At 40.9% G+C, this 493809-nt stretch overlaps 1 protein-coding gene across 1 annotated transcript; it reads left to right on the forward strand.

Moving 5' to 3' along the window:
• The first annotated feature begins 98116 nt into the window (after nucleotides 1–98116).
• Nucleotides 98117–487272, forward strand: KLHL29 (kelch like family member 29). The gene is made up of 14 exons (XM_083857762.1): nucleotides 98117–98172; nucleotides 163877–163983; nucleotides 246737–247042; nucleotides 349546–349687; nucleotides 350426–350977; nucleotides 416863–417001; nucleotides 431734–431933; nucleotides 438593–438852; nucleotides 451436–451634; nucleotides 454309–454491; nucleotides 457284–457464; nucleotides 465881–466074; nucleotides 474237–474381; nucleotides 484976–487272. Exons 3-14 carry the CDS (start codon nucleotides 246782–246784, stop codon nucleotides 485157–485159), a joined length of 2640 nt encoding a protein of 879 aa, XP_083713888.1. The 5' UTR covers nucleotides 98117–98172; nucleotides 163877–163983; nucleotides 246737–246781; the 3' UTR covers nucleotides 485160–487272.
• The last annotated feature ends 6537 nt before the right edge of the window (nucleotides 487273–493809 follow it).

Here is a 493809-nt window from a genome sequence, read left to right on the forward strand (position 1 = left end):
TCTCATCTTGTTACATTTTAGGATAAAAGAGGTAATCTAAGATGACTATGTGGTTCTCCCAAGCCATAGCCTGTCAGATTGCTGAATTATCAGTAACTAGTCAAGCAGCACAGTAGAAACAGATCACATATGCCAATTTCTCCCTTCGTGGTAACCATTTTCCAGTCACTGGAGGAAAGGGCACAGTCCAATCTCTCTTTTGCATGATCAAAGTTAGCTCAACTCTATAGTTTAGCAGATGCCCTTGGGCACCAGGTGGTCCAATCAATTATATAAAAAAAACCAATAGTTCTGTATCAGTCTGGAGATTCTTTGCTCTCTAACTTGTTAAAAGAACACATTCCCTTTCCTTGTCTCCTATTTTAATGAAATTTCAGACTGCCAACCTTCTTTTAAAATTAAAAAGTCTCAAGGAAAATACAGCAATGAAACTACTTTCTAAAAGATTGTCTAGAAATATAACATCAATTGTTGGCATCTGGAAACAAAATGCGGGATGAGAAAACACGTTGAAAATATCCAAATATCATGCACATTGACATCTGTGTATTCAAGCTATTCCAACTGGAGCTATTCTGACTTACACCAACAGGAAATCCTCCCTAGATTTGTCATATCAACACAGATCAGAAGGGTGCACAACCTGTGCTGTCAAAGGCACTTAGAAACACCCTAAAGCCAATAACAACAAAATTAATGTCACATAACTACACAGAAAAGCCAGAAGCCCTTGATGAATTGCTGAGTGGTTTTATTTTTTTCCTTTTGAGAAACAACAGTTGACAAATATTTTAGTGATATCCATCTTTTTCACAATTTAACTATGATACACAGTCACTTGGCCATTAACCTCAGAGTATTTATTAACCGTCTTGCCTCTAGGCAGAAGTGATGTTTTATGTTTAACGAAGTGGACAGAAAGCCCAGTCATTTGCATTCCATCCCCATTTCTACAAGACTTTCTTTGTGGACTTAGCAAGCATCACATCTTCCAAATTCCCCAGTTATACCACGGGTGAAGTAAGGATAAGTCTTTCCCCCACTCACCAGAAACTTGTGAAAATTAACTTATGATTAGTGAGTTGTTTTAAGGTGATTAGCTGAAAAGGAATGTATACGTAAATTATTTCCAATCTTGTTTAGGCTACTGATGCTAAAAAACAGAATGCAGCATAGACAGATGAATATAGATATTTTTCTGTGTACAGCATTACAAAATCCAAATTCCAGCAGCTGCAAGCATTAACAGAAGTAATGACGAATGATCTGCATTTTCTTCATTAAGGTAAGGGTTGTATATTACAGTCTAATCAATAATAGAGTCGTGCTACTAAAAATGAGATAGGTAATTATTTACGGAAGCAAATAATGTAGTCTTAGGGCTCTTTGCTACCAAAATTTAACTTCCCTGTATTTTGGCTTTTAGCTTATTTTAAGGAAAAAAATATTCTCCATTCAGACACAATAAAGTCTACAGCCAACTATTTCAAAACTCCCTATCCTCGAGGAGGATGGCAGGAGATTTGTATGCAGTGACAGCTTTAACAAATCACCTGATAATGGGGTGTGGAGTCTGCAAACATGTTGCTTTCTTCCTCAATGGATAGCTTTCCTAGTGCATTCAGGGATTATGCATCTACTTGTCGGCTGCTTTTCACTCCCTTCAACTTTGCACAGGCAGCACAGTGAAAAGAATGGAATGAATCTATTAGTACTTGTGCATCATAAATACATTTGTTTATAGAGTCCCTCGTGCTTTTAAGACAACAGAGTTGCATGATTAAATGCAAAGTAACGCTGTGGAGGAAGAGAATCCAGACACGCAACTGCCTTGAACTTTTCCTCCGCTCCACGAAAACCATATAAAAAGCTCTCAAGGCAGAATTCCCCACAGGTATGTATAGGTCAGAGGAGAGTTTTACAGCCAGTTTGCAGCCACTTTTCACACAGGTATAAACAACTGCACAGCATTAAGGCTGTGCTGAGTACATTGTGTTGTTATTATATAAGGTGTCCACCAGAGCTGTTACTGCTTTTGATGATGCTCAAGAAACAAAGAAATCAGCTTTGTTATGAAAACTCAAGCAGAATGCTGGTGGCTAGCAGAAACAAGGGAGGCAAGATAAACTCTGAGCTCTGTGCTATATCTAAAGAGTTATTTTCCTGGAACAGTTGCTTTTGAAGGACTTAATTGAATTTCTTGAGCATCATCAGCACCTAAGAATGGTGTCTCTGTGCATGTCAAAATAACAGTCCTAAGCAGGACATGCTTCACCCTCACGTGTGAGCATTCCAGGCAATCCAAAACTGGGTTGTCCAAGGGAGAGGGGTAGATGCCCACCGGTGACATTTGTTGTGTCCCACTATGGCAGTGAGTTAGTGGAGATTTACCTTCTCTCAGAGCAGACAGCAGTGTCATGAGAGATTTGAGGCTGGAAAAGTTTCCTGGCACCTGGAACCAAACCCCTTATGGTTCCTCAGATTGTAGATGGCTTTAAAACATTCCTTTGTGCCCTATAGGTAGAGTAACCTACAGAGAAAGGTATTGAAATAAAGGACCTAAATGAGAGGCCATTCATGCCAAGGGAGGGATTTCCCTTCCATTTTAGAGGCTGATCTGCGCTGTGATGTTAGAGGGAGATCTGCTTAGTAGCAGATGAGTGACATTATGAGTCATATGGCTGCTTTCTCTTTCTACTCAGCCAGGCAGGATGGCGCATCAGAGCCAATTTCTCTCCTCGGGTTTATGTACATAAAGACCAGTATTTCCTTCAGTCCAAAGGGCAGAATTTAGTTCTCCTTTATATCACCTCATAAGTACAATTAAAATGTCAGCAACTCTTTGCGTGGGATTTTCACCCAGTGTATAGTCACTGTGATCACAAAGGCACCCACATCCACTCTACCTCCAACATAACTGAAAGCTCAAGAACTGTGCTTTTCATCCTAACTGTGGATGTGTTCTGTCATGGTTAGGGACACGAAAAGAACCACACTCACCTGTCAGGTAGAAGCAGGGAAAAGAAGGACAGTTTGTTATGATTTAGGGTTTATATAGTATTTGGGATTTGGTCAAGGATTGGTCATTGAGATGAACACCTCTCTGACTCCAGTGGTCAATACAGAAGTCCATCACCAAGAGGAATGAAAACAATATAGATTGTTTTGAGAGACTTAGCAGGAAGGTATGTAAACTATCATCAGAAGGCTAGGGATTATGGCAATAGTGTTCCTCCATGAAAGCTGATACTGAAAATTCCCCAAGGTCCCTCAAATATGATCCTGGCTTTGAGAAGTGGCCACAGGGCAATTCAGAGCAAATTCTGTCAGTAATTCAGTTGCCTAATAGCAGGTGCCCCAGGGAGTCTGGGGGATTCTGGCAGTGTGACAGAAATGCCACAGGACCAAAGGCTCTTAGACCAAAAGACTTTTATGACCAAACAGGGCAACCCAGTGGAGAAACAGCTGGAACACAGGTCAGATATGCTGTCATGTAAAAACACACCTGAATCCCATCTAGAGTGGTCAATCTTTACATTGACTTTTTCAGTGGATTAGGTGGCCATGGTTTATTTGGAGTGGGAGGTAGTCTACTAAAAATAGATTTAAGAATCTATGGGTATTTTCTAAAACACAAGAGAATATTGCTGAAAAACACACTCACCAATCCTGTGCTGCACCATTAGATGTCCATACAGCTCCAAAAATATTGGTCAGAGTCTGAAACATCTTACAAGGTAAGTAACCAAATAAAGTAACATTTTTATATGGTGAGAAAACCCCGTGTTTCCTTTCTGTGGTTTTATATAACATTAAAAATGAATAATAATTTATATTTTCTCTACATCTATTGTTTCATCTTAATGTTATTTTATTATCTTACTTTATGTTATCCAATTCTATCTTGCTATAGATAAAAATAAAGTAGTACAAAGCCCACAGGTACAGAAGTTTTAGGCAAAGAGGCATTCATAACTATCATATATGTCAAAGTAGATGGGCAGAAATTCACCAGTGGGACAGTTTAAAGAGAGTCTCTTGCTTATCATTTTCCCCTTCAGTCACATGGCATTATGAAAGATCAAAACAAGGAGCTCTGAAGAATGCAAACCTTCAGAAAGCCACACCAAAGGAGAAGGTGAAACATAATGTGATTTCCCACTACAGCCACAAAGTCACAAAGTAGTAAGAGAGAACAAATCTGAGTGTTTAACAGCATCAGATAAGTAGGGGAAGCAAGGGGGGGAGAAAGTACCTTTTATATTACCCTTATCCAGATGTGATCAAATTTCTTCAGAAAACACAGAGCTGAATCTAGTTCAGTTAAGCACTGAATTACAGCAAATGGGGTTACTAAAGCTCATTCCTTTTGAAGACTAGTAGAAATGTCCACTGGAGCCCTTAAATCCTGCACTGATGAGAGGTTTATTAGCATATGGATGGATGCATGGATGAAAATCAGGTAAGTAAATTTGTACTTATAGAAGAAGGAGGATTATTTAGCCTAATAAAAGAGAGACAGAGTTTAGGACTGAGCTCAGTGCCTTTATTTTAAGACAAATTGACCCAGACTTCCAGATTTTCCACTATGTCAAAGAAATGAAAAAGACTATGGCCTTCTAAAAATAAATGTGTTGCAGATAATATATGGTGTTGATACCTTTCTCTAGAAAAACTTCAGACAGTAGCACATTTCATGACTTAGGAAATTCAGTGGAACGATTATGTCTGCAATTACATAAGTCTGTGCTATTTTGACTTTAGCCTAGTTTCATTATATTTTAGGTTTTAACCCAAATAGTCTTAGGTTTTAATGACTTTAACAGATATCCTTTCAATTTAAACCAATGTCATAAAGAGCTAAATCAGGTGCTTTGTGCTCATATGATTAAAAATAGATTTCACAGACCCATTCAGGTATCTTACCTTTACAGCTGAGAAGGAGTAAAGTCAACAGCTTGTGCCTAATAGGAATGCAAGAGAATTAATTAGAAAGACACTCTTCACCCCAATTCAGATGACTGCTCACCAAAAAAGTTTGGCAACTCCTTGTTTTGTAATACCTCAGTTGCTACAAATGAGACAGTGACATAAGCAGAGTTAGAAACAGTTTACCATATTGTGAAGTCCAGCCACATGAAAGATATTGCCCATGAACTTAGAAAAGTGGTGCATCTTTAATATAGCTATGACAGAAGTATTTGCACCAGAATTACTGTTTTCAAAGAAAACTAAGTTATTCCAAAGCCATCAGCTTGTAGGTAGAAAAATCACTTTGTTCAGTTAAGCAAGGAATGGATGTGTCCGACAGTGAGATGTTGCATTTGCTCATCCCTGCTCACACCCACTGCTGACCCATGAGCTTTGACGTTTACCCAAAATGGAGTAGAGCAGCTCTGTTTTCTGCCCACATGAAACACCCAGTCATCTCTGTTATCTCAACACACTTTTCATGCCTGAATTTTTTGCGAGGAGAGCAAAGTAGAACACAACACACATAAATATAAGACACAGTCCTACCTATGTCCTCATCTAACAGCACCATCTTTGTAAATTCTGCAGAATTTAGGTGCAAAGATTGACAGCTAGGATTTAATCCTGCTGTAATCCACAGCTGATAGGTGACTGCCAGCAAACAGCCCAATTTGTACCCAACCATGCCTTTAGGAAAGGTGTTATTAGGCAAGAACAGCCTACTTAGGGGAAACTGTGTATCAGAATCTATATGAAATATCTGTCCTCTCTGAAAGGTAAATCAGCCCAGAAATCTGCCCAAACACTTGACACCAGGAAAAAAAAAGAGAAAAAAAAATTTCAAAGGCATCTAAATTCCTCCAATTCAGCTTTCTGCCATATCCAAAGAGTGATATAACTGGAACAATTTAATAAGCTACTAAGCCTTACCCTTCATTTCCCGTCCCCCTCCACTCCAAGAGTTGTGATCCTGTCAGCTGAGAATGGACAGAGAAAGTGCTCCTGTTCCCCTTCAAAGCAAAAATAGAGCTTCTTAAATCACCCTCCAGACATGTATGCAGTTTCCAAATGTTAACCCAGACCCACTTCCTGGCATTTGTTCCTACCATGTTTCCAACCCATTTGAGACAAGATTAATTTATCCAGCTTTTTTTAGCCCTGCTTCAAAGCAGCAACCATAGGTTTATTCCATGTTCACAGCATCTGACGTGGCACTGCCCCATATGGTGATTCCTATGCATTGTCATGATTACAATCCCCAAGTTTTCACCTTCCATAAAGACATAGTGCCACCAGAGACTTACACAGCCATCATGCATTAAAAAAACCCTCAGTACTATAATATCAGTGGGCATCCACAGAAAACATTTACTGTAGAAGCATTGTTTTAAGTAGCCTTGATCTTTGCACACTGTTTGAGCCTGATCTTCATCATGAAGAGATGAGGATGTCATATGCAGTAAGGGGTAAGCAACCTTGGTAAGTCGGGAGCACAACAGTATTTGAAAATGACTTGACGTATTGTTAGCGTAGAGCCTGTGTTATCCAGCTCTAGTAAACAAAGCTGAAAAGTAGAAAGAAACTGAATATTCAGCTTTGCAAATGTTTGGGTCTATGAAAGATTACTGTGTCCATGTTATTCAATCTCAGTGCAGTAACACTGAAGAAAAAAAAAGCTGCAACAAATTTGGAGAAAGCCCTATAAATCTCCAAAGTTGGAACTGTCCTTAACCTAAGACAAATGAACTCAGATTCAACTCTCCACGTGACAATTCATAGACAAATCACAATGAGACATGATTCAATATGATGGTGAAAAATGTTACTTTGGGGCATCCCAGGCTGACCCCGTGGTCTTCTGCCCAGGGAAACAGAATTTGTGTTTGGTACTCCAAAGAGGGGGAAGAATGTTGTTATTCCACCAGTAATGTCTAAATAACCTGCTAGCCTTTCTGAAGTACTTCTCTGCACATACATGATGCTCTGCATGTGTTTCTGAAGCATGTTTTGCCCTTTTATATATTGCAATAAAACATTTAGCATACTAATTCTATTTTAAGTCCCCCGTTTCAGGTTTGCAGACACTCTTGCTGGCACTTCAACCCTTTAGGACTGTCTAGGCCCATCCTCTGTGGCTTATCTTGCTTTGTTGTTCTTACAAGGGACAGTGCACATTTGTACTAAAGACATGTCTCAGCAGATTATATCCCTTCTAGAGCTCTAAGAACAACCTGTATCAACCTTTAGCTTGCTCAGTGCAATATCCAAAGGCAGACTAAGAAAAAAAAAAGCACCTTTCTATTTCTCAGCTGCTTCTTCCCTGAGGCAAGCAGGAGTTAGCAATGCCCTTCAAAGAATAGATGGTGCCAGGATGACACCATTCAGTGCAGGAAAGAAGTCTGATTTAGTCTGTTTAATGGGTAACAGGACCATATCTACTGAATGCACAAAGGAGCCAGTTCTAGTTCTTAGAGCACTAGTTAGGGACTTAAATGCTTTTGGATTGATTGTACTTAAATCCTTGATATTCCATAGAATCGCTGTGGAAACCTTGGTAAGTCTCTCAGGATAAGCTACAGCCTAGATCAGACATCTACTCTGAGGCAGCTCTTCAAAACATCAGCTGTTGGCAGCAGCAAAAGGGGTTGAAGTGGGAGTGTGACCCCAGCAGAGCAAATTCTAGGCAACCCAGGAACTGGAAAAGGGCTCTGGTCACAGTTCAACCCCAGCTGGTGACCCAGACCTCACAGCTGCTCACTCCTCAACAGTGAGATGGGGGGATAGAACAGGAAGGGTAAAAGTGAGAAAACTCAGGGGCTGAGATAAAGACAGATTAATAGGTAAGCAAAAGCCCCACACATAAGCAAAGCTAAACAAGGAATTCACTCACTCCTTCCCATGGACCAGCTGGTGTTCAGCCACCCTCAGAAGAGCAGGGTCCCTTCACGTGTCACAGTGACTTGGCATGACAAATTCCACCACTCTGAACATGCCCTTCCTTTCTTCTACTCTGAACATGCCCTTTCCTTCTTCTTCCCCTCAGCTTTATCTGCTGAGCATGATGCCACATAGTGTGAGATAACCCTTGGATCACTCGGGGCCAGCTGCTGCAGCTGTGTCCCCTCCCAAATCCCTGTGCACACCCAGCCTCCTTGCTGGTGGGATGAGGAGCAGAAAAGGCCTCGATGTTGCATAAGCACTGATCAGCAATAATGAAAACATCCCTGTTTCCGGCAAAATTCCAAAATGCAACCCCATACCAGCTACTGTGAAGAAAATTAACTCTATCTCAGTCACAACCAGCACAACTTTATGTTCAGGTCAAAATCCATTTCACTGAGATTAGATACTGAAATTTGTCTTTTACATCTCAGTCATTCACTATAGTCTCGCTGTTTACTGAATGCACCCAGAATGAGTGGTATCAACATTTGTCTGTGCAAAACATTGTGGTACATTTTTAAATACCAAACAAATGTTTAAACTTCACCATCTGGTTGTAGATATATCAATACAAACAACCAAACATGATACAACTAAGTAAGTGTATTAATCAGTGCCAGATGATTAATTCCCACGTCATTTCCCTGCTTCCCTACTGTTCAGTTATTCCTGTGTCTTTTAGACCCAGACTCCTCCACTCAGGGGTGCTTCCATATGTGCAGGTGCCCACACACACAAACACAAACACACAAGCAGGCACATCTAATTACTGCTAGGCACAGTGGGATTCCAGTTCTCATGAAGACCTTTGATTCACCCATATTATAAATTATGAAAAATGAAAACAATGGAAAATCCAAGGACAGAAAAAAAAAAAAACCCACAGGACAATGGTTTTCCAGATGCTGAATGCCCAAAGCTCTAATCAGACCCCAGGGCACACTGTGTCTGTCAGACTGCACTGCCTCTCACTTCAATTACAACAAGGCTGCATATGAAAAGTTGGATGAATATACAAAATCATTTCTTCTTTCTGCAGCTCCATTGGCTGGCTCAGCCATACTTTGCTGAACACAATAAATCCCTCAAGCCACCATCCGCTAAGGAAAAAGCCTGAAGTATTTCAAAGTGCAAAGAGCCAAGTGACTCAAAGAAAAGCACATCTTTCAGTGGTTTCATTAGTCATATTTCCTCCCATTGCACCTTTTTTTAATTCAGTGAAGGGTCCATAATTCAAAGGAAGCATTTCTCATTATCTTATCCCAGCCTGAGAAAGAGAGGAACATAAAGCAGAAGTCAGCTGGAGAGATGTGTTCTCCTCATTATCCTCAACTGTCCTTTACCATTTTCTTTCTCATCCTCACAATCCTCTGCCAGCTGACACTCCTGTTTTGGCAGAAAAGTTGCCTGTGTAAGGATCAGGAACCAAAACTGAATCCCTCCCTATATTTCCCTGTTATTACCTATTTGTAACAGGGACTACAAAAACATAAGCCTGACAGCCAGAAACTGTGTGGATAAGTGTTTCTCACCTCCTCCATGACTTCTTAAAATGTGTTCCATGTGAACTGCAGGAGAAACAATAGCCAGTAAATCTTTGATAATTGTTGAATACTTCCCTGCACTGTATGTCTGAAATAGATATAAAGCCACAGTCTGTTCCATAAACACTAGCAAGAAAAGTATTTTATGTAATGCAAAGTGAATTTACCAGCAACAACCAGCAGTAAAATATATCTGCACCACCCTTTCATTCTCATATTGCAGAAAAATTTCATATATACACAAAAGAGACTTCTGGGTTTACTGTGTGCACATTTGAATTTGGCTTTCAATGGGAACTAAAATTTCTGAACTCAAATGTCAGAATCATCATTTAAATAGCGAAATAGCTAATTTTCCATCCTTTCTACATAGTTAATGAGACAGGTGTCTTCACTGTCACCTTCTCAGACAACCATGTCAAAATTATTTTTTTAATTGATTTAAATATCAGAGTTCTAAACACAGAGCAAGTACTGAGTTCTTGAAAAAAAATCATCCAAATCCTTTTTAAAAGATTTCTTCATGAATCTAAATATAAATAGACTTCATTCTGGCAGCAAAACTTGATAGATGCTACAATGTAGGTGAAATTTTCTTTTTTGAGAGAAGGCCTACACTGATAACCAAATTTTTCAGATTCTCTGACTTCTGCTCTAAAAATGGAAGTGTTTTATGCAGTATCATTTCCAAGAAAAGTGAACCAATTATCTCTGACACATTCTGATTTCCAGCTTGCACTTCTCTTCTTGGAGACTCATGAAAAGGAGATGAGTGCCACATAATGCTGTTCCCTGCTCACTGGCTGCATTGTCTAATGGAACAGGTGATGGATGTTCTCAGGTGGTCAGATTGATTCCCCTGAACCACTGCAGAACAGCAGTGCCATAACTCCCCCTCAAAAAAAAAAAAAAAAAAAAAAAAAAAGCGGCAAAGGAGAGACACAAATGGCACCTAAAAGTTATCTGCTCTCTCCAGTACCCCCTGATAGTGAATAGAGACGACAATCAAAAAGGAAGAGAAGCCACCTTGATAACCTCGTTTGGCACAGAGAAATTCGAGTGCAAACCAGTTTAATCATGAATCCTGCACATGCACCTCATGACAGGGAATGGAAACCCATTACGTTGGATGTAAATGGCAGCCCTGCAGACAACAGTGACAGCACTCTAAGATTCTCTTTTTCTCATCAAAGCATTTAAAATATGTTAAGATATTTCCTCAACAAGCAACTCTTGCGTATTGGAGCCTCATATCACCACTACTTCAAAGCAGAGGTTTTTGAAGCATGTTCTTGGCTCTCACTAGGAGAAATCATTCATGTAACGAGGAAGCAAGGTGCAATTGCAGCAGATGTCTACACTGCATCATATCTATTCAAATGCATTCAACACCCACTGAATTACTTTGCATATTAAGTGAACAAGGTTGTCATTTTCATTTGCCTTTAGCTTTTCCCTGCAGATGATCTAGGGCATTTTCTCTGTCCTCTTTTACAGGAGCACACTGTGGATACAGGAGGCTTGGTGCCTTCTCTAGACTTCAAGGATGAATAGAGGAGGCACTGCAATCTCTCTGCTTGAAGAAGGTTAAACAATGTTCCCTCTCAGCACTTCTCAGACAGTTACTTTCCACTAAGCCACTCTGAAGAACATGCCAGTAGTTAATGGAAAACAATCTTCAGCTTTTTTGGGCTTGCCTCTCCTATGTTACTCCCACAGAGGTCCACATCTCCTCCAAGGAGCCAATGCAGCCAACACAGCTTGGCTGACCACACAACATGCCAGTACCAATTACTCGGTGCTCCTGGAATTCAGAATACTTGTGTGAAGGCTTAAATGAATGTATGTACAGTGTCTAGTGGTTTATCATACTTTCAGAGGCTGATTTTCGAAATGCTTTAGTATGACTCCAGCTTTGGAATCACCGAATCATAGAATCACAGAATCGTTTGAGTTGGAAGTGAACTTAAAGATCATCTAGATTCCCTGATGTCCCTGCCCATGGGACATCAGAAAACTGATGTCCCATGAGCAGGGACATCAGGGAATCTTTGTTTCATTGAAGAAATACAGGGAAGAAGGAGATGGGTTTGTTGATTGCCGTGGTTTAATCTTGGTAGGCTCAGAACCCCACAGTAGGATGGGGGAGAGAATCAGAAGGGTAAAAGTGAGAAGCCTCAAAATTTGAGATAAAATCACTAATAAATAAAACCAAGTTAACAAATAGAAAAGAAAAGCAAGAAAAGCAAGAAAACCAAGTGATGCGAAAAACTCCAAAGTACTCACCAGCAACCAACCAAGGCCCAGCCAGTCCCCAGAAAATGTCAGTCCCAACCAACCAACCTTCACACACACATGCACACAGACACACAGAGTTTTATTGCTGACCACATAATTATATGGTAAGGAATGTCCCTTGGGTCAGTTAAGGTCAGTGATCCTGCCTGTGTCCCTTCCCAGCTCCTTGTAACAAAAACATCTCCTCTTTGCCAACACTGTCTTAATCACAAATCCAAAGCACGGCACCTTAAAAGTTACAGTGAAGAACTTCAATTATATCCCAGCTAAAACCAGTTCATTGCTGCATCAAATAGCCCGCAGTTATCAGAAGAAGTGGAACCTAAGCATATAGGGAAAAACTAGAAGAGTAAAGAGCTTAATCTGTGAGGACAACAAATAGATTTTAATTCTAATTGACATCTCTTTACATGAAAATGCTTCTTACATGCAATATTTTATCTGTAAATGCTATAAGAAAAATGATGGTAATACAGGTAATGGAATTCATCTAAGTTACCTAAAGATTTGGAGATCCTGTTCAGACTACTTATCTCATTCCTCAACAGCCAAAGGAGAGGGACTGACAGTACCAGAAGTCAGTTCACCTCACCTCTGTCAAAAGACTACTTGTTCTTCCACTCTCTGAATGTCCTTGCTTTTCCTTAGTGACTGCAAGAGCAAGCTAGAAAAGTGACTTGGGCTCAACTCCTAAGCTTTAGACAGCTGAACATGAGTAACTGAAATGCCCACCACACCTTAGGAACACCATGCAAAAGAGTCATTAAGAATAGAGGTTTGGAATGGTCTGGAGTGTGGCAGTTGCATGGGGCATTGCATGTGGCACTGAGATACTGCCGTCTCCACTGTGAAAACTGATTTCCAAATGGTGCAGATAAACCCAGTCCCTCTGCCACTTTTCCAGGCAGCAGCATCCTTTTCCAGGATCAGTATCATATGCATTTCACATAAGCACTGATGGAGGGGGAAGTATTACTTGGGTGGGGAGGGAGAAAAGTAATAACCTTTATTTTAAATGAAATATTTTTAAGTGGTAGCAGGAGGCTCTGGTTCCTGCATCCTGGCAGTGGAGACTCCCTTGTGAATTTGGGAATATAAGTGTCTGCAATGCGAAAAAATGACCTTTGATTCTGCAAGAAAACACCGGTGCATTTCACTTTAATGTTTGTCTGGCCACCATACTTAGACAAAAGGAGAGATTTCATGCACATAAAAGTTATATAACAGTATATGCATATTGAACTGCTTCCTATATAATGTGATTATGTTGCCCTTTCAGCTTCTAAACTAACAGAAATTGAGAACTTGACTTTCAGCTGAATGGAAAAACAGACCAAATGTCACTCGTTTTAGAAAGAAATATAAAAAATGCATTTAATTCAAGGAAACTGTATTTGATTAATGTATTCTGAGAAGTTCATTGTTGATGTAGGTTAGGCAAGATGGTCTATAGATTCTAGAGGAAGAGATTTGAATACACTATTAAATACAAATCAGATAACTTAAAAAATCAATTTTCTTCAAGGGAAAAAGTTCTCTCAAGCCAAAAAAGATTCAACTAATTATATCAAGAAAGTGCATGTAATGCACTGTATATGCACTAGTATAGATTTTTTGTCTGTTCACAGAAACAGGCAGGTAGAAAAGTATGGGAGATGAGCACAGCCCAACTCAAAAAGAGAATTTTATGGCCTTTTGCAGATATATGACTTTGACCTAAACTGGGGTTTGATCAATTTCCACATTGTCATCATTCTCCAAAGAAGATGAGAGTAGCTATAACTTATAAGCAAAATCCAAAGCAGAAAAAGATCCCTTATCAGATGGAACAGGGACAGCTAAAAAGTGAAATCTGATCATGGAATGAGACATTGTATGGATGCACCTAACCCTTGATATTAGAAATATTTATTTAAGATATAGCCCTTCACATTTTCTTAAATGCAACAGCCCAAATTAAAGCATACTTTTCTGAGTTTCAGTTTTGCTGACCCCATTCCCTCCCTTCATATGACTTCATAAGGGACAAAAAGGATATTCACTCCAGAACAGTTTTCCAGCACCCTCAATCACAACAAAATGAAATGGAGAAAGCATTAGTAACTGTACACTACTACCAAGATCTCATTGCCAATAATCATCAACACAGGCCTCATCAAGGAAGTCATCTACACCCTCTGTGTCATTAAAGATTTAATAACTATGACACCTGAAGATGGCAATCTGGAAGGTGCAGCAAAGGTCCTGAATTTCATAGGATCAGTGCCTGTAAACTGCAGATGGCTCTGCAGCCTATACTTTACCTCAGCCATAAGCATCTCATTGCACCACCCAGGATACTTGGAAAACAAATGGTCTTTTGAAGTTACAAGGAATGTCTCAATTTCACAAAAATTCAATTGATTTCAAACACCAAAAATGTTAAAGAATGAAAATTTAGTTCTGGGTCTGGGGCAAGGACAATGTCCTGGTCTCCCCTTCAACATCTACCCTGCAAAGTACAAATAAGAGCTTTACTACACAGCACAGACCTTAGAAGGCTAAGGGAAAGGAGGTCTCAAATTTCATAAATAAAATTTTCATCTATTAAAAGGGAAAAAAAAGCTGGGTAAAAACTCTTTAACTATCTCCCTAGTTAGTGTAAAAGTGGTACTTTGAATGAAAGGTGTCTGCTACGTATTCTAGGGAGCAGACATATTGATCCACCAGAGACATCTTGCTATTGCTATAAAATAATATTTTAAATCCTTTTATTTCCTTCTTAGGATTCAGCCCCACATATAAGAGAATATACCCCTTAGGACTGGACAACATCTGGTGTGTATATAGGGATGAATCACAAGATGGATATAAAGAAAGAAAGATCTGAAATCCCTTGACAGAGTAGCTGTTTCAATCCTTTAAGAAGGATACTGAAAGTTGATCTTAAATGTGATCTTAGGAGCCAAAAATTTTTTCTAAACTATTTATTTTCTTTACAAAAGAAAAATTTTTCTTCAAAAATAGAACTGCCATGTGGATACCCACAGCAGAGGAGCTATTTTCTTTCAAGATATGGTTGCTTCTTAACACTGTAATTAAGTTTGAGTAATGCTGCCAGAGTAAATCATGCACTTTACACAATTACTGTACAGAATGTAAAAGGGAAATAAAATATGATGTGAGCTTTGTTAAACTTAAAATACACTTGACAATCACTTTACTTAATTAGATACATTTGCCTCCTGAAAAGTTGCTGTACTAAAGGTGATGTTCACCTTTCCAAGGAAAATAATCACGTCCCAGAGCCAAAGGCATATATATCCCACCCCTATTTATTATTATTACAGTAACACTTCTGTATGAAGCATCACTAGCCCAGCAGCCAGGGGACATTTTTCTACTCCCAATTCTGTCAACGATCTGCTCTGTGTTCTTGGGCTGGTTGTGCCAGCTCAGTGCCTCTGTTTCCAGATCCATTGCTTGCAAGTCTTTTCAATTTGGAAGTTATTATAATACTATGTACAGCATAATAGCTAATAATAATTACTGTAATATACATAATTATATTATGTGCCATGTAGAGAATAGTAGTTATAGTGAGAAAACCTCAATACTTTGAGGAAATTAACATTTTGTGGTTATAAACTAACCTAGATTTACAATTCCCCAGGTTTCATGAGGTTCCTTTAATAATTTTAAATAGTGTTTTCTTTTAAAGGACATATAAGTGTTCTTTTTCTTTGTACATTCACAAGAGATTGGAATATGTGCAGGGCTCAGACAATATTGTCCTTTTGTGCAGCTTGGCAGAGCTCCATTTATTTCCATGGGGTTGAGTCAATTTACATCAGATGAGAATCAAGCTTTTGTTTCCCTCTACCTTTTAGATACTGATTTATTTTAAGCACCCATAGTGATAAAACAGAACAACTCATCCACTGTGGTTTCAAATCTGTGAAAATCATTATTCTTCAGGGAGAACTACAGAGAGCAAGTTCTGTTCTGGAGTCCTACCAAACCAGTAATGAAGAGTGAGGTGGTGGTTTTGAGCATGATGCTGTTGCCTACACTCCACATAGTTAAGGAGGAAAATGAGCAGCAACTCACATATTTTTTTTCCTCCCCCAAGCCCAATTCTACTGAAAGGGTACCAGATGTACAATTAAAACAACCCGAAAGCTCTTTTAGGTCCAAAGCAGCAAAGTTATGTGTTTGCCTTGTCTTGCAACACATCTCTCCATCGAGATTGCAGGGTGGCCTGGGTTTAGTGATCCCACCTGCACCACCCAAAGCGTATCCTGGATCAATGAGAACCCTCCCAGAGTCTCTCAACAAACCTCCCTGGCTGCTTAGAGTCTTCTTAAAATGGCCAAGGTCTGAGCTATTCTCAGAACTTTTCAAGTCTGTCATGGGCATCTTTAATATGGGTTGATTGTAGTCAGAAAATAAAGAGCAGCCAAAAATGTATCAAAAATTTTGATGTTATGTGGGTTCCACATCAATTAAATCTTTCTTGCTCCTAAGGTTAATTGCTCATATGTTACTTTCAATTAAAGGGTCATCTGAAAAAATGGTTAAAACCCAATTTAATTCCACTTTTCCCCTTCTTTATTCACTTGTGTCACTGTGACAAATAGTTCCCTCAGGCTACAGTATCTACATCTTCCAACAAGCACCATTTCATTATATTATTTATTATTTAATAATCAAATTTAATAATTAACAATTGTCTTTAATGTTAGTTATTAATATTATGAACACTAAAACTAATAAAGCCTTATTCCTTAAGGAATCATGTCTTGTGGTTGTACCTCCTGATGTGTAACAAATTGCATGTTCCAACCAAGATCTTTGTTCTGTTTTGGAGCATAGAAGGTAATCTTCCGTGTGGCTTCTCCTGTGTTTGGACTGTAGCCACTCCGGAGCCTTTGCCTAATTCAGACTGCAGCTGAGTCTTATCTCTTTTGAAATTCCCACCAGTCTGTAACCAGGCTCAACACTGGTCAGCATTTTCATGCAAACAATAGAAAATCAGGATAAAGAATGACAAACAGACGATGTATCATGGAAATTTAGGGATCTCTTTTCCCAGGTGAGGTCTTCCCTCTCTCTGGAATGTCAGTGAGAGAAGGAAAGGAACGATGAACCAGTTCAGTTCAGGTTAATACGCAATTTTTCATACCAGAAGGTAAATCGATAAATGGTTGCCTAGATCAATTTTCTGTCATGTCTATGCAACATACTGAGGAAATGTAGCAAGGGAAGCACTTGAGGATGTGGCAGGTAGGAACAGAACTGGCATTTTGATTATTATATCTGGAGAGTTTTGAATTACTAGATTTGGGGGGGAGGATTTTTCTTTCCACAAGTGAGACAGAGCTGTGTATTCACCACACGTACACACCACTGCATTGGTTGTTTATGCTCTCTGATTAACTGTAAAAAATGTTATACCATTTAAGTGTGAAGGTCTCCACTAAAATTATAGAAATGTATTTATGGGAGACTCAATATGTACAGCAGTTGTTTATTAAGGTCATTGGTATAAAATATATGACTGATGCAATGACTGTGTATCATTACAGTGCTGAACATACAATACACCAACAGGGCACCTTGACAGATGCATGAGCCTTTCCCAGGGCTGGGACTGATGATCAGGCAGTGGATGTGCTGCAGCCTCTTCTGCTGTACCTCCCCTGAGCAGAGGTTATTAGAGCAGCATCCTGCCCATGCTAAAGTCACCAGGTTAGAGGTGCCCACAGCGTTAGAGGTGGAAGGTTTTGAATGTTCAGTCTCTTAAATATGCATTGTGAAACTCCAGGAGGGCAAAACAGATTTAATGTCAGCTTATTGGCAAGCCCACTGATGTGACCATATCTCAGGTGAAAATCACGGCACCTTTTGTATTAGCCCAGGGGCAAAGAATCTGTTGGAGACATGCCAGACCAGGGCTACTACCTGCTTCTGCTCCCTCTTGCACCTGTGGGAAGAGAGAACAACTGGGAGCCTGAAAACATTCCTGTATCCCACTGGGTTCATTCTGCGTTTCCTTAGTCCTCTACTATCTCTCCATACTCACCAATGATTTTGGTTAACAATTACATGTGTGTTTTGATAATTATAGGTGTGCATTTAAAAATCTTTTTTTTTACTAAAGTGGCCTGTAACAAAGCTGAAAAGGCAGCTAGGTTTTATTTGTGTACTATGTAAAGCTGCTTTTTGCTTTTTGGACTGCTGTTAATTTGATATTCTACAATCCTGCATTCGCAATAAAAGCAGATATTTCTAGGATTTTTTTGTGGGTTTTTTTTGGGTTTTGTTTTTTTTTTTTTTTTGTTTGTTTTGGTTTTTTTTTTTTTTTTTTCCTCAGAACTGAAAACCAAGGAGTCCAAATGACTGGTCCAGGCAAGCTGTTAAAAGTAAGAACTCCTGGAAAAAATATCCAGCTTGCACTCTGATGCCATAATTTTGCAATCATCCTGTTTACAGACTGGGACATTCAAGTGAAATCAGACCAGTGGGCCATGACCAAAGCTGAAAATAAAATTGCAAGAAGACTGTGTAAAGCTACAGCTCTAATCCCTACAGAAAAAGGGCACCTTTTTCAATTTTGTAAGAATTTTAAGAACCCTTCTCTCCTAACACAGCCCGAGACTTAGGAAAAATACTGCTTTTAAGAAACTGTCCCACTGGAACTCAGGCCAGATACAGGGGCAGAGCACAGCCTAACTTCCCTGGCCTGTCACCAAAGAGAAAGAGTTTATTACAGCAGACAGAGGGGGAGGTTTGACAGACAGCTGGCCATCGGAGCACTCCATTATTAAAGACTCTCTTTGGCAGGATGCTTTGTTTGAAAGCCTGTTTGTGAAAGCAGCCTCCCACCACCAGCATCTGCATTAACTATTAGTTTTATGAAGTACTAACTGCTTCACAATGTCATTGACACAAAGCAAACTTAGCCCTCTTCCTACTTGAAGGACAAAGAAAAAAACAACTCCTGGGGTTATTTAATTTTTTTTCCAAACATATGTTGTGAAAGGCCTCACAGCAGTTTGAACAAACTCTCAGAGCTACAGCTAGAGGCATGCTGAGATCTTCTCTTTTCCAAAGAAAAATCTGAAGCCTTCTTGCTTTCATCAGGAGAAACAATGAGCATGGAGCAGGCTGAAGTACAGGTAAACCTTGTCTTGTCAGGGCTGCCATGAAGGTAGAACCAAAGAAGACCTTAATAGTATAATAGGTGAATTTTCTTAGAGTAGTAAATCCAGGCACAACACACAGGTAGGAGGTTAATACAGTTTTATTAGCAGAGTCCTGGCATCTAGACCTCTCTCCAACAGCCAGTCCAATCTCCAGCTGCTCTGTGGCTGTCAAATTAAAATCATCATAGAATAATTGAATTATTTGTGTTGGAAAGGACCTTAAAGGTCACCTCATTCCCACCCCCTGCCATGGACAGATACCTTGCACTAGACCATGTTATGCCAAGCCCCATCCAACCTGGTCTTGAACACTTCCAGGTGTGGGGTAGGCACAACTTCTCTGGGCAATCCGTTCCAGCACATCAGCACCCTCAGAGTCAATAATTTGGTCCTACTACCCAATCTAAACCTACTCTCTTTCAGTTTAAACCAGTTACCTGCTCTGAAGCACCAATTCATACGCCAAGGCAAGGTATTTCTATTTTTGATTCCAGTTTGGGCATACCAGGAGATAGTGGTAACCCAGCTGGCTCCCTAATTATCAAAATTTTACACTATTTATACATTTTAATAAAGGCATAATCATTCATCGGTTACAAATTACATAACTTTTCTATTAATTAGTACTCCAAAGCCCTATTTACTAGTTCCATCTCTTGTTTCTCATGTTAATTAGCCCACAGGTGCAGTTCTTCTCTTGGTTTGAGTCCGGAGGCCATTCTGAGTAGGTGGTCAATGAGCTGATGGTTGCAATCTCCCACAGCCAGAATTACCTTGCCCTCAGTTACGGTTCAGTTCTTGGTGGCTGTTGTCCAGACAGCCCATTTATCTTGGGATTGCTTTTTTTTTAACCTTAAAACAACGTTCACAATGCAATTGCTTAATCATAACTGCCCAGCTATAGCTACTGATTAACACCGGAAAACAGTTGCAAAGTTTGATTTACATCTTGAGGGACTCGAGTAATTTTACACCACTATCACTGAATGTACTTGTAGATAGTCTCTCTCCATCTTTCTTGTAGGCTTCCTTCAGGAACTGGAAGGCACCTATAAGGGAAAATCCTCTTCATGGAAGGAGAATAATAAAAATAAGTCTAGATTCCTGCCAATGAACTTCTACTTCCCTACAGACATACCCAAAACTCTTGGCCATTCAACTTACATTATTTAGAGATTCCTGAGCAATGCTATCAAAGCTGTAAATATTTGGGCCCCTCTAAGTGGACATTTTTTGCCTTTCCCAAGCTTAAACCTAAGAATTACTCAGGTCCATATGCAGACTTGTAAAGCCTTTTTGTTATTCTTTCCCTAAAGGTATGTTTGGAATCAGTCAAATCATTGCCCAATACACCAAGGGTACATCTACTTTCCCCCCCACACATACCCACACACATAAATACAGCACACAGAATGTGCAAACAAAAATGTAAATTTGCTCCCACGTGAGGGAGGATGCTCCTTATCCTCATCTATGATGAGGCCAAGAAAGCATGGCCATCCAGTGAGAAGACCCCAGACCACTTCATGTGGAGCTTCTCCATATTGGACTAGGACATGGATGGACCGCAAGAGTAGGACAGGAGTAGGGAAGTGATCGGAATAAATCAACACTTTATTCAGCAGTGAAATGTGGCCATCAGAGCCAACTTCAGCATTCAGTCTATTGATGGACTATATTTATGCTCTGTCTATGGTTAATGAAGAGAGAGCATCTGTACCTAAATCCTAGGATGAGAAGATTCTGTAGAGTCTCAGGGCCTAGCACTGACCACAGTCGTTTTCTCCCTAAAACTTGGGAATTTCCCCTCTACCCTCTGGCTCCCCGGAAGAGAAATCTCTGTAAGTTAAACACACTCCAGAGCACCTCCAGAATCTAATCCATCTTGTTTATCCTAGACACCTATCTTAGAAACTGAACCACCCACCTATATTTCAGTTGACTGTAGATGACTCACTGGACAGCTAAACTCAGCTGAAATGAATTCCATCTGAAATGTTCTGCAGGATTAGACTCTATTTTACAATTACATGGTATTGTAGGAGTTTGAAGTGTTTTATCTAAATTGAAAAAAAAAAAAAAAAAAGAAAAAATCAAAGAAAAAATATAAGAGCTCATGCTTTTGAGCTTAAGTCCCTATATACACCAAAGCTGTGAATTTTTCAGTAATCCATTTTCTGCAGTGGTAGAAACATGTTGACTTCCTCTATTAAGTATTATAATTGGTAAGAAAACGAAACAGAACAGAACAAAAGGTCTTTGGCTGCTGTGTTAGCTATCACCTCCAAGAATAATTTTGATCTTGCAATTGTAATAGCCAATCTACAGCACAGAATTTATATAAGACATTTTTGGCTGGTTTATGAGAGAAAAACCTTGGCATTCTCATAAACATCCGTGTATGTGTCTTAAAAGTAATGTTCATAATTTACATAAACTAAATAAGGTAAATTGGAAATTTCAGCTCTCAGGCAAAAAGTGTCTAAGAGGCAATTTCAGATTGATCTAAATGCCAGAAGGACTAAAGTGTACAAAAATATTGTCCCTTTCCTCAAAATGATAATACCTCAAACCCAAGCCCACACACACACTCACACACAAACGCTGCACGGACTCCTGTACCTGTCACCTCCTCCTGTTCAAAACCAGAGAATTTTGTGCCAATGTACTATTCTTTCTGCCCTCCAAGCATCTTTTTTAGCCTAGTCAGTTTAAAAGCTGGTCCACTGTGCCTTCCTGCACCTCATTTTGATTTCCGGGCTCTAAATTGTCAGGTAGACCTGTAACAAAAGGTCACCCTGTCGAGTGTTTGCTGTCTGGGCCAAGCTGGACCTGAGCAGCTCCCAGCCATAGATCCCCTCTGGAAAGCTCTCAATTTTACTGCTCTAATGCAGCCTGATTCCCAGGTCTTCTTCCAAGATAATGCTCAGGTCAGTCACTCACTATTTTTTTTCTGCCTGGTGTTGCCAAATCTGGAGCATGCAAATCCCTTTTTTTTTTTTTCCAATGTGATAATCATTCTCTTTTGTCAGGCACCCTGCCTGTGCATCTGCAGCCAGATAAAAGGAAACCAAATTGGATCAAAAAGATGATTAAACCAAATGTCACTGTTTCACACCCACTTTGACATCCCATCAAAAGGCTGTAAATTATCAGAAGACTCAGCAGGGGAGAATTGAGCCTGGACAAATAAAGATTCACCGTTCAAGTTACTCAGGTGCTTTATCAAGTCCTGACTTGGCAAAGGAAAATTAGAGAAATTCACTAAACACAAAAGTGTTTTGAGGGTTATTCATGGCATGTTTTATGTTGCTTTAGTAGCTCATGGCCATTATTTTAAAAATTACATTAAAAGCAAGCAAAGAAAAGAACAGAGTTTAGCCTTGAGGTTTATTCCTGTTAAGTATGCAAATGAAATTCACATAGATCTCTAAAAGGATATTTATTGTGTTGAAAATAATAACTAAAAGTGTTTCAAAATGGTTCTTCTTTCATATCCCTGTGCTTATGAAAGTCCATTTACTGTAAAGGACAGTTAGTAAAGGTGTGTTTTATTTCAGACTATAAATAGCTGAACTTTGCTAGTTCTCTCAGAGGGACACCATGAGACAGTTGCTTAGATCACACACTCGACGTAAAGGAGCATAAAATCCCAAGCCCTCTGGATAAAAACTTTCTTTTTTTAAAAAGTATTGGGTACTCAGGCTACATACAGACCATGTACTCCTCTTCTTCTTTTTCTAAATATAGCGTTTCTGATTGCATGTTCATCCAATAAGAATCATGAATCAAATATATTTGAAATTGAAAATGAACAAATTTCACTGAAGGTTGAATTTTAAATACTCTCTCAAACTCCACCTATCAGAGCCACATTCTGAAATGCTGCAGAGCAAGAAATATCTATTAGGAAAGGAAGGGGGGGGGGGGAAACACCTTAAATCAGAAAAGATTACAGGGGAATTCAAAAAATGCCTCAGCTCTACCACTTATTTCCCATACGCATTTCATTGCCTATATTTTTACCAGAAATTTCCAACAAATAAACCAAAACATAATCCCATCTGGTTTCTGAGAGGTTTAGCACTCATAAAATAGTATCCCAATCAATCACTGATGTTACAGGTATACCAGACATTATTAAGAGTAACGTGAAAAATGAGCAGGAAACCAACTTTTCAAGAAGTTTGGGGAGTATTTGGCCTTCTCTATTTGCTACATCCCAAAGTTATGTAAATAACCCTTCCAGATGAGTTAATAAAAATACTACCTTCATCCTGGTTTCCATTTCTGATGCCTAGGACATTTCTTATGCTCTGTAAGAAATGAGACAGGCTGGTGAGGAAGCAGCTCACTGTACCCCGAGGTCTGCTTGAAGGAGCAGATGCTGCCAGGCTGACACAGAAAAGAAAGGAGTAGAAAAGCACTGAAGGTCTTGTGTTTAGGAAACAACGTCCCCTGACTAAACATTTCAAAGTAAATAAACCAGCTGACTAAACATTTCAAAGGAAATAAACCACCTGTTTTTGAAGATATGAGGAAAAAACATACATACACATTTTTAAGATGAGAGGCAGAATTCTTACATGGAAAATGAGCAAAATTTCCTTAGAAGTCTGATGGCATTTCCCCCAAGTGGCAGGAAACAACTGGCTTGGGACAGCCAGCTGAGAGCCCCGTCACAGCTGCTCAGAGTAAAATTTCTCTCAGAGCTTGGCTGGGAGGATACAATCTTTTGAAAATTGAAGTCATAGAGGAGTCTAGGAGATATAAAGCATTTGTAGAAATTCCAATGTACATCATCAGTGGATGGGTGTTAGTTGCTGGCACCAAGAGCACACAAAGACAGGTGTAACCAGGTGGGACCTGCGTGTCCAGTAGGTTTTGTCCTGGAAGAACACAAATGGTGGGAACAGATATCCCAGCTAGTAAACAAGAAACACAGAGTAGTGGAGCATTCTGAGTTGGAAGGGACCCACATGGATCATTGAGTCCAATTCCTGGTTCCTTGAGGGCAGTCTGAAACTTAAACCATGCATCCAAAAGCCAGGAGGTTGTTTAGACACTGCTTGAATACTGAAAAAATTCTTAATGGAAAAGGTTATCAGGCACTGGAATAGGCTGCCAATGGGAGTAGTGGAGTCACCATCCATGGAAGTGTTCAAAAATCTGTGGCTATGGCACTTGAGGATGTGGTTTAGTGGGGAATATTTAGTGGTGAACCACCATTCAAGGTGGTTGACAGTTGACTTGGTGATCTTAGAGATTTTTTTCCAACCCTAACATTTCTGTGATTCTGTGAAATATGGAATAGATGTTTTCATGGTTTCACTTTGTAGCGTGAAGTGCAGACTCTGTCAGAAAGACACAAAGGATGATGTTTTGTAAGCCTACATGAACATAGATGCAACCACAGATCATGAACAAGAATATAACCAGAGACCATGACCAGAGCCACTGCGCACTGAGAGCAAGGCTCAATTGCTGAGACACCCAGAGCTGGATGAGGCACTTCAGGTTAAGACTACCACCTTCAGGAGACCTGTCCCCTTCCAGCCCATCATCTGGAGATGAGCACTGGTATCCTGGGCATCTCATATGTCAGTAGGTACCTTTTTGTATGCAATTTCTTCCTTGTGAACAAAACACCCATTGCAGGGGTGGGGGAGGGGAAAAAAGAAGCTATAATAAAAGCTCTCTGAATAGCCACTCAAGGAATGGAATTAAAGAAATCTTGAAGAAAAAAGACAGAAGTAATGTCAACTATTTTAGGAATGTTGATGACTCAGCCTAGTACTTGCAAATCCACCTTAATTACCTGGAAATTTCTATCAGACTGCAAGTCTCCTAAATAAAAGGGGTTTAGAGACTTTTTTCAATATCCTCTCAGTAAGCCCACACATAATAATAACCTGTTTGATCCAAAGTCAGATTTGAAATACACTCAAAATAGACACCTACCTAACTATGATTTTATTTTTAAGTTTAAACCATCTTAATAACTATATTTTCTTTCCATAACACTTGAGTCTTAGCTGCAGACTAGAAGAAAATTGTACCAGATAATTTAAAAGAAGTGATAAAGTAATAGTTCCTGTGTTAAAGAGGTTATAATCAGAATATAAAACAGGACACAGCAGCTGGGTGTTCTCTGATGAAAGGACACAGGAAAATGATAAGGCCAACGTTGTTCATTATGAATGAAGACGGAGTTAGTGAAAATAAAGTCAAACCTTCATCCCCTTTTGTGACAGCACCACAGAAAACACTTTTTGTAAAGGGCATTTAAAAGCAGGTGATGTGATAATTTAGGGTATATTTCTCTTATGTTACCATGACTTGGAAAAAACTTAAGTATACTTCAGAAATTACCATGTAGAGGATGAGGGACATGCAGGCCCAATACAAAATTATTTCAGAAATACTAGTGGTAGTAAAAAGACCAGAGGTGGGATAAAGATGAAAATGAGCAACACAGGCAGCTAGTTTCTAGCAGATCTGACAAAGGGGTTCTAGTGAAAAAACTTTAAAATACAGCACACCTTTTACATGTTAATTCAGAAGTGAACATGCAGCTTTTACAGTAAATAAAGTTAGGCCTCATATAGGATCTCTTCTTACAACTTCATTTTTAACAGTGAAATTAATATACCTTTTAGACACATGAAAAATTCTCTTATAATTAAGTTTAATATCAATGAAGTCAAGGGAATCGTCTTCATTCATTTCAGAACTAGACTTGTGTTTTATTAAAGAACACTTGCATTTTTTTTATTCCATACATTAGTCAGATTTTTATTGATTTAATTTTACAAAGGATGATGAGCAATGGAAAAGGCAAGGGAGGGGGGATGTTTTCCCTCAAACTACTCAGGTTTACTCTAGGATCAAAACTGATTTTGGTGATTTTTTTCCCAAAAGTGCCATTGTAATGTCAAATCATTTTGACATTATTTCCATTGTAACGTCAAATCATTTTGCAGCACTGAACTCTGGAGGTAAAACCTTTGGCGCTTATTGAAGGTGGTGCACACAGAATGTAACTCTTCTCCTTGGTCAACTTTGCTCCTTAAAACACTTGGGGAGCCAGAGGAAAAATACATCCCAAAAGTCATGCTATCCATTCTTGGAGTTCTTCCCAGAATAAAACTGTCAGAAGGATCTTGCTGTTTCTCAGTGCTTTTCAGCAGGTGTGGAGCTCGATGCAGAGCACATCCAATAATGCAGAGCACATCCGATCCCACCGCAGTCTGTAAAGAGCTGCAAGGCTTGTGACACCTGCAAAAGCACGAGTCGGCAGAAATGGAAAGCACCTGGCTTAAAAAGTTTTAAGCCCTGTTTTTCAGAAGACTGCAATAAACTTCCCTGACAAGCCAACAAAACTGAAATCCCAGGTATCTTCAGGAAGGGGTTTCTCACTCAAGGAAAGAGCAGCACGAACAGCGACCCTGAATGAATGTTTCCAGCAGAATTACACTTTTCTTACTCTTATCACAATTATTTGAGGTATATTAAAATAACACTGAGAAGACAGACATAACTCCTCAGTATACAAATGTTGAACAAAAAGAAATAACCTGACCTCAGCCTAAATATAGAAAATACCCAAAGAGTGAGCAAAGAGGGATGCTGGGGATGGGAAACAGAGATAAAGACTAATTCACTTGCTTGAGGTAACCAGGCTTAGAACTGAAGAGAAATTTCCCAACTCTCACACCAATGTCCTAACCACAAAGTTAATGCTCTGCTGATCTCTATTTTATCCTTCATAACTTTTAAAAAATCCCCTTCCTATTGGGCTTCATTTTCTCACTCCTTTGACTGAGCACAAGGGTGAACCACTGCAGGGCAGGCAGGTAGATGAATTGTATTTGAGTTAGACTACACCAGGAAAATATGTTTGTCCTTTAACAGTGAAAGATGCATTTTTCATTCAGGCAACTCAAAAACAAATTCTTTTTTATTACATACTGAATGTAGCTAAAAGTGAACATATTTCCTTATATACCTGTGCTCAGAGAAAGCAAAGGCTAAGTAATGTATCCAGTCAGTTCATCCTATGCAGCTTGTTAGGAGCTTCCTCAATTTCTCATGATTCCTTCTCTCATAATTTTTTCAAAATTGACAGAGGCATTTGTCCTCACTGAGAACCGAGGACAGACTGGGAATGCAGTTATTTTAAAGACAGGTTTATGCTGAGTTTTCCAAACGTGACAACACTAAAATATTATAAATCCCTGAAATGCAAGGCTTTTCACTGCACATTATTAAAAGAAATTTTGTCATAAACTGACAAGCAAATGTTTTATTAAACCTGTTGGAATTCATTGTTAAATAACAACAATGTTCAGCATTTATATCCTTAAATCTTCACACCTATCTTTGCAGAAACCACCAAATCTCACAACACAAGTGGATCGATTTTTCTTTCATTATTATTACTAAATCTGCATTACCACATGCAGCACTGAGGCTTCCATTTGCCAAAAGGTGCAGATTTATTGCATCATACAAAATTAAAAAGACATGGATTTAGCTTTAAACAGCCTCGACTTTCCAGGTACGTGCTCCTATGCCATGTGTCATCTCTTCTCTTTTCCTCTGGTCCATCTCTCCACTGACCAAATCTGCAAAAAGTCAGTTCTGTGACCAGTGTGGATATTTGCTGTAAAGACAGGAATTTTTGCCTCTCCTTGAATATCCAGCATCCACTGCTTGGTAAAGTTCAGATGGTTTTGGTAGGAACAAGATGTTATCACATCACATACAATTTTTGGGAGTGTTTAGAGAGCACATAATTTCTGTGAAGGTGATGCAAGACACAAATTTTAGGAAACATGTTGCCTAAGCCTGACAAAAAATAAAAAAAAAAAAAAGAAGAAAAGAAAAAAAAATTGCCAAGACCTGCTATATCATTAATTATAATTATCAGTTGCCACATCATTTCATTCAGTTCTCCTTTTGATCATGCCAGGAACAGAAGGAACCACATTCTGTCAAGGCCTTGCGTCAAGAGAACGGAAAATATTATTTTGTATTCAAGCAGTTCACATTTCAGGGCACATGGGCTGAACCCTTAAGAACAAAAATGATGGTGAATCACATGCCATTTATGCACTAATATTTTGGGCTGGGTTTTTTTCCAAAGCTAGCACACAACATACTATTTCCCTGAACAACTCTGGTGTTCACAGTTCTAAACACTTTTCTGCCCACAATACTTCAATATTTTTTTTATTTTTTTTTTTTATTTTTTTTTTCCCTAGGTCTTTGGTGCTAATATTTTCCAGGGTGGCTTTGTCTCTTCCCTATTGTTCTTTCTGTGTTCCTCTTTGCCCCTTTACACAAACAAATCTGGGATTTGCCTAGAACCAGATGATAGTTTATGGTTATCTGAAACCTCAGCCTGTTTCCTCCAAGGTAGTCTCTGTTTTGGCAGTGAGAAATCCATTCCAGGGAGTACTTGGCAGCATTGGTCTCACTGATCCCTGTGTTTTACAGGAGTTATTCTTGCATCTCTTAAAGTCATCATGGGCTTCAGATGTCCCAACAGTTGCTCAAATACCATGATACATTCTAATTTAATACTTCGAGGACGATGCCACTTGTCCACTTGGATTTGCTTTTCCAGTAAGTCCAGTGGGATCACTTTTGCTACACCTTGAAACTCAGCAGTGTATGGGAGTCAGAGCCAAGCTTTCTGTGATGTTAAATCATTTGTGAGATCCCTGCATGCTCAGCTACTTCTCCCTAAGGGGCTCAGGTTCTGTGCAGCCTTCCTATTCTAAAAACAAGAGAACTTCCAGAGCCCAGGAATGGCATGGATGTGTCACAACCAACATTAGGTCTGAAGGAAAGTTAGCCTTGAGGATCTGGAGCTTTTGGGATAACTAGTATAAGTCTAGTTTGTTATTTATTCTCAGAAAGCAGGATATAAAGCTCTCAGCAAATTTGGAAGCAAGGTTATGCAAAGAAATGCAGGTTCCTTTCTAGGCTGTCCCAGTGCCCCTGCTCACAGCTCCCCGCAAATTTCCATCTTGCTGCAAGATTTGCTGCTGCACTCTCTTCCTCCTCTTATTTCCAGACAGGTTCCTTGGTTGCTCTCTAGCAGTAGTAAAGCTTCCACAACTTGCAGAGTGTGCTTGGGCAGGGGGCTGTTAGGAGCACTCTGTTAGAATCCTGACTTGCTCCAGTCTTCTCATTTTTCCTTGTTTTTTTCCAGAGTAGCAGCTATTTTAACCACAGCTTTAGCAGTGCCATTCTTTTCACCAGACAGCTTAATATGCACTGTAAAACCTTCTCTCGATTTTGCCATATTTTGTAAACACCATAAAAATTCTCAATCACACAACACTTCAGTTCTCTCCCAGGCCTTAGTATGGGCTTAGCTCTTCATGAACCACGCAGCACACAGCATTAATGATGCACCCAAAAGCCTCGTCAGCTGAATGATTTACCCAAAACAGCACCTTTTAACACTTAGAGGAGACTTGGTGAGCAGAGCACTATCAAACTCTGAACATTTACAATAAATGGTCTCACTGTGCAGTGAAACCTCATTAGTGTCCCCTGCACCCAGGCTCTGAGCCACACTTTTCATTTGTTTTATTTTGTTTTGTTTTTCCTTTTTTTTTTTTTTTTTTTTCTGTTATTTTTTATTGAGGGGTTGGTCTTTCTAATTTAAAACTATTCCAATCCCTAACATAGTATCACCATTTTTGTCATAATTGTTACTGCCCTAGATCCTGCTCTACCTTGATGCCTTGCACATCACAGACTTCAGAAAGTCTATGTCTGGCATAATCACCCAAGAAGTGACAAAACCAGTATCCATCAATATAAAACATGGAGAGATCCAAGATAATGATTTATCCCAAGAGCAGATAGGTTTCCAAAGGAGACAAGAGGACTTGCCTTGTCTCTCAAAGGAAGCCTGGGATGACTAGGTCATATTTTACTGGCCAGTTTTTAGATACTTAAAAGTTAGATGAAATGAGCCACAGACCTACTGCACAGATGCCAAAATGACAGATTATGACTCCATGGTGCTGGGCACTGTCCAAAATTATTTTGGCCAGCCCAGAAGAGTTATCATTTTATCATCTGAACTTCAGACAATTGGTTTGCCTGAGGTTTTCGCTGTGCAGGAAAGTAGCTTCGTTGGCATGCTTAAGTGGGAACAGTAAGAGAGATTGGAAAATTGGAAAATTAATTAAGAGATTGTCAGTGAGTAAAATACAATAGGAAGCCAAACTTTAGGCAACCTCAAAAAGTATAGGATACTCACTGTATCCTAGAGCCACTGCCCTTAGAGCAGATGCCTGTATTGCTCCTGCTGCATTGGGAGATGCCTTTTCCCATTGAAATGGTGCATTTCAGTACAATCCCTCCTGCTGCTCTTCCTCCTTCAGGCTTTGCAGCAGTGACTGATGTCTCCTTAACTCAGTTTCCCCTCAGACAGAGTGAACTGTGAGTAGAAATATTAAGAGCAGAAGAAAGTAGAAGGAGCAAGCAATGAGAGATTAAGGCAACAGATAGAGGAGCTGCCTTAAAAGGGATCAAAATGTCAGTGATGAGCAGAGAGAGTAGTGCTGTTAATTATGAAATAATCAGAGAGAAGTAATATTTTTTTCCCTAGATATTTATTGCTGTACAGAAGTACAGGGTCACAAAGCAACAGTGGGGCAAGGACTGCAAGATGTATTCCTCTACAAGGAAGCAAAAAGGAAAGATTACAAGGAGACCTATGGACTGTGTGGACAAGCAATAAGAAAGGCAGTACAGCTGACAAAGCCAAAGGCAAGACAGTGGAGAAACTGCAGTCATAGAGACAAAGTAGAAAATATTACTACACCTCATTCATTCAAGTTGTGTACATCAAAAAAACAAGTGGCAGCATCTGCTATGCCAACTGCAAGAATGTAGCCTGCACAAGGCCCACCAAAGCCCTTATCTCACATTCCCAACTGGGAGCCTGGTCAAATGGTTGAGGTATTAGACTGGGACTCAAGAAGACTCTCAATTTCTATCTTGCTTCAGGTCTCCTGGCAATCTGGGGAACATCCCTGCCTGTAAAACAATGATCAAAATACATTCTCTGTCTATTCAAGATGTCTTTTCTCCTTTCTTCATACAGCACCTTGCATCATGGGACTGCCAGCTGAGAGAATGGCCCACAGTAAAGTTCAAGTAACAGTGATAATATGTCTTAGATGGAATTCTTTGAAGAAAAAAGAGGGCTTAATTGTACCAAGATTTCAAAAACTATGTATGCACAAAGGGCTTTTAAAAATAATTGTGTTTATTTTTAATCTTATTTGCCAGCCTTATCTTTCAAGCAGTCAGAGATAGCACCAATATAATCTGGCAAAAGCAACAGTAATTTAATGGAAAAAGTAGATAAAATGTCCAGATGCATGTCCAGCATGTAAATCGAAGGAATTGCCTTATTGTCCTTGCCAGATTTAGTGAAGAAAGGTGCAAAATATCTCAATGAGAAAATTGTTGAGACTTGGATAGTTGGTATGTCTCCTGCATGACTAGGAAATTGCTAGAACACAGGAGGAAAAGATTGATATTATTCCAAAGTAATATAGTGACAGGGAGACTTGGGCTCATAAACACTCCGAACTAAGAATGACGTGAGCACCATAAACAAGCCTTTGTTCAGAGAGTGCTCACCAAGTTCAAAATACATATTCTAAATCAAGATGCACATAAAAATTGCTGATAGACAATTCCACTAGGAGAGACAGATCAAGAGGTGCCTGTGGGGCCACCATAAATACAGCTGCTATAGAGAGTCCAGAAACAAACCACCACCAGGCATAGTTCAAGACCATGCACATTAAATGAAAGGGAAAGAATCCAAAAGCAAGAGCCAACATATGGGAGCCGATATTTATTTCTTGTTCTGCTGTCTGACCTTGGACAAGTTATTTTGGACTTAGATCTGAAAAGTACTGGCCAGTCTGTTCCCAAACTAACACAGCCATTAGAAACATGCCTTGCCAACACTGTTGTTTCTTGCAGGCATGGAGAAGGTGCTTCTTATCAGGGCAGAGCCTGCCAAAGTACTCTGTTATGAATGGAAAGGGTGGCATCTGTTCTCAAAGCTGTATTTGCACTGGTTGTGAATCACACCATCACTACGGGTAGGCACCGGCTGATCACACCCAGATCTCATCTGCACGAACAGCACAGAAATCCTGGCAGGGGACCAGGCTTCTACAAAATCCCTCTGCCAGCTTCACTTCTATCTCTCTGCACTCAGCTTGTGGATCTTGTATCCCAGCTCATGGAGCCTTTAGAAGGCTTGCAAGTACCCAAGCTATGTGCAGACAGCTGATTGGAGCATCTTTGGTCAGTGCGACTGCTAAGCGTGCCTCTGTTCCCAAGGAATGTTGTAGGACCTAGGTGTTCCTCAGGGTTCTTCCAGACTTTGATAGACCACATCCATCATAGCCCCCACAAAGGCCTCCCCCCTATCAGTCTCTCAAAGTCATAGAATCATAGAACAGGCTGGGTGGAAGGCACCTTAAACTCATCTATTCCCAACCTCCCTGCCATGGGCAAGGACACTTTCCACTAGCCCAGGTTGCTCCAAGCTCCATCCAACTTGGCCTAGAACATTTTCAGTGATGGGTCATCCACAATTGCTCTGGGCAACCAGTGTGCCATCACTCTCACAGTAAAGAATTTCTTTCTAAATACAATCTAAACCCACCCTCTTTCAGTCTGAATCCATTCCCCTCGTCCTGTCATGCTCTTGCAAATAGTTTCTCTCCACTCTTCTTGTAGGCTCCCATCAAGTACTGAAGTCTCATGAAGGAAACACATAACTAAGCACATTTAAGCTCAGACTGTACATTTTCAGACTGCACATTTTCTGGACCAGATTCCTCCCCAACCCATATCAATTCTACTGAGGTATAAGGCTATTGATTTTAGTGGCGGTATTGCTGATTTACACAAGGTTGAATAAGAAGAGAGCACTGGTGACCCCTGTAAGATGGGGATAATAATCTTTACCAACAACCCAAGGGAAATGTGAAAGTTAATTAATTAGTATTGTAAATCTCTGTGAGATCCTTGCAGTCTATAAATGAATTCAAATGGTACCAGAGAGAGAGCATAAAATTTTTCTTCTTTCAAAAGTTTAAAAACACAGTCTAGGAGAAACAAAGTGAAGAACAGATCCAAACATTCAAATATGGAACAGTGTGTGCATTTCAAGCCCCATTCCAGTAAAATGGTTTAAGACACATATAAGACATAAAGTGTTTTCAATCCTGAAAGCAAGATTCCCTGACATTTTCTTTAAAAGATATTGCTGTCAATAGAGCCCGAAGAAGCTCATAAAAGGGCCTGTTTTAAGTTTAGTCAATTAAAGATGTGAGCAAAAGAACTTTAGACATCATTGACCCAGATATTCTATGGCATTTATATTCATAAAAGAACAGAATATGGACACCATGAATTGCAAGAAAAATTCCCAATACAGTTGGTTAACTCGCCGTTCTGCCCTTCAGTAGTGCAGAAGTCGGAAAGGTGAGGGAGTCAAATGTAGAGGGCTATTCCCTGATCAAGGGAGGAAAGTGTGCTATTTAATAATAATGAGAAAGGGAAGAAGATTTTTTTTAAAGCTGTTGGTGTGCCAGGATGATGCTCCAATAGAGCAATATTTCCCAAAGGCTGCATTCTTTAAGGACAATCAAGTCCATTTCTGACATCTTAGTAGGGCACCATGGTTTATTTGCACACCCAAGTATTTAAGTGGGTGCACACATGATATGCAATGGATCATTTGGATTAGCTACTCCTTCTACAGATATAAGGACTACAAGTGGAACAATGCTCTTTTTATGTTGTGCCACACACACACAAATGGCACAAAGAACAAAAGCTTAGAATGTGCTTTTCCCAAGAGAGACTGAGAATGTGTTCATTTGGGCTCTGCAGTCTCATTCTCTCCACTGACCCTAAGAAAAGTACTGAGAAATTTATTGAAAGCCTTGAGTAGCCAAATTAGGTCCCTTCTTAAGAGATTATGTTTGCAAATACTACCCAAAAAATATTAGAGGCCTAAAAAGGCTAATAAAATATGACCTGCTACATTCCTTAGGTAGTGGTAGGGGGTTTTGTTCTGATTTTGATTGATTTGTTTGTCTGTTCTTTTATTTCTTATCACCTGCTGTCCCCAAAGTCAGCCGGAAGCCAGGTAACAGTTTTAAGTGCACCTGTACAAATTCAAAGCAATCATCACTGGGAAATCAGCAGAGTTCCTCTTCATTTAGATGACTTCATGGTTTCCATCTGACTCAAGTAAATTTAAAGAAGCAAAAGAAAATGTTCATCTGTTAGCCACCACCACCATCACACCAGTGACTAAGTCAGAGGAGGCTGGTTGGAGCTCACCAATCCCATTGAGTCCCATAAAATGAATGTATTTTTTTAAAGATGGTGAGAAAAGACAACTGTAGATCCAAATAAGAAAGTAGGACAAGCATTTCTAACTTAATTTGCAGCATCATGTTGAATAAGCTAACAATTTTGTTGATGGTTTTGGATGTTTTTCCCTCTAAAGAGTCATGTAACTTCCTTTACCCTGGCATTCCATTACTGCTTTGTAGCTGGGCTCTGTGACTACAACTGCACATACAAGGGCACTTCTTCCACAGTCATCTCTCTGTCCTGTAATTAATAGCTTCCCTCATCTCACAGGTGACCTGATCACTGATCATGCTCCCTTATGTATATGCAAAACCTTTGTGGATGAAGCTTTTCAATAATTGCTGTGCTGTAAAGAGCCATGTTTGAATAAACGGTAGTCAGGCAGTGTTAAAAAAACACCCCAAGCAGAAGCTGAAATCATCAGCATTTTTCAGCTCTCTCCTGTGCTCAGTGTGCTATAGCAGGTACAACCCAGGAGAAAAACCAAGCAAACCATGTGATAACTGAAGATGTGTTTTGAAAATGCTTTGAAACAAATAAGCCCAGAATATTTTTATAACCAACAAAATGTGCATTATTTATTAGCACTGATCCGCTCAGCCAGAGATTACACCTGGCTCCTAACCTCCAATTCCCTATGATCTCTGTGTTTCTTCTTCCTTGAGAATGAAATGCATTTGCAAAACAGCTTGAGGGAGACTTTCTGATGTTGGTCTGTGTGACTAACTACATGGACCAGGCTGGGCTCTAGAATGTGAGTCAGGCAACCTTCCCCCTGCTCCCTACTTGGAGATCTGAACCTACTTGTGTAAGTAGACATCTTTATGGTCTATCTCAACAGAAAAACATCTCTTCTTAAGCACAGTGCCTAACAGGACTGGAAACCAAAAGCAGGGTTTAATATAATCTACCTGTGACAGATAGTTTATTCAGTTTCCAGGGGAGTCTGATCTTCCTAATGACAGGCAATGACAGGAAGATGATGAACAAAAATAAAAGTGGGATAACAGATACAAAACTGCTGCAGAGTTAGCTTAAATATAGTATATTGTCCTAGGCCAAGAGAGGCCCTTCTTATTTGACAGTACTATGTGAGTAAAGAAAGTATGTCTATACAGGACGTCAAACACTGCTCTGTCTCCTTACATGTGTTGACTTTAATCCTTAGAAATCTGTGAAGCTCTGGATTCTGAAAATTTCTGTAGTGGCTCTTAGTGCCTCAGTTTCCTCATCTATTTTATGTGAACACACTATTGTTTCTTATACAGCAATAGTGTCTAGAGAAATAGTGTCTAGAGGCCAACCAGCTCAGCAATCCTTGGTGCCTTGGTAAGATATGGAAAATTACAATCTCTGCCTCAGACATATAACAATGTAATTGTTTATCTTCATTATAGACCTCTTATCAAGCCTAATGCTTCTCAAGTGCTTAGAAAGCCTGCAGTGAAAGGTGGGTTGTAAATGCAAGAAGTAGTACCATGGATAATAGATTACTGTGATTGAAGTAAAATCACAAACAAATATACCATGTGGTGCATTAAAAGTAAAGAAAAAGCCAAGGATTTAGTAATCAGCTATCATCAAACTAAAGAAAAATATATCTCTCACCAAGAAAGTGATGGGTGGACTTCAGTTCAAAAGTTTAATTATACAATTTCAGATTCAAAGGAAACTTCAACTCAGCTATTGCCTGGTGATACGATTACTGAAACCTTGAAGGAAGGAAATTGAGTTTGAGCTGAGTGTAGGAGCAGTATTTTACCAGGTGGAGTAGTCAGAAAACATTAACCCTGTAAATGCCATGGGCAAAGCAGAATTGATTAATGAACCAGTGTCTTATTTCTGAAGGGAGCAGTCAATTTCTATCTCATAACACAGAAAAAGTATATTTTCAACTTAAAGAGTTAAATTCTTTCCAAAGCCTAAGGAAAATTTCTCTATCTTGAATACCTGATAGAAGAATTACTGCCCTGATCTAGTCAGAAGTCCATCTAATCCTGGCTCCCCAATGGCAGTAAACAGCATCACCAATTTTGGAAGAAAAAAAATAAATCTTTTAATAGTTTTGCTGTTATAACCTGCCCCAGTGAATCCCCTTTTTATATAGGTCATAAATCAATTTATGCTCCAAGTTACCAAGCTGTTGGCATTGTCTAAGTCTTTTCTTAACTGTTGTGGTTGGGAGTTAAAATTCAATTTTTGCTACGATACTCATGGGCAGTCTTCCTGTCCACTTTGCTAACACCAAACCTTGACATTTAAGTGTCTACCTTCATGTAAGCACATCATTAAAACTGATTTCATTTTACATTTGCATGGCAAATTCTCCCCTGCAATGCTAAAACTCTACATTGGCATTGATTTTACCCTCTATCAAAGCTAGAGCAGAGCAATGATAGCAATAATCTAGTTCAACATCCCACTTAAGAGACTGTATATCAGTCTAACTCACAAGCTCAGCACCTGATCCAATACCTCATACCTGAGCCAAGGATTTGATTCAGAGACAGATGCATCCAGTCATGGACAAAAAAAAGCTTCCAACATTAAAAAGACAGTAGATTTAGACTGGACACAAGAAGGAAATCTGTGCTGAGGGTGGTGATGCACTGGCACAGGCTGCCCAGAGAAACTGAAATACTTCCCTGAAAGTGTTCAAAGGCAGGCTGGATGGGGCTCTGAGCAACTTGGTCCAGTAGGACATGTCCCTGTCCATATCAGGAGGATTTAACTACGTTTTTTAAAAAAGATTACTTTCTACCCAAACAATTTTATTATTATATTTCTGATTATGATTTGATATTCCAGTCATTATGTGAAACTCTGGTGTACAGTATTTTATTTTTGAATACTAGCTGTCCAGCCACAGCAGGGGAGGACAACTGGCCACAAGATGAGCCTAAATTTTCTTACTCAATTCCAGTGTCCTGTGCAAGTGATGAAATTCTATGCTTAAGTCTAACTTTGGAGTCTCTCCACAGTAATTTGTAGAAAGGACATTTCAGACTTGATTCTGAATCACAGAATGGCAGTTTGGAAGGCACCTCAACCAAATCTGATTCAAACTTTGTTGGCAAAATCATGGTCTAGACAAGATGGCTCAGTACCATGTCCAACCAAATATTGAAAATGTTGGGATAAAATCCTGATTTTGCTTTGGACATGACCTACAAGAGCCCCCTTTGTCAGGAGAAGCAGCTGGAAAACAGTCAGGACATAGGATGGTCTCTCAGTGTGTCATTATATGGGCTGGTTACATAACTGAATCATGCTGCTACTTAGTGCAGTCAGGGAAGCCTAAAGAGACCTTGAAATGCCCAGCCCTTGGGCCACTCGGATATAAACATCATATGCTCCTACAGGCATTTGAGGGGTCCACCTGCCAGTCCAGAAGGACACTGGCTCCCTGTGGATTCCAACACGCCTGTTAGCCCGTTCAGGAGCTGTGGATGCTGTGAGACGTCTCAGAAAACATCTCATGCAAGGCCACCAGCTCTGTAGCTCAAGATTCAAACACAATGTGTGAACAAACTGTAAAGGGCAGCAGAGCTGACTGACCACTGACCAAAGGCGCTTTCATCGGCATTGAGATTTAGCTCTCCCAAAACGGAGAGATAAGGCTCAGCTGTTCCTGTGGGAATTGACTGTGTGACCCCTTGAAGATGACAACCTGGGGCACTGACCACACCTTTGATGCCAGAGGAACTGCCAATGCAAATAAATCCCGAACTGTTGGCGAACATGGAACTCAAGGAGAAAAGCTCTTAATCTCACTAGACAGCTGGGATAAACATTTATAAAGGAAACATTTTCAAAAGGCTAGGCAGATTATAAAGGCACCAGGAGTCACTGAAATCTTGCTAAACATTGTTCACTGCATTACTTTAGATTTTAGTTTGAACTTACACTGTCAGATAAATTCCATTTATCTCCTGAATGTTTTTCTCACTGTGTTGGTTGCTAAGAATTCACACCTTCAGTGAAGATTTACATTTCGTCCTTGATCAAGACAAAGACAATGTTCACTTCAATCATTCTAAGGCACCTTTATTATTTTTTTCACTCTTCTGGGTCACTGTGTCTTGGTATGACACTGAAAATACAGGCTGTGGTGTTCAATCCTTGGTGTAGGAGAGAAGGATGTTCTTACAGGTAAGGGACTGAATGAGTCCCCGAAGAGAAAGACTCCCTCAAGCACTTCCAGAGAGTTTCTGACCTTGGGAAAACTAAATTACTCTCCTCATGGATCTATAAAATTAGGAAATAAATGGTTTTTCTTCCCCTTCTGCTGACCTTGCCTTTTCCTACACAAAAGACCAACCACAACAGGAACAAATTTTAGTTGAGGCTCCTAATCATTCTTTCAATACAGCCTATCATGAATTATCAACATCATGGTAAATTTGGTGATTTAACCAATTCAATTGCTCTACTATAATTCAGAAACATGAAGACCTAAATGATATTTTGGAAAAGCTGTAGAAGAATTCCCTTGAGCACTCCCACACTTCCATTTGCTATCCTATCTCACTTGTCATTAATTACAAACTAATGAGTGCCATTTTCTGTTCTGCATTGATACTTTACTTTCTTCTCCTGTGGGGCGATCAACCAGCACTGAAGGACGTGTGCAGACTGACAGCATTTATCTATGCCATCTCACAAAGCTCAGCTTCTCAGATAAAACAAGACTTTATTACAAAATAACCCCTCTTTCCAAAAACTAATTTCACTGATAATCCCTTCAGTTAGGCACAGTCTGTACTAGAAATTAATTTTACCTGGACTATTACTTGGATGCTGATAAGGATAACCACATGCCCTGTGACATTTACCACAGCCCTCTGTACATTTTCCTGAGTGCTAATACCATCTTTTGACCCAAACTATCCTCAAGGAAGTTCGCTTTCCTGCATATTTCGTCTCTTTGGCAATACAGAGAAGATTATTTTGCTCCAAGTTCCTTGATACAAATTATGTTTGAGGCAATGGAGTGATTTATACTAATAAATCTTGACCATTATCTCTATGCACTTAATGACTGTCTACAATAATTACCTGTGATATTAAATCTATACTTTTAAATTGTTACACTGGTTGCTTGCATGGTTTTGGCTTGGGCTCACAAGCTCATTAACTGATGGTCATAGTGAAGGCATTAGCAGGAACCAGGAATCAGTCCTGGAAAGCTGTCTGGACAGAGTGGTCTTACTTTGGGTGGTTACAAAGTCTAATAGTGCAACCATGGTCTGTTCTCTTCTACTTGACTGCCAGGTCACAGAATAGTGCTAAGTGCATTTAACATCATGCACAACCACCTGAAAGCATTAAGGGAGGAACTGAGAGTGTGTCTGAAAAGGCAAAATTATCTAACTGCCCCTAAAACACACTGCAGATGGGCTACAGACCTGCAGACTACATGCTCTGTTAGCTGATGAGAGAATAAAAATTATTTTATACCGCCTGGGAGATGGGTGGGGATATGAGCTATCTCAAGTGCAATCTAAAATGGACTTGGGACTGCATGGACTATTCAGGGCTCCTGTAAGCTGGGCAGAAGCCCCATACCTTCATGGACTCTGTCCCTTAGAGCCAACCTTGAGAGAGACAGAAGCAACAGCACCTCCTCTTCCTACACCAGAATTCCTCATTGCCCGTTTTGTGTAAAAGATGCCAAGTGGTTTCTGGGTCTCAGACCACAGACTCTTGCCTAATGCCAAAATGGAGAAGGAAATTTTTAGAAAAGTTGGAAAGCTTTTCTGTAACTGGAAAAAAAAGAAAATAAAGAAGGAAAATAAAAATATTTCAGAATCTAAAAGTAAAAACTCAGGGCCACCCTTCTCACCAATAGACATACTGAAGTTATTGGTAAAAGCATTAATTAATCACACAACTTCAAAGATCTGTGTCAATAATAAAATAAAAACGGACAGTACAGCCAGACTGTTCCTGAATATTGGATGTGTTATTACAGTAATTAAGGTGAATAGTGATTACCTGTCTTGCTTGTTGATATTTTCTTGGGCAGATAACTATCGCTACACTAAATGACATTCTAAACGTAAGTTTGGAGCATCATTCACTGATGCATTAACCTCTTTCATATGGCAAGAAAAAGCCACACATATTAAGTTCTAATGCACAGTATTCAACTTGAGCTTTAAGGAACAGTGAGGGGAAAAAACTGTTTGCAAACTACAGAGTGAAATTCAGTCCAACCACATTGTGGCTTTATCACTCCACCATGAGTGTAAGATCACTGTTTACCCAAATTCTGCACTATGGGTCTTCTTTGTAAAAATACAGCATTGACAGAAGTGAGTTAGACACAGACAGGCTGAGTATGGTTAGTATCCGGCAGTGCAAAAGATCAGAGAAAAGAGGATAAAATGACAACAGTTTACCTTTCCCCCAGAAAAGAGGATAAGAGGGAAATTACTGGATTGGAGTTAATTTGAACAAAATCAGACTTTATTTTCAAAATGGAGAATGGATGTTTCATTTAATTATTCCAAATTACTCTAGTCTAGCATATTTTGCCATATCCAAAATTCACTTCAGATACTGGCAATATTTGGCATTTCACATGACTAGTCCCTGCTTCAGGATATCAGCTTTACCTCCAGTCCCCTCTCCTGCTCCCAGATTATGCTGTTCCCTCCCTTGCTCCTGCAGTACTGTTGTCATCACCAACAGCACCAAACCTCAGCTGCTTCTCCAAGTGACTTCTCCAGGTGTCTCCCACCTCCCATCAAAAGACAGCAATGAGCATATGGTAATTATTTATGTGCCTAGATAGACTTCCTATCCCAAACTCCTCAGTAGCATTGTTCTGCATTCTTAGATATCCACTTCTCTCCACTACAAAGAAGTCTGCACTCCATTCTTGCGGGAAGAGATGGATTAGATTGGACTGAGTTTATGAACTGCTTTTTTATCCTTTGGGAAACAAGCCATTATAAAAAGGCAGGGGTTTGTATTATCATTAAAGTAATGAACTGAATTATCATTAAAATGTAGAAACTGCCAACAGACAACTGAGTTTTTTCTATTAGTAAAATCCCCATTTAATGGAAGTTGATCTTGAGCCAGTTTTCAAACATGCAGCCTCAAATGTACAGCTTTCATCGAAGAGCTCTAAGGATGACACTGCCTGCATATACCAGCACAGCAAAACCACAAAGGACTCAACTGCCTTCTGAGCTGGGAGGAGCACTTAGGTGATATCAAACTTTTATAAGACAGGGAAGAGGAATCCCAGCACATGAATGCTAAAGAGCAGAGGAGCCAGAGTAGAGTGCTGAGGAACATCACAGCTTATCCCATCAGGCTGAAACAGAACATTATCTAACAAGAAGACTAAGCCCAAAGAGAAAAGGTTTAAACCGTTCAAGTTGAGTAGCAGAAAACCCTGTTTATACCTCAAGTTTCTCTGTGATCTTGAGAGGCCACAATAATTTGAACCATTAGAAATAAGAAGCAGACAGCAGCCTGTATCATGATACAGAGAGCAAAGTATTTCAGAGTCCCTTGGAGCAGCCTCTGGGGCATGAGTGAGGACATTGCACAGCCCAGGGGAGGAGGGTGATAGAACCTGACTAGAGTATCAATGGAACCATGAATGGTCAGATCCTTCACATGCAGAAGGAAGGGATAAAAGCACAGATCATATGAGGTACTCCTAAACAGATGTAAGACAAGGGAGAGTAGGAGGACTGTGTTGCTCAGGCAGAGAGCGAAAATGAAACAAGTTCTTGTATAAGTAATCCCTAGGAGGGTCAAACTCATCATTAAAGGACTTTCTTGGAACTCAGTTTGTACATGACTTTGGGCTCAGATGCACAGAGCAACATGGGCATCTTGTTTTTGTTGAACTAAATAGAAGGCAATATCTTCAAAAGACCAGAAATAATCTTTCTCAATGCCATTTCTCCATCTATAAATCAGGGATAGCAGCACTCTGCTGGGATTTCAAGAAGAGAAACCCATGAAGAGTTTGCTTACACCAGTAGCAATGAACATATGAGCAGTGAAGGTAAGGTAAACAATCAGACACTAATAACTTGTGTCTTACTAGTTTGTAAATATTACAGACATTGAATCCCATTCATTCCTGGTACAATGTCATTAATGAGGTCACATTCTGCATTGTCTGTCTTTATCTTTCCAATGATCCCTATGGAAAATTGAGGCAGAGAAAATGAGAAGCTTCATTGTGGTTAATATCCAAAGTGACAAGCCTTTGTAAGTGGTGAAATGAAATTCTTCTACACAGGTACAGTGATGAGGCTTGAAAGAAGACTGTTGCTGGATTAAACAGGGTAATTGCAGTACAATTAGGTACAAGCACTTAACTCCCCTCTTCCAAATTCTCAATTATAGTCATAAAAATGCTTTTGTTTTGTCTTTTGTGCTTCATGGCTTACAAATGCTCCTGTCTTCTGCAGCTCAAGAGAAAAAAAAAAAAAAAGAAAAAGAAGAGAGAGAGAGAAAGAAAGAGCTTTGACACATATCCAATGCAAGTGGTACAGTGTTCCTTATGATACATTACAGCAATGCTTAAACCCTGACAGCCCCAGTGTAACAGCACAGCTAAGTCTATCACAGTACTTTCCTGCCTTCTGAAAAGGGCTTTGAATAAAATGCAAAGCAACGCTCTTAAAAGACCTTCCAGTGGTTTTCAGAATTATGTTTTGGATGCATCTGGTAAATCATCTTCACTTGCAGAGCTCATGGGAGGCAACTTAGACCACAAACTGAAATCAGGATCCTTGTGATTTAGTCATCCTTGTGTTTCATGAGCATCATTCCTAACAGCAGGCAAAGGAGTCCTGATTCCTGCAAACATATCCATCATTGGCAAATATTCTCTAAGTAACCCCTGTGAAAAAAGATCCCCAAGATGAAGAAAGCTGATGTAGCTTCTTGATTACTTGCATTTCTTTCCTCACAGGATTTGAAGGGCACTTACATCACTTAACGCTGTTTCCTGACTGGATGGCTTTAACTTTTTAAAAAATTTAATTAACCCAAGAAAAAAAGAGTCACTGGTGAATAACAGCTGTCTTTATATATGATTGTCTTTCTTTGCATGTAGATCTGGGTATTTACATAAAGGAGGAATGGGGAATTTCCAGGCCCTAACCAAATTTTACTTTGATTGTTACCTGCACATTGCACTGTTCATTACAAGTGCCCACATCCAGTTTATATTCTCTGCTTTCTTCCATCTCCCTTTGCTGCTTTACGGGGCACACCTATCTAGAAACCTGCTGCTTGGTGGTCCTACTTGATTTTGCTGGGTTTTTAAACATTGCATAATATTTTTCACATTGCAGGCTCCTTCTGGGCTTCTTCTTCATACCTTTCTAGTATCCAAAAAGGCACAAGAGTGTTCAAAAGAGGATGTGGGGTACAGGGGTACAAAACAGGACAGAATCTTTATGACGTGTAACAGAACAGCATTTTGGAGGTGTCCACAATTCCCAATATGGAAAGGGAAGAGGCTAGTGTTTGGTTTCGCACCTTAAAAAGGATGGTGGGATTTTGACAATATCGCCTTGCCACTTTCCTATAATGTTAGTATTGAGGAAGCCCCAGGTATTTTTATCCCATCATTTCAATCTCTTGGATGCTTAGGGAGGCTGTAATTCATGGTAAAGCAGATGTGCATTACTGTCTCAATCATGCCTCCTCATGTTTTAAGCTTTACTAAGCCCACTGCTGTTAACCAGACAAGCTCCACATGTATGGTCATTCAAAACATATTTGGATAACTGTTCAGCTGTCAAAACCAAAACAGATTCTCAGCCTTTCAAAAAGTATTATTTCTCCTCAAGTGTTTTAGCAAACAAAAAACCTTTCCCATAAATGTTATGGGTGATGCTGTGGCCAAACAGAGCAGATGCTCAGAATCAGAAAAAATATGCATGCCTGTTGGGAATCTGGCTACTGAAAACAGTCCTGAAGAGCACTTAGTTATTCACTTCATTTTATTCATATGAGTAGCCTCAATGACATTAATAGGCATGAGATTTAAATAATAGCTGGGTAAGTGCCTCGAGTTACAGGAAAAAAAAGTAAGAAAAAAAAAAGAAGAAAGAAGGAAAGAAAAACAATGCAAAGATTAGCTGATATTATTATTATTATTATTATTATTTCACTGGAAAATTTCTTTTGTATATCATTATGCTAAAATCTATGCATAAATATGTATGCCTGAAGTTTCATTAACACACATTAATCCCACATTTTATTACTGTGCACATTTCAGATAAGTAGGGAAAAAAGATTCCTTGACTCAAAGAAAAAGTTGATTCTGCCTACCATTCATGTGAAGTTACATCATGTCTCTTAGATGTGTTGCAAGAGAACAAAAGATTGTAATTAATTTTAAAGGTGTCTCAAAAATGTTCAGTTTACTCTAAGGGAGTCACTTCTAAGCTTCAGCTGTTTGTCACCTTCCATTTCCTACATTTGATCTTGCCTGCTCACTTCTTTGAACAACCTGGAATATCTTCCTGGTCAGCTAGCACTGTAGACTCTTTCAGTAGCCCATAACAAATGTCCACTCCCATTTAAAATGCCTGGAAATCTTAATATCTCCAGCTGCAGCTTCAGAAGGGCATGGAAATTTACCTAAGTCAAAACAGACAATGGCACCTAGAGACTACTTTAGCAGACCCCAAAGTAGGTGGAGAGGTTCAAACAAGGTGTCAACTAAAACATCCCAGGGATTCAGTACAGCACATGCACCAGAGAACAGCAAGGGTTGACCTTGTTCCTGGAAGTAAAGGGGATCTGAGAGCAGGGATGACTGACTGCAGGGCAGGTAGGGCAACTGGCCAGTCACAGGCATGGCTGTCACAGGCATGGCTGCTCATCATCATACAGGTCAGCAAAGGTCAAGAAGAGACTACTAGAAGGCTCCTGAGGGAAGGGTGGGAGCCGCAGTGTTCCTTATTTATCAGACAGCTCCTTGCAACCACCTAAGCTGGTCAGGACCCTCCTCTGGGGTTTGGTTTTCTTTCCCTGACATTCAGGTGGTGGTTCAGGTGGGTCTTTTTTGCCCTCTGAAAGCTTTGAGTCTGTGCTTGGCATGAGAATGAAGAGGAGTCTCAAGGTCTTGTTTCTTCCTGGTTTCTCATGTGTTTATTAATTCGTATCTTACAATTTTCTGTGCCCAGCCAAGGTGTTCACAGCAGCTCGGACATGATGCGACTCCTTGTGATGGGGTGTCGCTTTGCTTTTATACTGATAATTACATGTCTATTGTTTACAATTTCATACCAATGACTAGAAGGGTCATCTCTACTCTGACCCAATCCCCTCAAACTACCCTGTGCCCACATCACTATAGAAAATGGATGCCAAGGGAGAACAAGAAGAACCCAGGGTTCCACCCTAAATCTTTCATCTTGTTCCCCAATTCTAAGAACCCAAACCTAGCAAATTTTCCACCCTGTAATTAACTACAGTACTATCTGTTACACATTTGTGACTTGCAATTCCTCTCTGTGTTAGAAGTTTTTCTCATGGACTGAAATCAAAGACTGTGTCTTCCTGGGCTCTGTGCCAGACAAACCCCCTGCACAGACCCCAGACCATCTTTCTCAGGTCCCAGGCCTCTCTACCAAGATCTGTGACCTTCCAAGGTGCCCAGAGGAATGCCCTGGACTCTGACACCCTCCCACCATAAGATGGATGACAGGAAGAGGAGTTCAGGGTAGCCCATGACACCTGAGATGACCCCAGACACTCACACCTAGGTAGCTGAACAGGCATGTGTGGGCATCTAAAGCCATGTAAGAAAACCTCACTGGGCTGGCACAGGACCCAAAGCAGTCTCACAGCCTTCCCATGCAGCTGAAACACTGCAGGCATTTCAGATGGCACTGGGTGACTGCACAGACAACAGTGCCACAGTTCCAGCTGCTGACCATCTCAATGTCTCTGCAGGCTGCACTGACCCCATTATTACCTCTCTTCTGAATATCAAGCCTGTATCTATCGGTTGCAAGTATCTATAGGTGGCCTAGTAGCTATAAGGGTCTGCCTACAGATGAATAAATTCAGATTCCTAATCTCCAAATCTGCCCCAGCTGTTTAATACAGTTTGTTGGGAAAGAGTTGAAAAAAATGGTCTATAGGAACATTGGTTCCTGTTCCCTGTAAAACAGACAGAGACATGAGGCTTTTACTTTTATCATTCTTATGATCCTAGCTGTTGTGAAACAGAGCCATCTGCACTTACAAAAATAACATCAAAACTAGATTATATATTTCATATTTTATATGTGTGTGGATACATGTTTGTATAAAAAGCAGTGAAATATAAAGGAACAAAGATAAAGAAATCTTGTATTGGTGGAAGGACTTAAAGGTCCCAGGTATTTCATTTTGCAAGAGTCCTTTCCGTGTGTCTGCTGCAACAAATTTGTTTGTGCATATGTTCAGCCCTAGCAGGGTCAGAAGTAGACATTGCTTTGTCTTTTCTGGATAGAAATATAAATGTTATGGGCTAAAGATTTATATGAAAAAAGACCCTTTAAGAGGTAATTTTCTTCTGCAGATCATGTTCTGGGTACATGAGAAAGAGATACTTCACAAGAAGATATCTGGGACCCTAAGAGAACTCAGGGATGACGGACACGAGTGAGAGGCATCAGATACCCCACCTGAAGTCACTGCATGGAAATAGCCCCTTCTGTCTGTGTGCTTCATCTCCAGTGATGAGGACAAAAGCTTTTCCTGGGTTTGAAAGGAAAAGAGCATTGAAGATTATGAAATGTTTCTGTACTTTGGTAAGTCAGGTTGCATGAGCCACAGACAGAAACTTTAACACACATCTCATTAGAAACTGTTTGAAAATCACATACAACCACTTTCTTTTTACAATGTCATGGTTTCGGGGCATTGCATTTGCAGGAAATTGAGAAGCACTCCGTCTAGAAAAAAGTTTCCTCCGGCATGACATCCCATCTCTCCTCTAAAGATCATAATTTCTTTTCATGCCTCTCTCCTTCCTGACTTCTTGTCATGAATCTGAAACAGATGTGCTCATTTTTCCTTAAAGTAAATAACCATGGCATGTTGTGATCCTACTGCAATGTCTACTCCTGCCCACCACCTTTGTCCCTTTAGAACTCTATTGTTACAATTTTCACAAGATTTGGGAAGCTTCTGTAAATTTCCTGGCCAGAGCACACCACATAGATTCTTGTTCTCCCAGACACACTGTCAAGGCTCTGTATTAGATCATAAATATGTATTTACATGAGGCTGATGCTGATAACAGCTATGAACCTAATAGAAAATTTTGCATTCAACAAGAGAAAAGATTTTCGTTTTTCATCAGCCTGTAAGTCTTGCTTTCAAATTCATTTCTTTCCACTGGATACAATCTAATATGGTTTGAGAGTATCATAGCAATCTTGATGCAGCACCTGTTGAAAAATACATGGCCACCTCCTGGGGTGTGGATAAAACCTCAAAATGGAGAATAAATAACTTATTATAAAGAACTGGATTTCCAGTTGTTATTCACGGTAATATAAAAGAACTCCTGCTTTATAATTTAGGAACTCCATCGGTTTCATATCTTTATAGCATTTTGAAGGCATACATCAGGTAGAAGGAAAGAATAACCATTTACTTTTCCATTAAGAAGGGTAGAAAAAGGGGAGTGATGTACTGCTTTCTGTATAAAGGTACTAGACACTTCTTAAAAAATGAAAATGAAAAACCTCATAAAAATAAATAAGGACCTCATGCCTTTCATAAAAGAAATGTACTAAAGAAGGCCTCTCTCTTTAAAACTTTAAGGGGGAAAACCCCTCAAACTAACCCCCCCAAAAACCCAAAGAAAGATATACTAAGACATTGGGTCAAAGAGTCAGAAGACATTATCATGACAACAGATCTGTACTTCTGGCCCCAAACCAGGTGGAGAATGAGTTCCTAGTGGGGTTTATAGGTTCCTGTTGTATGCAAGGTGGGACAGTGGCATTATCAATCATCCATGATGTCTCAGTGGCAAATCCATGGACCAGTGAGACACACCTGACACTGAACTGAGTTTTTGGCCTCTTGGCCAGAACAAAATCAAATGCCATGGTATCACAGCAAGCGGAAACTAAAAAATGCAATATAGTGAACAATAGCACATAAAAAATATCAGAAAGGGATTTGAAGACACTCAGAGTAGGCTGACATTTAGATGTTGTATTTCAGTTTCAAAAAAGATGGTTATTATGTGAAAGCTATGAAATGTGACATTTTTTACCAACTAGTACTAGGCTTCTTGATATATCTGTTACATACTTTCTCTGCGTGTACCTATGCCTGTGTGTGAGCATAAGAAAATGTAGGTTTTCATTACAGCTTTGCACTGCTTGAAGCAATCACAGTGCTGAAGGTCTGAAATTATGTCATATTCTTTCCCTTCAGATTGTTTTTTCTGTCTCAAGAATTGGGTTGGATTTTCAAAGCTACCTGGAGAATGTGGATGAATCTCAGTATTCACCCCATCAGCCATTATGTTGATCTAAAGTACACAAACACAACAGGAGTTGTCTGAGGACGGTGTATATGAACGAGAAAAAGAATTTGTATTTACGAGACCCAAACTCAGCCTACTGCCTTCATCTGTACTTCTAAATTAAACAGTCCAGAGAGCCCAACTGGCTGTCCTGTTATATGCTTTGAACAGTACATGACATGCTTTTTCAAAAAAAAAAAAAAAAAAAAAAAAAAAAAAAAAAAAAAAAAAAAAAAAAAAAAAAGCAGATTTTTTTAGTTTAGGACTTAGCATTGGCTCTGGCCCACTCACAGTAGGCACATCATGAAGTCATCATGACATGACCACAGGTCCCTCTAATGCTATTTGACATATCACACACTATGCTCCAGGCAAAAGAACCAGTAAAATGCAGTGAAAAACAGTGATTAATTATGTACACTTTTGGCAACAGTTGGGAGCACTGCAATTCACAACTTATTTATTTGCATTGAAAAAACCCAAAACAATAAAAGAGTACTGGAAAGATAGTCTTGTGCCTGACTACAGATCTGGCACAGCAGTGGATAAAGGTCTTAACTGTGCTGAGTCCTGCTCTGTGACCCTGGGACAGAAATTCATATTTCTGCATCTCAGCTCATCAATAAAACTGCAATGACAAACCACTCTCAGTTCTCAGCTATTATACTCAGCTCATCAGGGCAGTATGTGAACATCTCTTAATATCATTTTGGACAGCATGAAGCTCAATGGGCTCTCGCTCTCAATTTGGGCCTCTAGGCTTCTGGAATGCACCAAACAATAAAGTTGTCTATTTTGAATAGCTTTAGTAAATCATCTATTAAAAAAAGAGGTTTTGCAGAGCTCGCAGTGTGCCTCATCATGGGAAGTACTGCCAAAATTGTAACAATTAGCTGTCTATCTTAGGTACTTCTGTGGCTCCCAGAACCATAGTATATCAGTATATCACAAACTTTAATGGATTTTTCCTCCCCATCCAGCTGTGAGGCTGAGAAGGCAGTGTTAGCATCGCCCTTTTACAGCAGTCAGTGAGACCTGTGTCTGAGCAGAGGAGCCTGGCAGCTTGGGAAGAGCCCTGCATGTCCCATTGCCCCTTGCCCCCTGTGCCCACACCCTAAAGGAAATCCCAGCCTGCAGGCTGGAAGGGGCTATGGCATCCCAGATGGTCCAGATCCCAGATGTGAGGGATGAAGGACCAGGGTCACTGCAGAGCACATTTCTCTGTCTGCCTGGAGCCAGCCAGCAAGCCCAAGTCATTTGGAAAACTAAATGCCACTGATTTCAGAAAGGCCAATTTTAAACACACCTACAAACCCAGGCTGAGGTACAGATCTGTGTTTTTAAATTACAGCTGGATCTGATCACAACATGAGATAGCTTACCCACTTTAGCTGCAAATTGTGCCAGATTGAGTGCAATTGTCTGTGTGAGCTCTGGGATTGACAAAGCCCAAGGGGCTGACCAAGGCTACACAGGACATTACTGACAGGGAAAGCCATTTTTCCTCCAGAAAGTCCAAGGCAGACCCTGCAAGCTCTAAGCTATTTTTCCTTCTAGATATAATTTCCCTTCTGGGAAGCAGAATCAGGGAATCAGATATTTTGTAAATATCCTTTTCTCATCTTGATGATAATTGACCAAAGAAGTTGTCTTGCAGCTTCTGGAAATGAAGTGGTTACCACAATTAAGTTTCATTTTAGGAATATGTTTTATTCAAGAGACTGTCAAATTGATTGTCAAAAAATCTTGAGTACAAATTTTGGGAATAAGTGCCCTGGAACTGCTGTCTTCCTTTCAGAGAGACCAGGAACTGGAAGCAGAAAACTTTGAGTCCTTAGTAGATTTGACAGAGAAGGGAGATGTGGTCACCAATTTCTTCCCTTGAAGTTGAAAAGACCTTGAAATCCAAGGCAAGGTCCCTGACTCCATCAAGAGATGGAGAGGGCCAGAAGGAGCTGAAGATTTTAAACCTGTTGTAGAGTTAAATGGAACTGTGGAAGTAATCTGCATTTTGAAAGAGAATGAAAGATCAGTTAAAAGCCAGGTGCGTTCTTTTCAGGTGATCTTCCCAAAGAAAAAATCTGTAAATTTGCTTTCTGGCAAAGAACTGGAGCTCTCCTGGTTCTTCTGTGACATATGTCAGCACTGTCATTATTTTGCTAAGCAGACACACTGGGTGAACAAGGCAGAGGTAGAAGCTGAGAAAACGGTTGGTTGAACAAAGCCATCCTTTCTTTTCCTGCTGTTAGGCAGCACTTAAAAGAAACTGAGGTGGAAGCTAGTTTTCTTTTCAGCATGAGGTTGGAGAACACACAGGATCTTTAAACACAGTTCAGCACCTTAGCCAGTGAGCAAGAAGTAATTAAATTACATTTGTCCAAGCTGGTTGTTAAGTTGTCCTGGGTGGCTGAACAATGGGCTTTTCTGAGCTTGGAGAAAATACATATTTTTACAATTAGGTGAAGCAATAAGAAGACAAAGGAAGGATATTTTAAATGACAAGAGCTATAGAGACAGAAAACCCCATGTTTGTGTTGCTAAGACAGCATGAAAGGACTTTAAGAAGGCTTTGAAGACAGAAAAAGGACATAAGTAAGGCAGAAAAAATTCAGAGGTGTGCACATAGAAAACATATAAAGGAGACCAAAAGTATGTTATTATTTTTGCATTTTGTTTTCTCAGTCTGTGATGGAGTTACATAAATCTAAAACCAATAGTTGCAATATCAGTTAGAGTACGGAGAACCTACAAACAACTCCTACTGCATTTGCCTCTGCTCCAGGCTTTCCCCAGCTTCACCTTTTCAGGCTCCAGTATGTGCAGGACTCAGTGTCATACCCTGACATTGCTTTGAGAAACGGTGATTTGAGATTTATGTTCCTCATGAAGGAATATGGTCTTTCAGGACATGGAGCTGCTGTAGTTTTTTCTGGAAAACATATGCACACACATACAGACACACTTCACTTAGTGTGATGCATTCAGCAAATTTTAAAAAAACCAGTTGCATCCATATTCCTGAAAACAGATGCATATTATCATTTCAAGCAGTGAGATATGAACATTTAAAAAATAAGTTACTGTTTTGTAACACCTGTCACCACCATCTTTTACTTAAGATGTGCAAAACTTCTATTGCACTGATCTAAAAATTAACATTTCCTTTTACTTTGGTGCATGAAGACTCATAGTTTATATTATTGAGAAACAATTTTCACAGTTTGTTGTTCTGAAAACTTTATGGGGTTTTTTTGTGTCATTATTAATTTTTCTTTGTGTCTTTTTCAGCATCCCATTGCCACTGGTTTATGACAGTGTGAGTGATCATTTGTGTGTTTACATGTTTGTGCAAGTCAAAGCCTGTGTAAAAGGGAGCAATAATCCCTCTGCACACATACTCCACACAAAAGGTTCCCTATTTTTAAACAGTCTTTTGTCCCATTACTTTACTTCTTCCAAATAGGAACAATAGTTGCTTCAATACATTTAGCGTGCAATATAACAAGTAATTGTAATAGATGTTCTTATTCATACAAGACGATCCACTCATGGCAGAGAGGCTCTTCTCAGGAACATGAGATTGAAAACAGCATCCTTTGTGTCAAAAATTAAGTCATCAGGGACAAAAAACTAAATTTCAAGAAAATACACACTATATGGCAAATTTAAAACACAGCTGTACCTTCCTTCAAGTGGCTAGCTCAGCTGGAGAAAGTCATAATTATCTAGTTTAATGTGGCTATGGGATCACCACAGAGTTTGGGAGTCCTGCAATTTTCCATTAGCAGAAAACTGACTGAGTTCCAGGACATATTTTAGAGTTGGACATGGACTTTGCACTTCTACATATGGTAAGAAAAAGCCAAGAGGAATGTGATATATTTCAATCTTTATGCTTCTGATTTAATTCCGGTCCTCTTCTGTATCTTTTTTTATTAATAAATTTAATTTAATTGGAAGGGCCTGGCCTCCTTTGCTCTAGGCACCACATACATTAATTAAAATACAAAAAGAAAGATTAAAAAGTAATTCAACAAAAATTCTTTTGATTGGACCAAATATCAGGGTCCAGCAGGCCATTTTAAAACATTCCTCAAAAATACCATTCACACCAACTACAGCTCTTGGGGCTCTCCAGGACAAACACCAGTGCAGGAGGTCAAGCAGATTAGAAAATCTGAGCCAAAGAGGAGACCAAAGCATTTCTGGCAAAAAACAGCAAATACAGTGCTCCATCCAGATGAAACTTCATTGCTACCCCCATTGCCTGGTTCAGGGAAGGTGAGGAGAAAATATTCTCCCAAGGAAACAGGTGAGTGCTGTGCTGTTGGCACCAGTGTTCTGACTTCTCCTTGGCAGAGGGTAGGAGCCTGGCAGTCTGAAGGGCAGCAGTGCACAGTCTCCAGCTAAGTGGACTTGTGCATTTCCAGATCATTCCCAGCTGCTCCCACAGGAGATGCCACAATCACCCCTCCTTAAGGTGGCTGATTCCTTGGATGTATCAGAGGAATGATCACACTCATCTCATGAGGAAATGGTTTTGTTGTCTTGGGCTTTACTCAAGACCTCAGCTGTATTTTAGGTGCATTTTGCTTTTTGGGAACCATTGCTGTAAACCCCTTTTTGTACTTATTCTCTCTTTGTACTGATTGACTTCCTGGAAAAAGGAGGTTATAGTTCAAATCTTCCAAGGATTTTAGGAATAAAATAGCTGAGCTAATAGCAAAATACTCAACCTCTCTTTCAAGGTAGCTACTCTATTACACTTTTGAGAGATTGCAGACAACGCTTGCACCTACACTTTAGAAAAGGCTGGACTTACACACTGGTATATCTTGATAATTTTTTGCATATAGAATAATAAATTATTGCATATAGAATAACGTTTCTTTATAAATCAAGATAAAACAATATCTAATTAGCACAAATTCTGCAGAGAGAAATTATGCCTCACTACCCTATTAATATTCTTTGAATGTGTTGATAAATTAGCAGGTGAAGGAGAAAATATTCCTTTGATTACACAAAGTTTTTGACAGGGTTGCCAACATGGTACTCCTGAACTTAGAAAGTCATAGAAAGGCAAAGTACCTTTGTGAATTAAGAAATGGCTAAGAGACAGAAGACAAAGTTAGAATTAATGGCCAAGTTAAAAATTTAACAGCAGATGCCTTTAGATTTTATGTTTGCACTGGCATTATTTAATACCTGGAATAGTGAAGTATCTCAATTTGGTGTTAACACCTGGAATAGTGAAGTATCTCAATTTGCAAATGACAATATATTATTTACATAACTGAGATCTGGCTATCATTTTAGGGATTCTCAAAGAAATTTAACATACAGGTTTTGGCTTAATGAACACCAAAGAGTTCACCCCTGAAAAATGGGAAGTGATACACATGAAACTGAAAGAAATTGGGCTATACAGCATACACTGCTTTAAACTATGATAGGAAAGAGATCAGTTGCAATTGTGACCATATAACAAAGACTGCACTTGCAATTAAACAAGCAAATGCAATTTAATAACAAGAAAATTCCTAATACCAGCATATGAAATAATGATGTGCCATTATAATCTTGTATCCAAACAGACCCTGTTACCTCAAAAAAGTTGTTAAAAATTACTTGTTCAGACACAAGTTGAAAATCATTAAGAGCACAGAGGTCACTTAGGTAAAATCAGAATGAAAAGACTGGGATTGTTGACTCTGCAAATTAGAAGACCAAGAAAGCCTACACAAAAGCATATAAAATAATGAATTGCTCGAAAAGGCAGATTGCTAGCTCTGTTCTGCTTTGCCAAGGAGACATTCAATGAAAATGAAAGATAATCAATTCAAAGCTGATAGAAAGTAATAATTTTTCATCCACTACATGATAAGACTGTGCAACTCCCTGCAGCAAAGCAGTCATGAGATCAATAGTCCAGTAAAACCCAAAGAAGAACCAGCTTTCTGACTGACAACAAAAATATCCCTCCTTTTAAGAGCTTGACAAAGTATGCTAGAAGGATTGAATATTCCAAGGTTTATTTCAAACTCTGGTGATTATGGACATCCTTGAACACCTCTCCTGCAGCATTCCCACATGGGGGAACATGGACTCAGCTGGCTTTGGCCCTTGCCAAAGACAAAGATAGTCTGAATGGATCCTAAGTCTGATCTAATCCGGCTGTCCAATATATTCTCATCTTTCAAAAATAGGATTAAAGGACATGCCTGCACATACATCCCTCAGTAGGATTCTAGCAAATGTGCAATGTGGTAACTTGACAAGGAGCAGTTTTGTATTTTTGGGTGCAGTTTCCATGACATGGCTCTTAAATAGTCCTTCCTGTGATGCTTCTTCCTTTACACATCAGACTGCAGCACCTAGTGAAGGCAGAAGCTTTTGTATTGTCAAATACTTCATAGAGTGAATTTTCTCTCTTCTTCTTCTCATTGTGATAGATAGCACAACTCTCCTTCCTCTCATTTACAAAGATTTTTCTCAAATGAACTATGAATAATTAAAATCTAACTCCATTTGTTCATTTTTTTCTTAATTGAAGAAATTAAAGATGTATGTAGTGTGACTTCAAGGACTGCATATGAAAAGATATACATTATTTTATTCAAGTATAGCACTTTAAATGGCACAGCACATATTTTTCCACTAATTCATGCCTCATTCAAGTTAAATATTTGCACTATATGTGGCAAATTAAGCTAATAAAAGCAATTTTATTAGACGCTGGTGTTTTTGTCACATCTGCAAACTCCAGTTTTTCCACCCTTGTGCTCACTGAGCACTAAAAATTTCTTTCCTACATTTTCTCCTCCTTTTTTTAATCCCAACATTGAGTTATTGCATTTATATTATTAATGAGACTGTCCATAGCCAAATAACTGAAATATAGATTCATTATGGACATAAGCCCTCTTGCTGCAGGGCACAAGCACACCACTGACTGTTTGGGGTTAAGCAGAAATCTCCCCAAAGGTCTGGTTGTTACAGTTATTCATTAGGAGATTAGCTGCATCCTCCCTAGACGTCTCTCATTATGATGGCTTTTGGAGTGTGGATACCGGAACAGACTAATAATTTAGGAGGTTCTGTGCTGCTGTTCCTCTGATCCTAACATGCCACTGTTAGAAAACTTATGGGACACCATTACTGGAGGCAAAAGGATAAGCAAGACCTAATAGGAATTATTTTCCATATGGATCATTTGCTAATTAATTTCATCTATGGCTAATGAAAAGATGATAGACTAGTAGATCATTGGATCATTGTAAAAATTTGCTTGCAATGCATTCTTAAAGACTTTTGGGGTTTTTTTATTACAAACAGGCAACTGTTAGAATTTTGCTTCTTGTTCTGTTCCAGTGATTGTCCTTCCTATCCCATTTTTAAGCCATCAGTATATTATAACTTCAGTTAATTACACAATATAAAACATAGAAGAATGAGAAGTTTGTTGAATAATGAATTTCACAGTGACATGGTTCCAAAATCCCTTCCATGAGAGTATTTGCTGCTCCTCCTTGTCTCCCAAAACATACCACTACCACAGTTCCCACCAGCTCTTATAGCAAAATACCCCTTTTAGTTCCCCAGAGCCACCTTCAGACCCTCTGTCTCAACTTTGCTTGCCTAATAGGCAGGTGAAAGTTGACTTGGGCTGTGATTAGTTCAGCATTTCTGCACAGGGAATGGCCAATTGGCCATTGCCTGATGGAACAAATAAACCATGGCTTGAATGCTCCTTGATGTAGCAGAATGGATTACAGGCAACCTCGCCCCTGATAAGTCACAGCTGTGCTAATTACCAAAAACAGCCTTGCCCTTAATAGGTCACAGCTATATCCAGTAAGGATGAGTGTGATGAAAGAGTGGGTTAGCTGGTTAACAGGAGAGAGAATTGCTACAGTGAGGGGTCTGCTGTGAGGTCAGTCAGAGTCTGCAGGGGAAGCCTACAGTGGGAGTCTGTTGGCCAAGATGTGAGGAAGAATAAAGTGGGACCTTTTTAGGCTGTTGAACAAGAGTGTGTGTCTCATCTCATTTCTATCCCTAACCTGAGGTCTACTGCAACATCTTGACATGACTTCAGCTGGAGCAATTATATACAAATACCTACAAAGCTGTTGATTTTCATAAAATTTGTAGGAATGTAGTATCTTTGAAATATTTACTCCTCTGTCAAACCAAGCTGAAATTGGCCCCCAGGTTCAGAAGTTACAAGGAGGGAGCTGACAGACAGCATGATGGCATCAGTCATTTCCTTAGGAAACTTGGATAAAAATACCAAACCTTAAAAGCAAGAAAATGAAGTGCAAAAGATATCATAAACTCTACAGTGCTCTCACAATAAACAAAAACATGTTATCCTTGCCAAGCACAAAGGAATGAGATTTCACCATCTCATAACAGGCTGTGAAGTGCTGACTGATGGTCAATGTCAATGGTGCAATAAGAAAGTGACACACTGCAGAGTTACCAATACAACTCTATTTACTGCCCTCAATTAGGTGCTGGAAGTTAACATCATAAATTAGTGTCAGTATGAGCTGACATGGATTGTTGTTCTGATCCAGTGGTTGGCATTACAAGTAGGAAATGCATGTCCAGAGCTCCTCTTTAAGTCTGGCCTTAAACACTTGAAAAGTCTTTGGTGATATTCATTTGTCATGAAGTCAGACACCTTGCTGGAGGTGCCCAAGCTACAAGACTAGTCATCCAAGCCTCTCACTTTTGATGCTGGAGAAAGACTGGTTTTTCTGAAGAGCACTTAAAATCACCTGCTGTGGAGATTCATCCTTTGAAGGAATTTCTAACTCTCTACTGATTGGCAAAAGAGGCTTGTTATTCATCTCATAACTTAAGCTCCAAACATTGGTGCCTAAAACTAGATAGAAACACCACTGTTTAAAATGCTTGCCAAAAGACAGGGGTTTATTAACACTTTCCCTTTCCATTTTTTCTTCTCTCTGATGGCACACAAAGCAACATCTCATTTATTTCTTCTTTAATACCAGCATCACATATTCTTTTGCACCTTGAAGGAGGTCTATTAGTTGCCTACATTTTTCTTTGCTGCCTCTGTGAAAATAGAGATCAGGCAACATTGACATATGATTCATGAAAAGTGAGGTTTTATATACATCACTCAGGCTCAGCCTGTATCTATTGCAGTTTTGAGGAAACAACAGAATGTTGAGCAATTAACTGACCAGGGCAACTAATTTCAACTAATTATTTCTATATCCTTCTGCACTGAAATGATTAGGGCCTGAAGCTGTGAAAGCAGTGGTTCAAATAAAATATTTAGACCCAGAAGAATGGATCTCACCAGTCTAAAACAACTGCAAGGCTCAGTGATCTAAACCCATTTTGAGTCTGAGTTAGCAGACTGGATCAACTAAAGGGGCAAGAATAAGAAGATTAATCTGTTGTGGTTGGCCCTCTAGAGTGCTTATTGATATGAAGGGGGGTATGATAGCTGGGCTTTTATGTTCCCTCAGCAAAGCCTAAACTCCAAAACCAAATGGCTGCATACTTTCAAAATTCTCTCATGCATACCCCAAAAACTTGGTCAAGAAGTTATTGACTTTCAGGCAAGCTATCTGACCAACAGGTCTGCACCTAAGTGGTTAATTCTACTCACAGACTCACAAAGGACTAAACTGCAACTTCACCAGCAGCTCGGGGGAGGATCAGTGGGATAATTCACTGCCAAAGAGGGGAAAGGGAAATGGACTGTTTTTCAGAGGCCACAATCTTTTCCCCATTTCCCTCCAGCACAACCATCTTAGTTCCATTATTTTGAACAGCTTTTTTCCCCTCAGGCTCTTGCAATGTCCAAGCCTGCAGAGATGCAGAACCATGACAATAATCCATCACTTCCCCATGTCCGTGAGGAGGTCATTCCTTCAATGAAGTTGCTCTCTGCAATACATGGTCACTCCATAGCAGAGGATGGGAGGAATGCTGCACCTGTTGCATTAGATGCCTTGAATGAATGTGTTTAGATGTGTTTAGCGCAGTGGAAATAAAGACAAATTCCCCCTTTTTGCCTCCGTGCTATTAAGCAGTTAATTTAGAACAAACCAGGCTGATAGCCCTCATTGAGGAAAATCTAGCACAGTGCCTGTGCCTTTAGACCAGAATAATTCTAAGAAACCATACATTCAGATCTAATCAAAGCTTTCTAAAAGGAACCACCAGGATGCAAGTAAATTTTGGCATTTCCACCTCCCGTTAAAATCCTCACTTGAAAATGAAAAACAAGTGAGATTCTCATTTATGGAAAGGCCCCTTTACATTGCAGAGTGGTATGAATAGGTATCAAAAATATTTTGTTGCACATATATACCTTTGCAGGTGTGCAGAATATCTTGTGTGAAAGGAAGCGCTTCAATATTTGCTCAGTATTTCATCTCCCAATATAATTTCAATATGTAAAACAAATGTTACTTATACAGCACATCCTTGTAAGTCATACAGATGCAGTTCGTTCCACCAGGCAGGTTTTATTAGTCACAAATCCTAGCCAGCTTGTTTCTTCTTCTTGTATGTTGTAGTGTTCATAAGACAATTGAGTCTGGGGACTAGAAAACATCCTCATATGCAAATTTGCATATAAAGCATACCTTTTAATTTATTGTTTGGATATTAGGTGCTGTGACAAGATAAGTCATATGATGTGTAATTGGCCCAGTGAGGATTTGTTGGTGTGTATAATGTATACACTTGTATTAAAGTACAAGAAGAAAATTACTTTGTCAATCATTTCTAAGATAAAAAGGGCCTGGAGAAAGCATTAATTCTTCTGCTGTCACTTCTGGCACTGTAGTCCTTTCTATGCACAACTACATTTTAAAAAATATTGCTACTGTACTTTAATCTTAAATAATTCAGAAGTTTTCTGATTTCTGATTTGGTACGAAAGATGGTCAGATGTGTTGGCACAGGCATGCACACGCACACACACAGCAGGCACCCAAGACCTGAGTTAATAATTTAAAATTAAAAATCCAAACAGATAAAACAGATGGGAATGACATTGCTGTCCCTGTTTTGTCAGAGGAGACATAAACTCCACCAACAGGTAAAATTTACCCAAAGCAATGCTGGCACTACTAGGACACATATGTTATCAATACACAAAACCATTCTATATCTGTGTGATATCTTCACACTTTGTTGGAAATAAGACCTATTCAATCATCACCAAAAATAAAAGTATTTCATTCGCTTTGCTTATACTCCAACCTTGTCCACAACAATGTTATCTTGTTCACAAACATCTAAGGAAAGTGAAGGAATAAGGTCTTACCTCTTGAAGCACCTGCTGTCCAAACCCTTTAATTTCCACCCATCACTGCGAGCAACAGGATCTCTATTCCTGCCTCCTTGCTTCATCTCCTCTGTCAGCTTTTATTGGATTCTGGGTTTTTTTTTATTGGATACACTGTTCTTAGGGACCATAGCAAATTTTGCCACAAACTATCCACAAAACAAACACATGCACCAAAGTGGAAAAGGTTCTGTCTTTGGGCATACACGGAATAGATTAACCTACAGCTTGACTGGAATATCTGCTGGGATTTTTGTAAAGGAAAAGAAAAAAAAACCCAAATAACTTGTCCCTAAGCAAAGCTGAAATTCATCTCTGGCTTCAGAGACTTCTATGTGGAAACACCTTACAGTTAATAAAGTTTATAAAAACATTGATTCACACCATGCAATCCATCCTGGGCCACCCCTGTTTTAGCACTCAAAGCTAGTTCTCCTTAAACTAGACAAACACTCATTTGGACTGCTCAGAAATTTTGAAATATAACATCTCTCCTCATGGGTATTTCAATAATATAATGAGCCAAAAGACTCCTAGGGTAGCACCTCTTTGGGTCAGTTCCCAACCATGTTATTTACATGTGCATGCACAATCAATTGTTGATCTATGTGCAGCCTGGGGAAGGGTTTTGCAGAAGATGCCAAGCTAGCTAGTAACCAAGTACCAACCCACTTTCTCTTATTTATTGGCTACCCTTTTGTGGTCCATTCACTCAGTGGCTGAAGTAAGCCCTGCCAGGAGGTTGTGAGCCCATGCCAGCAATCCAACAAAAAGCATGGAGCCCAGGGAGCTCCCTGAGTCTGGGTCTGTTCCAGGCAGGAGTAAAGGGCTGGTGGCCAACACACCCATCAGACTTCTCAGGATGTCTCCTGAGGGCTGCAGCTCACAAAAGCACACAAGAATTGGCCTACCTCTGCTGTCCTAGGGCAACTCTGACTAAATGGCAGAGAGGAGAGAATCAGAGCCATCCCTGGCTTGGCACGGCCTCCTCCTTCACTCTCTCCTGCCACATCACCTCCCTTTTGCAGCCAAATACTCTTTTCCTGTGGGTTGCTCTTTTTGTGTGTAACTTCTGAAGCATTTGTGAACTCGAGTCTCTAAAAGAACTGTAAAACAACACAGCATCACATCCACTCCTGAACTCTCTTCCAGCCTGGCAGAAACCTCAAGATCTGCTCTGTAGAGCTGCCAGCACAGGCAAGACAGCAGCTGACAATAGCCCCTGGTTTACATCCTCTAGGTGCAGATGAAGGGCAATAAATGAAATTTGTTTGTTTTCCAGTGTGGTTTACAATCAAAGACAGGTGGAATGAGATGGTTCATTTCAAAAGAGCACACCTTCCCCACCCCCCCAAACCAAGGGGCCGACACAAAAACACATCTTGCAAACAGTTCCTGACACAGACTAACACTGGACTTGAGCAGCATTTGGGAGTGTGATGATTCATGCAGGCCAAAACTGCACCAGGGTCCAATATAACAAAATAAACTGCAGTACTCCATGTGCCCTGGCACTGACCTGCAGGCAGAACAGGCTGTCCTTGTGCAAAGGGGCTTCAAAGGGGCTCGGAACACCCTGGCCTAGTGGAAGGTGTCCTTGGCTGGTGGGGGAATTGGAATAAAAGGATTTTTAAGCTCTCTCCCATCCCTAACCATTCTATGATTTTGTGATTCCACAATTCTATAAAATACCTCCCCCAGTGCTCCTCTGCTGATTCTGGGTGTTGTTCACATATCTTCCCCTTTTTTTTTTTTACCAGTATTTTTCTACTTTTCTCCACTTTCAAAACACAGACCCACCTCTGAGCTCCCAATCCCAACCACTGGCCATGTTTGTTTTCCTCCTCCTGCTGCTCTTCATGTCCCAGCTGTTCATGCTGCAGCAGATCCCAGCTTGCCCCACATTTTCACCCAGCGTGCTCACCAGGATTGAAATCTTGGATGCAGAATAACTCTCCAGTGACCAAAAAAAAAAAAAAAAAAAAAAAAGCATATAAATATTTTTCAGAAACTAACAGTTTGGCCAAATGGAGGCAGCTGTATGCAAGGACAGCACTTCCCTGACACACAGGCAATCTATCTGCCAGACTCCAAGTCCTTGCCTGAATTAACAGCTAAAAGCAGAACAGGCAAAAACTTGCTAATAAAACAACTGTAAGATTTTTGTTTTAATATTGGCAGAAAACATATTTTCCCTGACCCAGTTTTAAAAAGTGCTGATTCATTTTTTTAAAGCTTCCTAAAATATTCAGCTAAACACAGGCGCTTTTCACATTTTTTGAAAGTTTTAATCCAAGTTATTACAGTCTGGCAAACTTATAAACCACTAAAAACAGAACTCAAAAATGATAAGGACTAAGAAACTTTAATCACAGGCTTTTCAATGGTGGTTAATCCTCAGAGGGGGTTATTACACCAATAATAATTTTTAAAGATTATGGAATTATTTAATTTTTTATTTCTTGACTTGGAGAGATTTCTGGTCTAAACATTTTTTATGTCTAATTATGATAGAGAAATACAGCACCAGTAAAAGTTATAGCAGCACTCACATTATTTATACTGCTAGACTTTGCTAAGTAAAAAAGCTTATTGGTAGAGGGAACAGAAGAGTAGCAGAGACCTTACTATTGTTCCTAAGCTTGGATTTTCTTCCAAAGGATAATGCAGTCACTAGCAGGCTGGTAACAAATTCACATTTCTGCTGGCATACATTATTTCATTATTTTTAAACAAGAGAGGGAAAAAATATATGTACACTAATTTTATTGCTTTTGAAGTGCCATAATGCTGTGAACATCATCTCCTAACTGGTAGAAAGATGGGCTTCTCCACACCATTACAAAAGAACACACATTTCAGACTAGAAAGCAAGGAAAGTGATAAATCTCCCTTCTGAGTACCAGTCATCATTTTTTATTGTACCAGGCAAATGCATTCTGGTTTTTAAACCTTCACATTAGAAACAAGGAATAGCTGGTTTAAACTTTGTTTAAAAGCTGGCCAAGGTTATATTTGCTTATGTAAGCTTCATTAAATTCCAGTTTCCATCTGCTTTTTTTCATACTATTTTCAAATCCTAAATTAAAGCATTGGTCCTCTCTGCTAGTTATAAAACACAATTCTTGTCAGTTATTCTCTATCAATAAAAAATCCCCATCCTTAAAACCTTAGCTGATAGCTCTTTATAAAAAGCAACAACACTACAAAAAAAAAAAAAAAAAAAAAAAAAAAAAAAAAAAAAAAGTCCCCAAAAACCCAAACTCCTGGCCTTTCCAAACAGGCCAATATATTTGTAACAACATCTTTACCGAGTTCATGTATCTTCTTTATTGCTCTTCATAAACAGGCTATTGGATCCTTCGGACTTCCAACGTGAAAAATGAAAGAATTTCCTCCCATTCTTGCCTCTCTTATCTCATAATTGTTTTGTTCAGAGCAGTAGGAGAGACCAATATAAATGTCTCTGCTATTTATTTGCCCTTTTCAAGCTCATTCATACTTTTCTTGAGGGCATTTTTTTCTCCTTTTCCTTTTGAATTTGTATGTGTTTACTGCTCTGTACACACAAGCGAGTTAAATTGAGACTTTATTCCAGAGCCCTATGTAATGCAGATAAAAGAGCAAAATATTTAACACTGAGATTTCACTGTGTTTTGTAATGATGGTATGAGGTAAAAAATTTAGGGATGTGTTCAGCCCCGAGGAATACTTGTACAACAGAACTTATGTTCCCAAACCTGTTAATCTTTTGAACATGCAACATCAGTCATCCTTCCTTCCAGACATCCTGGGCTATGTTGTTAGAGACCTTTTTCTCAGTTCATAAAGAAAAGGATGTAGGAGACAGCTGGATACCAACATCTGAAATGTCTGTCCTGCATGACAGGGTTCACAGCTCGTGCTTGTCCTGAGGTACGGCAAGTGCAACCGGAGAACACCAAGAGCTGTCTTCAGGAAAGACAGTGTTTTCTCATGATTTTAGGAATATAAATTGTGGTGTGGAGCTTCAAAGAAATCCCAGGACAGGATACCAGTTGTATTGGGTTTACATAACAGAGCTTTTACTAATGGGAGTTCTACAGGGGTGGCTTCTATGGGAAGCTGATGGAAGATCCCTCCATTCTAACAGAGCCAGTGCCAGGATGGACCCACTGCTGGCCATGGCCAAGCCCAATAGAGACAAAGGCAGCACCTCTGGGATAACAGAGTTAAGAAAGGGGACAAAAAGCAACTGTTCAGTTGCAGCCAGAGAGGGAAGTGAGAATGTGTGAGCAACAGCCCTGCAAACATCCACATTGGTGCAGAAGGAGGGACAGGAGATGGTCCAGGTGTCAGAGCTGAGATTCCCCTGCAGTCCCTGGTGCCACCCATGGTGGGGCAGCTGTGCTCTTGCAGCTCATGGAGGCCCACAGGGGAGCAGAGATCCACCTGCAGCCCCTGGAAAACCCCACAAAGGAGCAGAAGGATGCCCAAAAGAGGGTCTGACCCCATGGGAAGCCATGCTGGAGCAGGTTTCTGGCAGGGACCTGTGGACCCCTGGAGAAGAAAGCCCCACTAGACCAAGTTTGCTGGCAGGACCTGTGACTCTGCGGGGGTCAAATGATGGAGCAGCATGTTCTGAAGAATTGCACCCCATGGAGCAGTTCATCAGGAGCTGCAGCATTTGGAAAGGACTCAGAGGACTTAATAGAGGACCTTTCCTCTGGGAGAGACCCCACACTGAAGCAGAGAAAGAATGTGAGTTCTGCCCTGAGGAGAATGAGCCACAGAGACAACTGACCACAGCCCCCATTCTCAGTCCCTTTGAGCTGTTGAGGGGAAGGAGGTAGAGGAAATCAGGAGTGAAGCCTCAAAAGAAAGGAGTGGGAATGTGCTTTAAGATTTGGATTATTTCTCATTATCTTACTCTGGTTTGATTGGTAATAAATTAAAGCAATTTGCCCAAGTCAAGTCTGTTTTGCCCACAACACTCCCTGCCCATAATTCACAAACATTTGTTTTATTTTTCTCTGCCCTGCCCAGCTGAGGAGAGCAGTGATGGAGTGACTCTGGTGGCACCCGGTGTCCATCTAGGGCCAGCCCCATCACATATGGGTAAAGACCCATTTCCCATGGCTGAGCCTTCTTGCCATATAACTCTGTTAACCAAACTAGACACAATCTGCTCCTGCCTTCCTTGACCTCCCTACCTGTAGCTAAGGGAAATCATTATGGGTGCCTCTCCCAGGCAAAGAGAGGACCATGGGTCAGGTGAGCCTTAGACACACACACACACACACACACACACACACACACACACACATACACATGTATGAATATACAAGTTAATAATTTGGAATTAAAATTCTCTACCTTACTCTAACATACTCCCATAACCTTTTCCAAGCTAAAACCTAGCACAGCACAAAATCTCTGCCTATGTTTTCAGATGACAGTCTGTAAGGTATAAGACTGCTATGGGAATAAAGGTGATATGCCATTAATTATACAACAGAACCTGAATTGAAAATCTAGACGAGGAAGTGTGGAAACGATCTCTTAAGGGAAATTGTCATTTGGTGATTTTTCCTATCCTCTTTTTTCCTCTGTAGGTTCTTATACCACACTCACATCTGTAGCATCTAGTGGAGCATTAAGCAATGTGACTAACATCTGTCAAACGTGTGGTGTCTGCTTGTGTGAATATTGACTTGGAGTGCTCCAGAGACTTGGCAGCTGGTTGTCTTTTGTGATCTGGAAATCAATCAAGGAGGACTTCTGCCAAATCAGAGATTTTTACACTCTTCTCTGTACTAATCTCGGCAGACATTCTCTTACTGAGGCAAAGCCCAGCAAGTTGAGGGACTGAAAAACAGAAGTACCCAGAGACACACCTTGCCTGGGGTACTTGGACAAGGGATGTCTCCTGGGGGCTGGTGGGGAACCTCTGTGCTGCCTCCTGAGATGAAGTGAAACTGCTTTAACTGGTCATGTTGTGAGGGTCTGGGGACATTTTATTCAGAAACTGGGAAAAGTTGCCTGAAATCTTTCATTACAGAAGTTGTCCAAAACTGACAATCCTGACACTGCACGATGTGGGTGACAGCTCACATTCCCATGGCCAGCTCTTCAGTGATCATCAGGCTGCTGGGTAAAGCAGATCAATAACTGCTTTAATAAGACAGAATAAGAGGAGGAATACAGATAACAAATAAATCTTATATCCCTTTTGTCCCAGCACTCTGTGTTTGTGCAGCATCACATACACCTTGGCTGGAATTTGCCATAGCCCACTGTGTGGAGTGGATCCCATCCAGGGAAATAAATATCACCACTTTGGTCATTTCAGCTAATATGTAATTTAATAGAAAACCACACTATTCACAAAGGACTTTTGCAGGACAGCTTCTCACTGTACTTTTTGATAAAGGCAAGGCTGAGCAAGCAGTGTAATTGCTGGTACCGGGGGGAGCTGCCTGTGGCATCACTCACAGTCACCTGGCTGAGGCTGCCCTGTGACCAGGAGGTTTGTGCAGCACAACACATCCTGGAGGCCACCCTGGGTGTGCAGCACAGGCAGCATGGCACAGCTCAGGCAACTGCTGCGTGGGTCACCAACAACCACAACATGCAACTGTCTCCCAGTCAAGATCTATATATTCCACCCACTCCTTGATCCATATAGAGATTTCCTGCCCCAAATATGACTTACAGAATATATCAGTAACATATGGATTTCTCAGGGCCTAAATACAATGGCCAGCAGAGCAGACAAGGCCTGTGCAGGATCAGTAATTCCTGAAATACACCTTCTGCACAACTCCCAGTACGGGCAGTAAGGGATGTGGGTCTGGGAGGTTCTGGCAGGGCTCCCTGTGGAGGCAGGAGAGTTGGGTGGCTGGGTATAGCTGCTGTCCCAGGACATAGCACTGCTTCTTCTGCATTGTTTCCTCCTTCCTGATCCACATTCCAGGCTCTTAGTGAGTCACAGAACTGCTGCTGTTGCCCCAGATGTGACTTTTACCATTGACAGCATCACGATACATAACTCCATTTTAGTCATTTAATGGCCCTGCTCTCTGGTGAAAAGCTATCCACAGATTTTTTATGGCAACATGACCTTGGTCAGCATTGCAGGAATGCGGATTTAGTCACCCCAGATCCCAGATTCAGAGCTACCTAAATCACTAATAATACTATTGAGAGAGAGAGGAATCTGGGTGGGATCACATCAGAGGTCTCCTGACAGTAGTGCTGTTTCCTGTCAGTGCCTGCTGCAACTGAGCCTTGCAGTAGGTCTCACACTATTTAATATCATTACCCTGGGGCTCACAGCCTCCCTGAAACAAGCAAATGCAGCTTGTGGCCAACATCAAACACAACAGAGGGATCCACAAGTATGAGAATGGATATTTGCCTTTTGTGATACTTGAGAAATCTATTTCAGAAACTGAACTAAACATTATATCACATAAACTCAGTTCTATCATTTATGAAACACTTTAAGAAAAGTTACTGAAGTACACTTATATAGTACAATACTGTAATAAAATACCTAATAAAAAATTAGCTCAATTAGCTGAAACATTTTTCTTTCTACCACTAGCCTAAGACATATGTAAAATTTTATTATGCTTAATGGCTGTCTGGGCTCCTGCTATAATGACTTCAAGCAGCTCACTGAGCTATGATGTTTTTGCCACATGAAGTTTAAATGGAGGGCAAGACATTCAGAGGGAAATTTCAGAGAGAAACACGACAAGGTGCTGGGCTTGATGGAGGCAGGGAGGTCAGGAGAGAACAGGTAGATTTGTAAGTCATTGATGCAAAGCAGATAGCTGAAGCCATGTGAGGCAGCAAGCTCACTGAGAGAGGGTTTTAAATGAGAAAAGTGAGCCAAGGACAGTATCAATAATCTGCAAGTAATTGCCTGATTCTACACGTCATGTCTACACTATGGGAGGTGCCTCCTGGGATTCACCTTAAATACTGTAGAGGAACTGAGCATGGAAGGAGACATGAGAGGGTGTTTCTACAGAGCTACTTTAGCTCCAGTCAGGACTGTGTGCTAGAAGTAAAGCTGTTAAGTAAAGAACCAGTCTCAGAGGAGGCAAACTGGACTCCTGGATGGTTGGATTAAACCAAAGGATGTGTACCAGGTGCATTCCAGCTGCCAACGAGAGTTCATTTCCCTGGGTGAGAGTAGATCCAGCCCAAAGTAAAGCCTCCAAACCAATTTTAGTGTGGATGACAGGTCCTGAGCACTGCCGCTGTCAATGTTGCAGCCCACTCCTGCAGTGCCCCACTACTTGCTAATGTAAACACAGCCACAGTGGTATTTTTTTTTCCAACTTTGCTGCCGACTTCCTGAATGGACTCACATAAATCACTTCCCTTCTCACTGTCTGTGTCCTTCATATATGAAATACTCTTAATACCACATCCTGCGCTCGCTGGGACGTGGAAAGGGTAAAATTGTCAACATACATCAGGCCCGCAGACACGATGGTGACAAGCATCCCTCTATAAGGCAGGGAAAACACTGAAACAATATTTGACTAGTGTTCAGTACATGAGATGGGGACCTTAGCCTGCACATTGAGGATACACTTATGGACCAGGCTCCTCAATTTAGTGACTTGTGCACTTCTTGGCACACTCTGAAAAATGGGTCTGGTTGGAAGAGAGCATGATATAATAAAAACAAGGAGTGAAGGGACAGTGCTGCCAGCTCAAAATGGTGGCTACCTCACCTTGCTGTCTTCACATTCTTTTGAGATACCCTGGGATGTTCCTCTGCTATGAAATTGCATAATGTTCTGTCATTGTTTCTTTCAGGTGGTCACAAAACCCAACTCATTGTACAACAGGAAGGGAGGTCTCTCCACATATTTATCAAAGGTCTCCCATCTAATCTCCTTGCTTGAAGTCTGGTCATCATTTTTGTGGTGTTCTTGAGGTTTATTCATTCCTCTACTGAACCCAGCTGTGTTCTGTTGCAGAATCCATTGAATTCAAATCAGGAACAATGGTCTGATACCACAGAACCTTGAAAGATTTTGCTAAATAATTCTACACTCAGCAGAACTGCTACATTTATGTTCTGTAGCAATCATCAGCGCAAAGGCTACTGATTTAAATGTAAATCACCCTTTTCACAAAAGGAGTGCTATTCCCTCTTACTTCAACAGTATTTCTTCCTCAAAAACAGCCGATTGTACAAACACTCCAACAGGATCTGTTTCTCTTGCTGTCAATAACTTCATCACAGCTGCAAACGTTCACAGATAGTAAACTTCTCAAGCCCTATATTAAGAGGCCATGTCCTACCTATTGAGGTTTCTATTTAAATCAGTGAAATTCCTGAATTAACTCAAAAAGGACAGTTAGGTTTTTGGAGAATTTTCTTTGACACACTTTACCAGCTTCTCTGGGAAAACAGTTACAGTATCCAAAGATTTTCCCAGCTATTGAATTTGTGTTTGCTTGTTTCTGCTATTTGCACACAAATATCTCTCCACTACACTTGAATTACTGAAAAGGGAAGATTCACACTCCTAACACCAGGCTGTAATAGCAAAGAGCATTTTTCTGCTTTGCTGGCACATCACATTATAGAGGCTGTCCGTAATCTTAGGAGAACAGACAATGTAAAAAACCTTCCTGCTTATATCAGACCTTGTTATTAAATTTATATCCATTTCTCATAATAACCTACATTTTCCTTTATCGGAACTCTGAAAAATAACTCCTTGTGCAGGACTTGAGCATGGCATTTGATACAGTTGTCAGAGGAATTCTGATGTCCTGTCTCGGGGACATGGCAGGGATTAGTGGGATTGCAAGTAGATGGCTTCAATCATTCCTCACAGACAATACTCAGTGAGTCATGAAGACTTTCTACTTCCAGAGCTATCACCCATGAAGTTCTGAAAAAGTCCACCTAATTCAGTGTTTAGGAGGGGACCCTTAGTGTGACATAGTTTGGACTAAAACACAGAAAACACACCACAGGCATCCAGCACAAGCTGGAATTGCCTCTACCCCTCTGTGCCCAAGGTGGCACAGCTGTCTGAGCTAAGGGACAAGGGGAGCTGGGCTACACAGGGGAGTACCAGCAACATCACTGCAGCCACACCAGCCAGGGACAGTCATCCTTTCCACTGCCCTGCTGCCCCACACGTCCTGGAACTCAACATAAAACCATGGCTTTGTATGGCAAATGGGCAGGATCAGTCTCCAGTTAGAACAAGAGGACCCCAAACAGCCTCTCTCTGCTCTCAGCCCTACCTCACCTACTGGCACCTCTTTCCTGAGATACAACTAAAGACATCAAAGCCAAATCATCAGTCACCACTCCACTGAGAAGAGGCCTGGAATTCTTTTTCCAGTCCAAGGAAACACTCTGATCAGGTACCTTCTGCTCAGCACAGGGCTGGGCATATTTATGCAGAATATTAATATCTTCATTCATGGGGTTTGCAGATTATCCTCTGTTTCTTGTCTACAGAACTTCAAAAGCATGATTAATTTTAAATAATGTAATTGAAACAAAGACTTAAATTCATCTTTAGCAGGGAGAAAAAAAGAAATTTCACTGCAGTGTGTGCAGGGAAAGGCAGCTGGACTACCCATATTCTTTGAGAGTGATCCCTTGGCATCCGGGTGTCCAGTTTGCTGACAAATTAAAACTGGGATGTCATTTATTTTGTGAAACAGCTCTAAGATGAATGTTTTTAAAGACTTCTTCTTTGTCTAGACCTGTTTATTCATCCTTCTCACCTTTTTATGCAGCATAGCTATTTCAGAAACTCTTACTAGGAGTGCCATACATAATGTTATACCTATTAACATGAGAAAAAAAGATAATTTTTTTTGGAATAACTTGCATCAGGGATAATACATTCATGCTTTTTAGAGAGATCACATGGATGTATTTCTCTTTGTTTTGTAGACCTGGTCAGCACAGTCTAGAGGCAAGGTTAAATACCAGAGACAAAAAGCACTTGGTACTTTCACATTACTTCAATAAGATCAAATAAAAACATATTTTTTAAATATTTCCAAGAAATAATACATTTAACCAGATCAGTCTTTAGAGTAATTTTTTTTCTGGAGCTCTCTGGTGGCATAGAATTTTTATTTTTTTTTTTACCAGAGATCTGCTTAGGAGAAAAAGAAAGAAGAGGCTTCCAGCATTCATCTTAGATTTGTGTGATACTTTTAACCCTTCTGCATGGCAGAGGGAGTTCACATGCTTTCCAGTTTGTCCCATGTGCCTAAAATTTGTACCCTGAGCTGCTGGCTTATATTCTGACTATATTTTACCTTTTAGAGCTCAGCATAAGCAAGTCCTGTGGAATTGGGACACACTGTATTCCTAATGTTTCATATCAATCCTGCCCAGCATCTCCAAGATAGAATAAGGGTTTGTGGCCCTCTAAAATAACTCTGTCACAAAAGGAATTGAAAAAAAAACCTTACTTCTCTACACACCTTCCCATTCACATCTACAAAAGCTTTCATGAATCTTCCAATTCCCAACTTCAAGATGAATCAGAGTAATTGAGACATCCCTTCTCCACTTTGCTTGAGGTTTTGAAGTGGGAATCTATCCTTTAATATCAGGATGCTGAGCCAGTTGTCTGGATGGTGGAAAGTGATGACACTGTTGCTTCACGAGCATTTGTAAGCAGAGGGTCTGGCTTCCCAGTCTGCACAGAGCTTCAGAAAGCCTAAAAGAGTCATTATCTTTACTACCCTAGTTAACACCTTGGTTAATTTAAAGATTCCAGAGTAAAATAGCTCCCATGACTCTGTAATAAAACTGCAGTCCATTGACTATGAGTGTTTGTACAGCTCAAGTCAGAAAAAGTAGCTCATTTACAATGGCATCTCCTTTGCCTTATTCACTGTCCACTGAAGGAAGCTAAACACCTTATGCAAAATAGTTATCTCATCCTTAAATTGTTCATTCTTCAATCTTCAAGGTAAGATCAGGTTCTCAGTACAGCCACACTAGATGTGAACAGGTAGTTGAGGGTGGACTCTGGGCTCTGAGTTCACAATCTAAGTAGACCAGATGAGAAAAGAAAATGTTACCCTCCACTGAGGGTAAACTGAGTCTGACATAAAGTGACTTACTGTGAAAAAGGATTCCTCACAGCCAGAAAATTACCTGGGATTTTTTAAGGTGCAGCTCAGCACCTTAATTACTGGATCATCTGTCTTGTATTCTCTTTAGAAGCAAAGGTTTTTTCCGCCATATAAAATTCTTCCTGCAGGTCTAAAAGGTTAAGCTATTTAGGAAATGTGATTTCTTAAACCTGGCAAGATTTGTCCACATAAAAAATATAAAATAACAGTAATAAAGCATAAGTAGTTTTTACATCTCCAAAGCAAAGCAGAAAATATTAGCTAATTCAACCTTACAAGACCCCTATGAGTTAAGTACAGGCTACACTTCTCAAATATGCTTTTTATCCCTCCCTCTCTCTTTCTCTAAACATGCAACCAAAATTATAAACAAGGTGAATAATCCTTCTGTGTGGTAACCATGGAAATCAGCTATATCAACTACTGTAAATGGCAATATATCCAGCAGCCCACAAAAAGCAGACCTACTCCACCCTCACAGAAGGTTTCCTATATGCAGCCACCTAATGTCCTTAAAACTACTTCAATATTTTTGCTGAGCAACCTGTTGCAATATTCAGGAACTGTCCTTTGCAAGCTTGTTTTAGAAGTGAGTAACTAATCATTTTAGTTAGACTGCTAAGGAAAATCCAGTCTCAGTGCCTATCCATGCTTTAGGCATTCTCTGGCCAACATAGTCCTGGCCTGTACTACATCAGACCCTGTACCTTAAACAGGACAGCCTGTTTCGTGGCAACTCTTTCTATCCAGATAAAATTAGCACCTGGACTGTTAATAAAAATTATGACTCAGAGAAGAGATAATGTGTAAATTAATGGGGCCAGAAGCACAGTATTTTAAGGTTTTGTTGCACCAAATTTTTACGTTTCCCCAAACAACATTGTTTTCTTCATCATTTTAAGCAGACGTGCTTTCACAAAAGTCACTGGGCAGCACCTTTAGGATACAAACATGATTTTCAGCCTACTGCAGCTATACCACTGACTGATGCTCTACTTTTTTGATTACTTCAGCAGAAGAAATATGAAAGCCAGTCCTTTCCTCTGAGTGCACTGATACAAGATTATAGGCACCTCTAATTCATATAACCTCTACCCTTTTGTATGTCCTACCTCAAATGTTTTTTATTAACCTTGTTTTCTTTCAAAACTCAATTCCTGCAGGTGCTTGCCGGCCACATGATGACTAAGGCTGCTTAGTTTAATAACATCAGAAACTTTTTATGTCCTTTTTGTCCCATGAGGCTAAGACTCCTCTTACCTGGAGATATAATTCTTCACAGAGAATCATAGAATGATTTGGGCTGGAAGGGATTTTAAAGATCATCTCATTCCAACTCCCTGCCATGGACAGGGACACCTTCCATTAGACCAGGCTGCCAAAAGCCCCACTGAACCTGGACTTGAACACTTCCAAGCATGGGGAAACCACAGCTTCTGTGGGCAGTTTCAGTGCCTCACACCCTCACAGTAAGAGTTTCTTCCTAACACCTAATCTAAACCTGCTCTCTGTCAGTTTAAAGCCACTCCCCCTGGTCCTACCACTCCATGCCCCTGTAAAAAGTTCTGCAGATTTCTTGTCAGCTCCTTTTAGGTGCTTTACCTTCTATAAAGACTTCTATAAAGTCTCCCTGAAGCCTGACTTCCTCAGGCTGAACAATCCCAACTCTCTCAGCCTTCCCTCACAGGGGAGGTGCTCCAGCCTTCTGATTTTTATGATTCCTCTGGATCCACTCCAACAAGTCTGTCCTTTCTAGTGGCTACATTGTAGTGACCACATCCTAGTGGCCAGCTAACCTAGGGGCTCCAGCAGGTTGAAAAGGGACTTGGGCAAGCTAAACAGAAATAATTTAAATCCAAAGAAGAATTTGTGACAGACAGAAATGGTTCCACTGCCATTTGACATGCCAAAATTCATCCTTTGGTCTCCAAAAGCTTATATCAATAAATGCAGCATACCTGTCCAGTTCTGCAAACTCTCCTGGTATTTAGAAAAGCATTACAGCTGATCTCTGGGAGCTCAGTCTGAACCTGCACTGCACAGGTCTGTGCTCTCTTTCAAGCAACAATTTGCATAACGATGTTCATTTCCAAAAAAAGCTTTACATGATTTATACCCACAAGGCCATCTCTGGATGGAGAAGACAGAAAAACAGAAAACAGAGTGTTGGCCCCCCAAAGAAAGAAAGAAAGGAAGATTTGAACAATACTGATATTTGGGACTGAAACCCTGGGTTTGTAGCACAAAGATCATTGGTAAAGACCTATATAACAACATTTGTCAAGCTCTGAACGTCCAATTCCAATGAGCTGGGTGCCAGACTGGGACCATTCCATACAGAAGTGCCCAAATCCCAGTATTCAGGTTTAATTCTGAAGATAAACACAGAGTACCTTATTAACTGACCTACGAATCCTGGGAGAGTCAAAGACTGAATTAAAAGCTACTAAATATGTACCTGCAGTTCTAACAGTTGTTTGCAAACAGATTCTAAAACACTCTCCAGAAGCTCCCTCATGCTCCCCATTTCCCTAAACAAAGAGAAATTGGCACATTTTAATTCTGTTCTAGTCAAGGTAGTTTTGTAGTGCCCCTTGCTCACCAATAGCACTACCAGTGACATGATAAATACTTCTCAGGTATCATTCATCTTCTCCTTCTTGTTATTAAGGTGAACTGTGTGTGCAGCATAACATTTTGTTTTAAAAGGACTTGGGATTTTCACAGGAGAAAGGAGAAGATTGATACAATTGTCCATTCTTATTTTGGAGAAGGCAGGTGAAAGAAGCAGGTACCCAGGAAAATGGGAGGTGATGAGGTTTGCAAAGGTCCTTAGTCCCTGAACACTTTATTTAGTATGGAAAAAACACACTGTGAACCCATCAGTGCCTGATGGACAGCGGGGCAGGGGGGAGGGAGGCTCGGGGTGTCACTGGAATGATCTGAGGGGTGGGTTCACACCCCTAACACTGAACCTGGCACGGGACACGCTGAGATCAGCACCCGTGGGCAATGGGCAGCAAGCAGCAGGCAGCAGGCAGGGATGGACAGGGCAGGGAGGGATGGACAGAAGACAGTGGGCAGTAAGGGATGGAGAGCAGGCATGGATGGACAGTGGGCAGGCAGGGATGGACAGCAGACAGGATAGAGGGCAGGAAGGGATAGACAGTGGACAGAGGAGAGAGAGAGGGCAGGCAGGGATGGACAAAGGACAGAGGACAGAGGGCAGGCAGCAGCCCTCTGGATGGAGAGCAGGCAGGCACAGTGGACAGGGGCAGGCAAGCATGGGCAGTGGGCAGGCAGAGATGGACAGAGGACAGGGACAGATAGTGGACAGCAGCAGAGCAGCAGACAGGGATGGACAGAGGGCAGGGATGGACAGCGGGTAGGGATGCTCAGAGGACAGGGATGGATAGTGGACAGCAGCAGTGCAGCGGGCAGGGATGGATGGGGAGAAGGATGGACAGATGGCAGAGATGGACAGCGGATAGGGATGGACAGAGGACAAGTATGGACAGCAGACAGGGATGGAGAGCAGACAGGGTGGACAGGGATGAACAGCGGACAGTGACAGACGGGACAGGGACGAACAGCAGACAGGGATGGAAAGCAGGCAGAGATGGACAGTGGGCAGGGATGGACAGAGGGCAGAGACGGACAGCAGACAAGGACGGACAGCAGGAAGGGACACATAGCGGACAGGGACAGACAGAGGGCACGGACGGACAGCGGCCAGGGACAGACAGCAGACAGACAGGGATGGACAGCGGGCAGGGACAGACAGCGGACAGACAAGGCCGGACAGACAGCGGACAGACAGGGACAGACAGCGGACAGCGGAAGGGACAGACAGCGGACAGCGGAAGGGACAGACAGCTCACGGCAGCCCCGCACGGGCCGGCAGCAGCGCGGCGCGCGCCCTCTGGCGGCCTTGTCCCGCAGTGCAGAGCGCGGCTCAGGGGGCTCGGCGCGGGCAGGGGGAGAGCGGAGCCCAACAGCGCCAAGGGCCGCTCTCCCTCTGTTTACTCACTACTTCGCTCTTTTCTTCGTCAAAACGCGAGCTTTGCACACACTCTGAAATGGCTCCAAATTGTAAAAAACACGAATACTTTTATTTTCATACTTCTGTAGGACTGTAAGTTGTATCGAGGAAGCCAAATTAAGGCAAACGGTGCTCCTCTTGATCACTTAAAGTTTGTGCTTTTGAATTTCGAGTCTGCGACTGAAATGGGCTTTATAAAAGTGCCATCTAACTGTCACTGAATGTAGCAGAGGTTAAGCGAGCAGAGTCCAGACACAGGCAGTGGTGACTGTCACATGAAATGAGAAAACAAACAAAAAATGAGGAAATAATAAACCCTGTATTTATCACAGGCAGCAGCATAAGAGGCTCTAAAGAGGAGGGTTTGGTTTGTCTGACAGTTTTATCTGAAATTAAAATATATTTAACTGTTTATAAAAGGGAACTGACAGCATTTATGCCTGTAAGGGGAGATTTCAGAGACCTGAAGATCATGTTTATGAAACAGAAAGTGAGAGCAAAATCTTTGCTAAATCAAGAGCCCTGTTCCATAAAGTCTCTAAATACAGACGGTGCTATATTGCTATAAAACAAGAGATATTTACAAGGTGAGAATGTTGACCACCCTGATACTTTGCATTGCTACCCATAATTCAAATAAGAAATATTTTTAAATACATTTTAAGGTCTGTCAAGTTTTTCTGAACATCAAGCCCTATTTTGTGCGGCCTATTCAAAGACCTTTTTAGGTTGTGTAGAGTTCCAAAAATCAAAAAAACAACAAAAGCATAGTCCCTTTATTTTACTTAAATCCTGATTCTATATATGGATACATACAAAGACAAAAAATATCATTTCAGGACTGTAAATATTCATATGTGTGTGTCTCCCACAGCAAGTGCATCTCAGAAGGAAAGTTCTTAAAAATTGAAAGATGTATTAAAACCCAAGCAGAATCATTTCATAGCTGTTGCTTATACACAGTGAGGTTAAAAGTTAATGCACAACCATGGACCTTTCCTAGTGGAAGCGCAGCTCTCCTGATAGGAACTCCTGTGTACAGAAATGCAGGATGTGTGTGGCAGAAATCCTGAATCCTCTTACATTCACTCATTTCCCTTTTCAGTATCTGCTTCATTCTCCCCTCTGTGAACTGAAGGCATCTGGTGTTATACCACAATCACAACTCCCAAAGAAATAATTCCAGTATTGACATTTACAACTCTATATAAATATGCCCCAAGAAAGCATTTGGGTGAAGTGTGGCAGGTAAATAAAGATGATGACATAATGGTGCACACACTATTTAAAGCAGAAAGGGAGGGAAAACTGCTGCATGCTGGCTCTCGATAAGATTAAACATCTTTCTCTTAAGGAAGGAAGTGAACCAGAACTGATCGGAGCTGGAGTCAGTGGAGTTTGGGAGAAGTGCATGTCTGTGAGGAGGGTCATTCCAGTTCTTTTGGAAATCGATTACATTCCCCAGCTACCTACTGTTATATTGCACCAGGATATTATTGTACAGTCTTGCTACAGAGCCCTCCATTATAGAGCAGCTCTATTGGCATTTCAATGCTCAATGAAGGCTAGAATTGCCACAGAGGTTTCAATTAAAGAAAATTCAAAACTAAAATGGAGAAGGAAGAAAGAAGAAAAAAGGCTGGCTTGAAAGTTTCCAGCAAGGGTATTTATGGCTGTCTGTCACCTTCTCTTTTTTCTTCCTGTCTCCTGAAGGGAAGTCTAAAGCATCCATTTAAACTGACATGTTTTGCAGAATTTTTGGGAGGAATCCTAATGGCATCATTCCAGTGGTGTAGTAATAAATAAAAAAATAGATATCCTTACCCATTTGGTATAAACTCAGCACTGCCCAAGTTAGAAGGGAATAAACTACATTTACCTGTATTCCCCCTTGGCTGCATCACTGCAGGATGCTACTAGGACATATCGAAAGTAGTTATTCCATCCATAGCAGGCTGTAATCACTATTTTTCCTAACTCCTAGTCTGGTTCAAACACCCCATGGTACCCACCACAACTACACAGCACTCCACATATCCTTTTCTAAACTGAACAGCCCAGCAGAATGGGTGTTTACTGATTACTTTTTACACATGAACATAAAAAACCAGAGCACTCCCTGGACTGGCAGAGAACACAACTGCTTGAAAAATTTGGCTTAAGTTTGATTTAAAGTTTGATATTTTTAATGTTTTATCTTTTGTATTTATGGTCTGAACAAATTGGGTTAATTGCTTTATTGGCAGTACCAGACCCTATATTTGAGTTCAAGATTAACATTGCAGCCAGTTTCCAAGGTGATGGCCATTTAATTATTGTTTATGTAGAAGTAATTAAATAAATGCCAAAAAAAAAAAAAAAACCAAACAAAAAACAAAAAACAAAACAAAACAAAACAAAAACAAAAAAAAAAAAAAAAAAAAAAAAACACCACAACAACAACAACAAAAAAAACCCCCATAGCTAAAACTTGAAAACAAGGAGGGTCTGTAAAAAGCTAAACAAAAACCTAAAGAATTCAGGCGAGCATGTGAGATCCTGTCTATGAGGGGGTTTAATTCCCTTAAACAATTTGATATCAAGAACACCTTGCTGTTTACAAGGAATTTACAAATCTTGAATTGCACTTACACCATTCAGTTACAGTCTTTAAAACTTTCCACAAGACAGGTCTGGAGGGAGAGGCTGTGGTGGAGGGCAACAGCCATGCCGAGAGGGTTCTTTTCATGCACAGGTCTCTCTTTAATCCTTATTTTTACATCTTGATTGCATTTCACAATAGAAACCAGGCACTCCAGGCAGTGTTTTTAGGGCAATTACTACAATTCTTGGGTGGTCACTCTGCATTAGATTTCATGCCTTATAAAACAACATGAGGTGTGCCATAATGACTCAGAAATACACAGCCTTTCATGTCCTATTGCTTAATTAAGGAGGGTGTTTTGCAGGACAGATATTATTGCTAGTCTGTGGTTTTTAATTTTACTACACAGTAAAAGCACCCTAATTCATACCAGGAATGGGCAAACCTGCAAATTAGTGCATTTTCTGAATTAGAAAATAAGTGAATAAAACTGCAGAAAGAAAATCTAAATGTGAACATGGTAATATTAAAGCAAATGTGCTCATTTATCCTGGGAAATATAGCTGAGTCTTATTCTGTTGATATTTAATAGCATAACACCTCAGATTTTTTTAAATATAATGAGGCTTCAGACCCCAGACCTACAATGAGCTCCCTGTGCGTGAACTCCTGCACAAACATGGATTTCAGCAAGGCCTCCCAGGAGAGCTGTCTGAGCATCACTTGTGGCCATACTGAGAACAGGGTAACAAGATACTGGAAGGACTTGTTGAGACAGCAGGGTTTTGTGGCAATTATCATTTCTGCGAGGTGAAATAAAAGCTGGTGATCTCCCAGTCACTTTTACATTAGCATAAATACTGTAACTTTTAAAGCTCTGCTTAATTTTTTGAGAGGCACTGATAAGCAGATAAGTCGCAAAATTTGACCTACTTGAATAAATATCTATAATCTGACCAACAGTGTGCTGCAATCTCTATTTCCCCCTCCCTTCTTTATAAACTCACTAGGGTTTGTTTTTTTTTTTGCTGGCCTTCTAAAGTGACCAAATGCACAGACAATAAATGAAGTGTGCTCACTTGCTCACCCCCCTTTCTCCCTGTGACAGAAGTTAGCAAAAATGTTAATCCCAACCTTTTACCCCAAAATTATTCTGACTCCAATGATTTTCCAGATGTAGGCAATGAAGAGTACAATTTCTAACAAATACCAGTGATGTCAGTTCGAAATGTTCAAAGCCTGGTGTTTGAAGGCAGTGGGGCAGCATATATTGAGTACTGGATTCTCCAGCTAAACCCAAATATTCTTTTTTAACCCACTGGTCCTTGCTGAAAGCCAGTTTGCTCTATCATTTTCCACCTGCCTTGTCTGGGCAGCTCTGCCTGCCTCATTCCCCATATGGATACACTCTAACCCACAGGTTTACGAGCTGCAGGAGATGAGTAACAACCAGCTATTCAAGCCTTGGTCAAGTTGGCCAAAAGAGATCATTGACCAAGTTGGCCAGATGAGATAGATTATCAGCCAAGTTGACTAAAACACCTTACAACCAAGGCTCTGCACAGCTTTGTTGACTCATTCCAGCAGCATACTCCAAGAGCTCAGCCAGAATTTTAGTTTTCATCATGCCTTTGGAGAGTTACAGCTCACCAAACACCTGCACCTGCCTGCACCTGGCTAGCAATAATTAATGCTGTATTACAGTCCCTAGTCTGGTGGAAGCACATTCAGTCAGCAAAGAGCTAATTGCCTATCTATTGGATAAGTTCATGAGGTGATCCCTACAGCTTCAGACAGAAATCCTAAATCATCCATAACTGCCTGGTTCATGGTTTGCTGCTTTTTTCTAACAAATTATGCTGGTATCACTCTAACCTGCAACAGCAACTTTTGGGAATGAAAGTGTTATCCCTTGGAAAATAAGGGAATTTTCCACCTGTCTGGGAGCCAGGTTTCACCCTAAGTTCCTGAAGAAGTGTGTACTGTCCCTTCTGAAAGTAAAGAAAGACTGTACTACCGCCAGAGGAATTATTCAGGGCTCTTCAGTCTGAGACCTGACTATTTGGGACTATGAGCCTCAAAATTACTGAATACTTTTGCAAATTACTTTGGGTCTCTGACCCACAGCAGCCATTATCTTGAACAGCCTGTCTACAGTGCACCATGAGGAAACATTTCCTTCCATTGACTTAAAATTTATATGCAACCTATTTCAATGAAATACACTTATTTTTCTCTTCCCCTTGGGAAAAGAGTGGGGGTAAAAATATAAAATAGCTGCTCCAGTTTTATTTATGTTCTCTGTAATCATAAATATCTGTATATAGTCTCTCTTTTACATGCTAAACAATACTGCAATCTCTCATGCCAGGTCCACTTCTGCTGTCATTGTAGTCAGTGGTCAAAATTCATATGGATCTCACACGGAACCAGAGTAGGCTCTGTGTATAAGCTGTCCTTCTACATTTCACCATCTGCACTGAAGTAAACAAAAAATGCCATATTAACATAACTGGAAACAGGAGAGAAGGATATACCAGCATTTTCTAAATAGAAAGTGATAAACAGTTTTAAAAGGTGCTACAAATAATGGATGGCTTTTAAAAGAAAGTTACAGCTGCACTATATGTGACTTTCTTAAATAGGTCCATGTTGAGACTCTTTTTTTAGTGATTATTGCCTTTATTAATATATTGTAGCAAATAATATGTAATATTAACAACATAGACAGCACTATAAAATAATTTAAATTATTGATTTTTTTTTTTTTCACTCTAATAAGAAGAAAGATTTCATTACAGCCCTAGCCCTGTCATGGGTTGTGTGTGTGCTCAAATTTGCACAGTTTCATTTAACAGAGAACCACAGAAGCCCTGGGATTTATCCCCAAAGATTTTGCTCAGGAGTGACAGGGTGAGAGTCTCATTCTGTAAAATACGATGATGTGGCAGAGGATTTAAACCAGTAAAGTACCCCTGTTTAGGAAAATACACCTAAGACAAGAAGCTGTAGGCATGTGCTTTTGTGGTTCCACAAATCAGCCTGATTGCTATATTTTTCCTGAGGCAGAGATAAGCTTTACAGACACAGGTCCCAAATTTGGGCCAACCTAAATATTATTCAAATGCATCTTTCTCTTTCCTCTCCCTCTTTTTGCTGAAAGAGCTGGGTGTGCCACACATCTTATTTCTTTCTGCCTTTATTAAGCTTTTTATAAATGTGAAGGAAAAAAAAAAATTCAGCATCCCAGACATCTTCTTGGGTTTTAAGATCTTAACAAATGAGGACACAGCTGGGCTACTTGGTCTGTGGATTTGCTAGCTGCAGGATTAAGTCCAGCTGAGCTGAAGTTTATAAACCAAGTTATTGACTTTAAAAATTCTCATACTGCTTATCAAAACACACCACATTGAAAGAACACCCTTCATAGAATCAAATGTGGCAAAGCTTTCTCAATTATAGACAGCCTCTCCCCATACAGCCAGCCTCACCATAACCCTCCTAGTGTCCTGCATCTATTTTATTTCAAGCCTCACTCTCAACTTGCTGTAAAAAAATAGTCTTTTCTATCTCCCATCCTAAATAAGCAGGGTCTGGGTAGCAAAAAGTTGGTTGCATATAGTGCAGCACTGAAAGTGGAAACAAATCATGCCCCAGGAGGCATCATCCTCCCCAGGCAAAGCCCAGGCTACCATTAGGTGCTACTCACCTGAAAGGATTTGTCTCTAGTCTGATGTTAGCACAGTGCCTTTGTACATTGCTTTTCACTAAAGGTCTGATCCAGCTGCCATTAAAATCAATGAAAAGGCTCCCATTGACTTCAAAGGAGTTGAGATACACAGCATATTTCAGCAGATGAAAAATACCAAAGGAAAAGAAAACCTGTCTTTTAGTACATACTTTCAATTTTCCATGTCTGTCAATGCTTAAAACTGGGGTGGGGGGTTGGGGGGGAGAGAAAAGTTTTGACAAAAAAAGATGCTTTCCCATTCACTTCAAACTGCATTTTTCTGTCAAAAATTGTTTTCAGTAGCAAACATGTTTAAATTCTAAACTGCCAATAAAGACAGGGAAGTATTTTAAAACAAACCATCTTTGGAACCATGCACTTACTCATCAGTCACCAGACTTTCTGTGACTTTGGAGGCTTAATAAAAAGAAAAAAAAAGGTCAAATATTAGTGCTTTTATTGTTTGTGTCTATAGGGAGGATCCCAGCACCTGACTCAGCCCAGCGCTCTGTGACAGACATAAGATGGGATAACACATAGAGGAAAGAGAGGGATTTTTTGGAGTACAGAAAGCTGGGCCAGAAATCCATCTATGAAGCTTTATAGATGCATGTATTTAAATCACTTTTCAGCAGCTTATTTTTAGTTTACAGTTATTGGATTTTTCATCTTTGATTTAGATACAAATTATTTGATTAGAAACTTAAATACCTGCATAAATTTGAAAGCCTTCCACGATTATTCTTATTAAAAAAAAATAAAATTTGCACCTAAGAGAATTTTCCAGCAGTCAAAACTTCTATGGAAAGCAGGAATACAACTAAGGAAGGCTAGATTATTCAGGACTTGGATCAGGCCACACTTTGGTCCAGATTACATCTGGCTTTCCTTGAATGTAACGACCCAACATTTTGTTATTGTTTTGTGAATACAATTTACTACCAAATTATTCCTTCTGGATTCACTGGAATCTGGCAGAAAACATCTTGAAAGCACAGAGATGTTTCTATTTTTTTTAAACACTCATTTTAATTAATTCTCTGGTTTTAATATATTTTATAACCCAGTACCTCCAGCAGGTTTTTCTTTTTTCCCACCCCCAGTAGACTACTTTGAAGGAATGAGAGGCTCCTGAAACTCTATGCAGGGCATTTGTCCATTATGGAAGGGAGATCACAAAAGCATTTCACATCCTGCTGTTCAGAGAAAGAACAAGTCTATTTCTACCTCACATGGCAGGATCGTGCGCACGGTGGGTTCAAAGAAGAACGATGGAAAAACGCTCTGTATATCAGATACAATTATACAAGATCTACAATCCACTGCACAAACGTAACTTACCTCAGGGATTCCTGCTGACCCTCTCACAGAATGGCTTCACCTCAGGGATTCCCATCCACCAAAGGGTTCTACAGATAAATGGTCTTTCCTCTAGGGTTAACCCCTTGCACACCCTGGCAAACACAGCATTCTGCCAAGGTACACTAACAGAGATGCTGGGAATTTCTGCTAAAAATCTGACCTGCTGGAGGGTGGGATGCCACTGGGAGGGCAACACATGCACTTGAGACACACATGAAGTTCCTCCCCTGCAACCACTGTCCCCTCATCTCTGCTCAGAAGACCACTTAGAGCTCAGGGACCTGATATTTGTCTACAGGATCTACTGTCTCTGCTCAAATCAATCTCACATTTCACAGCTGACCATGAGGTGCCCTGTCCTCCTCACATGGGCACCATCAGAATACACTGCACTGAAACACACAGGTTTGTAAAACATTTTTATTAATGACTACCAAAATAGTACTGGGAACTGGCAGAAAACCCAAAGGTTTGGGTGAATGACTGAACAGCTCAGGGGCACAGGTAATGCAGTTCCCATGACAGCAGCCCCGATACCAGGCAGGAAGGGAATGGCTGTGTTAAAGGTAAAAACCCTGATGAGCCTGATTTGGAGTCTTGATGAATAATTAATGTCACAAGGAAGAGAAAACACAGTATTTTTCACTGATCCAAAATGTTTCCCTTTCTCTCTGCTTCATGTTGGAGAAAGTATCATGTTAGCACCTCACTTTTACCAACACCACTGTCCCATGAAAAGCAGAAGCTGGAAGCAATTAATTTTGGGACTCCAGCCCTGGACAGGCTAACCCATGTGCCTAACTCCACATGAGTAGCCAAAGACCAAGGGATTACTCCTGAAACTCAAGTGACAAACGTGTGCTTTTCTGGCTGAAGGTTTCTGACACAAAGGAATCCCAGCTTCACAGGACAAAAAGATTAGGTTTCATCCCTAGTGCCTAACAAGATATTGCTCTTTAAAACAGTCATTGGTGCACAGGAATAGGAAATATAAATGCCAGTTCTGAGAGAGACAAGGATTTTTTTCTGTGTAGCAACAAATAGCTTGAAATAGTCTGTGCTGATGAGTGAACAGATGATTAGATTTAAATTCAACATATTAATGTACATTTCTAATCCTAAATTTTAAAAATTATTAGCCATTTATAGGCTGAATAACACCTTCTGCACTCATTTTAGCTAGTATAAAAATCATAAAGGTTAGCAAACTGTGTGGATCAGAATATAAACTAATTGGCATCTGGGATTAGGAAGAAATCTCCTCCAATTCATTGGTAAAGGCTTCCTCAAATATGGAACAGAGCCCATTATTGTTTGGCTGTTAATAACTCGAGTGACATTTGCCATATGCCATCAAAGGGCCTGGAGTCAATACGGATTTTATCTCTGTTAAGGTCTGCAGATTCAGCCTCAAATTGTGAGTTCACAATTCAATAGTGAGTTGAGCATTCCCATTTTAAAACAGTTTTTGAAAATGATGTGGATTACTTGGCAATCGTGTGATGCCAAGGTGCACGGGAAGAAGTCACAGAGGAGCAGAAGAGAAAGGAAATAAGATTTTGACATAGGACAAATATCAAAGTAGGTGATCTTTTTTCCTTCACCAACTGTGCTAAAGTTGTCTTTTCAAACTAGAATCACTGTGTAACTCCAATCAAATCACATTCAAAGCAGTTATTCTAGTATGTCCCTAGCTGCATTTACTCAGTAATTTAAGTACGTTATTCATATGCTGAGTTTCTCGGAGAAAGGGAAATAAACTGAAGGTGTTTTTTTTCCCCACAGTTAAAAATACATTGAAGGCATGACCTTAAAGTAAGGATAAAACTCAAGATATTCCTCATTGGTTTTTTTCTGGAATAAATTTTGATAGCCTAATATAGGTGGAATTAAGTGTCAGTTTCTTATGCTTCAGAATCTCTAGAAAAGTTACAATTTGTGCTAGAGGGATTTGTGCAAGAAAATGTCAGTGTCTCTGAAAGGGCCATCTCTGCCACTAAGAATTCATGAGATGTCTTTAGAGGTGGTAATAGTCCTCTCCCAGAAGTACAAGTCGGCTCCACGAATTAGAATTTTTCTAGAGCTGCCAAGCATCTCAGCTAGGAAAAATCCTCACTCCCTGATGTGTCTTGCTGAAATGTCTACATCCCATGTCCCTGCAGTGGAGACCTACTGCCTCACCTGCAGCCTCAGACAACCTGTACTGTCCTTGAGGAATGCTGGTAGAAAGACTAGAGAGTCATAAAATCACAGAATGATTTGGGTTGGAAGGGACCTTAAAGGTTATCTAGTTCCAATCTCATGTCATGGGAAAGTGGCACCTTCCACTCAACCAAGTTGCTCCATCCAATCTGGTCTTGAACATTTCTAAGGATGGGGCATCCATAACTGGGCTGTAAAGTTATATTTTCCCCAGAAGAGTCCAACCACCAAAAGCTTTCCTCAAGTTTAGGTTACCATCTAAAATCAGAAGCCTGTCTGTCCCCTGCATGGCAGGGGCCAAGGGAGGATGCCTTGAGAAGAATGTAAGACACGGAGCTTATGCAGGAGTACCTCACTAGCATGCCTTCCCTCAGTCCAGCTAATTGCAGCACTTGGATTTCCTAGGCCAGCGACAGTGCTTCTGTGTTCAGCATCTCCCCAAGGACATTTTGCCTTTGGAAATTCATCTGAGCCCTGTCTGAACCCACACAAACTCCTGGCATTCAGCACACTCGGTGCTGTGCATGTCCTGCATTGAGAGGCTGGCCAGTACAAATCATGAGCTGAGCTCCCTCGGGCTGTTTTGAAGCTGGTGCCTGCTTTTGCCTGTGCTGGCCTCCAGTGCAGAGGTAATGCTGGCACATGCCTGGAAATGCTGCCAGCCATGACGCCTGCCAGAGCAGCCAAACGTGCTCCATTTTCAGCAATAAGTTATTTCTTAATGCTGAGTGAGGGTCTGCAAGCCTACAACCCCAGGGCTAGAGGGAGGTTCTTCCCAGAGGTTCTTCCTTGGGCTCCAGCCAGCAAACACCTGCTCATACACCAAACTTCCCATTCAGGCCAAAGGGACAACACCTGTGAGCACAGTCATGCCTGCCATGATACCTGTCTGGCTTCCCAAGCAGAGGAAAACCTGCTCCAAGCTGCACCAAGTGCCTGATGTGCTCCATGCTAATATTTGATTCACAAGTCATAAATCTGCTTTGTTCATGTAGATCTAGAGCAACAGTAAAACAACCACTGAAGGTGGAAACTGCCACAATTTCAGCCACTGCCAATGAGTAGTAAGTTACTGTAGTTTGAATAATTCATGCATTACTGAATCAAAACTTATATTAAAAGCAACATTTAGAAGACACTGATATGATTTCTGAGCCTCTAGATACCTTCTAGATCTATTCTTTGAGCACTGAAATTTTAGTCTTAACATATACAGACCTGATGCTGTAAAATACTGAGAGTCCTGACCTGTGATTTCCAGTCATTATTGAGAGTTTTCTGCCTTCACATCTACATGCAATCATTGCCAGAAACTAAGGTGGGTGTTAAAAAAAATAATTTAGATTACTGCTGAAAATCACTAAGATATTTGAGACAAAGGACAGTTTCCTTGTGGAAAATAATCATACAATCATAAAATAGTTTGGGTTGAAAGGGACCTTAAAGATCATCTCTTTCCAACCTCCCTGTGTCATAAGCAGGGACACCCTGCACTAGACCAGGTTGCTCAAATTCCCATCCCACGAGGCTTTGAACACTTCCAGTGATGGGGCATCCATAGTTTCTCTGGGCAACCTGTATCAGGCCCTCACTACCCTCACAGTAAAGAAATTCTTTCAATGCGTATTAGATGTGTTATTATTGTCTGCTTCTTCTAATGTCTATTATAGAGACAAAAAGACAGATTTATATTAAACACTCAGTCTAAAACAGTGAGACTAGTAACAAACCATCTTTTTGAGACAGAAGGAAACATCTCCTAAAATATCCAGACATAGAATGAGATATAAATAAAAATACTTTGCAGAAATACTACTGTCTCTTTTTTGAGGCGTATGATGGAGAACATTCAGATAGAGTGAGTCTGTCCAGCCACAACCCACAGAGAATTTAATGGAAAACACAACAGACAGGACTACTTGTTGGCAGAATTCATGTTTAATTTATCTGTATGTGATCCCCTGGAATATATCCATTTCCCCAATATTCAATTACAAAGGGTTTCAAAATGCAAAAAAATTCTGTCCATATAAAACAGGAAGGAGGTTGTTCCCCTCTTCTTCACTGAACTGGCTATGGGATTTATTGCAGTGTATTGTGCCATTTCAAAATGGTTGTAAAAGTTTGTCCCTAGGCATAAAACCTGCTCACTTACTTGTAGCAGTGCATCAGCTAATGAGCTCTTATTTGCCTTTCCAAATTAAATTATTCGTTACAGGTAGAAGGAATTTTGCAGTGGTGGGTTAAAAGTAAGAGAGTGAAAAAAAGCACATTAAGCAACTTTTCTAGTCTGTTCTAATTCAAAGGTACTTTACTGTTCTTCTAACACAGAAGCACTAAACTCACACATCAAGCAAAAGTTGCTGGCAAACTCTCAGGAAAGGTGCCCTTTTCTTTCACCGTCGTTCAGTGGCAATGCCGCCGTTTTCCTCTGCCTCCAGTGGTTATGTCATCTCTGAGGTCAGTTTTCTGCTTCTTGAACATGACTTGGCTGTTTATGAAACGTGAAATCAGCATCAACAACCCGTAGCAACTTCAAGACAGAAGCCTTGGGCTAACAAATAATAAAAAAACCCTTATTTTTGCCCACAATGAGAAAAATCTACAGAGCTGCTACCTAAGGGCTTTCATTGCCTTCGGCACAGAAGGAATCCACATTTATAGAGTGCAGCCTAAACATTTTCACTCTCTGAGCTCATCATTTATTTCAGTGGCAGATGTCCCTATGTGAGACAACCTCGCCAGTCATCAATCCCTCTTTAGATTAAACATGAAAAGGGGTCTATCCTCCCATCAACACAGGGGAGATGTACTAATATGGCCCAAATTAATGTACTAATCATTCTTTGACAGAATAGAATTTAAAATATCCCAGCTCTACCACTCCAAAATCACACAGCCTCAGTCTGATTGTTTGGAAATCAGTGTTGGACATCAGGGATCTCAGATTTCATCTGAATTTTTTCAGGGTATTGGCCACAACCACACACATTATGCTGGGGCAGAGGGGAAGAGAAATGAAAGGGGCAAGTCAGGGGACCTTGCTGTCCCCTGCCGTGCAACACAAGGCAGTTCAGCCAAACCCCGACTTCTCCCCAGTTATTTAGTTACAGAACAGAATTTTCATCCAAGAGAGCGTTCACGGAAAACACTATATTTGCACATACTTGCTTGAATACACACTCGCATGGGTTTTCATTCTCAGTGCTTACTTGGGGCCCTGGTTACATTCTCCAGACAATTTACTCATATAATGTGTTTTTTTTCTCCCTCTGGCTACCATGAAACAAAGCTTCAAAAAAGGTAGGCAGGAAAAAAAAAATCCTCTTGCTAATGTTTTTCTCTCCTAAATACTGAGGAATTCTACTTCCCTGGCACCGTTCTCACTATTTACATGTGTGTAGCTGTGTACATACCCCAGCTTACTAACCCATGCTCTGCACAAGGGATATAACTGAATAGGGTTATTCATAACCAAACCCTCATACAGCTCAGCTGGTGCCAGGATTTTAGTCTATGCTCACGGGGCTGTGATTAGTCCTAGAGAACATTATGAAAATCAACCTGGCTAATTATTACTCCAAATAACTGAGACAGGAATGCAACAGAGTTTCCAGGAAATACTATAAGAGAAGCAAGATTTGAGTGTTTGCATTTGTTTGTTTGTAAATGTTCTCATTAGCTCATCTGTAAGATTTATGCTCCATGCAAGAACTACCAGGGGAAATTCTATAGACTGTTCAAAGAAAGAAGGCAGAAAGATCATCACATCACTCTTTCTGGATACAAAAACCTCTGAATGCAAAAATTTTGTGCAGAATATTCATCACAACATTGTTAATCATACCCTTATTGACTATACAAACCATTTATAGAAAGTTTCCCAGCATTTAAAAACAGAGCTGAGAGCCTGATTTCCTATATATCTGCAAGCAATATGTTTTATCCCTATTTTAAACCCCTAAATTAAAACACAGCAGTTTAGTCTTTGGGAGAGTACATTTATGTATGAAACAAAAAGAACCTGTCAACAATCTCAAGACCTCTGCAAAAGCACAAATGGACTAAATGAGAAACCTCTAGGTGATCCCAGTGTGAACAGTGTGCCTTATGCACTGGAGACACCATGTAACCTTCAGGACTCCTGCCAATCTGACATGAGACATAAGACCTAATCAGTTTAACTACTGGAATTAATTTTACCATAAATATGAAAGGAAAATACAGCACTGAGACATGTATAATGAGAGGAGGGTGGGTCTGCACCAGTGCAGAACAGTGATAAAAAGCCATCCAAGGCCACCCATTCATCTCTGATGCTCCAGATGAATGCAGAAAAATGAAACAATTCCCAAATAGCCAAGATAATACGTGGCCAGTTTCATCCAAGAGAAAAAATAAATCCTTCCTGACAGTTCACAAGACCTTACTAAAGCCACAAAATGCGACAGTGCCAATAATTATTCTCCTTTGAAACTGCAGGTGCTATGAGGATGGTGAGAGTAGCCCTGGCAGTGCTGGCCCCTGGAGCCTCACAGGGGACTGAGGAATAGGAGGAAAAACAGGTTCTCAGAGTGCGAGACAAGGAACCGCCACCAGCATCCTGACAGGGCTCCCACTCACACACTCACAGAAAGATGTACAGATTTGCCCACAAAGCATATGAAAGGAAGTATTTAAAAATACATATTTAACATCCTCCTAAACATTGCTACCTGTGACAGCTTTTACAGGGCAGTGTTATTATTTAGGGCTCTGCGGGCTAGGAAAACATTTCTTCTTTCACGAGTGGATTTGTCTGACTTAAGTTGGCAAACACGGGGTCCTGTAATGCCTTTGTCAGGTAGATAAAGTGGCTCCTCATTCTTGGGTATCTTTTCCATGGGTCAGTACCTACCTGCAGTGACCAAGTCACTTCTCAGCCTCTTCCCTGATGAGCTAAATAAGTTGAGCTGCTTATGCCTCGTGTTGTCACGCTTCTTTTCCGAATCCTTTTTCATACCTTTCCTTTGAACTTCCCTTACTATTTCCACATTGCTTTTGAACTGCAAACACCAAAACTGGACATGGTTCCTAACTGTAGCCTTACCACTGTTGTGCATGTGAGCAATATCAAATCCTCTTATCTGCTTGATATTACTCTTTTCTACATCTCAGGATTGCATTGCCCTTTTACCCACAGAATTACAGTGAGATTTCATTTTGAGGTGCTTATTCAAAAAGAATCCAAAATCTTTTTCAATGTCCTTGTTTTCCAAAAAGAGCCCCTGCCCTGCACAGCCTCTTGTCTCCATGCTTTATTACACTGCCTTGTGCTAACCTAATGTTCAGAATTTTTTCATTTTATTTTGACCTCTTCATAAACTGAAACAGGGTAAGTTTAAATTAGATATTAGAAAGGTATTCTTTACTGTGAGTGTTGTGAGGCACTGGCACAGGCTGCCCAGAGAAGCCGTGGCTGCCCCATCTCTGGAACTATTCAAGGCCAGGGATGTGGCTTTGCACAGCCTGATCTAATGGAAGGTTCCCTGCCCATGGCAGGGGAACTGGAACTAGATCATCTATAAGGCCCCTTCCAATACAAACCATTCTATGAGTCTATGATTAAGCACTTCAGGTCACTCAGCAATAATAATTTGCCCCTTTATTACTTATTCTTCCATTTGTTCACCATTAACCTGTGATATGTGTAAACGTGATTCTGTATAATTTCTTTGATAAGTGATAGAAACACTTGGTCTTTGTTCAAAACTTGATTCTCAAAGGAATCCATTAAAAAAGAGTTTTATATAAATGTTCAGAATCTGTGAAAAATATTAACCAAATAAAAACCAGAAGCATCATTGTCATTTCAAACTGACTTTTACAAGACATTAAGTATAAAGAAGGAAAATTTCTTGTTACAGTCAGAGCAATGATGCCACCCATTTCCAGGGTGTTGTGGAGACAAACTCCCCTAATGCCTGTAGGGTACTAAAGGGACAATCTGTTTGCCTCAAACACCTACCTCATGTGTAAACTTCAGGGTAAATCAGGCCTCCTAAAATAGGTGTCTATAGGTATGTGACACCTTTGAGTGCCTCCAGGCTCCAAGGTATGCTGGCATGACTGGCTGTACCTCAGCTCTATTCCCAGGAAAGCCCAACATATCATCAACCTTCCCCTATCAAGTTTTCTGTGGGTCTGAAGGGACCTTCTCTAGTCAGTCTGGATAGAAGGAAAACGAAAAATGTGGAGTGTAGCACTGTCTCTATCTCGCTCCAGAGCCTGGATATGATTTCCTGTGTTATCAGTGGCAACTAAAGCTGGTGGCCACTAAGTCTTCTGAGAGGCTTCAGCAGTACCTACTTGTCTTATTTTCCTCTCTGTGAACCTGCTTCTGGTTCTTTCCACAGTCAAGTTTATGAGGTACTTAACATTTACAGATTTAATTAAGCTGAATTACATCTCAGCATTTTGCTGAGATTGTTTGGTAGGCCATCTAAATATACAGAAAAATTATGTGTAGATGCTGAACCAAAATATTATAGCATATATTTTGGTCCCTCTATTAAATGGCAGAACAGCAACATCTCTTCTCTGTGCCCAGGGTGTCATACCACTGCTTCATTCAGAGCTGAAATGAATTATTTACAATTAAAATTACCAGAATCACAGAATATTCTGAGTTGGAATTGACAAGAATGGGGGGCATGATGCCTCTCCTAAAGGAAATGTGACTGAGTCATTTATATTTTTTGTTCTCACTCTCTGTTCTAGTTATGCCACAGATGGCAGAAAATAGAAATCAAACCAATTTAATACAGACATTCAGTTCAAAATGGCATGTATTTTAGTTCTCCCTGTAAAATTATGAGGAAAAGGTGGAAACATATTGTTACTTTTTAGACAAACAAATCAAACAACACAACTCCCTCTAAAATCACCTTCAAAGTCCAATTCCTCCCACATCCTCCCTCATAAACCAGTGTAGTGGAGTTACTCCGATAAAACTCAAGCAGCTGATGCAATGACTTCAATGGCAATGAAAACGCCTCTCCATGTGACTGAGTGGGACTAGAGGTGACTGGAAATAAAGTTGTTAAACAGAACCTTCATAAACTTTCAAAAAGTCCAACAAAAACCTGACTTCTCTGCTATCTCTAACCATTAGAGATTTCCAAATAATTCACGACAGTGCTCTAGACTCTGCCAGCATAGTGAAATAGATCTTACTTTTATTACTGCCCATCAGAAATCACAATCACAACTCCAGCAGAACCCACTTCTGTCTTCTGGGGGAAGTTTTAGCAAATGGTTCTGTCATAGCTAAGAGAAATCAACTCAATATACTCCTTGCTCTTAGAGGATCAGACTCTTCTCATTCCCTTGACAAGTCAGGGACAAGGACGTTTTGGCTCGCACGCCTAAAATCACACAAATCTTTATTTCACCAATTCCAAGCAAATGACTTCATAACCTCTGCCTGCAGAGACGTGTGTGTGCCTGCAAACAGTTTGTGGTCAGGTTAAAGAGCTAAATGCCTGAGGAAATCAGGGATATGTAAAGCTGGAGTTAGAATAAAATCCTCTTGTGAAAAAATACAGGAATATGGTCAGCTCTTAGGGGGATGATCAATTATCTTCCTCATCTCTTGTTACAATAATTTCAGTCCCTCAGTAGGTCATCAACCAAACAGTGATGATCTAACACTCCTTTTCTTGTCTGGAGGTTGATTCTTTTCACAAGAGTAGTTGCCTGCCTTGATGACTACTCTGTAAATGATATGGAGGTGGGCATGGTTTGGGATGTATGAAGGACAGAATCCTTTTCTAACCAGCTCCCAGTGATAGGACATTGTACCTGCCATCTCTGCCTTCCCACCCCTGAGAGCAGCTTTGATTGCTCAGCAGAACATAAAAGATTTGCTCAGGGAAGGAGGTATTTCATTTACCATGGTGTGCCCATAGAAGTCAATTATTTTTCTAAATAAATTGCACAGGTTAGTGCTTTTAATCCATCTTAAATTCATATTTTGGCAATTAACTCAAGCTGCACGTATTAAAATTACTTTAAATGTCGTTTCCTGCTTCCTTTGGGCATTATCTTTCTGTTAAGTGCTAAGGATAATTGTAACAGATATGTACATATGAATGCTGAAGCAGAAGCAAACAGTCTTTATACTTCAAATAAATAAAAATAGATGATTGAAAAAACCCCTAAGATATCTTTCAAATCTCCACCGACTTTTTCAGAACCCCTAAACCCTGTGAATATACAAAATATCTACTACTGTATTTTCTATATATTCTACCAGATCTATTAACATTTTCAGAAAGCAGAAAATTAATGCATTGGCATTAGAATCTATGTTGTAAACCTGTAATTAAGGAGATCTTCATTAGCTGAAAGCAGAAGTGAAACCTTCCAGTTAAAGTCTGCGTAGCAGACGTTCCTCTTCGGCAATGGCTTAAAAAAATCTCAGGCAACAATTCTGGAGATGAAATTTCATTACCTTTGAAATGGCTTAACCTGCATTAAAAAAAAAAAAAAAATCAAGAATTTTTATTAGCAATCTAATGAATTATATTTTAAATCCCTTAAAATAAACAAGAATTTCACTCTCTTAAGCATGTACAAACCTAGGGGATAAGTTTTACCACAAAGTAGGAAATATTTATAGGAACCCCTTAGCAAAACCCTAGTACTCAGCTCCTATGCTGGCCCCTGTGATACATACCCATAGCTAATCTAATGGCATTGCCATCAAATATTTTTCAGACTAAAATGAAATCTCCAATAAGATGAATAGATCTGTGTGTCTTCTAATATTTTATCAGAAGATGGACTTGATGCTCTGACAATTCAAGTTGCCATTAGTTTTGATATGATCAGCAAAGACAGGGGAAGTTGTATTATTCTCATTCTAATACACGCCTTGTAACATAATGATCTATTGCTAAAAGAGGAAATCTCTTCTTTCAGAGGAGCAAGCTTTAGCAGACACCAAAGTCTTGCAGGCTATCAGCTGCCTAATCCAAAACTGGGATTCTTTCAAATAATCCTCAGCCTGTCAAGCACAACCCTGTAACAGATTCTATTTAAAAAAAACACAGTCCCATCCAAATAAACCCCTCACCCCAGAATATCTGGTTTTCTGGAAATAGATCTTTTGTTTCATTAGCATTTGAAGGATCCTTATTTTCAGTGTTATTATGTGGACAAAGGTTTGCTTCCCTTAAAACAAGAACTATATAAGAGGAGGACAGGACTTCCCAAATTCTGAGAAAGGATGTGAGCAGCAGTGGATCTTTTCCAGTGCCAGGAATAGCATGCCAAGCACTGGGGAATTTCTCCAGATCCAGGTATTAATCTTAATTTTTAAAAAACTTGTAGACTGTTGCTTCACTTCACTAGGAGCAGGACGCCCCCAAATAACTTTACAGCCCCCTGATTTTCTCTACAAAACTTGCCAGCTTTTTTCTCAGAATCAGAGCAGAGAAAAAAAGGAATTAAAAAAAATAATTTAAAAGGAAGCAGTTTCTTCTTAAATTACTGAAGTTACTAAAATAAAATTGGAGCAAGAAAATTAAAGTATAATGGTATATTCAATGTAATCAAATGCTTATTCTTCATGAATATGAAATTGTGATGCTAATTCTGAGTGGAACTGGTTTAGATCTAGAGTAAAGTCACAGAGGATCAAGAAATTCTTTGAAATTCATTACCTGTAACTGAATGCAGAATCTGACCCTATGTCAGCATTTGTAAATCAGGTATTTGACAAAATTTGATGAGAAAACTAGTCAAGATTTGAACTCTATCTTCCTGAAGTGAAGGAGTATGAAAGTACCTTCCTAAAAATGAGAAATGCAGAAAATGGTCAGTATAATAGACATATATAGCTTCATAGCTTAAAAGTGCCAGCCAAATATTAGCTAAATCCCTACTATGAACCTGCACGGCTGATAAGATGGAAGCACTTATGCTAAAAATAAATAAAAGCTAGAACTGTCTCATAAAACTGTAAGATTTCATTAAAAATAAACAGGGCTGGTTGGTATCCTTAACCTCAAGGTCACAAAACAAAGTACTAAGCAGTGGAGGATAGCAGCAGAAGCCAGTACTCCAAAATCACTGTGTCTAATTAAGGATTCCAAAGAACCCCTGCTTTATGCTCTCTCCTGTCTCGGAGCATTCGCTGCGAGAACATTCAAATGCCATCGGGAGACTGACATGCTACTTGTTAGGTCAACAGTCCCATTGAGACTTGTTCTCTTCGGCTTCCTCAGATTCTGGGCCAACCACATGTGCTGGGCAAATACCGCTCCAGCAGGGCAAATAACACCGGGCAGGGCTCTCCTCCTCGGGAGGGAGAAAACCGAGGGGGGAAAAAACCTGTGTGGAAAACCAGAATGGTGTGTCGTGTGTGCATGTGCTAAATAATTCAGTTTTAAACTGTTCTGAACTTGTGACCCTCACACGCCGCTGTGATGTACAGGACTGGGGGTTTCAGTGCTAGTCCATGATATGTTAAAGACAAAAAATGTATGAAGCCTGCCTGTTCCAGAGCGAGGCCACATTCGGCTAAAAGCATTCTAATATTAATGATGATGGCTGGGTTTAGAACTGTTTTAGTCCACTGCAATAATTTTCATTTGTTTATGAGGTTGGGAAGAGAGAAAATGAAATTGGTCTGTTAGTGCTGCACCCTGGTTCCTCCAGGCACTGGGCAGCCTGTGTCCCCTTTCCAATAAAAACATCATTTGCCTGTTTCTGTGGGTTGTGTGCTTCCCTCCCTTCCCTTTGCTGGCATTTGGCACAACTGCCTTACTTCCAACACATTGAGCATAGATGCATTTTTTTTTTTTTTTTAACCAGCAAAGTAAGGAGAAAAGAATTTGATTAAGCTTATTTTTATGCTTACAGGAAATATAAAAGACAAAGTGTTCTATGTTTAAAACTACAGCATATGCAGCTTGTGTGCACATCAGAGAGATCCCTACAAAGCAGCACACGCAGATACAAGATTATACAGAAGAGAGACAGATGCAGATTTCCACGCGGAAAATCTCTAGTGACTCCGAACGCGATGGATATTAAAAAAAAAAAAAAAAAAAAAAAAAAAAAAAAAAAGTCGCGTTGTTGGGTAAGAATGGCACCAACGTATTCCAACACTCCTGCGGACCTGGAGAGGCCTGGGCTCACGCCTGCGGGGAGCGGTGATTTCACAAAGCGGGGCAGTATTTATTTCTTTCCAAGTCCCCGGTAGTTTCCCGCAGGCGGCGGGAGCGCGGTGACCTCTGGGACGCGCCGTCCCCTCATGGCCCCTCTCGGCCCCTCACGGCCCGGCGGCAGCGCCGGGGGCTCCGGGGCACCTGCGCCGGCCGGGGCAGCGCGGCGGGAACGCGGCGGGGCGGCCCCGGGGGGCGGCGGCGGGACCGGGGCTCCTCCATCCTCCCTCCTTCCCTCCCGCCCTTCCTCCCTCCCGCGGGGGCGGCGCGGCGGACGGGGCGGGCCGGGCCGGGCTCCGCCGCCTCCCGCCGCCGCGGTGATTGGCCCGGCCCGCCCCTCGCCCCGGCGCCCAGGCCACCTCCCTCCCCGGCTAAAGCGGGCAGTAGGTGAGGGGAAGGCGGCCAGACGGGAGCATGGTCGCGGCTCCGCAGCAGCCTCCGCCGCCGCGCCGCGCCTCCCTGCCCGGCCTCCAGCGCGGCTCCCGGCGCCCGCAGCCGCGCGGGGCTCTGCGTTAGCGGCGGGGGCTGCGATGCACAAACCGCCGCCGCCTCCTCCTCCCGCCGCCGCGCATCCTCCCGCCGCCTGAGGACGCGGCCGCCTGCGCCCCCGCGGAGGGAGGTAAGCGGTGCCCGGAGCCCGCCGAGCCCCCGCCGCCGCCCGCCCGCCGCGCCGGGCACCGCGGGGCTGGGGCTGCCCTGCGCCTGCGCTCGCCGCCCGCATTAAAAACTTCCTGCGTGCCTCCCGCCGCCTGGGGGGTGCCGCGTGGGGCCGGCGGGCCCTCGGGATGTTGCTGTGATGGTTTGGGGCTTTTTATTTCCCAGGGTTTTTATTCATCTTGGCGTGGGGATCTCCGCCCCCGCCGCGCACCCACAACTTCAGGCGTTCGCTCGGGGAGCGGCGGCGGCCGCGCAATTCCTGTTCCCCCCTCCCTCTCCAGTCCCGGGGGCGGCGGTGTCCCCGCAGAGCCCCGTCCCTGTGCGGGCGGCTGTCCCGGCGGATCCTCATCCCATCCCATCCCCGGGCCCGCTCCCGCGGAAGTGCCGGGCTCGGCTGGGCTCGGCTCGGCGCGCTCCCCGCCGGCAGCAGCCTGCTTCCCTCCCTGCCTGCCTGCTGCCTGCCTCCCAACGCCTCGGCCAGCCCGTCCTCTCTCTGAGCCTGCCCTGCATTCCCGTCCCCTTCTCGCTTCTGCACATCCCCGCGGGTGATGCATACGAGGAACTTTTCAGCGCAATATTGGTTAAATATGTGTGTGTGTGTGTATATGTACATATTAAAACATTTCGTACGATTCCCATGCCGATGATATGTCCTCGCCAGTGTGAGGTTTGTTTGGCTGCTGCTGCTGTGCTTTTCCATTGATGCTTTCCTTTTTTTTTTTTTTTTTTTTTTTTTTTTTTTTTTTTTTTTTTTTTTTCCCCTTTTATTTTTCCCCCGAAGGTTGTTTCCCTGTAACTTATCTCCGAACCCAAGTGCAGCCTGGTGCCGTTCGGAGGGAGAACAGAGGTGCATCCCTGGGGTGCTGCTTTTCGGGAAGGTCTGGCTTAGGCTGGGAGGGAAAAGCTACTTTCTGTTTTGACATTGAGTGGACGTGGCGAGCTGTCCTTGTCGTGTGAGGATGCAGGTGTGTGATCCCCGGGATTTTGGGTTCAGGTCTCTGTGCCTCCCCGGAGGGTGGCGAAAGATCTGGAGGAAGGGACTTCTGGAGATGGATGGTGGCGTTTGTCATACACTTCATAAACAGTGTGTGCTCATCGTCTCCAAGATTATTTTATTTTTCCTCCTCTCGTCTCATTCATTAAACTGAAAATATCCCTTGAACGCTGGAGACAGATTTATCTCCCCACCACAACCAAAAATGATGGAGCCCTGGCCGTGTAGTTGGCTGCTTATCTTTTGTTACTGTATATGAAAACTGCATAGAAAAAAAATACAGCATTCTGGTAACTAGATTAAGGGGGATTTAATCACTTTTCCGTCAATGAAGGAAAAAGCCATGCATGTTTGCTGCAGGCTTATTACTTGTTTAAATGGAAGATTATATAAAGCATATTTCCGATAAATGAAGAAACTTTCTTTTTCCTGGTAGTCTCGAAAACAACTGAGCAAGTGTGTGTGTGTTGTGTGTGTGTAGGCACGTGTGAGTCTCTTGCACCGATTCAAACATGTCTATCAGGCTCTTCTTTTGAGGTACTTTCAAAAACCCAAACTACTGTAGCTTTAAGGTGACTGCAGATAACAGTATTATTGTTTCTTATAATTAGCAATCTGCTGAAACTTTAAATCCTTCTTGAAAGATAGGATCTGTGTGAGAAGAGGGGTAGTGTTCCATAAGCTTTATTGTTTTTTTATTATTGTTTGCCTCCAAACCAAAGCAACAGTGTGTCTATTATTGTCGTATTCTGGCTTAAACTGCTAATGGCTTTATTATTTTTTTTTTCCCATGTGGAGAAAAATCAAGTGCAGCAATATTTTACTCTGACATTTATCTGCGTCAAACTTTAGTTATGCTCAGGAGGTTGTTTAATCTTCTTGGAGTAATGTTCAGAATTGTGGCTTTTTGTTTATTCTTATAACCTGCTCTTATTGTGTGTGTTTCTGGAAGTTGTCTTCAGTTTAGGATGAAATATTGGAGCTATGCAAATAATTTAGTGACCCAACCAGAATGAGACTTAGCCTGCATATGTAAACTGTGCTTTCCATTGCCTTGTTTTGCAAAGCTGTTTTTTTCCTGTAACATTCATGTTGATATTTCCTAATAATGCCTGTGGTATTTTAATTGAAAATTAATGTTTGGTGTTTGAATAACTAACTCTTTTAAAAATGGAGAGTATCACTGTGATATATTTTAAAATGGAAAAACATCCTGTCATACCAAGTAGTTGTATTGCAAGTAATGACCTGTAACACTTAATTTGGATGAATTTTTTTTTGTGTTCATTTTGCTTACAATAAAGGGTCTTAAATGAACTCTGAAATACAAACTGGGCTCTTGATCTCGAACTGCCTGACTTTCCTGCATTTGTTGTCTCCAGTAGCTTATGAAATGTGTGTACAGTGTGTCAACCTTTCCCTTAACAACAAAACCTATGAGCAAATGTTCAGTGTGAATTATATTACCGAAATAAAATATTCTATAGTTGTCATGGTTACAAATAGAGGCAGGGTTACTGGTTTTCATCTGCATGCTGGGGAGGGGGGATCTAGTTTTGTCACTTTTTAATTATGTTTCTAATGAGTGATGGTCATACTTCAGATACCCAATGTAGTAGATACGCAGCACAGTGAATTAGATTTTGTCAAAGTCTTGCTGAAATGAAACAAAAAGTGGTGGTGTGCAGGAACAAACCCTTGTTCATTTGGTTTTTTGAAGCAGAAATCTTGTGGGAGGAAAGTAACCAGCTCTGTTTTGTCTTGGCTTCTAGATTAGCATGCTGCCAGGGTTGCTGCTCTTCTTCACACAATAATAAAAAGTATATAGTGTGTATGTTGACTGGAAATCTTCTCAATGAAAGGAGAGGAAGGCATGGATCTAGGAATTAGATGCGATTTTTGAGTGCACTGAGCCCTGCATCTGGTGCTATCACTTCAGGCGCCTGTTTGCGAGGGGAATTCATTATGCCCAGGTTTGCTGTGATGGTCTCTCTGGTGATGTTGTTCTGCTCCCACACGTCCTCCTCTGCCAGGTAGTGATCCGTGGTGTCCCTGGGAGCTGCTCAGGTTTGGAGTGCCCTGGCAGCCACCAGCATCGGGACTGTGACTGTTTGCAGTTGTTGGCGCTTATCCCAGTACCGTGTCTCTCCTTTTCTGTGCTCATCTGCAATTCAGTCTTGTCCATGCCTCCTTGTTTTCCTGACCTTTTAATTTAGTTCCGATACCTGATGGACCTAGTTCTTCTGAAGCACAGGGGAAAGAAAAAAAAAAAAGGGCCAAAAGAATTCTTTTTTTCCTTCCTTTCTTGCCTCTTTGTGCTGTGGTGGAACCTCACACACAGTGTTAGGGTGGAAAAAGTACCCCATGATCTGTAAATGGAGAGAGAAATTCCAGGCTGTCCCACCTTGTTTAACCCTTGTAACTTGCATCATACCCCTTTTGTGTGGTTTATTTTTTAATCTTAAAACTCATTGGAGTTTTATTTTGCACTTTGAAGTTTTGGTCTCTTTTAATATTTTTGTTGAGGTTATCTATCATCCCTTCCTTAGGTTGAGCATGGTCTTACTTGAGTTCTTGTAATGACTTGTCCACTCAACTCCATCGATCACTTGGATTTGCTGCCGTAGGCTCTGGACCAGGAAGCCCAGAGAGCTGAGGGCCTTATCCCAAACTGCTCTGTTTGCAGAGCCTCAACTTTATAGTGCGGCACTGAAGTCTACATCATTTTCAGATCACTAACTCTTTGTGCCGCAGTCGAGACTTTCAGCTAGCTGAAAATCTCAGCATGGGTTAGTGACTTACTTGGTCCTTCTGCTTTTTTGGTTTTCCCTCCAGATCTTCTATTTTGCACAGTGAGCTGATTCAGTAACCTTAAATGTGGCATAGTATCATTAGGTTCTGTGATTAATTTGTGAATTTAATCACTTCCTTATTGTACTCACCTCTCTGCAGAAGAAAGACAGTATGAAACCTATATCTTAAAGCCCATAAACATACAAATTAGATAATGTTGAATATACCTGCAGGTAACTGAACTACGGCATTAACCCTTTGTCACACTTAAAAAAAAAAAATCTCATTTTATATTGGCTTACCCACTGTGGAGAACGGTTTCATCATCCCTCTCTGCAGTTAACTCTTCCATAAAGTTACTTGTAGGAAGATGGAGCACCTATGTCGAGGCTTAAGGTGCTCTTCCCAAGAAGTAAACTGCCAACAGCAAATCCGAGTGTGAGGCTGTATGAAACATAAAAAGCTTTGACATGCTTCTGTCACTTCTGTGTTTCCTTTGTTACCAGAAGTACAAAGAACTCCTCCTCAGCTATAAAGAAAGACATTAAAAGGAAATAGATTAGAAATCTCTTATGGGAACGCCTTTCTGTCAGGTTTTTGCAAGTCAACAGGGCTTCCCAGGGTGTGAATATGCATCGTGTACCTGGTGTGGTGAAACCAGAGCTGGTACAAGCAGTGCCCAGAAGCCTTCCCGGTGTGTTATTATGCAGCCAGTTACCTCTGTGCTGTCTTGACCATCTGATAAATGACAGTAACTGAATTCCTAGTCACACTCTTCCATAAATAATTTTATGTTGTGGATTAGGATATGTGGAACATGGGACCATTTTGTCTAATTTTTATGTGCTGCTTTCTTTTTTTTCTTTTTTAATCTATGATGCTTAGGTTTGGGTTTTCAGATATTCACAACTGTGTTCTGGCCATAACTGGCATTAACTTCAGAAAAACACAGGGTTTTTTTGGTGGCCTTAAATTTCAGGTAATGTATTGCTAGCTTGCAATGATACTACTGATTCTGTGAAACAATCTGCTGAAGCTATAGACAAAGACTTATTTTAAAATGAACCCAGTGTTCCTTTTGTAGCATTCTGTGATTTGTGTTTTTGTTTAGTTCGCTGCCATCCATTACGATAAGCTATGTGGTGTGTGATGTTAAATGCTGGGATTTCTGTTCAGGTTTGGTTTTTCTTGGATTGATCTCCACCTTTAGAGCTCTACATAACTACAGGTAGTATGCAGTTGGATTGGGAAGCAGATTATATCTCAAGGTGTGCGTTGGAACTCGTTCAGTGCAGCAGTTTGCAAGAAAATCTGCCACTGATAAAATTGCTCTGCAGCATTGCTGTTAACTGAAAACTGTTAAGTGTGCTATGGCAGGAGTGTTTCTTGGACTGTCAGTGCAGTTGAGAGATACTGTGAAGAATCCTGCAAGTTGATACAGAGGTATCTGAGGCAATAGCAGTGTTTGGTAGCAGGACTCAAATTCAAGATGTGCCTAATTCCTTGAGCTGGACTCTATTCATATGTCTCTTCATATTTGTGAATCTTGGAGAGAGACTCATTATCAATCTTCACTCTTGTTGTTTTTTTGGGTTTTTTGAAGGCCCCCCCAGGCAAACCCAAAAACCTCACCCCAAAACCAAGATCTGCATGACAATGCAGACTTAAGAAATCCTGGGTTTAAAGTGTGATTTAAGGCCTTTTGCTTCAGACACTACTTAAAGTCCATGCTGATGAGTAATTAATATTTAAATTGGATAATTCTGCTCTAAGATCTGCTTTGTCAGACCTTGTTGTAGGATTTTGTTTTTGGTCTGCAAAAGCAACGTTAGTGGATTTGCAGATCGCAGCATGCTGTAGCTACTCAGAGGAAGGTTTATTTTCTCAGTCTGAGGCTTAAACGTGCTTTTTCCCTTAATTAGAGGGAGAAGAATTTAAATGCCGTTAGTTTTTCCAGCCACAGGTAAACCCCAGATCAAAAGGAGAGGTGAAAGAGTTCAGGAAGTTCATTGTAGTAATCACACGACATGGAATAACTTTAAAGTGGATGCAGCTGTGTTTACCTGTGCTTTGAAATCTATATGTATTGCAAAGTTCGGTTGATTTGTAGCTTGTTGAGCACCTGAATTCATTAGATGATTCCTAACATATTGTATACTTCAGAAACTTTATTTTTCACTTTCTCTTGATTTTTTTTTTATTGTCTCTTGCCTGCCAAGGGTGGAACAATGCCAAGCTGGAACACTTCACATTACAAAATGTTGTTGGGTATATAAATGTCTGGAAAATACTTTTGAAGCTATATGAAATACTGCAGAATGAAGTGAAGCAGTATCTTTTTGAGCTTATTAACTCTTCATAAAGTTTGGAAAAGCAGTGGCAGAGAAGCTGCTAATTCTGTATGAAGTTTCTTATATTCTAATACAAGTAGTAGGGCACAAAAATATACATGTATGTGAAATGTATAAACTATTTCAGTTGTGTTGACCTATAGACAATGAAATGGGTCCTTGACAGTGCCTGTATTCCTAAGTGTATCCTTAATATGGGATGGCTCAGCAGAGCTATTTGGCATGATGTTTTTCCTTGGATTATCAGGGCCAGGAACTCTAATGGCAGTGAAAGTTGGTTCTTCTGGTTGAAGGTGGTGTTTTTTTTTTTGTTTTTTTTTTTTGTTTTTTTTTTGTTTTTTTTTTTGTTTTTTTTTTGTTTTTTTTTTGTTTTTTTTGTGTGTGTGTGTGTTGTTGTTTTTTTTTGTTTGTTTTGTTTTGTGGGGTTTTTTTTGTTTTTTTAACTTTTGCTCTCTTATTAAGTGGCCTTTTAGTGAAAGAAATTGGAGGCTCTAAGGGATATCTCTGAAGACTCCATGAATGAAAGAAAGAAAAGAATAGAAAAACACTTTTCCTAAAATTTTACTGGTAGTCACTGGAGTAGGGAGAAATTTCTGGAAGGCTGGAGTAAATGGCTGCTTAATTATGAGATACTAGTTAGATTTTAAAGGTTTTATTTTAAAACTGGATCATATAAATATCTGCTTCACAGATGCAACTTGTTTCTTTCCCATCCTCTCGTCTCAGTTGGGGATAGTAGGAGTAGATGCAACAAAGCTTAGCCAGATGTTCTTCATGCCAGTGGACTGCCCTGCTTTCCTTCCAGACAGTGGGTTTCTCTTCAGTTGTGCAAACAGTTCAAGAGATTGCATATGAAAAACCTCTCTACTACCACAGACACTTTGCAATCCATCCTACTCAGAGTAGAGAAATTCCAGATACACTAAGGATGTTGTGTGATGAGAGGTTATGAAAAATGCTGTGCTCCCTTCCTGTAGAGGGGCACAAAAAGTGTGTGACTGACACTCCCAGGTCATCTGAAGACTTGCTAATAAAATGCAAGGCAAAATGTTAAATGTACTGCACTGACCTCTTTATTATGCTATTTTTGGCTGGTCATATGAGGAAAGTATGTATCATTTAAACAAAAGTCACTGCTTTGAGTGGCTTCTTTTCCTTCTCTCCCCCACACTGTTTCACTTTTCTAAACATTGAGCATACCAATCAATATTCCATTAAGAGGAGAATTAACTTGGGAGAAGCTTGCATGTATTTGCATGTAGTAGCTTATTTCTTGGTCTGTGGCTTTGTGTTGCCTTTCCCCAGTGTCATATTTTCTTTTTTTTTTTTTTTTTAAGAACACTCCAAATATTTGTGCAATTACTTCTAGTTGTGAGGTTTGCTGTGCCCTATCTTAATTTTGTCAATATGTATTGCTGGTAGAGCTGTCTGCAATGCCCTGCTTGCAGGCAACATCAGTCAAATGTTTGTAGTTACCTTTTTGCTTCTGTTTTACAATAGCTGGGCATCAAGGTACTAGGCTTCAGATCAAATGTTGCCCCCGGTTACACACATGTAGTTAACAGAAATCAATGTTGTATAGGCGTAAATGAAAGTTGGGTTTGATCTTTGGTGAGTTAACTCTTATCTCTTTTACCCTGATGCTAGTCTGCATTTTCTGCAGGCTGGATTGAATGCCCATTCTCAAATTCATAATTCGTGAGGCTTTGGCTGTTTGTGCCAATGTTTTATCCCTTATGGTCTTTGTATGAGACTGAAAGTAAGAACCTCCCGCTTGCTTTCCGAGGTCTGAGCCTAAAGACTGCAAACAAATGTAATGAGATGTGATTAAAAGCTGCCTGTAGCACGTAAGAGTGTGGGCTGTGGCTGCCTGGGACCTCCTGCAGAACCTCTCAGTTGATCTTGATGTGTGAATTGTCACAAGAGCTGCTGAACTGTGGACCAAATCCTGATCTAGTTAACACCTGTGGAGCTGACATATTCCAATATGTATCTGATGTTGCACAGTGCTTCTCTACCCTGAGGAACAAATCACTTGTGAAATTCAACTGTGAAGGTCTTGAGGTTGAAGAAAAAGCCTGCAAATCTCAGTAGATGACAGCAAATGCGAGAGAGGGAAGGAAATATTTGCTTGTTTCTGGTTTGTATGGTCCAGGTGCTTCAGTATCTTTTCATCTTTCCCCTCAGTTCTCTATTATATAAAATGCGCCAGATTTGTCCTTAGCCCAGATCTGTGCCATCAAATGGAGTTACATTTGGTACCCTGAAAACATTAGATAAATGTTCTACCCATTCTTTAGGTTTATTGAATCTCTGAAGCAAAGCCTATTTCATAGTACATTTTTCCTTTTTGGAAGAAAAGTGTATAGTTTTATGATTAAACTTCTGGGCAGTTAGAGTTTTGCAACATCACAGCCTTATCTCTCTGGGAACTAAAAGGCAATGTGAAGTTGTGGCCAGTATTTGAGTTACTTGGAGGAGGAAAAAAAAAAGCATAGAAATGGTATAGGAATTAAGGAGATAATAAGGCTTGTCTAAAGTCCCTAAAATGTGAGATTGTCTATAAAAGTGGTACTTGATACAGAACTGCACCCAGAGATGAAGAGGAGAATTGTGATTGCCCTAATACTCTTTATTTTGGTTTATTTGTTTTTCCTCTGTCTCAGAGAGAAATTTTGAAAGCCCATTTGTGTGTGTGTAGGGTATGTTCTTGCTAAGAAAGAAATTGAAGCAAGTTTTCCTTAAATTCACTGTTTCAATATCACACTTGAACAGTTCACAGCAGCATCCTTCAAGCCTTCTAAAAACTATTCTTAGACAAATATTGTTGTTGCAGCAGCTAAGTTACTGAAGTATTGTATTTCAAGGATAATACAAGTAAAACAAAAAACCCAACCTTTGTGCCATGCTGGCATCTTTATTCAGAGGACTGCATACAGCTGCAGTACCCTGATGGCAAAGTTAAGGCAGAGTGGGCTGGAGATCAGGAATGACACCCAGCTGGGTTAGGTTGAGAAGCTTAAACACTAATTTATGATGGAAGTGCAGGTGCAGCTTGAGCCCAAGCATCTCCTGCTTGAGGTGATGGTTAACCAGGGCATCATCAGGCACTCATCTCAGGAAGCCAGGGGGCTGGTTAGACTTCTGTTATCCAGTGGAAGTCCTCCTTAACCATTTTTTGCCTTTTTTTAGGCTGTACTGTTTATCAGACAATTATTCAACTTTAAGAAAACATGAACAGGCTCAGATTTCCTCAGGATATTTAATGAAATGGCATCACATATAACTTAGTATAATTTTTTCCTGTCTAAATATTATCTTGTAAAATTAAACTCTGTCAGTTCATGGCTTTCGGGAGACCAGTCATCTCTTGAATTTGACTATAGACACTTCAGGGTTGGCTTAAGAGGGTAGCTTCACTCTAGAAACAAACCATGAAACCCTTACTTTTATGTAAAAAGATTGGAAAATTAACAACAACCAGAACTATTCAGCCTTGGGCTATCTTCTTGATTAGAAAATTGAAAGATTAAAAAACCTCAAGATTAACTACCAGGATAAGATCCAAGAAATGTCAGTGCTCATTTTACCTAGATAATGTTACTTCTAATTTTAGGCAAAAATTTAGGATTAATGCCTGGGCATTGTGTGTATAACTATTATATGCACAAATAGACCATTTAATCTTGGCTTGTTATATTTAATAAAACAAATATGTTTCACTGTATCTGCAGTCAACATAATGTCCAGAGATGCTTACAAGAATGATGATCAGAAAGCTCATACAGGAGAACACCAAGAAACAGCATTGCTCTGTGAAACCCATGGCCTCTGTCTTCAGAAAAAAGGGTAAATGTAACCCTGAATTTCTGTGTGGGCTGTTGGCCAAAAAGAATTTTAAACTAAAAGTTTCTGATCTTAGCCAAGCCCAGAGCAGGCTCTAAGCATTGGTGTCTGACCTTTCTGCCACTTGAGAGGGAAGGAGCTTTATACAGAGCAGGGATGCAGGATTTGGATGAAGGCATGTGTCAAAGAAATGAGTGGGTTTTGACAGTTTCTTGTTTTTCTTTCTGAGGGCAAAAGGAGGGCATGAATGTTAAATCACATAATTTCTTTATACCCCAGAACAACTTCATAAGCAAAGTTTTGTTGCCCAGAAACATCTATAAAAAGACAGAAATGCTTCACATTCCGTGTATAGCGGAAAGTTGCAAATGTTTTTGGCATAAAGCAACAATTAACTGCAAATTGTACCGTGGAAGCTGGAAACAAGTATCTAACCATCCTGATGAACCAAGAAAGTGCCACATTCTGTAAGAAATGGAAGCACAAATACCTTCCAGGAAACTCTGGAAAGCAATGGAGTTCTTCCATTTTCCTTCATGTGACCTCAGTGTTCTATTCTGGTTTTTTATTTAGCTGCCACTCTGAAGCTTTGCTGTTGCACACACACACACAAAAAAATCCCTAGAAACTATGTGGGGTCATCTTGAGTTCTGTGTGTAACTGCAGCTTTTTTTGGCTGCTTTGGGGTCAGGCTTGTGCAGTCCCATCTGCCTGGTAGCTCTCCTCTTCCAGTGTGGCTGGTTTGCCAAACCAGTCTGATTTACATCTATATGTATATATATTCTCAGAGTAGCTGTGCATGTACTCTGCCCCCAAGTTGCTGCATTATCTCTTCTGTCACTGCATTTTAAACCCTCAACTCTCTTTTTTTAGACTTACATAGTTTCAGATTAATGAAAGCACCACCCACATTTATTGAGCATCTGAAGGATAAAACACATCGTGTTAACTTCAATTTATATTTGAGGGGTTTTGTTTTCAATCTTTGATTTTTCTTTTTAGGCAATAAACTCTTCTGGAACAAGGGCTGTTATTTTTTGCCTGTACAGTTAGAGCTGCCTCCCTAGTTGTGCCTGGTGCTTTAACAGGACAAAAATGATTCATGAGCTCTGAAAATGCTGTTATTCTCCACCCCTCCTTTATCCAGTTTAGTCAACAAAGATTCTGTTATGCTGAGGCAAAGCAGAACTTAATGCCGCTTTTCTGTTTCTCTTAATTGCTTATTTTTTAAGGTGAAAATACATCCTAGAGAAGTAAAATGAACATTACAGAATGTTGTGATTCCTAAAACTATTTTAATAGGATTTTTAAAAAAAAATTAAGATGATTCTAATCCTGAGATAGTGAGCAGCAAAACAAGCTTTTTAGTCAGGAGTGTGTCTGTTTCTTCTGGAAGGCAAGTATGTGCTTTGTCTCACTTCATTAAAAATAGTAATCCCAGGAATATATCGAAGGCTCCAAACTATTTCGGAGGTGGTTGTTGATGTAGAGGTCCACAGTCACGCCCACCAGAGGGCATTTTATCACCAGTTTCTTGGGGAAAAAGTTTTTTTCCTTAAGTCATGAATAAAGTAGTAAATATTGGACGGGAAAGCAATGTATGAAACATTGTGCAGATAGCTTTTTTGTTTATATATAAATACATATGCTTATTTCCTGGCTGTATTTATATGTAAATAAGTAACGATGTTGGCTTGAATGGTTGGGTTTCCTCTGCTTTCTAAATACTTTCTAATTTTATTTAGGGATAATCTGGGGAGAAAGGAATTCCTTAAAGCTCTCCCACAGCTGGTGTAGCCATCGGTTACCAGGACACTGCCCTCCCCGCCACACAAGTGCAGCAGATTCTCTGGATGATTGCAGTGCAGCCTTGCTCCCCCTTTCCAGGGCACTGGGAAGCAGAGGCTGCTGTTCAGAAGCCCTACTCTTTCAGGAGGCTGGAATTTGTGAATATAGTTAATAGCGAAGCCCCTGGATCTAAAGGAAGCACTTGGCAGCTGGGGAAGTGTACATCTGCCAGATGGACCTGACATCTTGTGTTTGGCAGCAGTTAATGCTAAGGCATGATATGCAAAATCCAAGGATGACAGCTAGGAAATGAATTTTTATTCTAAAAACTGTGTTTTGATTTTTGGTTTTTGCTTTTTTTACTCATCCATTATGAAATAAAGCTCTGCAGGAAGGAAGGAAAAAAATCTGCTCCTGAAAATACCTTTTCTGGCCAGTTTTCAGGGTGTTTCCTCATGAAGCTGACATCTGTGCTGAAGGTTGGGCTGCCCTAGTTCAGATGTGTGACCTTCGTCGGCCTGATACAGCACATAAAATGTGATTAATTCCCTTCGATTCCCTATGGATAAATATATTCTCTCCAGCAGAGCCCCTGTGACTTGTTTGCAGTCTCAGCAGAGGCCTGGGGTCATCTGAGACCAAGCTGCAAACCTGGGCAGTGACATGTAGGCAGAGCAGTGGTAAAAGCCTTTCTTTTTGCAGGACATTCTCTGCATCTGGGTGGGATGTGCTCTGAAAGATTTTGTTGGGGATTTGGAGACTTTGTGATCTTTGAGAATCTGGTCCTTACCAACAGAGAATAGTGATCTTATTTGGAATGAAGGGAGGCAAAGATACAAGGCAGGAGCATAGTTCTTTGGAGCACAACCTCTGGGCAGATGCCTGCAGTAGGGATGGGTGCACTGTTTTGTGTGCTGCTGGTGGGAAGGCGGAAGGTGCTCTTGGCTTCCCCTTATTCCAGGGGTTTTGTGGTGCTCTGGTCTGAACATTCTTCTGTGCAAAACACAGTGAAGACCCTCAACAAGTGGTGGTTGAGGGGCCATGTGGAAACAATTGCTCAGACCTTAAAATGATTGTAATGAAAATGAAGGATTAATCAAGGCTAGCTCTGCCTCAGCAGCAGCAGGCAGTCTTCTACTAAACTACCAATGTTTTTCAGCTTCTTTTTCAGATTATATATCCTTTAGCCAGGAAATATTTTTTTTTCTAGCAGTGTTAGTGTCTGTGCAAATAAATGACCTATAAAAGAGTTTTATTAATTCTCTAGGTCTAAAACTTTGAATAACATTTTTAGCTAGATAAATTTGCTTTCTGGAACTGTCCAGATGATTTGATAAAGACCTATGTCTTTGCCACCTTGTCATCCCTGAATTTAGTAACTTAATATCTCCAAGGCTTGTAAAAGATATCTTGTGGTTAAGAGTTGAGGGAGTTGTAGGGTTTTATTAATATTTGAGGGCTCAAGTGTGAATCAGTGTTAAAAGGATTTTGGATGTGATTTTGTATTTTGTTTCCTTGGGTTTTAGTTTTGCTATTAAATTTAATTTTAATATAATTTTGTGGTGATGAGCTGAACCACTTATAAATGTGGGACCCAGTTGTGAAGACTTAAGTGAGGGAGTGTTGTCATAGTGGGTGAGTTAGTCTGCTAAGAACTTTGTTAGCATAAAAAACCCCAGACCTGTTAGGGTGAAAAAAAAGAAGTAGATGGCAGCACTAAGCTGCTCTGAAGGAGAGAGAATTTGAAGGTGAGAAAGATGAAAAGGCCTGTTTAATCTGCAATTATTGCAACAGTGCAGAGCTCCCGCAACACGATAGTAACTCATATTAGCAAAAGAACCTTGCAGTCTGGTTTCCCTGCTGTTACGTTGGGGGTAGATACTACTGCTTCTTCCCATTTCATTAGTAAGGACCATATGAGGTCTCAGTGTACCTCTGAGCTAAAACAAGCTCATATCTAGATTTCCTACAGAGTGACTTAAGGATTTGACCTGACTACTGTTTGTATCTTGGTGCTGACTTGTTAGCACTATTGTTATTGTATCGGAAGCAATTCCTTTGCTTCCAAAGTGTGGTCAAAGACAGATTAACTTCAGCACGTCTTCATTGAGGCATGTAGGTCTGTGGCCAAGTTCTGAGTTACTTGTTCTGTTAGTAGGACCACATAGCCAATAGTGTTTTTTTGACAGAAGTAGACAATATCAGACTGAAATCTTACAAAGATGCTGATTATTCTGCATTTGAATTAGTATTTTAATGCACCTCAGCAGAAGCCTTACATATTAAAAAGAACTACTTGCCACCTTCTGCTTACTTTGCTGCTTTTCTCAGTCCGATGTCAAACACTGATTTAAGGCACCTCTGGAGGGGGGTGGGAGGGAGGAAACGCTTTCCTTGGAGCCAGGTGACTGCTTTGCTTGAAATCTATTTCTAAGCAGCAAAGGACTGTCTTTGCATTTAGTGAACTCCAAAAAAAAGCAAGAGAAAAAACAAGTTTGTTATTTTTGTTATTGTTGTTTTGTTATTGTGCTTTGAGGCAGCCTGTCCACTAATGAACTGAGGACTTGGCAGCATGTCTCTGGGTAAGAAACCTGAATATTTTCAGGACCTTCAGCTTTGAACAGAATGGGATAAAATCCATGTGTTTTTAATTACCAAACCAGCTGTTTCCAGCATTTTGTCTGACCAGCATCTCTTTAGGGAGCAGGAGAGCCTGCTGGTGGTGCAGAAGGTGAGCTGCTTGGACTCTTGTCAGGCTTGGTGCTGTGACAGCTTCCTTGGGGAAGCCTGTTTTATAGTGCTCAGCCACCCTCTCTCAGTGAAGAACCTCTTCCTAGTGCTTAATCTGAACTTCTTTTTTTTTTTATCTTCTTTTGCAAATGGAAAACTGTTTGGTGTAGCTAATGAGAATACCCTCAAATTAATGTAAGAAGCAATAAAACAACAAAAAGTAAGCAAAACTCAACCAAAAACTCAACGCAAGAATTTTTTACATAGGTTGATTTGTAGCTTCTACACTGAGAGTAACTAACTTTATATGGTGGTGATTGCATGTATTGTTTGTTATTATAAGTATTATAGGAATTTGGCAGGGTTTAGTACTGCTAAAATAAGCTGTTATTTTAGGAAACAGCAAGTAAGACCTGCTTCTGGAGAACTGGATATGTTTTGAGGACATAATTTTAAATATTACAGTTTTTGTACCTTCTTGAGCAGCTAAGGTAGTTAACTGATACACATTAGGCATGAACTTGTTTATTGCATGGATCTTACTGGTCCAGTTGTGACCTCAGAAAGATGGGAAATATGATACGGTTTTTTGTCTGAATTCAAGTTTGTGATACTCCTTTAAAAAAAAATACTTAGTATTTTTCAGGAAAAAATACTCAATGCTTTTAAAGGGCTAAGTGTGTTGTGTCCAGATGAAGCTTAAAAACAGACTGACCATGGAGCTGCCAGACTTCAGGTCCATTTAATCAAATACCTACTTCCAGCAGTTCCCAAGGGCCACCATTTATAAAAGGAGAAATGGTATTTTGATTTGGGCTGTTGTAATTATCTTTGTTTCACAATACCTTTCAGGGGTTATCCCAGAAGTTTAATACCTTGTACCAAGATTTGTTTTATCCTACACTCTTAAATCTATTGATGTTCTTAATCATATGTGTCTGCTGTGGGGCAATTCTTGCTTTTTTTGGCCTTGACAACTTCTGGCTTCAAGCTCTGCAGTCTGGTTAGATATTTTAGAGACTATCTTATTTTTATCTCTTCTGTAACTTGTAGCTTTTATTGAATTTCCCTTTGTTATGCAACCAAGAAGAGAGAAACTGAAGATATGATTTCTCTCTGCTAGTCATGATTTTACATTTTTATTTCATCCCTAAAGTCTGCTATCCAGTTTCAGTCTGCCTTCAAATAAGCTTTTCCACATCCAAAATACTGTTATGGTCCTCTGAGCCTTCTCTGAGTCTCCAGTATTTCCCATGGATTTGGGTGCCTAGCACAGAGTAAGGAAGCAATACTGTTGATTTGATAGTGGCACTTCAAAACTGCATTATTCCTCAAGCTAACACACTGAAGGTTTCTTGGTATTGTTTTCCCTGCCTCACTGAGCAGTGGTTTCAGGGTTTTCTGTGACATCTCTGGAATGGTGCCCATAGGAATTTAGCTGAAGGACTGAAAGTCCAGATTGCTCTCCTTGAGATAAAATTACTTGATCTACTCTGTTTATTTTAGAACAGGTTATCACTGATGTTTTTAGGGTTAGGAGTTTCCCTTTTGCTAAGATCAGTGGCTCTTCTGAATGGTTTTACAGATGAGGACATTTTGGGGAATCTGAATTAGATCTTGTTCTATCTTTGGAACTAGGCTAATGTCAAGAAATTCTCATTTTTCATGTGTGTATCAAGGGTCCTGCAGTTCCACAGATTTCCTTTCTTTACCAAGCTTTGCTGCATCAGTAGGAGATGGTGATTTGCTGAAGTCTGGCTGTTCCCTTACTGTGCTCAGGATTAGACACTAAGTTTTGTCTCTTTCTGTTTTTGCTGTCAGGAGCAGATCATGGAGAGGAGGGGAAGAAGGAGCAGTATGACTCAGTGTACAGCATGCCCTCTCTGTCTGACAAGCTGTGCAGTCCCTGAGGTTTCTGTCAGCTCAGGCCAGAGCAGTGGTATCTTTAGTGCAGACAGGCTTGTGTTGGAGTCCTCCAGGTCTACACATTCCGTGTGTGTTGGATTCCCCCAGCTGAGCAATGCTCTTCTCTGCTTGTATGTCTCATCCCCCTCCCACCTATTTTCCTGTGTTGCTTTTATAATGAGTCAAGTTGAATTTCTTTAAAAAAACTTGATACCCAACTTCCCTCTCTGGCTTTGGCTTCTGGCTGTCATTTCTCAGGTGTCTGAACAGTTGCCTCAAGGCTTCTGCTTCTCTGTTGATTTGTGCTGATTTAAGCTGAACACGGCTGATTTATGAAATATATCTTAAACAAAGTTGGCTCAATAGCAAGGTTTTGTTTCTCTCTTTTTTTCCTCTGTTCATGGGAACTTAATTACTGGGGGGTAGAAATGATTTTTGTAGCTGGTGTTTTTCTGGTTTTTATTCAATTTTCGTGAAAATTAGATCCAAATATAAGTACTGTGCATTTCCTTCACACTGCAAATTCTAGGAAAATATAACTTATAAACAGTGAAACAAACAAATAAAAATGTATCCATTGCTTGTTTGCTTTGAAGTAATACTTGTATATAATCGAATGACTCCAGAAGCTGGCAGGCAGCTTTAAGAACATCAAATGTGGTTAAAGCAAATACTCAGTTGGCAGCCACCGGACCTTTATCACAGTTAAGGCTTCTCAGCATCAGACTTTCAGCACTCCTGAAACACTGTGAGAATAAATAAATAACCATCTTCAGAAAATCTGAGGTGATTGCATCTGTTTGGCCCTTGTCGTGCCGTTTCTGCTCCACGACTTTCTGCATTTCTGCTCCAGGACTTTCTGCATTTCTGCAGTGTCTGGTGTCAGGCTCTGCAAAGCCCTGGGAACAAGGAAGCTGAGATGCAGAGAAGAGAAGAAATTTGCCTGAGGCGCTCAGATCAAATGTACTCCCAGTTCTGGTGGCAGAAATTGCGACTTGCTCGTTTCTCTCCAGGCTCCAGCAATCTCTTGTCCTGGAGGGCAGCGCTGTTTGTTTGTGCCTGGGCAGTCTCAAGGTGAGCTGCCCTCAGGGGTGGGTTGGTGCCTCTCAGCTGCAGTGGGGAGGTGAAGTTTTGCTTTGAGCAGGTTGTAGTGGTGGTAATCAAACCACATCTGCCCCACTGCCAAGGACTTGGTTGGCCTTGTAAGGATGAAATTTACTTCTAGTGCACGAGTCCATCCTAGTCATCATAGGATAGACAGAGACAAGACAATAGTATTTTATAATTTTTTTTTTTATTCTCTGGAAGCAAAATGGTCCTTCCCCTCAAAAAAATCTGAGGAATCTTCTTTGTCTTGTGCTGTCACAACAATGCCTCAACACTTGAATTCTGCCACTTTATTTTGTGAAATACTTGTTTCTTATTTCAGTTGTACACTGGGCTGTAGGATGTGTGGTAGGCTCCTGTAGCAGTGCCCTCAGTCTGCCCCAGTGTGCCTCTGTGATGGCTGACAGTCCCAGGGACCTTGCCAGGGAGCTGCTGAACACAGTATGCAAAGAAGTAGCAAAAAACCTATGGAATTGAGCCCTAGCAGGCAAAAACATTATTTCAAAGCTGTGACTGAGGCAAGTTTTTCTGAGCTTGGCAAAGGAGGCTGTGATGAAGATTGCCTTGGAATTGTCATCGTGCTGAAAGGGAATGCATGGTCTTTGGCTTGGGGATTTGCAGGATTCGTAGATTAGAGCCACAGGGTCCTAAATGGTTTGGTTGTCTTAGATAATTTTTGCTAGTGTGAGTAGTTGAATTGAGGCAGCTACTCCAAACTGCTCAGTTCCTTAAAAGAGGTGCCTCTTGCAAGGAGTCAGCAGTGTTCTGGTAACCTGCAAGAACATGGGTGAGTAATCTGCAGTACAGTGCAAAATCACACCTCTGGCACCAGTGCCTGTGCATTGGCACAGGGATGAATGGAGCTGATGGAACTGTGTGCAGGACCATGGTCTGTCAGAAGCTGTCCTGATGAATAGTCCTCATCCCGTTGCTGCTGGATGGCTGTGGGGATTATTCTGTATTGCCCATTAGGTGGAATTCTTGCTTGTAAAAACTAAGTCAGGAGATGGGAAAACCCATTCTGGATGTCTGGTGCCCAGACACCAGCAGCAGCTGTCAGCTCTCTCTTTCTTGGTAGCACTGAGACTTCAGCAGGAGGGTATCCTTAGAGCACAGAGCTCAGGCCCCAGAGCAGCAGTAGGTGATATGATATTGCTGCAGAGACAAGGGCTGTAAGTGGGAGTATGGGAGCAAATAGAGCCTTGGAAATCTGAAGCACTGTCCGATAGGGAAACATCCACTAAAGGAAGGTCGGCTGTGCAGGAAGGAGATGATAGAGCTTTTCCTGTTAGCACTTAAAAGAGAATTAAGAGGATAATCTGCTGTGACAGCTGCCAGGTACCTGCTGCATTGCTGCCTTAGTGATGCCCCAGCCCAGCCCCTGTGGCTGCCAGCTGCTGATAGAGGGATGCAGCCATGGATGACCCAAGTGGGAACCCCACTTCTTTTGGAAGAAGGAAGAACTTGGCCTGTGGAGAATAGAAGAACAATTACATGTTCCTTTCTGCATGAAATTGATGACTTCCACTTAAAGATAGGTTGTATTGCTTATGCAATCCTGAAAAGTTTCAAGGAAGGAAGAAGTAGCAATCAGAGACATTGTTCATAACTAATCTTGTTGCTAAGACCTGTCAAGTTTTTGCATTACTTGAATTGTTTTATTTCCATATTTTAAAACCGTCTGAGAAAGGAATTACTGTCCAGCTGCCTTTCAGCTGTATTTTCATAAAGTTGAGCCTGCTTCCAGCCTGAGAATATGTTGCCTGTTACCTCCCTTTCTTTAGTTACTTTCTTTAAATATGCCTTATCTCCCAGTTCTTGACTTGATGAGGTTTCTCCCCATCAGTCATGAACATACTTAAAGTCTTCAGACTTTGAATGGTGGTTGTGGGAGAAAACATTTTAAAATATTTCACCCTTTCGGGGGAATGTTATTCTTTCTTAAAGACTGGATAGATCACCTTTTTTTATTTGATGTAACCAAGCCAACCCTGCTGAGATCTGGCAGGACTTGCTCTGACCTGAGGATGGAGAGGTCATGAGGTCCCATTTCCCTCTCTGGCTCTTGGTGTTTGATTGCCACTTGAGAACCAGACTGAGGCTGTAATAGGCAGCATTTCTTGAAGTGAGTGACCTACTTCTTTCATGTGGCAGTGACACCTCACCCAACCAGCAAAGCTGTATATGCCAAACTATGTGTGTGTTTGGTAGCTCCAGAGTCCAGACCGCAGTCCTTCCGTAGAATAGAAGCCAAACCCTGGAGTTGGGCTGGTTCCCTGTAGTTACCAGCTGCCTGGCTTATAATCTTGAAGTAGTGCACCTAATAGCTAATGTTAATTATTTGTCTATACAAGCGTTCACCTACACCTTAAATAAGAGGCAATGGTTTGTGCTTTCAACATGAGAAAAGTCAGGGTTTACACTGACCTGTAAAAGCTTTTGGTTATGGACTGAATTCCTTGCTTTTGATGTAAAAAAAACTCCAAAAAAATCAACAAATTAAAATCCAGAGTTCAACACTCTAAGCAGGTTACAAAAATGTTGGACAGTCCAAAAAAGCGTGTTACACTCTTACAAAAGAAAGTGCTGAATGTTTTCAGAAAAATTGTGTGTTATTAGCTTAGGGCACTTCTGGCAAGTTCAGTAGTTAAGTAATATCCTAAGCAGGGCAGCAGTAGGAAAACTCCCACTGATGGAGAGCTTGCTTAAAATATTTAAAGACTTAAACTGGTCAAATCTTTACTTAAGTCAGAAGAAAATGTTGAAATGTGTTCTTTTACAGAAAGGGATTTCCTTTTGAAGCCAGCTGGACATCTTTAGCCTGAAAAGAAAATCAGCAGCACAGGTAGATACCAAATCTGTTCTGCAAAGAGCTGTTAGTCCCACTGGAAAGACTCCTGAAATGAAAACCTCTCCAGAACAATGAAGTATCAGTAGTGCATCCTTCCCCACAGTGGAAGTTCAGAAACATGAAATGTTGAGCATCAGTCAAGCAGTTTTCTTGAGGTCTTTTACTAGTTCATTACTCATGAGAGGGAGCAGCCAATGTTTGCTGTATCAGTTGGTTTTGGGGTGGTGGTGTTGTTGTGTTATTGTGTTTGTTTTGTTGTTTTTTTGGATTTTTTTTAATTGCTCTGAGGAAAAGCATAATAGCAATGGGAGTTCAGCAAACTTCAGCAAAATAGACAGGCAAAGTAGTCTGATACTTTTGCTAGGAAGTATCATAATTGAAAGCAAACTACATTTGTCAAAATAAATGAACAAAACAGAGTTTATGGTACATTAACTTGTTTGCTTACTTGCACATAACCAAATTCTTTTGGATTAGCAATTGGTATCCCACTCATTAGTGAATGTTAATTAGATTCTATTGTGATACTTATTGGCAAATTTGAGAACAGAGAAAGAAAAGGAAATGAGTTATTGGGACCAGGCCCAGTAAACTGCTAAGCACTTAGTTTGAATTTAAAGATATTATTTAAGCTTTCCTTCAGAACAGGAGAACCAGCTACCTGCAGCCCACCAGGACGGTAGTGAACTTGTGTTGTCTGTCACAGCCAAGTTGTTCTATGATTCAAGTTTGATTTTTTTTTTTTTTTTTTTTTTAGAAGATGTCAGAGGTGTTGCAGACCCTCTTGGCCCAAGCCTGGACCAGGGTCTGGCCTTTGCCTCGCCCTGTTATGCTGGGGGGTGAGCAGTGCAGCTCAGCTGCTCTCATGTTCTACCCTTTGGAGCTGCAGCTGCTTCTCCTGTTATGCACAGCTTTTCCAGAAGGTACAAAGTGAAATTGGGGTGAGTCTTGCCAAGTCCTTTGCTGACTCTGAGGCTGTGAATGCCATTAGTGAAAATAACTGTAGAAGAAATTCTCATGTTGCTGTTGGGAGAGGTAATGGCTGTGTCTGAAGGATTTCCATGCTGCCGACGTGAGGAACGAGGCGCTGGTTCGTGTCAGAGTCACAAGCCAAATCCCTGCAACAGAGGAGGCTTCTGCATGTGTTTGAAGGTGGCAGAGGAGCTGTTTTGGCAAGTGCATTAATTCTTGGAGAATGATTAGGCAGGATGGAGCTCTTCCCCTTCTGTATCCAGGAGGTTTCTCTCCCGATTAATTTTTTATGAGTGAGGTACAGGAAAGAAACTGCGTAATTCATTGGACTGTGTTTTAATCAGATGTTAGCACTTTGCAGTTCCATATGTCTTACTAGGTATCTCAGCAAATCTTTTTGGGTAACAGTGGAACACGAATCATGCCACTCTTAGCTATTCTTGCTTCACCAAGCAGGACTCGAATGAGGAGATCAGTACAGTGATCCTGAGCCAAAAGCCTTAGAGGTTTTTAGCAAAAAACCTCTTTAGTGTTTAGTGGCAAAGAGACTGATGAGGTGATGTAGCAGAAGCTCCTTCATGTTTTTAACATTCAGAATGTCATGGAATTTTTACTCATACCGGAATGTTTTTTCTTCATCCTAGGCAGCAGGTGAAGAACTGCTCTCTTTGAAGCACTTGTTGATCAGTGTCTCCTGCCTGGCATAGATATCTGTATCATCTATGGCCAGGGATGTATTCCTTTATATTGTCCTGGTAAACTTAGCACGGTATTGTTGTTTTCTTGTATACTCTTAATTAATCTCACCTGAAGTGTGCTTCTAATGTTCTAAGATTTGTCACCAAACTTACTTCTATTAGAAATATGATTGGCATATACGTTTAGTGATTTTTTTTTTTTTTGAAGAAATTCCTTTATCTAGAGAAATACAATGAGCAAAACCAGGTTGAAGGAGTTGGCTATACTTGGTCTCCAGTGCAGTATTATCTACATAGTGCTGACGAGTTTGGAAGATCACAAATAGGTATCTTTGATGCTAAACTCCTTATTTTCTGGGTATTACAACCTCACTCTAAAATGCTGAAGTACTTCCAATGGCTTTAGAGGAGGTGCAAGTTTATTTCAGAACCTGTGGTAAAGTGGATCGATGAGTAACTTGGGGTAGAGCATGAAGAGCTATGGGGTGTCATAATTCTCTGGAAGAGTCATCAGTGTCTAACTGAACTCAGGATGATGTCATATCTCAAGCCATTCTGTGATCACTGAACTCTGCAGAGATAGATTTTTTTTTTTTTTTTTTTTTTTTTTTTTTTTTTTTTTTTTTTTTTTTTTCCCTTTTGTTGTCATGGGAAATAATCTGGATCAACTCCAGGCTGCAACTTTTTTGGACCTTCTGGTCTCTGGCTGAAGATTTTTTTCAGACATGCTGGAAACATGGTTCATTTAGCAAGGCTTATCAGCAAAGCCAAGAGCTGTGTTAAGGTTAATATTCTTGCCTAAGAGAAATTTTCTTGCATTATTTCCATATGAGTTTTTTTATTTTGCTGTGATCGATGGCTAGTGCTTAACCAAAGCATCTTGGGTTACACAGAGCTGAATGTTTGAATGCTGAGCTGTCAAGTCCATGGCCAATGGTTGAAATACAAAGATTCAAATTAGATACCTTCATTCTGAATGCAGTTCAAGGAATCACAGAATAGTTTGGGTTGGAAGGGATCTTTAAAGTCTAGTTCAATCCACCTGCCATGGTCAAGGATGTCTACAACTATGTCAGATTGCTCAGAGCCCCATGCAGTCTGACCATGAGCATTTCCAAGGATGTGGTACCTACCACCTCTCCACAGGGAAAGATGTGCTAGTATTTCACCACCCTCCTTGTAAAAAACTTTATAGCAAATCTGAATCAACTCTTTTGGTTTAAAATTATTTGCTTCTTGTCCTGCCAAAAAGTTTGTACCCATTTTTCTTACAGACCCCATTCAGGTACTGAATGGCCACAATAAATTCTCCATGGGGCCTTTTCTTCTTCAGCCTGAGCAACCCAGCTTGTCCTAACAGAACAGGTGTTCCATGCCTCCAGTCATTTTTGTGGCCTCCTCTGGACCTGCTCTAGCCATGTCCTTATGTGCTGAGAGCCCCAGAGCTGGATGCAGCACTGCAGATGTGGCCTCAAGGAGGGGGAGTGGAGGGGAAGAATCACCTCCCTCTCAGTTCATAAGAATTCCTGAGCTCAGGTCCTTGAGATAAACTGGATGTAGGAACAGTTAAACTTCTCTAATTGTGCTGTGATGACACTGAAAGTGCCTCTCAGGGTCCAGTTGATTAGTGGAGAAGGAGAAGTGAGGCCCTCCTAGGGTGTGCACTAGGGTAGCATCAGCCGTTTGGCACTACTTGGACTCAGCTGGGCTTTGATTTTTGTACCTGTCATTAAAAACTTAAACACTGAAGAAGGGCATAATTGCAAGAACATTATATTAGGATTATTCTAATAAAAGCTATTGGAGTTGGGATTCTTAAAACCCATTCACTAGGGGCGCATGAGTTCCTGTCTTGATCTAGTCTCTGGGATTTTTTAAGCTGACTTTATTCTGTGTAAATTAAAACCAAAACTGAGACCAAACTGATTCTAAGGAAATTATTAGACTCTGTGAAATTGAGCATAGTGCTTCTGGTCTTCTAAAATCTTGCTTTCAACTTCTGCTCCAGGAATATCAAGTTGAGACTTTTCCATAGTCATTTAAATCTTGCTGAGTGCTTTGAGTTTATCAGCAGGAGTACATGATGTGTTCTCCCCTTCCTACCCTCTACCCCCTCCTATAACTTTTTATTCCTACGTTATTGTGCCCTATGGGATATAAAATAAACCTGCTTGCTCCAGAAGGCTCTGTAGTGCAAGGAAGAATAGAGATCTGCTCTTCCCATGGTGACAGAATGCCTAAATAAATAGTTGCCAGTATGAGCATAGAAGCTGGAGTAATGGTAGTTTAACCACTAGGAAATGTGTTCAAGGAACTATTGGTAGTAGAAGAAAATCAGCTAAAAGTAAGTCTGCCCTTTTCTAAAGTTGTGTAGTGGGTAAAAGGGAAATATTTATCAATTTTCTATACCTCCCCTTCCTTTATTGGAAAACTCTCATTCAATGGCACAAGGGGGTTGTGAACAACTGGGTGTGCAACTATGTTTTTTCTTTTTCACCCAGTAAAACCACTTTTATAATTGGGAAATTCTGAAAGTAGCTGCTTCCTGCAGGAGGATGGAAAGTGCTGCAAAATGAGATCTCATTTGCAGAAAAATGTGTGCCTTTGTTTTAAAGACAGCAGTAAAAGGATTTGTTTTGGGTGTTAAATATGTCAGCATTGTAAAGAGCCAGCAACCCACTTTGTTTTTAAATGTTTAAATAATTGTTCCTATGCTATGCTGCTGTAAATTATGATTAATTATACAAGTCACAACTTGGTAAGAATCAACCCATGAATAAAATACTATATTCAAAGGTTTCTTTTTCTGCACTTTTTTTTTAATTTGTGAGGTTTTTTTATTAAAAAAAAAAGGCTGGCTAAGAGAGGCCAGCTGGCACTATTATAGAGTGATAGGGGAGAGCTGTGAGCATCTAGGAGGCACAGCATGACGGAAGGCAGCCAAAAGGATTAAGGTATCTTAGAACTTCTTTGCCGCAGGCTTAGTCTGATGGCAGAGGGAACGTGTAATTCCTGCTTTATTTTATTTGTGGCACAAGTGAGGAAGGGGGTTGGAGATCTGATGACACAGTTCAGGGGATGGGGCCACTGGAGTTGCTGCTGGGGCGTTGTGCAAGTGCAGAGGGATAAAATGGGAAAGATGTTTTAGGTCGCCTTTTTTTTAAAGCTGCCCTTCCTGTGGGTCTGTTGGCATAAAAGGATAGTGAATGGGGCTGTCCAAATAGCAGAGGTTTCAAGGGAGGATTGGGAGTAATAAAAGAGTGCTCTGCTTCAGTATTAATGCTGGGTTGGCAGAACTCTGCAAATATTTTCAACTGTTTTCACTGGACATGCAGGGACTACTGTAGTCTCCTGTGTTAGACAGATGTCCCATTTAATCTGTAAGAAGATAGGCTGCCTTTTATTTCTGCCTTTTATTTTTTTTAATAAGCAACAATAATAAAGTAGTAGATACTGATATCTTTGAAATTGTATTTTACTTTATTTTACATTTTGGAGATATCATTGATACCAGCTTGTGTGTGTGCATGTATTTGCATGCTTATATATACACTTACATATATGTATGGGTGTATATATATACACTGAAGGCATGCAAAATTAATGTTAAATTAAAAAAGGCCCAAATTGCATTTGGAAGTTTTAATATTTTTTAAGGATCTAGGTGTGAAGTTGATGGTGTCACTTTAATGCTTTCACTGGCAGTATCTCTTAAATACTTCCATATTCAGTTTTAAAACATAAGTACTTGTGCCTCTTATCTTCTGCGGCCACTGTTCTAGGAAAGAAAATCAACATTCTTTGTAGCTATTTTACTTTCAAGGTATTGAGCCCTTGTGCCCTAATCTCTCTTGGAAGGGATTGTAGGAAGTGAAGTGCTGACTTGCTGCCTGTATTTAAATCCTCTTTGGGAACTTTTAATCTTTTTTATTTAATATTTTCCAGTCAGTTTGCAGCACAGGACTGCTCACCACTGCAGGGAGACTTGCATTTTGGGAAGGTGCGCACAGCCTGTTTTGTGATGATTGAGATCTGGACTGTGGCATGATTAGCCAGCCCTGGGGGTAGAGGTTGGCTGGACCTCAGGAACAACCCTTAGTACAAGCACATTCACCTTGTATAAAGCTGCTGATACTTCTGGAAATACCCAGTGGATGTGCCAAAAAGGCTTATTACTGGCAGTTTGGGGTTGACTAGCATCATTGCCTTAACTGGGCTGAAGTGGACTGAGCTAAAGGCCACCCTACCCTTTGGATGCTATTTACAAAAGTAATTTGAGAGAACATGGGAGCTGACAGAGATGGGCGCATCTCAGAATGGTGGCAGGTAAACTTACAGAAGGAACATTCGTTCTTATCAGTTCTGAGTTTGGAAATCCTTGGGTTTTGCCTTACCACAGTCAAACTTTTTGGAAGGAAATCTTTCACTTCTCCCATACCTCTGGGGCATTCCTGACTCAGAGGCTTGAGTGTTTTATTTAGCATACTGGTTTAACTTATAGGTCTGATTGAGGTTTTGAGTTGTGGGTTACTGTTTTTTCAATTTGTGTTTGTTTTTATGGGACAAAAGTTTTTTGTTTTGTTTTGGTTTTTTTTTAGTATGTGTACTTTATAGCTTCCTAATACAATCTAAGCACTCTTTAGTGCAACCTGACTGGCCAAAAACATAACAAGCGCTAAATGCTTTTATTAATATTTTTCCTATTTATTAAATTGCCATAATTGATGCAAGGTGAGCACCTTAGGAAGAAGTAGAGGAAAATTGCAGCTGGCAAGGTTAAAGTCTAGTCTGAAGTGAGTCTTGATAAGACAGATGTGAAGAGGGAGGCCATGTTGTCACTGTGGCAGTGTTAAATCTCTCTCCCAAAACAACTGCATGTAAAGCTCCACCTATGTGGCTAATCATGTTTGCATTGTTGAATGTTTCCATAGCACAGCAGTGCCGGCGTGCTGCTTTAGATTAGATTAGCTGCACACTGTGTTGAATAGATAGCATTTTGACTAACTGTGTGTCAAATGATACAGCCACTATAAAGTGACTGAAGCAGCATCTTCCCCCTGCCCTAACCAGCCCTGCAGGTTTGACTCCATGAGTCCATTTAAAATCATTAGCATCAACAGCTTAGTAGGGCTGACCGGAAGAGGGGATGTGAAAAGATTATTTTTTTTTCCATCTGTTGGAGGTTGAGACTGTTTTACTCGTAGGAGAATATTAATTTTGAAAAGCAGTGATTCCTGAAATCCATTTTGTCCTTTACAAAGGGAGAGCATCCCCATTTCTGCTGCACAGCAATTTTGTGATCAAGTCCTGGATGTACAATCCTGCATAGACTAATATCTGGAAGTAGGTTATTAAAGAGAAGAAATGTTTTTCTTGCCTAGATGCTTAGGTCCTAAGTAGAGGTTTTTATTTTTTTTTAATCTAGATAGCAAGGGAAGTGGTGCCATATGAGCAAGGTGCAGTTTCATTCATGCAGCAGTAGCACATGCTTCATCCTGTGGGTACAACTCTCTCAGGTGGCTGACATGGGATGTCACTGTGTGCACATCTGTCTTCAAAGCATCTCGACAGCTTGTGGATGCCTGTTGTCGTATAGAGGCAAAAATAAACACACAGTTGTGGCACTGTGCATTGCTTGACAAGGTGAGTTTGTTTCCAAAAAGCAGAAGCCTCTCCATTCTGCTTATTTTTGGGGGATGGGGAAAAACTGATTAAAATTAGTGTGGAGGAACAGAAGCCTTCTAGATCACTTTAAAGCTCTACTGACTTGCTGCTTGGATGGACAACTGCCACTGGTTTTCTTCTTCGTACATTCACAGTGTCATGACTCAGGCAAGCAGATACTCAATTATTAATGACTTATCTACAAAGAAAAATAATTAAAAACAAACCCAAAGCAATAGAGCACTTAATTAAGAGTTAGTGGTGGAGTTTCCGCTGTCTCTTAATGGAAAGCTTCCAAGAACAATTTACCTTCCAGAAAGAGTACCTGCATCAGCCTCTGCCTCATTAAAAATGCTTCCCGCGTAAACCAGAAGTTGGATCTTACTTTTAGGCAGGCAAATAAACTTATTGATTAGACACTAATTGGAGTTCTGCAGAGCGGAAGGGAGCCTGAATATATTTCAGGGACTTCACGTAGAGCCTTGCATTGGTGTTGCATTGTTGATGATCCCAAGAACAGTTTACAGGAGGCCTAAGGAAACTTTGTCATAAAGATGAGTTTTAGGACACTTTACTCCTCTATCTTTTATGGCATCTCTTGGTATCTGGTTGGCTTAGAACTCCCTTGGGCATTTCAGCAATGTCATTGTTACTGTCCCTTCTGTGTGTAGTACCATATTTTTTTTTTTGCTGTTTATCCCTTTTCTATGTCTTAAAAAAACAATCTGTAGCAAACTTCCCCCCAAAATAGAAGGAAAATCTAAACGTCTGAAGTAGAATTAAGGTTGTCTGAAAATGCAAGTTAGCAGTACCTACTCATAAGATGAAAATCCCTTGTGTAAGAGCTGTGTATGCAGCATGTGCAAATGAGTGTTTATCTCTCCAAGAGGACACATTCAGGCTGGCTCCTGCATTCTGCCCTGTTTCCCTGGAATTCTCTCCCCCAGCAGGACTCTCAAGCTACTGCGGTTTGGATAACACAGGCTTACCAAGTCTTACCAGCAGTAAGACCTGCATGAATAAAAAGCTGTCTGGGTCTTAGGAATTCAGTGGTCACTGTTATTGGGGCAAAAAGAATATAATTAAATAAAATCAACTCATTTTAGTGGAACCAGATTCCTGAAGGTGTTTATATCCTCATATTTCTGTCTTGTTTTTCTATGTTGCTGTATGCTTGTTCCTATCACAGAGTCATAGAATGATTTAGGTTGGAAGAGACACTTCAAAATCAGAGCTTCATCCAACCTGGCCTTTTTTGTGGTGTCTTCCTCTCTACACTATGTTCCTGTAATTTTTTTCTCTCCATGCTTGTAGTGTAAGATCTTTATCTTTGAAGTCCTGTTCTGTTCCCCTTCCATCTGTGGATGTGTGTCAGTAATTCCTGAGGATGCACAAACAAGAAAGCATGCTAAGTCAGTCTCTAAATGCAATTTGGTAGCTGAAAATAAAGAGCAAAACCAGCAGGATGTGACCAGCAATGGCTTTGCAAATCAGAGGGATGAGTGTTGTGTTAAATGAAGTCACAGTCCTTTCTCTATTATTTTTTGTTGTTTTGAAGTGCTGGCAGTTTCATTGCTAGAGGGTTTTATTTCCCCTTTAGTCCTCTGTATGCTGTGTTAGCTGACAGTAACTGGCTGCTGAGGTAAATGATCTCATGACATTACTGCCTGTGATGTTTTTGTTTTGCTTTTCCCCCCTCTGTGGGAGGAGGGCTTTAATTTAATTACTTGGTAAAAGAGAGTCACTGAGTGGTCACTTAAGATCTTGCAGTGGGTTTTAACCTACAACTAGTTAGTGTTACTTGGTAAAAACCCCAGCTGGGCAGGCAGCCTTTTGCAATCACTGTGGTCATATGTTTGAATTATGTTACTGTGTTCCCTATGTAGCAGTAAGTAGCCAAAATTAAATTATATAAGTAAGCTGTTAATGAATTGTAAGTCACTCAATTTCTGACTTTTCTGTTAAATTAGAGATAATAAATAGTTGAAATATTGGTAGTGTTTGTTGTAAGTCTTGTTGTGACTCAGCTGTGTTCTCTCAGAAAATTAGAAGAAAAATTCTTTAAGCTGCAAGTTTTCTGTTATTCGTGTTTGAGTTGTGTGGGTAACAGAGGCTCAGCAATGGCAGGATGCCCTTTACATAGATGGGTAGAGCATTTATGAGACATTAGTTTCCTCCTGTTTTGCATCAATGGTGGACTCAAATTCAGTGGCAGAGAGAAGAATTGAAAAAGGGCGAGTTAAGTGATCTCCCTACCTACAAGATTACTTCAGCAGCAGTGGTGTCATGGCATGCATGTCCGTGTTGCCATTCTGAGCCCTTATTCTCTGTGTTTATTTAGTGAAGTTTTGTTTTCTCTGAAGGCTTAGCTAACCACAGTCATTTGGCACATGCAGGCTCCTGGTTGGCACAGTCAACAAAGCAGGCACTTTCAGAGGGGTTTTGTCAGAGAATCCTTCCCCCAAGTGAAGATACCTAGATACTGTTTTTTTGCTTTTTACTCTAGCTATTTCTGAAACTTAGCTATTGATCTTTCAAAAACCTGTATAGTCTGAGTTTTTGTAAACTGCCTGTGATGGGAAATCTGAACAGGGCTGCTCCTGCCAGCAGCTCATCCACTAGAAAGTGGCCCTCCATTGAGAACAGCATGTTCTCCCTCTCGAGACAAATAAATACCTTTTGACAGGTAACTTGCTAACTTTGTATTTGTGCATTGTGTTACACATGATTCCTGACATACCTAATTACCTTGAAATTATAGATAAAGGTCCCTTTATACTGACTTGACAAAAAAAATGTTTTGGTTCTAATTTTTATTTATAAGAACATGGCATTTTTTCAAAGATATTTTAAAGTAAACCTGTTTATTCTCCAAGTGCAGCTGTAAAACTGTTTTGAAAGAGGATTGTTGATTTCCCTTAAAACTACAAGACAAATTTTGGTCCATTTAAGAACTTTGTGTGCATGATAGAAAACAGTCCAGCTGAAAGCATGAGGTGTAGCTGTTCCTCTTCACATGTAGGATGTTTGTCAACGGGGGGTTGTTTGGGCTTTTTTCATTTTTTTTTTGTCTCTGTGATTCTGTTACTAAATGTTAGAGGAATCTTAAGGAAAATATCATCTGAATTTTTAACCTTGCTGAACAGCCAGCTTGCTCTGAAGCTCCTGATTAGTGCAGAATTTGATCACAAAGCATGATTGAGAGTAGCAGCTTGTCATTGTGTGTGATTAATGACAGCTCCACCTGCCATGGAGCTTCCTAAGTGGTAAAAGCAATCCAAACTGGAGTGTCCTCTTCACTCAGTCGCAATTTAGGTTGCAGATTTATTCCCTAATCTCCTTCCCCCTGCCCCCCTGCCAGTGGTGTGAAGCTGGAAGAAATATTCAGAAATACCTGCAAAGAGTGAGGATTACAACAGGAAAAGGCTGGCTGCTGAGGGAATGTAGTGGCACAGAAAGCAATGCAGGTGTGTCAGTGTTGTAATTGAGGGTCAGTAGAATGTATAAATACAAGTGTGCTGTGCTGCTCCTGATGGAGGCACAGCTCTGGTGCAAGAGCCTGCAGAAAGCTGGTTCAGATGCACTCACCTTGCCCAGGCAGGGTGACCCACTGGCTATACAGCCTGCTCTGACTAGATTTTAGCTATTTTTTTCAGGCTAGTTCTGTTCTAAGTATCAATAAGAATTCTTGCTACTTTTCATTTTTATAACATCTGCAACACAGCACCTGTTCTCCTGTTTGGCTTCTGCTGACCAAAACCTTCACAGCAGTAGGAGCAAGCCTGTATATGCCCTATTTGGCTTTTGAGAGCCAGTTTGGTAATATACCTGGAGAAATTAAGGTACCTGAAGTATATTCCTCAATAGTGAATGATTTCTGCATGAATGAAGTCTTGCAGGTCATCCTGACTGATCTCACTAATATTATTATGGAGCAGAGTCTTTCACATAGCCATGGTTTGCACCACAAGTGCAGATTATCAGGCCCTGCCTGGGTAAAGTGTGTATTTCTCTGTAATGGGAAAAGAAATTAAACTTCTGCAAGGAACAAAGCTATCATTAGTGCTAAATAATGTGCTTCAAAATTGTCTATCTGTGAGGGCCTGCTCCTTTGCTCTCCTGTCTCTGGTAAACACTCTGCATAAATGATGCTTACAGTTTTGTAGCTGACAGATCAGAAATAAAAATACATTTAAAAAAGAAATGTTCTTCTGACATTCTGCCCTAGCTGCAGATAGTTTGTCCTGTTAAAGCAGGGGTGGTCACAGGGATGTACAGGGCAGTGATAATTTGGTAGGAAGCACAGACAGGCTGGAGGAGCCTGTCCTAAAGCTGGAGGTCTGGAGGAGAATTTGAGAGGTGGCCTTGGATTGCGAGAATGACTTAAGCACATTCTAGCACTGATCACCTTTCTTAAAATAAAAGCTGTTTGTATTTGAGTCAGTGAGGGTGGGATTTGTCTCCCCTTACCTCAGACATCTAAGTTTAAGCTCCTTGCCCCAGGGTGCCTGTGTGGACTGGAGAAACAAATAGATTGCCCTGACTGTGTGCCTGTTGGGAATGTGTTGGTGCTGAGCTTAAGCTGGGGTTAGTGTCTCTCTCTTGGCCAGTTTGTGCTGATGTTACTGTTCCCTATTGTTCACCTCATGGAATGCATCGAGGCCAAGTGCAAGGTCGAGTACATGGGTCAGGGCCATCACTGGTGTCAGTGCAGAGTGGGGGTGTTGGTTGATGAAAAACTGGAGGTGACTCAGCAACATGTTCTTGCAGCCCAGAAAGCCCATTGTGTCCTGGGCTGCATCAAAGGCAGCAGGTCCAGGGAGGGGATTTTGCCCTTCTGCTCTCTCTGGAGTTCTGTGTCCAGCCCTGGGATCCTGGGTACAAAACAGACAGGTTGGAGTAGCTCCAGAGGAGGGACATGAAAATGGTCAGAGGGCTGGAAGGGTTTTCCTGTGAGGGCAAGCTGAGACACTTGGGGTTCCTAAGAGCAGAGAAGGTTCTGAGATCTTATTGTGGTGTTTCAGTGTTTAAAGGATGTATGAGAAAACTGGAGTGAGGCTTTTTACCAAGGTCTGTAGTGGCAGGACAAGGTGTAACAGCTTCAAGCTGAAGGAGGGTAGATTTAGATTGCAATTAAGGGAAGACAAAAATTGATTCAGATGGGGAAAAGAAAATATAAAGGGTGGTTTAGAGAAAACCACTCTGGTGTCAGTCTGTGGTTGCACTGGATGTAGGGGTGCTGCTGCATTTGATACAAATTCAGCATGAAACTTTCTCTGGCTGCCTCTGTGGTGCCTCTTGCTTCCAGCAAGCCTTCTTGGTGTTCTCGGCAGGGTAAAAGCTTGACATTTCGTTTTAAACAAAAATATCAGTTTCCAGAGCTTCTGTTTTGAATGCAATATGAGAGAGTGTGTATATAAATACTTCCTCTGGCTCATGCCTCTGTCTGCAGTGTGAATTAACATCAGTGTTTTGTCTTCACAAAAAATGTTACCACACTATGTTGTTACGTGCCAGTAGGACAACCTAATAGGATCACTGCTTCCAACTTTCCCCCTCTCCTTATTGCGGGAAATTATATCAATTTAGCTAATGAGGAACCCAAATACAGCAACTTGCAAATATTTGTATTTTGGCAGGCTGGTATCTCTGCAATATATTAGACTGTCTCCTCCAGTCCTTTGGTTTCAGAAGATGATACACTAGTGATTTCCATTTCCTATCCTTACCACAGACTCTAAAGAGCAGCGTCTCTTTAAATGTAACATAGAATGTAATGTCTAGAGAAGTATTTGATCTGATTTGCCTTAAAAATGTGTATTTATGTGGAAGGAAATACTAGATGTTTGGATGATAGAAACTTTTAGCATGCTTTTATTTATAGGTTGGCATTGCTAAGTGTATCAGCACATCAGCTCTCCTTTGAGGTGTTAAGGAAGTATTTCTGTTACTAATTGAATTTGAGGCCAGCAGGGACACTGTGGCCTGGCCCAAAATCCCAGAGACCCTGGTAAAAGAGGCAGTGAGAACCCAGTCCTGTGAATTCTGTTTCCTCCCAAGCTGGTTGGAAACAGGATGTACAACATCTCCAGTGTGTAGAGGAACATGGCTTTGAGCCACCATGGATATTCTTTGGTCCTGACATGGTTCAGGTGATCCTGGCTGTTACCCAGGCCTGGCAGCAGGAGCATCTTGTCTGTGACAGTTCCATGTGCAACTCTCTGCACAATCAAGAGAATTAGACTCAGAAGACAGCCATTAGAGACTTACCTTACTCCCTGTAAGCTAAGAGGATACAGCTGGAAATGTCTCTTGCTACCCTGTGGTGACTTGATCATGAATCTGTGTGATTGGAGAAATTAAGTCATTTATACTGCAAAGCTAATAATATTTTTGTAAGTGGTGTGAAACTGGTGCTAGTTGTGGGGCTTTATTCCTTTATAGATATTTTAGTTTGAGCAATTTTGCAAAAAATTGTATTCATTTGGTTGGTATCAAAATATATTCCTGTTCTGTAATTTTGGTCTATCTCTTCTCCTGATACATAATTCAGTTACTGCCTTAAAGGCAGAAATAGCTTTAAGTGTACTGTTGTTTACTTCCATCAAAGCAGGATTTTACCTGCTGACCTATGAAGGACTCTTAAAGTTAGCTTTACTGTACATGAAATACTATTCAGCTTTGATAAATCTAAGCAGAGTGAATATGTATGTAGTGAAGACCCAGTAATGCACAGAAAATGTAGCATAAGTATGCGTTCAAGTTGCAAAATAAAAAAAATAAAGGACTTTGGTAAAATTCCTTAGCTGATAACTCAGAAACAAACAAACAAAAAAGTAGCTTTAGTTTCTAAAAAGTGGAAAATAAGTGTTAACATAACTGCTGTCAGGAAAGGGACTGTAAAAAGGTGCAGTCTTGCTCAGTGGGTCTGTTTCTAGCCTGTATTTCAGAGTCAGTTTTTCTTCCTTTCTTCTCCCCCTTCCTCCTGATGCATGCTTCTGCTCCTGTTGTTTCTGCAGAGCCAGCACAGCTCTGATCCAAGGGGCTGGCAGGTGCAGGAGTTGGAATTTCCGATGGCTTTGCCAAGCTGTGCCTGGCCGGCAGCTGCGTGAGCCGCGCGGGGACAGCGATGTGCAGGTGTCCCCAGGCATGGGCACTGGGATGGATGGGCAATGAGAAAAGAGTCCAGCATTACTCAGGAGTGTGTTGTGGGAGTATTAAGAGAGAGCATCTTTTTCTTGTAAACTGAGACTTGAGATAGAAGCCTGGAAGCGCGGTAAATCTGGAATATCACGTAGCCTCTTAAAGTCTTTTTACCTCCTTGTCCATATACACTCAAATGAAATCTTGTTTTCAGTACACTTGGAAGAGAGCTGGTTGCTTGGGCTATGGGAAGAGAATAAGAAAAGAGCTGAGGCTCTGGTTTCTTCTGTGTGGAATGTTCCATTTTGTGAAAATTGCCTCCAACTGATAAGGCTGCAGAACAAGTTCTCTGTGAATTCAGGCCATTTTGTGCCTTAAAGGCTTCTCCCTGAAGAAGCAAAAAAAAAAAAAAAAGGAATAAAAAGAAATCCAACCATCCAATTAAATACTGGAATTTTGAAAACCCAGACATAGCAAATAAACACAGGCCCCTTCATCCTTTTATTTTTTTTGCCTATTCTAAACAAGCCCAAAGCACTTTGCAGGATACAAATGGAGGTCATACAACACAACCTAGTCCCTGTGGTCATTAGCCAGAAAACTGAAATACAGATGTCTCTGGGGCAAAACCAAGTAGTTTTTAAGTAGGACACAACTTTAGGACAAGAAAAGAATGTCATCGAACTGAGCTGAGATTCTCAAGGTAACAAAGAAGTTGAGCCCGTAGGTTGTAATTTTAAGGGTCTGCAGACAGCTGGCAGAGGGACCACAGCCTTCAATATGTATTTATTGCTGTATTTACCTCTGTCTTGGATGCCCTTTCGTGCCCCATCTCCCCCTTGATAGGTGAAGTTTAGTTTGTAGCATCCTATTTTTAAGTCATTACTTGGAAATTTTGTGGTTGTTCATTTAAAATGTCACGGGAAGGTTGAAGGACTTTCTCTTCAGCCAAAGCATAGGAAATTTTTTCTTAAGTTGGAATAATTTTACTGCTGTGGTAACTGGGGAAATAAAATAATCCTGCAGAACCTGCCAAAATGGAAGCATAAACAGAGGCTTTGAAAGCCCACATTTCAAATGGAAAAAAGAACATGTTCTCAAGCTGTGATGGTTGATAGATGTTTGCAATATTTTGACAATAAATGCCCCAAATTGTATTAAAAAAATAAAGGAAAACATTTGGTTTATTTAATAGCTAGTATTTTTTAAAAGAGACTATTTTGCTAGATTCCATCATCTCATTTAATTGTTTCATTAAATTACCAATATTCATTGTAGCAATTACAAGTGGGTTTATTTTTTAATTTTAACCTGCAGTAATGGAATCCTACAGGTTGCAGAAGAGCACCCAAAGACCTGAGTCAGAACAGTGTTGTTGTGAACATGGGATTTTTAACAGTCTTCTTCTTCTGTTAAAGTTTTTTTTTTAAAAAAAACCTATTGATGATTCCACTGTCTGGGGACTCATAATAATTTTCAGGAGTGTGAGAAGTGGTCTCTTTGGTCATTCTGTGTAGAACATTATGGGAGGTGTGGTAAAGCTTGGGAAGTCAATGCTGCTTCTGTCCAAAATGAGTGGTCAGGCAGGATTCCTCAGGGCTTGCTCTGTGCAGGTGCTACCTGCTTATATTTCTACCTTAGGCTGTGGTTAGGTGGGCAACTTAATTTTTGGGAGTTGGGGTGGAACATGAAACCAGAGTGTAAGCAATGAAACTAATTCTACTGAACTCTTCTTACAGAAGTAAAGTAACATATACTGCTCTTCCTAGAGTTGTGTGATGCTATTTCAACGAATGGCAGCCCTAAGCATAGTGCCTATGGGAGGGGATAATGGTATTAAATGAGAATGAGTGCGTGGTCTTCCTCCATAACCCACCTCCAGATGTGATGGTGACCATAAATCTCTGGCCGTGACTGGTTCTAATATTAAACAGGACTCTGCATTTTAATGGAATGAGCACAGAGCTGAGACATTAGCTCATGAGTCTTAATCCACCACTGCCTATGATAATTCATTAACTTTTCTGTCTGTCTGCCTTTGAAGCTGTGAAAGTTCATAATCCCTTCCAGAGGAAACTCTGGGAAGGGTTCCACGGCTTTAAATCCTACCCAAGGAGCAGCCCAGGGGAAGCACTTGTTCCAAGGATGCTGCAGCAAGGTCCTTGGAAGAAGAGAGAAAAAGGACCAAGATCTACATGATGTTCACTGTCCCATAGAAAAGTGTGGAGGTTGTGGATAGAGGAAATATCCTGGGGGTTGTCTTTCTCAGCAAGGGCTAATGGGAAGCTGCCTGGAAGCTGTGGGTTGGGAAGAGGATGTTTCTCTGGAGCCCTTTCCTGTCTTTCCACACAGTGTCCTTTGCTGGCTCCTTCATTAACATGGGTTTTAGACCTTCCCTCATCCTCTCTGTCTTGTCAGTTTTTCCTCCCATTTTTTTTTCTTTGCCTCAGAAGCATCAAGACAAAATTAAACAGGATTAAAAAAATTACATCACCCACATAAAGCTTGTTGCCAGGTGTTTTTTTTTTTTTTTGTTTTTGTTTTTTTTTTTTTTTTTTTTTTTTTTTTTTTTTTTTTTGTTTTGTTTTTGTTTTTGTTTTTTTTTTTTTTTTTTTTTTGTAGGGTTTGCCTCTCTTTCTGCACCTGCTGCCATCTCTGCTATTTTGATGGGCTTTACAGTGCAGGCAGTGCCAGTTGTGCATTGCGGATAAAGCTATGACAGTGGTTTGTCCCAAATGATTTTAACATAAAAATAGTAAGTGCAGAGTGCTAACTAAAATCTAAATACCCATAAAAGAACAAGAGGCAGTTCCTCTCAGGTGATGTTTGCCACCTTTCAATTCAACTTCTCCTACTCAGCTGCAAGGTCACTGGGGAGGTCCTGCAAATCCCCTGTTTAATTTGATAATTTAACTTTGTCCAGATGCTTGTTGTTTAGGTTTCTTGTTGCTGTGGCTGTTGAGAGTGATCCTGCTGGGTCTATGAACACCCCATCTGTCTGGCATGAAGTCTGAGTGGAAATGTAGGTAGTTAATGTACAGTCAGCCTGACTGGTTGCTGGGTATGGTTCTTTTCTCTAGGACTGGATTTTATGCGTAAGGACATTGCAGCAGAATCAGTGGAGGTCTTAAGTCCAGTCTTTGACTTCAGTGTTTTAGATGGGCATTGTTTTAGGAGTAGTAACCTTTTACTGATCTTTCTGATTCAAATAATGCTAATTTAATGTATATTTTTCTTGATATATGTGATGGGGAGAGAGAGCAACTTCTCACCTGAAGTGGAAGCTGAAATGAATGCATTGCACTGAAAAGAATCATGGGTTTGGTTTGTTTAGTTTGTTTTTTTTTAAGAAATTTTGACATAATTCTTTCAAAGACAGACTCTTTGTAATTTAATGTCTGGACTTTTCTTCATTTTTGAAATGGGAAAATTGTTCTTTCCTCCAGCTATTTTTAGTGAGCTAGTTCCTAGAATTTTATAGAGAAAGGATAATATTTAGGTCATAGGAAGAAGGATGTTGGAAGTTGCCTTCAAATGTACTGTAAATATCATAGCAACAGTTATGAAAGAAGGAAAGTTGTAGCTTCTCACAGTATTAAAAATCAAGTAGCTCTGTTAAGCTATTAATTAAAATATATGAAATGCAGTGTAGTGCCACATTAGACTCTGTGAATGAACCAGTAAGATTTTCTATGAAAGAGGAGAAGTAACCATTGAAGTAAAGTACAAGTGGGAAGATTAAGGCTTTTTGGAATATTTTTGAATTTAAATAGAATAAACTAGAAAGGAAAATAAAAGTTCTGTTGTCCACCAAAAAAGGCACTGTAGCTTTTCAGTGGACAACCAGATCTTTGGGACTGAAGAGCTGCAGATGCCATCCAGGCATACCGATATCACAATACTGACAGATTTGCAAGGATAAAAAAAAAGAAGACTTGTGGATGTAAAAATGGATATAATTTTCCTATAGCTGAAAAGAAGCTTTTTAAAAGCTGGAAATGGCTTGACAGAAGCTGTTAAAAATTAATAAGTTTGGGGTTTTTTTGATTGTTTATACAAAAGTTGTGCAGTATCAAAAAAGAATGTTAGAAACTGGCCTAGATAAGCATTCAGCTGAGTACAGAAAGTCCCTCAGTGGCACCTGGTCAAATGAAGAAGTTAATCTCTCTGCTCTCACAGGCTATCAAACATTACATTTTGGCTCTTGGGTAGGTGCTCGTTAGTGACTGGGAGCTGCTGGTATTGGTTTTCAGGGGCCTGGAGAGACATTCTCTGGGGTTTTATGACTCTGTCAGCCCAGGGAACACTCAGTCAGGCCAGACGAGGCACTGGTATGGCTATGTTTCCTCATCTTTCCCAAACAAGGGGATGCTGGACATGGAGGTGCCCAGGTGGAATGCTGCAGCCTTGGAGCTGGCTGTAGAGAGAACGCCCTGCAGGTGTCCTGGTAGGATGGGCCACACAAGAGGCTTTTCTTGAGTTTTGCCTCAGTCCAGCCCTAGGTGTGCTCCTCAGGAAAAGCAAGACAGCTGGTAGGAATTTGGCCACCAGCCCAGCTTTCAGGCCTCTCATACAGAGAAGGAAGATGTCTTCTGTGTCCTGCAGTTGGATGCTGTGATTTGTCTCTGGCAGTTGTAGGGAACAGATACGAGCAAGGGCAGAGTGCTTGGAAAGCTGATGTTTGGAGAAAGGTGGTGTTCAATGTGAGAGGTGGGAAAGCAGAGGGGTTTTCCTCACCTTTGTTTCATTTCACATCAGTGTCATTAAGAGGGGTTGTTGAGACAGTATCAAGTCTGCACTTTCACTGCTTTTTCCTTTGGAGGGACAGAAGGAAAATGTTTGGTACTCTATGGCTTGTTTTCCTCTTGCCTGACTTGAGGCATGAGTAGTTCAGCACAGAGATGCCTCAAAAACATCTGTAGTTGGGAAGTGAATTGGGTGAATGGAGTAGATGGAGCAGACTTGAAATTCTTTGAAAAGCGATTAATTTTGCCTCTCACTTGCTATTTAAATGAGTGCAAGTGGTATGTTGATGGGTTGGTTTTGGCCTGAAATGCTGTTTTGTAGAGGAAGAGCTCTGGTTTTATGTGGTGGAGTTTTTCTGGTACCTGCTAAGAGTGCTTTAAAGTAAAAGTTTATGGTACTGAAAAATGGATGGGTTGAAGCATACCCTCAGTAAAGCAGATGTGCAAGGAACTCTAAAAGAAAATCCTCCCTTCTTCCAAATAATCAAATTCAGGAAAAAATTCAAGAAAACCAAGATTGTCTGAAAATCAAGCTCATGTTTCATTAAGTACCCAGTTGCAGCTTACTTTTTTCTTGCCACACTCCAAACATTGATGAGACTGTAAATGGTTCTGTGTTAAATGTATGCAAACCAGATTGTACAAAGCAATGATTTAAAACAACAACTGTCTTTCATCTTTGGTGAAGACAACAAATATTATAAAATCTAAATTGTCTGGAAAAAGTAGTTTATCTTTGAATGCTGACAGCATTCAACAGCTGAAATATATAAATGCACTCAATTCTAGCTTTAGAACCTAGATTTAATGAGATGCTCAGAGGAAAACCTTTGGAAGAGCTTATATAAATTGTAGAAATGGGCCACTGTGTTGTCACAGATAACTACTTTTTTTTTCAACTTTTGATCCATTTTTATAAGCAATCATTTCATCAGACAACACTTGGGTCTGTGCTTTACCTGTCCTTTTTTGAAAATAATTTTCAGCAGTAACAAATAATCACAGACTGGAAATGGAGTCCTGTCACTGATGCCACTGAATAACAATCAATGAATGTGGAGTGGAGCGTGAGCTGCTGGGCTCTGCATGGTGCAGGATGCACCTCCTTGCAGCTCAGCCCCAGTGTTCCAATGTAATAACCATGGTACAGGAAGAAGGGAGGGGAAGGGTGTGGGTTAAAGCAGAAAAGAAAGTACTTTTCTGTTGATTTCTTTTCCTGAAAAAACGCATACCCAGTATCTGAGAGGTTGCAGAGCTCACACTTCCTCACAGCTGACTTTCTTCTGACGCAACAGTAATTTCACTGAGCAATCTGTCATTCTCATTTACTACTTGGTGTAGCTCAGTGAAGAGAGGCGTTATCTGGCCTCAGCGTCTTCCATTTAGTTAGGAAACAGCCCAGGATGTTCTTAAAAAGTAAAACTTTCTTACATTAACATGAAAACAAAGTATGTTTTGGCAAAAATACCCTGATAGGAATGGAAACCTTTGGAAATGCTGAGGGTTGCATCAATCTTAGGAGAAAGTTACTACATTTGATCTGCTCATTAATTATAAAGAGATTCCTGGAAGCAAAGGAGTACTCTTTATATTTTCCCTGTTGTAGACAGCTTAAAATAAGTTATGCTAAAGTAGATGTGTTCTTAGATTCTCTTTCAGTGTACATGTGAACTGTAAATACTGGAATCTACTGCTTTTTCATCAAAGAGCCATTGTTTTGGGGTATATCACAAAAGCAGTTTGGAGCCACAGTCAACATTGAGTCCAGCTGTCCATTCCTTCTCCAGCTCAAGTTCCTGAGGGCCATCCTTCCTCAAATGGGCAAATTAAAAGTATGGAGAAGGGAACCAGAAATCCACCACATACCTAAAGCTCCCTATACATCTTTCTGATGTGAATCTATTTATTGCCTTACATTCTAGGTTATCTAAGCTTGCTTCTTTCCTGTGCCACAAAGGCCAGCAGTCCTTGATGTGATCTGGTCTCAATTTGCCATATAACAATCACTTTTCAGGTACCACAGAATTTTTATCAGCCATGTCTACATGTGGCTTAGCCATCCATTTAGATACTGGCAGATGTTGTGGCCTTATCAATATGACAGATTTTAAATACTTTCATCTATTCCTGGGAAATACCAATTTTGGTCACTCCTGTTTATTCATTAACTTCACTTATTTTAATACTTGATCCTTTCCAGGGGATTTGTTTTGAAGGTATTCAAATGTCCAGCTGTAGTTTCAGATTTTGCTTTCATTGCCAGACAGTAAGCTGGAAATAACTCTAAAGTCATCACCCTTACCCCTCCTCCAGTGATCACATCATGCCAGCATGTGTCCTATCTGTGCTGCAAGGGTTTGTTTGTTCTTGATGAATTGTTTGTGCATTTGTGTTCTTCTCCTTTCTTTCAAAATGTTTGACTTGGGACTGATCATTGCATTTTGCAGCCAGTTAATGTTAAAAAAAATATTCAAAATTCAAATGCAAAAACAATTCCAGTTAATACTTAATGCTGGATGGGTTCCTCTTCCCTGCACACTTCAGTCTTCACTTCTGCACTGGCTGAGCTATTTCTCAGAGAAGATACGTTTGTGAGTAAATTGCATTCTTCTGATCAGAATCGCAGATTGGTTTGTGTTTGAAGGGACCTTTAAGGATAATTTAGTGCAACCCTTCTGCCATGAGCACCTCCCACTATCCCAGGTTGCTCAGAGCCCCATCCACCCTGGCCTTGGACACTTTCAGGGATGGGGCAGTCACAGCTTTGCTGGGCAAACCTGTGCCAGGGCCTCACTCAGGGTGTTATTGAGGTGCAGTAGTGGATAATTATTCATACATTTTGGAGTGAGGTCTGGGGTAAATAGTGCCTTTCTGGTGGGAGAAGGGGGTGTTGGGGCTGGTTGGATGTTGGAATTTGGCAGTAGCAGCTGTGTTGACACCATTTGTTTGAGTTTGGTTTAACCATACAGGATAAATGCAGACTGTGGTGTTCTACTTTTGTTTTGTGTTGCAACAACATGAGGGCATCAGGAGGGGTTATCTGGCCTCTGTGGCTGCAGAAGAGAGAGAGTTTTCCATTTGATAGGCACTTGTTAGATTTTGAGCTGGAAGAGTGTAGATTAACTATGGGTTTCTGCTTCCTTTTTCAGTGGTTAAGATGATGCTGCAGGAAACTTCTTGTTTACTGAATGGAAGGAGCCTGAAATGTCTTTAAGTCATCTTGGGTTGATATTTTGAGTGTAATTTAATTTTCCTGTTTTTTCCTCTGTGTGCTTTTCCAGATCTGGAAGAATTTGGGGATCTTTTTTTTTAATCAGTCATCTCTTTATCCCAGAGTTTCAACATTTTCTCCAGTTGGTTTCCACTGGCAGCTTTCCCTTAAGCTGCTGTTATTGTATCTTTTGTGCCATTGTCTGTGTTGTGAAATGTTAAGCAGCTTAGCCATGACTGTTTAATTTCTCTGTTAAAGCTGATGTTTTTGAATAGACTTGGCCTCCTTAGCACCTCTCCAAAGTTAGTGGACATCTTCCCTTCACTCTTTTGGTGCAGGCTTTCTTCTTTCTAGGTGACAGCAGATTTCTGGGTCAGGCTCCTGAATATAGAAGGCATTTTCTTTTAGCTTCTTGCAAAAACTACCAGTTTAGTATAGTTAACTACATAATTCTTTTTTTCAGACTTTTTTTTTTCCTTTTCAATTTATTCCTTGTGTCAGCTGCTGATTTTTCTGAACCTGTATGTGAGAATTTGAATGTGTTGTATCATCTTTCCTGCAGAGATATCTCTTGCCTCTGATTTCTGTGTCTCCAAAATTCATTTCCATTGTGGGAAGTGATTGGTGTACAGCCTAAAACATGTCAATTCTGAATTGTGTTGGATATGCATCTTGCAGTCCATAAAATCTTTTATTGATATTGATCTGAAATTGCTGCTGTAATCGTATTTAGTCCTCCAACGTGGATTTCTCTCAGTACTTTTTATTTTGCCGTTTTAAAGTTTGGGTTTTGTTCTTGCTTTGCATGAAAAGTAATCAGATCAGATGTCAGCTGCACTACACACTTTAATATCCTGGATAAGTTGAGCTACGTTTTCATTCCAGTAGACAGGTTTTTAATCTGATCTATGGGTAGATATCTTACTAGCAGAATAAATATTCCACCAACAAGAAACCCCAGAGCGATTCTGTCAGTCTTTTGCCGTCATGATTTTTAAAATTATTATTTTTATTTATTTACTTATTTATTTCCAAGCATGCTTATGAATTTTATGCTGGTAGTTGTCAGGCCTCTCTAATGTAGGCAGGTGTCATGGCTTGGACCCTGTGACAGTTTGCAGCAAGTTTCTCCAGCACAGTTGTTTTTCAGTGTGTGAAGTCCTGTAATTGTTATTTTCCTGTATAACATGTGAAATGCAGAAATTGGCTGTTAATTGGCTCCCAGTCCTCCAGCAGCATTTCAGCATTAGAACTCCTAGTTAAATGTTCTTTCTGCAGGGAGGGAGAACCATTTTCCCATCTTGTTTCATCATGTCTATAATGAATTCTTATATTTAGCTATATCTTTTAACCTACTCCTCAACATAAGCTGTGGATTTTGAGAACACACTCATCTGTTTTCTGTTCCTTGTATAGCTTTTGACCTTGCTGATTTCTAGTATCCCAGAGAACTATAATTGTAGCTGGTAGAGAACCGCTCATTTTGGAAATTGCTGTTGCATTTAGAATATGTTACTGCCACTCCTCTGTGCCTTCCCCAGCTGTGTGGTGTTGTGCTGCAAGTAAAAGGGGAGATGGGAGCACTCCAGCATCCAGTTTTGTCAGCCAGCCTTGCCTGAGAAGTCATTGAAAGGGATTTGACTAACCCAGGCAAGGAGAGGATCCAAAGTGCAGTAGAGATGAAAACATTACTTGACAGGTAACTATTATGAGTGGCAGAGCGTAGTAGGTGTCTTCAGCTGCTTGTGAATTTCCACAGGCACAACAGACTTGTCAGAGCCTCCTTATCCAGATAATTTCTCTAAAGGCTCAAGCCTTGAGATGCTCTTGTAGCACCATTTGTTGTAGAGCCAACCTTGTTTGGCTTATTGAGTTAACCTGCTCTGCCTGGGTACTTCTGTTGGCTTGTGAGGTCAGCTCATTCCTGAGGGGGATTGGAAGTTGGTGGGTCTGAAACACAGAAAATTACTTGCTTTTGTGCTCTTCTTGACCTGCCTGGCTTGGGTTAGCCTGTCTTGGAGAAAGTTGCAGCTCTTGGTATAGCTTGCAAGGTTCCCATGATGTTCTATGGTCTTTTCTGCCATATCCACATGTAGATCCTCAGGAAAATACCACTGGCTTGAATGAGGCTAAATTCTAAATTACGTCTTTCTCTTCTTAGAGACAGATGCTTTCCCATTCCTGGTTGTGCTCAGTCATTTTTATACAAAAAGTAGGCACTTTTGAGAGTGGCCATGACTGCAAAATTTTGATATTTTATTATTATTATTTTTAGATCCATCTTTGTGTGCATGGCAGGAAAATACCTGTTTATATTGTAGGTGTGAAATTTGTCTATTAAGGAAGTCAGAAATGATACTTGACTTGCTGCTATGTAGTATGGGATGCTGATCTTCCATCCAGTACCACACATAGGTTTCTTGGCTGTCATTCTAAATCTGTAAATACATATAAAACTATATATGTGTCATATATATAAAAATTTAAGAGTGTCTCCTGAATGTAGCAGGAGTATTATTTGAATGTCTTTTTCATTTATGTAACAGGGAATTGCAGTGGAAAAAATGTGCAGGCATGCATCTCCAGCTTTCCTTGGGATGTTGGACAGTGTTACAGATTAGTGATAACACGTGTAATCACAGGTTGAGATTCTGCTGCAGGGGATAATCTCTTGTTGTTTGTTACATTGAGCGCTTTTTCTTTCCTTAGCCTGTTTTTTCATGACTCTCTTTCTGGGGTAGGCTAAGCCTAGTTGTCCTTTCGTGAAATCCCAGTTGGTGATTGCTATTAGCAACACAATAACACATTTCCACAAGCTCGCACCTGGTTACAAAAAAAAAAGAAAAAAAAGCAGCATGTGCTGCTTTGTCTCTTGGGTTATGAGGTTCAGTTTGAATAGCTGATTCCTGCTCTCTGCTGAGGTGCTCAGTACTTTGCCTCTGCAAGAAGCTGGAACTTGTTTTGTTGTGCTTGTGTGTCACTAAATTAAATAATCTGGAGAAATTTAAAATGCAGGTATCTTCTTTCTTTTAAACAGTAATGATGGAGGTTTGTCACAAATGGAAGGCAGAAGATGAGGTGCCACTGTAGGTTGTGAGGATTTTTGGTATGAAATGAAGCTTGCTGGCTGGAGGATCTTTGTAGCTGTAATCAGTTAATTGTTTGATTGGAACTTGGTTTATTAAATCAACTTTGAATATCCATGAAGCAGTTATTGAGGTCCTTCCTAGGAACTGTTCTACGGACAAAAAAAAGGACTGTTAAAGCTGAATCAAACATTCCTTAAAATCAGTGAGAAAGGTGTTTTATGTTTGGGAAATTTGGATTAGGTCCTATGATGCTAGAAATAATGAAGTGATTTAACAACTTGGCCTGTGTTCTGCTTGTTCCCTACCACCCACCCCACCACTCAATTTGGGTTATTAATTTTACTAATAGAAAATATATTGACTTTATATAGGATTCTTGGTAGTATCTCCATGAGCTTCTAAGATGTCAGCAAGGCAAAATTTGGGGAAACTCTAATATTACAAATTGATGTGGAGAGGGAAAAGAAAATGGAATGGCTTTCTAGCACATGACTCCTGAAATTTTAATGTGTCATCTGGAGAAAACATAAATCCCCAGAGTTTACGTATATGAGTCTGTACTTAGTCTTCTGGTTGACAGTAAGTAGCATTTCCATGTTCCAGCACTGAGTAAACATGTTTTTAGGAAGCAGAGTATATCTGTTCTGGCTGAGGAATATACAACAGGAGTTGTACTATGTTAGTTGTTCAGGTTAAGTTCTTCCTAACCATCTCTTGGGGGAAAAAAAGCAAACCACAACAATGTAATAAAACAGATGGAGAGCACTGTTTCTTCATATCTTTCTGTGACAGGCAACATTCTTCTAACAGAATTACCTGTATTAAATTATGGATGAGCTATATTGCAAAACTAACACAAACTTCTGTATTTTCCAGCCATTCTCCCTGTGTTTGTCCCAAATGGCATTCATCTGTAGATACTCATGTCATTTCATTGTGGTAAAGCAACACTATACTCCCATGCAGCAAAGTCCCTGATGATGGGATTTCAGTGAAATGAGTGGGAGCAAGTCACTCCAGATCCATTCTCTGCAGCCCTCAGGCAAATACTGCAAGAAACTTCCCAGAACTTGCTGAACTTCCCTGGGGAAATGAAAAAAAGAAAGCTTTTCTTGGTGAATTAAGTTGCATGTATTTTATGTGGAGGTTAGCTGGGAATTCCATCTAGGCATAAGAGACTGTCACCCTAGTGCTGGGGAGATGCTGTGTGTTCTCCCTTGGGGCAACCAGAGCCTTTGCCCAGCAGTTTGGAGATACCAAGGAAGAAAACAAGATTAGTGCTAACAAGTTCCCAGAGGGGCTTTTGCTCAGCCCTCCTGCGTAAGGAAGGTGGTGTTGTAAACCAGTCTGCTGGGTGAGGAGCAGCTGGGCCAGAGGAGAAGGCAATGGGGTCCTTGCAGAAGAGCTCTTAAACACAGGTAGGCTCTTATGTAATTCCCTGGCTAGTATGTCTTGCAAGAAGTGGGAATATTTCACAGGAAATAAAGCAGCTGTCACAGCAAATGTGGGGTTTGAGGGGTTTTGCTCCTCACCCAGTACTGGCCTCATTAAACTGGAGCACAGGTTTTATGAGGAGGAGCTGGGGGTATTTTGCCTGGAGAAGAGGAGGCTCGGGAGGACCTTATTATTCTCTACAAGTCCCTGAAAGAGACTGTAGCCAGGTGGGGGTTCATCTTCTCCTGATTAACAAGCAATAGTGCAAGAGAAAAGGGGCTCAAACTGGGGAATGTCTAGACTGATTACTAGGAAAAAATTATTCACTGAAAGGGTGGGCAGGCATTGGAACAAGCTCCCAGGGAGGTGGTGGACTCACCATCCCTGAAAGTATTAAAAAAAAAAAAAAAAAAATGTAGGTGTCCTTAGGTTTAGTGATATACCTGGCAGTGGTGGGTTAAGGGTTGGACTCCACGATCTTAGAGGTCTTTTCCAACCTTAATGACTTGTGACTTAGGCCATCCAGATGTTTGCTGTTGCAGTCCTCTTTAGGCTCTGTATTCCTGAGGTTGCTTTAAATGCTGTAATTTTAATTTAGCTTGATTCTGTATAGCTGTATCTATATTAGTAAACTAAGCAGGGCCAAGGCACAGGCTCAAGTGTACTTGTGTATTTGGGTGATGTTCACATGCTCTTGGGCCAGGTTTTGGATGAAGGCTTTCCCTAAATCAAGCCCAGGTGTGAGCACATCTGTGGAAACAGCCTGGACAGAAATGCATTCTGGAGGGGAGTTTGGGCAGCTGGAGTGGTGGCTACAGTGTACCAGAGAATTGGCCCTGACCTGCTAAATGCATCTTACTGGTGTCATATATATTTATTAAAGTCAAGAGCCTTTTTGATGTTCTGTTTAGGGTTTGGTTTTTTTTTGGTTTTTTTTTTTTTTTTTTGATGCCTGGAGCTCACAAGCATGTGTATGTACATACAGGTGTGTGATATGAAATGGCAGAGCTGTTCCTGCCCCGTGTGGGAGTGCTGTGGTGGGGAGCAGGTTTGCTTTCCTCCCTGCTGGGAGAAGTGGAAAGAGTTTTACATGCACGCTCACATCCCATACCATGCTTTGATAGCCTGGTGGTTGTAGCTGCCTCCTGGGGCTGATTTCAGATTTCAGGTGGGATTTCAGGTCTCAGGCAGTGGAGAGGTTTGAAGCACAGATGTCTGTGTTTAAGGCAAGTGCTTTAACCACTGAGGCATTGAAGGGAAAGGGAACAATGCTTTCTGTCTGCTTAAGGGGAAAAGGCAAAAAGCTCCACTTTTTATTGCTAATGGCAGAGGGTAAGGGAGATAAAACAGAGCAAATTCCAGTAGGAAGATCACTCCTGGGAAACGGAAGTGAGGGTTTTGTCTACCTTCAAAGGGCCAGATTTCATTATTTATTCCTCTCTATAGTATTTCCTGGGCTTATGCTAGTCTCCTGGCCACCCAGGACCCCGTGTTGTGCAAGCCCTGCCCTGCTGTGCCTCACATGGTGGTTCATGGTGTGTCTGGCAGGGAGTGGAGCATTGCTCTGCCACAAGGCAAGTTCCTCACTGCTTCTCACTTTCTGCAAACACTGAATCATCTTTGGTGATCTAATCTGTTTTAATAGCTAAGAGTATTAAGTTTCATTCTCCTATTTTAAAGGTGCTGTATAACTACAGATCAATGTGGGTTTTATTTTTTTAAAATGTACTTTTCCTGATGTTTATGTTAATTCCTTCTTAATGGTCTTGAGTGCCAGTGCTCTGAGCTGATTCTTTTACTTGGTCAAATCCCATTCTGGTGCTTCAGGGGTGCTTTTAAAAAATGCTGGTGAATTTTCACCCCCTTTTTCTGGTATGGTATTAATATCTGACAGAGTTCCATGAAATACAGCCTTAAGTTGATGAAATTAACTTTTCTTGATCCAAGAGATTAAATGTGGCTGTAAATTTTTAAGCAGAACCAGTTGCTGCAATTCTCCATCAAAGAAAATCTTGTGGACTTGAACAAGTAAGACTTACAGAGAGCGTTCTCCAGGGGAAGCTGATTAGTTAATACTTGAGTAATATATTTTTCTTTCCTCTCCCCCTGCATCTCCAGACCTGAAACAACAGAAACGATTCTGAGATCAAAAGACCGCTTGAGTCCCTTTTATCGGACAAATATCATAAATGGTTGGCTCTTAACTTTTCACTTGACTAACGGCTCAGGCTTTCACAATTCCTTTAATAAATTTAAAGTAGGTCATAATACCCACCACTGCATCCTTAAACTGGTATAAATCTTGGTTTTCAGAGTTTTAATTACACTGGCTGCTCCCATTAGGTGGTCTTGTTTCATGGCAGGATGCTAGACAGCTCTCTTGCTCTAAGTCATTTATGTGGACTGCGGGTATGTCTGTCAAACCATAATGAGCAATGAAAGAATGAAGAACGTTAATTTAACCGATGCTGCTTTTGCTGTTAACGTAAGTACCACCAGCTGCACCTCGTAAACATTTGCTGTTTGCTTGCCGGCGCTTTGCTGTTGAGCGAGGCCTCGCGTGATTGATGGAGGCAGAATCAGACTGATGGCTGGCGTGCTGCAACTTTCCTGAAGTGCTACTTCTCCGAATGCCTTTTTGTGGCAAGAGACAGCTCCTACATTTTAATTGCTTTTCAAGCTACTGAGTGCCGCTGGTGTCAAATGCGGATAATTGTTTTATGACATGGAGGTGCTATAAATTAAGGAGAGGTCAGCGTAGATAATGCGCGTGTTACCTGCTGGAGGAGTGATGGTTGGGTGGAAGTGACATGCAGGAGATGCTCACTTCAGCGTGTGGGGGTTCTCAGTGCTCACACACAGCTTCTTAAACAATGGGCCCTAATAGGAAAAGACTGGTTGCAACAATAGCAGTGCTTGAAATCACTTTATAATTAGAGAAATTACTGAATAATGCTGAACTCCGTGAATGGCTTTTTTTCCAACCCATTAAGCGTTCAAGTAAACATTCAGAATAAAGTTGCAGACCTCCATTCACCTGTCAGTTGTGGTGTGCACTCAGCAGAAGCACATTTTGTTCCTCTCTGGTGGGTCATTAAGAGGGTGATGGACCCCAGGAATATGACACAGGGCACATGTGCTCCAGTGCAACTCACCCAGAATCATCTTTCCTTCCCACTCTTGCTTCACTGATTAAGGTACTCCTGTACTTCTTGGCATGAAGCTGCTTCTTATTGACGTCCTGTCCAGCTTTTTCTTCTTTGCCTTGATATTTTCTTGAAGTGTTTTTTATCTCTAGCATAGTTCCTTTCTCTCTCTGTCCTGATATACCCAGTTATTTTAGACTTGATTTACTACACCTCTCTTTTTTAATGCCAAATGTATGTCAGGGTGAAATGCTCTAAATCAAAGCTACTGCAGTCTTAAGGATTTAAATTATTTAGGGTTCAAACAAAGAAATACTCATAGAAGTAATTGATTTCTTTTTGTGCTGTATTGCATATAACTTATTTTCATAATATACTCCAGTTAGTAATAATTGAAGTGTTATGAATTGCAGCTAAATACCTTAAATTTTTACCACTCTTTGCTAATTGTAATAATATGCTTTTATCTCTGCACACTATTACGTTTTAAGGCTTTATATTCTCAAAGTAACAAATAATGTACCTTTATTAAATTTTAACAGGTTAATCTATGACAAGCCTTTTTTTTTTTTTTTTTTTTTTTTTTTTGTACAGCTACAGTGTGTGAAACTCTTTTGAGTAGAGATGGGAGAGATGCAGATCAAAGAGGAAGTGGTGGTTATTACTCACAGGACAGGATGGTTATGGCACCACACCACAGGCCAGGGTCTCACCTCTGCTTCTGGAATACTCGAAAGGGATGAGAACTGTAGTTACCATGGATAGAAACTCAAAAAAGCTCATAAAAACTTGCCAAAATTGTGTGTTAGATACCAGTGTCCTCCTTGGATCAAAACCTCCCCCATGGCCTATGTGTTTCTAGGCTTAGAGTTAAGTTTCATTGATTTCAGAGAATTGCATTTATGTAAACTTCTGGCGTCTGTGCAATAAGATGCTGTAGTGAGATTAAAAAAAAAAAATGTTTGCATGTAGTTCTAGGGACCTAAACTGGTTATTATAGGAATTCATGCCTGTAAAGCTTTGATATTAAGCTCTAATACATTACCCACTTAGTTCCCTTTTTTCAGCCCATGACTGAGAAATTAACTTTCCATACATTCAGTGAATTGGTCCCAGTAAAGAAAATACTTTGAGTAATAACAGCTGGCTGTGTTGAAACAAAATAAAAATGTGCTTATGGACAGCCAAGGCTGAAAAAAAACAGGCTTTTTGAGAAAGATTACCAAAGAGAAAGAACAGTATATTTGCAGTTATAAAAGTAACATACTTAACTTTTTAATACACAAACATGCTTGAGTTGACTTTGGGTGTATAATTTCAAGTTGTTATCTTTTTGCTCATAATCTGAAGAGAATTCACTGATACAGAATAATAGAATGGTTTGCATTGTAGGGACTTTAAAGATCATCTAACACATCCAATAAAATTTTCTTTAAACCTTAGTCTATTTAAACTCTTATATTAAACCAAAGTTTTAATACTTTGTTTTTTAAATTAAATTTGAAATTATTACATTTTAATATCATGTAACCGAGACATATTTGTTTTAATACAACTTAGTATGAATTTCATTATGCTTTCTTAAGGGAAAAATCATTTTACTGACTTGTAACAGTATTTCCATTTAGTGGACTGTTTAATTTATAGCCACTAAAAGTAAAAGTATTTTTTGCATAACTCAAAGGATTGTTTTAATGTCCCTGACAAAAAAAATCCATTAAAATTTCATATCAGTTCCAAAGCAGGATGTTTCCATTTGCTATTCAGTTTTTCTTTTGGTTACTTTTTTTTTTTTCTCCCCACTCTTGACTACGTTGTGATCAAAGTGAAGAAAAGACCATGTGGGTGTAGTCAGGTCCTTTTTCCACTGTTTGAACCTGTAACTTCAGCAGGAGACCTGTCCTCACCCTCTTTCCATTGGCCAGGACAAGCTTTGAGTGGATGGAGGGAAGCAAATCCCAATTACTCAGTCCATGTTAGTTCCCAGCAGCTTTTCCAGTGCTGGAGATTAGAAAATGAACAAGGAGATACTCCAGCCTTCCAGTTCTGTTAACCTATGGGGAGTCTGGCTAAAGAGTAGTGTTTCTGTCCACATGGAGGCCACAAAGGTGGAATGAAATGGGTGAAACTCACAGTTTCAGTACTTCTCTAATGAGTTGGTAGCAGCATTTCTTCCTCTCTGGCACTGGTCTAAGTTTTGCTTGAGACAGATCTGCTGTGTGAAGAGCAAGAGTGCTTCAGTAGATGAAATATTCCATGTTTAAAATTGAATGGGCGGAGAAAATTAACTTCTGCTGAACAAAAAAAAACCGCAGTGACTTCTGATCTTCTATTAGAAATACCTTAAGTCAAGTCAGGCTGCATTAAGTAATCAACAAATAACACTTTTGTTTTCAGCAACTTCACTTACCTCCTGCTAATTTTCATCAAGATTCCAGATAATATGCTACTAACCATTATTTTCTCACCTAGTTTGCTCAGTTCTGACAGATAATAGATGATCCTATTACAAATAGATTTGACACTGCATCCATGAAAATGTGAAAATTGGAGTCTCTCGTCATTATTTAAAATGTGTGCTCGCTCACTCAAATGAGGTATAAGAGTCTACTTTGGAGATAAAGTAGTCCAGATTGCTGGAAAGGCTGCTCCAGTGTCACCCAGGTTAATGTAGATGTATTATGTATTTATATAGCCTATAGGAGGATAACTTTTTAGCAAGTGATTTGAACTGAATATGCACTTGATCAGGACTCTCATTAATAACCCATGGCCACACTGTTCTCCTGGTAAGAACTTAGCCTTGCAATCAAAAAGATTAATTCTGAGGCTGTCTACTGCAGTTTGGGAGAAAGAGTCCAAAGAAACGAGTGAGTCACAGAGATCTCTATAAACTGAGCTATAGATTAAGATCCTGCACTGTTCCTGATATTTTGATTAAAATGACCATTTTTTCAGTCACTGTTCTGGAATTTGGAGCAATAGCGTTTTTCTCTGAAGGTGATGGGTGGTGCTTGCTCACACTGCATCTCAGTTAAGAGCCTGGAGTCAAACTGTAAGTTCTGTGCTTGAGACATCAGAGATAAATTGACTTCTTTCCGTTAGGTTTGAGGTCATGTCCGTGTTTCAAAAGGAATTGCAGTAATGTCATCAGGAGTTAGTAACTGATGGATTGACACACAAAGTGGGATTTAATGTGAAGGATAGAAGAATTGTTTAAAAATGAGACAGGAAGCATTTTCTCTCATACTAGTAACTGGATTTCCCTGTTTGATGGGTCATGAGAGACTAGCATATTTGAAGTTCTTTGGAGAATAGAAAACATCTGTGGACTGTTAGGAAATTCATTGTTTTGCACATCTCTGAATCCTAGTTATTGCAGAAGCCCTGCAGCTCAGCAAAACAGTTTTGATAGACTTTCTCCTCAACAGTGTGTACCTCTAGCATGGCATTTGTGGAAGTGGTCTTGGACCAGAGAATTATCTGTACTAGTCACATGAAGGCAGGGAGTGTTTTGAGAGTCTCTAAATTATGCATATGACAAATGTGGACTGTAAGAGAGGACACTGAGTGAGGATCATTTGGATGAAGGTGACAGATGAGATGAAGAGCTTGCACCGAAAAAGTACATCACCAGAGAGCTGGGGAGAGAAGGCTTTTTTACTAATCCTGACTTTGCTGTTAGGCCATGAGTTAAAAAATGAGGATGTAAACAGCAGCATCTCTGGTGCTGGAGCATGATCATCGTACATTCTCTCTGTCATCAGCATATTCTTTATGTCAATAAATGGGAGTGTGGTAGTCTCATTCAAAGCCTTTGATGACAGGCTGCAGGACACTGCCTGAGGCTGTAAGACAAATAACAGTAGTCTTCTCCATGGGTGCTATCTGACTTGTAAAAATGAGTACCTTCCTGCCTGTGCCAGTGCTGGTTTGTTAGACACAGGCAAGCTCTCTGCTCTCTGTGCAGCTGCTGAACTTGCCCGTGTTTTAGGCAGAGCTGTAAACTGGAGTGTTAAGGGAGGCACTACACTTTGTGTCCATAGATATGGCAAAGCATGAGGAGGATGGCAGTAGTTCAGTGATGGAAAATTATTTGTTGTAATGCCTCAATTCAAAGTAGTTGTGTGGAGACTGTCGTCCTGAGGACACTTGCTAGTTGTGAGGTGCTGGAGGTAGCAGTGATGTGTTGCCCATTGCCAGATGCAACTGAAAATACGTGATGGTCAGGATAATATAAATCTTCTAGGAAAATTATTTTTCTCCACTTATCTTGTACGTAAGCATCTGGATGACTGCAAGCAGTGCTGACTCTCCTTAGGGAAGGTTAGTGCTCAGGCTACCCACTGCTGAAAGTTTCTTGGCACCATATGTAAAAAGCCTAAAACCCTATGTTTTTATATAACCTAATTCTTAAATTAAATCTAGCAGCTCAATTTTAACAGCATGATCTCCTTACACAATTGAATGAATTCTTTGGTGGTCATACGTGCTAAATTCAACAATTTGCATCAGGAGAACAAATTCTCACTGTGAAGGAATTGCTTCTTTTTCCAGTTATTCTCAAGGAATCCAAAGTTTGATTGACAGTAACCTGCACACCTCCCACACTTCCTCTTCTATCTTTGCTTGTTTTCTTTTCTCTAGAGGGGATCTTTTGTAACTGATCTGTTTGTTCTGCTTTTTCTTTGGGGATGACAAATTAAGCCACAAGTCTTTTTTTAGTGTTGCCATTGGGAGGTGGAGAGAGGGGATTTAGGGGTCTGTTACTCTGATGTGCTACTGGCAGTCAGCTTTGAAACTTTGGTTCATTCCTTTGGAAGAGTGGCCAAGATCTGTGCCTCAATGGTGTGATGGTTTGACTCTTGTCCTTTTAATAGTGAATTGGGATGTAATAAATGGGACAGCTTGTAAAGGGTTGACTAAGAGCATTACAATTAATGCCAGTCAACAAGAGCTTCTGGAAAATAGATCCTGTCAAGCTAAGCTGGTGCCCATGAAGTGTTTTTAATGTGATTGCAAGTTTGAAATTGATGGCTTCTACCAGGCATTTGATTTGGTGGCACCATTTTGATTAAGAAATAAGAACAGTATAGAAACATAGATATAATTTGATTTTACAGGTGTGAAGGATGGGAACTGAACTTGCCCAAATTCATCCATTTTCAGTTTTGCACCCTCTCCTAAGCCAGTTGTCCTGGACTCCTTCTGCAGTCACTGGGGAGGAGAGAGGGCCATTCCTCTACCCCGAGTTGACAGTAGGGAAATATGAGCTTGTAGGACAAAGCTCTTGTTAACCATGTCAACAATCTCTGTGTAGATCCATAAGAGAAGTTCAGGGAGGCTGTGCCAAATCTGGGTCTGCCCATACTGCAGACACTCCCAGAATGTTGTGCTCAGGTCTGTCTGCACCTCTAGGAGTTGGATGAGATAGTCAGTAGATTAGATGAAGGGTGATGCTGATGGTTAAGGGTGGAAAAGCACACCTTACAGGCACTGGGATTTCTTGCAGACATTCATTACCCTAATCCAAGAGAAAGAAAGAATTTATTAGCTTTTCTATTTAGGAAAGTTTAAGAAAGGAAGAGTCTTCAGTCTGTTTAACAAAAATATAACAAGATTCGTTGTCTAGAAATGAAAGCCAGGAAAATTCAAAATAAATAAAAAAAAAAAAAGGGGGTTGACAGCCAGAATAATTAAACACTAAAATCTTTTGCCAGGACCCAGAAGGCATCACTAGAACTTCGGTAACTGTGGCAGTTTGGGGTTTTTTTCTTCCTGAAAAACACAACAAATTAAGTCATGTGCCTTATAATGCACAAGAGAATCAGACTGAGGTCAGAAAAGGACTGCTATGACTATGCAGTCTGTCAAAAGTATGTTGGTCCCTGTGAAGAGGATATGGTTTTCCCTGTTCTGGTCAGGCTCTCAGAGCCTTATTTGCATAGGGATGTTGCATTCCCCTGGTGTATGGCAGTGTTAGTTCAGATCATAAGAGAAATGGTTGCCTTTGCCCTTCTGAGCACAGGCTGTTGTTTCCAAGCTATGGTACTGTGCTCTCCCCTTCCTTTTTGTAGCATCAGACCCAACAGAATGAGCTGTCATCAACCCTCATGTCTCTGGTACATCATGAACCAAGTGCAGTTCCTGCTTGGTTTCTTGGCATTGTGCAAGGCTTCAGATAAGACGAGGAGGGACACAAAGACTCTGAAGAGCCAAGTACGTACTTTGCCACCATCCTTAGTTTTTTTTGCAGCAGCCTGATCCTATCCTGCTGCTCTCCAGCTTCCCAATAGCATTTCTCCCACACTATAAAAGGCATGATCTGGCTGCTCTTACATCACCTGTAGTTGGTTGTTACCTGACTCCCCAGCAATCTCTGGGAGTCTTACTAGAAGGGTAGGGCTTTGTATTAAAAACCATCAGGAAATGGCAAACCAATGGGTTTTGTTCTGCTTCTGACTTTTGACAAATATCTGGAAAAGACGTTGAACTGCAGAAAGTCAGTTCATGGTGTCAAAGAAGTTGAGGTCTTCCCAGTCTCAAATGTTTCAGTGCTTTGAATGTGAGTCTCTCCAGCTGCTTCAGTGAGGCATTGACATCGAGAAAATATGTTAGTCAAGCTGTCCTAAAACTTTCAGTCTTTTAATCTCAGTGCTTTCAAACTATTTCAGAACAAGGTATCTTTGCTGGTCTTTGCTTCAACAAAGAAATAAAAGATGCTTCAACAAATGTACTTCCTTGCCTGCTGCCTTTAAACTAAAAGTTTAGAGGGCTTTAAACTAAAGTTGCCAGTGGAGGGGAACCTCAATCCATCCCACTCCTATCTGTTTGATGGCAGTGCCAGCAAGAGATGCCCAGAGCCTGGAGAGGGAACTGCAAGTCTGCAGGAGAGCACCTGAATCCAACCTAGCTTCCTCAGGAAACTTAATGTCACTGTGCAAATGTGGCATGGGGAATTAACAAGAAGTTAGAGATTTGCATGCCTGCAGGGCTTTGATCTTGTGGAGACGTGCCAGGATGGCTCCTGTGACTGGAGTGTTGGAATAAAAGGATGTAGGCTCTTCAGGAAGTGCAGGAGGTAGAAATGAGGAAGAAGTGTTAGTGGCCAGCTGAAGTGCATGGAGTTCTGCTTGGGGATTGATGAGAAGTTGACTGAGAACTTACGGGATAGGATTAAAGGAACAGGTGATTTTTCTGCCTTAGTCTTCACTGACAGCTGTTCCATCCCCACTGCCTGAGTGTGATTGGGAAAGAACTGCCTGCTGTAGGAGATGGTGAGTTTGAGAATGTCTAAGGAAGCTGCAGGGGCACGAGTCCATGGGACCTCATGAAAATGTCTCTGTGGGTTCTTAGGGAACTGGTGGATGACATCACTAAACAATTATCCATCGTGTTTGATAAGTTGTGTCAGTATCATGAAGTTCCCGCTGACTGCAAAAGAGGAAACATAGCTCCAATTGAAAAAGGAAGACATGAGGAACTATAAACCAGTCAGTCTTATCTCAGTGCATGGCAAGGTCGTGGAGCAGATTCTGCTGGAAACTATGCTAAGGCACATGGAAAATCACGAGATGACTGGTGACAGCCAGCATGACTTCACTGAGGGCAAGTCATGCCTGACAAATCTGGTGACCTTATAATGATGGGGTTAAGAGCACTGGTGGGTGAGGGAAGCACAACTGATGTAATCTACCTGGACTTGTGCAAAGCATTTGATGCTGTTCCATGTGACATTTTTGCCTCTAAACCGTGGAGACGTGAATATGATGGCTGGACCACTTGGAGGATAAAAAATTGGCTGGTTGGTGGTGCTCAGATTTTGGGTCAATACATCAGTGTCCAAATGGAGAGCAGTGATGAGCTGCATTCCTCAGGGATCAGTTTTGGGACCAGTGCTGTTGGACATCTTTGTTGGCAACATGGACAGTGGGACTGAGGCATCCTCAGCAGGTTTGCTGGTGACATTGATCAGTGTGGTGACACGCTGGAGGGAAGAGATGCCATCCTCAGGGGCCTGGACAGGCTTGAGAGGTGGGACTGTGGGAACCTGGTGAAGTTCAGCAAGGCCAAGCACAAGATCCTGCACCTGGATCAGGGCAATCCCAAGCACAAATACTGGGTGGAGAATGGGTTGAGAGCAGCCCTGCAGAGAAGGAGTGGGGGGTGCTTGTGGATGAGAGGCTGGACAGGACCCAACAATGTGCACTTGCAGAGTCACCAAGGATCTTCTTCTTAGGGCCGTGAAGATGATCAGAGGGTTGGAGCATCACCTATGAAGAAAGACTGAGAGAATTGGGGTTGTTTAGCCTGGAGAAGAGAAGGTTCCAGGAAGACCTTGTAGGCCCTCTTTAGGTACTGGAAGGCAGCAGTAAGAAAGCTGGAGAGGGACTTCATACAGGGGCATGCAGTGATAGGACAAAGGGCTATGCTTTTAAACTGGAAGAGCAGATTTGGATTAAGTGTTAGAAGGAAATTTTTTATTGTGAGGGTAGTGCAATACTGGCACAGGTTGCCCAGAGAAGTTGTGGCTGTCCCATCCCTGGAAGCGTTCAAGGCCAGGTTGGATGGGGCTCTGAGCAGCCTGATCTAGTGGAAGGTGTCCCTGCCCATGGCAGGGGGTGTGGCAAGATGATTTTTAAGGACCCTTCTGCGCAAACAATTTTGTTATTCTGTGACCTTCATCCAATCTCCAGCAAATCCAGTGGACTTCAATGAATTCTGGAGTTGAGTCTACTTTAAGGCAATCTAATTTTTCACCAGACTGTATGTATCTGTCCTCCAAGAACCCTCACTATTAGGGTTCAGCATTTTAAACTGAACGCTTATGATCCATTAGAGCTCTGTAGTTTTTGAATAAAAAGAATAAAGTCTTTTCAGTGCTTTATTTTTGCATGGGAATATTTTACCTATCTTTTTTTGAAGCCCAGACATATCAGCTGCTTTTCTTGAGCTTTTAATGGGAATTTAAAAGTAAATAAACTGGGAATGAGTTAGAAGTTTTTACTTGCATCCTAACAGTGATCTCATTTTGAGTCTAAACTACAGCATACTACAGAACTTAATGTCATCTGGATAAAGCAATTCTATGTTTAACGTGGTTTGGGGGAGGAATAATGAATTACATACTCTAAGGATGGGTTCCTAAAGTGCCTGTCTGCATTTCTTTCTGGAACTTTGTTCAGCTAGTTTGGTGTGTATGCTTCAACTTCATTTACAGCATCAACTAAAGGCCATTTAAAGAAACTGTTGGGCCTTGACAGATGATTAATGCTGTCTTGCTGATCTTCTAGGTCTGTAAACTCATTACTAACTTGTAATATCTGTACTTTTTTTTAGTGTTTTGAAAGCATTTTTTAAATAAAAAAGCATCTGTAAATTATCTTGGCAAACTTTGTCATAATTGCTCATTGCGTTTGAGTTTGCAGAAATAGCTCTGTTTATGATGTGGTATTTTTAATGGCATATTTCACTGTTTCCATTTAAACTTCGAAGTGACATCTTTGTTTTTCCCCTTTAAAGAGCAGCATAATCCAGATGTCTGTCAAAAGAGTTGTTGATGTAGCATTTTATGAGTAATCCTTATGTTTGAGGTTTTTGTTTTGTCAGAACTGTTTGCCAAGCTCTTATGAAGCTCCCCATGAATATTATTGATGTATACTTCCTTTTAAAGAAGTGATTATCCAGGCAGGAATACAAACTCAACAGCCAGTTTGAAACCACAAATGTTTTCTCAAAAGTTATGTGATGTCACAGGAGGAGTTAATTTGTCGGTGTAATGGAACGGGGAATACTGAGTGAATATTATTTGCCCCTTCCCTTTCCACTTATTAACCCTTTGAAACACAGGCCAACATTTGATTTTAGGGGACTTCAGCTATTGCACAGAGTGACCTCAGGGGTTACTGTGTGTTCTAAATCTTTGATGAAGAGATGTTGATAGTTCCCAGCCTGTTTTCAGAGAGATGAGTGGGATTGTGAGAAACTCAGTTAAACATACCAAGTAGCCTTAGGTATCTAGCAATTATCATTTCAAACACAGTGCTGAGGGTACAGTGATGTTCTCATTTGTTGCTGCTAAAAAGTTTTCTATAAATATTTGAACATTCTGTCTTTGTGCAGACATCCTTCTCTAGTCATTTTTTCTCAGGTAGTTCCTTAGTTTAGGTGGCTGTGACTTAAATGCTTTGGACCTCAGTGAGGGCTGGCAGTATTGCCAGGCTTTTCCCAAGCATTTCAGAATCCTTATGGTTTGCAAATGCCCTGGGAGCTGCAGACCTCACAGCATTTTAGCTTGCAAATTAGTAGTTGGCTGGTTGTCAGTTGGGGAAAAGAGAGAGCTGTAAATTCTGTAATAAATAATATATTAGGGTAAACATAACAATAGTATTCTGCAGACATTGTGGTGCAGAGCAGTCACTCCTTACCATAAAGTCAGGTGGGACTGTGAAAATGGATCCATCCTTCATTTCCAGCTCTGTTTTATTGTTTCTATCCCAGCCTGCAACTCTTGGCTGCAGCTCTGCTGAACTTCAGAGCCTGTGTAGCTTCTTGTGGGATCTGTAATTACTCCCTTCTCAGACCACTTGTTTGGCTTCTGGCAGCAGTAGGACAACAGGTCACACCAGACATTGTGAGGCTTTTCATGCTAAACATGCTAAAGATAACAGATAAAGATAGCAGCACATGGTTGTTCCCAGCATTGATACCTTTGGTGTGTTGGTCTGTACTTACCTCCCCTGTCCATACAACTTCTGTGCTGAGCTCAGCTGTCTGCAGTGACTAATTTGATTGGCAAATTCATTGCCTATAGCACCCTTCTGCTGCCTGTAAAGCTTCCATTTAGCCTTGCCTAGAAGTGTTCATACTTTGTTTGAGTCAGTTTCTTCCCCCTCCATCTGATTTGCTTTCCTTTGCCTTGTTTATTTGCAAAGAGAGGATGTTCTGTGTCTGGTATTTCACTCCTGTTCTTCAGCCCCTGCCCCAGGCTGTGGTACTGGCTTAGGAGAGGTTGTTTGCAGGGCAGAGCATCTTGTAAAGGGCATTTTTAAAGCACTTTGTGCTTCAGAGTTGATTTATGGCTTGTCTGCACAGGCAGGCTTTCATATTCTATGTTTGTGTTAAACTTTTTCTGGGCAATTAACCTACAATAACTGTGTCCACATCCTTGGCTTCATCCTTCTTTTCCAAATAATTTTGTCAAGCACAGGTGAGACATGGGAAGGCATTGCATGGAGCATTGCTTCCTCACTGAGGTCCATGTTGTGCAGCTCTGCTTTAAATGATCTCTTATTCAGGGAGCCTCTGGAACGATGAGTCCCTCATGGCAGTACTGAGTTGCCAAATGCTGCTGCCTGCTCCTTGCCTTTTCCAGATCTGCTATATGGCTTTTGGATACTTTGTCTGTGACAGAAGCTCTGAAACTGTATTGCTGCATAAGAAAATTGCTGTTTTGGCTTGACATAGTATGAAATCATTGTCTCAACCTCTCTTGCCTTTTTGGAAGCTTTTTTTCTAATTTACTACTTAAAGCTGAGCTTTCTGCTTACTTTTTGTGCTGTCACCATATCTCATTTTTTGCTGGTGCAGCTGAACTCTTCTTTGGCCGAACCAGAACCATAGAGGGGAATCCAACTGATACAGCTCCTCTCTACAGAAATCCAGACCTGCTTATCACTGACCAGGTCTTTCATGCCAAAGGCACTTCTGATTATTCCATCCCTTCATGAAGATACTCATGTTGATGAGAGATGAGCTGACACCAACTTTTCATACCATGTTCTGCAGCTGATTTAACCTAGGGAAAGAGCTCTCTCCTTCAGGAAGGAAGAGAGAGCTTTAGATCCAGTTGCTTCAAGTATCTTAATTTAGAATCATAGATACAGGACAGAATCCTTAACCTGTCCATTTTGCAGTGGTTAGGCTCCCAAAGGAGAGATAAGGCTGCTGCTGTAGGCTCCTGTAAGGCACCTTCAACTTCATGAGGATTAATACAGGGAATACAGGTTTTACCTCTGTGCAGGGTAGTACACTATGATGAGAGACAGCCTGGGTTTGCTGTTGAAAGCTCCTTGCTGTGTTTCTGCCTTTTCCAGTTTCAATATTTTATTTTAGTGGTTCAGAACTGCCTGGCAGGTGTTGCTCCTCCACAATGGTAACTGCAGTAAAGTTTTGATAAGCTTAAAATCCTTTCTTATAAGCAGCAAAGATTTTCTAAAGCAGGGGAAAGAAAACTCACCCAAATGCCAGTAGATCATGTAAGTTGCAGTATGTTAAAGACCAATAAGTCTCTTGGTATTTCCCCTACTTTTTTACACTTCTTGTACTGTGTGTCCAAGAGTAAGCAAACACATTTTGAACTTTGGCCCATCTGTGTACCATTATCATGGTGACAGGTAACTGCTTTTCTTGTTCTTTCATTTCCTTCTGATTCCTCTTTCTTCAGATGTCCCATATCCAGCTGTGAGTTCTGTTTTGCCTTTCTATATCACACTGCTGTCTAGAGCCTGCAATGTGCTTTGTGAATATTCTTCATGTCTTTCGTTATTGAGGTGAGGGAGAAAAAGGTTTTCTTCGTGTAAAACTGTCATTGGCTTCTCAGGCTTCTTCCCTATCTGAAACACATTTTATTTTTATTAGTCTCAAATGTTTTGGTTTTTTTTTCCTGTTCTGTAAAGTTCTGGAACAAGAGTCCCGAGATGGCTTTGAGAAGTGTGTGATTCCCTAAGGAAATCTCTCAGAGTAGCTCTGGCCCAGTGTTGCCCTTGGAGATGATGGGGTAACTATGATATGATGAGTCACTATGCAAAACAGAAATTACTCCCTTGAGTAATTTCCCCTTTTTTCTTTCCATAAACTGCCTTATGAAAACAGTGCTCTTCTCAACAAACTAAAAGCAAAACAAAGAGAAGATTACCTTTTTGTTTCAGCATTTTTAAGCAGTCCATGGTATATTCCTTAATCATCCTTTGAAAGTGAGAAATACTCAATTAAAAAGTCACAACAATGCATTCAAGAATTGTTAAATAGATAAATAAGTAGACCAGCTATTAGAAAAGCTTTAGCTCCAAAATGAATCTAGACCTGTAAAGAAGACAGGCTCAAGAAAAGCTTGGAGCTCTGTTTGATGAACTGTAGTGATGAAGGATAATGTGGACAAGATGGTTTACATTTCCACATTCTCCATAGCCTTTCATGTGCTTCCTCTTCTGTCATCTGAGGTTTTTAAGAAACTCACCTGCAGCTGGCTAGTGGTTAGACAGCACAGCGTTTCTTCTGCACATAAATGTTCTTTGTGTTTTACTGAATCATAGAATGGTTTGGGTTGGATGTTGGTTAAGCAACCTCTCTAGTGGAAGGTGCTCTGCCCATAGCAGGGGGCTTGGAACTATATGACCTTTAAAGTTCCTTCCAGCCCAAAGGTGGCCTTGAACACCTTCAGGTCCCTAAATGGTCTTGACTCTGATCTCCTCCCATAGTGGGTGGGTCTTCATTTCCCCAGTCCCTGCCTGCGACTGGGGCAGTGTGGATGGAGCACCTGTGACTGAACACTGAGGCAAAAAAGTCATTGGGTATCTTAAATGTTCTCCATATCCCAAGTAACTAGGCTTGCTTCCCATTTCCTTCTGGAGAGGGCCAACATTTTCACAAGTTGACATTTCCTGATGTCACAAAACTACGTATAGAAGCATTTGTTGTTGCTCTCAATGTCCTTGGCCAGATTTAGTTCTATCAGCACTTCAGCTTTCCTAACCTGATTTGGGATGTCATTCATCTGGCCCTAATCTCATCCTTCAAATTTATTTTTCGTGATTTGATCTTTTTTTTTCTTTTTTCCCTTGTTTCTCAGGTTGATGGTGCATTGTGCCTCTCAGCCAGCTCTCATTACAGATCATTCATTGCAGTATGAGCCATTTGGTCAGCTAGTCAAACCAAAGTTGCTATATGCTTCATTTGCAGAAATATAGTAGGAATTTAGCAGTTTAATAAAACTCTTAATGGAGCTCATTGCCTGACTGATCCACAAAGTGACCTTGGATAAGTCATTCAGTTTTTCTGTGTGCTTGTACCCTTACCATCCTCGCCTTCACCACACCTCTTTGGGCTGTAAATGTTCAGCACTGAACCAGTTTCAGGCTTTCACAAGGGAAATTATTTGGTCAGGCTATTTAAACATAGTAAAAGTCATACAAATATTCTGAAATAATATCCTAGCAAGGTAGGGAAGTAACTTCCAAGGGGATGTCTTACATGCTAAACTTTCCATAGCTAGCAGGTTGGATTAGTGAAGTGTTACTCTACTGCTTCAAAATTATTATAAATACCAAAAAAGAAAGTTTATATAAAATGAAAAAAGGCTTAAGCTGAAGTAGTGGGACAGAAGCCCTGATTGCATTGCAGAGAGAAGTGCACTGTAAACTTCAGATTCAGATTGTATCAACTCAATTACATGTATGCAGTAATCTTGTCATTGTAAGAATCTTCTTGATAGAAACTGAAACTCTAGTGCTAAAAACATGAAATCAATAGGCACAGTTATATCCACTTAAAAAAAATTGTATTGATTTGCAGATAACGACAGCAGTTCATTCTTGCAGGATTACATGCCACTTCCTGTCATAAAGATTACTTCAATATGTATTGCATCTGAGATGGAGAATGTAGGGATAAAACTGCTTTGCTTTAATGAATAGTCATTTTACTCTGTGCATTAAAATGAGATATATTCCTTTAAATTTATCTCCAGGGATTATTTTGATTTCATGGGCAAACTCTGTGTTACCAAAGACTCTAGAACACTATTAAACTTTTAAATAGTCTTAGATTGCCTTGTTTTTGCAAGTGCTTGAACTCATTCTCTCTTTGATAGCAACTAATTAAGCAAAATATCGTGCTCTTTCTGGTCTCCTCCACATCCTTGATTAGAGGGTTAACACCATGTTGTCTTGGGTATTAGATGTTCTTTGCTAAGCCCTGAGCGCCTACCAGGATCTGACTCTCTGTGCTTTGTAACAAATTTCTGTCGCTTTCTGGGGTTTAAGTTCTCTCTGCTGATCATGGTGGTCTCCCATTAAGCAGCTTTTTCCTTTTTTTTTTTTCCTTTTTTTTCTGATGCTGTCATTTATTTGAAGCCTATTCTCATTACACATAGATGATTTCATCTTTGTGTGTTAAAGTAACTCTTTTCAACTCTTTCTAGGTAATCTGGCTTCCCAGAAATCTTCTGCTAAATGCAAGGGTTTGCTGTCCTGTTTACTGACTGTTACGCCTGAGGCTGATTTGGATTCAGATTGTGGATATCGCAAGGTAAGTGTGCAGATGTCTCTTTTTTTTTTTTTTTTTTTTTTTTTTTCTTGTGGTTTTTCTTTCATGGTTTTATCCTTGCTTACACAAACACAGTTTAGGGGATTGCTCTCCTTTCAGTGGCTGCAGCCAGTCCCTATGGCAGCACATGCAACTGAGCATCTGTGTTATAATAGAAAGATATTGAAATATGATAAATGCTAATGCTGTAAACCTGATCAGGAGTATTTGAATTTGGTGGTGTTAGCTCCAAGAGGGAGCAAACTTTTTGTGTAGATAGGCCTAGACTGATGGGGCCATATCTTACAAAACTGTAAAAAGCTGTAAGAGGCTTATTTGGGTGTAGTGAAGTTTGAGTTTTAAGCTGATAAAAGGGCATATATTTTTATATTACAAAAGAACATTTTTTGTAATGTAAATAGTTAAAATATCTGTGAAGTTTGCAAGATTGAGTTCAAATATTTGGGAAAAGGGAAATTAAAGGTTAGTTGGTTTCTTGGGGGTGTGGGGAGGGAAAAGAAAGAACTGATTCCCTCTCTTATCCAAATCTACCATACACATTTACAGTAGAAACTTAAATACTTGACTTCATTGTTGAATCACTCTTGTGGAATTTTTCACCTCCTGCCCATAGGAGGAAAGTTTGCTTTTGTGAACAGAGATTTGATTTTTTATTTTTTCTGCCTCTTCCTCAGTCTTGATCCCACCTGCTATTTTTCTTGCTTATTCTCTTTTCTAGCTTCTTTTTGTACTTTTCTCTGCTTTTTCATTGTGGAGCTAATCCTATGCCTTTATGCTGTTTCTTATCCTCCTTTGACCAGTTTTCTGTCTTCTTCCATCCAAATACATGATTTCTGGGGATGATTCAGGCTGGAAAACACCTGTACAGTTGTGTAGTCCAGCCTCCTGCTTAGATCAAGGTCATTTTTAAAGCAGGTTGCTGGGGACCATATACAGTTGGGTTTTGAATATCTCCAAGGATGCAGATTCCAAAACTTTGTTAGAAACCTGTTACCATGTTTCACCTTGTGAAGGATGTTTTCTTCAGTTACAGCCTGAATTTTCATTGTTGCAGCTTCTTTGTTCTTGTCATATCACTGCCCTTTCAAGAATGGGTTCACTCTGTTCTCTTTGCCCTTCCCTTTGGGGAATTGGAAAACACAGTGAGATCTTGGGGAGACCTCTGTTCTAGCCAACACTGTCCTCCACTGGACTTCCTCCAGTATGTCAAAGCCTTCTTGTCCTGGAGGGCTCACTAACTCCACAGGGAAGGGGAGGGTTGCCTCCCTGGCCCTGCTGGCTGTGCTCTCACCAACACAGCTCAGAATGGACACACTTGGGTTTGTTTCAAGGGCATGTTGCTGGCTCAGATTGTACCTGCTGTCTGTCAAGACCACCAAGTCCCATTTTATTTTTCATATTTTCAGTTTGTTTAATCTTTCTCATACACTGTCATGCATTCCTTACTTCCAGCGTTTGCTCTTTCTTCACAGGATTCCTTACTGAGCACCTCAGTACCCTCAGTGCACCTTCATCATAATGTTTCTGGCAACCTCTTCCCATAAATGTGCATGAGCTACACTTTGGAAATAGTGAAACACTCTTGGAAACTGATTTCCATGAGCAGCTAGCTTAAACCTTTCCATGTAGCTTTGATAATTTAAAATTCTTTTTCAATTCCTGTCATTAGTATATTCACAATAGGTCAGGAAATTGTGTGTATGCTTGGGTGTGTACAAGTGTGCATGAGAGAGAGTATTTAATATTTTTTTTTCTGTACTGCCAGTACACAGCCATAAATATTGTATATAATAACAATACATATATGAAACTTGCTGGAAATTGAGTCTGAGTTATGAACAAGATGTATTTTATATGCCTTCTTTATGTTTGTCCCTGCATGTGTGTGTGATGCTACAAATTGCAGATGCCAACAACTGTAATTGTAGTGGTGGTTAAATCAAACGTTCTCCTCTTTTTCTTTTTTTGGTGGCCCCCACAATGAGTAATGCCTCTGCTTTTCCTGTATTTTAATAGAGCATGTATGCTGGGAGATGTACCAGAGAAACACTCAGGAATAGTCTCAGCCTTAGCTTGACATGATGATCAGATGGTTTTTGGAGAAAAGAGATGTAGTAGTCCTGTGGTCCTGGAAGCTTTGCTGTCTGATCCCTCAGGGGAAGGACCAAGAGGGCATTAATAGTCCGGTGCTGAGATCATCATTACTAGTTTGGCCAGGGTGGCTGGAGCTCCTGTACAAATCCCTCTGTTTATATCCGCCAAGGAGAACAAAGGAATGAACTGGAGTGGCAAGTGGAGCAAAGAAGGCTAAACATCCTAAGTCAGGGGAAAAAACAATTGAGCAGAAAATAATAGAAGTGGAAAGGAAAAGAAAGTGTGCAGAGAGGAGGATAAAGACTTCAGCTTGCGACAAAGTGTGTTGGTATTAATTCAGAGAAGTGTTGTCCAACTTGTGAAGAAGTAGTTACACTAGTGCAGCTCATACGGTGATGAGTGACAGTTTAATTCACTTTCTGTGGTGGGGAATGTCTAGTAAATCTGGCTTGTGATAAGTTGCCGCATTGCCTAGTCACATCAGTATGAAATGTCTGGGATAATCTTAGGCTGAATATCCAGTTACTGCAAAGTGATTCCGTTGTGCTGTGGGATGCCCATGGGCATTTCTGCCACGGTGGCTGTGATCTGGTTATACAACATATATGTAACAAGAGAATTAAAAAACTAGTAATTTGGAAATGAGAAGCGAGGTGTGTCCAGGCTTCCCCTTAGAGACATGTGAGAAATTGTTGGAAAAGGCTGTGAGTTCCAGGATGGACTCTTCCTATCTCCCTCTGGTAGTGAGCTGCACGTAGGAGTTGCACACTTGTCTGTCTCACTGTTTTTGGATATTCCTAGCTCAGCTGTTCCCCTTGAAAGGCCTTTTAACTCAGTTTTTCTGAAGGATATAAATAGTATTTCTGGTTGTTGACTGTAGCCCTGTATATCCTGCCAGTCACGTGTGGTTGCAGTTCTTGTATTCCAGTTGAAGAAGTACTTAACCCCAGTGTTTTCTGGTTCAAACTGAATTAATTTTCACCATATGCAGCACCTCTTATGATAGTGCGGGTGGTGTGGAGGAATCTGAAATGATGTTGAGAGCTATTTTGGTGATGAACTTATTTTAATAACTGTGGGCCTCCCTGCACAGCAGACTGATTTTTTTTTTTTTTTTTTTTTTTTTTTTTTGAGTGTTTCCTAAGAGGAGAGGTCAGGGAGGTGTGCAAACTCTAAGCAAGACCTCAAATGACCGTGTGTGAGCTTGAACACAGTGATTGTGTTTTGCTTTTCATTTTTCACAGTTTTCAAATGGGTGAAAGCAAAGATTTGGATTTGTTCCATTTTATCCTTTTCAGGAGAAGGAGCAAGCCAAAAAAGTTAGTAGCAGAAATCTGGGGTCACACTTCTTGGGTGAATCTGTGATAAGCTTTGAGATGTGGCAGAGAAACCAAATGGCAGCCTCACTTGTCTTTGGGATGGTATTCACAGAACAATTAAGTTTGGGAATGACCTTGGAGGGATTCTCTTGCCCAAGCTCCTGCACAAATCAGGCAAACTGCAGAGGCAGGGCAGGTTGTTCAGGGCTGTGTCCATGTCCAAGCAAGTCCTTTAATACCCCTGAGGATGAGGGCTCTGCAGCCTCCCCACACAGCCATTCTGCTGCTTAAGCACCTGCTCTGAATTCTTCCTTATCCCTTACCAGATTTTCCCTTGATGCAGCTTGCACCTGTTGCCTCTCTCACTGCACACTCCAGGAAGATTCTGGCTCACCACATGCTCCATACCTAAAACCATCCACTAAATAATCACAAACTGGAGACGTATGATTATAAAAAGCTCAGATCAGTGCTTCCCAAGCACCTATGAATCAGGCAGTATTTTTTGAGTTTGCATCCATTTAACAGCATCTGTGTTGGGGTTTGGGGGTTTTTTAGGGAGTTGGTTGGTTGGTTTGGGTTTTTTTGTTTCTTTTTTTTCAGGGAGATGGTTTGGTTTTTTGTGGTTTGTTTTGGTTTTTTTTTTTTGAAAGAGGACTCCGATTTTACTGTGCTGTTATGTCAGGAGCAAGGATGGAGTGAGGCACAGACAACACTCACTGTAACATCTCTGTAGGTGCCAAAACAAAAAGACCTGTGTTTGTTTCTGCCTATGGATAATACATGTCAAATAGACGTGGATTTAGTTACAGAGCTTTGAGTTGGATATGGTTCCTGTTCCTATCTCTTCAACAGCTGTCCTAGTAATAGCTCTGCCTCAACTTCCATGCCTTTAAAATAGAGATTATGCACTCTTATTCACAGAACGCTACAAGTCACTATAGTAACTTAAATGCTTTTGGTTACTTAGGAGAAAACTGCTATAAAAAAAGGTTAAAATATGTGTTTTTTATGGTATAAACTATATGTTTTTACTTGCACAGGTTTATGCTAACTCCATAGTCTTTTGTTGGCTTTTTTAAACCTAAGAGGTGTTATTCTGTAATGCGTTGTGTTACTGTACAAATTGGATGCTTTTATCCAAATTATGTGTTGGAAATCAAAGGTGACACACACAGGGGTTGTTAGGATAGCCTTTTTTTCACACAGAAGATTTGGAAGTAGAAACAAAGCTTAGAAACTTGATTCTTTTAAAAAGTAAGTTCTTTCATAAAAGCAGTTAAGTATTCTTTCTGTGAGCTTTAATAATAATGAGCTTTTTGGTGCTGGGATGAGCGATAATTGCAAATGGCAAAAAGTCATCAGAATGTTGTTGCTCTGATTGCAGATTTTATTAATCGTAAAAGAAATTATTCACCTAGAAAGGCTCTTTTTTAAGTGCTCATTTACATGAAGATTTGCTGCCTAATTTATTTTGTTAAAAAAAAAAAGTTCAAAGAAACCACAAAACCCCACAACCAGGAACCTGCACAAACGTAGTCCTGTCCTTCAAAACCCTGATTTTGTCCTTCTCATCTAGTTTGCTTAAAATATCATCTGTGCTCCTTATCAGTGGCACCAATCTTAATTTTGCCTCCTCTTTCTCAGAAATGTAGGTGAAGCTTCTTAGAATTATTTTATAGTTGAGTACTGTACATCTTCCCTGCATGAATTTCCTCCACATTTAAAAAGGATGTTTATCTTTTATGAATGACTTCTTGGGTAGATTAGTTGTTTGGCCCTTTACATGTTTCTGATCTCATGATGTGTTGGGATTTGCAGATGTAAATTAATTTTTCATCTGTTTTCTCCCACTCCTTTTATGTTGTTTTCAACATGAGTCTTGAGTTAATAAAAAAATGGAGCACATCCTTCACTGTAAGAATACAATTAATCAGTGAGCCTGCCCTGTGAGCTTAAAACAGGGTACCTGCTAAAGTATCTCTTTAATTGGGGTTTTGGATGGTAAACTCTTTGGGGTAATGGTGCAGCCTTTACATGTTCCTGCTAGAGAATTCATACAGAGAGCATTGCTATGGCATGAATATTCAACAGCTGCCTGCCCCTTATTCCTTATGCTGAAATATTAATACAGCAGTGATTCTTCACCTAATCGTGCCGAGATCAGGTGTGTGCAAGTAATCCTACTGACAATATCCCGGTATCCTGCACACACCCCAGCCTTCTTCGGGGATCACGCCTTCCTGGACCATGCTGAACACCAATTGCTCTCAGTAAATCCACAACTGCTGTTGCTGAAATGATGATGGGCTCTGCTCCTGGATGTGTGCCACCAGGTCACCCTTTCAGCCTGCAGAAGGACAATAACTCCAAGGGGGCAATAAAGCTGCTATTCATCATAGCAAAAGAGAGTTCAGATGTGCAGATGGAGAAGCACTTTACTGTAATACCCACTGTGATAAAGCTGTCTGAGAAATTTTCCAGTACCAAATTGAGATGCTTCACCTGGCATTGTGATCACTTGGGCCAGGACTGGGTTGCGCTGAGTTTGTGGCAAATCCTCTAAGGAAGTGCAGAATTCCTGTGCCCTGCCATGTTCTGGGCTGTAAATTGAAAACAGGATTTCACAGGATTGATGTGACAGACTTCTCAGTCTATTTTATAAACTAGTAGTTAAAGTATGCCCCACTAATTCTGGTCTCAGAGTTGGCTGTTGAAACTCTAATGTATTTTAACACAAAATTATGCAGGCTGAAGTTGGGTACAGAAGTGGAGCAGATTCTTCTGTTTCATGTGTATTTGAAAGCTGAGAAAGCTTCTGCTGAAGTCAGACAACACTGGCTTGTCAAATTGCTCACGAATGAAAAGATTGCTCTTGGATGGAATTAGTTTGCAGTATCTCATTTACCATCTTAGTTTTGTCATGAATTTCCCCTACTCGGCAGCCTGAAATGCCAAGTGAAAAAGTGTTTCAGTGGGAGATAATATAATATATTAAGAAAATGTTATTGATCACAGTATGCTTTTACTGGAAGATGACTTTTTCTGACCGGAACATGAGGGACTTTGCCTTGTTATTGTAGGAAAATGTATTGTAATATGCAAACAGGATTATTGTTAAGGTCACAGCAACTTTGTTTTTACATTCCACATCTTCTGGAAGCGAGCTTCTCCACAACTAATGCTGTCAGCTGGGCTAAAGTGAGAACAATTTCAGTTTTGAACTTTCAAGCAAGAGATTGCAGCAAGTGTTCTTTGTTTTTGAAGTAGGGAATAAATACTGTTTTCCACATCACCAAAGGTCAAGACTATAATTTGATAGAGATTACTGTAAGCATTTCATTATGATGATGGACTGCTTTGTGGTGGTTCTTTGTCATAATCAATTAGTGTACATTTTCTCATCACACATGTGTTTTATACATACCTTACAGACAGAAAATGTTGCACATTTGGGTTTCCACACACGAGGACTATGAGGCACTTAAGTTTTATATGTAAATTGGGAAGATTAGCCAGGTGGAAGATTCCATGTTGCTCACAGACATCTTTTGTGGGTCTGTGGACATAACTGCTTTGCAAACCATGAAGGCATAAATTTGTGATGGGATGCCCAGTACAGGCAACTTCAGAACAAGGACACTTTTAAACATGTTTGATGTAAAGAGGGCTCCCGCTGCATAAACAGTAACTCAGAGCCATTAAAATCCTGCTTGCAGTGAGGTTGCTTTCTGCTGAAGGGCTCAAAATTTCCCCTCAAGGGTAAGCATGTCATTAAGATGATAATTCTTCAAGTTATTTTGAGCTATTTCTAAGAAAACTCATCCAGAGAACATACTGCAAAACTTTACTCTTCACCAAATCTTATATCTGTGAGATATGTTATAGTAGTAGCCACGTTAATTTAGACTGGAAACACAAGCTCTCTTGGAATAAATCAGTGAAGGTTGCACTGAAAATCCAAGAATATTGTCTTCTCTGTGTTAGTTTTCCTTTTACCCTGCTCCACTTGCAACATATCCTTCCAGTGGTTTTCTCTGTTTTTCTTGCAGTAAATCCCCACCTCAGTGAATTTGAAGATACAAACCTGACTGCATAAATCAATCTCTGGTACAGTAGTGAGTTACTAACCTGTTCAAGGTTTCCACATGGCAAAATGATTTCTTCACTTTAAGAAACCATTTCCTACACAGGCAAAGTACTGTTACTAAAATGGTTGTTGTATTCTGAAATGTAATTGTATTTCTTTGCTGCTTTTTCTAATTCAGTTTGTACAATGAGAAGTTGTTGTAAGTCAGAGGAACAGACGTTAGTTGTGTGCAAGACCTATTTCCCTGATCCTCTTTTGCAGACTCCTCTTCTAAGAAGTGCAGGAGAGAGACCATTTGTGTTATTAAACCAAACAGAATGGAATAGTTTAGATTTTGGCTTTTAAAAGAGTAAAAGCAAAAACAGAAGTCCCTAGATTTTCTTTTTGCCCTTTTTAGCTGCAGTAGCTTGCTGTGGTTTATTCAGCACAAGAAACATGACTTGATGTGCAAGCATATTAAAGGTTAATTGTTGGATTTCCTGCAGGAATTAATCTATTGTTTCTACTTAGGATGTTTAAAAATACACAAAATACTTTCTATTTTCCTTCATGGCTTAAAGAGAAGCAAAGTTACTACCATCACTTCACTTCCCAGTCCCCACGGGACCTTGGTTTTAAGGCAACTTGGCTCACAGAATCAGCTCAGCTTGTGTGGATGTCTGCCCTGTGGGACTCGTGCTCCTAAAAGATGCTTTATGTTGCCACATGTTTTCCTGCTACTTGGCAGGAAAACGATGCTCAGCCTTTGTAATTCTCTTCATCTTCCCAAGATGTGCCAGAGCTCACCCCGCTCACAAAGCCTGTCTTGTGCAGACACGAGTCTCCAGAACGTGGTGGCAGTTCAGGACGGGCTGGGAATGTGTCCCCACAGCTGTGTTCAGTAAGGATAGGTAGAGTTTCAACAGTGTTGTTTAAAAACAGCTCTATCAATGTTGCAGCAGACCTCTTTGTTAGGCATAGAAATGAGCCAAGACACAGATTCCCATTTAACAACGTGAAAAGGGTCCCAGTTTATTCTTCTTTACGGCTCAGTTATCCTGACTCCAACTATTCACTGACTCTGGCTGCAGCAGGCTCCTATGGTAGGGTCTAACTGCAGACTGACTGCTGGTTATTTCCTGCTGGAACATGACTGCAAGTATTCCCTTGCTGCCTCTGACCAAAGGCTTTTACTGTCTATGACTATGACTGCAGGCTCTAATGCCATCAGACCCAGACTGACTTCCCAGCAGATCTTTTACAGCAGCAACTCTCTTCCTTGTTTCACTCTTCTTTGTGTTTCTCTGGATCATTCGTTCTTCCTCAGGACTCCTCTACCTCCTCCAGATTCTCTTTCAGTATCTCCTTCTTCAAAGTCCTCCTCTACCCACCTTTTTATCACACTTATCTTTATTAGTCACAGCTGCTCCCCATTAAGGGCAGGGCTGTTCCTTTTCTTTAGTAATTAGTGCAACTGTGACTTCTGAGGGGTGAGGTCACTTTAATCCTTTCTTCTACACCTACATATCAACACAGCTGTTCAGCATTTATTTGCAACCTTTTGTGACTAGTTCTCCAGAATGCGATTTAAAATACCACTAGAATCAGCTACATCTGGCCAGCCCCTTGGATGAACTCAGGTATTAGTTTGATGTGCCTAAAAAGATGAATTATTTACACAAAAATCCATTTAGTTTTCATGTTCCCTATCTTCATGAACTGAAAGATGAGTGGAGGGAGAGAGGAAAAAGAGAAACCCCATGGGAGAACAGTTCATGCTGTTGAAATCATAGTTAAGTTGTTTTATTTGGTTTTTTAAATGGTTCTTGGTGGGCACAGTAAACACAGGGAAGATATTGTTCACTTTTACTGCATCTTGTTCTGAGTGTGAGAATTCAGTAGTAAGCAGAAAAGACAACAGTCTATAAAATCCCTTTGTATGTTTGCAGAAGAGTTTGATATAATGACATGAAAGATATCTCTTAATCTATGCATCTAATTGTAATGCAGTAAAGAACAGCTCTGCTTACGAGTATGTGAGCAAAAACATTTGCACTGAACGTTTATGGGGACACAAAGAGGTGGCTCTTGAGGAGCAGAAAAGGCTTTCTAATTTGTTTTTCCTTCTTACAGCAGTTTTGTTTTTTTAAAAAAGTCTTTTGCACAGAAGAGATAAATTGAAAGATGCAGATAAATTGGAAGAGGTGGTGGGGTTGCAGTGGGAAGATCATGGTCAGATTTGAATCTTCCCTTGCTCAGTCATAAACCTGCTCCTGAGCTGCTTCACATCCCCGTGAGACATGGCTCTGTACAGCCTGAATTTGAATAATAGAGTTGCCATTAGAGTCCAACATAAAAAAGATGATTGGCTGTGTGCTTGATTTACGGGAAGGCAGAAGTGGTGAAGTATATGGTACACCAGGGGATATTTATGCCGCTAATGCCTAAAACACAGCCCAGTGTTCTGCGCACTGGAGATGCTTTCAAATGGCAAAAACAAAGGTGTGAATGGCAGTAAATCCAGTTATTCTGATAGTTGAATGGCCCCAGATCAGGATCAGGCTGTGCAGCCTCTTCAACATGCAGAGCAAGTCTGGTAAAGCCCCTGTTTAGTTACTGCCTGTTACAGGATTATCGGCTTTGAATCAAAGAAAATAATTTCAAATATGTTACGATTTAGGGTATATTGTTTCATCTTCATCAGTTTCTAATGCAAGAATTATATTTTTCAATTTATGTGCAAATAGGCTTCCAAAATCTGTTGCTGTGAACTGAGATTTTGTCAGATTCTTTTTCCTTCATCAAATTACTCCTGTTCTGCTAATAACTGTCAAATTGCACCTCAACTCAGCATTTTCTTGATTTATCTTCCCTGCAGTAGCTAACAGTAGTTCTCTGAGGTGTATCACTTGGCTGCTGTGCAAACAGGCTGCTCTTAAGGTACTGAGCTGTGCATTTAAATTTTTTTGAAATGTTACAGCAATTATATTTGATTCTTAGAAAAACAATTCATTGCTGACTCAAACTGGATAAATTTTTCAAGTCGTAGAGATTTTTTTCTCAGATGTTCATAAGCTGAGCGGACATTTGGCATTCGTCACTCTGCGATGTCTAAAACAAAATACTAACTCTATGGTTTTAGTCTGGTTTTTTTTCCCCTAAAGAAAATATTAGTCAGATCTTTCTGCTAAATAATACATTCTGCTCCATTTGACCAAATCCACCCATTTCCATGCTTCTCCAGGAAAATACTTTACAGGGAGGGAAGTCCTGGAGAAGCTGGTTTGGGGTTGGTTAGAAGCTCCCTTAAAGATGTTAGTGAGGGTTACTTCTGGCTGTGTCCTTTCTAAAGGTGTTTCTAATTAAAGAGCATTTGCTGAGCTTGGATTAATTTTGTGTGATACAGAAAATTCACCTGTATTCCCTAAAATACCATTTCTAAACAATTTTCTGCATTTAAAGCAATTTATTTCTCTCAACTCTTTATTTGGGGAAAACAGATAGGGGAAAAAAAAAAAAAACAACAAACCCACTTGTCTACTAAGCTCTCCATGCAATTTTGGCCCTTCTCCACTCATGGAAGAACTCACAATTTTATAGAAGTTGCTTGATACTAAGAAAATGTAGATGCACACCTGTCTCTGTGCTGTGTGGACTTGAACCAACAAGATCGATATATCCAAATTACAGTAGCTGTGTCTAGTGTGAACGAGATGCTACTTACATTTTCAGGTAAAAAGAAATCAACAACTATTAATTTGGTAGAATTATTTATTTCTTACTGATGATATTTTCAGTGTATCTAATCAGAGCACTCATGAATAGAAATGAAACAATTTAAATAGAGGCAGTGTACATTGTATGATCTTGTTTTCTCAAACTGTTCCATAATGCAGTGAATAAATTTATCTGTTCTACCGAAAAGACTTCTGCAGAAATCATGCACAGTGCTTTCACCTCTATTATTTAATACGACTGTTTTATAACTCTTGGAAGATGGTTATTTCTGCTGCTGCTGCTACAGGCATCTGGAAAAAAAATGTTCGTTTTGGGGCAACAGAAGGGAAAGGCAGACTTGGAGAGTCTGAAAATCTGGGAAGGTGCACCAGGGACATTAAAGTGAAAGGTGTGTAGAAAATGATGAAGTGGTCTTACTTCATATTACTCCCAAACCCCTGGAATAGCAAGGTCCGTATTTACAGAGGGTAAAGTAATGACTGAAGAGAGGCTGCTCTGAATCAGCATCTGAGCCCCTTGGAAGCACAGGGAGAAATGTATCTGTGCAGAGGCAATGCTCACAGAATGTCCTGGTAGCACTTGAATTTTGCTCTGAGTCATTGGATAAATGTGGGACACTGTGGGAGAGACAAGTTTTAAGTGGCCTCAGCACTAACCAGCTTTTGGCTGTCCATCAGGCCTCTTGGGAGCCTGGTGGGCTTTGCAGTGTTCTCCTCGAGGTGTGATACTGTCTGACTCTGCAGTTTGAGGTGGTGATGGCCAAGGGTGCCAGCAGTGAACTTTGCACTTGGTGGTGATGGAGGCCACTCTGTCCTAAGGGAATCTGACCAAGATTCTGTGGTTTGCACTGTTTAAAATACCTTTTTAGTAAAACTTCTCATCCAAAATTCAAATTTGCCTATTAAATGTTAGTGCTTACTTAGAGGTCTTTGCAAGGTAATTTTTCTTCTCTTTTCTGTTTTTTTTGGTGGGTTTTTTGGGGTATTTTTTGGAGGGGAGTTGGGGGGTTTTGGGGGTATTTTGGGGGTTTGTTTGTTTGGGTGTTTTTGTTTTTGTTTGTTTGTTGCTTTTGGTTGGTGTTTTGTTTTGGTTTTGTTTTGTTTTCTTTTGCACACTCCAGATTATTTTACACAGGGAGCTTTGCTTCTCCTTAGTAACTAAGAACATAAACAGATCTTAGAGGTGAATCTACACAAGCTGGAAGCAAACTAGGAGATCAACATGTCGTCTTATCCTTCCTGCTGAAAGGATGCAGATGCAAAATGCCACCATCATTTCTGTTACAGTGCCTTTAAAAGTTGCAACTCCACTGTCCAGGCAGGATTTTGGTAAGCAAAATCTCCTAACTCAAACAGGTTTTAGATTGCCATAGTTCGTTCATAGATACCAAAATACAAATACTTCCTTCTCCTCACTAAAGCTGCCCTAGGATCATTCAGTATAAGCCACAGCATAGGTTTCACTTTTCCACACTTATTAACTCTCCTAATGCTTGGGAAGGGGTTGTGAGCAGTGCAGGTGGAGCTGGCTGCTGTTTATGATCTATCCTTTTCTTTTCTTCTTTTTTTCAATTGAGGTATTTTAATCCCAAAATGAATTCCAGCACTTACATGCTTTTAAAACCTTACTGGCAACCATCACCTCTTAATCTTTTTGCATTTCTTGTGATTAGCAATGCTTTCTAATCCTAACACCAGACCTAACAGCAACTGTTAACTGCACTACTTGTTTTAAATCTAAATCTAATCCTTCTAGCTGTCTGAGGCCAACATTATATTTATCTCTCTGAAATTACTGACTGCAAGATGTTGTAGCAGTTCTTTAGTTGGTGGGGTTTTTTGGTGTAGGTGTTTTGGTTTTCTTTTTTTTTTTTTTTTTGTTGATGTTGAGCTTTGGTTTTTGGGGGGTTTTGTGTTGTCGTTGTGGAGTTTTTTTTGTTTGTTTGGGGTTTTTTTTGCTTTTTTTTTTGTTGTTTTGTGTTGTTTTGGGGTTTTTTTGGTTGTTGTTTTTTGTTTTGTTTTACTTTTTCATTCCTTGTCATTAATTGATAAATACAGCAATTGGTATATTTCCCGAAAAAGATGCAAATGGGTGCTTTTCCTCCCTTCAGTCTTTTTGTTCTTTTCTTCTTCTCCTGGTCCTGGAGAAGCAATTTGCTTTCTACCTGAGTTTATGATTAGTAGTGAGATGTGTAGGTGGAATGTGTTTTAGTGGCTTTTTTCCCCTCTTCCTTTCCCTCCCCCCACACCTATTAATATATCTGTTAGTAAGCTAATGCTGTTAGGTTATGCAGACTGCTCAGTGTGTGAGGAAAGCTAAGACAGCCATCAAATCCTCACACTGCCCTGAAACATCTTTCCCTTGTGCCAGAGGCTCTGTGTGTGTTTGTCTGTGAGGCAGCAACAGATTTTACATCCAGCGACTTCTCAAAGAAAAGGGTAAAGAAATTGCTGTTGTAGATTTACTGGTGTGAGGATTTTTTACCTTTTCCCCACCTGGAAAGTTGTGTGGGTGTTTACAGTCTCTACGGAACTGCTCTGAATTTACATTAGGAAAGGGGGAAGGGAACATCAGAAAACTGAAAACTTCTCTTTGTTGCTGCTTGGAGTTTTTATTTTTTCCCCATGGGAGGGGCCAGGGAGGTTTATCCAGGAGCACGCAACCCCCAGATGACCCTATTTACTTAAATCCTGGAATCATTTTCAAGGTGGATGAAAAGACTGGCAAAGAGAGGCTGCAGAATAGAAAATAGCATTTTTCCATAATCACAGTAGGTAATAGCTAATGACATCTGGTGCTGCTGCTGGGGTCTTCCATGGTCTGTTTTTCTTAGCTGTGATTTTCTTTCTCCAACCAAAGGAAATTTGAGCTTTATTTGTTTTTGGCAGCATTGAGGAAGCATTTTGGATTTTAAAGCAAGGTAGGAAGTTTTTACATATGTGTATATATAAACATGTCCTTGCTCTGTGAAGATGTCATGTCTGCTGGTCCTGGTGTCTGAAAGCTCATCTGTATTCTCTGTCAATGGACTAATAAAAGGGTGGTACTTCTCTCCATGTTCTTTTCCTTGCTTATATACTCATACCATGTCAGCTCTGGCAAAAACTGCTACTCTTGTATTTAAAACAGAAACAGAATTGCAAAGCAATATGTGGTTCAAAACAATCAAAATGTAACTGTGTCATTGCCCTTTTCACCTTATTAAATGTATAGTTACTTAAATGACTTTAATCCATTACTAGCGAGATTGTCTGGCTGCTGGAAGAGGATACAGGGCTTTCATCTCTGCTCAGACAGAGCTGCTCCACATCTCTGAGGGGAGAGCTCATCTGGGATGTCTTCTTTTTCTGTTGAACAGCCAGGAAATTTCAAGGAGCTGCATCTTCTCCATGTACATGTGTGCCTACCCAGCTGCTCTCCCTGCTCTGGCTGTTTCCTGAAGAGAAGTTCTGGCTGCCTCTTCCCTGGAAGTGTTCAGGGCCAGACTGGATGAGGCCCTGAGCAATCTGGTCTAGTGGAAGGTGTCCCCCATTGGAGAGGGGTTGGAACTAGGAGATCTTTCAAGGTCCCTTCCAACCCAAACCGTTCTGTGGTGCTATTTCTGTTTTCCCAAGGTTGCTTTGGGGCTCTTCATACATCTTCTAACAGTTCCCTCTCCACTTCCTCTGTTTTTCTTTTTCCCCACATGCTGGAGTTCAGTCAAGGTCCCTGTTGAGTTTGTACAAGCTTGTAAAATATTTTAGCTGTGATTAATTTAGTCTTGACTTTCCAAAGGGATAAGTGCTTGTAATATATGATGAAATCAGGCTCCCGCCCTTTTTAATTATTTCTCTGCTTCACACCTTTGAGTTCCTTTTCCCAGATAACTTTTAAAATTTTGTGATGCGGGGCAAAAATATATGAACATAAAAAGTGAACAAGTCAAAATTAGGCTTTTTAGTCAAATGCCCTGGCAGGGGGGAAGCTAGGACACTGACTGGGCTTTCCCTGGCAGCCTGGCAGGAGACACTGATCCCTGCTGCTCTTCTGAGCTGCAAATACTCATGGCTGTGGAAGGAGGGGATGAAGTGAGAGCCAGTCTAGGCGTTGGCAATACTCATATTGTGTCTTAAGTTGCAAGTGCAGCACTCTTGGTGCAGAAAGGAGAGGTTGAGGGGGTAGCCCTAAATTTTAGGGTCCTAATGCCTTTAATGCCATCTTCAGTGGGAAGGTGGTTTAAGGAGGATCTAGTGTGAATTAGGAAAGTGTGATGATTAAAAATTGGGGCAACCAATACAAGAGAAGCATGGGATAAATAAATGATACTGGAAAAATTAAGTTGGTACCCTACATAAAACATAAAGAAGTCAGGGGTGATATTTGCAGACTTGCTGTAGTGTTGCTGATGGCCAGAGAGACTTCTGAGCTTGAGAGCTGCTGCTGTTCTACTCTGTTTACTTCCTTTTATAATTTCCCAAAGAGAGACTTCCTGATCCCTGCCTGCATAACTCTTTACTCTCCAGTCAGTGCTCCTGTTTTTCTGCACAACGTCATACCTACTTACAAAAATCACTCTAGTTAAAAAGGAAAGCATATTTATCTGATAGTTTTCTATTTTAGCAAAGGCAGAATATCTGTTCCTTTCAAAGCCATGCTGAGCTGATTTATGTAACAAGTTGGATCTTCTACCATCTCTTTTTTTAATTCAGCTTTGGGCTCCAACTACAGAACACATGTGGTGGGAAGCAGACAATCCCATTACCCTGCTCCTCCTTCACTATATCTGCTGAAAACCCTTTTTTTTCTGGTAGATATTGTAAAAATCAATATTCCAGTTGCTGGGAAGGAAGGAGCACTATGCAGGTTGATACCAAGGGATCTGCAGTCTGTAAGGTGTGAGATTGCTTTCTCCTTGCACTGCTTACAATCTTGGTCTTACTGCGTACACATTTTGGGTGCATATACATAAGACAGATGCTTTTATGTTTTTATGGTAAGTTTCAAAGGAGCAGAACTGATCAAGGCTGCTATCATGAATAGTAAGTGTTCAGTCCCATAAAAATTGCTTGTATAAGTAAACAGTGTTCCAGAAAGTGACAATCCTAATGCCTTACATTGAATTTCATTAATTTTTTTACCACTTTAATTTCTTCAATAGTTTTTGAGGCATGGAAACTGATAACCTTCAGGCTACTCTGTACCTTAGAAACCTTTCTGCCTTAGAATAGCGCAAGCAGTGACCAGTGAAGCTGAAAGGGAAGAAGATAGTGATTAAAAACATAATACAAATGTGTAGAATGTGGGAAGAATCTTGAGTTCAGAAGACACTGAGATTCAAGAATAAGAAATTTTAGCACTCATGGGACCCTGACTTCCAGCAGGGCAGCAATAATGATAGGCATAGCAATACTTACTTGAAAAATCTTTTTTTCTTACCAATCCCTCTCACTGATGCCAGCTCAGGTGCTGGGCTGGAGGACAGGGGTGGCTCTGGCTGTCAGCACTGAGGTTGGAAGGGTAAATCGATATGCAAAGCATGTTTTTAACTGCTTGAAACCCAGGGACACGCTGTACCTGACCACAGCCTATTTCAAGGTCTGTCAGCTTTGAGGAGTCAGCGAGCTGGCAGTGTCTCTTTCTGAACATACCCATGAAAATAATTGTGAATGATTAATTTTAATTACTGCTGGCTGAGGGCAGATCCTTGGCCGTGTGGATGGGTTTTATTACGCTGTGTCAAAGAATTGTCTGAGCTAGAAAAGTCTCAAACTTCTTGCTGTTTGAAAGGTGTGCTGGGGAAAAGGTGTGTCTGCAGGAGTCTTCCCATCATTCAAAATTGCTTAGTGGTGGTGTAGCAGCTGCCCATGGTGTGTGAGTCAGTGCAGAAAGCACTTGAAACTGAGAGTGGGGAATGGCTGGAGGTGAAGATAACTGATGGCTGCTCCTGTTACCTTACAGTCTCTGTTCCACATGTTGTGTTTCTCTAAGCTGAGGCAAGAAAGGAAGACTGTGCCGATCTGAAAGGACTTGCTTCTGTTACAGCTTTAAAGCACATTCCTTTTGCCTCATCGTGTTCTAGGCTCTGTCAGTGGTTAGAGTAACTCTCCTCCAAAACAGCCATGTTGGAGTTGCTCAATGTACCTCCTGTAAAACCTAATCTGGGGGCAGTGGTCTGTTTTCTCAGTTTCAGAGATGTACCTGAGACAGAGTGATCAGCTGCTGCTTTACTGAAATCTCTTTGGCTTTTCTGTCATTTGTGTGGTATTCCCAGAGGCTATTGGAGAAGGAATAGGTTTGAACCTCCTCTCACTGTAGCAGCTAGTTTTCTCTAGGCATTGAACCAAAGTGTCTTCATTCTGGTTTAGGAAGGTTGATTTATTTCTAAATATTTTCTCCATATTTGGAGTATGCCTTTAGACACCCAAGAGACAATAGGAGGTCTATCAGGTAAGTTGCTGACCTCAAACTGTGAAATCTACAGCTGAAATTGTGTGCTCAGCTGCACTCCCAGCTTTCCCACTAGCTTAACTTTTTTGGCATTGATCGAATAATTTGACCTTTTTTTCTTAGGTTTTTGCCTTTCTTTTAAAAAATGTACATCTGCTGGGCAGAGGTTGAATTTGTTTGTTTAATCCTTTTCTTTTTATATTCTTGTACATTACCAGGAAAATTTTTGGGTTGGGAGTGTGTAGAAGAATATTGAAATTGCATGCAAAAATATCTTCCAGTCATTATAAAAAACCCAAAAGCATCCCTAATTTAGAAATGTCTGCTCATGGAAATAGTTATTCTCAGCCAGTGAAATTGAGTTTGGTACTACTAGACTTTGAACTATGAGAGTGTGCAGATCAGCAGCACTGATTTATGTCCCTACAGAGTTTTAAGAAATATTCCTTATCCAAGAATGGCTTTTGGAAAGGTTTCCATTGAAGGCTTGCTGCTTCTGATTTGAGTGGAGCTCTGTAGACAGCTAAGCTTCAAGCCCTGAGCTCTTTATATATTCCTTAAAATTTTATCATTTTTTTTATATTTAAATGTTTATGTAGACCTTGTAAACTTGATACGACCTTGCTCTTGTACATGGAGGCGAGCACTGCATTTCCCTAGGAAATTGCATGATGGTGTTGGGAATGGAGCCCAAACCACCTGAACCTCACACCAGGGTTTGGACCATAAATAATGCCACCTTCAGTGCCTGGCATGGAGGCTGTGTGACTAAGCTGTCATTGCAGCAATACTGTGATGGTAGATTTTCCTGCTTAAACTAATCATGGTCATGTTCACAGCACCTAATGGAGTGCCAAAAATTAGCAGACTGGGCAAGCTGATTCTTGTTCCAAGCTGTGGGAATGGTAAGAATATGTCAACTTTAAAGGTTAGCAAGGTGGGCTTGTTTTATCCTCTTCTTTAGTTCTGTTTTCTGTTCAGAGATAAGATACAGTGATTGTGGCAGTCTGCCATTGTATTGTCTGTGCAGTTTCCTTTTGCCAGGATAATCATCATCTGGACCCTCTTTTAATTAAATTAGCTCAAACAATGAACCGTATGAAAACTGCGCTGGGACTTGAGTGCAACTGCTGCATTCTTTTGGGTAGACACGCGCAGTATTGTTTGGTTTGGAGACTGATGACTTGGCTGGGCTTGCAGGGTTGGGGAGGCATTTCTTCATACTTGAATTTTCTTGGGCTGAAGTCTTCAAATTGGCAATTTGAACAGGAGTAGACTTTTTAATAGGCTACCTCTGCTTTTACTGTTTCTCAGAGGAAAGCGATCTTGTAAAAAAGGGCTTCCATCTGAAGGTTTTTCCTGTATTTCTGGTTGTTAAATGAATAAATGAAGAAGTGAAGAAATCAAGTTGGTTGTTTCTACTGTAATTGCCCAGATCATAACTGGTCAGTGGGAAATCTGTCAGTTACCGACTTCTTTTTGGTAATCTCTAATTTTTCTTAGCTTACGTATGTTTTTGCTGCTTTTTTTTCATAGATCAGTATACAATTTTTTACTTTTTCCTCCACTACTAACTATTAACCTCACACTTCTTATGGCACCCTATACTTATTTCCTGCATTTTTGTCCTCCCTCCATTTTTCCTTTCTGTACAGTTAAAACAGATATCAAAATATATGCTTACAGAGTATACAATAAAAGAGGAAACAAATGGAAGAAGAGGGAAAAATCGTGTATACTTTAAAACGTGCAATTCTTTTTTACCTTTCCTTAGGCATTCCTGATGTAACGGGACTTGTTACATTGTTGAATGTTGAATATTTTTACATTGTTGAATGTTGTTGTTTGAATGACCTGCAATTATGCAAATATCTTTATTTTTTTCTGGTCTTCTGTGTGGATGAAGAATTAAGTAAGTGGTCTTTTCCATTCCAACATGCATGGAAAAGGTTGTGATCTTGTACACTTGTACAAGGCAAATGTTTGCTCTTGCACAGCCTAAGCAGCATTTAAGGTGTCAGGAACGCCTTCCAAATCATCAAGAAATTTTCAGACCAGTTATCTGCCTGCCTGTTTGTCAGGAAATGATGGAGAAGATATGGAAGGGTCTTTCTTTGTGAGTGCATTATGCTGGAGCCCAAGCTGCTGTTTCATTCCTGTCTGTGTGCATTTCAACGTGTAAAACATAGACCACAGAGGCAACGTGATTTATCCTTGCTGAAGGATTTTGCAAAAGGGTGGATTCCATTTTCTCTGTAACTCTGTTTTGATAACGACGTCAGTTACACTTCAGCCAGATATCAGAAAACAGCAATGTAATTTCAGCACAGAAAACAGAAGTCAGAGGATGACTCTTAATCATCCTTACATGTCCAAAGCAAGGATAGAAGTGTTTAAAAGAAAGCACATCAGCAAAACACGGTGGTTTCCATTCAGAAATACCACTGTATGTACCTCCCAGGTGACAGCTTGTTCTGTCATCATGACAGTGCTGCTTGATGCTACATAATGGTCTCCAGGTCATTCATGGGAAGGAGAATGTACAAGGGAGCTAGGAGACCCAGCTTAGCTGCAAGCAGCACACCTTTATTTAATGCCACATGCATGGCAGTGCCAGGGATGCACACAGGTGTTGCATGGGTATAGAGAGGACAGCTTGAGTCTGAAACATTTGGGGGTGGTGGTCAAGACTTTTTAAATCTGCAGTGCCATTGTTTTCCCCCAGGCTGTGGGCTGTGTGTCACTCACACAGCAGCTGCCCAGTGCTGAGTATCAAGGAGGGCAGTGTCACCCTGCTGCCCTCACACTGCACCTCGACCCCTGGAGTCACCTGGTCCATCCCTGCCAGGCCTGCCAGTTGCCCTCCTAGGCTTCCTGAACTGTCTCCAAAGTGGCACATGGATTTTCAAATAACCATGTGTGCCTTGCAGGAAACCCTGAGTGACCCTCAGGAGCTGATTACAATTTGCTCTTTTTTCTTGAGGGCTGTTTTGATTAAGTGCCCTGCCCTACCACACAGGGCACCTACGTCACTGCTTTTGTTAGCTGAATAATGGCTGAGGATTTGTGTGTTCATGAACATGCATCGGTGGCTGCTGCTGCTTTCTGCAGTGACAGCACTAGCTGTGGTGAGAAGAAGCTAGGGAAAAATGAAACAACACCCTGAAAATCAGAGAAGAAATAAAGAATCCATATTTCACTTTTAATAAGTCTCATGATTTTTTTTAACAGGCAGATTTCTGATTTTTTTTGTTGTTGTCTTTTGCTACTTTGAACTACTCATCACTTTCCTCTTACTGAAGGATTTTGCAAACTCCTAGGTTCATATTAATACACTAGCTTCATATTAATAGGAAAATTATGCAGTCTTTGTACAGTTCCCTTCCATCTTTTTCTTCTGCTGTTTTCTTCTAATTAATGTGCAACAGAGTCCAGCTATATCAGGTAATTTGCCATTTGTCAGATCACAGGTGAAGGTAGTTTGGTGCAAAAGGCACTTCAGTGACATCTGGGTGAGCTTCTTTGCTAATTGGGTTTCAACATATGCATTATTGCCCACTTTAACTCAACACAATCATTTAAATCTGATTCCTTCACTGTTATTTTACACTTAGAATTTGTTACATTCAACCTTTTTTCCCAAGGAATAAATATTATTTAATTATCAGAGATTGACAGAATCACTGAGGTTTGCAGGCTCCTCAAATCCAGTCCAATGTGAGGCTGCCCTCAGTGTCTGCATGGCCTGATGCTTTGTACATGGAGTGGCTGAGAAAATCCAGAATTTGGTGATCTTATGGGGGGAGTACTATTTAAGGTTAAAAAACCAACATACTTTGCTTATTTAAAATGCTTAAATTCTGGTTTACATGTGTATCCTCCTCTCTCCTTAATGTGAATAGATGTGTGCTCCCCTGACCTAAGACACCATTTGGTCACTGTCCTTTATGCCTATAACTGTAGAGTATGTTGATTTTCATAGAACTATGTCTTTTCTTTCTCATCTCAAATTTCCTTTTTTACGCAGAAGAGAACTACATTTTCTACCTGTGAGCACTGCTGCTGCAGCAAGTTGGAAAACAGAATGCTAAAGGCATTTTGTTGGTGCTTACTGAGTATGTTGATGTTGCAGTCACAGAGGGAATTGCGGTGTCCTGCAAATATACCCAGTCTAGCTTGGTATCTTCAAATACACCAAACCAGGTTGTTCAGAGGCTTGTAATGCCCATCTACCCCCAGTCTGATGGGGTTCATAGTAAGTTGGTGTACCCTGCTGCTGATTCAGCTGATTTATGGTGCTTGTATTTACCTCGCAGCCCTATGACCGTGTCATAAAATTGCTGAGGTTGGAAAAGACCTCTGAGATCACTGAGTCCAGCCATGAACAGCCATGTTCGTCACTGACCTGTGTCCCTAAGTGCCACATCTAGATGTTTATTGAATATTTCCAGGGATGGTGATTCTACCACTTCCCTGGACAGCATGTTCCAATGCTTGACAACCCTTTCAGTGAAGAGTTTTCTCTTAATATCCAGTCTATACCTCTCCTAGTGCAACTTGAGACCTCTTGTCCTATCATTTGTCCTTTACTCCTGCGTGACAGGCTTGGAGGTAGGTTTTTTTATTGATTCCTTTTCCTAGGAAAATGCCCTCCTTTCATAACATTTTGCTTATTTGAGAATGTATTTTTTGGTCAGGCACAACTCAGGCTAATCACTGACCTGGTTCACTTGGGGGCACAGCTGTTTCTTGCATGGATCTCATCACCTCCCTGCTGCAAGGGTCTCTGTGAAGAGAGTCTTTGAGGGGATCACTGTCCTGTATTTTAATTTATCTGACCTATGTTAAAAGCACTTATGCCTGTGGGGCACATTGGGGAATGCATAAACCCCTTTTTGAATAATAACCACAGTAAAGCATTATTGTCATACAAAGGAAATTAGAAAAATCGATAATTGGGCTGGAATTATTCAGGAATTTGACTCCAGAGGGATCCTGAGTTGCACCTGATCCAAGGTGGTGCTTGGTTTCCTATCCAGTGCAAGAACATACTTCTAGCAGCCCAATAGCCCTATGCTTAGGGAATAGTCTCTGTGTGTGTGTTTTTAAGGGAGCAGCAATGCAAAATGCCATGAGAACCAGCTTTTGTCACTGATAAGCAGTTAATGGTTCTTAAAAACTGCAGAATGTGCAGGATTTGGCAACTTCACAGAACGTGGCAGTGTGGGAGCGAGCTGAGCTCCCTTGATGTGATGGGACACACTCCTGACGTGCCAGCCTGTGAGGGCTTGGAGCCCGTGTTCTAATTAATGTTGCTGTTGTACACAAATGCACAGAACCACTTCCTTTTGTCTTCTGAAAAAACCCAAGCTCCTGTGCTGAGAATTGTTTTGACAGTTGGCTTTCCATTAGCAGTGGGGAGAAGAGCGAAGAGCTCCCGTCTAGACCTACTTGCAGAACTATTACGGAGAGAAGAATAATCTTACAGGAGAAGTTCCTATTTCCAGGACCTATTTGTACATTCTGACTCCTCTCCGTATAATAGGATTACACATTTCTTATCACAGCCACAAACTGGATGTGAGCCAGCCATAAACTGTGCACAGTGTAACAATATGATTGCAGGCAATCTTTTTTTTTTTTTTTTTTTTTTTCTCCTTTTTCTCTCTCCAGTCCTCCTTATTCTGGGTTACCAGGGGAAAAAAAAAATCATATTAGATAGTGTAGGATGAATCATAAAGCATCACTTAAAACATTCCTATAGCCCAATATATAGAAGCAAACCCACTTGACCAATGGAAACTAATTACAGACAAGAAGTGTGCCTTAGGAGGAAAAGATATTGATGTTTGAAGTGTTTCCTGAATGCATACATTTGAATCTGGGGAGAGAATTAAGGTTCTGTTGCTTTGAGGGAATCTTCATCTATTCATATGGTAAACGTGGGAGTGACACTTAAAGCTGAATGACTGTGGACTGGTACTCATTGCATTGCATTACTGTTTCCCTTAGCATGTGGGTTTGATTTACACAGCACTGTGGCAGTTTTCTGTCTGCTCTGAAGTGTACCGGACTCTAATATATGGAACTGATAAAATTTGTTTGGCCTGAGGTTTCTTAAAGCTAAATAAATTCTAAGAGGGAAAATCTAAGCATGTGGTGACTACCGTTAAATAGGATTAAAATAAAAAAATAAGGGTGGAGGGAAGACAGCCACCCTCTTAAAAAAAACCCGTCAAAATATACATAATTAGAAGTCAAAGTCTTTTATGGTTCCTACTGTTAAATGTTGCTGTAGCCATCTGCAGGGAGCTGTGCATTCCTGGAGTCTGGCCAGACTTCAGCATTGTTCTGTGAGGAGAAGACGACCCAGATTGCCCTTCCCCGCGTCTGTACCGAGCACATTCGCTATAGCTATTTTGGGAGTTTTAAACCTTGGTCTGGGAAAGTAGGATGAGCCATAGCAGTCATTTCAAAGGTGGAGCCTCTGTTGAAGCTGGGCTGAGCTATGAATGAGTGTGGCAATGTTAAATGGTATTTGGGACCTTCTCTGCATCTTGAGGCTGCAAAATAGAAATGTTTGTCACTTGCTAACCTTCATTTCTGAAATATGTTCTTGCAGGAGTTGTGGGTGTTATTGTTCTCTTGCTGTTTGGACTAGCTTGCAAATTTGGGCAGAAGAAAAATAGCTTTTAAATAGTTTTGTACCTTAGTCCTAGTTTTGGAAGGACAAAGCTTTGAAGATATTTGCTGGGTTATGTCAGCTATGAGGTCTTGTGTTTGTCCTGGATCCCTCTTTTAATGCGTCTTTCCCTCCCTGAAGCAAATGTGAACTTAAGAAAAGAGTGTGTAGGAGTGAGGATTCTGTACTGGCAGGGATGCTGACATGAAGGCAGACATAGATGGGGGAACCATAGGGCTTTTTCTCCCTTTACCCATATGAATTAGGGTGAAACAGTTTGTGCTAGACATTTGTATTTGACGTCTTGCTGAAGAAAGTCTGCTCACTGGGTTGTTAGAAAAAAAGCATTTTAAAGTGAATTTTGCTGGCCATTTGGAGGAGGCTCCAAAACTTTTCATCAGGGTAGAAATTCTTTGCTAAGTATATCATGAAAAAAGCATAATGTTCAAGTTAGGTGGGAAAAGCTCAAGTCAAAGCTGTGGTCACTAAAGGCACTAAGTGCTTCTCAAGGAAGTGTAGGTGGCATCTTGGCTGGGGCAGCTGCTGCTGTGTTCTTGGCCCACGGATTTTATTAACTCAGTTACAGAAAAAAAAAAATCAAATGAAATGGTATTAGTCATGATTCTGAGGAGGGGTTTTGGGAAGGGTGGGGAGGAAGGCTAATGCAACATGAACCAGTTGTCTCTGGGTGGAGCTTTTAGGATTTCCAAGTCCCTTTCTCCCACCCTAAACCTTAACTGTGTTGTGTCTTTTTGAGATGTCTGAAGTAATTCTGGAAGTTGTTGAGGTTCTAGTCACACATCCATAAGGCTTCTCTAAATGTTAACATGCAAGGCTCCAATTACATGTGCTGTTGGATTCTGCTTGCTAACTATGGTTATTTCAGTAAGTGATTTCAAAGGTATAGATGTGAGGTGGATTGATACGTGTAGTCTGTAAATTGTGTGTAAAAATTGGCAAAAGTTACCTGCATTTATTTCACTATTCAAGCACTGTTCCATTCATTTAATTTAAAAGCATGGGAAATAACAGTTTAAAAAAACAAAACAAACCAAAACCAAAAACAACCACCACAACCAAAAAACAGTTGGCATGAAGCTTTATTGGGAGTTTAATGTACAAGTTAGGAAATTAAAAGTTCCTGCAATAAATGCGACTCTCCTATTACAGGTATACTGCAACATAAATCCCCCAGCCTCTACAACAACACTAATTTCTGAATATGTGCAAGATGGTTGACGTAGAGTGGTTAGGAGAATTACAGCCTTGTTTTTCCTAACTACTTCATTTATATTCTTAACCTTAGTGTTCTGTTAGCTTTCCATTTTCTTGCTAATGTGCTTTAGAAAAATAAACGAAGTACAAACTGAAAGTGTCTTGCAATTCAAAGTGATATATACTTGGAGGAAGAGATTGCAGTAATTTTTTGTGGCTTCATCCATGTTGAATCCTTGATCACTGATATTTATGCTAACATGCCTTGTCTTCATGGAAGTTGTCAATGGACCTATTGGACCTGCTCTTCCTGAGACTGAGAAAATGGGACCAAAAGAAGCTTCTCATTTGGAGAGTATGTGAAGCATTTTTGTGTCCCATGTGGGACACCTTTGGGGCTACTGGGAATGAGGAGATGAGTAGGAGAGCACATCTGTGGGGTGCAAGGCAGAACCATTGCATCTCTGAAGAGGTAGAATCCATGGAGGGGACTACCCTGTCCCACCCAGCCTTTAAAGTTCTGTTTAGGTCTGTGTCCTCTTTGCAGATACATCCCTGTCTTGCTGACTGATCTCCTGCTGGGATCACTGTTGTGATATTACACTCACACAGTCATGATGTGTTGCATTTTCATGGTGCAGTATTTGCTCAGAGCAGGACATGCGGATTTCTGAGGGCTCTTTCCCAGGTTTCCAGAGCTACAGTAAATCACACTTTTCTGAATTACAGGAAATTTGATCCATCTTTGCTGGGCCCCTATCAGCAGTTAGCATTTACTTCAGGGCATTGTAGAGTTTTCCATTTGCATAAGATACTAGCATGAAGAACTGATGAGGAGTCACTTCTGAATGTGGGTCACCCTTTGTGTGGCAGGCATCAGCCTGTATGTGACGCTGGCAGAGCTGGGAGCCAAGAAGAACAAAGTTTCAGAAAGTAACCTCCACAAACTAGTTAGAGGCCCCTGGGAGATGGAAAACTGATTTTGTAAAATAAATCTGTCATATTTCATATGCAATGCAATACTAGTCCCTTTTTGAAATCTCTCGTGGCTAAACACTTCTATCATATCCTTACCACCTGCTGCAAATCCAACAAGAAAACAAAAATAACCAAATCTTAAGTTGTAGCAGCTGAACCCATTTCAAATAGATCGTAAAAGCTATTGTTTACGATAAGTGTTATCTGATTGCTGGCAGAACCTGTGTTTATTGCTTTTTCCATTGTACAGAAAGATTTGTAAGTAGACAGAAGTCTATAATTATACTTAGTGGGACTGGAGAGCGTATAAAGCATAAAATGAAATTGCTTGGTTTTAATCTGAAGTAGCATCACATCAAATTCTCCCCTTTTTTACATATCTTGGAACAAATATTTTGCTTTGAATAACATTGGAGGACATTTAGGGACTATCAGGAACATACTCTGCAAACTGCTTCCATGTACTTGATGTTTCAAAATGTTTTCACTAAAAGTCAAACATTGAGTGCTTATTGTGCTGGTGGTCATGAAGGAAAAGCTATAAAGTGCAGTCTGACAAGTGTCAATGACTGTTTAGAGTGAATCTTTCATTTCAGAACAGTAATTGGGTCTTTTTCCCTCTCTGATTAAAAAAACAACAATCAACAAGCCAAGTGCAAATGGATCGTACAGCTTATTTTTTTCCATGTTCTAGCAGTTCACTTTAGAGCTCATTGGTTTTTTTTTTATTTCCCACATGAGGAATGAAGAACAGAAAAGCCCAAATTATGTATAAAATCCCAAGTTGCAGCTATAAAGTTTCAGCTGAGATATATTCAGCTGTATATTTTTGGGTGTGCTTTGCTTCGTGTCTTTATTATTTATTTACAGTTTATAATATACTAACTTTTCTGTGGGGATAGGAAAATATGGATATAATATTTACATATTTTGATTTTCTCCAGCAGTGTCGCACTTCATGCTAACACAGCAGTCAACAACCCAGTCCTCCTGGCAGTTTCAACAGTCAGGAACAGAGAAGTGTGATCCACCACGAGCAGGGTTTAATTTGGTATTAGATGAGCCTTACTGCTGCCCTGTTCTCATTTTTGTACTGCTGGTGCTGGCCAAGGCTGGTGGCTGTGACATTTCTGCCAACTGCCTCAGTCATAAAGTCATGGAATGGTTTGGACTGAAAGGAGCCTTAAAGATCCCCTGGTTCCAGCCCCCCTGCCATGCAAGGGACATGTTCCACTGGAAGTCATCCATGTTAATACCATCTCAATACAATGAAGTAAATCCTTAAGAATTTGAGATGTTAACTCAGTGAGAGCCTCCCACTGTTGTCCGGGAGAGATGGTTTTAGCTGGGATAAAACCTGCATGTTACAATCCCTGTAAGATGAGGAATGAGGTTACTCACCAAAAGAGGGTGTCAATCTGTGGTTTTTGTCTGTTAAGGCTCTATCTGTACTGGGAAGGTCAGGATACAGGTGTTTGACTAGGTGGGAGATAACTTTGGTGGTGGTGTGTGCTGGACAGCCACGAGGGCAGCACCTTTACCCTCTGCAAAAGCAGGGGAGGGAAGGGGAGGATCACATCTGAAAAGACCATTTTGGGAACACACTGAAAGAACTTCTCAGCTTTTAAATCAAAAGCAATGAAGGCTAGGCCCTGTGAAAGAAAATTTTGCTCCTCAGAGTTTCATGACCCAAATTCCTTTGAACTTGGAATACTTCATATATTACCAGTCTGGACCGTTGTGATAACTTGTCTTAAAATGTGGGATTTTTGTGGAGCTTAATCTAAATGTTCGCTGTCTTATAGAATGTGCCTGTATGAACATACCTGGCAAAATATGAATGTCAGATCTTTGAAATCCATTCTTCCACTATTTGCCCCTTAGACTCACACATGGCTGGAAGTAACACAAATTATATTGAATCTTGCGATCGTGATGGTGGGTAAAGAAAATGTATCAGCATGTCTAAGAGCAAGAGGAGCAAGTTGGTTTGGACTCTTACCAAGCTTGACTAGCCTACTTACATCTTTTGAAATTGTAGCTAAAGGTAACAGTCCAGGTTGGAGGCACAGGACAATGATGTTATCTGCTCAGCTGGGTGGAACTCATTTCACAGATGTTCGTGCATGTTCTGGTGTCATAAAAGTGAAGTGGTGCTTGGTTGAGAGGATTTTAGAAATGTCACTCTCCAGGTCATGACAGGTATGCCAAGAAATGTAAGGTAGACTGAGTTCTGTGCAAAGTCAGGCAGCAGCTGTCTTACACTTGCAGTCCAGAGATGCCTGCTGATGTCCACTCTCTGTCCCTTCTTCCATGCTACTAGCTGCTAAATTTATCAAATAATTTGGAAGAACATAAAGACTTAGAACCAAACTACACCATTGACCTCTGCAAAGAGGAGGAGCCCTCATGAGCATGCCAGGTCCTGAGGCTCCTGGAAGAGCCAAGAGATCACATAGTAGACCTTGGGCTGGACCTGCTGTACACTGTGACTTGTCCTTTGGAGAACTGAAGAGCAGGGTGCTGCCTCAGCTCTTCTCCTTTGAGTATTAAGGACAGATTTTTTCTTCACATTTTAGTTTAAATTAGAATTCTTGCATGATTTCATTCTTCCTTCTGCTTTGAAAGGCTAGATTAGAAAAGTAATTTTAAAATACCTTTGCTGTATTGGCCAAAAAAATAATCTCTTCCACTATTTGTTTCCTTATGGTCTTTTACATCTGTGTTTCTGCCTCTGATCTGTGTACTAGACCTGCCAGGGTGAAATTCAGATGTGGTTTAGAATGTCTCACCCTGGTGGCATGGTCACCTCTGACAGCTTTCTTTGTCAACGTGTAGCAGCAGTTCCACATGCTGAAGATGGGGAAAAAATATCTGAAAAGCAAATAGAGTTGTAAAGCCCAGTGACAGAGACATTAATTTCCTCTCTGTGAAAATGCACCATCATTCCCATTTCAAAGATAAGAGAATGCATCCATAGAAAACAAAACCATCTCTTTCACTGTGTTGCTGTTGGGAGCATTCCTTGGAAACATTGGCCATTTGTGGCGTATTTTGGAAACCAGAAGACTTTTTATGGAAATCATTGTCAGTAACTGCAGGATGCTTTTCTTTGTTGGACAGTCCAGTTTGCTCAGATTGGGTGATGTCTCTCCACTGAGACTGATGTCAAACCATCAGTTTGTGGGTGACATGTGGACAGCACTTGGGAGCTCGTCAGCAGTCCCTGGAGGCCACTAGTTTAATATCTAGAGAGCAGTAAAATTGTACAAGTATGACATCCTTAGATGGGCTGTTTGACTAAACCTTGAATAAGACTCTTCTTTCAAAGTATTTCTGTTACATCTATATCCTACAGCCACAACTGCCTTGAGAATAACAAGAAAGGTTCACCAAATATGTGCTATATATGTATGAGATACATCTTATTAAAAAAATAAATCATTATTCTTTTACTGCTGGGACAGCTGAAGTTTAGAAAAGATGGACATGTAGAAGTTGCTGCTAAATTAGGGCTGCTGGTTTATGTGTTTTTTGGGCTCTCCTTGCCCAACACATTGGAGAGATTTAGGCTTCTTGCCTTTAGTATATGGCTGTTTTCTGCTGGCTGCTGGAAAACTATAGCATTAAATATAGCATTAAATCCATTTCCCCTAACATGTCAAAGCTTCAGGAATTCACATCTATCTACTCCTAACCTTATTTTTTGCACCTTTCCCAAAGGCAGGTTCTCTGCTCCTCTGACCAAACATCCAAACTGGCATGTGATGTTCTTTTTTCTTAATGTTACAAAACTAGTGCCAGCAGTTGAGGTGCAAAAGCTGACAGATGCATCGGTGGGTAAGAGCACTCAGTTCACTGGTAGAGATGCTCAGAAATGAAGCTCAGATGCAGCTGTGGAGTTTGGGAGTTAACAAAACTTTTGTTAAGTGGCTCCTATCTGTGTTTTAATAGTATTGCATCTGTAGGCTTGAGAGGCTCCTTCTTTATTCTTTGGGGCACTAAAGAAAACTGACAGGTCATGGAGAGCTCATGAAAAATGTAGGATGACTTAGGTTCCTGTGCTGATGTACCAGAGCACGTGGAGAGAAGCTCTGCATGTGGCAGAGCTCCCCTGGGTTCAGGCAAGGCAAAGGTCCCCCGAGCCCCAGCAGCATTCCTGGCTACACCCTGCACCACGCTCCTGGGGTGCTCCAGCAGCCCTTTGGATGTTTTTCATGATCTGCAGCAGCGTTTTCCCTTGGCCCATATGTTTTCCCTTTTGTACAGGGCTCTGCTTCCTTGCCTGAGGAGCTGTTGCAGACATCTATTTCCCTCATCCTTTCTGAGCCTTTTCTAAGCTTCCTTCCCTTCGCAAGTCTTTGATATATTCCCTTCCCTTCCTGATCTGAAGACTGGTAAGCACAGCAGGTGAGGAGTGTTAGTGCTGCATCTGCTGCTAATTGGGCTCACAGGCTCATTCAGAGAGCACTGGCAAGTGATGTACTGAGTTAATCAGGAGCTGGGTTTGTAGGAGAATGTTCATAATATGTAGGGTAAGTAGAGATTTGCATGTCAGCTTTTAAAATGGGAGCTTACCAAAATGAGCCTGGCTGCTGCTTTCTGTTGTTGGTCTCCCCATGGCCCCCATTTACCTGGGGTGTCTCAGCACCTTGACTCTATTTATCCCCTCCAACAGCCTGGGAACGTGAGAGGTGTTGCCATCCCCAGATAGGTGATGCCTGAGAATCCAGGGTTTAGGGAGGAGGTTAAACAGTGCTTTGCATCCAGTGCTGGTCTGGTTTCAGCAAATTCCTGGCTGTTTCTTCCTCCAGACAGCAGCAGGTGAAGTGCTGACATATCTTTCCTTCTGCTGCCCTTGCTAGGAGGGCAGCCATCCCTGCCAGGAGGGCTGGAGAGGCAGCTGGGGAGAGGGAGCCACATTCATCACAAACAGCAGTGGCTGGCTCTGTCCAAGTGCATCTGGCATTGCTGAGGAGGTTCTTTCACCAGTCTTGGACAGTACCTTGTCTTTGCAGCCTTCCTCCTGCTTATTGCAGCCCTTCTGCCGTCATGGATGGGCTTTCCCAGCTTCACCTCTTCTGCTGCTGTAGCTGATTGATTGTGGATCCTGAATCAGTCCAATGCAGAATTATCCTTCTGCCTGTAAAAGACAACCAAGGCTTGCTTTTCACATCATCCTGTTCAGTAATTTAGTTTACAGGATAGTGCCTGTGGGTTCCCGGGGCAGCACAAGTGTGGAGGCAGCAAATGGCAAGAACTTCTTAGGCTGACTTTGCCTTTGAAGCCAAGGTATCCTCCAACTACAGCTTCAGTGTTTTTGCCTAAGGTCATGCAAGAACACTTGGCAGAGCAGAGAACTGAAGTGGGTCTCCTCAGATCCAGGTTACCACTCTAACCCCAGGACTGTTTTTCTTCCAGCCCTTGAAAATGGTCTAAACCTCCCATGAAGTGTTTTGTGAGGCTTTTTAGGCAAAAGATTTTGCTCTAAAAAAGCAAGACTGTTTTGCTTTGTAAGGGGAAGTTCTTATTCCTGTTTCCTTTTTGATGTAGTCCTTCTGTTCTTGGCTTGCTAATTCAATACCACTCCCCATGCATTGGGCAAAAGCTGTTTTCTCTGTATTCAAAGAGCCAGGAGGAGCAGCTGCTACCCTGCCTCTAATGTCTAGTTCTTCCCCCACTCCTTTGCCATGCCAGTGGGAGCTGGGACCAAGGAGCCATGTAGAGAACACAGATCCAGAAGTGAATCTGCTGTATCATCCTTGGGACCAAGAAATGGTTCACTGATGTTTGTTCATGAAGGATGCAAAGTTTGTGCAGCACAACCAGGCTCTTTGTCAGAGCCACCTGTGGCAGAGGAGGTGGAAGCTGTCACCACCTGGTGACTTCTCTGTGACACAATATGGGAAATGAAGTCTTAGTGCTTTCCACCTGTTGTCACAGGATGCCAATATTGGAGCTGTGGGTACAGCAACATCTTCTGGCTTGCCTGTGTGCTCTGGAAAATTTGTATGAGCAATTAATTTCACTTTCTTCCTGAGTACCTTCAGTCAGGTACTCCAACCTCCCCTTCTTCCAGAGGACCATCATCACTTGGGTCCTTGGTGCTTAACTGCACTGATTTTATGTGCTTGGAAAAAAAATTAAACTCTCTCCTTTTCCTTTATGTCCTTTTCTGATGATGATATCTCATTCTTTTAAAAAATTGAGTAATTGCTTCAGCACTATCCATAGCTCAGTTGTGCAGGTGCCTGACTAAATTATCCCATGCATGCATCTAGTGTTCACTCCGGCAGTCTTCTGTAATTGACAATTAATTTGTGAATCTTTTTCCATGCTGTTCTTTCACCTTGAGTGCTGGCCGTACTGGATCTCTGCCACCTCATATCTCTTGGATAAAGTCACTGTGGCTTTTTGTCTTACAATGTGTGACTCTGAGCCAGTGCAACTTGTTGAAATTAAAAAAACCCTGCAAAATATAGTATGTGTTGGAAGCTGCTTTTAAAAAGGTGGAGTAGTTGCTGGAGAACAGTCTTTAAAATAAAGAGAAAGTTAAAAATCTTGATCTGTCCAGAGAAATTTCAAGAAAAGGTATTTACCAAGTAATGTGATTAGGCAATGCCTTTGTCACTATGGCATTTTTCATTCTTTTGTTGTGTGAAGAAGGGATGATATAAATCATCTTCTGGGATGCCTTATGTCCATCCCATTCAGATGTATAAAATTCCACTGTGTGGTGCTTTGATTTCTAACCTTTAGAAGTTATGAGCTATGACAGAGAAAATTATAAACTCCCATTTGTTTTGTGTGCTTGTGTGGGGAAATTCTGTCCCAGTCCAAGCACCATGAAGCCTACAGTACTTTAAACTGATTTATGAAGCCTTTTCCTTGATTTGCTTGCAGCTGGTATGTGTAAAGCCAAATTCAGTTACCACACCTGCAATAAATCAGCAATATATGTATGTTTTCTAACTTGGGAAAAATCCATTAGTGGTTGAATTAAACCTTTAAAGGATTCTTTATTTCCTGAGTGTTAGGCTACTATAACTTTTATGTGTGATTTTAACACATTCTGAAGTGTTAGGCAAACTACAAAGAGCCAGTGAGTATGTAGGTTGTTAATATGTTTTAAGAATGGTTTGCTTCTAATAAAAAGGGTTCTGTAAATGTAAATGTTGGTGTATCAGCTCTAATGAGGGGCTTACAAAGCAATCAGAAGTCGGTGATTTGTTAGGTTTTATGGTGTTCTTCACCTAAGAGACCATCTCTGCCTTTGTAATAACATTTAGTTTTTATTAGGGACAAGCTAAAAGCCTTAGTGAATGACCAGAGAAATGTCAGGGCATTTGCTAATAAACTCCCCCCTTTTCCATCTTCTGCATATCCTTCTTCTCTCTGCAGTCACTGGGACTTGAACAGGGAGCAGAGGGTGCCCTACAACCTGCTCTGTGTCCCCTCTGGCAAAGGCTGAGGATGCCCTGTGCACAGCCATGCCCTGAGCTGAATTGCCAAAATTCCCAAAGCCTGAGCGTCTCCTGGCTGAGCAGGAGGAGCCCCTGTGGTGGAGGGGGGTGATGGATCAGGGATCAGGCCAGGCACACGGTGCCCCACCAGATCTGCCATCTCAGCTGCTCGTTTGGGCATTTCCATCGTGTTCTAATGAGCCAGACCTTAAACGGTTCAAGCACAGCAAGGCTTGGATAACTAACCCATGTAATTCTGCTGGCATGCTGGTGGCCATATGGATGCTGCTTACATGGACCACTGGGCAGTGGCAAAATTGGAGGACTGTCCTACAATTTGCTCTTCTTTCTACTCCTGTAATTCCCTCTCTCCTTCCTTCCCTTTCTCTTTCCTTCCCTTTGCACCTCCCAGAGTATATTTCAGCCAACGCAGCTGAGCAGGTACAGAGAAGTAAACAAGTTGCATCACTACACTAAATTGCTTTCTCTCCCCTTTCCTTCTCAAAAGCACAGAAGGGAATAGAAAAGGAAGATTAGTTGTGTTGGAGTTCCATCCTGGAGCTGTTCCCGTGCCATGGATTGCTCAGAGCTGAGCATGTATGCTTTGTCTGGGATAAATAACACTGAAACTCTGTCTCAATTTTCTCTGCAGTTTCTCCCTCTTGCATTCATTTTAAAATTTCATTCCTCACTCTCATTATTGCCAGGCCTGCTGTTGCGTGCCCAGGGGAGCCAGGTAAAACATTTTTATTTACTTTTGGTTTGCTTTGGTTCCACTTTTAGCTTCCTCTCTCCAAATTTTTTGTGGGTTTTTTGTTTTCCAGTGACTTCAGGAGGAATGGGGGCAGCAAGAAAGGAGTGACATTTATACCATGTGTGAGACGCCTTCAGATGTAAATCCATCTCCGGCAGTGTTAGACTGCTGGCTAATTCTTTCCCTATAAAGTCATCCCAGTCTGGGCTTCCTGTCTCTACCACTGGTTGTAGTCTTGATCTCAAAAACATTTGCATGGAATGAAGAGTACCAAAAGCTGAGGAAATTTGGGAATTCTGGATTGAATTGCTTAGATTATTATTGGATAATGTGTTATTTGGCAGTTTCGAGGTACCAGTCAAGTACCTTGATTTTGCAGTCTGAAAGCCTCAGGAGCAGTAGTGGTTTAAAGACTTCATCCTTTTTCTGTGTATTTGTCCTCTCTGCAGCCTTTTCAAGCTGTCTATTTGGTGGTGCTGATGCTGTAGTTTGAGACATGCTGTGAACCAGATTATCAACTGGTCTGGGCTAAAAATAATCCTTCAGCATAGGGAGGAGGGGAGAGGTGCTGGCTTTTTTTTTTTTTTTTTTTTTTTTCTACTTGCATCAGTTTACCACTTTTCAGGATTACCCAAAAGTGGTTGGTGCAGCTCAAACCAAGGGACAGCACCATGGTGTGCAAGGATAGGAACAAGACAGTAGAGAGTTGGGGAGATGGAGGAACTCCATAAAATAGCTTTCCCCCAGGAATTTTGACTACTTGGCAGTTGGGTTTTGATGCACCTTGCTGTAAAAATTTTCAGATATTCTCACCATGCCTCTCTATGACAATTCCATGCTTGCAGCAGCTGCTCTTTTGGTATCTCAGTGCTGTTGCTCTGTAGTTGATAGGTTATTTCAAATCCATCTTTACCAGCAGTTGCTGTGGGTGCTGTGGGAGAGACACACACATCCTGTCTGGCTACTGTTGATCTGAGAACAGTAACCTTTGGAGAAGGCCAGAGCAATAATGTTTTGAACCACAGACACTAAATCTGCAAGAGCATATCTGTCTGAACACTCTGATATAAAAGGCAACATCCTTCTGCAGGATTACAAAAGGGACGTCAACTGATAGAGAATTTACACAGTGACTTCCAGACCAGTGACTAAAACAGCTTCTGGGGTGAGGATGATGAGCATTTTCTTACCTGCGTGACAGATAAGTGAGGATGAGGAGGGGTTTGCAGAAGAGCTCAGATATGCTGTCTGCCGGTTTGTAGTGGAGGAGCCATGGAGAAGCCCATGTGGGTTAGCAGACCACTAGACTGCCTAAACGCTCTTAAGGGACAAAGTTCAATCAGCTTTTATTCCAAAGAGCATTATCAGTGTGCTGCACTAATCCCATGTAACGGTACTCTAGCCTGACATAGGTACCGTGAAGTAGATTTTGGTGGCATGGATTGGCCATGCTGGTTTAGCAGACATTGAGATGTTGTCAAAGTTGATAGCCTGAAAGGCTTTCTTAAATTACTCTGCTCTTCTGATTGATGGCAACAAGGCTTTGCCCCAAGCGTGTTTCAATAGTTAACATGCCGTGAACTCTGTGATATTAAAATTGTTGCCCTGTTATTTTTGATTCTCCTATTATAGCATTTGGTTATAGAATTTGTTTTATTACTTTGAGGTGTTTTTTTTTCCTTAACTGTGACCATTGTGCCTTGAAGTTGGAAGTGTTCTGCTTGGTCAGTCGAGTATTTGTGTCCCTGTGTTCACTGTGCCACGCTGGGTCTAGGTGACAGAATAGCCTGCACTATGATAGAACCTGGGTCAGATTTCAGCTCTTCCAGCTTCTGAAGTATCACTTTGTTTTTAATTTTAAAGCACATGGTAGAGGCAGGAGGGAGTAATCTTAAAATATTCACAGATACTCACATGCACAAACGGGTTGTAGCAGAGATTTCCTAATCTTTCCATTTTCAAGGAAAGAGATAGAAAAAAAACCTTCAGGCCATTCAAGGCTTTGCTCAGAAAACAGCGGATTTATTGAGGCTAGAGACATCCTGCTGTTAGGGCTGCTGGGAAGGAGAGGGCCCAAGGTTCCTATTCATGCCCAATAGCCCTATTTTCTCCCATTCTTTTCTTTTATTTTCACTATGCCTTTATATTGCATTACAGTACTCTTGCCCCCGCCCCTCCCGGCCGAGCGTGCCTCCCCATCGCTGCACATTGTGTTGCTTTTCCCCCGCTGAGCCTCTCTCTTGTGTGCAATGGCAGCAGCAAAGCAAAACTGACTGAAAAGCTGATCTCTGAAGCCCTGGCACACAGTGCTTTAGAGATTAAGATTTTAGTGCATTATACTCAGCTGCTAGCAGAGCAGAGCTCTGTGACAGGGAAGCACAACGCCAGAGCCGGGGGATCTGGCTTGGAGCTGAAGACCTGGTCCCTCCAGGCAAAGCTCTTCACACATCTCCTCCTGCAAAACTTCTTGGTGAGCGTATGCATGGATGGGCTTGAGTTCATAGAGAAGATGAAGAGGGATATCCAAAGGCAAGTGAGAGCTTTTTCATCTAAATCATATCTATTATTAAGAAATTAAAAAAAAAAAATCTTACTAGTGAAACAGAAAAGTTTTTATGGCAAGATTTTTCTTGTTGTTCTGTCTACATCCTAATTCATCCTTTTCCTTTGCTGGATTTAGCTTTTTTGTTTTCCTAGATGCTAAGGAAGACTGATACTTTTCTTCTTGTTCCTGCAGACTTGCAAGGAACATATTGCTCATATTGCTGCAGTAGCAATTTGCTCTAGATCCAGATCCCCAAGGTTCTTGGACAGTACAGGCATTTGGGGCAATGCAGTGTTTTAGGAGGACTAACAGCAGGTTTGCTGCTTGTCCAGCTTCCAAGGAGCCTGCCTGGGTTTTGCTGGACACTTGCCCATTGCCCCTGCAGCTGGTTGGTCTGTGAGTACCCATGGCTAGTCCTGCAAGGTGGACCTTGGGACTTTTTTACACTTCAAAGGCCATTCTAATTACTGCCCTCAGCTAGTGCCTGCTCCTCACTGCTTTTGAAAGAATCATTACTTAATGACATAAAGTAGTTTTAAAAACTTGGTAACCTCTAATACCTTTATCAAATATCAGATAATCACACATTTCTCGGTGTATGGTTTTTCCATTGGCTTAAGGCCACTTAGTTATATAAATATTAACACTTGCTGCTGCTAGGTTTAAATCCTATTTAAAAGTGCATCTATTCTGTATTCAGAAAGGGAAGAAATTATATCAGGTACCAGAAGAAATTCTCTCTTCTGGAACAGTGAAATGTTTCTCCAGCCTAAGCTGAGGTTCGTGCTGCCTGCAGATGCTGGTAACCATCTCTCTCTGCTCTTGCTCTGTTCAGCAGCTCTTACTGCTGCTCACTTTAGCATCCCATTTCTCCTTCTCCTCAGCACCATGCTTAGTTCCTCTTCCTTCTTATTTTCTTTGTCCATTGGCACTGCTTTCCCTCATGGCTTCTGCTGATTTTTGTATGCCATTTCTTTCCTTGTTTTTTCTGGTTTTATGCTTTGACCTCAACCTGACCTTCAAACTGCAATGAATTTTCTCCTTTTTGAGCACCTTGGTGCTTTAGCACACTTTCTTTTCTGATCTTCTCCTCTGATTCATGATGTAGGTTTCCTTCCTGCTTATTTGGTGACTTTAACCATCCAAGGCTCTTTTTCTCATTTTTACTTATTATAACTTCCTTTTGCAACCATTCTTAAGTGGCATTTTCCTGTTTTTCCTTTCCTACTACCCAGCTGCTGTGAAGCCATGAGGCACAAACGGCAGGTCCTCCACTGGCATCCTGCTTTTCACATTCTTGGTAGCCACTTTATACAACTTAACTTTCTCATCACATGCAGCCCTGCACTTTCAGTGATTTCTGGTAACTTCTCTCAAATTCTTGATCTGACAGATTCATAGGGTATTCCACCAAGCTGTAGTTCATGTTTTGCTCTCTCCCAACTTTGGTTTTTTACCTTTTCTTCCTGTTTTCCTGATTTTACTACCTTCCACATACTGTCCTCTTACAACCTGTCTTCTTTTTTTTTTTGTGTTTTCCATATAAAAGCACAGTCTGGTAGCTTTGAAGCATCCCACAAGTGGCCATTTGTATTTCTGTTGTCTCTTTTTCCTTATAAGCATGAGAAGTCAGCACTCGCCCTGCTGGGGTTAGGCACAGTGGGAAATAAAAAACGAGAGTCCTTGAGCTGAAGTCCTTCTTAGTGTGATTTGAAGCACACACCTGGCTCCTGTGCACACCAACTGGGAGCTGCATATGCATGAGCCATCCCATAGCCCATTGCTGTGGCTACAGGCAGCCCCTCTCTAGTCATTTGGAAACACTGAGCCTGTGAGCCCACGCACAAGCCATGCTGGCTGCCTGTGATCTGCTCTTGGTCCCCTCTAGTCACCCTGCATTCTGGCTCTGAAGAGCCTCCCCTGTTTATCTTTTCTGTCTTTGAGAAGATGCTGAAAAAGCAGCCCTGGAAAGGGAAGTGAGATGAGGGAGAGGAAAAATAACAGAGCCAGGAAAGTGGCAGAAAGGTCAACAAAAGTAGGGGATAAATTACAGCCTTTCAGCTTAACTAGGAACAGCACAAGGGAGACTGTGATAGGTGTTTCTCTAGGGGGGGAAACACAGGTCAGAGAGCTTCCAGCTACATACTATACCTTCTAAATAAATAAACTGATAAATAAGTAATGTGCATATGGCAGAATTTTGAATAAAATAGAAAATACTTGAATTTTTTTCCCCAAATGGAAATGTTGTTCAAGTTACAGGACATTGCTTATCACCAGAAGCTGTGGATTCTAGGCAAACAGTTCCACGGTCAGGGTTGGTCTGACTGACAGTCCCCAGTCTGCTGCCAATAGACACATGACTTAAATGGACAGTGAGATGTCCTGGGCACTATTTTGTTGGATTTAGTAGCATTTCCTGGCTCTTGCATACAATACCTGTCATGGAAGTGGCTTGACACTGTGTTCACCATCCCTCATGTGCCATGTTGTCCATGCAGAAGAGTGAGGACCCTGATGGTGGGGACCCATCGCGACACCAGGTATTTTCCCACAGTCCAGAGGCAGCTGTAGCTCATGGGTGCAACCAGTGATGTGTGTGAAAAGCACTAAAATGGGGATTTGCATTGGAATTTTGCTTCTTTGAATAAAAGATAAAAGTCTTGCAATTCAGACTTTTTCACATTTGTTTAACCCTCATCAGAGATTGTGTTGTTCATATTTGTTGTCTCACCTGTTATGTGTGTCTGACCCATGAGACTGTGTCACATCCAGGGCAGTCCCATTGCCTTGAGGAAAGTGTTCATGGACAGGCTGTATGGAGCTTTGAGCATCCTGATCTAGTGGAAAGTGTGCAGCAATCTGGGTCTTCAGTAGGCAGGTCTGTTTGATGAAAAATGGTACTGTTCTCTTATGTCTGTACATCTTCTGTGAGCAGCCTAATGCCCTGCATTTAAAATTGCTCTGTGGCCAGTGCTGGTCACTGACCCAGTGCTTCTTTTTGAACAGGGAAAAGAGAGAAAGGAAAGACTGAGAATCCTATTCATTTCTTTAATTTGTGCTTTCAAAAAGTAACTGGTGAGATATTTGGGCCAGGTAATGATTTCTCAGCACTGGCTCTGTTTCAGTATTCATGCCTGGCTACCCAAGAGTGGGTTTTTTTGAGTTTTTTTCCATTGGTCTCTTAATTCAAATGATGCTTTGGAAGGTCACTGCTCTGGGTATGGTGCAGAGCTGGTGCTTGGTCAGTGCTGGTTGCTGCAAGCCAAGAAGCTGGTGTGCTCTCTGACCTCGGGCCAGCTTAGGAGCAGCTCAGTAACACCAGACACAGCATGTTCCAGTGGCCTGAAATCCTGGGAGCTGGGGACTGATCTGCAGTGAGACACTGATTGTCCCTGTGCTGTCAGGTCCTGCTGCCTGCTCTGGCTGGGCACCCGTGGCCATATGGCTGCAGCTGTGCAGCCTCAGAGCTCACAGGCTTGCCTGTGCCCAGAGCTGCTTTTACAGGGCTCTTGCTGCACAGGAATGAGGGGAAAGGCTTGGTGCAAGCCAGACTAGTCTCCATCCTCATCACAGAGGAGGCTGTTGGTGCAGATGCTTTGTGCTGCTCAGGAGGGTGGGTGCTGTGGGGCAGACAGGCCCCTGTGTGATGGAACAGCCCATTGCTGTTCCCACTGTCACTTCATCTTGTGGTGCAAGGCAGGATTGCTGTGCTGCAACCACAGGAAGCCCAGCAGAGCTGCTGTTTTTCTCTGCCTGCTCTCACTGCCAGATTTACACAAGAGACAAGTTAAAGGCCTGGCCTGAACTGTGCAGAGCCAACAGGTGTATCCCCTGCACTGCCCCAGCTATGTAAAGCCAGTATATCTGTGCCCCCTTGCTTGGGCAGAGCAGTCTCAGGTTTATGGGCAGGCAAACCTTGTTTTCCTGTCTCTACGTATTAGCTCTGGGAAGGGCAGAATAAAAACAAGAAAAAAAAGCCACATTCCAGTGGTGGCTTTCATGACAGGATGATGCTAGACTCTTCCAGAAGCTGGTGTGTACAGAAGTAAGATAGGGCATCGTTTCTCCTCTCACCAGTGGGCAGCAGTGCAGAGAGGTCAGAGCTGCTCTGTGCTCTTGTACCAGTTCCTAGCAAGATTTTCCTGGTGCCAGACTTTCTGTTTGTGCTCTGCCTTCTGCCAAACCACGTGTGGTTAACCCCAGCTGGCAGCCAGTGGGATAAGATGGGTGTGAGATGGTTTGTTCTGGATGTCCCAGGAAACCTTTTTAGTGCTCTGTAAGAATTCACAGCTTAAAACTCCAAACCTGACCTTTACTTCCGTGCTGTTTATTCACGTATACTGAAGCACCTTTTTCTTTCACGTGGAAGAGAAGTATCAATTTGCTCAGCATCTTACAGATAGATGGTGTCCTGCCATGAAGTGCTGCTTTCAGAACAAAATCTTCTGTGACCGACAGGCAAGATCCATAATCTTGCTTGAGTTTCTGAATCAGATATCCCTGAGCTGAGGAGGGATCTGAATGGTGGTCAGACCCACTCCAGAGTCTGCTTCTCACGGATGTGGTGATACAGCCATACAAAGGAGCCTTGCTTTTTAACTGTAAATAGCTACTTTTATTTACTTCTAGTTTTACTTGTGTCATACACACAGACATACATATTAAAAAAACCCAACTCTACCAGGAAAATTACACTGGAGTGGGGCTCTTCAGTGGTTATTTTTCTCCTGCAGCTCAAAACAAGTGCTTTGAGCTTCAGATCATTTTTAGAAACCTCCAGAGCATCGTCATCCTATATTTGCAGAGTAAGGCATCCTATATTTGCTAAACCACCATCTTCACGTGCCTTAGCTGTGATGGCAGCCACCAGTCACCCTGCTTGCTTACTCACATACTTGTGCTTCAGATGTGCAGAGTTTTTATTCCCTCTTGAGAGGCTGAGTGCTTCCAGAAGGGACTAGCACTGTGGCTGGGGCCTTACTGCAAGTGGCTGTAGTGGATAAGGAGCACAAACCTATTAAACAGTGAAACATGAGATTCCCTATCAGATAACATGGAGCTGCTAATTTGGGTCTGAGGGAGACGGTGAGGTCATGAGGAGATTCCGGTGAGTAAGCAGGGAGGGAACAGTCAGCAGTGCTGGGGGTTCAGTTATTGTACAAAAAAATACAGGCAGAAATACATGTATTTTTTGTGACTGCTTTAAAAAAAAAAATACCCCAACAAAACCCAAAAAACCAAACCAGCTGCAAGACAGAAAACTCCACCAGAAAGGCTTTAAATAGAGAGGGAGTTAAATCCAGGTGATGTATAGGTGGACTCAGATATGGTCATAATGGCATTTTCCTTTTGTAATTCCTGAGAAGTGTTTTTAGTAAACCTTTTTTTTTTTTTCCTAATTCCGTGCAGACACTATATTACATTGGCATTGATTCACTGAATTCATTCGTCAGCAGTAAAAATGAATGAAATTCTAGATGTACGATTTCAACTACCTGCTGTTATTTACTAGTGAGACTACCCGTGACCCTTGCCATCTATAAATACTTAACTGTGAATTAAAAGCAGGGGATTGTCCAGTAGTCTTTCCCTTCCTCATTTCCCAGACTCTGTCTTGCTTTTCTTCCTCCCCATTGTTATTTTCAGTCTCATCTCTACCTCTTCAAGAAAAGCCGAACATTAAAAGGATGATTTAATTTCTAGTGAACAGTAGACTCGGTCATTTGTTAAAAGGCTCATCAAGTTGTTAGACTGTGAGAAGATTTTTTTCTCTGGTCTCTATGATGCTGACTTTCGGTAATGGCATTTTAAAGTGAAAACTCAGATTTAAAATATCTGAACATTATTTTTAGCTCTCCTGAGCTCATAATTCTTATTAAGGAGAAAGTTGTTTGCTTTCATTGATTAGTTACAATTGTAACTTCCAAATAGCTTTAGGCAATATTACAGCATGACTGCAGTTTCTAATCTCCTTTTTCAGCATTTTTTTTTCCTTTTCTTTTCCCTACTTTTGCAAATTTGACATGGACCAGCAGATTTTTTATTTTATCACAAGACATTAAAAAACCCACTGGTTTTGGTCAAGCATAGCTCAGCCTTATGAGCCACTAGGAAAGATTTTCCTCCTCTGTAGTCTCACCAAGTAAAATTCACCTGCTCCCTCTGTGTCGTGAGCATCTCAGTCAACAAGACTATTACTTGCCCTTTGATAAAAGCTTGGACAACATCACCATCCTCACATCAGAGTTTCTCAAGGCCTTATTAGCTGTTGTTAGAGATTTTGGGCTGGTTGAATGTTCAGCTTTCCCACCTGCTGTGAGGGTATGCTGAGCTCACAGCTCTGTGCTCTCGTGGGGAGGAGGGAGGCTATAAATTTGACTTTGATGCTGCAGAGCAGGGCAGTACTCCTTAGCTGGCTGTGCTGGTTTGGGATGGGATAGAGTTAATATTCTTCAGAACAGCTGGTATGGGGCTGTGTTTTATTTGTGCTGAAAACAGTGCTGATAACACAGAGATGTTTTCATTATTGCTGGGCTGGGCTTCCACAGAGTCAGAGACATTTCTGCACCTCACCCCACCAGCGAGGGGACTTGGGGTGGACACAGCTGGGACAGCTGACCGCAGCAGACCCCAGATATATCCCAGACCATGTAATATCATGCTCAGCAGATAAAGCTGAGGGGAAGAAGAAGGAAGAGGGGATGTTCGAAGTGATGGGATTTGTCTTGCCAAGTCACTGTGGCACGTGAAGGGGCCCTGCTCTCCTGGGGATGGCTGCACACCTGCTGGTCCATGGGAAGGGATGAATTAATTCCTTGTTTTGCTTCGCTTTGTGTGCATGACTTTTGCTTTCCCTGTTAAGCTGTTTTCATATCAACCCCTGAGTTTTGTCACTTGTGCCCTTCTGATCTCTCTCCCACCCCACTGGGGTGGTGGGATAGTGGCTGTGTGGGGCTGAGTTGCCTGCTGGGGTTAACCAGGCTGCTGCCCTCACACCCCTAGAAGTCACTGTTGATATCACTGGCAACACCAGACTGACTAAAATCTCTGGCAAAAGGGCAGTTTAGTGCCATTCATTTAAAAAACAAAACAAAACAAAAACAACAAAAAAAAAAAAACCAAAAAAAAAAAAAAAAAAAAACAAAAAAAAAAAAAAAAAAAAAAAGAGTCAGAGGGAGGTGGTTGCTCTCTGTGGGTCCATGACAGGATGTGAAGGGAGAGCTCACCTCTGGCAGAGCACTGTGAGCACCAGACAGCCTCTGCCTATAAAGCTGTTCAATTTCCATACAGTGTTTATGCATTTATAGAGTTGGAGCAAATGAGAGACTTCTCAGTCTCAGGATTAGGGCCACTGGTGTTGCTGCTGGCTGTCCCCCCACCTTTACACAGGGCAGAGATGCTTCCAAAGCAGAAATCTGGGAAGGACTCACCCAAGAAAGGGGGGAGTTTCTACAGGAGCATCTCTATTTTTACCAAAACTGAGCCAAGCCAAACATTTTCTTATAAAGAAAGAAAGCATTCTTCGGCTTTATGCTTTATGTTTTATTTGGTTAGCCACCAATTTTGTGTCTAAACTCTGTCACTCATACAGTCCCAACTGCTCCAAGATATGAAGTTAATAAACTCCTAAGGAGAAACAGTGCAAAATTTGGACCAGATCAAAATGACTTGCAGCAAAACACTGGGAATATGTTAACCAAAGAAGCCATTGGGTTTGGGGTTCAGCTGCTTTTTGATCCCAGGCAATGGGGATTTTTTTTCAGCAAAATACATATCTTGTTTTCTGGTCAACTGTTGTTACAGTCTTTCCTTCAGATTTTCCTACGGGGAAATTTTTTCAGCTACAGCTTTTCTCTTTCACTGATGAGAGCATCTTTTGTTAGCTAGAAATAGTGATTTTTGTGACAGAGTAGCTGAAGCCATTTGAGGACTTAGCCTTGCAGTCTGCTCGCATTGAGCAACCACACAACTTGATGAAATGGTCAAATTTGAAGTTGCAATTTCCAACTTTCCTCATTAATTTCCTCCATTAAAAAGTAAAAAAAGAAAACACCAAACCAAACAAAACCAAAAAACTTGCTTCCAAACTTTTCCTGATGAGAAATTCTCCCAAATTCTACCACTTGGGTCCTGAGGACAATGAGAAGAGGAATTCTGTTTCCCTGATGATCTTTGTGGCATCATCAACAAGGACGAAGAGATGTCAATGTTCAGAAGGTTTTATAGAGAAGCCTATTACTGTTTGCTAATGTTTTAAACCAGGAAATTAATTCTAAGCTGTTTTGCCTAAATGGCTGAGTTTTGTCATTTTACCTGCAATTTAAAAAAATCAACGTTTATTGAAAGGAAAGAAGATAATTATATAGTAAAATTGTTGCTATTCTCTTTTTTTAAAGACAAAGAAACATCCATCAGAACAGATGTGAATATGCAGACCTGTAGTAGTTTAGAATAATTGCTGTATCCATATATGCCAGTATTTTTTTCCTCTGTAATTTCAGTGTAGTTTTTCTTGTGCATTTCCAGGTTGGCCATGCTTTTTCATTAGCTCTTTCACAGGCTAGTCCATGTATTCTGAGCTCGATTAATCCTTTTTTTTGGAAGTGGTGTGCTTTTATTCCCCATGTTGTTATCGCAGCAGGGGGAAGGGGAAATGTGCGATGATGGAAGAATTTTAACGTTTATGTATGCCACACATGAAGTTAGGGATCCCATGAGAATTGTTTGTGTTCTTGTATATGTGTGGATGAACATCTGTGGAATGACAGCTTAACAACTTCCTTCTGACATTATAAAGGGGCCATAATGGTACTATTTTTTTTTTTTAAGTTGGCTTTTTTTTGCATTAACACTTCTAGTTCCATGCTGATTTAAAGCTACGTTCACTCCATAATCAGTTAAAAAGATGTTTTGGAGTCAGTTAGACCTCAAATTTGGAATAAACATCAGAATAGTAACCCTTGAATGTTCAGGTAACAAGGGTCTAAGTCTGGGCTCCTTCCCTGTAACTTCCTATATTAACTTGTTCAGATGAGACATGATCTTTTTCCTCCCCCTTCTAATTTCCTTCTCCATTCTGCAGGTAGTCAAATTGTCAGTTATACCTTAACAACCGGAAGATGCAGAGGTAAATATGCCTCACTGCTTTGTGTCTCAGACATAGCTTTAAGAAAGCAGAGAGATGTTGGAAGTTCTCCATGAAGTTTCCAGGCTGTAAGGCTTGGGAATGCCAGGCTTGGAAGGGCTCTCAGCTCACTATGTCCAGTCACTGCTGGTGGATCTCCATGCTGGAATGAATCACTGAAATTTCAGCTTAACCCTTGGCACGTTTTATGTCTTTATCTCAGTTATTTTTGCACCTTGTGAATATTATCAGCACACAAATGTGTATAAATGTATCCTGAATAAAGTTCAAACTGGAAATGGGAAATCATATTTGAAAGAAGCATTTTACCAAGTTTCTACATTACCTTCCCAATAGGAATAATAACGAGTAAAAGGAAAAAACAACCCCAAAACCCCAATAACAACAAAATGTCTCTCAATCTATTTTTGAGGGCCTGATCCAAATCCCAAAGCACAAACCTAATCAACATCCTAATGATTAGAAAGTCTAATGTACTTTCCCGGTAATCTATGCCTCAAACCCTTAATTTCTGTCTGAGCTATAGCAGATCTTTTAGGACATTAACTTGTCTGGTTTACAAATTCTGAGCGATTAAAAGTCCACACCATCCTTATGTTTTTTTTGTTTTTTTTTTTTCCCAGTGATTAATTACTACATGAAACCAGCTGGTATTTAATATGTATTAACTATTTCTGCCTTGGCTTTAATTTTGGTTTTGTTTTCCCATTGAATCTTCCAACGGATTAAAGACCTGTGCTTAGAGATGCTGATCAACAGCCTTGTTAACCTCCTTCTTGATAACATTGTGTTTCTTGAGCCTGTCCTTTATAAGCCAAGTTTCCTGTGCATTTTCAGATTTTATTCAGTGAATATTTTTTTATTTAATTTCTCTGTTTTATAGTAGAGACAGAAATACTGGCTTTGCTTATTCCTTATATTTTTCCTATATACTGAAGGATTTATTCAACTGCATAACTGCGACATTGCATAGAAATCTAATGCTCAGTTGGTAATTTATGATAACCCCTTCTTAGCAATGGAGTATTGATTTCCCCAGCCTCTTCTAAAAGAAGAAGGGGTGGCTTCAATATTAGAATTCTCCTACCATGATAGCTCTGTTTAATATTGATTATCATAACCATATAAACTCTTGAGATCTAGTTTATAGAAAGTTGCTAGAAACTTTGAAAAACACATAATAGCTTCCAAGTAAATAGTAGAATACCCAGAACTGATATTTCTGACATCAGGCAATTCAGCCTCTGCATGCGAGAAATATGTGTTTATGCTAAAAATCCTGCCATAATTTTCTGCTTGGGGAATTGAGACTTGCTAAAAAAGTTTAATATGCAAAGCTGAAAATCTACATTTTAAAGTCCTTTTTATGCAAAGACACAAAAAAATTAGCAATTTTTAATAAGCAAATGTATAACTTAAAGAAAAATGTGCACCAGTGGTATGAATTGTATAGGTGGCAGTCACTTGGTTCAGGAGCATGGCATGGCAGACATTGGGCTCCCGTGGAGGAGCAGCACAGCATTCCCTGGGACTGTGCAGGAGCCCCACCTTTAGTTGAACCTCTGTGAGGAATGCAGACGGGCCAAAGGTTACCATCAGAAGACAAATTTGGCCAGGATAGCTGCGGTGAGTGCTGCTCTCTCAGGATAATTACCATCAGCCTCACCATGGGGTTCACAGTCTCTGCTCGACAGCTCATCTGAAGAATAGCTGCAAACCCCGATCCAGCAGCAAGTGCTCAACAGAAGCCACCTGAGATAAATTCTGTCACTTTAACAGCATTTATTTTTCCTTAGCAAATGGCTTTACTGTCTGCCGTGCTCTATAAAGGTTTCCTGATATTCATTATGAAAGTTGTATGTAATGTGCTTTAACTCAATCTGATTTGAAAAGTGGAAAGCATGGAAATAGGCAGCCCAAGGACCAAGTCCAGGCAAAGAGAAAGATCCATGTCATGAACTTTCTGTGCTCCCTTGTGAAACTCTTCAGCTTAAAAACAATTTTGGAAGCTATTCCCCTCTTCTCCTGTCTTGTGGTTAGAAGTTTTCTGGTTTCTAACCTAATTCTATTTAGAGGAGGTTTTATAACATGATCTCTCAATGTTATTTTTTTCAGTATCTTTTGTGGAGTACAATCAGGGCCCTCAATTCTAGATTATTTTCATCAGCCATGAAAGAAAATACTTGGTTATGTCTGAGAGTCCTTACCAGATTTACGCTTGCAATGAATGTTTAAAATAGAGTCTGGAACACCCAGTACTCAGTTTGTAATGAAAAACTTGAGTTTTTGTTGGAGTAGAAGCTACTGCAATTACCAGTAACAGTTTTGCTATCCTAGCCTGCTTGTTCTGACTCCTCATGTCTCTGAAGACCAGCAGCACTCAGAAGCCATGTATAATTCTGCTCTTTAAGGCTGCATGCTTCCTTGCTGAAGTTTTGAGATGTGACTTTGTGACTTCAATGATAGCATTTCCCACTGAGATTTATTGTGAGGCTTTACCCAAGCATCTTACTCAAAAACAAACCCAGTTTTCTATTACAAGGAATTTTTGCTGGTCTACAAGTGAAAGGAGCTTTAGCCAATCTCGTCTTGCTACACTGCAGTCCTATTATATATAATAATATGTATTCATTTGACCCTGCAACTCCATTAAAAAAACTCATTTTAATCCTGAAAATACGTGCACTAGAATATCAAGAGTATGGAATCAATAGTCATCTTTTTAGTACTTAACATCCCTCATTAAAGGTTGGGTTCAGTGGTGAAATCTGGTGTTTCACTTTACCCCCCTGGAATTTTGGGTCTGTTTTCTGCAGAAGTTTAGTATGCAGTGGCGCAAGGAGGTTATTTAAGAATACTCCTGGTTTCAGCTGATTTCCTTAGCGCATAATTTCGTGTGCTTCACTTTGCTCTAGCAATTTCCATAGCCTCTCAGATAAAATACTAAAAAGGATCACATAAGCTTTACCCCTCCCTGTAACATTTAGCCTGTCTCTTTCATTATAACAAAATATTGCATTTTACATGCCAAGTCTTAAAACCTTCCTTCTAAAAATGGTAACTGTATTTAATAGCTAATTACTCTAATGATCCTACAGAAGTGCTCGAGACCTGTTTTAGTAGTGGTGTCAATTACAACCATCTGCACGATGAATAAAGGAACCGTGGCCCAGCTGTAGAGTTGAAACATGTTGGCATTTTCCTACGGGCAGCCATATGGTACTTAACGAAAGCGAATTGTTCACACTGCAAACAGCTCTGCTCCTGATGAATGATAACGTTTTGTTCTGGAAAATGGTTCCACAAACACCGGGAGTATTTTTAAATGCTGGAAGTGTGTCTGTAAGTGACAGGCTATAAATGGGAAGGTCTTTGGAAGGGGGAGAGAGGGTTGAGAAAGGAATTGTTTTGATTGCCTAGGGGTGTTCTAGCACAGCCTTCCTGTCTCTAATAGCAGTATCTTTTTTGTGCATACATAGCCCTGAATCTGTAAATTTTATTTATTTTGGTAAGGAAGCAGATAATTAGAAATGTAGCTCTCATTTGCCATCAGCATGCCCAAGCTTGAAGCTGGTGTGAGCTTTAAAATAGCGAAGCTGAAGCTGTGAAGAATTAATAACTCTTTGCCTCACATATGTGCAGACATTTTCTTACACTCAGAAGAGGAGGCTCAGAGTTGTCACTGCAGTAAGTGTGTGAGCACACAAGTTGGAAACAGGTCTTGGCTTCTCAGCACTTGGTGTTAGTCAGGGAGAAAAGGGCAGATAACAAATCAGCTGTAGAAAATATCTTCCATTGCTTTTTGTTAGGAACAGGAGTAGTGGTTTATTCCCCCCACACAGGACTGTCAGAGAATGGCTCAATGAACTCATTGTGAGATTGATGGCTCTTTAACCCCCCAATCATTAGCCCTAGATCTGAGCTGAATCAACAATGGGCTGTTCCCATTTTATGGTTAATAGGTAACCATTTGGGTAATGTATCTGGTCTCAGTTCAGTATCTGTCTTAGAGACCTAACAGCTGCTAATGACCAGGATTGATCATTTTATTAATCTTGGAAATTGATTTTTTTTTTCATGTGGCTTACTGCTTCTGTACATGATATGTAATCAGGAATATTGCATCATCTGAATTCCCGTTTGTTTAATAAATGCTTAATCTGGGGATTTTTGTTTCTTCCTCTGTGATGTAGCTGTAGGTTGATGGTCGTTCCTGAGGTTTCATGCCCAGATCTCACTGAGGTGATACAGTACTCCTCACAGTGAGGTACCCTCTGCATTTTGCCAAGAGATGACTGGCCTTAAGTGCCAGCTCTCTGTATGTTTGCAGGCATCAGGGCTGCTTAAAACCTCTTGATAGATCTTGCAGCACTTTTGCAGGAACAACACAGTAAAAAGCCTCACAAAGGAGTGCCAACCAGGTTCTCATTACATGAGCCCAGAGCTATTTGCAAATGCACAACAGCAGCACAGGGGCTACAGCTCTGAAACCCTGTGCTTTTGGTCTAGGAGCATCTGTCACTTGAGCTCAAAGCAAATCTTCCTTAGCTCTCCACAGCACAGGGTGGATCACACTGCTGAGAAACCCCCGGTAATGAAACCATCGTCAGCTAAAGCCTCCTAACGCCAAGTGTGAGAGTGGGCACAAGGACAGGAAATTGCTCCAGAATCAGCTCGGGTGTTTTTGTTTTTTTCTTGCAGCCGTCTTGGAAGATTGTTTTTATCTGACCCTTCTTCACAAACCTTGGTTTTGTGTTATAGGTTTATGTGCAAGGAGGCAAAGAAACCAGACGTGGTGGGGTGCAAGCCCACCCTGACACCCATGGAACACATGAGGCTGTGATCTAAAAGGCATTAAGCCTCCAGTTGCAGCACATTGTGCCTCATATCCTTCTGCTGTTTGATCTGTTACAGCAGCACTGTCTAATGCAATAAATCTTCCTCACTTTTAATTAATGGTTGTTCATCTGTACTGCAATAATTTCAAGTAATATTTACATTAAAAAGAAAGCTCAGGGTGGGGAAGGGAGCGGGGGTAGGGAAAAATATCTCCAGGCAGGAGCATAGCAAAAAAAAGCCTCTTCATCCAAGTGAGAAGTAAATATTATAATTTGGGAGCAATACATTGAGTGTGTGTTTTACAGAGGAAGGCATAGCCCTTCCATAAGAAGCCAGCATTGTGAATCAGACTCGGATGTCTCAAAGCTCTGCAGTGTTATTTAATGTGTAATTCTGCATTGCATTTTCTCAAGGGCAGGTTCAGAGGTTCCTGCAGCTCCTGTGTTGCAGTTTGCAGCCTGTCCACCTTCCTCTTCTGCCCTCTCCCCTCTCCTGTGTAACCTCTTGCTTTTTTTGTACAACCTTATTATCCACTCCATCAGTGAGATTCATTTGACTTAAAATGCAAAAAAGAAAAAGAAACGTGGACCTGTGGTAAATGTAGAGATGTGTACAAATTTGAAAACGAAGTTGTGAATCTTAAAACTATTACTTACCCAGCAGGTAGCTCTCTAACCGTGTTACAGGTTTCCATGATGTTTGGTCCTGAAGGGAATGAGTGAAAAAGTCACAAGGCACAGATACTGGCAGTGTGGACTGCAGGGCGTGATGTAGCCCATGGTGCTTGCTCAAAAGACAATCTGCAGAAAGCTGATTAAAGGGAAATACAGTGGTGATAACCGTGTTCAGGCAGAATGTGTTGGAGGACCCAGCTCAGGATGCTTAAACTGAATCTCAATATTTTGTGTCTTTGTTGCTGTTGTTCACTCTTTTGGATTCCTGTGACTTTGTGCTAAAAATGCATTGCTGAAAGTTGGGAATTTTGGTTTGTAGCCACATGGTCATGGAGTGGAACTTGAAAATGTCACCCTGTAAATAGTATAAGCATGAGAGCATTTGAAATAAATAAATGAGTAGTTTCTGGGTCTGAATGCTTGTGTCCCAATTCAGTTGGCCCAACATCCAGTGCCATTTAAGGTGCCTTGATCTCCTGTGGTGCCTCCAGCTTGCCATGCCATATTGGTATGGGTTTCCTGTGTCATATTTGCCTTGCTAGCTCTGTGAGGATGTCTCATATGCCCTGGAGGGTCACAAGTGGTGCTAAATACCTGTGTTTAGGCAATGGACTCAGCCCTTCCTGTTGGAGAGTTGTGCAGCCAATCTGAGCTGTTCTTGCACTCTCAACAAGAAGGAAATGTTTGAATTGGAGGTCCAGATTACTGGCAAATTTGAGAAATTCTATTTGAACCTAGAAGAAACCTTTTACTATGAGGAGAGTCAAATGCTGAAACAGGTTACCCAGAGTGATTCTCAAGTCTCTGTCCTTGGAGATGGTCAGAGCCTGACTGGACGTGGCCCTTGGACACCTGCTGTACATGATCTGGCTCTGTGTGGCACAGGAGGGCTAAACTATTTCCAGAGGTGCCTCCCAGCCTCTGCAGTTCTGTGTTGTATGTAACTCCGAGACTCTAAAGGCTTAGTCAAATAAAGGATTTGGAATTTAACAGCTACTGCCATGTGTCAAAGGTCATTCCAGTGATGTGGTAGCATTTCAAGCTTTTCTATGTCCAGACTTACAGAGTTCCTGCAAAAGATGCTGTGATCCTTGGTATAATTCTCTCACAGCATCTGCTGAATGCATCAGGAATTGCAGTGATCCACCTCTTTTTCACATATAGTTCTAAACTGTGGATGGAAAAACTCCACCTTTCTCACTCCATAGCAATGTCTTTGTGGTAATCCAACAGAGCCTTCCTTCCTTCCTTTAGCAGGGAGGGCAGAAAGATAAATGTCTGTCTTGGTGTATGGAAACAGCCATGTTCAGTGTTTTGGCCCTGCAAGTTTGGTTTTACTCACTGAAAGTCCCTCTTCCCACTCACAATTTAAAAACTAATTTGTAGCAAAATGGAAAAATTGAACCAATGGAAGATATTTTGTTTGGACTTAGCAGTTATTCCACATACTAAAGAAATGCCTTCTCTGATCAAGCGAGAGCTCTTCTCCAGTTTCCTTTAGGAAAATATTTACAATTGTTGTTTCAGTTTGGAAGCCTCTTCCATATTATAGCACTTCAGCTACATTAAATATTTAAAAAAATAATGACTGTAGAGCTGTGCCATTGGATGAAAGACAGAAACTGAAACCACTTATGAATAGAATTGGAGCAGAGCAGTGTACTTTCCAAGCAGAGTGAAATGCAGAAATGAAACATCTAATCAGTACTTACCCTAGAATCATACTTACTTTTAATATGTGTGTACACACCCCAGAGTATTTTAAAGATAAGAACTCAATATTATATTTATTTAGTAAATCTGAGTTTGTTTTGAATGCCACAGTGTAGTACTGAGACAGACAAGCTTCCATTCACTCGTGAATTTCTGCTCCACTTTTTTTTATTATTTTTGACTTTATTTTGAAGACAGGAACAGTCTATAGTCTACTTAGATGAGAGGCCTGCAATACTTTTACTGGGGAGTCGCTGTGGTCTCCAAGCCCCCAAGCTCTCCAGCTCCTCTTGGTTTCCTTTTTTTTGGCAGGAGATCCCAGCACAGTCTGGAATATCTGTAGACGAGTCTCACAACAGACACACAGTGACTCCTGAGGTAGGATAAGACAGGACTTAGGGAAATGCCATGACACTGAGTCAGGAGAAGTTTAGGTTGGATATCAGGAAAAAGCTTTTCACCCAGAGGGTGTTTGGGGACTGGAGCAGGCTTCTCAAAGCAGTGGTTACAGCACCAAGCCTGGCAGAGCTCAAGAAGCATTTGAAAAATACTCTGAGGCGCATGGTGTGACTCTTGGGGTGTCCTGTGCAGGCAGGGCCAGGTGTTGAACTCTCTGGTCCTTGTGGGTCCCTTCCAACTCAGCACATTCTATGATTCTGTGATAAAAGGTGTTTAATACTGTTCAAAGTAACATTTAGTTGAGTAGCAGAGATCACTGTAGTCAGTCAGCTGCTGATGGAGTTGGAGCAGCCGAAACTCCCGACTGCCAGATTGGATGCTGTGTCCAGAGAAGAAGGTTACAACATTGTACAAAAGGGTCAGAGGAAGGTGTCACCTGCTCATTTAACATTGTTTTTATTAGTAGTACATATAGTTGATTATATATTTTCTTTACTTAATCCCACAGATAATCCCCCAAGCCAGGGTCATGGGTTCCTTGTATTAGATGGTGTGTGCATGTGGAGTGAAATCCATCGGCTTTCCAGCTCCCTCCATCCTTTCCACAGTCCTGTGTGCAAAGTGTAATGCAGGAAAGATGGGTTGGGTATGGCCAAGGGCGGCATGTGAGCTAAAGCACAGCAAAGCAATTATTCCAAGGGATAAGCAGGAGCCAGAGCACACCCTGTGTCAAGTGGTCACACCTTCTGAGCGTGGCACCAAGTGTTTTGAAAGGAGGGAGAGGTTTTGGTTTGTTGTGCCCTGGAACAAGCTGTTCTGTGAAGGTTGCAGGAGTGTGGGCTGCGGATGAGGGGCTGTGGTGAGGTGGTGAGGGCTGACATGGCCGATCAAAGGTGGGATCAGTGTGCCAGGAGCTGAGATGCACACACTGATACAGTGCAGAATGGAGAGGGCAAGCAGTCTGGGAAAATAATCCCTGTAGCAGTCGTGTGAAGAGATCACCAGGCTGCTGCCTTGCAGCCCTTGACCTTGATAAGGCTTGAGATTTCCAGTGGGACAGCCCCAGTGATACAGCTGGAGCTGGGGGAAGGAGACTTTGGTGGATGTTGTGACTTTCATAAATGAGCCAAGCCGCATGCGCTTTCATCCCGGGGAACATAAAAAAACTGTTTAAAAATTGATGTGCATACATTAGACCTGTTCCCCAGCCTTTCTCCCCTACCTTGGGTTTCACAAGTACTAACTGAGAAATCAGGATAGGATTACATTGAAGAGAAGGAACTAAAAACCACTTCAGCAGATCAGAAATAGCAGTATCACTTCCACAGCATTCAGACAAAATACACATAATTGACACAGCATAGTGGTAGCATGAGCCTCATTTTTAATGCACTTAGGGAAGAAACCTTGAGACACACCAGTGTGATACAGAGAGAGTAGACTTGTTAAAGCCAAAGCTGCATCCAGGTTTCACAGACCAAATCTGACCCTATTCTACCAAAACCTCGCAAAGCTTTTCCTAGGGGAAAAAAAAAAAAAAAAAAAAAAAAAAAAAACCCCACCACACCACCCTACTGCAAACACTGCCAAAAGTTACTAAAATTTGTCTTCAAATTTCAAAGCAAATTAAACAGATTGAGTTTTATAGTCCAGTTCTCTAGTAAAACCTGCAAGGAGAATAAAGTGGGATATACATTGAATTTTACTTCTTCATTTGCTTTATTGTTTAGCTTTCAGTCTCATATAAATGTCAACCAGAGTGGCCGTCCAAATCTCTGGGCACTCCTGATGTATGTTGTAATATATGGGAATGTTCCAGATACAAAATAAAATGCCTATGAAGAGGCATGTAAGAATAGTTTGAGGGATGGTTTAATTTTCATTTAAAGCAGATATTTTTAGCGTCTCTCCATGGCAGAAGCAGATAGCTAACCCATACAAGAAACTCTAAATGGATGCCTGCTGTAAATGCAAATTACTTCAAGGAAACAGCTTTTTAAAAGGTAAATTTTTCATTTTTAATTAGTTATAAAACTAAAAGCTGATATGCAAGTATTGTCACCAAAGTAATTAAACTGGACTTCAAAAAATGAGTTTAATTATAGTTGTGCAAGTTTGTGTATGGATGGCCTTAATTTCAGAATAAATATAGCCTGTATTGAGATAGTAAAAATCCACTTTCCAAACAAAAAAAATGTGGTTTTTGGAAAATTTGGCAAATTTGGCAAATTTGGTTTTGGAATCTGAATGTCCAGATACTTTTGTATGGCAGTAATAAGGGTGGGAGGTTGTTTATTTTCAAACTATTTTTTTTTAAATACTGGTTCTAATGTATTAACTGAAAAATCCATTTCAGGCATTTGCAGTTTTACTCCCTTAGGTAAAATGTTAGAAGCACAGAGAAAAACTCTTAGACCTCCTTGTCATTTCTTCTCGGATTGTCACAAGTGAAAAAGGGAAAAGCAAAGGCTAGACTTTATTAAAAATTAAAAAAACAAAAAACCAACCTCAAATGTATTGCATATCTTGCTTTGATGAAGTCCCAAACTTTTTCCTGGTGAAATTAAAGTGGATGTTATAAAATGCCTGGTAACTCTGCACTTGCCCTGGTCTCTGTGTTTTCCAGACTCCCACAGGCACTTTCCTCACAGTCTCTGCTTTTGGAAGGTTTCTGCCTGTTGGTGATAATATCAAGGAGAACTTCATAACAACTGAACACAGCTGTTTTGATTTTTAATTTTTTTTTCCTTCCTGAGGGTCTTGCGAAGCCTTTGTTTACCACAAATCTCCTGAAATCTCTGAAAATGAAGTTTTGTACTTCCGTATCCTGGTTTCTGGCTGTTTTCGCCCATAGCCATCCCAACATGCCTGTGATAAAGTGATCAGGGAACTCAAGTTAAAACTCGGGTTTAAAACACATCATTTGCTTTAGCTGCCTCTGCTTTGGGTTAGTGGGTGGTTTTGTTTGGTTTGTATTTTCTTAAAATGATCTTAAAAGCCCATTAGCTGGACAGACAGTTGCAGACAACTGAGGTGGGAGGGGAGGATGATTTCTCTCCAGCTCCTCCTGGGCCAAGCTGCAAGGAAACTATTCAACAAATGTTTTGGAAAGTTCCCTTTTTTTGGCACCTCAAAAATCTCTGAATGGAGCCATAATTCCCTTGCACAGCAGGAGTTAAGGCAATGAGTTCTTCATGTCTCATAAGTCTCCCTTGGGTTGTGAGATATTTAACATCTAAGTACTGACCACGTCAGATGGCAGATAAGATGGTGTGAAAGTAAAAACAATTCCTCAGACAGTGGCATGACACACAGGGTGATGTCCAAACAATACGGAGAACAACCAAATTATTTGTGTCAAAGGGAAGTTTCTGTTTAAGCTGCAGGGAGCTGCCAGTGCCACCCTTGCTGCTGCCAGGACCTAGAGGGAGAAATGGTTGTAGTTCAGGTTGGTCCTTAATGCTCGTCTCCTCCCAACCATTCACTAACTCGACCTCTGATCATGGCTGGACAACAAAGAGAAGTATTAACTCTACAGTATGGAGAAAGAAGCTGAGAAAGAATTGAAGTTCCTGGCTTTCAATGTGTCTGTCTAATTATTGTTGTCCAGCTGAAGGAGTCAAAAGGGGGATTTCTACAGAAGTCCAAGGGTCACTAAAGCTCTTGTTGAAACAGCCAGTTCTAAATACCTCTTCAAGCCTGGCCCAGCAAAGCATCTCCTGCCTTCAGTCTTTCTCCTGGAGGAAAAAAAAAAAAAAAATCCACATACATTTATAAATCTTTCAGTGGTATTTTAACACTTTTATTCTCAGTGCTTTTAGTATATGCTGCTTAAAATGGGCCTGTGTGCAGCCGCATTATCCGCCGCCTGAATGACAAATGGTTTATCAAGCCCTGACAGAGCACCCGCTTCATGCTGAACGGAGCAAGGCAGTGGCAAGGACTCCGGCTTCAGAGAGATTAACTTCCAGATAGGAAAATAATAATAAACAACAGCCCATAAGCAAAGGACTAGAAAAGAGGAATCGAGACCATAAAGCGAAATCACAATGATCCGAACGGACAAAGGAAAAGCGGATTTGTATATCTGAGCTTGAAATATGATAAATGAGTGGCAGATTAACGTTGCTAGGCTCCATGATCGCAGCGAGATCTGAGAGGGGAAACGTGGGAAGGGCACTGCAGGAGAACAGCAAATCTGACAGCAGCCAGCAAGCAGGGAAAGAGGGGGAGACTTGGGTGGGGGTGAACAGTGCAGGACCCCGAAGGTGAGACTGGGGAGCTGCACCCTCATGGAAGGTTTTGCTGGAGAGGGTGGCGTGGTCTGAGTTCTGAGATGCCTGGCATATATGTCAGGGGGGTTTAAGGCTGGAAGAAAGGTGGTGAGAACATCCAGTTTAATAATTTCAGCAGTGTAGTTCATAACCTAAACTATGAAAACCCCCAGGATTCTAAAAAGAGGCATTTAAAGGATATCTCAGAGTTCATACTTTCACACTCAGATATTGGCATTCACATTTCTATTAATATGTCTTGATCCAATTTTTCTCCCTCATGGTGGAAATTTCTTTTGAATGATTTAAGTCTTGTGACATAAGATCCTGTTTGGACCTGGACATCTGTGTCATCTTTGGTAGTTACATAAGTGATAGAACGATACTGCTCACCTGGTTACTCTGAAGAATGTCTCCCAGACTGCTCCCTTGTTTTTAGGGTCCTTTATTGGTTGGGGGGACTTATTATTTGGGTGTAGCAGGCGCTGAGCATTGGTGGTAATCCCCAAAGTTATACATGGCTGTGAGTGCAATCCCTACCCTGTGCTCCTCATGGAGATACTGAGAATCATATGCTGTGGCATGAGAGAAAGTCACTTCACAGAGAACCAGTGAAATGATGAAAGTTTTGATATATCACCTGTTAACTGTCATAAATCACCCTATTGCAGACTATTATGACCTAACAAATCACCTTGTTACAGCAGAGATTTTGGTGTTAGTCCATTGTGCCGATGCATTAATTAGAAATAGTTAATGGAAATAACGGCTGGTAGCATCTGAGAGCTGAAGAAGCAGTGTGGCCCAGTGGCTGGACTTGAATCTCAAACCTCTTGTGGCACTCTGTTCATGATGTAGTTTGGGACTTGAGTAGGTCAGTCACTCCCTGCCTCAATTTCTCCATCTTGCCAAGATCATAATTTACCCTGTTTTTATGATCTATTCCATGCTCTAGAGCTGAAAACTTTGCATCCTTACTATATTTGGAAGAAGAATGAAATGCTGGTGGAGTGACTGTATTTATTTTCAAAGAATTTGATAAAGAACAACAATTCAGATACTTTGGAGTGAACGTGCCCTGGTTTTTGCACCTCTGCTATGAGATGGCATCACTCTTGGAGAAATGTTTGGATAATAAAATACTGTGAAATGACACTGTTGCCAAATGAGATTGTGATGAATAGAGCCTTGTAGTATTAAATCCATGGGTACTTTACATTGTTATGACAATAATAGTTTGCACTGTTGTAATAAGTTGCACTTCTTCTTTTAAAAAATAAATTTATTTAGGCCTTAATGCATCTTGGAAAACATACCCTCCACTGAAATCAGATATACATCTCTTGAAATAAAATTGCTTTAAACATATGTAAATGTACATTGTATGGCATATCATAGGCAGTTGTGAAATAAATGATGTTTATCAGTGTGCCTTACGTAAAAAGACTGCAAATACATGTTCCTTTTTGTAGTTCAGGTTTGACACAGTCATTGCCATAAGTCTTCTGCTTTTAATAAACAAGATTACATTGTAGCTGATACTTAAAACTCTTTTATTAGAAAAACTCAGGTAGAAAACCCTGCAGTGAGGGGCTGGGGGGTTATACAGAGCATTCTAGAGATTTTATTCTCCTTTCCCTAATTACAGATAAGGGGTGCCATGCTTACAGCTCAGCTTCACAGGCCCTTGAAGGATTTTATGATTCTGCAGCTGCCAGTGCAGTTTGTTGAAAATCTTTCATTTTCATAACGGGAGCTGGGATGAGACTATTCCTAAACCGGCAGGATAAAAGTGCTTTGACTTAATAGGTGCCATCCGTGTTAAAAGGATGATTTTGAAGATTATTAGCTGGCATGACTAAGATTTATGATGCAATCTGCTTTTTCTCTTCCTTAGTACAGATAAGGGGGGTTATTATTGTTAGTAGAAATACCTATTAAAATAAACCCCATGAAGCAGTTTCAAGGATTTGATAAAAATGAATATAAAGTTGAAGCTCCCAGCTTATCTTTAACTCAAGTGATTTTCATGGGGTTAGAACTCTTCTGGCATGGGATGAGGGAACAGGAGTGTGATTTTTATCCTCATTCTACAATAGAAGGGAAAACCAGATTTTGTATTCCATTCATTAGCACATTACTGCTCATTACTGCTCAGGTTTGCTTCTGCAAGGGAGAGTTAACAGAGATTGCAGGTAGGTGGGAGCGAGTTGGAAATTTGTATGAATGGCTCGTTTTCAGGTTGCAGTCAGCAGAATCTAAATGCCAAGTTCTACAAGTAGTTTTAGGGAGAATCTTTCCTGCCAAAGTCATGCTTAGAAGATCTGGAGAAGCCTATGGGAGGGAGAAACTTTAAAACACTCCCCACATGATGCTTTTTGCTGTCAAACATCTGGGTTTCAGGATTCCAGTCCTCCCTGCTGAGTCACCTTATCCCTCTCTCCTACTTGTTGCTATCCTCTTACATCTAAACTCTGCCAGGGCTTGATCTCTTGGTCCTGAGGAGTCATCAGCAGCATCATCTGGGGATTTTGGCAACACAGTGTGTTTTTATGGCTGTATATGTGTTCATCCCAGGTAGAATGGAAGGGAATGATGCTGAATTTGCCAAAGAACAATAAGACATGATATTGATTCTTTCCTTGATTTCCCAGCTTTTATATTTATTTTTCAGGCTTCTTATTCTAGGTTTCAAAGGCAAATAAGCCACTTTTCCTTCTTTTTCACTTGTTATTGGGGCATGTGCATTTTGCTGTTGCTGGATTATTCACTCACTTGTACTCTGAAGTGATCTTCTACTCAGCAACTAGTGAAACCAAATTATTATTTTGGTTTAACTAAAAGCTAAAATTTTTAAATAAAAGGTTTTCTTTTTTTGATTAAAGAAAAAGTATCAGTGTGAATGACTCAGGAAACATTCAGAAAATATTTTTGCTGAATTTAAAGGAATAATGTATAATTGGTAATTTTAGGAATTTTTTTCTTCAATTAACACATTAAAAAAAAAAATTAAACCTTTTACATTTATGGTCCTTTCTGAGGATTTGGGGGCTGTTTGTAAAGTGCTGAGGGTTTTTTAAAAATGTATATATCAATTGTGCTATCCAGATTTTAAATTTTGTTGACCTAGACAATTAAAGTAGTTTCGTAGCTTCCTTTCTATGCTGAGTAAGATATGTTTGCAGGTTGTGCAGCTGAGAGTGATCTTCTATCCCCCGCAATGCTGGGGAATGCTGCATCTGCAAAAATATTATTTTGGCTTCTGGCTTCTTGTAGCCTGAAAACTTAACCTGGAGTCTAGTGACATTTGTTTGACCCATACTGTTTTTGCTTGGCAACATATTTTTTCTTTTTCAAGGGATTTTGTTTCTGTTTCTTGGTGTTCTGCATACTGCTGTTCATGATTTGCAAAAGCAAAGGAGTTGTGTTCCCAAGGAATAAAAGGTTTTGCATTGGTAGAAGAGCATGAGGATCGTTCATCAGCATTCAGATGCTGACTGAGAAAGGAGAGATTGTTACTAAAATCGAGTTTGAGTTTTCCATCAGTCCCATGGCAGAGCACACTGGGTGCTCCACAAGCAGGTTCTCCAGTGCAGGGAATCCTGTATTGGCAGAGCTCTGGGATATTGTTAAAAGCATCAAGACCTGGCTCTGTCTGCTTTATCAAAAGCCTTTTTGTGTCTTAGCCGGGTGATGAGAAGTTTTGGATTAAACTTCAAGCTGTTTGGTTGAAAGTTTCAGTGCCAGGTATGATCCACTGACTTCTTGGAAGCTGGTGCAATTTCCTCTCTGTAGTTCAGGCAGGGAGGTGTATGTGGCATCACTCAAACAGGTCACTTCAAGCAGCCCAGTGCCAAGACTTTCATTCTCACTTCCTTCATATTTATTAAAAAATGACTAGAAAGAAGTTCAGAACTTTTGTATCTGAGATGTGCTACATCTATTATGGTTGTCAGACAACTAAGAAAAAAGTCACTGGCTAATGAGTCTTAATTGTAACAAAACATCAAATCATTGTCATTTCTGCTGCAGTAAATGGCATTCATTAAATTAATCCACTCCATTACAGAAGTATTTTGCAGAGAATACCATGACCCAGCTGCTTCAGTTACAGTAATAAGCTGAACATATCACTGTGGCACTATTAGGTATATTAGAAAACAGTTTGAAGCATGGCTGCATGACCTGAAGCAACATCAGCAGGTCTCAGGTAGCATGTTTGAAACAATAAGCTGCCTTAATTAGAGACAGGACCAAAGCAGAGCCTAGATGTGAACATTCCTATAGCTTAGCACGGCAGGAAATCAAAAGCTGGATCGAGAACCTCTTTGGCTTCATTTGTAGAGCAGCACAAGCCAAAACAAAACTTAGATCTTGAACTGGAAACAGGGAATTTAAGCATCTGAATATTGCTTCTTTTGCTTCACTCTTATGATCCCCTTTTAACTTCGGAGCCAAACCCACTGTGCTGTCTCTTCCCTTTTCACCCAGTACCAGAAAACAGAGAGCTGCATTGTGCCCCAATGTCCCTTTTACAATGCTGCCATCAAAAATCTCTGGCAGGAGTTGCTTTGACTTTTTAGCCGCATTCAATTTCAATACCATATGTGTACTTACACCCAAGGATGATACAGCGCCTTTGTAGCTGGGGAATGGCCTGCTTTATTAAACATGCCCCTTGCCAACGGGGAAAATGAGCAGCCACAGTAAACACAGATGCAGGGAAGGAGGAACAGTCTGAGCTGTGTGGCAGCGCATTGTACCTGAGGAAAAGCGTCAGCCCCTAATTGGCGCCGAGCACAGCCCACCTACTTAGCGAGAGAGGCTGCCAAGAGCAAATTACCCCGGTGCTCTGTGTGCCGTGCTGCCTTCCCATTGAATTCACTCAAATGGAAGGCTTTTGCCTTCATTTTCAAAACTCTCCATGTGTTGGCAAAACGCTGTCTTGGGGAGAGGCTCTCTGTCTGGAATAAAAACCTCCTGAGGATGCGTTCCCTACTTTGCCTCCTGCAAGGGTGGTGCCACTCCAATTCTTCTCGAAATTTGAAGATGACTGCGGGGGACGAAGGGGAGTGTATTTGTTTTGGGAAGAGGGGATTTATTTTTTTTTTTTTTCTGGGAAAACACATTTTGGCCCAGGAAGAATGAGCAAAATGACAATCTGTCTTGGAGCTCTTAAGCTACTAAGCACAACATTCAGTGCTTATGTGTTGTCACATTGCCAGCAGCGGGTATGCAGAGGCAGTGCAGAAGAGAATAAATTAATGTATGCCATCCTTAAAGCGGTTCTATTGAGAGCCAGTGCTTTGTTTTTACTTACAAAATCATAATCTCCTCTTTTGGCCCTTCTTTTGCACCCAAGCACTCAGATGTGGCAGGGATGCTCCTGCAACAAACTGCACTGTGGGATTAACTCCATGAATTCCATCACAAATAGAAATGGTTGGTCGATTGGCAGGTTTTCCTGCTGGTTGCTTACATTTTCCTTTCTAAGTTAATAAAATTAATTGTCCAAAACTAAAGTCCCCTGTGTGAGGTTAGCTGTAGACAGCTGAATTGGAACAGAATGGAGCTGCTGGTTCTCTTAAAGGTTTTTGCTCAATACCTTATTTGGGAGGGAACTTCTTTTGCCCCTGGTTTTTGGATGAAACTACGCTTAGAAACTTAATAAATTATAAGGTTGTCACTTCCATTTTATCACCACTGCATTCCCACCTGCTTCTTCACCTCAGTTTCCTCCTCTCTACGTCTGGGAATAGGATACGAGTCCTTTGTTTCTTTTTAATGGTTTCAGCTTGCCAGATACTTGGTACATGGGGTCACTCTTGTTCACCTAATGATTTCACTTAGGGATTTTAAGTTGGATAAAACAAGGTCGAAAAGGTATGAGTACACAAGTAAAGAAAGTTTGCAAACCACCTATTTTAATCAGTCTTGTTTGAGGACTGGGGAAGATCTTGGAGGAATTCTTCCTTGGACATGAAGCAAGGATGGAAAGGATCCTCCATGTGGTAGAAGAAAAGGTGGTGAGTGGAAATGGGAAGTGTGGTGAGAATAGAGGGGAAAAGTTGATAGAAAGATAAATTAACACTGGGGGAGAAAATTGAGAAAGGCATCAAGAGGCTACAGAGTCCTGGGTTTAAGCTGCATCTGAAGGTGGGTTGTTGTTGCCCCTTCATCCTCCCAACCCTCCTGCAATCTAACTTGGGATCTCCTTCACTGGACTTTCCTCAAGCCTTTCCTGTCACTCTGAGGACCTGCTGCTAGAGAGCCCTGAACTACCCCCAAGTCATGGCATTGGAGGGGTGGAGGGAATGGGCACCTTTTAGAGGGCTTGTAGGGCCAGCGAGTATGATAGTCAAGTTTTCTTGGCTGCTTCAGAGAGAGAGTGGTTCAAGATTAAAAAAAGGCAGTAATGGCAAACTGTATTTTGTACATTCCTGAAAAGGACTTTAATCCAGTGGTATGTGGTATTTCCCTAGTTGTGACAACTGCGTAGTTGTTTTTCTCATTTAAAAAAAGCAAAAACACAGTGACTTCATGAATAAGGTTTGGCTTTCTCTCCACAAGGAATTTGGTCTTGGCCATTCTGCTAAGTGTATTAAAATGCACAAGAAAATTGTTATTTCTTTTTTCTTCCATGTATGCATTACTGCCACAATATGACTTTGTGCAGACTTTACGGTAACCTATACTTTAGCTGGTCAATGTAATTTATAACAGAAAAGCTACATATTATAGTGCCAGAGCTTTCATAATATGTGTGTGTTGTTGCCTCCGCTCTGCTCTTTCATGGCAGTGCTAAAAAATATTTTACCAGAATAAGTGTAAATCCTATAATCTTCAAAATTAAATGGGGAAAAAAAAACCCAAACAAAACAAACCAGCCTCCATCAGAGCAGGGAGGCAGAACCCTGTTCCTCGTGCAGAAGCTGAGCATGGGGTTGCCTGAGGAAGGTAATGTCAGGCTTGCTGAATTGCAGAAACACCAGTGCCCTCTCCCATGAGCTTTGGCTGAGATGTGGGTGTTGGCTAAGTCTGCCTAAAAGCTTTGTTAGAACAGTGGTGGGGACATGGTGTTCATTTGGCACGTCCTTGGTTGTTTTTCTTACCTCTCTCCAGCGAACTCCAGTGCTCAGTTGAGCTGAGCCTGGAGTCACACAGGACATGTGAAAGAGCAGAGGATTATACCCACTGCTTGTCTTGGGTCTAAAGCTGGAGTTAAAAACCAGCACCACCACCTGAAAGAGAGCTTTAGCCCCAGTTTTGAGCGTGGCCATGCCGGGCTCATTGGCATCCAGTTTCTGGCATGGAAACTCTGAGCCCAGCAGATTTCTGTTATGCCTAGTGCTTCAGTTATATAGGGAGCCAAAGCTGGAAACCAGATCCCTCAGCAGGATGAGTCGCACTGTATTGCCTCCCCTTGGTGCTCAACTCAAAGCATCCCTGTGTTTTGGAGGGGCACATGACATGACACCACAGGATTTGGGCAGTGGTACCTCATTTGGGAATTTCCAGTATTTCCTGCGGTGATAAATGGCCAAATGATGTTCCCATTGGTTTATACAACAGCAGGACATTGGGGATCTAAATAGCTTTATTAGCAATAATGTGGCTTCCTGCAGACTCTGAGGTACATAAGCGTAGAGGGGGTTTGCACATGTTTAAATTGGATATGATGTCTGACCTCTGCTCTGCCTACCTGAGGGCATCTTCTAGTTTTGGTCCGTATTCTTTCCATCCTCAGCTCGCCAGCTGAAGAGGAGGTATAATAACATTCTTGACCTCAGATGATTTTTTCATGGTTAAACAGGTGTCTTGGGTGCTTGGATCTGATGGCACTGGAGCAATGTAAACAGTAAGGCAGAACCCAATGGCACAGAGGAGGCAATTTTGTAATATGCAGAGTTATTTTTTGTTTAGATTTGGCTCCTACCATTACCATGTTTCTCTAAAATTCTAAGTGTGTTTTGTGTACTGTTGATCTTGCACACATGCCTGCATTTTGCAGGAGAATTAAACAGATCCAGTGTAATGCCAGGGGCACGTCCCCCATGTGAGTGGTACTGCAGACTCCCGTGCTGTTTCCTATGTGTGGTAGCAAAGGATGCTCTGGCACTCACTGTCACAGTGTCTGAGGCTGGATTTGGCTTTCCATTCAGCCAACAGATGATGTTTCCAAAAAAGAAACTTCCACAAAATGGGGAGTCTCTGGGAGATAATTACGTGGTTGTATAAATAATGAGTGAGATATTATCTGCTAGCTCTATAGTCACATCCACAGAGAGAAGAGATGAGCTTTCTTCGAGGGCAGTAGAGTTCTCTCAGCTCAATTAAATGGACGTATAGTACCAGCCTGACACTGAACATTTGTTCCCATAGGAGCCTGTTAAAGGGAAATACAGTTAGTGTTGCATACAGCCTGTGTTTAGACCTCCTGCTTAGATTATGAAAAATGTTAAAGCTAAAAAAAAATCCCCTCATTATTTGAGTTCCAAAAGCTGCCTGGCTCCTGCACGCTCCCTGCAGCAGGGCACACCTTTCGCACTGCCCGATTAGCTCCGTGTTATCTAGTTGCAAATGCCTGGCTTCACTATTCCTGTACTTTATTTTAAAAGGCTTTTGCTGTATGCAGTTGAATGTACTGTAATCTTCTTATCAAATACCAAAGCTCTTTAGTGATGCCATTTTGAAATGTACTTCGGTTTTTAAATTGCAAATTCTTCTCTGGCTGGAAGGTCTCTGTTCCTGGTTTAGGCAGTGGTTGAGAATATATGTGTGTGTGTGTTTGGCTATATATAAATGCCTGAAAACATGCTGGCCCCTTTCCTGATAATGTCCCATTGTGGTTTTCCTCTAAAACACTGGCAAGGGAAGACATGGGTTACAAAGCTGGTGGCTGCCCTCCTGGGTCATTTTGGGGTGCTTTTCCTATGGGGTGGTTTTTTTGTTGTATTTAGAACCTCCAAAGAGATACATTCTCTCTGAACAAGAGCAAGGATATCCATTATTATTTATATTATTTAAAGTGAAAGAACAAGGCTGGTCTAGTTTTGAGTATGAAACTGAAAATCTGAGCTCATATATTCTGGTCTCACATCTGTCAGTAACTTGTGATGTGACTTGAAACAAAATCACTTAACCTGTGAGTCTCTTTCCCTACCTGTAAAATGGGGTTGAGAGTAAGAGGGATGCCATGAGCATTAAATATTTAATGTTTACAAAGTGCTTTGAAGACAAAGAGTGCCACATAAATGCTTATCATTGTCTTAAAATCCTAGGAACTGGGTAACCTTGTGTGGGAAAAATTTGCTGGAAACTGTAACTTTACAAATGAAGACCAAAGCAGGAGAAGAAAGGACATCTTGCAAAACTGTGCATTAAGAATTTTGAACAGAATGCACTGGAGAGTATGTCTCTAAAGAATTAGCAGAGGCAGTCTTCAGGAACATTGAAAATACCTTCAGAAAATCATAGGATTCAGTAAACAAAGTTGGACTTTTATGCTAATAAAGAAGAAAAGAAAGTTCTAAACAAATGGCTCCGTTTACCCTGGCCACAGTAATCAAGCATGTAACAGGGCCATTATGTGAATGCTGGGAAATAAGACATCTAGTTATAGACTGGCATTATTTCAAAGTGTGTGTCTAATCCATCCTCGTGGATGTGATTACTTACCTAGAAGATCAAGGAAATGGTGTGGACATGTACTTTATTCAGGAAAGGAATTGGTAGAGCACTCCATCTGTGAAGATCATTCCATGCAGCTCGTTCACTTACGTCAGCTTAGAAATTGTTTACAAGTGGATAGGCAAAAAGATAATAATAGAATGCAAGAAAAAAAAGAAAAAAGGAAACTGGGAATGCACGTGTTTTCAAAGCATGAAATAGTGCAAAACCCAGCTTTTGAAATTATGTAGAAGGTCTTCTCCATGGTGCCTTTCATAAATACACTAATATATTGCAGATACAGAAATACTCAGTCCTTTCTGTCTGTCCTCACTACTATTACAGAGGATGATTGCGTAAACTGCCTTGGGAGATTCTGGAAAAAAAATTAAAAATCATCAGGGCTGCAATTCCTCCTGATAAACTCGTTCCAGGATGGATCCTCCTCCACAGGCTGCAGCTCCTGTCTGAATCCTGCTTCAGAATGGATTTTTCTCCATGAGGAGTGGTCCTCCATGGGCTATAGTGTGGGTATCTGGGAAACAAAACAATACTGGGGATGGACTTCTTGCAAGGGCATAGTAATAGGACAAGGAGTTCTGACTTTAAACTAAAAGAGAGTGGATATTAGGAAGAGATTCTTCATTGTGATGGTGGTGAGACACTGGCACAGGTTGCCCAGAGAAGCTGTGGATGCTCCATCCCTGCAAGTGATCAAGGCCAGGTTGGACAGGGCTTGGAGCAACCTGGGATAGTGGAAGGTGTCCCTGCCCATGGCAAGAGGTGTTGGAAATAGAGGGTCTTTGAGATTGCTGCCAGCCCAAACCATTCTATGATGGTCCTCTCCATGGGCAGAAGGGTCACACCTGCTCCAGTACTGGGAGCACCTTCTCCCCCTCCTCCCTCTTTGACCTTGGTATTGGCACGGCTGTTTCTTACACTTTCTTCCCTTACTCCTCATTGCCTGTGCAGTGTTCTTGCCCTTTCCTAGGAATATTTCACAGAAGCCCCACCAGTTTGTCTGCAGGGCTCCGTGGTTCCGTGCAGCGGGGACCTGGAACTGGCTGTGGGCAGCACAGGGTCACTCCTGCCTCCCCCTTTGGCACCATCCCTGCAGCCTCCCCAGGTCAGAGAAACTTCTAGGAAGAAAGATGTTGATAGGTACATGAGTTCAGTGATCAATAATTTTACTTTTTTTTTTGTCTTTTATTTCAGAGGGAACTTTTGCAGTGCTTACAGGCAAGCTTAGGCATGCGTTATAATTTTATATACGGCATTCCTGGTTCCTGTTTGTGCCCGGCAGGCAGGCTGCTGGATGAGCCAGGAGAGCTGTGGCTGTTCAGAGTCAGAGCAGAGCGATTGTAACAACCTTCCTGTGCTTTTTGGCCTAAAAAAAATCTATAAATTCGTAAGACTAACAAGAGTGGTGTGGTGACTCATCCGTGCGGCAATCAAGGTGTCACAGCAAATCAAAAGTTTCCATCTCTTCTTTGAGATGGGGATTCGGAGAAAATGCTGACGGTAATTAAAAGAATTGCTCATCCCTGGCTGTGAAACTGCAGTGTGCCTCATAAGATAGGCGTCTTATCTCTCAACTATTTATGGCTCTGTCTTGGGTAGTACGTGCCGGCACCCAGAGCCATGGAGTAGGACGAGGCTTCCCAAAACAGGGTGTGCTGCTGGTGCCTCGTGCTATACATGGGGCTGGATTTGGCATTTGACGCTTTTCCCTGGTGTTCAGAGCTCTTACTTTGTTCTCTCAAGTGCCATCATCTGTTCCAATTATTTACTTGGGAGTGCAGTACCTGTGCCTGATCTTCCCATGCCTGCTTCTGTTGATGCCTAAGAATTGCTTAGATGATGGTAACTCTCAGTCTCAGACTTTGACCACTGCTTGTGCCTTCACAGAGAGCCTGAATTTTAAGCCAGACTGATCAGTTAAGCTGCAACAGCATCACTGGATGGATGCTTCTCATTAAAGCTGTAAGGTTTTGCACGTGAGGAATAAATGCTCATAGTGATGTCTCTGTAATATTTTCATTTATGTCTCCTTGTTAAGTTTTAGATTTCTGAAAACAAACTCCATAGTAAGTTTGGTAGCAGGAGTAAAATAATTTACTTCAACAGCTCACTATTAGATGTCACAACATACTTTTGGTTATCCTTCTCGTGTGTATGGGGAAATGGCAATGTGAAGAAAGATTAATCAATCAGGAAAATGATCTCTTATTTTCCTTCTCTTTTCATCTATTCCAAAAACCTGATGGGCTGTGAGGCAGTGTCTCTAAGCAATGCATATAATGTATGCAGTTACTGCATGCTCAGCAGCCAAATGCAAACATTGCAGAGTAGAAACACAAGGTTTATCTAAAAATAAACAAAAAGGAAACAGAAATCTGTACTTCAGATTCTACACACAAGCTGTTCAAACAGTAAGATCTTAATAGTAGATTTAAAAGTGTCAACAGCAATGGCCTTGTGTTTTTGCATGGTTAAAACTTGTCAGCAAATGCAGTCTTTTGAGTGATAATAACACTTAAAGGCTTACAACAGACTGTCCTTGGTGTACTGCAAAACAAAAAAACCTCACAGGAACAACAAGTATTTGTTGACCTGGGAGTCAGCATGGGAATCGCAGGTCACTCTTGTAGGCTGAGAAGCTTCTTGAGGAAGGAGCAAAATCCATGAAATCATTGCATTGCTTAACCACGCAAGTGGAAGGTCAGAAGGGACCAGACCTTTTCAGATTATATTTAGTAACTATGAAGATTTTGGTTCTAGTAGTAGCTTTGCACCGCATAGTATTTCCCCCCCTCTCCTCCCTGGGCGTCCTCAGAAAAATTTCATCCGATCCAATCCAAAAGTAATCACATACTCATCAGCAAATTTTCAGCAGACCAGGCAAAATTATTCTAAAAGCAAAAACCAAATTATTTTGCTCTACATATGTTTATGGACAGATGAGCCAGGCCAGATCGGTTCAGGAAGATGCAAGGGTGGGACGATAGTAAATAAATATGCGATGCTTCCAAATATTAAACTGTCCCCTGATGCACTACTGTAAATTGAAGTGAGTACTGTTGCTGTTAAGGTTGGCTTTACACATATTTTTTGCTGGTGTTGACATCTACTGGATAAATTTGCTACTGACAGGAGGAATATGCTCTGTTTCAGAGAACAGGAGAGTGCTGTCCCCTCCTCTCAGGAAGCTTGCATTGCACAGCTCTGTCTTGAACAGTCATATATCCTCAACACTGCCTTTTTTGTTGTTCTCTTTTTGTTGTCTTCTGTTCCCAAAATTGTCCTGTGAGCAAAAATTCAATTTAAAGATAGTAAATGGCAAACACATTTGGGCAACAGACTGATGAAACAGCTGCTGTCTTTCTCCCATAGACCTGGATTTTTCTGTTTTGCCCAAGGCAGTAAAGGGAAATTAGTTTATTAGTTTCACGTTGGTCACTGGTGAATATCATCCTCCCTCACAAAAATAACACTTTAATTCTGCTTGATTTGAAATAATTGACCGATCAGGAATGAGGCATGTGAAGGGAGCTACCAAGACGGAATTACACCGTTGGGCTGGAAGATCAATTGTTGGGGAGGAGAGCTGAGACACTGCAGCCTTATATTACACCTGCCTGTTTATTACACTTGGCCTGAGGGGAAGGCAATGCACCATTCTGATCTGTTGCCTCGGAGAAGTACGGATGTAAAATGAATGCAAAATCAGGGAACAGCAAGTTGGGTTTTTATGTTAATACATTTTATATTGATATTGAGGACATTTCAGTAAACGGAGCTTCTAGTTAATAGAACAGCATATGTGTTTTTCCTTTTCTCTATGCCAATATACTTTCCTAAATGTAGTTTAATTTTTATCTTTTTTAGCTTCTCAATAATACTTGTAGTCATTGACTGGTAGCAGTAGCACAAATACTTAGTAAAATTAGTCCCACTGGAAGATTACTCAGATGCTAGAGCTCTTCTTACTCCTCCTTCCTCCGCTCTTTCTGCCTGTTTTAATGATTTCATTTTAAGAAAAACGACCTGAGGCACAGCAGAGAGAGAAAAAAAAGTCACAAGACAAAAACAATAGATAGACTATGCTTTGGCAAATCCTGGAACAGAAGCAAGTCCAGATGTTTTCTATACAGGCATTTGGCATGTATATAACAGCCTCACTACAAGACTGCATATAGAGTTTTTGACAGCTTTGGTGGAATGAAAATGAATGATTGCTATTCAGAATAAAATGCAAAACATTTTGGCTGGTGCTTGCAAATCTAGTAGTTTTCAACTTATATTTTTAACTAAATTCTTGGTATCCTTAAAGGCATATTTAAGTAGGTGCTTGGCAAACATGATTTGATTTCTCTGTAGTAATGAAAGGTTCTACATCACCTAACATATTTTGAGAGAGATATTGTGAGTGGTTCATGATCTGTTTATTATTTGATCCTGTTACTTCTAAAGCAGCTAATTAAAAGCTGCAGACCTCTGGCCTAGAAAAGGTGGGCTGCTGATTTCCTGCATTCAGCAAACAGCCTTCATCCGACAACTGAAAAGGTAAAACATGAGTCAATTGGGCCAATTTTAAGTGAGAAGCAAGAAAGGGTGGAGGAAGAAATGGTAACAGGAATAGCTTTTTAGAGGCAGAGGAGCAAGCAGAGATGCAGTTAACTTTGATACTGGCTGTGGTATTAATTCATTAGGAGGGTGGCACTGTCCCTCTGGTTCTTGACGCATCGCCTTTCAAAACAAAACAAAAATAGCAAGTGGATGTAAGTGATACTTACTCTATTGAACCAGCTGAAAATAAAGTCAATCCATTTTATGAAACGTGGCTAGGCCATGAGGGGTGATGAGCTGTGACTGCAGATGGACAGATAACGTGGGCTCTGGCCAACTGCAGTGATGTGCTCTGAGAAGGAAATGTTTTGATCCGAAAGCCCCAGGTGTCTGTGGGTGAGCAGCCCACTATTTCCAGCCAGATAAAAGGGTGCCTGGTACTGATGGGCTGGTACTGATGGTACCACTGCCATGAAGCAAAAAGGTGGAAATTTGGAAATAGGCTGAGAAACTCCTCTCCAGACTTGCCATGATTTCTGAAAGTATAGCAAGAATACAGGTGTCTCCTTTAGTGAAGAGCAAGCTCGTGAGGCTCTGTGAGTGGAGGCTACTGGCAGTCACACATTTAGGACACCAGAAACTGGAAGAACTGTAGTTATTCCCCGTGGGTCAGAGATGTTGTGTATTCTCTGGGAATTCACTCACTTACTGGAAGATTGGGATATAACTGCACCTTCATACCTCAGTGTGCCACAGATCGTGTTAAAGCCTTGAAGGCCTTTGGATGCCTGTTGCTATGGACTGTGCTAGTTTCATGTGCAGGAAATTTAAAAGACATGTAGATGTGGCACTTAGGGTTTAGTGGTGGACTTGGTGCTGGTTAGTGGTTGGACTTGGTGATCTTTAAGGTTTATTGCAACCTAAATGACTCTATTCTATGAATTAATGTTTTTGGAGGGTTTTTTGTTGTTGTTTTTTGGTGTTTCGTTTTGTGGGAGTTTGTTTGTTTGTTTTGGGTTTTTTTGTGTGCTTTCTTTTTTGGGGGGGGGGGTTGTTTGGTTGGTTTTTTTGGGTTGGGTTGGGGGGTTTTTTGTGTTTTTTTTTTTTTTTTTTTTTTTTTTTTTTTTTTTTTTTTTTTTTTCTTTCTTTCTTTCCTGGGGCAATTTGCATGGGATAAGCTCTTTTTATATACCAGATGGTTAGGAACTGTTTCGTGCTCTAAGTGTAGATGTGCTCCTGGTTTGGGGGAGTGATACGTCTCCTTTTAACAAAATGCGTGTCAGAAAATTCCGTGTGGTCAGAGGTCATCAGTCCTGGAAGAGAAAATTTATTACTTCACCTGGTGCTGGCTGAAGCTTTTTAAATGTGAACAGTGGTGGGGTGGGATGACCCAAAAATATCCTCTAAGGGGGAAATTTGAAGTATGTTTTCTTTATTACAGAATTTTGCAGCACTACAAGTGATCCAGAGATCTTATGCTGTAAAATACGCTGCATTTAACCCTTACCTTGGCAGAGAGCTTTCTCCTGTAATAGTTTTCACTGATTGATTAGTCTTTCTCAGGGTGTGGAAAACTGAGAATAGCAGTAAATAAAAGGAAATTTCTCCTGCCTTGTCCAAAATGTAATTTGAAGACCTAGTCCCCTTCTCCTCCCACCTCCCTCACTCACCCAAAAGTGCCCAAATCCTGCTAATTAAATTTTGTGAAGTTTATTTTGTGACATTTGGCAACACTGACAGTAGCTTATTCTACATTTCTGCTTTATTAACGATGAAGTCTTAGGCAAGATTAGGTATGTCAGGTCCTGGCAGCCACTTAACACATTTTGAGGAGATGGCCCATTTCCCCTGAAGAAATCCAGTCGTGTCCCTGTGTACCCTTCCCATCTGTCCCCAGCAGGCACCCCTGGACCCCGGCCACCAGTTGTCATCCTGCCAGTGCCTGTGCCAAGGTGTTGGCCACCGGCTCTGCCGTGCAAGTCTTCCTGCACAAACCCTGCTCGAACTGGCCTTTAACACGGCTGCTCTTGGCATTTGGTTTTCTTTCCTTTGCTTTTCATGCTAATGAGATAATTTAATTAGGGAAGTCAATGTTTTGGGCAGTGTTTTGCAAGCAGGAGTGTTACAGAGGGACGTTACGTTTTTCTCTCTCTCTGTTTTTAACAAGGCTGGGTTCCAGTTACCCTGGACCCTGCAGAGACATCTGAGGAAGTTTATTATGCCTTTGTGAAAAGTTCTGGTGGATTTTCATTTACAAAACTGCCATGTAAAATTCCAGCCTTGTTGCTTTAGAAGGTCCTTGGAAAGACCAAGAATCTGCAGGAAGTGGCATCTAGAATTGATTTTGGGGGCGGGAGGATGATGAAGGTTGAATTTTGGGGATGGTTTGCAACAAAGCCATGGAGGAGAACCAGATCAACTGGGAGACCTTTCCAACAGAAGCTTGAGAAGAGAGAAATAGATTTAGTAGTTTTCTCCTGGAGTTAGGAGAAAATTTTTATCCAAATACATATCCCAAACCGGTATATTTTGACATGCTTTCTATCAGTTTATAATTGATGATAAATACATCTAAGGATGTGGATGGAGGCCTTTTAGAATAGTCTAAGAAACTTGTATGTCAGGAGCATCTGCAGAAGGAAACCCCTGCACCTGATGTAAACATCATCAGTTTGTGTGTATCCAGATTTGGCAAGCAACAGGATTCAAGATGGGACTCGTCTTCACCTTCTGTTCCAGCAGTGTGAGCATCAGGTCCACTGTGAATCTTTGTGAACTTTTCTCACCCTGCCAGTGCTCATGAATTGAAGGATGTGTTACCCACTCTGCTCAGTTTATAAAAATATCAGTGACTGAAAAGCAAATTACTATAAATAGGAAATTATCACAGTGAAGATAAATTTCCTAGAGCCTTCGTAATAAAACATACACTTAGAGATTTAGAGATTTTTTAATTACCCCTCATTTAGGAAGGTTATATTGTGTCAACTGTGAAAAAAAGAAACTGTAAGGTATGGTTTCACTCGCATTGTGACTGGGTTTTTCTACTTTTGGATAGTCTCATTTATCTTTCTACTTACCTAGAGGGAAGATTTCCATATCCATCTATGAAGTAGTCAGAAATAAAAAGTGAACAAACTTTTTCTACAATATTTCGAGATAGCAAAGCAAAAATCTTGGTTTTGCTTCTTGCATAGTGAGCTTTCTGCTGAGAAGACACCAGTGTGTTCATGCTCAGATTTTTTTCAGTATGTCCCAAAGCATCACCTCCTTCAGCATATATTTGGAAAATTAAATCCTATATAATCTCTTTAATCTACTGCTCCTTTATCACTTACAGGGTTAGGATTTGGATTTTTTTTTTCCTTTTTTTTTTTTTTTTTTTTTTTTTTTTTTTCTTTAAGATCTGATTGTAGCAAAAGCAGCTCAAGTCTCTCTGCCTTGTCTTGGATTTTATAAGAGCTTTACAACTGTTTACAAGACTAAATCAGGGGTTTACAAAAGTAGACCTTGCTTGATAATAAAGTTGTTTCCCTGCCTCTCAAATATTTCTGGATCTTATCTTTCTACACAGCTGCATGTAGTACAGCTTTACAGAATCTCTTGATTGCATTCCTTCTGCATTTGTCTAACAGACAGTTCTTTCACTGAAGTCACCCAAACAAAAAAAAAATAGTTAAGTAAAAATTGTGAAAATGGATTAGTCAGATCCATGTAGGCTTGTAAGAGTGATTCTATAAGTGTCTAAGAAGCTCTTTGTTGGCTAAAAAAAAATGTTGAGCTCGAATAAAACATTTTGCTTGGTGCATTGCTGAGGAGTTGCTCCTGAAGCTGCCAGGACTGCTAGTACCATGTTTTATTTTGATTTTCTTAAAAATGTGTACATGTGTGACCTGACGATTGAGTTATATCCAGAATTTATGATAATACTGATACATTTTGATGTGATTTTGGTGCCATATGCATAAATTACATCATCAGACCTGTGCCTGTGGAGAGGTTGTTGTGTCGGTAGGCTCTGATAAAACTGCATGCCGTAACATTTCCCCTGCAGCATATATGTGAAATCATTCAGGCTTAGCTACTTAGACATCTTCCTTTTTCTCAGTTACAGTTCTTTATGCTAGATCTGATTCCAGCAAATCTCTCGTCTTCTTTTTTTTTTTTTTTTTTTTTGAATGTGGATCTCATAAAATACTTAGGCATTACGTGCACTTAACTGCTTTTGAAGCTCTCTAACGGGCTATTTTACCTGTACTTCCATTAAAGTACAGATAATACTGTACTTCCATTGATCCTGTCTGAAAACACGTATGATTATTTAGCTGCATATTTTAAAGTTTCAGGTTCTTTCTTTCTCCCTTTCCGCCATTTCCCTAATGACCACGGATCTACTTCCGTCACTGTCTCCCAGTGTCTCTCGCCTATCATGTTTCTGTAATGTTATTATTTAAAAGGTAAATTTAGAAACAAATGCTTACCCAGGAAAAATTTAAATTAAAAGCTTGACCTTTATTTTTGAAGTCACTTAATGAAGTTGACTAATAGTCTAAGAAATCTGATTCTCTAGCTTCAGACTGGCTGAAAGCCTGTTTTTCCTTATATTTATATCTGTGGGGACAGGCACTTTAAGGAGACCTTGACTAGATAAGCGTGGAAAGCAGGCAAAAAGCTGCTCAAAGGCTCAAGCCCGGACTGTCATTTAGAGGAACATGAATAGGAAGCATTTTTTCTTCAGAACAGTGAGTGTTTTGGGCTTGGGGGAAGAAGGGCTGTGTTTAAATGTATCGAGCATAAAATGAAATGTTAACCACTTGAGTTTAATAAATCTGCAGCAATGATCTGTTTGAACCTGGTAAGAGCCCCGAGGACAGCACGCTGCTATCTCACACGCCGCTGGCCTTTTCCTTTCCTCTGTCTGTGTGTGGAAGCCGTGGAAACAAGGAACAAATGAGCTTGCATAAGAGATGTGGTGAAAAATGAGTACCAGGAGGAAGGTGGTTTTGTGCTAAGAAAGTAGGAGGATTTCCAAATGGCCAAAGCGTTCAGGGTAAATTTGGAGGCTGGATGTTGTCGTCTGTGTAAGCGCCCTACATTTGAGTCCCGAAGACACTTGCGTTTTGCCAAAAAACTTTCTCAAATACTCTTGTTGAGCAAGCTGTTAATATGAGATATATCTAAAATTCCTGGTTGTAGAGAAAGTGATGTTCTCTAGCAGGGGTACACTCACATTTAACTTTGCCTTGGGAGGGATAGATTTAAAGTAACTTCTTTCTATGGTCTCTCACACCTGCTGCATTGCATGTTTTTGGCCTTGTAGGCTTGAGAGAGATCCTGTCCCATTCCTCAGAAGGTGTTTGGTATTGTTTCATCAGTCTGTTACCCTCTCCTGGTCTACCCTCCCAAACCCATCTTTCTCTGAAAGTAAATGATGGAGGAAAGGGTCAGGTGGATGTATAATCCTCATGCCTGGCTCCTGCATAACCCCTGTCTGAAACAAAGCAGGCTGTGTTCTCTGGCATTCTTTTTGCAGCACATGCACAGTGATGCAGTCTTGGGGACTTTTTGCCTTGCCATATCACTAAATCTCATTTTAGATTTGTCATGGGATTTGTATTTACCTCTGGTCGCTCGATCTCTCTTCTTTAGCTTATAGCCCTTTCCACAGCCCTCCCTTAATACCAATTTGATCTCCTTTTTTGCTTTGAATTTATCAGTTCATCCAGTAACTGCTATGGGATTCTCTCTCTCCTTTTCTCTCTCTAGTAGGGTGGGGGATTTTTCCCGTCTGAGAGAGTTTTTGTTCCTTTTGGCTGCACAATAAAATCCTTTGATTCTATATGACAAATAGGAACACGTTCCCTTTTTATCAGAGATTAAAGACACCCGGCTACTCCAGTGATTACGTCTTGAGTAGAGGGTGAGGGAAGGCCTGTCTCACTGACTTCACCACCTTCACCAGACAGCATGCCAGCTGAACTGGGTGTACACAGGGATTTTCAGCAGTAACAGTGTGCAACATGCCTCCTCATGGACTGCGAGTCTGAGATGCACAAATCATCACACATTCTTTCTCTTGCTGGCTGTGTCTGCATCACTGGCTTATGGCTCTGATGTAGGGTAGATGTATCTGAGATAGTTTGAAGCTTATCTGCTCTACTACTGGCTCCTAGATGTGGCAGTGTGGAGCATCATGCTGGCTGAAAAATCAACCCCACAACTTGATAGATTGGTAATTAGCCAAGGCTTAGCTGGGGCAGTGTCTGAAAAAGAGGGTAAAAATCTTCGTTCTCTTCCCCAGTGTTGTTTAGAGGGATCTAAATCTAGGTAAGGGAAAATGTCTGCACATGAATATTGAGGAGAACTTCCTTTAAAAAGGTAAAAGCACATGAATTAATTGTAGCTATTGATGTTGCTGTTTGTCAGTATCAGGCATTGATGTTTCTCCTTCTCAATGTCTCCCCAACAGAAAGGTTTTTTTCTGTTCTATTTTGTTTGTTCGTAGGAAAAAAAAATAAATCTCAACATGTCTGGAAAATTGTAGCCTAAAATCAGATACTGTGGAACTGGTAGTGACAGGGTTAGGGTGTTGGCTGGACTCAATGATCTTAGAGATCTTTTTAAACTTTATGGATTCTGTGATCTCTGACTGCAGTGACTGCTCCCCTCCCTGCTTTTCGAGTGGATTTTCCACTGCCCTTCATTCTGTCTCTGCTGTTTCTCAAGTTGGTTTATGCTGCCCTGTGTTAAGTTCTGTGCAGAGGAATGTGATGATTACTCTTGGCTCGGGACACACTGTTGGAGAAGTTTTTCTTATGAGTACAGAATATGTTTAAAGCATTATTATTTTGATTATGATCCTCCACAACAATAGTCTAGACAAAGCATAAACTCTGCATCTAAAAATACATTTAAAAATTAGCTAGTCTGTTCACAACCCACTTCTTACCTCACCCAGCAGCTATTTATGAAAACATTTTCTATTCTTTCTAATTTTAAATAGCGAGCACTAGCAGTTGAATACTCATTTATTAGATAGATATCCCCTCCGGTTTTTCTGCACATCTTGTTGCTGTCAAGTATCTTTGTACCCAGCCAAAAAGGACATGTTGAAACAAGTAGTGTATATTTAATGCAGTGTGTTGGGGGAAAAAAGAAAAAAAAAAAAAGAAAAAAGAGAAGACTGATGTTTACCCCCAGCTTTTATTTTTTCATTGGAAATACAGTAGCTGGACTGGGAAGTAAATGTGCTCGTTAAGAGGGCGTTGGGTTTTAAGTAAACTTCTTAATGCGTGGCTTAGTCACAGTCTTTTTTTCCTGCTTGTTATTGACGTACTTGCCTGTCAGTCTCATCTGATAGTGGAATTGCTGGGGGCAGGGTGCCTGGGATCGTGTGGCAAAAACTGCTCGCTATTGACTTGTGTGCATGTGTGCCGCTGCTCTCCGCTGAGTTAAATGTCAGATGTGCTCAGGAGTGTGGGTGGGTGGGGGAGATGTGATTTGGTTCTCCCTGGCTGCCTTGTCAAGGAGTGCACTAATACAGCTAATGCAGATCCTCGAGAGGAGAAGGGCATTCAATTGACAGCCACCATCCAAACAGTCACAAAAGATAGCTTCATACGGCAGTGGAGGCTGTTGGGATTAAAAAGAAACTTTTTCAAAGGCAAGGAATAATAAAGGATATTTTGAAATTGCAGCTTGCAGTTTTCAAGCTCCTTTTTTGCCTGACTTAGCAAAATGGTTGTAAAACAAATGAAAGTGGGGTTATACCTGTGGAATTTCTAACCTTTAAAGACACTGTGTTTAGGTACTGAATTTATTCTGAGATCATTTTCACTAGAGATGAAGTTTGCTTTCTTCACCTCTACTAAAAGAAAAGTTTCTGTTCTCACTGCAGCAGCTTTCACAGCACTGGTGTCTCTAGGTTTTCCTATGGTCATTGTACAGCTGAGCTCACATGGAAAATACAGAATTGGCTTTCTGAATGAAAGTATCAGAAGGCCACAGAAATGTAAGATAAAGGAATCTAAATAAATACCAGAGCCATCAGCCCTCAAATCATCAAGTCAGATGTTGCATCACAGTCTACTAGAGAAAAAAAATAGTTGGGTTAAGAGGAATGTTAATTTTGTGGTCAATACCAACACCACTGTGGTGTGGTCCCCAGTGTAGGCTCTTGCTGGAGGTGCTTATTCCTGGAGAGGGACAGTGTAACAATCAAGAATGCAGCTTCTTGGGAGATTTGGTTTGGCCTTCTGTTGAACATAATGATTGTGGGAGGGAATTTGACAGGGTTTTGTAGTATACATTTATATTACTGAATTTTTAACTGAGTAAGAGTATTCTTTGTCTCAGCTGGTAGCTCTCTAGTGAACTAGGTGAATCTTTCATCCTTTCGGCACAATGATTGGTTTTGTTTGCCTTTTTAATTTCTACCAGGTGAATAACTAACACTGTCGATAGGCACACTGTTTTATAACACTTGTAAATTTTTATCTCTCTTAAGAAGTTTCTTATCTTCAAGTTTCTGGGTGAGTTTAGTTCTGGCTCCTTCCACAGTCTTTATAAACAGATATTCTTACCATCCATTTTTGTATCTAAGAATTTGTGAAACAACATTGCTTCCATTGACCTGGTGTCATTATTACAAAGAACATAGTGTATCATGTGATGCAAATAAAATAAATCAGGTACTGCAGTGACCTAGATAGTCATTATTTATGGAAATAAATATATTTACAATTTATTCATACTGTTTCTTCTATTGCACATGCTGTAAACTTTCACTTACTCAGAACTCTGCTGGGAAAATAGCATTATTGCCACCATTCTGCACATTAGGAGACCTTGCCAGGAAGACTTCAGTAACTGCTCTAGGCTGTGTAACATATAATTATCAGAACTAAGGTTAGACATTGGGAGTCAAGACTCCCAACATTGTGTTAAGACATCCCTCACCTGGCAGATACAATCTGTGGATAACAAAGGCTGAGGGGTGATAAGGACAGGGTGATCACACAGAACAGCTTATAGGTCATAGATCACCCATGTGTATTAAGTGTTTTAAGTCTAGCCGGAAGGATGGATGGGAGGAGACAGAACATGTTGCTGACCTGCCCTGGAGAGCATCCTTGCTGTGGGGAGGTGTCACAGAGTGAAATATTCCTGTAGGAACTTCCAGTGAGGAGGTCTAGCAAAAAGGGGGAAGCAGTATTTGGCTTTGAAAATAGAGCAGTAATGGGTAGATTTAGCAGATAGAATTTTTTTTGTCTTTGATCTTGATGGCTTGAGAGGCTACCAAGAACAGAGGCTTGGCAGTGTTAAAGGAATAAAGTAGGTATTTATTTAAAAGGCCTTCAAGGGATACACCTTGGGTAGTACAAGGGCCTGGCCAAGGCTCCAGCCAAGATGGACATCGGGTCACATGTTTTCACACTTTTATAAGTTTTGGTCCATTTACATATTGGGCTTAATTGTCCAATTACAGTTTCAGGTTATGAAGTCCCATCATCCCGGATTGCTCCCCTCAATTCGCTGTTGTTTGTACTTTTTGAGCCTGAAGCTACAATGGTGTCCTTGGTTCTCATGCTGGAAAAGGATTGTTTTGTCTAACTACACTGTGAGAACTGGCTAACACTTCATATGAAGTTCAGAGTTACACACTAATGCAGTACAGAATCTGGAAAATGTGAAAGCTAAAACTTAAGGCATCAATCTTTACCATCAATATTTGGTCATGTGTCAGGTACAGCAAAGAGGCTACAGAAAGGATCTGAAAGCTGCTGAGAAAACTGCAAGATGGAGCTGTTGGGAATGTTTTTCTGTTGTCAGAACATCGAATTACGACTTTATTCTAACTTGGCTTTTCACAGTTTGTGTGCATTTGCTTATTTTGTTGAAGAATTTGGGCAGATGGTTTTCCTTCAGGTCTGTGGGACTGGGCTCTCCACTGCGTCCTTGTACTTGTCTAAACTCTCTCATTTGCGTTCTAGATTAATATTCACTGTGACACCGCTCTCTCCCTCTTGATATTCAGCTGGGAAAAGAGGAGAAACAGTGCTCTGCTAGGGCAGAGAGGGCATGACAGGGTCTTGCCCTGGAGGTTGCACAGTACAGTGGCTGTTCTGGCCCCTCACCCCTAACTCCTCGCTGTCATTACTCTTCCAGGCAGGCTCTCGAGTTCCCCTGGAGCCGCAGCCGCCCTCCACCGCCATGTCTCGGCACCACAGCCGGTTCGAACGCGATTACCGCGCCGGGTGGGACCGGCGGGACTGGAGCTCCAACGGGAACCACGTGGGCAGCACCAACTGCAGCAGCGTGGCCAGCACCACCAGCAGCTCCCGGCCCGGCCTGCTGCCCCTGCCCATCGTCCCCTCGCGCCTGCCCACGCCGGCCACCGCCGCCTGCACCACCGGCAACAGCGACGTCATCACCAGCCTGGTGGCCAACTCCTCCCCAGCTTCCAGTACCAAAGTAAGAATTATGCCTTTTTAAACCTTTTTTTATTTTTATATTTTTTTGCCTTTTATTTTTCCTTTTTTTTTTTTTTTTTTTGACGGGGTTGATTTATTGAAGGGATGTCAGAGGTGGAGCGTCGTCTGTCCCTTTTTAAGGCTTGCGTTCATGGGATAGCCAAGAGTAGGAAAAGCAATTTATATGGGCAGCCTGTGTCTTTATAATTATTTTCTGTGTTGTGCATACACCAGAGTAGGCCTTTCTTGCTCCAAGACTAAGGGTCCCCATGCTTCTCAGAGGCCCAGACAGAGCAAATGTTTCATTCCTTTCACCATTGCCTACATTTGGACTTTCTGTGGCTTTCCCTGGAACTTATTGCTCCCACTTTCCTTTTGGGAGCGTTCTTCTTGTCTGTTGACCAAGGCAGAGCTGTGGTTGACAGCAAATGGATGTGGTTCTCATCCAGAGGGAGTGGGAAGTCCCTCTTTCTGACTAAAGGTCGTAATTTTGGCTGGATGGTGTTTTTATTTCTCCTTAGTTGATAGTTTCCTATAAGGTTCTCAAAGGCTCATTCTTAGTGCAGGTTGGAGTGAAACTGTGCAACTGCTATAACCAGGCTTGTTCATTTGTGCAGAAATGCACACTGAGGAGTGAGACAATGTTAAGCACCAAAGAATGGAAGTCACTAACAAACCATTGGGCTTTTTTGTTCCGATATATTATTGGAGGGAGGAGGGTGAGTTTTCCTTTAAAAAAACCCCAAAAAATTAGCTCTTGTAGAACTGCGAAGAACGATTGATATCCTTGGAGAAAGTTGGGGTTTCTTTTTGCATGCAGATTCAGGTAGAACAGCTGGGAACAGAAAAACCTGGCAAGTGGTAAAGGTGACCACAGCGCTGGCAAAGTGAGACAGAAGCGCTGCTGGGTTTCTTTTTATGATATTTAACATTTTCTTTCAACTTGGTTTCATTTTAATAACTGAAAGTGCCAAATGCAGCAGATGCAGACAGAGGGAAAGGAGACAATGAAGTTATTTAAAGTAAGCCAAGAGCAAGCTGAAATTTTGCTGCAGTACCATTATTATATTGATTTTTTTCACACTGTAGAAAAACAAGGTCAATGCTACAGAAGGAAACGTTAGCCCAGAGTGTGGTTGTAAAAATTTGCCATGGCATCTTAAAATTATTTTCATTTGAAAGAAGCCACTCAGATTCTCATCAAAACATTTTTAGTGTTCTCCAGATGCTATCCACTGATAGATGCATTTCAATCATGCTTTGTCTGGAGATGATTGAAGCAATTTTGGAGCCAAAGCAGTGGTTTCATTTATCATGACCTTTGTTCCTGGGTCTACTTAGAGTCCAACAATTGTCTGGAGCTGATCAGCCCTTTTCCCAGATGTTCAAAACCATTTTGAAGCTTATCAGTGCTAGTAAACCATGTGTTTATTGGGAGAGAGGAGGCAGGAACAGCAAGTAAAGTGCCTTTTGATCATATGCTAGATGTGAACTGTCTTCTAAATTACCTTATTAGACAATTTTCTGATGACTTTCATTAGTAAGAATGTTTGGGCATGAATAGATCAAAAGCAATAAATAGACAGGAATGGAGGTAACAGGAGACACTTTTTATTCTGAGAACTGTTAATCATCTGTGTAATCTCCCATAAAATAAATGTGTAAAAATGCATAGATTTTTTGCCCCAGCTTCTTCTGTTGTGAATCAACTAAGCAGCTCTAACTAAAAATTCAAACTTGGTGTGTATTAAAGAAGAAAAAATGTATAGAGGTGAGAGAGGCAGGTAGGGTAAACAGAGATGAAAGGGTTTGGTGCTTAGCAAGCTTCCAAATAATAATGTGAAATGGTGTCACAAAAAACATCAGGTGCTTGTACACAGTCCTATTCACCCTGCCTGACTGTATCTCTCTCCTTCACACACAGCAGACTTACACTTGAGGTCAGCAGTGTAACCAGCCAAGGCTCTTCCCTGCTAGAATACAGCTAATGGCTAGGGCATAAAAAATTGCATCCATATATTGAAGAGATCACAAGTTAGAAAAGCAATGTGGTATATTAGTTTCTTTTAAAAATAAAAACATAAAAATTAAAAATATAACAATACTTTAAAAATAAGCCAAGCATGTGGTAAGTTGCCTTGAGCTGTGGAGAGATCACAGCCTGCCTGCCTTTTGCAATCATTTTTGTCAGCATGTTTATGGGGTACCAGCTCATGGGGATAGGTGACATCTAACAGCTGGATTTGTTAGCTCTGTTTTGAGAGTGAGATATTTGAGTGCTGAGCTGCCTTTCTGCAGGCTGAACCTCCCCCAGCATTATGGCAGGTTGTTAAATTCAGTGGCAAAGGTGTGCCCCACACAAGAGGTGACACATGAAGCAAGAAGGTTGATAACCTGGTTCTCCTTTTCTTACTGTCCAAGGAGATAACTACAGCCACCAGTGCTGCCCCAGGCTGAGGTCAGAAGGAACTCTTTCTCCCATCCAGGTACCAGTTTTGACTTCAGCATATCTTCCAGAGCTGGTTTGGCCATCTCCAACCGTAGAGAGCTACTCTGTAGCCTTTCAGACTGGGTTCCTGCTTACTAGTTAACTTCCCAGTTAAAAATTTGCTTCGTTTTTTTCGTAAATCATCTAGTCTGTCCTCAGTCCTTTGGTCCTTGATTCCTCTAGTTCCCTGCTATTGACCAGTTTCAGTAGCCTCCAGATAACACTGCATCTTTTGCATCCCCTCCGTTCTTCATTTGCCTTTGAAAATATGGGTGCTAAAACTTAGATACCCAAACCATATGCACCCTTTCAGCATCAGACTCACCATTCCCTTGCATGGGGATAAAACTGCTCCCTCCCTCTGTTTCGATTTCTGTATAGGTAATAATTGCTCCAGACTTCTTTGCCAAAGTGCTATATCAGAATTTATTAAAAATACATATACATGGCATTATCCTCAATTATGAGTTATCAAACATCCATAATACTGTCAAAGACTGAAGTGTAGTCTCTTTGACAAGATCTATCTTCTGGGTACCTGTATTGGCAGATATTGCTCATATTCCCATCCTCTAGCTCAAGGTTAACTGAATCCTAACATGACAAATTCAAAATGGAGGAAAAAACTTGTTTTCTCTCCGACATAACTGGACTGTATGACTTGCTGCATGATGGAATTGTTCAGGGAATTTTTATATAAATTGTTTTAAGGACCACTAGTCTACTTAATCTGGTTGAACCATGGTCTTTAAAATTATGTAAATGTATGTAAGATTAAAGACTTTGCCATGACTTACGTGATGTGAATAGAAAAAAGCATTGGAAAGGAGAGAAAAAACTGAAATCATCTTCAGGGGGAAGCTTAGGATATGTAACATTAGCTGTGGTGGGGGGTTGGGTTTGGTCTATGTTTTCATGCTTCTGGAAGAGCTTTTAACTACTTTCTGTGGAGGACTTTAGAAGGTTTTTATTACTAATTATTAATGTGTAGGAGAACTTTAGAACTAATTATGCTTTGCAGACCTTTGAAATTTATTCTCAAAGCGTACCTGTAACCTTCTTACCACAGATGCTTTGGTACAAATCACACTTAGTGGATCTGCCACCTTTAAGTGGTTATGGATGTTTGTTCTGAGTTATTTAAACAGAAAAGCTGCCTTTTCCCAAGCTTTATTTTTTTGCTGAACAAAATGACAATGAGACTTTGCGCTGCTTATAACCCATTTCATTGAAGGCTGCCAGAAAATACCAGAAAAACTATTTAAATCTCACAACCTCTAAGAAATAGTTTGATGCTGCACACCCAGTATATTGACACGGAAAGTGAGGCACTTGGAGGTAGTGATTTTTGGGTTTTCTGCTCATTCTTTGCCACTATGAGCAAAGTTTCAACTCTTCTACTCAATTTGGTTTTTCTGCCCTGGTTCTGTACCCAAAGCATTGGGCCACAGACTGGCACCCAGAGGCAGCACAGTTTGGAGAGATGAGTCCTTTGCTGGAGATACTTCCTCAACCCCTCTCTACCAGTAGTCCATAGGAAAGTGGAAATCTTGCCAATTAACTCTGTATTTGGATCAATTTGTCAGACTCTGAGCTCAGCCATGTATGATGATTGAGCTCAGGGCTGGTTCTGTACACGGTGGGGTTTTGGGTTTTTTTCTGCAGTGAGGTTATTTATTGGTCGAAGGACACTATCCAAGAAATCCTTGTGAGACTACAGCACTGCTTAAGATATTGGCAACAAAACAGTCTGAAATTCATTTAAGGATGCTGCACACCATTCCAGCTATGTTTTCTGTTCATCTCAGCAGCACCTTCATTCTTTGTTGCTTTTCCGAATTACTTTGCGAGTTACTTGTACAATTTTCTCCATCAAAGCTCCTGTATCACAGCTTCAATTTAGAAGTGTTGTCATGGGCTGTAATTTGAAATTTTATTACCAAGAGATTTTTTGGTTATAGAACATTTACTTTTATCATCTCTATATTATTTTTAAATGCCTGAAAAGATTGATACATCAACAGAATCTGTGCACCACCAGGCGAGATCTAATTTCAACCTTAATTTTAAAAAACGTTTGCTTGGAACATAAATTGATTCTTCAGCCCCCCAAACACTTAATGATTTGTTATTCTCAAGGTTAAACCTATGACAAATTTTATAAAAACACCAGTCTTCAAGTTTTGATAAGATTTTCTCTAGTTGAGTTCAGGGATAGCTGTGCAGTTTTAAGTCTTTAAATAGTGTAACTGAGGCGTGATTGTGGCCCCCTGTTCTCACAGTACTGCTTTAGCCTTTAAAACTCGTGTGTTTTTTGCTATCAGAGTTTATCCCACTGTGGTTAGCCACGGTTATTGATGTGGGAGGGAAGACAGTGATGATCAAACATTTGTTAACCTCTATGGAAAGTCAGGCAAGGATTGCAGGTGAAGAAATAGCCACCGCTGACTTTGTGAATCAGTGCAACTAAATAGCATTAAAAAGCAAGTGGGGAGGGAAGAAAATTCTTACAGTAAAGGAAAAACAAGTCAGTGTGGCTGAGGAGTGCACTGTAAAAAGGAATAAAGGGAAACAGCACAGAAGTAAAATGTTATATTCTTCTTTTCTTCACGGGCCAAAAAAAACGTAGCTCCCTGAACAGCAGCCTGTCAGATGCTGATGATTTGCTGTAGGTTGCAGGATTTGTGTTGTCTGTTCTCTTTCTCTCGCTTAGGACGTGGTGATTTGCAAAGTTGGTGTACGGCTTCCACAAATATTTAAAATATTGATTAAGCAGAGGAAGAATAAACACGAATTGTTTTTGAAGTTACGCCTTATGTTGTACATGACTAATTACATACAACAATTTGCACTGCTACGGTAACTGAAATTTATGTACTCTTTTTATTATAAAACATAAGATGCTTGCATAAAGAGAGAGATTATAAATATTGGAATACAACAGTTGCTAGAAAACAGTCAAAATATGCGGGGATGAAATATATGGGATTTGCTCTTCCAGCTTCTCTGTGAAAGCTGTTCTTCCACTCCCCTAGGGTTTGTACTGAGAGCTGGCATATTTTTGTCACCATTTCAGATAGTAGCCTGGTGATTCTTCGATCTGGGCATGCCATTAGCAGTCCAGCCCAAGTGCAGTCCAGTGGCAGAAGCTGTGTTAAAGATCCCCTGATTCTTTTGGCAAATTACTGTGATGGTACATAAGGCTTCAGTGGCTGGATGTCAAATTGTAACACTGATTTTTTATTTTTTTTTTTCCAGAAACACATTTTTACCTATAGATATATTTTTAAAATAGAGTCATGTCTAGTTTCATTGGTAAATGAGATGCAAGCCTGTTCCCACCTAAGCAGAGACTTCTGATGCACATGAAGCTCTGATTATGGCAGACTATGACATGAATGCTTAGGAAATCAGAGCAATGCCCAGAGTACATAACATTGATGATTTGTAACAGAACAAAAGGACAGGTTTTCCCTGGCACCCAAATCACATTCTCCTGGTTCTTTAGGCTTGAAAATTCACTAAGCTTTACAAAATTTACATTTTGGCCTGACACACAATTTAACTGGATTGCAGCTTCCAGACTGAGCCTTTTGTGAGTAGTTTGCAAGCAAGGAGAGAGAGACAGAGTGAGTTATGTTGGGCATGACATGCCATCATACCAGCCCAGCTAGGCTGATACCAGCAGGGTGCACCAAAAAAATACCAATATAGTATTGTATTTGTATCCTCAAATCAGAGAGTTACTTTAAGAATTGCATTTGAGGAATCAACAGTTTGTATAAGGAATGAGAGGAGGAAACAGATAGATTTGGTCATTGACTCTCAGGACACATTTTTCTTTCCTCTAAATGCAAATTGACAAAAAATGTCTGTGAATTGAACTGAGCAATGACTTCTGCTGAAGTAATCACATTACACTGCTACAAAAAAAGTTAAAACTGCTGGGAAATATTTGTACCACCAGGGCAGAGGAGAGCAAAGGTTGGTTGTGGGTTCCAAAACTGATGTGTTGAAGGCATTGAAGCAGAGGAACCAGTTTTTCCCTTTGAAGGAGATGGAGATGTCTTAGGTGTTTTCCAGCCTTCTCTCTAAAAGGCTGTTCCTAATGATCTGTGTCCCTAGGGAGGGCTTAGACTGTGCTGATGATCTGACACTTCCTCTTACCATCTCATTTCAGTATTTTTTCTCAGATGCATCTGTACATATTTTTAATAGTGTAGAAATTGGAACATGTAAAATGTGGGTTTAGTTTGTCAACTTTTGCAGATACTTTATTGGACCAAAGTCGGTTTGGAAAGCCCTGCCATGCTCATTAATCTGTAAAGTCATAAAAAGCTGCTTGGATTTTTTACTTGCAGTGTGTTTATCATCTGTTGAAAGAGCTAAGAGGTCTGGCCAGTTTCTAGGCCCAGTTCCATTTGAAGATGAAAAGCAGCATTTTTGAAGCACTAATTGACATCGCCAAATACTTACAAGGTCACAAACGTGACAGCTTTGGATAAAGAAAAAGGAGTATTTCTGGGCTTTGGCACTTTGAAGAAAAAGTCTCTTGACTTCCAAAAGGAATAAATATCAGTCATAAAACCTAAATAAAACTTGTGTTGGCCAGGATTTAAGTGCTTGTTCTTTGAAATTATTTAGAGTTATTTTTATTTTCTTATTTCTTTTTCAGCATTACATCATTTTTACATATATTAGTTGCAGATTATCCATTCAAAATAAAGCAAAATAAATACTTTGGTTATTCAGGAGTCATGAGTGTTTCATTATAAAATTTGTCCCAGCCTCCTGTCAGGCTAAAAAAGCCTGGGGGCTGCCTTGCCTGTGGTTTGATGTGGGTTACTAGAGGGTTTATTTCCAAGGAGCAGCACTTCTAAAGGAGGGCAGGTTCTCTGAGTCATAGGTGCATATAATCCTGAGGTTGGTTGCTGTCATTTAGGAACATGATGCTATTGTCACCATCAAACAGCTACAAAAAGAATTCTACAAGGAATCACTTGGTGGTTTCCTATTATTTTTGCTGATAATTCTTAATAGGTAGGGCCTGGAAAATATTTTCAAAAAAGCTGATCCTTTCTCAGCAAGGTAATTTCTAATTTTGGTGTTGCATGGAGAGGTGTTGCATGTCAGAGGAATCATTGAGGGAAGGGACGGCTTGATTGAGATATAAAGGAGCTTGATGTAAACAGTTTGTTAGAGGGTTGCTCTGCTGTTTGGGTGGGATATCTGCATACCATAATTTTTTATTGTAACAGGAAAACAATGGTAATTTAAAAAAAACCACAGTTTTAATTCATAGCAGAGGGAAAATGCATTATAGGACAAATGCAGTATTTTCTTGATTGCACCCATTTCCTCAGCTTGAAAAACAAATGAAGCAAATGAATTAAAAAAATAAGTAGAAGGGAGAAAAGCTTCACTTCTCCCTATGATTTCCATGGGCCTTGAGTTCCTGCGTGATACTGTCACTTGTCTGTGAAGCTGATAGACACAAAAATAAATTTGTCCCTGGGAGTGATAAACAGGATATTAAACTCTGCAGTCTGGCTCTTTGAACTGGGAATGCAGCACCTCCAAACACTGGACACAGGCTGATGTGCTCCGGGCATACCGGGAAGCTCTGATCAGCCAGGGCTGACACTCCGGATTGACGTTAAAGCATCACCACTGCCCTGTCTACAATCCTGAAAATCCTCTTGAAAAAGTGCCCAGGCCTTGAAGAGGAGCGTGAGGATCTTGTGACTCTGTGGCAAGAAGTGTGGGCAGGCTGGGCTGCAGTGAGGGAGGGCAGCAGCACCAGGAGTCCTGTTACAGCAGCGGGGCTCTGTCCTGTCCCCACGGTGCTCGCAAGGTGCAGGCATCTCCTGCAAAAATGGAAATACACACACTCACTTCCTTGGGAGTGAGCAAAACAGAGGTTCATTGTCAATCCCTGTGAGAGCATTGTGAGAGGGAGACCATGGAAGGAATTCCTCACACTTTTTCCTGGCTCTAGTTTCACTCTGTAGAAGCACCTCTGACGAAGATTTATGATCTCACATTTCTTTTAAAAGAAGCGGGTGTAAAAGGATAACCACATTATTTTGTTGGGCTTTCTCTTGGAATTTGAGGCATTACTGAATGTTGAAGTGATGGTTAGCTGCTGTTACACTTTGTACTTGGATGAAGCGGGCACTTTTCAGGAAACAAAATGCACGTTTACTTTGGTTTGGAGGAACTGACTATTCCAAATTCTCTCAAAAGTTGGTCTGCCTCTGCTGGTTTTGGTTGTTCTCTGCTCCTGTCAAGCTGAAATATATGTGGTTGTTAGCCACTGCAATTTAGCATGACCAAACTGGTTCACTTCGCAAAACAAAGCTTGTAGAAATTCTGCACAGAAGTAAATGCTGTCTGTGAATTGGTGTTTGTGTGTAAAACGATATGCACCCACTGTATAAATAATGAATAATAACTAGTAATAAATTCTTCATATCATAGCATTATTTCTTACTGTTTATGATTCCAGGTCCTTTATGGTAATCCTGAAACAAAGCACTGAGAAGTATGTGAATAACATTTACTACTTCTAAGTTGTTGCACAAACATGTCCAGAAGAAGCAGCTTTCTTGGCTGTGTAATTTGAATGTTTAAGATTATATACTGCTTATATTACAGTGTTATATATAATTAAAGTTATCCTTTAATTCCAAAGTGTTATACAAAGCCCATGCTTTCAAAACCACTGAAGTAATGCATCAAGTGAAACATTTGTCAGCTGGCAAGTGAAACACAAGAATCACTGAGGTTGGAAGGGGCCTCTGCAGATTATCTGGTCCAGCCCCCTTGCTCAGTCAGGTTCACCTTGACCCAACTGAGCTGCCCAGGACTGTGTTCAGAGGACCTTGAGTGTCTCCAAGAAAGGAGACTCGAGTCCTCTGTGGGCCAGCTGTGCCAGTGCTCGGTCATCCTCTCAGTAAAACAGTGCTTCTTGCTGTTTGTAAAACCACAGGAACATTTAGGTTGGGAAAGATCTTCCAGATCATTGAATCCAACCATTAGCCCAGCACTGCCCAGCAACCTTTAAACCATGTCCCCAAGTGCCACATGTAGACATCTTTTAATACCTTTAGGGGTGGTGACTCAACCACTTCCCTGGGCAGCCTGTTCTCCATGCTTGATAATCTTTCCAGTGAAGAAATGTTTCTCAGTATCCAGTGTAAAACTCCCCTGCAACTTTCCTCTCGTCCTATTGCTTGTTACTTGGGAGAAGAGTCTGATCCTCACCTTGCTACCAGCTATAAGCTCCTCCTGTTTGTTGCACATTAGTGTAGGTGCAGGGTCCAAAACTGAGCAAAGTCCCAGCACAGCTGCAGAATCTCCATAGGAAACACTGCAAACTCAGCTGCACATGACCAGGAATACTCTGACCTAACATCAAAATGTGCTTTGTTTTTAGCAGGAGGGAGCAAAATGATTTGCAGAGATCTCTTCAAACCAACAGCATTCTATATATCCTGACAAAATCCTAGAATTGAATCAACTCTTCAGTAGATTTCCCAAGGCAGAGGTTTTGACAGTTTGCTTTAAAACAATACCCAGAATCCTCATCGGCCAATGAATACCAGAACTTTGGATTTATTTTAGGTCTTCTGAGCCTAACTCCTATCTTGGCATAGTCATCACAGTTTTGCTTTTGAACAGCTTGTTTCCTTTAGAATTTTTGCTTCATGCTGGGATGGAGTAAAACTGAATAATTTATCTTCCTTTTCCTCAAAAGCTGAGCAATAGTTATACCCCACATGGATTTGAGACATTATTATCTTTCTAAGCTTCCATTAATTATCTTTATCATCCCTGCTTTTAAAGGTCTAGCATTTATCTTTGCAAGGTTCTTCAAGCTGGATTATACAAGAAAATTTGAGTGTATTAATTCCATTCTTGCTTATGAAGTTTTAAACTCCATTTCATAAACATTTTTTCTACTGCTCACAATAATCCTGCCGATAGTTTTCCTGTGACCGAAGTGTCTGATGTGTAGAATTCATGACTTTTAGGGTCATCATGCACATGAATAATTATCTCAGATGCACTGCTTTGATTAAGACACACAGATGTGTACAGGTTTTAAAGATATGGATCACACATGCTTTGTTTGCAACCTACAAAGCTGCCATTTACCTTGTTTTCTCAGCCTACTTAGAAATATGAGCTGCTGTACAATAAAGATTAGTTCAGGAGCAGTGCAGGATAATGCTATTTCAAGTTTCCTTACATGTTATCTCAGCTATGATTTGTGCAGCTGTTACAAATTTTACAATAAATTCATCTTCACAGAATCATAGAATGGTTTGGGTGGGAAGGGACTTCTAAATTCCAGCCTCCCTGCTGTGGGCAGGAACACATCCCAGTAGAAGAGATTGCTCTGAGCTCCATCCAACCTGATCTTGAACATTTCCAGGGATGGAGCAGCCACAACTTCCCTGGGCAACCTGATCCAGTACCTCACCACCCTCAGAGTAAAGAATTTCTTCCTAATCTCTGATCTAAACCTGCTCTCTTTAAGTTTGAAGCCATTCCCCCTTGTCCTGTCACTCCACACTCTTGTAAAATAGTCTCCCTCCATCTTTGTTGTCAGCTCTCTTCAGGTACTGGAAGGCTGCAATTAAATAACATCAAAGCATTTTCTTCCCCTGGCTGAACAATCCCAATTCTCTTAGTGCTCATTTCCATTTTCATGTTAGGTGGGTACTTCCCAAGTTTTCCTGTAAGTTGCCAATGGTTGCTTTGCAGAGGGACAGGGCAGTCCAAGTCTGGTGTCAGTGCTCTTTAGAGACTGGGGAATGCTCTTGGATGGAGTGCACCAAGTGGGATGACAGAGGACCCTTCTAAAGCAACCAGAGTAGAGCAAGACACCTCTAAATACACAGAGAAAGACCCCAACTGACCATTTTACTTTGTGTTTCTCTTCAGTTCCTTGTGGACTGTGTTATTTCTTGGGTTGTGCTAGGTGGTTGTCCTGTAAAACAGTGCAGTGGAGTCTTCCCAGGAGTGGAAATGGAAAGAGAAAAGACAATGCACACAAAAGTCAGCAAAGGAATTGCTGGTTAGAAGGAAAGAAAAAAAAAATGGCTTACACTGCAGGTAGCCAGATACTGGCACAGATGCAGAGAGATGCCTACCCTGGAGTTACCCAAAATTCAAGAGGTTAAAGTCCCAAGCAATCCAGTGTTGTCTTTGCCTGCTTTGAGGAAGGATTGTACCTGGTCACTTTCCAGAGCCCCTTCCCATGGAACCAGGCTGGTTATTTTCTGGTGATGAAAGCCTGCAAAGAACTGTGGAGAAGAGTCTTGGAGAAAAGTCAGTCTAGACTCTTCTAAAATGTTTCCTCCAGAGAACAGAGAGGTGGCACCTTCCACACAAAGGTAGTTACGGAAGTCACCGTGACCTTGGCTATAAGTCTGCAAAGACAATCTTGCTTAGCTCACCTTCTGAGCTGTTGGTAAGGGAGTGAATTTGCTCTGCAGCAAAGACCTTTTGTATCATTCTTTTGGAATGGATCAAAGAAAGTGGTTCAAAACCAGAGAGAGATAAGGCAGTCACAGCAGTTGTTGAACAGTGTGCTTTTTGCATCCAACTCTTTGAACTAGGACAAAAAGCAAAGCTTAGGCAATGCTGCAAAGTTTGTGGACCAATTAATTTCATTCATTTATCTTTTTACCTTTCTACTTCAGTCTGAACATCTTTCTCCTCCTGTCTCATTTTCCATCAGACACTTGATTTAAACTCTTCTGACACTTCCCACAGCATTCCCAACTGTACTGGAAGCACCATCACTTGTTGGCAACTGCCACTGAACCATGGTAAGAAATGAAACACACTGGGCCCTTATCACAACTATTTTGACCTTCTGTTGTTTTGGCAAGTGGAGCACCTCGGTGGAAATAAGGCTGTCTGGAAAACAAAGGGAAAATAAAAACAAACCCCAAAGAATAAGGAAGGGAATCATGATAACGCTTAAAGATTTAAATTTGGTTGGATACTCTTTTTTTGTCTGTGTTCCAGCCAGCTCTGCTCTCAGTACAACTGTGTTTGGCGAGGTCTCCCTGAGCAGATCAAGCAGTGCCAGGGCACAAGCCCAAGAGCTGGAACTTGACCATCTATACCATTAAATTGTTAGCACAGGCTCTGCCTTGTGCTCAGCCTGGACCAGCTACTGCTGTCATAAACAATTCCCAGGCATGGCCTAGGGATTAGCAAGAGCCAGCAGCCATTCCCAACTGGCAGTTTGGATATAGCCACCTTGTTTTGGAGGGTAAAAGTGGATAATCCTGTGAATGTGGCCAGGCCATATAATTTGGCCTTAGAGCCGTATAACAGGTCCTGGCTCTGTTTTGTTTTCTAGTTATTGGGACGATTTTGTGTTTGAGGCAAGTGTAATTGGTTTTACTTGACTCCACAGTTTCATACTTGACTGGGTTGTTTCTGAACAATAAGGAACACAAGCACATCTCCTCTTTGTCTCTGTTTTAGGCCACAGTGGACCTGTGCACTGAGGTGGCGTGGTCTGATCCTACTGAAAATTGTCACAGCAACTTAAATAAGCTAACTTTTCCATTAGAAATAGAAATGCATAGTCTAAGGGAGTCTAGAAATCTATCTTCTATGGAGTTGTGTCGGTGGGTTTTCAGAAATCTTTGTCAAGATTTCGCACATGGGCCACCAATTTCTGGCAAATTGAGTTTCTGTATCAGAATGAATATGTTCTGTAGTTGTGCCTTGTGCCAGGAAATTATTTTTATGTTTTCAGTTGTATCTGAAAATAAGAGATTGTGTTATATATTGAACAGACATTAACATACATCTGGTATGAAGGATCATGACAGCCATTAAGTGTTGAAGTAGAAACACCTCTCACTGAAAGTTGTTTTTTCATTTAGTAGCCTGTCTCTTTTCTTCTTTTCTTACTACAGCAATGAATAGAAAATAATACTGCTTTCTGCTAATGAAAGCCCAATAAACCTATGCTAGCTGCCAGGACTGGGGCAATTCCAGAAGTGTGGTTATATCCTTTTGTCCTGCCCTGTTTTCATCCTCATGCTTCCGTTTCCAGCTGCCTGAGGTACAGCTATGTATGCCTTTTGATTTTTTTCAATATAAATTATGAATGCCTTTTATTAATGGAAGTTGCCTGATTCCAGGAGCAGAGAGCTCCAGACCACCTTCCTGGCACATCTTAGTAGCACTGCAACAAGAGAGACCTGAGGTTTTGGTTCAGCTTCAGCATTTTAGTCATCATATGAACCAAAATTAGTGTTCCCACATGTGGCTCTTTCAGACCACACACTCCTTCTAACATAGCCACAGCAGGGGCAAACAAAATTAAAGCAGTGCTGTTAGTATGTGTGTCTTCATGTGGGGTGGATTTGGCCTTGATTTTCCATCAGTACTGACAAATTCGGAGACTTTTCAATGCCAGATATTTTATCTGAAGCATTTCTCATAGGAAATGTCTACTGGTCCATTTATGATGGCATCTGGGTAGAAATCCATGGCCATTTGTTGTATTTGAGATGTTTCCCCTCAGAAGAGGCTATAGAAACAAAGCTTGGCACACCTAACCTTTGGTGTTAGATTTTGAAGACCTCTAGGGGACTCACTTTCTTCGTCCAGTCAACCATAAAATCTGCTGAATCTATCATACCTTTGTAGAAGAAAAGTTCATGAGTCTATTTGATGAAAAGCTTAGGGGTTAATAGTGAGGTGTTTTGCCAGTCAGGTTCAGTCAAATGTAACAATATTAGCCCGGGGTAGTTGTTCAGTTCTGTTGGAAATGAGCTTCTTTTTCTCAGCTCTTTTCCCTTTGTGTTTCTGCTTCATTGTGTTCAGTGCCCTGGCTGTTTGCTTTTCCTTTGGAGGTGAATGTTCCTGGACAGAATGGAAGTACAGAGATGCACGACATGCAAATGTGCATTGCTGAAACTTTTTTACAGGAGCTGCACTGCTTGGACAGAGAAAGAAAGAAAGAAATGCAGTTGCAAGAAGCAAATCTAAATAAGCTCCCACTCCACCTTTTTCAATTTACTGGAGGAAATATCTTTCTTCATATCATTTGACTTTTTGATTGTTAGATCAAATTGAGCCAGTTGGAATAAGCCTCGTTGATCAGAACACAAGACCTGAAAACCTCTGGCTGCTCTCTGGTCTTTGTGCAATTGGTTTGCTTAAATTTGCTGTAATAACCTTTCAAGAGTCGTGCACGCATTTTTCAGTGAGGACACTGCTGTGCATTGTGATTATGTTATCTGTTGCCTCCCTGAATGTTTAACATTTTCAAAGTGTTGTGTTGTGGGGCTTGGTTTTGGGGGAAGTTTTTATTTGTGTCTAGGTCTGTCCTGTGTCCTGTGTTCCCTCCAAGCTTTTACTTGCAAAATACAAGGTTATGTTGCTTGTTATGTATTACTATCTGTATGTCAGTCCTCCTTTTCTTCCCTCCCTCCTTTTTCCTTTTTAAAGTATCTGCTTTGTAGAGCATAGATCAAGCATGCTTAGTAGCTCTGATAATTGGGCAATCTGGGTTTGGGCGTGGATGTTGGATGGTGAGTTGTGGGACAGAAGCTTGTTGTGTTGGAGGGCCACGTACTCTGTTTCTGGGTAGGACAGAGTGGAAATGGCTTTTCACCAGTGAGCTGAGGGGAGCAGCTGAACAGGAATGTGACTGCATGGCCTTGTCCCCTCTCTCTCAGGGAAAGCAGCAGATGCTGACAGACAACACAGAGAACTGCAAACGGGTAAAATAATGAGCTGAAGTGATAGCTTAATGGAATTATTAATGGGATTTGTGTTCAAATAGTGAATGAGGATTGATTTTTATTAACACAGGTTTTACACATATAAACTTATGCAAAAGATTATACTCCACTCATTTCCCCTTCTCCAGCAGAGTGTTTATAGAGTGCACTGTGTGCTTCAAACTTCTTTAAATATTGCCCTTTCTCTCACTTATCTACCAGTGCTTCTCAGTGTGTAACTCTTCATCTAAATCTGTATAATAAACCCAGAGATTTTGACTGAACAACGAGGAAACCTTGGAATGAAAGTAGAAGTAGTAGGTGTTCAGTGGGAGTTTGCTGTTTGCTTGTTCATTCTCACCAGAATAAAAGACAGGAACATGACGAAAGCTTGAAATGCTAAAGTGCAGCTGTCCACAAAATGTGAGGCCTCTGCTAGAAGGGGCTGCATTACCTACAAGGTGGTAGTGAAGATGTCATAATTATGAACTGACATTTAAAGAAATGTCAGAAGCATTCAAACAACCCCCTACTCAGCTTCCACCCATGTATCTTTTTGTATTCCCAGTCCTGCCATCTGTTTTCCCAGGGACTCCAAGGTTTTGATTACCTTTTTGTTTGTTTTTCTGATAAATGCTTTTTTTATCCTCTGTGCCTGACATGTGCTTCTAGAGATTGTTTGCAAGCCCCCTCACCCTCTTTGTACGAGGATTTCTGCTAAAGAACTGTTTACCACCATGATGCTGGCAAAGACTAATCATCTGATTATGGTTGGATTGTGAATATTGCTGAATACATCTGTATTTAGGAGCAGACTTTGTCAAATACTTTTTAGGAGTGTGTGCAGAAATACATATGGTACTACTCAACATTTTTACCTGTCATCTACTTGCTTGCTTCTTGTGTTATTTTCATCACGTGTCATTCTCTTGTCATTTTCAGATGTGAGTTCTGCAGGGCAGGGACCAGACCACTCCTGGCATTTGGGAAGTTCGTTGTTTCACTTAATAGATTTTTATTGCTACATGTCTTTTGAAAATCAGAGAAAAATGCTTTGTTGTCTTTCTGCCCTGATACTACAAGGTCCGTGCAAAGTTCATTGGTGACTGTTAAAATTTTTTTCTCCAAAGAAGCAGCCACATTTCACTGGTATTGTGATAATGTTAAAGCATGTTTCATGCTGCTAATCCTAAATCAGTTCATAAAAGGTAAGAACAGTCATGCCAGGTGAGAGTGTGCATTCATACAGCTCAATACTCTGCCTCCAGTGGGATTGATATTGCAGGAACACTGGTTGCGTCCTTCCCCAGAATGTACTGCCCACAGCTGCACCTTGGGGATTTTATTTACCATATAAACGTGAAGCATAGGCTTGCCTACAGGCAGGCAAGTAGCCCCATTGAACTCAGGATGGCTATCCTCATCCCTATTGTTTAGTATGAGTTTAGTAATTTAGATGGATTACTGTTTCTTAGGGAGAGATATCCATGGCAGGTGGCCACTGTGAGCAAAATGAAAAGATCTGAAAGTGTGTCTGAATCTGCCTGATCCTTAAAATCTGCATTCATAAAGGGGGAAGGAGTTCCTCAGGCTCACATCAGTGCCTGGAGGCATGCACAAGGACAAGACTTAGTTGTGTCTGTCCTTCTTGTAGTCTCTGGGCCAAATTACCAAGTAATTTCCTGGGCAGAGGAGGGAGAGCCCGCTGAGTGAGCCTTGACTTTCTGCTTGGGAGCCATAGCTGGACACTTTCCTAAATACTGGTATTTTAACAACCAAGCTGTGTCAGCAGAGGAGGAGGTTGGATATTAGATAAACTTTCTTTGCCCAGAGAGTGCTTGGGCACTGGAACAGCTCCCCAGGGCAGCACCAAGCCTGACAGAGCTCAAGAGGTGTTTGGACAAAGCTCTCAGGCACATAATGGGATTCTTGGGGTGTCTTGTGCAGGGCTAAGAGTTGGACTTGATCATCCCTGTGGGTCCCTTCCAACTCCAGCTATTCTGTGATTCTGTGACCATAAATGTGCATGTAAGTTATGTCTGATGATGCTGTGGAGTCGAAGGCAAGATTGAGGTCAGGTACATAGTGATGCAGGAAGACTAATCTCTGATGGCTGTGATTTCTATTTCTGAAAAGAATTGCTGACTATGGGATTTTTTTTATTGTAGAATTACGTTAGTCCCGGGGTAGAAAATATTGGGTAAAATATATTGTACTCATAATTCATATTAATGCAAATTCAATAATGGCAACCTGTCATTCAAAAAGATTAGAAATGAGTCCAAGTGTAGTGCTATAAAAACATTAAAAAAGCATTATGAATTACAATCTATTGCACCATGTTTTGCTTGTTATAAATAATGAAGGGAAAAAACTAGTCCTTGGAAGTTTTTGGATTGTCCATTTTGAGAGAAGCCAGCAATTACTTTGTAGAGCTGACTGTGCACCATTGATCTGACTTATGGATTTCATAAATGCAGTGGTCTGCTAATTTAATAAACGTGCTCAATCTGTTTTTAAACAGAATACAGAACTTTGAAAAATGATTTCCTTTCAAACTAAAATTAACTCTTATGGCTTTTAAATATTAGACTGTGATATTTGCTTCCAGATTTTCATTAAAATACCTTCTGGTTTCACATTTTTCCTGGGATGGGCTCGGTGCTTGCGGCTCATGTTTTATTATATTAAATACTCATATTTCACTTATGCTAATTTGGCATCGAGTTATGAATTGGAGTTCTTAGGCAAACCTTTATTTGGTTCTACATTGTCAGTAAAGCTTGCAGCTGCTTAAAAAGTTTGCCACTGCCAAAAGCTTAGATAAATATGTGTTCAGAAAACTAGAACTTGCTGTGTATTGGACAGCATATTGATAGACTGTATGTGATATCTCGTCTAAGTAGTTGGTATGTAAAGCTGCAAGTTTTGGGGAAAATCTTGCAGTGTTTTCAATAAATTTGCAGCAAGCTGAGTAAAGGGAGATATCCTTGTCAATTTAATGTGTACTCTCAAGCATAAGCTGTGATGATTTTTTTCTCTAGTCTATTTTAGCTGTTGTAACCACCGTAAGTCATAAACCAGATAAACCTGCTCTTGCAATCTGGCTCCTTTTGTGTATCTAAAATCTACTTGTTGGACTTCTAGGTGTAAAGAGATCAAACAGAGTGATGATAGTGTACATCAACTGAGTTTCAGGATCTGATGATGGGATACCCATTAATGTCCAGGGAATCTTGTAATCTGAATTCTTTCCCCCTGTGTCTGGAGACTCACCTACTGTGGTGGAGCACAGAGTGTAACTGGGGAGCAAAGTCTTCTGTGTTAAACAAATTCTGGACTTCATAATATCTAGATCCATCCTTCCTTTCCCTCTCCAGTCTATCCAAAATGTAATGGTATCTTGAATTAGCATTGACAGGGTAACTGAAGGACCTTTGGTCATGTGCCAGGTTTAATTCATTTGTTATCAAGACGGAGAAGTGAATGTGACAGTGACAGCAGTAATTACCTTCTTCAGTAAAGAAATGCAATATAGGCTTATGCATTTTGGTTAAAGGGGGGTTAAGAAAGAGTAAGGCAATTATACCTATCATACACTTGTGACCTGTTTTTTTATCACTCTTGACAAGCTTAGAAAGTCTGATGGTACATCCTGGGCAAGGAACACCTAAATCCAAATAAAATAACTTTCAACTGGTACCGTATTTGTACTGCAGACTGATAAATTGCTTTTTCAGAAATCAGCTCTGTTGAATTTTTTAATAAAGTTAATGGGCTAGGACAGACAGTAGTGGGTTGCTGTCTGCTTAGTGTATTCTGGATACAAAATGAAATTCCCTCAGTCTTATTTAATATTACAGGTTTGGGGTTTCAGAGGAAGAAAATGAAAATCAATGACATTTGCAACACAACACAATATTGGAGCAGCAGGATTCAGGGAAAGTAGCTAGTGACTGTCCTTGAGGACTCCCACTAATTATATTTTTTAGCTTCCACCTCCTGCAGATACAGGACTAATATTATTTACTTTTCTTTTTTCTGGCTCTGTTGGATTGCTTGAGCAGCTCTTATGAGCTGTTTGAATAGGGACACCTTTGAAATTCATGCATAGCCAGAGATCCAGTTCCTGCTGGTATTCAGACTATTTCAGGGTGTTTCCATCCTGGAAGGTCTTTTGAGGAGCCTGAAAAGTGAGTTGGCATGAGCACAAACATTTTGAAAAATTGACTTGAAGAAGCAAACTTCTACTTGACACAGGGCGGGGCCATGGTCATGTAATTTTTAATGCTGATCTCTCTGGACATTTGGGTACTGGTATAGACTTAGCAGCCTTGCTTTGGAAAAGGCTTGTCTGAAACTAAATGGAGATACTTTGAGAGAAGTGTCTGTGAAAGTACCAGTTTGCAGCAAGTACATTTGTCTTCAGATGGGGAAATACAAGGATGTCAGGTCAGCGTCAGCAGCAGTGCTCCGTGCCGTGCTCTGCTGCCCACGTTGAGCTTGTCAGTCCCTGGGAAGTTGAGAAGTCAACTGAGAAGTTGACAGTGTCATCAAGACCAAGTCCTGAAGGCCTGGCCAAGAGGCTGTCAGCTGCAAGACTGGGCTCGTGGGCTGTGTCTCGTGGTAGGAGTGAACAGGCTTGGCAGTGTTTCCCTGGAAAAAGCGACATTCCCACAGACAGCAATCTCTCTGCTGCTCACTGGGCCGGGCAGCACATCTGCGTCCTCTGACAAAATGTCCCTTCTCTCTGCTCAGTTTTCTCCTGACTCATCAAGTCTTTCAGCTGTATTTGAGCTCTTCCTAATGGGGAAAAAAAAATAAATTAGAAAAAGCTGTTTCTTTTTAATGAAATTCCTTATATGAGATCAGAAAATCTCAAATTGTTTCATTGATCTTTTTTGTTTTGTTTTATTACTTAAGCACTAAAAATGAAATAGATAAGACATAAATGAACTGGCTCATCTGTTGTTTCTTCCCTGCTCATGGAAGGCTTTATTTTTTGTGCCTACTATACAGATTCGTCATATGTAATGCACTTTGTTTTTGCTGCTCATCTCTTTCTTTGCTTTTCCATTTATTTCTCCATCCATTTCCATTTTGTTTTTGCCTCCAACAGTGTGGGGTACCTGAAATCTCTGTTGCATTCCTGGGAGAAGGCTAAGTCTAGCAGATGAGGCAGAAGGAGAAGCTTAGGGAAACACAGAGCCTGGTCCTGTTTCACTTGACAGCTTCTGTTGAATCCTTGAAGTTTTGATTCACCTCATATATCTTTATCCATCCAAATGTTAGGCATCTGTTTACAGTTGGCTTGTAGTCCCTCTTTTTATTCAGCGGAGAGGACTAGCACTCTCCAAAAGATGATTTTTCTCACCCTGCAGTAGGTGGTTTGAAGGTCTCCTTTGGCATCTTTTTCTGTTCCCATTGGATACAGAGGGACCCTGCAGATCACTTTTGGAAATCTGATACTGAAAGGAAAGCTGTCCTCACATTCTTTATCATGTTATCCATCTGTGGCAGCAAAAGCTATATAAGTACTTTAAGATCTAAATGTGAAATTGAATGCACATTCTGCAAATGGTTATTGATACTGTAAGTATTAATATCAGTATTACTATTATCCACCTGCTGAGGGAAACAGAAAATCACATCTTGCCTGTACTGAATCATTTGAGTGCCAGAAACTTTGCCCGGTGTTTCATTGCATACATTCATTTCCCCTGTTTGTTATGCTTTTCCTTTTGCTGTTCATTAATGCAAATTTTTCTCATTTGTGATGCTAGTAGGAAGCATTTGGCCCATTACACATGGCTTGGTCATAAACAAAGTGTTTGCTCTTTCTTATGAACAGAGAAGTGTCAGGAAATTTCATTCTGGGTTGTTGGTGACATTATCACATTGGAGTTTGTTGTTAGAAAACTATTTTCTCTGCAGATACAGCACTCACCCTCAAGATTTTGAGGTAAAACCACACAAATAAAGCAGTTTGCCATTTCTGATCAAATTGCTCATTTTCACTTTTGTGGGAAGGCTATAAAGGAATATATTAAAGGGAGAGGAGAATCTGTAGAGGCCATGGGGAGCTGGAAAATGAATAAAAAAGAACAATGGTGTTTTGAGGCTATTGAGGAGATGGGACACTGATTTCAAACTGAGAAGGGACAAAAATAAGCCAGACCATTGGGTTGGCTTTGAAGCACTAAGGAGGGAACTTAGCTGCAACAGTCTCAGCTTGTGCTTCTTTACAGGGCGTGTGTTATCTGATGGCCCACCATGCTGAGTAACACTTGCAGGAGGCGCAATTGTTTGTTTTAAATATCTAACCTCCATCACTATAAAGGCAGGTAAACTTTTTCCATCTCTGTTACCTGGTAGTGAAGGATCCTGCTGTGGTCATGGAGTGGTGAGGGAACCAGTGGGACATCTGGGGTGTTTGTGTTTACCTCTTCATGTTCTTCACAGAGGTCTTGGTCTTGGGCAAATCACCCAGGATGTGTGAAAATCTACTACCTCCTGATTTCACTAAAATTTAGGTGTGGACAGCTGTGGAGCTGGACTTCAGTGTTTTGTTTTGGTGACTGCAAGAGAGGGGAATGCAGCCGTATCAAGGCTTGTGAGGATATACACATTAAAGGTGACGAGGAACTCCAAGGCTTCAGCCCTACTTGTACCCTGAAATGTCAGACAGGACATGGGCCCAATGTTTTCAAATTCTTGAACAGTGCAAAAACAAATTCTACTAAGCGGCATGAAGGTAAATTGATTTTAATTCTACCAGATGTTATCAACTGATAATATATCACCATTGGTTGAAAAAAATTACAGCTCACTAAAGGGAGTAGGAAAATAAAGGGATGTAATCTGGATTACCACATGGTCCAGGAGAACACAAAATGAGACAGCAAGAAACCAAGACACTGAGATGCCTTTGGTTCTGTTTGCAAGAACAAGGTTCTAGGCTTTTGAGACTTTGGGGAAAGTTTCTGAACTGTGGGAGGCACAGTGGCACCATTTTTAAACAGAACTACCTCAGCTGTCTGCCTGTTTGCCATGGATTCCCTTGGAGCAAGGGTTGCAGGGTGAGGATATGTAACTCCAGCTTGGTTGCCCATGCTGGGCTTTGGTTTATGAGTACAAACCCATCTTTCTGCATAGAGCCAGGATCTGGTCAGCTGCTGCAGTTGGAGCTTGGATGCACCTTCTGTTTGCTAACCCATGAGATGGTCTTTGAAGCCAGCAGTGCCTGGGACCTCATGGCTCAAACCAGCAGGACTTCACTCTTAAAGCCCTCGGGAAAGGGCATCAGAGTTTCCTATATAATCACCTCCAAATTAACTGTCAGTGTAAGAGTATAATTAACGAGGGCCAGTGAAGACCTTGATTGTGTAAAAGGAGAAATATCAAGTAAAAGTAGTGAAAGTTCTTTGATTAAAATCTATTCTATTAGTAAGGCTGATGCTTAAATACTCTGCCCAATTCTGACATCCGTGACTGAAGAAGATGGAAAAATACTGAAGCAGTTCTTAAGGAGGACCATAAAAACTATCCAGGCCTGGAGAATAAGCCATAAAATGTGTTTCAGTCTATTCAGTTTCTTAAGGGAGGTTGGAAGATCATTATTTAGGAGCTGACAGATGGAAAAATAGCTGAAGTGGAGAACATGTAAACCTTGCAAACAATACTGAGTGACTCTAAGGAGCAGTGAGATGATATTGGGAAACCAAGTAGTCCCAAATGATCATATGAGTTCTTCCAGCCTTAGGTGGTGAATCTAGAAGAACTAGAACGTTTTATAAAAACTGCACTTCTAAATGACTAAAGGACCACAGTTTTCCACCTAAATACTGTGGTATCTTTTGATATCTATCTTCTTGAAAGGTTTTCATTTGAGTAGGTCTTCACTTGGAAGATTTATTTTGCAGTAGTAATAAATACTTAGCTGATTCATTTGGAATACAGTCAGTTGCAGAAATGAGAGGGAAGCAATTTTTATATGTATATACTATTATTATTATTATTATTTTCTTTTTAATTTTTTTTGCCATGAAAAATCTTGATTTTAAACCTCTTGCTGTTCCTTCTCCAGATTTCAGTGCATGCATTAGCACTATGTTCTTGTAATGCTGGATTGTTAATAATATGACCTCACAGAATCACAGAATATTCTGAGTGGGAAGGAACCCACAAGGATCACCAAGTCCAGATTTTAAGTGGCACCAAGTCCAGATTTTAAGTGAATGGCCCATACAGGCATCAATCCCATGACCTTGGGATTGTCAGCACTGTGCCATGACCAAATGAGCTAATGTCAGTGGGTGAAAGTCTTTGCAGGGAAAATGGCTGAAAATTAAACTCCTGTAGCTGCAGCACTGTTTGAGATCTAAAATTATGTTTAGAGAAAGATGCTTGCTGTGTTAATCCTGCTTAGCACTTTACCACAGTTTTTTTACCAGGTCTACTGGAAATGTCAAGGTCCTCATTTGCTAAATGTCCACATTTGATTTCTTCCTTTTGTTCCACCATTTTTATTTGTAGAATACTCTTTTCTTCCCAGTTTCTCTTTTTCCTGCCTCCACACTTCCTAAATACTTTTTTTTTAATCATAGCACTCATTTTATCTAACTGTCAGTAATGTAAGTAAGACTGCTCTCAGTAAACTGTTAACATAGTGCACTCAGATTGTGCCAAGTGTTTGAGGATCATTCCACAACGGGGCACCAGGGAGACCATTCCTTGTGTCTGACAATATATTAACCCATGTAGGTCTTTCTGTAAGACCTGGGTACAAAAGGGGAGGGATGTGAAAACACACTGCACACATGTTAGGCACTGTCACATCACTGCAGGTGGCACTGACTGGCATTTGGTGATGTTGCTGAGCTGATGGCGAGTAGGGTGTGGGGTCCATATGAGGTAGTGTAGTTTGGGGTTCAAAATGCTTCATTCAGCTTTTGGATTTTGCCTTTTTAACTCCCTGCATTTGGCCTGACATTTCTCAGGTTCAAACTTCTGAGAGCCTTGTAGGAAGGTGTACTGTGACAGCACTAAAAATATGGACTTTAGACTCGTGACAAATCTCATCTAATCTTATAACAGTGAAATGTTTACATAGTTATAAAACACTCAAGCATCTGCCCTGTTGAGGTACGTGTTGCTTCTCTATTTTATCACATTTTTCATCCTGTTAGCATTTGTAATTTCTAGTGTTCCCAGCTCCAGATGTTCCAATGTCGTGACAAAGTCCTCAAAGTCTTAAGATTTTTACAACATAATAAATTTAGAGTTGCTTTTGTTTCCTTTATGACTTCTGAGACTTTGGAATATGGTCAGGTTGCATTTCACATTATTCCTTGCAGCAATCAAGGTTGGAAAATGTTTATCTTTTTTTGAATGAAAACACGGGTGGCCTTTGGAAATCATTTGTAGCCATGTCACTTCTACTCAGCCATAAAAGAAGGTGTTCCCAAGGGGATGAGGGGAGGGAAGTAAAGTTCAAAGAACAAAATCCAAAGTTTTAACCCTAAAACTTCCTGCTGCATAACCCAAGGGATAACTACAGGCTCTGCAGATGCCTTACTCCTTGAAAATTTGGAATACTCCTGACATCTTCAGCTAGGAATCTGTATGTGCAATACCTGTCCCTACCTTACAGTTAAACTTGTCTGGGATGTGGTAACCAAGTGGTCTTTTACCAAAATCAACAGAAGTGGCATTTCTCAGAGTATCCCTTTCAAAAAAAGAAAAAAAAAAAAAAAAGAAAAAGAAAAAGAAAAAAAAGATTGAAGGAAATCTGAATGCAAGACTTCAGGTCAGCAGCAGCTGTATTTTTTTGCAAACAGCATAGCACCAGGAGATCTTAAAACTGTCAAAGATGGTGGAAAGCAAGGATTTTGGATAGAAATTCCAAGTGGTAGGTTCATCATCTCTGTCAGATGTGTGCTCTCTGGAGAAGCTTTTTCCTTCAAGACCTGGCAGTGGATGCTCTGCTCATTTGTAAGAGGGAAAGGAAAACGCCAAGGCTTGAAGAAGAATGAAGGGATATGTCCTGTATTTGACAAAAGGACTGCAAGCCCAGCTACAGGCCTCATCCTGTTGTTTAAAAAGCAAAACAAAACCAAAACAAATGAACAAAAACCCAACCAAGCAACAACAAAACCAGCAGCAAATTATCTTTCATTAAAACAAGAGAAGGAAAAAGGTAGTCTGCCAAAATGCATAGTCTGGAATTAAGGCTTTCTACCTGCAGGGCAATTTTGGGGTTCAGATCCTATAGACACTGAAATGAAGGTAAAAAGTATTGAGTTGTTCCTCAGTCAGTCAAACTGACATGGCACATACTTTGTCATATGGCATTAAGAAAGGATTTTCCCTTAATTACACATTTCATTTTAGGGGGTTATGTTGATTTTTTTATAAATATGGTTTGGACTTGGCAAATAATGGAATAACACTTTCGGTCTTGCAAGAATATCCTTGTGATGTTTTCACTCTCAAGTCAGTGAGAGTGAGTCTCAGTTATTAAAAGTTGGACCGAAGCTTGCAAATCCAGGATGCATGTGTCCTTTGGAGGTGAAAAATCCAATTACAGCACCATGCATCGGGGAACCTGCAGGCCTGGGAGGTGGGTTTATCTCGATCTGAATAACGAGGGTTTGTAAGAGAGCTGGCATCACAAGTTGCTGGGCCCTGGAGAGAAGCATTTCCCTGCAGATAGCAGCCAGGCTGCTCTTGTTAGAGGCAGAGAAGTTCTCAGTGCACCAGTCAAGCCCAAGATTGTTACAAGTACTGAAGCAGTACAAAAAGAAAATCCTTTAATTTTATAAAATAACCACAGTATCAGACCACTAGCTTATGAAATAGAAGACCTACTTCAGTTGCCTCCTCACTTTGAGGAGATTCAGACTTACACTTCTAATTCTCCAGGGCTGTTTTATAACACAGCAATGTTTCTGAACAACATTCAGTATTCCTAGAGCAAAGATACAAACCTGGGCCTCTGAGCTCCAATCCCACAGTGGGGCTGCAGAGCCACACAACCCTAAATGAAGTGCAGGAGGATTTGAGACTCACTCCTTCCCCCAGCTTTCCTGCTGGGCTGCAGATACTTAATGAGGTTCTTGCCTTTTGGGAGTTTTCATCTCAATTTGCTTGTTTTTGTGAGACACACATATATCTGCACATATAAATATACATACAGGTGGTACATGAAGTCCAAATGCCTGACATGGAGTTCTGGGCTCATCTTGGATCAGGGAAGCACGGATAAAGCATACATGGTCCAAAAATCATGTGTCCTTCCATATAAGATGAAGCCACAGAAATAATCTCCAATTCCCAGTCCTGCACATCTTCAGCAGTGAAATTGTAAAGCTCTGGTTTTGAAACATTTCTGGTTAAAATCTGCAGCAGTATCAATAGTGCTTAGAAGGGACTGGAAACAAGCATCAGAGTATTTTTAGGGTGGTCTGTAGTTCCCAGTTCACCCTGCTGACAGAGATGCAGGTGCACACCAGGACGGGGTAGCAGGACGTGATGCTGGGACAGGGGAGCACAAGCCACTGGGCATTGGATTCAGGAGGGGAGATTGGATAAGGATTAATGGTGCTACTGTGAAGGCAAAGGTTAAGAATACTTTTGCTTCTGAATCTGTTGCTTGAGTTAAAGAGCTGTGAGGTTTGACTTCTTGCCTCTTTTTTTGCATTGTTTCCATTCAGATCTTTCTTGGATTTATTTAGAGGGGTTTGGGGGAATATTTTTAGTTGGATGTTAAGATCTGTTTCTTGGTCCATGTTGCTGGCCATAGGAACTAAGTCTTTGAGTCTTATTAAAAACTCTATAATGTGATGTTTTGAAAGTTACCTTGCAAGTTAAGCTGAATTATTCAGCCCTCTATCCTGCTGCTGTCACCACTTCCACAATGTGAACAGATTGATCAGTGGCAATTTTTTACTTTTTTGATTGTAAGAAATTACCTGAGCTGTAATTTCTCATTGACTTCCTATCTGTGTTTTAAAGAACAGTGTAAAAGTGAACTCCTGACTGTTGGGGTTTTTTACTGTGTCCTTAAAATTCTTAATAATCCCATCTCTATCAATGGAGGCAACTGGCAGAGCAACCTGGTCTAGTGGAAGGTGTCCTTGTCCATGGCAGGGGGGTTGAAACTAAATGATCTTTAATGTCCTTTCCAAACAAAAGCATTTTATCATTCTTTGATGACAGGGGTCCACATACTGTTGAGTAATAAAATTCTGGTGCAATAGGGAAAAACCCAAACGTTTAGCAGAATCACTTAATACAAACATCTTAATGTACCTGTCTGGACTATATATGGCAGCTGAACTGGTTGAGGGACATGGTCAATATTTCTTAAATGGAAAATTCTTCAAGCAAGTCCTCCACTCTGGGATTCACCAAAAAATTTTAATACAGCTGAAAGCTACTAAAGTAAATGTACTGAATAGACAGGGATTGGGGGAAGCTCAGAAGATGCAGAGAAATCTGTGCTTTGTAGAAACACACAATTTTTTGCATCCCACTGTAGTTGCTTTTGATGGTGTGAGGGTGAAAATACTATTTATTTAAGTTCCTGAATATTATTCTGGATCCAGGCTTTAGTATCTAACCTTCAGAGCCTTCCATCAAAATACAATGCTAAATGAAAATATTAAGCAGTTTGTGCATAATCCTGGTAATACTGGTAAATCCACTGGTTTCTCATACAGAAAAGACAAGGGACTAACAAGAAGTTTGGTGCAGGACTGAGGTGAGCAGAGCCGTAATGACAGTAAGTTGCCATCTTGCTGCACTGTTTATACAGCAGCCAGTCCCATATTTTCCCAAGCAGCAGGACTGACATGATATTTAGAAGGTGAGACTGAAGAGCTGGTAATGCAGTTGTGTTAATAAATGGCCATGTGCCTGCACAGGTCAGAAAGGGCAATGCAACACGAGTTGGGTAAGTGTGAACAGAGGAATAACCCCATGAATCATTAGAAGGGTTGCTGTGTACAGCTGGGATGACTGTCCAGCCTGTAAATGTAGCTCATCTCAGTTGTGGGCTGTATCACCATGTACCTCTGAGAAGGGTTAGTGTGGCATGTACTCAACAGATAATCTGTTGAGGTTTTCACTGAAAATAAACCTTTCTTTCACCTCAGATAGAAAGGATGAGACTCAGTTCCATCAAAAACAAGTTTCTACAGATATTAGAGATGCAGCAGGCAAACCCACCAGGTCTTTAGCTTCACAAGGATATAGATCTGTAGGACCTGTGCTGTGTCATCCAGGCTGCTGCAGATGTGCGAGTTACCTCAGGCACTTAAATCAGCATTAGACCCTAAAGTATAGGCAGCTGAACCTCCACCACTGGTAATTTATTTAGTACTAAATTGTGAAGCCTTTTGCAAAGGCAGCAGAAATGCAGGCAGTCAGCAGGTTGTCGGGATGAGTGAGTCACAGGGCAGTGAGGCACCCGCGTGTCCCCTCCACCAGCCATCGACCGTGGCCATCACTGCCCTTCACAGAGGGGCAACAGAGATTCCCCACAGTGACTGCTGGGATCTGGAGGACTTGCAGAAAAACTGGAAAGGGAACAACTTCAGTCCAAGCCAGGGAGAAAGGTGCTGATGGTGAGCTTTGCTGCAATGTGGAGGGAGCCCTATTACTCATGAGTGCATAATTGGGTGGGTTATCACTGAAGAATCCATATTAGGTGACAATCCTACATTATTAGTGGGAACTGAGTGAGCTAATGGTTTTCTAGCTGGAATGAGCGAAGAAGAAATTACATAGTGGATTTCATGGAAAATTAAGGCTTTGGGTTGCTTGCCTTTTCAGCAGTCTTGAGTAAATCTAAACCTGTGTGTATTTTCTGGCATGTTTTACTTTTCTCTTTCTAAGTCTTCAGCCAGATGTAGTTTCTTACATACATTTTTTTATTTCATTTTTATTGTACTGGTGAGGCAAATATTTAAAGAAAAGAAGTAGGGGGTTGGGAGAGGACCAAAAGTTAATGTTATAGCTTTTTAATTAGAAGTCTTTTAAATTACAGCAATTTTATACTCTAGTAAGTTTTCAGGGCCATTTAGATTCTAAAATACCTGCCAACTGGGAAACCAGCAGTTCAGTTGTTTTATTTTTCCTCCATTACATCTGCAGCAGAATGTGACTTTTATAGACATTCCCTTTTCCCTCAATGTTTCCTGCTGATGCGTTTGTTTGTGCCACTGCAGTCTTCAAAACGCTGATACCATCTCACTGCTGTGTGTTCAGCACCTCTAATCGTCTTTGTTGGGTTTTAGGTAGGGAATTGATTGTTCTTCTGGGTTCAACGTGATCCATGTCTACAGGTCTGCATATACCAAGAGGAGGAGGCATCCATTAAACTGTTCCCACACAGCCATCTTCATTCACTTTTCTCCCTGAGCCCTGAGTTTGCACATGGAGGGTTTCTTCCCTCCTTGCCTTGTTTGCTGGCTCCTGGAAGAGTCATCTGGAAGTGGTGACATTGCCATCAGTACAGCCCAGTGGTGTGCTAAATGAGAGGCAAGTCATGTTAATAGTCCTGCACAACCCTACGTCTCATGAATATTTTAGTTTACTGGCAGAGCTCCTGTTGTGCTGCATAGTCCATGCTGTGTGGAGCTGCAGTGCTCTGGAATATAATTGGTGAACAGGGAATAAAAGGGTTTCACATTTGGAAATTTTCTGTGATTCTTAGAGGTAAGCTTGGTAAATTAACGTAATGTTGACAGGAAAGCCATGGGGAATTGATTTCCATCAGGTCAGATTTATAGGGCATCAAGTGGGGTTTGAAATGGGAATAGGTCAACTCTACACTGACCTATCAAATACACATCCAAAATAAACCAAATAGCTGGAAATATTAAAAATCAGACCCAGTTATTATCTCACCCTGTGTTTTGATGAAGAAATGAATGTTCAAAAGCAAACAGGCAAAAAGCACTGTCAACCATTTGCTATGGGAGTTTTCTCTTTTTTTTTAGCTTGACAAGAGTTTGTTTTCCTGAGGGTTCAGGGGTGTTTGGTTCTATTCCTTCATCTTCAGAAAGTGTAGATGAGGCAACGAGGAGCAATAATCAGAGCACAGAACCCTGATCTAAGTAGATCGGACGCTCCAAAGAGCTTCTCCTTGCATTCAGCAAATGCCTACAGTATCTGTCAGTGCTGGTTTGTATTAAAATGCTGCCTGACGGGGCTGGGATGGGACGTCAGGGAAGGTTACAGGATGCTCAATGATAAGTGTGAGGCCACCTGTTGTATCTAGACAAGACAAGATCTGACGTGAAAGATAGCTGGAGATGTTCCTGTTGTTTCCCTGTATTACATTCTCTTTTTATTTTTTTTTTCCTTTCTTTCTCTCTCTCTTTTTTTTTTTTTTTTTTTTTTTCTTTTAATGCAGTTATATTCTTGCAGAGAAATACCTACATTCTGTTTTTGTCTTAGTTTGTTTTTCCCAAGTGGCTTGTGCCTGTGCGTGAGTGTGTCAGAGGAATCTCTATGGTCTTCACTTATTTTATTTATGGCTTGCAGGGTTAATGTTGTTGCTGTTGATTATTCATAAAGAGCTTTATCAAACTGTTTTCAGCTAGGTAAAATTGGAGGGGGAAAAAAAGCTGTATTTAATTATTCATGTGGCCAGTCTGGTTCGTAGTAGATATCGTTGATGTGTCTTCTAGTACACAGACAAAACCTTGTTTGGACACTTTCTTCTCAGTTTCTGGGCTGCTTTCTCAAACGAGATGGCTTTTGCAACTTTCTTACTTTGGGGTTGTGTGTGAACCCTGATTGAAGGCTGACTGCAGGGAGAGACTGTGTTAAGAGGATTGAAAATGTCCCCATTCAGTAAAATAATGATCCTAGAAGAAGGCCCAGCTGCCTCAAACCCCATCAGCAGGCTTGGAGCATCTGGGTGAAGGTGGTGGGCTCAGGGCAGAGCCTTCTCCCAGGAACACAGTCAACGTTCTCCCTTCCATTTGCCTGATTTTCTTTGCTTCCAAGCTTTTCTGCATAGTCATACTGGAATAGAAAAACCCACTCAAAAAAAAAAAAGGTTATGCTGTGTATCTGCCTCGGACTCCTAACCCAGAGGTAAGGGTCTCTCCTGGCTGACTGATGTCCCTTCATCCAGGGAAGAATTTTAAAGGGTCTGTGCAGCTCAGATACATTTCCAGCTGACAGCTCTGTTGCACAGGGTTGTTTTAAATGCGAGTTAACTGTCAACACTGAAGCACACGGCATGAGGAGAAAACTTAAGTAGCCAACTGGAAGTTTGGTGCACTTTCAAGGCTTCACGTGGTGCGCTCTGGGACACACCACAGCCAGCCCCAGCCGGGTGAAGCTGCCATGGAGGGGAGAAGCTGCAGTGGGGCACTGCCTTCCTTCCTCCCTCGTGTTTCTCTGCTGGGGCCCTTGGCTCACGTGGCCTGAAATGAATGAAAAAATTTGGCAACCTGATTGGCAGGTCAGCCTGGAGAGGCAGCCAGGATGTGTAGTGGTTATCAGGCAGATCCTGGGCACGGCATCACCTGCGGCGCACAATAAACACAGATGTGGCAAAGACAAATAGCGGCAGAGAGGGGGATTGGAGTGGGAAGGGAAAGCGGCTTTTGCATAGATGTGTGACTGGAAAATTTAGTAAACCAAGCAAATTGCTTACCAGAAGCTTAAATAGGATTCCTCTGGTATCCAGCAGGATTCACGATGAGTGAGTGATTTATAAACCGGCACATCCACCAAGAGAAATAGCCTTGCTGAAACTAGCCAGGCAGCACCTTAGCAATGTAGGGAAATCACTTCAATAAACAGTTTCTTTTAAAAATAATGCTTTAACACGTCAGATTGTTAGCAGCATATTTATGTAGCCTTGAACTTCACAAGTGTGTTTGAAAGCAAAATATTTAAACAGCAGTTTCTGCGTTTGTAAAGTCCTGACTTGAAAGTGATGCTGCATCTTGTGCAGGGCTTGATGAATCACCCACGCCCAAGGCTGCACAGAAGATCCAGGTCGGGCTTTGTTTTAGGTGTTAGTGACTCATCAGTAGGTTCTGGGGAAATAAACTGAAACTCTGGTCAGGTCAGGCATAAGAGCTTTCTGGTTCATCTTTTAATCCTGGAAAACAAAATCGATTTCCAGCTAAGAAAACAAAAAATCAACAACAACAACAAAAAAATAAAAATAATAATAAAAAAAAAACCAGCAAAAAACGTATTGCATAAAAGCTGTAGAGGGAAGATTACTCTGAACTCAGCAGAGAAGAGCAGTTATCACTTGAAGATAAGCAGTGGGTAAAGACAGGCTCAATTTTGAATCTTTCTAGAGCACTGAACAAAAGAGTTACTTGGCCGAGATCAAAGGTTGTTCTTAACTGTAGCTTGTAAATTGTTGTACTGGATATTGCTATTTAGGTACCAATTTGGTGACTGTTAAGAATTTTTCCAGAGATGATGGAAGTGTTCCTAACAAGCTTTGCCAGACCATTTCCACTCAGTGTTGCTGTATTCATGTCTACGGAAATCTCCGTGGCCAGGAGAGTCTGGTCTTGCACCCCATGACCGAAGGACCTTGGCCTTCTGCAGCTGGAGTGGGAAGTCAGAAGGTGCCAAGAGCAGGGAATGGCTTCCTCTCTGTTTGTGGGTATGGCTGAGCTGTGGCTGCTGCCAGGGTCCTTGGGCTGAGCTGCAGAAAGCATCCTGGGTTATTCCTGTGTGCTGTGCTCCACAGCCACACAGGGCACAGAGTCAACACTTGGTCCAAGACAGCAGATCCCTCCCTCCCTCTCTTCTCCATCAGACTGATGTGTAAGGGCCAGGCTGCAGCCAGAACCAAGTTAGCAGATTTAGAGGCACTGTAACCACAGTGGAACCACATCTTCAAGTTTCATACAGCAGATCATTTGACATGAAATACCAGGAAGGCAGTTGTTAGCACCAGCATTGACTGAAGTGTAGGAATGAGTCAGCTCTTGGGAATTTATTCATATTTAGTCATAACTGTTGGAGAGAAGATTCATTTTTCTGCCTGCCTTGTTATAAACAATGCACGTGTTATCCTTGTGAAACAAAAGTAATATGTCTGCCAAACAAAGTGTTGAGAGACTGAACCTCGACAAATGCAGATAAATTCAGAAATTAAGTCTCAATTTTCAACAGTGAGGAAAATTGACCAAGAGGTCAACATATAAAGAGATTTCTGCACTAAATCTCCATCACTGTTGATTTTTATATGAAGATTAGATGCTTCTTTACAAGATATGCTATAGATCAAACAACAATCAATTCAGGGAAGTTCTGTGGCTTCTATTATGCAAGAGGTCAAGTTGGGTAATTTCAAAAGGTCCCTCCTGGCATTCTGTATGAAAAAAAATACCATTACAAAATCACAGTTTATATAAAATACAATTCTCCTCTTGCCTGATGCTAAATGAATTGAAAAAGCATGTTTGAAGGAATCTAGCAGATTTTCAAAATGCTATTAAGAAATTTCAGCTGTGCTGGAGACTGAGACACACTGTATTTTGTAAGGTTAAGCAAATAAAATTTGTTTCTGGAAGGCTAACTATGTATTCATAACCCACATGGTTATGATTTATCTCACTGTTGATGTCTTTGAGGACATAGTTTTAAAACAGAGATCCAAAGTTCTGTGTCTTAGTTCACCTGTGAATTGCTCTTTTATCTCCTGTAGAGCTGACACTGCAGTGTTGGGGAGCATGTACTCTGCAGAGTGCTATGGGGTTTGTTTGTTTACTTTGTTTGGTTTACCTTGCTGTCATCTCTGTTGGTGATGACAAGGTCAAAGAAATTTAGCCTCCACCAGGAACTGTGGGGTGAGCAGTGATGCTTTTTACTGCCTTGGAGAGGGGCAGGATTCCCTTTTGCATCTTCCTGGCCATTGCCTTCAGCTGATGAGCTGAGCAGTTGACTGCCATCCTCATTCAACAGCTTGGCTCAGTCTTTCCGGTTTTCAGGAACAGCTCAGACAGAGGGCAAGACCTCTCATTAGAAGTTTGCTTTGCTGGGAAGGAGAATTAGGAGACAGAGAGGATGTGTTGGACCATCCCTGTGATGCTTGGTTGGTGTTCTGGTGGTGTTCACAACAGCCTGAGCTGCAGCCACAACTGCTGTGCAGTGTCCCCAGGGCTCTGAGCCAAGTGCTCCCCAGCAGGGAGCATTCTGTGTTGCTGCAGGTCACTCAAAGTGTGTAGTGACTGGCCTGGTCCTTGCTGCCCTGTGCCCTGAAGGTGAGTGGAGGATGGAGAACAGGAGAATTCCCTATGGTTTTACTGTCACTCTACACTGGAAAGTTGTGGCACCTCCAGAAAAGTATTGCATGGAACAGAACAGGATATATGGTGCAGCCCCAGCATCTCTTAACTATTGTTTTCAGTGTCTGTAGTCACCTAAAAGGTTCTGCAATGGAGCATTATTTTCATTATTTATTTATTTTATTCTTTGTTATTACTTCAGTCTTTTGGTTCTTCAGCTCTCTTAAACTCATATTTTCTAGAGACAGTTTTGTGGATGCTGGAGAAGACAGTACAGAAACCCCACCTGAGATCTGAGAGAAATGTGGGCTAAGACTCATGTTTGAGACCTTTTTCTTAGAGACAAAAACCATAGTAACAAGGATAGGTAATATTAAGGACTGTTATCACCAGTTAAGTGGAGACCCTGTGATTATTTCTCTTATGCATAGGTACAGGTTAATAATATCTCCTCTGTTAATTTTGTAGGACTTACTGCTATAGAATGGCCTAGCTGAGTTTCATCCTCACATGTAGTTCAGAAAAAGGCTAAAATTAATTACTTTTTAAAATGCTGTTGAAGGTTCATCATGCAGTGGGTATGGGATAGGATGGGGGCCATGCAGCTCCAGTGTATCACAGGAGACAAGTCACAGCACCTCTGTGCATCTCCTGTGCTATCCTCTCCCCATCTCTTCATTTCTCTGTAATTTTTTTGAGCTAGAGACTCCCTCCTGAGGCAGGTACTCTTTCTTATGTATTCCTTGTGTGTCTAGCCCCAGCTGGGATTGTAAGATGCTGCTGTAATACAAACAAACAAATAATAATAACTAGAGATAAGAAGAAAAAAGTATCCAGCTTGAAATATGGATCCCAAGGTGCTTGACAGAGAGAAAACTAAGCAAGTCTTACACAGAGGTCATTGAAGGAAAATAAATAAGCGTGCTCAGCTGCCAGATTTACAGGCTCCCAAGAAAGCTGCAATTAATAAAATACATTAATTGAGAAGTGTGAAGAATATCTTAAAGCTTAATGCATGGAAAATATGTTTGTATACCCCGAGAATAAACATCGCATTGCGAAAAGGCAAAGTTTATATTGCACAGCATAACCAAGCTCAGAATGACTCCTGTAACTAAGTAAAATTTATGATGCATTGACATGAGGCACAGAACACTTTACCAGTATGTAATACATTAGTCCTGATGCAGTACTTCAGAGTGTTTCTAATGGAGTCACAAACTTAAAACATCTTAGGGATGGCTGCTTGTGATTTTATTTTTACCAATGCAGCTAAAAAGCCTTGAAAGTAGCTGTGGTAGATCTTGAAGCTGTAGCTATTATTTCCACATGGACTTTTCACTTCTTCAGAACCCCCTGATGACTGTGGAGGGTTTGGGTTTTTTTTCCTTTCCATCAAACATTTCTTGTTGCAGTTGAACAAGAACAAGCTAAGAACAAGTTCCCTAGATTTCCTGTGGAAAGAGAGAAGAGGGGGTTGGTACAACCAAGCCTCTGCATTTTCCTTTCAGTCAGTCACAATTTCATTACTTTGTCATCACTGAAAAAGATATTTTTATGCAGATCACAGTTCTGTTTATTGTCAGGTTGATTGATCCCCATGTATGCTTATATGTTTTCTAGTGTCTTCAAATGGTTCAGGATTGGGACTTAAGACTTTTTTAATTAAGTAGATTTATTATATCTTTCATTTATTTTCTCAACTACATGAATTAAGCTTCTTGGAGTGATTTTCATAGATTCCCTTCTTTAATCCTGAAAGCAGCTTTATTCTCTCTCATACCTTAACATCAGTTAAAGCATTTTTGGGAGGGGAAAGAGGAAGGTTTCAGACTGAAAACAAGGCTAGGATTTGGCAGACCCAGGACAGGAAGATGATTGATCAGAAGGTCTTGTCTTGATAGTGTGGAGTTTCATGATACAGCTTCTCCCATTAGAAAAGATAGAGGGAACCTGCTAGGTCATAGAGATAAAGTGTCCATCAGTGTTACTATGAATTCACTTCATTACGGTTCATATCTTACCTTCTGTCCCGAAATTAGTAACTTGAAAAATGTGACTTCCAGCTGATTTGAGAGTAGGACTAAAGCCTTAACTCTGGATTCCTTCTTGCATTTTAAATGCAGTCCATGATATTATTCTGAGTATGCTTTTTTGTGATGGACTGGGTTTTTTTGGCTTTTATTTTGTGTCTGACATTGGTGCCTCAGCCCTCTGCCTCCCAGTCGCTCTGCTGTTTGACTCTTCCCTAACACTGCCATGGTGTTTGCAAGAGTGAATTCTGCTATGACTCCAGGGCGCTTTCAAAGTCCTTCTTGTGGTCAAGTTCAATTCCATTTATTTTTGACATGTGTTTCCTACTTCAGAGACTGCAGTGCATTGCTTTATATTTCTGTCAAACTTTGTTTCATAAAAACTTTATGATTTTTCTTCATTGTCCCTCTTTCTGCGGCCAAGCACTGTAGTCCTTAATTTTTTACTTCTTTTTATAGACATGGCATTGATCACAGCCCAGGATACAGGGTTAGGATGAAGCATCTACGCCCCATTGTTATCATGGTGGTAAATAGTTGCTTCAAGTCTATTTTTATGCTTTTCTCTGTGATTCATATCATACCATGATGTGGATTTCGCAGTATGCTTTGATGGACTCGCGTGCATCCCATTTAATTAGACACTTAAACAGGGTACCAAAATTAGAATGATCCCCTATCCCCTATATATTCAGAGAAGAGTGCCCAGCAAAGGTCTTACCCATCTCATCACTGACCAGAGATGGAGCTTTGGGAACAACATGCCTGGGACACTTTATTCACTAGAGAATTAAATCAAAGTCCAAGTTTTCCACTTTCAAATACTGGAGTAGGTGAAATTGCTGCATTTCTTGATCATTTATTTACCCATGTGCTTGAAGTCCTTTTACATAAATATCCCTCAGCTTAACATCACATAAATTCTCCTACAGACTTCAGTGAATTAATCAAATGTGCCCTTGAGAATGGTGGACACTCTGTGTTGTTTAAGAGCTTGTCCTTGATGGGAGGAGTAGTGGAAGCAGTGACATTGTCAGACTACCAGGGACCATGGCAGGTGATGAGCAGAGGGAGAGATAGGGAAGCCAGCAGGAGAAAAAGAAGGCAGATTTCTGGGAGTGATTTTGCAAGGAAAAAACTAAAAAGTTGGGAATATTATTCCATATACCATGTTTCTTCTGAGTGTTCTGATTCAGAAGTAGAAGTTTCTAAGGTGGAAAGAGCGCCAGAAGTGAGATACGATTATAGTTCTGAAAAAGGAGGAAGTGAAGGGCTGTCACTGAATGCTCACATAGGCAGTGACACTTGGGTATAGTCATCCAGACTGAGAAAATAAGAGTTCTTTTCCTCAAACCAGCTCTGTAACCTTGAAAAATTCGCCTGACTCCTGGCATTGACACCTCCTCCTGGGAGTTGTCCATCTCACCCATTTAGGACATGAGGGCACTGGAGTTGGGTGGCCTCCTGCCGTGCTGTGCCAGTGCCCAGCACGGCTGGGATCACATTTGGACCTCGAGCCTTGCTGAAAGCAGCAATACTTTAATACACTGCCAGCCTAGGCAGAAGGAAATTGGGAAGTGCTGTGCAAAAACTTGGAGAAAAATAACTGCTTTTCTCCCAGGAAACCACCTGGGAGATGTGTTTTGTTTTGCTTTGATAGCTTCTGACACTGTGTCTTATATTGCGACTTGTCAAATTATGTCAAAATTGTGATATGCTGCCGTGTTACAAACCCTATTTATTGCTAATTTCACACTAAAATGTTATTTCATATCACTTCGTAATCTGGTGCCATATTTACTGATTTTTTGTATTCCATCTGGAACTTATCAGCCTTTCCATGATGTCTGCCAGTAGCCCAAAAGTTCCTTCCTTGATCTTCTCTAATACTCAGGGATAACTTCCATCTGGTCCTAGAGATTTGTTGCTTTTAAATTCCTCTAGATTATTTTCTTTCTGTCTCACTGGTGCTGAAATGAGCTCAGATTGTGTATGTGACATGGGCATTTCTCCTCTTTTTTTTGAAAGGCATTTAGAATATACTAATTTATTTTTAGCTTTCTGGATATCCTGCAGTTTTCTTCAATTTTCTCTCCCATTCGCTCCCATGATTCCAGTTCTTCCCATGATTGAAATACTTTTGTAATTCTTCATTAGGAATTAGTAAAACAGCAAAAGCAAGAAATTAATGTCCCTAGCCCATGGGGCTTTTCACAAAGTTAGATGAAATTAAGGCAAAATAATGAGTAGAGACACAACGGAGTTTTTTACATTCTTTGATTTTTCCTTTCATCATTTATGTAGTAAATAATTTTTTTTCTTTCTTTTTTTCTTTTCTTTTTTTGAGGTATGTGACTTGTTATCATTTGAGTGAATTTACATACGAAATGGATTTTCATGGTTTTTTGCTGCTTAGGGTCATGACACATATTTATTATTTTTGAAACACAAGTAGTTTTAATTATTTTGGTGCTACTCATGTAATTCTGGATAGCTGCTAGCAACTGAACTTTTACATTTTTGTTCATGTTATTAATAAGGCATTGTTTTTAAAATTAGGAAGGTTTACTGCTGCTCATCCATGTCAATTAAAACAATCATTTACAGCTTTGGTCATCCTCCAGGAGAGTCCATTTCACATTTATTCCAGGTCATATGCTTGTTCTCCATTATAACCACCCACTTCTATCAGATCAAAGCTACTCTTGTAGGTGTGTCAGGAGGCTGGATTACAAAAATGTTTCCATAGACTGAATATTAATAACCTTGATAGCCTCCACTTTTCTTTTAATTCAGCTTGCCAGCAGACTCTACATCCCTTAACATAAACATTGCTGCCTTTTGATTTAATATTCAGTCCTTCCATTTCTCCACAACCCCAGGAGATAACACAGGGCTCTGCATCTCGAAAAATACGCATTTTAGCAGGATGTATCAACTTCTTGCACCAAGGAGTAGCCCTTGTATCTACCTTGCACCTTGAATCAGTGGAATTTATCACTCTGAAATTCAGGAGTGCTCAAGGTAGTGAGTTACTCCGTGTCATGAGTGAGCCTGGAAGAACCAATGTCTAAACTGAATTTTCTCTGGGAAACTATGTTTTCACTGCTTATCTGAGGCTCCAGTTAATGTCCCCTCTGCAAGGAGGATGGTGTGAGACATCAGGAGCTTCTCTGCTGCTGAGCTCCCCATGGCTGAGTCCCTCAGCACACGGCTCTGGACATCCATGGTGATGTCATATTGACATTTAGGTGATTGGCTAAATGTCAATAATTATCCATACTGGTAATAATTAAAATATATAATTCATACTGTTTATCACCCACATTTCTGTTTTTCCTTCTGGTGATTCATCAGCAGATTCATCACAGGTTGAAGTACGGCTTTTTATTATTAAAAAAGAAAGGAAAGCATTTTTAATTGGAAGATCAGAAGTTTGTTGCATTCCCATTTCTTTGTTGGAGACACTTCACATCTCTTTATTAAAAATTCTGCAGTAGAGATTATACCTTAAGCAGAGTCCAAATTAACTTGTATTAGATTGACGTATCTTATTTCCAAAATCAGCAGTTAATGCCGCCTCAGAATAACTCATTGTTATTAATTTAGTTTAGAATGACAATGGAATTTCACTTTGTTTTTTCCTTTGGGTCAATATTTTCTTAATCAACTTTAGTTTAATCCAGATTAAATTTCATTACAGAACTTTTCTTTTTTAATCAGTTTATAAACACACAGAGGTAAGCTAATTTACAGAGACTGAAGGAACTTTTTCGAGGGAAGCACTGAAAGAAGCCTTTAAGATAGTCACTATGCTAATACTAATAATCTTATTTTTCAATAGGTCCTGCTCTTCCTCCCTTTCTGAGAAGTAATAGTGTGTGCAACCTGGGATTTGACAGAGAATAACAAAAGCTGCTACTCTGTTAAATTGCAAAGATATTTCAGTATGCCATTATAAAAGCAGTGAAAGAGAAATTAAAAGTAGATGGTTTATTGGAGCTTACAAAGCTGTTAGAAAGCGAGGGGGGGAAGAGCAAGTGAAGAAAACCCAAACTAAGCAGAAGTGCTTTGGTCAGTGCCTTCTCACCAGTGATGCTGAAGACTAAGTGTTCTTAAGGAGAGGAAGAAGTGCGGGACTTGCTGATTACTGCTGGGGCCACTGGGTCTTCTGTTCTGGCAGTTTCTTGCTGCAGAAGATTTGTTTGGAAGGAGTCAAGCAAGGAAGGCTTTGATGAGGCAGCTGCTGTTCCTTGCCCCACTTCAGAGAGAATTTCTGCTCCAGAGTCACCTGTCAAGGTGTTGGTTGAATTCAGACCCAGCCAAGCCCTTCCTCTCCTTCAGGTTTGGTTCACAAGCTTCCTCCACTCCTGGATGTAGTTTGGGAGGGTGAGTTGTCAGCAGGGTTGGGATTGCTTTTGTTCCTTCAGTGGAAAACTTCCCATCTTTTTTTTAATCAGGACATTTTCAGAGTTATCTTTGTGGTTCTGGCAGGGGTAACTCAAATCAAACCTCACTCCAGTTGCCATGAGTTAAACATGCATCTCTGAAAGTAAGATGTCTAAATTTTCCAAATTTCAACTCAACTATTTATTCAGTATTTTAATATCCTTTTTCCTTACAGCTCCTTGCAGTCTTAGTTCCTTGTCTTCTTAGTCCCTTGTCTTAGTTTCCCAGTTAGCACAATGTTTTATGCTCAGATGGTGCCTCATATTAGATATTGTTTATAGCATCAAATAAAAACATGCATAAAACATCTTAGCATTTGTGTAAATGTAATCAAGCAGTTATAATATGGAAAGTCTGTATCCAAATAAAAGTGTTTGCAAATATGCATCTGAGGAAGAGCTTGCATAATCCTTATCACTGCAAACACTAGTGGTTGATACCCCCTGAGAAGTATAGTTTTACACCTATTAATGTTTTCCTAATTGTTTTAGAAACACAAAGTGCTTATATGTGTATATTTTAGGAGAGGTTTGGCCTTTGTTTCTTGGGCGTCTTTCTTGGGTTTGGGAAGCTTTTTGGGGTTTAAATTTGAGGCTTCTTTTTCCTTGGTGAAAGAAAAGACAGTTTATAATTCTAATAGTATATCCAGTGCGTCACCCCCTTCTCAATAATTCAGTGTTAACAGGATCCTAAAGTTCTTTCTCATCACCATGTCCTTTCCAAAGGTATACCCATCTTAAAAAGTTCTTGAGATAATCTCCACAAAACCACTGTGTTGTGCATGAGGCCTGTGTGGTTCTTTTCTGATAAGATGCTCATGTCGGTTTATTTGCTTATTGTCAACATGATTTCTGGATTCCCTGCCTGCTGCAGAGTTTGATTTGTAATTAAGGATGCCATATGAAGTAATCTACAGAAAGCACTGTGGTAACAAAGAGACATACAAGTATTTTAAGGTCAGGTGTAAAAAAATACAGACTACAGACTGTTCATTCCAAAATTGCATTTGGGATCCTCTGTAATCTCATGCTGTAGTAAGAAACCTAGCATTATGGCCAAGGAGAATGTGTGGTCTTGGCACTTGTGGTCTGTCTGAGGTTGATGGAAAGAGATCCACACAGCTTAAAGATTTTATATGACTCCACAAACCTAATCTGGGTGACCTCAGTACTGCATGAGGAGGTGCTAACACAGTACTAATTCCTTAGCAAATAAGAATAATTAAAAATAGTTGTATTTAAAAATACATTTGCTCACACATTTCCATCAGCTGCAGGATGGACAAGTCTGATACAAGTTCACTCCAGATTTTTTTTCCTTTTTCTCTGAATATTTATGTTTTTGCTTGCAGAAGGAGAAGCACTTAAACAAACACCTTTCTGTCCTTACACCCTCTGCTGTGTTTTGTTTTGGAAAAACGCAATGTGCACATAAATGTTTGAAAAAAATGCCCCTCAAGCTTTAGGTTTGTGCCAGACTCTGACTGATAAGCTTGGCTCTGCTGGAATTTGCCTGTCCTTTCTGCAGAAGCACTTGCATAGGTAAGATAGCATCTAGTGAACCTCTGGGAAGGGGATATGCTTGTTTGGCTTTGGCGTGTATAATGCAAAGCAAACAAGGAGATGGAGGAGATATCTCGTGTTTGCAGGAGCAGCATTGGGCAGAGGGTGTTTACTGCAAATGCACAGAGAACTTTTGCCTTGCATGTTTATTTAGCAATAAAGCACCTTCACTTCAGCACTACCCAAAAAGTTAAAGGTCATCATGTGTGGATTCAGTGCTGCAGGAGTAAGGCTGGAATACATGTTTATAGTTTTTGTCCATCTGGGAGTCTGCCCAGAACCTCCAGAACCTCAGAACCTCTGTGTGTGTAGAGTTAAAAACTGGAGGTAGCTCTGAGGGATATTACTTCTGTTTCATCAGTAAGGCTGGATTTGCTGGCAGAGCTGGGAGGTGATACCCCCTTAGCAATACACATCAGGTCATTTGTATCCTGCCTGCAGTGCAAGATGCATTTCTTCTGCTTGCATTTTCTAGTGTCAACAAACATAGCAACAAATATAATCGCAAGAAATCCAAGAGCAAGGGAAAAAATGTAGCAGACCAAATAAACTCCCCAAACCAGCTCCCATACTCATAGCAAATCACGATGTACCAGTGCACACACATCTTTTACTTAAGCTGTGCCACCTGCCTGGACCAAATATGAATCACTGCTGAATGCTCTAGTGGGAGCTGTGCAGACAGGTGTGGTCTGTAAGACTGGTGAACTTTTGGGATGGTTTAGGATGGGTTGAAGACTCTGCAAGGATTTATATGTACATTGTTGTTTTCATGTGGTTTGTTCAGGCTGAGACAAAACCCAGCCCTTACCTGCAGGAGTGCAGTCCCAGCCCAGCTGGGCTCAGTGACTTGGTAGAAGTCAAAATTTCGTCCCAGGTGTTTTAGTAAGCACAGAGAGACCCCTGAAAGTCTGAGTTGCTGTGGCAGGGTAGGAAGAATGACTCTGTACCTTGACTACACCTATTCATAGTGTTAATAGAGGTGCATTTATGGAAAGGTTGCATGATCTTCAGAAGGATTCCTGAAGAGTATTTTTCACAGTAGCAACACTATCATGCACTGTAGTGAATGAAAACTGAGATTATGCTGGGCAAAACCCTGTAATTCAGCAAATAACTTAATTCTTTGAATGGGAACATTTTCCTTCCAACTTCAGGGTACAAAGAATTATTTTACATGAATTCTATAAGCTTCAGAACCCAAACAATGGCAAAAATGTTCTTTTTTATACCATCAGAGTTGGATGATTCCCTTTTCAGGCAATGCAAAAAGTAAGTTGGCTGCTATTGTCTGCTTCACCTGTCTTATTTTCTTTCTTGATTGTTATTGTTCTTACCCAGATAGTCCTACTGCTTGATCAGTGTCCTCATACATGGTTTGTTTTATTGCATCTCCTTAGAATACTTAAAATAGCTCAGTGGCACTTGAAGAATAAATCTGGAGTTAATTTGATTACAGTGGTTATAAGATGTAGCAATTAAGTGTAATAATTTTTAAATAGTATGATTTTATAAACATTGAATGAACATAATGTAAGCTGCAGATAACTCCTGCAAATTTATAGTAAACAACTTCATTGTTTATTTTGACAAACCTTCTGGAAGCTTGAAATATTAATTTACATTTTTATAGAAGTTGTTCATGCCAATAAGAAGAGAGAGCGCCGTATGTATTTTAAAGAGTGCACATTTAGGACAAGAGATTGAATATATTCAGGAATTTTTTTGAGAAACTACTTTAGGTTTCTGAAGCAGAGTATAAAATTTGTTTTGGGATGGCCCTACTCTTCTTACCAATTTGAAATTTCTTCAGTGTATTTTGTCCAGTAAAGGATTGAAAAATTGTTCAACACAAACCATAAACAGCCATCTCAGTGAGAGACATGCAGAAATAAATGTGCTCTCCAAAGTGTCTTTGCTAACCTTGTTGAAATTCAGTAGTGAGATCTGGGCCCTGAGTAGATGGAACAAGTCATCAGAACAACGTGGGGCTGTGAGAACTTGAGCAAAATGAGAAAGCAGCTTCTGAATTAGGGAAGGCATATATTAATTATTTGGCTTATTTGCTTTGTTCACTTTGGGCTGATTTTTGTAAGCCATCATTCTCCTAAGGGAAAGACAATAGTCCATTCCCTTCAGGTGACAAGAAGATCCCTTGTTACTGCAGTAATTCTTTGCAGTTTTCCAAGCCGTGGGCACGTGTATAAATAAAAAATGAAGAGCCCTCTAAGAGCTCACACGTATAAAGACTGCAGGTAAGCAAACCTTTTTAAATGAAGGGGTTTTTTTAAATAATGAGGCAATAGCAGAGCCTCCTAATTCAGTGCTTCACTGGCTTTCTGTTGAGGCTGGTTCAGCTCCCTTGGGAATTTAAAGTCGCTTTTTAACCTACCTCACTTCTAAAGGCAAATAAGTTAGCTTGTTTTCAAATGTACACATGTGGCTCAAGCTCCTTTTGCTTCTCCTGAGGGGCACACTAAGAGAAAATAATCATATGTTACTGCAGCTTGGTTGTTATTTGTTCTTTTACAGTAACTCAGTTTCTTGTGGTCTTCTGTGTACAACCTTAGTCCTTTGTAGAAGAATTCATTGTAATTCCAAAAAATTTCATTAAATTCTCATTTTAGTTCAGCCTTTGTATATCTGTTATGGGACTGTTTTGCTTGTATTGTGTGTCAGTCCTAAGGTCTTACCCTTCCAACTTCATGTGTATGTCTGTACTGTCAGTTGGGTAAAAAACAGGAGATTGACATAGAAGAATTAAACTGGAATAAGACATATTGGTTAATGTACATCAAGGATAACACAGATTGTTTTACAGGTAAAAAACATCTTTTTACTGAAAGTTGAGTGCCATAAAATCTACATTACATAGAATTTAAGATTTGATAACCAAAATCTTAATGCACAATTTAAGAAAAAAAAATTATAACAGCTTCCAGCTGGCAGACAAGTCTGTTTTTGTTTCATGTCGCTGACTCCTTAATGTCTTTTCAGCCTAACCCATGTCCTGTCCCTGTTCATCCTGAAGCAAGGAGGTAAACAGATGAATGATGGGCAGTAGTAGAAATCTTCTAGAAAAAGATTATTTTTACTTCTGCCTGATTTTTTTTTACTAAGTTTAAAGTGATAGTTGCAGAATGTAGGAAACAAGAAACATGTATTCTCTAATTATTAAGTGAAGTAAAAATAATACATGTTCCTAATTACCTTTACATCAGAGGGCTTTCAAAGCAGCATCTCTGTATTTGAGTTGCTTTATTTTCCTCTCAAATCCACAGTGACTTTGTCCTGTTGGTGCCTTGGTTGCAAACATAGTCTGTAAAGGCATAAGCCAAAAGAAATCTTGGGGTTCTGTTTGCTTTCTGTCATATACAACAAGCCTAAATTTGGACTTGGGTAGATCACCTTCACAGTATAAATAAAAATCAGATTTTTTTTCCTCTTTTATTTTCTCTGCTTTTATTGCAACGGGTCATTAAAAGAAAGCCTGGAGGGACATTCTGGAATGCATTTTTCTTCCTTCTGTCTTATTTTTGTACATTTGAACTACTTCAGCAATTTTTCTCCTTTTGCTGGACAACTCCTCAGAGAAATTAAAGAATTATTTATTTATGATTATTAGTTTCCTTTCATCATTTAAAAAAATGTCTTCTGTGTCTGAATCATGCCAGCAGGTATCACAAGCAAAATCTGTAGCAAAGAAAACAACAATATAGCAAAAATAATTACAAATTCCACCCAAACAGGAGAAGGGAGGAGAGCTGTTCAGCAACAATAATTAACCAAGTTTCTCCATGCTTCAGATGCCTCTAGAAACCTCCTGACAAGTTGATGGGGTTTGGGGTATGCCCTGAAGATGGAAAGGTCTGAGCTGTTGCTGTGATGGCTGAGAAGGAGAGTGGTTAGCTCCTAAGCCTGTGTGAAAGACAAAAGTCCTCATTAGCAATTAAAATTAATGCTAATCATGAATGTTTATCAAGCACTATCCTCTGAAAATGCTGGATATGCTTCCATTTCAGGCAGGTTTCTGCTAGGCAGCGTTTGCTCTTGAAACCATGGAGAAAACCATCTCTCCAACTTGGAGAACTACTGTTCCCATTCTTCAAATTCATTCATTCTGGGCTCTTTGAGTATTTACTGGAAAATACAAGCTCCCCTTGCCCAGCCCTCCTGCAGCAGGCCATCAGTGGAGACACATCACAAGGAACCATTTCTTTGTGCTGTGTGGAACACCAAGCTGGCTGTTGCCAGCCTCCTGAATTCACTTCATCTTGTCTCCTAATTCAATCTCATAGCATTTTGCCCTTGCATGTGAAGGAAGTGGGGTTATGCCTCATTATGAGAGAGTTTCAAGCAGAAGGTTTTGCCTTCTGGGCTCTTCTACAGTCAGTGCTCCTTGATCTGTTTGAACCACAGTGGGAATAGAAGTATAAACTCAGGGCAGCAAAGAACAAGGGATGCTGGTGAAGACGAAAGAGTTTCATTGCAGCCTATCTCACAGTCTTAGTCAAGATTAGATTTTGGTTGTTGGAGCAGAGGCTGAACTGCACCTTCCTAGAGACCTTGGTCTCACCAAAGGTCAAAGATCTTAACAGACCCCCAGAAGACCGTGGGTTTCTTCACCCTTCAGCAGCCACTGAGGACAAGATACAAAGGATAAAAAAAATCTCTGATTGTCATTTCCGTAGAACCCAGAAGCTGATGTGTAGCCATCACATATTACAAGAAACCAGTGTTACTTTAAATCATCTCCTTTTTTTTTCACCAGTTGTTTCTCCTCCCAAGATCCAGCATCCCTTTTAGGAGTGCAGCTGTTTGGCAGCTGTAGAGGACACATAGAGGAACCACTTGGTGCCAAAGGCAAGCATCCATTTCATGATGGATCTTCCATTTGCTACAGATTGTCTGACCTGTCAGATGAGCAGGATTCTCTTGTGGTAGCAATAGAAGCTCCCACTACAGCTCGTGGTCTTCAAGGGTCACCTCAGAGATCCTCATTGTTTCTGATCTTTTCATTATTAAAGCAAAAGAAAATAATTTTTCGAATCTTTCTGTTCTATGTCCTTTGAATATCCCCTTCAGATATTGCAGAATAATCTTATCTTTTTGTAGATAAGGCTGTTCCATTGAGAAGGCTGTGGGTGATGGCTTCCCTCTGCTCCTTTAAGGTCTTGATCTTGGTTTTTTGAAGTTAAATTGCCAGAAAGGACCTTCCCTAGAGAGCACATGCTGTATTTTTTTCCCTTATATTTCCAAAAAGGTCTGCTTATTCTTTTGAAACCTGTGGGTTTTGTGGTCACAGAACATCAGTTACCCTAATTAAAAGAAAATTTTTGTAATGTCGTTTCATTTTAAACTATGCAAAAAAAAAATTCCGTGGTGAGATGAACTAGCTGCAAAAAACTTAGAGTAATCCTAAATATGCCTATTTGTGCCAGTCTGCAGCCACATTACATCCAAGCTGGACTTGCTCTGGCATTTAGGAGTATTAAGCCATCTAAAGGGAGTTGCTCCTGTCATCATGGACCTCCATTTATTTATGTGGAAACTGGTCTAAACTGTTCTGAAAGACAGGATTTTTTTTTCCCCATGAGATGATCTGAGAAGGATCTTTGTTCCTTGAATCTAATCCTTGACATTGCATGGAATCATGTTACTGGAAGCACTGTGACCAGGAGTTTTAGTCTCCATCGCTGTCTAAGGAAGCTCTTTCTGAACTCCACTTTTCTGCTGGTGTTCATGACCTTTCTTTATAAAGAAAACCTCATTTTTGTTTACCGCCTTATCAGCAGAGAGCAATTATACAACATCACATTGTTCTCTCTCTCCTGTCAGCTTCCTTGCCATGTGCTCCCTGCAAGATCCAACCTCCATGGTGCCAGATTGGACCATGAATGTATCTCCAATGGAAAACAGTTTGTAGCTTTTAGATTGAGGTTATACCTGCTAAAAAACGCTGCTATTTAGACCTGGTGAGCTCACCAGGAGGATATTAAATAGATTATCTAATCTTGTTTGTTTCTCTTCCTCCTGTTGACATCCTGTCAGTTTTGTTGTTAGTCAGAGTTATGAAAAATGGACCTGAAAGGAGCCCACAGCATGTGAGCTACAGCATGTTAAGAAGGTAAGAAAATTGCTCAGGGTGTCCTGCATAGAGATTTCTCTGGCTGAAGACAGAAGGAGAAAAATCCGCTTGTGCCACTTTGAACATGCCCTATTTTAGATTACAACACTGCCAAAAGGCAAAGTGTAACTCCTTTAGAACTGTAACTGAGAGTAGTGCTGTCCCAAAAACAGAAGCAAAAGAGAAGCACTTTTGAAATCGTCGAGGTATTTTTCTCTTCCCTATTCCTACTTCTTTTAAGTGCAACAACCAAGCAGACTGATGGCACATCTACTGCCAAGATCCAGGATGCAGCCAGGAGAGCTTGCCCAGTGGGGGAAGTATTGTGAGGTCAAAGCAGGTGTGTGTGCACACTCCTGGTACCCCCATGAGTACAATTATTTATTGTACTCGCTTGTTTATTCTGTAGCTCAATCAGTCCTTGAAATGACAACAGTAGGTTCAGCATTTAAAGTGGATCCAAAACCACAGCAATTAAGCCCAAGCCAGTACAAGGTGAAAGCCCTTTGAACACGTAACCAATACCATGGCAAGCTTGAGAGGCTGATATCCCTGATCCATAGATTTAAGGAATTTCTATTTCCATTTCTGATAAAATGAGTCCCCACAGTTTTGGTGTAACCTAGTTGAATAGGATTTGAGCTACTGGGTTTTTGCTTGTTCCTTGTAGACTGTTCCAAGGTTGGTCAAGAGAATTTTTGAACAGTCCTGTTCTCCCCTTTGAGATAGAGGGACACAAGGGCCATCCTGCTGCTGTTGGCTGGTGTAGGATTTTGTATAATACTGCCTTGATGCTGAGCTCATAGGATAGTAGGTGCTACCAGAAGAAAGTGCAGTAGATGGGGAGGGTGTCTGTGTCTATATCCAGACATACTCTTAGGAACATACGACCTGACAGCGATCGCTTTGGTTCCATCTGTTTCTGTTCCCCACCCAAACATGCATACTTCTACCAAAGAAATAAAACCTTAAATTACTTGTGTGGTCTACAGCCGAGCTACCAACAGAACATACATATATATATATATATTGCATGAGCCAAGCCCTACTGTTCCCAGGCAGCTCAGCTTCTTGCCGTCATTTCAATTACAGAGTTTTGTTTTAGTGAGAGATGAGTAAGAATCGTGAGTTTTGGCCCGAGACTGCTTCAGCAGTTATGTGTCATGCTTAATTTTACTGCACAGCAGTTTGCCAGATATACCATATTGGAGACGTGTTGATCTTTGTCGTTTCCAAAACTGACACTTCCTTTTCCAGTCCTGCCTGTTAAACTATTTCAGTTGGACAACACTGAGCTTTTGAAAAAGGCTGATGCTTCACCCCATTTTGATACTGTGTTTTAATTCAAGGGTTTAGTCAAGGCTTACATGCCAGTTCAGGTTGTGAATTTTATTTTATTAGTAAACATGGTGATACTGGGATGAAGCCATATTACAAATACAGATACTCCCTTGGCTGATCTCATGATGGAGAGCCATGCCAAAACCTGTTTTGCTACCCATCAGCTCTGTTTCTGTGTTGTTTCTAATTTTTATGTGAACATTCTGGCTTTCTCTTTGCTACAGAATTAGTCTTGGTCATATCAGTACAGCTTTTATGCCAGGACAACCCTCTAGTACAAGCGGTGCCAATAGTCTGTTTTAAAGCCATTATGAAAGGTCAGGAAAAGTGATGTGAAAGACTTTATTACAGAGCTTTAGGATTAGGGCCATGGCCTAGCTGCTGGAATTTCAGTTAGTAGGGCTCTTCCCCAATTTGGCCAGAACTTGAGGATATTTTGGTTCCTTGCATGCTGAATTTTTAATCTCCTCTTAGTTCTCAGGTGGGTCTGGCAGAGTGTGTGATGAGAGGAGGAAAGCAGGTCTTTCTATAAACTGTAGCTTAAGATAAATGAAGCAGCTGCTGTTGGTCTCTGGCTTTGTTACCTCTGTGTCTTGTTCTGTGTATCTGCCCTCTGGAATATCACATAAGTGTAGAACCATGGAACAGTTTGAGTTGGAAGGGTTATTAAGGGATCATGCAGTTCCAACTCCCCTCCATGGGCAGGGACACCTTCCACTGGACTTTCCAAGCCTCATCCAGTCTGGCCATGAACACTTCCAGAGATGGGGCAGCCACAGCTTAGAGTTGTGCATCACATAGGATCTTACAGTCACCCCTCAGCTGTCTGAATGTATCTTCACCAATTATCTTAAAAAACATACTAAAGAACAAACATACAGAGATAGCTCTTCAAGAAATCAACATGTGGAATTTTCATGCTTATGTGACTTTTTCTTGTAAAATGAAATGAGGACAGCCTCATTTAATTTTCTTCTCATTAAGAAAATTCCATTTTTATAGAAATTCTTTCTTTCTCGCATATGCTTGCATTTATTTGTGATTGTTTAATTTGGAACTGGGTGAAATCAGTAAGTGCCATCAGTTTGTGCATCCACTGGGATGTGCATGTGAAGCTCTGTCTGCTTCTGTGTAGCTCTTGTTGAAATCCAAAGCTGCATTTATTTTCAGTATGAACACAGCCAGAGAGAGAAGTTAATCCCGGCATCTTGAATGCAGCATTACCTAAAGGCTGATGATACAGAAATAATTGAAAGTAAGTACAGCAAAGTTGTTGAGATAAAATTTGACATAAAAATATAGGTTGGTCCATAAAAAGTTGCAGTGACAATAGGTTATAGTGACAGCTTTTCAACAACTGTATAAGCCTCCAGATGGAAGGGAATTTGGCTTAATGAATTATAGGCAGTCTGTGTAACACAAGCTCCTTTTATAGGAGCAGCTCAGAATAAAGAATAAACTTATTCATACTGGCATGTGTTAAATAACATCATTGTTAAAAACACAGGGTTGAAAAGAGATTGAGAAATGAAGGAATGACAAAAACCCCAAAAATACTTTTAATATCTTGACCTTCCAGCTCCTGAGTAGGGCACTGGCTGCTTCGTTTCAGAATGATCTGATAATGAAAGTTGTCACTGGCCAACTGTGGAGGCTCACAGCCTTCTGGTGACTAGGTGACCTGCTGCAGAGCCTCCTTCTTTGTGCCTTTGCTCTGTGTCTGGAGTGGCCTGAGCTGGTTAAGGTTGTTACTTACACCTGAGGACTGATAGAGCACCTGAGAACACTTAATGCCCAACCTGTGGCACAGACAGGCCGCATGACCTTGGCAAATTACTTAATATCTGCTTTCCCATCCAGAAAATGATGATACTTACCTGCCTCCCAGGAGAAGCATTTGAGCTTCATTAAGGGTTAGGACATGCTTTTAGTTTAGTTAGTTGTGTTGAAATGTGCTTGGTAAGCAAAAGTTATTGTTAAATAATGAATGAGGAGAAATGCTGTCAAAGTAATCTAAAGGACTGAGCCAGTGCTGAGAGCGGTATCCGAATAAAATCACATGTGCCGTGATGTCAGAGCAGGGGAGTGCGACTGAAAACTAAGAATAAGCAGCAGATGTCAGTGACTCATTAAAATAACAAACTTGTATTTCTAATTTTGTCGGCGTTCCGTGTCACTTTTGAAAGGACGGATTAACCGCTGATGAGCTTGTAGGATTTTTGACACACGTGGCGGTGAGTTGAGGACATGGCTGGAGCCTTCTGCCTGCCTTGCTCATCTGTCTGTGCCTGGCTTACAATGCAGGAGTCAAATCCACACACTGAGGATTTAGAAATGCAGGAAATTTCCCGAAGCTGCTAATGGTGGATGTATAAAATAGTTAAGTTCTCTGGGTAGGGAGCGCTTTATTTTGGTGGGGAGTATTTTTCTAGCAGGTCTGTGACTTCAGAAATTTTCAGGTGGCCTGATTTGCATCTTCCAGCTCAAGCCAGCAGCTGTGTTGTGGATGGGTGCATTTACTGTGGAAGTGTAACCAATGAAAAGTATTAGGTATTTTCTTACATCAACAGTTGTAAGGATGTGCAATTATTTATCCCACTCCCTGTTTTGTGAGTGCAGAAATCTTAATTGCACTGGCAAAGCAGATGAGTATGTTTTGTCAGGGCAACTGGGTGCTTTTGATACTCCATCTCCTCAAACTCTGCGAGGACTCATTTTTCTCAGTGTATTTTATACTTAGGAGCACCTGGATCGTTACCCATGCACCTCATGAAGCCTTTTTCTAACTCATTTTCCTAATTAGCAGCCCATCCCTGCCTCGTGTGGATAATAACACTTTCATCCGTGGATAATAACACTTTCATCCTTGCATAGGTGAGAGGATGCTCTCCACAGCAGCCTTTTTTTTTTTTTCCTTTTCCATCTCTAAAACAGCCCAACATTATTTTGGGGGCTGGTTTTTGTAGGAGCCCTGAGCTCTGCTGAGACAGGCTGGGGGTCCTGCCAGGGCTCATTGTGGAGCTGCTGGAGGAGAGGGTCTGGCAGAGGAAGGAGCTGAGCAGCTCCAGCGGCCCCAGCGTGGCCCCGGGCACCGCGGCTCTCCCGGAGCACAACGGAGCCTTGTCCAGTGCTGAATGACAAGCAGTTCTATATTAAGGGAAACATGAAAACACAGCTTATTAGAAGCCACAGGGTTGATTGAAAGCATAATAAATGGCAGCCTACCAACAAAGATTGTTGCTCTGGGTAGATAATCTGATTAGTAAATATTTATTTCATTACAAAGTCTCTTTTATGGTTTGATCCATGTTGAGTCAACAATTCTAAGTGACCTCTTCAGCATTTTAAATGGGATCTGGAGGTTCTGCCATTTGAACCAGGGATACCATAAACAAATAAAAGAGTTTCAGTGCTATTGGAGGTAGTGGTATGAAATGCTACAGTATTTATTTAGAGTATAAACAGCATCTGCTGTTTGATTAGGCAGTTTGTTTACTTTGAACTCCTACCTTGTTTGATCTTAAACTTTGAGAAGATACAGAAATATTGCACTCACCTGGGGACAACTGAAAAATATTACTCGTCAATTACATTCATTTCACTGGTGCAGCTCACTAACAAATCTCATCACCTAATGGCCCAAAAATTGTTTGTACCTGGGTTTTTAAGCACTGTAGCAAATGGTTTCTGCCCAGACATGCCTGGTGTAATCAGCTGTCACAAAGAAAGAGAAAATATACAATTTTTCATCAGCTTTGCTGGTGCACTATATGTACCAAAGCAATGCAAGCAAATCTGGACATCTTAATAGTAGCATTATATATATATATATATATATATATTGCTCAGTCATTGTCCTCAGAACTCTTCAATGTAATGTTCAAGGTCTGCAGATACAAAAAAGCATTTTTACTTTGTCCAGTGTATCAGATAAAGGAATGCAGATTTAAAGGAGGAGAATGCAGTTCTCCCACTGGAGGTTGTGGTTTTAGCTTTAAATTCAGAAAATGCTTAAGAGAACCTTATGAAATGTAATAAAGTACTCTTTCCCTGAGCTCACACTCTCAATCTGAAATTGTATTGAGGGAATTTGGGTTTCAATAGTGTCCTTACGGAGCAGCTATGCTTATTACTTAGATATTAGAGATGCCCTGTTGATGTACAAGCGTTTGAATTCCAAAGGGAAATAAAGTCTGTATTTTCAGCTTATTATTGTACAATATTGTAGGCACTCTGCAGTAAGCGTATGAAAAAACCTGTTCTTTTTTCCCTTCTAACTTTCACCACCTAACATGCTGTCTTGGCTTTCTACCTCTGCTGCAAAAGAAAACATCAGCTTAAATTTCTAATTCCCTAGTAAGGGGTTACGTACATTATAACACTATTACAGCTAATGTAGTTTATGTACTTAATTCTTTGTGCTAACAGTGATGGCCACAGTCTGAGGTTGTCATGACACCTAGGTGCTCAAGGAAGGCACTAAAATTACCCAAGAGCAGGCTGAGAAGCAGGCAGCATGTCCTCTCCTCCTTTGTCTATTCCAGCACTGGCTTTTAACACCCTGCTGAGTTTGCCCTGTAAATACAGGGGCACACCAGTGAGCACAGCTGTGGGATGGCTCACTCAAAGAGGCAGAAGCAAAACCATGCAGCGGCACATGAATGAAGTTATGGATGCCTCAGCCCTGGAAGGGTTCAAGGCCAGGTTGGATGGGGCTTGGAGCAATCTGGTCTAGTGTCAGGTGTCCCTAACTACAGCAGGGAGATTGGAATAAGATGATTTTTAAGGTCCCTTCCAAACCACGCCTTTATATGATGATTGCTGTGTACTCAGGAGCTGCTTTGGGTAAAAATGCCTTGTCACATCCCTCATCATCTCATTTTCACTTGCATGTGCTCCTGCAGCATTGTGGGAATACCTTGCTTACAGCCTGGCTTGCAAATGCCTTTCCAAATAATCCTTTTTCCCACCCATGCAGTAGGAATGGAAAACTGAAAGCTCTCAGTTTTCTTTACTCTCAGCATGAAACAGAGCAGGGAGGGGATGCTCCAGGCAGGCAGCAGCTCCAAGTTAACTGTCAGGTCAACAGGGAAGGCCAGGAGCTGGTCAGTGTGCTCTCAGTGCTGCCAGGGTGATGTGCCTGCCTTTTGTAATGGACAGGGTTATTTATAAATGATACACGGAAGGATTTTGAGGTCTGCAAAGGCAGCGCCAGGGCAGCGTCAGAAAATACTTGGAAGGTTTTAGTTCAGCCAAGATCCTTGGCCATGTTTCCCACAGCCCAGAATAAACTCCAAAATTAGAGGGAATGAAAGACTTCTGCTGGGTCTCAGAAGAACTTTCTCCACTCCAGTTGTGCAGCCATTAAGAGAGGAACAGGCACTCCTGTGTAGATATCAGGAGAGGTCCTCTTCTCTGTTTTGTTTCTTTCTGACCCCAGCAAGGACAGAAATCTTCCTGCTTCCATAAAAACTAAGGACAGGATTTGCCCAGCTGAAATCAGGAGGCTTTGGCATTGACTTCAATCAGGATGGTTGAAGCTGAGGACCCACATGACTTTTGGTCCTTGATTCCTTTGGGCAGCCTCAGCACGTTTGTACATAACTGGTCTACTTTGCATTTCAATATGTTTATTTAAGATGTATTTTAACTCTAGATTTGGAGGGGACTTAGCCCCTGAGGTTCATTTAGGAGTGGAGGAGTGAAGTCACTCTTAAGCTGTGATGCCCTTTAGGTCTTCCTGATGTAGCAAGATAGAAGACATGTAAGAATTTATTGCCACGTTAAATATTGATTTATTATTTTTCATGGCACATTTATTCAAAGCTTCATGCCGTCAGGTTTGCACCATCACTCTTTGTGTGTGCACATGTTCACACATCGATACTCATTAATACCAGATGTCCTGCCAGTTCCCTGAAGTGACACAGAAATGGACCTATGCATTTGAAAGTGTGTATTGGCATTTAAGAATTGCCTGTATCAAGCAAAGATTTTTCTCCCAAAGAAAGGCAGAGCCCAGCCAAATAAACAAAAAGTCCTTCTGAGATGTGCAGTCTTTGCTGCTGAAATATTGAAAGGGATTTTTTTTCACCTAAAGAGCAGTTTTTTGCAAAGCCTGTAGTACACAACTCACCGAGCTGGGTTGATGGCTGGAGGTCATTTTGTGTGTTTCCACTCTTAGTTTCATGCTTAAAAATAGCAAGGAAGCAGCTCTTCAAGCTGAGGCTCCATATCCATGGCTGCAACCTTCAGAGCCCTGGGGATGAGGAGGCAAGCTGGGAGAGCACGAACACACCTCTCAGGCAAAGCAGATTGAGACAGTAGTATCACCCATTCCACTAAAACCTGATGAGCCAATGGTGCTGCATTTCTCCAGCAAAATGCATTTGTATGCCTTATGGTTAATAATACACTGGACAAATTCAAATGGGAGCTAAAATGTCCATTTCCAAGGGAGTTCACTGTGGAGAGAAAAATTTCCCATACTCTTTTCCCGTGCTTCGGTTTTCAGTTTTGTGGGGTTGAAGAGGTCGGGTTGTTGATAGTGCATCCTGTGAATCGTGGGTCTTCCACAGGTGGTGACAGATGGCAGGGGGCTGTCCCCACTTCCCCACACATCAGGGCCTGGAAAACCGAGCTAGTTCTGGGAGGTACTTTTCAGTGGGTTGGCAAAGAGTTTGCTGGGAAAAAAGTAATTGTACAAACAGGTTCTTTCAGAACAAAGTGGATGGTCTGACTTGGGCACCAAGGAGTGGATAAGCAATTTCTGGCAGTTGTCAGCTCATCACTCCACTGGCCTCTGCATCCTTGAGCAACAGCCTGACTCCACATAGCATTTCATTCCTCTGCAAGTACCTGGTAGCTCCAAAATGGAAAGGGCTTCTGTAAACAAATCCTGTTGCACCATAGAGTTTTTAACCCCTAACTGATCACTGGCAAACTGCTTCATGATTGGGCATATCCTCTGTGGGCCAAGGGATGATGGAGGGCTCACAAGTGATCCTCCACATGTGCCTTTTCTAAATATAGATGATGTTGATGAAATTGTGGTCTCCAGAGGGTTTCTGAACTGGACAGGGCCCCATGTTCCTGTGTGGTACCCTGCCCATAGCACTCACAGCTTCACAAATAGGAAAGCCTGACAATCCATCTCCATCAAGGTTATAGGGTGGTGTCACCCATGGCACACTTGGCTCATGGGTGACATCAGACCTGAATTGAACTCCGTGGTTGGTGTCAGCCACCACTTCAGTCATGTCATGCTGACTTCTCCAATGTCTCTTTCAATTATGCCCTCTGTTCATATTTCCTTTAAGTAGTTTCTTTCCTAACTTCCCTCTGTTAGCAATTTCACACTCATATTTTTCATTTTTCCCCAAATCTGTCAGCTCCCTGCCCATTTTGTGTCCTGTTTACTGTTGAAACTCCTTTGCATTATGTATTCAGTGAGAAATGCCTCTCTCTACGAAACGCCTTCTGCCTGCAAACACCCCATTTCCCTTAAGACTTCCAGCAATGATCTCTGAAAATATCCACACCACTTCACAGAGAGCTTGTCTCTGGTGTATTCAGATGTCAAACTGTTTGTGTCTCGGCTTGGAGCAGACACTGTCTCATTTGTTTGCAAAGCCCTGCTGTGCACATGGGACACTTCTCAATAAATAATAGCACCAGATTTGTCTGCTGCATCCTATAGTAAAATTGCAAAATAACCCCAAACTTTTCACAGTTGAGGACTGTCTCTCCTTGCTTTCTTCCCTGCATTTTAAATTATGTTTTTGCTGTCCTTCCATTAAGCTTTTGCAATTGCACTCTACAGTGTGTGAGAGCTCACCTTGCACAAAATCAGGCTAAAAATCAACTACAGATTCCCTGTGGAGAATCTTCCGGGACAGGCTGGAATTTCTTCTGATGAAGAAGACCCAGTGGTCTCTAATGCCACTTTCTATTTCCAAGACTGGAGACTGGGTGAGATGGAGAGTGAAGTGAGGATCAGAAGGAAAGCTGATGCATTTGATGAGAGCTGAACCCACCGTGGATGTGGAGGATCTTACACCATCCCCACAAGGAAGGAAAGGACTTGTTCTCTGACACAGAGCTGGGCCAAGCAAGGCTAAACTGATTACACACCACATGGCTGTTTCCCCACAGCCTTCTTGCCATGCTCACCTCTGACATGTCCAACCCCTGCCATAGCAGAGCACTGAGCAGTGAGGTTGAACTTTGGTCACGTTCTGTTTGCTTCCTCTTCCCCTCTCACCCAGATCACTGCTGTTTCTTCTCCACTGGCTGGTTTGCATGAAGCATCCTGGGGGTTTTTTTGCCCAATGGGAGTAAAATAAAGCAAAATGGGGTACTTGAGATAGCTGTTGAAATTAAATGAACAGTATTGTGAAGATCATCAAGGCAGTACCAGAAGAGTGTGAGCTGCAGTGGAACCAGCCAGCCCTGCTCTGTCCCTGAGTCTGCTGGCTTTGATACAACACTGTTGGCATTTTCAGGGCAGGTGTGTGTGGAAGCAAACAGGGCTCTGAGGGGGCTTGAAAGAAGGGATGTTGTAAATTTACAATAGCAGCACTGTGTTGCTAGAGGTGCCCACAGGCCTATTTCACCATCCTGCTTTTCTGCCTGTTGTCCCTGCTGTTCTTGAACAAGCAGGATATTTAAATACATGAAAAATTGCAGTCTCCAAGGGACATTGCCTACTTATAACAGCAACTAATCTGTGAGGTGACCAACCAACACCACCACCTGAGAGTTTTGGGTTTGTTTGTGCTCATGAGTGTGTCTGCACATCACAGCTGCTTCTCTGCTCAAGAGCCACCAGAGTATTGTAATATTGAGGAATCCTGCTCTTGCCCAGAAGCTGATTGCAAAACAAACCCTTACTGTCCTGACCTGCAGCTTGTACAATGGATGGCTTTAAAATTAGGGCTTGGAAAATAATTCATCCATCTGGTAGACTGCCAAATTGAAAAATATCATCACCAACACTAGTTAAATGCTCCTAGATGACTAAACAGCACTGGGTCTATTTCTTCTGATCAGCACAAGAGCTGCAAAATTAAGAGGAAAAAGAAAGTACAAAGAGAATGAGGTTTTACTGTCAAGCAAAGGAGTCAAATGCACTCAAGAAAAAGCTTAGTTCTGTGAAGAAAAGTGGGGGAGAGAAAGACAGACTTCACAGAGGGGGAGAAGTGCATGCATGGCTGCCCTTTCACCTGGTAACTCAGTGGTTCAGTTCTGCACCCAGGGTGGCACTGACCAGGGTTGCCATCCCTTTCCTGCCTGGTGGAGCCTGGATCCATCTCCTGTGAGCAGCCAGCCTTGTGCTCCCACTCTGCTCCTCCTCCTGCCCCTGCCATGGGTCTGGGTGCTCAGACAGCAAGGGGGACATCCCCACCATGACATTACTCACACCTTCATATTCTCTCTCCTGATGGATAGTGCATATATTTCCATCCAACAAACTCCAGAATGTGAATTACAGCCACATGAGAGTTTGGACTTTCTTCTGGAAAGCGGAGGTCTTGATTTGCACCTGCCTTGGAGCTGGGCTACAGCAAGGCTTGAGCCTGTTTCCCACCTCTCCAGAGGACTATGTTGTAGTTGTTTTCCTTTAATATATCCCATTTCACATCAGCTGTGCTGTACATCAGACACACAAAACATGCTGTACATGTATGTGGCATCATACAGCAGTAAGCAGAAATTAATACAAGTCTGCTCTTGTAGCAGATGTTCTTGCAGCTCCCCAGAACAGAGCAGTCGGGCATTAAGGAAGAAAGAAAATTAAAATAGGCATGAATAGTCTACCTGGCTTGATGTTATGCTGAGTTTTTGGAGAAGAAAGCAACAAGAAGCTGGGGTGGAGCCCTACCGTCAGAGTCCTTGGAGTGAGAAGACCTGGCCTCAGTTAGAATAAACTGGGAGGCCCCAAAGGATGGGTGACAGAGAGCCTTGGCAGTATGTGACATGAGAGAAGGCCAGCAAAGTATCTTGGGCATAAATTGTAGTTGGCACTTTAATAATCTTGAAGCCCTTGCTTTGGCAGACTGATAGATTTTTTCAGAATCAGATGGACATTGGAAAAATATTTTTTCTGGACTAGAATTTAATTTATGGACCAATCAACTGTGGCATTGTCCTTTCTCTTAAAGCAAGGTCACCTCCATGTCCTTAGACTGCAGTATACATGTCTCTCCCAGATATTCAAGTCTCTGAGACACAGTGTAATTCATAATGTTGTAAATATCTTCAAGTTTGCCAGTTCTTGTGGTTTGATTGCAAGTTTTGCAGTACTGTGTGATTTGGAAAGGGGAAGAAAGAATGGCGGTTGTTGTGGCTCTTCTTCAATTGGCGTGAAACTGAGAAGCTGTGAAGAGACATGTTTGGTTGGTGGGGTTTTTTTCCCCTCTGGCTAATACCAAAGATCTGTTAAAAGTGTCCTGAATGTGGGTGGGTTTTTTTCTGAAATACATAGGAAAGGCAGTTGCATGTGCAAAGAAATACATTTCCATGCCTCAGGTGTGGTACCAGGGAACCTGGTGGACCCATCACATCTGGCTGTGTCACAAGGTCTGAAGCCAAGCCTCCCACAAAGAGCTGTGCTGTTCTTTCATGTTCAAGGACAGGTGCCCAGTTGATTGTAGAGATGAATCCAAATCGGGGCTTTTCCATCTTCTTACTGCATTTAACCATTGCTGTTTGTCTTCCTCATACAACTTGCATTTCAGCTCTGTATCTTGATGAGAACAGGTTGGCCACATTTTCCATTAGTTGGGCAGGTAGGAAGTAGGCTACTTTCCTTAGATCTTTTTCCACAGGAACTGTAGCAGAGTCCTCTGCTGCTTTGCATAAAGTTCTCTTTGCTCAGATGTTTGATTTATCCTAGTCCTTAAGCATTAATAATTTCCTTTTCTCTCATTTATCATCTCTGGCAAAGTTAGAACTCTTCAGATACAGATTGTTCTAATAATAAAAATAGCAGTAAAAATAAGTCTTGGTGCTTTTGCTGTTCTGCAACAGCTTTTTCTGGCTGGAAAAGTATCTTGCACATACATCAGGGCAGTCAGCTAAGCACAGATTTAGGCTGAGTGGAGAATGGATGTGAAACATGTTGGAAGGAGTACAGAGGAGGTCACAAAGATGGTCCAAGGGCTGGAGCCCCTCTGCTGTGTAGATAGGCTGAGAGAGGTAGGCTTGTTCAGCCTAGAAAGGAAAAGGCTCCAGGGAAACTTAGAGTGTTTTCCAATACCCAAAGATACCTAGAGGAAAGCTGGAGAGAGACTTTTTACAGGGATATAGGGATAGGACAAGGGGGAATGGCCCTAAGCTAAATGAGCGTGGGTTTAGATTGGATATTGGAAAGAAATTCTTCACTATGAGGGTGATGAGAGGCTTGAATAGGTTACCCAGAGGAGCTGTGGATGCCCCATCCCTGGAAGTGTCCAAGGCCAGATTGGATGTGGCTTTGATAGTGGGATGTGTCCCTGCTCGTGGCAAAGAGATTGGAACAAGATGATCTTGAAGGTCTGTTCCTTCCAGCCCAAACTATTCTGTGATTCTGTGGTTCACTTGAGATTGCCCTTTATGTTTGACCTTAGGCTTTTATAGAAGTATGTCAATTTTCCTTTTCACTTAGTCATTAACCTTTAGCAAAAAAGAAAGATGAGGGGAGGTTAGAAATCCAAATAGGTGATCTCTGCTTTCTTTCTCAGAAAAGTCTGTAGTATCCTCAAAGAGATCCAGTGAGCAAGCGAAGCATCATTTCCCCTGTGCTTGCTCTCTCCTTGGTCTCTTTTCTCCCTGCCTAAAATGAGATTAAAAAATAAACTCATAAATACTCTTTCTTTGCTGCCTGCATACAGTATTTCTAAATTTTACTCTTCACATAGGTTTCTTTCTTCACAGCCCCTCAATTGCTATTTGGTCATTTATGCAGGAAGCCTGTCACTATTGTGACAGAGCCATCATCCTACCAAGCCATTTTAAAACAATCTTTTTCTGTGAGCAGAACAAGAGGGGTTAATGCTGATGACTTCTCCTTTATCTCAGATTTGGATAGTTTAATTATGTGTTTCCGAAAAATCAAGTAATTTCCCAGTCTTCAAGACTCATGAAAGCTGTAGAGCTCTATTAGGCATGTGACAAAAATAGGCAGATTTATTTTGGGCAGGTCTAGGGTGTGTTTAATTTCACACCCTTGAAATACTATAAATATTCACAGGCATTTTTCAAATAACATCAGATCTAATAGATGATATTTAAAGTTACTAAATGTTAGATGTGTTATTAAACTGATCTTATGAAAAATACGTTCTTCTTCTCTTGTAATTAATCTCATTAAAAACTCTTTAGCTGGTATGGAGAAATAATGGATCTTTAATGTTTTGTTTGATATTGAAAGCAAGTTTAATAGTGAGACATTAAAAAGTAGTTTTAATGTGCCACTCAGCATGCATGGTGATCACTTGCAGTTGGTGATGCCTAATCTAAAGGCGATGAAAACTTCAGCTTGGGCCAAAAAGGTGCTGGAGAAATGTGTTGAGGGGGGGATGAGATGGGTAACTTGGCACCTGGGGGCCAACATCCTCCTGCTCTGAATAGAACAGCCCCAGTGAGAAGCAGCTCATCTTGCATGCCAATAGCTGGTGGTTCAAGAAGTCACATATCCCAGGCTACCAGTGCGTGGTCCTGTTTTATGAAATATATACACATGTATTCCCAACTTTTTTTTTTTTTTTTTATGGAGTTCTCATAATTCATGAAAATGCTAAAAATGCGTCATCTGAACTATTCATTTTTCAAAAGTAGACCTCAAAGTTTATCTGCAATCCAAGTGAGACTGGCCACTAAATGTCTCTGAAATATCTTGTAATTGCTGGAAACAGTTCAGCTGGATCTTATTCAGGCAGATGGATCTTACTCTTCTGTGGATCTTGTTCAAGGAGTTTCCCTGTCTATTTTGGGAATGGGAACCACCTATGACAAATATCAGAGACCTACAAAATCCTGTTGGAAGAAGACTGTGAGTCAGCCAGCTCCTGAAGGATTTGGTGTTGGCAACTTACAACCTTTCAGGTTAGCCAAAAAAAAAAAAAAAAATAATAAAAAAAAAAAAAATAAAAAGAAGGAAAAAGAGAAGCAAATATGTTGTTTAGTGAAAACCTTTCACTGAGAGTAACTTAAAAATACTTCATTGGAGTTTATTGACAAATTAAAACCAAGTGTCTCTGCTCGAGTGTAGCAGGGTGTTGGGCACCCTCTGGCAGGTGAGAAGGAAATGGTGAAGGTAGTATGTTGGGATTTGAATAAGGTCTGTGATATGGTCACATGTATGGCAATATCTTTTCAAGTAAACCAAGGAAGAGTGGTTGAGCTGAGAGGGCAGCCTAAGACATGGGCTGGCCCATGCCAAGGCTGTCCCCTGCTTGTCTCATGGGATGGGCATTCACCTGTGGATGATCACCTCATGGGGAGGAGAGGAAGGCTTGGAGGATACAGAGGTGACTTTCTGTTTATTGGTTTATCAGAGCAAGGCAATTATGTATGTGGAATGTATTCTAGATGTGGAAGTAGGAAGGGAAAAAAAACCAACCCACCAAAATGCACAAATATAAAAGGGAAGTTCACTGGCTGGGAAGTGATACCTGAAATAGGAGCTTTAAGTAATTTGGTAGGAAAGTTTGGTGACAAATACAGATGAGTACTGAACTGGGCTACTTGGGAAGGTTTTGAATTGTCTTCTCAGGAGACCTTTTAAAACTCATGGTGATAGGACACTGGCAAAGAGTTTTCAACTGTAGGAAGGCAGGTTTCAATTAGATTAAGGAAGAAGTGCTTTAAGGGTGGTGAGGGAATGGCACGGGCTTCCCAGGGAGGTTATGGACTTCCCATCCCCGTAGATGTTTAAGGCTAGGCTGAATGAGGCTTTGAGCAGCCTGGTCTAGTGGAAAGTGTCCCTGTCCATGGCAGGAGTGTTGGACTAGATGATCTGTAAGGTTCCTTCCAACCCAAACCATTGTATGTTTCTATGGTAATGAAGTATGTACACCAGGGTCAGGCTGTGTTTGTGGGTACCACCTTTGAGGTGTCTGACTGAGCTCCTTCCAGCTTTCTACTTGTTCATTTTTGGGTAACACGTTGCAGTCTGGGCTCCTATCAATATCAGCCTGTAATGGGAGAGCATTGGCACTGTGCAGGCTCAGCCCTGCACCTCCATTCCTGCTGAATTCATCTTCCTTAACTTGTATTCTGTTTCTTGACAAATACTGTCTGGACGTAAAATAAAGAAATACACCTGACAATTATGATGGAATTTTTGTACTTTGGCAACATCTGAGTTTTCTAACATTTAAATAGAAAAAGCTTTACAGGGTTTCATTTGCAGTTTAGGTAGCTGGGAGTTCAGGTGGAAGAGCCCTAGTATCATCCCTGCTTATTGCTAAAAAGACATGGGGGAATTGGCAAGAAAACAACCTGCTTAATATTAAGAAATGGGACTGAATGTGCAAAATTTCTTGGATGTGTTATAAGCTGGGTTTGGCAAGTCATACAACTTTTCACTTTATGTAGCCTCTCTGAGGCTCAGTCTGATCTCTCTTGGGAAGTTTTGGAGTAATTTAGAGAGACAGAACCATATAAGTGCTAAATATTACTGTTACTTTCTTTTTTCCTGTGCACAGTTTTTTATTGAAGTGCTACATTTTTGTATCTTCCTTCAGAGGATTACGGGGGCATTTTCTTTCTTTCCCCTTTCCCTATAGTTCACTGAAGTTTGTATAACTGGTTTATTGGTACAAACTGGAACCTCACAGGTTTCCCGTTGCTTCTAAATAAATTGCCACATTACATCATCAGTATGTTTGTGAAGAACATGCATGTATAGAAACTGCAGGTAAAATGTGTGGGGCCAGGCAGGTAAAATGTGTGGTCTTGGTGGTGATACTGAATACTGTGGGCTAAGAAATATTAAGTCACTGTGACAGTGCTGAACACAAAGGGATAACTTCCTCTTTCTTGTGGCACAAAATCAATGTATATCGTCAAGACTGTATATTGACAGCTTGATTATAAAGGACACTGAATATACTTGACCCTGGAATAGCACCAGAATGGAACAGAACAAGACATTTATACAGCACCAACAAGGGAAGCATGCATTAAATCCTGCTTGCTCTTCTCAGTTACATGAGATATTTTTAAATCTTGTTATCATTACTCTTTCTTTTTCATATCTTTTTGCTTTCTGTTTGCTTTTCTTCAGCTCTTTGGCACTCATGCTTCCTGCACATGTGTGGCTGGCAGTTCAGCTCTGTGACAAAGCTTTGTCACAACACACCACTCCTTGCTCTCCTGACACATCTTGCTTAGTTTGTGGTGGGAAGGCACAAGCTTGCCATTGAAACTGGCTGAGAGCCAAATGTTACATGAGTTTTATCCTTTTAATTTCTTGTAGCAGGAGTAAAGTTGATGCTGTGGGGAGGTGGGCAATGTCCACACTTAGACTGGGGTTGACAGGAGCCACAGCAGCAGAGCTGGTGGGTCTCCATCACTCTGCTGAGCAGCAGTTTGTCCCTCCAAGCATAACAGCAAAGGAGCAATCCCCAACAATCCCCAAGGCATGTCTCTCTGCCTTCCTACATATGTTTTCCATCTTGTTTCAGGTGTTATGTCCTCTCTTAACACCAACTGTGAGTTAACTGGGCAAGAGTGCTGGTTATCCTACCCACTTCCAGCTGGAGTATAAGACAGGGTACTAGAATGAAAGACCGTAGTAAACATTATGATTCATTTCATCCAAAAAGGACAAAGCGCTAAAAATGGTAGCAAGAAGAATCTCTGCCTTCTCTATTTTAACTTATTGATAGCTGCAGTTACTAAAAGCATATTAGGCAGTTGCAAATGAGGGAGAAATTATTCTGCAGGGTAATTGCTAAAAAGGGATTTGGCACTATTAAATTTGTGAGAAGTTCCAGTTTTCACAGGAGAGTGTAACCTCTTGCTTGTGAGTCACTTCTGTGGCTTTGCTTCCTACCTCATTACTGCCTGACCCTGAGCATTGCAAAACTTGATCTCTCTTTAGCCACCGAATAAACCACAGTGACATGATCTGCCACCTCTCCTTGACATGTTCTGCTTCCAGTTAATGTTTCCTCTGTCATTTCATTGCTGGCATAGTTCTCATAATACTGTTATCTCTGTTTCATTGTTGTTTCCCTTATTTTCCTTTGGCAGTGAGCACAAATTTCAAAGAAATGAAAGCTATCTCAGCTGTTTCCCCAAGCAGAGCAGTCCCACCAGCCTGGCTATCTGATACACCCAACCCAAATGGGATTTTCTTCACCCTTCTCTGCACATCTCTTTCTTCTTACCATCTTCTTTTCAGGAATGACTTACTGGTGGGACTCTCAAAGTCAAGGACACACAAACAGCTATATAATTTCTTTCTCCTATTTATTTTTTTTTTCTTTTTGTTTCTTATTTTGAAGGGCTAACCTTTAGAGATACATCATTCATGTTTCTACAGTCAGTAAGCAAAGGTCAGTCTGTGCTGTAAACAGAGCTGTGATTGTGGTACAAGTCCGGACACCATCCAAGCCTTAGTCACAGCAGCTTGTAACAAAAACAAGAGAGGTGCAGCAGGATAAATGTCATCTGTGCCTCACCATGTGGCTGAGGATCCAGCATCATACTGGTACCCAAGAAGCTGGAGTAACATTGGTTCAAGTACTGCTGGAGGTGCTGCAGTTGTAATTGCTTCCCAGTCATCGCCCAAATATCTTCTTTGGCTTTTTTCCCTCATCTTTGCAACAGATCAGGAAGGAATAGAGCTGTTTTAAGTGAGGTGAGTGCTAATCATTTCCCTCCCAGTCTCAAGCTTTCAGGCAGGCAGGCACACATTCTGCAGGGAGAAGTTGCCTTCCATGATCTCAGTGACTGTTTCTAGCAAATTTAAGCAGGATATTAGATTTCTGTTTTACATTCTTGCAGAGCTGCTAAAGCACAGTGTGGATAAAGTTGAGTGCACATCCGTCAGGAGAGGAAGCATTATCCCCTTTTTTTATTATTTAGAGAATATTGGTGCATACAGATGAGCTTGGCTCTGGCAAGTCACTTAGGGAGAAAAAAAGCTCAAATCATTGAAATCCACTTACCATGTCATTCTCCCTCTCAGAGTAACTTTCAGTCCTAGGATCTTCGTAGGAGGCAGTTACATAAATTAGGGAACTGAGCATGTTGTGTTTATGTGTATGTTTTTGTAGTATCCATCACAAAATACAGCTGTCTTAGAGAGGGATTTTGCAGTGCTTAAGAGGTGCACCACATCACAAACCAGATGACAGCAAGCAGGGAAGAGAACCTTATGCAATTAGAAGTACAATTTGCTACAGAGAATAAATCTGGCAAACTCATCCCTGTCAAGTTGTTTATCTGTTTAGCTCAGTTGCATTAACAAAGAGAAGCCCAAAGCACTGTCTCCTTTTGTGCTGGGGGTTTCAGCACACTGAGCTAGAAGATAGTCCCTAAAATTGGTATCTGATGAGGTTATGATACAAGACAAGAGGTAAATGAGCAAACAGATGGAGGGACCACAACCGAGACCTTTACATTTAACATAATAAGCCATGGTCACACTATCTGCCTAACTCTTCTGGAGTGTTTTGTAGTCAAATTCTCACATAAAACACTCCAATTCTTTGGAAGATTACCATAAAATCTTTACTAACTGCAGGGAATCAGGATTTTAACTTAAATCATGTTTCTAGAATACTGTTACAAAATTGCACTTTTGAATATTTTATCCATGGCTTTGGACTAGAAATAATCCATCAAATTGTGATGGGATGCATGCTGTTATTAGAGCTGATTTTCCTGCTCTTGTTTGTTGTTGTAATTTGTGGAGAAAGGCCATAAGTTAAATCTCTAATTCACAAGTTTTAATGTAAATCATACCCCATTACAGTACATCATAGTGATATAATACAATATGTTAGTTTGCCCTAAGTGGATGTATTTGTCTCTATTTTCTGGCTCAGATAATAGTTACCATCTGGGTGTGTGTTAATTTTTTGTTGTTGTTTCTTTTAATCATTTGTGTCACTGCTTGTTTTAAAGCCGAAAATGACTAAAATTTGAAGCTGATTTAGGAAATTGCCTGGAGAATATCAAAAGGAACATCAGATACTTTAAATGCTTCACATTTTTAACCTATTACCAAGAACATTTCAGTAGCCTTGGGGCAAGTTCCTCCCTTCGTTCTGTCTTTGGATATCTTATAAAATCTGCAACACTGGGCTTGAGCGTGAGGGAGAAGGGCAGAATCCCAAACGTCAAACCCTTTCTTTTATCTGGACTTAACAAATACAGATACTGTTGTGGAGGGCTTTAGTGTTCCCCCACCCCCATGTGCAGGATGCAGAGAGATATGTCCAGCCTGACTCCAAATCCAAATGTTCCAGTTTCTGGCTGCTGTGAGTATTTGTGCTGCAGTCAGTTTTGTCTTAGGAGTCTGTGCATATAGCTGTAACATTCATTATCTGTATGTTTTTATATGCATATATTTTGTACATCCTTCAGGCTGTTTTATTCAATCTCTTGCAAATCTCTATGCCAAGCCAGTAACGACACACATCATATGAAGGAATGTAGATGCCTAATTTGCACCTAAATTTTATGTTCTGGTGAAGATGTCCCTGTAAAGTAAGTGCATAAATTCCTTATAAAGCCACTGGGGAGAAACAGTTGCTTTGAAGGCTCCCAAAGAGTGATCTTTTCTACCTGACTTTGACACTTAAGTTGCTCTCAGAAGTGCTGTGATCTTTTTCCTTCTGATGAAATCTCAGGGATTTGAGGCATGATATTTTTTTTTCTTGTTCTGCTCTGGTGCAAGGTGACTGTGGTGGTCAAAGATCACAAAGTACACACTGAATTAAATTTGGCCTCTGCTGGGGAACAAAGTGTGTATATTCAGTTTTCTGTTTTGGGGCACCTATGAACATATTTTAGATGTGGATTGGGAGAATATTAATGTAGGCTCCAAACTTGCACACATTTAGCTAAGGAGTAGATGCTTCACAGCATTACATTTGCCTTCTGACTGGTTCCTCATGCAAAGGCAGGCACATGGCTGTAAAAACTTTGTGTTTTAAATCATGTAACTTCTAAAACCTGAGCAAATACAACCTGTTTATTCTGGTGCAACGCTGTCCTTAGTGCAGTGCCCAGAGAAGCTGTGGATGCCTCATCCCTGGGAGCATTCAAGGCCAGGTTGGGTGGAACTTTGAGCAACCTGGTCTAGTGGAAAGTGTCCCTGCCCATGGCAAGGGGATTTGAGCTAAATGGAAGTTTGGATACAGCTTTCTAGATTGCCTTTGAGCCCTTTACCCAATTTAATTTTTCTCACCACGTGCAGAGGCAAAGGAGAATTTACCCCAACACTCTCCCAGGCACAAAAACAACAACAACAACAAATTCTTATTTTCTAATAATTTCTATTCAGACATGGAAATCCAAATCACGCAGTCCCTAATGATGTTACAAGCAATGAAAGGAAGGGCCTTTAACCAAATACTTGGCTTTATTGTGTCATGATTAGAGGCAACAAATAAATGAGAGAAAACAAGGGTTTGGTTAAATGGAAAAGTCATGGCTATTTTCTCTCTTCAAACTGTTTTGATATGATAAACTGTGAAAAAAGAAATTCACAGGAGAAAACACTTGAAATTACTGTTGGTATTGTCAAACAGTACCATGTGCTTAAATATCTAATGTTCAGACATCAGTATTCGTTAGAAGCAGTCTTGAGATCAAATCCTCTGAGACTGACTTGAGTTGGAGAAGCATCTTCCTTTGCTATAGAATTTTGTTGTTTATAATGTTCCTCTGATGAAGGTTTTTGAGTATTACAAGATTTCTCTTGGCCAAATACACAGCCATGTGATAGATGTATATACGTCACCACCAATACAGATCAGCATCAAAAGCGGATAAAAGGAAAATAAATTGAAAATTAAATTGCTTGACACCTATCCCAAATTAAATTCTTTTGTTTGTTGTACATGCTGGAGTTAAGCATGACTTTGCCCATGCTTTAGGCTCTGTCATCTCTTTTGTATTTGACTGTGTAAAATATATCAGATGGAGTGTTTATTCAGAAGTTCAAAGGTGGGGCACAGAAGCCTTATGTATCTGCATAACAAAGCCTCTGTTAAGTGGAACCAGCCATACTCCAACAGAAAAAGTGGCCATGGGCCTTAAAGGAAATTAAAATGAGCAATAACAATTGGAATTCACATAAGAGCATAAAGGATCATCCGAAGATAAATAATACATGCATTAAAAAGCGTTGAACAGGAATTAATGTGATAATGGAGATTATCTCTCAAAAGCAAAAACAAAATCAGAAAATAAGAGTGTAGAGTGAAAAACAAATCTCTGTGACACCACGCCTATGAAGGCTTCATGTGCAAGGCACACCTCCAGCCTGGGCCTTCTGCCTGCACAATCTCTCAGGACACCATTGTAGTTTCATTACGTGTCCCTAAAATGGACTGGTACAAGGTGAGCTGGCTTAGGTTTGAATGCAACAGTAAGAAATGTTCTGGTGCAACTGTGAGTTAGTGGGTTTGGGTTATTCAGTTGGGGAGATTGCTTGTTTGTTTGTTTGTTTGTTTGTTTGTTTGTTTGTTTGTTTGTTTTAATGCACAAGGCACAGAAGACTAAAGAGAATCAGCAGAATAGCCCAATCTGGCTGTGAAGTTATAGGCAGCATGTCCCTGTTTACTCCACAGGCAATGTCCATAGGCTGTAATGGAACAAAAGCCATAAGAGTCTGTTCTAACATAGAAACACATTATCAGTGTTCTAGACTGTTGCAATAAGAATTTCATTAGGTGGGTACATGCTGGTATTCCCATAAAGAACTTTGAGCTGCGATAAAGAATGCGAGAAAAGCCATCCCTGACTGATCAAAGTCACAACCAATTCACAGAGCTCAAGTCTGCTTTTGAAACCACCCTCCACCACCCCCAGCTGGAAGATTATCCAAATGATATCAGGAAAGCTCTGACTCATAAAATCCTTGAGGGCTTGTCCCAAGATCACCTGAAGTCAAAGGGCATGTTTATATTGACTTGATGAGTTTTGGATCAGACACCTTGGCTCCTCACACATGTGACATCCAGCTCCCTAATTGTGTGCACATAAAAGGAGGGAACATAAAAGCTGTCGAGTTTCTGTGCCCATGATTGTCCTCAGTGATGCTTGGTACTCTTTTTCCAGAAGAGCTTCTGCTACCTTCTCATTCTGGGCTGTTTTGATGATTTAACAAGGAAAGCTCCTGCCATCAAACAAAGCTCATCCAAATACACATTTTCCTTTGATGCATCCCAGGTCTCGAACTGAATTTCTTCAAAAGCAATAAACAGAAAAAAAGAGAAAACAATTATCATCTTTGTGTGTAGACATCTGAGCTTCTAAGACAAAGCTTGCTTTCATGTCTTCCAAGTGTTCAAGGCTGGAAGTAGGCTTTTGACCTGATTCTCCAGGGAAACTCCTTTAGAAAATAACTTACTCTTTGATTTCTTGTCAGGGTTTTATTTCATGGCAGTCTTCCTAGACTAATATTATAAAAAGACAATTTCAGGAAATAGCCTTGAAGCTGTAGAGAGGATGCTAATAGTTCCAGAAATAAAGAAGTTGCGTGTCAGTTGGAGAACACAGAATTAGCTGAAAAAATCAGCATCAGCAGACATTCTGGCTGTGTGTCGTGAAGACAGTTTCTTCACACTGGTGGATATAATACACCTTTTGTTCACATTACTTGTTAGAGTGGTTGTCAAATTTATCCCCACCAAGGACAGTAGGAGCCTACATGCTCAGGGATGGGAGTAAACACTTTGCAACAATCATTTTCTCACATTGTCATATTATTTTATTTTACTCCTGGAAATACATTTTTCATCCAGTAGATTCCCTGGCTGTAAGATGCAGTGGAAGTACTTCATGACTGAAAATATTTCATCCTGCTTACTATAATTTTGAGCTTTCTTGAGAAGTGGCTCAATTCTGAAGAATGATGAGCACATTAATGCTCACATTGAAAACCTGGATTGCATGAGTTTTACGCAATTTTTTTCATTTTCTCTTTAATGCTGCCTATCATTTACTCGGACACAAGTATTTGTAGATGGCTGACATGGAACTCAGAGCCATAAGACCTGGCTGTAGTTCTCAAACCACATCAGTTTTCATTTGTGCATGAAAGGACTGAATCTTTTAGACAGGATCTTTGCATGTTCTTTAGGTGATGACACTGATACACAAGGAAATATTTGAGCAACACTACTTCACAAGAAGACAATAAAAACAACCTAAATTCTGTTTCACATAAATGTTTAAATTGCAAAAAATCATTTGGGGGTCAAAGGAAAAGGTACTGCTTCCACATCAGAAGTTCATCCCTCAGTATTCCTTTGCTTTAAGACAGCTCTCCAAACTTTTTACTCCTCAGACCTATCACAGCTTTCCACTGTATTTTATTAGCCCAAAGCCAAACTTATCTGCCATTTTTTTCCAATAAAAAGCACTTGGAGATGATCCCTTTCCATGCCAGGCAATGGTGTTTGTTAGTAGTTTGTTGTTTTCCTTTTACCATTGACTGTCTCTGTAGCCTATGACACATTTTATTTCCTCATAACCAATTCAACCAAAATATAAGAAATTTAGTTCCTCCATATATTTGTAGAGTTTGGGGCCACAGAAGGTGCCTGTGATTACTTTCTGCAAGGCGATAGAGTTTGATCCAGTGATCCTAGAACAGATCCCATACTTACTGATGGACAAAGAACATAGCCTGAAAATATCCTTCATTCTTAGTTAGATTCATGATGGACAATCCTCCTTGTTCCTTGGCAGTATGTTCCAGTGGTTAACTAATGTCAAAATCTTCATCTTATTTCCACTCTGAATGTATCTTTCTACAGCTCCCAACAACTTGATCCCTTTAGTCTTTGTCCCCTGTGTTAAAGGATTAAAAGGCTTTTCCAATTGTAAGGTAGCACTATGTTTTAATAAAGTCTCCTCTTATCATTTTTAGTGTTGGAAGATAAGACAGAGAAAATATTTTAGAGTCAGAAACCAAATAATGTAGCCTTTGAGGAAGCCATGAGCTGAATTACATGTAATTGTTTATGCAGTGCAATTTCAGGGACATGACAGTCCTTTTAGTGTCATACTGTAAAGATTCTTACAATGCCCTGGAGGAAAACCTGACAGAAGTAAGCAAACAAAGTTATTAATCACAAATCTGGGGTGGTTTTTTTCCTTTCTTCATATAAAAAAGATGCCAAAAAAGAAGCAAGAAAACTCCTCATTTGTTCCATTATTCCCCAGGAAAGATGCAAACTGCATCACCCACGCAAGTCATACCTACAATTATTGTGAAGGAAAGTGATATTAAATCCTAAAATGGAGCACAGATAATTATCATAGATAATCCAGCTAGTTCTAATGACAAGTCTATTTAAAAAGGTCGTTTTTCTGACCTAGCAAAACTGAGAATGTTTGCGAGAAAACAAAGTAAATCCCAGAAAGCTTTGTAATGAGAGGAAAGCTTTAATTCCATGACTTGATGAAGCAGCTCTGGAAGTTTTTCACTTAAAACCACAGTATCATTTAACCTCCAGTTTGTTTAAAGAATTACTTGAGACAGAAAATTTAATGAAAATTAAGCATTTTAAATTGAAGTTAGATCTCCCACATAGACTCTGTCTTACTCTTCTTGGCTCACATTATCTGGCTGTTTGAGGGTTAAGGCAAGAAGCCTTTAAAAAAACTCAAGTTACAACAACATTTTAATGCTCAGCTAAAATAAGCATCAATTACAAGTAAAACTCTGCAGGTGCTGTTACTTCTTCAGGTCTAAGTCCAGGTAGCAGCTTGTTTTCAAAAATGCAGTTGGATACTTTGGGGGCTGTTTGGAATCCTCCTTTTGCCTCTTCTATCTTAAATATATGATCAGTGGTGAGTTTCTCTACTTGCAGTGATGTATTTGAGCTGGGCAGTAGTTTTTATTCCTAATTCACCAGGTTCTGTAACGCCTTTGAAATTTTGTTTTGAAAAACTATATTCTTTTCAATATCATTGCAGTCCCATATATTCTTAAGCTTGACGTTCTTAAGAGTGCTTGAAAGTTCTCTCACTTGCATTAAAAATATAGATTGTATATATCAAAGTCTCCTGGCTTTATAGATAAAGTACTTTGAAACTTTATATTATTACCATGGCACACTTGCTTGAAGTACTAAAATATTCTCTTCAAGTGTAGCTTTTTCTATTAAATCCTTCTGTAGGATTCGTGTAACTTAAAATTTTAATTAACTTGTTTCATTGCACTGCCAAATATTTAACTCCTCAGTTATTTACTCAAGCAATCCCTTAGTTATTAAACAAACAAAATATTGATTACTTGTAACAGAATCTTCCTCCGGTCATAAAAGCAGGTACCTGTCATCATTCAGTTCAAAATAGCATCAAGGTTAAACCACAAGCAAAGTTAAAGCTGGATAAATTACTTTCTGTTACAGGGGGGCCTTTTTTTACAAACTTTAGAGACAGAAAAAAGTTTGAGAAGAGTCTGAACACAAGGAGGTCATTACCTCTAAAAGAGATAATGAATTGACAGTAATCCAAAAAGCTTCACTTGAAGTTTCTCAATTATAGCATCCTTTTGACATCCTCTTAATTCTTGATAAGTTTGCAGAAGACACCAGTGTGTCATTTATAACATCATTTATAATAAGACATTTCTTCAGAGGAGAAACTGCGGTTTACAATTACATTGTTGTGCCGGAATTAGGTGGGATATTTTTATGGATGAACTTGTGGCTTGAAATAACTGAGGTTGCTGCATTCTCAGTGTACTCAATTAAAAAGTTAATTTGTTGGCATCTTCTAGGATAATCTTATTTTGGAGGGGAGAGACAAAATTGTCTTCAGTAGAGTCACAGAGTCACTCTGATTATAGACATCCCTAAAGAAAGATTTTTGCTTGTCTGGCTTGGGAGAGTTTTAGCACCTTATTAAATTTAAGTTTACAGTTTCAAGTCTCACAGTGGATATTTTATATGTGACAAGAAAATTTTTACTATGTTTAGAGTACTTGGGAGTTTCAGGGGATGTCTGTGTCAAAACACAGAATAGTAACCAAGTTTCCTGAACTTTTACTGTCCTTTTTTCCCTTTTACTGCTTTCTCCCATTTCACTTTATTCAGTGGAGGTTCTAATTCTTCCCAAATTGCTGTATTGGAATCTAATTCCCTCATATTGCTGTGCTTTGAGAGTCTTTACGTTGATGAACAAAATTAGTCTTTTTAGCAAGTAATTGCTTAAATTACCTTAATTATATAATAATGTAAGGTCAGCAACAAAATTATATATACTTTAGCTGAATTGTTATAATGCTGATGACATTAAGTGCCAAGCACTAACTTCCATCCTGTCTCTCCCAAAGCCAAAGTTTTGTACAATCCCACTGCAGTTTATTCAGTATAATTTAGTTTGAGGTGTTTATCATAGTGGAGATGGCCAAAAAGGTATTTGAGATAATTAGTTAAGTGATTTTATAATTGCTGAAACATCTGTTGGAATTAATTCTGGCAAGGTAGCCATTTTATCGAAGTAAAAATATTCTCATAATACTTTCGGCAAAATAGCTCCCTTGGAGTCATTGAAATGGCTGTGGGGAAGAATTTGGGGCGTTGAATTAGTCTTTGGGTGCACACTATGTAAACTGCCTGCCCTTCTGTCTTTCCAGCTTAGGAAGACATAGCCAGGCTCAGTGCAGGGAGCCTTTAGCTGCTCATATTAAAACTCTTTCAGCTTCTTCAGCACTGGGGTTCTTCTGCAGAGTCCGAACGGCCCCTGTGTTCATGAGGTGTTCTCTTTGTGCCTTGTCTGACCTCAGATATGCCAACACCTCAGTCTTTTCACTTCTTAGGGCTCTAATGGGAATTCACAGACAGATCTGTTTGTTTAACGGTTTTGTTTTTTGTCACTTCAGACAGCTATAAGCCTACACATCCTTTTTCAGAATCCATAAATGAAGATGAACTTCTGCAAACACAGCTACTGTTTAGACCGTTTTTAATTTAACAGCAGCTAACATTTTGAGAGCTTACTTTTGGAAAATGACAGTGGTGCTACAATTGAGTATCTGTGGTAGAAAAAAAAAACGGTCTCATGGCAAAAAGTTGTGGGTAGAGACTAAAGCACATAAATGTATTTCTTTAGTAACTGCAGGTGGCATGTTTGCCATTAAGTTAAGCAGTGTCAGTGAACAGACACAATCTGGGTCTGTGGCACCCAGTAATGCTCAGTTGTCTCAGTGGTTCTTGGTGCAGTTTTGTCTTGACCCAACTGAAAATGTGATTTATGCACAAAAAAAAGCAGATGTTGAGTGGCAAGAAAGTACTCAAGCAAATTGTCCAAAAATAGCATTACAACTAATGTTCAGAAATTTTCCATAAATACATTGGCAAGATGGGGCAGTCAGTAGAGACGTTAAAGACAGGGAAGGAGAAAACAACTCAAGAGATGTATATCAAGGTCAGAAGAGCATCTAGAGAGGTGTAAGTGGTGATGGACAGGAATAGGGTGGCAGGGTACAGTTTGCATTTACATTCGTTAAGATTAAAAGAATTTATGTAGTTCAATAGTAGAGAGCTGGTGTTATTCTCTTTTACCTTTTAGAGCAGACAAGTTCAGTAAGGACTGGTTACTTCAAAGCTAGCTTAAAGGTATTTAGGAACCTGTCAGGTATCTGAAGTTTTCTCACCTCCATGAGACAACAAGAGAATTTTTAGCTCCAGGTCATTTTCTGGAAGACTGGAGAGATGGCAGGGCAACTGGTTGGTTGTCTGCAGGGAGCAAGACCTGCTATAAGGCAGCTTACTGTTTTAAATGGGATGAAAAGTACTTGATGGAAGAGGTGTGAAAGGCATTCAAAGAAACATCCCAGGGTATTTCTGCTGAAGTGCTGGATATTTTCTCTTTCTGCATCACAGTCATCACTGCTGAGCTAGACACCCATGTTCCTCCATAGGTTTCTTTAGAGGGGGTTAAAAAAAAAAAAAAAAAAAAAAAAAAGATAACACACAAAAAGACATTGGAAATAAGGACTTTCCTTTCTTCTTTTAAAAGATGTTAAGATTTATTTTTCCATTGATATGTGTGGATGATCTTATTTCAAAGTCACTTTGAAATTTTGGAGAACAAGAGGCTCAGGGGAGACCTTATCTACAGCTCCCTAAAAGGAGGTCATAGCCAGGTGTGGGTTGGTCTCTTCTTCCTGGTGAGAAGTGACAGGATGAGAGGAAATGACCTCAGGTGGCACCAGAGAAGCTTAAGATAAGGTATTAGGAAAAAAATTCTTCACTTAAAGAGTGGTCAGTGAGTGGGGTAGGCTACCCACAGAAGTGGTGAAATCACCATTCCTGGGAATGTTCAGAGTTCTTGGATGTGGCACTTGGGGAAGTGGTTTAGTGGTAAACACAGCTGGGTTAACTGCTGGACTCGGTCTGGCAGGTGTTTTCCAACCTTAGTGATTGTATGACTGTAGGAGGATGTATGATGGATGAAAATTTCATTCCAAATGAAAAGAACTTTAAAGTTTTTTAAAAATTGAAAGAAATGTTGAATTGTATTGCAACCAACAGTTTGTTTCTCACTCTTGTTATTGGTATTATTTTTATAGTAGAGAAACTTTTTTAGTGGCAAATCTCACGGCTTATGACTTAACTAAAGCCATTTAGAAGTTTATTCTTCTGTGACTAAACTTTCATCTGTCAGAATGTGTGTCAAAACAGAAACATTGACATCTGGAATGCTGAAGCTTGTGAAAAATCTCACCATTTAGCTGGAGGCAGAGCATGCAGTTAAACTTGTTGAATCAAAGTGTACAGTAGGCAATCAGCATCACCTCCCTGCCTGTAAGAAGTCATTTGTTGGTGTTCAATTAAAAAAAAAAAAAAGACAAGTAAGAAAATATTAGGTACAGTTAAGGCTTTGCAGCCAGTGACTATTGTTTGTGTCTCTAAATCCTTTTGTTTCCAAAGAAAAGTTTGGCAGTTGGCAAAAGCAATACAGGCAGCACAACTGTTGTGTTCAATACTGAGAAATTTATCAGGAATTAATGCTTAGGTAGTTGCAAGTTTGTAAGTGGCAAAAAAATTAATATCTGCTGTAGAAAAGGGTAGCTTATGAGGGTACATTTGCATGTGTGAGTACAGATGTGTGTGCAGGAGCACAATGGCAAACAAGATTGGAAACCAAAGGTGTTTCCTCTTGAAAGGAGTAGGAGAGTCTTCAGTTAGACTGTGGAGCATCCAAAACTCATGTAAGATCAAGTAAGGTCACCTAAACCTTCATCCTATCATTCACACTCATAAATTACCTTGTTTTAAAGAACCTGTTATGTATTTTTTCCTGTTCTGATTTCCCCCACTCAGTCTTGGCCCTGCTTTCCCCAGGAGTCCCACAGAGGTTTCATCTTAGCAGTGCCAAAGGAACAGCACAGTAGGGATAAAAAGCATAAGGGATGTTTATGCCTTAGTGCCCACATTTCCCATGACATAGATGTGACCAAGTGATACAGGGCTTTCACCAAATTACCTCATACTCAAGTGATTTGCTGAAAGATCTGTGTCCCATAGTGCTTATTTCTGTTCAGCAGGCAGCAGGTAAATAGAGCCTTTCCTCAGATATAAACACCAGTAGTTTTGTCTCTGTAGATGCGCGTTGTGTCCTTAGAAATCAGGGAGCTCATCAAGCCCAGACTAATCTCAGATTTTGCTCAAGAAACTCTCACACAAGGACATACAATCAGTGCCTGAGTAGTAGAGCACCTGGCACTACATCTGAGGAAGGTCTGCTCTCAGGTCTCTCTGACTCCATTCCTAATGCCAGAGTTTGGAGAACTAAATTATTGTCCATGGTAGAAGAACACTGGACCAGACAAGGAGAGAGCAGTGTGTGACAGTCGTGTGACCTAAGTGACAGTCGTGTGACAGTGTGTGACAGTGACAGTCGCTGTGACCTAAGCAAGGCTTTTGACAGGTCTCCCATTGTACCCTTGTATGGAAATTGGGGCTGCTATTTCCAGATTTTTGGACAGTATATTGTAAGATGGGTGAGAAATTAAAACTGGAGTACAAATCTTGAATGGTTGTGATCATGGCATGAAGTTGGTGACTGGTTCCTGGGAGTTCCTCAGGGGTCTGGCCAGGGCAGACTCTTCTCAGATGAGCACAGCAGGAGGAGAAGAGGCAACAGTCACAAGCTGCAGCAAGGGAAATTTCAGTTAGATACTTAAAACAAAATTAGGTGGCCCAATACTGGAGCAGGCTGCCTAAAGGTGTGGCGTCTCCATCCTTGGAGATATTCTAGACTCCACGGGGTAAAGCCCTGACCAACCTGATCTGTCTTTGATGTTGGCCCTGCTTTGAGCAGGAGGTTGTACCAAACAGCCTTAAAGTGACCCTTCCATCTTAAATTGTGCTATGATTTTATAAACCACAGGACAAAAATTATATTTAAGAACAGCTCCAGTAGCCTGGCTCCTCATTTCCATGTAAAATGCTTAACACTAACTTTGAGGCAGAGCAAGATCTATTTTAAAGTCTCTTCTGCTCTTCTGTGTCCAGGGCCACAGTGCCTGCAGATACCTTCTTGAAGTAAATTGTGCTGCTCTAATGGACTTCCCAGCAGTGCAGGGGATGGATGTTGAACCAAGGACACATGGAGCAGCATTCCAGGGTAGCTTATTAAGTACCATGTCCATAAGGCAACCTGAGTGCTTAGAGCCATCTACTCACAAATGAGGTCTGAGATCTTTGGTTGCCCTTTCTCTCCACTGTGCACTGAATTTGGCACATAACAAGGTAGTCTGTGCGTGATGATACCGAGCCAGCTGGAGGGCAGGAGGAGATGCTGATGGATGAGGCATCTTTCCTGCTGTCCTTTGATATAAAAAGTTAGCATTTAATTGTTGCAACTGCTTTTACTGCAGGCTCTGATGTTGAACAATTACCTTATCAATTTCTAACCTTGTACCTGAACCCCGAGGGTCAGATCTATACTTGGTAGAGCTGCTGCATTCACTAGGTTTATACTAGGGATTGGTTTGACCTGAGCTATGCTCTGCTGTTGTGTAGTAGCAAAGCTTGAAATTTCTGGAATTTCTTTGCAGTGCAACTGCTGCACAGAGGATTACAGTGGTTTCAGTGTATCCTGCTTTGCTGAAGGCCTCATCTCACCTGGCTAAACAATAGTTTAATGACAAAGCCAATTTTAAATGTTATATATTAAAGGTGCCTGAATTCACCCTTACTAGTTTCCATTCTTTTTGAAGCTGTGACTTTTTATTTGCTCCAGAAGACAATTGGAGAGGGGAAAGATAGAATCATAGAATGGGTTAGGGTGGAAGGGACCTTAAAGAACATCTAGTTTCAACCCCCTCCTGTGGGCAGGAACACCTTATAGTAGACCAAGTTGTTCAAAGCCCCATCCAACCTGGCCTTGAACACTTCCAGGGGTGGGGCAGCCACAGCTTCTCTGGGTAACCTGTGCCAATGTCTCACCATCCTCACAGGGAAGAATTTCTTCTTAATATCTAATCTAAATCTCTCTGCTTTTAGTTTAAAGCCATTCCTCCTTGTCCTACCACTGTTTGCCGGTGTAAAGATGTGGCAAAGATTTTAAGGAACTGTTAGAGAGCCCCTGGAGACCAAAATTGAACTGTATTTCCATAATTATTCCACGGACTAGTCTGCATGACGTCAGTGTGATTCATGCAAGGTCATTACAATGTATCTTAGTATCTAAGTAAAAAGTGGGAACAAGATCCCCGGGGGGAGAAAAAACCTGTTGTATGTCTGATTTTGGTACAAACAGAAACATAAATGAATGTTTAGGTTCTGTCTTGAGAAGTTGGGATGAAATAAGGTGGAAGGCACATTTATAAAACCCCACATTTTCATAGACCATTAACAAGTTGTTTGATAGAGATTATCTGTGAACCTACAATTTGATGATATCCAGCTCAGCAGTAAAAGTGTGTAATAAATAATAAACAAAATGTAAAATGCTTGGTAAAATTGAAACAGCAAAACATTCATGACCTAAACTTTTGTTAATGCCTCTGGCTCTTCTAAGGGGGACAGTGAGGATTGCCACCTATTTCTAAATGCAGATACTTTGCAGAGTGATTTCTTTTTGCCTGTTCCCCCCCAACACTTCTCATTGTATCTCTTATTCCTCTTGAATGACTATATTGCATTTTGTACAATAAATGGCATTTGAGTGTGTATTGGAAGTGACCAGGATTGGTATTAGAAATTAAATAAAATATTACCTTTTTTTTCCCTTTTTTGTAAATTGCTCCATTGGTAGCAAATTAACAGTAAATTGATAGAGAAAGGTAAGCACAGATCCTTTAAATCATAGTGAAGTTTTTGGCATTCAAGCTAGAAGTGTCTCAATTTAACACATCATTGGTTTGTATTATTAGAAATTTCATTGGTTTGTGGAGCGTATGATGGTTATGCTCTAAAATTGAAAGTACATAGACTCAGGACTTCCACAGTAGGCTGAGCTCTCACGCAGTTACTGATCAGTGTGCAGCAACTGCCATGGCTTGTTAATAAGCACAGGCAAGCCACCATTAAAACCCTACTTGCCACTGTATAGAAAGATTTTTAACAGTACTTATTTTCTTGTTTATAGTTCCATATCAATCATGAAATGGGAACTGAGAGACTAGTAAATGTCATTTGCCACTTTTCGAGTGGCATGAATTTATCATCTTCATTGCATTTCTTCACATTCATCTGTTTCCTTCCAAACGGGAGTAGGGGATTAAAGTGGAAATGTGTCTTGAATCATTAAAAGAAACTCTCATTAAAATAGTAGGGTAAATTAAGCTAGCAAACTTGTTTCAGTTAATACTCAGTCAGTGTGATCCAAACTCTTCTTATACGGTTTTGAGCCTTGTTCCCTGAAAATTTTCCTAGAACCCCCTTGTAATAGGGGTGATACTTGGTAAAATAGTAAAGTATTTTTAGATGCTTGCTAAACTTTAAGAGGGTCTTTATTTGCCAATTTTTATGGCTGCCTTCTCCACGGTATATTTGGTGGGCACTTAACAGGAGTTTATTGTGTCTATAAAGTTCCTAGCACGATATATATTCCTTGTCATGTGCAGGCTCTGTTAAATGTGCCTTCTGTCACGATCATGAGGCTGCTTTTATTCAGATGGTGGTTTCCCCATCTGTGGGGAATGAGAATTTCTCCACTTTTGTGTGCTGCTAGGATGTAATCACTTGGGACTTAAGAATATGGTGTTTGCCTTTTCTCTCAATGTGGTGGACTCATCTGTTTGTCAGCCTTTTGCTCCTAATGCTTGATGTTCTTCGCTGTTCCTTGCTGAATAAAAATTGCTAAAATGCTTGTGCTGATGTAGCAGAAGAAGCTGACGTGTCTGAAGCACAGGTGGTTTTGCTGGCTTGTCCCAGTGGTGCCCCCTTGGCAGGGCAAAGCAGCACAGGCTCTGCTGGGGACATGCCTGGTGACACAGCAGCTGGGGTAGGTGATGCTCTGCAGTCCTGCAGCACAATGGGACATAGGCATGGCATGTCCCCAGGCTGGGTAAGGACACTGTTGGGTCTTTATCAGGTGACTGCAGGTTTTAGTCACGGGATGGAAGAGTGTTTGAAAAACACTTGGGAAACCAAGTGGCAAAGGGGATGCCAGATTACTTCTTTCTCATATCTGAAAACTCCCAAGAAGAGCATAATGGAAGCAGTTAGCAAGTTGGACTTGCTCTGCAGGTTAAATTAAATAGTCTCATTTAATCTATTCCATGTGCTAAAATACTTCTGCAGCTGAGGATGCTCAAATCCAGCCCCAGTATAGGCAGGCAATTCATTAAGAGGTGCAAATCCTGCCACAGTCATGCAGATATATTTGGTCAAGGACGCTGTGCTTCAGGACATGGCTCCTTTAGCACAAAGAATATCTGCTCCATCTACACTCTCATTGAGCATTGCTCTGCTAAGCCCTTTCTTTTAATGGAGCCAAAACTGGGATCTGAATGAGTTGTACTTGAAAGCAATTGTCTCTCTCATTTTAATTAATCAGTACTGGTTGAATACTACTGGTTGAATAATGTATTTAATGAATAATGCTGTTGTCCATCAAATAAATTATTCAATTAATCTTTCTTTTTTGCATTAGCTAAACACTTCTATAAAAGTTTGCAAATATCCATTGAATAATCTATTAGAATGATGCATTGCTTTTCAAATATACGATACAACAAATAATTTTATCTAGTATTCAGCCAAGTTTTCCCTTAATTAAAATTTGCATGTATATAACAACTGTGCATGAAGAATCACAAAGACTTTTGGTGGTAGCAGACATGAGGTGGAGGGAAGTGTTATTTTGGGTGATTTATGTTTTTTAGCTGCTGTGGTATTGGGTTCTAAGAGTATTTTTTTTATTTGGTTTTGGTTTTGTGTGGGTTTTTTTGTTTGGTTGGTTGTGGTTTGGTTCTTGTTTTTGTTTTATATAGTTACTTTTAGACTGATCTCCAAATAAATGATATACATTTTATCAGTGAAGTGCAGCCACCCTTGCAAGAGAAGTAGTTGGCAGTCAGTTCATTGTACAAGGGTGGAGTGTGAAGAAACAGAGACTAAGGAAAAGAGCCAGTTCCTCATGGATAGATTCACATGGCAGATTCTGACATGCAGAGAGCTCTCAGTCCTATTAAACAGCTCAAGGAATACCTCAAGGAGCACCTCAGCACCTCAGAAGGGCTGACTACTCCTATGAGGGTCCAAAACTCTGGGTGACTGGGGACCCAGCCTCCAGAACTAATATTTACACCAGTAATGCGCACAAGCACATCAGATGCCTGGACAATAAGAAAAAGATATGGTCAAAGCTCTAGTACAAGTAGGGTGATGGCTGACCACTTCTTCCTTCAGACATCAACACCAAATCTTGTGGGCATGCACAGATATTGGGGCTGGGAGGCAAAAGGGAATGTGCCCAAACCCCTTGTCCAACTTGCATCCCCTGCCTCATTTCTGCTGACATTCCAGTGCACCCATGTCCCATTTTGAGAGGTGACAAGCTCTCCAAATCTGGCTTTCAAAGGCCTTTAGATGCCTCTGGATTTTCACGCTTGAGGTTTGGCCACCCTAACTCCATCCCTCTGGACTCGGGCAGAAATCAAGAGCCCTCTCTGCCTCGGCAGAGTTATGGAAGTCCCTGCAGTGCCTCCCTGTGTTACTAAAGACACCTGACTACCCTGAAGTGTGGCCCTAGGGAGCATGGCCAGCTGTGGTGATCAGCCTGGGTGGGCCCACGCTGAGATTCTCTGGGAGCTGAGTGTCCTGTCCTGAGGAGGGGCTCAGGCAATGAGAGGCTTCAGCTGGGGAAGAGTGGAGCTGGGATGCATGAGGTGGCATTTTATACTAAAATTCACTTAAATAAAGAATGGAAAGCCAGTCCTGTTATGATTTAGAAGAGGATGGAAGTCCTTTATTCTTGCCATTACATTTTTTCTTTAGCTTCCAGTTAGTAAAATGAAAGAATAATTTAGAGGTTCAGAGGATCTCCATGAGGCAGGAAATAACCCAGTCACTGATGCATTTGGGGACCTTGAAGACAGTCAAGGAACTACAGTTGAGGCCATTAAGGTCATCTGGTTTTGTCTCAGCAAAATCCAGTAGGTTTTGATGTTTAGCAACTTTGTAAAGAATACTTTTTAAAGGGAAAAAAGGGGAAAAAAAGTAATTTATTCAGGAATTTAAGTCCTGGGCTTTAGTGCTAACCCTTGGGAATGGTTTCACAACAGCTCACCGTCTCTCTAGTTTTGAGTGTCTCTCGAAATGATGTAGGCTCTTGATCTAGCCAACTTGCATGTATCTTTATATTTAAGTTGCCCATCTTATGATTGTGGATTTAATTTAATGCAAACGGAATTGTGTCTAGGTGACATGATCAGACTGTGTTATGCAAACTCTTACATTATGACATTCCTCTCACACTAACTAAAAGCTTTGTTGCAACATATTAATATAGAAAGGGTTATTTGTTTTGCTTGTAATAAAGGCTGTATATTTGCTGTTTAGAAGTAATAATAAGGTTGACTTTTACACAACCTTGGGGAGAAAGTTGTGTTATATATTTATTTTTGAAGAGTTAAAAATTAAAAATGCATCTTGTGTATGTTCAGCTGAGACGAGAGCGAAGGAGAGTACATACAAATTCCATCAAATACAATTAGCATAATCAGAGGCTGGATGAGAGCCACAAATGATTGCACAAGGGGAAAAAAAGTAGTTCCTGGGATCTTGGTACATTGCCTGAAGCTGAAAGGGACACAAAGCAGTACAAACTATTTTTACCCAAGGGCAATTCTTGCTGATACTGCCCTTGCAAGCAGCTCTTATTTTATTATTTTTATAGATTCTTTTTCTGCCTTAAATTTGTATACTGAATTATCCATGAGAATAAATGTCAGAGTGGATTAAGATTAAATTAGGAACTAGATACTTCAAAACAAAAATATCCCGCCTTCCTATGTACTCTCTTTCTAGGGAGGCAGTCTAGGGGTTTTTGCAGGGGGAGGAACTTGACTTTCTCCCTGTAGATGCACTGGGCTGCAGCTACATAGATTGTATTTTCCTTTGAATCTTTTTACATTCCATTTTTCTCCACAGATAATTTAACTTCCAATATCCCATCTTCTTTGGTTTAGGTCATCATTCTCTTCATACAGTTCCTGAATTTCTTTCTTCTGCTTGTAATATAGCTGGATGATCTTCTTTGTCTTTCTTTCTTTTTTTTTTTTTTTTTTTTTTCCCTTTCTCCCTCTGGTTCTGCTGCGGTGCTCACAGGGGCATAGTCAGAGAGTTTGCAATGGCTCCTTCCTTTCGGAGAGTGATGAGTAATTTAGACCACTTGTTATCCAGGGCTGCCAGACTCCAGCTTCTAACAGAGCCGACAGACAGAAGTAGGCATGACACCAAAATTAGGTACTTGTATTACGCTGTTTAGCTACTGCCCCTAGATCTTACCAAGTTAGTTATAATAACCCTATTGATGTTAGTGGATGAAAGCTCAGTGTTAAAAAATTCCCCCCATGTTGTACACAGAGGCTTTGCCTATCTGCAAGACAATCTTTTCCTTCCCTGCTTCTTTTTTCCCAGAACCGGTGCTTTCTTTCTGTCATTTTGTGTTTGATCTCTTGTTTTCTCATCATCTCTTCACCTCCTTTCCACTCCTTCTGACACATGCAAATGCTCCAGAATACATTCATGTAGCCGTACTTTATTAGTCTTTCTCAGATGCATATTTTTCTGTTTTTTATTTTTTGCTGGGCTTGTTTTGTTTGGCATTCTTTTTACATTTTAATGCAAAATATGCTTATGGGTGTCTATTTAAAACTGCAGTTGTTTAAACACTCCAAATGGTCCCTTTGGGAAGGCAGAGGAGTGCGGGGAATGCTGACGAAGGCAACTGATGATGACTTGTGTGTAGCACACCTTCCTTTGCCCACAAAACAGTGTTTACAGCACTGACCTGGCCAGTTTCTGGCTCAGAGCAGCTTATAACAGTTGCTTAGTCTTTAAAATATTTCTAAAAAACATTAAATCCCAGTGCTTTCTCTCACTTCATACATGCAGAGATCATCCCCCAAGAAAAATTCAAATAGGCAGGAGTTGGTCAGTTGAGCATTACCAAGATGTTTTTGAGAAGCAAGATTGCAAGCACATAGAGCTGGAAATAGAGCTCTCTTCCCATTGGGGAGATGCCTGTTTTCTGAACATAGGAAAGATTTGGGGAGGTTTTTAGCTACACCATTATTTCCCTCTGGTGCTCTTCCAGTTCAGATAATGCTACTGATGTCCCTAGGCTTACAGCTTGAGGTAAGATGCTGTGCTGGGTGTGTGACAGCTTTTCCAGACATGGAAATGTCACAAGTTTAAAACCTCCCGCTTTATGCCCTATACAGCTGTAAACAGGAATTTTATTCCACTGAGAAAGGCAGGTTTTTAGTTTGCCAGTGGAGTTAGCTCTCCTGGCTAGTTCTGAAAGGGCTTGAACTCCCTCAAGCTTGGTATTAAAAAGCTGTAGATAGTCACATTTTATAGCTATTTTACTTTTATTAGTGAAATAAAAAAAAGGAAAAAAAAAAGAAAAAAGAAAACAAATCCTAGAGCTACCTAGCTCAACCTTTGGTAAATAATTTTAGTGTACAAATTTACTCATGAAAGAGAAGGAAATTAAAATATGTCTCTAGACGACTAATTCCTGAGGCAAATAAATAATTCTAAAATAGCAGCAACAAGAGTATCTTACACTTTTCACCTCTATAAGAATCACAAAGCTTTTTAGGCAGCAGCTGCTGTATAAAATGTGAACAAGGAAAGCTGTTTCCACGTGTCAGACTTGGTGCTGAATGTGGCCATGATGCAGTGAAACAGCGTGGGACTGGATGAGAGGGCTCCTCCATCTCCTCAAAGCAAGAGGGGAATGTTAGGCAGGCAGAAATGTAATTACTGGAGTTGAAACTGGGCCAAGACAATGGGACTGACAACACATTCTTGGGAAATGTGTTCTTTGATCGTAAATATCTGTGAAGCAAGCTTGCCAACCCTATTGATTTTGGCAGTGGATTATCACTGACAGCCAGGATCTGCTGCCCTCCTGCTTAAAGCAGTGCCCTAATAGGTTTTTGGACAAGCAGCCAGGGAAGTACGTAGAGAACAACTCCCAGGATACGTTCACCCCATCACAGTTCCCTGAGTGTGTTGGGTTGGCCCCTGGAGAAGTCTTGTACAGGTGTTCAGTGCCAGGACAGCAGGTCCTACACGTTTGGGAAGTGCTGGTCCCCCGCAAACCAGGTACAGGTGCACTGTGGAATGTCCAACCCACTGGCATCAGCAGCTCTGTGCAGGTGCCCATCCTTACACTGAGGCTGATCTGGCTGTGCTCCCTTTCCATCATGAGCTTTGGCCAGAATGAAACATGAGCAAAGCCTGACCTACATGACAGTTTTTTTCCTTCAAAAAAAGGAAATTTCCGCATTTGAAAGAGAGTCACTGGCTTTACCAAATGCAAGACCTGGGTTTCAACGGCCAGCACAGCCAGTATCATTAGGGAGTGATACTTACAAGCTTCTGTTCTTAAATGAAACTAAGTATAGCTATGAGGAGGGCATTGGTTAAAATAATGAGATAAAACTTGAGAAAGTGCAAAATGATACCTGCACATCATCCAAATGATCTCTGTGTGTGAAATGCATAGAGACTGTGCCCTGATCCTCAACTGATAATTCCAAGTCCTACTGTAATACAAATAATAACCAGATATTTAGGACAGATTAGAATTTACTTTTGGATTCATTAGCATTTCTGTTAAATCTGACAAACGATTTAGAAAATATATATGAATTCAAAGAGCCTGCTCATCATATTTTGTGACAGCTGGGTGAATACTTGACATCTTTGTGCTCTTAAAAGAACATATGCAAAGACTCAATTTAATTTGTAGGGTTGAGGGAATTTATTTGCCTAATTTTGAGCCCACTAGCACATGATGGATTTGAAAGTTCAGTTCTAACAGGAGTATAATTGGGTTCTCATTTCACTTAGGAGAGAGCATGATAGAAAGGGTGAAGAGAGAGATAGAGACATGAGGAAAATAAAGTAAGAAAATGAAATTGAGAATACTCTTGAAAAAAATTGCAATGAGATTGAAAAAAGAAGGTAGCAATGCACAGCATGAGAAAAAGCCCGTACATACAAATAAGTTACTCTTTAAGGGGGCAGAAGAGACAAAATAATACATTCTTAATCATAGTGCCAAATGTCTTTTGGCTGAGAAGAGCTGATGCTTTAAAATTTACTCACTGTCATAGCTGAAAACAAAGACAAAATATTAAGTCTCTAAGTTGTGGGAAGGGAGAGATGGATGTTTCTTGAAATACTTTCTCGAGCTCAGTAAGTAAAGCAGCTCATCAAGTCTTGCAGGGACATTCCTTCAGCATGAATATCTGGTGCAAACAGCTGCAAGGATAAGACACAGCCATGGCCATACAAACCAGATCTCATGGGTGAGTATCTACCTTGCTGACCAGCAGTTGTTGTCTCATGTCTCCTGTGGTTTCATTTGGGACAAAAAGACCATCTCACACTCCAGAGGTCAGCTACCACAACATTTACCTTGGTCTGTTCCCTGCATGCAAAGAAAGCCCTGGGGCCATCGCAAGTGCCAAATTCCTGTCAGGTGACAGGATGTCTACTGGCAGTTACCAACAGAACATACTTAGAGATGGAACTGGCACTGTACCAAGTGGTATTGAAAGAGTCTTCCCATACAGTTCCTGAATACTTTTGTAAGAGACAAAGATTTGGATTTGTTGATTTGGATCTGACCTGCTTACACATGCTTTGACTTTTGTTCAGACTACAGCAGCTCCTTTTTTTTACCATTTCTGAAAGCTAAGTAAACCCTCTGCTTTGGCCCCTAAGGTGCACAGTGGGATCAGTGGCAGTGTGGGTTTCTTCTGTCTCTGTGCTGCTGAGGACTGCTGCCATATGAGCTGCACATCTAGTCCAGTGTCCTTCCTCATCCCTGCAGCGTGTGGGGCCAGGATTCACAGGCAGCACAGCATGCCAGCATTCTGAAGTAGCTTTATTAACAGTCCTTAGGGAATACCTCTCCATATCCCTCATTTATCTTTTAAATTAATCTCTTAGCAGAAAAAGAGGGCAGGAATTGGGTTTGGTTTCAGTCTAACTCAGCATTTATATTTTCCGAATTAGTTCCGAATGAGCTGCTCCTGATGTCCCCAGCCTTTCTTTGGCCTCACATTGGACACAAAGTCCCTTTGCAGCTGGTCACTGACAGGTCCAGTTGAACTAGCCTGAGTCCAAGGCATTTGAAGGTAAATCTCTGTTCAGTGGTGTAGGATCTTGACAGCTGCTCAAGGTTTAGCTTAGTACACAGCAAATAGAAATACTTTTCCTGTGGTACTTGTATTTACTTTCATTTTTAGGTAAGAACTACATTTTCAGCTGTATCACTGGCAACTTTCATTAACACTCCTTGTTGAACAGTAGCTTTTTCATCTTTGTGCTTTACTAGCATTGTAGAATTAAATGGGTTTTTCTGTCTTTTTGATTGTATCCTGATATTCTGTCACCTTTTGATCTCTGTGTAGTGCACACAGACTAGAAACTCCTGGAGGTACAGACTCCTGGGGAAAAAGGGTGTATGGGGGTGCATTTTTTCTTTAGCGAGTGCCTACTGTGGCAGAGCCCCACATACTATGGTACTGTGAAATAAAAGTAATAGCATTATTATTATTATTATTATTATTATTATTATTATTATCATTTCTTCCACATTACCTTTGTAATACCTGGAAAACTTAATTTTGTTTAAAGTGTGTTGAGAACTCTAGGAAGAGAGGGAAATGGCAACCTACAGACACAGCAAATGCCCCGAAGTACTAATACATTTCTGACTTTATACAGCAACTTCTCCTTAATCCGATCACTGGTTAATTTAATCCTGTTTCCTTTGATTGGATCCCCTGGAACCAAATAATTTGTATTGTGTTTTAGTCTGGTATTTCTGATCATTGTCTTTGTTAATTTGATCAGGATTGATTGAGCCAGTCATTGAAAATAAATCATATAATTAATCAAATGCAGCATAAGGAAAGCAGTCCCTCAGTGAGTCTGTTAGCTTTTACCTCTTGTTCTTCTTCCTCAGTATATGAAGATTGGACTACTTGTAGAAAAAGAAAATGAACCTTTTTATAGTGCCCACAGCTCAGTAGTAGAAGGGGAAAGAGATACAGATACATCTGTATATATAAGCTTATCTTTTTGTTAATAGAATAGAATAGAAGTAATTCAGTGGGAAGGGACATACAGTTATTATTCAGTCCAACTTTACATCTCTTCTCAAAGCATCTCAATGTCACATTCTGTGACCCTTTCTGAGGTAAGCATGCTTGGTGAAAGGTTTTGCTTAATGACTTAACTTTTTTGCTAACTCAGTGATTTTAAGAAGCTCAACATGTGATTTATGTTTGAATTTGGCACAGAATCATCACTAAACATAAAAAGCAAGATATGGCTCTGTGCTTCATTCTAATAACATCTGGATGTTTTTATCTGGTACAGTCAGTACTTGTCTGAAGCTAACAGTCACTCCAAAAACTGCTATGGGTGGAAAGGAGATTCTGGATTCACAGCAAAGATTATTTTGTTCTCCACCTGTTGTGTGGAATGCATGCCTCTTGGGATTTTTTCAGAGTGGATATGTGGTCCCATTTTGCTTCTTCTCTCACTCTGATCAATAGATGTGACCAAAGTTGGCCATTTCTGTCTGCACTGTTAGATATTTATATATTTGTGTTCTAACTGAAGCTTTATTACAACAAACCAAGGCTCAGTTTGTATTCTGGAGGCATTGGTTGTACAAGACCAGCTAGAACTCCCCGAACTCCCCTTGCTCTTCTGAAAGCCACAGCACAGCAAGTTCAGCAGGGGACATGCCTCCTCTTAAGGGGTATTACCTGCAACGACCCCAGGCTGGCCTCCCTGGCAGTTCATCCGGGGGGAATCCAAGGGCACTGTCTGCCCTGCACCCATCCTAGCAGGAATAGCAGCTTCTGATGGACCATGACCTGCAACAGTGGAGGAGGAGGATTAGGAAGATCAGATAACGGCTTGCTGTTGTAGGTGAGGTATCCCTACCAAAGGTCATTTAATTTTAGTTTGTCCTTCCCTTCATGGCTTATAGAACCAACCTGTGTTATTTAGTGCTCACAATAACCCCTCTTTCTCTCCCTGTCACCTTGACATTTCTTGAGTGGGAGATTATTTTTAGAGGTGGTTTATTTTGTGTTAATTTCCCGGGAGCAAAGTGAGTGTGAAGTTTTATGCTTTTTGTAATTTTATGTATTTTCTTTAAAAGATACATATCAGGGGATTTTCAAAAATGGAAAAGTGTCGCCAGATGGCCACAAAAAAAACCACATTTACATTGTCCGGTTGTGAGAACGAGAAAGAAGGAAGTTTATTTGGGATTTTGACTTGTATAGGTTTTGGAGTTTGATCAGGGATTGGGGGATGAGGTTGACACCTCTCTGACCTCAGTGGTCAAACCAGAAATCCATCAATTTGTCCTTCCCCCAGGAAGGAATGCACAATTTTCTAAATATCATTCTTTGTTTATGTTACAATGCATGAGAAAACTCCAGTACAAAATGTAAACATCAGAAGGCTGAAAAAATCAGGGCGACAGAAAAGTCTTTGGCCAAACTCACATCCTTGCTGGATTTCCTCTTCTTAATTAGTCCAATGGCTTGAACTGGATGCCTAGAAGAATTTAACCTTAAAAGAATAAAAAGTGAAGGAGTGTAAATCAATGAAGGAAATGTAAGCAGAGCTTAATCTTGGTGGTACCCATTTATCCTTCGATGACAAAGGACTGTTTAGCATCACAAGTTGCTGTGAACAGAGCAATACTAAGGGATTATCCAGTTCACATCCAAAATGAGAATGAGGTGTCTGGATAAAATGTGCAGTGATGTAGCACAATTCTGACAGGTGTACCAGTAACTCTAGACCGAGCTATACCATTATCAGTTTTGCTTTAAATCATGTGGCTGTGGACAGCAAAGTATGTCTAATAGCCATTTGGTAGATTTATATCTTGGGATGCAATGTGTTTGCCATAAATCTTTTAGAAGGATGGTGGTTGAGGCACCTGAGGCAGTCACGCTAGTCCACGAATCCATTCTGCTGAAAGAAAATAGGAGAACTGGGCAGCTTCCTACTGGTAGCATGGAGATATGGAAACAAAATGAGCAGGACTGCTTTGATGTAAAACCTACAGTGCAGAAAAATTGGAGAAAACAATGGGTTTGTTTCCAGCAAAACCTCATATTAGCACTCTATTGTAAATGAAATTAAATTACTGCCTCACAGCCTGATCCTGCACTGAACTTCTTGTGTTATTAAAGCTCTGAATCTGAATGGAATCAGGGCTGTATCTTGAGATCTCATTCCCAAAAAGCATCTGCCAGTCACGTCTGGTCAGAACAGCTTGGGGAATGTTTACCTTCTTTTAGGAACCAACTGGGAGATTGATGGGTTTGAGCTGGTTTTGCACAAACTTGTTTGAATCTTAAAAGGCGTTTTCTTCTCTGTGCAGAGAGGAAAAGGTTTTAATAGCAGAGGAAAAAAAAAAGGTTTTAATAAAAATCACTGAGATCTGTGATTTTGGGTTGAAAGGGAATGCAGTATATTATTGTAGTATTTTTCACTGTGTAGTACATTTGTGTTTCTCCTACACAACCAAAAATTTTAACAAGACCAGAGCAATTACAGGAATACCCAGATTTTAAATATTATCTTGGATGTAGAAAAAGGGATGGATTATTGAAGGGTATAGTCTCTGGGAGAAATAGCACTCTAATGCTGTTTTTCACATCTTAATTTTAGTGACTGCATAACCTACCTTTATAAGATGCTCTTAATTGAACATTTCAATAGAATTTTATAAAGTCTAATATGTCTGGGATTCCTCCTCCACTCCTTAAAATATGATGTGAAATTTATTAGTCTTAATGTACATATCCCAGAGCTAATTGTTTTATCTTGTAAATCAGTTTCCCGTCTTTATGGCTTTTACTTTCAGATATGAAAAATAAATTCTTGATTGAAAAGTTTTTTTGTTTTGCAGTAGAAGAAATGGGAGGGGGTCAGCTTTATAAGTGCAAAAGGATTTTTAGTTCTTTTTAAATTATTTACAAACGCTTAATTAAAGGATAGCAGAGTTTAAATTATGCATTAAATTAGCATGTTAGTGATGGAAGACACTCAAAGAAAGTTGAATTTTTTTAATTGTGATCCAAATTCAATCACAATTTAATAGCTCAATTGATGTTGATGAACTTAAGTCAGGGATAAATCTGGACCTATAGGCTTATTTTTCTTTTTGCTGTGAAAGGTAAGCATGCTGTTTTTACAGTGCTGTCTGTCCTTTTGTTTGAGAGTTGACTGAGAATACTTTGATCCTTTTTTTAGAAAAAGAATTCTCTGTTCTCCCTTAAAGAAAGCTTCCTGAGACCTGGATCAGATTATGGAAACTAAAGTGAGCACACAAAAGTGCTTGTTAGAAAGTGAAATATATGTGCAAACTAAATGTGCCCTTGATGATAGCCTTATTGATCAAGCCAAGTTAATAAATCACTAATATCATGCAGCACTGTTCAACACTCACAGGCTTATATCGGTTTTCTTTTTTTTTTCTCCTTTCTTTTTATGTGCCTGCTGTGTAGGCAGAGAACATGCACTTTCCTGCCACGGACTGTGTACTACAATTGAAATACTGAGTTCAGAGGGCTTGAATGTAAAATGTCGGCATCCAATACAAAAAAAAGGAACTTCTCTAGGAGTAACTTAATACTGGAATTGGAGCATTTTACTTCCTAAGTATTCCTCTCTTTCTAATGCTTCAGGCCCTCATCCAGAATGAAATTTGGGGTCCTGTTTGGATAATTAAGATAATTCCATGGGAAATTTGGCATGAAAATGCCATATGGAGTGACTGCTAAACCTAGCAAGGCCAGTTTTTGCATTCAAGATAAATGTTCAGTTTTCAAGAAGTCTGCCTTTTAGGTTGTTCTTCAGTAGCTTTGCCAGTACATAAGGGCAACATCCTTTGTGCATCCTTGAGATTCTGGACTGACAAACACTTACTCCATTGCTGCCCCTATTTCCTTAAGCCCTCTGACAAAAAGCACTTACAATGTACTGGATTTGTCTGCCCGTGCCATGGGATGCCTGCAGGATCTCTGAGCCCTCTCGCGTTGCGCAGTGCATGTTCTCTGTAGCTGCCACGTTGTTCCCGATGCCGCGCGTTTTCTCCTGCGTCGTGAGATGATTTTGGTTGGTAGCTTTGCTCTGATTTGGGGTTGATCTGCATGCAGACCGTGTTAGCAGAGGAGGTTCTGCTCAGGCTAAAGTGGGGCTTCTGTGCTCGAACCCAGTGTCGTGCGCTGATGTCCCTGGTGTCCTGGAGCAGCAAGTGTCGCAGCCGGGACCTTGGTTCGATACCTCAGCTCCGTTCCCTGATGTTCTCGCTGAGAAACGAAGGCAGCTGGGTGAGTACCTGAGCCTCTGCTGGTGCAATTTGCCAAGACAGAATACAAAGTAGCATTTATGAAGCACTTCTTGTCATTTCATGGTCCTGCATTCATTCCTAGCTAATGACTGGAGCACTGGTGTGAGAGGGCCGGTTATACTGGGCAGTCAGCCACCAGAAAGAGATAGATACCACCTGTGGTCAGTTCACAACCCTTTTCTATTCCATCTTTCTTCTTTTCCATAATCTCATTCCTTTTCTTTTCTTCATGAACGTGCAGCTGATGTGGATGGTGAGCCATAGAAGATGTTAATGAGACAGAAGCAGTTGACCCTTTCCCAGTACGGAGTTATCGTCCATTGCATTGTCAAAGCTTGGGAATTTGGGCTGTCTTATTTATGAGAGTAGCCAAGGCTCAGTCCAGGAAAGTTGGGCTTGATTTTGGTGGTGGGAAGAAGCTGGACATGCTCATACTTGTGCCTTCTTATCAGCTCACAAAGTGAGTGGTGAGAAGCTCTGCTCTACATGGAGCCAGGATCAAGGCTGGGTAAAGGTACTGATGCTGTGCTGGTCTGGAACTCCTGCAGATGGGTGAAATGCACCTCACTCAAGAGAGAAGCAGCAATATGCTTCATGAGTTCAGTAAGTTCAGTGGAATTTAACCAAGTTTAACAGTGGTTTACAAAGGTTAAATAAGTTTGATGGGGAGGTTCACCTTATTAATTACTGCGTGGAAGAAGCACACAAATGCAAACTGAGTTAGAATCAAGTTAGAATGTTTTGCACAGAGACTGGAGATGCAAAATGGTAAGGAGGACTCTCCTGATCAGTCATGAGGTACAGAGTGGTGGAACTTAGGTGCAGCCAGGTCCAGTCTGAGTCTCAGACAAAGCTCTATATCTAATGAAAGAAATACAAAGAGTGAGAAAGAGCAGTCTGTTGAGTCACAAGGTTCAGAGTGGACCCGCTGCTTTCTAAACTCCTTATTGGAGCCTTGGTACAGATAGGTCCAATCATAGTTTCAGACTTGGACAAGGGGTTATATCTAATGGAATTATCTATAATAAGTTGATAATAATTAATATTGAGTAGCTACATGAATTAGTAATGTTTCATTAGTATTAATTTAGGTTCCTGACAGATCTGCCATTCGTTAAAGGTCCTGCTGTCTCAAGGAGCCTTCTTGAGAGTTGTCCCAGCTCAAGGAAAGATCACCGCCATGCAACCAGGCTGCCTGCCCAAAAGAGCTCAAGAAGGCTGATTTAGGCTGTCATATTTATGGAATAAAGTGGTTGGGTTATAGTTCAATTGCATGTGATGGAAAAGGCATGCATGAGTCTCCTTATACCCAAATTTCTTTGCTCCTTGATTATTGAGTCTTGCAAAAGCCACCAGCTATTCATGTGTTAATCGCATGATCAGTGTTCCAAGCTCATGTGCATTGATGCTCACTGTGTCACTGTTTCCATCATGGTTTTTCAGAGAACAGGTTGAAACTAGAGAAGTTCTTGGCCTGGACACGGATCAGACCTTTACTTCCTTTGCAGCCTGTACTGAGCTACCGCAGTCTGATTAAGGGGTGGAGTGCATCCATCACATGATGTGGGCCCACTGCACTCATGGGTTTCTCCAAGGCTGTGTCATTAACCTCGAGGTGGGGAGTGTTTTTAAATCCTCTGCAAAGCAAGAATGGGTGCAGACTTTACCCCACTGCTGAGTCATGTGTCTCTGCAGGCTGTGCCATAGGTGCTCCAGAGCTCACTCTGACTGGTGTCTCCTCGCTGGATGGTGTTCAAGGAGTTTATGTACTGAATTACTGTCTGCTCAAGAAGGAACTTAGACTTCTTTTGTCTTTTATGCAGGGTAGTAACATTTTTCCTATGAGTTAACTGTATAACTCTCTTTCTTGCTGCTCCCACATTAGTTTTGGGAAGAGAAAAACAACGCTGTGTCATCGCAGAATTGCCTGGTGATGGGAACTGTAAGGTAGATGAGTTCTTCTCTCCACCCATGAGCAAGTCCTTGAATGAGGTTTTACTGCAGGACTGTTCTTTCTGTTCCTCTTGCACGCTGGCCTGTCAATATCTCTTAGGTTTTTAATATGTTAGAGTACATTCATCTCTTAAAAAAACCAGTTTAATTTCTGTAGCCCAGCCACGCAGCCAGTGCTAGGGAGATACTGCTGTCATCACTGCATCTCTAAAAGCTCTTCTTCCATCCTTAAGAGCTACTTTGGCTGTGGACTAAACTCAGCAATATACTTGGGTCCTGTCCAGCGCCGTATAGGAATTTACTCCAGATGAAGATTTATCCCTGTGTGCTTCAGTTTTTACATGCATGCCTACAAATAATACCTGTTTCATGCAATATTTAACACTGTGACCATAAACCAAAAATTAGACCATAAACTCTTGGGTGCAGAGACCACTTTTAGACATCAGACACATTCAGACTTTAAACCCAACCAGGGCCACCAGTCATTATCAGTTAAAGGCATAAAGAACAGCTTTAAATGGAATTCCCTCATTAAACTGAAGTTGCTTTTACCCATGACAGACCATAAAACCTGAGTGTGTGGGAGAGAATGTTTGCCTCTGTGCATGCATGCATTTTAACCTTTTTATTTTCAATGGGAAGAGAAAATAGACTGGGTTGCATATTGGATACATTATCTTGGTATTAAGCTGCCATTCCCAATCTCTTTTGGCAAATTGGAACAGAGATTCGCTACTTCTCATCCATCACTTTAAATGAAGGCCATAGTAAAACAATTTTGATTGCTGTGAATCACAAATAGCATCCCTCTTTCCAGATTAGGTTTTTTTTGCTCATGAAACTGTTAGAATAGGTCTTAGCACTCTGAGCCATAGCAGGATGAATGTCAGAGGTTCCACAAGCTCTGGGGAAGTTGCTCAAATGTGTTTATAAGGACCTTCCAGGAGGTGCTTGGTGATGTTGAGCCTGGGGAAGATTGTATTGGAATTTTTGTTGACGAATTTTTGTGGTTGTTATGTTGGGTTTTTTAAGTCTACTATCATTCTCTTTGATGCTATTAGTAGTACAATAGGTTTTATGTTTCCATTGATGTAAAAAAGGTTATTTCATTATAGATTTGTAAAGCTTAGGACTTAAAGTCAGGCTTAGTTGTAGCTATGCCTCTTCAACACCTAAGAGTAGCCATATATAGCCATGATGGTGTATAGACCAAATCACTAATTCTCAATCTTTAGCACCAACTGATGGCTGTGAACTCATGAACTTTCTTGTGGATATTCTGAAAAGCCCCATGAATCTGAAGGTTTTAATGTTTTAATATAATAAGGTTCAGTGAACCAGCTGTACAACAATTACTGTTGCCTATGGGCCATGGTTTATGACTGCTTGAGCTACAAAAAAATTGACAGTCTGGCAACTTGTCTGTGTTAGTCTCATGTAATTCCAGAATTGTTCTGTCTTGCTCTCTTCTGCCTGTACATCTGTATTGCGGTTAATGTCCTTAAAACTGGGAGACTGCTCCTTTCTGGAGTTCAAAGTGGCAGGTGGTGAAATGCAGACTTCAGCTGAACGTTTTTATTGGTTCTTAATAGTGGCTTCAAACTAAAGAGGGAAAAAAATCCTGAGATTTCATTTTGGGGTACTCTATCCATGACAAAGAGCACAAATTGAACATTTTACAGGTGCTAGAAAGATGCTGATGATTCTTTAAGTAGTCTTTGTAGTCTGCCAGGAATTTCAGGCAATTAACTAGCCAATGCTGCTGTTGACTAGCCAGGCTTTAACAGACCTTTTAGAAACCTTTTGGTCTTTTCATGTAAATAGACTTTTGGCAGAGAGGTATACCCAGCAGATTTTGTAATGCATTTCCTTTTTTCATGTGTTCCATGTTTAATTCAAACAAGCACCTGACATGAAAGCTGAAGATAAAAGTGTAACATAGTACAATTAGTTTCTGTGAAGTCTGTGGATCACTAATGGAACACAGCTCTTCCCCCTGCACAACTAGCATAATACAGGCCATTTTTTGGTCATTTGTGTTGTACATTAAAAGCATCAAATAGAGCGCTGTCGTGGGCCTGAGCGAATGGACAGAAAGTTCCTTTGTTTGATAAGGCTGGAAATAATTTCGCTTTCCTGAGACGCAAATGGGTAATTGCTGCAATCAGATCAGAGACATGTAACACTTGCAATGTTACTCTTCATGTATTAAGAAAAATAAAGCAGAAATTAGATCAGAGGCCAGAAGTATGTATGCATTTTAAAACAAAGTTTAGTAAGCCGTTTCTCTGTTTCCACCACCATTACTGCCTGTGTTTCATGGACGTGTGTTGTGATTTCATACCGACTGATGTCTGGCACTTTCTGATCAAACAAACACAAGTTCAGGAGTTTCAGTTTGAAAGCAACCTACTGGATTAGTGTGTTTAAATCCACTGAGCCTCTAAGAAGCAGGGTTTGTGAGCATCTTTAGCGAAACAAAATCTACATTTAGTGAAAGTGAAGAAGTGTTTATTGATAGCAAACTTGATAACCTCCTTCCTCTTTTTTAATGCTCAAAGTATGGAATTTAGATCTAGATTTGGCTGCAGACTCCACCACTTTTACATGTGTCTGGTATGGTGCTCTAGGTTTCTTGGAAAACAAGTTGCAAAACAAGCAACTGGGTTTTTGTAGGATTTAGGAGAGCTGTGTCACATACTCCCTTCTTTACCCAATCTGGAAAAAACATGGATTCTTTTAAATTGTAGCATATGTCTCATTCTGTATTATTTAAGATAGAGGATTTTTTTTTTTTCTTATTTAGATCAACACTGTTTTAAGGCAACTTGGGAATGTAACAAAGTTAAACAAGATGCTGCCTGTTTTGACGATGCCTCATAATAATGATCAGTGTGTATTTCAAATCCTCTGGTAAGAGCCAGTCCTTACAATAAAGAAATGCAACAAACAGATGCCACATGTGAAACACACAGAGCTTGATTTGAGTCATAAATTCTCCTTTTTGGTTCCTAAAAATGCCCATTTCTCTGTATTGCATTTACTTTCTCTTTTAAGAATAAATATTCTTCAGAATAAATATTGGTGTTTCTGGGGGAAGTATTTTAGCTGATACATAGGCAGAGAATGCTGGTGGGTTGTTTTTGGTTTTTTTCCTGCTGCAGAGTGCTTTGGCTGCTGTTAAACAGTTCAGCTGGATCCAAAGGGATACTGCTAACATGAACTGGTAAACCACCAGCATTGTTATATCCTCCTGTGTCAAAGACTTTGTACACTGTAAACGCTAAAGGTATTCAGATTAATCATTTTCTCAGGACAATTTATAAATAGAAAGCATTTCAAAACTCAAGACTTATTTCTTCCCCTCCTGCCCTTTCTTCACCATGAATAGACCAGAGCTCTTAAAGCTCTTGACTGTCTGCACATCCTCTCTTTATGTCTTTTCTGACTCATTTTTATTTCAATTGCAGAAGTTACAGGGGTAGTCAAAATGGTGGGGACAGAAGTAAATGTGAAGTAAAAGAAGTAAAACCAGAATTTCACTGTCCTTGGTGCAAAAAGAATAGGAAAAAATCCAGAGAAATTACATTAAGAAACCCAACTAACACAACCCCCAAAGTGTGGAAAAGAATAAATTGATGAGTTTTGAAAAATAAAAATCATAGGAGAAAATATATTAATAATCACATTTCCCTGTGAACATCTGCATTAACAAAGTACAGCGTTTCTAGTGGGGTGGCTTCTGGAAGCAAAGAGAACAGCACAGCAAAACCTATACCAGGGTCTGCACACACAACTCCTGACCCCAGGAGCCCAGTGGGGATAAAGCTCAGGTAGAAAAGGGAGTGGATGCCAGGAGATGTCAGAGGCTCTTGGGTGAAGGGGGGAATATTGGAGCAGGGCAGGTGCTAGTGGGGAAGAAGAAGCAGGCGCCTCCAGTGAATTTAAGACAGGAGAAATGAGTGATTGGCTTGGGGAAGGTGTGTGTGAATTTGCAAAGGGCATAAATGGATTTGCTAATGACTTCCCTTCATGGGCTGATTGAGGTACTCGTGATGGGTGAACAGGCTGCTGGTGTTGACAGGGATTTCATTGGTACAGTGTGACCCAGGGCATTTATGGAGCTGCTGTACCCCCATCTCTGAGCTAAATTACTTCCCAGATGTGAGGCAAACAAGCAATCGCTCAGACTGGTCTCCTGTTCTTTATGGCTTCACTCTTCAATACTCACTCAGCAAGAGGCAGCTGGTGCTTGCTTGCCTTAGAGGTTCTGACACCAGTAAAAATAAAACAAAACAAAAAACTTTTAATCTTCCAACAATGAAATACACAGCAGACCTAAATAAATCAGACCTGTTGGAGCACCCTTGTTTTCTACAAACCTTTTCTCAGCAAAGGCATGATTGTTTGGGAAGGTCCCCTAAAATTGCAGCAGAGGTCTGGTGTAGCATTTAAATCCATGTGATAGTTTCTTCACCAGGCCATCTCTTTCAGATCATGTCTGCTTTGATGATTATTCAGCCCAAATCCTTCCTCTACTTTACAGTTATTTTAACCTCTCTGAAGACCTGCCAACATACCCACTTTAGCAGCCAGTGATGTTATGCTGCTTTTTTATATTGGCATTCAATTTCAAGGGTTGACAGACAGTAAATACAAAGACTTCTCTTTACTGTTCTGCAGTAATTTGTCCTACGGTGGTAAGTAAGTCTCTCTTGTTCTGCCTCCTGCTAAACAAAACTCACTATTTTTGGAAGAAATTGAGCAAACAGAAGATTGTTCCATTCTGTGTAGCTGCTACTGAGTAGATATTACCATATCTGGGTTGTTGTTTGTTGGGGTTTTTTTTATTTTTATGGCAAATGAAGTGACTTATTTCTGAAAATACTAGTTTGTTGTGGATTTTTATTTTTTTTTAAGGTGGATACATTAAATTTCCAGAAGCATTTTTTTCAAATATATTGTATTTCCATACAGACATCTCATGCAAGCCTGGAGGACAGTTACAGAATCACAGAACTGTTAGGGTTGGCAGGGACTTCTGGTGATCATGTAGTCCAACCCCCAAATGAATGATGTTGAAAGATCTTATGATATCCTCTTGGACTGTAATCAACAACCAAGCCACTAGTTATGAGGAGCCATAATTAATCCCAACAGTCAAAACATTTTTATTCTGTATTTTTCTTTCTCTCTGGCAGACACCTTGCATTTCCAAGACTGAAAATCAGCCTCAAGGACTTGCAACAAGTGTCAGGTGGGGACAGACACCCATCAATCAGTCCACGCCCTGGGACACTGATGAGCCTCCATCTAAACAGATGAGGGAGAATGAAAACCCAGGTATGTCTCTAATCTTATTTGTAATTCTGCCAGGGAAAATCGTTCAAAGCAAATTCAATACACTATCTCCATTTACCTCTGTCAATTAAACTTCGTTGTGAGCCCTTGCTTTATTCTTTAGCAAGGGTTTTCCCTCACTGTCTAAAGACCCCTCAAGTTTCTTCTGTGCTGGGGCTGATATGAATGTATTAAGATGCTGCAAGTTCATTAGTGTGGGGTTTTTTTTCGTCCTTCTCTGCCTTCACTAGAGGGAAATGCACTTGGTAATACTTTAAGACTTCTTTTATGTCCAGAACTACCTGAAATGATTTCCAGCTTCCAGACACATATCATACATTGTGCTGCTATGCCAGACGCCTAATTACAATGTCTTTGTAGTGGCTGGAGACCATTATTATACACACAGAGTGTTTGTCAGGGAGCCGTGAAAGCACAGTGGGGAAAGAGGTTAATTTTCTTGGAAGCGTGTGCTAAAGCTGCATAAAGTGCAAAATACATAAAACCGCAAACATGCCGCATGTCACCTGATGAGTATTTTAACAATTGTGCTCACATCGCTGCAGTAATTTTATGCACTTACAGCTAGGGAACAGCTCCAGATCCTGAACTGCTTTAGGTGTTGTGCAGTGGGGTGTGTCAGAGTCGTCCGCAGGTGCGGGAGGGGAAGGATGCGGGTGTTGATGTCTGTTCTCCCCATGCCGAGCCCACCGCCATTGCCGCCCTTCCTTCCTGCCGCAGGTGCAGCACCCTGGGTCACCACAGTGGCAGCGGGCAGCCAGCCCGCCCTCATCACGCACTCCTACGGGATGACGCAGCCACCAACCTTCAGCCCGGCCGCCAACGTCCAGGCCCCCGTCATCGGCGTCACACCTTCCCTCCCGCCACATGTCACCCCCCAGCTCCCGCTGATGCCGGGCCACTACCAGCTCCAGCCGCAGCCCTCCCAGCCCCTCAGCAACATGGTGGTCAACCTCCAGAGCCAGCCCTTGTACACCAACAGCCAGCCCCTCAGCATGTCCTCCATGAGCGGCGTGGGCCCAGTGGCCCACCCGGGCCCCGGGGCGGTGGGCAATGGCCACCTGGCCTGCCCCATGCTGCCTCCGCCGCCGCCGGCGCTGCCCTCGGCCGCCCTGCCCAGCAGCGCGCCCGCCACCAACGGGCAGGCGGCTCCTGCCCCGCTGCCCCCCAACGCGGCCGCGGCGGGCGGCCCGGACAACACCAACGGGGTGCAGATGCTGCGGACAATCGGCGTGGGGAAGTACGAGTTCACGGACCCCTGGCACCCCAAAGGTAAGGCAGGCCGGCTCAGCCTCCTCGGGCGCGCAGCAAGGGCGGGCTGTGGCTGACCCTCTGTGTCCCCGCCGCTCTCGGTGGGGCCGCCAGCTACAGCGGCTGCCCACGCACTTCTCTAAAGTGCAGCGTTTTTGTGAGTTACTGACGGCAAAAGACAACGCGCTAACAGGAAGTACGACAAGCTGTGGGCGAAAAGTAGTGAAAAGCAGCTTTCAGTCCCATCAGATAAGCCGGTGTTCCCAAGGGTAAAGCAGCCATCATCCCATGCCTCTCCCTGTGAATACACCCCGTGTTTCCATTCGACCACTGTTCTCCTGGCTGCAGTTGTGCGTCCTCCACAACAGTGACCACCTTCCTCAGCCCTTGTCTTCTCCCCGCTCTGGTAGGAGCTCAGGCCAAACACAAGTCAAAGCTGACTGCAGCTAAACAACCCAACATGTTCAGCTTTAAGGGGAAAACTCTTCATTGGGCTAAAATGCTGCAAAACACATGATTGAATAGTCATGAGTGTTCTGAGAGGTTGACCTTTTCTGAGGAGTACTTTGTAAATGAGCCCCTGTACCGGGTCACACTGGAGTGTTATTTCCAAGTGTCTTACCCCAGACACTTCAAAACTACCAACGCTCTGTGTGCCGAGTTTCTAATTGCATTTGCAGAGTTTTCCCTTCATCCCTTTACAAATCACATCTGGGCCACATGTAGAGGTAAAGCAAAATGGAGTTTACGAAAATATTAATGCAGACCTATCAGCAAAATCAATTAAATTGATTTTGTAAAAAAACAGCACCTTCATTAAGTCTGTGATATTTTATGTATGCATTTGTATTCAGACACAATCCATGTGTAAATTATTTATTTGGCACAAGCTATTAAGTTCTGTTGTGTAGCTCTGAATTAAAGACAAGGAATCTCTATTAAAAATGATTAGTGCAATAACTCTTCCTGCTCTTTACATAAATTGTACTTTGGTATGTGTAAACCCTTACCAAAGTTCTCTTGGAAAGGAGCTCAGATACTATCTCAGCAGTACTTTTGTAAAACTAGATATTTGGATTGCTTTTAAGTTTTCAACTCCAAACCTCAAATATGATGAGAGCTCTTGCTGGATGATGAGCTTCAGAATTTTTCTTTAAGCTCTCTCTAGACAGGCTTTAAATTACACTGCCCCAGTTGAGTAGCCAAAAATTAACCAACAATTATAAGAGTATTGTTAATTCTTTCCTTTTAAAAAACAAGCAAAAAGCCCAAAGTTCACAAAAGCAATTTCTCAGGTCACGTTTGTAAGTTACAACCCATTGATTTTGTAGAAGGGGAAAGGGGAGAGATTTATGCTCTAATCCTGGTTGACGGAGTTCTGCTGGACGTCTCTCTCCTCCATAGGAGCTATTTGTCTTGTAAGAGGCATCATCTCCACTTTCCATAGTCACCTATCCCAATTTGCTGCACTGGGTACTCAGATGCATGATCAAATTAACGCAATTTAAAGGATTACTTGGTGTCACTGGAGACGTGCAAATATACAATACAAGGGAAAACACATAAGCTTAAACCACTTTCACGGCAGTAATTTGATCACATATCTGAGCCCTAGTGACACTAACCTAGTGAGACAAATGAGCACGTCAGTGACTGCAGACTCGAGGTTAGGAATACTCCTAAATGCCTCGCATACTTAGGGCCAGCAGTATGAGCTGTTATTTACTCTTCCTCCATCAATTAATCTTCAGCAGATCTCTGGCTAGCAGATGAAGTAAACTCCAAATCAAAGCCTAAGTAAAAAGATCGTAAAATATTTAATCAGTCTTTAATATTTGATTTACAAATTCTTAGTCAGCCTTCTTGCTTAACCTGCTGTAAACCCTGGTCTGGCCTAATGGTCCAAGCACCCCAGAGACCAGTCAGCCCAGGAGATGTTCATTAAGGTGCAGAGCAGAGTTCCTCACTGGAGGGTGCCAGGCATGCCAGACCTAGATCTGCTCCTGTGTTTGGAAACTCCTGTACCTAGGAGAAGGATTGTAAGGAGAATATTAAAACAAGCAGTATTTCTTATCCATGGCAACTGCTGACACATTAGCTGTACTGTGCCTCATAAACTGCAGGTTAGACAACTGTTTTTCCAGGGATTAGGGAGCTTCTCTGTGACCACCAGCTATTGAGTTATTCCCATAGTGGTTAAAAGCAAACAAACAGAACAGAATGAAGCATGCATATACAAATGTCCCATAAGCAGGACCTATTTTATAGAGATAAAGTAATCCCTTCCTCTGTTTCCAGTCTGAAAAGCCCTTAGTTCTAAAGCTATCGTTCTTCAGGACACATCTGAAGTCAGAGAAGATATATGTTGGATTTGCTTGTTTTGAATGAGAGAGAAACAATCAGGAAAAGGGAGACAACTGGGTGCTGAACCAGACCTTAAAATCTGACTAGAATAAGATTCTTAATATAAACTCCGTGAGTTTCAATGTGGCTTGATTTTCTAATTATTTTATATTTTAGTTTCTGCCCTCAGGGATTTCAGTCTCGAAAGCCTGACTGATTTCACAGTCTTCCATGATAGATACCTTTCTCCCCAGTAATGAATGGAAACTAGGAGACAGTACTAAGCTGTTCAAATATACAAGTTCAAACTAGTTCCCTACAAGTTTCATTTAAATATTCTCTCTCTTTCTTGGGGAACCTTGGCCAGTATTATAATAAGGGCCACTGCTAATGGGCTTGAGATCTATCATTATCCTCTGGAACTCTGAATTATTATTTCACTTGACAATCCAGTCTTGCCCAGGTTTGAATAATTGCCCAACTATCCCTTAAGTGAAAGAACAGTTCTTACTGGTTAACATGATAGGGTTTCTTATATTTTTAGATTTTCCTAGGGAGCTGAAACATCATATTTTATTTCCCATAATTATCTTTACTTTGACTGTGGACATGTTTGGGCCGTTTTATACTGTGTTCCTGTATAACTAGGTTTTTTACTTAGCTGTTTCTAAATACACATATATAAATAAGTTGCCAAAGTTAAATGTCACCTTATTTGCAATAGGTCAAGAGATCTCACATGACTGAAAGAGTAATTTCCATGGCTCTGCAAAAAATGCATTTTGATAGCAAGAACCGTGATGTAAAAAAGATATGATATGTCATTCTCCAGTGTTACAGCTAATTTTTACCTACTTCCGTTGAAACTATTTGTAAGAAAAATTGTTCATGGATTAGACAATCTTCTTGGTCAGGATGGGTTATATTCTTTAAATACAAGTTAACTTCAGCTACATGATCTATTTACTTAGTGAATTTGTACAGTTGTTACATTACAAGAGACATAAATAAAGCTTCAGAGGAATTACTTTTAGCAATGTGTGAAGAACTGTAGAGCTGCCTTGTGAAATGCATGGGGTCTTTACCATACACAATGAACAAGAGTTTTGGGAGGCATCTGCTTTGGCTTGTAGTTTCACATTGGATAGAATGTATGCCAGATACTCCTAGCTGACTTCAAAATAAATGACACCTTAACACAGACATGTAACCAAATATTTTAGGACAGAACCAGCCCTTGTTTTCAATCCATGTCCTAATCTTGCTCTATAAGCTAAAGTGCCAGAGCAATTAATAAAGCAGAATATTCAGAAACATAAGGATGTTAGTTGTAAATGTACTCAGTGAAAATCGACTGAAGTTCTCACAGCCAAATTTTTACATGGCTTCTTCAGAAAATACAGAGTTGCAAAGAATATTCAAACATATTTTCAAGATCTTCAGGCTGCATTAGGTGGCCAGCACAAATTGTCACTTGTACAATGTGCCTGCAGGAAGGAGAGAAAATCATCCCTCCAATTTCTGATGCAAGGTACCAGCCTCCCATGCCATGGCATGGTGGCAGAGACCAGTGTCTATGTGCCTGCCAATCCAGCTGAGCCCAACAGAGAGGAATTAATCAGTCTGATGAATGACTGGAAGAGATTGGTTTCCTTGCAGAAACTGGGTAACTCAGTCCTTGACTGTTTCCTGGGGCAGTATGCTTCCTGGTACTCAACACTTGTAAATCCACAACTGAGCCCATGTTGGATACCTCTGACATATGTAGGACATAAACATTCCAACTTGGGCTCTGAGATCTGTTACGCATTTGGAAATACACTCCCATCATAAACTCGATATACTTTGAAGCATAGTTTCTAACACAAAAAGTGAGGAAAATACAGTACTTTATTGCAGCACTTACTCCTGCATTGTAAAATTAACCATGGACATCATGGGGTTTAATCTGTGGCTGTTCATGGAAAATACTGATGTTCGTTTCCATAGTATTTGTGTTCTATAATTCTTTGGTTTGCAGTCCTTAACTAGTGGGAAAAGAAAGCACATGCTAATTAGTGTTCAGAGTGTAATGACTGTAGAAACATAACAATATCAGAAATAAAATCTGAATGTTAATCCTTGTAGCACTAATTTCTTAACACTTCATTTTCAAGCATCAGCAAATAGCATGAACTAAACAATAACAAAACTACAAATGAATACTGTTGCATCATCACTTATTGATTGCACCTTTCACACTTGACTTTATTGCATTGGAATTCTCATTAGGCCTCAGACAATATTTACTTTCCTTAATCATGAATAGTAACAAGGCAGAGTACAACATTTTGTCAATAACTATCAACTTTTTCTTCAGAAAAGGCTGAATTTTCAAAGGGATTTCAGCTTGACTTGCATTTCTGTGAGTGCACTGTAGGAGCATCCTCCCCAACAGTGCACCTAGTTCTAGATGTGAGTGCTGGGGGGGGTGGAGAATGTTTAAATTCTTCATGTACCCTAAAATTTGTAATTGTAGTAACACTAGTTAAAGGATATTGTGTGATGAAGCCTCTAGAAAGCTTCTTTTCCATTTTCTGCCTTGCACCAGAATATGTGGCCTGTGTAAGCATAGGAAAATCTCCCTTTTGTCTAGAAAGGTAGAGACATAAATAGATTATTAAAATTATAGATACAAAATTATATGTAAAATTGTATGATACATGGATATGTATGCACATAGTTGTAGGGAAGAAAATCTATAATAGAAATAACTGCATTCTCTCCAGTTGTTTGTAGGAGAGTTAGGTTAACATGGAATTGTTAGCGTTGTGCATGCCTCTGACTGTGTTTTCCTTAGAACAGTGGTGGTTTCCTGGGATGGCCTAAATGGTACCAAGGTATAAATGAGTAGTGGTCATTTTTAAGCTTAGCTTGGCAATGATGCATAAGAGTTCACAGAATCACAGAATGGTTGAGATTGGAAGGGACCTCTGGAGGTTGTTTGGTCCCAGCCCCCTCATTTAGAGCTGTTTGCCCAGGACAATGTCCAGATAACTTCTGAATATCTGCAAGGATGGAGACTGCACAAACCCCTGAGCAAGTGTCAGTGACCCCCACAACAGAAACCTGATTTCTCATGTTCAGAGGGAGCTTTCTGTGTTTCAGTTTGTGCCCAGTGCCTCTGGTTATGACAGTAAGCACTACAAGAAAAGTCCATCTCCAGCCTCTTTTCACTCTCCCTTCAGAGGTGCAATTTATACACTTTTATGTAACTCCAATTTATATACATTGATGAGATCTTGCTGAGTCTCCTTCTCTTTTCCAGACCAAACAGCCCCAGCTGTCTCAAGCTCTGCTCCTAGGAGAGGTTCTCCAGTCCCTTTGCCATCATCATGGTCCTTTGCTGGACTCTCCAGTATGTCTCTCCTGTGTTGAGGAGCCCAGAGCTGGACGTGCCACTTCAAGTGACACCTCACCAGTGCTGAGTAGAGGGGCAGGGCCACCTCCTGTGATCCCATGGCAATACTTGGCCTTACACAGCCCAGAGTACCACTGGCCTTCTTAGCTGCAAGAGCACACGGCTGGCTCATGTTTTACTTTGCTCATGCACAATAATGAATTTAAAGTAAACAGGTCCTCTAAAATAAAATTTTTATAAATATTAGTTACCATCTTCTTTCATTAAAATAGTCCTAACAGGACTGAGAAGTTGATGAGGGTATCTAAGCCATCACTTGAGTGAGAAATGAAATACATTTCACCTTTCTGTGGTCCAAGCAGGGTATTTTCTGTAATTCCTGTCCTTTTAATGTCACTGTCAGTCAGGTCATGACAGATAGAGATTTACTGCACTGAAGAGTCAAAGAGGACTTGTAATTGTCCTAGAACATTGACTTGCTAAACATACAGCATAAAAAAGGTGACTGAATTATCTTTTGATTGACATCTCTCAGTATGTCAGTGACTTGAGATTTCCACGTTTCAACTGGAGGAGGATCTTCTCAGCAATATTTTACGTGGGTTATCATAAAAAGAAAAAAATGGGGGCATTGCTAAAGTGAGTCAAAACTCTGAAACTGCTTTTAAAAGTCATCTAGTCCCTGCTGCTATTTTTTGTACCTCTTTTTAAAATAAGTATCAGATTTACAACTGTCATTTATCTGTTGAAAATACAGAGCTGAAAAACTTTGATTTTACTGTTGCACAATGTTATGTCATTTGCAAATACACCTGGTTAATTAGACAGTGATACATTTGAAGTTGTCTTGAATTCCTTCCCACTTTGTAGTCTTAAGATACGGTTTGCTTACAATGTGATTTCTTACCAAATATAGTTTTGTCCATGACAGTGGCCATCAAATGCACTCAACATAAGACTGAGAGGCGGCAGGGTTCTGTTGAATTACTATTTTTCTCTCCCGTCCACACACTATATTCATGAAGTGCAAAATTTCTCAGGGGCTGGATGATAACCAAAATCTAGGATCTCTTTTGGCACAGAATACGTAAGTGGCAACTTACAAATACAGACCAAATTTTCAGGCAGGCTGCCTATCCATCCATCCATCCATCCATCCATCCATCCATCCATCCATCCATCCATTTATCCATCCATCCATCCATCCATCCATCCATCCATCCATCCATCCTTCCATCCTTCCATCCTTCCAAATACTGTTCCAGCAATCCCTTGCAGTTATCGGGAACTGCATTTGGATGTTTTAAAAGTTACTAGTTGTCCAGAACACTTGCAGAGTTGCCATTTTTCTTTCAGAATTCATGTTTAATATCTGGTTTCTCTGACTTTGTCTTCCCTTGGTCCTCTGTCTTGTTCAACTCGACACATATTTAGGTGCAGCTCTTGTCTGCATCCATCCCTTTGGGTGCAATGGGAAACATACCAGTTCCCTTTCACTCTGTCCTCCTGTGCCTGAAGTCACTTTAAAGCTGCCTTTACTGAGCATTCAGGTTTTTTCCTCAAGTTTGGCTTTCCCCAAAATTTCCCACTAAGATTTCTTCTTCTTCACAGCAGCGTAATTCGACTTCTTTTGATATCATGACTTGAAACGTGGACAGTCACGATATAGCTGCTACAGTGTCAGCAGAGAATGAGGACTTCACACTCAGTCCAAACTCAACAAGCTAGGTCCATCCAGAGCCAGAGTGTGCATTTATGTATATGCGCAAATGTTCCCAAAATGGGCGATTCTGTGACCTCTAGAAATCTCCAGAGAAGCAGATTTACTAAATTGCAAATGGGTTTTGGTTTCCTTACAAGAAAGTGGAAATGCTTTTTCTTCTAATCAGCAGTCCTCCATGGAGCAGTGTCTAAATTCTGAATGAAGAAGAATCATTTCTTTCTTGTTGCATTCAGAATGAGAATTATTCTGTCCCGTGTTAAATTAAAAAAATCTAAACAGATTTGTGAAATGCAAACATTTCCAAATAGTGACATTTCTTACCCTGCTGTGCCTTGAGATTGCTAATGATAAGCTCCACTGTCCCACAGCGAGGCGAGCTTTGAGCCGTGGTCAATAATAACAATAATAATAATAGTAATATGGGATTACATAACACCTCAAATCTTCAGGGTGCTTCTGAGGACATAAAACTTATGTCATTATGTTCATTCTGCACAGGAGGATTGGTTAAGCTTCTTCCACTCAGTCTGGTTAGTGTTACATGCATATACATGGTTTCTAGTTGGAACAAGTGACATTTAAAAAGTAGTTGTGTATATTTCCACCTTAATATTTACAAATCACTACATTAAGTTCCCAGGCTAGATATTTCGGAAAGTATTATCAAGGGATGAAATCATCATGAGGAAGGGGGTAGATAAGCTTGCAGAAATGATTACTCATAGACAAAACTTCCACCATCTAGATGTACAAATAAAAGCGGCATGAAGTTTCGTCCTATTAAATTCAGAAAATTACAGCATTAAGTGTTTTATGTACTTACTGCTGTACTGGAAAAATTTCTGGGCTGCAAAAAAATCAGTAGGTTGTAGAGAAATATTTAACCAGGACTGTTTAAGTCAAAAGCGTTTGCCTAGAGAAGGTGCCAAGATGCTTAGTCAAGTTTGCCTCATGTGACTATGCAATACTTAAAACAGAATGGAGGGTTTGCCTCAAGACTTTGTACATTATATTTTGCATGGTATTGCTCACTGGCACTATTCAAAATAAATAAAAAGACTAGAATGTAGAATTAAAGAGAACATTCTGGTTTTCATTCATGATTCCTCTGATGTTTCAGGGGGAGACAAAATGTGTTTTGCTCATCAATCTGCATGTGGGAGTATTTGGTTGAGGATGAGGAAGATGGTACAAAAAAAAGACAAATTTGGCTAAAATAGAAGTCTTAAGAGCAATGTGGGCTCACACTCCTGTTCAGTTTGACTGATTATAAATCAGTATCCAAATTCAATATAAAACCCAACTCCTCTCTCTGTGACCTTTTCCGAGTGAAGGAGGAGAGAATTTTTTCTTATGTCCTCAAGCTGTGGATTCTTTAAACCAAGGATCATTTTGCACAAAACACTACCATCCTGCGGAAAACAGAAGGAGGAGCAGTGGTAGTAGATTCCTATTGCCTGTAACTTAGGAAATACAAGATTCTGTTCTTTGTCTTTTCCAGCATGCTCTGTGGACTTTACAGATGTGGATTTTCTAGATGGCTGAACTTGCTATGTTAAGATGGTTTTCTGCTAGATATTCTCCTATTCTCCTATCACGGCCATGCTGTGCCATTTTAAGAATAATCCTTTTCTTTGAGGGTTTTGTTTGTTCTTCTGTAGGATGGTTAGAGCTCTGATTTGGAACCCTTGTTGAACACCCAAATAGCGAAGCACTTCATAGCAGCATTTTAGAAGAACTTTTGCTAGATGGATAGCAGGTACCTCCAGCAGGAATCACTCAAGTGACTTCAGGTTTAGATTGATGCAGATATTTAATCATCAGTATGTAAAGAACCATCACCCTCCAAAGAAATAGATGAATCTCTCTTTCATTTGTAGAAATGTATCAAGACCAGGGGCTCATATTACTTCAGCTCCAGGATAACAAACTCTTCATTGTACTTTACTTGATGGAACAGTACAAGCAAATTTGACATCTCATCCAAAAGTCAGCTGTTTAAGGACAGTCAGATCTGCTCACAAGCAAAAATTCAGTACATTTCAAGAAGAGCCAATCTGTGAAAAGCCCACACCAATAAGAATTTCTTCCTTGAGAACTTAAATGAGTTTGACAGCCCTCTGCTGGAAGTGCCCTCATGCCTTTGGATAAGCCATCATTACTTTGTTTTGTTGTTTTTTGTTTTTTTTTTCTTTCTCTCAAAACTGTGATATAGGCAAACCTTGTGCAGTGAGTCTCAATGTTATCTTCCAGGGAGATAAAATAGTGCTGAGGACACCTCTTGGCTTTAAGGGTAAACTCAATCAAAAATTTTACTAAAGCCAGGAAATTATTTTATTATGTATTTTTGTCCAAATTTGTGGAGATTGAGGTGGTAGATTCAGTATTTCAGTAAGATTTGGTATTTCCTGAGACTTGACTCTTCTTATTGTGTTGTAAAGTAGAGAAGGGCTGTTTATGTACTAAAGATCTATATAACTATCTACCAGTAATGTGTTAACGTATTTGGAAGACAAATTCAAAGTATCACAATATGTTTTAATAAGAGAAGGGACCTATTTTAAAAAATGTGAAGTTTTTTCACATGTATTGATTTGGTAACATTGTCTGATTTCTACCCATTCAAATGCACTGACAATGTTGGGGGTTTAATACAATTTCTCACTGAGTTAGGAAGTAGCCAGCCCTAGAGTGGACCCACCAAGGTACCCCAGAAAAGGAGTACCCATATTTCCTCCAAGTGAAATAAGATAGGTGGTTTTAAGGATATAATTTATAATTATCCAGACTGGATCTAGCTTATAATTACATAGTCTGGACTTATGCAAAAGACACTGGAATTAATATTTCAAGTTTGGAGGGAAGAAAGTGTTTGGCTGGGTTGGTAGTTGTCTATCAGCCATGAACTGAGAACCAGGAGAGTTCAAGGAACCTCCCTTTAATCTTGAATTTATGTCCCAAAAACAGATGAAGAGACCTTTACTTAACATCTGAAATGGAAAACAGAATATGTAAAAAAAGACACTAATAAGGAAAAGACAAGGGTAGCGTCTTGGATTGTTACTAAGTGGTTAGTAAATGAGAAAGATAATCATCTATATTCAAAGAAATCATCTATATTCAAAACTGAAGTGTTGGTTATAAGAACCCTAACCAGCAATCAGGTCTGTTAAGTAAGATTCCTTCCCTTACTTAAATTTCGAAAGTGAGAATGTCACTCAGTCATTTAAGTACAGGCAGCTAGGGCTATATGAATCCCAGATGTGTTGCTACATCTTAAAGGTTTCTGGGTACAAGGAGAACAGAGCTCTCCCATAGGTTCTGGCTACTTGGGGGGACTTGACTGTCCCAGAACACATCAGAGGTCACCAGGGCCCAGTGTGGTGACAGCTGCACTGGGCTGCTCTGGTTGCCCAGTTGAATCACTCTTGGTTCTTTACTGCACTAACTAGGTTTCCATAGATGTGATATAGGCACTTATACACTTAAACAACTTGAATTCATCAATCCCATTTTAAATTTCATGAATAGAGTCAAGATTCTTAGCAGATGGACAGCTCAGCATGAACATAACTCCTCTGTCAGAGGAGCTGGCAATATAACAAAGTACAATTTTTATTTTACTGTTATTGTATTAAGACAGCATTTTGATAATGCTGTTCAAATCACCTAAAATTAATACTGTATTTGCCTATTGGGTGGAGTAAACAAACACATCAAGCCCCTTTTTGTGATCAAGATGGCTTTCCTCTTCTGCCCATGGAGAGCTGCTTCTGAATGTGAGACATCCAGTCATTTACCAGGCATCATTTCATTAGCACCGCTAAAGCCAATTTGGGCATATATTGTCAACACTTTTGATTCAGGGTTTGTTGAACTTCTGCTTACACTGTTATCTCACACAATTTCCAGTGCAGTCTTATACTGTTTAAAATATTGAGGCCTGCTAAGAGGGTTAATGCTGAGAGAGAGGCTTATATACCTCATTGAGGAGACATCACTTGCAGTAGTGTGGTGTCCCGCAGGGGGCTTAAGCTTTTCGTTCAGCAGTGACTCAGAAAAGGACAAGTGCCGTGTTCAGTTTCCACCAGTGCTCAGTCTTTTCTCAAAGGCTTCCTCAGTAATTCCCAGCTCATCATGGTCCTCATCAGCCTGTGTAATGTGCTCATCACACGCTCATTTTCAGCTTTTGATTTGGCCTGGCTGTCTGCTGGGGAGGGTTTCCTCTGGTAGAAGTCTCCAAGTGCATGAACAAGTGAGCTCTAAGTGTTACTAATAAAAAATCCTTTAATCCACTTTAACAATGATAAATTGGAACTGAGAACTCCTCTTACTTTACAGATATGTTCAGTTCAGAATTTCACTTAAGTCAGGAAATCATCTTATGGGCAAGAGAAAAGTCCTAAACACCCTGATGTGGACAATGGGAATGAAAGGCCAAATGCTTAATTGCTCTTACTATATCTGAAACACCTACTGATGACTGAAGCTTCCACTGACATGGCTTGTTCATAAAAAATACACTAATCTTTGTTATTATTTGTATTCTTAATTCACCGTGGAATTTCCCTTTTTTTGTTTTCCCCACATTGTACATAACTGGTACATGATGAAAGAAAATAACTGATCTGGGCCACAGAAGTTGAGAATGAGCAAAGATCTGTCTAAAATGTACTCCTCTAGATTTAGATGGGTTTGCTACATTATCTTGGTAGTAAGTACCTGACACCTAAAATCTGGATTGTTATCCACCTGCTACCCTATGTTTATATTTGCTTCTGTGTTAAAGAGCATAGCATGATCAGACACAATCAAAAATAAAGTCTCTTTATTCTTCTTCTTTCCCAAAAGCGTGGGAGTTTGCACTAAGGACTCATCCACAATGGTTTGTGCCTCTTGTAATCCCCTGCAGATCTCTGTTTCAGTAGTGGCACTTGAACATTTCCCAAACACAGCTCACTGCAGTGTTATACCAGGCTCGAAGCAGAGTCCAGGCAGGAGGAGGGCTCCTGGGGGGATGTTCACCTTACCTGGCCTTATTGTGGGGCTCCTTGCTGGGGCGCCTCAGGTACCTTCTCCATGCCATCATCTTATGTGACCTGGTCAGGCTTCAGGAGGCAACTCACATCCCAGTACCTGATTTCCAGGCACCCATCCATTATCTGGCAGCAAATGCAGGCTCATTGTTTCATGTCTGATTTTGAAAATCTGGCCCCAGCAGCAGGTTTCTGTGCATCACTGTACTAACATCTGGCTTTTTACTGGCTTGGCAGACTGTCTGTATCATTAAATAGAATGAAACTATGCACTGATATGGACAGAGATGATCCTGCATCGGTTTCCAAAAGGACAGTAGGGCTATTGGCAAATTAAATAGTTGAAGAAATTCTCCATCTCTCTTCCTTTTCATGATGTATCAGGGAGTAAAATTGAGGGGAAAGCAGAAAACAAACTAATGTGAGTGTAATTCCCAAATTTCAATCTTCTGTATATTATGGGTCATTACCCGTTAATTTGCTAAATGGCAGTTTCCTATGAAAGAAAAGTTTTGTTTAGCAGTATAATGATGACAGATGATGTAATTAGTACCATCCCTGCATTGAGAATGATAAAAGCATTTCTTTTGTGTGTCACTGCTTTTAGACAGTATAATATCAAAAATGATAACAGTGTGAAAATTGGACCAGCCGCCTTCGTACTGTGCACGTAGAATACCTCGGTAATATGATACAAGTAATGACAGGTACTTTGCCATGTATTCATTTTCTCCACTGTCTAGCCTTTATGTGACAGCGAAATTAAGGCACAGCACTAAGCAGACCAGACGTGCCTAAATGCAGACCCATCTGATGAGCCTGTAAACGGCCAGCGTCCCTTTACTGCTGCTGCTTATGATAATTAAGCAATTGCAAACAGGGGTTTTGAGGGAGAGCATTGAATCATTTTTTGAGTTAAAGAAGTTGGGGGCTATTTTAATTTCAGGCCACATTTATTGCTTGAATTAGTTTTAATTATATTCTGTATAAGTACTTGCCCCATATCCTTGTCTTGATAGTGGTAGATATTCTCATTTAAATATAAATAAATGCCAAACTTATTTAACATGGAAAAGTGACTGCTGTGACTGTGTAGTAACAATTTTCTCTTTGTTGCCATGGTTTGGATTTTTATATAAGCTTTGCAAATATAATAAACCTAATGGAGCTCTTCATCCAAGGAAATGGGTATATTCAAGAAAATAAATTACATTTTGCAAGCTAATGAGCTCTACTAATTGTGTTTATCCTTGTGAATTAATACAATTTAAGCAAATCTATCCCCCAAAATCAAGCATTTGATTGCATTTTACTGCGTGGAAATCAGAACATCCGGATCAAATCTGAGTTTACTGGATATCCAAGGGGTAGGGGGGAAGGTTAATTTTCATTGACTTGTGCAGCTGGTGCTAGATACTAGTAAAGCAGGAAAAGTTAGATTTTGAAAGTTCTGACTTTTGTTTGCTTTTTCTTATCCTACTACTTCCCACACAGGCAGAATTCCCAACAAATACTTATGTGCAATAAATCCCATGTAATACAGCAGCAGGCATGTACAAGTCATGGTAATTAGCCCACATGCCCACAGGACAGGATAAAGGAAGGCAGCAAAAGGGAATAACATTTGTATTTTCTAAAAGACAGCTTGTCTTCATCCACTTCCCTTTCTCCCTCCCTTTTCTCACACTTCCTATGCCAACATTGGATTTCTTTTTTTTTTTTTTTCCTTTAAACAGGTTTTCATTTCAGAGAGGCATTTTGGGAGATGTAGGACAGATTAGAAAACTCTCTGTATAATCTGGCAGATTTTAGGTTACTCTCCCAGTTGGCTTCTTGGAAGGATCTCAGAGAGTAGAGCAAATGGTCAGTTTGAACTCCTGAAACTCTGCAAATAGCCCCAAAACTCTCAAGCAGGTCAGCAGGAACAGGCAGGCAGGTGCTGGCCAGAAGGTTTGTGCTTGAGGAGGGTGACAGCAGCTGTCAGCAATGGTCCTTATGGAGGTAGTTTACTCGCCACGTGTTGGGTTGCTGCCATTTTTAACACTGAGCAAACGCATGCCTGAAATGAAGTCTGAGCCTGGCTGACTGTACTTCCTTGGTCCCGGCTGCTTTTTTATCCTGCCAGATCATTTTCAGCACTGATGCAGGAGTCCCAGCAGTTAACAACCGTCACAGATTCCTCAGAGAGAGCTGGTGTGAGATCAGAGCCCTCCTGTTTCTCAGCAGCAGGCCCCTCTTCACTTAAAACCGGGATTGGGAAGCAAAGCCAGCCTTCTCTTCTCAGCTTCTGAAAAAACAGTATCTTAAAGATGAGTAGCAGACACAAAACAGGCTCAGGAGTGAAATTTGTTGGTTTGTCTGTTGCAGCTTAGGTAAGAATCAGGCTGATCTTTCCTTAACTGCACTGAAAAAATATATTTCTTTCATCTCTGGTATTCAAGTACTGAGAAGGGCTGTTAGGATCTGTCTTCTAGAAGTTTTGGATTAATTGCATTTGTGCAGTGAGAAGAGCACAGCTCCTCAGCATTGATGCAATTGTGCTGTTACAAAGATACTTTCAGTGACTTTTTGTGGATGAGTGACAAGCTTCACTCATAAGAGTGAAGCACCAATATGTTTGTTGATATAAAACAGTGATTTTAGAAAGTTTGATGGTAAACACAGCAGTGGTTTAACAAAATCTGGTGGCAAGATACACTTGAGTATTTACTGTAAGAGGGGATAGGATCAGACAAAATAGTCAGGGAGACCCTGTCCTTCAGTCATGAGGATCTGAAAGGACTCACTTGCATTCTAAACTCCTTTTCAGATAGGAGTTTAGGTGCTGCTGGATCCAGCCTTTATTCCAACAGTTTATGTACTAAAGAATTATCTGTGTGCAACTAACCCTTTGTAGTTAAGATTTCAAACTTCAGCATGCTATTAATCACTTGGCAAGAACCTCTTGTGGCAAGAAATCTTTCAATTTTGATGAGTAACTTAGAAAAGTGTCCCAACTCAAGGGGAGATCCTGGTGTGCAGCTGCCAGGCAGAGGAGCTCAGCAGGCCCTGGACTTTCCACTATGTATGGACCATGATAATTGACTCATAGTCATATTTGCATACCAGCCATACATGTTAACTTGTCCCAGATTTTCCTTGAGTCAGACCTTGTTCAGCACTGTGGTTAGGTGGGTGCACTGCTCAGATTAGCCCTTGGCTGTTGTGTTATTATCTGTGTCCACTTTGAGCTGGAAACAGCCACCATGACCAGACACATCCATGATGACCCCACCAGTGGTTTTCACTTGGAGACAATTACAGTAAAGACAGGTCAGACTGAGGGAAAGGAGAAAGCACTCTATCATAGGAGTAAAGAAGAAGAACTGAGAGTGATAGTATGACCACACTGGAATAATGACTTGGGGGTAAAAAACAATCTAGTAAAAGAAATATTAGTATAACTAAGTCTTGATGCACAGAGCTGTTCTGGATTCCATAGATTCCAAGCTCCTCAAGGAGGCATTGACACAGGCCATAGTAACTTCAGGGATACATGCAGATAGATACATAAGTATAGAGTTCCAAAGTACACATTAATGAAACCATTATCTTGTCAATGATACAGAGTACAGAGCTATCTTTAGCAGAAGTTACTATGATTTTTCATAAGAGAACATGGAATTTAGTGACATTTTTATTATTTGACATCACATCACCGTTGAAAAGTAAAGAGGAAGCCAGAAGAAAGATAAAGTACAAAAAGCTTTACATGAAAAATATTGTTCACCTCTGATGGAAACTATGGGCAGCTAGGAGAAAAGAATCTGGAGTTTTTTCAGTTCTTGGCATTGAAAGATGTTGATAGGAGCAGTTTAAAAGTTATCTGTTGCAGCAAAACTGCATCTCAGAAATGAGCATGGCTATGATGACATGATAGCTTTGGGCTGCTGACTTACTGCACAGACCCCTGCGTATCAGCGAGAGTTAAAATCAAAGTGGAACCTCTGTTTTGAACTTCCTTTTTCTGCAGCATTTGAGTCAGATCTTCAGCGTTTCATCTCTCGCTGCATGGGGTTGTAGAGGTCACTTCTCGGGCCCCGTTGACCCCATGCAGATTTATTGTGGGATTGTTTCAGTGAAAACAGAGCTTTGAAGCATCATGCAGGTTGCCTAGTGACTCCCACAAAGTGCTGACCACCCCAAGTCTGAGGGAAGAGATACCTGCATGGAGACGAGCTCTGTTATGGGTTATAAAGCTGGGAGAGGTTTGAATGATAGAAGGAGTTCTGGCAGGCTGCTAGCTCTCACCATCTGGGAAAATGGGAATGTTTATTAATAAGAACCTTTGACATGAAATGCATGATATGTGCCCTCTGTGCTAGGCCCATGATTAATAATATTAATTATGGGGAGTTCATTATAGTCTCATGGGGATGTGATATGTAATTCAGCCAGCGTTTCATTGTAAATTTGCATTAATGTCCACTTTAAGTACAGTAGCTATCTATAGCAATGCAGAAGGAGCTGCACTCAGTATGTACAATAACATAACCTCCTTATTAAATGATGGTAGACTTTTACTTCAAAGAATTATAGAGCTATTAACATTTCTCCTACGTTAAATCTTTGCTGTTTGGCAGTGCAGTATCTGTTGCAACCTACCTCCTAGTGCTATTAAAACTTTCCCTGGTGGTGGTAGAAGAGTCCAGCTCCTTGCTGTGCTGAAAAAGAAACCAGATAATTTTGAAATCTGGTTGGAAGTAGTCTTGATTGCAGTTTCATTAGCAATTAAAAGAGCATGCAACCTAATGGTTTTTCCACCCCGGTCCAGAGAAATTATGCACAGTGGGCAGCTCTTCAGTTGGTGTAAACCATCAGCGATGTAATGAAAGCAATGAACCTTCACTGATTTGTGCTGAGAATCTTGCCTGCTCCAAATTGTTCAAACATATGCCTTCCTACGGCTATGCTTTATTGTTAACTTGCTTAATAATGAAAAAATAGTTCATCTTACTTGGAATTCCTTTTCCCTAGTTTGGCTTCCAGGAATCCCTGGTGAAACTGTCACTATCTAGCCTCAGTTTCTTCTGAGCCACATGTGCTCATTCACTTACCTTCATACAAATGACCTTTATATACAAACAGGGTTTCTTTTCATCCTTAGGTAGCATCTCAGAAACCAGCAGGCACTCAAAGCCCACTGCCTTCCTGTAGTGGATCCTGGGAATGGCTGGGAGAACCATAGCTCTAGTGGCCCCAAGTATGTATGCATTTAAGCAGCTGGGGAAGCAGCTGGTGGCACTGCAGGAAGCATCATGCATATGCCAGAAATAGGCTGAAGGACAGAGTCTTCATTGAAAGACTGTATATATGTTAAAATATATGAGTGTATAAATAAGGGTCCAGTCAAACCAGAAAGAATAGGAGAAAAGGGAACAAACCCAGGCACTGGTTGTTTGTGGTTTTTTGAGGAAGCTGCAAAGCTGATGAGTTACTAATCTTATTTATTTGTTTGGATTGCAGTGGATTTTAGAAATGCAAGGCTAGAAAGGGCCACCTGGGTTGTTGTGTCTTATCTTGTGCAGTCATGGGTAGCCTTGTGTGAAACATCTCTGAGAAGAATCCAAGGATCACTTGCCTCTACATTCCAGTGCATAGCAAGGGCCACAGTATCCCTCCTCTCTGAAGTCTTTCACCTGTAGTGAAAGATGGAAGCACACAGCTGTACTGTGTGGAAGTCACTGTCCCTGGAAGTTGTTCAGTTTTGTTAAGTTGCCACCCAAACCAGAGGGTTGTAAATCAAAGTGGCTCTGCAAGTGCCTGTCCTAGAGAACTGGGTAGCAGCCTGCAGCCATTTGGCACTGAAGGATGCAAGTCCATATCCAGCACCTGTTGGACACTAAACACTTTTCTTAGAATCCATGCAGCTGACCAGTTCCTGGGGAAAAGGCAGCAGCTGCTGGGCAGCAGTGGTTAAATATAGGAAATGAAGAATGCCACATCCAACTGGAAAGGAAAAGAGGGAGATAGGAATCTAGCAGCACTGAAAATTCTTATTGGTGAGGGGGGCCGTGCAGTGGTCAGGAATTGGAGGCATTTACACTCTCTATTTTCTGTCTTGTCAGTGATTGCACCTACACTCACCCAGTACATCAGCCTCAGATAATGCCCAATATAGTTTGGCACTGACTGTATTAATGAGTGTCATTTCTGAAATGTTTTGGAGGAGCATGTGAGAGCCCTGTCTCTCGCTGTGAGAGTCACATAGAGTTGCTGAGATATGTTGTCCTTAATTTGACTTGATTCTTTGTAGCACTTTTAATAGCAAAAATGCTGTGAAAAGCTTAAATATGAAGCTATACAGATTTAGCACAGATGGAGTTTGAAAAGGACATTCAACCTTCTCTAATCTTCAACTGAGATCAGCAAGTAAAGCATAAGGAAGGACAACCTGAAAGATAATATTTTTCATTGTGATAATCTGCAGTACTTTAATTTCACTGAGGCATTTACATGGCCCCTTATTGAAGAGTCTTGAGTGTTCCTTTTGCTTTAGCTGAAGGACTGTTAAAAAGAAACAGAAAAGCAAACCTCTTTGCTTAGCCAACCTTCAAGGTGGTGCCAGATATCCTTGCAGAGAAAGACAACAGTGTGAAGTCGAGGAGGGTTAGCTGCAGATTGGAAGATTATCGCTGTTCTTTGGATGAACAGAACAAAAGAAGGTAAGGAGAACAGGGAGAAACACTCCTGTTTTGCTTTATTCTCCTGCTGCACATGTATGCAAGAGAGGCTCAGGACACACACAAGTATCCACAGCTCCTGGCTCTGGTGTCCCTCTCCGTTCCAGGAGGACATCTGGCCAGCACACTCTCCTCTCCTCCCACCCCTTCTCCTTCACACTGGGCGGCAGCAGCTCAAGCTGGCTGAGCCTGTCGTGGTGGTGATATCATGCAGCTAAATTAATTCCAAAGCTGGTCATGCTTGGAATTAGTTAGACAGGAGACAAAAAGGGAAGCTGCGGAAGGGGGAAAAATGGACTAGGTGTGAAACACTGTGCAAGGAGAGGGAGTAGTGGGTGTGGTCCTAAAGGTGCCTTAGGGGTCAGTTTAGTACAGAGGGTCTGAGGTGGCAGGGGCACACCTGCACACATCCCTTGTCTCCATACAGAGTTTCACTAAGTGCCTTTTGGTCATTCAGCCCTCCAGAGCTCAAAATAATTGTTTCTTTCCATTTCAAGGGCAACACTTAGATGGACATAAAGGTTCCTCATCTTAATATACAGCAACCATCTTACTTTATTCCCTGACTGGACCTTGCTGTGGAGCATAACCCAGGCACAGGAACGAGTGGTGCTGAGCAAGCATCATGTTCACCATTCACAACCTCAGCATCTGCTGCAAGTTTGGGCCAATAAATCACAAACGTTGGGAGGAATTGACCACCTCCTGCTACATGTCTAGACAGCAGTTCCCACAGTGGGCATCTGATCCTTGACTGAACCTCAAGGCACTGCCATATGCAAATAGTAGTAATCTCTGGTTTGTTGTTCCTCCAAAGGCGGATGCACCTGCGTGTGTCTGTCTGCTTGGAAGCTTAAATAAACCCAGTTGAGGTTTGTTTGCTTTTGCAAGCTTGATTCATCAGCTTGATTTTCAGAATGTGTAAAATACTTCCTCAGAATGGCTTTTTTGTCGTCTTTCTCCTAAATTTACCTTAGAGAAGACTTCTTATCTATACATAGTTTTCAGTCTTCTGATACCTTGGGTGTTGGCCTGCATAATGATAAAAGAGTTGGCTTCTAACTCTGATATTTGAGGGGTTTTTTTTTAATTTTTTCCAGCAAAACAATCTCAGACACCCCATGAACAATGGAAAAAAGAGTTATATTACAATTTTATAGCATATGGTGTAACTCTTGGGGATGGTCCTGTGCAAAACAGAGAGCTGGACTCGATGATCCTTCTGGGTCCCTTCCAGTATATTCTGTGATTCTGTGAACTTTACATGTTGAGCCAGGTATAAGGAGAGGAAGGAGGATTTCAGTGAACCATGGTGTTTAGGAGCTTTTATATACACCCACTCAGACAAACTTCTATATCACAATCCCTAGCAGGGACATCAGAATTGCAGCTTCTACCTACTTTTGCACCTTTCCTCCAAGTTACCTTGTGTATTTTGTACAGCTGCTCTTTTATGCTGTTGTTGCATTATTTGTGCTTACATACAAATAATTTACAGTTAGCATTTATAACACAAAAAAAGAAAATAAAGGTGGCTGCACCAAGCAGTCTGTGAATTATGAGTGCCTCTGTGGTCCTGCAGCCAAAAATAGTGCTTTTCACTAAAGTTGGTGGACTATATCATTCCTAAATTGCTGTACCTGATCAAAAGCATTTGTAGAACCAGGACCCACACTGTTATACAAGACTTCAACTACTTCAGCTACAGCAGGGAAAATTATGATTAGGTCCTTGAATCTGTTTCTAAGTGCTGGTCCTGGTTTTTCCAGATACACAATTAGCAACTGAGTGGCTCAACAACTGGTCTCCATCTATCATTAGTGGACTAAAGCATTGCTACAGGACTGGCCATCTTCTCTGTTGATTAGACAGCAAATTTTAGCACCAGGCCTGGGATAGAGGTGTGTCATTTGGGATGCTGAGCTACAAGCCTGCTACTTCTTGCAGACTGCCTTGCAGATCTCAGTTTCCTCACCTTATCCATAGTTAAGGGGAAGAGGTGCTTTATGGTTATTTTAGATTTCAAGTTCTTCTTTCGAAATGCAAGACTAGGGCTTCTGTATTTCTATTAGAAGTTATTTGAACAGTTCAGAGGTCTCTTCAAACCTAAATTATTCTGCAATTCTCTGAGTCTAAATTTTTGAAGAGTTCCTTAAAAATAAAATTAGGTGGGGAAAAGTGTAACTTTCAACTAGTCACAGAGCTAGTTTAAATCTCTTCTTTGAAAATTTCCCTTTGGCTGCTCTCTGAATTGTGCAGTCTGCCCTCCAGGACCCATTTTCTGTCTCCAGGCAAATCAGGTTCTTAGAGATGAAAAAAATGATGGTACTATTTGGGGGGGTAGAACACAAATCTGGTAGACAATGCCTCCCTGTGTGAATGCCCATTAGACTTCCTATATGTTCCCATAGGGAACTGCTGTGTTCGATGCTGAAGTCAGTCACTACCTGGATATTTGGGTTAATTAAGCAACTCAGACCACATCTACACTAATAAATTAAGGATATATGTGATAAGTCTGTGGTACAGACATCCAGCTGGCACTGAACAGGTTTCATCCTTCTTCTTAAAATCATGTACTCATCAAGAGAGGGTGCCTAAGTGTAAATGGTGTCTTGGGAATGATCCCTGTCCTGTTAGGAGAGTGTTATTTGGCCCAGACCAAAAAAAAGCCATGCGAGTGGCAGAGACAACTGAGTTCCAGTGCAGAAGACCGTTCCCTGGCAAAGCTGAAATTACTAATGCAGGTGTATCTTCAGGGAGCCCAAGCTTACAAACACCTATTCATGAGTTCCAAATAAAGACAGTCTTCCTTTTTCTCAGTGGATGCTTTTGTGGGTTGTTTCATCCGTTCATGGTGGTTTTTTGTTTGTTTTTCTCACATTTCTACTCTTAAAATGGTTTTGTTGCAAATTCTGGCCCCTTATTTCATAAGGTCTCTATGATGCTTTCCATCAAGTCTTCCTAATTCATTAGGACTAGGAGTGACAGCATGCTGTTCCTTCAGCCCACATACAGACAGCATCAGATGGACAACATCCTCTGTAATACCATCTGCCAGTAGAGAAGCTGAACCTTTAACTTCCAATCCTGGCTCTTTGCCCAAATTAAAGACTCAAATATAGATGGACCACCATGGTCTCTGTGAATCAACCGCTAGAGGGAGGCAGGAGACACTTAGCTTATTTCATTTTTACAGACTTTGTACTGTACAAAATCTTATGTACTTTAACATCCAGTTTTTGTGGTCCTTTTCTATAAAATAAAGCCAGTTTTTATACAACCCTCACTTGTGGCATCCTTACTGGGGCATTGGTTATGGGCTGTTCATCACAGATGCTGTCTCATTGCTTTGTTTTTATGGGGCATCTAGTAAACCATCACTATGTTTGCAGAATATATTGCATTTAAGCATGGTATGAAATAGTGGATTTTGGGGTTTGTTTCAGCCAGAATTCTCCAACCATTCCTCCTCCATAGCTTTAAGCACAGCAGCAACAGGCAGTCAAACATTGCAATGGCATGTTATTTCATGTGTGGGGGTTTTATTTTCCTACTTTCAAAACTAAAAAACCACTGCCAGCAGTGGGAATTGATCAAACTGTAACATTTGTGTGCGACACCTAATAGATGCTATAATGCCTTTAGCGTGGCTTACAACATGGCAGCTAGACAGGCATATTAGCTGCATCCTTTTACATGCAGACCTTGCTGTTAAATCGTGTTTGGCTAATCTTCCCTTAGGGGAAATTTGATTTCAGCCCCTCTCCCAACCTCAAACCCCACTGTAAGATATAAAATTGGTTTTTAGAAGTCTCTTTTTCTCTAAGGCACTTTAATTGGCATAAGGTAGTTGCTCCTATAGAGAGGCTATCGATTAGCATTTTTATTTTGCTATATGTTAAAGTACACCACTTTCAGAAGTGCTTCCTGAGCCACCAAGGCAATAAACCTCGCCATAAAAGGCCAGAATGAGGACTGACTTGGCTCACTTACTCCTGCTGGTCTTGTTGGATTTTTTTCTGTTGTTTTTAAAACTGGCAAATGGCTGAAGCTGTTTTTCATCAGCCTTCTCACCATTCCTTGAGTGAAATCCAAGCTGGACCTTGGAGCTGGTATCAAGTGCACAGCCAGATTTGCCTCTGGGGTTGAGGGACCCGGAGTTCTGGGTAGCTTTGTCCAGTGCAGCGTGTTCCTCAGTGCCTACCTCAGGGAGAAAAACAGGCACAGTTTGTGCTTAGAACTCCCCTCCTTCCCCAGCTTTGGAGTTGCTGACAGTACTGTGGCACCAACTCTGAGGAAGTGGGACAAAGCCATTAGAGAAAATAGATTGAGGGGATTTTTTTCCCCAAGAAAATATGTGTGTATTTTAACATCTCATTTGATTTTTCCAGCATACTTTATTAGACTTCCTAAAAAGTCTTTAATGCATTATTATATATTTGAAAAGATGTTAAAATGCCTCTTTTAGCCCTCAACACCTGTTTTCAGCATGAGTACACTGGTGGCCACTCTCAGGGCTTTGTTCCTTTGGGCTTTCTTTGTTCCTGGGAACAAAATAAGTTACAGTTTTAAATGTGAAAGTCCCTCAAGTTTAGTCTGTCTCGTGTCTCCATCAAACTCAGTTTTCTCTTAGTTAATGGGTTACTGACAGCCTGAAGTCAGGAAGTTATGTGCATTCTAGCTGCAGAGCATGTCCTGAATGCCTTGTTTTTTCAATTTATCTTTTGTCTCTTACTGCCTGTCATATACGTAAAGCAAAAAATAACACTTGGACTCTTTCTGTTTGCCATCACCAGTGAAAATAAAATTTAAATGTGTAGATGGCAACACTACGTGTTTGGAAACTTGTTTATTCAATAAAGCAAATACTCAAGTTGCCAGAGCTTTGTAGCAGAAGAGTACATGAGTACTCAAGAGCAAAAAACCTTGAATGAAAACAATTTGGTGGTCCCAGTCCAATCTCATTACATTACTTATCATCAAAATCCAGGTCTTGGAGGCAAAATAATTTTGACCTAAGACAAAACATTTGTGTATTTACTCTGTGATTTCTTTTATAAAAGGCATTGTGGGGGTACATTGCTTTGCCTGGATCTTGTGTTTAATGGTACTTTGCATCCATCTATGCCACTGAGACAGATTTAATTTTAGAGTTTCAGAAGCGCCTTTTCACCAATCAGACGTTGGCTGTACAAAATCACCATGAACTACTTTGCTTTCTCAGCGTGGCTCAGCTTTATCCTCAGTCAATAGACATCTTATCAATCCTTGTTCAAAGACATTCTCTTGCTTCCCCTGGGCTAGTGCTAGTGATAGATAAAAAGTCTGCAAGCTTGGGTTGTGATTTGTTAGTCCCAAGTTATTTGAGGCAAATGGATAATAAACAAATTTTAAAAGTCCACCCAGTTCATTAAAACTTGAAGCAGTCATTTCAAAGTGTGGTGGGGTTTCTGAGGGCTCTCAGCTTCACAGCATGGCCCGTGATGATGCATGTGCAAACCAAAATGTAATATAAAGTACACTTCTTTCATCTTCACAAAGAGGTTTTATCATACAGCCTTAAAGACCTTTAGATCTTTCTACATCTGAAAGGAAGAGCCAACATATCTTGGAATTTCTCAGTATAGATTCAGAACCCCTTTAGTTACTATTCCTTTGAATCTCTGGGTTAACTCTCATTTTTGTTTTCTATTAAAGTTTCTTTTTTTATTACCTTTGTACTTACAAAGGTCATTAGAGGATTATCCCTAAACTTCAGAATGTGAGCAATTTCTGACAGCTCCTGCTATTTCCCTTCCTCTGGTTAACTTGACTTTTCACTTGAACCAAAAAAAGTAATTCTTATCATTGCTTTATCTTGATTCTAAAAATTTTCCTGAAGAACATCTTCAGTTTTCTTTAGTGTCAGTGTGACAGTCTTCCTCCTCATATCAGATGAATAAAAGATTTAATAAGAACAATTTTTCCTTGTTAAAATTAAGAACATTCTATATCTGTGAATTAAGACTATGGTTTTAGAAGTAAATACATTGGTACTTCTATAGCAATTAGCTGTTATTAGAAAAATCACTGCATTTTTTGTAGATTGGTCTATGAATACATGGGAAAAACATAAACAAAGCTTCCTTTTTAATGAAGATAAATATTAAATGGTCTGCAATTAAAATATACTCTGTGAAAAACTAATTGTAATTTGTGCATGTACCCAAATAACTTTCTCTCTCCATCCACAAAATTTTCAAGACAGCCATTAGTCTAAAATAAACAGCCATTTCCAACTGGGACAATTACAAAGAACTTCAGAGAAGGCTGGGTTGTCTGAAGATGCTCCAGTATGAGAAGGCAAATGTGAAAGCATTTAAAAAGCAAAGAGCTTTTCTCTTGAGGGCCACCATGCGAAGGACTGGAGAGAAATGAATGTCTATCAGCACCTGTATGAGCATTTATTGCTGGAATGCAGTGACAGGAAAAGTGCAGGTAAATGGTGAAATGTGGTACATCTGCCATCTGGTTTAGCCTGTCTGCTTCCTGAAAATCCAAGTGTGCTGTCATGGAGAGATGTTTCTGCTGCTGCTCTTGCTTTAATTTGCCATTACGAGGGATGGAAAGCTCTACAGGCAGATCTCTCTGATGGTACCAGCCTGTTGGAGGGCCTGGGGTAATAATATTTCCCCCAACCTGACAAATGTTCCTGCAGCAGCAGAGGGGTGCTAGAATATTTCCTTAAGACATAATTTGAAGAGTTTTAACTGTAGGTTTCTCATCCTCATCATCCTTGTCTTTCTTCTCCTCCTCCTTCTTTCCTACTATCATTCTTATTTTGTTAGATCCCATCATGCCACCAGCTTACAAAAAGATTTGGAAGACATAGCTCTCAGATTACAGTTTCCATGTCGTTGTTCATCAAAGGTTGCAATAAAAGTCTCCTGAAATAGACTAATGGGGGCAGAATTTTGCAAGGCCCCAGTCTGTCGGGATACCAGAGGCTCAGGAATGCCAGTGGGATATAAGCAGATCACAAAGAAGTGATAGGAATTCAGCATATAGCACTGGAAATTCAGCTGAGTGAATAAATATACTGTCTTTCTGCCAAATTATTTATGGTTATTGAAACTAAGGGAGCATTTTACTGGGAAAATTATGTTATAAGGCATAGAGCTATTATAGTCCTACCTAATTGTGCAGGTGATCTCATTTATGATTATGAAAGGTGGAGAGAAAGGCTACAGACACAAAGATTTTATTTTTGTTTCACTGAAGGAAGCAAGACATATATGGGTTTAAGTCTCAGAAGCAGATGTACACAAAAATGTATGCACGATTTACAGGAATTATGTATGTAAACTTGATAGTAATGCATGTGGCAGAAGATTAAAGACCTAAGGGGTAGCTTGCATGTGCAAAATTACTTACTGATTCTTTGGACCCAGTTTTCACACTGTGATGTGACCAGATTAACTGCCACCCCTGTGGAATTGATATCCTTAGAGGCAACTGTAGGGTTTTACTCTTCTGTGATTCTGTGATTCTCTCGTCTCTTAAAACAAACATTCTATTTCATCAACCTGTGTTACACATAAAAAGTTAAAGGAGAGTAAAAATAGTAGAAACATAAATAAAGTGAAACAGTGCTCTGATCTGTCTGCCTTGCCATCGTGTCTTGTACAATAGTTAGAGCTGATTTTTAGGAGAAAAAAAGTATAAGAAATTCTGCAGGAGGCTTGTAGGACCTTTCCTAGGCTTAAATAGCTTATTGCTTTCATTTGAAATCTCCTTCTATTAATATTTCATAATTTCAGAGTAGAAAGAAATCCTTATGGCAGAAGGAAGAGAATAGTGGGATTTTCTCTTTGTTTACTTTTTATGCAAGGTAGCTGGAAAAGTAAGTAAGGTTTCTCTGGGAGTAGAGAGGATTTGATTGATTTTTTTTTTTTTTAAGGTTTTCCATGTTATTGTCATTTCAGCATGTTCACTTTCATCCAAAATCAGTTCATTTTGTATTGACAACTGAAAGAGATTTCTATAAGGTCTGAAACTTACACAGTCAGTGGATCTCACTGTTGTTCCACTGGTTTTTCATTTGATTAGCCCATATAAGCCATAGTTTGCAAAGAGTTCTTGTTCTCAGAGACTGTAATTTTTCTCCCAATATTATTAAATACCTGATGAATAGAGAAGAGAGGATTCTATACTGCCTTATATGTTCCACTGAGGAAATGTGGGAGATCTCGAGAGCATTAGGAAAGCCTCACTTCTATCAGAGGCCTTCTGAAAACTGGAAGCCACAAGACTCTGTCCCTAGAAAGCCATCCTTGCATACTCCCAGACCAACATGTTTTTCTTGGCTGAATGTCTAATGGTCAAATGTCACTCCCCACTTCATTACACTGATATACTCAGTGAAGCCTTTGGCTTGTTGGCTAATAAGCATAAAATACAATTAATTCCAAGGGTTCCAAGAAATCTTAATTAAGGAAGAGCAATGCAGCTTCGTGAAGTTAAGTATCTGCAGAGGAAATACTTTACCATGGTATGGGCCATCAGATTCTTATATGGCAAAGAGTTTGACAGGGCTGACAGTGTGCATGGCCCCAGCACATTTTGCTGGCCTGGAACATGTTGCTTTCCACTCAGTCCCCCACTCCTTAGACAAGGAGGCCAAAGACCAAAGTTGTGGTGGCTTGCTAAGGTTCACAGACCAGATCTGTCACACTGCTTTAAATCACAGCACCTGGTCTTGGCAATCTGCTCCTCTTTTCTGAAATCAGAGTAGCACATGCTCACACACACTCATTTAGATCACCGTCCCTAATGTTGATTTACCAACAGGGTTTCAACTTCTCCTTACATTATTCCCACACAAGCTTCATTTTCCCCCCAATTAGGACAGACTAAGTACCATCACAGTCCTGCATCACCCCCTAATAGCTCTGCAGGCATTTAGCTCAGGACCTGGGATTTCTTTGGGGAATGTATATTTGTGGAGGATTAGGGACTTGAAGTAGGTGGCACTTAATGATTTTACTGACCAAATGATTCAAGCTGCCTTTGCAAACTACCCATGAGGATCCTGCTGCATTTTTCTGGAGGCTGCATTACTTTGAGTAATCCTGAATGTGGAATGAGTACTCATTATTCTTTCTCTCCAAATGGTTTCTCTGAGGTTTGATACCACAGTTCCTGCTGGTCTGTGATGCTGGTGTATTATGTTGTTACCATTTGCTTATATTCTTATTCTAAAATGACAATAAATAAAAAATCTTTAGTGTATAGAACGAGGACAAGTCAGACAAGCCTGCCTGCTAAATTACTTTCCATTCCTGTGGTGGTTTCTCTGTGATTGGATTAAAAGAGGTTGTCAGTGTATACTCATCCTGTCCCCTGGCTAGGTATAAATAAAGGCTTGGCAGGTTCTAGTACAGCATCTTGTTTAACCTCTACAAGTACCAATATTTACTCAGAAATTTAAAACAATGCATTCAGCCTTCTCTTACTGGAGGGCAGCAGGAGTAAAAAGTGGCCAGTCATGTCCATGGCATGTCAGCTCTCCCCATGGGCTTTCCCTTTCATTATGTCTTGCTGTCTCCTTTTGTTTAACGTAAGAGCTGAATTATGAACTGCTCAGGAATTCCAGACCCATTACCACAGTCTGCTTTGCAGAGAGCTCTCTTTAAGGTATTCAGTGATTGCTTTCTCTTACATCCCAGAGTGGAGCTAGAAATGAAACATGTGCTATTCTGTATTTTCCAGCAGTTGGGTGTTGTAATAGCCACACTCACAAATCTGTGGAGTTGTGTCTGTGCTTTCATTATGCAAACTTTCCTCTGGTTCCTCTAACATTTGCTGTTACCAAGAGTGCAGTGGATTTAATCATGTGTGTGGGTAAAACAGCAGAGAAGGAAAAACTTGGAAATTCTGCATATTTTTAAAAAATCATTTATTCAAAATAAGAATGATATTGTACTACATTTCTGTCACATTTTCTCATTTCAGAAAGGGATCAGAATTTTTACAAGGACATGCCAAAAAAGGGATCAAAATCCTTGCAAGGGTGTGTGAATAGGGTTGTTTCTATAAAGCTGAGTTTTTACTTAAAGAGAAAAAAATGTTTACCTCTGGCATGGGCTGTATCAGGCAGCCTAGGAAGAAAATGCATGACTTGAAAGAGCCACTGAGTATGCAGCACCAAAAAAAAATAGAGATTATAGTACTTCTGCATGGTATAGATATTGAAGCAGACCATTCTGCCCATTCCTTTGTTCCCTGAATCCCTATAGAGCCTTGCCTCCTCTTTTCACTGTGACACTTCTGCAATCCCTTTGAGCTGCTGTGGCTTCCTCCCAGCCTCAGTGTGTCTCATTGCTGTCCTCCAGCCCTGGCACAGCAATTCTTTCTGCTCGTGTTCATTTTCTTTTACCCTGACCATTCTCTGTCCCCATGTCCCCAGAGGGGCTTGGGCATTAGCACACCAATGCACTGGAGTCAGGCTCTGGGCTACAGTTACCAGTTCTGAGCTGGGCTTTAAGGACAGAGATCACAAGGGGCAGCCAGCACAGCAGGGCGTCACACAAGGACAGGTAATAGGAAAGAACAAAAGAATTGGGACATCTAAAATCTCACCTCTTTTGAAGACCTGGATTCCTTTTGGTAACTTGGATTCACACTCTCAAGCTCCATGTTCAGGCCTTTAATTCATGAATGACCAAGTAGAGGGGAGGTGGCAAGGGAGAACAGTGTATTGGGTGAGACACTTAGTGTGAAAAGTATGAAACTCAGACTCAATCCCCTCCTCTGTGTTAGAGACTCATGTCTCCCACCTCTCAGGGGAGCAGCCAGACTCACTAGTCTCAAGGTGGACACTCTGTGGGTGTTAGACTGTTGTGTGTCACAGAGCTGGAAGATCAAGTTGGAAAATCCATTGTGGCCCATTAAACCATCTGCGAGGGTGGGAGAGAGGCCTCTTTGGAGCTGTTTGATTTGGTTTGCAGAAAACAGATGTTTTAAGGAAGATTTACCCTTAGGACCTCCCTTGTGGCAGAAGCGAACAGAAAAGCTGCACAGCTGACAGCAGAGGAGAAAAGCACAGGCCTGAGTTTAAGTGCAGATCACAAGGAGTCTCCTGCAGCAGTGGGACAAGAAGGCAGGAAATACAGGGATGTGGGGCAGTGTATGGTTATGGGGGAGCAGCAAGCCCTTCAGCCAGGGGCCCTTCCCACTGGCCATCCAGGAACCATGCTTAAGGGTAGAGCCTCATCCTGCTGGTTCCCATTAATGGTTGTGACTGTGGTGCCATTTCCCTTTTTTACCCTCACTAATGATCCGACCCCTCGGGGTATGCTGTGCTGTGTGCTGGATGTTCACCCAGTTATGTCTCCCTGTCATAAATCAGGCTGGCAGGACGGTCTGTGAGGAGTCTGGGTACAACTCTCCTGCTCTTTCATCTGAACTTCTTGGTGATATTCTCAATATCTGTGCAAGAAATATTTGATGGAAAGGCTAAGGCTATCATTCCTTGAAGATGAAACAGGCTCCTAGGTGACTGTCTGAGATCCTGTCAAACTGACAATTTTAAGGCTGCCAAGATTTACTTTAATTATATATATTGTATAATCAATGTAACGTGAGATGCGTGTATATATTTAATAGTGTTAGGGTGTCTGGGGTCTTGTATAAGTTAATAGATAACTCAAAGTAATAAATAAAACAAACACATGGAGCTACTCATAAAGAGAACTGCTAAGCAGCACAAGGAGGGGGCTGCAGCTTTCAGCAAGCACAGTTGGAAGAAGCAGGTTTTGTGAGTTCCTTGAAAAATGTTTGGTCGTAGGGGTGAGTTAAAACATTCATAGTGATCTGTGATGCCCTACGTGATTCATGGTTGACAGGTCCAAAAGAGACTCTTCTTTTATGTGTGGGCATCACAGCTGAAATTAGGGGAAGCACCTCTGGTGAAGATTTCAGAGGCAGAAAACTGGCACACTGGAGGTTGCCTCAAGCGTTGCCTTCTGGAACGTATCGGCTGGAAATGAGATCAAAATGTCACATCTCTGTGTGATGGGGTTGTACTTGGGCTGCTTTCAGGTCCTGCCTCCTAATACAGGTCTGGTACAAAGCTTGTTGAACAACTGCAGGCAATCTGAGAACAACTATAAATCAATTTAGAAAATACAGCCTGATCTGCATATTTTCTGCTAAAGATTTTTTGTAATTAAAACTTAATAGGGTTTAAAATCTGTTCATATATAATACACAAGTGAGATAAATAAATTAGCAAACTCACAGTATTGTTGCCTTTATTTCACAGAGTGTCAACTTTGCCCTGGCTACTCCTGAGCTGTTTCTAAATCAAATACATGAAATATCTATCCAGCTTTCCTATGGGAAAACATTCACATCAGATTTTACTGTTGCTACTGAAGAAACTGTCTTGCTCATACTGGCAAAGCAAAGGGAAAGTTTTATGGGTACTGCTAGACTCCTGTGAAAGCCTGTGTGTTCTTCCATTTAAGACTGAATTAGGGGAGAATCAGAGGGAATTGTCAGCATTGTAAGAAGCAGGTCTTAGGAAGATTAAGATTGCAAAATTAAGATTCAGAAAGGATGTTTACTTGGCAGCCATGAGCAAAGGTCCTTCAGCTAGACTGTCTAGCCCAAAGAAAATAGATTCAACTCCAGTGCCTCTAAACAAAAAAACAGAAAAACTAAAAGAGCAAATAAGCAAAACTCTATCTAAAACCAAAGGAAGAGATTTACATGGGTGATGGGGTGTGGAAGGAGGACTCAAGGCTGCAAAAGATCTTTGTTAAGATGAGAAAAAATTAGATATATCCTCTGAAATCTGCAATGAGTCACCACAGGTCATGTTTTATAGGGATTTTATTGCATGCTTCATGTGTACTTGTAGAATAAAACCATATGCATCTGATTAGATTACTTAGTACTGGGAGTGTAAGGTAAGAGCATAAATTGAATGCAATTATTTTTAAAGGAAATTATATTCCTGCTGCTTTCTGTCTGTCTGCTGTCTACTATCTTTTTCTCTTTTATTGTCTCTTTTATCTTGGTTCTAAGATGGCTCTCACACCGTATCTACCTAGTTTGTCTGAAGGCAATTCACAGCTCACTGCCTTGCCTGTCTCCCCTGACTGTTTACAACTGGTTTATTAACCAGGCTTTGTCTTGGACTATCTCTGCTTCATCAGGAGGGAGTGGGAGAGCACAGTTGTTCATTTTGCATTAAGCATGTGTGCTGATGTGGAAACATCCACCCATACCCCTCAGCGGAGATATCTGTGTTAAAATGAAACCAACTTTTACAGGAAAAAAATTAATTTATTACCGATGCAAGGTTATTACTTGGACCATATAACCCTGTGTAAGTATATGATATTGCCTCCACCTAAGAGTCCTGTATTCCTGATTAAAAATTGCCAGAGGGGAGTATATGCCTTGCAACCACTTATCTGCCCCGTTTTCAATTTCACCTGCTACAATATTCCATTTGAACTCTTTCTTAGAATTTTCCAGCTGAAGTGAAATATTTGACTTTCTCATTGGGCTTCAATTTTGGGGTGAGAGGGCAGGGGCTTAAGAAATTTCTTCGTTTTCCCTGCTGCCTTCCTGTTCCTTCCCCTAGAAATATGTTGCCATAAGTGCCTTTGGCAAAATAGTGATTAGCTGTAATGAAGATCTGTCTGAGAGAGATTACAGCCTTTATGAGGTGGCATTTTTCAATGTGACTGTGCCTGCACCTTCCAGGCAGTTTGCTTTCTCTGGACACAATTATATTTATTTTGTTCTATAGTTTCAAGTGCCCAGGCTAGGCCAGGTTGATTTATTCATATTGTTTAAGTAGACATAACACATAATATATTGAATCTTATGTTCTGTCATGATCTACTGTCATCTTTGCCATCTACAATAATGGATCCACATGTGGCTGTCCACCTGATCCCCAGATTCCCAAGGAGACATTGCAGCAAGATTGAAAAACTGTTGAGAGGTGTATCTTGTCTAATGATTTTTGGATCTCTCCTGGCTCCAGACACATTTCCTGGAGTAAGATTCATCATACCCCACTTCAGGCAGTCTACAGGGTGGATGTTAACATTTGAGGTATTTTGTCAGGGCTCTTTTTCCCATCAGTGTTAGATCTAGACAAGAGCATTCAGGGAGTTTGTGGCAATTACTCTGAGCCACTAAATGCAAACTGTGCATGGCTTCTTTAGCTCTGTTGACTACATCTCCTCTGTCCATTGAGAGCCCAGCTTGAGATATCTATGCCAAGTTAGATGGGTCACAGTCTATATGTCCTACTCAAACCTTGGCCTTTAACTCTACAGATTCCTTACCATCAGTTCAAGAGCTTTTACTCAAAGCCAGTAATTTACTACCTCCTTTTTTTGTTGCTGTGAGCAACAATATCATCTCACTTGCACTTTCCAGGTACCATGTTCAACATGTGTACCTTCTTCTTTCCCATCTGATTAAATCACAATCTTTCAGCCCTTTTATGATACAGGGTTTCCAGGTCATTCTCACAGCATGAGCTCTTCTCCTGTCTCTTCATCTCATCTCAGCCACTAAAGTTTCATATTCTTTGACATGGACATTGCCAGCCTTGTTCCTTTTAGAGCTTTCACAAAGCTAACTGGAAAGACTGTAGATGTTCATCAGGTTGCCCAACTTGATCAATCTTCTATTGGCCTCATTTTATTCTGCTCCATCAAGTATGTTACGTGCATTGACAATAAAGGTCTTTAGAAGTCTGTATCTTTCCTGTCTACTAAGCTACTGTGCTTAGATATCTTAAGTGAGACACCATCTCTTTTGCTTTCAATCCAGCACTGTGTTTTCCCATGCTGCTTCTTGCACCAGGAAACTGAACATCCCTAAGAGCACCACATGGTTGTCCTGCCAGTTCATCTGGAAAACTCTCCTCCTTCATGTTTAGCAGAGGCTCACAGGCAGCTCTGCCTTTGTACTTAGATACAAGCTGCATGGGAATACGGACATGTCCCTGCTCAAGTCTAATGCACACATCCTTCAGGCTGCCTGTTCCCTTGGAAAAGGGACATCGTAAGTATTTCTTCCCCTGAGCCAGGGTGCCTTTTGGCCATATGCAGGGGTCTTTATCTGTGCTTTAGTTTTAACTGAAGCTCTGTAGGACTCTATTACAAGGATGGTGTTCATGCTTCCCGTTGCTTGAACAAACTTTATTCTGACTTGCAGTGCCCTTCTCAGTGCTCACCCATTCATTTTCTGAAGCAGTATTTCCCTCCACCAAACACTCACACCCACACATGCTGCAAAAAATAAGGAGAAATAATTTACTTTTTCTTTTAAAACACGGCAACATGCAGGATTGACCATTTCTTCACCTCTTGAGAGTATCGCTTTGTTAACATCATTTTCAATAGAAGTCTTTATCTGTGCTTTTACAGGTCTAGCCTTTTGAACCCTCAGCAGTATGTTCTTGGACTTTATGATTTTAACCAGGTCCATTATTACCTAAATACTTGGGGAAGCAGGCAGGGGAGGGAAGAGAGAATGACAAGTGACTTCTTAAAGTGCTGTTCTCGGTAGCTCTTTACAATATACATTAGGAACAGCAGGGAGAAGAGCTTTCATGATAGATCTGAGGCTGTTAAAAAAAGAAGCTATGCTGCATAGTCTCAAATAAAAAAAAAAAAAAAAGGAGGGGTTGGTTCGTATCTGTCACCATTGCCTCGGCATTTCATGTTTGCATAGGGTGATCCTGTTGTGCACAGTCTAGACGGATCGGTGTCAGGTTTGCCCCTGCTGCTTTACAGTCGTGCTGACTATAGTTTGCTCATGAACAAAATCTCTTTAGGTGTTTTGGGATGCACAAGGCTTAAGATCTTTAAATGCTGCTTTCTAGAGTGTGTGTTCCTATTAATGGGCCCATAAAGATACTCTTATTTATTATTGTTTAATTATATGCAACCTGTTGCTCCACAATAGCTGCACATAATTGCTATTTATTTCCAGGCTGGCTTCTCTGTACATGTATTTAAAACATACGTTTTGGGTTTAGTGAATCCTGTATTACTGATTGTTCAAAGTGACTTTATTTTCTGTTGTCTTTTCTCTAAATGTTCTTTTGATATTTAGAGTGTTAGTGATGATATTATTACTTTGCTGTTAGCTATTGAATGAATGATTGCTGTTGTATTCTGAATGTGCTGATGCTGAAAATCTGTGATATAAATAAACTTCCTCTGGTAACATCATTATAATAGCACAAGCAGCAGAAATTTATGGAAAGTACAGATTAAATGCTTAGACTTAAATTCTTCAGTGTGCAACTCCGCTTAAACTGCTGTGTCTGAATTTTGGGTTGCTGAATCAGGTGGAAAAAATCAAACTGACACATCGCTTGTCTGTGCATTTTTACTATGATATATTATGTTACTAAAAGAAAAAGCTCAAAATCTACCATTGATAATCCTGGCTAAAACTTGGAACATAAATTATTAAGATCTGTAGTTTCTTTTCAGAGTGGCCTGGGACTTAATGCATATATCACAGCGAAGAAATGTAGCATCAATATGTGCTTATGCATTATAACATGAGACGTTTTTATGTACGTAATAAAGCATTCACTACGTAGCTGTTTATCTAAGCAACCGATAGCAAGGCTGAGAAATTCACACAGTTAATCGTATTTATTTACCTAATTAATAGCTAATAGCATTAATCATAAAATGCGTGAATATTTAAAGAGTAATTTATTATTGAATATAAAAACTATTTTCAAACTTGCTTTCCAAACTATATTTTGTTTATTTATATTGATAAAATCTCCCAAGATACCCAGTCTCAGTATTTCACGTACTCATCCTGTAAATTGAAAATGCAGGATGCAAAGTACTACGCCAGGAATTTACCAGAGATCCACACACCTCCAATAACCATCTCCAATTACACTATGTAATCACTCCTAGGCTAGGGAAATGAGACTCCCAAAGTCAGGGGTGCTTATCTCCAGATTGCTACAGTCACTTACACCTTGTGTGGAGCCTCAGGATTTCCCAGAAATGGGTTGAAAAGTAATATTATAATTATGCAGTAATACTAGTGCACTGGTCCCTCAACCTTTGCTGCCCCTTGGCAGCAATACTGAGCAAGTAATGCTGTACAGTGGGATCATAATTTCTCCCTGTCAACCTTAAGTGTTAACTCCTTGATTACCTGTGGCTCAGAGCAATGCTCTCCATTAACAACCTGTGGGGAATTAGTGAAAAAGCTGAAGACATCACCAGCATCTGTGTTTCTAATTCAGTAGGTTTTTTCTCTTCTTTTCCATAACTTTTTTATTACAAGTTTAATAGTGCCCAGTGAGACTCACTAATAAATGAATGAGTGTTCATTTCCTTCACAGGTTTTTGTCAAATTTGCCCTATTATCTCCCAAGTCCAGACTAAGAGTAATAGAGTGACAAGTCTCATAGAGAATTGAGGAGAGGAAGATGTGTCTCTCTGAGGGAAGAACAGGAAGACATGCATAAAGGCAAAATTAAAGTATAAAACTGAAAAATAAAATAAAGCAGCATTTTGCCTATATTTTTCAAACATTTATTTGTAACTGCATTTAAATTAATTGAGGTAAATGACTGAACTTGGCAGGTATGGCAAGATGAAATTATAACCATTCACAGAAAGCATTACAGCAGCACATTAGCAGTGCTGTGGGGATGGCTGTGTAGGAGGCATTTTCATATAAAATCGGGTTTTTTCTTAAGTTATTTATAATTGTTTCAGGAAAAAACTACCTCCCTTCAGGGCTTTGGCCTGTAGAGTGGGTGCTTGCTTGCTTTATGGTGATGCATTTTCAAATGTGCCATGTTCCCTGTGGCCATTTTAGAGTTATTGTATTGTGGTACAACAGGTTTAGACTGGCTGAATTTTTTTCCAAATGTTGTTTGTCTGATTTGGGGTTTGTTTTCAATGAGCTGAGTGTTAGTGTATTGCAGAAAGCAAAGCTTTCAGTCAGTAATTGAACTCCAAACTGACTTGGACCTTAATCCTGCAGTGATTTATGCAGATATTTAATGTGTCCATAGAACAGCCAATGGGCATGTTGGGCATGGAGTCTGTGCTTTATGGGACTGCCTTCCTTTGGAAATGGGAGATCTGCTGATGACAATAACTTGAAATGCTCACTTAAAGTGGGCTGCAAAGTGCACAATTAAACACATGTTTGAGTCTCATCATCCTAGGAGACTGTTTCCAAATATTCAAAAATTACTTGGGTTTCAATCTCATATAAATGCTGTTAAAGATGAAGAAATTCAGTGTAAAAATAATGAAACTGTATATTTGTATGCACATGTACAATTCAGTATTGGATCATTTCACTCAAATTTTGAGCATAAGTTCCATTTCTCTTTTACACATAAAAAAGGAAACTGCAGCTCAGCCATATTATGATCTATGTTTATACTAATACATCGCAATTTGTGTGCTCAAAATGGTCATTTTAGCTTGCAAGTATTTGCACATTTAAACTAATGTATAAGATTGTATAGATAAGGCCTATAAAATGATATATTATTGCAGTCCAATTGGATTATAAGAATTATGAATTTCTTTTAAAAGTATATATGCTTTTGTAAACTTATCTGATTACCTAGTTTAATAGAGAATAATATCCTTTTCTGTGTTTTTGTGGTGGGGGAGTGAGAAGAGGAAAGGGAAACGTTTTCATCCATCCTATAGAATACTGTAAAGATATTTTAAAGGAGAAATTTTAAATTATGTAGAAAGGTTATAATTTTCAGTGAAGTCATATGGAACTCAGCACAAAGTGCTGATGACTTATTTTCATGTAAATTCTTCATCTTGATGTAATTCACATGGCATCAGCACTGATAAGTAATCAGACCTTTCTGATAAAACCTAAAGCACAGAAGAATAAATGAATGCCATACATTTAACTCTTGACTGTATAGCCATAGTCTAACCTTGGTTTCAACTGTATAATCCATAAAATATACAAGAAACATGTAAACCAGGGTCACTGCAGGAAAGGTGAGCCTGGCAGTAGCTGATGGTGCTGTAGAGCACAGGATTGCTGCTGTGGGGCACGACCCACTGTAGCCACCCCAGACTGACTTTAAGCCTCCTTAGCTCCTGCCTGGCTGACCTCAGCCATGGGGCAGAGGTGTATTTAATACATTATTAAAGTTATGCATGTGAGTAGGATTATGGACAGTGTGCTCACTCAGAGCCGAGGATTCTTTGTTCAGATCCCAAATGAATTTTGTTTGTGTGTGTATCCGTGTTCTCTGCTGGCCAGGGACAAAGACATATTAATACTTATTCAGTCTTTTGTAATATCCTTTGCAATCTTCAAATTAAGGTTCCTTGTAAGTATATTGTAGTGTTGTCAGTTGTTCATGTTATTAATCCTGAAATAATAAAATGTGTATTAGATAGAATCAGGGCAGCTCAACAGTATATTGCAGGCTATAAGCTTTCATTAACAGCTACAAGAATTTTTTTGTTAACTCAATGTGTGTAGAGACAGGGAGGCAGAGAGCTGGAGGGAGTGTGATTTGGGTTTGATAAAGAGAGTATAAAACAGGAGTAGGATTTGGATTCTGGACAGCTCTGGCTGCTCTTCAGCATTTTCCATCAGTTGTCTTCTGGCAATACATTGTGCTGCTTGTTCAAACATAATAATGGTCCTTTATAATGGTCTTTTAAACATGTGTTTCACGGGCCAGGTAGGTTAATGTGCAAGAGCTTTTTATTTTTACTTTTTTGTGTGTGTGTGTTGCTCTCAGCAAATAGGTGAAAGCAGAGTGCTATAGAATGCAGCAGCTTTGGAGATTTTTTCCACTATGATTAAGGAATAGTTCATCTTTTACAAGGGAGATCTCAGTCACCAGGAGATTGCAGTGGCCAAAAGGGGTATTTAATCATCTGGCTAGGATCAGATCTGGAAAGAAAGGCCATCGTTACGGCTGCAATCTGACTGCTGAGGAGAAGCAGCCAGAAGTGAACCTCCTGCTCTTACTTCCATCCATCTGCTCCCTCCTTTCTCTATCTTTCTAAATATTTCTGTTGTGCCACTTTAATTATGATCAGCAGAAGCACTTGATAGAAGCTCTTTGTTCTGACAGGTGTGGTAGGTCCTGCAGTTTCAGGGAATGGTGGAGGAGCACTAGAGAAACAAGAGCTAGATGATAACACACGTTTGGAAGGACAGGCATGTGTTTATTTCCCAAATGCTTTTGGCTGGAGTGGCATGTGGAAGCCCATTTCACATGTTGATATGCAGTGCCTGGTGCTTTCTGTTCCTTCAAAGGCATCTGATGCTGCTAAAGTATCATGACAACTTGGCTGTCTTTGGGATCAGAAGGTTCAGCATCTCTTGGGCCTGCTGCATCTGCTGGTTCATTTGGCAAGAGAAGCAGTGGTTCATAGTAATGTCTTCCACCTCCCAAGTTAAGCAGAAGAATACATTAATTGTAGTTACGTGTTGTCATCCGTACACTCGGGAAACAATTAGGGAAAACCTTCCTAATTTTCAGTGCAAGCTGAGCCTCGGGTGTTCAGTAATAAACCAGCAAACTGTGACTTTGGCGCTCGGATTGGAACCTTGCATGGCTGCTGAGCTAAAAATGAACCGATTCTTTCTCTCCTTCCTTAAGTCTGATCTTAACACTGTATTTTCACAGTTCTGTGAATTTCAGGTTTCTGAAGTTTCCCCAAAGTAGCATTGTTATGTGGCTTAATAGAGGCTTTTGTGTGGGATTATATACATTTGAGAAAGGGAATCAGCAGATTCTTATAAATGAACAGTGCTGCATTTCTTTAGCAATATTTCTCCTTTATCTACATGTTTCGTTTTTTCTCACCAGATTACAAAGAGAAATTGAGTTTTAAAAAAAACTTGTGGCCATTGCTAGACAAGGAAACAGCATGATGTTAGGGAGGGAAGGTGGAGGCTCTGTATCCTGTGCTTTGGCTTGGCCCAGAGGAGGCTGCAGGGCTTGTGCCAGCCCCGGGTGCAGTGCAGAGCAGCACATGAGTGCCCTGGAGTGTGCAGTTAAGATGAGTTGAGCTCTGCCAGTTTAAGCAATCAATCAAACCCAGTCTGCCTTCCTCATCAGTTAATGCAATGAATAAGATTCATAATGTACCATGAAATGAGAAGCTTTTCTATGGAGGTTTAAAAACAGAAATGTGACTGCTTAGATACACATTATACAATTGCCTTCAGTTCAAAATCATATGCTATCAACTTCAATTAGGTTGAAAACTATTATAATATTTGACTTTTTGCATCTGGGCAGTATCTGAAATTGGAGTGTTGGTCATAGGTAAATACAATCTGACCACCGAAACGTGGAAGAAACAGTAGGAGGCTACACCGAGACATTGCAGCTAATGACAGCTCCTAAAGCTGCAAGGCCTGGTTTATCAGCATTCCTGTAAATCAACTTCTCTGTCGTATTTTAGGCGTTGGAAATTCTGTAATCACACCGCTGTGGTTAAAATTCCCGTTGCAAATGGCAATTACGTGTTGTAGGATGTCTCAGATGCCCCATCCATGGTGCTGATGTTGCTTTAGTGCTAATGGCAATATAACTTTGTCAGTATTAACAGATGCAGTGGCTTATCTAAGCCTGTCATTATAGTAGCCATATGCTCACTGGGAAAGTGCAGTATCCTATTTCACAGAAGGTTAAAGAATTATTGACAGTTTAAGTGACAGCATGGTATATAGAGAGATGCCATAGTGAAAAAGTTGTCTGATGGCTTAGATTTTTCTTTTCCTGTTGAGTTTAAATTGTCAACACTCCTTGTAATAATAAAACTCTTTGCATGGAGAGGACTATAATTTAATTTACTACTGTGGATATTGATTCCTGGATAGTACATTCTTTATCCTGTAGATGACCCAGATCCTTGGTTCCCTAAGGGTTTTGAATAATAACAGCAGCAAAATGGTCTGGATTACATAAGAGACATGATGGAGATTAGTTACTTTCTCTGCTGACATTTTAATTTTATTCATTTAATTTCTTCCTCATATTCCATGTCTTGCTTTGTAAGCTGGAAACCATTGTCACTGAATTGGTGTTGATGAACACAGAGTGTTTTAAACATTCTTCCAATTCATATCAAAATTTAGGCTCAAAGTAAGGAAAAGGCCACATTCATTCTGAGATGTGATTTGATTCCTAATAAGTTGAAATAATCCTCATAGAGATGATTTACTCCAAGTCTCTAAACTGGGAGGATGGTTTCCCTGTGCTCCTGACAGAATTTCCTTACAGCAGTCATTGTGGTGAACAGTTGCTTCTTCTTTAGAAACATATTCCCACAACACAGGGAACACTGATGGAATTCTCCTTGGAATCCATAAAATCCCCTATTTCCAACTTCTGCTATTACAAGACAGGATAAGAGCTGCAGAATTTATACAGGATTCTTTTAAAAAATAGGAAAAGGCAGGAAACAATGCTGGTAGGAGGGAGAGAAGAGAGGTGTGGGAGAGAAGGTGGGAAGGGTCTATCAGTTGCTTTCCGAATCCCCAGTTGAGGGTATTAATGGATGAAATATTCAGGTTTTTGAAGGCTCTGTAGCCACAGGGGCCAGTGATCAGTCAGGGTATTGGGACCCTATCAGAATTACTAGGTCTGGCAAAATTCCCTCCCTACCCATGGGAACATGGCAGAATTCTGTGTGGAAAACCCTGAACAGAGGATGACAAAGTAGCACAGTTTCAGCATAAAACAGGGGTTACTTCTGCAGGTTTTTTAGCAGCATTTGCCCAGTTATTTTGAGCCACTCTAAGGCGATTAGAGCAGCTCGTTACCGACACTGAGGAGCTGAGAAGGGGAGTTGTGTTCCCTTTTGAGAAAACTGTCACTATCTCTGCGTGAGCTCAGATGGAATTGAATAAAAGTCTGTTTTGTGCTCGGAGTAGCGAGCCCTCTTTTTGCTTTCAGTGGCTGAGGGTTAATACAGTCAGCTGGGGGATCTAAAGCCTGTTTGCTCCGTCTTGCAGCTCTGTGAGCTCTACTGCAACAGGAGATATTGTGTATGTACATTAAAGACTATTTTCCCTGTCCTCTAAGCATTTCAGTGCTGGCCACCAAAGAAGCCTTTACCTAATTTAGTGACTGTTTTCTCCCTTGAAACACTTTCCAGTCAAGGACCTGATTAAGTATTACTTTAGGCTTACAATATCTTTCCACCACCGTTATTAGAAAGAAGTAGGAAAATGTAATTGCTTGGACAGGATTTGTGATGGGCACATTTATTAGCATAGATTACTTCATATCTATAATGGATACATAAAATTGCTTTTATGTAAAAATAGAATTCTAAAAATGTTGTTAAGTCCCTGGAAGTTATGTTTTAGTTTTATCTAAGATGAGACAAAAAATCTGACAGTATAGCTGTGTATCTGTTTTGGACATAGAGGGAGAAAATTACTGTCTATGGGAAGTGATAAACCCTCTAAACCCATCTCTGTCTGGCACCACAACTGAAATATGAGAAAGAGGTTCTTGAAAAAATTCAAAGATATTTTTATCGAAAATCAAATTTTCAAGGTCTAATAACAGCCTTTTAGGTCAGAAGGTTATATGATTTGTGTACCACTCACAAACCTGGTTTGTGTACCAGGAAAACCAGGATACTTGGCCACAGGATTAGTTTCCAAGTAGATAATTACCAAAAGTATTCTTAGGAATAGTATAGACATTTAGGAAATGGTATAATGAAATCTGAAAAGAAATTCAGGATGGAACAGCCTGGTTCTTAGTCATAACCTCAGCCATTTGAAGCAGACGCAGATTTTATGTCATTCAACACAGTCACTTGCTGTTCCTTATATATCTCCCACACTTCATGTTGCACAGTATGTTCCTACTGCACAATCTTCAGGCATACAGAGAGAGAAAAAAACTAATAGTTTTTGGATGGGTGTGGTTTCTTAATTAAGCGTTGCATTTTAAATCATCAAATATATTTAAATTTAGTCCTGGAAATACTCAGTGTTATTATTAGGACTCAAAATCTAGGTCAGCCTCTCATAAGATTCTGGGATGAGGACATGTCAGCATGGGCAAAAGCATTAGCCATTCAAGCTGCATGTGAATATGCAGAGCTTCATATGAATTTTTATTACATTAAAGAAAAGGGTTAAGGAAAAAGCCAGAAGGGTTTGGCAGAGAAAAAAAAAATCTGCATTTGTAAGTAACAGGATTTTGCAATTTAGCCCATGTGTTAATGGCAAAATAAGCCCTTAAAAGTATTCTTTTCTACAATACTTCATTTATGGCTGCTGGTTAATAAGGCTACTCTGATTTCAATAGTTGCCTTAATTTAAAATGCTACCTTGATTTTCACAGGAATGGCTCTTATTCCATGAATAAATTATTACTTTGTCACTGTTTTTGTCAGCACTATTAACTATGGAATATATTCTGGCTGGTCATTTTAAGTGTCTTTCTTATCAGTATTGTGCCTGGCATTCATTATCCTCTTATCTCTCCTCCATTTCTCTCAGTAGAGAGGTAATGGATTGATTACTTTCACTGCTATATTGGTCAGGATGTACAACAAATTCTCTTCAGCTCTACAGCTCATTCATCATGGATATCCTTTAATCCCCCGTTCCTGAGTTTAAACGTTTCATTCTCTTCATATATATTGGATATTATTAGCAAAGACTAGAATCCAAGCAGTGCATCTTTTATAACTCCTTTACAGTAAAACATAGTTACTGAAAATGTCTGTGTGGGGGGCTGTCTCTGTTATACTGCTCAGGGGGTGTTTCAGTGCCACAGAACCACTAATTCAGCAGCATTTGCATTTTCTGAAATGCTGAATTCTATGTTGCAACTGGAGAATTACTGAAAAGAAAAAAACCACAGAAAGGGTTCTTTGTGGTGTGGTGCTCCCCCAATGTGCTGCACATTCCTATGGTTAGTAACAGAATCTCTGCTAAATGGGTGCATATTTTTAATTTTTAAATGGTATTTGAAAATAAAGACCATTTTCTTGTAAAAATTATGTGTTGTACATTATACATTCATAGTATATGAAAACTCTGTTAGAGCAGCTAAGTGGGCATCACAGGGTTTCCTCACTGTACCAAGTGAAGAACAGAGAGTAGCAGTGCTTTCCTTGGATTTTCTAAGAAACTTGTTCTTCCTGTTTAAACTGTCATTGCAGAGGAGTCCAGAAAGCATCAAAATTTTGCTTGGAAGGACCAAGACAGTAGAAAAATTATAGGACAAACTGAAACTGAAAGTATACTTAAAGACTCTTCTAGAGATAGAAAAAGAAGTTGTTCCTTCCTGAGGTATATGAAGGACACACAAAGACTCTGTACTGGAAGGGAGGTTCCCCAGAGTGTCACCACGTGTAAGAGGTAGCTCTGTCACTAACTGCTCATCCTCTGGGTTGTTCATTTGCTTTTCTTGTCACTGGCACTGCTCCTGATACTGATGCTTATCAGTTTGGTCTGCATCCAGGCACTGGTGTGAGGCTATATCAGCACCTCCTGTGCAGGAAGGCCTTAATCCACACTTTCTGAAGGCATTGGCTTCATCCTGGAAACAGACTAATCTCCAGAACAAATCTGGGAACAGACACTCCAAAACAAATAGAGGAAAGAAATATTCTAAATCTTCCCGAAAGGTATTAGTCAAATAGTCAGAAAGGCAGCAGTAACTACAAATTATCCAACTCTGAGAAGCAAACCCCAAAATCGTTGGTATTCCTGGGACTCAGTCTCTGATACAGGCAAGCCCTTCCTGTGTCTCTTGCTGACAAAGGCTTCTTGCAGTACAATGAGGTTCACAAACAGCCTCTTAATGCTCTTCCCTCATTCCCTCTAGTCTCAGTCTCCTCAGGAATAAATATTAAAAACTTCTCAGAATTATCCCAGATGGGTTAAGACTGATAGAGAGCAGGGGAGAAATGAAAAAACTGATAGCCATATGGTGACCTGGAAGAGCAGCAAGTCCCTTCAAAGAGGGTGGTGGTATTCATGCATTTGTTTTTAAACAGAAGAGAAATGGTATCAATAAATTAAAATGAAGAGTCATCTGAAATGCTGACAATATTCAAGTTACAACAGCCACAGTGCTTCAGTATAAGGAAGAAGCAGGGAGGAAGGAGATCTAGGCTGTGATTTTAAGGACCTGTATTTGAGCATGTGTCTTACAATGCTGTAATAGACTGCAGAGAATAGACAAAGCACAACTGATCCAACGTTCTAAGATGTAAAGAGATGGAAATTTATCTTTATGATTTAAAGCATTTCCAGTAGTGTGTCTCCCCAAAATAAACCACGGAACCGCGGCATATTTTCCCTCGAGAAAAGGGAAAAGAGTACTTGCTTCTGATGGCAACACACTTCCTAACATGAGGTTTTGCAAGAAAAATATATCATGTCAATATACGTTTGAGCTGTTCTGCCTCCTCAATTAAAATAAAAACACCCTCGTTATCATTATACCTATATTCAGTCTCTGGGGAGACAGTCCAGAAGGAAGATTGTATTGCTTCAGCTGGGTACTGAAATCTCTGTAAGCAGCCCCTTACCTCTTTGACATCTCCTCTTAGATGTCTTGTCAGAGCCTCTGCCTCTGACATCTCTTTTGCAATGTCTTTTGTAGTTGCTTTAAATGGAACATGGCCAAAAATTAAGTTCTCATCCTTCCCTATGTCCCTTTTATTGTTATCAACAGTGCTATTATCATCTCTGTCTCTCAGCAGTCGGCATGTTCATAGTTACACTTCTGAATGTTTTACTTGCCAGAATTTGTCTGGTCGGATCAACAAGGTTTTTGTCACTGCTCTAGAAGTAATTAGGAAGGACAGATTTCTCAGCAAGAGAGAGGCACACAAGCAAATCTAGACCCGTGTTAGGATGCGTGAAGGTTACTGCTTAAAGGGATAAGATTTTTAGTAGGGCAGTAGAGCCCAACAGAGGGAAAAAAATATTTCTCTCTGTGCTGTTTTAATTTGTACTGAAACTATTAATAGCCCAGGCTTTTCTCATTTCCTGTATTTTTCCCAGTGTGTTGTCCCTTTCTGCTTCTGCTCCCACCAGATTGAAAGAAAGAGTTATTTGTTGTCTTTAGAAATGTCACTTGTCCTGTATCACAGTATTTGATTTCCTGGCACCTTTTGCTCAGCTCCGTGGTTCACAGTGGGAATAATGTTGTGTGTCAGTGACCCCATCATATTATAGTACAACACTGAAATTCTTTCAGGTATGCAGGAGAGGGAGAACTGCTAAGAGTTCAATGTTGCACTCTCCCACAAAGAGCACTCTCTATTTCAGCCCATCATTTATTTAACATTTGATAGCCTCCAAAAGAAAGAGAGGGTTACCCATGCATTTAAATGCATCCTGGAAGGGTGAGATTCAGCCTGTATTACTGTCAGACAATCTGCAGATCCACCTCATTTGACTAATTTCTCCTAGTATTTTAATAATTTTAATAATAACCCTTGCAGAAGTCCTGCTTTCAGCCTGTCCTGTCTTTGAATGCAGGTTCCAATATTCAGCCAGAAATCAATCATTCATTGTGTCTAGAGAAGGTTTGCCCCTGACTTTGCTCCCCTGGCCCTGGGACAGGGCCACACCATAGTGTTTTGGGCAGGGACTTGGGACTGAGAGCAGGAGGGTTGGTGTCAGGGAGCTGCAGCCTCAAAAACAAAGTTGCCAGTGAGTTTTTGGGTGCTCCATTCTCAGGTAGTGCTGATGCATGCACTTTCTGTGTTACACTAGAGCTTGTGTCCACCTGAGTCCTCAGGCAACCTGAATCTTCTCCTTGGCAATGACATTTCTGCTCATCCTGGCTGAATTCAGGTATCCTGTTTCTTTTATCTATACCAAGATCACTTGAAGCTCAGCTGCCATTCTCTATTTCATATCTGGAGGGCACTCACCAATGTGATATTTCCAGCTGACTAGTGCAAAATAATGTTCTTTTCTGCTTTTCAAGAGTCAGGAACTTCTAAATTACCATCTCTTCTAAACTGCCACCTTTCCCGTGGATTACCTCTGTAACTTTATTTTAATTATTGCATCAAAAACATTTTCAAATAGCTGTGTCAAATTTGTCCTCAGGACCACATAGTGCTGTTCTTAATATACTAAGATCATTATTGAGAGACTAAATATTTTTTTTCCATATAGCTCCTGTGTAGTGATTTGAAATTTTTGATAATTTTACATGTTTCTCTTTTGAGTGCTTGTGAGTTATATGAGATTAATTACTAAAACCAAGTGTGAATAGAGAGTAATTTCAGATGTTTAATAGCTGAAGAAATAATGGCCCAATTTCATTGAAGATACACAATTTTCAAGAAAGTAGCTTAAAATATGAAATATTTCTTTGTTGACATTTATATTAAAATATGGTGCTTAATTTCTGTTTGTTTCAATTTCAATTAGAAATGCTAATTCAAATAAATTCAAGCTGAGAAAACAGTTTTGAAAACTAGCAGTAAAAAGAGATCCGGAACCATCACTGAATAGTATGTGGGAAAATTAATGCCATCCTTCTTAAAGCAGGTCAAAAATGAAAGCCTGAATGAGTATTAGCACTATTCTTTAAAAACATGCAATACAATATTCATTAAGTTTTGATCAAATGTTTTACAAATGGAGGGTGATTCAGATCTTTTTTATAAACTGATTTTATTGTAGGAGCATTTTACTATTAGATGATTTGTCTTGCTAGGAAAATACTCTCCTCTTATTACATTCGAATTAGACTGAAACTTAGCTGAGGAGATTTTGAGATTTTGGTTTTGGGTTTCCTAGAGCTATCCAGGATAACCCTCCTCCTGGCTTCACGGGAACAAATGCTGTATTGAAGTTTGCCGTGGGAAGTTTGCCATAGGAAGTTTGAGAAGGCTATTATCAAACTCTGAAAAAGAAAGATCCTGAACTTCTGCATTATAATAACTTTTTAATACAGTATCAGAAAGATGCAAAAGATCTGCCTGGAGACTGACATTTAGCTATTGTGCTCTTTTAAATTAAATGACAGCTCATAGAGGCATTCCAGGGCTAGGTGTAGAATCCTGTTATTTAAACATTGTCAAAGCTTGGGTTTAATTAACTCTAATTCAGTGTGGTTTCCCTATCCTTGCATACTCTTTCTGTCTTTCTTTCAGTCCCTCTCTGTCTTTTCTTTCTGCTGGCCTTGAAAGGCTTTGGGCACCTGTCAGGTTTACAGTGGGATTTCAAATGCCTTCATGCCAGTTGCTGGGTGGAAAATTATGTCCTGGCAGAGCAGCAGAGAAGCATTTCATTGTCAGGGAGATTCAGGTTGCAGAGTAAAGTGCAGTGCTAAGTCCCAGGCTGGCTGGGGCTCTTATGTGTTCCAAATGATGATGTATGGTGGTTTCTGAGGCAGAGATACCTTGCTTTGCTGATCATAAATGGGGAGGATACGTTTGGACTTTCAGAGCCGGAGTGAACAGGTCATTTGTGAACTTCACCATCAAATGAGGTGGCAGAAGTTGTCCTGTGCCTGTCCGGAAATCAAAAAATCATAAAATGATTTGGGTTGGAAGAGACGTTAAAAATCATCTTCCACAACCCCCTGCCATGGACAGGGAACCTTCCCCTAGACCAGGTTGCTCAAAGCCCCATCCAGCCTGGCCTTGAACACTTCCTGGGATGGGTATCAACAACTTCATTGGGCAACCTGTGCAAGTGAATAATTTTACCAACTTCACCAACCTTCTCAGTAAACAATTTCTTACTAATATCCAATCTAAATCTACCTTCTTTCATCTTAAATTAATCCCACTTGTCCTAAATGTCGCAAGAAAGGCTGCAGTGCCAGCACAGTCTGCAGCTCTGGGATAGCAGCTCTGAGGATCACAGCCCAGCTGTGACAGGGATGAGTAGCAGCTCCTAAGAAAATCAGCCAGTAGCATGTGTTAGGGGATGGGAAAACCATCAAGGAGTAGGGCGGCACAAACATATAAGGAGATCAAAGTCTTAAAAGTTGCCTTTCATTCGGTGCTCATTCAGATTACTATTTTTTGGCAGAAGTGGCTCAGATTAAAGACAAGCATTCCTGAATGCTTTTAAAGAAATAAATGGCTTTCCATGCATACCTAGCTCTCACCTCTCCTTGAAATGCTACTGCAGTTCCTCAGTCTCTATGGATATATGAATTATTAGTCTATTTCTCCAATGTAATCTTGGATGACAAATATTCCTAGGCCCTGGATGGCAATTTTGTAATAAAAGTTACACTAGAATAGGCCAGGAGCTAAACAGAACCCATTAAGGTTTGCTTTTATGTAACCACTATTCAAAAGTAGTCATCCAGCCTTTGGGTGATAACAGTTTTCCACCTCAGTTATAACCAGTTCAGCAGCTTGGTTGTCTAAAATAAACCTTAAATTTTCTCCTATTTCTATTTGAATCCCATTTGCCTCTTTGCATTCAGTTCACATTCTTCTTCTTTCAGAGCTTTCAAAGAGTTGATGGCTTCAGAAGCCTCTTCAATTTCTCATGGTGACTTCCCATATAGTGAAAAGTGACCTGCTGATTTTCCCCAGACCTAGAGACCTCTTTTTGTCCTAATCAGTCCCCAGCATATGCCTGGTGTCCTTCATGCCAGTAGCTCCTGTCCTGAGTGTTCCCTGGCCACTGGGAGCAATGGGGACAGAGAGCCCTCAGCAATCTCTGCCTTTTGGTAGATGAGCATCAACCCAGCTGGATCAAAGGAATTGAAAAATGTGGACAGGTGATCAAAGCTCATCAGCTCCTCTTCCTTTGTACTTAGTAGGGATAGATGGACAATCCTGAAGGAAACCCAGATGTGCTGAAACAGATGTCCAAAGAAGCAAGAAGACTCCCCCACTGGAGCAGCCTGTTTCTGTCTGCACCAAGGAGTCTAGAGAACAAAATTAAGGACAAATGCCTATTACTTAGTTAAATGTAAATTTGGTAAATTTCAGCCCAAAATATGTGCTTTCTGAAAAAAAATTTCAAGTGTGTTTCTTACAATTTAATATTAATAAGCAGTATTTTGAAGAGTGCTCTCCTGTCCTTTACCTGAGGGACTGGTGAGGAAAGCAATCACATCCTCAGCTGTCTGCTGCAATACTAACAGAGGTGGACTGAAACAACTGTCAAAGCTGACACATCAAAGATCTCTCTAGCTTCTCACAGCTTTGGGAAAAGACAATCTACTCAGATGTTTTCTTTATTTTTTTCTAGATTTTTCCAAGAATAGCCCCCTTCTCATTAAAAAAAAAAAAAAAAAAAAAAAAAAGAAAAAAGAAAAAAGATTTTAATAAAGATAATGCCATTATTTTTCCATCACTCAAGAACCACTGTGATTCTTCTCATTAAAAAAATTGATTTACATGGGATATCATTAATAGTGGAAAATGAGATAGAGTTAACACTATGTATTGCCAGTGCATGTATAATGTATATGTGAAATTATAAACTTGAAATGGGTGTACAAAATACACGTGAAGTTGATAGAAGGGCAAAAGGTGTGTTACTTTCCAGTCTAGTAGAAATGAATAGGCATGTACAGAACACTGTTCTCCCCTGCTGGCTTTTGAGGCACAAAAAGCAATTTGAGATGGAGTCTTGCTTTGATGCCATTTTGATTCTTCCCACAGTAACGTCAATGTCAGTGTGTGTGTGGATGTGTACATAATGTTTCTATAAAAGAAACTTAGTTCAGTTCTGGTTAAAAGTGATTTGTTGTGTTGCTACTATTCATGCAAACCCTCATTTTTTTAAAGTTCCATTAAAAATGCTTTTTGGGTTTATTGGTATCATGGCCAGTGCTTGGGGCCATGTGTGGTGCTTGGCTTTAGGTGTCCGGTGGAGGACTTAGTGCAGCTGAGTTCAAGGAGACTGAAGATAATGGGTCCAGACTGTGCTGTACTGAGCCATGAGGCCTTTGTTGTTACAGGTCCTAGTGCAGGCTTACCCCTGTGATCTGTTGGGAATGCTGGAAGTGATTCCCAGAGGGATGAGCTGTAAGCTCAACCACAGCCACACCAGACCAGCCTGAGTTTGGCCCAGAGCTAGCAATGCCCACACACCACCACATGGTGTGGTTCTGTTATGCCCTGGCTCCTTTGGAAACCCAGTGTTGCTGCCCTACAGTCCCTTCCAAGCTCTGGAAGTACCCGTGAGGTGATACAGGCACAATCTCTGGGGCTGAGTACCTCAAGCATCACATCATTCCAAATATGAGCCACTTCCATCTCGGAGGAGGTGAGAGGGCAGTTTGTTTTGTGAACTCAGAGCTTTGATTAATCTATTCAAATATTAGCATGCCTGGTGAGGTAGACCAGAATATCCTCTGGATTTATAAATATTCATATACTAACATCTGCCACATCTGCATAGTTATAACTCTGTTTCATGGGAGGAAAAGCGTCTCTTTGAGGAAGGTCCAAAGTAGCAGAGGGTTTCTCTTGTCATACCTGTCACTTACCAAGTTGTGTAACTTTAAAAGATCTCTTACACTTGCATTATTTTAGAGTTAGCCTGGTCTACAAGGATTTAACTCCAGAATAACTGCTGTTAATGTTCCTGGATCATTTTTACTATGTGTATGTGAGCTAGTATATGTTTTTTACAGCGTAAAACAGCCTCTTTGATCATTTGCAGTCTGATTTCTGCCACTGGCACAGTCCTAAAACAGCTATGCTTTCTACAGTTAATAGGGTCAGATTTTCCTTACGGTGTTGACCTCTACCTTTGGTGCTTAAAAACATGCCTTCCATTTTCTATGGCTTGGCACAAGCCTTTAAAACTCCATGTCCTTTCTTTTTTTGTTTTGTTTTGTTTGTTTGTTGGTTTGTTGGTTTGGTTTGATTTTTTGGTTTTGGGTTTTATTTGTTGGTGGTTTGTGTGGTTTTGGCTTTGTTATTGTTTTTCCTTGCTTTATAGTTTTACTGTATTTGTGGTTATTCTGCTCCAAGCTGTCTTTTCACTAGGTTTACTCCTAGCTTTGTTCATCTGAATTTTGCCTCTAAGTCTACTTGGCCGCCTTCTTCCAAGAAAAAAAAAAGAGAAAATAACCCAAAAATATAATCAGCAGCATTGTTTCTCAGTAGATTCCAAACAAATCAACAGCAGCTGGCTTGCTAGTTATTAAAAACAAAAAAAAAAAAACCTTACTTTTTTTTAAAGTTTGTGATACTGGAAATCTTTGTTGCTTCCTAATTTTTAGGTATAGGGAAGGCATTGTTTCAGTGTGCCACCAAAGAAGTGGGTGCAGAGCAACCATATTATCTTTTTGCTTTCAAAAAGAACTTGAAAAGATTGTTCCTCAAGTAGATTCCAATTGAGTCCTTTATTGAATGTATTTTTTTTTCCAGAAGCTCTATTCAATACTGTACAGTTGTTTTTAAGGAGTTATATTAATTTTTCTCATTTATACAATGAATACTAAGGATCACAGAATAATGGTTTGGACTATTTCTTGAGTCCATCAACTACAGAGGAAAGAAAACTTAAGAATAACTAGAGTAAACACTTCCAAACTTCCAGAGTTCTGAACTTTGACTTCTTTTACTTGTATTAAAGATTGGTACAGTATTAAAGATTGGTGTGAAAATGATGTAAAATTTGTGTGATTAGGACAAGATTGTATAATCCCCTACAAAAGGGGATGTCCTGCTTTTGTGTGAAGTTGTCATTGCAGACTGTTCCCTGGAGAACAAGCAGAGATTTGAAGCTCTGATGAATGGCTGTTTTAAAGAGTAGGTTCTTGCCTTCCTGCTCTATCTTTTTAACCTTTAACATTACTTTGGTTAGTCAGAAGCAGTTTGTTCCTATTATTTCAAGAGAAATCATTGTTTGTCTTTATGATAAATTACAGATAGGTTAAATTTTCAGGAGCTGTTATGTCCCAGACTCAGAAGTTATTTAGGCATTTTGAAAAATTTAATCTACATTTTCTGTGGTTTTGTTGGGTTTTTTCATTCCTTAGAGTTCTTGCAGACAAGGACCCCAGAGCTGCTGCTTCACCTTCAGTTTTATTTTACATTTACAGCATTATGAATCTTTGAAAATAAGTTGCAGCCTACCCAAATTACCCTTCAGTTGAGCAATTTGGTGTCCTTAGGAATGCACTGAATTATCTTAATCACATTCTCAATGATATATTACTACCTTTAAAAATTATTGCTGGGAGAAAATCACAAGTGTATAAGAAGGAGCTGAAGAATAAAAGTGTAACAGTTAAAGAAAAAAAAAGGAAGACTGAACAGAAGCCACAACATAAGTTAAGCTAACTAGAAAATTAAGATTAAAAATCAGGAAATCAAGAAAGAATGTTTCTTTGGTGGTATTGCAAGTGTGTGTCTCTATAACTGTAATCCTTACACAGTACAGCCATGGGGACCAAAACCTGCTCTCAGTTGAAGGAGTGTGTTGCTTTAGAACTGGGAAATACTCAGTGTCACTTAAAAAGGCTTTGTGTCAGTTTAACTCCATGAGACACTGCACAGCCACACAGCTGAGGCAAGCTCTGATTATGGCTAAGTAGGTACTGCATGATGGAGTATTGACAGTGTCTTCAGTGAAATAAATTATCCTTGAAACTATTTTTTCCTGTAAAATGCCATTTCAATCAGTTTTTCCCAAATCACACTAATTAGAAAAGTCATTTAACCATCGTTAACAAGGTACATATTTCCAGAATTGGTTATGAGAAATTATGTTGTTTCAAAATGTATTTTATATTTGTTATCCAGTTTAATGAAATTTAAATAGCAAGTTGATATGATAGTTCATTAAGATGTAAAATGGTCAAATACACTATTTTCATTTTAGAATGTCATGCTTTTAATTATGTTGTTGCTATTTAGTACTATAAAAATGTCCTATTTTCTAGGTCAATGTTTCATATTTGTGTTATGATTAAAACAGCTTGACATTTTGAATAAAAATATACTAATTCGTTGTATTAATTAAAAATAATGACCTAGAAAAAACGTTTCCAAACTAACCTAAAGACGTCAGCACTGTGAGACATGACAGTTGTGCCATATTGTCACTATTAATGGCATTTTCTACAGCAAAGTAAAAATGTACATGCAAAGGAAAAAAAAATTAACAATTATTTTCATTTTTAAGACTTTCTCCATGAAATCTTCAGTCCACTGAAAGGGTCACAGGTACTTAGAAAGACAAAACCAGCTTTTGAAATATTGACATTTCATGTGAAACATAAAGGGCAGCTTTTGCACAGGTAGATGTTTGTTCTTCTTCAATACATGTTGGCCTTCTGCTGTCGGAGCAGGGAGGGCAAGTACAGGAGAGGTGGAATCACAAAGCCCTTGAAGTTGAGCTGTAGGTTTTTAATGAGGTTGTTCCCAGGGTTTTTAATTTGTACACATAAACTGCTATTGCCACATGCTTAAGTAAAAGTACCATCGTCTTCATTATGTGTGTGTGTGTGTGTGTGTGTGTGTGTGTGTGTGTGTATATTTATGGTTTGGAGACATGAGAAAAAATGGATGAAATTATAATTACCTCCCCTGAAACTGGTTCAGACACACAGCACAGGCTGATTAGAGACACCAGGTTCTGCTGTGTCATAGGGCAAAATATCATTGAAGACAAAGTAAATGATCACTAACTGTTTTGTTCCTGAGGAATGCAAAATACAAATTCAAAAGGCTGCTGACAATAAATGGTGGTTATTTCATTTCCAGTCCTGTATTTTCCTTTCTGGAGCTTTCATCACTGAGTTTAAGGCTGCCCTTTGTGAGGACCTCAGAGGAAGCCTTCCTCTAATTTGGTTTTACGTCCTGGTTTTGTGTGTCACAGATCAGTAGAGTAGCTTATGCATGAACATCTATCAATTCCCATCAAGAATCTTCTGTCTAAATTAAATCCTGTTATTTTCTGTTGGCCTGAATCTCTAACATATCCTCTCTCCAGAATCCTCAGTCTCAACAATAGTTTTCAAAGATACCTCCCAGGCCTCCACATTTCTTACATTTCACTATCTTTAATACCCACATTCAAAAGTGGAAACAGTTAATGCTTTTCTGTGTATGTGGCTTTTCAGATCAGTGCAAGTGGTTTTATGGACCCCTGTAAACCTGCAAACTGCTGTCGAGCAGCTCTTGTTCCAGACATTTCGGTCATTAGGCAAGAAAAGCCGCAAGTACCTTAAATTAAAACAGATCTTTGATTTCCCACTAGGACATCCAGAGAAGAAATTCACTTCAATTCTTTTGTGAAACTTTACAACTTTGTCTTCCCAGTGCGGGCTGGAGCCCTGGTGAGGCTGTCATTTGAACTGGAGCTGCGTTGCAGGCGCTTTTGTTCTCCGCTCTCCTCAGATGCCGGCTCGCTGCCTGCTGGCGCGCCAGGGCGAGCGCGATGACTTGTGGTGACAGCTGTAAAGTTGCGGATGGGAGCAGAGAGAGGAAAAAAGCCCTTGTTCAGTTAGGAGGGGTTTTATATCTCTCTGTTGCCATAACTACACAGAAGGAGAAAAACACGCTTCTTTCATGCTTGTCTAGATTCGAAATTGCCCGTTGTCATCCTTTCATGGGTTCAGCACCTTTGCGGGTTGGTTGTAGTAGCGTTTTCGGATTATGAAATGATTGTGAGATTTGTGTATTGCCTTCGCAGTTGAAATTTTTGACTTGATCACCGTGTTTTCTGAGGTGTTCCTTTGTTTTCGTTTGTTTTTGAAATGTTCTAGCCAAGTCTTATCAACCATCTTCATTATGTGAAAGCCATTCAGCTCTCAAAAGTCTTTATAAGCTTGCTTAATTCTTAGAGAGCCCATAAATTTTAATACTCATTAAATAAATCTGTGTTCTTTAATCTCAACAGACTTCTTAAAAGTGTCTCTCTTCTTTCTTCTTTTTTTTTTTTTTTTTTTTTTTTTTTTTTTTTTTTTTTTTTTTTTTTTTTTTTAATTCTGAGTTTGGTAAGGCAGCTACTTAAGCACATCCTGATAACTTAATTCTCTATGAATAGAAACAACATTCACAGTTAAATGGTTTCTTACATTATCAGCTAGTTATGGCTCATATTCTCTTGCCATACTGTACAAACCCCCTACTCAGGCACCACGGATACTGGGAAGTGACTTTACTAGGATTTATCCAGAATTCTTAATAATAACAGCAATACCTTCCAAGAAGTTTGCTTAAAAATAAAGGGTTAAAAATCATGGTTTTACCCTATTACAGGAAAACATTAGTTTGGCAGAAGTGAGAAGGACATTTTTCAAAATGTTTCTTAAACAGCTACAGTACCATTAGACTTTGAAAACTTTGCAGTGCTTTAAAATGTGGGAGAAAAAAAATAATTATAAAGTCTTTCACATCTTCAGGACTGATAGAATCTAGAGATTTGAAATTATTGTAAGTAGGATGATGTTCAGAGGAAATCTTGACACAAATTATGGCTTTTTTAACATAAAATACCATGTTCTTAAAGCTCAGGGGGCCCAAAAACTAGCTTATTTATCATTTTTTTTCCAAGCCTGTAGTCATTTGTGATTCTTAGGTGAGTTAACAGCCCTGTATTTAACTACTACAATAACTTCTGTAGTCGTGAATAGTCATGATTGCAGCCCCCCACACCTGCTGAAGGTACACAGCAGGGAACCAGTTGCTGGAGTTGTTGGATTGCAGAATACCCCAGGGATGGCCTAGATTTGACAAGAGAGCATTTTCTCTCTCTCTTTCTTTTTATTATTATTATTATTTTGCAGTATTTGATTACATTTATCTAGTCTGATAGTGTAATGAATCACTATGACTTATTGTGGGGACACATTCAAAAAAAGCAGTTCTCTGTGATATAAGATGTCCACTGGACCAAGAAATACTGTCACATGCGTTTAACCCAGTGCATAACACATGCCCTGTACTAAACCATCCACTGAGTATATAGGCCTAAATAGTGAGATTTAATACTTTGTTATTTATAGATGATGTGTAATATCTTCTGAAAGGGTGAGATTTCAGTGCTCAAGATTTGAATGCTTTTATTTGCTTTCATTAGGCATCCTGTACAGCAGTATGTGAATGTTAGAAAATATGTGCATAACCACTGTCTAGTAAAAATGTATTTCAAAGACTTACGTTGATTACACTTCTGTACGTTTTATGAAAAGCTGAAGCCCTGTCCCTGTTGAAGCTGGGCAGCACTGCTTTGTTTACAATGGGCAGAGGAGCAGCCTCATCCTTGCTAATTAATGTATGTTAAGTGCTTTGAAGTCTTTGATTGTCAGGTGTTACACCTTAGAATTGTGGTATTTTGGGGTTTGGGGTTTTTTGGTCTAATAGATGCAATTTGTTCTGGATACATCACTGAGTTGTTTTCAGAAATATTTTTTTTTCTTTTTCTTTTTTTTTCTTTTGAAACACAAGCATTGTGTTTGCTGGCTGGTGGTGCAGATGTGCCTGTGGCTGCTGTTAACAACACACAACTGGCACCAAAGCTGGTCAGTGTTTCACTGTTGCTGCCGTGTCAGGAGCCTGTTGGTGATCACACCATCCATTTCACAGATGGGTGCTGCTTGTTCAAAGTCTTCAAAACTGGAAAACGTTTATGTAGTGCCTTGCACTACATAAAAAGATCAAAAAGGTCCAAAAGCTATCTCTTAGTCTTCTGCTACAAGCAATTAGCATAATACTGACTTCATCCCAGACCATGTAGTAATAAATATTTTAGCCTTCCCTTAAATGTGGATTGATATTCAGGTCTGCCTACTAGTAAATAAGACAATCAGAATTAAATTTCCCTTTGAATCTGGGCTATTCTGAATTTCCAGTGCTCACAGATTGGATTTTTTTTTCCTTCTCTTTCTGCCTGTCTCTCTCATTTTGTCTCCAGAGAAAATTATTGTCTGCCTGGAAATCAAGTTACAGTGCTAACTGACATAGTGGCATGTTATATGTGGAGAGGGGACCAGACTGGCAGTTTGCTGGGATCTCCTGGGCTTTGTTTGCCTTGGCCAATATAGAACAGGCTGCAGCCAACTTTGTATTTAATCAGGGGTGAATCCTGAAAAAAAAAATAACCCAGCACATCCTGATATAGGAAGCTACATCTTTATCTCAGCATCTCAGTGGGTATTTTTATGCTGGGTCCTTTGGTCTTGCTGCCTTTCCTTACATGGATCACAGTGTGCGTTGGAAAATAAAAGAGATCATATTGTCACCGAATTCTTTTCTCATTCTTTGCATCCATCTATGTAATATAAATGCAGTTCATTTTCAAACCCAGTCACATATGCTCACTCTGCATTTGTAACCCTGTTTGATTATAAATTAGCAGGCATGGATACCATAGAAGACTTTAGTTCATAAATCAAAGCAGCAAAGGCATTCTGGCCCTCAGACTCCTTTTTTATTATTTTAATGCATAACTGTGGTACCAAAATCTCTCTAAAGTTGCATCTAAAGCTTTGGAGTTATTTTCCCCCTAGAGACTAAGGGTGTAGTTTGTCTCTGAATATAATCAGAAAATATGTTGAAATAGTTCTGTGGGCTAATATAGGGAAATATCAACTCTGTAATGCTCTGTAATGTGTGAAGGCAGCCTTGAGGTACCTCCTAATGTCAGTTCCAGTGATGATAATAGCCTGAAAATTAGTTTCAAAACATGTTACAGTGACTTCCCTGAGTTTTTAGTATATTTAGAAAGGTTCCATTTACACATAGAGTTGCAGTTTGTCTTCCTCAAGAGAGTAATCACCACAGCTGACTTTGTTGACTCTTTCTCGTCATAAGGTGAGAAGAATTTGCCTGTGTGAACAACAAAAAATTACTTAGCACAACAGGGCATCTCATTGCCAACAATCCTTCGAGTGGAATTGTCATACACAGCCACATACGCAGTGTTCAGCAGGATTTAAAAATATTTTCCAACTCTCCAGCATCTGTTACTGTTTTCTTTAGCAGCACAGGTGTCTAGCAGTGTCAACACAACGAAGGTCTAGACAGGTTGGTCTGCACTACAGAGTCCTACTGCCGTGGCTGTGTCAGCTTGGAGTATGACAACTTCACACCTTGCATTTCACATTGCTGTGCTGACAAAACCCAGCAGAAGATGACTCCCGTTGGCTTTGTTCAGGGGCTGGTGTAGCTGTGCCAGCAGTGATGCCTCTCCATCAGCATATGCTCCATCTTCACCAGGGTGTGTAGCTGGGTAGCACAGACTCGTCAGGGCACGGCCTTGCCATGCTCATAGTCAGTATTGAGCTTTTCTCAGTTCATTTTATCTGGCTTAAGGGCTTAGGAAAGCAAAATATGCAGGAGATATCCAGAACCAGTGGAGCATTTTCACGTGCCTTGGGTGCAGGATGGTGTCCTTTGGAAATTCCATAATTAATAAGAGACTGTGAGAGGAGGACTGGGCACACCAGTATCATGCAGACAGTATTTTGCAGCTCTATCCCCAGCCTTTAGCAGCCTTGGCTCTTCAGAGTTCAGTCCAGAGTGAGAGTGCTTCACCGTTGGTCTCCCTCCCCCATCCCTCCAATAAAGGATCCTTGCACAGGCAGTCACAGCTTTCTTACACTCCTTCTCCTGCTCTTGGTAAAGAAGTTCAACTGAAATTGAAATGCAATAAGAAAAACAAGGTAGAAGTATTTATCTGCAACATATTAGTTCCCTCCTTCTGCAAAAGGAAAATAAATGACTGTGTGGTCCCAACTAATTATTTAATCTCCCTTGGTAATCCCTGGGGAGAGACAGTACATCCTACCTGTCCAAGCACACAGAACTGTTTGCCTTGTGCCTGAGACAAGCTCTGTCTTTATACAACTGCAGAGACAGTCCTGGTAACTGGATGTATGATCTTCAGGGTCCAGGAAGGAAACTGAAGATCACAGGGGTTCTTCCCCCAGAGGGTGGCTGAGCACCGGAATAGGTTTCCCAGGGCAGTGGTCACAGCACCAAGCCTGACAGAGTTCAAGAAGTGTTCAGTATTCCTGGGGTATATTAGTATTATAATATACAAGTATTCTTGGGGCTGTCCTGTGCAGGGCTGGGAGTTGGACTCTGTGATTTTTGGGAGTCCCTTCCAACTCAGGCTATTCTATGATCTGAAACATCTTCATCTGTAAGCGATTCTCACCAGGCTTCATGCATTTCCCTTTCACTTTTCTTTCAGGCCAAAAGAGATTAAAGGACCTGTTTCATACCTTCAGTCCCAAGTAAAAAGCTGTTCTCCAGAGGTGTGTGCTTGTCTTCACATCACAGGGAATAAGCTGTAGCTGATTTTTGTATTTGTCAACTGGGAAATAACTAACCCCCATGCTGAATATCATGGGAGCCATTAAGGGATGGATGATGTTCATCCTGGTCTGGCAGGTCAGGGTGTCTGGAGGAGTAGAGAACAGCATCAGCCACTGCAGTGCCAAGTGTGTCTGCTTAACTTCATCAGCCTGGCCTAATGAGGCAGCTGGGCATTGAGCTGTTACCTCTCTGCAGCTGCTTCAAGCCACATATCAACAACAGGAGGATACATTCAGCAGGTTATTGGGGTGCTCTGCAGGCTTTGGGGTTCTCTGTGTGTCTGTGGATGTTGTACTGAGGAGAATGAGAGACTTGTCGAAGTGACAAAAAATCCTAAGTTCTTGTGTGGTTCACGTGGGAAGGGTTCACCATGGTAAACTCCTTCCTGTCACTCACAGCTCCTGTTTGACTTCTAGATCTTCTGCTTCATGATACAGTTTCTTATATCTCTACCACTATAAAAATAAGCAAGTGTGGGCAGTGCTGGCATTTATTGGTTAAAATTATTGTTTTGCATAACTAGAGCATAACCTTGGGAATTAATCTCCATACTTACTAAGGGAAGAAGGTACTTGGATTTTCCTTCTGGTAACTTTTCTTGGCTTTCCCACATTTTCTGTCTCAATCACAAAAGCATGAGCCTGTGTGAGCAAGCACTGGTCTCTTACACATTCCTCACAAGAATAATTAGTGATGTTTTATCAATTACCCTTTACAGTTTTATATGAGGTTAGTTTTCCCAAGTAAATTATTTTAAAAGCTGTTTGTAAAACTTATTCTTCCATCTTTTATAGCTCATTATATTTTAGTTTTTGCTGCCCCCTTTTAAAGCTTTATCTACTAGAATTTAAGTAAAGAGTACTTTATTAAAAATCTGAAGAAACCTGAGAGCTTCCATTGTGCCATGGGAATGTGCATTAGAGAGGGTCTTTAAGTATCCAGTTTTCACTGTGCTTAAAATACAGAATAAATAAACTTTGGGAATAAGTTCCTTGTCTTTTTTATTTCTCATTATAAGTAATTTTTAAAAATACTCACCATATAATGTCTTTTCCTGTTACTTGATCTACACTATTACACAGTTGTGCTTGGTCCTGTACTTGATCCAAAACTTATGGGCTCTATAGTTTAATTTGTAATTTGTCCATTAATTAAGAGGGAGAAAATGTGGTGTGATGGAGCTGGAGCTGGGGACCAAGAATCAAAGCTTCTGAATTCTTCCTGGCTCTGTTCCTGACCTGAGGAAAGTGGCTTACACCTTCTGACCTATATTGTCTCTGGGACTCTCAATATAATTATATTAAATGGCCCCAAGCAATGATAATGGCAAGACAGAAAATGCTGCCTCTCACAAGCTCCACAGAGATGTTCAGTTACAGGTTTCAGGTCAAGTCTCCTTTAGGTTCAGCCACTATGTAGCTCATGTCATTTTGGGGTGTCTCTTGTGCAGATCTTTATGAAGAAAGTATTCAACCAGTCTTTCACTGAGAATGATGTAGCATCACTCATGAAGAAGGGGACAGAAAGGACTGGCTTAGTTTCAAAATCTCATTCCAGTGTGTGTGCACCTGTGGCAAGAAGGGAAAATCCCTTGCACTAGGGTAGAGCAGTGGCTGTGATTCACTGAGGGGAAGAAACATCGGAGCTCACCCTGCTGAAACCTTGCACCTTAACTGTCCTTGCACTTCATTTTTACCTGGATCTCTTAATAAAACAAATTGTCAAATGGGGGGGGAACCCAAAGAAAATAAAGTGCATTAGAACAAAGAAATTAGAGGAATAAATAACTGGTAGGAAATTCCCAGCACATCTCTTTTTGAAGGTTTCAGGAAATTCCATTTGTTTGAGGAAATGCTGAAAATTAGGAGGAGCCCAGAAGAGGGACTAGCAGGAGCCAGCTGAGGTCATTTTTCACTGCCAGGACTGCACTGTGTTGTCTCTTCTTTTACAACTCATCGGCAGGCATTATTACCTGGTGAAAAAATTTGTTTTGCAACTCATCCTGAGTCCTCATAAATCATTAATGCCTGGCTAAGCACAGTGTGAGCATTACAAATACTCTGAGAATGAGGGCCCATTCTGATATAACCTTGTGTCCAATACTAATGCCTGCTAGTTATTTAGTAATACAAAGGAGCCTGAGCGAGGAAGATCGATGAATCAATGCAGTCTCCTGACTTCCTTCTCCTCTCCACCTGCCTCTCCTCTTTCTAGTTCAGATACTGAGCTGCAAAAATTCAGGACAATTCATAGTCATCTCTCTGTGGGCAGCACTATAGCAATTTAGGGGAACAAGGAGGGAATCACAGCCTCCAAATGTCTGTAGGAAAAAGGCAGAAAAAAAGCAGGAAAAAGAGGAGCTTTGGTTTCTGATTAGAACTTGTTCTGATTTCTGGGCTTTTATGAGCTGAATTGCATCACTGCTCCAGACCTGTTTTCTGGTTTGCATCCCTTAATGAATGCATGCAGCATAAAGCACATTCAAGTGTGTAAAGAGCATAGATAGAAGCTGTGCCCAGGACTGAGTGTAATTAAAGGGTGCTCAGCAAGTCCAGATAATGATCCCATTACCTGTGGGAGCTCTTTGGGGACTTACATGCTCAAACCAGCTCTCACAGTACTGGAGGCAGCACAGAGAACACAGCATCAATGGGTACAGTGGCTGAGCTTTGTCTTGTTTTTCAGTAATCTTGGCCACAGTCAGGAGTTCCAGGATGGTCTGTACTGTCCTGTTTACCCTGTGCTCACTTTCTAAAACCCCGTTCAAGAGTACAAGCCCATTCAAGAGTACAACTAAACTCTGTTCCCTCTCCTCTCCTCTCCTCTCCTCTCCTCTCCTCTCCTCTTCCACAGGATCTATCTGTGAAGTTACTATTCATACAGTTGTGCCCTTTGAACACCATAATAATTGATCATGAGCTTTAAAAGAGGGAAATGGAATGAGGTGAGGTGGAGATTGACCCTCCGTGTAAGCGTAATCTTAGACTTGTATGACTTAGTCATGGATGGAGCCCTTGTCCTGAAAGGCCTCTGCAAGGAAGGTTGTAAAGTCACAGATACAAGAGAAATGGAACTTGAACAGGAACTTAGGAAAAGTGCAAATGGGGGTCAAGGACAGTGGTTGGGTAAATTTGAAAAGGGGAGAGAGTATCAGAAAGTTTAGAGGGGAAAGTAAGACATGAAATGATAGGAAATTGGTGTGAGGGAAATGTCGTTGCTGTAAATGAAACTGAGAAAATGGACCATGGCAGAGAAAGGAAAAAAAATGTTCATACGTGAAGAGGGACAGAAAAATAAAAGGGACACCAAAAATATATACAACTGATAAAGCAGCTGGTGCTGTTCCTGTGAAACCAGAGACCTCAGTCACTTTGACCCTCAATCAAATATAACAACCCTTGTGCCCAAACCATCCTTGGGGTAGGTTTGTCTTTAGCTGAGGCCCCCAAAGTGTTCATTGTGCAGTGACACTTCAGGTATCACACTCCTGGCAAAAGCCTGAGACTCCTCTGCACAGGAGTGAACATTCAGATCCCATTTTAAGTTTTGCTCAAAATGTATCATTGTGCTTTACCTCAGCTGAATTTGTTAAAAATAGTCCCTGCAGTAGCACCCACAGGACAGAGTGGTTTATTTTCCCCTGTTATAGATCTGACAAAAGCCTGCTGTTATTTCTGTGCCCTCTCTAATGATCTGCTTGCTCTCTGGAGAGCACTGACCCATTTCAGCACAGAATAATTAGCCTTTCAGACACTACTGTGTTTCCATTAAAAAGACATAAATGTGCAAGGTGACATTTATTTACTTAGGCCTGAAAAATATGCACCACAGATGTTGGGGCCTGGGAGAGCTTCAATTTCTTTTCATTAAACAGATGTATATTTGCATGCTTTTGTGTCATTAAACAGTAGTGCTTGGGTGAAATGTTTCCTGTTGAGTTTCCCTGGGGAAGCAGGAGAGCACAGGGAGTATTTGGGTCTGGGTTTCACCATGAGATCCTTTGGCAATGCTTTGGCAGCTCTTGCTCAAGCCTTGTCAGTAGCTTTGAGCACAGTTACACACCCTCGAGGTCCCTTTTACTTCATATAAGAACTCCATGTAAGGAACTGTTGTTGATTTACAGATTTGTCTGAAGAGGAATATGTTCAGGGTGTTACACTGAGGAAATGAGAACCTTGACCTATTGCAAACATAAAATAAAACCAAAGTCCTTTAGTATTTAAAATCAGCTCTTCTGTCATCTTGATCACTGGCTTCTGAACCGCCAGGCTATTGCCCAGGTGAAAAGTATATTACTCATCTTGATAGCCACTTTGGTCTGCAAAGTTGGAGGGAAGTCTTAGCCTTAAAAGTCCAGGCAGCATATAAAACATGTAGGTTGCTTAGTAGTTCCCATCCCCACGTGGAGACGTGGCATGCTATCATTTCATTCTGTTAGCACCAATAGGCTCTATAAAAGGAGGCATCACGCAAGGTAGGTGCTTTATTGCAGGATGGAAACACTTTCATAGGTTATTTTAATCATTATGATTCTTTCATGATGTGTGAAAGTTGATTGTTGCTGTAAATGAAGCCATTGAAGGCTAAAAAATAAAAATGCTGTGATGGTAAAAATCCTTGGAGTGCAAAAAATAGGAATTGCTATAAAAGGCAGTAATTTATTCTCTGCATGAGATTTTTTTTTATCATAAGGATGCTTTTAAGGTAATTCTGAAACATATACAATTGTAATCTATATAGCTGAGGTATATTGCAAGGTGCATTGTTAATTTAGCTAATTTTCTATGCACTGTAATTTATATATTATTTGGAACTGCTATTTTTTATATTAACTGAGAGGCTTAACACATTTTTACTATGTTAAGGAGAAGTTATTTTTGCAGGTCTTGTGGTTTTGTTATTTTGACCCATATCCAGTTCATACTGCATCATAATACCATTTTTACTAATATTATTCTAGTATGTTCAAAACTTATTTCCATTTGGATAGAAATTCATTAGCTCTTGATTTTGATTATAACAAATTATTTTAACATTTCTGTGATAATGCATTCTCTGTGTTTCTGATTTGCTAATGCTGAAATATTTTATTTTCATTTTTAACCCTTCCAAATTTAGGAATTGTTTTTGCTTTTTTTTTCTGTGTATATATATTTCAGTTGTTTAGACCTACTGGTTCCTGCTTTTTTCTTTTTCTTTTTTTTAATATGTTATGTTTGTAACTTCTGACTGTCTGTGTTGAGCCAATCTTGCCAACAAAAATATCAATTGTTTCCTGTTTCTCTACTTCTTTACAAAAAAAAATGAAAAGTAAAAAGTAAAAATAAAAAAAAACTCTTAATGGGAACCCTGGCACTGTCTGTCTTCTCTGTTCTGCAGAAATGTTGAAGGAGTTGAACCAGCAACGCAGAGCGAAAGAGTTTACAGACCTGAAAATTATTGTTGAAGGCAAAGAGTTTGAAGTCCACCAAAATGTTCTAGCTTCCTGCAGCTTGTATTTCAAGGACCTGATTAAAAGGTTTGCCTTCCTTCCAGCTGTGATCTGCTCTGTTCTTTTGTAGGGCGCATTTGTGTCGCTTTTTTTTCCTCCCCTCTCTTGCAGGTTTATGAAGATTGAATCTCCTGTCACAGAGCCAGTAGCCATTCTTTCCACCTCCTCTGAATGTATTTCCAAACTGAGACTCAGATCCATTTGTTACACATCTGACTCGTACAGTGTAATTATTTCTGATGAGTAGAGGCTGGTTTTGGCCGAAGAAAGTGTTCCACCACTGAGAGATCTAAGATTTAAACTTCACTGCTAATGGCGATTCAGTCCACAACTAAACACTACTGCTGTCGATGTTTGCAAGGGACTCTGTCACACATGACAAAAGTCTGTGCTTCTGGCTGCAAAAGGCCATCAGCATTCAGGTGAACGGTGCAGAGACATCGTGCAAATAAAAGCATTTGGAGTACTGTAATCCCTTCACCCCAAAATCTTTGTTACATAGTTTTGTGTGGCTTTTATGGGCAAAGGGATTGATATTTTTATTTTTGGGGGGACCTCTAAAAGAAGAAAAGACAATTGATTAATTTCTCTAGAAAAAAATTGGAAATAAGATGATTTTCTGGTCAAGATGTAGCTCAGTCTGCATGTTGGACTAACAGTAGGTTTTTCATGCAAACACTTCAGCTCAGGGTAGGTACAGTATGTACATTTTCTAAACGTCGTGTCTCCACCTTCGCATTTTCCCCCTCTGTTTCTAGCTGATTGATTCTAAACAGTGCATGATAATCTTTTTTTTCCATTACATTGATTTTTCAATTTGTATGCTTCATATACTTGCATAAGAATAAATTGGTATTCTCGTATTATTAGTAAGTTAGAGTAGCAAGTAGGGAGAAAAAAAGATCGAGGATAACTTTCATTTTTCTCTCAATCATCAGCAAATTAATGCAGCTGCTGATTTTGCCTTGCAGTATTTTCCTGAGCAGACTGAGCCTGGACTGTGCTAAAAAATGGGATTAAAGAACATTTTGCTTGCTTCAAATCCTGTATTTAAATTTTGCCAACTAACACAATAGTGACTGTATTTTATTTCAGGATGGCATATTGGCTGGTATCTCCTTTCAGTGTATTGTGTCCTTTTGCACAAAGCTGGTTCTATAATTATGGATATATATTACATTTCTGTGATATAACTGTACTGACTGCCTTATCAATTATTCATAAAAAATATGTTGGCCTAGGAAGCATGTCTTTTCCCCTCTGTAAATCTAATGATTGCTAGCAGTAGCTATGCCAGATCTCTCCTGTCCTTTCTCTTCTGTCTAGTCATTATTATTTAATTGTTAAGGCTACAGTATATGCTTTTCAGGGTGATAAAGAATAGAGTCTACAGGAAAAGAAAAATCATAGAACCAGCTTACAGAAACCAAATCACTGACTGTCCAAAGACTGTCATTTGGATTTTGTTGTGAAGATATCTGCTTGTGTGCAGAAGTCACCAGGCAGCATCCATTTCTATAAGCACACTGACAAATCTTGCTGCTTTATTATTTAGTTATTAAATAGAGATATATGTTAGATTGAGCATTGCTTTGTTATGAACTTAGTTAAAACAATATAAAAAACTAAAATCCAATATTTTAGTCTAGATTTCAGCACATATTGTCTTTCAGCTGCCCACATAAGTCTTGCATGCATTACAAGAAAAACATAGTGGAAGGTTTAGCCTGTTTGCTAAACTCACCACTTTTTGCCTTCTTTCACATCATCAGCAACAATAAATATTCTAGAGGTCGATTTGTGTCCACCATCAAGTCTCTCCATCCCAATTGCCTTCCATATATAACCTCATCTGCACACATGTAACCTTGATGGAGGCTAATGGAGTTGCACAGGTGTATCCAAGGCAAAAATACCTTTATTACTGATGATGATGCTTGAATAAGAAAAAATTCAGCTTGATGTCAAGTTGAGTTTGCAGAACTGTCAGGTGAGAAAAATAAATATTCACCTGTAAACTGAGCAAATGTGTCTTTGCGAGACAATAAACATAGGGCTATGAGGTGGAATTTCTAAAGACTTCCTTTTGTAGGATATTTGCAGTCCAAAGCCTTGTCCTTTCTGAAACCCCCTGGAAGTTAAGGGCTCAGATTGCAAGAGGCACTCAATTTTTTGTGGGATCATGCCCTTAATAGTACAGAATCATTATAGTTCATAGAGTTAAAATGTTTACAGATACAATACATCTAGAATCCTCTATGATATTTGTTAGCAGCTCCTTTGAGGCAGCACTTAAAGCTTTATGTGATTTATATTGCGCTCCTTGTATTATTATAGAAATCAAAACAAGAAATGGCAGTTTTTCTTAAAGAATAGAAGAGATCTCTTTATATTAAATATAATAGAAAGGCCATTTCAATCAGCACAAGCCAGGGTTAAACCCTAGTGTCATTTCAACCAAAGGCACCAACGTGTCACCAGAAACATCAGTGAGAATATGATCTATTCATGAAAGTGCTATGTACATCTATAGAAACATGCAGAAATAGAATCTTTCAGAGTATTTACTTCGGCTTATTATTTGCCACAGGCTGGTTATTATTAACCTCATATTCTGCCATTGATTCCACTGTGTGTTCAAGTTGGTATCTGATGGTAGAATAGCAAGTAGTGTCTCAAAAGAATAAAAGAGAAATGTTCAAAATCGAATAGATCAATTATTTCCTTCTCAAAATAAAACCAAAATACAGATAAAAAACATAATAGAACTGGAGTTATTGCTCATCTTGAGGAAGGCTATTTGATGAGAATTAGTCATAGCAGGGAAGAAAATATGTTGTTTTTATTGCACTGATAAAAAAAATGATAACCAGGTTTGATTGTCCAAAACAATTCTAAAGTTATTTACGAAACAAATTTGGTAATGAGAGTGCATTTTGAAACCCCTTTAGTTTCTCAGAAAATGGCTAATCCTGTGCTGAGCATTCTGTTCCTCATCCAGAAAATTCTCCATTCCATGTGAGTTATCTTTCATATATATGAGCCCTTTTGAGCTTGGTTATTCCAGTCCTGAGCTTGAGCTCAGCACCACATTTGTTTTGGAAACAGGTCATCCTTGTCAGAGGCTGCACAGCACTCAAGCCTAAGGCAGGATTTGATGTTCGTCTCCCTCCCAACAGCAACTGACCATGGAAAACAATCTCAGCCCTTTTCAGTGCAGATTCATCTGAAAAGGATCAGGTGTATTAGGAGCAGCAGGTGTGAAATATTCCTGTTCCACATCCCTGTGCCCATGCAGGGAGAAAGGTGAGATTCATGGTGAGGATCCATACAGGATTACTGCAGTATAGGGTTTCAGGAGAACATGGATGATAAGCAGCAACTGGATGGGGGCACTGTTCCCTAAAGGCCATTTTACATATTTTGAGTGCACTGCCAATCACATTGACTCCAGTCTTCTTGACTCTGCTACTCATGGAATCAGCCATCTCAAAACAAGGGCTTAATTTATGATACAGACAATGAAGAGAAGAACCTTGAAGGCTTCCTGAAGAATCTTTTTCTCTGAATTCAGGTTCCTTTGTGCAGGCAGGGCCCCTGGACCAATGGGAGATGTCTCATGTTAGCTAACCAACATTTAGATCCAGGGTTGGCATCTAAAGCAGGTTGAGTCTAACCTCACCTTTTTGACTGTTACTGCAGTCTGCAGTGAGGTGGAATCCATCCCCCTTTACTATAAAAGAGAGGTGGTTTGCATAGACAGTGAACTTAGGATGGCTGTTCCATTGCTTCCCTCAGGGGTCCAGCCTAAGCTGGCTGTCATGTCTTCTCTGCAGTTGGGAGGAAAGATGGGAATGTCTGTAGGACGATACGTCCCATCTCATGATAAATAGCATGATTTGCCTTCTGGAAGTGCTTATTTTTCATGACCCAGAGAGAAAGACCAGTCACCCAGCCTGAATCATAGTTGACTAAAAGGACATGAATGATTTCTTATGGAAACTAGTGTTTTTCTTAATGGCACATATCTGTGCTTATATGTGTACACAGAAAAAAAAAAAAAGAGACAGATCCAGATCCATCAAAAAATGCATCTCCAAAATGTGCCTCTTGCAGAACACAGAATTTCTTATTTAAAACATTCTTGCTTTGGGGGAGGAAAAAAATGAGCTCTGCCTTTTGTATCTGCCCTAGAAGAAATGGTGGAAGGTGGGTGTGGGGGGTGTGTGTGTTCCGGGAGGAAGGAATGAATGGAAAATCCCATGAAGAGCCATCTTTTTTGTTTCCAGCTGTATCTGGGATAGACAAATGCAGCTGCTGAATAAATGGAATTTCTGATACTTCCTTAGCAAAGAAATGTTTCACCGGAACATTTTAATTTGCTGCTTTCTTCTTCTTAACCCAGAGTACTGGAATCTCTACCAAATATGACATTATTAAAAGGAAGCACTTGACATAAAAGTCTCTTCTTGGCCAAAATGCTTGCTTTTATAAGCAAGCTTTTACAAGTAGGTTTCTCTCTGGTCAGTTGCTAAAGATACACAGATCTTGTCCTACAAGCTTTATCTTTTCAAGATTAGATTTTAATGATGCTTTCTAATCTTTAAGTCATCTTGGGTGCCTGATTCCACTGGCATAGAATGGTAAGTCTTATGTACAAAGAGATTCTGTTACAAGAAGCAGTATTTTGGATGCATTGTAATCTGGCCCTGCTATGTTCATCCTTCTTTTCCTACAAAGCCAACCCAGTGACTTCATGGCCAAGTTGCTTTTCCACAATATCCTGCCTATTTTTCAAGTCTTCAGATTTTAGATTTTTTTTTTTCTAAAGTACTCTCTGAGGCTTTGAAGGCAGAGCAGGAGAAGTAAAGCATTTAGGGTGAGAAGACCAAATTCCTCTTGGTTTACACCAATGCAGAAGACAAAGATGTCATTCTGCATTTTACACCATTGTGTGGAAAGGGAGCATTTGGATGCACAACAGAGAAACCTGCCACTATCCATCTGAAACAGCCTGACAAAACTGCAAAAGCATTTAGGTGTCTGGAAAACAGACTGTCTGGTTTGTGTTTACATTCTAAAAAGCCCAAAATGAGAAACAGCAGGATGAAAGGAAAATCTACTCTTAGTGACTCCTTCATGTTTTCCTGCTTATTAAGAATCTTGCTTTTAACTCTGGGAGAGGAGCAAGCAGCATTTCCACATCTGCATACTTCTGCTCCATTGTAGAACAGAATGAATGTGGAAACAAACTATAACATGTAGTTGAAAACAGAGAAATAAGGAGTTAAAGATATGATGTTTGTTTCAGGTGCCAGAAGAGGTACATTGTGCTTAGAGAAAGAGCGCCAGGGGCTTCTGTTAAACTATTTAAACCATGAGAATGGGAGGTTGCATGGGAGTGTAAAATATCCTTCACCTCTTACTGCGAGGGAACAGGTGTAAATTGTGCTGTGGACAAGGTTCTTCTCTTAAACGAGGCAGTGATAATTGCTGTGTGTTGGGCACAAGATCTTGGCATGGGACACAGCCCCCTGCTCTCAGTGGCCTATTTCCACGAGCACTGCATTCACTCTGCCTGCCCAGGCAGCCGCCTGCCTGCCCCTCAGAGCTCCCTGCTGGGCTTCAAATTTCTCAGCTGCCAGACTTTGGAAAATGTGTTTTCATCAGGCAAAAATGTATGGTCTTCTACAGAAATGAATGGCAGCTTACAAATATTCAGTGGTGTTCTGCACTGCCACAAAACACATTGCAGGTGGCTTGGGCTGGATGCCACTCTGCAAGGAGGGGCAGAGCAACGTGCCCTACTCTGAAGATAAACCCTGGCAAGAAGGACAGAAAGGCTCCCTTTCAAGCCTTGAGGTGCAGCACAGAAATTTAGCTTCTGCCTGTAAAATTCTGCTCTGTAATGGCAGTAGTTCACAGAGTCACTGAGCAGATCCCTGAACCTCTCACTCCTCTCCCTCGTTGATAGAATCTCTGCTTACTGTAGCTGGGGCTTCTTGGTTCCGTAATTTCTCAACCACAAATTCTCCAAATCTCACCCAAGGAATGACAGACTAATCATCTCTCTTGATCCAGCTGTACCCATCCACCACTCAGCTGTCATGCAACATCTCTCAAGATGCCGGTGCAAGTGACCTGCCTGTATTTTCTTATATCTCACAGCCCTGCCTAGGCTTAACTCTGTTAAAATTCAGAGGTGAAAGGGAACAGTTATCTAACAAGATGCAGTTCAAGATAAATGAATCAAAGACAACAGAGAAAAAAAAATCTTCCATGGCATAGAAACAGGAGCCATATTCTTGAAAAGTGTCATTTTTGGGGAAATTCCAAAAGCCAGTCTTGCCCTAAAATAAGGGTAATCAAATCTCCAACTCCAACTTGCTTGTAAGTAGCTCCAGAGATCAGTAGTTCACTCATTTCATTTATATCATCAAGGATTAGCCTCTGCTGGATTGGGATAATGAATTTGTATTAATATGACCAGGTTATGATCACATCTGATTGCAGTGCTCTCTTTTTGCCTGCACTGTGCTGAGCTTTGGTGTCTGAAATACTCAGAGCAGTTCTGCAGGGTGGATGGGCAGGGATGGAGTGAGAAGAGCCACGTGCCCTTTCCTGCCTCTACTCTGGCCATAGGTGACGTGCTGTCATGCCTTTCATTTTTGTCTCTGGATCTATAAATACTGTAGAAAAGCACTAGCAACACCCTGTAGCTGAAGGAGAAAGAACCAGTGCCTGACAGAATTAATTCTAATTACTGTAATGCTGATTGGGATCTTTGGGCACTGGCATAATCATAGTAGTAGTAATAAATAATAATGGTGGTTATCATTATTTTATTATTGTTTTCCCTCTAGACATTGCAATGATGAGAAAGAGTCTTGGATAGACTACCTAGATAATTACTTGTATAAATTTCACCACATTCCTAAGAAATAGATTTATTAGCTGCATCCCAGCTCTGTGCTAAGCTGGTTTTTGATGGTATAATAAATAACATTAAAAGAAATCAGATAGGAGTTGGGTAAGGGTTTGAGCTTTAAGTTTGATGAGAATAAATTTTTTATTCTGTCAACTTACTTTTAATCTTCCTTCCTATATAATCCCCCAGAACCTGCTTGCATCTTTCATTTACCTTTAACAAATAGTAGCTCTCACCCAGTTTGTTTTGCCACTGAATTAGACTGCCAGAAATACTTGCAAACAAGGTAGATCCCACAGTATTAATAAGTCGGCCCAGTTTTTTTGCCTCTTCACTAGTACCTTGTGAGATGCAGTTTATTCTCAGTCCCTAGAAAAAGTCTAGGTCATGAAACACTGTTCTTCCAAGGGCACTTGCTATTCACTTCTTCATTCACTTGCCAGTCGTTTAAGCCAGCATCTTCAAACTCGTCATCTTCTTTCTTAAATCTCAGCAGGGAGCCAGATTTGTGCCTCCGACTGTGATCTCCGACACTGCAGCGTTACAGGCTGCTGCTGATCTCGCCTTTAGAAATGGTCCTGGCTGAGCATTTAGATTGTGTTCCTTCAGTGAATGGCATTAAGGGTATATAGGAAACGTGGCTCTTTTGTTTGCTTTATTTTATTCTGGCCATGTTGTCCGTGAACAAAAGCGTTTGCTCTTAATCCCGTTGCTCGTCTTGGTTTATAATGATCATTTCTGTGATGGTGAATTAGCAGGAGCTGCTGGTGCGTGCCCAAGCTCACAGCCATTAATTTTCCTGATTTTCTTCTGATAGAGCAGGTGCAAACTGGCAGCGTTTGACCCTAATAAGTTACACTAGTCTTGCCAGATTTTGTTTGCCTGGAACAAGGAACATTATTTGTATCAACATCCTGATAAAAAGTGAGCAAATGGATTTGTTGGTCAGGTAAATTTTCCTGATGAATTTGCAAGCCTGTGTTTAAACAATGTAATTTATTTAATCTTGTGATTTTACTAGTTCTTTATTGTAATCATACAATAGAACCATTACAGTACATGTTTTCTTCTCTCATGAGACAGATGGATAGTGACTGAGGCTCAAAGATAATGTTTATCTACAAGATAGAATAACGAAGGCAAAGATTTGCAAGTTAATACATTTTGAGCTGATAAAACAATTCCAAAGGAGAAGCGATGCTGGGGTGTGATTTTTTTTTTTTAAATCCTGTTTAATAAAACATTCAGTGCCTTATGACATACGTATTGCAATGATGCTGCTCTATAAATGTCCCTTCCTGTCATCATTTACATGATTGATTACCTTGCAGCTGCATAAACTTGTGTAACTCGGTAAATAACCTATTACCTCCATATGCATATGTTTATTGGTGCATGTCATGGAAATATATGTTGTATGTTTGGGCATCTATGCTTTTATTTCTCTTGAACCCATAATTATGATAAATCAAGATACTCAGTACAAAATGCAACTTTCCATGTAGAGTGCTGAATCTGATCTGTACATAGTTGAAGGTTGGCTATAATTTAACAAAGTTTCTTTTCTGCTTCTCCCAAGATACATAGACATACTGGTTTTGAACCATTAATGACTCTGAAGATGATAAAAAAATCAAATAGCGACAGTTAAAATGCAGCATCATTGCACTCTCTTCTTTGCCTGAAGTTTCAGTGCTTTAAGGATTAAAGTAAAAAGTTAAAGTTCCACAATAAACAAGATGTACAGTCTAAATTGTGTCAACTTGAACAGCAGTTTCTAATGAGCACACAGCTAACAGACTCTTAAGCCTCATGAGAAGCTGTCTACCCCAGTCTGGAGTCCTTTCTTTGGTAATCAAAATAATTTGACAGAGATAAAAAGAAGTAGCTTTTCTTTGGTTAAGTGCTTCATCTTACATGAAAATCTTGGATTTCCTGTTTTCTGGAGTCCTAAATGCTGTCCAGGGAACAAAGCAATTTAATTTGATTTTTTTTTTTTATTGTCCTGTCTATCTTGGTAGAAAATATGTAGCTCTCGTATAATGGGAACACAATTATTTTAGGGTAAACATTTACATTCCTAATTATGAAAACAAGCCAGGAAGATCAGCATGTTGAGCTGATAAGGCAAATCCTGGGAAGGCATTGGGGTGGAGAGGCCAAAAGGCAGCTGGGTGATGGGACAGGCCATTGCTTTGGTCCATGTAGGGAGGGACCAGCCCCAAAATATGGGCTTCAGTTTCCTCAGTCCAGGGTGGAGCTGGAACTCCTCTCTGCTGCCAGCAATCCTGCAGCCTCCTGTCAGCTCAAACACGTGCTTTTAGTAGATGAGATTCAGATCCCTGAGTTGTATGAGACCCTGAGCTATAGCCAGTCAAAGACAACCATTCTTTTTTTCTTACACTGCCAGAACAAGTGTGTTTTCCTATTTCTTAAAGATAGATTCTGAGTGAAATATGAACAAAATTGAGGTTATATTATGGAGCTAGCTCTTTCCTGCTGTGTCCTGCTGGGAGAAGCAGGCACTGATGGTAGGCTCACAGATAGACCTTGGAGAGGCAAAAGAAAAAAGTCATACACCAAGTCCCACTTGTCCAGGGAAAGATCACAAATAACAATTCTAAGTGTGTTTTTACTTTAAAAGATAATAATTTATTTCAGTGCCCTTTTGGAGCACAAAGCTTAAATATACGTCATAGCTCTGAGTCTACGGCACGGTGAGTCATATGGCATCAAATGTAAATAGGTGTCACAGACTCTGTCAGTCCTCCTGTTCTCAACCAGGCAGCCTGGGCGGAAGCTGAACCAACTGTTCCTAGGCAGTAATGTACATTTACATAAAATGTTTCACATTTTTCATGTTTATTCCGTGCAGATGGCTCCATTTTGAACATCCAGAATTTGTTTTGACTTTGTGACTGTAGCTTGTAAACAGAGCGTTGGCTGGCATCTGCACTGGGTATAGGTAGCTTTTCATATTTGATCTAAAATTGAGTGAAGCTGTAGCCAAACCATTAGTCAGTCAAAATAATGTTGCAAGCCAGTTAAAGGCAGCATATCCAAACCAAGAGGGAAGGCTGGATGAGAGGCGGTAGCGCTGTCCGTAAATTGACAAATTGATGCACTCGCGGTGTTTCACTTACACAGCTACTTTAGCCAGACTCTAAATGTGGCTTCGCAAATCAAGGCATCTCACTATTAAATGTTTTGAACAGAATCACACAGACGTTCTGTTATGGGAACGTGTTGATACAAATAATGCAGGAAAAATGCACAGATACACATCTATTTATAACTCAAGATGCAGAAAACTTCAGTTGTATCACTATTAAACATGAAAGCACTATGGCTGATTCTTGTCTGTGTGTATTACATATTTCAAAACGATTTTCAAGGACAAATAAATACCAAAAAATGTAAATTTCTCTACTTTTTCTTTTGTCAGTTCCACTACTAGATCTTGCAGATGAGGTATTAGGGTTATTTTTCTTGCTATCAAGTATTTAAACATTTTTGCTCTTTCCTATATATTAGTTAACAGAAAGGGACACTGATTCTGATTTGTTATTTGAGAGTGTAATCGAGCCATCTTTTGCTTTAAAGGATTCCCTGTGCCTTTGTCTTCTCTAGTTGAAGCAATTAAGTTGAAGGATAAGTAGCCAGACTATGTTCAAAGGCATTTGCTTGATTTTGTTGGACTTAATTATTCCAGACAATGCAGAATATTTTTCAGTAACTCCCCCCTCACCTATTCAGAGTATATCTGTGCTTCCTGCTTATCTGCAGGTTCAGTTCTGCTTGCACATTGCTCAGGTCTATCACCTTGCTAGAGAAATACATGATTTGTAAATCTGAAAGAATTCCCCAACAGCTACCATAAAATTAAGCTGTTAAAGAGCTCTTGGAGCTTGTTTAACTGTAGACCTAAACAAATCTCTTTGCTGTTTAGCTCAAGATAAATCTTTTTAAAAGTCCTGTTCTAAATCACTTCCCAATTTTAATGAGTTTATATATCAGCCTTTGCCAGATTTTTACTGTAGCTTTTCTCCAAGATTATAGCCATGATAAAGTAAGGACTAAAATTGTTTATTATATATTATTCTTCAGAAGCAAAACTTTTTCCCCCAGAGGCTGTAGGGAGAGCTATTGATTTTCTGCCACAATGTGAAATGTGTGACCTTTATAATATGAGCAATGATTACAAGGCCAATAAAATGACATCATTCTGTTTAAACTTTAGAGTTCGCCAGGCAAATAGCAGAATGTGCCACATTTTTAATGATGTCCACGGACGATAAGGGTGCATTGACTGGCTTCAAGTGAGACTGAAACATGAAAGATGCAGGCTCTCAATCCCCAAAACACCTCATGTTTGTGCCAGGAGTTGGGGAACAGGAGTATATGTACCAGGAAGAGCTATGACTTTTCCCTGCTCTTAAGGCAGGAAGTCGGGCTTTTCTGGTAACAGACTTCTCTAAATGTTTGCATTTATTGATGTCACCAACAAAACTCCTCCTGTTGTGACACAGGATGAGCTATTTGGGGAACAGCTCTATATATTGCTACAGATTTTCCCAAATCCACTGCATTTGCATTTACAGGACTAAATTCTATTCTTGTAATACAGCTTTAGCCACTTCATTGCAGTTCCTCTAGAGGAGCCAAGAGAAGACTCTGTCCCAAATAGATGAATTATAACTGCACAGGGCATATGATATTCTAATATGTGTGAAAACAAGGAACACAGGAACCTTTAGTCAGGCTTTGAGGGGGTTGCTATGACCTGATTCGCTGAAATCATTTCATAAAGAAGGCTATGGAATTTCCCTTTTCAGTCGTATCAGTCTGTTTCCCAACATTGTGTTTTTCTCATCCTTCAGACACTTATTTTTAATCCATTAGGACCTGCTTCAGCCAATTCCCTGTCCATTCTCCAAGCCAGATCCCTGGCATGGAAGCCGAGGTAGCTGTGATTTCCCCGTGCAGGCTGAATCCAGCCTGTACTCAGTATTTGATCCAGCCAAACATGGAGCCAGAGGGCTCACTGCTTAGAAAGCACAAGGAAAACAGCACAACACATTCAAGGCATTGCAGAGGCAGGAATAGGGATAATTTCTTTCCCATTTCTAGCTCATTGTGTAATATCAATAATCTCTGTAGCTTTGTATTATACTTGCCGTAAGTGGCTCTAGTGATTGATTAAACACCTTAGCTTTTCTTTGGCATTTAATCAATTGCAGCAGCAGTTTATTGCTTGGTGTATTACAAAGTAAAAGAGATTATTACTTAATTATTGTGAAAAATAGCAGCTTGCAGTGGTTGCTAGCATGGGTATGTGTCTGTGCTGACATTGGTGTCACATCATCCTTTCCTTTGTGCCTCCTGGTCTCTGTGCTGGGTGTGATTGTGCAATTCCCAGCGGATCATGCACGATCCTTCCCACAGCCATTGCCAGCACAGTGCAATTAGTGACATTAAATAAATAATTGCTTGTGGTAGGGCTTCCCACAGTGCAAAGAGCCTGACTGTCGCTTGCCGGGTGCCTCCAAACCTCCCTGAAATTTTAGGTGGTGTGTTTATTAACCAGCCCATGTGAAAACGAGCTCACTGTCAGGCACAAACCACTTCTGGGAGCAGTTCAGCAAGAATTACATCAGTATCAAGAGGTTATTTTGACAGCCCAAAGTGCAGCACCAGATGTACATACAACCGGAGATAAATCAGATTTGGGGCATATTGTTGGGGTGTGAGTGTGAGAAAGGAAAGAACCCCAACATTTTGTGATGTCCCCTTGAGGTTCTAGGAAATGGCAACTCTTGTCTTTTGCCACCAGAGGATTTTTGCCTCAGATGCAGAATTGGATGCATATGCAAGAGTTCAGAAAGAGTACTGTGGTGTGATAAAGCATAAGGATTTAGGGTAGCATAGCTCTGTGCTTGTAGGGATACAACAGGTGTCATGATCAGTATGTGTTCTTAGCATCTGCTTGTGGAATAGGGTCTAACCAACCTGTGTTGCCATGTAAAGAGACAGTTCAGTGTTTAGAATTTTTTAAAATGGGGTTCAATTCCTTGGTTTGCTCCTGACTGTCTGTGATCACAGGAAAGTGATTTTGTCCTGTTGGGGCCCAGTTTCTTCCTGTGAATGAAAATAACCATTATTCACTACCTTAGAGAAGACTGTGAAATTAGGGACTGCTAGCTGCCTCTCCATTGAAAATTAAACCTCTTTAAATCTTTGATCCTGCAGAGATTCATATGAACTAAAGTTGTGCCCTTGACTTGACCAGGACTGGTCAATGAAGGATTAGTGACAAAGCTTCCACTTCAAATTCTAAGCATGTCCCCAAACGACTTTAGGTGTTGTTGGGACGGGTGGTTGGGGTGTCACGCGGGGAAAAAAACTGAACCTGGTATGTTGTTTATTTTTCCTCTGTGATGGTAGTAGAGGTCTGACCACCACCTTTCTAGGCAGCTGTGTGAACACAAGAGATTGGTAGTGCTCGTGGTAGCTTTTGCTCACGCTTCAAGCTGGCGTTGCCTGTGAGTAGTGATGCTGTGGCCAGTCCGTGTCTGTCGCGCTCATCGTGCGCCGGTTTTGTGTCACTCATGGCTTTCGCAAGTACTCGAGCAGAGCTGGAGCAAGCAGATGTTGACTGTCCAGTGACAAACAAAAAGCTCATGTTTCTTTGAGAAGGTGCTGGATGGTCCTAACCATTAAAAGAGTTTATTTTCTTACTCCAACAGATTTTCCCCTCCCCTCCTTGATGTTACCAAATTTATCATCACTTTTGTCTTTCAGGTGTAACCTGTCTTTAGTGTTGCAGACACATCAGCCATGCATTAAGAACTGGGCCCTTACTTTAATTCAGTATGACTTTCTTTTTGTCCAATAATTTCACAAGCACTAATGCACACTTCAAATGCAGGAGATACTTTGATCCCCAAATTGTTCAGCACTTCATGCAGGAAAAACCATAGGCCACAGTCATGAAACTCCTAGAGGATGGCTGCTGGCTTCCTGTGGCAGAGCTGGTTGTTGTTTTCCCCCCTCTCCCTTCTTTGCTCTAACCATTTTGTCTGTCTAGCTTGTCTTGTATTCAGTTTTCAAAGCAATTGCCATGAAGGGCTTCCTTTTTTTAGTGCCTAAAAGGGAACAATAGATTTTTTAGAATAAGCGTATATTACATTTTATATGGTCATCTGTATACCGTAGATATCATATTGATCATATCTGTAATTTAATATAACAAGATGAGAAGTTCAAGCTAAATAGAAATTAGTAATTTTTATTACTATTTTTTATGAAAAGGTCTTTAAATGTATCCTTAAGTGCACATGACATCTAAAATTATTCTAGTCCTGGATTCTTGAAAAAGTAAATGACCTTTTCTCTTGAAATTGGAGAGTGGTTTTTCCTTAACAGTTATATTATGCACAGAAGATGAGATGTTAACCAAGATGTCAAAATGTATTGTTTCCCTTTGAAAGCTAATCCTGTTCCTCATTTTCATTAATGTTGGATCATTCATTTTTCTTTTTCTTTTTTTCCTTTCTTTTCCTTTCCTTTTCTTTTGCAACTGTTTTTGCATGAAGATGCAAAGTAGCAATAAAGATTTTTCGTAAGACTTGCTTTAAGACTCTTCTCTTTCAGATCCAGTTAAAGTTATTAAGTTCAGTTATTTTAAAATTCATATTCTTCAGTTCCGTAAACAAATATAACGGAGAAATATAATGAGGTGCAAAGCGATTTCCTAGCCCTCACTAATCAATAAATGCCAATAAAATGGGAATGGTGTAATGTCCATAATTTAATTGTCTGCTGTTACCAGGTCACCACGAGACAGCAGCAGAAGCGGAGAGAAGCTGGAGCTGGCCATGTCCAACCTCACTGCGGATGTCCTGGAGTTACTCCTGGAGTTTGTTTATACAGGTTCTTTGATCATAGACTCAGCCAATGCAAAAACACTACTGGAAGCTGCCAGCAAATTCCAGTTTCATACTTTCTGTAAAGTCTGCGTTTCATTTCTAGGTAAGAATCATTGCATCCAGTGAGGTTTTAAGATATTGTGTTAAGGTTTATGAACCTGTCTTTGAACAGCTCTTAAAGATAATGAGGAAACCCAAGATGAAATAGAGTAGAATGAAGTAAAGCATCATTAATTTGGTTTGTGATTTGAATTTCCAATGCTGGCGTGATGACCAGTGGAAAATGGCCTAGGGAAGTGTAGCTTGTTGCTTGAGTGGCAACAGCTTTCACATCTTGTATAACCTATTTTGTTGAATCTTGTTCCATACTTGGAATCTTGATGACATTTTGTTTCCCAGAGGATGATCTCTGCACAGATACCAGGCTGTAACACACAGGTTGCTTGTAACTGTGACAGCGTATTTTGGGTTCTACACCAGGCCAGCTTGGTTTAACACCAAAAGAGTTTGGAGGCAGGCTCCAGTGGAGGTAGGACTCCTACAAATCTGACAAAAAATTAAGGACTGCATTGCAATATCTGCAGTTCTATTGCTTTTGTGAGAAAGTCCTTCTTTACATATCCAGTGTTCCAGATTAAATATTCCTGGGGTTTGTTGCTGCATACAGAGCTATGGCCTGATAACATCACAAAGGTGGGTAGAAGGCAAGGTTGCTGTGCCCACCCCTGGTAACTGGTGTGTCCTATGTGCACAGGGAGTATTTGTCTCAGTGAGGATCTACAGAGCAACATCTTTGCCAGTGCCTCAGTCCATCCTCTCATGGCCACAAGAAATCAGTTCTTCTTCCCAGGAGCACCATGTCATCCTGCTCCTTTTTTTTTTTTTCTTCTGCTTTCCTGCAGAGACTATTTCAAAACAGTCCAAGATTTCCAGCTCAGCTAAGCTTTACTGGCCTGAACAGGAACCAGACAGACCTGGCATGGCAGAAGAGGAGCCACAGCTGGAGTTCAACTGAAACAGTGGTTCAAATTCCTGCCTGTACCACAAGCCACTCCTTCACTGTCCTAGCTGTAATATCAGTTTATAAGACAGTAATAATTTAAAAATTAACACAAATTTATTAATACCAAATTGGTCTTGATGTTATATGATGTACTTCCTAGGTATATGGCCTTTTTTGACACCTGATTCTGCTTGGGCTTCCTCAACTCCCATCTTGATGTGGAAGGCATCATTCTCTCTGAAGCCCAAATAAATTGTAGGTTTTCCCTGGGCAGTTCTCATTTAAAATTGACATCTACTGTTGCGAAATGTGGAAGATGAGAGTTTAGAAAATGTTGTGCTCAAAAAACAAGAACACCAAAAACCCCTCAAATGAGTCCAGTTGACTGCTGTGTTAATTTTCACTGCTAAGCCAGCCTGCTGGCAAGATGGTGTGATTAGGCTGGTACAATGCAGGCATCAGTAAAGGAATCTCTGGCATTGTATTCTCCTTTCCAACTTTTTATATGCTCCTTATTTCAAAGTCTGTTTCATTTCTTCTCAAATGGGGAGGTACTGATGTTGTGAAATTTATGCTTTGCAATCCTACTGTGTAGACTGTGAAATTTGAATGAGGCTCTGGCTCTGGCATTTCTTGCTCCCAGCTTCCCTTCACCAGCTTTTTACACTGATTAAATCTTACAGCCTTTCCAGAAATACAGGATGTGTTTAAGTTGTGATATCTCTGAAGATTCAGCCACAAAACCAAAATACATTTATTTCACTGAATCACTGTGAGAGTTCTCTTTTCTGATAGTTAATATTTTAATTCAGTGAACCATGTTATGGTGTGAAATAGTAGAGTTGGTTATAAGTTCAGTGATATATGGAGAGTCACTGGAACTTTGTATTCTCATTTGGAGAATTCACAGAGTGTAATTGCTTATTTTTATTTATAGCTGTGACTGAATTGCGCTACAGAGACAGCAGAGCATTTGCCATCTGAAAAGTTTAGGGCAAAGCATTTTGTCTTCTTTGTGGCTGTGTTTTTATTTTTCACCTCAGCCACCTCTGCTCTATACAAAGCAAAAATATGGTAAAAATCAGGGTTCTTTTTTCTGGAGGGTTTCTGGAGGGTTGACCAGTGTAAACAGTGAATCTTTCCCATCAGTGGCCATGCCTGTATAGGGAGAGAAGAGAAATTAAAATGCATTAAAGCCCCAAATTATTAAGTCTTTTCAGTATACCACAGAAAAAATACAGGTCATCCTTTCTTCAGCCATGAGGATCCTGGCTTGGTGATGTCTAAGCAGCTTTTGTGTCTTTATCTTGGGCCTCTCAGCAGCCATAGGCAGAGGCACCCCAAATTTTCTTGCACTTTCTGGTGAAAAGATGTGGGAAAATGTGTCAGGAAAGTAGTTTCATTTCAGTGGGAGATTTCTTAGCCAGCTTCTCTGGGATAATTATAGCCATGTTCTCTCTCTTCCTCCCATGCTGTCTCCTTGGCTTTTGTCTAGACCATGAGAAATGAGAACAGTTTTGGGCTGACTGATGCAGTGATGGTGACAGGTTCGTGCAGGCACCATATGATAACTGGGCAAATGTTTGCAAACTAGTCAGGATATCATAGGTATTTCCTCCACCCATATGGCTGAATACTTGAGCCTTTTTGTATTTGTTTTACACTATTACCACAGCCATGGTTTGAATTGGGTTTCAGGTGTTTCACCAGTATCATGGTTTTGGTCCATGGTGCATGGACACCCATCACAGGAGGGAACACATTCTGAGCTTGTACCTCAGGCTACTGATAAAGTAAAAGTATTCATCCTTAAGCCTGAAGAAGTTGGTGGAATCTGGTAGTTTCATGGACCAGAATAGGAAAGAACAGGAGCTTGAATTTTCTTAGTCTCCTGAGCAAAGAGCACAAAATCAGTGTTTGGAAAGAGTATTAGAGGGAGCAATGAGAAAAACTGAATGATGTACCAGTGATGAGACCTGCATTTCTCAGGCATCTGAAGAAAGAAGAGGCCTTTATGATCCTTATGAATTCGAGAGAAGGTATTACGGGCAATTTTTTTGTTCATCCAAGGTGGAGAATTTTGATCCAGCTGGATAACTGCACTGCCTGGCCCTGGAGAATCTATAATATATACACTTCATATAAACTGTGTATAAACTTCACCTACATCTGGAGATAGGAGAAAGGAAGAAGACTCTCACAGGGAAGGGAAATCTTTTGGTTCAGACAATGAATGCATCCAAAAGTCTTCCATGTATCTCCCATCTTCACATGCTTTTTGACACTAGTAGGAATACCTGAGGAGTAAGTTTCCCATCAGAATATACACAGAGTGTCACAAGGAAGTACACATTTTGTGCTATTTTCAGTGATATCCAAATCATCATCCAGAAAGCATCTCTAAGTGAAAATACAGTGCTTAATGCACGCAAGAGGGGGTTTACAGCCACCACTGAGCTCCCATCATACTGTTACCACAATCTCACTGAGTAATCCTTCCTGCATACTGTTTATCTCTGGTGTTATCTCAAGTCTCCCCATTCCCAGAAGTGCAGCTGGAGCAGTCTGCCTGGCTGATTGTCTCCTGATGATGCTGCACAGGATTGCACTCCAAAGTCACATCTAACACTGGAAAATACCGGCTGCTGATCTGCATTATTGTGACACACATAGCAACAAATGTGCTGTCCAGCACTGTCTCAAACCAGTGAGAACCTACTAGATTACATCTGATATCCCAAAATCCACTCATGAGTCTGTTACAAACTGTCCTTGAGCTTTGGGAATAGCTTAGCAGTCAGCACTTGTGTTCTGAACAAAGACAAGGTGAAACTTCACAAAAATGTGTTGTTACAAGCCCAGTGTCACGGTGGCAAAACAACAATTACTGTAAACATGCCAGTGTCCAAAGGAACACAGCTCAGGACAGACAGAGCAGAGCTAGTCCTTAGCTGTCTTTGGCATGCCAGCATTGACAAGTGCCCCTGGATTGCAGTCATTTGGGATGAGCTATATAATATAGCAAAAGCCTATGTCTAAGTAGTCATGTAGGCTCCCATTATAGTCAGTGAAGAGTAACAGGGATTGGTAAGACGGGGTTTTGCTCATTCTGGAGACATGATCCAAAATATTACCAGATTAATCCAGAATATTACCAGATTGCTACTTAGAATTGCTTGGTTTTGGGTGTGCAGGGATGTTAATATGAATACAGAGTTGCACCAGTGACAGCTGAAGTCTTGCTGCCAAATTTTGTGTCAGAGCTGGAAAATGGGGGGATGAGGTGGTGTCTTTATGTTCATAGCATAGAGATTTTCCACATCTCCAACATATTGTCCCAAGGTCTGTCCTGCTCACCAGCAGTAAATCCCTCTGTTTTACATGCCAGTCCTCATCTTAAACAGATGTTGCTGTGCCCACCTTTGCTGTGGTGCTCATCACATAGAAGTGAAGTGCAGAGAAGTGTGTCACCAGCCTCCTGCACATCCCCTAATCCAACATCTCCCTGGGACCCCTCTCCACAAGGCCTCACAATACTTGCTGAACCAGACAGGGACATCATTGGAATCTGCCACCAAGGGGTTTCTCAGGGAGTAAAGAGAAGGGAGTAAAGCTCCAAAGACCAACATGGACCTGCTTGGACCAGTGTACCAGGCTGCATCAGTCACCCAGTGTTTTTAGAGCTAGAAAAGCCTGTCCAGATCAGAAGAAATCGGTTGTGAGCAGTGTTTTTTCTGCCCCACACCATAGCCTCAGATGGAAATGGTATGGAGATCTCTCTTAATAGAGGCAAACTCAGTCCTCTGCAGAGAAAGACTCTTGAAAGTCTTTACCATCATGTGCTGCTTAATGAGTCAAAATTGATTATTCCCTTCATTATTAACCCTGTGAGGATAAGATGGAACAGTGGCAGATTGGCCTTTGACTTGAGAGTTTGCCAAGAAATTATAAGAGTTTTGGGCTCTGTTAGATGATTACTTTATCCCAAGCCGTATGTACACTGTGAAACAGTGCCAGCAGACAGAAGCAAGGAACCCGGAAGAGGTTTTTAGTCTTTGGGGGGTTTTTTGTAGTTTTTCTGTTGTTGTTGTTTTGCTTTTTTGGTGGTTTTTTTTTTGTGTTTTTTTTGGTTTTTTTTTTTTTTTTTTGGTTGGTTTTGGTTTTGGGTTTTTGGGGGGGTTTTTTGTTTGGTTTTGTTTTTTTGGTTTTTTTTTGCGGGGGGGGTTGGTTTTGTTGTTGATGATGATGTTTTGGGGTTGGGGATTTTCTTTTTTTTTTTTTTTTAAGAAAAAAATTTGGTAGCATTGGGCTTTGTAGCTATCAGTTTGCAACCTGTCTCTGGGCAGTCTTTGAGTGACAAAATCTACTGACAGCAAACAGTGTCACTACTGCATTCAGATTGAGGAAAGGGGCTCCTCAGAGTCAGAACAATCAACTGATGCAAAATGAGATAACCTAGTTTTGAGACTGCTGGATCTGTTAAAGAAAATAAGAAGAGTTGGGAGGAGAAGAAAGCAAAACAAACCCACAAAACTCTTAATCTCGTATTTTAAAAAAAGAGAAAAAGGTGATTCATAATTCCATTTTATTAAAAGCTGCATATAGAAAGTGTGCAGGGTTTCAATCTGATGAAGGCAGAAGCTGTGTGAAGGGAAGAATCTCTGAGCATTTCCAGTAGAAGCAATCTGATGATGGTTTTGTTTGAAGAGATAGGGGGCTATTGCACATTCCTATCCAGTGCCCTGTCATAGTGCACTAGGATATGACACTGCCAAATGTGATAGACTTCTCTGACAGCACAGGAGCCTGCCACAGGTACCAATGCCTTTGTGATCTATTGCAGTCTCACTCTCATTACCTTTTTCTTTTTAAGTCCTATATCTTAAAATACTGTATTCTTCTTATTAGTAGTGGCTTGGTTAACAAAAGCTGCGAAGAATCTGAGAGTTCCTCTTATAAATGTCTAAAATTGGTGGATTTTTCTTCAAAATAGCTGGAAAGCGAAAAAAGTACAGTCAAATGTATGGTGTAGCACACTTCTAATGCTAAGCTACACACTGTGCTGCTGCTTCTGTTTGCTGGGAAGGAGATAATGCTGTCTCCTCTGTGCATGATTTTCTTTGAAACCCACTACACAGCGTTTAACAGAAGGCGTTAGTATAATCTGTGTTTTGCATAAGGGATGTCATCACATTCAGCAGCAACAAAGTTCCTTTGAAAAAAAAAAAAAAGAGGGGGGAGGATTTTTTTTTTTTATTTGAAGTAGCTTAGTAGCTGAACAGGGCAAAAATTATCATAAAATGACTGCAGCATTCTCAGAAATGTCCTTAGTGCTGTTTGCATTAATTCTTAAGTGTCTGCACTGGCGTTTACATCTTTGCTGTTCCTTAAAGCAACATTGTAGGCGATAGGAACAGCAGCAGTCTCTTGGCTGGGTTCCCATCCCTTGGGAAGCCCCAGATACTGTTATGTCAGTAGGTTTCCCCAGTGCTTTGTGGAGGCTTACACAAAAAGCAAACTCAGAAAGTGCATTTTTCTCCACATCTCCAAGTCACTTGTTAGGCAGACTTTGAATTTTGTACTTTAAACCTCAATTCAAAATTAACTGAGGGTACTGCTTCTGGTTAACTCCCTGAAATTAATTAGGGTTGGAGGTTTGTCTGTGACACTTATTTTTCTCATGATCTTGGAACAAATGTGAATCTTGCTTTTAATAATTCTCAATTGCCTTTTTTATTTGTTTTTTCTGCCCTTTTTAGAAAAACAACTGACTGCTAGCAACTGTTTAGGAATATTAGCCATGGCTGAAGCCATGCAGTGCACTGAACTATACAACATGGCCAAAGCTTATGCCCTGCAAATTTTCCCAGAGGTGGCAAACCAAGAAGAGATCCTTAATATCTCAAAAGATGACTTCATTTCCTACATGTCCAATGACAGCCTGAACACCAAAGCAGAGGAGCTGGTGTATGAAACAGTGATAAAGTGGATTAAGAAGGACGCCGCAATCAGAGCTCAGGTAAAAATAATCTCAGCAGCCTCCCTCTGCTCTGTTCCCATGAATGCCTCTTTTAGAATAGAAACCATCTCTGTGCAATTTTAAGCATATGGGGGTGTGGGAGATGGAATGGGCAGTTCAGATTAAAAAAAAGACAAAGGGAATGCAGGCTATGCACAAAATGTATGTAATTTCAAAATCTGATCCCTACGTCTGATCATTTAGAATGAAAATCTCATTTGTGACATGCATGGGACAAACATGGGGCCTCCAGTTGTTGACTGTGGGCTCAGTCAGAGATAAATTGAGAAGAATTACAGTTTTGTGAGATGCTGCTTTAAGGGGATGCATTTTAGTAACAGCAGGAAATAAAAAATCTGTCAGAAAATCTGTATTTCTTTTGATGCCACATACTGAATGAGTATAACTCCAGTTCATAAAATAAAGATACTGTGTCTTTATTGGCTGCTTAGATAATCCCTTGGGTTTTTTATATATTTATTAGAGTTAGCCTTTCCTCTACCATATGAGTTATGCACTCTGCTCTTCTAAAGAAACTGAGTCTGTAACTGCCTGGTGCTGTCTCCAGATAATGCTAGAAGCAATGACTGGAGGCTGGTGGTTGTCCTTGGGACCAGAAGTCACCCTTGATGATATCTAAAAACCTGCTACTTGCCTTGAGTCAACTCTCTTGTCTGAACCCCAAAGCTCTCCATTTGGAGGCCAGTTCTCTGCACAGACCCTGTAAGGGGAAGATTGTTTTCCCCTTCTTTGGAGAGTTGTTTCTGTTGACCCCCAGTCACAGTTTTGGCTGTTTTAAGGTAGACAGTTGCCCATGGACACACTGTATCTCAGGGAGGAGTTTGGCCATGTTGCTGATGCCCTCCCACATCATGACAGTCTGTACCTTCTTGACTGAAATGTGAATTCAAGCACCTGAACATGCAGTTGGATGTTAAATGTGTCATTGGATGTGATCCAGAGCAGCTGCAAATCCACACCTTGCCTCTGAAGTGGGAGAAATGGGAATTCCTGCTGTCCCCAGGCTGCTGGATAAGGGCGTTAAGGACAGTGGGGTACTACATGCCAGGCCAAGCCTTGCTGCCTGTGCTGCTTCACCAGCTGAGCCCCTGCCAGAGCTTGCAGCCCCCAGAGCTTTGTTCTGCCCTGTGTGCCTGGGAGCTGTGGCTCAGCAGGACAGTCCTGTGCTGGGGACTTGCCCCACGCTCTGACCACCTCCTCCATGTGCCAGCAGTGCCATTTAGCATTGCCCAACATTATTGTTGCCTAAAACATTCACACAGTATCATGGATTACTGAAATGCACTTTTTGGCCTTTCTGGCTCTCAGTGGCCTTGAAAAACACACTGTTTTACAGAGTGTTTGCCTGAGTGCTTGAAGTTTGATGGCTCTTTGCCACTCTGAACTTAACACAACCTCAGGGACTATTCCCAGGGGCGGGAGTTCGGGAACCCTGCAGCAAGAGCCTGTTTGCCTGGTGCCAACAGAAAGTGTCACTCACCAGAAGCTCTGGGTTATGTTCTCAAAACTGAGGTTTTAAATATTTCCTTCTGCATCCTGCTGAGGCAATGTTGGGAATTTGGTTTTTTAAGTGGTGGTTTTTCTTGCTGCCACCACCACCATCCACTCCTCTCTTCCTTTTGTGTTGCAGTTGAGTTGTTTTTCTGGCTTTTTTTTTATTCCCAAGTTTCCTTCCCCTCTGTCCTGGTTCTGCAGTGCTTTTGTAGTTTATGATGGCAGTTTTATTTGCTTCTCCAAATTTCTCTGTGGTGCTTTGGTTTCATGCATTACTTTATAGGAGCTTTTAATTTTTAATTTGTATTTATCCAGAGATAAGGGTTTTGAATAAATTACTATTAAAGATACCAAGAAGAAACTATTTTCCTGCCCAATCCTACCATAAGCTAGTTTATTTAAATAGTAGCTCTCACTTTTCTTAGTACTCTGTGCACTGCTTGATCTGTTATAAAGCTCTTAGTTAAATAGGTACTTATTTTTTAAAAGTAGGAGTTCACATTTACCATGAAAAGTACCATCTTTACAATAATGACTTCTGCATTTTCAGAGCCTGGGAACAAATAGCTTCCATGGTGGATAGGAGGGAAGACAGACCTAAATAATCCTATTTCTAATGAAGATGATGATGAATAAAAATTTGTGCATGGTGTGCAGCACAGCCCACCGTGCCAAGAACTGCCCAAGCTCCTGTGAGATGCACAGGCTGCTCAGAGCTTTGGAGAGCTGGGCAACCATGGCAATATTGAACTCATGATGAACCTTCCTGCAGGAGCTGTGCATGGATACTTTTATGTAATGCACAGTTTGGAGACAGATTCTATGAGCTGCCTTTAGACTCTTTGGGGTGGAGGACACCAGGACTGTTGGAGTGTCTTGGGACGGTTGATGGGTGCCATGAATTGCAGCAGTACCAAGACATCACTCCAGCTCTAGTGCACTCCTCAGGTGACCCATCTGATTTTGTTTCTCTCTCCCAGATGTAGTGCTGGCAGTTAAATCCTTCAGGGCATGGATTTCCACAGCCCCTTTCTTCATTGTCTCCCCATCTGCCTTTACCTTGACAGTTCAGGCTCTATTGTCACATTTTTATTTTCAATAGCTCCAATGGCAGGACACTGAAATGCCTCTTTGGCAGCTTCTTCCAAGTCTGGCATTGGTGATTCTCCCAAAGGTGGAGGTCTGGCACAAGCAGAGAAAAGGCTGTGCTCTTCATCTCACCTGCATGTCCATCTTCCCTGGCAAGTCTGGCAGGGGCTCTCTCAGCAGAGACATCCCCGCAGAGGAGCTTCTCTCTGAATCAGCACCCTCTGCCCCCAGGGCAGCTGCAGCCCTCCAGAACTCCTTGTGCTGTAATGGCTTTATGTCAGTCTGCAGTGCCTGGGGACAGTGAATCTCACCACTTGTGTTCCCCACTGCAGCCTCATGCCGTGCTCTTACAACAACTTATCCATCACTGCCTTCCCTCCTGCCCGATCCCCTGCTGAAAGCCTCTGGGAAGGAGATTTTCAACGGAGCCTCCTGTTCTCCTGGAAGGGCGTTGTTTGCTGTCTACCTGCTCTTCTCTGCCATTCTAAAAGCTTTTTTTTCAGATGTCTGACTGTTTCTGCTTTTGTTAATTCTTTCCCACCAGGCTGGAGGGCAGTGACAGGGAAGGAAGCAGGATTTTCTTGGAAGGCAAATTGAAAAGCTGCGCTCTGGCTGATGTTTAATTGTGCACATTGTGTTCATATGAACAGTGCTCATGAAAGTGCTCTGACAAAAGACAGCACCTGAGCCATGTTACAAAGAGAGAACAGCAGTGCTTTAAGGGTTGCTGATCAGCTGCATAAGACAAAGAGGCAGTTCAGAGAGTGACATGTTAAACCAGGATTTGGTAAATAATTGTATCCCCCTAGTGTGTTGGAGCAGTGTCCCAGCTCATATGGTGATGTTTATGAAGCTGGTTTAGTGCTACCGGTAGTGCAGTTTAAAACTGGTTTGGCCAGAAAAAGCAGCCTGTGAGGTGAGGTCAGGACTAGTAGGACATTTCCTGTGCCAGTGGACACAGACCACTGGTTGCAGGAGTCCTGATTACTGTCACTGAGTGCACAGCCTGCATCAGACTGACACATCTGGGAAAGCTGAATCTACTCTTTTTTCCTATTTATTTCTCTTCCTGTGTGATGGACGAGATTGTAGGGTGTATCCTGACAGTTATCCCCTTGATAAACTTATTGCAACTCCAGTGAACTCATGCAAAAAATATATTGCATAATGGAGGCTTTGCTGTCTGGAACCAACATGGTCTGAGTTACCCAAACAAGGAAAGATTTCTGCCAGGCCCCACACAATCTTCACCTGAGCACATCCTCCAGCTCTCTGCATGGCCTTGGACAGGTTGTTTCACCCTTTTGCCCTATATTTCACCCTATAAGCTGGAGGGAAGTGATGCCTCCCATGAGGGCTGTTGGCAGGGTTCAATGGATAATGAGCCACACTGTCCACAGGTACTGATGGCTGCCAAAGCTGCTCAGAGCTGCAGTCATGCCCAGCATCCACATGGGATGGGAAAGATGGGAAGTTGCTGGATGTGTGGCAATTTGCTGCCTGTCCAAACCATAGACATACCCAAACTCACTGGAAACATTCCCACTTTCTCTTCCAAGCCCAAAATTGTATGTTTTCTCTGAAATAAAAAAAACTTACTACCATGTCTATTAATGACAGAAAGCCTGGGAAAACAAGAGTCCTCATTGCATAAAGCTTCCCACTCACCCTGAGGAGGGACAAGACATGAGGAGAGGGCAAACATTTCAATAAGTTGCCCAGAGAAGTGCTAGAAGAGAGGTAGATACTGCAATGATTAATGAAGGACAAGTGGCTCAGCTGAATGACAGACACCTTTCATTTCATTCTGCAAGGAAATCATCATATGCCCTTTTTCCAAACCTTTAAAATCATGGTGTCCAGCAGCAATACAAAATGTCTCCACCATAAAGTCATTAACAAGCTTTTTATGAACTTGAGTCCTCAGAGGCAGATTTATCTAAACAGCATCTTCATGGTGTCTGAGAACCAGAGATGCGTAGACAAATTTGAGGTAATTTAGAGAAGAGCTACACAAATGATTAAAAGACTGAAGGAACTGATGTGAGAAAAAAAAAAGATTAAAAGATGTGAATATGCATGACTTGGCCTAATGACAGCTAAAGAGGGATAAATGTCTACAAGTGTTTGAAGCCCTGAGGAGGGGGTTGCCTGGAAGGATGCATGGGAATAGCAACAGTAAGGACCACTGGGATGAATTTGAGACTTGGCAAATTAGTCTAACACTAAGCAAATTAGTCTAACACTAAGCAAACACAAAGCCCACCTGTAAGCCCTGTATCTGTCAGTGAGGGTAAGGAAAAGTGATGGAGAGAAGGAGAGGAGGATTTATGTCAAAAAAGCTACAAATGCCCATGAGCTATATTTTGGCAGTGACAGAGAGTGGCAGTTTGAAGGCAAGACGCTACAGAGGAGAAAGGTTTGGTGACTGTGAGAGAGCACATGGAAGATCCCTTATTTCTCAGGCACATTTTAAAGAGCCTCCATGCAGAAGAGCAGTTTGCTTGAAGAAAATGGAGAATCTGACAGGTAACAATGACAATTCCAACTCTGCTCTGCGATGACAATGAGGTAATGATAGAAGCTGATACCCAATACCAGCATGTACAAAATGCTTAGTTCATCATAATAAGAAATTAATTGATCAATCAATGTACTCAAGGGCATAAAGTTTCAGGAAAGAGTGTTGGAATAAATGTGAAAAAGGATGCTTCCAAGGGAGCCTAAGTGAATTAGGCACTAACACTCTGTAACAGTTCAATTAGGCTTCTTTGAAAAGCCCACACTACCCTGGTGCTTTGAAATCCATTTGTGGGAAGAGCAGACAAATACAGAAAGATGCCATAATGAAAGTACAAGAAGCTTCAATTTCTCTGAAAGTGAAAAACGCAAGGGATGAGCGGTAACCCCTGTGATTTCCCGGGGATGGGCTGCTCAAAGAGCTCCAATTTGAATGAAGCTTTTGCAGACACTCAGCTCCCATACGGGCTTTCAGAGGGAGAATAAAAAGGCAGCAGCACGAATGGAATCAGTGCAGGAACATGCCCTTAGCTATATATTGGAGGAAGAAACTGCATTAAATAAAAAAGAGGATGCAGGTAACATTAGCAGTTCCTGAAATTCCCTCTCTACTGAACTTTTAAGTTTTTTTAAAGGGACACCCTTGACAAAAAAAATCTACAGAATTATTTCTCTGAAGTTTTAATTGGTTTGAGGAGCTCCCTTGTCTCTCAGTCTGATCGGTCTCTTCATTTGTGGCTTTTCCGACACAGTTTTCTGTTTTTTACAAAATCTTTCTCCGCTGTTGCTGAAGCAACGGCCTTACAAAGACCCATATCCACAAGCAGCTCTCATAAGTGCTCCCTTGCCTTGCGCTCCATGTGGCCCCAGCATTCAGAACCAACCTCCAGAAACAAAATCATTTTATATTATAGTCAAGAAGCATTTTGGAGAGTTATGGCACATGGATTCACATGCCAGTGTCTTGTAGGGATGGAGGCATCAGGAGTTTATTTGGTTCTATGAAGCTCCTGAGAAGCTGCAGCTGTTTTATTGTTGGCAGTGTGCTTTTGAGGTGCATTTTTTGCTGTGTTTGAATAGGTGACTGCCCATAAGCAGAAGAAACACCACTTACCCCTGGTACCCTTTGGGAGAACTTTGAGGGGTTATTTCATAGAGTTTAGTCAGCAAGATACAGAATGCATGGTAAGAGCGAGGCTTTTTTTAATCCTTAGTATCAGGCAGATTCCAAGTATGATGGATCAATGATTTATCTTCCTGTGCATTTAAAAGCCTCTCATCATATTACTGCTGGAAATGCCGACCCAAGAGGTGCTTTGCAAACAGCTCGGAGAACAGGACAGCCGCTCGCTGGTGACATTACAGTGTTTAGTCAGCTGTGCTGCCATAAAGATGTCACGTTGAAACCTGATTGCAGGAAGACAGAGAGGCTGCTCTTTCCTTCTTGCTGGGCAGGAGATTTATGCACGTGGCATCCTGCCACCGAGCCACCAGCTGAACCCAGTGCCTGCAAACCAGATTTTCTGCCGCATGTTTATCTCATGATATTAGGAGGCTGTTGGCTGACATGCTACCAAGCCTTTGGGTTTAATCTGAAGGCAGCATTGCAATTCCAAGAAGTCAATGTGGGTGATTAGTTAAGTACTCAAAGCACAGCAGAAAGCTTAGTTGGGCTTGGATATGACCTTGGGTGTAGGAATGTGCAGGAGTTTACTGGAAACACAGTGTGTCTTTGTAATACCCAGGGGTTAGATATATCAAAGCAAGTCCCCTCATTACCAAGTAGCAGGGCAGCATTGGGAAAATCTAGCCAAAAAAGGGTTATTTCTGAGAATGGCAAAGCAGTACACCAACAGCTTTGGCTTCCCCAAAGCAGCCAGCTCCCTGTTGGGTTGCATTTGGAAACTCAGAGATGGGAATATTTTGACTATCAGGTTGGGTAAGCTGTGGGTTAAGCCTGGTTTGGGCTGGAGGTGGTGGTAGGGAGGGACCACTCATGTCAGCTTTCCAGCATGCAGCTGGCATGGCCAGTATGCCACATCCCCAGCCATCACCATCAGCACCAGTCACTGGGAAGTTTGTTACCTGGCCACAGCCAGGCGATTTTTAATTAGAGTGTCCTGTTCTCATTTGAAGGAGTCTAATGCAGTGGGGATTTGGTTCTGCTTCAGAACTGCCCCTGATGGCTCCCTCCATCCAAGGAGGTTCTTTCTCTCTGGGACAGTGCATGACGTGAGGCGAGTCTGAACCCAGAGTTCCTGTGAGACAACATAAATCTCATTCAATGTGAATCAAACATATTCCTACTCCATAATGTTTTGAAAACTCTTGCAATTATGCACAAAGGGCTGAAACAGCAGTTTATTGGAGCAAAGCCCTATGGTAATATGGGTAATCTACCTTCTGTATTTGTATTTCTAGCTGAAGCCTGTTTCTCTAGGCAGAAAGTACAAAGGGGTCTTTGTAGGAAGAACAGTAAACTGGAGAGACAGATGAATTATAAGGCATAAGGGAAACATTATTTTGACCTCTTTGGGCATTACTTCAAAAATGTTAAAAATCTTGAGAGCCTTGCAGTGGAGCATTTAAGGAGCAGGAAATATGGCTCTGTAGCAGTAGACATACTTCCCTTAAAACCTAACTGCATGCTATTATGACCCAAGTCTGTGCAATGTACTCCTGTACAATGAGAGTCCTTTTGGAGAATACTTGTGAGGATTTTACTGGATTAGAGATTTGAGAATAAAAAGATTATTTTTAATGTGATAGCAAAGTGGGTTTTGTAACTGAGACTGTGAAGATGCCAGAACAAAGCCCACTTGCAAGCAAGCATTCATAATACTGATGTAATCAGTAGGAGAAGAAATGTCATTAAAAGTTTACCAAAATAAATGTTCTCACTCAAACTACCAGTCAGGAATTAAAAAAAAAAAAGTATTAAAGGCTTTTGTAGTCTCATTTGCTAAAGCTCTGGCCTGCCTAATGAGATGGGTGTAATGTGTGTGATTAGATTTTTAGGGAAAGGCTTGAAAGGATCAGCTTCAAGGTATAGCTGGTTATGCTGATTACATATTCCTTGGAGTCAATACTGACCCAGTGGTAACACTTGTGTTTCCTCATAGCCCAATCACAACCTTCTGAGCACACCCAGGACAAATGGACACAAGAATTCCTGCCAGAGGGTAGAACTAATTGCCCTCCAGTTTGGATTGACATATGATTGACACCTTAGTGTGCCATGGCATGGTCTGAGGAACACACTCCATTTCTGAGGAGCTGATGGCTCACAGTTCTGGCCCAGAAGCTCCACTAATATTCTCTGCTTCCCCTGGTGCTCAGTGCATCCTCTCAGCTCACATTGCTCTGGGGACTTTTAAGTGTGTTGACTAAATATCTCTTAATTATAAGTTTACATATGTCTGACTGACAAGTAAATACTTGGCTTGTAGGAACCCATTTAGGTGTCTGAATCTAGAGCTGAATGTCTCCCCAGAAATGTTTAGTTAATTAGAGAAAGATAAAATCTCTTAAGATTTTTCTCTCCCTGTTTCATATGAAACACACTTATGATGGCAGACTTTCTGTTCAGCCACTGAAATCAATGAAAAATCACTGAAATATGTGCCTTGAAGCAGGACAGATAGCATCTCTCAGAAGCCTCTGCTCGCCTGTGTCCCCAGTGACTGTCCACAAAGACTTTGCTCATGTGGCAGCAGTGAATTCTGCAGCTCCTGCAGAATTACCCTGGTCATTCTCAGGGTATCTGACAGCATTGCTCAGCAAGGACTTCATGGATGAGATCTTCTGCTGGTGCAAAACATGAGCAGCTCCCTTCACCCAACAGGAGCTACACTAGGCTCACATCACCTGAAAAAAAAATAGTCCTGATGGTGTTCAAAAACTTTCCTAGCATTTTAAACAACAAATATTTAGATTTTTGCATAATGGTGTCCATTCTCAAGGAGCCTGAGGTGCAGTCCTACATGTTTATGAGTTGGTAACTCCTAATTTTAGGCCTAGAAGGGGTATTAATATTCTGTCTTTCACCGTGGCCTGTAATGCAGGCTGTAGAGTAGTCATAAGTGATTCCAACAAAGACCTGAGAAATATTTCTACTTGTCCAGCCAGCACCGGCAGCCAAGCAGGGAGAAGAAAACATCCCCAGGGTTACAGGCACAAACCACAGCTCCAGGGACCCGAGGTGGATGCATTTGGCAATGTGCCCTGTGCATGTATTCTGCTGCTTTAGTGATAACTGGTAACGTCAGTAGGTGCAGTAGATGTTTCATAGCTGTGTAAGGCACAACGGAAAGACAAGAGAGAATGGAGAGCAAATAACAGATGGTAAGGAGGTTGAAATGCTTTATGGTGCTTATTCCAGTCTTAAATGAAAAGGATAATAGTAACAGGATATTTAGTACAATCATAGCTAACAGAGCTGGGAAGTCTTCATAAGGGAGAATCCAAAAGAAAAAGGCTGCTGATTGCCTAAATCACTTGAATATTCTTAAATCAGTGAGGCTAAATGAAATTCACCCTTGACTATAGTGCTTAAAAGAGCTGGTGCGAAAAGAGGTTGCTTTATAAAAGCGTCTCCTGTCTTGTGGAGATGCTGCCATGGTTCGTACTTCTTAAATCCCTTGGTGAAAAACACTGCAATTCTATGTACCCTTGATGCTCTCAGCACCAAGCCCGAGTCGTGGCTGTGTGTGGTCGTGCACACGCAGACACACACACAGAGCCAGCTTTCTCTAGCTGTTTGAGCAAAGAGAAGAATAAGAGTGAAAAGTGACATCGGTTTTGATATGTGACATCAACTTTCAAGCTGATGAAAGGGAGCAACATGTTCTAATTATTATTCCCCTTCAAAATAAGCCACAAGCTCAGACAAAAGAGGAGAGAAAGGAAGGGGGGGGGAATCCAGGAGAGAAACAGAATCACATTTTCTCGCTTATCTAATTAAAGCAAGGTGGGCGAGCGAGAGGGAGAGCTCGCTGTGCTCAGGGAGCAGTGCTGCCCCACTTATTCAGGGAAAAGTGGGAAGTGGAGGCAGTAACTCCCCTGGGCCCATGGGAGTTGTCCCATCCCTGGGAGAAAGGAGCTGTTCTCCCAGTGCTAATTGGCAGTCAGCTTTTGGACATGGTGGTAAGTGGAACACCATGTCCCCCCATGCAGTGGCACACCTGTCTGTGCTGGTGTTTGGCACCGCTTTGTGTTGTGCCTGCTTTCAGTGCAGATCATCCCCAGGACTGTCAGGGGGGGCTCCAGGTGTCCCACCGTACCAAGGGAAGGTGCTGGCTCCTGTGTACTCTCCATGTGTTTTACTTTATTTAAACTGCCCTTTAGCAACTTGTACTGCTTCCTGAGCAGCCTGTAGTGGGAATTAACCTCTCCCATGGGATTGTCTCGCTCATCCGCAGAGTACCCTCTCTCCGCATTATTCCCCTGTCCCAATGCCACGTTTCGTCTTGGCTCCTGTGTAAGGTTAAACGCCTCCAACCTTCTTAAAAAAAGCACTTCCTGAAGTCAGAGCTTTGCCACCCACTGCCATATGTCCACTGCTTCCTCTCTTACAAGGTAATGACATTAAGATATCTGCAGCCAAGTGCCTGACATTTGTGGCTCTGGGGAAGGAGCAGCCGTTGTACCTCCTAGAAAGCACCCTCAGAAATGGATTTCAGAAAGGGAGGAGTGTCTTTTTTATGTTTTGAGGTTGATGAAGTGATCTCAAGCCCTACTCGGCTCTGTGCCACACTAGAGGTAATAGGAGTCAGGAATGTACTGCTCGGGGGGAAGTTTTTTTCCCGGAAAAAAAGCACTGTCACTTTCCATCCCTTTTGCATCACCAAACAACTTTCTTATCCCCAAGCAGTTGCAGAGTGGCCACGCTTCAAGTCTTTAGGCTGTACCTAAAATTGTCAGCTCTGGTGTTGAGGAGAGCTGATAAGCGGGGGACTGGAAGTCAGCCTGAGACCCTTCATCTCCTTGGGCCACAGATCTGCAGGCACATGTAGGGCTCGGCTCCCCACAGGTTGTTGCATTTTTGCTTTGGCAGAGCTTGCACCATATGGATGTGTCTGTCCAGTAGGAGAGCAGTGCAAATTTGGAGGAGACATCCTTTGTTTTCCTTCTAAATTAAGCCTACTTCTTCAGTTCAAGTGGGGAAAGGGGAAGCACTGGAAGCACTTGCAGGTGTCACTGCATCCTCCACCTGCTTATCCAGCCTATTACCCAGTTCAGGCCATATCCCTGCCCTCCCTTCTCACTATGCCCCTGCTCCATTCCCATTCCTGCTCCTGTCCCTGCTGCTGCTCCTGTTCCTGCTGTGACTTGGCTCTCACACACTACAGGGACAGGCATGCTGCTGAAAAAGAAAGGAAAGAGCCAAGTGGCTTCTGGAAGACCAGAGGCATCTGCAGGCCAGCAGATGCTGCTGGCGCCCAGAGTTTCTTGGGACCAGCATGGACCTCAGGAATATTTATTTGCATCCTGGCCTCAGTCCCAGTTGGGATTTTTGGATGCTGCCGCTGTATGAATATTTATTGCAACAGATGATTATCTTTCCTTGCTGCTCACCCGTAGTTTGCATCCTGTTTGTGTGCCTTGCTTCTGGAGTTCTGTGTTTTCCCATTACTCTGTTTTTCAGTCTATTCTCATGCAGTGTTGTGATATACTCAACCATATATAAAAAGAATAATCTGGGGATGGACTCCTGCTTTTTCGATTGCAGTTTTCTCTCTCGGGGTTTTGTTCTCCTTTAAGCTGTGTTTAGTGACAGACAACTTCATTTGCTCAGGTGTCCTTTGCCCTCTGAGGTTTAATGTATTTGTTTAGAAGGTGAAACTTACTGTCAGTATTTCTATAGCACCCTCTGGAGTCAGCCTTCCCTAAAAGCTAGAGCTACATAATTTGTTTCTCCAATAAATAAACTCTACTAATTGAAAGGTTTTTTAGTAATTGGTTGACATCATTCAAGCTCTACCACAATCATTGAAATCTACCCTATTTACTGACTTCTGTTTCACATTTATAGTGTCAGAAAAGCCTTGTTTGGGGATTTTATTACAATGCAACAACCACACTCAGATTTCAAGGTTAATTCAGATAACTCAAATGCTCACTCCATGTCTCCACTGCACAAGGTGCTCCATTCAGCCTGAGCTAAGAATGAGCTTTTATTTCCAAAAATTCCTCCATACAGTGCTGTATAACAGGAGTTGCCACCTTTTGAAGATTATTTTTAGTCTCTGGGACCAAACCCAGCCTTGGCCAGGGAGCTCTGAAGGCTGCATTGTCTCTGTTTCACCCATTCACTAGGCAGGGCTTGTATGCAGCATCCATGACAAGTGTCTTTCCAGGCTGGATGACAGGGGATGGTTTACAGGCAAGGAGACAGAGATGCCAAGTGGCTGAACTCTGACAGGAGGGCTGCATGTGTTATTATTTCTCCCCCTCACAGTATGCTGCAGAGCTGCTGGCAGTGGTGAGGCTCCCCTTCATCCATCCCAGCTATCTGCTGAATGTTGTGGACAATGAGGAGTTGATAAAGTCTTCGGAGGCTTGCCGGGACCTGGTGAATGAGGCCAAACGTTACCACATGCTGCCACACGCCCGCCAGGAGATGCAGACACCCAGGACCCGACCCAGGCTCTCTGCAGGTAAAGCCAAACCTCCTTCAACAACACCAGCCCCCTGGTTCCACATCTCCTGGACATGTCCTGGGACAGGGCACAGACCTTAGCTCCTTCTCTTGGCTCCTTCCCAGAACCTGGTGATATTTTAATCTCAATTTTCTGTTGTTACTTTCCTTCAGAATTTAGGAGCCTCTCCCAGTTGGGTGGACATGCGTGTTTAGATACATGCTCCTGAACTGGGATTTAAAAGGAGCTTAAATCTGAGGAATTTTTGTCTTCGTCAGAGACTGTAACATTCCTTTGTTGTCCTGAAAGTGAGCCCTTTGCCCTCTTTGCCTCAGTTTCTCTAGTTGTAGAAATAAGTGAATAATTTAATTTTTTGCCATGGAGCCTCTTGTGGGGAGGATCTGGCTAATGTTCAACAAACACCTTCACTTTCACAGCCATTTATAAGTATATTTTTATATGGTGAGGCTGGTGTAAATACGGTATTTTTATACTGATGAGTACCAGATCGGGCTGTTTAATGCCTCCAGAACAAATGGATCACACATAACATATTCCCTTTTAAAAACCTAGCATCTGTGAAGAACTGAGTCTTCTTAAAGAGTTTCACACCCATTTTTCCTTTTTTGAAAAATGCGTGGAAAAAACCCTAAGTGCCCACCTTGCCAGCTGAGCCCATATCATGGTGATGTGAGAAATATCCTAAATATTCACTGAACAGAGAGTGCAGATACCAGGTAGGAAAACTTCATCCAAGAAAGGAGTCTGATGAAGCAGGTGAATTGTTTTAACATGCTGCCTGTACTTCTGCCTCCCATAAGTACAACAGAAAGCCAGACAAAACTTTCTGTCACTGCCACTGATGCTAATGTAGCACGGAGATGGCATATCAAACCACGGCATTTACAGCTTCAGGAGACTGCCTCATCAAAGCACCTTTCAGAAGGATGAAGTGTAGAGGACTTTCAATAACAATCTACCCTAAAAAGTCTTTCATTGAAGACGACTAATGGTGTGATGTTTGAAGGGATTTTTGAAAAGTGCTTATTTTATGTATATAAAATTGTAGGTGTAATGTGATCCATTTCCAGAAGCTTGTTGATGAGGGAAAAGTGATTCTCTCAGGGTAAAGGAGGGTGATTATAGTTTTTTAGGTCAGAGTCTAATTATATAGAATCATGTTATTTTGCATATCAACAGCATTCATGGAGGCACAAAGGATCTCTAAACACCCTTTGTGGACTCGCTGCTGCATGTCACATGCCCTCTCGAGGTCATTGATTATAATCAAGTTATGTCTTGCACAGGTGATTAGATTTTCTCGTATGGCGCAAAAATAATGATCTCTTGTTACTGAGAAATATTTATTTAAAACCGTACAGCACTTTATCTTAATAACTTTTAAGAGAGTAACCTTGCTTGAATGACACAAATATATTTTTTGAAAATGCTAATGGAGAATGACGATAATCCATTACTCTGCAAACGCATTTCTCTCTGCTGCTGCTCTTAATCCCTCTTGCTGGCAGTCTCACTCCTGCCCTGCACCTGTGCACACTTGTCCATGGGCTGGGAACAGTAGCACATCACAGCAATGGCTCGTCAGGAGACAGCTCATGAAATGGCAATTCCCACCAGCTTGTGGCCTCCTGGTCCTTCTTCTGAGCCTACCTCTCCTGGCACCACACTGCACAGGGACTTCCAATTGCTGCAAAAGGGTTTTTAACACTTCAGCTAAATGCCAAGTCCAAACCATCCCCAGCATCTGACTCTTGGATGGAGTCAGGAAACATCCCAGGGTAACACTGTGACCCATCTCTGTGGGAATGAGTCTGGGGAGGAGTTTGGGGTAATACAGAGATCAGATATGACTCAGCTGTGTCTGTGAAGGGGGAATAAAACCTCAGAGATATGGACTTGAAAGTTTGCGTAAACAGAGAGTTTGGCTTGCTGGATACCTTGCATCTTACAGGTTTGGGGGAACTGTTCAAGCACAGATAAAGCTCTGTTCATAACTATGTTAAGGCAGGAGCCATCTCTGTCGTGTTTCCTAGCAGCTGGTAGACCAAGACCATGATATGTGACTTGACCATACGTTATCTGGAAAATTTGCTTTCTCTGAGAAAAGCAAAAAACCCCCAAAAGATAATCCACCAGAAAATTATATATTAATACAGTGCATGCAGAAAGAATATCAGGATGAAGATCCATAACCATAGCTTCACTTTCTCCAGAGATTAGCTTTTAATGTGAGAATACTTTCTTTAGGTTAAAGTCCAAACATGCTTTTCTTGGATAATGACCAAGCTCCACAATCCTATCACAATCCTAGACAAAATGCCCATTTTTTTCAATGGAAAAGAAATTTGCTACCTGCAAGTCTCACTCAAAGACTGTTGAAATGAATGGACCTCTTTACATGGAACTGCCTTTTTATTTCTTTCCCCGCAAGTTTTGCCCAGATGGCATTCTCCCTCCCTAGTTCTCCCAAGAGTGTTCATAGTGTCATTCCTCACCCACTGCTCCCCCTACACACACATTTCTGTTTTTTCTCACCCCTCGTGGTTTGATTGCAGACTCTAAAATATGATACACTGAAATTTCCCTGACTGATGAATATTTTTGGATGGGTTCCTTCCTGGTTGAGAGATGCCACTTTTTTATAATACTATTTTTCTTACTTGAATCCTAGGAGTAGCTGAAGTAATAGTCTTAGTTGGTGGTCGCCAGATGATTGGCATGAACCAACGTGCTTTAACAGCAGTCACTTGTTTAAATCCTCAAAACAACAAGTGGTACCCATTGGCCAGCCTGCCCTTCTATGATCGAGAGTTTTTCAGTGTGGTCAGCGCTGGAGACAACATCTATCTCTCAGGTAAGCAGCAGATTCCATAGAAACAGAACCACAGAAGGGTTTGGATTCGAAAGGACCTTTAAAGGTCACGTAATTTAACCCCCCTGCCATGGGCAGGAGCACCTTTCACTAGACCAGGTTGCTCCAAGCCCCATCCAGCCTGGCCTTGAACACTTCCAGGGATCCAGGGGCAGCCACAGTTTCTCTGGGAAACCTGTGCCAGGGCCTCACCACCCTCGATGGAAGAAATTTCTTTCTTATGTCCAATCTAAACCTTCTTTTGCTTTAAAACTCTTACATCAGATCCTGTCACTATAGGCCTTGATAAAAAGCCTCTTTCCATCTTTCTTATAACCCCCCTTCAAGTATTGAAAGGTCACAATAAGGTCTCCCCAGACCGTTCTCTTCTCCAGGATGAACAACCCCAAATCTCTCAGCCTGTCTGTATGGGAGAGGTGCTCCAGCCCTCTGACCATTTTCACCCCATCCCTGGACTCAATTTAACAGGTCCACATACTTCTTGTGCTGGGAACCCCAGAGCTGAACACTGTACTCAAAGTGGGGTCTCACGAGATCAGAGTAGGTAGGGAGAATCACCTCCTCAACCAGCTGGTTATGCTGCTTTTGATGCAGCCCAGGATACAGCTGACTTTCTGGGCTGTAAGTGCACCCTGATGGGTCATTTCCTCTCCCAGTCCTCCTCTAGAGAGCTGTTCTCAATCCATTCACCCTCCAGATTTACTGGGGTGGGAGAAAAGTTACAATACAGGCAGCCCAGACAAAGTGGGACCTGCTGGAATTTTACCCAGCTGCTCCTGGAGAGAAAAAAAAAAAAAAAAAAAAAAAAAAAAAAAGAGAAGTGGGAAGGATGTTAGGAGAGAGGGATTTCCCTGCTTTTATCATTCTCCATTCTCTGCAGTGTTAACATACTCTCAGAGCAGTCAACAACAAAATTTTGCAGTTGCAACGTGAAGAAAATAGGTCTGACAACCATCAAGCATGCAAAGAGGTTTCACTGCCATAGAAACACAATTTAAAATACTCTCTTTAGTTGAATCTAAATGGTAGGTTATGGAATTTGAGACAGACAGACTGAACTGCTGAATATGTGACCTACACTTAAAGTATTTGCTTACAGGAGCATTCATGTTTGGTACTTGTTGAAACCTCCCTTCTGACAGTAGTCACTAGCCCTATAATCTTCTTAGTTTTGGTGAAACTGAGACTACACTCCTTAAAAAGGCTTTAACTCCCAAAGTATCTGACAACACCATGCCCTGAGCATCACAGTATCTGGATTTTTGCAGTCTGTTGGTACCTCTGCTTGGCTAGAGAGGGAAAAGCAATTCCCACCAGACAATGCAAGGATGCTCTGCTGGCAGCTGAGTGGGGGCTGGATGATTAAAAGAGGAGGCTGGGCAGGGAGGTGCGGATGTGTGTGATCCGAGGATGTCGTTGGGAGCACAGATGCACCTGGCATCTGTACCAGTAAGGGGTTACAGCTGTTGCTTTTCCCTTGCCGAGCTCTCTCAGTGCATTTTCTGCAGTAAATTGCTGCCTGTGGTGTTAAATTCCATTAATACTGCATAGAGACCCTAAGAATTGATTGGAAATTATTTCTTGATTTTTTTTTTCCCCATGCTTGTTTGCCCATGCTTGAGAGCAGCTGGAGCAAAAGTCTTCTGGGGAGGCTTTTGTCAGATGTTGGCTTTTAGTTATTCTTAGCTGAGGTGCTTTCCAATATGTACAGCCATTTTAGGCTGTGCCATACCTGGTAACAAAAGCTTAGAATCCTAATTTCAAAGCTCATTTCAGATCTTTCCCTTAAATCTGGATGAGTGACTGGATAGTATTTGGTGGCTGTGATAAGGAGAGCTGGAAATGTAGCTGAGAGTCAGTCGATATTTTGCTTTGCTCAAATGTAGAAGACAGAGAAAAAAGAGAAGGGGAACCAACAGAAGTGAGAATGGCCTTCTGCAAGCTCCAAGTACTGGACCTTGCACTGCATAGCATACATTTGGAGAACAAAATACCAAGGAGGAAGTCTGGTTTTCTCATTAAACCCTGGAACTGTGTCTAGTTCATTTTCCTGGCTTGACCACTGACGCCTAGTGTGGTCCCAGATAAATCATTTCACCTCTTTGTGCTTCAAAACAGCACAGTAAGACACCCACTAAGTGGCTACCTTGGAAGCTTCAAGCAGAAGTTAAAAATGACCAGTATAAATACTTCACAAGATCATCTTGAACTATTTTACAGGGCTGGTACAGCTGGTTCTGTCCTTTATCTGCAAATGAAAATAAATAAGAAATTTGTTCCTGAAAATTAGAAATTAAGCCTACAGTGCAAGCACTGACTTCATTGTGCCCATATATGTGCTGCTTCAATCCATCACTGTATTAAGCGTTTTAGGTTTCAGGCTGGCCTGTGTCTCGCAAGCCAAGATAGACTCAGCCTCCTGACACCTTCTTGCAAGTGTCGCAGTAATTTAATAGACTGGAAGTTATTTATGAACACTGAGAAGGGCCTATCCCCTTATGTATGTGTCCCTCGTAGTCTGACATCTTGATTTCTTCATGTCATCTTATTAAAAAAACCCCAGCCTTTGGGGCGCATGAATAAATGACACAGATATGCATCATCGGAACAGATGCTCGGTATTGAGGGTGATTTATTTTAATTAGTCAAATGTCATTTGAAGAGGTTTTATTTTTTTCTTTGTAACTGGCTTTGATTGCCGCGTGTGGAGCTGCTGTCGTTGTGGGATCTCACTTTTCTCTCCCCTTTTCTCTCCCTTGCCCCCTGGGTGCCAGGTGGGATGGAGTCGGGCGTCACGCTGGCCGACGTCTGGTGTTACATGTCCTTGCTGGATAACTGGAACCTCGTGTCCCGCATGACAGTCCCTAGGTGTCGACACAACAGCCTGGTGTACGACGGCAAAATTTATACCATTGGAGGGGTCGGTGTGGCAGGCAACGTTGACCATGTGGAAAGGTAAAAAAACCCAACCCAAAACTCAAAAAAAACCCATACCAAACACATGCTGTTTGCTGGAGCTTTTCTTTCATGCTATGCTAAAGGACTGTTTGCCTTTTAAAGGACACATCAAGTGGACTGTATGTGTTGAAATAAGCATTTGAAAGTAGGAAAGTGGGCAGGATTAGGTTTCGTTTAAAAGCTTCAGTGGAAAGCATTGTTTCAAAACCAAAGAGGAAAGTTGCCAGGTTCTTGCTTTGCTCAGGGGAGTGAAGAGAGGAATTAAGCTTCTTTGGACATTTTTCCAGGTTATACAATGAACTAATGAGCCCCATTTCAATTTAGTATTGATGAAAGTCTTTGCAGACCACAATATTACTTTTTTTTTTCTTCTTCTTAATCCAAAAAAGCAACAGCAAAGTAAGTTTCTTGTGTGTGTTTTCCTGGTGTAGTACCTCAGCCTTGACCTGGTTGGAAGATCCTACCTTTGGTGGTCTTGTCCTGGGGCTGGGACCTGCCAAGTTCAGAGTAAAACAACCAATAAATGGAAACAGTTTTAAATTCCTGGCTGAATAAAGATGGGAGAGAATGGAAAATTCTCTTCTCAAGTAGAATCCAGATGTAATTTTTTTCACATGGAACTTAAACAGGATGGAACAAAAGTGCAACAAAGATATTTCACCAAGTGGAATTCCAAAACAAACTAATTTCTTGTCACCCACAGCATTCAATAAAGCCATAGATTTTATATCTATATCAGTGTGTTCATTAAAAAAATGGAATTCACTTTGAAATGCGGTTTATGAGAATATTCTATGCCAAAAATATCAATACAGTCTTAGCCTTCCCCAAACACTTAATTGGGAAACATATTTGGGAAATGTTTTTTTCCTAAGTGAATGTGGCAACGAAAAATATTTTTGTCAGTTTTAAATGCTGAATTTGAATACTTCTTCAGTAACATTTTGAAGCAGGCATTTTCCAGTAAAAGTTCCCTTAACAGGCAAGACAAATAGGGATAGGTCATTAGGAAGGATTTTGGGGGAAGGAAAAAACCCCGCATTTTTTCAAAAGGTTGGTGATGATGCTCTCAGCAAATCAGGGAAATGTAGACAGCAAAGAATGAATGATAAATCATAGCAGTGAATGCAACATGTGAACACTGCTCCCCTTCTTCATCCAGAACTTATAGTGGGCACTGCCCGCAGGACTTGCTTTGAAGCAAATCTCACCCTTTCCAGCAGATTTGTTTCTGGTATCTGAAGGTATTCATCCCATAATTTAAGTCAGTAAATTTTTAACTAGCAGAACTATTTTTGTGAACACAGGAAGGAGAGAGCCCAGGAAAGAGATGCTGTTTCATTCCATCTCTTGATAAAGATGAACAGCAAAAGAATGCTGTTGTGGAGTCTTGACAGTTGTCATTGATTAAATTATCTCTTTTCAGTTTTCCTTGGGCCTGGTTCCTGTCTCTGCTCTGATTCTCCTAGTCTCTCTTTATCAAAGCATCCAAAATGTTGGTCAGTTGAATGAATCTTAAATCAAGCAGAGTCCCCCTCCTCCTTCCCTCTCATCTCAGTCACCCCAGCCCTCACCACAGATGACATTGCAGCCTGCAAAGTCACACTCAGGCCCTGCTTGGCTCAGTGAGAGCAGCACTGCTGGTTTTCCATTGTACCAAGCCCACCAAGAGACCTGGATGTGGGAAAGGAGCAGATTTCCTCCCTATCATTTCAGCACACGCTGTCTCAGCCACAATAAGGATGTCTTGTCATGGGGATTTGCTAAACCCGTGATTATAATTAATCTGCTGTTGTCTGTAGAGTGGCTTGTGGGACAGAGCCATGGAAAAAGTGCAACATGGCCTCCTTTGGGCTATGCTGGGAAATGAGAGAAGTTTGGGGATGTTTCCTTTTTTATTCTTCATATTAAAATGACAGTAGGGGCTGACAGAAATGAAGCACAGCATGGCTGAAGCTGTGTTTTGGAAAGGATGTTTAAGGATCTGCTGTCAGAAATGCAGGTGAGGGAAGGCTGACTCTCCTGGCAGTGCTGAACAAAGTCAGGCCTTTTCACACAAAAGCACTTCCCATGTGGACAAGGCAGGGTTCAGGAATTTAAATTGCAAGCAGTGAGGATTTCTGAATTTGGATTGAAGCTTTGGAAAAAAACCCACTAAAATACGAACAAAAATTACTTTAACTGATTTGGCTGCTGTGTTACAAGCAGTGAATGCCCACTTCTTGACTCTGCTTTTCTTCCTTCTCTTCCTCTAGAGCTACAAGAAACCAACTTTCTCCCACCATATTTCTGTGTGGGTTGCACATTCCTCTTACAAATACCGTGTTGGTTGGAATGGGATAGTGTGATACAATCTCTCAGTAAGGGATAAACCTCTCTGTCATTCCAGCAGGTCATGGAGAAGCACTAAATTAAAATAATGTGGCATGGTCATATGCTCCATGTCAAGTGATGCCAAAAATTACATTTACCTCCAAATTTATTACTCTTCCCCTCAACATGGAATTGCAGCCACACAAACCCTCCTGGGTTTGGAGTAGTTTTTCATCTCCTAGGAGGGCTCTGAGATTACAGCCCTGTTATCCCTCCAGATGGAGGTGCAGGGGCTTATCCAGGCCTGACACAGTGCAGTCCTGGGCTGTGCCACCAGTGTGAAGGGCAAGACACTGAACATCCTCCCTCACTGGACCACCTACCACCTCCCCTGGTGCACAGGCAGCTTATCTTTCCCCACCACATTTTGCTTTCTGCTTGCTCAGTCAGCCTAAGCGTGACCATGGCCAGCTTTGGCCAGGTTCTGACGTGTGTCTGCTGGCATGGGGAATGGCATCTCTCCACTCCAGAGTGACTTACCCTGACCTCACCAGTGAGCACACCCAGAGGATGATGTCTACAGGGGGTCTCATTGCAGTGGGTCTTTGAAGACAGAGAAAGCAGCATTTTCTCTCAGTTTCATTCTTGTTATCCACCTGTTTTTCATGGAATTCTTGTAATATTTGATCCTAAATGGTGAAAATCTTACAAAGATGTTTTTACAGCATCTTGCTTTTTAAAACCAAATGTCAGACCACCTTAGCTATACATGATGCCAACTGCCTGCACTTAATACATTACAAAGCATTAAAGCAAGCAGGGACCACTGGAGTAGTAATGATTTATGGCATCAGCTCCTGTGTCCCTCTCTCCATGCTTTCAGTTGTGTCACTGATGCTGAAGGGTCTTTACCCAGAAATTCTCATGCCACTTAAAACAGCGGGTGTTTTCCCATCAAATTCAGCAGGGCTGAGATTCTTTGCCCTTTATCTGCCATTTGTCTGTGAGGAGACAGCAAAAATTCCATCTCTATGGATAATATGGGACTATCAATCACAAACAGATGAATAGGAGTCATTTGTTACTCATCTTAAAACAATATGCATGTGCCAGAGGGGCTGAGTTATAAGTCCATTTTTGTGGCTGTGCATGGGTATATGTTCAGGGAAAGTTATGTTTTTGCAATGAGTGTTTAGGGAAATAATAGCATGGCTGCAGTTCTCCATCAAGCCCCTCTGGCAAGGTTCTGTGTGACAGGAAGCAAGTCATTAGGTGTTAGGCGAGAAGGTATTACACTTTCTGTCTTCTTCTGAGATATGAGTTGAGTTGGGAGCTGGTGAAATGAAGTGGATCCACAAACTAGGTCTTTAGATAATGGATGGGCCCTGTAATATATGCAATTTGAAAGGCGAGAAGACTGCGTATGCTGACAAGACAATGTATGTGACTGGAAGTGTGAAAATGTGGGTGCTTTGTGGTTATTATATGTTTGAAGGACAGAAGAAGATGAATCCCCTTGACCTGACAGCACTTTTGCAATAAGGTTGTCTAAAATTGGGAGATTACTTTTGTTGGCAGTGCATACTTGGAAGACAGTCTAAAAAAGTGAAGTGTAAGGAATAAGCTTTATATGTCTTAGAAACTGCTTCAGAACCTACTGTTTTACTGAGATATGATCATGTAGGAATTTGAGGTTCTCCCCCAAGGAAAGTGGGCATTTCTTCACCAAAAGGATTGCCAGGCACTGGAACAGGCTGCACAGGGGAGCACTGGAGTCAGCATCCCTGGAGGTATTCTGAAGTTATGCAGATGTGGCTTGGCAGTGCTGGGTTAATGGCTGGACTCAATGATTTTAAATGATCTTATCTTACCTAGATGAAAGAAAATTAAATATATTGCCTTGTCTTAGGATAGTTTCTTAAGCCTGTCAGAAGAAAAGAAAAAAGGCAAAAAAATAGTAATCCATTACTGTGATTTTAAACATGTAAATCATCTGAAGAGCAGTTCAATATGACACTGTACAGCTTTAGTTTAAATAGAAGCTTTCCTGCAAATACAATTAAATAATGCTTAAATAACTGAAGGATTTCTTGCAGACTGACAGAAATGGTCAGTGTGTAAGTGGCTGACCATGATGTAAGGATCTTATAATGTGAATAAATGAAGATACACACATGGCTGTTTAACCCAGGAGGAGAGAAATTAAGAGACCGAGGAGAAAAAAAAAATACTGTTTTCAGGTACTGAAGAGATCAAAAGTCAAGAAGGCAGTGAAGCAAGTGGCACAGCTTGAAATGAAGCGTTTTCTGCTGTTAATACTGAGGTGATCGGGAAGGAGCAAGGAAGGAGGAGTTGAACGAAATGGATGGAGGAAGGGGAAGATCAGTCCCACAGATGAAATCCTAAGAGTGGAGAGTTGTGAAAACCAGCGAGGCTTTATTTCTGCATGTGCTCTCTTCAAGCCTGAGCTGTATCTTCTGCTGGGTTCAGACCATTTGTTCTATCATGGGTATATAAATTATACATATACATACATACATACATTATATATACAGATAATGTGCATATACACATGCATAAGAGATCTAAAACCAGATAAGGTATGTGTAAATAATACATAAAGCAGCAGGTAGTGAGTGCACAAGGGTCAGATGAGCTCCCTGTGCTCAGTGCAAGTGACACGTGAATGACAGGTGGGGACACGTGTCCTGCAGGTCTGGGGACCCGCAGGTTGCTGGGCAGAGGAAGGAGCGTGAGGGCAAGTGTGTAAAACCACACATGAGGCCATAGCATGCAAAGCCTGCAGAGCAGGAGTCACTCATGTGAAAGGAGATGTCCTTGAGGATTCAAGTTCAGCAAATTGGATGGGCTCAGTAGGCCCACAGCCAAGGACAAGCATGGACACACCAGGAGGGAGCGGTGGAGGAGAGGGAAGAAAAACCTTTGCTTGGCTTGAAGCCAGCTCACATTATGTCTCCATCTACGGCTTCAAACAGGGGATTCGAATGCAAAGCTTGACTAATGGAAAGAGATCAAAGTGATTATTCTTTAAATCAGTTTCCTCCCTGCTGGCCCTTGAGCAGGGCTGGTGTGACAGGCAGCCAGGAGCCCCACAAGCACCAGTGGCCATGGTGTGATGGCAGTGCCAGAGATGACACAACAGATGGAAAAGCCCTAGGGCAGGGAGGTAAGCAGGTGTCAGTATTTTCTGTCCTGGAAGGTTACAAAGGTTCACCTTCATTCATTTTTAAACCAATTTAGTTAATCTGGTGCAAATCCTTGTGTGAACACATTAAGAGCTGACTTGAGATAGACCAAAATGATGGAAACCTGCCTTGCAGAGACTTAAAGAGCTTAGACTACTTAGTTTATCCCATAGAAGGTGAAGAGTTGACTTTATTATTTTCTGCACGTCCATATGTGAGAGAGATTTGATAGCAGACAGCTTTATAATCCAACAGGGAAAAAGAAACAAACTTTCTGGTGGGTGGGAACTGAAGCAAAACAGACTAGAAATCAAATCTACTCATTTTGAAAGGAGGGAATGAACAGGTGGAATAAATTCCCGGGGGATGGAGGGACTTGGTGGACAGCTATCAGGAAGCCTTGAAGGCATCAATTTCTCCTCTTCAGCCTCAGGGCTAGACACACTTAAGAGAGTTGCTTCACTGAGCAGCCCATGTAAAACCCACATTAGATGCCCATGTTAGTTAGACAAGGACTTGCTTCCACCTGCTTTATGGGTCACTAATTTTTTTTAAGGAAATGACCTTCAAGAAAAAAGTGGGGGTTTAAGCTTCAGCACATGCACCTGTATTCAGTAGATTTTCAGCCTTTGGCTTTTAGCAGATGAAGTGAAACTCATCATTTTTGGTGGCAAGATGAAGGACACTAGGAGAAGGAAAGATCAGCTCTGTCATCGCAGGGCATAAAGAGAGAGCAGTGAAAGTGGGTTTAAAGTGGTGTCTGTGGGACCTGAGAGCTCAGTAAGGAAATGCATCCAGAAAAGGTATGACTGTTTTTGTAATTTGAACTTTTCTCCAGTATTCCTATGGATGCAGTCCTCAGCCACACCCAGCCCCCCCAGCACAGGTGAAGGATATAACCCCTTCTTCCCAAAAATGTATTGGGACAATCAGAAAGTCATTGCCAAGAGTGTCCTTGTCTTGGGAGCTGAAGTGTGCCAGGTACTCCTGCCAGAAACAGAGAAGGGAGTTGGCTGCTCACCACCCCCATCTCAGACCACTTTGACTGCCCACAAATGTTCCTGGTGCTAAATCAGAGTAGATGGTGTGAGACAAAATCTATCAGTTGACAGGTGGGATTGGTCTTAAAGGGGGAACAAGAGAAGGAACATTAGGTCTGTTCTCAGCTCTGTTGTTTTTCCCATTCTATAACCAATTATAGACAATTTTTAACGAGACATCAAGGATTAAATTACCAATTACTGCAATAGCTGGGTTAGCAAAGTATGTCCCAAAAGCAATGTGTGAAACTGTATATTATGTGAGATTTTTTGCATATCTGCTCGGGTGGATGTGAGTGCTGCCCCCTCTAAGTGCTGTGGGTGAATGCAGGAGATGCAGCATGTGGTGACTTACCTGGAGGTGCTGCTTGTGCAGTCAAAATGCATCTGCAGGCTCAGGTTTGGTACAAGAATCAGCCCAGTAAAGGTGTGTCACCACAAATGCTCCCAGCACCGTGTTTTTTAATCTTGTTATATTTCTTCTCTTTGATCACTTGTTGTAGATGAATTTAATTTCTCTGTAACTAATTTAGAGCATCATACAAGGCAGTTCTCCATGCTCATTATAAGGGACCTTCCTAATTTTATTTTTTTTTTAGTTAAAGTTTGCCTCCCTCTTGCTTTTGCTTCAGTTTTATGAGTGTGTTAATTACTTTCAGTTATATTACTCGGAAACTCATTAGTGCATTTTTATTAAGCACATTATTTTCTGCTGTTTATGCCATTTTTATCATTCCTCCCTTTTATTTTCCCCAGGTTTGAGCAGTGAAAATTTGAGGGACATGTTACAGAGGGAGAATTCCCTTGTTGCCACATCATATTTTGCAGATGGGTTAATGTTCATCAATTCATTTCATGTTTTGCATATTGCATATCGCTGCCATTAAGAGCAAAACCCCTGAATGGGTGATGAGGGCTTCTGTTCTGGCAGTCAACAGCTCTGAAAAATTACTACGCAGGAAACTCCTGTTTGACTGCATCTGTCATTACATGGAAATATAGAAACCTAAAAATCACACTGTTCTCCACTGTCTCCAAGATTCATTTTAGAGCAGCCATTTGGATCCCTGCCACATTATCTTAAAAAAAGGGGATGCCTGTACTTGTGATGTTGTCTCAAATGAATCTTCATCCATGGATTGTTAACTGTACATCCCTTATGGTCAGTGACTTAATTAAATCAGATACTGATGACCTTAAAACTAATTTAGCACTTTCATGCATACTCTTTTCGGTTTGATTCATGTCAAATACAAATGCAATGGTGAAATCTTACTCCAGCATTAACACTTGCAGCATCCTGAAATGAAGCACGGTAGCTTGGTTTGCACAATGAAAATTAAATGGAAGCAACTTATTCTGGCACAAAATGGGAGTTGCTGGTCAGTTAACTAGAGTAAAAGGAGCCATCATGTTGCATTATGTTGCAGGTGAGATGTGTTCCACAAGCTGAACAACTGAAGTATATTAACAGTTGCCTGCCCACAGTCACTATTGGATATCTCCGCACTGATTAGCAAGAATAATCTCATTGTATACTCATTAAAAGAAATTAATCAGTGGAAGACATCTCAACAAAGATGTCCCAAGTTTCTGCACCTTGGACTATAATGAGATTTGAGAGGCATATACAGAAAACAGAACCAGCTTTCTCTGGGCTTCTATCAATGTTTCAAAACCTTAGAGAAAAGCATTCATTACACCATTTACCGAATGAGGCTGAATTTGCAAGACGTTAAAAAAAAAACCCCACATTTCCACCTCTGCTTTTCTTCTGTTTGCCAAGCTTTCTGTGCCTGTGTGTGCTGCCCAGTGCTGCTCACCTCAGCTCACTGCTCCTGCTGCTGTCCCCAGGTACGACACCATCACCAACCAGTGGGAGACCATTGCCCCCCTGCCCAAGGCCGTGCACTCGGCTGCGGCCACCGTCTGCGGGGGCAAGATCTACGTCTTCGGAGGGGTGAATGAGGCTGGCCGTGCCGCGGGCGTCCTGCAGTCCTACATCCCTCAGACCAACTCCTGGAGCTTCATTGAGTCCCCCATGATTGGTAAGCCCTGCGTGGTGTCACAGCAAAGCTCTGTGCTACAGGTATCTCAATGCCTTTGTAGAGAGAAAGGGAGTTGTGAGATGGGAGGGGACATCCCTGTAATATATTGGCAAGAATGTATGGATATTATACCAGCAAATATCTGGATTTCTGCTGAAGGCAGTTGTCATTCATTAATACAGACTAGTTACCAGCTAGAAGTAATGAGTTCAAGGCAAAAGAGGAGAAAAGAAATTTGTTATTAGGTATGAACAATTAGCCATTTTAGATTTTAAAAAATCTCCAAATGAAGTGAAACTTCATGCTGGCATCGTGTGTTGTCCCATGTGGGCTCACAGCACTACTCAAGTAGTGGATTATCACTCACGGGTTTGTTAAAATGCTGCCTGTCCTGTGAGAAGTGACAGGCGTTCTGAAATGGGATTTATCAGTGGTGTCCACAGGCATATGTGCTTCAGAGGCTGACAGCGTCAAGATGTAGTTTATTAAAACTGTGTTTATTAGTTTATGAAGCCCTTGAGCTCACCAAACATAAAAAGCAAGACAAGAAACCAGATTTTTCAACGTACCAGCCAATGTCAGAGGTGGTGACTTCCTTCCAGAATTAGAACAGCACTCAGAGGTTTGCAACTTACTTGCTTTCTGTGGCGTTTTGCACCCTGGGTGTTTAGGCTGCTTTTGGAAATGCGGTTTAGCACTCAGCTTGGCAAAGATGCTCCTGCAGGCAACAGCTGACCTGGGTCATCTGCTCTGCACTGGGCTCTGCCAGCCTTTGGTCTGGCTGCACCCAAGTGGCCAAACAATTCACATACAGTCTTTGCAGAGAAGCTGCTTTCGGAATGGTTTGCCTTCACCTCCGAGTTTAAGAGAATCATACAGTGGTTTGGGACCTTTAAAGGTCACTTAACCCATGCGATAAGCAAGGACATCTTTCACTAATTCAGTTTGCTCAGAGCCCTGTCCAACTTGACCTTGAAGTTTCCAGGGATGGGGCATCTACTGCCTGTCTGGGCAACCTGTTCCAGTGTTTCACCATTTGTGTTGAAACTGTGACTTCATTTTTAAAAAATCATATTCTCATTACTGAGCCTTAGAGCAATAGGAGTAGCAAGTAAGTAATTACAGGACAGCTATAAGGTATTCAGGTAAGGCCTAAGCATAATCAGAAACTTGGAATAAGCTGCTTTTCCCGTTGCAGCTTGTTAGGATGATTCCCAGCCTTTTGCTGGGGTTCCTGGTAGGTCAGGACACGAGGGGCTGGTGCTCTGTGGCCACAGCCTGCCCTGCCCTGCTCCCACGTGCAGCCTGATACAACACGACACACACGCGGAGCGCCCAGCGGGAGGGGCAGCCGGCCAGAGGCACACTCGTGTAACACAGCAGCACAAACAACCCTCTGCCTGGCTCCTTCCATTACCTGGCTACAGCCACTGCTGCTCCTGTAATCCATTCACTGACAGCACGAGGTTTTCCTGGACTCAGAAAAATACTGAAAAACTGAGTGCATTATGCAAAGTTGTATTCCTCTTCCTTACTGTAATAGTACAAGTGCCACAGGAGCTAAGGAATCATCCCCTGGGATCCTTAAAGTCTAGCAAGTCTCAATACCATGTGTGCTTAAAAAAAATCATCTTAACCATCCAGAGTTGGACTCATCACCCATCATTCCAATAGAGTTGTACTGTTATTTCTTAATAGTACAGAAATACATTAAAGATACTTATGAAGTTAAAAGATGGTATTTATGTTTTCTTGGTGTAAGCAAAGTTCATTAGTTAAGCTGAAGGCATAAAATATATAATAAAACAAGGAGTTCTTTGTTGGGTGTAACGTAAATTTATTTGCAAATAACTTAAAATAACATAGTCTGAAAAGTGGCACCCCCATGGAGAATGTCTAGGAATGTGAACTGGTAATGCCTGATTTTCACTACAAGGCAGTGGGAATGTTGGAAATACATTTTAATTTCTCCAGCTTTACAGAAACCATAGTGTTTCCAGTATTTTTAAAGTATCCCCCCAAGAACTGGATGCAGGGCCAGGTACAGTAGAGTCTAAAGGAAAGAGGAAGTAGAAGGAGCCTTTTGCAAAATGGAGCTGGGATCAATCCTGACGTGATCATTGCCAGGGTGCCTCTGACAGGCTCAGAGCATTTTTGTGTTGATTTGTGAATTCCTAAGGTGTACCTCTGAGCTAAGGCAACTGAGATGTCTGATGGTGAGTTGTTACAAAGTCACCCCAGAGATCAGTGAAACCTGTTTAACCTCAAATAGGACAACAGTTTATTTAAAAATGCCTCAAGCATGCTCAGATATGCAACAGTAGCTGCAGGTATTGAAAGCAGCCAAGGTCTGTGGAGATTTTTAGACCAGTAGCACCTGTCTCAGTTCACTGAGTATTTAATGTTAGTGAGTTGAATGCAGTGTGGCACATATTTAAACCCAAAAGGTCCATCTCTTTCAAAGTATCACATGCCAGCCTAACCCAAGGCAACACTGGCATCAATCATGGCTTGTGTTTTGTCCAGTCTGAGTGGAGGTGAAGCAGGCTGGATACTGACATCCTGCCTGTGCAGAGGAGATACAGGCTGGGGACTGATAGCAAGTCCACGCAGCTCAGCCCTTGCACTTCTGCCTGGAATTCTTATAGGAATATGCAGTGAATTCACTCCCAATTCCCATTTATTCTTTATGCTTCAGCTGTCAGGAGGTGTTGGGACATGGATGCCTGTGAGCAGTAGGTGTGACACCAGGCTCACTTCATGCCAGTGCCGTGGAAGCCTTTGGGCGAGTGTTGGTCACACACATCCCCATCTGGGGAGGAGAAGGCCTTCCTCAATGCCCCATCCTCTGCCTCGTGTTAGTCCTTCCCACCTTGGAGTGGGCAGATGTTCCTGCAGCAGTGCAGCCCACAGCTGGATGGATGTCACTGGGAGAATGGAGCCTCACAGGGCTTTACACTTCATGTTTATAGTAAACCACATTGCACATCCCCTTCTCATGTTTTTAGATGTCAAAACAAAAGTCCTTTTTGAGTAAATGAACTGAGGCCGTGTACTTGCAGCACCTGCCTTTCCATTGCTAGCCAAGCTGTCCTACATAGCTGTGCTAAAAATGTATTCCATGCCCAGCTTCCTGAGCTTTGTCTTATTTAACGAGATGGCCACAGACATGCTGAAGTCAGCAATTCTAAGTAAGCCTAATTACTTGGTCACTGTCTTTTAGTTCACGTTGTGCCTTCATGACAGGGCACTAAAATATACTTTTTTTGATACTCTGAATAGTCAGAATGGAATTAAAAGTTTTTATTCATGTTTTTGGATTGTAAGAAAAACAGTATTTAATTACCATGACTATTAAATTTTAAAATCTGGTGAGAACCAGAGGACAGAGATCTAAGTTCTGTGAGTATTTCTGGTTTCTAATCTAAGTATCTAGTTCCTCACCGTAACATTTACTCCTGCAGTGATGTGTCAGACCAAAGTGGGACAATCACAGACCTAAGAATGCAAGACCTATCTGAAAAACAACAATAGAAGCATCTGTACATCTTTACTACACTGTCCTGTGGCTTATTTTGGGTGAAATTAATAATAATAATAATAATAATAATTTTGACTTTACAAGAAAAATCAGATATATGTCTTTACACTCTCCCAAGGCAAATAGTTTGGTATTTGTAGGGGAATATGGCTGGTTTTCACCTGAAAGTCCCACAGCAATGAGTGTTTCATCTCATTCTTCAGTGTATTTTTCTTCTCTTGGCCAGTTCTTAGTATTTTTCACTCTACTAAGCTTGACTTTTATCTCACCCATTTCTCCTCTGTACGTGCCATGTGCTCTCTTCAGAATGACATTTTCCACTCCTCAGTGTTTCCCTACTTACTAGCTGCCCTCTGCCCTGCAAAATCAGTATTTTTGTGTTGCTGTTTAGCCAATGACCTCTTACCTCTCAATATTCCTCCTACCTCTCCTTCATTTCCATGGTTGTTTTTTTTCCAGCACTCCTCAGTTCATCAACATCATGCCCATAAATTTGAAGCTAAAGCTGCCCTGTGGTGGCAGGTGGAGCCTCCTGCCATGCTTGGGCATGTGCCATGCCCACCACACATACGCAAAATGTGGTGTTTGCAAGTGAGGACACTTGACTTGGGGGTCTCCAAGGAGGATTTGCTCAAAGGTCAGTGGGGAAGCCATAAGACTGGCAGCCAGCTGTGTATATGGAAGAGATCAGCTCCCAGGAGAGCTCTGAGCCTGCAGGGTGACACCCAAGCCCTCACTGTTCATGCAGCAGCTTCACCTGGGCCTCACAAGCTGTGTTCAGGATCAGATCACAGTCTCCTGGTTATCCTATGCCCATGCCATTCCTAAGTTTGTCTGCAGAGTGTTCAAGGAGAGGAAGAGGCACTTACTATTAAAAGGAGGCTTAGTTTGTATTAACCAGACTCCTTTCTCTAATCTGCTCCATCAAATGCATCAACATCCCCACCAGGCACCCACCTGCCAGAAGACAATTTGGTTGGAGTTCTGCCTGGACTGGTGGCACTACCACATTTCTTTCTTCCAATAAAAATGTTTAACTAGTTTGGTTATAATAACTTTTTTCCATATGAAGTGCTGCTGCCATTCATTGCAGTGCCCCTTCAATCTCTGCCCGCGTGCATTATTGGAAGGCAGTGAAAATTCTCTGAGCATCATGCAAGGGAAAACAGGACTGTGCTACTTGGCCATGTAATGTTGGAAGAGATGTGAGAGCCGTGGACACATCCCAAGAGCCGCCTGTGCTCCCTAAGTGAGGAGCACAGCAGCAGGTTAAATCATCAACCCCACATGAAGGACACCTCTGGCTCAAGGATTGTCATGGAGTGCACACTCCTTCCTCCAATTGCCTGTCACAGAATAGAACTCCTGGCTTATCTTCTTGTAGCAACAGAAAAGGAGAGGGATGTTACCATGTTATCCACTTGCAGAGAAGATTAGCTTTTACCTATTCTTTCATTTACATTTATTCTGCCTTCTAGTCTCAAGTGTGTTTGCTGACCTGGACAAATCCCATTTAAGATTTTCCAGCCTGAAATGGATTACTATATTACATCCAACAGCCTCAACACTTAGACTTTGGAGAGGAAAGAAGGCTGCTTCTCTGTTTCCATGCTTCCTCTCCCCTCTCTTCCTATCTCCAGCAGCCCTTTGAAATACCCAGTGGCCCCACTGTATCCCACAGTGGCTTCTGACACATAGAAGCTCGTGGTCACACCCAGTAGCTTTGTCCACCTCCTCTCCACCTTGCTGCACATTTACCAAAAAGCCCAAGCAAAACATGTTTTTGCAAAACTAGGCTCCCCACCTTGCACTGGGGCCATGTTAAGGACTTCAAACTGTGGCAGAAATTGGAGTCTCCTGAGAGTTTGCATGAGCATACCAAGCCCTGAAAAAGACACCACCACAGGAAGAGTGTGGGTTGCACCTGGGATGAAGTAAGGTTAAAGATTGAAGATGGACATCCACACCTCAGTATCAGGAATGATGACTTGAGGTTTCCAAAATCCCGGTATCCATGAACAATTTCTGTCCCCATGGTAACAAAACAAAACAAAAACCCCACTGCTTCCTTTCTACCTGTTTCTGGAGGAGTGTTCCTCATGTCTTTTTGCTGTATCTCATCAGGAACAAGAGACTTTGTTGTTTCTTTCAGGAAGGGAGTTGTTCACAGGAAAGATTTCAGACTTACTTGATACCAATTTATGAAATTATAGCTAAAGACAAAAGCAGTAAAAAGACAATAGATAGGAGATGTATTGAAAAATTGATGAGAATCAAACACGATTGCCTCTTAAAAAAGGAAGAAGAAGAGTATCAGACTGTCTGCCTATTCAAAAAGGGGAAAAAAAGTCACTATAAAAATACCCAGGGGGTTTCCCTCTCATTCTTTAACAAAAAGAAATGTGAAGTCAGTGATTCAGTCCCCTGAGAAGTCACTGTTTCTGCCGTGAGGGAGCCCCTAATAATTTCCCTGGGAGATTTGGGAGCTGAGGGGTTTTCTTTAATGCAAGAGTTTCATTCTCCTGCAAAACAGTGCTAGTCAGAGGGAAAAAAAAAAAAAAAAAAAAAAAAAAAAAAAAAAAAAAAAAAAAAAAAAAAAAAAAAAAGAAGATGTGATAATTAAATATGGAAAATTTCTGGTGAGTGTCTTAAGTGGAAAAAATGTCACATATGCAAGTCTGATTTGGAAAGGGATGCGAGCCGGGTTGTTAGGACAGATAAGCCTTTCTGATGAATTACAGTGGCTTAGTGGCACCGCGAGGAAACTGAATACTCCTTGTTCTATTTTCTGGATGAATTAGTTTCTTCCCATCTGTTCCCAAGGATCAGTGACATTTTCCTAATACAGCCGTGGTTTTTTGACATATGCCTGTAGATACTCAGCGTAGCAGGAGCTCAACTTTAACCCATCACAAGGGTTCTGTGTGTTTCCCTGCTGGGTGCTTCACCCCTGTACATCCTCCTGGGCATGTCCCAGTGTAGGATGGGATGGACTGAGCCAGACCACCCCATGGCCATGCTGGGACAGAAGCAGACAGCATTCTTTTCATTTTAGTTTTACCAGTTGAAACTTCAATTAAGGAGATCATCTCACTTCTGGAGATGTTCATCAGCTTTTGCTTAACTCCTGTCAAATTAAATCTCTGTTAAATATTTAATGGAATAAGGTAATTTTACAAGAACCTCAGGGTTACAACACACTATGCAAGAGGTAAGCAAATTCCAGAACAAAGCTGCCGGATCTGGTTTAAGCCCATCCTTTTCTGTGTTCCTGAAAGAACACAGATCAATTTACAATAATGTTGTAGATATGGGAGGAACATATAAACCCCTTTGGTGTTAGGTAGAGGCTGCTATCAGAGATGTAAGAGCACAGTAAAGGTGGTATCTCACCTTCTCTCCAGCTTCTGCCTGCAGGTCCCCCTGGGAGGAGGTTGCAGGTGCTGAAACCAGCAGAACTGTGTCCAGTCTGATTCCCTGTTGGAGGTGCAGCAGGATCAACCTTTCTTGAGCATATGAAAATGCAGATTTTTGGAAAGGCTTTAACTTGTAGCTACAAATGGAGAATTTTTATGTATCCTCTGACCCTAGGATGGTCCCCCAGGAAACATGCACTTCACACCCCAAAGGGCTAAGCCACCTGCCTCTTACAGAACTGGTTGTGAGGCTTATTTTAACTCAAAGCAACTTATTTTCCCATCTTTTGTTCCCAGACACTGCTGATTGGTTTCACAGAAATGTTGATTAAAAAACTGTATCTCATCAAGACAGACATCATCATGAGAAATTTCAGCCCAACTGGCTCATATTTAATAATGTGCATATGGTGTGCTAGCAGCATAAGGGACAAGCCAACTAATTAGATTAGAATTATTTTATTCAATAATTTATGATTAGTTTTACTAATATTTCTAATAATGCCACAGCTAACAAGAATTTTAAAGTGTCCTCAGAAAATCTGATTGAACTTGACTCAGGATGAGAGATTTGCTTAATTTCAAACCCCCAACCTCACACAGTTTGTTGCTAAATTACAGGACTGCTTGGAGATACACACACATCTGGAAATAAAAATGCAGGTGAATTTATGAGACAGATAAAGGTGAAAAAGAAATCAGGTCTCAGAAAATCTTCTGGAAATGCGTGGGTGACCTTCCCACAAGCAAAAGCACAATATAAAAGAGTATCAACTATTGGAAATTATTAATGAGGTCTCTGTGCTGTGGGTTTCTGCTATACTTAGCTGCTGCACAGGCATGGGAAGCAGCTGAGCTAAAATTTGCAGCAATTCAAAATTCTGAAACAATTTGACATCTTAATTTCATTTGTAAGTGTGAAACTTTCATGGTGACTCCATTAGGCTTCAGGAGAAGATAATTGTTCTTTACCAGTTTAGAGGGAGGCACATACTTGGGAATGAAGAAGTGATGAACTTTAAAAGTGCCTTTGAGAACTTGGAGAGAGGAGAACAAATCCAGGAAAGGTTTCCTCATTTTTCTTTCCCTAGCCTTGGAGGTTTAGAGAAACGTGACTTATCTATAAATAAGGGGAATGTATAAATAAAAAAACAGTCTCCAAACCTGAGCCTAAAACTGATCTCAGTGTTGCTTTCCATTGACAGATAACAAATATGCTCCTGCAGTCACTCTCAATGGGTTCATCTTTATTCTTGGAGGAGCTTATGCACGAGCAACCACCATCTATGACCCAGAGAAAGGCAATATTAAAGCAGGTCCCAACATGAACCACTCCAGGCAGTTCTGCAGGTGAGAAAAAACATTAAAATGGAATTACTGGTGCCTTAACATTTTCTGTTGATAAATAAGCTACTACAAGTGAAGGGGAGAGGGGAAGGGAGGTGTGAACCATTTGGGGATTTTCCTCATCTCTTTTCTGTACGTGTTCAGGCACACAGCATTTCCCAAAATGTACATTCAGCAGTCTGTAATGGTTCACGTGTCTCCTCACATTCAGGCATGATGGATCATGGGGAGGGGTGTGTGTTGAGCTCCTCCAGTGGCTACAGGAATGCTGTTCTCAGTTTGCCATGTGCAACTGGAGGATGATGAATACCCTCTGTAGGAGAGACCACCATAATGTGGAACGTTTTTGCTAACCAGCTAAAAGATCCCTGAAAGAAAAAGAAAACTGAATAAGCACCACACACCAATATTAATTACTATTATTTATTAGGTGCTTGTGATTGCTTTTCGGGCTCACTTCCCTGATCATGGCCACAAGTTGAACAAATTTCACAAAATTGTCTGACAAAAATAAAACTTGGCAGCCATTACAGATACTGGCAGCACTTAAAGGCCTTTTAAATAGTTTTACATGGCTGCTACTGAAAGACGGGCTTGTTTTGGGCTGTGCACAGCCAGCTCTCCACAGAGCAGATTCCCATGCTGGGGATGGGCTGAGCTGCTGGTTTCCCTGGAAAAGCCACAGCTGGTCTCTAGACACTGCCACAGGCACCAGGTGAGGGTTTGTTATCCATGTCTGATGCAGCAGGACCCTGAGGCACTGAGCCTGGCAGGGTGGAGGGGATATGTCAGGCACTGTCCCAACAAAACACTGGCTGGGGTGGGAGCAAGAGCAGTAATGGGGCAGCAGCAGGGCCCACAGCAGACCCATATCTTCCAAATATTCAGCCAATTGCACCTTGCTCCAAGGGTGTCCCTGGCCCCCATCCTACTGTTGGAAAACACCTCCATGTTTTAACTTGGATTTAGCCTTTCACTTCAATGCACATGAGAAAATGTCTTTTACGAAATCATGTTCAGTTTTTCTCTTTCTGCTGGTTTGTTTTCTCATTTTCACCTTTTTCCCCCCTTCCTTTTATTAATTTAAGAGGTGCCCTCTCTTGGCTGCTTTTTCTTTTTGGAGCAGATACTGCTGTAAGCAGAGGGGTCAGAGCACCAGCTCTGTCCTGAGCCAGCTCCATTGCAGTGGCTGCTGCCCTGTTCCCCTGCTCTAAGGACACATCCTCCTAGTCCCTCCACTCTAGCAGGAGGCAAACCAGGAGGAGGAGTGCATTGCTCAGGCAGCATATAATATTTTTCTCCTGAAAACCAGAAATAATGGGTACAATACCACTCAGGATTAGAGCCCTAAGCTGTAAAATGAAACATGAGGGATTTGGATATTTGATAACTTCCTGCATCTTCCCATCCATCATAGAGAGGGTTGAGCTACTCTTTGAATATCTTGGGTTTGTAAAAAGTAACAAGAATCTGTTAAATATACAAGAGAAATTGCATGGCTGATTTCAGCCGTTGGCTGAGCACCTCACCTGAAAACTTGCCCGGGTTTCTGACATGAAGGGATGTTTTGCTCTTCAGCCTGCAGAACAGAATGACCAAGGAAAGTGAACTGGTGACCTGAATATTCCCTAGTGCTTAGGCACCATAATAACTGGCTTTGTTTAAGTAGAATTTGCCACCCATCCAGAAAAAAGTATCTTCCAACTTCATTATGACATTTTTTTCTAATGCCTAAAGCAACAGTGGACAGGAAACCTACATTTATAATGGAATGGTCACCCAAAAAAAAAAAAAACCCATATAATTGGAAGCAAAAAAAGGCACCATTTCAAAGGTTCTTGAATGCACTGGGAAATAGTCAAGGAAAAGTATTTCATCCTGAAGACATGTAAAGCCTGTGACAAAATCTAAATAAATCAGTGTGTATGGAAATAGCAAAGATGGGGGGTCAGCAGTAACAAATAGGTTAAAAACCTGCTGCTGCTACAAGAGGCTGAGGGAACCAGTGCTGAGGCCTAATGGAAGTAAAAAGAAAGGCACTTAAAAACTTAGGGGATCAAATTTGTAATTTGAATCAGTTAAAACCACTGCTGATGAAACTGATGAGGTAGCAAAGTAAAATACAGACCGACTGGATGGGTGTTTGTCATCTGTAATTGGAAGGGAACAAGGAGGTTTGGTTCTGTGTTCTGCTGTGAGGGACCAAAAGCAGTCACCGTTGGCAGCAAGGAAAGATGGGAACTCTGAAATTATATTCTCAGATCCAGCGACCCAGCTGTCTTAGACACAGGTGTCTTTAGAGACTTTGTTGAGAAGCTGATTGAACCACTAATGTTGATTTTTAATAACTTTTCAAGTTGAGGATGGATCAGGGCACTGCCAAAGTGTTTCCGTATTTTGAAAAGGTGAAAAGGAGAATTTCAGTGCAGCAATTAATTTTGCAAAGTACCAGCATCAAGGTAAGTGGTCTCACTTAGCCTCATGTTGGTCCTCTGCAAAATACCAGAGTGGTTAATTTGGGATTTCATCAGCAAATAACTAGATGCTAATAAAATAATGAAGATCAATCAGTGCACTTCTCTGGAAAATGAGGCTTGTTAAACCACCCTGTTGTCATAGCATCATTCAGGTTTGAAAAGACATCTAAGGTCTCCAAATCCTGCCATAAACCTGACACTGCCAAGTCCACCAAAGGTGTTGGGAAGCCTGGTTCTCTGTTTTGCTTTGTAATACAACAGACCTGGCTGCTAAAGACAACTGTGCTGCTGTAATATACTGCAGTTTCTCCAAGGTATTTGGCTGGCATTATATGGAATTAACAAGGCACATGGTAGAGAGATTAAATCTGCTTCACTGACAGATTTCAAAATGTAGTTGTTAATGAGAAGATATCATTGAGCAAGGCCACTGGTAGCAAGCATTTCTTCTTTTTCAATGCTGTTTAATACATCTATCAACAATCCAGGTAATAGAAAATCTCTCCTGATAAAGGCTGCAGGGGGCTTAACACTTACTGGGTACAAAATATTACAGAAGGAGCTATTTTATCAGTTCCCTGAATGTATCAGTTGAACTGTCTCAAGGCAGCAGTGGTATTTTAAATACAAAGTAAGACACGGAGGAAGCGCACTCACAGCAGCCCTGCTCCCTTAGAAAGCCAGGCTCTCAGAGGAGGACATAAAGGAGATCACTCAGAGCAGCACAACACGAGCTCACATCACAGTGCTCTGGATAAAAGGTCAGTGCCATACTGGAGATATGAAACCAGCCCAAACACCAAAATGAAAACAAGCTGAAGCTGGGGAGAGCGAGCGCTGCCACATACAGCACTGGGAGACGAGTGCGGTCCTGGGTCCTGCATCAACATGTGAAAATATCAGCACAAGTTCAAAGAGAAAGCTGCTAAAACTACCCCAGATTGCAAATCAAACCTTTGACATGAAACTCAAGGAGTTTATCAAAGAAAGGCTGAGAGGTGACTTGATCACTGGGAGCAAATGGAGACGCTTTCAGTCTCGCTGACAAAGGCGTAGCAGGTTACAAGGGCTGGAAAGTCAGGTTACACATCTTGGCCTTGAAGTGAAGCACTTTTCCAACAGCAAGGATAATTAAACAGAGAAGCAGCAAGGGAGGGGGTGAACTCACCAACACTCGCTGTTTTTAAGAGGAGATTAGATACGTTTCCAGGAGAGATGCTGCCTGGGGAAATGTCCATGGCCTGTGTATACACAAGCTCAGATTAACTAAGCACAGAGGTCCCTTCTGACCTTAGCCTGTGAATCTATAAATTCCTCATTCCACTCATTAGCATGGATCACAAAAAACATGGTTTAAAAGCAGCAACATAAACAACTTAAAAATTAACTGCATGCTATTGATCTCCTCTCACCAGGAATAACTCAATACTGAATTTGCTGGGAAAAATCTTGACCGCATCACTTTTATTTTTATCTGCTTTGTTTCTACAAGTTAGTGATGAGGGAGCATGATAGCCTTGAGCAGAGGGAAGAGAAATGTGTGTGACATTCCCTGCCTGTGAAAATCTAAAGGTCCGTTCAAATGGTTTTAATATCAAGTTAAATTACTTTTAATGAAAAATGAAAAATAAATGGTTTGGATCTCCAGCTCACAATCAACAGAAGAGCAAATTGAGGATCATTTTCAGATTAAGCCCAGCCTGATGGAAGTCAATAAGAAATTCATGCTGATGTAGAATTAACCCTTTGAAAGATGGTGCTAAATGAGAAAAGAGCTATAATAGGCCTGAAGCATTTTAAAATTCACTGAGAGGTTGAACACCTTTCACACAACAGGTGAGGGAAATATTTGACATTTCCCAAACATCAGTCAAGTGTAAGCTTTTTGCCACACACCCTGTCTCAGTTTGGCAGTCCCTGTTTATTTGCAGGACCTTGAGATGGGGGATAGCAGCCAACAGGAATAAAAAGTCAGGATGAGATGATGACACCTCACTCTGTCAGACACCTCCCTCCAAACAGACTTGCAGATATCCCTCCCCTTCAGCGTGGCAAGGCCTCCCTTTGCAGGCAGGAGTCCTCCCTTCCTGCAGTGCCCTTCAAGAGTTTATTTTTCCACAAGTGAAAAGAATACCAAATGCATTCTTGTGCATGATTAAAAATTCCATATTCTGCTTGCTTAGGATGCAGGCAGCGTGCAAACAGGCTTGTGCTACAGAGAGCCTCCACGGGGCAACAGCAGCAGCATGGTGGTGCCAGCAATAATTCCAGAGAAGCTAATTTAGTACCAGCAATTCCCAACAGATACCAGAAAAGCATTTTCTGCCTCCTCCTCTGACTGCTAACCAGTAAGATTTATTAAATGGTTCTGCTGAATGGAAATCTTCAATAAAACTTTGACTCAGGCTGAACAGCACAAAACTAGGGTCAGTTTGGGGATTATTTTACACATACACACACCCCCCCACACGCCAGCCCACCTTTTCTTCTCAAGTAAGGCCTTGTTTTTGAACAGCAAAGCATGGTGCCTCCTGTACTGACCTGCCAGGCGTTGCTGACCTACAGCACCAGCTACAGTCCCCCCAGGCTGGCTCCTTTTTGCCTTGCAAAGCTTATGGTAGCTCCAGGCACTGGAAGGGATTGGAGCACAGCTTGTGTGGATGGAAATTTCTAGGTGCAACTATCGTGGAGCAGGTTTCCTCAATGGCCATGGGCTTCCTGAACCTACAGGCAGGAAGGTTGGTGCATTCAGCCAGCAGCATTTGCAGCTGGAGGTGTTTGTAGTCCAAAAGGGAAAACCAAAACCTTCCAGCCTGTCTGGAAGGAGACAGAGGTGTGAGGCTGTGCTCCACAGACAGCAGGGAGAACTGCTGCACCAGACTACTGGCAGTAATTTCTGTAGCAGCTGATGACATGAAGGATTGTGGTGGGCACTAAAGCATAACTGATACAGACAGAGCACTCAGGCCATTACTGATGTGCTGTGGACTTTGGAGTAAAACACTGCTGGTTTTCAGCAACAAGTAACGATGCCACGTGACGGTTTTGGATCATTAGCAAGGGAAAGTGCTCTCAGAGTAGGGGAGAATATAACTGGAGCTTGGCCAAAACACCCACACTACTAATCCCGCTCCAGGAAGGGGCATGATATCCTCCTAATTGACCATGACTAATCTGGACCCTCATTTATCCATCTCATTGTAAAGATGACACTTCTGGCAGCGCGACACGGCCACCCGAGCCCAAGCCTTCTGCGACATCACAACCTGGCTGCCAGTGCCAGGGGCTGTCAGCACTGCCACCAAACAGGGGACAGCACTCCTGACTGGCTCCCTGACTGCCACCACCCATGGACAGAGTGCCAGCAATGCCTTTTGCACCAGCACCACAAAACACCATGCAGGTGTCTCAGAAAGGTCCCTGGTTTAAGGGACTTTAAGGGGCACTTGCAGCTCTGCCTGGCACTGCCCAGAGCCACACCCCACAAGGGCTGGCACCCTGGAGGATTCCCTGTTCCTAACACCAGCTCCATCCAGTTGATGAGCTTCCTGGAATTACAGAATATCTTGAGTTGGAAGGGATGCATGAGGATCATCAAGTCCAACTCGTGTCCCTGCACAGGACAGCCCCAAGAATCCCACCAGCATCATTCAGTTCCACCTCCAGTAAAGCTCTCCTGAAATCTTAGGGCAGGAAAGAAATTCATGCACTAATAAATGCAGGGATTTTTTTTTTATTTCCCCTTCTTTTAAGCAGATTCTGTGTTGACCTAACTGATAATGCTCAATAACATTCATGGAACTGCTCCAAGTAAATGTGTGCTTCTGCATGCATAGCCAGGAATGAGGAGGGAGAAGAGCATTGTTTGAGGCCTCAGAAGATACTAAGCTTCAGGCAATCAAAACAATACACTAATTCAGCCATTTCAAATCTTTTGCAACCCTGAGAATTACAAGACAGAATTTTAAAAAATTATTTGTTAACATTTCCTGATGAGGCTGATGTGATCTTTAGGACTGAGCAGCAAATTTTAAAGCAGTAATAAAATTAACATTTCTTGTAGTCCCACTGCTTGATATGTCCAGCATGTCATTTGGAGAGAAAAGTGCTGGATCAAGAGCACCCAGGCATTCACCTCTCAAACACACAGAGAAAAAAAAGGACGGTGACATCCTCTGCTTCTAAATCTTACTGCCCATCAGGAGACTTTAATCTTCTCACTCTATTCAGCTCTTGTCAGGCAGCACTTCTGGTTCCCCCAATTCAAAAAAGACACAGATAGACTGGAGAGGGTCCAGAGGAGGGTTGTGAAGATGATCAAAGGGCCAGAGAGCCTGCCTGATGAAGGAAGACAGAAAGAGTTGGGTCTTTTCTCCCTGGAGAAGAGACAGCTCAGGGGACCCTCACAGAGTATTCCAGCACTAAAAGAACAGCTACAAGGAGGACAGACACTCTCTCTTGACAAGGAGCCATGAGGAGAAGACAATGGGGCAACAGGTACAAGCTGCACAAAGAGAGGCTTCATCATGACGTAAGAATTTTTTACAGTGAGATCAGTCATTCACTAGAACAACCTCCCCAGGGATGTGGTGGAGCCCCATCACCAAAGGTTTTCAGGATGTGATTGGACAGGATGCAAGATAATCTCACCTGGTGTCCCTTTCCCACAGAAGGTTGGACCAGATGATCTTTCAAGGTCCCTTCCTGCCTGGGCTGTTCTTTGATTTTTTTGGTTCAGTGATTCACTTTGTCCATCAAGTCCTTTAATAGTCAGCTGTCAGAGAGGGACCTTCTCTGCCATTTGCTCAGCCTGGGCAAGGACTGAAAGGTGGACAGGCAGGGAAGAGATGTAAATGGTGTTTAGGTTACACAAGCCAGTCATGGACAGTCACGTCTCCACCAGCCCTTGGCACACCTCAGCCTCACTGGGATTTTCCTGGGAGTGTGATCCAGAGCTTCATGGAGGTCAACAGATGGATCAGATGACCCATGGCAGTGTCAGGGGACAGTTGCAGCATGATCCTCTGACACTGGGCATTGCTTGGGAAATGAAGGATGCCCAGGCATCTCAGGAGAATCAGTCCTAGGGCAGGAGAAGCCTCTCTAGTGAACAGCAGTAATTACCTGCAGAGTAGAAAGCTGGGTCATTCATTAGCCTGCACGGTAATAATTTGCTGAAACTCATTTTTTTGGAAGGAGTGGCTGAAGTGATCTGAATTTGGATGCCCATTACCTTCTCCCCAGGCATTCTGCTGGAGAGGTGGAGGTCTGGCTTCTCCACAGCCAGGGAAGTCACTGCCCCAAAGCCACTAAGTTTTGTGTCCCTGCAGCAAGGCTATCTGGCACAGAGCTTCCTTCCTTACTTCTTTCCTTCCTTCCCAGGCTCTGACAGCCTGTAATCATTTTATCTCTCAGGATTAATGGCACCAAGCAATAAACTCACATCCTAATTATTGTAATTATTTCTTTCTTTGTATGTCAGCCTTGGTAACGATGTTTTTACAGCTGATGGGATGGAAGGGAGGAGAAGAACGAAATATTGTCACAGTAGAGAAGAAAGAGCAATGAGCATAGTCCTTTCCACTCACTTTTCTCAATGTTTTAGAACCCACTTGAGTTTTCTGTTCCCTAAGGTCCCAGAAATTAGCAGTGATTGTCCTAATACTACAAAGTAGCAGCAATTTAGGATTAAATTCCTAATTACCTTAAGCACCTACCTGCCACTTTAGCCCAGAGATGCCTGAATGTCTCCAAAGTTCCTTGTACATATGAGGACTCACTGTGTGCTCAGAACTGCCTATTTCTTCATGGCAGGAGCAGCTCACTGCTTTACTTAACCTCGGGCATGACTCACAAGCTAAGCATTATGCCAGTCTTATCTACAGGAGTTGCATATGGAGGGAGCAGAAGTTGCTCTAATCTCCATTTAAAATTCATATAGTCTTCCAGAGGATGGAAGTCAGCATCCATTTCTTCCACACTGTATTAGCACCATGATGGGAAGGTACAGGATTGAGCTGCTTGTCTCAGGCACTGGGCAGGAATTCTTTCCAGGGCTGTAGCCCAGGTTCCAGAGAACGAGGGCAGCACTTGCCCACTCGCTGTAACCCCAAATCCAGAGCATGGGCTGGGGAGGAGCCCAGACCAAGGTGATTTTGGGAAGGTTTCCTTGGCTGCTCAGCTGCTCTGTGGTGGCTACCTGCTACCTCTGCCTCCTCCAGGGCACAGGGACTGAGCCTTGGCAGGAGTTCTGCCAGGCAGTGCCTCTCTGCCACCAGCTCTGGCTCCTTCAGAGGTGGGCTCCTTCTCTTTCAAAGCCGTCTTTCAGGATGTCGCTTGCTTTACCCAAGTCCTTATTCTTCCCCATTTCTCCCTGACGTTTGAAAAATAATTACCCATGGTTCAGTAAGTTCATTAGCAAACTCCCTCAGGACCCTGGGCTATGCATCATCCAGCCCTGCTGATTTGTGGATAGGCTCTAATCAAGTGTTTCAAGTCTCTCTCTCCTTCCTCCTCCTTTCAGATTAACAGTTATTTTGACAAGATTCTCATTATTTCCTATTTCCTGGCGGTACCCAGGGACTAGGCTTATTTGAGTCCTCACTGTTGTCATTGTGAGTTTATTTTTAACCTCAGGCTCTGCTTCTCCACAAGGACATCAGAGTCTTGTGTTCTTCAGAAGCACGTGGCATTGTCAGTGCCATTTTAGTCTGAGTTCATCCTGTGTCTTCCAGCGCTCTCTGGCTTTTGCCTTTATCACTTTTTATCTTTCCTCTTCTCCCTACTTCAGAATTAGCCAGGCAGAATTACTTTGTTTTTACCAAGCCTAGAGGATCAGTACACTTTCCCACCTTGTTAGATCTAGGCCACCTTCTTGGTTGCAATTAATTTCTTGTCTTCCCATCCCTCTTGTTCTCCCTGCTATCCTTTGGCAGGTACATACTCTCCAAGTCTCCATTTTTCTTCCCAACACAACCATTCATCAGCTGCTCTCCAAATGGACCCAGGCACCAGAAAAGCCATTGCCAATCCCGTCCAGATTAACAACATCTTTAAATCAACTTGGAAGGCAAATTTTGGCCTCTTGGCAGATGAAAAGCAGACAACTCCAATTTTGGGTTCCCCCCAGAACAGTGGGATGGCAGCATGGAGCACACAGCAGGCCCTGCATTGGCTTTTCCCACCCAGATGCCTCTGCCATACTCTGCCATTTCCAAATGCACACATGGGAGCCCAACCCCATCTTCTCCAGCCCTAATCAGTGTCCTGCTATGTGCACCATTGCTCAAGAGCCAAGGCATAAAGTGGAAGGAAGAGGAAAGGATGAGACCAAGGGGCAATTTTTCTTTCAAATACCTTCCACACCTGTGCACCTTCCCTCTTACCAAGAGCCTATGGACCATCAGGTTAGCCCAGCCTAATTATTCCTGATTACACGAGGTATCTGAAGTCAAACACTTTCACTTTAGGAAAGCACTGAGGTTTTTTGTCTTCTTTAGATGCCAACAAAGAGCTGCCCTGTCATTCCCTCAGCTGCACAGCCCTGACCATCAGATCTGTGTGCCCCAGCTCTGCTTTCCTATGGACAGCTCTGGGGTGCACAAGGACAAAGCAGGATTTCCAGGCCCCCATGCCAAGGCACAACCATGGAAGGGGCTGAACATATTTTGAAGATTTCTATTCCCCATTTTGTAGCATTCATGAACAATTAAAGGAGTAACTTGAAGCAAGAGCTTATTCCAGCTGAGGTGGTGGAAACCCCAAATTGCTTGGATTGGTTTTGCACATGCAAAGTATTACAGGGACACACCACCCTGCTGCTTTTGCTGCAGATACCATGTGTGGGCTGGAGAAACATCTTACTTGGACTTTTATCTGTTTTTTACATTAAAGACAACAGTTACCTACCTGGCAGGAACAAAAAAGGATTACTTTTGGAGAGAGAAAGGGAGAGAGAAGAGAAATGCCCACACAGGTTTATACAGATAAGAACCAAAGGTGTAATCATTGTTTACCCACTGTAATAAAAGATGGGTTTATTTTAAGCCTAAAAAGAAAATTGCACTGTAAGACAACTAACTCAAACTAACTTTTTTTTTTTTTTCTTTTGAAAAACACAGTGCTGTGGTTCTGGATGGGAAAATCTATGCTACTGGTGGGATTGTCAGCAGTGAAGGACCTGCCCTGGGAAACATGGAAGCCTATGACCCCAAAACAAACACATGGACACTTCTACCAAATATGCCCTGCCCTGTTTTCCGACACGGCTGCGTAGCAATCAAGAAGTACATTCAGAGCGGCTGATGTTCCCCAGGAGTTGGATGGAGAACTGTTTGTACCTGCTGAAAGCAGGCCAGAGGAATGCTATTACTTAAGGAACAAAAGCAGCAAAGCCAGCCAGTGAACATATTGCTCTAAAGTCTTGAATAGTGTCTACATTGAATGTAGAAAAATCATCCTCACCTTTTGGTGAACAAGGAGCAGAGAGCTCCGTGCTATGTAAGATATTGTAACTTAAAAATGCAAGGGTGTCACTAGATGTTATAGTGGCACTTGTTCTGGACATCGGCTTTTGGTCAACCCAGGTGCAATAGAATTTCTCATATTTTTTAAGCTGGGGAAGAGAGGAAAAAAATAATCTGCATTTTACTTTAGAGCTCAAGCTTGATTCTTGAAATAACCATGCAGATTAGTTTTACTATTACACTTTAGGCATCAATCTATTTGAAAGGTCAAAGTGTCCTTACCACTTTGATTCCTACATTTGTTTCTAATACATGCTTTTCAATACCAATGACTGAGAGAAATCTTGTGTGACAGATGGCTTATGTTGATGTCAGTCTTCCATCAGATCAAACAAGTATTTCAGTTCTCTAGAGAAGAGCCCAAAAGTGGGGTGAGGTGAGGACTGGGGAGAAGAATAGCCATTGGTAATAAATTCCATGTAAAATGATGAAAACAAAAGGTCTGTTGGGCTGGATGAGTTTCTGCTCCTGGTGATTCTCGTGTGGGCACATGTGGCTGTGCCCACCGTGGGGGTGGGGGGGGGTTCTAAACCTTTTCCTCCGGGTTTCTGCTGATGCACTTGGCAGTGCTCAATTCCCGCAGTGCAAAATGGAAATGGTTTGGATTCCAGAGGCATCTCCTGATAACCCACCCTTCACTGCTGGCCAGAATCACAGTCAAACACAGCCTGGTGTGGGTTGGCCACGTGTCCATCAAACACAGAAGATGCCTCCTGTGGCTGCGCACTCGGTTTTGGCTCTCAACCAAAATCCCTTATGTCGGGATACACGCCACTATCTTTTATGTAAAGTCTGAGAAGTTGGGGTTTTTTATTTTACTTTATTTTTCAAGTTCCTTCCCTAGGTGTGGAAGCCTTATACTTCTTATTTACAGATTTTAAAAACATGAGTTTAAAGCCCATGGTAGAAAAATGCATAGACTTAAGCCCAGTGTAAGAGACTTCAAATTATTACTATGTAGAGTTGTAAGTATATGCACAGCACAGGGGTTATATTTTTATATATATTAAAATATTGTCTATCCAGAGAGCATTGTGATGTGGAAATTCTTTATAAATTTATACATAAAAGGAAAACAAATGGGAGATGGACCGGGTAACATAGAGGGGGCAGGGAAAAGAATCTTAAAATTCACCAGTAGGAAGTAACCCCAAGCTAAGAATTGTCTGGTTTCCTTCCAAGTAGAGGGAAAAAAGTTGCCATGCTTGCCTTTGCAGACTCAAATCCCAAATGCCATACCAGTAATACAAGAAGGAGGGCCCTGTACAGGGTGTGGGTGAGATCTTGCATTCAATATCTAGTTGAATTTCATACCAAATACAGTAGCCTTTTTATATGGAGGGAGGTCTGCCTACAGCTTTGGGGAAATCAATGCAGATGGTTAGCTAATCATCTTATTTTATTAATAATCATTTATAAAATAAAATTTAAAAAAAATAAAGACATTTGTATCTTGCAGTATTTAAAGAAAATGTGCTCGAGTCAGCTGAGTCAAGCTATAGGATGACTCAAGCTTCTCATTTTGACAGTGAGGTTCCAGCCTTTGTTATGCAGTTGTTTTATTTATTCTTTAAATAAAAGAAAAATAATAAGCACAACAAAATTATATACCAGTATGTCATTTAAAGTATTTATGTCAAACAGGGTGCAAGTGTGAACCTAAAGATTGGAGCACAAGTTTCTAACTGCCTGGGGCAGGACTAATTTTAGTGTTGGTGTGTGTCTACCTCCAAAGGAGGTGCTACCTGTCAACAAGACTGAAACACATTCGACATTTCCAATTTAGCTTACTTCTTCATTTCTCACACTGGAACAAAACTGGCTATTTCTGTGAATAATATTAAAAACAGGGTTATCTGTAATGGTATTGTATATAGTTTATGTTTACTGTTAAGTTCTTGTTATATTATAATAAATATATTTATAGATCTAGATTCAGCATCCAGATTGGATTAATTTTGTCATGATTGATCAAGAAAAAACACTGCACTAATGGGGACTTCATGTTTCAACCCAGCCAGGGATGAAAATGTATTCATTCTATCCAACTAGCTTCTCTTGCAAATCTAAAAATTTATTGCTAATACTAAAAACACTCAGAAGCTTCCAAAGTGCTTTCATTCTCATTTCAGAAAAAATCTCTTAGAAGTAATTTTAGATTTTATTCAGAAAGACTGTTTCTTGTTCATCTATTTTCCCAAATGTACTATTAAGTAAAGAACAGAAGGGCTCAAGATAGTTTAGGAAACGATCTTGAAAAAAAGCCCTGATAAACAGCTTTTTTACTTTATTTTTTTTAATGAAAGCAAAAGTTTGTGCTGCACTGCTGCTGTGATGTCTAAAAGATGAAAGCTGTATTTGCCCTATGGTCAAAATTCCTTCGTATCCAGTGTGGGAACTCTGTACCTCACTGGATACATCGTTCAGAGAGCAATTCCATGCAACCTTTCATGGCTTCTTTGATGTTTCATTAGGGTGTCATCTGGTAGTTGTAAAACTGGATCTGGAACAAAGATGAGCCAAATATAACTAGTCTCAAATACCACCACAGTGGAACATTTCAGCCTGATCTGAGGAGGTAATTTCTGTTTTGCACATTAACAGGAAGAGCTTAACATTTATTGAAATTGTCTCCGGTTCTTACAGAGTATTTAAGAGCGTGAAATGCAGTTTTTAAACATTTTAGTTTAGGCTTAGTGGCTGAGGTTGAACAGCCTGTGAAGATTACTAAAAGCCTTGCAATTTAATATTACAAAACCATGCTGTAATAATCCAGACCAAGTGGGGTGAGTTGCCAACCTTTCATCAAGGCTCTGCATGGATATCTTACTCAGCACTAGTCAATACTTGGTAGGATGAACAAGGCACAGACTATTTACTTCACTTGTATGTGGAAATTATTTTAGTTCCCCTCTGGGAAGTTGGCTGAGTGCTTTTGCCAAATGAATCATGTGCACATATCTGCTCAGAGATTTTTCTTCTTAAAAGCTGTAAGAAATTCAGGGGGACGGGAGCCTGGTAATAACTCCTTTGCTCACTGGTGTGACTCCCCTGGCTCACCTGGGAAGGAGGGTGATCTCCAAATGGGACTGTTCACTGTGTTCAGGTAATCACCTACCCCTGACAATTACACAAGTCATCATCCCCTTTCTCCCATTGTTTCATCTCACAGCAAACACACTGTACTAATAAAACCTCAGCAACCCCATCTATTAATTAACTGCAGGTAGATGTTGAGGCTGAGCTTAGCACAGTGTAACTGCAGCAGCTAATTAACAGGGCTGGGTACACTCCAGCTTGCCCTTGGAGGGGTCCAGACAAACGGAGCAGCAGCAGGAGCACCCGCGTTCTGCGGCTGCAGGGATCAGCCAGGACAGCAGCTGCTCCCACACGGCACCACCAGCACAAACGTGTTTCATCAGCAGAGATGGAACAGGCACAAGTGGCTTCAGGTACTTGACCACCCTCTCAGCTCCTCATAAAGAATTTGGAAAAAAGGGAACGGATCCCCAAGCAGTTCTCCACTGTTTCCAATGTAAGGGTATGGTCTCAGAACCACACTGCCTCCCTGTCCCTGCTGAAAAAAGGTGATGTACTATAATGTAATATCAAATAAACCTACACACAATATATGTGGTCAGGACTTGGCAGGCTGCAACCTGTGCCAGGTCTGTAAGAAGACGCTGACTCTGTATCTACTTGGACATTTTTAACATATCATGCTCATACAAGCCTTTTAAAATGGATGAGACCCTTAAACTCGCCCTTTAATGCCTTCTTTCCCATTTTAAGTCAGCTCAAAAACAGAAGCTGAAGCGTGCTTTCAGCTGAGGTAAGGATGTCTGCACATACAGGAAGGCAGCACTAAGTTCCCATCATCAGGGAGTGTTCTGGGTTGGTAACTTTAGACTGCAGAAAAGGTCAGAAAGAAAAAGGTCTGGAGGGAAGCAGATGGATGGATCCTGGGCACGGTGTTCCCATCACTCATTACATTAAGCTGGACAGCAATACCGGAACAGAAACACCGTTTTTCCTCCAAAAAGCCAAGCTGTTTGAGGCATGATTAAACACTCGCTGACGTTAGAATTCACGAGAGCAAGAGCTGCTATCATGAGCCCCTCAGCTGAGCTCTGGAAGCCTGGAAACAAAAACCAGAGTGGCAGACTACTTTGAAAAACAACTCTCCCTTTGCTGGTCACCAGTGTTTTTTCTTTTGATAACACACGCTACTTTCAGGAAGTCCTGTGTAGCTAGCAGATTTCTTACAGAGTAATAATTTCCAATTTTCTTTATCTAAACAAATTCTACTTCAGTCGGCAGCAGCTTTACACACAGAATTAAGTGTTTTGGCTCAATTACTACCTGGAAGAAGGAAGCTCCAGTGGTGCCACCAAGCCGTATCTGCCTCTGAATTTTTCATTAGTGGTGGTGTACAATGAAGGATGAAAGACTTCCTACTTTTAATTTCATAATCTGTTGGTTTTGAGCAGTGTTCTTTCTTCCTTTGGAGTTCATACATACCCCAGATCTTACACAGCAAGATTCATACTGGTAAAATACAATATCAAACCTTTGCTGTTGTCCAGCACCAGTGACTTCTTCCCAAATTTTTGTGGCTGAAGAGCAGACATTCACATAAGGTCACCTGTGACACTCCTGCAGAAGCATCAGCTTCTCATTAAAAACAATACATGGTAATAAAAAAATAGGTCTTACAGGTAGAAATGAGCCCTCTCCACATCTTGGGAACTTAAGCAGTCTCTAATTTCTAATGCAATGTCCCTGTGCTGGTGGATAGCATCAAAGTAAGGATCAGGGAATTGAACAGGGAAGGGGACACACCAAATGCTCTACGAGCATCCTGAGCCTGATGCTCCACCAGAATCATTGTCCCTCTACCACAGAAACAATAATTAGCTCTCACAAAGCAAACCTGAACTTCCAAACCCACTCAAATTTTAGTAGCTGTTTCCATGAAAAGATACCATCTTTTAGTTAGTTATATATTTTAATGTCCAGTGAACACAGTGCTCCATTACTTGTTACATCAATTTCAATTTTACCTGTTCCAATTCAGGCCCAGCTTTTCTGCAAGTTCCCTGTTTATGTACTGGAACTTTTCAGGCTGAGAAAGCTGTTGAGCCTGGAGAAGGTTACAAGGACACCTCAGAGCAACATTCCAGGAACTGAAGGGGCCTACAGGGAATCCAGAGAGGGACTCTTCAACAGGAACTTTAGTGATGAGGGGAAATGGGTAAAAATTGAAAGAAGGGATATTTAGGTTAGATATTGGGAAGAAATTCTTTCCTGTGCAGGTGGTGAGACACTGGCACAGGATACCCAGGGACGCTGTGGATGCCTCAACTCTGGCAGGGTTCAAAGCCAGGTTGGATAAGGCCTTGCACAACCTGGTCCAGTGGGAGGTGTCCCTGCCCATGGCAGGGGATTGGGACTAGATGACCTTTAAGGTCCCTTCCAATCCCTAACACTCTCTGATTCTATCATTAAAAAGCCACACGTAGCCTTTCTGGGGAAAATTAAGAGTGGAAATGTGGGCAGCTTGAGAATGGCTCATATTTCTGTTTACTGCTTGGCAAGAGGTATCCCCTATGGAGATCAATACATCCAGACTGTTTACTACCTGGAGAGAATATTAGACTTCCCCAACTGGATAAGGGGTTTTTAATTCCAGAGGTAACCTAACACTCAACCATCTCCACAAAGCCCACAAGTCTCTGCCCTGCTGACATTCATTTTTAATAACATGGGGGTATTTCAGGGAGTGCTGATAATGTGACAGTTATCAAAGGGCAAGTGAAATGACTGGGTAATTACAGGGCATTCACCTGACATCAAGCCCAAGTAAAAATGGAAAGATGATATCTAACTAAAGTGATCATGAATCAAAGGGATAAGAATAAATACAATGATTTTCTAGAAAATTGGCTGTATCACACAAAGCTGATCTCATTCTCTGACAGGATTACACATTTGATTGATAAGGTAATAGATTTTCAACAGCATGTGACAAAATACTTCAGTTATTGGCACAGTATTCAGACAGCAAATATTAAATGAGCTAAGAAAAGGCAGATTAATTGAGGAATATCTAATCTGCTCAAGTAATTCTCAAATTGGTACTATCAGTATGTTTCTAATGGGGGAATCCTCTTCTCCCAAAGTTCTTGAAGGAAAACGTTGACATAAATCACTAGTCACAGACCTGGGGAAAAGATCAGCCATGGGAAAGATAATGAAGCCTGAACAAGTCATACATATGGTGCTGGCTGGGACCCATAAAACTTTCCATAAAGCTAAGCAAAACCTTAGAGAGGTGGGAATGGGGAACACTGAGGATGGAGAAGTGCATCATGAAAAGCTACAAGTCTGAGAAGAGTCAAACAAGAGTTCCCTGTCCAATTTCACGGTGTAAAAGGCCTAAATTGATCTCTAGATGTGCAAAAAGGGGGACAGGGAATAGGAATCAGTGATTTTTGCCTCTATAAATGGCACTGAAGGGACCTATGCTGGAATACCATATCAATTTCCTCTGTGAACAAATGTTTTAGAAGATGTTGAAAAATTGACCTACTGCAGAATAAAGCCACAAAATTGACTTAAAGGCTGCAGAAAATGCAGTGAGAGCCATAGAGAGCTTGTTCTTCAGCAAAAAGATGATGGAGAGGCTACTTGATCACAGTGCATTAGTGTCTTGATGGTGGAGGGGAAACAGGTATGAATAGTCTAAAACACCAAGAGACGTGAAGAAGCAGAGCCTGGAAGTTGAAGCTGGACCAAAACAAAAGAGGAATGAGGCACCTGTTTCTACCCACGACTTTTAACTACTCCATGAAAAGTTCAGAGAGCAGGGCAGATGTACTCTGCAGACTAAATGCCTTCCCCAAAAATACTGTTAAGCCATTCAGATGTCAGCAGGCCCTCGGCAGGCAGGAGATTAAATCATACGTGCCACAGCATCCAATTCAACAAACCAGTGTTTTCTGCTGGCATTATTCCCTGTGAATAAACCCAGATTTTTGTAACAAATTGCTGAACATTTAAATCATCATTAGATGTCACCTCATTTCCATTTCCAAAATTTATTCTCATGCATTGACAAGATTAACAGTGTAAAATTTATGCTCAGCTTGTGCTTTCGTGGCTGTCCTCTGAATCCTGTGAAAAGGAAGCTTTTTATTTTTAAAAAAAGCTTTTTTTTTCCTGCTGACTTGCTTTAGGTTTTAGAGCAAGACTCTGAAGCAGCCTGACCCCAGTATAAAGGTGAGACATTAATTTTATACCAGTTAAATCTCCAGTACTTCATGAAAATGTAGTCTTACATGCTTTTATTTATGATACTTCAAATGTCGACGGAAAACAGTAATTTATTACTAAACTGATGTTAGTAGTCACATACAACATGTGACTATCCATGTCGCATTTCCTTTATCATACTAAACCTTTTGTAATGTCACAGAGAATACAGTGGGCATCAGAATTATGGTCATTAGAAACCTAAAATGTATTAGCAATTTGTCCTTCCCTGTCATCAAAATCAGGTATCACTGTTCTTCCAGGCAGGCTCCACACAGAAAGGATTCTACAAGGTGTAACAAAGTCAGCAGGAGAATGCCATACCTTTACAACAAAACTGTAGCTGGGGCTTTGGAGATCACAAATAGGTTCTTAGCTAAAACATTATTTTCTTTTCCTTCTACAGCAGAAAGATTCCTTCTTAGAAAACCAACTGAGTCCAAATTTAACGTATTTGCTAGAATGAATTAATCCTCTATATTATGTTTCACTCCCTTTGATGAATAAATACTTCAAAGGGAGTCCTTTTGAAATATAAGTCTTTTCTTCCTCTCAGTGCAGAGTCCCAAAGTGAACACTTTCTACAAACTCCTACTTTCACGTAGACACAGTCGAGCATCTCTGGGTTATGGCACAAATCAGATTTTTACACTGATGCAGAAGGGTTTTCTCATGTCCACAACAAAACCAGGATGACAAAACGGTGTGAACACTCCCAGCAGCCACCCAGTCTGAGGGAACACTGCATTTCTCACATATACTCTGCCAAAATCCAGATTGCTGGAGGACAGAAGCAAACCCAGCAAACCAGAGGAATCCAGCACAACAGAACCAATCCCACCTCATCTGCTGGCCAACACATCCTGGGGCTGCATCACTGACACCCCAGATGTGGAGCTTGAACCCCCTCTGCCCCCAGCCTGCCCCACCCCTATAACTGGATGTGAGGAGCCTTGGAACACCACATCACCTCCTGCACCTCAGTCTTGAAAGCAGCATTATTCCACACCAGCATTCCAGAACAGCCAATCTCAATGCAAATGGCCAGGTTCACACTAACATTCCACTGAAAGTGATGAATCCATTTCACATCTTAGCTGCTTATCATACTTTTA

The sequence above is a fragment of the Zosterops lateralis genome (assembly GCF_965231275.1).
Source record: "Zosterops lateralis genome assembly, chromosome: 3".
In the NCBI taxonomy this organism is placed as follows: Eukaryota; Metazoa; Chordata; class Aves; order Passeriformes; family Zosteropidae; genus Zosterops; species Zosterops lateralis.

Bases quoted from the DNA above. Each gene is read 5' to 3' on its own strand.
- KLHL29 (XM_083857762.1), top strand. From the start codon at position 246,782: ATGTCTCGGCACCACAGCCGGTTCGAACGCGATTACCGCGCCGGGTGG. The intron at 247,043-349,545 runs GTAAGAATTATG...TCTCTCTGGCAG, and splicing joins CCCCAGCTTCCAGTACCAAA to ACACCTTGCATTTCCAAGAC. The intron at 451,635-454,308 runs GTAAAGCCAAAC...CTTGAATCCTAG, and splicing joins CCGACCCAGGCTCTCTGCAG to GAGTAGCTGAAGTAATAGTC.